Source organism: Pelodiscus sinensis, chromosome 14 (assembly GCF_052426305.1).
Source record: "Pelodiscus sinensis isolate ZL-2025 chromosome 14, ASM5242630v1, whole genome shotgun sequence".
Taxonomy (NCBI): domain Eukaryota; kingdom Metazoa; phylum Chordata; order Testudines; family Trionychidae; genus Pelodiscus; species Pelodiscus sinensis.
The window spans coordinates 6440138-6981980 of record NC_143065.1 but is presented as its reverse complement, the minus strand read 5'-3'; the positions used below and the strand labels follow the sequence as shown (position 1 = coordinate 6981980).

The following is a 541843-nucleotide window of genomic DNA, read 5'->3' as shown; positions in this document are numbered from 1 at the left end:
TGGGTGCTAGACGGAACCAGATAACAGCCCTTGGCTGGTACCAGTAATTGATACGCCTACACACCGTCCCAGAAGAGGAATCTGATGCCCCATCAGAAAGAATGTCCGGCCCTAATAATTTAGTTATCTCCACCTCACAGGTGCAAATTAAGCTTTGGGCCCCCTATGGGAATGAGCGTCACAAAGATGTTCCAACTTAATTGGCATTTTAATGACAAGAGAAGCTTCTACGTGACCACAGGGGTATAAAGTGGGGCCCTGTGCCTCACTCTAGTTGGAGATCCACCCATATACCTGCTGGTCAAGCGGTCTTGGACCCCTGAGACTTTAGAGACGCCTTCGTCTCGTATCGACTGCTTCCCATTGGGATTGAGAGAAACATTGGCTTCGCCGGAGTAAGGATGAGAATACATCTGCTAGGTGTCTATTTTTGCGTGCATTCAATAAGAGCTCAGGGAACCAAAAGGGTTCCATGATACCTTTAAGTTATTGTTATTGTATTGTCTTTGTAGTGACTGTGTTATCTGTAACACAGCAGTAACATTTAACAGCTAAGCTTGCCTTGTAACAATAAAATAGTAACTGTTTAAGCTTTTAACCTGACTCCTCCTGTTGCTGTAACAGAACCAAACACAATAAAAAAGAACCATAGCCGGTCAGGGGTAAACGCAGTAAGAGCTGAGCGTTGAGTCGTGCCGCCTCCACGGGGCAGACTCTTGGGGCGCCCGTCAGCCTCCCTGGCTGCCCGCTGCAAAGGGACTTTTGTCCTAGCAGTCAAAGTCTCGGGTGTAACGAGCTCTCTCTGCACCACCTTGGGGCACCTGTCAGCCTCCCTGGCTGCCCGCTGTGAAGGGACTCTGTCCTAGCAGTCAAAGACTCGGGTGTGATAGGGCTCACAGACCACTCATTACCCCGGCCACCGGCTAACACTGTTCTAACCCAATCTCCCTCCATTCCCCCAGAGGCAGGCACCCCCAGCCTCCCATTCTAACCCAATGCCCCACCTCTCCCTCAGAGCAAGGCACCCCTCCCAGTCTAACCCAATCCTCCTCCCCTCCCCCAGAGTCAGGCACACCTCCCCAACCCAATGCCTGGGTCCCAGAGCCACTGCCATGTGCTTCTCCCTCAAGGCGCTGGGTGAGGGTATAGAGTGGCCAGCCATGAGCAGTCCGGACACGTGGTTCAGAAGCAGCAGGAGCCACATTTCCTTAATCAAAGAGTCCCATGTGGCTTGAGAGCCACAGGTTGGCCAACCCTGGACTACAGGGCTCTGGGAGAACAGGTGAAGGAGTTTGGAGCGCGGGTGGTATTCTCTTCAGTCCTTCCTGTCAAAGGTAGGGGCCCAGGCAGAGACAGGTGCATCCTGGAGGTGAATGCCTGGCTGTGAAGATGGTGTTGCCAGGAGGGCTTTGGCTTCCTCATCCACAGAATGCAGTCCAAGAAGGACTGCGAAGCAGGGATGGCGTTCACCTTTCGAGGAAGGGGGAGACCGTATTTGGATACAGACTGGCTAATCTAGTGAGGAGGGATTTAAACTAGGTTCAACAGGGTCAGGTGACCAAAGCCTACAGGTAAGTGATGAACATGGAGACCTGGGAGATGGGTTGGAAATGGGAGGGAGCGTGGGCTATAATAGCAGAGAAAAAGGAGGGACAGGGCAAAACTGGGAGGCAAGATCAAATCAGTATCTTAGATGCCTATATACAAATGCAGGAAGTATGGGTAATAAGCAGGATGTGCTAATAAATAAATACAATTATGACATCGTTGGTATCTGTGATGGGGAAACCACTCCCCACATTTACACCCGCTTGCCAGCGGAGACCGGCACCCCAGCGGCAGCGCCACCACTTCCGCGAGTGGCGGGCAGGGTGCCAAGGGCTCATGCACGGTAGGTCCTGGGCAGCCGACACGCATGTCAGGCGGGGGCGTTACGTACAAGAGGGAGGTGGCAGAGCAGAGCGGGGGGGAGGGGGGAGAGCAGGAGCTGGCTGGCTGGCTGTGCTCTTGAACCCCACAGGCGGTGAACCGGAACCCGGGGGCCGGAGAGCACTAGGCATTGAGGACACCTGAGCTGATGAGGCCTACGGCGGAGGGGCACCTCCGGGAGCTGGGTGAGGGAAGCCGGCAACTTGTGGATGAGCAGGCAGAGCAAGGGCCAGGACCCTGAGGCCACGAGAGCTGGAGCGAGGAGCGACTCCGCAAACCACCCCCCCAAGACTGTAAGGGGGCCGCAGTTGAGGGCCCGGACAAAGGGGAACAGACTGAAGGTCGGGGAGGGATGAGGAAGGACTAAGCCTGACCCTGCCTCAGTATCACAGAGACTTGGTGGGATAATACACATGATTAGAATATTGGTCTAGAAGGGTACAGCTTACTCAGGAAGGATAGGCAGGGGAAAAAAAGGGAGGAGGTGTTGCCTTATATATTAAAAATGTATACACTTGGACTGAGGTGGAGATAGAGGTTGGAGACAGATGTGTTGAGAGTCTCTAGGTTAGGCTAAAAGGGGTAAGAAACAAGGGTGATGTCACGCTAGAGGTCTACTATAGGCCACCTACCCAGGCGAATGAGGCTTTTTTTAAACAACAAAATCATCCAAAGCTCAGGATTTGGTGGTGATGGGGGACTTCAACTATCTAGACATATGTTAGGAAAACTAACACAGCGGGGCACAGACTATCCAATACGTTCTTGGACTGCATTGGAGACAATTTTTTATTTCAGAAGGTTGAAAAAACTACTGGGGGGAAGCTGTTCTAGATTTCATTTAAACAAATAGGGAGGAACTGGTTCAGAATTTGAAAGTGGAAGGCTGCTTAGGTAAAAGTGATCATATAATCATAAAGTTCATGATTCTAAGGAATGGTAGAAGAGAGAACAGCAAAATAGAGACAATGGATTTCAGGAAGGCAGATTTTGGTAAGCTCAGAGAGCTGGTAGGTAAGGTCCTATGAGATGCAAAACTAAGGGGAAAAACAACTGAAGAGAGCTGGCAGTTTTTCAAAGGGACATTATGAAGGGCCCAAAAGCAAGCTATTCCGTTGCGTAGGAAAACTTTCTAGTATGGTAAAAAAATGCCCTGGCTTAACCAGGAGATCTTGCATGATCTAAAAATAAAAAAGGAGTCATATAAAAAGTGGAAACTAGGACAAATTACAAAGAATGAATATAAGCAAATAATACAGGTATGCAGGGGCAAGATTAGAAAGGCAAAGGCACAAAACAAGCTCAGACTAGCTGCAGACATTAAGGGAAACAAAAAGACATTCTATAAATATATTAGAAGCAAGAGGAAGACCAAGGACAGGGTAGGCACACTGCTCAGTGAGGAGGGAGAAACAGTAACAGGAAACTTGGAAATGGCAGAGATGTTTAATGACTTCTTTGTTTCAGTCTTCACCAAGAAGTCTAATGAAGGAATACCTAACATAGTTGAAGCAAAATACAGGACTATGTAGCACTTTAAAGACTAACAAGATGGTTTATTAGATGATGAGCTTTCGTGGGCCAGACCCTATTTGATCTGAGGAAGTGGGTCTTGCCCATGAAAACTCATCATCTAATAAACCATCTTGTTAGTCTTTAAAGTGCTACATAGTCCTGTATTTTGCTTCAGCTACACCAGACTAACACGGCTACATTTCTATTACTACCTAACATAGTGAATGCTAGTGGGAAGGGGGTTGGTTTAGAAGATAAAATTAAAAAGAACAAGTTAAAAATCATTTAGAAAAGTTAGATGTCTAAGTCACCAGGGCCTGATGAAATGCATCCTAGAATACTTAAGGAGCTGATAGAGGAGGTATCTGAGCCTTTAGCTATCCTCTTTGAAAAATCATAAATATGGGAGAGATTCCAGAAGACTGGAAAAGGGGAAATATAGTGCACATCGATAAAAAGGGAAATAAGAACAACCCAGGAAACTACAGATCAGTCAGTTTAACTTCTGTGCCAGGAAAGATAATGGAGCAAGAAATTAAGGAATTCATCTCCAAACACGTGGAAGATAATAAGGTGATAGGTAAGAGCCAGCATGGATTTGTAAAGAACAAATCTTGTCAAACCAATCTGATAGCTTTCTTTGATAGCATAACGAATCTCATGGATAAGGGAGAAGCGGTGGACGTGGCATACCTAGACTTTAGTAAGGCATTTGATAGGCTCTTGCATGACATTCTTTATCAATAAACTAGGCAAATACAACTTATATGGGGCTACTATAAGGTGGGTGCATAACTGGCTGGATAACCATACTCAGAGAGTAGTTATTAATGGTTCACAATCCTGCTGGAAAGACATAACAAGTGGGGTTCTGCAGGGGTCTGTTTTGGGACCGGTTCTGTTCAATATGGTCAACAATTTTGATATTGGCATAGAGAGTATGCTTATTAAATCTGCAGATGATATGAAGCTGGGAGGGGTTGCAACTGCTTTGGAGGATAGGGTCATAATTCAAAATGATTTGGACAAACTGGAGAAATGGTCGGAGGTAAATAGGATGAAGTTTAATAAAGACAAATGCAAAGTGCTCCACTTAGGAAGGAACAGTCTCACACATATAGATGGGAAGCTACTGTCTAGGAAGGAGTATGGAAGAAAGGGATTTTGGGGTCATAGTGGACCACAAGCTAAATATGAGTCAACAGTGTGATGCTGTTGCAGAAAAAGAAAACATGATTCTGGGATGCATTAACAGGTTTGTTGTGAGCAAGACATGAGAAGTCATTCTTCCTCTCTATTCTTCACTGATTAGGCCTCAGTTGGAGTATTGTGTCCAGGTCTGGGCTCGACATTTCAAGAAAGATGTGGAGAAATTGGAGAAGGTCCAGAGAAGAGCAACAAGAACGATTAAAGGTCTAGATACATGACCTATGAAGGAAGGCTGAAAGAACTGGGTTTGTTTAGTTTAGAAAAGAGAAGCTTGAGTGGGGACATGATAGCAGTTTTCAGGTATCTTAAAGGGAGGAAGCGTTCCCACAGGGCCTCCTGGATACTGACAGCTCCCCGATGGACCTCAGGCAACAGCCACACACAGACACTCCTGATCTGATGCCCTGCCTGACCTGGGTCCGGCTGGCCTAAAATCCGATTCAGTGTCGACTCTGTGTGGACACGGTAGTTTGAATTAGCAAAACACTAATTTGAACTGCATTTTGTGTGTAGATGTGTTAATCCGAATAAGCTTAATTTGGATTAACTAATTTGAATTAATATAACTCGAATTTATGCTGTAGTGTAGACGTACCCTAACGGAAAAAAATTAAAAAATAATGAATAGTCTTGCAGTACCTTAGGGTATGTCTACACTAGCCCCCTACTAGGGAGGCTAATGAGGGCGACCGAAATTGCAAATGAAGCATGTTCCTGGGCAGTCGCCATTTTGGAAATTGACTAGCCCGGAATAACTGCCTGCATCTACACGCAGCAGTGAAATGGGAGTTCGAAGTAAAGCCCTTAATTTGAATTAGCTGGTAAACCTCATTCCAGGAGGTTTGTAGGAGAGGGATGTAAAATCCCATTTAATCAGTGAACTGAGGGAGCCATGGCAAGGGTTGAGCCAACTGCTGCTGCTGTTGTATCTGTGCAGCTGGCTTTGGTGATGAATGTTGTGGTGAGGATGTGATCACATTCCCATCACATTGTCACTGGAGAAGGGGTGGGGAGAGAGTGAGCTTGATGGCATGGCAAGCCTGCTTGGTCCCTCCAGCATTGATGTGGCATCGGTACCAAATAACAGTGTGTCCGGTACTGATGCTATTGCTAGATGATCTTGGTGGGTAGTCAGAGGCCTTGGCAGAGTGAAGGTCAATACCACTGGTGCAGAGGATTGCTGTCTCTGTGTTAAAGAGTCTGCCTGTGGCCTAGATATCGTCGATACTGAGGAAACTTCAGGATTCGAGATGGTACTGATTTGGCTGGTGCCTGTACCGGTGGTTCTGGGCAGCCCTTGTCCGTCTGCACTGAGGCAGTTTGGGCACCGTTTTTGTCAGTACTGCCAAGTTTGGTACCGACGGCGTATTGGCAGTTTTCTTCCCCTCGGGATTTTTCTGTACCAGACTTTCCCGGTACCTGCGCATCCCCAGTAGCCTTCCCCTTAGGCAACAGAGGCTTGTGCTAGGGAGATGATCTCTTCAGTGCCCTCTCTGCTGAAAGCGAATAATGTTTTCTTTTGGCTGTTTTCTTGGCTGGGGCCTTCTTCGATGCCGAGGGTCCTTGAGCCAAAGTGGCCATGGGTGAGGTCAGGGCAACGGAAGTTTAGGGTGTCAGTTCTGAAGCTGGTCTCTCTACCTTCTCCATTGTGAGGAGCTCCTGAAGCTTTACTTCCTGAATAGTGGCTACCCTCTTGAAAAGTACCCTTGGAACTGGTTTAAGTCATTGGCGGTATATACATCCTCAGGGACTATCGTCTCTGCACGGGAGGAAGATGAATTGTCGTGTAGTGGCTGGACGTTGTCATCACCACCTGAGCTGGCCCTCCTCTTCTTCTGACTCTGGCATGGTTGTCAGGGTGTGATGTGGTGAGGCTGGTGGAAACCTTTTTGGTGAAGGAGATGGGCCGACTGACTGGTGTCTCTTTGCCGTCCCCAGTAGTCCCAGGGTGCCCAATGAGGGAGGTAGCGTGGGAGCGAGTGGCATGGGTGTTCCCTATAACAATGGTATTGTGGGGACATGGTGGGAGATGAATGGTGTGAGTGAAGAGAACACGCTCCTCTGTTCATAGTCAGTCTCCTCAGGGTGTTCATATAAATGTGGAGATCTCCTATAACCTGGAGATGGGCACGATGAAAAGGGCTCTGGCGATTGTTCCCGCGATAAGGGTAGGGAGGGGTGCCTCTCTCCACCTTCAGTTTCTATTAAATCTCTCTTGTTTTTAACTGCTTCATTGCAGACAGCCTGGGCAGGCTGCATATTGACATCAGCCTCCCTGGACTGAGGCATTGGAGAAGCTGGCACGCTGGGAGGCCGTGCTGGGGATTTGCAGGGCCGCTTTGAAGCTGGCTCTGCATTCTTCACCAGTACCATCCCTTAAAGCGCTTGTTTCATCACCATGGCTTGTCAGTGCTCTCTCCCCAGTGCGGAGGAGTGGACAGGTGCCATGTTCTGGCTGGGTACAGCAGCCACGGGGCTTAGGCCAGCTCTCAGCATCGAGATGCCGGAGGTGCCTGGCACGTGTCTCCTGCTCAGGCTGGGGGATGGATTGGGTAGCAACATCAGCCAGCAATCTGGCTGGTGACAACCTCCTCTTCCGGTGCCTCTGTGGCATTGGGGAGGCAGATCTGTGTTTCACAGGGTCTGCCGCTTTACTAAATGGAGGTTCCTCCATAGGCTGCAAAGCCTTCTCAAGGAGGGTTATGAGGAGCCTAAGCAGTTTAACTGCTCATGCCCTGGCACTTAAACTGAGACAATGGTCACACTTCTGTGGTGTGTGCAACTCCCCCAGACATGGAATGCGGCAGCTATGGCCATCAGAGGCCAGCATTGACTCATTGCAGCTGCAGAACTTTTTAAAGCCCTGTGATCCCAACATACCAGGAGCCGTTAATGTTCAAGGCTGAATGGGGGGATGGTGTTTCTTGCTTGAACCCTTGGCAAGCCTGTGTGGTAAGACTTGCTGTCGTCTTGGTTTACGTTTTTTTTTTTAAAGGAGTGTGGCTGGCTGTAGGAGTTCAGAGCCACTGCTGCTGAAGCAGTCCGTGTGGACCAGTGCTGAGGGAACAGCTTGTTTTCTTTCTCTTTTTGTTTTTAAAAACCAGAGCGGCAAAAATGTAACAAGAGGTAATTTGTAACTAAAAGAAGCAAGGTCAACAGGGGAAAGTGAAAGTCTCTGTGAGGAGAGGAATGCCTGAAGTGGTAGAAGAGGAACTGAAGCGGGGAGTCAGGCCATGGGCAAAGTACTAAACTGTCAGCAGCATGAGGCACCTGCGGCGCACGCATGGCCAATTGCTAAGAAAAAGACTGATTCTGCAGCTTCAGGGATGACCCGTCACCTTACATGGAGCACCCACATGGACATCACCTGAAATAGTAGTTCCAATTCCAAGCGCAGGAGTGCCAAGACACCTAGGGTGCATCTAGACTGGCAAGATTTTGTGCAAAAGTGGTTGCTTTTGCGCAAAATCTTGCCACCAGTCTACACTGGCCGTGAGTATTTGCGCAAGAACACTGACTTTGTACTGTACAAAATCAGTGGTTCTTGCGCAAATACTCCGACGCTCCCGCTCAGGGATAAGCCCTCTTGTGCAAGTATTCTTGAGCAAGAGGGCCAGTGTAGACAGCCAAGTTAATTTCTTGCGCAAGAAAACCTGATGGCTAAAATGGCCATTGGAGCTTTCTTGCACAAGACAGCGTCTACACTGGCACGGATACTTTTGCCCAAAAGCAAATCTTTTGCGCAAAAGCACATGCCAGTGTAGACGCGCTCTTGCGCAAATACTTTTAATGGAAAAGCTTTTCCGTTAAAAGTATTTGTGCGAAATCATGCCAGTCTAGACACAGCCCTAGGCTATGTCTACACTCGCAGCTTCTTGCACGAGTAATATGCAAATTAGGCTAAGCATGAATATCGCCGAGCCTCATTTGCATACCTAATGAGCCACCATTTTTTCAGAAGAGGCTCTTGCGCAAGAAGGAGCATCTATACTGCCCCTTCTTGCGCAATAAAAACCCTCTTGCGCAATGCTGTTACACCTATTACTTTTCAGGAAGAACGGCATTGCGCAAGAGGGTCTTTCTTGTGCAAGAAGGGGCAGTGTAGACGCTCCTTCTTACGCAAGAGCCTCTTCTGAAAAAAATGGTGGCTCATTAGGTATGCAAATGAGGTTTGGCGATATTCCACGCTTAGCCTCATTTGCATATTACTTGCACAAGAAGCCACGAGTGTAGACATAGCCCTACAGTGGAGTGCTCACAGGGATGCTCTTCGAAGAACTAGGTGGTCCTATCAATCTGTGCTTGTCTTATGGGACCAGAATCACCATTCCACTGCATCAACAGGATTGACTGCAGCCAGAATATGCTAACTGCTCTACTTAGTGATTTCATGCATGTCTGTTCATGGCCTCACATTAGTCCTTGCTCCAGCAGCTTCTGGACAAATTGCAGCATGATGCGCGCAGTGTTTCCTATCCTTGCCACAATAGTTTGCAGCTGAGTGTGGTTCATGCTTGTCGTGCTATGGCATCTGCACAGATAACCAGGGAAAAAGGGAGGGAGGGAGGAGATAAGAGCATTATGGGACACTGACCACATGTACCCAGAACCACTAGCTGTAATGTTTTTGTCCCATTAGATACTGGGAGTCTAACACAGAATGCAAAAGGGCAGCAGGAACGGTGGGATGGCTCCCCACAATGCATCCCTGTTAAAGGTAGCCACGCTATTGGGGATGTACTCCACTGACCTCATGTACCCAAATGAGGATATGCACTTTTGACTTTGGAAATCAGGGTGCTAAAAAGCCAACCTTAATAAATTCGATCTAAGTTCATAGTATAGATATATTTTAAGACAACCCACCAGTTGTGATGTTGCCAGCATAGAATACAGACTTAGGCTAGATTGGCATGATTTTCCGGAAATGCTTTTAATGGAAAAGTTTTCCGTTAAAAGCATTTTCAGAACAGTGTCTCTAGATTGGTACGGACGCTTTTCCGCAAAAGCACTTTTTGCGGAAAAGTGTCCATGCCAATCTAGACGCGCTTTTCCACAAGAAGCCCCGATCGCCATTTTCCCGATCGGGGCTTTTTTGCGGAAAACAAATCTGAGCTGTCTACACTGGCCCTTTTGCGCAAAAGCTTTGTGCAAAAGGGACTTTTGCCTGAACAGGAGCAGCATAGTATTTCCGCAAGAAGTACTGATTTCTTACAGTAGGAAGTCAGTGCTTTTGCGGAAATTCAAGTGGCCAGTGTAGACAGCTCAGATTTGTTTTCTGCAAAAAAGCCCCAATTGCGAAAATGGCCAGTCTACACACAGCCTTAGTGATTAGTAACACTGTACTTGCCAGTAGTCTTGGGCCTACCTGAGGCCCAAATTTCTAAAAGTGTCAGGCAGAATACTGATAATTTTGCTAGTAACCCTAACAAGTCAGGAACTCATTAAGTAGGTAGGAACATAAACCAACCACATTATTGTGATGTGATACAGCAGCATTATGGATTACTTTCCACCCCCTCTTTCTGAGGATGTATTCAGTAATTGAGGGTATGGTAAAACAGGCTAATAGTTATATCTAATACATATATTGATGTATTAGCCCATAAAGAGAGATAAGAAACATGATCTAGCTAGTAAGTGACCTACAATTGTGCTCTTTCACATTTGAGGAAGTTTCTGTGCCAAAGCAACCTTAAATTACCATGTTATTACCATGTTACCTTAAGTTGCTTAAACAATACTATTTTTAATAGGAATGCAATCAAGGTCACTCCCAATCAATAATTAACAGATATTAAAATACATGTTTTATAGCTGTTACTATGCATTCACATACTGAGTTAATAGTTTTAAACTTTATAGGCATCATTACTTTTTTTTTTTCCTGTAATTTTTTATATTCTCAAATTATAGTGTGGCTAATAAAACCCATAAATCTACAAAATATTTGAGTTTGTCTGTGTATCTTTCTCTTTGTTCAAGAACTCCAACACCAAACTCAGTAACCACCACCTCTTACCAAGGTAGGGTTTGGCTGTGCCCAGAATGGGATTGCTTCTCATAAAACCATACAGGGAAGAGACAATCACTAGACTACCCCGTCTGCGACTGCCCTAGCCCCGAGCCTCCCACCCTCCAGGCAACCTTTAGAGAGGGCTGAAGTTTCTCCTGCCTGATTTGTACAGGGAAATTGCTGGCTGTTCCACTTTGTCTGGGTGTGAGGGAATTAAGTGCAGTTTGCTGCATTCCTCACTCTGGCTGGACAGGCAGACAAACCTGAACCTGCCCCAGCCAGGGGACATGCACCCCTCCCCCTGCTGTGCTCTTTGGAGCTGCAGCAGCCCTGGAGAGGTGATTCTCACCTGCTCCCAATCTGTTGTGATGAGTGAGGGCTTGGGTAGTCTTCTCACCCTGGGACAGCCTGCATACTGAGCCCCACATCCCATCCCAGAGCAATGATTTAAATGAAGCATTTTCAGTTTATTTTATTTTCCACAAACCAAAAATTAATAGAACTAAGGACCTGAGCTACTCTAGATAAATCTTTTAACAATGAACACGAGGTATCTTGCATATTTGGAACGTGTCCTTAAGCACTCTAGAGTGTTCAAATTTAGAGTAGGGATGTAATAGTATAGTCGATTAACCGATTAGCAAAAGTTTATAGGTTAATGCTATAGAGTACGTGCATCTCCCCCACTCCGCCTCCAGTACATTTTTTAGCAGGCTGGACAGCAGCCTGGCTCAGCCCTGGCTTGCACTGGGTCTGCAACTTACGCCTGCTGTGGCTCTGCATTTAATAAGTGTTAGGAGCCAGACAGGCAGGCAGCCTGGCTCAGTTCTGGCTCATGCTGGATCTGGGAGGTCAGCCAACCCACCCCTGGGGACGGGGCTGCTGCCACCCCACGCTGATGCGTCTGTATCAGAGGCAGTAGCGCAGGGTGATAGGCAGCCAGTTTGTGAAGGGAGCTGGTTTTTAAACTGGCTCCCCTCGCAGACCAGCTCCCACTTGGCATCCACAGCAGCATGGAGGGGCAGAAGGCTACTTGGGGTGCACTGGCTACTGGCCCTACCCCCGGGGACTATAGAAGAGTCAAGTAACCGATAAGAATTCATGAGTTTAATTGACTATTCAATTAACTGATATTTAACAGCCCTAATTCAGAATACATATTAGGGATGTAAAAATGCTTAAAAAAAAGGGGGGGGGGGCAAACTGTAACCAATTACAATTCCATCTGTTATACAGTTAAGCAGGCTCTGTGGTCTCCCAGTCCTGCAGTCTGCTGACCCCATGGGAGTTTAACAGTGAACTAGAACCAATAAGCAGCAGCGTATCAGTTAACCGGTTAAACTCTTACATCCCTAGTACACATCTAGTCTAGTTCAAGTGACACTGGTCAAATCTGACCCCACATATAGGTTTTGTGAAAACAAGCTTTAACAATATTATACAATTTTATTTACATACCAGACTCTACCCCTGAAAATGGATATTTTTGCTTATGAAGTCTTAAAGGAAAACAAAATAAATTCCATGAAATATTTACATCAATGTTGTAGCATTGCATTTGTGAGAACAAGTGAAGGTAAACAGAAACAAGAGTGAGAAGGACTTATAGGGAGAAATGCAACTCCCTTCCCCCCCAAATAAAAAGCCTGAATTATCTGAAGTAAACCATATTTTAAGAGTTTTCTTTTAATACTGTTATTTTTAATATTAAGGGCATTAATATTAAATCTCAGTTTGCATTGCCAGTGATTTAATGCATAATGGCTCCCAAATTTGAAGAGAAATATCCCTTGCCTCCACTTTTTATAAGGAATTACAATGTGTTTTAAATGCCAATATGTGTGATTTGTTTGAAAACAGATGGCTGCATAAAAATAGTGCAATACAATTTTCTTTATTAAAAATAATTTACAACATCAGTGACATTCTATGCACAATTGTCAGCAAATGAACTTTATCAAGATATTTCTATACAATACTTAATATGGAACTTAAAACTGCTATACTGTTTTGTTGGCTTAAGCAGCAGACACTGATTTGCAGTTGCTTAAATGTGATTAATATATATTGTGTTTTATGTCCCTGTACATATCTGTAAATGTATCAACTCTAACCCAAAGTCTGAGGGGAAAACATTTAGGAAAAAAAATCAGAAGAATGTTCTTTTTCCAAATCAAACTGAGAAGAAAATTCTTCGTTAAATATATCTAATACTGTGAGAATTACTTTGGTCAGTTTTACCCCCCATCCTAGGCTTTAAAATATAGGAAAGTTATTGAACATTGTATTTTACATGTTCAAAGAAATCCTCTACATGGACTGTATCTTGTCCCAGCTGTAAGATGGATGTTATTTAATCAGGTGATCACATCTCCAACTATGAGATGCTAGCACTACATCAAAGTTAACTGGTTTCCCCTGCTGTATATTGCATGTGAAAGGGGGATGGGGGAAGACAGCTAAGCAAGTTACTTCATTTCCACAGCAGTTTGCTAAATTGTGACAAGCAAAACAGACAGGTACATTTCTGGTGATGTTTCAGCATTCAACATACTTTAAACTTGTGGGCAATGAGGAGCTGATCCAAAAGTCAACTGAAACCTATGAAAAGATTCCCAGTGACTTCAATGGGCTTTGGATTGGTCCTAGCGAAATAGCAATGGCAGGACCTAAACATAAGCTTACTTTGAGGAATTCATAATATTCTTTCACTGATTTTAAAGCATAAGAGCAGCAGAAATAAAGACATCGCTATAGAAATGACATTGGAATGCCTCAGCAGAACTTACTAGTTCTAAAAGGTGGACAAACTGTAGGTTGATACAGGTCTCTTTAAATTGCGGTGAATTTCACAATATTGATTTATTTCTTATGTGTCTTAAATCACTTCTCTTGAGCATTTTACTGCTACAGCAACAAGTGTTGTATGGTTAAGATGAAGAAGTTGAGTGCTGAGTGGTACTTGGACAAGAGATGTTTAAACTAAACATGGTCATGCCAAACAGCAAGATTTCCATTTAGAGTAATCTGCTGGGGATATCATTAGTGGCTAGCATAACTGTGAGCTCCCCAATAATGAACACACATTTCCTTCGCTTGAACACTGAGAGAATAAACCATTCAGCTGAAAAACAGTGAGATTAAGATAGGCCAGTTTTGCTCCTCAATAACTGTCATTATATACATACAAGACAGAAATGGAGAGTTGAATACTTCATCATACAGCAGTCATAAAATCTACTCAGCTGTGTCTTCGATACACTACCCAGTGGCAACTGTCAATGGTTTTCAATCTCTTCTAAAAGAAAGCACAGTGTCCCTTGTAAAATGCAGGAAAAGATTACACAAAATTTTGAGATTTGTATATTTCCTTCTTCAAAAAGCATACTATACACAAGGGTATTTAAATGCCATTAGTGTTGTGACAAACTGAAGTAGCTAAGGAATGCAAAGTTCACTTTGACAGTTCTGTTATTAATTTTCATGATGTGAAATATCACCTGAAAATGCTGTAAGTTTGACCATTTTAACCATGCCTTTTCAGGACTTTGTCACAACTGTTACATGATCTAAATGGGATATTTTAGAATTACATTTTCATGTAAAACTTGAAAGGTATTTTTAAGCCTTCTATTTTTTTTGTCTGAAACACCTTTAATGTCCATTGCCTGAGCATGAGTTTGTAGTTTATATTAAAATGCAACCCCTATCTATATAATAAAGTTGGAAATGTTCTCTTAACAGTTTTGATATCTGTTACTTGCAATAGAAATCCTGAAGCATAACTATGAAAATAATTTACTGGGGATGTGCAGTGGACTAGGGATGTGAAAAATTAACCTGTAGGGGCTGCTTTGGCATCCAGAGCTGTCTGGTCAGCGAGGAGCCCGGCCCACTGAGAACAGGGGCTACCTCTGGTGGGGGCTGGGAGCCAGTACAGCCCCAGTCCCAAAACAGGGGCTGGGAGTGGGAGTCCAGCGGGTTGAGGATGGCTCCAGCTAACTGGTTAAATGTTAGGTTAACCTAATGTTTAACTGGATAACAGATTAAGCATGATTTTATATCCCTACACTGGACAAGCTAATATTTAAATGGTAAAAAGTTCTCTCTCTCCCAAAAGGAACTGTAACCCACTTAATAGGTAAACTGCAAGCCAATTTTTAACATGAAGCTTTTTTCAGATTACAAGAGGACAAAAAATTTCTGACATACAAGTGATTTAAAAATCATTAACTAAAAAGCTGTAAAACTTTTTTTTAAACTAATACAACCAAGTAAGTTCCTGTTCTGAGAAAGTGAGTTCCAATTGCAACCTCATTGAAAAGAGGTTTGTAATCATGGAATGCTATCACAACCAAAATGGGAATGCCATAATAACTAACTTTGGTTAGAGAACTGGGATCTTAAATGCAGAGTTCTAGCAGAATGGGAAGAGAAGAAAATTCTGAGGACAAATCAGAAGTTTCACAAGATAATATGTTACCTCAGCCATGTAATGTTTTACAATGTCATTTAAGATGAAAACATAGTAATTGTTGACCATACTTAAAAGCAAAGAGAAGAAAATGTAAAAGCTTAGTACATTTTTTAAAAGTGGGTTTTCACAACTCAGTTTTCAGTTAGTATTTTGGTTAGCCACATTGCAAACAATACACATTAACTCCCAGTGTCACACCAGCGGGACAACCTTGCTGCTCCAGTTACAACAAAGACGGCCAAACTGCCCACTTAATGGACACAGTATTTACTCAAAGCAGCATCGTATTTTCATGAAATATAATTTATTGCAGCCATTCTCATTATTAAGTACAGAAAAGTGGCTCCTGGAGCCTTCACATCCTCAGCATACAATATTACATCTTATTCTGAGTGATGTTTGATCTGGATCAAATGGAGCACACCATCTCCACGCTGAAGGTAAAGAAAGCCACAGCCTATTTAACAGAATTCTGTGGGCTTTGTGTGGATCTTCTTTTGGATAAATGACAATTTAAAGGATAATAAATTCAAACCTTTGGATCTGGATTCTTTGCTACTCCAATGGAAGTAGCTTGCTTGTCTTGCCTCTAACATTCCATACCATCTGCTACCTTTAAACCAACACAGCAGTACACAGATTTACAGGGGCAAAACAAAGTTAAAACAACTGCAGGAAGTATCTTCTTAAAGAATAATCTTCAGCACAATTCAGTTTTGGATTTCACTTCCTTTATTTACAAAATGATGTGATAAAATATCCCCCATACTTACAGCTCTCTGCCACAAAACACGTATGTGGATTTTAGCAATGTGAATAGCACCATTTGAATATTATTTAAAATCAGGAAAGATCTCGTTGTGGTCACTACGATGATTCACAATTTTCTACATCCATGGACAAAATAACTTTGAGTGAACTGGGACTGTTTGCAGTTCCATAGTATGGATTCCTGGGTTCACACAAGGCATTTTCAGAAATACCAGTTATACAAGTTATCCACAGTCAGGAGTTCCTATAACAATCTTCGAGCCACATAGTTTAGAATTCCACCATGTTTATAAATTGTTGTTTCCACATCATTTTCAAACGAAGCAATCACACGGAACATTTTGCCAGTGTTAGTCTTCAAAGAAAAAAAAAAGTGTTAATTACTTTTTAAAACTTGTCTCCGATTTTTGAACTTATACTCAACATAGAAACCATAAATGAAATAACTCAGTCTGCATATGCCAATCCTTCTAGATGTTCGCACTGCTAAGGCCCGGATTATATTTTATGATAGTGCACAATTTTAGATTGGGGAGCATATTGTGCTGCATTATACACTGGAAGTAAGAGTGATTTCCACGTGGATGTGCAAAGTGTGTCATTGTTGGCAATGAAGTGGATGTCTAGGTGGAAAGGAATTGGGCAGCCTATTGCCTTAATCCCATGGTGTCCAACCAGTCCTGAAGCAATAGCCCAGGAGTCAGCAAGCAAATATAGCTCAGTACTAAGCCAAATATGGCTCACAGCTTGAGCTCAGCCCCCCTCATGCTATCCTTGTAACGGGGAGCTCGCACTAGTGCTCCAGCCTTGTGTCCCCTCCCACCCACAAGACTGGAGTGCCAGCTTCCTGCGGCAGAGGGGTGAGAAAGCCCCAAGCCTCACTGTGTGATTGGAGAAGAAGTGGAGCCACAAGCAGCTCCCCCAGTCAGGGGAAGGGGAGCAGCAGCATAAGGATGGATGTGCTGCCTGGAAACTTTTTGCAGCTGCTCCCATTCGTTGGAATCCAGCCAATGGGAGCAGCGGGAGGCCGTGCCTTCAACACAGTGCTGGGAGCAGCGCAAGGTGTGAAAACAAGTAAGTGTTCTCCACCACCTCTTTCCCCTCATGCCCAGACCCTGCCCCCTCCCTTTCCCCCGCCTCACTCATATGCCCCAAGCTGAGACCCCCACATCCCCAGCCAGCTCTTGCCCTCTCCCCCCTGGCCAGATACCCACCCACCCCCAGCTTGCTCCTGCCCCCACCTCCTGGCCAAACACCCACCCACAGCCTGTTCCTGCACTCTCCCTCCTGGCCAGACTCTGCACTCTCTCTTGCTCCTGCCCCTTCCCCTTGGCCAGACACCCTACTCCCAGCCTGCTCTTGCATCCTCTCTCCCACCCAGATCTCGCATCCTCACCCCCTTTCTTCATCCCATGTCCTGCCCAGATCCTGCACCCCCTTCTCTAGTTGCCAGTGAATGGGATCTGTCCTACACACTGAACCCCTCATTTCTGGCCCTACCCCAGAGCCCAGGGGAGCCCACAAAATCCACTAACCCTGGAACCACAGAACAGAATCTAGCCTGAGGCCTTGAACTTTAGTCCTCCCTGCCTCTTCCCCGATGGGGTTGGAGCACCAGAGGAGTTAGGTGTCTTAGTTGGGGGCCACATCAGTGAGGGTTGGGGGGTTTTGGAGGGTTTTTTTTTTTTTTGCTTTGCACTTGTGTGGTTCCCCAACTGATTTTTCTGTGGGTCAGTGGCCCCCGACCCCAAAAAGTTCCTCACTCCTGCCATAAATAAAGACAATGTTGAAACCTTTTGTGTTGGACATTTTACTTTATAAAAATGAAGTCTGAACTAACATGAGAAAGTTAAAGAGCTTAAATCTGTTTAATTATTTTGATTAATATTTCCTGTTTTACTGGTTAAATTAAACTGTTCTCCCTAGCACTAGCAAAATGACCCTAACTCTAACACTCAACCCCAATCCTGGAACAGCCCTGCAGTCTGGCTCCCACCTGGCCAAAGGAAGGGCTGGTGACGACTCCCCTCCTGCTGTGGCACAGGTTAGAGAGGAGGCCACGATCTGGCTGTGGTGATCCTGGCGTGGCCCTTTGTTCAGCAGCCCAACCCTTGCCAGGTAAAGTAATCCGGTCTCAGGATCATCCCCCCCACATACTTTACTTCCCACCCCCAGTGTCCTGCCCTGCCTCCTGCTCCTCCCACATACCCCAACTCCCTACCCTGAGCCCCTCATGCACCCTAATCCTGACTCCTACATCTCCACATGCACAAACTACACCCCCAGCAGCAGAAGTCCCATTAAATAAAGTTTGAATACAATGTTTCAATTATACTATTATTAATCATCATATCAATTATCAATAATATTAAGCTGTATATTTTCAGTCATGTCAATGGGCTCTTTGTTGACCACTTGTTCTGAATTTTGATGTAGTTCTGCTTTTTGGTTTGAAAATGTTGCTACTCCCTGTAGCAGTAGCCACTATAGTGAACTAGCCACACTCAACCATCCAAATAGCCACATTGTTCAATTCAACTAGCCACATTCAACCAGCAAAATAGTGGCTAGCGTGTTGGACGCCACGGCCTTAACCCCTCAGAAGCAAGGAAATGGCAGGTTATGTTAGTGGGATTTGACCCAACTGTAATAGGTCTGCAACAAAGTTTCCATGTTGAGGGAAAAACAGAAGTGATTGGGGTGTCACGTGCAGAGACAAGCAACAGAACAACAAGGCAATTAAAATTACAGTATATGTACTTTCAAGATATACTGGCAGTTTAACCAGAAGCCAAAATGTTTGCTTTGAGGAATTCCAATTGTCTGCACATTGAAACAGAGATGATGTACTTCAAAAATACCTTAATATCCAATGTGATTCCTGGAAATAGCTCTTGAGGAAATGATATAGAAAACTGTTCTTTTCCAGTGAGGCCCAAAATGTTTGCATTTTCCCCAGGAAGGAACTGAAGTGGAGCAATGCCAATTCCAATTAAGTGACCTTTATGAATCTTCTCATAGCTTTCTGCTATCACTGCCTTAACACCCTATAAATCGTAAATAAAATAATTGGTGCATAATGATGAAGTTTAACACACACAACCATGAAACATCAAATCGTCTCTAGACTGAGGAGGCAAAAGACAGAAAAGATGATTCTGGGGAAGCGATGGGAGAGAATGAAATTTTCAAAAATTTAAACTAAATTTAAGAAACAACATAAAAGGTAAAGGATAATTAGTTACTGTTTGGCTTCAACATTACTTACTATAAGTCTGCCCTCCATTCCCACTAACCCCTATGAGAGGTGTTGGGTAGGGATGTTAAAAAGTGTTTTTGTGGGGGGGTTTCGGTAAATGTATAACGGCTGAAATTTTCAATAGTTACAGGTTTAACGTGGCGGGGGGTGGGAAGGGGAAGAGGAGGCTCCATGGGACTACAAGCACTGACACTCACGTGCTCCCCACTACTCCTGCTGCCTCTGTATCAGCTGGGGGTGAGGTGAGGAGGGAAGCCTGGTATGTAACTGTGAAGACTAATCGATGGAGCCCAAGGCTCACTGGCCAACTTTTTAAATGAATATGCTTTTGCAACCTTAGTGCATGTGTGGGAAGGTACACATTCCTGGGGCCTGGACCAATAGTATGGGTGTCTGTCATTTAACTAGCTAAAAGTCTGGAATCTCTTATATTGAATCCCCATTTTGTGGGCCAAATCTGATTGCTTACACATTATTGAAATTCAAGAAACTGCCCCTACAATCACCTGTCGTGTTCTATACAGATTTAACCAAGGAAAGAACGGTTACTTACCTTGTAACTACCGTTCTTCAAGATGTGTTGCTCATGTCCATTCTATGTAGGTGTGTACGCGCAGTGTGCACGCGTTGTCTCAGATTTTTCCCTCAGCAGTACCCGTCAATCCCCTTGGAGTGGCGCCGGTATACCGGCCGATAATGACCCCTTCTGGCCCCTACCCTCTCAGTTCCTTCTTACCAGAGTACTCCGAAGAAGGGGAGGCAGGTGGGATTTGGAATGGACATGAGCAACACATCTCAAAAAACAACAGTTACGAGGTAAGTAACCATTTTTTCTTCTTCGAGTGACTGCTCATGTCCATTCCATGTAGGTGACTCCAAAGCACAACCTGAGGAGGTGGGGTCGGAGTTCTAACCTTCCACCAAATGAAGGACCGCTCTACCCAGGGCAGCGTTCCCTCTAGCCTGATGTGACAACACATAGTAGTTTGCAAATGTGTGGCTGGAGAACGAGGTGGTGGCCCTGCAGATGTCCAGGATTGGGACCTGGGCCATGAAGACTGTAGAGGAAGCCACTGCCCTCGTAGAGCATGCCGTGAGGGGCTGGGCTGGGCTGGGCCCCCCTGCCAGACTGTAGCACTCCCTGATGCATGCTATGATCCAGGAGGATAGCCTCTGTGTTGAGACCGGCTGACCTCTTAACTGTTCTGCAACGGCCACAAAAAGCTGCAGCGATTTGTGGAAGGGCTTTGTCCTTCCTAAATAAAAGGCCAAGGCCCTCCTGATATCCGGGGTGTGTAGTGCCTGTTCCTTTCCTGACGCATGAGGTTTGGGTTAAAACAGGACATCTTCCTGCCTATGAGACACGTGAAAGTTCGATATCACCTTAGGTAGGAAGGCAGGGTGGGGCATAGCCTGACCTTATCCTTGAAGAAAACGGTATAGGAAGGGTCCGAGGTGGAGAACCAATGCAGTTTGGGCCACGCCGGGGCGATAAGAATTAGGGATGCCCTGAGCTCCTGCACTTGCAGAAGGACCCTGTGAACTAGTGAGAATGGTGGTAAGGCGTATAGTAGACCCCTGGGCCAGGGGCAGAGTAGCACGTCTCCCAGATAGTCCCTCCCCAGCCCCATGAGGGAGCAGAACCTCCGATACATCTTGTTCTGTCTTGTGGTGAACAGGTCTAGATGGGGAAACACCCTCTTGCGAAAGACAGAAGAAGCGTGTCCCTTCTGAGGGACCACTTGTAGACAGAGAAGGCCCTGTTCAATTGGTCTGCCAGGGCATTCTGGGATCCGGGGAGGTAAGAGGCCATTGGGTAAATATCTGTCCTGATGCAGAGGTTCCACAAGCGGATCGCTTCCTGACACAGGAGGGGAGAGTGAGCCTCGCCCTGTCTGTTGATATATGAGACTGCCATTGTGTTGTCTGACAGGATAAGGACCAACCTACACACAGGCTAGACAGACTGCCCAGAGTTCCCTGACATTTATATGCCTGGAGAGATCGTCCTGGGACCGCATACCTTGAGTCCACATATTCCCCAGATGTGCTCTCCAACCGGTGTCTGATGTGTCCATCACGAGTCAGGTGGGCGGTACGGGTCTGGAGAATGGGACTCTGGCACAGACCTCCTCCTGCTGCGTCCACCAGTCCAACGAACGGAGGACAGTGTCAGGAACTGTCACTTCCTTGGTCCCATGGGGGGAAGGCCCGGTTGTGGACTCACGCTAGCCACATCTGTAGTGGGCACATGCGAAGTCTGGCATGCTGCACAATGTAGGTACATACAGCTATTAGGCCCAGGAGGTGCATGCAGGCCCTGGCCGTCATCACTGGGAAAGCTTGCAATCCCCGGACCACAGACTCGATCACCAAAAAAGTGAGATCTGCGGAGGGAGGCCTTCTCCGTTGTTGAGTCCAGCTTGGTGCCTACGAATTCTATTACTGGTGTAGGCGTTAGGGTCGATTTGGCCACATTCAGAAGTAGGCCCAGGTCCCCGAAGTGATTCTGGACCACAGTGATATGAGCTCACACCGGGTCTTTGGACCAGCCTCTCAGGAGCCAGTTGTCCAGATAGGGGGACACCTGGACGCCCTTCTCCTTAGAGCAGCAGCAACGACTGCCATGCATTTCGTGAAGACCGGGGGGGGAGCGGAGGGCGGGGGAACCTGTAGAAATACCAAAGGGAAGGGCCAGTTTGTAAATTGGTAGTGGTCCCTGCCCACCATAAAGCAGAGAAACTGCTGGTGGCAGGGAGCAATACAAATATGGAAGTAGGCGTCTTTTAGATGTAGGGCAGCGTACCAGTTTCCAAGGGCTAGAGAAAGGATTACAGATGCCAGGGTCTTGAATTTGGTTTTGACAATAAAGGAATTGAGGTCTCAGATCCAGGCTGAAGAAGTTACTCACCTTGGTGCAGTAACGATGGTTCTTTCAAGATGTGTGTCCCCGTGGGTACTCCACTGTAGGTGTCAGGCTCATCCTGGCGCCGCAGAGTGGAGATTTTCAAGAGCCGTAGTCAGCTGGACCGTACATGCACGGCCAGCATTTCGCACCGTTTGCGCCCTTTGATCATCGCACAGTCCGGCTCCCGCCAGTTCCTCTCACCCGTTCAGTCATCTGAAACGAGAAACTGAACACAAGATTCTGAAGCGGAGAGGAGGGTGGGTATTGGAGCACCCACAGGGTCACACATCTCAAAGAACAATCGTTACTACACCAAGGTGAGTAACTACTTCTTCTTCAAGTAGTGTCCCTGTGGGTGCTCCACTGTAGGTGACTCCAGAGCAGTATCCAGCCTGTCTGGTTGGTGGGCCCCAGAATCATGGTCTGCTCTGGCATGAAAGTACAGCAGTGGCTACTGAGGAGTCTGTCGCAAGGTGTGGTAAGATTGCATAGTGCTTCATGAACATAGCACTGGAGGACCACGTGGCCGCTCGACAAATATCACGGAGGGGTACTCCTCGTAGGAAGGCAGTAGATTTGGCCATCACTCTAGTGGAATGGGCCTTTGGTTGGGAAGGTAGTATTTTGTTGTGAACAGAATAACATGTGGTGATACATGAAACTATAAGTCTAACAAGCCGTTGGGAAGACAGTACTTGACCTCTAGATCGTTCAGCAAGAGAAATCAATAAATGGTTCGTTTTCCGCCAGCTGCGTGTCCTTTCAATGTAAAAGGCTAGCACTCGATGGACATTGAGAGTGTGGAGAGATGCCTCTTCGTGTGACCAATGTGGTTTGGAATAGAATGTTGGAAGCACAATTGGCTTGTTAATATGAAAGTCAGTAGATACTTTGGGGATAAACGCCGGATGAGGGCGCAATGACACTGATTCTACAGTGAACCTTGTGTACGGTGGTTCAGACATAAGAGCTGCCAGCTCACTAACCCTACAGGCCGAAATTATGGCTAACAATAATACTAACTTAAGTGCTAGCCTATCAAGTGGGATGGTAGCCAGAGGCTCAAAGGGGGGACGAGTCAAGGTGTCCAGCACCAAATCTAAATTCCAACTTAGGCTTGTGAGAGGAATTGAGGTTTGAGAGCCCTTTTAGGAACCTCTTTGTCATCAGATGGGCGAACACCAACATGCCATCTATAGAGCTGTGGAAGGCCATAACTGCTGCAAGATGTATCCGTAGCAAAGAGGCTGACAAGCCCGACTGCTTGAGATAGAGAGGGTAGTCGAGAATTTGGTGTAGCATGGACATAAATGAATCAATATGATTCTCCGAGCACCAGGTTGCAAATCTGTGTAATTTTGCTATGTAAGTAGTTCTGGTACCGTTCCTCTTACTGCTTCACCTGTTCGGCCTTGTTAAACCAGATAGGAACCAGGTGGCCAGGTGTAACAACTCAGGGTCTGGGTGAACAAGAGAGCCATTGTCCTGGGTGAGTAGGCCTGGTAGGAGAGGAAGAGTGTATGGATGTGGCAGAGACATTCAATGGAGGAACGGGTATCATGGTTGACGTGGCCAGGCAGGGGCTATGAGGATGACTCTGGTTCCATTGGCCTTGATCTTCTCTAAGACCCTGGTTATTGGAACGACTGGAGGGAACGTGCAGAATAGAGAATTCTCCCAGTGGAGCAGAAAGGCATCCCCCAAGGACACTTGTCCAATGCCGGCCGTGGAACAATAAAGGTGACACTTCGCGTTCTTGTGTGTGGCAAAGAGGTCTATTGATGGAAACCCCCAACAACGGAAGACACTGTGCAGAGTGCCACTGCGTATTTCCCACTTGTGGTCGTGGGGAAAGTGCCTGCTCAACAAGTCTGCTATGGCATTGCTGGTACCAGGTAAGTAAGACGCTACCAGTATGATGATGTGGTGGATGCACCAGTTCCATAGGTGGACTGCCCCTGTGCAAAGTGATCAGGACCGAGCACTATCTTGGCAATTCACGGTAGTCGCAATATTGTCGGTGTTCTGACGGTTGTACTGGATATGTAGCTCTGGAAGTAGATGCAAGGATTGCCAACTGCTCTGAGCTCGAGGAGTTTTATATGAAGGGCTGCCTCCAAAGTGGACCAGTGGCCTTGAACCATCATATAGTCCATGTGGGTGCCCCCGCCACTGAAGGAAGCATCTGTAGTTATCTGCTTTGACAACTTGGGTCAGTGGAAGAGTATGCCCGCAAGGAAGTTGTGTGGTTTGGTCCACCATAAAAGAGACATGCGGACGTGGGCCGGAGGGTTCACATATACTGTCACTAGCTAGTGTGGTAGGCAGCGAAAATGCAGTCAAACGTGGCAGACCATGAAGGCGGTAGCAGCCGTATGACCCATTACCTGCAAACAGGTGAGAACCGAAACAGTTGGGGCATGCAGTAGGACCTGCAATAGGTCTTGTATGGTCTGAAACCACTCTACAGGCAAGTAGGCATGTGCCGAAGGAGAATCTAGACAGGCACCTATAAAGTTCAGAGTTTGAGATGGTTCAATTGCGGACTTCTGTTCGTTTATGATTAATCCAAGCGAGTCGAAGGTCTGTCTCTGAGTAGGTTGAGTATTCCGAAGCTAACCAGGGTGGGGTTGTTGGGGGCTCTGTTGGTAGCGCCACCGCTGATGCATGTCTGGCCATCGATTCAGGTTAGCCACGGTGCCAGGGGAGAGGCGGAGGGGGTGGCATGTCTGTGCTCATACCCAGTGAGCTCTGGCTGGGAGTGGTAGTCATGGAGCTCGGTGCCGTAGCAGGTACCGCCCGGGGGCATCGTCCCGGTGATGACTCTGGTGCCGTGTCCCGAGCCATGTCCTGTGCTGGGGCTGAGACTGCCATCGATGCTGAGCCCGGTGACGGAGCTGTAGGGTGGACCGAGTGGTGTTTCCTCACCCTCTTGAATTGCATTGTTGGGCACCCTAATCGCCGCTCAGTGCTGGCTGCTCCCCTGACAGGGGTCGGTGTCGGGGACGACTCAATCAAGTCCCTGGTTGCCTCGAAGGCCTCTGAGGTGGAGGGCTCTGGAAAGTCCCCCAACAGGCTAGGCTCCCGGTGCGGAGATAAACATTCGCCCAACCGTGAGAATGCATGGAAGGCACGTACCACGGGGGCGACCTGCTCCTGTTAGGCCTCTTCTTCTTCTGAGGCACTGGGGCTGTGACCAGTGCCGAAGCCTGCATGGTGCTGGGGAGGTGTGCAAGTGTCCCGACACCTCCCACACCAAGGCCGGTGCTCTCTGGGATGCCAGTGCCGGGTCTGACGCCAGTGCTGGTCATAAGGCTCCCTCCATCGGTATGATTTTGAGATGCGATTCTCTCTTGCTTTTTACGCGGATTAAATGCCTTGCAAATTTTGCAGGCTTCAGAGAGGCGGGCTTCTCCCAGGCACTTAAGACAGGCCGAGTGTGGATCACTACAGGGCATGGGACATTGGCACTTCTTGCATTGCTTAAAGCCTTGAGGCCTGGGCATGCCCTGCTGTGCACGCCTGGTGTGCCGCAGCAACACACTTACCGCAGACAACAACTCTTAACCTAACAACTAATTAACTGATAACAGGAACAACGAGATCAAACATCGAGTACCAGTAAGGCGCTTGCTAAGAAGGAGCTGAGGAACATTCCAACAACCGTTTCGGTGGTAACAAGGAACTGAGAGGGTGGGGGGCCAGCAGGGGTATATATCAGCCAGTATACTGGCGCCACTCCAAGGGGCTCCCTGCTGACCCAACGGGTACTGCTGAGGGAAAAAAATCTCTGACAATGCGTGCACACTGCACATACACACCTACATGGAATGGACATGAGCAATCATTCAAAGAAGAAAAACTATTTTCAAGAAACAAAATACAGGACTATGTAACACTTTAAAGACTAACAAGATGGTTTATTAGATGATGAGCTTTCGTGGGCCAGACCCACTTCCTCAGATCAAATAGTGGAAGAAAATAGTCACAGCCATATATACCAAAGGATACAGTTAAAAAAAATGAACACATATGAAAAGGACAAATCAAATTTCAGAACAGAGAGGGGATGCGGGGGGGGGGAGGGGTAGATGTCTGTGAGCTAATGGTATTAGAGGTGATAATTGGGGAAGCTATCTTTGTAATTGGTAAGATACCCAGATCTGAGGAAGTGGGTCTGGCCCACGAAAGCTCATCATCTAATAAACCATCTTGTTAGTCTTTAAAGTGCTACATAGTCCTCTATTTTGTTTCAGCTACACCAGACTAACACAGCTACATTTCTATCACTATTTTCAAGAACATTCCCCACCCCCACCCCCACCCCGTCCTCTCCACTGGCGTCTAGCTGACTGGACATACACTCCTCAGCTTTCCTTTTTTTCCCTTGACCCTACCTCTCTTAGTTACAATTTATGTTAAGCTCTGTATCATGCCTTTGGTATATTAACTCATATTATTTATGTTAGGTCCTTTTCGTATGTCAAGTAATTCAATTTATGGTAGGCTTCTGGTTACTTAAGGCCATAAAGCTGAATTTTACCTAGAAATCGTATTGCTTACAAATATGTATGTAACCTGTGGAATGTGTGTGAGGTGTGAATTAGAAATAGTCAGTCAAAGGCAGTTTAGGATCTGTGACCTTTTAAGGCAGACAAGAAGATAAATTAACTGAGAAGCGGCCAGAAAATTTCTCTCTCTCTAGGACAAAATATAACATCACAGTAGAAACCAGGGACTGGCCCAGAGAAAATAAAGACTCCTGCAGATCTGAAGGGATCTCCCAAGGAACATCATAGTCGTGTCTCTGGGAAGCTGACGCTTGGCCAGCACTCCAGCCACTAGTGAAATCAAAAGTCATATACACCACACTTGCAGCCTGCCTCCAAACTGCCAGCATGAATGTGACACAAGTGTGTGAGTATCACCTTATTCTTAAGACTCTGTACCAATAAACAACCCCAAAAGCAATACTGCTCTAGCCCACGCTATGTCCAGGTTCGTTCCTCAGCAGGTCTGAGGAAGTGCAACAGAAATATTTGAATTTTAACTAAAAGACAGGTTCTAACATGAATTGATGCTTAAAAACATATTATTTTAAAACACAATATTTGAAAGTAACTTTATCAGAATACAACTGTACCAGTAAAAAAGGCCCCTTCGCAGTCCAGTCTCTTGAGCTACCCAGTCCATACTTCTTCCCTGCTAAAATAATCAAAGGAATGCCCTCTTTCTGGTACAACTCTGCTGCTTCAAACACATCTAGCTGCAGGAAAAAAGAAAACATTAGACAAGCTGTAATCCACAGTTCTTAACTAACAGCCATTTGAACAAATCATAGAATCAGAGAACACTAGAACTAGAAGGGACCTCGGGAGGTAATTAAGTCCAGTCCTCTGCCCTCAAGGCAGCACAAAGTATGGTCTAGACCATCCCTGCTTTAAAATATCTCCAGAGATGGAGATTCCACAACCCCCCCTAGACAATTTATTCCAGTGTTTAACCACCCTGACAGTTAGGAAGTTGTTCCTGATGTCCAACTTAAACCTCCTTTGCTGCAATTTAAGCCCCTTGCTTCTTGTCCTATCCTCAGAGGCCAAAGAGAACAATTTTTCTCCCTTCTCCTTTTAACACTCTTTTTGGTACTTGAAAACAGCTATATGTCCCCTCTCAGTCTTTTCTTTTCTAAACTAAACAAGCCCAATTCCTTCAGTCATCACTCATAGCTCATGTTCTCTATACTTCTAATCATTTTTCCTGCTCTTCTCTAGACCTTCTCCAATTTCACCACATCTTTCTTGCAATGTGGTGCCCAGAACTGGACAAAATACTCAGAAGAATGATTTCTTGTGTCCTGTTCACAACACACCTGTTAATGCATCCCAGAATCGTGTTTGCTTTTTTTGCACAACAGCATCACACTGTTAGCTCATATTTAGCTTCTGGTCCACTATGATCCCTAGATCCCTTTCTGCAGCATCCCTTCCTCAACAGTTGCTTCCCATTCTGTGTGTGTGAAACCAGAGCCGGTCTTAGGGGCGGGCTGAGACTGCATTTTGGGCCGACCTCCCAAATCCTCCCTGCAGGTTTCCCTAGTTACTCCCCGACATCCCCCAACCCCCTTTTTTCCCCCCCTAGACAACTTTTCCCCAGCAGTTTTTTTGAAACCATCTGGCAACCCTACAGGCGAGCAGGGTGCTTGCCTGGGGCCGCCAATTGGTTAGGACTGGCCCTGTGTGAAACTGATTGTTCCTTCCTAAGTGGAGTACTTTGCATTTGTTCTTATTAAACTTCATCCTAGTTACCTCAGGCCATTTTTCCAGTTTCTCCGGATCATTTTGAATTATGACCCTATTCTCCAGCTAGTTATGCACCCACCTTATAGTAGCCTCATCTAAGTTGTAGTTGCCTAGTTTATTGATAAGGTGGTAATGTGAGACCGTATCAAATGACTTACTGAAGTTAAGGTAAACCATGTCCACCCCTTCTCCCTCATCCCCAAGACTTGTTATCCTATCAAAGAAAGCTATCAGATTGGTTTGACATGATTTGTTCTTACAAATCCATGGTTGCTGTTACCTATCCTATTATTTTCTTCCAGATATATGCAGATGAATTTCCTAAATTACTTGCTCTATTATCTTTCCTTAAACTGACTGGTCTGTAGTTTCCTGGGCTGTTTCTATTTCCCTTTTTATAGATGGGCACTATATTTGCCCTTTTCCAGTTTTCTGGAATCTCTCCCGTATTCCATGATTTTTCAAAGGTGATAGCTAAAGGCTTGGATACCTCCTCTATCAGCTCCTTGAGTATTCTAGGATATACTTCATCAGGCCCTGGTGACTTGCAGATATCTAACTTTTCTAAGAAATCTTTAGCATGTTATTTTTTAATTTTATCTTCTAATCCTACCCCCTTCCCACTAGCATTTATTATGTTAGATATTCCATCATCATCAGACTTCTTGGTGAAAACTGAAACAAAGAAGTCATTAAGCACCTCTGCTATTTCCAAGTTTCCCTGTTATTGTTTTTCTCCCACCTCACTGAGCAGTGGCCCCAACCTGTCCTTGGTTTTCCTCTTGCTTCTAATATATGTATGGAATGTCTTCTTGTTAACCTTTATGTCTGTAGCTAGTTTGAGCTCATTTTGTTTCTTTGCCTTTCTAATCCTGCCCCTACATACATGTATTGTTTGTTTATATTTATCCTTAGTAATTTGTCTTAGTTTCCACTTTTTTTATTTTGAGATCATGCAAGATCCCCTGGTTAAGCCAAGGCGTTTTTTTGGCCATACTTTCTATCTTTCCTACGCAGCAGAATAGCTTGCCTTTGGGCCCTTCATAATGTCCCTTTGAAAAACTGCCAGCTCTCTTCAGTTGTTTTTCCTCTTAGTTTTGCTTCCCATGAGACCTTACCTACCAGCTCTTTGAGTTTACCAAAATCTGCCTTCCTGAAATCCATTGTCTCTATTTTGCTGTTCTTCCTTCTACCCCTTCCTTAGAATTGTGAACTCTGTGATTTCACAATCACTTTCACCCAAGCTGCCTTCCACATTCAATTTCTCAACCAGTTCCTCTATTTGTTAAAATCAAATCTAGAACAGCTTCCCCCCAGTAGCTTGTTCAACCTTCTGAAATTAAAAAAAACTGTCTTCAATGCAGTCCAATAACTTCTTGGATTGTCTGTATCCCACTGTGTTAGTTTCCCAACATATGTCTGAATAGTTTAAGTTCCCCATCACCACCAAATCCATGCTCACCGTTTGTCCTGATGGGAAATGAACTGTTTTCGGAGCTGGCTTTCCTATGAATTTATTCAAAAGCTTAATATTTGCAAAGGTACCTCTGGTCATCACAGCATCATTACCTCTTCGAGCTCCATATGAGTTGAATTCACGAGGTGTGAGGCTACAAATAGCATAAGACAATATTTAATATTCAACCAAAAGACTACTGATATTGTTTTGGAGAGTTTTTACCATTAGGTGTTATTGAGCACAAGCTAATGAACATAACAACTATAACTGACCTGCGTTTTAAAGAGACTATTTGGTGACCATCAGGAGGACTATTTTTCTAACAAATGTGCGTTAAACAGTCTATATATGAAATAATTATGTGCAATATCTGCAAGTTCTATTTTCAAGAGTGAGAGAGCTGACTTGGCGGTGAGAGTGAATTCATTTAGTTTGAGATAGTCATGGGCAAACAGTGGGTACCAGGAGCCATTATTTTGATATACTTTGCTGACATCAAACTGGGGTTTATTGGTACAGTATAGCACAATTAGACCATGTAAAATGCTACCAAATAGAAGGTCTGATTCTGAGAGGAGCTGTGCACCTCCTGTGAAGAGCTGAGTACCCTCAGTCTTCATTGGGAGCTCAACTCACTATATTGAATCTGGAATTCTTGATTTGAGAAGCAATTCAGCCTTGAAAAGAGGCATGTTTATGAACAAGCTGATCTCTGATATGTTCTGTGCCAGTTTGCGCTTTTTGCCAAGGACAATAATTTTGCAACAGCCATGGAGTAAACAATTATCCCTATACTGTGTTCAACACCCATCAAACATCAACAGTCTAATTTCTTAAGTAAAATTAATGGAGTAGAACAGAGATTTAGCTCAAGATTAATGCTATCTAATTCTAAATTAACAATTCATCTTTGTTTTGAGATGGCTTTGGCCACAGATCATTATCCTTTTACAATAGTCTATCTCACTAATGTGATCTTTTAAAAGCTTTCAGCAGTTCACAAGGCAAGAGAGATTTCAAATACACTTTTGATCATCTACAATCATAGCTATGACCAGTTTATACTTTAATCAGGAAATATCAACTCATTTCTCTAATGCACAATGGCATTTACAGAACAAAATATTGTTTGATGATAAGTTATTTCAATAGATTCATTAGTTTAATAAAATATACATAGGGTCCTTTGCTTTCAGTTTTTATTTTATTTATTTTTTCCCAGAAAATGCAGTGTTTATTATGAAAAGAACAAAAGCAGATGAAAAATTATTGCATATGTTATTAATTTTTTTGAATAAATGTTCGGGTTTATTTTGGTGGCGAGAAAGACAAGAAAAAGAAACTATTCTGTAGAATAATCCTTTGAATTCTGTTCATTAATACAGTTTGCTGCAGAATTAAAACAGAATTCAAAACACAATGCCAGTTCTGAGTTAAAAAAAACCCAATATATCTCTAAGTAAACAATACATCTCTAATTCCCAAATAAAACTTTTCATTTGAATAAACAGTGTACGGTTGTAGACTTACATCTATTAATCTCTAAATATTTACATTTAATAACTGGGTGACACCATTTGCAGCACATACATACTTCACCCTTTTCTCCTTTCAAATACTTCCCTGAAATGAAATAAAAATTTCATTTTCTTCCCATCCTACGATATTTGCTGTTTGAAGAAGTGGGTTATGCCCACAAAAGCTCATGATGCTATCTATATTTTTGTTAGTCTTTAAGATGCTACTGGACCACTTGTTTTTGAAGCTCCCCCCCATCTTAGTATGTCAAATCTTTAAACTGTTATCAGCTATCAGCTTGAAATGTGTAAATGGTGGGCGTGGGATTCATCGGTATGTTCAGATGTACACACACTTCAGAGCTTGCATATGTGCCAGTTCGTTTATTGTGTGTCATCTAGAACAGTGGTGCACAACCTTTTTTCCACCACAAACCCCATGGCTGGTCCCAGCCGTTGGTGGCCGTTTGGCACGGGGCTCAGATTCAGGTGGCTGGGGGCTGGGCCCAGCCGTTAGGAGCCGCGCAACATGGGGCTCAGATCTGGGCCACCCGGGGCTGGGCCCAGCCATTGGCTGCCGCGTGGCAATTAGACCTGGACGGCCAGGGGCTGGGCGCGGCCATTGGTGGCCATACAGCATGGCACTTAGGCCCAGGCAGCTAGAGGCTGGGCCCAGCTGTTGGAGGTGGCACAGCGACCCCCGAGGAAGACATCCGTGACACCCCTGGGGGTCGCAACCCATGGGTTGCGCACCACTGATCTAGAATACTACATAGCCTTATTTCAACAGGCAGCTTTGCATACACACACACGGACTAAGGTATTACTGTAATTACATATACATAATGTAATGCAGGGGTTCTCAAAGTTTGTGATACTGCACCCCCCTCTACATTGCTCGTGGCCTCCTGGGCAGTCAGGACCCACAGTTTGAGAAATGCAGATGTAATGGACTGTGTTTTCCTAATATTTTAAAAAAATCCTTGTTTTGTATTTGAATGATACAAAAGTAGAGTGAAAATTAGAAAAAAATGGAATAACACTTTTTGTAAAACCCAGGAACTTTTGGTAAAAATTGGTTTAAAATGAAAACAAAGGGGCTTAAATATGTGTTACAGTCCATACCCTTTGTTTGTCAGATACTTAGCAGCAGCGCTATTCCTTGCAATACTTCCAGCAGGTGATATGTGGTCTGTAGTTATAGAATCTCCCAAATAAAGCAAAACATGGGCATTTTCAATTGATTGTAGTGAAACTGGTTCTTTGACCTGTTGGGGAAGGAAGAAAAAAAAAAAAAAAAAAAGAAATTCATAATTCCCCCTCCCTCAGGATTCCTAGCACAAATCATATTTAAAGAGGTGTGTTTACAACAAAAATGGAGCATCCATCCATCTATGAGCTCCATTCATTCCAATGGGGCGAACACCAGTTATACTTACAAGCTTATCAAAAAAAGGAGGACATCGGATGTATGTGGACTTCAAATCCCATGGAAACAAAACAGACTCCGGGGCTTCCAGAAAATTCCATCGTTTATTTCCTTTCTGTAAAAGGAGTGTGGTGTTAGTCAATAAGACTATCAGAAAAAAATCTTAGTTCATGGTATCAGAATTACAGCTGCTCTTTCAACCAGAAGATACAGTAAAGGTATGCTGAAATGCACTGTTTTCTAAACCATTTAAAATGACAGATGTATCTTACCTCCATTTTTTCTTTCAATTCTTTAAATATGGATGATATCACATATTCCTCCTCAACTTGCTGAAGTTCTTCTCGAGTAGGCCAAACATCATGCAGGTAGATATTTTTGCCACTAGGATCAATGCCTATGTAAAAGGGTTTTTTGTAAGCAAGAAACACCAACCAAGCAAATAAAACCTGAATTTATTCAAAGAAGCTACAGCAAACCCCAAAGAAATAATCAGCTAACCAATTTATTTCTTAGCTGCTAGTAATGAAAAGCATGATCATTCTTTGTCTAGTACTATAACAACGTGGTATTTCCTGCATGCTCAAATGTTACTTAAATGAAACAAAAGCCTTGTGAAAAAATTGGGGAAATAAAATATAGTTTCCCCTTTCTCTCACAAGATGAAATAGCTGAGAAAAAAATAAAAGAAGAGATGAAAAGGTCTGAGGCTGATAGCTCTGTTTCCAAACAGAAAATGCAAAAATTTCAACCCTCCGAAAGGCACAGATTGTAAAGCAAAGCACCCAAAGAAAACCCAGTACTACTCTGAAACAAGAGATATAAAGAAATTGTTACCTAAAGGCTCAGTACTGAAATCTATATTAACAGTGCCTGCTATAGCATAAGCAACTACTAAAGGTGGAGAAGCAAGGTAGTTGGCACGGACACAATCGCAGAGACGGCCTTCAAAGTTTTTGTTTCCAGACAAAACTCCACAAGCGACTAATTCACCCTGAAAGGTAGAAATAAGTATTTTTATAGGTGCATTAACGACAGTTTGTTTAATTTCTGTTGTCTTTTCTTTTTTTAAAAAAAGTTTAAAGGCCCCCTTTATTACTAATGGAAGTCTTAAACAGGAAAGGTATTTTGCTCATTCCCACTATTCACTCTTCGTCCCCTCATGTCTCCTCTTAGCCAATTGGACTAGTTCTCCCCTCCCTTCTCCTACCTCTTATCATTGATTTTTCCCAGGCTAGTGCCTCAATTACTCCTTTACTGCTCATGGCAGTCTTAAGGGCTGAGCAGCTTTTAGCACTGACATGGCTAACAGCAGCTTACCATTTACTTGTCTATAAGTTGCTCACTCTCGTGACATTTTGTTAATAATCCAGAACACATTTGTGCTTCAGAGAGTTACTAGATCTAATATATATATTTGAGAATGTGTGTGTGTCTGTGTGACTATCTGTTTAAGAACTCCTCCTAAATGGTAAAAGCTAGGATCACCAAATTCAGTATACAGCTTCCTCTTCTAACTTAAATCAAGGTAAAGATTTGGTTGTACTAAGAAAATGGAATGTGCTTGGAACGGGATTGCTTCTCAGAAAACCATATAGACGAGAGACAGAATCACTAAGCAGGTGAAAGGGGTGGCTAGAGGCACAACCACAGCCCCTCCTCCACCATCCAGGATTGCCTCTCAGCCCCCAGGCACCCTTTAGGGAGGGAAGGCTGAAGCTCCCCTCACCCTTCACCTCCTCACCCCCGCAATTCCCCCTTTGTCAGGGAGCATGGGGAAGTGCACAGTTTCCTGCATTCCTCACTCTGGCTGGGGAGAGCAGGGGGCAGATGAATCTAGACCTGTCCCAGCTGGGGTACATGCATCCCTCCCTGAGCTGTGCCTGCTGGAACTGCAGCAGCCACAGAGAGCTTCTCACCTGGCCACTAGCTGCTGTGGTGAGAGAGGACTGGGGTAGTCTTCTCACCTTGGGACAGCCTGCATACTGAACCCCTCATCCCCAGCCCCACCCCATAGCAATAACTTAAATGAAGCATGTACTTTTCCAAAAAAACAAAAATTAATTCAGTTAAGGACCCAAGCAATGCTGTGTAAATCTTCTACAGGTTGAACCTCTCTTAACCAGGACTCTCTGGTCCAGCAACATCCCTGGTTTGGAAGGACCAGAGTCCCATGGAGGGCTGGTGGCTGGGAGCCCTAAAGCAGGGCTGGAGTTCAGTAATGGGTCTACCTTGTGGCAAAGAAACCAGGAGCCCAGGAGCAGGACTGCTACCCAGTGGCAAAACAGCAGGGGAGGCAGAAGGGGCAGGAGTCCAGCAGCAGGGCTAGAACCCAGTGGCAAAACTGCCCGACAAGACCAGGAGGCAGTGGGGTTGTCCTGTGATGCGGCCAGGAGCCTGGCAGCATGGCTGTTGGGCAGCTCAGCAGCATGGCGGGACTAGGAGGCAGCAAGGCTACTCCTTGGAGCCAGGTGCCCAACCATGAGGATGCTGGGGTGGTGGTGGAGGGGGAGGGAGGGAAGATGGGAGAGGAACCTGGGAATGTGGATGCAGCAGGCTGCCATGTTGGAGTCAAGAGCCCTGCAAAGCAGAGGGGCCAGCGGCAGGGGGAAGATGGCTGGGTAGTTGGCAGTGAGTCCGCAGCTAGAGGAGCTGGTGGCAGGGGGCCTAGAAATGACCTTTACTGGTCTGGCAAAATCCCTCCTCTGGGACCGGTCAGAAATTCAGTATATGTATATATTACACACAACATGACTAACTTTTTCAATAATATACAAACCTCGTCTTACAGCTGAGATCTGAGTAATATAAAGTTGTTTTCACTAATACTTTTTTATTATTACAGACACCAAATTAGTCACTTTATATACCCCACTGGGCATGCAAAAACATATCTCCAAATGTACTGCAAAATTCCTGCTAAGGACAAAGTATATTACTTCATATAGATGGTTTTATTTCCTGACCTTTTGAATATACAAACATCTGCTACTTTGTATATGCACTGTCAGAATCTTAAAGCTGTACCTGTTTTATTGCATTCCGAATGGCTTCTGGCAAGGGAGCAGTGTTTCCAACACATGTTGAACAACCATATCCAACAACCTCAAACCTGAATTGAAAAACTGGAGTGAGTAGCACATTCCATTATTAAAACAAAACAAAATACAAAAACAAACAAAAAAGATCCCCACCCAACTCAACCCACAAATGGTTACTCAGTTTTTTAACTGTTGTTCGAGATGTGTTGCTCACATCTTCTCCAATTGTAGTGCGTGCGCACCACGTGCACAACTGCTGGAAAGTTTTACTTTAGCTGCCATCCATCAGATCAGCTGTGGAGCACCCCTAGAGTGGCAACAGTGCAGCACACTTATCTGACCTTGCCAACCCAACTACCCTTCAGTTCCTTCTTGACGACTACTCCGATACTGGGAAAGGAGGGTGGGTATGGAGTAGATATAACCACACATCTCAAACGACAGGTATAGAGCTGAGTAATTTTTTTTCTTCAAGTGCTTGTTCATATGTATTCCAATTGAAGTGTATCACAAGCCTTAGCCAGGAGGAGGGGTCAGAGACTCAAGTACCACAGCCCCAAAGGCCACATCTCTTCTGGACTGATGCACAATAGTGGGATCTAGGAGGCAAGGGAGGAACAGGGACAGGCAGGGAAATGTCCCCCTGGGTAAGTCCTCTCCTTCAGCCAGTGGCAACTGTGCCACCCTCTGCTCCTCGGGCCCTGCCAAATCTGGTTGCACCGAGGCAGGGCCTGCCTGCTCACCCATGCACACCAGGAAAGGGGTGCCTCCAGTGCCTGAAGGGAGCTGTTGGTAATAGGAGGAGGGGCAGCTGCAGAGGCTGGATTGCTGGGGGGGCTGGCGGTGTTAGGGCCAGCGCTCTCCTGGGCCCCAGGGGGTCTGGACGCCTCCTCAGACCAGGCCAGTCCCTCTAGATGTGCTCCATCGCCCTGCAGAGGAAGCCTAGTCAGGGTCGCGACGCGGGACGGCCAGGGGAGGATGGGCCGCACGCGCTGCGGGGCCGAACTTATGCCGTTACAGGGCATGGGAAAGCGCCGGTGGTGGGAGAACCTGCCGGGGAGCGCGGCGGGGAAGCCGCGGAAGCAGGGCAGCTGGTCCAGAGCAGCGAAATGGCCATAGTGGGGGGGGGGGAGTCTGGCACCGGCGCAGGCACACTTGGCACAGGGCCAGCTGGCCGGATGATGCAGCAGGATGACATCATCCACCGGTGCGGCACCCGCCACACAAAAAGGTTGGGGACCACTGCACTAGCAGGATGGGATAGGGGACAAGGTGGTGGGTACACAGCGGGGGTGCTGGCTCCTCCAGCTGCACTGGGGCAGGAGGAAACTATGGGGCTAGCATGGAGGATGCAGTGTACGTGGGGGCTAACTAAAAGGGGAGGGAAGGGACACAAGTGCTCGAGGAGGGGACCAGGGCGCACTGGGCAATGGCAGAGGGCAAAGGGAGTAAATGCTGGGTGGGTAAGAGATGAGGCAGGGGAAAAGCAGTTGCTGGGAAGACAGAGCAAAAACCGCAGCAGGCTGACCAGGGTGGGGCAGGCAAGCGAACTGTGTGGAGCTTGGGCAGCGAGGGGAACAAACAAACAGACTCTATGCTAGGGTAAAACTTTCTGACAGTCGTGCACACAGCACATGCACCCCTCAACTGGAATACATATGAACTAGTACTCAAAGAACAAGTGTTAGTGAAACATTTGAAGTTAAGGGTTTGGGAATTTGTTTGTTTTTGTTTTGCATTAGTTAGATTTTTATTGTGTGTACAATGAAAAGAGCAGTCTCACAGACAATGGGACTAGTCAGATGCTTAATGTGAGGCACCTTGCTGAACTGGGGCCATATCTAAGGACTATAAATAAATCCACTTCCACATTCACCAGTTTTCTCTGTCTGTATGATTGAAGAAGTTAAACTTACCCAAGTTTACTGAGGTATGGTAACACTCCACTTGAACTGAGGTAATGTGTAACCATCCCACTACCTGGAGATAAACTTGTTCTTATATAAGGTTGAACCACCAGTCCAGCTGAGACAGCTTTTCTGGCCAAAAGACCTAACGAACAAAACAACAGTTAAACAAAACTTGTGAATATGTATTGGAAAAAATCATGAAATTTACCGCTACCATAATAGTGTCAGGTAGGTAAATTACTGTTCTAAGGGCAGGATAAGGCAAATCACAATTTGCTTTTTCTTAAGGAAATGGTTTAAAAGAAGTATATATCTGTAATATTCTTTAGACAATAACATTTTTATATGTCCTACTTGTTTTCCTAATCAGATCAAGTCCATTTTCTTGCGCTTACCTGAAAGAAAATCTCTTTTCCACATTCTAATGGATGGTCTACTGGTTGGAGCATGGCAGGGTGGTCTGGGCTAGGTTTTATTTTGATCTCTGTCACTGACTTTTCAATTCCTGATGTTAAAGCTCATGTAGCATCTGACTACAGGCTAAACATCACCTTTCCATTCAGGGATCAAAATCTTCTGACACTCTCAATGGTTAAGTTGAGATCCCTAGCCTTTTGAAAGGAGCCCTAAATAGATGTTAAAATGCATGTATTCGGGTAAATGTTTAACCGCCGGAAATTTCAGCAGTTACATGTTTACTTATGGGGGAGGTGGGTTCCCTCTAAGCTGGGCGGCAGCACAGCCCTGAAGCTGGATGGGGCTCATTAAGCAGCCAGTGTCCCTACTGGAGGGAGAGACTTGCTGCTGTGTCCTCAGCAGGGAACTGCTGCTGTAGCTGAGGGAGAAGTTCCCCTCCCCCTGCCAGGCAGCACCGTGCAGGGCAGCCCTGAGCCCCTGACTGGGAGGGGCTCATTAAACAGCTGAGGGGCTGTGCTGCTCTGCCCCTTGGAACTCTGGTGCTCATGGGGAGCTGTCTTAAAAGCTGGCTCCTCATACATACCAGTTCCCGCCTGCCCTGCCCTCTCCCCACCCTCGCTGCTGCCTCTGTATCAGAAGCAGCAGTGTGGGGGCAGGGGCAGGTGGGAGCCAGCTTTTGAATTGGCTCCCCATGAGCACTGGCTACCGCAAAGCCACCTGCTCCCCCCGCGCTGTCTGCCTCCCTCCATCAGAGGCAGCAGCTTGGGGAGGGGGGGCCCCCCGCACAATCACAGATTGTTTAATTTATCATCTGAAATTATCAAATACAATCTTAATAAAATCTGATGCCTATGAACGTAGTTCTCACAAGACCACAGCGAATAATTGTACAGCACTATGTTCGATAAAAGCCACTACAGCCGCTCCCCGAGTTACGACCACCTCCACTTACGACCAAAGCGGTCATAAATGCAGATCCGAGTTACAAACGGCGATCCGTGCTTACGAACAGCGCAGTCGCCATGTAACTCTATGGCAGTGGTCCCCAAACTTTTGGGGCTGCCGGGCGCCTGGGGGCGGGGCCGGTCACGCACTGCGCGTACGGGGGCGGGGCCACTCACAGGCCACGTGACTAGGGGCGGGGCCAAGCATGCGCCGCACGCCCGAGGCCGGCAGCGGCATGTGCCGCGATCCCGGGCAGGGGCTGACCAGGTTCCGCACGACGCCCCCGGGGCCAGGGCTGGGGCCAGGCGCGGCACCGCCGGGGCCGGCAAGGGCATGCACGGCACCCCCGAGGGCGGGGGCGGGGCCAGGGCCCGGGCCAGCAAGGGCACGCGCGGCACACCCGGGGCCGGCCATGTGCCCGAGGCTGGCACCTGCCGCACGCCCGGGGGCGGGGCAAGCCCAGATTGCTCCGCGAGTGCATGTAAAGGGCCCAGCGGGCGCCATGGTGCCCGCAGGCACCGGGTTGGGGACCACGGCTCTATGGGATCTGAGTTACGAACACTTCGAGTTACGGACCAAGTGTTGGTCCGTAACTTGTTCATAACTTGGAGAGCGGCTGTACTCATTAAACTCAGGAATTGAGGCCTAAAAATACCATCAATTGTCTAATTTTGAGCTAACAAGTCTGGACACTGAAAATTCAGGTCAAAATTGATGAAGACTATGTAAACACCAGATTGAAATAGGTTAGTTGTTACCAGTCACAACATACCTGCAGCAAGCATGACAGATGGATTGCAGTTATTTGTACAACTGATTACTGCAGCAATGACAACAGATCCGTGAGACAATCTGTACTCATTTCCTTCATATTTAACAGGCACAATGTCATTTTGTTTCTCAGCAGCAATCTGAAACCCTTTAAAGCCAATCTAGATGACCAAATATATAACAAGTCAAAAACATAGACAGTTCAACAGCTATAGATCAGAGTTGAACAGATATGTACTTCACCATAGGAGGATAATCTGGACCATCACTTAAGACTCACATGCTCCGTGAAAGTGCTTATCAGTCATATGAGTGGACTAAAATCTAACAGGCTTTCAAAGAAATCTTCAGAAATGAATGCAAGTTCTCATTTCCTCAAATGAACTTTCTTTATAATTGCCATTGTTAATAGTACAAAATGTATGGCAATGAGTACCTATATATTAAAAGCAAGCTCAAATCCTTATCTTCTCCCGCCCTTTCTTTTAGAGGAATTCTCATAGGGTATGTCTACACTACAGTGGTAATTCGAGTTATCTTAATTCGAAATAGTTAATTCGAATTAAGCTAATTCGAATTAACGCGTCTACACAAAAATGCAGTTCGAATTAGCATTTTGCTAATTCAAAATACTGCATTCACACTGACTGGACACAGACTCAGATTTAAGGCCAGCCAGAACCAGGTCAGGCAGGGCATCAGGTCAGGAGTGTCTGTGTATGGCAGCTGCCTGAAGCTATCCGATGCCTGTGCTTGAAGGGACACCCTCCTGCCCTCTGGGTAGCTGGTTCTCAGGTGCCCCTGCTTGCTTGCCTGCCTCGATGAGGGACAGCAAAGCATTTGGGTCTCTGCGTGCTCTGGTTGCCCTCACTTAGGACCCCCAGCACTTTGCAACATGGAGCCGGAGCTGCCCCTGGATACTCTGGTACTTCTCATGGATGTGTTGCTGCGAGCCTGGCTGCACTTTCTGCAGGCTGCCATCACGGAGGTCCATCGGGGGGCTGTCAGTATCCAGGAGGCCCTGCAGGAGAGCTTCCACCCTGAGGAGCACTAATAGCCTCCCTGGTGTGCCCCACTGGAGGCTTGTGTCTCATTCCTCCCTTCTACCACTTACCCCTCCCTAACTCCCCCTCCTGATGTCAAATAAAAACACATTTCTTGCCAAAAACAAACTCTCTTTATTGACTGAACCTGGGGTGGGAATGAGGGTGGGAGAGGGGAGGGGGAAACCTGGGAGAAGGGAGCTGGAAAGAGGAGGCAAGGGGCGGAAGAGGGAGGAGAAGTTCAGGGTTGGGGGTCTTGCCGGACCAACTTAATTTTCATGCAAACCTGCTCCTGGGTTCGCATGTGGCCTTTGGTGGCCAGGCTGGCAGCTTTCCTGCCATAGACGGCTGCGTTCCTCTGTCTAGTGCAGAGATCATGGACACTGGAGGCATCCCCACAAACCTGAGTACGGTCCACCCTGATCTCCACACTGGACTCCTGAGGCGCAGTGGAGAGCTGGCTGCCAGTGGCTTGCTGGCTCATGTTTTGGGGCCACTGCTGGCTCTGGGCCGGGAGAAGAGTTTTCCTGGTTTGGCACAGAGTGGCCACCAGGGAAAACTGGTAAGGCTGGAGGCCAGCTAATTCGGACTACGTGTGTACCCAGCGCTTATTCCGAATTAGCTAATTCGAGTCTGGCGTTACTCCGCATAGAATGAGGTTTACCAACTTGAATTAAGTGCCCCGCTATTTTGAATGTAATTCGAAATAGCGGTTTGCTTGTGTAGACGCTATGGAAGTTAATTTGGAATAACAGCTGTTATTCCGAATTAACGTTGCAGTGTAGACATACCCTTACTCAAAGTAGGCAGCATTCACGCAGGTACATAAACTTAAAAAAAAAAAAAAAGAGAGATGGTCCTATAGCACCTTCGAGACTAACAAAAACCTTCATATACATAGTATCAGGAGCTTTCATGGGCACAATTCACATCTTCAGATGAGTGGGTTGTACCCATGAAAGCTCATCTCTCTAGATATATAAAAAAAGTTTTTCCTGCAGGATGACAGAGTGATGTTATCACATCACTCTGCATCCTGCAGCCCCTCCTCCCTCAGCCACCAGGCGTCCTCCCTCCCTCTTTCCTGCTACTAGCCCCAGCTTGTGACCGAGGTGATTGAGTAGCTAAACCCCGAAGGTAAATTATACTCTCCTCACCATCCTTGCCCATCTCCTCACCTTCCCCTGTGCACAGCACGGCCAGCTCCATGCGGGGGGGGGGGGGGGGGGGGAGGAGAAAACAACTGGCTGTGACAGCATGGGGGGGTGTAGGGGGCAGGGTTAGGTAAGGATGGGGAGTGTAGGAATATGGAGGAAGGAGGTTGGGGTAGGGATAGGCGGGGTAGGATGGGGAGGAGGAGGATGGGTGGGTGTAGAAATGGAGGTGGGGTAGGGATGGAAGGAGGGAAGTGGGCGGGCTGGCGATGTGGAGGGGTTAGGGAGGTTGGTGGGTGTAGGAATGGAGGCAGGAGAATGGGGGTGTAGGAATGGAGGACACGGGGGGTAGGGATGGAAGGACTGAGGGGTGGGCTGTGGACCATGGACTATTTTATTGGCAGGTGGAGCAGGAACATGAAGGATGTGGGTTGGGGGTACTGGCTGGCGACTGAAGGGCACAAGTGGGAGGGATGGGCTAAAGCATTCGGATAGAGGGGCCGGTTCAGGAGTGTGGTGGGTGAGAGTGGAGAAGGGTGCAAGTGACTTGGGGCCATGGAGAGAGCAGCTGGGATCAGTGCAAGATTAACAGGCCAGTGAGGGGGCGGGGGGTGGCTGGGTCTCTAAGGTGCTACAGGACCACTCCTTTTTAAAGTTTTTTTAAGTTACAGACTAACATGGCTACCTCTCAGACTATTCAGGTACATGTAGTTTGTAAAATTAGAAATGCATGTATCATGTGGTAAGGCTCAATTATTTTAATAGAAATCAGATTCTATTAAATCAGATTCTGTTTTTAATGGATAAATATCCATTAAAAACAACTCCTCCTGCATCATGTACAAGATATTCCATTCACTAAATCTAATTACCTACATTTCCTCAGCATTATTTTATAACAGTCTGAAATATAATAAAGATGAAGTAATCAAATAGAGAATGTCAAATCAAATTTGACCGGGAGAGAATTAAAGATAAACAGAGCCTGGGTCTGTAATATTTAATCTCCTAGAAGTCTTCATGGCCTACCCAGACATGCATCAGTCCAAATAGCTTTCTCTTGATCATCTATTGTTCTCACTACTAGGTCTTCAATTTGTCTCCCACATAAGGCAAGCCTTAGGCAAGCCTACCACAACTGATAGTTACATACTATGGGTCTTATCAGTAGACTCAGAGATTGCAGTGACCTCTGAATCAGATTCTATGCTATATGCAATTCTATTTCAGACTTAATGCTATAACCAGCTGTTTTTGATACCTGAACACATTAGGATTGAAGATTAAGCTCCCATTCAAAAGCACTGAAAGGCACATTTCTTTTTTTACGGTTTGGTTAATTTAACAATTTTTTAATATCAATTGTTATATTAAAACAGACTAAACTGAATTTATTCCCTAAGAACAATAAAATTAATCATTTCAATTTCAAACAATGAAGCTGATTTGGAGGAATTTTTAACTCATAAGAAATGACACTATAATAATTTAACCCAATTTTGTTTTAAAATAGAAATTCTCAAAAACAAACAAACAACCCCATTCATATATCTAACTAATTTTGCAATTAATAATTGGATAAACTATAGAAGTTTGGAACATCTGATTACTTAACTTTTTTAACTTTTCTGCTTAGTAGATTCTTAGAAAATTAATCAAACTCTTTCCAAATTTTTATTCACATTTTCAACTGTTTGAGGACTATTCCTATCACTGCTAGCACAAGAGATGCTATGAGGCAGAGAGTATTTATAAAACAAATACTTTAGATGGATTATTGATTATGACTTTATAAACTTATTTTGTTCAGTATAAATGCCAAATAGTGAGTTACATTTATCTACCAAACCACTAAAAACATCTTTGTAAAATTGTACCAACCTTCTCATTTAGGCAGGCTTGGAAATCACTTTTCATATTAGTAACAGAAACCCTATCCTGTGCCCTCTTTGGGCCACTGACATATGGCGTTATACAACTCAGATCTATCTGTATTATCTGGAAAAGAAAAAAAAAATAGTAACATGCACTAGGAAACATTGCTTGATACATAACTGCATTAACCCCTAGTTATTCAAGGCAACTGGGCCCATACGGTTTAGTAATCTGAATATTCTATGACTTTTTCCAGTAAAAAGCGAGGCTTCCATTTTTAAGATGGAGTATGACTAACAACCCCTTTATCATGAGCTATCTGAGCTCTGACACCAGCTGCTACAACTACTCATTCAGAAATCAAAGTTACATGGTATCTTTAAAGAGCTGGTTGACAAAAGGATTCATCAGCCTTTCCTATACTTATTACAGCGCTTAAGGTTGTGAGGTTTTTTTGTAAAGTATCTAACTGCCCAAAGCAATTAGTTAAGATATTCATGTAGAAAACTACTAAAAAGGAACAATAATTACCGTATATACTCGAGTATAAGCCGAGTTTTTCAGCACAGTTTTTGTGCTGAAAAATGCCCCCCTCGGCTTATACTCGAGTCAGCCTCCTGCCGCCGGCCGGGTCTAGACGCATGAGCCCGGAGCTCCGGCCCCCCAGCCCCTGCCCTCCTGGCCCTTCCGGCCCCTGCCCTCCTGACCCTCTCAGCCCCCCTGTCCCCTTGTCCCCCCGAGCCCCTGCCCTCCTGGCCCACCCAGTCCCTGCCCCCTCGGCCCCCCAGCCCCTGCCCTCCTGGCTCTCCTGGCCCCCCAGCCCCTGCCTGCTCGGCACCATGGGCCCTTGCCGCGTGGGAGGAAGGGCGTTTGGGGCCATTCGCCATGACGCTCGGGTGCAGCGCTGAGCTCGGGAACAGCTGGGCCTGGAGCCGACTCGGCACCGTGGGCGTCTGTTCTGGAAGCGCCCGGGAGCCCTGATCACGAGCTTGGGCCCGATTCTGGGGCAGGTGCACAAGGACCAGCCGCTGCTCCCTGCTCCCCCTCCCCTCCCCTCCCCTCCCCTCCCCTCCCCTCCCGTGGTAAAATCCAGCCAGCACCGGCACCCGCTCCCCCCGCTGGCTCACTGGCCCATCGACGCCCGGCCCGGGTCTCGCACAGCCTCCCCCCCCCCCCGCTGGCTCATTGGCCCATCGATGCCCGGCTCTGGTCTCTCACAGCCCCCCCCCCCCCCCCCGCTGGCTCGTTTAGAGGGGGCTCGTTGGCAGGCGAGGGGGCCGGAACGTGGGGGCTGCGGGGGCTGAGCTGTGGCCGTGCCTGCAGAACCATATTGTTTTTGTTGACCCCCTTTTCCCCTTACAGAGCTAGGTTATTGTTTTTCTTTGAAATAAATATTCATGTAATTTTATTGGTATCTATCTTCATTTTTTACATTTACCAGTAGCTGCCTCATTTCCTACCCTAGGCTTATACTCGAGTCAATATTTTTTCCCAGTTCTTTGGGGTAAATTTAGGTGCCTCGGCTTATATTCGGGTCGGCTTATACTCGAGTATATACGGTACAATAGAATAAAAATAATTTATGAATAATGAATACAAATAGTTGCAAAAATAAAAGTCATTTTATAAATACCTGGGAATATTCAGGCTCCTCTAAAGAAATCTGATCATTTCGAAATAACTTCACAGCTTTCAGATATGTTTCCATGGACTCAAGCTTAGCCTTGTCAAACCCTATGGAAAATATTCCCAGACACAGAAAAAAGTATGGTACAACATACTAGGGATATAAAAGAGTAGTTGATAAGTCGACTATCCACATTCCCCCCGTTGCCGCCTCTATATCAGAGGCAGCGGGGTGGGGGAGGAGGGAGCAGGAGACAATGCTGGGGGGAGCCAGCTTAAAATCTGGTTCCCTTCAGCACTGTGTCCGCCTCCTTCTCCCCTCCCGTTGCCTGATCCCAGCAGCAGCACCTGTCTGTGGGGAATCCCAACTTCCTGCTGGGACCAGCTGGGCAGGCGGCCGGCTCATGGACCAAACCACGCTGAAGCTCTGCAATTTTTAAAACACAGTAGGTACTAGGGGGCAGGCTGTCTGGCTCCTACTGCCTTTTAAATTGCAGAGCCACAGTGGGGTTTGGTCCCGGCATGAGCCAGGACTGAGCTGGCTGCTTTCCCCTATCAAGTAATTGACTAGTTGATAAAAATTCTATCAACTATTGGATTATTAAAATAACCCAATTTTAACATCCCTACAACTTACTTGTGACTAGGGTTTTCAGAAGTAAATTGTGTGAATTTGTCACAATATCTGTGTGCCACCACATAGATTCCATGAATCTAACACTATTCATCTACATGAAATTCTGACTCTGCACTTGAATAACTGCCCTGAATAACAGTGGAAGAAAATAGTCAACCATATATACCAAAGGTTACAATTTAAAAAAATGAACACATGAAAAGGACAAATCAAATTTCAGAACAGAAGGGTGATGGGGGGAGGTGAATGTCTGTGGGCCTCCCCCCCCCATCCTCCTTCTCTTCTGAAATTTGATTTGTCCTTTTCATGTGTGTTCATTTTTTAAAATTGTATCCTTTGGTATATATGGTTGTGACTATTTTCTTCCACTATTTGATCTGAGGAAGTGGGTCTGGCCCACGAAAGCTCATCATCTAATAAACCATCTTGTTAGTCTTTAAAGTGCTACATACAGGCAGTCCCCGGGTTACATACAAGATAGGGACTGTAGGTTTGTTCTTAAGTTGAATCTGTATGTAAGTCGGAACTGGCATCCAGATTCAGCCGCTGCTGAAACTGATCAGTTTCAACAGCGGCTGAATCTGGACGCCAGTTCAGACTTACATACAGATTCAACTTAAGAAACCCAGGCGTCCCCAAGTCAGCTGCTGCTGAAACTGATCAGCAGCTGATTCCAGGAAGCCCGGGGCAGAGCAACTCTGCCTCGGGCGTCCTGTAGTCAGCCGCTGGTCAGTTTCAGCAGAGGCTAACTTGGGGACGCCTGGGGCAGAGCAGCTCGGGTGCTGCTGGGTTGGTCCAGTAGCGCGGCCGCTCCTCGGCGCTACTGGACCAACCCAGCAGCACCCCAGCTGCTCTGCCCCAGGCGTCCTGATTCAGCTGCTGCTGAAACTGATCAGCAGCAGCTGAATCAGGACTCCTGGGGCAGAGCAGCTGGGGTGCTGCCGGGTTGGTCCAGTAGCGCCAAGGAGCGGTGCTGCAGGACCAACCGGCAGCGCCCCACCTGCTCTACCACAGGCCCCGGGCTTTGCTCCACGTCTCCCTAGTCTGCTGGGGGGGGGGGGCACTAGCTGCGTCCCCCCCCACAGCAGACCAGGGAGATGCGGAGCAAAGCGGCAGAGGACCCGGGCCGGACCCGCGGCGCTTCCAGATCAGCTGGAAGCGCCGCGGGTCCGGCCTGGGTCCTCCGCGGCTTTGCTCAGCGTCTCCCTGGTCTGCTGGCTCCCCCAGCAGACCAGGGAGACGGGGAGCAGCTTTTCTTGCCCCGGAGGAGGCGGGCGGCGGGACCAGGCGTCCCGCCGCTCCAGTCCTCCAGGACGAGAAAATCCCCGTTCGTAACTGCAGATCCGACATAAGTCGGATCCGCATAACTCGGGGACTGCCTGTAGTCCTGTATTTTGCTTCAGTTACACCAGACTAACATGGCTACATTTCTATTACTGCCCTGAATAACAGTCTTCTTGCCACATATAATTTGCCTATACACTCTACCTCTGGTAGCAGTTTAAGCCTACACAAAGTCTAAAAGTGAAATACTTCAATCCTTGATACAAGGATTGCCAATCCACGATACAAGGATTGCCAATCCACAGACACTGAGTATGCTTTCAGCAAGCTATGTACAAATTAGTTCATAATTAAGAGCTTTTCACCATCATCTGATTGCCTCACTGCAGCCTAAGATGGAACTCAGAAAAGGAACATTAATTCAGCAGACTCCTTCTCATTATGGCCTGGTTTATGGGAAGAATCAGCAAAATCTTTTTGCTCTTCCAAGCCAAATTAGGTAAGACCAGTAACTGAATTTTACTTTTCATATGCATCTCAAGAGACTAACAAAAATATATAGAAACATGAAGGCTATGTCTGCACTGGCATTTTAACCTGCCTGGTCATTCAATCATGGATTTAAAAGTAGACATTCTTCTACAAAGGAATTTCACTAACCAATTACAGAGAGAGTCTGCAGAACTGGAATTAATCTACAGATTTGACTCCGTTACCCTGGGCTTGGATAAAGACATGAACTGGTTGGCGTATTTCAAAGCTAATTTCTTCTGCCTTTAACAACGACATTTCCACATTAAAAGCTACATATAGGATACACCCAGCCCACCTAATTAGCCTCACTAACACCTTCCTACAGTTGACAGGTACTGGGGTGTGTGTGTGTGTGTGTGTGTGTGTGCGCGCGCGCGCACAAATAAAAACCTTGATTTCTGTTATTTCCACTCCAATTCACCTGATGAAGTGGGTTTTACCCACAACAGCTTATGATGCTATACATTTTTGTTAGTTGCTATACCAAAGGAGTACTCATCATGGCTACCCCTCTGATATAGTTTTCAAATTGCTATGAATAACTCATAGAGGAGAAGGGAAATGGTCTGTCTTGACAGAGTTGACCACTGCATGCTCAAGAATAAGTTGACTCAGGGACAGTAATGGCAATGATTAGACAGATCAGGAAGCAGAGAAAATAACCAGATTTGGTACAAGCGTGAGAGGCATGCCAGCTATTCATCTGTCAAGATTTTTTTTTAAATTCCCATTTTAATGAGAAAAACTGTAATGACTAAAATGTAGTGCCATAAGGAAATTTACATGCTAATAAGCTTCAGGACCAATGGCCAATTCTACAGAGAAAGGTAGATGACATTCATTACAGTAGTATAATTTTCATTAAATTTAAAATTTCATAGTGTCCATGAGGCTATTCATGGGAGAGAGTTGCAAAGTAGTTCCCCATGATATCTAATTTCACTGCACAACAGCACTGAAGAAAAATGCTGTCCAAATATAATGATGCAATTTTAGATAAAAAAAAAAAAAAATCTACCATATGAGTTTATAATGCGCTGAATCATATGTACTGTAATTTTATCCTTACCTGTATGCTTTAAGTGCTTGAGCGTCACATTATCAACAGGGAAAAAGCTCAGAATAGCACCATATTCGGGACACATATTTGCTATTGTGGTTCGATCAGCAATAGATAGCTGGGACACACCAGTTCCAAAAAACTCAACAAATTTTCCAGACACTCCTGCTTGCCTGAGTTGCTGTTTGAAATGAAATAATAACTATATGACATCTGGAACATAAGAAGGTATGCTACAAAGAAAGTTTTGTGCAACAGTTTGAAATTTCACTTTTACTAAGTGAAATACAGCAGGAAACATCTTTAACTCTAAAATCATATTAGCAAAATTAAACTTCAAAACTTTAACACTTAGACTGGACTCTGACAGAGATAAAATCCCTCAAGATCTCTCTCACCTGCTCAGTTCTGCAAATTTTCAAGCAGTGACTGTTTCATAAAAGATATTGCTAGGAGTCAGGATGCACAGGGCAATGTGTGGCTTATAGTTTGGTAGACAAGGTGATAAATATTCAAAAGAAGGAATTTAGAGCTCTTCTCTAAGTCCAGGGAACTAGTGACAGTCCTTTGCACTGTCATAAGGAAAGCCTAGTTAGACACTATTCACCCTCTGTTGTTCCCCAAGGTACCCTACCTGTGAAGACAATGGAATTTCAGAGAACAGAGGATGGCAATGACAAGAATGGGATAATTTGAGGGAAAAAGATTTTTTAGAAGTCAGGATGAGAAAACTAACAAACATCTAAGTAGCAACTTATGTCACTGGAACTACTTTTGAAAATAAAACTACCACATTGGAAAGGTATCTGTTTATCTGTTAAGATAACAAAGCGGCATTACTGGTTAGTTGGGTACTGTTACTGAAAACCTAAGCACTACTTTTATCCCTGATGGTTCCCCAATTTCCCTGGAATAACCCTCCACTCCATTTTGAGGCACTATATACTACATCATGAATCCTTCCAGACAGATGGCAACACCTGTCCTCCTTAGGCTAGAGTAGATGCTCCTGAACAGTGTAAAACATTACAACTTCCTCATCCCTTGGTGCCAAACATGCTGCATTCACAGCTAAGATACCCAGGAGAACAAGAAACTGGGAACAGACATCTAACAAGGCTTTTCTGTGTGATGGTACAAACCACTGTCACTAGTTCACTAGGCTGAGAGTGGAGATTCATTGACATTTACTTCCTCTTATATGTCCTCCTTTATAAAGGACAAAACTCCAAGGTACATGAAAAACTAAAAAATAGAAACTGATTAAATCTTGCTAAGGATTTGATCAGAATGGAAGAATTGACCATACCGACATGGATCACTCTGATACCTTTCAACAGAGGCCACATAGCCAAAAAGTGGAAATACAGAGAGACAAGGTCACATTCTACTCTCACTACATTTCTGTTACATTACTGAAAGTACCAACTTCAGTAAAGTTATTCTTGATTTACCTCAGATTGAGAAAGAAAAAAAGCAAGAATAATTTAGAGTTAAGAGACAAACAGGAGGGCATTTTCCATTGCAGAAACTAAATGCTCTCACTAGAGAACATATTTATTTATAAGTTACACAAATAAAATATGCAGAGCTTCAAAAAGATCTCACCAAACTAAGTGACTGGGCAACAAAATGAAATGTAATGTTGATAAATGTAAAGTAATGCACATCGGAAAAAATAATCCCAACTATACATGCAATATGATGGGGACTAATTTAGCTACAACTACTCAAGAGAGATCTTGGAGTCATTGTGGATAGTTCTCTGAAAACATCCATTCAATGTGCAGTGGCAGTCAAAAAGCAAATAGAATGTTAGGAATAATTTAAAAAGGGGTAGAAAATAAGACAGAGAATATCTTATTGCCTCTATATAAAACCATGGTATACCCACATCTTGAATACTGTGTACAGTTGTGGTCACCTCATCTCAAAAGATATATTGGCACTGGTTCAGAAAAGGGCAACAAAGGGTTTGAAACAGGTCCCATACAAAGAGAGATTAAAAAGATCTGGACTTTTCAGCTTAGAAAAGAGAAGACTAAGGGGGAATATGATACAGGTCTATAAAATCATGAGTGGTGTAAAAAAGGTGACTAGGGAAAAGTTATTTACTTATTCCCACAATGAAAGACCTAGGAGTCACCAAATGAAATTAATAGGCAGCAGGTTTAAAACAAACAAAAAGAAGATTCTCTTTACTCAGCATACGGTCAACCTCTGGAATTCCTTGCGAGAGGATGTAGTGAAGACTAGGACTTCAACAGGGTTCAAAAAAGAGCTAGATAGATTCATGAAGGTTAGGTCCAACACTGGCCATTAGCCAGGATGGGTAGAAATGGTGTCTCTAGCCTCTGTTTGTCCGGAAATGGGTGACTGGAGAGGGATCATATGAGGATTACCTGTATGTTCCCTCCCCCTGGGGCATCTGGTATTGGTCACTGACAGCAGACAGGATACCGGGCTAGACAGACCTTTGGTGTGACCCAGTATGGCCATTCTTATGTTCTTATAAACAAGATACCATTGGTAAAAAGAAAATAAATGGGACTTAAATGAGCAGTTGCATGCTTATTTCCCTTCCCAAGCATTTGTGGCAGATTTCCCACAATAAGAAAGTCTAAATAGAATTGTAAATTACCTTAGTAATATTTAGGACAACATCTATGGATGTAGCAAGTGGGCTGGCTAAGCCAGTCAGCTCACACCCAACTACCTCAGGCAAAGTGAGTGTAACTGGCATTCCCAGCATTACTGCTTCTGTTTCAATACCACCAACACCTGGAGGGAGAATATTAAACTGTTTTTAATGGTGTTAAGTAATTCACATAATAAATATTTTGAAGTGCATGTTAAAGTCTAATAAAGTTTCTCCTATTGAAGTTAAAGACTATGATAGTTGTATCTGACTGCAACTGAAGGGCATGTACAATACATGTGTGCCACTAAAAGACATACTATTATGAACTTTCATGGGCAAAAACCCACTTCTTCTGATGATGAGCTCATGATACTATTTTTTTTTGTTAGTCTTTAAGGTGCCACAGGACCATTAGTTTTTAAACTACAGACAACATTGCTACATCTCTGAGACTAAAGATGGACATGAAAGAATCTTGCAAAACTACTGACCAAATTATGACATTTTAATTCTGCTGGCATTGTGTACCATACCTACTACACATTTATGTAACAACTATGCTAATATTTATCTGAATTTCACACCACACATTCAAACAGTATTTATCTGAACATTTCCTTGTCATTTTTTCTTTAAAATTTTTTAAAAAGCAACGTATTACTCCTGAAAAGTGTTGGATCGAAGTTTTCTATTCATACAGAGAACACATGCAGCATGAACAACAGCCATGGAAGCTTCCATATACTGCCATGCCAATGTGCATCTAGCTACAGCAGTGATGGGCAACCAAGGCTAGTGAGTGTGCCATGAGTGGCCATCCTTCATCTCAGTGGGTTGCAAAATTTAAATTGGGCATGTGCACTAACCATGACCCCAAGAATTAGATTAAATACATTGCACCTGACTGTCCTTAATCGCGCCCTTTCAACACAAAGTGATCCATTATTAGGGGCAAATTACATTGCTGGCAAAAATAACACAGAAGCAGGAGAGCACAGCTCTCACAATGTTATGTGCAATCAGCATGGACCTTACTCGCATCATTGCTTTAAATATGTGTTGCTTATTTTGCCAGTGGCTGCTCGATCCTCCCTTCTGCTGCAGGTCCCATCCCCACTATACCCTTCCCCTCAAATCCCTACCCAGCCTCTTGCTTGAATCCTCCACAAAGCGTGACCCCTCCCTTCTCTTCCTCCTCTCTCCCAGCATTTCCCAAGCATTGTGAATTGGCTGATTTGCACCCTGTTCCCACTTCTCCACATCCTCCCAGAGATTGAAAGCTGAGAGGGGGAAAAGCAGGGATGGAACACAAATCAGTGGATTCATAGTGCTCTTGAAGTGCTGGGATGGAGGGGAAGAAGTAGATAAGTGTCAGGACCCCAGGAGATGGGATGGGAGGAAAGGAGGCAGAAGGGGGAGGCGTGGGTCATATGTAGAATCTGCAGGTGCCCACCACTGAGGTACAGCAACAAGATCTTTGCAGTATTATGGTTTCCTTCAAATCCCTTCTCAGGATACATAATTCCTAATTTATTTCCAATGACAACATAAAAATGCTCATCTGTACACAATATAAATATCTTAAAAACCCAACTATTTAGGGTGTAAACCACTTATCTTGGGAATGAAACAGGCCTTACTATATGAAATCTTTCTAATTTCTTTTAGAAGAACCGCAAACAAATTCAGTCCATCATTCATGTCATGAAACTCACCTCAAAATGTTTTCCCTAAATAAAATTTCAGGTTCTAAATGCTGTTAAGACTTGGAACAGAGAAATATCCAATATGAAGAAAGTATTAAATACTAATTAATTATTTTCCATTCATATAGTAAGAAAACTTACAAATGCAATTGACATCATCAAGTCATATACATGATACTTACCCCATCCCAAGATCCCCAAACCATTTACCATAGTTGTATGTGAATCTGTGCCAACTACGCTGTCGGGATATAAGAAATCTTTAACTTCAAAAACAACTCTTGATAAATATTCCAAGTTCACTTGGTGTGCCATTCCCATTTCAGGTGGAATTACAGCAACATTCCTAAAAACCTTTGAACTCCACTATATTTTTTTTTAAAAGAGAATAAAAAAGGGTATTTGTTATATTTAAATCAACTATGACTTTTTGCATTTGTAAAGAAGCTGTGCTAAACTCTATTTAGTGAAGAATAACTAAAATAAAAATATGAACCATGTCATTGTACTGTACTTGTTCATCAATTATAATTGACTACAAATTAGGAAATACACAATTTCAGCATTTAGATATGGTTCTACTCTGAAAAGTGTCTATGTAAAAATCCACATATCTGCTTCCTGTGGGTATACAGACACATATCGTTTGATATTTCTGGCTGTGATTTAAACTCCTGTTAGTACTGCAAAGCCATCATACCTATGCGATATTGATTTGGATTCTAATCCTTCTTGTTTATTAACAAAATTATTTAGTAAATTCCAATGAGAGGCTTAATCACTTTATGTACAAACCTAATAAAAAGCAATGGATTCACACAGATGTCACTGAACTAAGACAATGGGGAAGCACAAATATAACCATGGGTAATACTTGACCAACAGACCCTTCAGTACTGATTATGTTTTCATGAGATGGTAAAAATACAGCTAGATTCCCACAAATTTGGCTGACTGTAAAACTGATAGTTAGAAAAACATCTCTGTACTTGCAAATTCAGCACACAAACATGAACATTCAATTTCTGCAGTTACTTTTCAGAGTACAGTTGCACTTTAATTGTTCATTTCTTTCTTTTTTAGTTGTTTATATGATCAATTAATTATATTTAATGGTATTACAAAAGAAAAATGCTCTAGCAAGTCAGCAACATACATAGTTATCCTGTCTGTTGATTCAATAGCAGCATATTACAATGCCTTAAGTAATCAGAGTTCAGATCTCAAGTTTCCAGGCTAGAAGCAAACATTAAGACTACGTCTACAATGGCATGATTTTGCGCAAATACTTTTAACGCAAGAGTTTTTGCGTTAAAGTATTTGCGCAAGAGAGTGTCTACACTGGCATGTGCCTTTGCGCAAAAGCATCCGTGCCAGTGTAGACACTCTCTTGCGCAAGAAAGCTCCGATGGCTAAAATGGCTATTGGGCTTTCTTGCGCAATAAATGAACGTTGCCTGTCTACACTGGCCTCTTGTGTAAGAACAGTTGCGCAAGAGGGCTTATCCCTGAGCGAGAGTGTCAGAGTATTTGCGCAAGAAGCACTGATTTCCTACATTAGAACGTCAGTGTTCTTTCACAAGTACTTGCGGCCAGTGTAGATAGGTGACAAGATTTTGCGCAAAAGCGGCCGCTTTTCCACAAAATCTTGCCAATGTAGACACAGCCTAACAGTCAGAAGTATGGAGAAGTGATTTACATCAGTAAAGCAACCCCACCACAACTGCTGGCTGTTACTAGAGTACCCAAATCCCATTCAGAGGTAGTCCCACTAATTTAAATGAGACTACAGTCTTAAAACAAAGATTTGGAGGATCATAAGCTTTGGCTAGGGCAGTGGTTCTCAAACTTTTTGGCCTGTGACCCACCAGGTTCAATGCAAACCTTTCCGTGGACCACCAGTTGCTAATGGAAATTAATTACATAATTATGCCCAAGCCATTTTGCTAGGGAGAAGAGTTTAATTTAACCAGGAAGAAAGGAAATATTAAACAGATTAAACTCTTCAACTTTCTCATGTTTATTTAAAATGAAGTTTCAGAAACTAAGTAAAATATAAATTTATGTCCAACACAAAAGATTCCAATGTTTATTTATGGCAGGCAGGGTGAACTTTTTAGGATCAGGGACTAGTGAAGCAGTTAACCTGTAGAGAGGCACACAGATAATAATTTGCAGCAGATAATTGTGAAGAGCTGAGTGCTTTCAATGCATTTTCATTTCAGTGGAAATTTAGGATGCTTTGCACCTCAAAGTATCTAGTCCTCAGTGTTTGGTCAGTTTCACTTTTGTTTCCAGTTAGCATCACTTCTGGTTATCAAATTTGAATATGATACTATTGATATTTGGATTATAAACACCTGGAAAATGTTTAAATCAAAATAAATAGTGATTCAGTTAATATTAGCTTATTGAATACAGTGAAAACTGTGTTATCCAGCACTAGAGATTTGAGTAGTCATAATCGAGCTGACTACTTGCATTTCCTCCTCCCCTTGCTGCCTCTGATACAGAGGCAGCAGAGGAAGAGGGGGAGGTGCAGGAGCCAGTGTTGGGGCGGGAGCCAGCTTAAAAGTTGGTTCCATCATCTCCGCAGTGCCACCTCTCCTCCCCCCCCCCCCCCCGTGCTGTTGCCTCTATCACTACATTTTATCAACTATACGATTAGTGAAATACCCACTTCTTAACATCCCTATCCAGCACTCAGGAATAATGGCAGACACTGGTTAACTGAACGTGTTGGATAACAAAGCAGCCCTTGATGGCTCCAATCCGCTGCCTGCCTCTCTCCAAGGGAGGAGGCTTCCTCCTCCTCAGGAGCAGTGCCAGCAGCCCATCCAGCACTCTGTTAAATTACAACTTTGTTAAGCAGCTGGGTGCAATGCCAGTTAATAGTAGGGATGTTAAAAATCATGTAATATGGTAACCATGTAACTGTTAAATATTCTGTTGGTTACACCATTAACTGTTATTTTTACTATAAGCCCGCTGTGGGCTCTTTAGTAAGAGCTGGCAGGCTCTGTTCCAGCATGCACTGCCTGCTGGCTCCAAATATACTGGCAGAGCCACAGGGGGGATGGGTGGAGGTGGCCTGTGATTAACTGGTGACAGTAACAATATTAACTGATAAGCAGATGCTTATCGGTTAATCGGTTACACTCTAACACCCATAATTAATAGAGTTTTTCAGTTAACACAGTACCAGATAACAAAGCTTTTACTGTATTTCTATTAATATTTTGTATCTTTCCTCCATTAAAAAATCCACACATCTTAATTAGGGCTCTACAATGCCTGTCATCATGTAGCACACTCATCAGCGGTACTAAAATATACTAAAAAATTCTGACTTGAAAACCTGAAGTTTGGAAAGTGATACAATAAATTCCCCCTGCCATCATGAATTGCCAAGGCCACTTGATGGTTTGCCAATCTTTCAAATCAAGAATATAATATGAGGGCTGTGCAAAAAAAAAAAGGGCCTACCTTAAAAAACTGAAGCCTCTCTCTATTTCTGCCAAATTCCACTTCTTGGTTTTTTAACACTGTTTCAGGCCTAGAAATTAAAATTAATTGGTAAATAATAACATTTTTGAATGATAAACAATGAGATTTCCTGGAATGCTAATATATTTCTGCATATAGCAGTATTCTTTTAAATGATTTACTAGACAAGACTGAGGCAATTCCTTCCAAACAAGGAAGTGAAGAAAGAAGATCCCCTCTGAAAACAGCAGAGAAAACGGCTGGTCTTCTCATCACACATTGCATAAATTAGTTATTCCAACGTCTAGTTTTCCTTAAGTAATCTCAAAAAACTTCCATTAGAAAATAATACTGTAACAGCATGTGAAGCACTAAAATAACTGCACTGTCAAACAAGGATGGATCTTAAAAAATATCTTAAGGATTGGTTACCTCAAGCAATTTGATGTTGAGAAAGAAATAAGGTGTCTGGTTTATGTTACTGCAGGCAAAAAAACTACTCGTTTTCAACTCTAGTCCTTTGCTGACAAGAACTCAAATAGAATACAGGCAGTCCCCGGGTTACGTACAAGATAGGGACTGTAGGTTTGTTCTTAAGTTGAATCTGTATGAAAGTCGGAACTGGCGTCCAGATTCAGCCGCTGCTGAAACTGACCAGCAGCTGACTACAGGAAGCCCGAGGCAGAGTTGCTCTGCCCCGGGCTTCCTGGAATCAGCCTCTGATCAGTTTCAACAGGCTGAATCTGGACGCCAGTTCCGACTTACATACAGATTCAACTTAAGAACCCCAAGCGTCCCCAAGTCAGCTGCTGCTGAAACTGATCAGCGGCTGATTCCAGGAAGCCCGGGGCAGAGCAACTCTGCCTCGGGCTTCCTGTAGTCAGCGCTGGTCAGTTTCAGCAGAGGCTAACTTGGGGACGCCTGGGGCAGAGCAGCTGGGGTGCTGCTGGGTTGCTCCAGTAGCGCCGAGGAGCGGCGCTACTGGACCAACCCAGCAGCATCCCAGCTGCTCTGCCCCAGGCGTCCTGATTCAGCCGCTGCTGAAACTGACCAGCAGCGGCTGAATCAGGACGCCTGGGGCAGAGCAGCTGGGGTGCTGCCGGGTTGGTCCAGTAGTGCCCAGAGCGGCGCTGCGGGACCAACCGGCAGCGCCCCAGCTGCTCTACCACAGGTGTCCGGAGAAAAGCCTGGTCTGCTGGGGGGCGGGGGAGGGGGGGGGAGGGGCAGGCGTACTAGCAGACCAGGGAGACGCGGGTGGCGGACCGAGACGCACCGCGGTCCCGCCACCCGGGTGCTCCGTGGCTTTGCTCCGCGTCTCCCTGGTCTGCTGGAGACCAGCAGACCAGGGAGATGGGGAGCGAAGCCTCTGAGGACGCCGGCAGCGGGACAGAGGCAGACCAGGGAGACGCGGAGCAAACCCCGTTCATAACTGCCTATACTGTATAATGTATTTGTAAATGAAGAACTGTATTCATTTACTTAGGTATAGGTAGATCTATGGTGCTCAACACCACAATGTCTGAACATAAAGGCAGATTACTAAATTTCATGTGTGTCTGTAATGAAAAGCATGATTTTAATAGCCAAGTGAAATTCATTTTGTATTGTTTTAATAGCTACTGCTTCTCTAGGAGCTTTTCTTTGAGAGAGAGGAATAAAAGCTTTTATCTAAATGATGTTTTAGGGCTGCATTTTGCATCGAGACTTCCCCCTTTCTCTTCTGCACTAGAGAAAGGACATATACTGTTTTGCAAAGCTCAAAGGGATAGTCATCAATCAAACTATAAATTAATGAACGCCACTGCTGGTATCAGCAACATCCAGACTGCAGGAAATGCTTAACTTTTCTCATCACATTTCCTATTTCTGTGTGGAAAAAAGCAAAAAAGGATGGAAATAAATATTTCAAATAAAATTTGCAACACAATGAAAATACTGTATGATTGTGGGTCTCCTCTTTGATATAGATTTGAAATTCTAGGCACGTCAGCCACAGAAATACAGAGATTGAGAAGACAGGTGGCAGTTGAGAGATGAGGGTTATTACATGTAATGTAGACTGAGTGCTGCAAAAGGACCTATAAACAAATGAATCTTGGGAAAAGGCAAGCAGATGAGGCCTTTGTGAGGTGTCACTTAAAGCCAAAATGTAATGCTCAATTTCAACTCAGTGACAAGTGGATTAAAAGAGTGGCCAGGGGGATGACACATAGATCGCTTTCTTAGCCAATATGGGGATGTTCATTTCTTATCAGGAAACAAACGGGGTTAAATCTTCTGTAAATCATTTAAATGAAATATAAAACAAGAGGGACTTTCAGATTTAAACCAGAGTATTAACCACTTTATAGAGCACTGTTCCTATGTATTACTGCCCTTACAAGGAAATAAGGCAAGTCTCCAATGCACATTTTAAAAGGACAATTATCAACCACATGAATGACCCTCTGTAGCATATTTTACCTAAGTTCAACTCCCGTTTTATGTCAGTTCAAACACCTGTGGTTTCAGACATCAACCTAAATGCTCAGATTTGTTTTGGGCTCGAGTGGCCAAAGATGCAGGAAGGTACATTTAGCACAGAGCAGCATCTCTGTCAGCAGTTACAGGAATTCTGGATGGCAACTAACAGGCCCCAAAACTGCCTGTTTAACAGAAGACAGAAAGCTTACTTTTCTGTATTTTGGAGGCAATATTTAAATTTTACAACTAACTCCAAAAAGCTAACTGCAATTAGGCAATAGCTTCCGCAAGACAAGCCAACACTTTAAAAGCTGTACTGTTGTTCAAGCCTTTGGATAAGCTGTTCAACAAGACTGCATCACCTAATATCATGGTACAATTGTTCTGCTCAAGCTTAAATTTAAACCAGAAGTAAGTGCTGAACTAGGAGACAACACACAATAAGGGCCTGCATTCCAATCAGCAACATACAATCATAGTTCCCTCCAGCAAAAGAAGGATTTGACGATTAAAGGCTAAGCAATAAAAGCATTTCATACTCAGGCACCGGTTGAAGATGAAAAGGACAGAGGATGGGGGTATTCTCAATCTGCGCAGAAAATCTTCCTGAGTTATGACTTGATTCTCCAGCATCACATGGCCCTTTACAGACAGCCTGGCCTCTGCAAAGTACCTTCCGAGTTTGCACTTGAGATGAAGAAAGCTTTGCCAATGGCCTCTGTAAGTCACCACCTCCGGGATTTGGAGCATTTTGTATTGCACTATCATTTAAAACAGAAAATAAAACAAATGCATAAAAACACTGCAAAAACCACCCTGAACAAATGATCAAATGCATCTAAAAATCCATAATTTTATTACAACCCAGAGCAAAATAAAGTGTCATTAGGTATGTTTAGTTAATCAAAGAACACAGCACACATAAAGAAGTTATACTGACCTTTTCTAAAAGGAATATTAACTGTTCTATAAACTACTCTCTCACCTGGTTGGTCTGCCAAACACCACATTTATTAACAGGACACAGTGCAAGTACCATCTGTTTACTCAAGATCTGAAGGAAGGGATGTGTGGAAAGTCTTGTCCCAGGGAAGGGTTGAGGATTTATTGGGTTTTAATATCTACTGCAGCACTATTGACATGTTTTTAGATCCCTGGGGAATTGCCTCTTGCTACAGTTTACTCAAGGCAGCAGTTGTGAGATTTTATATTTGTGTTTCTAAATTAAGGGTTCAAGCAATAAACACATTTTATTACAAAAAACATAGAATTGTTATACACAAGGCTCAAGAAAACAATAAGTACGTGTATATAACACCGTAGGCAAATATTTTTAAATTTTACATTTATATCATATTACACTATTTACACCACATTCAGCTTTAACATCAACACCATGAAAAACCACCGTGAAAGATGACTGACTTTTTTTGTCACATTGATAAATCAATGATTCTATCAACGATTCTGCGGCTCTAGAAATAGAAAGAGCTTCCATTTAGGGACGTAAGCAACTAGTCGACTATCGGATAAGCTTATTGGATAGCTGAGTAGTGACTCGACTGGTCACTTCCCTCACCCTTGCTGCCTCTATCAGACAGAGGCTGTCGGGGAGGAGGAGCCAGTTCCCCCCATCTCTGGGGTGCCGCCTGCCCTGCCCCCCACTGCCTCTATCAGAGACAGCGGGGTGGGGTGTGGGGGAGCCATAGGGGAGGCTGCTGCGAAGCTGCCTGCTTCCTCCACGCACAGGGGCTGCTGCTGCCGCCAAGCAGCCCCTGTTCACAGCAGCCATGGGCAGGGACTGCTGGACTCAGCACGAGCCAGGATCAAGCAGTACCGGCTCATGCTGGTCTGGGATGCTGCAGCTCTGGATTTTCAATGTAGCTAATCTAGTGTCATCTGAAGAAGTGGGTTGTGCCCACGAAAGCTCACGATACCATCTATAAACATGTTTTGTTAGTCTTTAAGTGCTACTAGACTATTTGTTGTTTTTTACGTTTTTTCTGTTACAGACTAACTCTGCTACCCCTCTGATACATTTAAAATGCAGAGCAGCAGTGCGGGTGGCTCCCAGAGTCATCATGAGCTGGGACTGCTCAGTTCCAGCTTGAACTGGCTTCTAGAGCTACCCCTGTAGCGCAGTCCTATCCTCTAAATGCATAGATTATACAAATTGTATCATCTATATACAATTAGCTAGGTAACCGCAATTTAACATCCTTATTTCAATTGTTTAGTGGCAGGATACCATTCCACCTAACAGGGCACTTTGTCTCAGTCTAAGCTCAGTTCACAATCCCTTGGCTAGTGTGAACTGGAAGCTACATAGAGGCAGTACATGCAACATCTTGGAAAAGGGCCTCACATCTCACTTCCCCAGGGCTAGAGCTGTGGGCCACGCTGCGGGCAGCTGCTCCTCCAGCTGCCCTGGCTGGGGCCAGAGCACAAGCTGAAATGTAGGCAGCTGCTCCTCCAGCAGCCCTGGTTAGGGCCAGAGCTGGAGCCACATGGCGGGTGGCTGTCGGAGCCAGAGGCGGAACCATGTGTGCAGCCCCATGGAGGGTAGCAGCTGTTCCAGCAGCCCCAACAAATGGAAGTTGATCCTTCCAGGCTGGAGCATCTCTGCCTGTGGCACGTGAGCCCGCTGGTTGGCTGTAAGCAGTAAGCATCATCACCCAGTAATCCCTATTTTGAATAGGAGTTTAATAGTTGGGCTTTATTGTTTTATATTGCGTGCGTACGATTGGTTTTGTTTTTAAACCACCCAGCTGGTGGTTTTTCTTGAGCTTTTTAAAGATTTTAAGAACTATTTTTTTTGTATTTTATAGGAATACCTATAATTATTTTTAAATTTTTATTTAAATGACAATTTTTTAAGTTGCTTTATTATTGACAAAGGAATTTAGGGTGTTTATTTTGGGTTTCTCTTTTTCTTTTCACTTATTTTATGTTTAATATTAATCACTTAAGGAAAAAAAGTTAAACTTGGAAGAGTTAACTAACAAAGTTAAGGCTGTCAATAGATGCTCACTACCAGATAGAGTAGATGTCGGTTTTGCAAATGAATAAAATAATTGAGTGGATTTTTAGCGGAATTTTTAAAAAGCTGATTTATTTTACATGTATAATATTTTTTAAAAGTATTTTTTGAAAATCTGAGATCCCTTGCTATATTTATTATGAAAGACTAAATACTTTAAACTTTCTTGGCTTACCTTTTACTAGATGAAGTTTTTAACTTTTTTGTTTTTAAAATTATTTTAGACTTTCAAAGAGCTTTGGGTGTGTGTGTATAAATTGTAAGTTATGAACAAATGACTCATTTAAGTTGCTTATATTTCTAAATTGCTATTCATTTTTATATTTAAGCTTTGACCAAAGTTGTTTTTTTTCCAGCTGAGATCTCTTTGATAACTGTATTTTAGCAATGTTTAGCTCCATCTTTTCCTTCCATGTTTCAGCTGTCTGATCTTAACTATTTTTTTTTATAATAGTTAAACAATTTAAATGGGATTGTTCTTGTACCTGCTGCAACCATCGCAATTCATTATTTATAGGATCATTTGTTAGGAAGCACCCATTTCCTTCAGAATGACTGTAAGGCCTCCCGAGTTATGTTACATAGTGCAGGGGTGGTCAATAAGCAGATTGCGGGACAAATACAGGACACTGGCACTTAGGGTCAGCCATAATAATAAAGATGCAAAGGTGATATACATAAAATAAAATGTGAATATATTTGTTAGTAACTTGTGGGTTAGTAACTGATGGACACAACAGTGGCACACATCCGAACAAGCTCACATGACCTCAATATTGGTGTACAAGACAAAACTCAGTCCACCCATGGATGGAAAATCATTGGCTTTGTCTACACTGCAGGGTTTTTGCGCAAAAAGCTTTTTGCGGAAGAGATCTTCTGCAAAAACGTCTTGCACAAAAGCACATCCAGAACTCAAAAGCGCATCACAAAAGCAATGTGCTTTTGCTCAAGAGAGTGTCCACACTGCATGAATGCTCTTGCGCAAGAAAGCTCTGATGGCCATTAACAGAATGGCCATCAGAGAACCTGTGCTTTTTCTGATAGGCTCTTTTTGTGCAAGAAACCCCTGCGGAGCGTCCACACATGACTTTCTGCGCAAGAGCTGTAGCGCAAAAAGGAGTTATTCCTCATGGGGAGAGGAATAACTCTACCAGCAAAAGCCCTCTGTCCTGTCAATTTATTGTATTTTTTTCGTGCAAAAACGCACTTGAGGTGTGGACGCTCTGCCAGGTTTTGTGCAAAACTCTTGCAGTGTAGACATAGCCTTAGAGGGAACACTGGACAGCAGTGTGGGGGGGTGGGGGGACCAGGTGGAGGTGCCTGGTTCCTACTACATTGAAGCTGCAGAGCCACAGCAGAGGTAGGTCCTGGATCCGGTATGAGCCAGGACAGAGTGCCTTTCTTTATAGACTAATTGTGTAGTCAATACAAATTGTATCAACTACATGATTAGCCAGTTACCCGCCTCTTAACATCCTTATTTCACAGCTATACAGTGAAACCCTGATTATCCAATCTAATTGAAACTGGGGTCAGATAGGATAAGCAAAAAAACTGGATAAATTGGAAATGGGCAGCTGGGACTCAGACTGTCACCCCTGGGAAGCAGGGTACCATGATTTTTCAGCATGTCCACCTGGGCTTGGTACCTGCAAGTCTGCGGGTCAGGAGGTATGATGCGCAGTTAACAGAGGGACCACACAGCTGTCATAGGGATCATATGGTATTTCTTTACATAATGTACAGTTAACCTGTGGAATGCTGCGAAGACTATAACAGGGTTCAAAAGAGAACTAGGTAAGTTCATGGAAAATAAATCCATCAACGGCTGTTAGCTAGGATGGGCAGAAATGCAAAACTATGCACTGAAGTGTTCCTAGCCTTTGTCTGCCAGAAGCTGAGAATGGGCAACAAGAGATAGATTACTTGATTATTTGTTCTGTTCATTCCCTCTCAAACATCTGGCATTGGCCACTGTCAGAAGGATGGATACTGCTCAGGAGTAAGAGGCTGACAACTATTCTCTTACCCTTGAGAATGTCTTTTATCCCCCAAGAAGCCCTTTGTCTTAAGTTCCCATGTATCTACAATCAGTGATTCCTCACCCATCCAACACACTGGTCTATGGAGAAGAAAATGGGTTTGAATGGGGTTTAGAAGTAAACGGGTCTAACATTATCCCTGAAATATGGGTAAATGGGTGCTCTCTCAAGCTATTGTCCTCTTTCCTACACACAACTGATCCCTGCATGAATTAATTCTTTATAATCATACATCAATGTATTATATTCGTGAATTTTTACATAGTAACTCCATGATGATCACATGGGCTACTTCTCTTCTACCAAAGGAACAAAGCACAATTAAAAACATTTCCTGCCTCCTGACATGTAATCACTAAACAGAACTAGATTTTGTAGTTTAAATACCATTTACTGAAGTCAATCTGCAAAGAATGGTCAACAGTAAGATCAGTTGGGCAGGCAGGATGGACTTTCATAGGATCTCCTCCAAGATTCTTCACTGCTTCCCTCATGGCGGCAAAATCCACCATTGCAGGAATTCCACTAACACAGGACAAAGAAATAACACTTTACATGTATGACGATGCATTGGCAACGCTGTAAAATAAAGATAACTTTGGAAGCCTGTTTTTAAATTTACCATTCATAGCAATCTATTTGAATACCATTACATAATGCTTGTTTTTCTTTGTCTAACATGTTTTAAGGAACATTTATATGTTGGGTTTGTTTAACTATATCTAAATAAAACTGAATAATTCTAATCCTAAAAATAATCAACACCACATTTCAAGATTGTATGTCAACATGAACATGCAAATTCTTTGGCCAATTGATTACACTTGCATATTCCTTTTATCTTGTTAGGCTCCTGAATAGTGAGGAAACCTTAGCATACTACCCACTTTCAGATATATGCTAGCTGTACATCATCACTTTGCTACACAAATAAATGCCTATGTTACATATTTTAATACTACTTTACAATTTGTAGTTTTCACTTATTACAGAAGTATTCACTTATTATAAGCAGTATTCATTCACTTATAGCAGTATAGTCTAAACGGTGCTTGGTCCTGTCGTGAGGGCAGGGGACTGGATTCGATGACCTCTCAAGGCCCCTTCCAGTTCTAGTGTTCTATGATTCATTTCTGGATCTCAGAGCGTATTACAAAAGTGGTTAAGTACTATTATCCCCATTTCAGAGATGAAAGTATGCTCTTCAAAGACAACATACAAAACTAAAGGAAAGGAGAAGAATACGGAGGTAAATTGTTATTTTATGAAAATCTTATTTGATTTGTTAACTACTATCTCTCTCTATATATTCAAAAATGGTTTTTTCCTGGCCGGACCACAGAATGTTCCTGCCAGGCGACAGAACGACATCATCATTGTCATCAACAGGCTCTCTCAGCGGAGAAACAGTAGCCAGAGAGAGGGGGGTCGGGGGAGTGTGGTGAGCAGAGGATGCAGCCCCTTAGTATTTTTATTTTACTAGGATACTTTTCAAGAGATAAGTTAGGTAAAGTAATATATTTTATTGGACCTGCTTCTGTTTGCTTTTGAGCACAGACTGAGTTCTTCTCTGTTCTGCTTGACTATTTGACAAATAAATACCTGCCTACCTTGGCAAAAATCAAATCTTAGATTAGTATTTTGTAGGTGCTTAAGGATTACCCTTTTAGTTGCCTCATATCTCAATAATCTATAGGTAACATTCTAATGGACAAAATGAGCTTTTATTTATGTATGTAGGCAAACTGGCTTCAACAGACCATATGCACCAGTAAAATAAGCAGGATTTGACCTTAGGTATCACAAATAAGATTTTTAAACATTTCACTGCATTATTACCCAATCCTGCTACAGTTTAAGTACCACCAAACTCATTCTTTGACCTTTATTCTGCAAGTTATACCATGCAGACAGACACCTTTCCCTTCATGGTGTCCCACTGAATTTAGCATAGTTCCATGAGGGCACAGGTATCTGCTTTCATGGACCAACTTGCAGGATCACAGGCTTTACTGGCATAAAATGTAGGAACATCAAAGGTGCACTAAATTAATTATATATATATATATATATATATATATATATATATATATATATATATATATATATATATATATATATATATATATATATATATATAATTTCATTCACTACTGAAATGCTTAAATTTTGCAAAGGCCACCTCATTTTGTTTTTAGTCCTGAGACAAGACAGGTAACCTCACGGAGCATGGTGAACCAGGACATAGTTAGAAAACAAAGAAAAACATAATAAAAAGAGAAAATATCTCACGTAAAATCTTGAAGAAGGACTCTGGCAGGAGAAAAGGGCACTTCAACATTATTCTGTTTTGTTTTCCAGTCTAAAATGTTCATAGCATCTTCCTTTTTTACAAAGAAGCCGTCACAGTTGCGGACAGCAGTTTCCAGCAGTACCCGTATGCAATAAGGCAGAATATCTGGTTATGAGAGAGTAAATGACACAACCAAGGAAACACTTTTAACCTATTTGTTTTAAATAATACCACCTTACTATACTAAAGAGATTTGACAAACCATACAGTGAAACTCATTCCAATCCCACAAATGCACAGGAATGCAATATAGTTACATGGAAACGCTAAATCAACCTGCATTTGTTCTCTCTATTATTATTTTATAGCACTCCAATGAATGCAACTGTGTTTCACAGAAAAGAGGAAGACCTGGTCTTTAGAATGGAAAGCTTTTTTAAAAAAGGCCTTGTTCCTTCAATGAGCTTTGCATATGTGAACCCAGGCAGAGCTCCGCTGAAATCATTGGGATACCACCGAAGTATAGGGGTCCAATCGTACAGATCTCATTGCAGGGTCAGGACATTATTACAAATAGACCAAAATATGTGAGGGTGACAAACAGTGGAGTAGGATGAAAAAAATGAAGGCTACAACAATATAATTGGGAGCGTGCTCATTTGAGAGGTTTGGGGATGTTGTTTTAAATATATAAAATCAACACTAAATAGTAAATCACTTATTGTAGGCACTGCAGAACAGGTGGGTTTTCAAGAAGGATTTGAATAGAAGAGAATAATGGCTTGATGGAACACAGAAGCAATGATACCACATGTATAGAATGAATGAAAGAGAAGACATGGAGAGGCTGGTAGAAGAAATGACTGTAAGGAGTGCTAAGGCTGGTATCACTGATAAATCAGAAGAAATGACACAATGAGACTACACTGTTTATTAATAATACAGGCAATTTTTTGCATTTAATTACTTTTCAATATCAAGTTAGAATTGACTTTAATGCCAGAATATGGATTGCTCTGTGCAGTTTCCCCCTCATTCATAGAAAAAAGGTGGCAATAAGAAATAATTTCAGTGTGGGGTCTAAAAGTGGAAGAAATGTAGACTTAAACTGTCTACTCTGCTATTACTTTAGATTACATTAAAGACTGGGAGAAATTTTCAAGGATGGAAAACACAGGAGGGACAGCCTAAAAAAGAAAGGTCTGCCAATCACCACTGAAGGCAGAAAAGGAGAACATTTAGGTACTCAATTTTCAGGTCATTCACTCACAAACATAATTCTACTCCGCACAACTCAAGTGGTCAAATAATACAATAATAAGGGGAAGTATAAAGAGTTGTAGATAACTGGTCAAACAGGTTCATGTATTAGTGTTTCAGCTCTAGAGACCAAAGCTCAGCTCTGAATAATGTTAACAGATGAGTTTGGCTGTTTCAACTAGGCATATAAAATCCCATTCAATTAGTTAACAGGTTAAGCATTAAATTTAACCAGTTAACTTATTAAACTGATGGGAAGGTGTAAGAGGGGGGGAATGCTCTGACCAGGCTGGAACACCCGTTAGCTGTGCGTGCAGGCCAGGTGTGCTGTGGATAAGAGCTGCTCCAGCTACCATTGGTTAACTATTCACATCCCTAGTTTCAACAGAGACCATGGACTTTGTCTGCCTACAAACTATTGCATCAATGTTTGGTGGCTTCAGTTACATTAGATACATTTTACCAAGCAGTCACTGAAATTCTCTAATTAGATAATTCATATAAAAAGCAAATTGAACAGAAATCTGATTAAAATAAATGTGATGTCACCATACCATTCAAATTACCAGAACAAAATAATCTTATCTTGTCGACTGTATTCTTCTCTTTAATGAATAATAAAGGAATTTCAATGCACTACCTTTCTAGTTACATAGTTCAAAAGTCCAAAAGACAGAAGATTTTTCAGTCTGTCACGGACGTACAATTTTTTCATAACTTCATACTTGTGCTCCCACTTCAAATATTATGACAACCAGACTCTCTATAGCAATTTAGAACCAACAAAATTGATGGACCATTTAAACTGTAGAACAGAGAGTCACAAATGAGATGGAGGATGGATGACTTGGTAAGATACAAGTTCTAGGATAACTACCCAAATGCGGTCTCAGGGCCCTGGTTTGGAACTCCCATCTTTCAGAAATATATGTTTGATAATTTTGAAGTCCCTCATATTTACTGGAAGAGAGGGTTTTCTTCCTTTTCCAACTCAGCACTCTAACTATTGAAGAGAGTCATTACTTTACTCCTTCAAAGGAAATGCAAATGACTCACTAGGAATACATCCTTTTGAAGCTAAGCCCTGCAGAGAGAAACCAATTACCTATTTCATGAGTAGCTATTGATTAGCTACTCATAAAAATTCCAGTTCAAAGACCTCCAAACTATAAAAATAATCTAATCTTTTCCATAAGCCCTCTAGTTTTGAGCTAAGAATAGTATGATCTTGTGACCACAATAGAAGTTTCTTTGGTGGAGTGCTGAAGGACTAGTATGGTCAGAGCCCATACTAAAGACAGTGGGGCTGACCTCTGGTAAGCTTATTAGTATGTAATTAGGTTCTTTGAATTGTTTAATATTTTATCTGTATTCTTTGTTTATACCTAATGATTAAATATACTTGGATAGGGAGTGCTTATGTTAATTGCATTGTTAACTATCTCTAAAAGAAAAAAGCAAAGCATGCAGCCTGACATCGATGGTGAATTTATAGCAGTGGTCCCCAACACAGTGCCTGTGGGCGCCATGGTGCCCGCTGGGGTATTTATGTGCACTCGCCAAGTGCTCGGGGCTGGTCCTGGGTGCACTGCGCATGGGTGGCACCGGCCCCGGGCGCGCAGCGAATGGGCAGCCCCGCACCCGTGCGCGTGGTGCCTGGGGAGCACCGGTCCTGGGTGTGCAGCGAATGGGCGGCCCGCCCCCAGGCGTGCGGGGAATGGGCGGCTCTGCGCCCGGATGCACGGCGCATGGGGAGCGCCAGCCCCAGGCGTGCGGCAAATTGGAGGCCCCACTCCCGGGCACGCGGCTATGGGGGGTACCGGCCCTGGGTGTGCAGTGAATTGGCGACCCCGCCCCTGGACGCATAGCGCATGGGGGGCCCCTCCCCCGGGCACCCAGCGCGTGTGTGGCCCCGCCCCCCGGGCACGCGGCAGTTCCAAAAGGTTGGGGACCACTGATTTATAGTATAATCAGGGAACTGTTCAGCCAGGAAATACCCAGTTAGGAAGGAGATCAAAGTAAGTCTCCATACACGTAAGGCAACACCAAGGGAGCTAGAAGCCTGACAGCAAGTACCCTTGCTGCATCACTTAGGGCAGTGATCTCCAACCTTTTTAAACAAAAAATCACTTTCTATTTATGTGCAATACAAGATCTACCTCAAACCCAAATACCCCTACCCTGATTCCTTCCCGCCACTCTGAAGCCCCATCCCTGCTCTACCCTTTCTCCGAGGCTTCACCCTGCTCACTCCATCCGCCTTTCTTCCCCATCTTCACTCACTTTCACCAGCATGGGGTAGGAGGCTGAGGTGCAGGCTCTGGGAAGGAGTTTGGGTACCCCCTGCTCTGCCTCTCTCAGTGGCTGCAGGAACACACCAGCCACTTCCAGAAGCAGCAATTACCATAGAGGGTCAGGGCTGGGACAGGGGTTCAGGAAGCAGGCTCTGGCTGGGCACTATATAATTGAGATGGCTTATGGGTGTGGAGCAGTGGGGTTAAAGCAGGCTTACCCTGTCATGAGCCTGCACCACTCCTGAAAGCAGCTGGCATGTACAGCAATGGCTCCATGTGCCGACAGTTTCTACCGGTCACAGAACCCCACTACTGATCAATGGGACCTGCAGGAGTGGTGTCTGCAGGCAAAGACAGGCAGAGAAGGGGTCTCCACATGCTTTCTCAGTGGCTGCAGGAACACACCAGCCACTTCCAGAAGCAGCAATTACCATAGAGATAACGACCCCAGCCACAACAGGTTAGGCATTTTAGAACTCACTACTCAAAGAATTAAATTTAAGCATAAGAGAGAAATGAAACTTATGAAATGCACAGACCAGTCACAAACCAAAACTAACACACTTCATAAGCGGTTAAAGAAGTAAAAACAACAACCCACGTATATGTTGGGTCGGGAGACGAGAGTGATGGACAGTGTGTGTGAGTGTAAGACTGACAGAGAGACACAGTGTGTGAGAGTGACAGATATTTACACTGCCAAGTTCCCTCCCTTCCCTTCTCTCTGTGTGGAGATCGGGTACATGAATAAGAGGGGAGGAGACACCCTGATATCACTGCCCCCCTCTTTCCCCTCCCACACCCTGCATAGCAAGCAGGAGGCTCTTGGGGGGAGGAACGGTGCAGCTCCAAGCAGAGGGGTGGAGCAGCATGACAGTGGATGGAGGGGCAACTGAAGTGCTAGCTCTTGATAACTTCCTAGCCAAACCAGTCAGGATCATCTGATAGAAGCTCCAAGATCGCGATCTACTGGTCAGTGACCACTGACTTAAGGGAAATGCATTCGGCTCTAAACTGTAACACAAGGAAACCCTCAAAGAAACAGGAGAGTGTCTTTAGAGTAAATAGGTCAGTGATACACAAATGTAGAAGAATTATGTGATAACACCATAAATTCATTTCAGTGCATTTATTTACAAGAGAGGTAACAGAGTAGGGATGTAAGCTGTTCCGGCTCGCGCCTGGTCTCCCCCACAGCGCTTCAGCTTTTTAAATGTATGAAGAGCTGGCAAGAGCTGCTTGTCATGCTGGCAAGCTCTTCATACATGTAAAAGGCAGAGCCGCGGAGAGGTTAACTCCCAGGGCCAGGAGCTAACCCCGTTGCAGCTCCGCGATTTCCTCCGCTTATCGACTAACTGATTAGTAAATTAAACTCCATTTAACATCCCTAACACAGAGTTTGTGTTTTTGTCATCACTTGTTAACTCTGTAACAGAAGTAGTGATTTTCTGTAATGGAAATGTTTTCTATGACTTACTGAAAGCATTCAAAATAAAGATCAAGTAGCATCTCTCACTGCTCTCATAGCACAAAAGCTTGGTGAAGCATCATTTCTTTCATCTCACAACAAGCTACTACTCAACTTTTTAGCTCCTCCTCCTGCATCACATAACTGGTACATATTTACCAGTGGAACCATACGAATAAAAAGCTATTCAAAAGTAGTATTACCATACTTGGTGCCTCCAAGTTTAGGGATATTGTAGAACTTCTTTTCTGGGTTGCCGTTTAATCTTTCAATTAAGTACTGGAACGGAAATTCTGAAAAATAATGCAGCAAATTATGAAGTGGAAAGAAAAGATGGTGCAGCGGTTCAGGCAGTAGCCTGGGACTCAAACGAATGCAGTTCTATTCCCTGTTTCACCAGAGATGTCCCTGTTTCACCAGAGATGTCACTGTGTGACGCTGGACAAATCACTCAGGGCCAGATCTTTAGGTGCTTAAATAGGTACCAACTAGGATTTTCAAACCTCTTAAGGAATGAGGCTTTCAATAGGAGTCAGACATGTAGAAACCTTTGTAAGTCCCACTACATATCTAAATACCATTACAAATATGGCATCTAGTCTCTATATAGGGTATGTCTACACTACCACCCTAGTTCGAACTAGGGTGGTTAATGTAGGCAACCGGAGTTGCAAATGAAGCCCGGGATTTGAATTTCCCGAGCTTCATTTGTATCTTGCCAGGCGCTGCCATTTTTAAATGTCCGCTAGTTCGGACTCCGTGCCCGCGGCTACACGTGGCACGAACTAGGTAGTTCGGATTAGGCTTCCTATTCCGAACGGCCCCCTCAGGGATTGAACTCACAACTGTGGGTTTAGTAGGCTAATGCTCAAACCATTGAGCTAGCCACTTTATTAACAGACCTTATTTACCAAGGGAAGAGAAAAAAGTCTGTAGAAAAGAACTGCATATTAATTTGAAATTGTTTTCAATATGAATGGTATTTACAAAAATAATATTTATTGCCACTCAATTGATATTAATGTAAGTGGACAAAAATGTTAATAACGTTTTAGGGAGGCCCAAAGAACATACATAAGAAATTCAATTTTGTTTTAAAAACAAAAGTTAAAACTTGATACCACCCACAACCAGCCTTACAAGGATTAATGGAATAATTCCAGTGAGTAAAGTTAAATATAAGGCTACGTCTTCACTGGCCCCTTTTCCGGAAGGGGCATGTAAATTTCACCAGTCGTCGTAGGGAAATCCGCGGGGGATTTAAATATCCCCCGCGGCATTTAAATAAAAATGTCCGCCGCTTTTTTCCGGCTTTTAAAAAAGCCGGAAAAGAGCATCTACACTGGCCCCGATCCTCCGGAAAAAGTGCCCTTTTCCGGAGGGTCTTATTCCTACTTCAAAAAAGCGGCGGACATTTTTATTTAAATGCCGCGGGGGATATTTAAATCCCCCGCGGATTTCCCTACTACGATAGGTGAAATTAACATGCCCCTTCCGGAAAAGGGGCCAGTGTAGACGTAGCCTCAGTGTTTGCAGGAAAATGGACGTCATTGATTTTAAAAGATTGTACCAGCAATAGAAGCTTAACTTTTTTAGTGATCTGCCTTGGTTCTTTGGTCACATTTTCTCTATAATGTAAATGCAGCATCATGGGCACTTCACAGATTATTTTACTTTTATGATAATTTAATACAATGATGACAGGTTCTACTAACAGCTGATCATTTAGACCCTAACTCTGAAAGGCAAACATGCCTGAGTAGCACATTACTCACTTGCTAAATGTATTTACAGGATAAGGAAATTAAAAAGGAACTGGAAATGGTCAACAATAACAGAAGAACGTGGACATAATCATTTTAAAAATACAGTGAGATACTTAGGGAGATAAAATACAGGACTATGTAGCACTTTAAAGACTAACAAGATGGTTTATTAGATGATGAGCTTTCGTGGGCCAGACCCACTTCCTCAGATCAAAAGATTAGTGAGATAGGTATTCACAAACATTTAAAGCAGGGGTGGGGAAGCTCAGACCCCCCAGAGCTGGAGGCAGCCCCCGGCTTGCCAGGATCTGGCCCCCAAGGCTTAAGCCCGCCGCCCCAGCATTGGAGAGCCAGCACTGGTACTCCAGCCCTCCCACTGCCCCACCTGGGGGCTGGAGCAACAAAATCTATTAGGCTGAGCCTCCCTATGCTCTGGTGTAGTAGGGGAATGTAGGGAGTGTCTTTCTCCTCAGTTGAGGGCCACTTCTCACTTGTGTGCAGCCCCAATTGATTTTTCTGTGAATCAGTGGCCCCCAACTTGAAGTGAGACAGCTTAATAAATAGTAACTGCATGAACCAGCCCTTCCACCTTCTGAAGTAATGATCGACATGGCACTCAATTATCTAAGTGATGGGATTTTTAACCCAAGGTTAAAAACTAAAGCCCTATCTGTTCCTTGCTTCTCTACAGGATTGTCAAATACTGCATCTGACGAAGTGGGTCTTTGCCCATGAAAGCTTATGCTCCAACACTTCGGTTAGTCTATAAGATGCCACAGGACTCCTCGTCGCTTTTGCAGCATTGTCAAAGGTACTCAAAAAGAAAACAAGCAGGAGATCCATTGTTTTCAACCCATTTCTGTTGTTAACCCAGGACTTGGAAGAGCTTGGTAAAGACTGAGGGTACGTCTAGACTACCGCGTTTTGTTGACGGAAGTTTTGTCGACAGATACTGTCGACAAAACTTCCGTCGACAAAGAGCGTCCAGACACATTGAGTTCTGTCGACAAAGCAAGCTGCTTTGTCGACAGAACTCCGTAGTCTGGACGCAATGTTACAGGCAATAACACCTTCTGTCGACAGAGTTCTGTCGACAGAAGGTGTTATGCCTCGTAAAATGAGGTTTACCAGCGTCGACAAAACGGCTGAGTTCTGTCGACGTTATGTCAACAGAACTCAGCGGTAGTGTAGACGCTGGTATAGTTTTGTCCACAAAAGTCCAAAAGGTGGGGATAGAATTGAAGAGAAGAAAATCCTCTTTCGCTCTCCTAGGCTCTGTCTACACTGCAAAGCGACAAAACTAGGTAGCCTAGACACACCCTGAAAGACTTGGGGTGTGTCTAGACTACCTAGTTTTGTCGACAAAAGTGGACTTTTGTCGACAAAACAATACCAGCGTCTACACTACCGCGGAGTTCTGTCGACATAACGTCGACAGAACTCCGCGGTTTTGTCGACGCTGGTATACCTCATTTTACGAGGCAAAACACCATCTGTCGACAGAAGGTGTTCTTTCTTGCCTGTAACGTTGCGTCCAGACTACGGAGTTCTGTCGCGGCTTGCTTTGTCGACAGAACTCCATGGGTCCGGACGCAAATTGTCGACGGAAGTTTTGTCGACAAAACGCGGTAGTCTAGACGGACCCTCGGTGACAGACATGCCTGCCCAGAGAAACGTGGGGCCCAGTACATCATGCTCGTGGGGACTCCACCGGCCCGTGTCGCGGCACGAACACTTGGCAGGTGTGTGATGGGCCCTGCTCAGCTCACCCTTCGCTAAGGGGGTCACCCCCCGCCCGTGTCGCAAGGGCGGGGCTTGGCCATTTTGTGGGGGGAGAGAGCTGTGGGGCGGCCCCCGCCCGGCGCGCAGACAAGCCGCGATGGGAGCGCGCAGGCGGAGCGCTACCAGGGCGGGGTGCGCCCGCTACGCAGCCCCGTTAGATCTACACGCCCAGGGGAGACGGGATTCAGCCGTGACCGGCGAGGGGCCGAACAAAGGGCGGCGGATCGGGGAGGGGCGGCGAGCGGGGCAGGCGCCTGCGAACTGGGGAATCGGGGCGCGGCTACGCGGGGCCCGCCTCAGACGCGGGGCCCGTCGGCGGAGGGATCGAGCCCCGCTCGCACTCACCTGGCCGTGCAGGGTCCATCGCGAGCGACCATATTAACTCTACGTGGGGAGGGGGGCGCGGAGGGAGACTGGGGAGGCGGAGGGGGCGGCGCCAGCAGCAAACATCGCGAGATTACCCGTGGATTCCGGCCATCTGATTAGCTGACAGCGAGCGCAACACCTTGGGTCAGGGCAAGAAAGGAAAAACAGCGGTGATCTCGCGAGACCTACGGCGGAGGGGGGGGGGAACGGAGCGAGGCAGCTCTCGCGATACTTCCAGGCTCACTCAAGGAGGGGGTGGTGGCTTGTCTATGGTGGGGCTGGCCTGGGTGCGAGCGTGGGGGGGCCTGGCATCACATTAACAGGGGGATGGGAGCCCTTTCAATCCCTGCTATTGCAAAGGCTTGCTGCTCCTGGTGCATTGCCTGGAGCCAGGCATGCTAGAGCCCTTTCCGCTGCTTCTGTCCAAAGGGCTGCACCTTCCCCAGGGCTGTTGCCTGAGAGTTATAGGGAGGGTGACAGTCCTTTAAATAGAAGCAGTTGAAAGGGTTCATGCATCCCTGGCTCCTAGGCAATGGACTAGCGTGGGGTTGGGAGCAGTGAGCCCTTTCAATAGCTTCTATTAAAGAGCTTGCACCTGCTGAGTGGCTGCCGGGTAATGCATCTGTGGGGAACGTGTGAGCCCTTTAAATAGAAGCAGTTAAGTTGGCTGGTAGCTCCCACCACCACTAGTGCATTGCTAGGGTGACAGGACTTGCAAGCCCTTTTAACTGCTTCTGTTTGAAGGGTTCACACCATGGCTACGTCTACACTGGCATGATTTTGCGCAAGAACTCTTTTGGGCAACACGTTGTTTGGCGTCCATTGTAAAGGTGCGAGCCTTTTAAATAGAAGCAGCTGGAAAGGTTTGTGTGTTCTGGCTCCCAGGCAGTGCTCTAGGGCTACGTCTGCACTTGCGGCTTCTTGCGAATCCGCAGAGCATCTACACTGCCCATCCGCTCTTGTGCAAGTAAATGTACAGTATGGCGTGATAAGAGACGGCTCCTTGTGCAAGAGCTACGCTGTTTTCTATCAGGTGTAAGCTCTAGCGCAAGAGGGCAGTGTGAACGTTTGGCAAATGCGTACTTGCACAAGAATTGGCCTCCAGTCAAAAACACAGGTGGCCTCTCTGACACTCCGTACAGACAATCATCACTCGGTTCCCCCAATTGCCTCCCCCCTTAAAGGCACAGGCAAGCAGCACAGCCATTTGCCACGTGTGGCCCGGATAGCAGCCAGAGGGAGGAATGGTAGCTGCCCAGCCTCAGTCAGGTCCCTCAGACCCCCACCAAGGAGCCACCCCAGAGCACCCAGCAGGCCCAAAGGGGCACCAAGTGGCGGGCTTCATGCTGGAGCACCGCTGAGGTGACTACCTCCTGGATCTCTGGGGAAAGGAGGAGGCCCTCCGGGAACCCAAGTCCCAGAGGAGGAATGCCCACATATACTCACAGATGGCCCAGGCGCTGGCCGTGCGGGGACACCCAGCCCGGACCTGGAACAGGTGTGGGCCAAGGTGAAGGACCTGCGCCTCACCTACGTGCGGGCCAGTGAGCGTGGGGGTGGCGAAGCCACTGCCTGTCCCCATTATCACCGCCTGCAACAGATCTTGTTGGACAAAGGGGCCAGTCCCCTGCTGGCCCACGTGGACACAGCGGTGGCCACCCCAGTGGTCTGATGTAGGCAACCGGAGGAGGAGGAGGAGGAGAAGGAGGGAGACTGGTCCTCAGATGAGGAGGAGGAGGTGGCAGAGGACAGCAGCCAGACCTCACCATCCTGGCCCACCATCCTGACATCACCATCAGTCAGGATGTGTCCCGGGCATCCTCTGAAGTTGGCAACGGATTGTCTGGTGAGTGCAGTGGCTACCATTCGCAAGTGTGTTGGAGAAGGGGTGGGGGAGAGATAGCAGTACATGGCACAGCCTGGCCACATGCTGCGCAGAGGCATGCAGCACGTGCAACCTTGTGCAGCCAGGGTTGCCAGGTGTCCAGTTTTGAACTGGACAGTCCAGTCTTTGAGCTTTCTGTTTGGGAAACAAATTGAGGGGATATAAATGAGAAAATATACATGTCTGGGATTTTCTAACTAAGGTGTAATGTAGACTGTCATGTAACGTCAAGTGTGTCCGGTATTTTTATTGAAACCATCCGACAATCCTACGTGCAGCCAGACCGAGTGGCACAGAGAAGTGGCAGCTCGCCCCAGCACACGCCTGGGACCCCGGGGATTCCGCTCGACCAGACTGGGGGAGGGGCAGTTGGGTTTGACCAGGAGTAGGCCAGCCCAAGGTTGCAGGCCTGACCCCACACAGCCTAAAGGGTGCTGCACACAGCACACATCCATGGTCACCCCTGGGACACTGTAGCTTCCCCTGGGAAAGGGACAACAGGCTCCCCCAAGCACATGCGGCCCCCCTGGGGGCTCCTGGGCCACCTTGGGACTCCCCTCACGCTGCCCCAGGGGAATTCCCCCTCACCAGCCACACCTGTCCCCAGGCATCGTGACGTGCTGGGAGGAGGGCACGGGGCTCTGGAACACCATTTGGGGCAGGGCTCACTGACCATGTTGCTCTCCTCTGCTTCTCCTGCAGTGGGACCCCCTGGCAGCGAGGGACCTTCCAGCCCCATCCCGCTGGCGCAAAGGATCCAGGGCCCATCGCAGCGCTCCCGGGACCGCCACCAGCTGCTCTGCCACCACGTCTGCGCAATTGAACTCATGGAGCTCGCTCTGATGGAGAAGATCCGCGCAGATGCGGAGTGGCGGGAGCGGGTGTGGGGCCAGTACCTGGAGCGCTGCGACCGTGTGTGCACTCTCCTGGGCACCATTGCAGACCCGATGGGCCCTGTGCAGCAGCCCAATGCTGCCAGGCCCCGCTCTGCCACCTTCAGCTCTTCCTCCGCTTCTCCCGCTGCCTTGCCCATGCCCCCTCCCGAGGTCTTCCCTGCCTTGCCACCTCCTGGTGCAGCCTGCCCCAGCCCGGCATGAGGGGCAGAGGTGTCCCTGCACCCGTGGGGGTGGGAGAGGCCTCCATTCACAATCATGAGGCCCTACCAGTTCCGGGTCCCCTCCTCCCCCCTCTTCCCAGTTCAGGGTCCTCTCTTCCCTCCTCCTCCTAGTTCAGGGTCCCCTCCTCCCCCCTCTTCCCAGTTCAGGGTCCTCTCTTCCCTCCTCCTCCTAGTTCAGGGTCCCCTCCACCCCCCTCTTCCCAGTTCAGGGTCCTCTCTTCCCCCCTCCTCCTAGTTCCGGGTCCCCTCCTCCCCCCTCTTCCCAGTTCAGGGTCCTCTCTTCCCCCCTCCTCCTAGTTCCGGGTCCCCTCCTCCCCCCTCTTCCCAGTTCAGGGTCCTCTCTTCCCCCCTCCTCCCAGTTCCGGGTCCCCTCCTCCCCACAGTGCACTCCCTTCCCTGTGTAAATAAAAGTGCCTTATCTAAAGCCAGTGCATTTTATTTATTGGAAGGTGAGGGAAGGGTGGCAGGAAGGGGTGGTGATGGGAGTGGGAATTGGGGGCACAGGGGCATCCCTGCGGTCATAGGTGTAGGGGCGGCCTATTGTGGGGCCTGATCCAGCATCACCCGGAGGGTTTCCTGGACCCGCACCCCATGGTGGTTGGTAGGCCTGGCCCTCACCTGCCATCCAGCCTGGGAAGGCGGCCTCCCTCTTCCCCTCAATAATATGGAGCACGCAGCATGCCGAGAGGACCTCCGGGATGTGCTGCACCCCCATGTCCAGGCGGGTCAGGAGACATCTGAACCGTGCCTTCAGATGCCCAAAGGTGCACTCCACAGGATTGCGGGCCCGGTCCAGGTGGCTGTTGAAAGTGGCCTGTATGGCCGCATCAGCCAGGATGCAGACTGGCATCCTGACATCTCCAATGGTGAATTCCCACTAGGGGAAGTAGGTGCCCGCCTCCAGCCCACATAAATGTCCTGGAACCAGCCCTGGTGGTCCACTAGTGTCTGGAGCACCACTGAGCAGTAGCTCTTCCAGTTTATGAACTGGGCCGCTTGGTGCTCTGGCGCCCGGATGAGGATGTGGGTCCTGTCTATGGCTCCCCCACAGTTCGGGAACCCAAGGCCGGCAAAGCCGGCAATGGTGATGTCCATATCATGGAGGCGGATCACCCTCTGTAGCAGCACATCATTGATGGCTTGGACAACCTGCAGAGGGGCACATGGGAGCACAGGGGATGCATGGAATGAGACACAGTGCATACATGGGCCCCTAGGGGTGTGCTCACCCTCCATTTGATGGCCCCTCCCCCCATGGAGGCCAGGGCCCTCTGCTCCCCGGGATTTCCTCCCCCCCCACCAGCGGGGCTGTGTACAGGAGGGACAAGATGACCCCCTGGGTGTGGGGCTTCCCCCTGCCCCTACAGCCTCTCCCCGCCTGGTCTGGCTCCTTCCCTCCCCCAGGACGAGCCTGTGGTCCACGGAGGGCCTTACCTGCCGGACGACCGTGCCGACGGTGGACCCGCCCACCCCGAATTGGTTCGCCACGGAGCAGTAGCTGTCTGGGGTGGCCAGTTTCCAAGAGGGCAATCGCAACCCTCTTCTCCACGGGGATGGCGGGGCGCAGGCGGGTGTCCTGCTTCCCGAGCGCAGGGGTGAGCCAGGTGCAGAGCTCATGGAATGTCCCCCTGTGCATCCGGAAGTTCTGCACCCATTGCTGGTCGCCCCATTGTCCCAGCACCAGGCGCTCCCACCAGTTCCCACTGGGGTCGTAGCTCCAGAGGCGCCTGTCAGTGGTGGAGTGCGGGTGTCCGAGCCCAGCTGCAGCCATGGCGAGGTCCTGCACCTGCTGCCCACTCTCCAGCTCCTGCTGGAGCAACGTGACTCCCTGGTGGAGGGGCCCCACAGCCTTTTTCATGGCCATGAGGGGATGTTGCTGGCTGGGCTCCTTCGTCTCTATGGTTATGACAGTGGCAGTGAGGATGCCCAGGGGTGACAATTTCTCTGATTTGTCACCTAAAAAGAATGGTTCAGGTTTGGGAATCTCTCTAATGTCCTCAGCTGTGAAGATTGAAGCAATGAATTCATTTAGTTTTTCTGGAATGACTTTATCATCTCTTAGTGATCCTTTAGTGTCTTAATCATCCAGGGGCCCGAATGGTTGTTTAGCGGGTTTCCTGATTCTGATGCATTTAAAAATATTTTGCTATTACTTTTTGAGTTTTTGGCTAGTTGTTCTTCAAACTCCTTTTTGAATTTTCTCATATTTTTAAACTTAGAGTTTATGCTCCTTTCTATTTTCCTCCTTAGGATTTAACTTCCACTTTTTAAACAATGCCTTTTTATCTCCCACTGCTTCTTCTAGTTCACTGTTAAGCCATAGTGGCACTTTTTTGGTTATCTTACTGTGTTTTTTTAATTTGGGGTATACATTTAAGTTGGGCCTCTATTATGGTGTCTTTGAAAACTTTCCATGCAGATTTCAGGGATTTTTCTTTTGTCACTGTACCTTTTAATTTCTGTTTAACTAGTCTCCTCGTTTTTGTGTAGTTCCCCTTTCTAAAATTCAGTGCCACAGTGTTGGGCTGCTGTGCTGTTTTTCCCATTTTATTACATTATGTTGTAATGTAATAATGGATGTTACATTTTATTACGTTATAGTCACTATTTCCATGAGGTTCAGTTATATTTATCTCTTGGACCAGATCCTGTGCTTCATTTAGGACTAAATCGAGAATTGCCTCTCCCCTTGTGGGTTCCTGTACTAGCTGCTCCAAGAAGTAGTCATTTAAGGTATCAAGAAATTTTAATGTTTGCATCCTGTCTTTAGATGTCATAAACCCAGTCAATATGGGGATTGTTGAAATCCCCCACTAATACTGAGTTTATTTTGATAGCTTCTCCAATCTCCCTTAGCATTTCATAGTCACTATCACCAGGGCTCGCCAAACGCATGGAGACTCTGAAGTTCTGCCTGCCTACCTGGCCCTGCATGTGGAACTACTGGCTGAACAAATGCAAAATGCAAGACAAGGTACTGAAGTTTATTTACTAAGTTCGACTTCAGTGAAAGCCACATTCCCACTGTTGTAACTGCTTGCGTTTGCTCCATAATATCTGCAGAAGTAAGGTGGAAAAGTTTCTGGGGAGTGGGGGTCAAGGCAAATTACTTAGCCACTAATTACGAGCAGTTAGACACCAGGGCAATAAGGAGAGCACATCAAGGGGCACTGCAAATCAGAGAGGCTTTGAAAACCAATTTAGTGAATGACCAGACAGTAATGTGACTAGGGATGTAAAAACCGTTAAAATAGTTACCCCATTAAATGGGTAAAATTATATTGTTTAGCCAGTTAACCTGGAGCTGAGTGAAATACTGTCCAGGGGCTGGATCCAGCCCATGAACCACCCTGCCAGGAGTCTTAGGCACACAGCTGCTGCAGTTTAAAGTACAGTTCCTATGTTTCTCTGCTGCAGGGAGCGGGAATGATTTGTGAGATCTCCCCACCCACAGCCCAATCCTCAGCTCCTATTGGCCAGATAACTGACTTCAGCCAATCTCTCACCTTCTATTGACTGGAAACAGCAAGCCAATCAGAGCGGAGAGATTGGCCTGGGCTATGGGGGCAGCGCGAGCCTCTTTCCCAACCTGGAGTTGAGATCCACATGGAGGGAACAGCCTGTATTTTCAAGCGGTCTGGGGCTGCAGCAGGAAGGGAGCCCAGCTTGCCTTGGGGGTGCTGCAGATCAGGAGATGCATAGGTAAGTACTTCCCAGCTAGAGCCTGCCTCTGGCACTCCTGCCCCTCCCACAGCCCAGCTCCCTCCCCCAGGTCACCATCCAAACCCTCTGCACCTCCCTCCCCGACCCAGAGCCTCCTCCTACATCCCTCCCCCAGGCCAGAATCTTCTCCTGCATCCAAGCATCCTTCCAGACTATGCTCCCCATTCCCCTACCACAGGGAACAGACGTTAGTTTGAATTAACTTTCATAGGCGCTACACATACAAACCACTAGTTCAAACTTAATTCGAACTAGCGGAGCGCTTAATTCGAACTAGGTAAACCTCATTTCACGAGGACTAAGCCTCGTTCGAATTAAGTAGTTCGAATTAAGGGCTGTGTAGCCACTTAATTCGAACTAGTGGGAGGCTAGCCCTCCCCAGCTTTCCCTGGTGGCCACTCTGGCCAACACCAGGGAAACTCTTCTGCCCCCCTCCCAGCCCCGGAGCCCTTAAAGGGGCACAGGCTGGCTACAGTGCCCGTGCCAGGTGCAAGCCTGCCAGCACCCAGCCAGCAGACCCTGCACCTGGCATGGCTCGAGCCAGCCACCCGCTGCCACCCAGCCCTCCGCCTCTTCCTGGGACCAGGCTGGCGGCTCCCAGAAGCCTGCCCGGGGCCGCAAGAGGCAGGCACCCGCCCGGTCTAGTGCAGACATCGTGGACCTCATCCACGAACTCCACACTAGGCACAGGAAAGTGGCCGTCTAGGGCAGGATAGCTGCCAGCCTGGCCACCCAGGAGCAGGTTTGCATGAAAATCAAGGTGGTCCAGTGAGACCCCCGACCCTGAGCCCTGAGCTTAGAACGGCCGTACTGGGTCAGACTAAAGGTCCATCTAGCCCCGTAGCCTGTCTGCCGACAGCGGCCAACACCAGCTACCCCAGAGGGGATGGACCGAAGACAATGTCCAAGACATTTGTCTCGTGCCATCCATCTCCAGCCTTCCAAAACAGAGGCCAGGGACACCATTTCTACCCCCTGGCTAATACCGCTCCATGGACCCAGCCTCCATGAATTTATCTAACTTCTCTTTAAACTCTGTTCTAGTTCTAGCCTTCACAGCCTCCTGCAGCAAGGAGTTCCGCAGGTTGACTATTTGCTTTGTGAAGAACTTTCTGTTATTAGTTTGAAGCCTGCTACACATTCATTTCATTTGGTGTCCTCTAGTCCTTCTACTATGGGAACTAATGAAGAACTTTTCTTTATGCACCCTCTCCACACCACTTGTGCTTTTATAGACCTCTATCCTATCCCCCCTCAGTCTCCTCTTTTCTAAGCTGAAAAGTCCCAGTCTCTTTAGCCTCTCTTCATATGGGACCTATTCCAAACCCCTCATCATTTTAGTTGCCCTCCCCACTCCCACCCTCTCTCTTCCCCTCTCCCACCTCCTTTTCCCAGTCTCCTCCAGTTTTGTTCAATAAAGAGAGTTTCTATTTTTGACCACACGTGTCCTTTATTTTGTACACCAGGAAGGGGGGCTAGGCAGGGGTAAGTGGAAGGAGGTGAGGGAGGAATGGGGCACGAGCATTCATGAGACATAAAGGATTTGACGACAAAGGGATCTGGGGTTGGCTGATCCCCGTCTAGACTACCATGCTGTGCTGACAATCAGCTGATCAGCACAGCGCGGCATGACCGTTGACGGAGCCATGTAGTCTAGAAACACCCTTACGCTGCTGGACTTAAGAATCTGAGAAGAAAGGATACTGCCCGACCTACTTTGGGTGGAACTTTTTCTCACGGTTTATGTTTAATTTAGGAAAACAGCAGTTCATCAGGACAAGCTACTTCCCTTCCTTTTATTAAAAGTTTCTTTTCTATACTCAGACTGTGCTTGTAAGTGGAGAAGCATTGCCTCTCAGAATATATCCAGGGGTGACGTGTCAATTCCCCAGGTTACTGTGTGGGGCTCAAGCCAGTTCTGCGTTGCATGGATGGAGAGGAACCCCTAGATACTGAACCCATCCCTAGCTGCTGTTGGTTCCATTAGGCCAGGGGTGTCCAAACTTTTTTCAAAGAGGGCCAGATTTGAAGAAGTGAACATGCGTGAGGGCCGTCCCCGCACTCTCAGCCCCAAGGCGGAGGGCCCGCAGGGTCGGAGGCGGGCGGAGAGCGCAGGGCACGCCGGCCTCACAGCGGCCCGGGGGCAGGTCAAACCCGCACCCGAGCGGGGCTGCGGACGTGCCCTACAGGGCAGGCTCTAGGACCGCAGAGGCCATGGGCGGCGGCAGCGGCGCAGCCGGAAGCGGCGTGCTGGGCGCTCCAGTTCAAAAGAGCGCCGGGGAGTCAGGAGAGGGGTAGGAAGCGGGGGCCGTATTAAATCGGAACACGGGCCGCAATTGGCCCGCGGGCTGGACTTTGGACATGCCTGCATTAGGCAGAAGGGTTAGACCAGGATCTAAGGAATTGTTGAGAAGCTTCTTTTCTCCACATCAGTAGGACTCAAAGTTAGAGCCCTGCAAATCCATAGCTATCCACTTCATATCAGCCTCTATGAATATAGATCTCTGCAGCTCATCTTTGCAGATATGGATGCGGGGCTATACTCACAGTCAGGGCTTGCTGAACCGTGGCGAGCCCCACGCTCCGGCCGCGCGGTCTGGCGATCTGCACACGTGCAGATCATTCGCCTTGGGCGAGTAGATTGTATTATTTGTCGAACCCTGCTCACAGTTGTTAAGGATGGGAGGTGGGAAATTTGTGTGAGCACCCTGCTACTCTAAGTTGTTCTCTGCTGGTCTTGGTGTCTCTCCATGATAAGCCACAGGTCTACACTAGCCCTTACAAAATACCTGTTAGACTCAGAGAGAGGTTTTCAGCATGACTCCATGGCTGTAATACTGGTCCCTGTGGGTTTGTCTAAACTACAGGTTTTTTTTGAAAAAAGTGGCCTTTTTTTGAAAAAACTTCACCTGCATCTAGACTGCAACTGTGTTCTTTCAAAAGTAAATTGAAAGACTGTGTCAGTTTTTTCGACTGTGGAAAACCTTGTTTTACGAGGAATAAACACTTTTTTTCAAAAGTGCTCTTTCGAAAAAAGGCGCTATGGAATGCAAACGGCTTTTTCAAAAGAGAGTATCCAGACTGCCTGGGTGCTCTCTTTCAAAAAATTGGCTTGATTTTTCGAAAGTACTGGTTGTAGTCTAGACGCGCTTTTTCGAAAGAGGTTTGCAGTCTGGACATCGCCTGTGTGTAAGGCTTTGTCGACACTACAAGTTTTTGCGGCAGAGAGCATGCTAATGACAGACTCATTAGCATGAGTCGCAATGTCATTAGCATATTTTCTGCCGATGCTTTTTGAGCAAGGGTTTTTGCGCAAAAATAAGCAGTGTTCTGGGAGAGGCATAAGGATCATGCGCAAAGGTGGGGTTGTGCCAAATGGAAGCAGCTACATTGCTTCTTTTTGCGCAAAAACTCCTTGCACAAAAAGCATCTGCAGAAAATATGCTAATGACATTGTGACTCATGCTAATGAGTCCGTCATTAGTATACTCTCTGCCGCAAAAACCTTATAGTGTAGACATAGCCTAACAGACTATGTTTGTTTAAAGTCAAACAGACAAAAAGTAGCTAGAAGACATGAAAACACAATGGTTTCTGTTCTTTTTTGAAGGCGCTGAAAGGTTGGTAAGGTGGCAGGGTTTTACTTGAACTATAGGATTTGTGGAGTGAGTAGCAAGCATAGAGTAGTAAGGATCTAACTGTGTATTCAGGTGGCCACAAGAGGGAGTTCTGTGACTATAATATAAGCAATGTTGTAGCCATGTCTGTCCCAGAATATTAGACACACAGTGTGGGTGAGGTAACTTCTAAGTTGAGCCAATAAAATATATTACCATACCCACCTTATCTCTATAATATAATATATGTAATGACAATGGTCAAATAATTGACAATGATCAATAGAGTACTGTGTGGATACAAAATTTATAATAATGAGCTGCAGATATCTGCAGATACCCATGGATTTGCAAGGCTCTAATGGATCAACCTAAAATGAATACTGAAACATCTAAGTTTTAGAAACTTCAAAGTGTTTTTGCTAGTCCCTAATACATTTTGTGTGTATGTTTAGCAAATAATAAATAGTTGAAAAAATGTAGAGAACCAATTAACAGCAGTGGTGGAAGAAAAGAAAACTGGCTAAATGTTTGGTCAGAAACTTGAACTGCTTTTACATTTGTTATATGTGATGTTAGAGGTGGGTTGTAGTCAATGATAAGGACCACATCACGATCTGCTCCCAGCTACTCACCTGATGAAGTGGGTTTTGCCCACAAAAAACTCAGGATAATATATATTTTTGTTCAGGGCCAGATTATGCATTAGGCACAATAGGCACAGTGCGTACGGCCTATGAAAAAATTTAGGGCCTAAAAAAATTCATAATTGACTTGAAAATACGACAAAAAAACCTGCTAAATTAAACGTAATAATTTGCTATCTTTAGTCAACAAACAATATACAGTTATAACATATATATAACTATTAGGCATATAGACGATAGGGCTACGTTTCTCATACTGTGGGTCCCGACCTCCCGGGGAGTCACGAGCAACTTAGAAGGGGGTTGCAGTATCACAAAGTTTGAGAACTCCTGCAATAGGGCATTTCTCCCTTATATATAATCTAATTTAAAGGCCTATGATTATGAGAGTGCCTAGGACCTATGAGGACCTTAATCTGACCTGCTTTTGTTAGTCTCTAATGCTACGTCTAGACTGGCATGATTTTCCGGAAAAGCTTTTAACGGAAAAGTTTTCCATTAAAAGCATTTTCGGAAAAGAGCGTCTAGATTGGCACGGACGCTTTTCCACAAAAGCACTTTTTGCGGAAAAGCATCTGTGGCCAATCTAGACGCACCTTTGCACAAAAAAGACCCAATCGCCATTTTCGCGATCGGAGCTTTTTTGCGCAAAACAAATCTCAGCTGTCTACACTGGCCTTTTGCGCAAAAGTTTTGTGTAAAAGGGACTTTTGCCTGAACTTTTGTATTTCTGCAAAAAGCACTGATTTCTTACAGTAGGAAGTCAGTGCTTTTGAAGAAATTCAAGCAGCCAGTGTAGACAGCTGGCAAGTTTTTCCGGAAAAGCGGCTGATTTTCCGGAAAAACTGGCCAGTCTAGACACAACCTAAGGGTATATCTACGCTTGTACCCTCTTTTGATAGAGGGATGCAAATGAAGACATTTGAAATTGCAAATGAAGCCAGAATTTAAATATCCCATGCTTCATTTGCATATTTGCGTTATGGCGCCATTTCAAAATAGCGCTATTTTGAAATAACAGATGCAGTTATTTCAAGAGAAAACCCTTCTCTCAAAATAACCCTTATTCCTCATACCATGAGGTTTACCAGTTATTTCAAAAGAAGTGTTCTCTCAAAATAACCAAATCTTAACAGCGTCTGTTATTTCGAAATAGCGCTATTTCGAAATAGTTCCATAACATGAATATGCAAATGAAGCATGGGATATTTAAATCCCAGCTTCATTTGCACTTTCGAATGTCTTCATTTGCTCCCCTCTATCACAAGAGGGTGCAAGTGTAGACATACCCTAAGGTGCCACAGTATTTGTTTCCAAAGAAGGCAGACAGCCACCTCAAAGGTGTTGTTTTTGATGCTCACCAAACATGTTCAAGTTTGCATGTGGCCACAGGTAAGGTATGTTCCAAAAGAGGAGGTTTTTCTGACATTTGGCCCTGTGTCGGAAGAGCCTCTTCTGGGAAAAAAAAAAAAACAGGAAAAGATACGAAAATTGCAGTTCGCAATTGGCGTATCTTTTTCCGATAGGCTGTGTCTAGACTGAAGAGTTCTTAGACTCGGAATATAATCTCCTCTCCAGATATCTGATGTAATTCCTTTTGCCTTCATTCTTTTCTTCAAATATTCTCTCTCTTGGGCCATGACCTAGATAGCATTCCCACATATTATCAGCAAATAATTTCTCATTGCATTTCAAGAGAAGCTAATTCAGAGCCTAACTATTGGCCAGATTGACCTTGGCTTGCATTCATCCCCAAACTCCTTGATCTGCACATGAATTTTATTTCTGCCTTGCATGTGTGTCTGTCTTTGACCAGCAGGCAGAAAGACTCACATGCAAAGCAGAAGTCATGGAGCTGAGCCATAATATTCATAGGTCCTTTCTTTCTCCAAGATCATATCTGCCATTGGCTGCAGAACTATTGACGTATATGTAGTTCTTCCAGCTTTCCAGAATTTTAATAAAGTAAAAAAATAAAACAAATAACTGCAAGCCATTTATCTAGTTGTTAATCATGCTCCAGCAATTACCATGCACACCAGCTTTCCTATGCTAACCAATATACCAATCCAGCCACACATTCTGTGTGGAATGACATAGTCAATAATAAACTAACCATGCAGAATACTCAGTCTCTTCCTTTGGTTTTGGGATCCACAAAGCCTCTTTGATCTCAATCATTGATGATGATAATATAATGGAAAAAAAACATTTTAACCTGATGCAGTCTGTTAATTCCCATGGAGAAATCATGATCTTGAAACAGCTTTTTGGAAAGAATGTGCAGGTACTGTATTCAACATATCTAAATGGACTACAACTACAAGCTGCACTTAGCATACCTTGCAACTTGTGGTTTGTTTATTCATTTTTCAAAACCAACCCTTCTCCTCACCTGTCTGGGGTCCCTCCCATCTTGTCTGCCATGGTAAACCCAGAGCCTTTCCTCCTTGCCTTCCACAGCATTCGTTCCCCTCTTTAGAGAATGAGCAGAGAATGTTCAGCTTGCAAGTTCCCAGATCTTGACTCATGAGAGAAGAGCACAGTTAGGATATGTCTTCACTAGCCCCCTCGTTCGAACTAGGGAGGCTAATGTAGGTATTTGAAGTTGCAAATGAAGCCCGGGATTTAAATATCCTGGGCTTTATTTGCATCTTCATTTTTAAATCCCCTTAGTCTGAACTAACTGCCCATGGCTACATGTGGCAGTCAAATGTTAACTTGAACTAAGGACTTAACATTTGGCTACCGCGTGTAGCCGTGGGCAGTTAGTTCGGACTAAGGGGATTTAAAAATGGCGCCCGGACGGGAAGATGCAAATAAAGCCCAGGATATTTAAATCCCAGGCTTCATTTGCAACTTTGAATGCCTACATTAGACTTCCTAGATTGAGCTAGGGGGCTAGTGTAGACATACCCTTAGAGACTTGTTGGTACAGCCCAAGCTCCCATTCCTTAGACTTAGAGAGAATACTGTTGAAAATGGATTTGGAAAACAGAGTTCCTACCCATGGATTAATAAAGAAATATTTCTGTTCCCCCTACCCCAGGCAATTTTTCGAGTACTTACAAATTCAAAAGGTATGTGATGCCTCCAGGAGCATCCACAAAAGGTGTATATTACACTATAAAGATCTGGATGCTAGTTTCTTTTTCATCTGCATGTAACTTCATTGGGTCTATTGCTGCAGAGTAACTTACTCTAGAAGAGGGCTCAATGCAACTTGCTAAGGCATAGGGAAACCAGCTATAGTAACAATTGGAGCCCGGGGGTGGGGGGGGGGGGGTTGGAAGGAGAGAGAAGAGAAGGGGGAGGAAGAATGAGCTTTTTTCCAGGGACATCTGGCCATTGACCCTCCTGGGACCAGCTAAGGTTTTCAGGTCATTTCATTACAGCCCATATAATATAAAGAAGGGAATCCTAATTTGGTGCAGCAGGAGCTTAATCACACCTTTTGGGGCTTAAATGTTGCCAGGTATTGATTGAGGTAGGGCTGGACAGAGGGAGGGTCACAGCTGCCCTCAACAATTCATAAAGGGGTTGAAATCCATAGAGACTACAGATTCTAACATGCAATGTTTCATATTGATTCAAATGGCCTGGCAATTAAAAAGCACCAGTTATCGCTTTGGGCCATTTGTTTTCCACTACATGAAGCCCAGCAGACCTACTCAGCCAACCAGAGCACACAGAACTAGGTGAATGCACTCAGCATTACTTAAAACTAAGCGTAGCTCCCTTCCATGCAAAGCAGGCACCGTGCTCAGACCCCAAACAATCGCATGGAATGGGCAAGGTCTATAGACCCAGAAAATGGAAGTGGTACTGAATGGGCTGGAGTCCCAGCTTGTTACAGGGTGCACTCACTGCCAGGGCATCTCCCGATGGCAGCACTGGGAATTAGCTTGTGTCTACTCACCGCACACCTCTCTGGCTGGTGTGTTCCCCGTGTCCTCACTTCACTCTCCAGCCCAGACCCATGTCACTTTTGGACCATGATGCCCTCGCTGGGACCCTGCCTTCCAGCAGTGCCCACTTCAGTGTCTCTTGACACCCTTTGGGGGGAATGCTTATCAGTCTCTGCATTCCAGGGTAATCCCCTCCCAGGGAACACCCACTTCCCCTATACTCACCTTGCCTCAGTGACCCACTGCCAGTCTTCATCTAGCCCCTAGGGACAAACTGCATCTGTAATGGCCACTCATCATTGGCAAGGGGGTGTGGACCTGCTTCCTTTGCCTGCCTCAGCTGGCTCTTTGCAGCCCTCCTTCATTCAGGTCTAGCTTCAGGCCCTGCAGCCTCAGAGCTTGCATGGCCAGAGCTTCGCCCACCCGCCTGCCTCAGCACTATTCTACCTGCTGCTTCCCAGACAGCCAAGTCCCTCATGCTCTCCAGCTCAAGTAAGTCCTCCTCTTGCCCTGCAGGAGCCCTTCTTTATATAGCCCCAAGGCGGGCTCAAATTAGCAATAACTGCCTCAGCTGGGGCTTTGCTCGCAGCCCTCACTCAGGGCTAGGTTTTGCACTTAAAGGGCCAGTGCAGGGCAGATACCTTGTCACACCACTCCATATGAAAAGTTGAGAAGGGAGGCATAGAAATGAAACAGATAGTCTCATTGGTGGTTGTAATTTAGCGTGTGGCTGGGAAGGGATAATTATAAGGAGGGCTCGCCAAGCGGCAGCAAGCCCTGCTCACCAGCTGAGCGAAAGCGCACGCTGCGAATGCACAGACGGCGATGCGCATGCGCTGACCACGCTGTGCAGCCGCACCGGGCTAAAATCTAGTCACCACGGGTGAGTAGATTGTCTGATTTGTCAAGCCCTGATTAAAAGATACTAATTGATTGGCAAGCTCTGTAAGGAATAGATCATTTTCCCTACTGCAGACATTTTTGTTTCACGAGAGCCACACTCTATTCTGGATTTGCAGGGACTGTAAGATTGGAAAATTCACATGCACCCATCAGTTCTGTGGCTCAAAACGTATGCCAACTTCTCTACTAGGAATGTATAGGTTTCTTATAAGCAGGCAGGGCTTCTTTCCTACTCCAAAATATACACTGTCATGTCCACTGTCCTGCAAGAAGGTTTGTTTTCTGAACAAAAGCTAGCAAACAAACAGTAAAACAGTTTTAACTCAGTTCTTACTTACTGCTCTGGGGCAGCAATTTTGGGGATGCATTCTAGTCAGCACTTGGTCTCCTTCTCAAGACAACACTGCACATTACTCCATGCTATTCCACAGTGGATTTTCCTCCTCAGCTGTTACCTGTCTTGAACTCTCTCTCCTCATCCTTGTCCCCAGAAGCCTTTTATGGGCCCAGGTGTTGCTCAGCCCTTTTCACTTGGCTCACTTGTTGGACTCACTTGTTCTGGTGCAGGGCTGCTGGACCTAGTCTATGAACGGGGACCAGCTATCCTGTGATATTTCCTTCCTCCATTTTCTGTGGTTTGTATGATCTAACAATAGTCTGTTTACTTCAACTGTGAGACTTTTCTATGGCTTCCCCTCAAGCCTAGGAATATCAGAAATAAGGTTATGTCTAGACTTCAGGCTTCTTTCAGAAGAAGCTTTTTCGGAAGGGAGCATCCACACACAAACGCACATCGAAAGCGACGCGCTTTTGCGAACGTGAGTGTCCAGACTGATCGTACCTACATTTACCAGACTGATTGGACGCTCTTTCACATAAAAGGCCACCTGGAACCACCGTAGGGCTTTAGGTCACCAGTTGCTTCTGAGTGCTGGTGCCAGAGCCTTGCAGAAACACGTGCTTAAAGGGACCCCCCTGGACAGCCGTTTCTCTGCTTTTGCTGCGTGCTTGCTACCTCTTTGAGGGACAACAAAGCTCTCACAGTGCCTGCTGTGGCTGCCCTGTTGTTTTCTGGATGCCACAGCTTTTTCCTTTGAGCCATGGAGCCAGAGCTGCTCCTGGGCATACGATGGTCCCACACGGCCATGATACAGTTTTTGCAGCACTTTGTGCCAGCTACCTTCCTGGTCCTGCATGAACTTGACTCTGAGCTCATTTTGGGGACCCTCTCCCTGGGAGCGGGAGCTACATTCTGGCAACCGCACCTGTCAAGGCAGTTCCCTACTCTGGCACAATGAATGCAGGAGTTGGGGGCCCACAAGAGCACTCCAAAACCTTGCCTCGACAGGCTCTGGTAGAAAATCCTAATACCCAGATTTTGCAGAAATCCCAAGTAATTCCAAGAAAAAAACAGAGACGAGACCAATTGGGAAATCTCCTCCCTACGGTAAAATTCTCCCTCTGCCCCAACCTCTGTTTTACTTGGAGTTGGGAAAAACAGAGGGAATCCATAGACAACAATGCCCTTGTATCTAGGCGCTGAGTCTTGAAGACACAACAATCAACCAATACTGGTTAATTAGAAGAAAGAACAAACTTTTAGGCTACGTCTAGACTGGCATGATTTTCCGCAAATGCTTTTAACGGAAAAGTCTTCCGTTAAAAGCATTTTCGGAACAGAGCGTCTAGATTGGCACGGACGCTTTTCCGCAAAAGTACTTTTTGCGGAAAAGCGTCCGTGGCCAATCTAGATGCGCTTTTCCAGAAAAAAGCCCCGATCGCCATTTTCGCGATCGGGGATTTTTTGCAGAAAACAAATCTGAGCTGTCTACACTGGCCCTTTTGCACAAAAGTTTTGCACAAAAGGAACTTTTGCCCAAACGGGAGCAACATAGTATTTCCGCAAAAAGCACTGATTTCTTACAGTAGGAAGTCAGTGCTTTTGCGGAAATTCAAGCGGCCAGTGTAGACAGCTGGCAAGATTTTCTGGAAAAGCAGCTGATTGTCCGGAAAAACTGGCCAGTCTAGACACAGCCTTATTATCAAAACAAAACTACAGCTGCAAGCATAGTAAAGTGACTAGATAGAAAGAGCCACCAATTGATATAGATACTCAGGGAAACCCCCTGGGCTAAAAGACTTAGGGTATGTCTATACTACAGCGCTATTTCGAATTAACTTACTTCGAAATAGTTAATTCGAATTAAGCTAATTTGAAATAATGCATCTAGACACAAAATCTAATTCGAAACAGCGTTTTGCTATTTCGAAATAGCACGTCCACACTGATTGGACGCTGGGTCGCATTTAAGGGCAGCTGAAACCGGTTCCAGCAGGGCATCAGGTCAGTAGTTGCTTTGTGTGGCTGCTGTCTGAGGCTATCTGAGGCTCATGCTTAAAGGGACCCCCCCCCCCCCCGGACAGCTGGTTCTCAGCTTTCCCACTTGCTTGCCTACCTCGCTGAGGGACAGCAAAGCATTTTCCTCTCCTCCTGCTTTGGCCGCTCTCATTTGGGAGACCACAGCACTCGGCACCATGGAGCCAGAGCCACCCCTGGGCACTCTGGTGTTCATGTTGAACGTCTTGCTGCAAGCTTGGCAGAATTGCTGGAGGCTGCCTGGCACCTTCTGCTGCAGGCCAGCCCCCTGGCCCTCTCTCAGCCTGAGGAGCGGCACCCAAACACCAGCATGCCCTGCCGCATCTGGCGTCTGGACATCAGCAGCAACTGGTCAGATCACATCGTCCTGGAGTGCTGGGGGAGACCAACAGTGGACCCAGAACTTCAGGATGAAGAAGAACACCTTCCTGGAGCTCTGCGAGTGGCTCGCCCCTGCTCTGTGGTGATGGGACACTCGCATGAGGCCGCCCATTCCTCTCCACAAGTGGGTGGCCATCGCCCTATGGAAGCTCTCCACGCCGGATAGCTACCGATCCGTGGGGAACCACTTTGGCGTGGGGAGATCCACCGTCGGAGCAGTGCACATGCTCCTACAGCACCCACTGGCCACTGGGCCAGGAGGGGGGCCTGCAAAGAGGACATGGGCTGCCCCAGGGAAAATGAGGGGGAGGTGGTGTAAGTGCCCTCCCTGGGAGGATTCGGTCTGTCCCAGCCACGTTACAGACTGCCCACGGTGGCCAGGATTGCAGCGGGGGTTGCTCCTGGGAGTGGGGCATGGGGCAGTGGCGGGGAGCGAACACTCCCAGCCATCCAGCCACCCCAGTGACCCTCGGTTTTGTGTCTCCCTCTGCAGGTGGTCAAGACCATCAACAGGGTGCTGCTCCACAGAGTCATCCGCCTCACCAACCTGGACACGGTCATCCAGGGGTTTGGCGCTCTGAGCTTCTCCAACTGCGGGGGGGAGGCGGCAATCGATGGGATGCACATCCCCGTCTGTGCCCAAGACCACCAGGTGTCCCTCTACATCAAAAGGAAGGGGTACTTCTCTGTGATCCTGCAGGCCGTGTCTGACCACCGGGGCCAGTTCACGGACATCAGTGTGGGCTGGTCCGGTAAGGCACATGACGCATGGGTGTACCGCAACTCCTCCGTGTGCCAGAGGCTGCACGCTGGGACTTTTTTCCCTGACCACCACATCAGGGTCAGGGATGTGGACATGCCAGTGTGCCTGCTGGGGGATGGGGCCTACCCCCTACAGCCCTGGCTGATGAAGCCCTACACGGGACACCTCAACCCCTCCTGGCAGGCCTTCAATGCCAGACTCAGCAGGGCCCGCACTGTGGTTGAGGGGGCCTTTGGCTGACTGAAAGCATGATTTAGATGCCTCCTCACCCGCCTTGACCTCTCCCAGCACAATATTCCGTACGTGGTGCCAGCATGCTGTATGTGCCACAATTTATGTGAGAGGAGGGGACAGGCTTTCCTGCCAACCTGGATGGCAGAGGCTTCCCGCCTTGCTGGCCAGTATGCAGAGCCCTGCATGGCTGTGTCCCCGGGAGTGTGAGCTGGCCCAGGACTGCACCCCGGCCCCTGTGTTGCCTATAGTGTGGTGTGTGTAGGGTGAGAGGGGAGATGAGCCCTGCCTCCGTGTAGAGGGGGTGTCTGGTGGGAGGGCAGTGTGCAGTGTCTCTCCCCGGGGTCAGGAGCCTGTCATGTGCCTTTGTAGACGTGTGTGGGGAACAGGCCAGGGACCCTGCATGACACCCAGCTGGGGCCACATGTCCTGGCTGGCACAGCAGATGCACAAGTTGCCACCTGATCTGTGATCAGCAAGGCCCATGCGCACGGTCCCTGGGCTCTCCCTTCCCTCCCGCCCCGCATAAGGGGACCATGATGGAACTCACATGTGGAGGCCTCCCTGGCCTCGGATGAGGCTGCTGACTGGCTCTCCGGTTCAGCTTGGGGGTCCTGGGTGCAGGGCACACTCTCTGCAGGCTCCTGGCTGCCGTCCTCCTCCTCTTCTTCCTCTTCCCCTGTGTCAGGGGCAGGCCCCTCTGCCCCAGGGTCAATGACGACCATGAGGGCATGGACCAACTGACCCCCCCATGATGTGGTCCAGGGCCTCATAGTGCGGGCAGGCCTCCGGGTCAGACCCTGATTGGAAGGCCCTGGCATAGGCCTGCCACAGCTCCTTGATTTTACTCCACACCTGCTCCTGGCTGTGCATGTGGCCCCTGGTGGCCAGGCTGGCAGCCATGTGGCTGTAGACAACCACATTCCTGCACCTAATGTGGAGATCGTGGGCATTGGAGGCCTCCCCCCAAACCTCAATGAGGCCCACGATCTCCGCACTAGACCAGGCGGGTACCTGCCTTTTGCAGCCCCTGGCAGGATCCTGGAAGCTGCCAGCCTGGTCCTGGGGAGCGGTGGAGGGCTGGGTGGCAGCGGGTTGCTGCCTCATCCAGTGCCAGGTACACGGTCTTCTGGCTGTGTGCTTGGCAGGCTTGCAACTGGCACAGGCACTGTGGCCAGAGTCTGCCCCTTTAAGGACTCCGGGGATGGGGGGGAGCAGACGAGTTTTCCTGGTTGTGCCCAGAGTGGCCACCAAGGCTCCTTGGGAAGGGCTGGAGGACACCTAATTCGAAATAAATATCTGCACAGCACTTGTTTTGAATTAGCTATTTCAAATTTGGTGTTATTCCTTGTAGAATGAGGTTTACCAAATTTGAAATAAGTTCTCGACAGCGGTTTGGCTGTGTAGACACTATTAAAGTTAATTCGAAATAACGGCTGTTATTTCGAATTAACTTTGTTGTGTAGACATACCCTTAGTTACAAAAGAAAAAAACACAGTTAACAGCTCAGACCTTATATCCAAATCCCCAAACAAGGAAAACAACAACTCCTGATGGACTATCTAAACTTTTCCCTATTTACACATTGTAAGAATTCCATTCTTGGAGAGAGAAGTGGCTCCCATCTCCCTCAGTACTTGGAAAAAACACTCTGCCTCTCAAACAAAGAACAGAGAGAGAATTCCTACCTGCATTGTTATTGGCTGACCACCCAATACATGGCTAGGTACAGGAGATATTAGTTAACCCCTGAGTCACTGGGTGCTGGTCAGCACTCCTGATTATGACAACACCCCACCGTGGAAAAGCGTTTTTGGAGTCTGGACACCAGTTTGGACTGGTGGGACCGGCTGGTCATGGAGCGGTGGGATGACCAGCAGTGGCTCCAAAACTTCCACATGTGGAAGGCCACCTTTTTGGAGCTGTGTGCCTGGATCACCTCCATCTTCCAGAGACACAACACCTACCTGCGGCCTGCCATCCTCCTGGAGAAGTGGGGGGAAGCTTGCCATCCCAGACAGCTACTGGTCAGTGGGCAATCAGTTTGGCGTGGGGAAGTCCATCGTCAGGGCCCCTCCTTGTGGAGGTAAGGCACTCTCTGGCTGCAGTCTTTGCTTGGGGATGGAGTCCTGTTAAAGGGGGACCCTCAGGAAAGGATGGCTTGAGAGGTGTGGGGGGTAAAATGGGGGTTGGGGGAAAGCCCCATCCCTGTGAGGTTGTGCCTTCCCACCCTCACACAGCCCTACTGCTGGGGAGCAGCCTCATAGGGGGTGGCTCCTGGGGTATTTGAGGGAGGGGAGCAGAGGAGAGGGGGTCAGGCACTGCCCAAGGGCTCAGGCACTCCTTCGCTAACTCTCTGTTTTGTGTGTTTCTTTGTCTCCTTCTGTAGGTGGTGAGGGCCATCAACTCACTCCTGCTGCAGAGGGTCATTCATCTAGGAGACCTGGACCCGATCGTGGCTGGATTCACTGCCCTCGGGTTCTGAAACTGCGTGGGAGCAATCGATGGGACCCACATCCTAATCTGCGCCCAGGACCATTGAGCAGCCCGGTACATCAATTGCGAGGGCTACTTTTCTATGGTGGTGCAGGCCCTGGTCAATACCGTAGACACTTCACAGACATTTTTGTTGGGTGGTTGGGCAGGTCACAAGATGCCCGAGTCTTTAGAAATGCCAGCCTGTACTGCAAGCTGGAGGCGGGCACATTCTCCCCGCAGTGGGACTTTGCCATTGGGGATGTGCAGACTGTGCATCATGAGGGACGCGGCCTACCCCCAATGCCATGGCTGATGAAGCCATATACTGAACACCTGGACCCCAGCAGGGACCTATTTAATGCCCGCCTGAACCATGCTGGGATCCAGGTTGAGTGCACCTTCAGCCACCTCAAGGTGCATTTCAGGTGCCTGCTGACCCACCTCATCATGGGGGAGCGCAACATCCCCGATGTGGTAACGGCATATTGTGTCCCCCACACATTGTGGAGAGGAAGGGGGAGGCCTTCCTCCCAGGATGGGGGGCAGATGCTGGCCACAAGGGTCAAGCATTCAAGCAACCGGGGACAGCTGCCATCCACTATGCCCATCAAGCCAGGGTGTGCATCCGGGAGGGCCTGCGGAAGAGGTACTCTTAAGGACCGCAGTAACTCTCCCAATGCCCTCCCCAACAGGCCACCTGCCATGCCCTTCCCAGCCCTCTCCCTTTCCCACCACAACCCCTCCCTGTTCTGCACAAGACCCCACCCTTTTTGAGAGCAGAGAACTGTCCCCCCGCCTTGCTCAGGGGGCAATCACTTTTGTCAGCCCCCCCTATGCACATGGTACTTTACAAACATTACAAATGGACTCTTAACAGAAAGACCCCCACCTCAGTAATATAAGGTCCTCGTTGTGCAATGCTTACTCACCTTCAATGGTATAGAGCAAATCACTCTACTACTGTGGAACTTCTTGTGTGAATACCCATTGAAAAGGCTGCTAGATAGAGGCCTTAGTCAGATGGCTAATAGACAAAGGAAGCTCGAGAAAGAGATCTAATTCAATTATTACAGCACAAAATAAAAATCAACAAGCATTTGTTAAAAATAGGCTGTCAGGTTTTATTAGCTACACCTTGGCACTGGTCATAAAGGAAGGAGGTAAATGACACTCTCAGCCAGTGAGCATTAGAGTATTTTCAGGTTCTCACCCTTTTCTCTAGGCATTGAGCTTATCTCATCGGCTTATGACCAGCTCATGTGAATTCTCCTGTTTACCAGATGTCTGCCAGTGAGCTACCATGAGACAGTAATGCTCCATTCCACATGAAAGAATTGATCCCAACCACTCTACTTGGTGCTTCGGCATCAGGTCACTCAGCTGCAATAAGTGCTTTTAGCAAGCAGAACTCTTCAACCATCTCTTCCTTTAATTAGCTCCAGGAATTTATTTCATTCACTCTTTTGCCTACTGATAAAATGTTTTCTAATTCTCAGCTCCAAGTTCCCAGGATATAACTGCATATTTCTCACCTAGCCATTACTCTTTCCCTTTGGTGTGCTGTAGCCACACAAATATAAACTAGCTAAGTGGCACCTTATGACAAGTCAATGAAAAGCTTCAAGCAAAAAGATCATAATTACTTATTCAAAAGTATTCATAAAATTAACATATCCTGAATAAATTCAAACTTCATTTAACAGGCCACTGCACTTATTATAAGCATTTAGAACATGCAATTGTTTAGACTTAGTCAAGAGCAACTTGCTCTTTCATAAGATATCAGGGTCAAAAGTAGACGAAGCAGCAGTTTGCCCTAACGAGGAAATGTCAAACCGTTTAGGGAGCTATCCAGCATTCTGGTTACATGTATAGGACTATGTAGCACTTTAAAGACTAACAAGATGGTTTATTAGATGATGTCATTTAAAGGCATTCAACAGAGCCTTTCCCAGGCCTTTAATTTATTGCACAGAATTCTAACTGCTCCTAAAATGCTGTTTTTTTTTCACCCAAATACTTATCAAGAAGGAAAAAAAAATCCCGGTGGGAGAAATGATAAACTCCACTTCTGTTCACAAGCAAGATGACACCCTTTTGTGTTTCTAAATATTATAGTCTGATTTTTTGTATAGATAATATATCCACAACACCAAATGCATATAATTTCCATTGGGGACAGCCAACACCAGTTGCCCCAGGCATGGAGCTGGCTCTTGCATTAGAAAGGCAGCTTAAAGGGTCACCCAAAGCACAAAGCGATGCAAAAGCAATTAATAGAAGATGTACTATAATACAAATAATAAAGCCTAATTCACTTCCACTTCGCCCATATGCTTCCTAGAGTAGCAGGCAGTGCACAGAAATCTTAGAACCATAGGGCTAAAAAGAGACCTCAGGAGGTCATCGAGGCAGCACCAAATTACAAGACAGTGTGTAGACAGGGCCATTTATGAAATTAGTTATTTTGAAATTGACTCGAAATAAGCTACGCAATTTATGTAACTCAAATTGCATAGCTTATTTCAAGCAATGAGTACAGTATAGACACAACCTCAGTAACCCATTCCAGTGCTTCACCACCCTCCTGGGAAAATATTTTTTCCTAATATCCAATCTAGATCTTTCACACTGCAACTTGAGACCATTGCTCCTTATTCTGCCACCCATCACAACAGAGAACAGCCTCTCTCCTTCCCCTTTGAAACCTCCCTTCAGGTAGTTGAAGGCTGCTATCAAAATCCCCCCTCACTCTTTTCTTCTGTAGACTAAATAAGCCCAAATCGCCCAGCCTCACCTTGTAAGTCATGTGCTCCAGCCCCCTAATCATTTTGGTTGCCCTTCGCTGGACTCTTTCCAATGTGCCCACATTCTTTCTGTAATGGGGGCCCAGAACTGGACTTGATAATCCAGATGTGGCCTCACCAGTGCCAAATAAAGGAAAACAATCACTTCCTTAGATATGCTGGCACTGTTCCTACTAAAGCACCAATATGGCAATATCCTCTTGGCTACAAGGGCACACTGTTGACTCATATCCAGCTTCTCATCCACTGTAATCCCCAGGTCCTTTTCTACAGAACTGCTGCTTAGCCAGTTGGTCCCCAGCCTGTAACAATGCTTGGGATTCTTCCGTCCCAAGTGCAGGACTTTGCTCTTGTCTTTGTTGAACCTCATCAGATTTCTTTTAGCCCAATCCTCCAATTTGTCTAGGTCAATCTGGACCCTATCCCTACTCTCCAACGTATCTACCTCTCCACCTATCTTAGTGTCATCTGCAAACTTGCTGAGGGTGCAATCCATCCCCTCATCCAGGCCATTAATAAAGATGTTGAACAAAACTGGCCCTAGAACTGATCATTGGGGTACTCTGCTAGAAACCGACTGCCAACCTGACATTGAGCCATTGATCACTGCCCCCAGAGCCCAATGATTTAGCCAGATTTCTATCCACTTTATAGTCCATTTATACTTTTTTAAATTTCCGGCAAGCATACTATGAGAGACCGTGTCAAAATCTTTGTTAAAAAACAAGTATATTGCATCCACCACCTTCCCCAAGTCCACAGAGCCAGTTATCTCATCACAGAAGCTAATCAGGTTAGTTAGGCATGACTTGCCCTTGGTGAATCCATGTTGACTATTCCTGATCACTTTCCCCTCTTCCAGGTGCTTCAAAATGGATTCCTTGAGGACCCCTCTCCCCCCATGATTTTTCGGGGGACTGAGGTAAGGCTGACTGGTCTGTGGTTCCCTGGACTGTCCTTCTCTTTTTTAAAGATGGGCACTGCATTTGCCTTTCTCCAATCATCCGGGACCTCTCCTGTAATTTCACAAGTTTTCAAAGATAATGGCCAAAGGCTCTGCAATAACATTTGCCAACTCCCTCAGTACTTTCGGATGCATTAAATCCGGACCCATGGATTTGTGTATGTCTAGCTTTTCTAAATAGTTCTTAACCTGTTCTTTCTCCACCAATGGCTGCCCACCTCCTCCCCATACTGCTCTGCCAAGTGCAGCAGTATGGGAACTGACCTTGTCTGCAAGGACAGGGGCAAAAAAAAGCGCTGGCTACGTCTAGATTGAATCCCTTTTTCGTAAAAGGGATGCAAATTAGACGTATCGCAATTGCTACTGAAGCGGGAATTTAAATCTCCCTCGCTTCATTTGCATAAAAATGGCTGCCGCTTTTTTTCGGCACGGAGCTTTGCCGGAAAAAAGCGCCAGTCTAGACGCGGATCTTTTGGAAAATAAAGCCTTTTCTGAAAGATCCCTTATCCCTTCTGAAGGTATACGCACACCCATACTGTATTTGTCACAATGTCTCTGTGTCACATACACACACAGTCTCTCTCTCTCTCTCTCTCTCACACACAGACACACAGTATCACATACCCACACCCACAGTCTGTGAAATCCCTAGTCTCTGCCACACACATACACAATCTCTGAGCCACATACACAGTCTGTCACACACTATCTCTCTGCCCTCACACATAGTCACTGTACACACACACACGATTGCCATGCATGCTCTCCAAGTTTCTGTGCCATACAGTCACACACACACAATCTGTGTCACAAAGTCTTCTCGTCACATACATACACATACACAGTCTCTCTCTCTCTCTCTCTCTCTCTCTCTCTCTCTCTCTCTCTCTCGTCTCCAGCTCCATTGCTTCCACCTAAGGTCCCATCCTTTCTGGGGTCTAGTTGGCCCCTGACGACTTTCCAAAATTCATGGAGTGGCCCCTTGCAAAAATTATTGCCCAATCCTGGTTAAAATGGTAGTTCCCACTGACCTATCTTGTGCATATGTAGTGTAAGAGCTATCCCCACATGCCATGGATTGCGACAGAGTGGCAGTCCCTCCACTCAAAACAGCACAGAGATTGTTCCCACAGGGTGCCCCAAAGGGGCATAGAGGGGTAGAGAGTAAGCTGAGCCATGGCTCTATGGGAGCATGCGGCATCTCTGAAAAGGGGTAGTAGTTTGTGGGCTACCCTTACACAGTGGGGAGCTATGGAAGCCAGGCACAGCACCTCCAGTGCTTCCCAGAGTCAGCAGGCCACTTCACTGCCCCAAATATGGGGCTGTGCGCAATTAGCTCATACCTACCATAGAGATCTTGTTGGGCTTTCAATCAAAAATACTTAACAAAACAGTGGTGAGTTATGCCTAATACTTTTAATAACTGGTCAAACTATACAAATTTGTAACTACAAAACACAAAACAGACAGAAAAGTGATGGCATAAGAGTCAAAAGGAGCAAAACAAAAGCTAAACACACCTAATAGCAGATAGGGATTCTGATATGCCTCACTTGGTCACATACAATGGTGAATTAGTAACAGTACACACAGATATTAATTATGCAGGATTTCTCACAACAGCTGCTTCCAAATCCTCCACTCCATCCTAGATGACAAGTCAATTGGTGTTCTTCATTCTCTTACATAAATTCTTGTGCACACAACATCATCCGCACCGAAAGTCTTGAAAAGAAATACAAATCAATCAGCAGAAAGGCAATAAGCAAAAATTACATACAATTTTAAGAGTATATTAATTTGACAATAGAGATAAATAGCCCAGAACCTCATAATTTTTCTGCAGTTTCTTGGCATGCATTTGTGATTGGCAAGAGACTTTGGACTGTAATAGACTTTTATATTTGAAAACAGTCCCAATCTTTAAATGACTTAGTCTGAAATAAGGGTGCTTAGGCTGGGATTCAGATTAGCTTGTACAAGAATAACTGCTTAAATGCTCAGTTTCTCAGCTGGTTCAAATCAGTGCAGCTCCAGGGAGGTCAATGGAATAATGCTGATTTATACCAGCTGAAGATCCAGTCCATATATATTACATATATAAAACCTGTGAATGTAAGATGCTGACAGAATAGACATGAAATCCTCTTTTTCCAAGTATCCCCGCACTGCTTTGACAAGGGATGTTAAATATCACTTAATTGAATAGTCGATTAACCTCATGAATTCTTATTGGTTACTCGACTATTCTATAGTCCCGGTGGAGATGGGGCGGGCTGGCAGCCAGTGTGATCTGGCCCCACTCCGGAGGAGCTCCCTGCCACTCTGTGCTGCTGCCTTTGTATCAGAGGCAGAAGCATGGGGGCCAGGCAGGAGCTGGTCCGCAAGGGGAGCCAGTTTAAAAAACAGCCCCCCTCACAGACCAGCTGCCTGTTGCCCTGTGCTGTTGCCTCTCACGTAGCTGCAGTTGCGTATTTTAATTCGACTTTTTGCCCTGCTATGTAGACATGCCCTTGGTAACCTGAACTGGGAGATTTTTCAGGCCTACATATAGCAAGTTATGGGGTAGGTTCTTCAGGAGGTTTAAACTGACTTAGCTCCATTGAAGCTAACCAATTAGGCTCAGATCAAGGGCTATGAAGATTTAGCTGTGGTTTACTTTCAAAATACAAATAAATTTCGAATGCTTTTTTTGGCCGGTCATCAGTTTAAGACTGTACAGCCTAAAAGCTGGAAGTGCTTTTATTCTGTAGGCTTTGATGAGGAGGAAGACCATTTAATAGGTTTTTGGAAGGGGAAGTAGAGGGTTAGCAAGGAGGGAAAAACGTTTTCGTCTGTATAAATAGCTTCTCATATAAACCTTTATACCCTTTAAAAAACCTAAATGTCTGGAGATGAACAGTTAAAGGATCCAGTTTCCCACTGCCATATAATTCCAGAATCACTCATTCATACACCAAAAGATTTACCCCACCTTAGAATGGCTTCCTGATAACATTTGCAAAAATATACATATATGCCAAGTAACTTCAGTGGGAGCTATGCTAAAGAAAGGAGTGTCGGAATGGTGCCCCCAAAGGGCTTTATAGCTGCGATGGTTCAAGAAATTTTATTTTGATTATAATAATATTGAGGAAGCAACTTTATTGTGTTTGTACAGTGCCAACACAATAGGCCTCTAGGTGCTTCTATAATACAAATAATGCTCATAGAAATTAAAAACAATAAAGCAAACTCTGTGCACAGATTCCTGCAAGAGTTAGGGGACAAAAATAGTATAGACTTCTTCCCCAGCTACACATGCAAAGAGATCAAACACATGTTTGCACAGAATTTACAAGACTCATTGCCAATAGTCACCTATCAAGTGCCATTGAGATAACACTTTTCAAATAAATTATTCCTTCTCTGAAGAGCCAGACTAGATGATGTGGCTTCATAGATGCTATAGGAGTGTATTGCATTTTTTAGCTTTGATCTTTTATATTTTACAGGTAAAAATCATATTTTTAAAACTTAGATGCCTAAAGTTAGCCACCTAAATAATAGGCCTGATTTCCAGCCCCGTTAAAAGTAGAGCTACTTCTTTAGGGCAAGTCTACACTAAAAAATTATTTCAAAATAACTTATTTTGAAATAATAACTCCCAAAATAACTATTTCAAAATAGTGTGTTCACACTACAGGGAAGCCTTGAAATTAATCCAAGTCAGGCTCCCAGAATGTGAACGCACTACCTTGACTCAAAGCCCCAGGAAGCTTTGGGGAGTAATTACTTTGAATGACTCTGGGGAGTAGTTATTTCAAAATAGCAGCAGTGGAGCATCCACACTACTGCTATTTTGATATAATTATTTTGAAATAAGCATTATTCCTTTTGGGAAGCAGGGGTTATTATTTCAAAATAACCAGCCCATTATTTCAAAATTTGGTATTGTGGACACTCCACCTGTTATTTTGAAATAACTCCCTAGTGCAGACCACGGCTTAGATATGGCTTTAAATTGTTAACTCACATGTTGGAAAATTTTGAAAAGCCTGCACTAAAACAGTAGCATTATTACTGAAATGTCACTAAAACATATTGTTGAGCAGAGGAACTTGGAAGGACATACTTGCTGCACTCCCTTTCTTTGAAGTTACACATGACTTTGCTTCACAGGCCTGCTGTAGTGATGAGGCTGCTTGGACCATAGCTTGCTGCAGGCCTGGATTACTGGCAGAATGGGTCGTACTCTGCAGTTTCACCTGGGACCTGATCCAGTGCATTTCAGAGTCAATTAATGGGCTCCCATTGACATCAGTGGACAATAGCTCATGTCCCCAGTACTTTAATCAAGAGACGTCTGCATGTAAACCAGTTTTTACATAGACTCCTAGGTTGGAAGGGACCACTATGCTCATTTAGTCTGACCTCCTGCATAACGTGGGCTGTGCAACTTCACCAGCACAATTCCTATTTAATCTAGAGCAAATCTTTTATAAAACATCCCTTTTTGATTTTTAAACTGCAAGAGATGGAGATTCCACCCCAGTCATTCATAGATCAACTACAGTGACCTTATTTCCCTATGCTAAACATGGGACACCTGGTAAAACTACTCCTAGTCAAGTGTGTTCAATAGCAATCAAACAAACCTATACAGTACAACCATTCACATTAATGAGGAGTTGACTGAGCCCCTGTTAAAAAGAAATATTGAATAGCTGGGCTCCTTTTATTTATGTTCTTACCTTTAAAGCTTTAGGGCTCATGCAGAGAGACATGACACACATACACTCTGAGCCTCTCACATGGGGGGAGGGTTGACCCGCCCTGCTCAAAACTCTCTGTTCACCATGGCTGGCTGGGTCCCTGGGTGGGATCTGCCTCTCCTGGCCCTGGTGCTGTGTGTTCCCAAGAAAACACATGGGAAGGCACACACAGCTCACATGCCCCCCAGTAGCAGCCTTTCAGCACTGTGCAGGAGGGAAGAGATAGGAGTTGCTTCCCGCTGCAGGGGAAGGAAAGGGATGACCTGGCCTCTGTCTGCAGAGCTTCTCTTTTCCCCTCCTCCTCTGTGTGGCTAGAAGCAGTTTGTCCTTTCCTTCCCGTGCAGCGTCAAAAGGCAGCTCACACCTCCAGGCTACTGCTGGCCACTGCCATAACTCAGTTGCCTCCAGCTACAGTGCACGTAGGAAGGGGTTAAACCCTACAGATGCATTGTGCACCAGGGCTCAGGGAACCCAACCAGAGAGATGGCTCAGCTGGGGACAGAGCAACCTGAGCAGGACCAAGGGCAGATGGGTGTTTGGCTTTGGGTTTTTTTAAGATTGAAGCCTTGGAAGGTTTTCAAATACTTTTTAATAAAAAATGATGTAAAGGGTTAAATTGGATGTGTAAACAAAAAGGGAAACGAGAGGGGAACTTGTCAAAGTTCAGATTTCTTACCTTGAGAATATCGAAGTCTGGCCCTGTCTATGTATTCTAATTTAATTTACACCAGAGCACCATTCACTGGAGTTATTCTGTATTTATAACAGTATAATCAGGATTAGAGTGTGACCCAACATATGTGTTTCATATGCAGATCTAAAAATGTAGGTCTTTCCCCCTTACTCTCAAATTGTGATTCTATTGTTTTGTTTTGTTTTGTTTTTTTGCTGCTGTTGGACTTTTTCTGTGACATTAATGAGCTGTCAATCACTCATGCAAATTAGGTAAAACAAAAGGTCTGCAGTGACCCAGAATTAGAGGATGCTGCTTTCAAATGTTTGCTGTTCAAATTAGACTGATTTATCTTCTGTATTTTGGATGCTGCTTCCTTCATGACTGCTCAGCCCCTTATAATGTTTACTATGTTTTATACTGTGAATACTACATAATAGATGATTTCTGAAGCATGACTCTAAAAAACAGCGTCAGACTACATTTTGCACAGTTCACATGTCACACAGGGATTCTCAGAATCAATTATAGCAAGGGTCAGAGATCAGAAGTTGGTGGGGGTCTGAAGCATGGTTTCCATTCCCCTTCCTCTCCCTGGAAAAACCACGCCATAGTTGATGGAACTGGTGAACTGTGCAGCATAGATGAATGACTGAACATTTTTTAAATGATATTTCTGGATTCTGAAATGAAACACGGCAGGTCCAACACAGATTGGGGAGGGAGAGAGACTGCACAGCTGAGTGCCAAAGTGGGGTTTGAACAGAATCAAACCACTTAAAGGTTTAATGCTTCCTTTTTTAAAAAAAAGTACTCAAGTAGAGGATCGGCTCCCCAGTGCTTAATTTTTGCAGGGCCGTACCAGGGCTGAGCCCCAGAACCTCTAGGCTTGGCTGTTCATAGTTCCAGCAACTCTGGGCTTGCTGCATTAGTAATGAGAGTAAAAAAGATTGCTTGAGCCCCAGCACCTCTTTAATTACAAATTAAGCATTGCTGCTCCCACTAAAGTCAATGGCAGTTTTCCTATGGCTTCAATGAAAGCAAGATCAAGCCCAGAATCCAGTATCTATACAAGTTTAAGTACTAGAGACACCTAAAGCATTATTTGAATATGCATCCAGTTGCAATACCATTTGTAATACAGATGACTGACTGATACATAATTTAGTAATACAAGTTAGGAGATAAAATTGGCCATTGGCTAGACCATTGGACTGCAAGCCAGGAGACCTGGCTTCTATTTTTCCCTTTGTCACTTCCTGTGTGACATTGGACAAGTTGCACAGTCAACAATTTTCAGACTTCGGCACCCTAAACGTAGGCACACAAATAAGTGGTCTGAATTTGAGAAGTACTGAGCATTGTCTTTGATGGGCATTATAAATGGTAAATAATACAGAGGACAGGTCACTGATAGAGAACAATCTGGCTTGGTTGGTAAACTGGGAGCAAACAAACAATATACACTTTGATACAGGCAAATGTAAATCCATATATCTAGGAACAAAGAATGTAGGCCATTCTTGTAAGGTGGGCGCACTGTACAGGCAGTCCCCGGGTTACATGGATCCGACTTACATCGGATCCCTACTTACAAACGGGGTGAGGCAACCCCACACTAGCTGCTTCCCCCCAGCAGACCAGGGAGACGCGAAGCTAGCGCCCCCCTCCCCCAGCAGAGTAGGGAGACGCGGAGCGGCTTTTCTCAGCAGACACCTCAGCTTGAGAATAAAGGACTGAGGGAAGTGAGGTGTGGGAGAATAAAACTGAGCTCTGGAGAAATGTTTGGCTAGAGTTTCCCCTACAATATGTACCAGTTCCGACTTACATACAAATTCAACTTAAGAACAAACCTACAGTCCCTATCTTGTACGTAACCTGGGGACTGCGTGTACTGGGAAGCAATGACTTTCAAAAATAATTGGACTGGCAAGAGACGTTGGACTCTAATAAGCTTATATTTGAAAACAGTCACAATTTTTGAATAGCTTAGTCTGAATTAAGAGTGCTTAGGCTGGGATTCAGAAATCGATGTTAGTGACACAGTGATAGACTCCAGGAGCTCCATCTACTTATCTTAACAAAGAGAAGATGAAAGGGTGATGTGATCATAGTCTGTAAGTTCCTTCTGGGGGAAAGCTATTTGAAGAGCCCAATATCAAAAAATCCAGTAAATGGAAGTTGAAGCTGGACAAATTCATACTGGAAATAAACTTTTAACTGCAGGGGCATTGTTCTGATGTTTAGTCTTAAGGTGACCAGAATCCAGTTTTAAAAGGGACAATCCCATGTTTAAGCCCTCCTGCAGATGTTCTGACTTTTTCTTAAAAATGGGCAAATTGTCCCATATTTTCTGTCTCTCTCCATCAGTACTGGTGGGACCTGCAGCTGACTTAACACCCTCTTTACCTATCCTGCTCCCATCCTAACATTTATGAGCATCAGTATCCTAACAAATCTGTGATGGAGAATAATAATGCTATTAAATATGAAGGCTCCATTGCTACACTTCCAATGGTATTACTATAAATAAAAGTAGAAAAAGCATCTTTAAATCTCTTGTTAAAGTACTAACATGCCTTTCTGCAAAATGGGCCTGATCCTGCCTCTACAGAAAAACAAGATTTATTCTTGACATACCAAAAACACTTTTCCCAAGTTATCCTAGAAGATGAACAAAGAGCAAAGATGATTTTTAGGGAAGACAAAACACAGATGCAATCATCCCCCCCATGCAATAACTGAAATAACTCACAATGGTCTCTTCTTGGACAATCAGACACCAGCCCTGCAGAGCTCATACACAACAGCACAGGTTCTGCTCCGAGCAAGGCTGCTGTCCCAGCTACAGAGACCCCAAGATGCACAGGAGTGAGGCTCCCTCCAGCAGAGGTAAGCTGGCTGGGGAACTATGGCAAGGGTTACAGGAGAAGGTGTTTCTTGAAGAGGAGGGAGTTTAGAGCTGGGGAACTGTAAACTGATGCTTGCAGAAAATTACACCAGGGTGAGTTTCAACTCCCAGTCATGATCCAAGCAAAAACCCTCAAGAGAGAAAACCTTTTAAAATCAAGATTCGATGTTTTCCCAAAAAACATGCTTTAGTTCAATGGTATTTAACCTCTAGTCCAGGGCTACTCAACTTTAGAGGCCCCGGGGGCCACAATGATACTCATAGCACATGCTGAGGGCTGCAGCTAAGTGTGGTTGCTTATAAATGCAAATGTATATGCAAATATATGCAAGTAGCTTCTTTTACACAAACACCCTGGCGCTCCTGGCACCTCCTCCCTGGAGGCTAGAAACGCTGACACCCTGTACCTGTCTGTTCCAGCCAGCCCATCCGCTTGCGTCTTTCAATGCTCACCTTGCCTGGGAGATGCCTCACCATTGTGGAGCGTGTTCCCAGTGGAGGCCATGTTCAAAGGATCCCACTCACGGGCTGTGTGTTGAGCCCCGTATAAACCCAAACCACACCGTGGGCTGCAAACGGGCTGTGGGCTGGATGAGGCCCACGGGCCGTGTGTTGAGTAGCCCTGTTCTAGTCTGTGGACCCCAGGGGGTCTGCAGACTAAGATTTCCAAAGAGGTCTGCACCTCCATTAAAAATTGTAGGGGTCCACAAATGATAAAAAACATTGAAAACCACTGCTCTAATTGAAATAGGAATTAATTCTGGGAAGCAGTATGGCCTCTGGTTATAGAGGAGGTTAGACTAGCTGAGTACAATTGTTCCTTCTATGAGTCCATTTTGCATTCCCTAACCTCACTCTCCATTCCCAATTAGGTCTGTTTGTGTTACGGGTGCAGGAGGTGACAGCATTACAATACAATCTCCTGCTTGTACTGTAAGAGTTGGCCTTGGTTTTGTAGCCATCTCACGATCAGGTTGCTTAGACAACAAAAGCCATAAATGCTTTGTTAGAGAGAGAGAAAAATGACACTTGTATCAGTAAAACCAAAGAAAAACGACATGAAATAGCGGATAAAGCTTTCTGGTTCCTAACATAAAGTAACATAAAGTCTTTCTAGGGCTGAACAAACCAATGATGTGGGTGCTCATATTTATGGAAACCAGTGTGATTTCACTAATAACAACCATGCTGTTCCTGAGAGCACTGTTCCTCACTGTTTGAAATAATAGCATTAACATTCAGATCAGGGTATTTTCCCCCTTTCAGATGAGACCTTAAAAACAGAGCTCGTGCCTGCAGTTCATGAAGGTTAGGTTGTATTGGTATCTTCCATAAGAGCAGAGTGCCTCAGTGTTCTAGACTAAAAATCCTCTCCCCATTTTTGTGCGAGCTATAAGTCAATTGACTGCCTCCATCCCAGACAGCATGTTCTCCAGACACTTTATTCCCTGGCTGAGGCACTATTCTGTCTTTCTATCTAGGGCTGCATCTACACAGCAGCACTATTTTGGAATAATGGCTGTTATTCTGAAATAACAATGTGAGCATCGGCACAGCAATTCCATTACTTTGAAATAATATTGAAGTAACGAATGGCTAATTCTGACTTCTGTAAACCTCATTCCATGAGGAATAACGCCTATTCCAAAATTGTTATTTCGAAATAGCTGTAGTGTGGATGCTCCACTGCTGCTATTTTGAAATAGCTCCTCCCCAGGGCCATTCAAAGTAATTATTCCTTAGTGCTTCCTGGGTCTCTAAATTGAGGTATCGCTCCACATCAGGGGAGCCTGCCTCGGACTAATTTTGAGGCTTCCCTGAAGCGTAGACATACTATTTTGAAATAAGCGATTTCCGAGTATTTCTTCCAGAATAGCTTATTCTGAAATAAGTGTGCAATGTAGACGTGCAATGTAGACTTAATGATACTTATGTGACTCCCATTACTGTAGAACAGGGGTGGCAATAATTCTTTGCTGGGGGCCACTTCAGAAATTTTTGAAGTGGCTCTGGGCCACATAGAATGGGAAGGGGCAGGGACAAGATACTTCCTGGTTCCCAACCCCCAGACAATAAGTGGTCTGGGAGTGAGGGAGCGCCTTTGCCCTCTCCCCACGTTCTCCTTATGTACCCATGCCCCTGGTGTGGGAAGAGACTTCCCACAGCCCCCTGCTCCTAGGCCAAATAAGGCCTGGAGGCGGGGGAGTGTGCGAAACCACCTCTGCACTCTCCCACTCCACGAGTAGCGTGTGGTGCTTCTAAGTGCCTCATGCTCCTGGCAGGACAGAAGGAGGCTTTGCCCGCTCCCCCACCCCAGGCCCTAATTGGCCCGGGGGCGGGGAAGTAGCAGGGCCTCCACGGGCTGGATCCAGCCGCCGGATCCAGCCTGAGGAGGCCCTTTTGCCCACCCCTGCTGTAGAATCTGAGTACAGGCAGTCCGCGGGTTACGTACAAGATAGAGACTGTAGGTTTGTTCTTAAGTTGAATCTGTACGTAAGTCGGAACTGGCGTCAGCCGCTGCTGAAACTGATCAGTTTCAACCGCGGCTGAATCTGGACGCCAGTTCTGACTTACATACAGATTCAACTTAAGAACCCCAGGCGTCCCCAAGTCAGCTGCTGCTGAAACTGATCAGCGGCTGATTCCAGGAAGCCTGGGGCAGAGCAACTCTGCCTTGGGCTTCCTGTAGTCAGCCGCTGGTCAGTTTCAGCAGCGGCTGACTTGGGGACGCCTGGGGCAGAGCAGCTGGGGTTCTGCTGGGTTGCTCCAGTAGCGCGGCTCCTTGGCGCTACTGGAGCAACCCAGCAGCACCCCAGCTGCTCTGCCCCAGGCGTCCCCAAGTCAGCCGCTGCTGAAACTGACCAGCAGCGGCTGAATCAGGACGCCTGGGGCAGAGCAGCTGGGGTGCTCCTGGGTTGGTCCGGAGCAGCGCTGTGGGACCAACCGGGCAGCCCCCAGCTGCTCTACCCCAGGGGTAGGCAAGAAAAGCCTGGTCTGCTGGGGGGGGGGGGGCACTAGCTGCACCCCCCCCCCCAGCAGACCAGGGAGACCGGGGTGGCGGACCGCCCAAGTCCTCCACGGCTTTGCTCCGTCTCCCTGGTCTGCTGACCTGGGAGACGCGGAGCAAAGCCGCAGAGCACGCGGGCAGCGGGACAGTCCAGGCGCGCCGCGGCTGTCCCACTGCTGGCGTGCTCCGAGGCTTTGCTCCCCATCTCCCTGGTCTGCTGGTCAGACCAGGGAGACGGGGAGCAAAGCCGCGGAGCACGCCCGCAGCGGGATAGCCCAAGTGCGCTTGAGCTGTCCCCCTGCGGGCGTGCTCTGTGGCTTTGCTCCCTGTCTCCCTGGTCTGCTGGCGGGGTCCAGCAAAGCCACTGGACCCCCCCAGCAGACCAGGGACACCCGAGCAAAGCCGCCGCCTGGGCGGCTTTGCTCCCGGGCAAACGAGCAAAGCCGCCCAGGCCGCGGCTTTGCTCGGGTGTCCCTGGTCTGCTGGGGGCGTCCAGCGGCTTTGCTGGACCCCCCCCCCAGCAGACCAGGGAGACCGGGAGAAGCTTTTCTCGCCCCGGAAGACACGGGTGGTGACCCGCCGCCCGTGAGCTCCGGGGCGAGAAAAGCCCCATTCGTAAGTGCGGATCCGACATAAGTCGGATCCGCGTAAGTCGGGGACTGCCTGTACTTTACAGATTTTAATGTATTTATCCTCATAATATTCTTAGCAGCCCCATTTTATAGATAGGTAACTGAAGCATAGAGAGGCTAAGTGATTTGCCCAGGGCTGCACAGGATGTCTGTAGCACAGCAGGAACTAACCCTGGATCTCCCACAGTGGAGACTAGTGTTCTAACCACTGGAAAATTCTTCCTTTCAGAAAAGAAGGAGTAGAATGAGATAACTTAATGTGGCTTTGGATGTACAAACTGCTGTGGTGGGGGAAAGGCACAAACTTAATGGTGCTACTTGTAACCAGGTCAAAGTGACAATATCTTTAGTCAGGTACAGATTACAGCTACAGTTGTGGAAGGTCTGGGCATTGAGGCAAGATTCAGAGAAGAAATGTCAATACCACGATAATAACTACAGGAGAAACTAATAGACTGAATGTGACTGAGAGTACATCTACTATCCCCTGCTGGGAGAAAGGAGGGTCCCCAGGCTCATACTCCATCTTGAGCTTGAAAATCTACACAGCATTTTTGGCCCCACAGCATGAGCTCTGTAAATCCAAACCAGCTGATAGTTAGCTGCTGGCCCATGGGTTTTGGTGTATCCTGTGTGGATGCAGCCCTGTTGGCTCAGGTAGAAGGATCCAGTTCCAGATACTGGAGGCAGAACTGGTGACCTTCTTCTGCCTGAGTCTGGAGTGTTATATAGGAGTGGACAGAGGGAATGCAAGGACTGAAAAAGCAGATAGATTGGATCTGGACATGGGTAGATAAGGAGGAGTGAGCCCATAGAATCTTGAAAACAGGGCAATTCTGAATAAAGTTCAGAAATGAACAGGGATTCAGAAGTGTCAGAGGATGGGGTGATATGTTCCTACTTATTAGAGGGAGGTTATATAGTACTAACAGTATATGTCAGCCACCACTTTGTTACATACCATGTGATAAGATACAACTTTTTACACGCAAAGCAAAAAAAGAGGAGGAAAAGGATACCTTTCCAGGTAAATCAAAGCTAGCAGTTTTCTGTTCTGATTGATAAAAATCTACAATTACAACCCTCTGGAATTACTCTACATTTACAGAGCTGGATTTGGCCCATTATGGTTATTTTATGACTAAGTGTTTAGAGGCAGCTAAAACAGTAGAAATAATATATTTGGTAAGTTATTTGAGAGTAACCATTTAAAAAAGCCATTGTGTGTGAATTGCAGTGAAGAGAGTTAGGAGAGTTAAGAGTCCAATTGCACAGCAACAAACCTATTAGTACAATATATGCACTGGAAGGGTGAAAGGTTCTTACCAAAATCAGCTCATCGTTAACTAATTCCCGAGTCCAATATGTTTTAGGGCCCTCTCCCTCAATAAGAGTTTGTTTGCAATAGATCTTGTTTTCATTCTCCCAAGTGGCTAAACTCTGCAGGCAAGAAAACCATTAGTAACATTAATTATAGCCTCTGGCAGCATGAGGCAGAGAGACAACAATGAACACTTCAGAGAATAATTGCTGCTGTAAAAGAGCAACACATGGTAGATAACAGCAAGGGAAAAAAGCATATAAACAGAAAGTGGTAAAATCAAAAAGAAGGTTGTGAATGGCCCTTTTAGAGATCCATACATTTAAACAAGAATCATTGCAAATTTGATTTCTCATTGTAACTTGATTATTTCAAGTGTCCAAAATAAATCCTTTAATTCTCATACAAATCTTACTGGTGACAATCTTCACTTGATTAATATGTAATAATTTAGCATCTTTATAAAGATCTGGCATGTTATTTACCACCTCGTGGCATAAAAGCAGCTAGAATCAAATGTAACATTTTGGAATAATAAATAATGCAATATTTGCCACATAATCTTTATTCCATATGGCACTTTTCCAGATTGCTTATTTGTTCAATGGATGCTTCTAACAAGCAGCATACATAGCAGCTAAATAACAGTAATAATACTAGAATTTGGATGCATTCAGGTTTTTTTAAAATTAAGATGGAGGAGGCCTGGAAATTGAAATACACTTAAGATATTTTTTCAGAGCACTTAGAATTATTACTATAAAGCTATTTCAGGGCAAGAAATCATGGAATTTCATATTGTTTTAACAATCAGGCAAGTCCAGGCTCTCCCTTGCTTTTCTCCCTATAGCTAAATTATTATTCCACCATGCATTGGAACAGCTGTGCAGAAGGATGCCCAATAATGAATGTACAAGTAATCACTTTACAAGGGGAGCATTCATTAGTCTGTGATGATAAAACAAAAATAAAGTCAACACTCCTTTGAATTTCCAAAGGAAAATCTTTTAATATAAACATTTGCTATTCCCTTTATTTAAAAAAATGTTTCCTTCAAAATTATAGCCTTTTAAAACCAACATGACTGTTATACAGGTTATGCTTTTCTTTTCAAATATCGTGCTTCCTTACTTGTTTCAGTGAAAAAGATCAAGTCAGATCCCTCTTCCTGTAAAGTGCTTCAGAATCTATAAAAATTCAGCTATTTTGTCAGGTATTGCAAACAATATTATGACACGCCATTTTTCTGTCCATCTCTTTATCATAGTTACAGCTCAATTTTATAGTGAGCTCAGCAATATAATTTACTCATAATTTCATACTTAAAAAAATTACTGCATCACAAAACTCAATTTTACAAATTTGCCTGTTTTCAAAGAAGACAGCAATAATTATTGTCTTTGCAGATACAGCAAAAAACTTCTATTTAAAATAGAGTCAAATACTTACGTATTCTGGATGATCAAATTCAGTTTTACTTTCCCTTACAGAAAAAAATTAACAAAGCCTAAGAGATATTTCTTGAATAAACCTTTAAACTATGTATTTTGTTAATCCTAGAGATTCAAAACAATTTGAGGATGCTTAGTATCTCCCAGGATCTGCCTCCCAGTTACACCAGTTTAAATCCATAACAATTATACTAAACCTGATGACATTACTCTGGATTTTCGTCAATGCAAATGAACACAGAAATTGGTCCTGGATGATCAGAAATATTTTGCTTCTATTTTGCCTTTTTAAATATTATTCTTTGTTTGGGGCATGGTTCTGATATCCTTTACTTGCACTGCGTTGCACCTTACTTTGAAAGTTGTTTCATTGATATCAATGCCACCATTCACACTGAGTAGCACCTTCATTGATGAGCAGTGTGGAATTACTTGTGGTATCAGAATCGGGTCCTTTGTGAACCTTTTTCATACAACCCCCACCTCCCACCATAGAGGTCCTAATTCTCTATTTCCTTATGCCTTTTGTATTCATATCAATGCAAAGTAGGTGTAAGATGTAACTAAATCAGAAAGTAGTAATGTACACCCACTTTGCACAAGTGCAAATGACTATAAAAGGCAAAGAGCAATGGAAACATCAAGTCCAGAGTTTCTCAGCAGAATGTGTAAAAAAAAAGCCAACCAGATGAGGCATCTCAGAGAGAACACTGAACAAAGAAAGTGGTGTAATCAGAATAGACAGCTGTGGAAGTTTACACTCACATAATTAAGCATCACAATGCATCAAAGATACAAGCAGTGGAAATGTATCTGCAGAGATCTCGGAGAAATCCAACCTGGGAGAGCAACGGGCTTTTCCTAGGACTAGGGGAAGCTGTTTCGTTGCTGGATCAGACCTCTGGTTTGCTGTATCCTATTCAGCCTCTTACAACACTCCCATCACCAGAGCAGGACCCGAGTAGAGTTTCGCTGGGAGCACGCCACCAGCCAAGGCTCTGTACGCTCACACACACACTCACCCACTCCGCCTTACCCTGCATTTTCGGCCATCCACAGTCTCCTCTTGGAAGCTCTCCCCTACTTGGAAGTTGATCTCCGTGGTGCGGACTGTGGTGGAGGTTTTGATGTAGAACTGGTCCCCGTCCTGGCGGATCTCCACGTGCGGCTTGGACGCGGCTGCCACTGCCACCTTCCTGAGCATCGCGTTGACCCCTGGGCAAAGGGAGCAGAGCCTCACGCAGCCACTCGCCGGCGGGCCGTGGGCACCGCACAGGAGAGCGGGGCCGAGCAGGGCTGCATCCCCTTGCCCGGGGGCGCTGGGCCTGGGTCACGCGGCGCTGTGGGCAGGGGGGCCGGCTCTGCCCTGGCGAGGCGGGCGAGCTACAGGGCCGCGCTGGCTTTGCCCGGGGCAGGTGCGGAGGCTGCGCCCCGAGCCATGCCCGCGGCGATCGGCTCGCCTGGAGCTGCCGCGGGCTCTCCGGGGGGCGCGTCTGGTGCTGCGGGGAGAAGGCAGCGGGCACCTGGCCCCGCACCGCCAGCGCAGAGCCCCGGCTGCCGAGGGACCCGCCGCAGCCCGCTCCTTACCCAGCGCTCGCAGCAGCTCGTCAAAGTTCTCGCTGCTCTTCATTTTCCAGGTGCCGGCGAAGTTGGGCATGTCGGAGGCGGCAGGAGGGGCGACCCGGGCTCTGGCTGCTCTCGGCTCCGGCGCTGGCACCTTGTGAGCGGGCGGGCTGAGGCGCTGGCTGTGGGACTGTCACTCGCCCTCCCCACCTCTCCTCCCGGGGGATTCGGCAGCAGCAGCGGCGCAAGCAGCCATCCACTCCCCACCCCCAGCCATCCATCATCCCGCCCTGCCTCCCGCTCCTGGGGGGTCCCCCGAAGGGAGACCCCAACTGTCACTCGCCCTGCAGCTGCCAGCCGGCTGGAGACTCACAAGCTAATGAAAGGAGCAAGTGGCAGAGGGGATCCGAAGAGGAACAGTGCTCAGGATGGACTTTAACTGGGGCATTGTAAGCAGGGATACATTACTTCCTCCGGTGACAGCTCCTCAGCCTCGCAAAAGGGGAAAGGCCCCTTTATAATTTTGCTGGTGTGTGGGCCAAGCACATTCCTGGGGTAATGGGAAAGCCTGTCCCAATATTTCTGGTCCAGAAAACCTATACATGGAAATGGGCCCTGATTTAGAAACATAGCTAAATGTAAAGAACCAAGAAAAGGGTTAAACACACCTCAGAAACAACCCAAAACATCAAACACAAACGGATTTTCCCCAGTTTTTTGTTTCACTGAGAACTAATGAAATTCAGTTTCAGTTCAAAACAAACTGACAATTTCCTTCCAGATTTTTCAGCTGGTCCCTAAATAGAAAAAAAAATCCTTTATTCCCTCATGTCGAAATAAAATCCCATCCCATTCATGAGACTACAGATAATCAAGCAACAAATCACTCTTACCCACCTAACACACTGAGTTAGCCAAAGGTAGCAACTGAAATTAATCCTCTACTCACTGGCATATCTCTTCTTCCCATATGGCTACACCAGAAACTGCAGTGGCTATTGCAAAGTCACATATTTTGAAAAAAGAAAACACTACAAGCACATATTTCTCAGACATTTGGAAGAAAAGTGAGTTTGGTACAGTAGTATGTCCATACAGTATGCAGGAGATAAGCATTCTCTGGGGTCTTTCATGGATCCTTCTCCATTGCCACTGCTTTTAATCGCAAGAACAAAAGAACAAAAGATTTCTCTTTCTCATACCACATCAAAGCCTGCTCACCTTATAAGTGCAACAGGAGTACTGACATGAATGAAATATTGGACTGTGGTTATAGCCATATGGATCCCAGGATATTGAAGAAACAAGGTAGGTGAGATTGTAGCACAGTTTTTGTTGGTGAAAGAGATAAGCTTTGGAGCTTACAGAACCCACACCTGAAGAAGCTGGGAAGCTTGTCTCTTTCACCAACAGAAATTGGTCCAATAAAAGATATTACCTCACCCCCCTTTTGACTATATGCTGTAAATTTACAGACCCCTTTCTCATAAAAATACATTCTAATCATGCAGAAAGGACTCTTAAAGTTTGACCCACATCCATGCAAACCATTTGGCTGAATCTGTTTTATGGCACACTCACAGCCACTCTGACTCTGAAAAAGTCAAATGATAATTTGGTTATTTGGGGTCAGGACCGTCCTGACCATATAGGTGAACAAGGAGGTTGGCTAGGGCACCTGGTTTTAAGGGGCACCACATTAAACAGAAGTGATTTTTTCTCTGTTTAAAAATTTATGAATATGTTATCTTTTATAAACAAAAGTATCAAATATTGTATTTGTAAAACAGTGCATCATTGCTATGTCAGAAGCTGAGTTATATTGTTTATTTCAGATTGTGGAGCATGGTTGTGCATGAAAATACAGTTAAAATGTGTCACCATGACATAGCTTCAAAACAGCACTACCTGGATTTGCTGCATAGGTATAGAGTCTGGCAGGTCAGACTTTCTCAGTAGACCAGTATAGGCCAATCATACACTTGAGTCAGTGTTCCTTGCCACATAGTGAAGGCCGGTCAGCAACTCACAGTAGCTGATCTACCATGTTATGAACCATGACCCCAAAGATGCTGTGCCTGCAAATAATTTGTAATGTGTTGTACTTGAAACATTTGGTAAGCTGTTTTAACAAGAATGCAAAAGGAGAATCACAAGTACTTAAGATTAAGATTGTGTATTTATTATAATTTGTGGTTGCTTTAGTGAGAGTTCTCAGTGGGCAAAACCTGGCATTCTGCAGGATATATGAAAATTCATACAGTGCAGGTAATGGAAACTTCTTGTTTGATACAGTCATGAAGGAGCAGCTGTATAAAATAAGTGACTATGAAACTCATGTTCAATTCCTTGGAAAAACTCTTCATAATGAGCTGATTCAACTCCTAACAAATGCTATTAAAGAGAAATTTTTAGCAGCTGCCCATTCTGCAAAATACTTTTCAATAGTTATGAACTGTATACCAGATGTGAGTCATATCGAGCAGATGACAATGATCATTTGTTTTGTTGATGCATCAAAATCTGCACTTGAGTATAACGCTGAAGTGATCGCAAAGGAACATTTTTGAGGGGATTATACCATTGAAGGAGACGACTGGGACCCTTATGAGTGAATGTATTCTATCAGAGCTTGGAGGACTGCCATTATCTATTGAGAACTTACATGGCTAAAGCTATGAAAAAGGAATTAATATGAAGGGTAAAGACAAAGGTTTACAAAAGAGAGTGATACAAATGAATCCTCGGGTGTTTTTTGTTCCTTGCAGTACACGTTCCAACTTGGTTGTCAATGTTGCTGCCAGATGTTGTTTGGAGGCTAATAGTTTCTTTGATCTGGTGCAATTCATATATGTGTTTTTTTTCAAGTTCAATACACTGTTAGGAAATTCTTTGTGTCCAGGTGTGTTCTCTAACTTTGAAATCATTGGGTCAAACAGAATGAGAGAGTTAAATTGATGCCTCAAAGCCTATTCAGTATTAGCTTGGAAATATATATGATACAATAATTGAAATTTCTGATGATACTGGTTGAACCTCTTTGGTACGGCAACATCTGTGGTCTGTCAGCCCAGGTGCAGGCAGCCCGGTGGCTAGAGCCAGCCAGGCAGCTTCATCACTCCTGCATTCCTTCAGAAATATCTTGTTCTATTGCAGCTGGACTAACAGTGCAGTCCTGTCAAGCGTGCAGAGACTGGTGGCTGGGGCTGGACTTGGCAGCGTAGCCCTGCTGGGGCCAGTGGCCAGGGGGCATGGAGCACAGCGGCTGGGCCCAGGGGCAGATGACCGTTTTGCAGGGCCCCGGGCAGCATAATTCTGCGGGGCCCCCCCTTTGCCACGGCGCCTCAATGATATTTGCAGGCAGTGACATTTGCCAACTCCCTCAGTACCCTCGGATGCATTAAGTCCGGACCCATGGATTTATGTACATTTAGCTTTTCTCGATTTAGTCCTGAGTGGAGTGCAGGATCAGGTCCGGGATATAACTGTTACCGGACCGCTTGGGAATAGTGACCATAATATAATAACATTCAACATTCCTGTGGTGGGAAGAACACCTCAGCAGTCCAGCACCCTGGCATTTAATTTCAAAAAGGGGAATTACACAAAAATGAGGAGGTTAGTTAAACAGAAATTAAAAGGCACAGTGACTAGAGCCAAATCCCTGAAAGCTGCATGGAAACTTTTTAAAGACACCATAATAGAGGCCCAACTTAAATGAATACCCCAAATTAAAAAACATAGCAAGAGACCTAAAACAGTGTCACCGTGGCTTAACCGCCAAGTAAAAGAAGCAGTGAGGGACAAAAAGGTATCTTTTAAGAATTGGAAGTCCAATCCTAGTGAGATAAATAGAAAGGAACATAAACACTGTCAAATCAAGTGTAAAAATGTAATAAGAAAAGCAAAAAAAGATTTTGAGGAACAGCTAGCCAAAAACTCAAAGAAATAACAAAATGTTTTTTAAGTACATTAGAAGCAGGAAGCCTGCTAAAAAACCTATGGGTCCCCTAGATGATCAAGCTATAAAAGGAGCAATCAAGGACGATAAAGCCATTGCGGAGAAACTAAATGATTTCTTTGCTTCAGTCTTCACGGCTGAGGACGTTGGGGAGATTCCCGAATCTGCACCGTCTTTTTTGGGTGATGAATCGGAGGAACTGTCCCGGATTGAAGTGTCATTAGAGGAGGTTTTGGAACAAATTGAAAAACTTAATGTTAACAAATCTCCGGGACCGGATGGCATTCATCCAAGGGTTCTAAAAGAACTCAAATGGGAAATTGCTGAGCTATTATCTGTGGTTTGTAACCTATTCTTTAAATCGGCTTCCGTACCTAATGACTGGAAGGTAGCCAACGTGACACCAATATTTAAAAAGGGCTCTAGAGGCGATCCTGGCAATTACAGACCGGTAAGTCTAATTTCAGTACCGGGCAAATTAGTCAAAACAATAGTAAAGAATAAAATTGTGAAGCATGTAGAAGAACATAATTTGTTGGACAAAAGTCAACATGGTTTCTGTAAAGGGAAATCCTGTCTTACTAATCTGTTAGAGTTCTTTGAAGGGGTTAACAAGCATGCGGATAAGGGGGATCCAGTAGATATAGTATACTTGGATTTTCAGAAAGCCTTTGACAAGGTCCATCACCAAAGGCTCTTGTGTAAATTACATGGCCATGGGATAAGAGGGAAGGTCCTTTCTTGGATTGCGAACTGGTTAAAAGACAGGAAACAAAGGGTAGGAATAAATGGTAAATTTTCAGATTGGAGAGGGGTAACTAGTGGTGTCCCCCAAGGGTCAGTCCTGGGACCAATCCTTTTCAACTTATTCATAAATGATCTGGAGAAAGGGGTAAGCAGTGAGGTAGTAAAGTTTGCAGATGATACCAAACTGTTTAGGATAGTCAAGACAGAAGCAGACTGTGAGGGACTCCAAAAAGATCTCACCAAACTCAGTGATTGGGCAGCAAAATGGCAAATGAAATTTAATGGGGATAAGTGTAAAGTAATGCACATTGGGAAAAATAACCCCAACTATATGTACAGTATGATGGGGGCTAATTTGGCTACGACAAATCAGGAAAGGGATCTTGGAGTTATCGTGGACAGTTCTCTGAAAACATCCACGCAGTGTGCAGCGGCAGTCAAAAAGGCAAATAGGTTGCTAGGAATTATTAGGAAAGGGATAGAAAATAAGACACAGAATATCTTACTGCCCCTGTATAAAACTATGGAACGCCCACATCTTGAATACTGTGTACAGATGTGGTCTCCTCACCTCAAATAAGATATTTTGGCCTTGGGAAAGGGTTCAGAAAAGGGCAACTAAAATGATTAGGGGTTTGGAACAGGTCCCATATGAGGAGAGGTTAAAGTGACTGGGACTTTTCAGTTTAGAAAAGAGGAGACTGAGGGGGGATATGATAGAGGTATATAAAATCATGAGTGGTGTGGAGAGGGCCGATAAAGAAAAGTTATTAATTAGTTCCCTAAATAGAAGAACTAGAGGACATCAAATGAAATGAATGGGGAGCAGGTTTAAAACTAATAAAGGAAAGTTCTTCTTCACACAGCGTGTAGTCACCCTTTGGAATTCCTTGCCAGAGGAGGCTGTGAAGGCTAGGACTATAATAGAGTTTAAAGAGAAGCTAGATAATTTCATGGAGGTTAGGTCTATAAAAGGCTATTAGCCAGGGGATAAAATGGTGTCCTTGGCCTCTGTTTTTCAGAGGCTGGAGAGAGATGGCAGGAGACAAATCGCTTGATCATTGTCTTCGGTCCACCCTCTCTGGGGCACCCAGTGCTGGCCACTGTCGGTAGACAGGATACTGGGCTAGAAGGACCTTTGGTCTGACCCAGTACAGCCGTTCTTATGTTATGTAAGGCTTCTGGGTGCCTATGCATTTATACAGTGTGGTTCATAAAAAAAAAAAGCCCAGTGTGGCCAGGTCTCCTGGGCAGCAGAGTTGTCTAGTGGTTAGATCCCAGAGTTAGCAGGCAGTAAAGGGGTGTAGGCCTCTGCCACTGGGGCCCCAGGCTTAGGAATTCCAGCCTCTTATCTAAGTCTGGTTCTTAAGTTTGGGGTGTGGCCCCAAGAATCCAATTTCTTCCTCCTCTGGGAAGGCTCCTTGTAGGTTCTCTGGCTTTGCAACAAGGGGAAGGGCTGGAGGCTTACATGGTCCAGTGGCTGACCCAGTAGAGGGTTCTGGCTCAGGTCCTGCAAACAGAAGAACCAACTCTTGGCTCCTCACTGGTCAGCCCCTAGCTGAGGCAGGTTCCTCTCTTTTATCCTCCCTTCAGGCCTGGCATTGGCTGCAGGTAAAAGGTGGTGGGGCTAATAGGGCAAAAAGGCTTTGTTTAACCCCTGCACTGCCAGGCTCTCCTCTCACTCCCTCAGACCCAGATATACTATCTAATTAGCTTTGTGTGGCAAGGTCTACACATTCAAAGGCAAGCATCTCATTTGTAGAAAAGGCAGACACCCTATGAATTGGCTAAATTTAAGAATGAGGAGGGTTTGTTCATAGCACAGAGAGGGAGACTGGCATCAGAATTTCCACAGCAAATTTTATCCTCCTCCTCAAATATTCTCCAGGTGGATGGAGCACTGAAATTAAATGCTGTCAGGAATTGTCCCTTTCCTTCTTGCTGTTTGTTTTGCTTTGCTTCTTTCATGCTTTTCCTTTCCCTTTGAATTCCTTTACTTTCTTCCTTTCTCTGTCACTCTCCTTTCTAATCAACTCCTCCTCATATTCTTCTGCCTTCATTAATTCACTTAAGAGTCAATAGGAGTAATATTAAAGTAACTGAGGGCAGAATCTGCCCCAAATGTAAAAATACAGTTATTTCATTCTAACAAAATGTCCTTCAAACAATACAACAATTTTACCATATTCTAAAATCCACAATACAGTTGATCCTTGCTGAGGAAAATTATCTTTTGCCTTTTCCTCCGTGTTGTTTAGATGCTCCAGAATTTGACCAAGCAATGCAGTTAGCTATTACTTAAGTTGCAACTAATTTAATGTATTTTACATTCAGTTCATACTAAATAAGGATCTTGATTGGTTTACATTCAGTCTTTGACAGGTAATGGCTCAGATTCTCAGATGATGTGGCCTGGGAGTAGCTCCACTGACAATAGTGTAGACCTATGCTGATTTATACCAGCTGAGAAGTACTCTAATCACGCGCACAGACCCTTACCCTAGCACAGTGTGTTTATCATGGCTGCTGTTAAATGACTCTGATTAAGAAACATAGATTGATTTTTCTTTCAATCTATGTAGATATATTTCTCTATTAATGACATGGAAAATAGCTTTGATTTTCAAAATGTCGCTATCAACATTGACATTTTTTTAGCTACCTGAATTCCCTAAAGCTGAGCTTTCCTTGCAGATGCACCTAATTAATCTTTCCAAAAGTGCCCCTAAGACAAAAGAAAGCAATATATGTACAGATGGGGCCAGTACTCCATCATCCATCCAAATAAGTGACCAATAATATAACCAAAACTATCTCCCTGTGATTAGTGACTTACCACTGAGAAGTCACATAAGGCTCAGTAGAAAAGATAAATTTTATTTACTAAGATGGCACTGGAAAAAAAGATTGGTCTGAGGGAGTATATAATACATTATTTCTGACATGAATAAATTATACATCTGGAAGGCAAATTGCTGTCGTAAATTTATCTGCCAACTTAATTTACATTGGGGACTCCAAGTGTGACTATAGTTGAAATGTAATATGCAGACTAAAAAGCATTTCTTCAGTTCTGCCTTGTATTGCATATTACTCTTTCATTAAAATGTCACTGCATCATTCGTTTTGTGTTTAGCAACAGCTGATAGGATACAAGAGAGTCTCCCCACCCACAATGCTTATTGCCGAAAGGTGGGTGGATCACTGCACTGCTAGAGTTTGAACAGTAGAAAGTCTATCAGTTGAAAATACTATTATAAGCTTACACTATGAATGGAAAAATAAATGTGATTATTTGCTCTCATGGCTGTGGCCTTCCCAATATTCTCCCCATGTCACCTCCTCCTCCAACAGGACTGCAGTTGACCCCAATTCTCTCAGAAGTCGAACCTCAAACTGATCACCTGCTCCTTCAATCTACTCCCTCTTGTGCCAGTGGAATAAAATGAAATTGCATATGTGTTTATAAAATAAAATACAGGTGTACTGTGTCTTTCAACCTTAAGCACAGAGAGCCTCATTGTCTTTGCACTTGGTGCTTGGGTTCAAAAGAGGCAGAGCATGCTAGCTGTGATCCAGCAAAGCTTCAACACATGCTTAACTTAAAGCATGAACTGTCCCATGGAGCTGGTCATACACTCATGTGCTTTATTAGAGTATAATCAGAATAAATCAGTTGAAGTCAATGGAATTATATTAGGGTGCGTCTAGACTGACAAGATTTTGCGCAAATACTTTAATGGAAAAGTTTTTCCGTTAAAAGTACTTGCGCAAGAAAGTGTCTATACTGGCACAGATGCTTTTGCCCAAAAGACATCCATGCCAGTGTAGACACTCTCATGCGCAAGAAAGCTCCTATGGCCATTTTAGCCATCGGTCTTTCTTGTGCAAGAAATTAACTTAGCTGTCTACACTGGCCCTCTTGCGCAAGAGGGCTTATCTCTGAGCGGGAGCGTCGGAGTATTTGCGCAAGAACCACAGTGTTCTTGCGCAAATTCTCGTGGCCAGTGTAGACAGGCGGCAAGATTTTGCGCAAAAGTAGCTGCAGCCTTAGTGTAAAACAGTGGTCTCCAACCTTTTTAACCACAAGATCACTTTTTCTAGTTAAGTGCAAGGTAAGATCCTCCTCATACCCAAATACCCTTGCCCCGCTTCCTTCCCCCCCTTCTCTGAGGTCTCACCCTGCTAACTCCATCCCATCCCCCTTCCCCCGAATCTCATTCACTTTCACCAGGCTGGGGTAAAGGCTCTGGTCTTGGGCCAAGGGGTTCAGAGTGTGGTAGGGGACACTCTGAGGTGGGGTGGGTTCTGGAGTGGCCTAGGGATAGGGCATTTGCCTGGGGAGTGCAGGGTTGGGGGCTCAAGTTCCTCCCCTAACTCTACCCACCCTGGGAGTGGCAGGACAGCCAACACAGACTGCCCAGGGATGGAGCTGGCTCCCACATTAGGAAAGCAGGATAAGGGACCCATTGAAGGTAGGGTAGTAGGCTGGGTTCTTGAGTGGCATTTGCCTGAGGTGGTGGGTTCAAGACTGACCCTGAAAGCAGCCAGAGAGCTATCCCAGGGAGGTGGTGGGGGTTCTGGAGTGGGATAGGGTATCAGCATCTGGAGCACAAGGTGGTGGACTCAAGTCTCCCCCAGCCCCCAGTCAAGCAGCAGCCTGGTACCCAATACCAGTTGCCCCGTGGATGGAGCTGGCTCCTGCATTAGGAAGGCAGGATAAAGGATGCCCTGAAGGTAAGGGGGTGGGTTCTGGATTTGCCATGGGGATAGAGTATTTGCCTGGGGAGTACAGGGTGGTGGGCTTGAGGTCTTTCCCTTCTCCCAGCAGCCTAAATCCCACCCACCCTGCAGTGGACTAGGGGATAAAGAATTTGCCTGGAGAAGACAGAGTGGTGGGTTCAAGTCCCACCCACTCTAGGAGTGGTTGGACAGCCAACACAGGCTGCCCCAGGGATTGAGCTGGCTCTCTTGCATTTGGAAAGCAGAAAAAAGGGACCCCACCCCTTGAAGGGGTAGAGTGAACTCAGGGATAAGGCAGCAGCTCAGTGGGATCTCTGCTCTGCCATTCCCCTGCTCTGACTTTCTCAGGGGCTACAGCCACCTGCTGGGTAAACAATGTGCATTAAAAAAGGGAGGGGCAGTTAGTGTGTTTTTGAATCCAAGACAATAAGGGACTGATAACATTGGCTAGAGCCAGCTTAATGCTTGCAGGCATTGTACAGACTTCCTTTGCCAGCTCTCTTCATATATATTGGCATTGAGATGCATTATCACTGCTCCGCCAGTATAGCCAGCAATTCCAGGTGACAGCCAGAATACCAATGCTGAGTGAGGTGTCCTCAAGTTAGAGGTTGGGTTGGCTAGCATGAAGAAAGACACTGACCACTAGGGCTAAGGACTTGTCAAAAAGGGCCCATATAGGGGAGCAGAATTCTGTACTTTGAAACAGCTGAGGTATTTGATTTAGTCAAACTGCTGATGAAGAGCCATAATTATTGCTTTATGACCAACATGTAATACAAATTTTCAGTAGAAAGCCCTTTTAAAGCTTATATCAGTAGACCACTGAGATCAGACTCACCAGGTTCCAAAAGAACTATTTCTGTCTATCTGGCCAACAAAGGAAGATTTAAGTGCACCTCTAAATTTAAAATCTCCCAGCACACAAAAGAAAGAACCTTCCCTTCTATCCTTGTTCAGGAATAGCTGGAGGGTGAAAGTCACCCTTGTAGAGAGCCAGCATAAGGTTTGTTCACCAGTTATTGGGGTAATGTGGGTCTGAAATGGTGCATGTGCTAGCTTTCTTCCCAGGGGTGAATTTCTCCCTAGATGAATATCTCGGCCATGTAGCATGAGGGAGAGTGCATAAAACATAAAGACCATCAGATGAGTCTGTGTCAGCCGATGGTTAGGGCAGTGTGTGTGTGTGTGTGTGTGAGTTACACCCGAGTCTTCAACTGCTGGGACGCAAGGTCCCATCACAGCGGGTAGCCTACGGAGGCTGACGGGCACCCCAAGAAGTTTAACGTCCGTGTCTTTGACCGCTAGGACCAGGGTCCCTCTGCAGCAGGCAGCCAACAGGCTGACAGATGCCCCAAAGTTTAGCGTTCCTGTCTTTAACCGCTAGGACCGGGGTCCCATCGTGGTGGGCAGCCAATAGGCTGACAGACGCCCCAGAGTTTACAGGGAGAGCTTATTACACCTCAGATTTTGACTGCTAGGATACATGATCCCTTTGCAGCGGGCAGCCTAGGGAAGGCTGAGAGATGCCCCTACGGATCTGTCCCCTGGAAGCCACACGATCCAAATGCCCAGCTCTGCCTGTATCTGTCCCTTATGACTGGCTGGAGTTCTTTTAAATTATGCTTGGTTCTGTTACACCAACTGAAGGAGTCAGGTTAAAACTTAACCAGTTACAGGTTTATTAACAGGGCTTATAAAGCATGTGGTTACAATGGCTATTGCTCTACTTCTTAACTGCTAGCAAATATAGATCTTAAAATGGTTACAAAGGAAAAAGGAAGATAGAAAATAATGGTACCAAGTGACAGCTTAATCTTTAAAGAGCTCTAACACTATGTATATACTTTAAAAAAGGACATATACAGGTACAATTTTTACCCTCTTCCTCGGAAAGATGAATACGAGGTGGGCATCCCCATGGCCAGCAGGTAGATGGCAGATCGATGCTCAGAATGAGTGTGCTGCTGGACCCATCTTTTATACCCCTAGGGGCCCGTATCCTCTTTCTTATCTAAGATACCAAATTGTACTTGTCCGTTTTTGTGGCGCCAGTTCTTACAAGGGAGTTTCAAATAATTTACACTTATAGGAGAGAGATAACTAAATTAGGAGTACTGGACATTCTTTGCTGGGCGGGAGATTCCTCCCCCTCCCCCGGACGAGTGTGTGATCATATCAATATGGGTTTCAGTCAAGGGCACTCCTCGGCAGCCTCCTGGTCAGCGATTAGTTCGACCACCCTCTTATTTCTGCTTACAGCTCTCTTCATATATATTGGCATTGAGATGCATTATCACTGCTTCTCCAGTATAGCCAGCACTGGGTGGCTGGGTGAGCTGGCATATCTGGGCCTCCTGTCAAGGCTTTCAAAGACTATGCTGATTTTACTGCTCTGTGTGCCCTGTATGCTTCCAGGCAAGCAAAGATGGATGTTACAGGGAGGGTTCCTGTCTGGCTACAGTCTGTAGCAATGTTCCCTCTAATTTTTTTCATCTATGTGCAGAGTACATTTTGTTATGTGCGCCAAAGCATGCGTGGATGTGCACCACCAGTAGAAACACATAATGCTGTGGACACTTTGGCTATGTGTACACTGGCAGCTTCTTGCGCAAGAACATCCTGTGCAAGGGTTCTTGTGCAAGAACTGTTTGTAATTGCCAGGATCACCTCTACAGCCCTTTTTTATATACCGGTGTCACTTTAGCTATCTTCCAGGTGGCAGAAGGAATCCTTCTAGGTTTGTGAAAATGGTTTGGGTCACTGGGGGGAGCCTCCTCCAGCTCCCTTTGAAGTCAGTTATCACCAATTAAGAACAACAACAACAACAAATCCCAATTCAACAGCCAAATGTTAAGTGCTGACACAGTCTTAGCTCAGGGTTCTATACCCAAAGCAGGAAGTTTCACTTCTTACAGAATCATACAAGGTAAGTTTGCCCACAGTGATGATATCAGATGATTTAAATGAGCTCACAATTAAGATGTGATACTTTTGTACTTTTACTCAAGTAGTTTTATAGAAGGTTACTTTGACTTTTACTACTTACATTTGTTTCAAAGTAGCAGTACTTTGACTTTAGTATCTTTTCCTCCAACACTGTGCATTGCACAGAGTAATTACAGTACAAGATATTACATGTGCAAGGAGCAAAATAATGAAAATGGGTTGCAGAGATGGAAGTGCAATTCAGAGAGCGCCAGGAATAAGACAAGAGAAATGTGAGAAATGTTATGAAATTTCATGTCTTGTCTTTAGCACCCTTCTTACATTTTGAACCTCCTTCAAAATGCAGTGAGCAAAAACATATAGATAGAGAGGGCAGGGCAAAGTGCAGGGGTGTCTGCAGCACTACAGAGCATGCTCAGTGCCTTCAAGGTGAATAAATGATTAAAAATATGTTTACGCAAATAAAAAAGCCCCCTTGCCACAGCCACCCTTTGACTTGTGCCTCGTTCCCACTGGGGAGGCTGTTTTTATCACTCTGCCCTGCCTGTGCGGGGGCTTTGCACACTGTGTTGTGGAGTTTACCTGGCACCCCTTCCCCCTACCAGAGCTGAGTTTACCCAGAACAGATCCTAACCTTGCCTGCATCTGCTTTACCCCCTTGCCATGTCAATGTTAAGTCATCTCCTCTGTTGAGCCACTTGTCTTCCTTTTTAAATGCTTTTAAAATGCAGTGAGCAAAAACTTACAGCTCGTGTGGGCACAGAGAAGGGCAATGGCTGCAAGAGAACTGCTGAGCATGCTCAGTGTGTCTGCTCATGCTCAGTGCTCAGAAAATAGCAGGAAGTAAGTAGCGCAATCTTTCAAGTAGGAGCTTTCTACATTACACCAGCCCCTGCCAATTTGCCCGGGCCACAGAGACTACCACAGCTCGAAGACTTGCTGAAAGGATCCCCACCGGGCTCCAATGACTGGACCGATCCCCCTGGGCCCCTGCCTGAGCTGGAGCCAGAATCAATGGACACACTCCCAGAACCTCCATCCCTGGCTGACCCCAAGATGCAGCACCTGAGCCAGGTAGGCCCCCATGGCAAACTGGGAAGTGGTCTGGGAACTGCTGACCCTGGGGTGGTTGAGGAGATGGAGATTGGGTGGGCAGCGCATTGCAGCTTGGATTCCCACTGACCCTCAGATGTGGCTGGCGTGTTGCAGGCCAGATCCCTGCCGACCCAGTGGCCGCCACCCTGCCAATGTCATTCCCCCCTTGAGAGACAAAACTCCTGCGCTTGTTGGCTCTCTGCCAGTTAGGAGACCCGACCCCTGCCTGGCTGGGACTCAGCTGGACCCTTGAACTGTTGTTGAACGCCCCTTGTAAACTGTTGGCTTTCTGCCCCGGCCTGACCCAGGGCTGGGCCTAATAAACTGCTTACTTATAGACTTGGGACATGGCAATTGCTCTTTAACAGACAATAGCTGGAATCAGCGCTGCCTCCTGCTGATGTGGACCTTTACACCCACCAATTTAAGAAGGCAGCCATTACTGAATGAACTTCTAATACAACCAGAATGGGGGAAATATATTCAAAGGGCAAAGAGATCAGAATGAGTGGGTAGTGATTTACGTATAGCACTTTCAGTAGATTCCAAGAACTTAAGTGTCTTTTTGCACCTCAGATTTTACATGCAACGGTCTTTCACTTCACATCACTAGAAAGCGCCTTCTCATCATGCAGAGTATCAAAACAATGCATTTCAGCTGCTAGTCTAGAAAGATCCCAAATCATGGATTTATTGGAAATGTTTTTATTCAGTAAAACAGCTACTATCAATCATCTCTCAACGTTTGTTTGCTTTGCTAGAGCCACAATGACTGTTTCTAATTCATTTCATGGCACTTAATTAAATGCTCATTAATGTTCATTTTTGAGACAGCTCTAAGATTATCATGAACAATTACTATTAGCCACTCCAAACAGAGATGGGGTGAGATGGAAAGGAGAGAAAACAAAAAATAATACAGCAGCATATAAGTCTAACGATTTGGCTTGGATTTTGCATTAAAAAAGGGTTCCCATCATTGCCCCAACTTATCAGCTGGGCAAGAAGATCTAAGCCATGGTCTAGCAATTCTGAAATGTATGTACAACATGGAATTTAAACAGTGTATAAAGCCAGCTGGGCCTCATCTTGGGAGTTACCTTGGATTATGGGTCTGAATAATATATTTAAAAGGCTGTTTGCTGTTGCTGCAATGGTCCAACAGCAGAGCTGTACTCTATTTCAGCCTTGTCTACATTTATTGGGAGATCAGCACTGCAGAGATCAATCTTCCAGTAGTCAATTAAGTGGCTCTAGTAAAGAATCCACTAAATCAACCAATGATCTGCTCCTGTTAGCTCCAGTACTCCACCGGATCAAGAAGAGTTAGGGGAGTCAACGTGAGTTTCTCCTGTCAACTTCCAGGAGTGGGGACACTGCAGTAACTCAGACTATGGTATGTTGACTTCAGCTGGAGTTGTGGAGTAGCTGGAGTTGTGTACCTTAGTTCAACATTGCCCCCTAGTGTAGACCTGGTCTTAGGTCTCTTTAGAAGAACTAGCTTTGAACATACAATAAAGCAGCTACAGAACAATACTGCAATCTTCTCTAAACATATTCAAATAAACTCAAATATAATTTGTCTACCTGATAATTTGCTGACCCAAGTTATTAGGAAACTGGAAGAAATGGAAGTCAAGATTTCTCTTCACTGGCTCTTTCCAAGATACTTGAATTGTAGCAGATTTTAATAAGTTGACATCTGTTCCTGTTACTTTATTCTGAAAGAGTAGACTGATCTGAGAACAGTACTATTGGGCTCATCTGGAGGATTTTTAAATTTAACAACAGAGGGCAAGATTCTCCCATCTTCACTCACAGCGGGTAGTAAGTACCCAGTTCCTCAGGTATTCTCATTGAAATCACAGGACTTCTTCAGAAGTAATGTACAGGCAGTCCCCTAGTTATGTGGATCCGACTTATGTCGTATCCCTACATATGAACGGGGCTTTTCTCGCCGCAGAGGACGGGAGCAGCGGAACCGCCCAGACGCGCCGCGGTCCTGCCGCCCGCGTTCTCCACAGCGAGAAAAGCCGCTCCGCATCTCCCTGGTCTGCTGGGGGGGGGGGGGGCGGCCCCAGCAGACCAGGGAGACGCGGAGCAAAGCCGCGGAGGACATGGGCGGTGGGACCAGCGCATCTCGGCGGTCCTGCCGCCCACGTCCTCCATGGCTTTGCTCCGTGTCTCCCTGGTCTGCTGGGGTGCCCCCCCCCCCAGCAGACTAGGGAGACACGGAGCGCCCCCACCCATGTTTGCTTTCTTTGCAACAGCATCACACTGCTGACTCATATTCAGCTTGTGGTCCACTATAACCCCTAGATCCCTTTCTGCCATACTCCTTCCCAGACAGTCGCTTCCCATTCTGTATGTATGATACTGATTGTTCCTTCCTAAGTGGAGCACTTTGCATTTGTCTTTATTAAACTTCATCCTATTTACCTCAGACCATTTCTCCAATTTGTCCAGGTCATTTTGAATTATGACCCTATCCTTCAGATTAGTCGCAACCCCTCTCAGCTTGGTATCATCTGCAAACTTAATAAGCATACTTTCTATACCAATATCTAAATCGTTGATGAAGATATTGAACAGAGCCCATCCCAAAACAGACCCCTGCGGAACCCCACTTGTTATGCCTTTCCAGCAGGATTGTGAACCATTAATAACTACTCTCTGAGTATGGTTATCCAGCCAGTTATGCGCCCACCTTATAGTAGCCCCATCTAAGTTGTATTTACCTAGCTTATTGATAAGAATATCATGCGAGACCATATCAAACACCTTACTAAAGTCTAGGTATACCACATCCACCACTTCTCCCTTATCCACAAGACTCGTTATCCTATTAAAGAAAGCTATCAGATTGGTTTGACATGATTTGTTCTTTACAAATCTATGCTGGCTGTTCCCTATAACATAGCCACTTTTCAAGTGTTTACAGATGATTTCCTTAATTACTTGCTCCATTATCTTCCCTGGCACAGAAGTTAAACTAACTGGTCTGTAGTTTCCTGGGTTGTTCCTTAAAATACTCCTTTAGGTTCTTGAAAACTGCTTTCATGTCCCCTCTCAGTCTTCTCTTTTCTAAACAAAACAAACCCAATTATTTCAGTCTTCCCTCATAGGTCATGTTTTCTAAACCTTAAATCATTTTTGTTGCTCTTCTCTGGACCTTCTGCAATCTCTCCACATCTTTCCTGAAATGTGGTATCCAGAACTAGATACAATACTCCAGCTACACCTTACATGAAAGTGCTCTGATTTTCAGAATGCTCAGCATTTGCAAATACCCTTGATATTGGGGAACACAGTGCATTATGGATGATGGGGGTTGGATTCAATGACCTTCTGAGGTCTCTTCCAGCCCTAAGATTCTATGATTCCATGATTCTATGACGCTCTGCTCCTCTCAACATCAAGTCCTAAAAAGTTACATGTGGCAGCCCATCCTTCAATTATCATTAGCTAAAGAGCTAACATGTCTGTATATATAAAAGCTTACATAACATGCTTAGAGCCGTTAAAGGAAAAGAACAAAAGGCAGACAAGATGGTGCTAATTACCACACCTGCTACTGAAAACAATTGTATGTAAAACAGATTGTAAACCCAGTGTCCCACGGTGCACATTTTCTATACTGAAAGTAAAGAGAAGCTGATAAGCAGACATCTCTACAGCGGCAGAGGTAAGATTATTTTGGTGCCTTGTCTGAAGTACAATCTTAATTAGCATTCCCAATATTTGTAAAAGGGGATAATTCCATCATTTTAAAAATGTAACATGCACCCAAACTGCAAATTATGTGCATGTGACCTTAACTTCACCTGAACCACATTTGTTTTTGTTGAAATATTTACAATAATATCAATATTTCACACAGCTGAACTATAAGATAAATAGCTTTCTGATTAAATCTGGAGGATCTGTCTTTTGGGGCTGAATCACAGCACTTTGATGTTGGGATTGCTTCCGAGACTTTATTTTACTCAGCTTTACAAGTGCTCAAACTGACACTAGACTTGTCACTCAGGTATTTTTATTTGGCATACAGCAATGCTATGCTAAACTGATTTGACTTCGATGCAGGTGGTGGATGCAGGGTACATTACAGATCTGAAGTTACACAGAAACCCTCTCCCTTTACACACATTTACATATCTTATTGTATTACTATACACTGCATTCTACATCTGAGGACAGACTTTGTAGGAGTCAATCCCCGTACAGCATCCTTTGTCTACACCAGTGTTTCTTAAACTATGTTCCGCAGAACACTAGTATTCCGTGAACAACTCGCAGGTGTGCTGCGACCTCTTCTTTGTTTTTGTTACTTTGGTTTTGTCTTTTTTTGTCTGACGACAATTTTTTTTGAAGAAAATTTTCATAGGTGTTCCACATAAAAAAATACTATTGTTTGGTGTTCCATGCTCTCAAAAAGTTTAGGAAACACTGGTCTATGTGTTTGACCTACTCTTTACCTCATTTTTACATTTCCAACTTATTCATTTTATCTTGTTCTTTGTAAAAGGTTCCCTGGGTGTTCTCTTCCCTGATCTTAATTAGTTCAGACATTCTGTCTTAGCTCACTGACCCATTTAGTTAGTCAGCAAAAGCATTTTGTTTTGCAGACTGTGAGTCTATTTACCTCCCTAATTCTGTCTTGAAAAATATAAAGTGTCTCCCATGTTGAATTATTCACGTCAAGCCAGGCCTACATGTCTCATACTCTAGTCTACTGAATATAGAATATAGAATTCATTTTCCCCAGAAGTAGGGTACCATGGGGTGCGTCTACACAAATCACGTATCTTATTTTGATTCTTTTTCAATATAGACTATTTCAAAATTTGGCGCATCTGCACAGCACTAAATTTTGAAATTAAATACTATTTCGAGACAACCCTCATGCAACGAGGTTTATAGGGATGCTGAAATAGCATGTCAGCTATATTTTGCAATAGCGGACGCATTCAAAAGACACGGGGTAACTATTTCGGGATACCTCTGCTATCCTGAAATTGCATGCAGACATTCCCATGGCCACTCCATTTAGGGCAGGTTTATGATTGATTCTTGCATGGACCCATAGGATGTTGGGGTCTCCTGGTCTTGGCTGGCCTGCCCAAAGGCAGGGCATGATAATAGTCCCTATGAGCAGGGATTGCTCACTACCTAGTCCTCTGACAAGCAAATTGCCTGAAATGAAAAGGGTTGGAGAGGATCAGGTTGGAGTGGATCAGGAAAGCGGGGAAGCCATGACTCCAACACCCTCTATACTAGCTTGTGGAGTGTGTAGGAGAGGGTGGGGGGGATATACCAGGACAGGAATCTGCACAAGCCTAATGGATGACATATTCCTTCCCCACCCCCTGACTATGTGTACAAAACACTGAAGAGATATTTTTCTTGAGGCACAATCTCTGCATGTGCTTCCTGAGGTAGTTCTTCTACACTCTGCTTCCTATCCAGGACTCTCTGCAAATTGCACAACCCAGACCCAATCATAGATGGAAGGGGAAAAAAATAAAAGGTAACATGGTAGCATAGAAGATAAGCCAAGTGAAGAGGCTCTATGGCTCTCGTATTGAGTATAACAGTCAGAGAAGATCCAGATTCCCCATGTAGCAAGGATATTTTTCCACTCTATCACAAAGCATCTCCGATCCCTACTGAGCTCCTCCCTTCACTTGCTGATTGCCTCCCAGTCCTTACTTACAAGTGAAAACCCATCCAACTATCTTTCTGGCATTTTGCTGAGATGTCATATTTAGAAAGATTTGTTTTTAAATTAATTCCTTTAAGGGAAGAGCCTCCTTTTGCTACTCGATGGTAAGAACTGTCACACTGGATTTCATTATAGTGCCTTAATGCAATATGACTTTATAAGGCTGCAGAAAATAACCCAATTTATATGAAAAACAACTTGGTCAAACACTCACATGAAACACAGGGAGAAAATTTGCAATTCATAACAGAGCATCTTTGCTTGACAAGAGTGGATTTTCTTTACATGGATACAAGCTATAAAATAAATACTCAGACACACGTTCTTTCCATTAATGATTGAGTTTCACCTATTTTCTCCAATAGATAATCTGGTCCTCTGATCCAATATCTTGGACACTACAATGGTTTAGGCCAAATTCTGAGGTATATACTCAAGTTTTTATTTTATTTTCACTCCATAGATGTGAAAGCAGAATTTGGTTTCCTGCATGTTGCACAGAAAAATCCTCTGAAACTTCAGATTATCAGGGAAAGTAGAGATGCTGGAGACAATGTCTAGTCCCTCTGTGGAAGTACAAGGCTCACACTGTGCAAGGGAGAAGTTTCCTGAGTTTCTAGGACCTGGAGTTAGATGACTATGAGCTTAAGGTCCTGAAGCATACATCAGGCAAGCCCCCTTTGTGCATTAGCACCTTAACATTCAAGCAAAGCCCTTCTTCTGGCTCCTGCTCTATTTCTCAGGAGGAGAAGACCAGATATTAAAAGCAGCATAAGGACATGAGAATTGACTAGTATTTATTACTATGACGGAAATCTTTATTTATTGATATTAAATTCTAAATGTGTTGGAAAAGCTGTGGGGTTTCTTTGTAATACAGATGTACCCGGAGCGGCCAGCACAAAGGTTATGCACACCTCAAGCTCTGTTTTGAATGCTTAAGTGGGACTTTCACGGCAGCAGTTGGACTGGGCGGGCGGCGCTGAGGTGACAGGATTTCCCTGACTGGCCACAGCTCCGCGAGGCCCTGGTCACGCCTGCGCACAGCCGCCCTCGCCTGGCTGCCTCGGGCCGGCACGCGGCGAAGCCGGTGGGGGCGCGCAGGCTCCGAGCGCCCCTCCTTCCGAGGAAGAGCGGGCAGGGGCGGGGCGGTTGCCGAGGCAACGGGAGGGAGGCTCAAGGGGCCTTCTCTGCCACTGGGCGGCCGCGCAACGTTCTAGCCGCGGCTGCGCCTTCCTCTATGATCACTGCGAGGAGGAGGCGGCCCCGGCGGGACGCTCTAGCCGAGCTCTCTGTGGTACGAGCATCATCAGAGGGCGGCGGCGGCGCTCAGGTAAGAGGCGCGGCCGGTGCGGGAGTGGAGGGGACCCCCGGAGGGCGGCGCGTGCCGGGCTCTGCGTCCCTCGGCGGTAGCGCCCACCGGGCTGTTGCCGCTCCGCTCCCGGGAACGGGCCTGGCCCAGCTCGGACGGATCCGCTCCTCCCTGCAGTGGGCGGCACTCTGCGTGCTGCGCGGTGATAGCGCCGCAGCCCTGTTCGTCTGGGGTAGCTGAAGCAAAATGCAGGACAATGTAGCACTTGAAAGACTAACAAGATGGTTTATTAGGTGAGGAGCTTTCGTGGGCCAGACCCACTTCCTCAGATCAAATAGTGGAAGAAAATAGTCACAGCCATATATACCAAAGGATACAATTTAAAAAAAAAAGGAACGTGTCACTTTATATATGGCTGTGCTGATTTTCTTCCACTATTTGATCTGAGGAAGTGGGTCTGGCCCACGAAAGCTCATCACCTAATAAACCATCTTGTTAGTCTTTAAAGTGCTGCACCGTCCTGTTTTGCATGCTGGGTGGCAGGTACTGTCTCGGGATGTGCGACTAGCCACCGTCCCTCCCCCCCCTTGCTGCCTCTGCCGGAAAGAGGCAGCAAGGAGGGGGTGGTTCAAAACGGCAGCGTGGTATGGAGCCTGCTCGGGGCTCCCCCCGCTAAGCCCAGGCTCCATGCAGCGCTCCCGCTTTGAAATGCTGTGTGCAGCCTGGCGCCGGGCTCCTTGCAGCATTTCAAAGAGGCAGCGCCTCATGGAGCCCAGGATGAGCTGGAGACTCAGCTCACACCAGGCTCTATGTGGTGCTGCCACTTTGAAACGTTGCAGGGAACACAGGGCCAGCGGGGGACTCTTCTCCATTCCTCCCCCCCATTTCAATAGGTCAAGGATGACTATGTCCCATTAGAGCAGACATGAATGTATTCCACCTGACAAGTGAAAACTGAAGAGGATTTGTCAATGTAAAATATATAATTAAAGCAATAACTCTGGATTTTCTGTTGTTAATGCAGTTTCATTCCCATTGGAGTGTGTGCAGGTGGATAGTGTGGGGCAGAGTTAGACCAGGGGGTTGGGAGTGTGGGAGGCTTGGGGTAGGGGAATGGTGTATGAGTCGGGGCTGGGGGTGAAGAGGAAAGAGTGAGGAGACCTGGGGTCAGATAACTTTACCTGGCCACAAAGGAGCTGCGTGAGGGCACTGCTTCAGGGAAATCAGCAGCAGTGTGAGAAATCCCCTGGCTTTTTTCCAGGGGCTGTTGGCTACAGAACAAGTAAGGGATGTCACGTACACTGCCCACTGCATGGCTCCCCTACAGCACACTGCCAGCTGATCCCTTTAACGTGTCTTCATTGCTGTTGCCTCACCTGGCTGTAAGCCAGGCTGGGAGAGTGCATCATAAACTGCACCCCAGCTGGCTACTTTAACAGCAAACTCTGGCTTTTTAAAGGTCCCAATTTAGGTATTGTTTTAATGAATAGAAATGTCACTTTTTAAATTGTTACAAGGAGAGTTTTTAGCCCCCAGCTGCAGTATTGTGAACCCAATTACAGTTGTGTTGGGAAAGGGGAGATAGATAAACCCAACTGAAAAGAGACAAGTCTGCCAGCTCTAGCTCTGTGCCATGTGCAGAAATAAAACCGCCTTCTTGTAGGAACAGTCTAGGAGTGCTCCTAGTGTTCCCAGGTTACTTTCAGGCACATGAAAGAGTTTAAGGTGGCAACTTACCTGGCTAGTGTTGGTTCCTAGGTGGCTTAGTAGGCTGTGCCCTTGTGGGGTGCTGAAAGGTGGGCTGTGGCTTTGCATAGGGAGAGTTGGGAAAGCCGGAGAATGAAATAAATGGCTTAAATGAAAGAGTGTGCCCTGAGGTGGGCCTCCTTATTTTCATCTCTGCTTTCCTTCCACATCAGCCAGTTCTTTTTAGGATGTAGAACCAGAAAGTGTTTTAACCTCCCTTTTAAAACTGGACAGTCTCGGCACCAAAGGATAAATGAGCACAAATCAGACATGAGGAACGGTAACACACATAAACATGTAGGGGAACACTTTAACATTCCTGGATATTCAGTAAAGGATTTAAAAGTAGGGATGTTAGTGTGTAGACAACTACATGATTAAATGATAAATGTGGGCTTATTGGTTAATTCTGTCGACTACATGCACTCCCCCCCCCCTCCCGCCGCATGCTGTCTCTTTTATCAGAGGCAGCAAGAGGGGGGAGATGGTAGCCAGTTTCTGTGGGGAGCCAGCTTTAAGCCTCCCCATGAGTACTGGATCTGCCTGCCCCCCCACTTCCTCCTTGCTGATGCCTCTGATAGAGAGAAAGCAGCGTGGAGGGTGAGGGGAGCAGGAGGAGCCAAAATGCATGGGGAGCTGATTTTTAAGTGGCTCTCTGCACTTGCCAGCTCTGTAAACCCCTCTGCCCCCACTTGCTGCTTCCTACAGAGTAGGACCCACCTGCCCCTACTTCCTGTTTCTCCACAAGCACAGGCAGCGGCAGAGCTTAAAAGCCAACTCTTCCCCAGCACTGGCTCCATGGTGCTGCCTCTCCTCCCCTCCCCTCCGGGTCCTCCCACTGCCCCGTGCTGCCTCCCTAACCCACCCCCAACAGGCAGGAGTGGCAGGCAGGAACTGGTCTGCACAAGGAGCTGGTTTTTAAACTGGCTCCCCTTGCAGTCTGGCTCCTGCTTGCACCTGGCGCTGCTGCCTCTGATGGAGAGGCAGCAGTGCTGGGTGGTAGGGGCTCCCCATGAGTGAGGCTCAGAGCACACTGACTGTTGGCTCTGCCCCTGGTGACTATCGAATAGTCATGTAACCGCTAACATTTGATTTGGTTACATGACTATTTAATTACACACTATCTAACATCCTTATATAAAAGTAGCTATTCTTCTTCAAAAGAACTTTAAACCCCAATTACAAAGGGAGACAGCTGAACTGGAGCAAATTCAATACAGTCAATTTAGAATTGAAAAGGATCTTAACTGGATCATGAAAGAACGGATCTCATCTGCACTAAGTGCAAGCTGGTCGCCATTTTGGAAGAAAAAATTTGAGGACTGGAGGCCCAAGTGTCGACCCTACACTTGATCAGAGAGGATGAAGACTTCCTCGATAGAAGGCAGCGTTCAGCTTAACGACCAGCTCTTGCTCCTTGAAATTTCTGGCCTTTCAGTTTCTGTTAGTCTGCTGAGCAACATGTACAAAGACTGACATGAGCTGGATAGGATTGTTTTTGTTCTGTATTTTATGTGGTGGTAAACCTGGGCCAAGCACAGCAGAGTTAGTTAAGACATTGTCTAAAAACAGAAATAATATATAAGAAAGGACAGAAGCAGCATGGAAAGGAACACTGGAGTGGACAGGAAAAAGGAAAGGACAGAAGCAGCATAGAGAGGAACACTGGAGTGGACTGGAAAAAGGAAGACATTATTTAGCATACACACAGCTTCCTATAGTCCCCTACGCTTTTGCCACAGAAAAACTGTTATGGCTTCTGAGTGTAAAAGAGACCCTATGTGGGAGTATGTTGAAGAAATTAATTCCCTGGGTAAAAAAGGAAAACATGTCGTGTAAGCAGTGGAAGAAGATGATGCAGGGCCTAGCTGCAAGAATGAAACATCATAAGGAAAACTGCTTATTAGGATAAATTTAAAAAATTTAGAATAACAAAGCATGTAGCTTATCATGAGCTTTCGTGGGCACAGCCCACTTCTTCAGATGACTGGAACTTTGTTGTTTTTTAAGTTTATCCTGTACAGATTAACTTGGCTATCCCATGATGCTTATTAGGAGAAAATATGTGGATGAAGATCTGGACATGGCTGAAGAACAATGTAGATTGACTTTGGCTTGTCTAATTAGTTAACAAGGTTTAGAACACGGGTGAGCAAGAGACTGTCTGACACTGGATCCAGCCTGTGACTGGCTTGCTGGAAACAGTAGGCAGAGAACAGCTCCACTTTAAAAAGCCAGCTGTTCCAACTTCCAGGTGGCTAGAGAGATAGGAGGGAGACTTCTCATGCTCCCTCCCCCCCCCCCCAGCAAAATCTCTTAGCTCCCATTGGCCAGTCTCTCAGTTTCCGGCCAATAGGAACTGGGAATTTTTGCTGGGAACAGAGGCAGTGTAGGAAACTTTCTCCCTTCCTCCTTGACCCCCTTCCTCTCATGCCTGGAGAAGAGCCACACGGAGGAGTAAGCAGCCTTCAGCAAACAGTTTGCCTCAGGTTTCTGCTAGTATGCTCCTCCCAGTCATAGCCTGCCTCTGGCACTCCCGCCTCTCCTTTCCCCAACCCTCTGCCCCCCCTTCACATACCTGCAAACCCTCTGCCCCCTCCTGTACCCATACCTCCTCACAGATCTGGCACCCCAATCTCCTGCCCCAGATCACATCCCAGAATCCTGCATCCCTAGGTCACAACTGCCCCCTTCACCTAAACTGCCTTCCAAACCCCATTCTTCTTCCTGTACCCCAATCCCTTTTCCCAAGCTCTCCTTTCCACCCAACCTCCATCCCAGACCCTGGAATTCCTCCATTAATATCCTGGAAGAGTGCGTCCCTTGACCATTTTCCAAAATCTTTGTGTGCCCCCCCCCATCAAAAATTATTGCCCACCCCTGGGTTAGAATCTTATCACCCATGTACAGAAAGCTGCAGTAAGAAAAATATAGAGTTGTTAGTTGCCACTGTCATTTTCTTATTTTATATTACATATAATATACATGCCTCTTACTTTGGAACATCATGGTCACAGACCATAATGGTGATGCCATAAGTCTATTCTCTATTCTACTTCAACATAACTCATCTCTCCCAAAGGAACCCCATCCTATACATGTTTTCTTTGGAGCTTACTCCAAAATTAAGTGCACAGCGTGCACTCTAGCTTTTTTGGTAACTTGGAATCAGATCTGCATCAAAATGACAGTGGAGTGGGGAAGATGAGAGCTATCTGTAGACGTTTTAAGGACACCATATTTTTAGTATTCTGAGGATGTCTGGTAGAGTTAATAAAATTTTAAAATATAAAAAAGTTTAAGGAAAGCTGTCAGCCGGCAACTCAGGAGACTGCTCAAATGCAAATGTGAAACATTTATGCAACATTTAAGATTTAGTTTAATAATATAAGTGTAATTGTGTTTCCGTTCATGATTTAAGTTCTTACTATTCCTAATGCGTCTGCAGCACGCCATAGATAATGAGTATCCTATTCTATTTCCTAACTTAACTTGATTTTTATTATCTAAACATTTTTAGGAAATATTCCTGCTTAGATTATGTAAAATCCTGTACCAAGTTGTAAATTAACAGTTTTAGTAATCAGCTTTGCACTGTTGTTTGAAGAAATACGTAAAGAAGTATCAATGGTAAACTTGATTCAAATCACATTTTTTTGTGATATAAATCAGTCCACTTCGATTGTCATGAACCTGTACAAAGTCACATTGATTTAATTAGGATACCATAGGTGTAGAAGAATATGATAGTGGATCCTGATGCAGGATTGTGGCCTTAGAAAAATAGTGTCTCATTGCATATCAGAATATGATATGACTACTAGAGGCTTCTTATTGCTCACGCTACTTGAATCCCAGAGAGGTCTCAGTGGCAAGTCATGCTTTGAAAGGTTAAATAGTACTTCTGCCCTTTTATTTTGTTCCTGTGTAGTAAACCTGGGGGAACAAAGGGGAAGGGTAAACTGTTTTATAAGGATTTGTATGAATTCTTACTTCTGAACCTATTTTTTTTTTTTGTTTCCAGAATATTTCTATGCATATTTAGTTTATATAAAGAAATGACCACACAGGTAAATACACAGAAATAATTAAACTAGTTTTTCTAGTTTGACTTGACTGTTTCTGTAACATTAATGTTCATTTTAATTTCAGTACAGTATTCTCTTCAAGCAAGAACAAGGTAAGGAGATATTAACATTGTGCTGTTAATTTTTCTTACCTAAAATATTTACTACTTTGGATGATATAAAATGAGCACTAACAGATTTATGAGATGTTTCGCATTGCATTCTCACTGAGTCTAAAATGTAAGTGATCATAGTAAATAAAATGTGATATAATGCTGCATGGGCATGGGCATGGTCAGAAGCACTCCAAAGTCAACAAAGGAACTCCTGTTGACTTCAGTGGCCTGTGTTTCAGGCTATATGAGGACATTTCCAATTGAAGTTATTTTTTGGTAGGCTGTTTAAGGTGTACTTGCGAATGCGTGGATTCATAGGCAAGCCCATGATCTATTAGGTTGCTTACTATGACCATGGCCACCTGGATTATGTGGATTCTACAGTATGTGCCACAAAATCTTGCAGCAATCTCCTGTGGTTGGATGAGTGACAGTACTAGACACCACAAATTTCTTCCCTGACAGCTTTTCTGTTGTAATTATGAATTGTGAATACAAACATCTGCATCACGTTTGATTTACTGTCTCCCTAGATTTATAACAACGAAAATGATACTGATTTTTGTTTTTGAATCTAATTGTTTTTAATAAATCTCCCTGGTTTTTGTTTTTTTAAGTTATCTGAACCTGACACAGAATTTCCAGAAACTTTGCTGCAGAATTTAGGTCCAGCTGGCTACATGGATTAGACTGTGTAGAGAAGTCTATTATGACTGCTGTTGTCAGAAACTATGCTTGCTAACAACTTTACATTCTGTTTTTTCTATTTCATGGATATGTTCTCAGTATGACATAAAAATTGTCACAGTGGGGTAGCCGTTTTAGTCTGTAAGGGCATGTCTACACAGCAGGGCTAAAGCTGAAATAAGCTACATAACTTGAGCTACGTCAATTGCATAGCTTAAGTCGAAATAGCTTATTTCGGCTTTTGGTGCTTTCTACACAGAAGGAAGTCCTAGTTAGAGCATACTTTCTCTTACTCCTCATAAAATGAGGGTTACAGGAGTCAGAGAAAGCAGTCCTCCAGCTCGACATTTTTTCAGCATTATGTTGAAATAACTGTTTGCTGTGTAGACACGAATTATGTTCTGTGCGGCTGTGTAGACATAGCCTAACTGAAAGCTCATGATACCATCTACATTTTTGTTAGTCTCTAAGGTGCTATAGAACCATGTGTTTGTTTTTTAAGTTTTTTTTTTTCATAAGAATTATAGGTGAGAAAGGAAGGTACTGTTAATTCTGCATATTAATTGGTGCTTTTTTTCTTACCTAAAATCATGAAGTAAGATTAAACAACTTCTGTGGGTAAACATGCCTACTTGATTCCAAGAAACATTGTTGTTTTCTTTCTAATATTTGTGCTCTTTTCTAGCACATGATGATGCTATCTGGTCAGTTGCATGGGGAAAGAATAAAAGAGATGGTTCTGAAACGGTAATCTCTGGATCTTTAGATGATTTAGTGAAGGTCTGGAAATGGTAAGTGAGGGATTTGATAAACATTGATTAAATTGATTAACAATTGGAAAAACAGTGTCTTTCCACACTTGTTTATAACATTCTGTCCTTTATCTCCCAAAATATCAGATGCACAGTGAGTAGCAGAGCACATTGCTTTGCTAAAATGGGGGCGAGGGCTGGGGAAACAAACTGAAAAAAAGTTGAGTATTGCTATGCACAAACTGTCTGCTTTCACTGACCTGCAGTCATTTATCCCCTTTTGCTATGCAAAAGGTAAGAAGTGCTTAAAAAAAAGAGGGGGAGAGCTGGAGGTGGGCGCAATAGCTGAAATGACTCTTACTTAGTTTGTTTTTGTTTGTGTTTTTAACAAAAGGACCGATGAAAAATTAGATCTACAATGGACTTTAGAGGGCCATCAACTGGGTGTGGTATCAGTAGATATCAGTCATACAGGTACCATTGCAGCATCCAGTTCCCTAGATGCTCATATTCGTCTTTGGGATTTAGAAACTGGCAAACAGATCAAGTCCATAGATGCTGGTCCTGGTAAGATATTGGTGCTAATTTGGTTATTTATAATCTCTGCAATGTTTGTATTTATACAGCAGGATGGATTGATTTAAATCGAAGCAATTGTAAATAATTGATTTAAATCACCCCCCCAAAAAATTACAGATTTAAATCAAGTTACCAAAAAAGCTAAGACTATGCTTAGAATGCACTTAATTTTGGAGTAAATCCCAGTGAACTCACTGGCACATTTGTTTTCTCAAAAAACAGGTATAGGATGGGGTTCCCTTCGGAAAGCTGAGTTATGCTGAAGTAGAATAGGGAATAGATTTTTACAGCATCACCATTATGGTTTGTGGCCATGATGACCCAAGATAAGGGTGTATTAGGTAATATAAAATAAGAAAATTACACTCAGTGGCAACTGGCAACTCTAGATTTCTCTTACTGCAGCTTTCTGTATTGCATACTTAAGTGATAGATTCTAAGCCTAGTTAACTAATTAAACAAGCCATAAGGGTTAGTGAAGCTAAACTTTTTGTTCTAGCAACATCCAATATAGCAAACAACTTGGGGATTTACTTGCCATATCACATTTATACTAAAAGTCAAAGAGAGAGTTTTGAAGAATGATGTGTCGCAAAGTGAATTATTTAAGTTACTTACCAGTTGATTCACTCAGCCATATCCACATCTTCCTCCACATTCTTTTCTCCCAATAAGCAGTTTTCCTTTGATGTTTCATTCTTGCAACTAGGACCTGCATCTTCTTCTTTCACTGCTTACACTTGACATGTTTTCCTTTTTTTCTTTTGTAACCAAGGAATGAATTTCTTCAACATATTCCCAAATAAGGTCTCTCTTTACACCCAGAAGCCATGACAGTTATTCTGTGGCAAAAGTATGGAAAAATATAGGAAGCTGTGTGTGAGTTGAATAATGTCTTCCCATTTTTTTCCATGGTTCCTTTCTATACTGCTTTCATCCTTTCCTATATATTGTTTCTTTGTCTTTAAGACAACGCCTTAACTAACTTCTCTGCTATTTTGGCCCAGGTCCAATGCCACTTAAGCACAGGACAAAAATCAACCCTATCCAGCTTGTGTCTTTCTTTGCACATGTTATTCTGCTGAGAAACAGAAATTGAAAGCCAAGAACTTTCAAGAAGCAAGAGCTGGTAGTTAGGCTGGACAGACTAGAGCAGGGGTGGGCACAAATTTCTGAATTGGCCCTGGGCCACCCCTGAAGGGATGGGGCCTTGGGAGGAAGGGGCAGGGCCAGGACGCTTTCTGTGCTCCCCTGCTCACAGACCCTGATTGGCCTGGGATTGGAGGAAGTGCACAATGTCTTTGCTTCCCATCCCCTTGGCACCTAGAGAGGTTTTTAACAGCTAGCGGTTCACTCTAGGTGTCGCGCGCCCATGGTGGCTGGAGGAGACTTCACAGGCTCACAGGCCAATCGGGGCCTGAGAGTTTAGGAGCACGCAAAGTCTCTCGCCCCCGTCTTGTAAAGTCTAGAGAGAACAGCTGGTGGTTCCCTTCTTTGCCACACACCCCTGGTGGGGGGAGATTTTGTGTGCTCCTCCGTCCCCAGGCCTCGGTTTGGGGGTAGGGGAGTGGTAGGGCGGCCACGGGCAAGATCAGCCAGCTTAGTGGGCTGGATATGAACTCCAGAGGCTCTCTTGTCCACTCCTGGACTAGACCTATGAATTCATTTTTTGTGAGGCTGTAAGTGTAGGTGTACCATACTTGTGTTGAGATTTAATTGCAACTGTTAATTTTAAATTAGAAGTTTAGTATTTTTATTTAAAAAAAATAAAATATCCGATTGAATTTAAATAATTGATTTTTATCCACCCTTTTATACAGTACAGTAGAGACCTAATACATTACCTAGGAGTAATTTAGCTCTTTCATAGTGACACAATGGTTTCCTTCCTTTTGCAAAATAATGATATGGAATTGATGGGCATTCACTTGCATACACTTTACCAATTCAATTCACACTATATTGGTATAAGCTAGTGTTAAATTGATGTTTGTCTATTTAGGTTTGCCCTGATAGCAGTCTATTTAAAAACTGATTTTAGTTAAACTAGAACAACTTCTGGATGGTGACAAGGCCTTCATGTAATCCTGTGGGCATTACTTAGTGCCTCATTAAAGTTCTGAATTGCACTAAAATTCAACTTTTTGTTGAGGAATCATAAGGCAAAATAGAATTCAGTTACTTTTTAGGTGTAGTAATCAGAAAGTCTAGTGGTGACTAAAAAATCCCCAAAACCCTATTCAAATACAAAATGATGGCTAAGATTTGTATACTGAAAAGTGCCCAGGTTTTTTGCAGGTGCACTTTGAAACTCAGTACCATGCAGAGGGTGCTTGTTTTTGGAATGCCTATCTACGTCCAATGGTGCAAATCAAAACAAATAAGATCTAAATCAGGGGTGGGAAACCTCAGGCCCAGGGGCTGGATGTGGCCCCCAGTTTGCCTGGATCTGGCCCCTGAGGCTCATTATTTGGGAGCCTGTGCTGGCGCTCCAGCCTCCCAGCCACTCACCTGCAGGGCTGGAGCACACAAAATCTACCCCTAAGCTCTGGCATGCAAGGAGAATGTGAGGAGTGTCTTTCTTCTTCTCATTCAGGGGCTTCTCACTTGTGTGCGACTCCTGACAGATTTTACTGTGGGTCAGCAGCCCCAGACCCAAAAAAGTTTCCCCATTTCTGGTCTAGATGAACCTTTATAAGCATTGCATTCCAATTTTGAGAGCACAAGATTTGAACTAAAGGAGTTAAATATTAAAATAAAGAATGTTGGTAGACCAACCTGACAGGGTCGGAGAGTGAATGACTGTGCACATATATTATTCATCTGTGAGAGACACATCACCATGCTAAGTAGATAACTGTAAAAGTCACTATGTAATTCTATTTCAATGAATGATCTGCTGTGCACTCTTCCCTTCTGCTGTACGTGCTTTCCATCTCTGTTGCTACGTCAGTGCTGCTTCTTACAAAGGCAATTCAAGCAAATAAGGGGATTTTTGTTTTTTAAAGGCAGTGATTGCTAATATTATTTAACAGAATTAGTGTTCTGCTTTCAAGAGGGGAGGCCAAGATCTTCCTGGAAAATGTTATGTGTGATTATGTTGAAAAACAAACACCTTAAGCATTGATTGTTAGCTTGGTGTGAATTTAACTTTTGTGGCTGAAGTGTAGAGTAAAAAATTACCTGTGAACAGATATTAAGTATACCAAATATTTTTTTTTCCTTTTTGTACAGTTGATGCCTGGTCATTGGCCTTTTCACCAGATTCCCAGTATCTTGCAACAGGAAGTCATGTGGGAAAAGTAAACATTTTTGGTGTAGAAAGTGGAAAAAAGGAATATTCTCTGGACACTAGAGGGAAATTCATCCTTAGCATTGCATACGTAAGAACTTAATCACTCATTTTCTAATACTGTATTCACAACCTTAACAGAAACCTTTATTTAAAAAAAAAAACCACAGACTTCCTACCTGCCTATTCGCTCTTACACGGTAACCTGCTAAACAGGGGTATACGATAGTTTTTGCAGGGAGAGGCCACTCCAAGAATTTTGATAAGTGGTTACAGGGTGCACTTTTCTGTTATGTTAAGGAGGGAGTATGGAGTCTGTGATGGAGTTGGAGCAGGAATTGGGGTGCAGGCTCTGGGAGGGAGTCTGGGTGCAGGAGGGAATTCTTACTTGGGGTAGGGATGTGGGGGAGATTTGTGAGAGAGTTGGACACAGGAGGGGGTTGTGATCTGGGGCAGGGGTTGGTGTGCAGGAGGGAATGCCAGATGCTGGTTCTGGCTAGGAGATGCTTACCAGTATAGGTGGTTCCCACCTGCCAATGCAGCGGGACACTCCTAGGCTGCCTGCATGCATAGTAGGCCCGTGCCTTTTAGAGTTGCTGGCTGCTGCTGGCAAGCGTGTCTCTCCATGTCCTTTGAACAGAGGAACAGTGGGTCTCCACACACATTGTGAATGCCCACAAATACCACCTTTACAGTGCCTACTGGCCAGTTTCTGGCAAGTGGAAGGTGTGAGGATGGTGCGGGGGGCAGTGTATGAAGACCTGCTGCCCTTTTGCATCCCTTTGGTGGGACACAGAAATACTTGCCAGCAGCCTTCAGCTTTGGCACTTCTAGGAGCAGTGTGACCGGGGCCATGGCAGGCAAGCAGACTGGGCTAGGGGTCATGGAGGGCAAGAGGAAAATGTTTGGTGGTCCAAATCCAGTTGTTGGATATATTTTGCCAACGCCTGTTTCTAAAGCAAGCATTTTATTTCTGCCTATAATTGTCATTGGCCTTTCCTGTTGAATAATGGTCCTTTGCTCCAGCTTCACTGATGAATTGGACCAGCCTCAAAAGCAATACAAGCTTTCTATAAATGCTCTTACTCTTCCAGCAAGAATATCGGGCCATTACAGGTACCAATTCAATCTCAGAATTCCACTTTAGGAGGTAACTTTATCGTTGGCAAAACTGAGGTACAGTAAGTTTAAACAACTTCCTAGGAGACACCCACTATTGACTGTAAACTATTACAATAAAAAATCCCCCGTTGTTTTACATGTGAATGAATGCTATATGATAGTTTTCACACTGCATGATGTCTGTCTGGCTGATTCTTTTATTGTCTGGAAAAGTCACTCCTGCTCTTGATCATGTGCTTATTATGATTTTCAATCTGAGGTCTTCGGATTTTTTTCTGAGCCTACCATACCAAATATTGCAGATTGTTTTGATGTTACTTTGTCTTCCCTATTCTTCTGTTTCCAAATAAGAGTAGTTATAAAATGTGTAATAAGAGTAGTTATAAAATTGAATTGGTGTATTGTTATAGAGCCCAGATGGAAAATATTTAGCCAGTGGAGCAATAGATGGCATCATCAATATTTTTGATATTGCAACTGGAAAACTTCTGCATACGCTAGAAGGTAAGTCTTGGAATGTTTGCAGTGTGTAAGATATAGCTTTAGTTCTGTCAGGTTAGTTTGAAGGTTCACTTGCAAGCTTACACAGATGGATAAGTCTCCAAGCAAGTTCAAGTATATCTGTGCTTTGATTTTGGCACCATCGTTCTTATGGTTCTAAATACGAACTATGTGAGGGATCCACTTGTAAATCCTAAGCATGCACCATGGATATATCTTCCAGTGCATAGCCATTTATGCTTAACTAGATTCTTCCGAACAAATCACAGTTTAACCAGTGCTAGCAAATGAAGCTGGTCTGTCAGTGCTATGTTACTCCTCCTACCCACCCCTCCCTGCTTGTATTGCTATAAAAAATCAGTTCCCAGGACTAGAGGAATGGAACATTTTCCCTCTTGTTATATTACATTGCAACACTCTAACAGGGATGAAGAGATTCATTCATTCATGCAAAATTCTTTTTAGTTTTTTTTTAACATGTTGTCTAAGACTATATTTAAAGATAAATGATACGCAGAGCATATGACTTCAGATGCCATGGTGCTGATTTTTTTCTGTAGTTCTTCTAAGATCCATAGCTATAAAAATGTGATAGTCCCTGTGTGGAAGAGAAAATGCTCTGCCTTGAGGGAGATTAATCTGAATCCTCCAGATTGCTGATGCACTTACACCGACTGTATTAAGAAGAGTTTTGGGAGGCAAAGGAGGAAGTAGCCTAAGAATGAGGAGCTTAACAATTGTTCAGATATGGTAAATTGAAAAGTATCTCCTTGCTTTCTGTCGCTTTTTTAAAAGGAAGATATTATCCTAGTATAAATGCTCTTTAATATTCTTCTTACCAATGATAGTGTATTTACAAATCAACCATGTCTATTTTGAATTTCAGGCCATGCAATGCCTATTCGCTCACTTACATTTTCTCCAGATTCCCAGCTACTTGTTACAGCTTCAGATGATGGATATATCAAAATCTATGATGTGTAAGTTGTTTTTCTTTCATAAGACACATGTGATGTAAAACTAATATTCTAAGAGGTTATAATTTTCCAGAACAAACCAAATATTCTGCTGTATGGAATTATATTTAACAGGGTAGTCAAATACCTAATTTTCAAAATTTATCCTATATTTTAAACTCGAAAACCCTAAGTCCTGTGAACTTGGACTCTTTTTAAAAGGTGCAGGGGTGGATGTCAGACCTGGCTCAGAAAATTGATGCCCACTCACCATAGTTGGTATTTCAGTAAACCTATCAGCTGCATTCTTATTCTGCATATTTTTTCGGTCCACCTTTGAGTTTCTGCTTCATGCCCAAGATATCCTTCCCTCATTCATTCTTTGTTCTCACACTCCACTGAAGCCTGGGGCTCTCTCCCTATTGCTCCTGCCTTTTATGACTCTCTGCGGCAATATGGTCTTCCTGCTGTCTGGGCTTTCTTTGATTTCCTCCAGTCTTTTGTTCTTTTTCTCAAAACCACTACCTACCATTTGCAATCTAAGTCAGAAGTATTTTATGCTCCAATCCTAGGCCTTGTTAGTTCAAGCACCTGATTATTATCTTCAGTGGGGAGAGGTTTTGTGTCAAATAACTATTATCTAAACCCCCAAGATCTTTAGAACCTAAAGTCAGTGCCTTGATCTACAGCAGGAGTGGGCAATAATTTTGATGAGGGGGCCACTTTAAGATTTTGGGAAGTGGTCACGGTCTGCATTTTTCTATGGAGCAGGTTCAAGGTCTGGTATAGAGGTTGGCTGCAGAAGGGGGCTCAGGGTAGGTGACTGGAGTGCAGGAGAGGGCATGGGGTTTGAGAGGGAGTTTGGGTGAAGGAAGAGATTGTGATCTGGGGCAGTGTATTGGAGCGTAGAGTCCAGGAGAGAGTATGGGTGCAGGAGAGAATTGTGGCCTAGGAAGGGACCGTAGGAGGGGGTGCAGGGTCTGGGAGGAAGCTGTGACCTCGGAGAGGAGGGGTTATAGAGAGTTTTGGTGGTGACCTGGAGCCAAGAGGGGGTGGGTGCCAGAGGTAGGCTCTGGCTGGGAGGCACCTACTTAGGTAGCTGCCTGCCAGCAGCCCCAGACCGCTCAAACTGGCTGTCTGCTCCCTATGGCTCTCTGCTCAAGGCACTGGGGAGAGGGCGGGCGGAGCTTCGTGCGTTGTCCCTACCCCCAGTGCAATCTTTCAGGACTTATTGGCCAGCCAGTAGGAGCTGAGAAATTGTGCTGCCCCCTCCCTAGCATGTGAAGTCTCACACAGTGCCCAGAGCAGAGCTACAGGGATCAGCTAGTTGCTTAAAGTGGCATGGGGCTGCTCTATGCCTGAGGGTCCTAACGGGGTGGCCGTGGACCAGATCTGGTAGCTTAATGGGTTGGATCCAGCTCATGGGCCACATCTTAACAGGCCTGATCTATAGCCTGATATGAATAGAAAATTAGTGCACGTATTTGATAACTAGCATAACAGGGTTTCGTCAACTAACATCACCTAATGGGTGGGCTGCTGTATTTTTTATTCACTGTAGCTGCTGAAAGTATATCTCTATAGAAGGAATCATAGAACTGGAAGGGACTTCAAAAGCTCATAGAGTCTAGGCCCCTGCCCGCACTGTCTACTCTAGATCATCCCTAACAGGTGTCTGTCTAACCTGCTCTTAAATATCTTCAGTGATGGAGATTCCACAACTTCCCTATACAATTTATTCCAGTGTTTAACCATCCTGACAGGAAGTTCTTCCTAATGTCGAACCTAAATCTCCCTTGCTGCAGTTTAAACCCATTGTTTCTTGTCCTATCCTCAGAAACCAAGGAGAACAATTTTTTCCCCTTCTCTTTATAACACCCTTTTAGATACTTGAAAACTGCTATCATGTCTTCCCTCAGTCTTCTCTTTTCTAAACTAAACAAGCAGAGTTCTTTAAGTTTTCCCTTATAGCTCATGTTTTCTAGACCTTTATTCATTTTTGTTGCTTTTTTTGCAACAGCGTCACACTGTTGGCTCATATTTAGCTTGTAGTACACTATGACCCCTAGATTGCTTTCTGTAGTACTCCTTCCTAGACCGTCGCTTCCCATTCTATATGTGTGAAACTGATTGTTCCTTCGTAAGTGGAGTCCTTTGCATTTGTCCTTATTAAACTTCATCCTATTTACCTCAGACCATTTCTCTAGTTTGTTCCGATTATTGTTAATTTTGACCCTATCCTCCAAAGCACTTGCAACCCTTCCCAGCTTGGTGTCCTCTGCAAACTTAATAATTGCACTCTCTATACCATCATCTAAATCATTGATGAAGATATTGAATGGAATCAGTCCCAAAACAGACTCCTGTGGAACCCCACTTGTTATGCCCTTCCAGCATAATTGTGAACCATTAATAACTACTCTCTGATAACAGTTATCCATCCACCTTATAGTAGACCCATCTAAGTTGCATTTCCCTAGTTTATTGATAAGAAGGTCATGCGAGGCTGTAGTAAATGTCTTTGAAATTCTCGGTATACCACATCCACTGCTTCTCCCTTAGCTACAAAGTTTGCTATCCTATCAAAGAAAGCTGTCAGATTGGTTTGACATGATGAATCTTGCAACAATTGACTCTAGAAATGATAGTCCTGGATTACTGTGGAAAGGTCCAGATCCAAAATTAAAGATTGCAAGTGCTAAGATAAAAAACGAGAGATTTTTTTCCCTAAGGTTGTTGAAACAATCAAGAATCCAAATGTATCTCCAAGTTACAAAACACTTGAGTAAAGAATAGATTAATCCCTTCAATAACTGAGGCAAAACCCACTCCTGTAATTTCTTCAAGATCCTTTTCTAGCCTACCATTATTTATTTGTCTTAAGGGAGCTTGTAAGAACATAAGTCATGGATCAGGATTTTATAGTGCTAGCCACTGTACAGACAAATAGCAATGAAGATAATCATCAGAATTTCTATCTGAATTGAGAGCAACCAGGTAACTTTTCATGTAAGTCCCAATCTCTAACAAAGAATAAGGAAGTGTATACATAGCACTCTGATGAAAATAAGAGTGTGTCAAGTGTATAATGTACTAACTGTTTTTCAGATTGAATTGCTTCTACAGTGCTTTTATATCTATGCTTACCAGGAAAAGTGGCAGGATAGGAATCCAAAGAGCATTTAGCAATTTTCTAAAAACTAGTGGTAGAAAAAGTAGCCAAAAAAGTTACTTGAGGAAAAGGGCTGCTACTTTGAAAAAAATCAGAGGGGTAGCCGTGTTAGTCTGAATCTGCAAAAGCGGCGAGGAGTCCTGTTAGTCTATAAGGTGCCACAGAAGTGTTGGAGCATGAAGTGGGTCTGTGCCACAGGACTCCTCGCCGCTTTTGAAAAAAATGTAATTAAGTAAAAGTCTGGAAAACTACTTGAGTAAAAGTACAACAGTAATGCATCTTAATTGTACTCAAGCATCCAGAAATAAAAAGTAGCCATTCTATTCATAGAATCATAGAACCACAGAGCTGGAAGAGACCTCAGAAGGTCATCAAGTCCAGCCCCCTGCTCTAGGCAGGACCGATCCCAACTAAATCAATCCGGCCAGGGCTTTTGTCAAGCCGAGACTCTAGGGATGGAGACTCCACTACTTCCCTAGGTAACCCATTCCAGTGCTTCATTACCCTCCTAGTGAAATAGTTTTCCCTAATATCCAACCTGGACCTCTCCCCCCACAACTTGAGACCATTGCTCCTTGTTCTGCCATCTGTCACTACTGAGAACAGCCTCTTTTCATTCTCTTTGGAACCTCCCTTCAGGAAGTTGAAGGCTGCTATCAAATCCCCCCTCACTCTTTGCCTTCTGCAGACTAAACAGACCCAAGTCCCTCAGCCTCTCCTCATAGGTCATATGGTCCAGCCCCCTAATCATTTTGGTTGCCCTCCGCTGGACCCTCTCCAATGCATCCACATCCTTTTTGTAGTGGGGGGCCCAGAACTGGACACAGTACTCCAGATGTGGCCTCACCAAAGCCGAATAAAGGGGAATAATGACATCTCTGGATCTGCTGGCAATGCTCCTCTTAATGCAACCTAATATGCCATTAGCCTTCTTGGCTACAAGGGCACACTGTTGACTCATATCTAGCTTCTCATCCACTGTAACCCCCAGGTCCTTTTCTGCAGAACTACTACTTAGCTGGTTGGTCCCCAGCCTGTAACAATGCTTGGGATTCTTCCGTCCCAAGTGCAGGACTCTACACTTGTCCTTGTTGAATCTCATCAGATTCTTGTGGCCCAATCCTCCAATTTGTCTCAGTCACTCTGGACCCTATCTCTGCCCTCCAGCGTATCTACCTCTCCCCCTAGCTTAGTGTCATCCGCAAACTTGCTGAGGGTGCAATCCATCCCCTCATCCAGGTCATTAATAAAGATATTGAACAAAACCAGTCTGTGAGGGGGTTCACTCACCAACCGTAGCCCCCCTGCCGTCTGTCCTCAGGAATTGGCTCCCTCGGCGGGTATGGTGCCTTCTCTGAGGTGGTGTTTCCCCTCTTTACTCCGGGCCGCGGCGTCCTCTTCGCCACACTGCCCTCCGGCAGTGCCCAAGTCCGTCTCTGAGCCCCCCTTCCAGGGGTAGTTGTTCCTTCATCGGGTCTTCCTTCAAGCCCTGCAGTCTGGAGACTTGCTGGCCAGAGCTCCCTCCTGGCCTCCCCAGCCCTGCCCTCTGTTATAGCTCCCAGCTGGGCCCTAATGAACTACTACAGGCTCAGCTGGGGCTAAACTCCCCGGCCCTGCTTCAGGCTGAGGTTTGCCCTTAAAGGGCCAGTGCAGGGCAAATGCCCTGTCACACAGTCCAAGAACCGAACTTTGGAACACTCTGCTAGAAACCGACCGCCATCTTGACATCGAGCTGTTAATCACTATCCGCTGGGCCCAGCCTTCTAGCCATCTTTTTATCCATCTTACCGTCCATTTATCCAATCCACATTCCTTTCACTTGCTGGCAAAAATATTGTGGGAGACCGTATCAAAAGCCTTGCTAAAGTCAAGGTATATAACATCCACTGACTTTCCCATGTCCACAGAGCCAGTTACCTCACCATAGAAGCTAATCAGATTAGTCAGGCACAACTTTCCCTTTGTGAATCCATGCTGACTATTCCTAATCACTTTCCTCTTTTCCAAGTGCCTCAAAATGGATTCCTTAAGGATCCCTTCCATGATTTGTATAGGAACCCAGGTAAGACTGACCGGCCTATAGTTCCCTGGATTGTCCTTCTTCCCTTTTTTGAATATGGGCACTACATTTGCCTTTTTCCATTCATCTGGGATTTCTCCTGATCTCCACAACTTTTCAATGATAATAGCCAAAGGCTCCTCAATGACATTTGCCAACTGCCTCAGTACCCTCAGATGCATTAAGTCCGGACCCATGGATTTGTGTATGTTTAGCTTTTCTAAATAGTTCCTAACCTGTTCTTGACCCACCAAGGGCTGTCCATCTTCATCCCACCTTGCGTCACTTAGCACATTTGTCCGGGAGCCCACCTTGTCCATGAATTCTTGGATCCTTCTTCCCAGTGCTACATAATCCACAGTAGCCTGCTCAAGGTCATTCTTGGCCGTATCATTAGTTCCCACGTGGAGAAGCAGGAAGGGGTAGCGATCTGAAGGTTTGATCAGTTTGGTAAGCCTCTCAGTCACATCCTGAATGCGAGCTCCTGGTAAGCAGCACACCTTTCGAGATTCCAGGTCCGGACGGCAGATGGATGGCTCAGTCCCTCTTAGGAGGGAGTACCCGACCACCACCATCCGTCGTTTTCTTTTGGGGGTGGTGGCCGTGGAACCCCCATCCCTAGGACTAGGCATCCCATGCCTTCCAGTAGATGGTGTTCCCTTCCGTTTTCTTCCTTGTGAGGTCCCTTCCAAAGCATTTGGTACTGTAGAGCCTGTGGAGAGAGCCTGAAAGCGATTACTTACCTCTGTAGCATTGGGGGATTCCTGTGCTGCTCTTTTCCCCCTTCTAGAAGTTACATGCTGCCAGTTGTCTTCCTGGTCACATACTGCCCTCTCTGGCTCCTCCGCCTGCCGTGCTTGCAGGATTAAATGCTGCCTTCTATCAAGGAAGTCTTCATCCTCTCTGATCAAGTGTAGGGTCGACACTTGGGCCTATATTCAGAATTTTAGCTATACTTAATACATAATATTATTGAATGCAAGCTGCATAGCTCTTTCCTGGAATTAGCACACACAATGTTAATATTTTTATTATTACTATAAATGGTGTCTAACTCTAAACTTTTTGTGTCTCACACAGACAACATGCGAATTTGGCAGGCACCCTAAGTGGTCATGGATCTTGGGTATTAAATGTGGCATTTTGTCCAGATGATACTCATTTTGTTTCCAGGTATTTAGCATTTTAAGTTTCATCATAAAAGTCTACAAAAATTTAAATTTTCCATGTATAAATGAAGGTGAACCACACATAATATATAAATTAGAGTGTAACCTAATAAATTGTATTAATGAGTAAAAGATCTGTTATAAATAGAGCCAGACTGTGATAGCCTTAAATTCATAGAATAGTGTCTTATACAGACAGTCCCATTGATATCAATGGGTCGTCTTGTGCAGTTGAGATACTTCTGAATATAAATAAGGGTATCTGGCCTTAAATTTTTGTAAAGTAACATGTAAGTGTACTTAACTAAATGCAAAGATACTGATTCTCAGAATGTTAATTTATGTTAATGATCGTAGCTTAGCTTCTCATTATTTGATGTTTCATCCCATTGTACTAGTCTGTCTGTCTGTCTTTTAGAGTTTCTTTTTGAGTCCATTTGTTCAAGAACTACTCCCAAACTGTAAGAGCTAGGGCCACCAAATTTGGTATGCAGCTTCCTCTTATCCTAATTTAAGCCATGGTCAGGGGTTGGATGTTTCTGGAAAACATGAAGTGCCAGGAATGAGACTGGTTTTGATAACATAGAAAGGGAAGGGGTAGATAGTGGAGGGATGTGAAAGGGAGTGACAGAGAAGAGTGACGTGATATTGAGAGTGACCACTGAGAGCAGCTGCAGCACAAAGAGAGTGGCCAACAGGGCTGGGACTCTGCCATCTTACTTGCCTCCAGACTGAGTGAGTAGCCCCCCCGCTCCAAACTTTCCCTCCCAGGATATGGGGGGTCCCATTGGAGGAGAGGACAGCACCCCAGAGAGCTTACAGGCCACTGGAGGGACTGCTGGAGGGGAGGCAGTTGGAGTGGGGCGAAGCCCCCAGAGCCTGGCCTCTCCCCAGACAACTTGTAGGATGTGTGTGGGGGACCCTCTGGAGAAGGGACAGTCCCCCCAGACAGCCTGCAGGCCATGGGGGAGGACCTCGGGAGGCTGGGCAGCCCCTAGAGTCTAGTCCCCCGTCCGAGACAGGCTGCAGGGCGTCAGGCCACAGAGAGGTCGTTGGAAGGCGGGGCCAGCCCACAAAGCGACACCCCCCGCAAACAGGCTGCAGGACATGTTGGCCACTGCCCCAAGCAAGGCCCAACTCCCCCTCCCCCACCCTCCAGCCCAAGTGGCTGCAAGTCAAGGGGGCAGCAGCAAACGGGGGGCTGCTCCCTCCCCCCCCGACAGGCTGCAGAGCCCCAACCCCTATCTGACAAATGTGCAGCTCCAGATTCCCCTTTCCTGGGAGGAGCCGCTGGCCAGGGAGCACTGTCACGACCCCCTGGGAGGAGCTACCACTGGAGCTGTGCCACAAGAAGCCCACTTCCTTGGCCCTTGTCCTGAGCCCCTTACCCTGAGTCATGCACCTCCTACCTGCCTTGACTTCTGCACACTCACCTTCTTTCCCGAGCCTCCCGACCTCCTGCCTTGAGGCCACCATTTCCAGCCTTGAGCCCCCACATCTCCCAATCCTCTGCCCTACACCACCCACCTCCTTCCTTTCCTTGCCCCTGAACCTCACTCAAGCCTTTATTCTCCTTCATTTAAAAAAAAATGCAATCATTGAAATAAAGCGTGCACACTTTTCATTTATTTTCCAAAAAACAAACCCCACAAAACCAAAAAACCCACTTCAGTTACAGACCCGAGCAATGCCAGGTACATCTGCTAGTTGTAAAAATAATGATGTCTTGGTAATATCAACTTTTGGAACAGAACAGAGTAGTGAGTTTCCTCAGTTGTTCTTTACTTAGCTAATTTGCTTCAGAAAATTGGTGATTGCTGTTTAGAATATTCATTTATTTTTCATGCTGTTCATGTTAAAATATTTCAAATTGGAGTCAGTGTTTCTGTAGCCTGCTGGTAGATCTTCATTTGTTCTCTTTCTCTCTTAATTTTAAGGGTTTTTTTTATGCTGTGATATCAGGCCTTTATTTTTATAGTATAATCAAATTACTGCTAATTTAGATATTGATCTAAAATATTTTCCAGCTCTTCTGACAAAAGTGTGAAAGTTTGGGATGCTGTAACAAGAACCTGTGTTCATACCTTCTTTGATCATCAGGATCAGGTATATTAAGAAAGTAGAACATGTAAATCTAGATAAGAAGACTGGATATGAGAATTATACCAGAAATTGAATCCTTCTGGTCCAGGAACATGTGTGTCATGATTTTAGTTAGCCGGATGTCCACTTACCCTGGGGGTAGCCATGTTTCCGACGATCCCATAAATTTTGTTTACAGCCACCATTTCTGGTTCTGTGTTCTGTGCTGTTACTTAGCTCTAGTTTACCCCTAAATGTCTTCTATGGTCCCAGTAAGCCATGGAATGTTGGTAATGCTGCTAGACAATGTTGACCTCCTGTGGGTCAGCAAATTCTCTGGTTCAACACCAGTTAGGTCCTCGGGCTGCTGGATTAGAGAGGTTCAACCTGAAGTATGAAAATGTCACTTAGTGCTCTTCCATACAAATGTTTAGTTCACAGCAAGCTGGCATGTGAATCTGCTGCCAGACACCAGAAGTTCCCCAATGCACTTTAATCTACTCCAATTTTGAAACAGGCTATGATGGGGTCAAACCCTTGCTTGCTGCAAACTAAGGGTATGTCTACACTACAGTGCTATTTCAAATTAACTTAATTCGAAATAGTTCATTTCATAGAATCATAGGACTGGAAGGGACCTCGAGAGGTCATCGAGTCCAGCCCCCCGCCCTCAAGGCAGGACCAAGCTCCGTCTACTCCATCCCTGACAGATGTCTATCTAACCTGTTCTTAAATATCTCCAGAGAGGGAGATTCCACCACCTCCCTTGGCAATTTATTCCAATATTTGACCACCCTGACAGTTAAGAATTTTTTCCTAATGTCCCCCTATTTCGAATTAAGTGTCTACACAGCACTTAATTCGAAATAGCTATTTCGAATTTGGTGTTACTCCTTGTAGAATGAGGTTTACCAAATTCGAAATAAGGACTCCGCTATTTTGAATTTATTTCGAAATAGCGGTTTGCCTGTGTAGACGCTATTAAAGTTAATTCGAAATAACTACTGTTATTTCGAATTAACTTTGTAGTGTAGACATACATAAGTGTTTGTATAAGTAGTTCTTACATTCTGTAATGGAAATGCATGGGCCAGGATTTCACCAGTGGCCTTGGGATACTGCCCTAACATTTTAAAGCTTTGAGAGTATTTGAGAATTGTTATCCTAGAATCTGGTTTTTTTTTTCCCTCCGAGCTCCCAGGCTGCCCTTTCCTAAGTAATACTGTTTAGAATCCTAATCAAGAGGCACACTCCAGGATTGAGAAATCGAATCTCATCAGTCTATCACCTCGTGGAATGAGGTGTACAGCTAGTTCGGATTAGGAAGCCTAATCCGAACCAGCTAGTCCGTGCCGCGTTTAGCCGTGCGGCACGGAGTCCGAACTAGCCGGCATTTAAAAATGGCGCCGGCCGGCTTCATGCAAATGAAGCCCGAGAAATTCAAATCCCGGGCTTCATTTGCAACTCCGTATGACTACATTATCCCCCCTAGTTCGAACTAGGGGGGTAGTGCAGACATATCCTAACTGAAACATAAATATTAGGGATGAAGCCATAGAACAGACGGAATAGCTTTAAATATGTCAGTTCTACTACTCATGTAAACTATTTGGTGACAACTAAAAATGTGAAATCTATAGCATTTTTAACTTGTTACCAATTTTAATGAATTATTGTTTGCATTCTTCTATTTGCAGGTCTGGGGAGTGAAATACAATGGAAATGGTTCCAAAATTGTATCTGTTGGAGATGACCAGGAAATCCATATCTATGACTGCCCAATTTAAATATGCTGTGTCAGGTGTATTTAATTTTTATTTACAGGTTTTCAGGAGTACTGCACTTCTTGTACATTGCCATTTAAACATGTGATGATGCATTATCACAATGCTGAGCTAAATTTTGGATTACATTGATACAATAATCAATATATAAACCTTATACATATTTTATCTTTGTGTGTCTACATTCAGCAGGAGAGACCATTACGTTTTTAAATTGAGGAAATAATTACTTTCACTTAAGCACTCTCTAGAAAAGTATACATTTGGAAATGTGTACTCATGTGAAGTAATTACTTATACTACCTCCCTATTCTCGCCTCTGAACTATATAAATAGATTTGAATCAAATTGTTGATTGTCAACCACAGCCAATTTAGGAAACAGTACAGGCTTTTATACCATCTCTCCATGTCAGATAGCAACCTTCATGCTAGTTGCTAACCAACTGTCCTGTAATGTGAGACAAGGTCATTTAAATGGAACATTCTCACACTTATGCATGGGTTGTTAACTTTAAATGACCCCCTCATCCCATCCCAAAACCTAAGTTTATATACTGGAAATGAAACATTAGTTGTAAAAAGTTTTAACCCATTTCTTAACATGGGGTCCTGTGAACTAAGATGCACAAAGAACATTTATTTAGTGTTCTAGTTAAAATTCAGTATTTGTTTTTTTTAAAGCCAAAGCAAGTTTTGAAGGGAAAGTTTCCTTTCATATCACTGTTTAGCTAACCTGTTACAGGAAACTCTTTAAATATGCTCTTCGTATAAGATACCTGACAGGTATAAGCTATCAGTGTACAACATCTGAATTGTTTCAGCTTCAAATTTCTCTACCGCAGTAGGTTTTACGAGTTTCATTTCTACCTCCAATATAGAATGGTTATGTTAAGAATACTATTAACTTCTTGCATTTTATGGTTGATGCTATCATTTGCTATTTCTATAAAATAGTTTTAATTTCATACTTCCTCCTAGAATCATAGAATCAGAGAGCTGGAAAAGACCACAGAAGGTCATCAGGTCCAGCCCCCTGCCCAAGACAGGATCAATCCCAACTAAATCAACCCAGCCAGGGCTTTGTCAAGCTGAGACTTATAAACCACTAGGGATGGAGATTCCACCACATCCCTAGGTAACCCATTCCAGTGCTTCACCACCCTCCTAGTGAAATAGTTTTTCTTAATATCCCACCTAGACATCTCCCACTGTAATTTGAGACCATTGCTCCTTGTTCTGCCATCCGTCACTACTGTGAACAGCCTTTCTTTGTCCTCTTTGGAACCTCCCTTCAGGAAGTTGAAGGCTGCTATCAAATCCCCCTCACTCTTCCCTTCCGCAGACTAAAAATCCCTGTCTCTTCTCATAGGTCATGTGCTCCAGCCCCTTAATCGTTTTGGTTGCCCTCTGCTGGACCCTCTCCAATGTGTCCATATCCTTTTTGTAGTGAGGGGGCCCCCCAGAACTGGATATAATACTCCAGGTGTGGCCTCATCAAAGCCGAACAAAGGGAAATAATCACTTCTTTGGATCTGCTGGCAGTGCTCCTCCTAACATACCCTAACATGCCATTAACCCTTCTGGCTACAAGGGCATACTTTTGACTCATATCCAGCTTCTCATCTGCTGTAATCCCCAGGTCCTTTTCTACAGAACTGCTACTTACCCATTTGGTCCCCAGCCTGTAACAATGCTTGGGATTCTTCTGTCCCAAGTGTAGGACTCTGCACTTATCCTTGTTAAACCTCATCAGATTTGTTTTGGCCCAATCCTCTATTCTGTCTAGGTCACTCTGGACCCTATCCCTGCTTTCCAGCATCTCTACCTTTCCCCCTAGCTTAGTGTTATCTGCGAACTTGCTGAGGGTGCAATTCAACCCTTAGACATGTCATTAATAAAGATGTTGAACAAAACAGGTCCTAGAACAGATCCTTGGGGTACGCCAGTAGAAATCGACTGCCAACCTGACATCAAGCTGTTGATCACTACCTGTTAGGCCCGACAGTTTAGCCAGCTTTATATCCATCTTATAGTCCATTTATCCAATCCATATTCCCTTAACTTGCTGGCAAGAATATTGAGGGAGACTGTATCAAAAACTTTGCTAAAGTCAAGGGCTACGTCTACACTGGCATGATTTTCCAGAAATGCTTTTAACAGAAAAGTTTTCCATTAAAAAGCATTTTCAGAAAAGTGCGTCTAGATTGGCAGGACGCTTTTCCGCAAAAGCATCCGTGGCCAATCTAGACATGCTTTTCCGCAAAAAAGCCCCGATCTCTATTTTCGCGATCGGGGCTTTTTTGCGGAAAACAAATCTCAGCTGTCTATACCGGCCCTTTTGCGCAAAGTTTTTCGGAAAAAGACTTTTGCCCGAACAGGAGCAGCACAGGATCTTACATGAGATCGTCAGTGCTTTTGCGGAAATTCACTTGCCAGCTGTCTACAATGGCCGCTTTTCTGCAAAAGCAGATGATTTTGCGGAAAAACATGCCAGTCTAGACACAGCCAAGGTGTATCACATCCACTTACTTTCCCATATCCACAGAGCCAGTTACCTCATCATAGAAGCTGATCAGATTGTGTAGGCACGCTTTGCCCTTTGTGAATCCATCTTGACTATTTCTGATCCCTTTCCCCTCTTCCAAGTGATTTGAAATGGATTCCTTGAGGATCCCCTACATGATTTTTCCTGGGACTGAGGTAAGGCTGACTGGTCTGTAGTTCCCTGGCTTGTCCTTCTTCCCTTTTTTAAAGATGAACACTACATTTGCCTTTTTCCAGTCATCTGGGATTTCTCCCGATTTCCATGAGTTTTCAAAGATAATAGCCAAAGACTCTGCAATGACATTTGCCAACTCCCTCAGTACTCTGATACACAAATCCATGGGCCCGGATTTAATGCATGTTTAGCTTTTCTAAATAGTTCCTAACTTGTTTTTTCCCCACCAACAGCTGTCCACCTCCTTCCTATACTGCGTTGTCTAGTGCATTAGTGTGGGAGCTGACCTTGTCCAAGAAGACAGGCAAAGAAAGCATTGAGTTCTTTACCTTTTCCCACATCGTCTCTCACTAGGTTACCTCCCTCATCCAATAATGGCCCAACACCCTCTCTGATCACCCTCTTATTGCTAACATGCCTGTAGAAACCTTTCTTGTTATTTTTCACATCCCTTGCGAGCTGCAATTCCAATTGCCCTTTCACCTTCTGGGTAAGGCCCCTGCATTCTTGAGCAATATATTTATACTCCTCCCTAGTCATTGGTCTAAGTTTCCACTTCTTGTAAACTTCCTTTCTGTGTTTAAGCTTACCCAGGGTGTCCCTGGTCACCTGATATATTTTCTTTTTTTGCATCACTCTGGGATGGTTTCTTTCTGTACCATAAGGCTTCTTTAAAATACTGCCAGCTTTCCTGGACTCCTTTTCCCCTTCATGTAAGCATCCCAGGGAACCCTGCCAATCAGTTATCTGAGGGAATCAAAGTCTGCTTTTCTGAATTTCAGAGTGTGTATTTTGCTATACTCTCCTTTCTTGCTTTGGTCAGGATCCTGAAATCTACCATCTAATGATCACTGCTTCCTAGGTTGTCACCCACCTCTACTTCCCCTATTAGTTCCTCCCTGTTCGTGAGATCAAGCTGCGCATGGTCCCTGGTCAATTCCTATCTCATGTCCTCTGGAAATGTGTGTATATATAATATGCTTTACCTGCCAGTTTTAGAACTTGCTGAGATATGCTTAACATTCCCAGGTAGCATGTGAGAAAGTTTCTAACTGTCCCTGTTAGCATTTAGTGTCAATGAATAAAACCTATGAGTGGCAAAATATTTACAGAAAACATCTGTAATTTGCTTTTGCAGAAGTGTTACTCTTCCTTTCCCCTTCCGTAAGTTCAAGTCTTTATTCTGCTGGGGGAATCGTAAGACAGGTGTAGGCAAAATCCAGCCCACCAAGCCATTTGATCTGGCTCATGGCCACCCTGACATGCCCCTGGCCTAGACCTAGGAGAGGACTAAAGGGACCTTTTCTGCCTGAAGCCCTGCCCTTTCTGGGGGCAAAGCCAGCCCATTACCACTATCTACAATGCATGAAGTGCCCACCCCTGTTGTAAGATCAGCACTTTCCTTTCCAAAGTTAGGCATTCCTTTAGTGAAAAAAGGTAATACAACTGAGGCAGGGAATTATGGTACAGAAATTTCACATAGGGTGGGCTATCCCTTTTATACCAGCTCATGTCCCTATGTTTTCATGCACACAGCAGGATGAAGAGTACCATTTCAGGTCTTGCTGATTCTCTGTACACCCTTGGACAGAACCATATGCTACTACAAGCACACTCAGAGCTCTATATAAGTAAAAACCAGCTAGCTCCTTTGAACTTAAGCCTGGCTGTTAGTCTGGGATTTCAAAATTACGTACTAGGCCCTAGCAGTAAATGTAATAGATATCAATGGTATTTGAAATGTGATATAGAAAGCATCCATTTGTCCATTCTGCTACAATATATATTTACACTGTGTAAATCAGTCTAGGATTTCTCACAACTACTTGGCTACGTCTAGATTGACATGATTTTCTGCAAATGCTTTTAATGGAAATTTGTCCACTCATTATTGAAGGTAGCATGAGATAGAGGGAATTGGGGAACTCTCAGGGCAAACTGTTTCCAGTGGGTCTAGCACATGCTTTGCTGAAAAGAGCTGAATTCTGGCTGTTACTCCCTCTATAGTTACTTAATTTAAGTAGACCTACCCTTTTTCCAATTAAGCACATTAATTTAGAAAGCATTTCAGAATTGACACCACTTAGACTAAATGTACTCATAAGGAATTATATTGGTAAAAAGCTTTTTCCTTGTAGACACTGACAAACTCCTACTTTGAGTTTTTGCTACTTAACCATACTGAATGCTAGATCGTAAGACAGATGAAATTTGAAAAGCTTGGTTTGCATAGCTGTACGTTTGCCCACAATTCATTATACTTATGGAAACTGCTGAGACAGAAAAGGAGTATTGTTGCACTAACCTGCTTATTCAATCTAACTTTGGTAACAGAGGCTTTATCTACACTGGCAAATGAGACAAGCTTTTGATGTTCATAGGTTCTCATGACTGACAAAAGCTTTGCCATGGCAAATACCAGGATAAACAGTGCTTTGCAAGAATGCTCTCCTGCTGATGAATCAAATGCCACTGGTGTATGGGGAGAGGGATTGTCAAGAGTGCTGACAGTGTACCCGCTGCCTGACTCTAGCAAAACAGCTCTGTAGTGTAGACATACCCAAAGAGCTAGATAGGCTCAGCTAATATTGGGTTCTAGGAACTAAAGAGTTAGACCTCTTCAATTCAGGCATAATGAGGAAAAAGGCAGAAGAAGATTGGACTTTACATAGATTTCTGCTTGAACGTAAAATGTTTATTATAGGAAAAACTAATTTTACAGTATGAAAAATATTTACATAACATGCTAAGCTGGTATTGCAAGAGTCTTATCTAAATAATATTGTTGAAGTGACTGCTTTCTTGCGTGATACTTCACTAAAGCTGTGGACCTTTAAAGAAACTTAGATATGCACAATTCTCAGCTACATAGCTGGGAAATATTAAGTTAAGTAAAGACTATGAATACTTAAATATGAATTGGTTACAAACATAGGGACAACGCAGCAACTCAATTTGCTGAAGACCAAAACCAGAAATAATGTGGCTAATACAGCCATACAGTTTTCAGTGTGAAAATTTACATTCCAGATTACATCCATTCTATTTCATTTTAAGATGTTTGGCATTGCACTCCTGTTCTGGGACCTTCATCTTCTTCATATGCTTCTCTACTATTACGATAAGTTTGCTCTCTTGGATCAAACTCTGTAAGTTCTACCTGATCCATGTCATCTGTAATCATGACTTCTTCTCTTGGAGGAAGCAAAGCTTCCAATATAGAAAGTTTCTCCCTGGGAAGCCACTGATGTTCTGGAAACATGACCTAAAATAAAAATGTTTTCCTCATAAGTAATGGAATATTCAAGGCAAGGAATTAAAATATGGTGGTGAATAAAAAGCAGTGACCTTACCATAAACTGTATAATTAAATAACCTTTGTCCAGTGGAGACTTATAGATAGGCATCCCTTCATTAAGGATACATTTTAAGTCACCATGCTTTATCACTTCACCTGTCCACAAAAAGATGAGTCATTGTACATTTTGATATTTTTGCATTTGGATTTAGAGCCATAAAAGCAAAGCATTGTAATAGAAATCATTCCTGGGTTTACAAATGTTTCACCATTGCTGTGAAAGCCCGTACAAAAAAAGAGGGACAGCTGATTATGCACAAAGTAAAATGGAAAAAAAACCAAAGTCTGTTCTCCCATCTTAGATCCTTAAAAAATAGGTGTAAATCCAAGTGGGAGAGCTGAAGTTGGTTTCCCTGTGTTTGCTTCTTGGTTCTTTTACTTCAATTTCTAACTTCTGTCAAAATTGTAAAACCAGGATTTTATAATACAGTGTCAGGCAAGCTCATCTACAAGCCACTCCTCCTGTAATAGATGAAGCCAGCAAGGTGGAGTTTGAGATAGAATAGAAGGATGAGCTGGGTTGACTAATTTCTAAAATCCCATTCCTATAATAAATATAGTGGAATCTTAAAACAGCGTAAGTGTGACTTGCCAACTAACATGCCATTTCAAAAAAACAAAACAACTCTGAAATCCTACCTGGTCTAGAAGTTATAACAAGGACTCTATTATCCAATGTTTCAATGGTCCTTTTGAAGCCACATAAAGCCTCAGAGAGATGAATTTTCATTTTCATAATTAAATCATGTCCTCGTCTCTGAAAGACACCATGATCTTTCTGATCCAACACAATTATAACATCACCAGGTTCCAGGTCAGGTTCCTGATCACCTTCTCCATGAAATACTAACTTTTGCCCATCTTTCATACCTGTAAAAAAGGTAATTTACATTAATAGGCTTTCTCTGTATGTGTTTTATTAGACCCCAATACTGTAACATATGTTTTAAGAGCACACTAGAACTCACTTTAACAACTCAATTTCTGGGCCATAAATCTGTACACTGCAAAGATTTACACTAAATTTGAGATTATTTTAAAGTATTCTTACCTTTATCAATGTGAACTTCTATGATCTTTTTCTCTCTAACAACTTTACATCCATTGCATGTGTCACATCTGTCCTTTGGGTTTATTCGTTCACCTTGGCCTTTGCATTCTGAGCACATCGTTTGAATTTGCTGTACCATGCCAGGTCCAATCTGCTGAACAAGAACCTGCATTCCTCTTCCTTTGCAAATGGGACATTTTTCTATTGCTCCTTTCTTTCCACCATATCCTTGAGGAAGAAAATCTGAGGTCAACACCTTAGAGAAAACTAGTCATTCAATACCATTCTGGATTACCAAACAACGAATAGTCCTGTAGCACCTAAGGGTTCATCTAGACTACGCAGAATGGTCCATATCTTCTTCCAATCGCACTTTCGAAAGCAGAGCTTTCAAAAGTGAAAGTAGTTTTTTCGGCAACCCTCCCCCTTTGTTGAAAAGCAGCGTAAACCTCAAAAAATGAGCTCTGCTTTTGAAAGTACGATCAGAAGATATGCAAATTCCTTTCGACCTACCATTTTGTTTAGTCTATGCCCACGAAAGCTCATGATACCATCTACATTTTTTGTTTGTCTCTAAGGTGCTGCAGGACTATTTAGTTTAATTTTTTTCAATTACAGACTTATATGGCTTCCCCTCTGAAAATTTTGGAAGAAGACTGCTTGAATCCTACTACATAGCATGAAGGGGGAAGTTTACTTTTGGGAAAACTTGAATGAGTTTTCCCCAAACTACCAAATTCATAGTTTACACGTCCCTTTCCCATGTGTTACCACCTGTTAAATCTGATACAATTTATCACACACTTAATTGCCCCCCCTCCTCCTCCTGGTCCCTTCACATTTTAGCAATTTTGAATGATCGGTTTATTTATCATTTCTTGGAAATGAAGCCATTTAGCGTCCCAGCAACATTCTAAAACAAAGCTGTCTGCTAGAATTACATAAAAATGTTGTGTCTTAACATGAAGATTTATGCTAGTTGTCAATGCCAAACAATTATTTAAGCCTATGATGTTTAATAGACATAAAAGATTTTAAGAACATACATATTTAATGTACTATAGAATTTACCCTAGTTCCCTAAGAAATTGAGACAGGATGCTAAGAGATCTAGGTTCTGTTCACTAATATACAATATAGCCACTGTCTTACTTGAAATAAATGGTCTTATTCCTAAGTAATGTAAAACAGGCTTTCAGGCACTTTCAGTGATTGCTAGTGAAGGGCTCAAGAGAGATTCATGTAGTCACTTGGTGCTTCTTTCCATGTCCATACTTTGAAAAACTGAATTTATTATATGCACTCATACCTTTACACTTTTCACAGATTACATTCTTTTGCAGTGCCAACTTCTTTGTAACTCCATTATATAAGTCTTCAAGAGAGACACTCAATTGATGCACAACATTCTTGCCTTCAAGGAAAAAAGTTTAGAAATATTAAAAGGCCTTTACAAGCATTTTTATGGCAATTTTATTATTACAGGATCTCTAAACAGACTGTTTGTTAATGCGTTCAGTCTGAAAAATGTGTTACAAATTTTAAAAGCTAAATTCAACACTGGGGCAAGCAAAGTCAACTTCCATTGAATTGCATAAGAACTTAGCCATAAGTTAGGCAACCATTAATCTACAAATGGAGAACTGACAGCAGCAAGACATTAGAGCCTGTGTCCCTTTAGAAGTATTTTAATACTAAACCTGCCTTCATGTTTCCTTTTCAGTTTGTGGCAATTTTTAAAAGTTTCTTCTCTATTACTAAATCCACAGAAATGGGGGATAGAAATATATAGTTTCTATAAATGCCTATCTAGACATAGATAGAAACCAACTATAGAAAGCATGCCATCAAAAGCCCACCAAAAATTCTTAGGTTTTAAATTTTATTCCTCCTATCACATCCCATCTTTGATTATGGTATTACATGTAACACCTCAAAGTGTTATTTTCAAGTCAATAGTTCTTTAAGCAATTTGTCCAATTTGTATCAGCAAATCAGTTTCAGATCTAGAAGCAGGTTCTCATTCCCATTCCTCTATTCTAGCCACTAATAGTCTCTCTTCTCTAGATTATTCGTGTCCCATTTAACAGATCAATGTTAGCTACAGCTAGATTGTGGTTTTTTAGTATCAGCTACATGTTAAAAATATTTCTATAATCCACAGATCACCTCATACTTTACATGCTGTTGCTAATAATATCGACACGATGTGTTAATAAAAATAAGCAATATTGCAGCACAGTTAGGTGTCTTACGCATTAATGCATGGTAAATTTCTAGAACTTCTCTTTAAAACTATGTACCTCTTCTCTCTCTATTCATTCGGCCTCCACCACCAAAGAACATGTCAAAGATGTCCATGGGTGAAGAGAAGTTGCTGCCACCCAAGCCTCCTTCTTTAATAGCCTGCTCCCCACCCTGGTCATAGATGTCCCTTTTCTTTGGATCCGACAGAACTTCATAAGCCTGGGATATGAGTTTAAACTAAAAAAAAAGGGAAAGAGAAACTGAGCAACCATGACCAATGGTAATGACCTCAATCTCAAGAAAATTTGAACTTCAACAAGGTTTTTCGGCACAACTTGTAATCCTTTTGTGGCAGAAAGCTGTCAACAGAAAGTTAAAATGTATAGATGCTTCTGAAATATGTTTTTGCAATATTTTCCCAGCACACGATTTCTATGCTGCACAAAGATGGTAAACACATTACAACAAAGTCCCATCAAGCCTTCTCAACTGCTTGCCACATACAGCTAAACATTGTATGGGTGTTTCCATTGTAGTTTTATTACAGAAAACTGACATACTGCCCTGTGATACTAACGTCACTCACCACTGACCAATAGCCACCTCTGGGATGATGTGATAACAGCAATGAAGGGTTTTATATGCCATTAAAACTGCAGGATGTGTTTTATGGAAAATCAGAGGCATTTCACTAACATTAAGCGGTCAAAAATGTTATGTCTTATGTAGAAGTGGACATCTCTCTTGGTATTAAAAGAAACTTTATATATGAATCCAGACTTTCAGTTCTCCTATTATACAACAGGTTGAAGACAAAATGACAGGAACCATTTTAAACTTTTTTCTAGTGACCTGACTCATCAGTTCCGTTGACTATGGATTTTATGACTTGTGCTCCTCATCATCTGATGTAGTCACCTGCATTTCTTTTCCTGTGACCAAGACTCCATTGTAAGGCAGTTAAGAGTTCCTAAGAGACTAATCTTGCATTTTTTGACATGAGGTTAATTTCCCAGAAGAAATTACAACTGACCATTTGTGAAAAAGTTTTTTTTTAATCCACTGTGGAGCCAGAGATGTTACATTACAATGGTACATTGATAAAATGGCAATAATCCTAAAATGGAAGATACAGCAGACGGCATTAGCTACATGATACAGTCTAGACCAAGGATAGGCAAAATAAGGCCCCCCAGACTGAATCTGACCTGCCAAATCACTGTTCTGTGGCCCAACAGGAACCTCCGGCAGGCCCTTTGCCTTCTGTGGCCCCTACACTGCTCAAAATGGCTGGCTGCAGGGAGGGGCTACATGTTCTCCATGCACTGCCCCCACCTCTAGCACAATTTTATAGCTTCCATTGGGCAGAAGCCCTCCCGCCCATGGGCATATAGTGCACAGAAAACACATGGCCCCTGCAGCCAGCTATTCTGAGCAGCATGTAGCAGCGGATACCCATCAAAAATTGCCATTTTTTATTATTGCCCCAGGCTAGACCCAATCTGCTCCTTCAATTTTTGTTCTGCAATAGGGATGGGAACTAGGGATGTTAAGGAGCAGTTATTTCACTAGTTGAGTAGTCGACAATTTTTATTGACTATATTAGCTGAAAAAGGAAGGCACTCAGTCTCAGCTTGCGCCAGGTCTGGGACCTACCCCCACTGTAGCTCTACAGTTTAAATCATAGAATATTAGAACACAGAATATTAGGACCTCAAGAGGGCATTGAGTCCAGTCCCCCCCTCTCACAGCAGGACTACGCACTATGTAGATCGGGGTGGGCAATAATTTTTAAAATGGGGTCACCCGGAAGGGACTGGGCCAGGAGACTTCTTGTGATTCCCCTCGTCGTCCCCCCCTCCCCGATGGGCCTGGGGTGGGAGAGCACAAGAAGTCTTCCCTCTGCCTCCCCTGTTTACCCCCATCCCCCCAGAGAAATGCCAGCTGTTTTAAAACAGCTGGCAGTTCCCTTGAGGCACCTAGTAGGAGGAGACCTCATGCACCCTCCCTAACCCCAGGCCAATTAGGGCTTGGGGACTAGGGAGCACAGTCTCCTTGCCCCTGCACGATTGTGTGGCAGCTAGACACATGCCAACTAGTTTAAAACAGCTGGCATGTCTCTAGCCAAGGGATGGGCAAAGGGCCCTCTGCAGGTCAGATCCGGCCTGCAAAGTCGGTGCTTCACTTTAGATTTAAATAGCATGAATAAAACACCATTTATTTCATAACTATAAACACCTGATTTTAATTTTATGTATCGCATAATTTAAAAATAAACTGTATCTCAGAGTGTGTAAGTAAGGGCTAGGGATAGCAAGTGATGGACAGGAGGAGAATAGAGAGGGCGGGGCTTCAAGGACGGAGTGGGACGGTAGATCTTCGCCTGTTCTGAGATTTAAAAAGTGATCTTGGGAGTAAAAAGGTTGGAGACCACTGTCCTGGGCAATTATTTCAGTGTTTAACCATCCCAATATCCAATCTAAACTTCCCTTTCTGCAATTTAGGCTCATTGCTTCTTGTCCTATCAGAAGCCAAGAACGACTTTTCTCCCTCCTCCCTGTAACACCCTTTTAGATACTTGAAAACCACTATCATGTCCCCTTCTCAGTCTTCTCTTTTCTAAGCTAAACAAGCCCAATTCTTTCAGTCTTTCCTCACAGATCTTGTTTTCTAGACCTTTAAAATCATTTTTGTTGCTCTTCTCAGGACCTTCTCCAATTACTCCACATTGTTCTTGAAATGCGGTGCCCAGAACGAGACAAAACACTCCAAAGGATGCCTCATCAGCACAGAGTAGAGTACAGCTACTGTGTAGTAGGAAAATGCAGAGCCACAGTGGGAAGGGAACCAGAAGGAAGCTGGGCTTGCTCAGTCCTGGCTCATGTGTGTCCAGCAGCCTGTCTGGGGTGGGGGGGTCCCAGCGTGCAGCAGCCCCTCTCCCAACACACACACAGACAAGAGTTGCTGTCAGAGCAGCCGCTGCCCACCATGGACGGACTGCTGCTAGAGCCATGAGCAGAGGTTGTTTCATGGCAGTCTTCCTTCACCTCCCAACCCCATGCTCCTGCCTCTTGATAGAGGCAGCATTGTGTGAGGGGGTGGCACTGTGGAGACAGCACTGGAGGGAACCGGCTTTTAAGATGGCTCCTTCGGCACCAGCTTCTGATACAGAGGCAGCAAGGGGGGAAATGCGAGTCAACTGACTTGACTAACCAATAAATCTAGGCTTATCAGTTAATCTAGTCAGTTACTTGCATTCTCCCGCTTGCTGCCTCTGGATCAGCACTGAACCAGTGATGCCACTCCCCCTCCCACGCTGACGCAGGGGATGGAAAGGAGGTTGCCATGAAGTAGCCTCTGCCCACAGCGGTGCCAGTGCTGGGCTCAGACAGTGGCTCTGGCAGCAGCCCCTGTTGGCGATGGGTCCCAGACCTCTACCCCACCAGTAGCCTTTGTTCACAGGGAGCTCAAACCCCCATGGACAGGGACTGCTGCCACCCTGTGCTGCTGCCTCAGAGGCAGCAGCGCAGGATATTAGGGGGATCCCTAGTAGTTGGGCAGGATTAAACTGGCCCCCAGGGCTGCAGAGTAGTTGACTAATTGCTATTCAATTAATCAATAGCTAATATCCCTATTCTAAATGCTGCTAGACTAGACTAGAGATACTGATTTCATTTATGCTCTTTTGTTAAGCCAGTTTCCAGAAGCATCTCTAAATTCATAAGCATGGGTCTATAGCTAGTTTTCAGAGCATATAACTGCACTGCTGTTGTCATCTCATCAGATACTGGTTGAAAAAGATGCTTTCCTTTTGGACGATCCATAAATATTTTCTATTGTAATGAGAGCTGACATAGCTCCCTCTGTACAATTAAGTCTCGTTTTTACATCTTTTCCTTGTGCACTTCCATGCTGTTGCCACCACAAGCAGAGCCCTACCAACTATAGCCTTACAATACTACTAGCAGCTACCAGCATTACATGAACCAACCCATACAGAACTTCAACTGCTGCATTGGGGTAATTAAATGATCAAAGCAGTCATTTTGAGTCTTGTTTACAACAGAATACGGATTAACCGAATTTCTTAGCAAGAGAATAGGATCAACAATTCCCATGACGTGCCAATCCACTTCCACTTTTTCCAAGTTGTGACAGCTCAGTTAGCATATGAAATTATACGCTTCAAACGGCCGGAGTAAAAAAGTTCTCTCAAAAGGACCTACAAGATATAGTATGCTGAACTGTGATTACCCTTTACTGCAATACGAACACTACATTCATTAAGTGTAGAACAAAGCCTGGCCCTAGAATTATCTAGAGACTTTTCACCACACTTCCAGCTCTGCCAGACCTGGAGAGCTGCTGACAGATTCACAGCCTGCTCCAGGGTGCCCCCTCACCAGGGCAGGCTGGCTCAACTGCAGCAGCGCTTGGTGCCAGCCTGTGGGGGTCCCGCCAGGGCTCCCTCACACACCTGCTCGCCCTCGCTGGGGTTCTTGTCAGGGTGGTACTTCAGCGCCAGCTTGCGGTAGGCGCGCTTGATCTCCTCGGAGGAGGCGGTGGGCTTCACCTGCAGGATGTCGTAGTACCCCGTCTCCTTCACCATGGTGACCTGGCAGGGAGAACGGCAACAGCAGCGTCACGGGGCTGCAGGCGGGGGACCAGCCCACCCCCCCACACTGCGCAGCCAGAACCCGCCCCACAGCACTGCCTGGCCCCACACGGCTCCAGCTCGGGGCAGAACCCTCCCCCCTAGGCCGCTGCCTGGCCCCCGAGCCGGAGAAACACCCCCCCCCCACACACACACCCCACCCACACACCCGCCCGCCGCCTGTTTCCCGACCGGACCAACCCCTTCCCGCCCGGTCTCCGACACGGCGCTGCCCCCCCCGCGCACGCGCTGGCCGGTTCGCTAGTGACTATGGCAACGGGGCCGGTTGACCGCGCTAGCAGAAAAACGCGGGAGTCTCTGCTCCCCGCCCCCCCCCTCACGCGCTGAGTCGCGCCCGCACTGCCGCTCTTACCGCCCTCCCGCGGACCCGCCGCACAGCGCAACCGGCTCACGTAGCGCGGCGCCTCGCCGGCGCGGCGGCTTTTATAGAGACAGCGCCGAACTTTCTAGAATGACGCCACCTGACGTCACTCGCCGCTCTGGAACGATCTAGAATTCCCGCGCGTGAGATCACTTCCCGGCCCTTCGGTAGGAGGAGCCAGGGCGGGACGCGCAGTTCTGGATCCGCCTCCTGTTACTAAGCAACCTTTGTTACCGGCGTTCGGGCCAGTAGCTGCGCGCGCAGCCCAGTCAGTGCTTATGGACTCCAGCAGCCTGCTGCTTCCCCCTCCCTTTTCTGAGAAGCCCCCCAAGCCACTTCCAGTGTTTCCCCGCAAGACAGCCAAGGGGCCTTTCCGCACAAGGGCCGCCTACACACAGTCATGAGCCTGGTCTCCAAATCATAAGATAGTTTAAAAATAAAACATGTTGGATTTGTATTGGCCTTTTGTTTCTTGAGTATGTAGGGTTCATGTTTTAAAGCTTTCCTCCTTAGCTGTCAGGCCCAGAAGTATAGAGAGCTTTTTCTAAATGAAAGCTGAGATTCCTACATCATCAGGGCTCGACAAATAATGCAATCTACTCGTCCGGGGCGAGTAGATTGCAACCTGGAAGAGCTGGGTTCGGGCGATCTGCGCATGCGCAAAATGATCTGTGCATGCGCAGATTGCCGGACAGCGCGTCTGGCAAGCAGGGCTCGCCACGGTTAGGTGAGCCCTGTACGTAATCAATTAACTCCAGGTCTTAAGAAAAACAGCAAGGCTGTGTCTACACGCACCCTTTTCCGTAAAAGGGATGCTAATGAGACACTTCGGAATTGCAAATTCCGCAGGGGATTTAAATATCCCCCGCGGCATTTGCATGAACATGGCTGCCGCTTTTTTCTGGCTCGGGGTTTTGCCGGAGAAAAGTACCAGTCTAGATGGGATCTTGCGGAAAATAAGCCCTTTTCCGGAAGATCCCTTATTCCTACTCATGGTAAAACAATGTAGGAATTCTTGTGAGCCCATGCTTTGCACACAGTATAAATAAATAAATAAAAATAATATCTTCTCCACTAAACATCCTAATGAGATACTGCAAATGGAAAACTGAATTCAACAGCTCCTGATATGAACAGGTATCAACCTAGTTTTTCATATTTGAGATGGGTTACCAGGAATCATACATGACAATATGAAATCTTTCACTCTCAAGTCAGCATATTCACAAAGCACCTATAATTTTGATCCATGCATTTATTGGATAGTGAAAAAGAAAGGAGGGGAATTATTGTAGATAAATGTTCAAATTAAAAAAAAAAAAGCCTGAAGGAATTAGGACTGGGCTCCTACATCCAGGTGATGGCCGCCTCGATCTGCTCGACGGCCTAGACATGGTGCCAGAGGAGTTGGTCCCGCTGCCGGACCCACTGGCCTGGTGCCTGAGCGGTTGGGGGTGCTGCCGCTGCCGCAGGGCTAGAGGGGCCTTCGCTCCTGGCTGGTCCCGCTGTAGGGAACAGAGGAAAGGATGGGTTGGTCAGGCAGCCCTGCCCACCGTCCCCGCATCCCATGCCCTCTGCCCTGAGCCCAGGTGACACCACAGTACTGTGGCTTGGACCCACTCGATCCCCCCCGTGTTGTATGTTTGCATACAGGACCCCTCCTCCGGAGTAGGGACGGAACCAGGGGTGACTGGGGAGTGTACCATCCTTGCAGCGAAACTAAGGTGGCCCTAGGGCCAGGCCGATCACTCCTCCCCTCCCCTCCCCCTCCTGCTAGCCCTCGCACACGTAGCCTAGGGACGTTTGTGGCCACAGTGCAGGACTTCCCTCGGGGGGCCAGCTGAGGTGCCGGGAGCAGGTGAGGGGCTCAGTGGGGGCCGTGCGCACAGGGCTGTGAGGCTGCAGTTCTCCCAGAAGCAGCTGGCTGTGTTGCACAGCCAGGCATGATGGCCGGGCTGTCTGTGCGCTGCACCCTTCTGGAGATGTGGGGCCTTGGCTGGTTCCAGCTGGCACTCTCCTTCCTCCCTGGTCCAGACATGTGCGAGCAGTGCGGTCCCAGGCGTGCCCTGGAGCTGCCTGCCACGTCCACATGCCACACAGTCACCAGGCTGCACGTGGTTGCACGCCCCTGCCTGAGTGACACTTCCTTCCCCTCCTCCCTGGGCACCTGGCTCCCCCCTGCCCTTGTGAGTGCAAAGTGCAACACTCACCAGAAGATCCTTTCCCAGCCTTCGACGACGTGTGGGAGACATCTGGGCTGCCTGACATCCTCGTCCTCCGACCCGGTGCTGGTGGGCAGCTCCACCTCGTCTTCCACCTCGATGTGCCTGGTGATGGGGAGGCGCCTGCTGGTGTCCACGGGCACTGAGGGTCCCCGGGGTGTCACCTCGCCCAGGATGGCATGGAGGCGGTCGTAATAGGGGCAGGTGTCGGCTCCTGCCCCCTGACCCTTGGTGGCCCAGATATAGCCCAGGCGCAGCTCCTTTACCTTGGCCCAGACCTGTCTGAGGGTCCGGCTGCATGGCCCTGGTGGGAGAGCGCCTGGACCATGCGGCAGAATATGTCCGCGTTCCGCCGATGGGCACAGGGGTCATGGAGGGCCTCCTCATCAGCCCAGAGGTCCAGCAGGGCTTCCAGCAGCACACCTCTTCGTGGCCCTCAGGGCCTCCTGCGGGGAGGGAGTGGGTTGCTCCTGCCCCCCTGGAGCGGCAATCCCTGTGGTGCTGCTGGCAGGGCCGGCTTTAGGAAGTGCGAGGCCCAATTCAAACCCAGAAATAGCTTATTTTGAAATAGAGCGTCTACACAGAAAATGCCCATCAAAATAGCGTGGAGCTATTTCAAAATAGAACATCCACAATGCAGGGGAGGGGGGAAGAAGGGGCTGACCCGCTCCCCAGGATGTGGTAGAGCTGGGCATGATATGGGCAGGACTGCGGTGCTGCACCAGAGCAGGAGCTGTGCTCCCTGCCCTTGGAGTAGGCCTGTCAAAGTTCTTTAACTTTCATGCACATCTGCTCGCGGGTGCGCATGTGGCCCTTGTTGCTCAGGCTTTCAGCCATCTGGCCATAAATATCCATATTCCCGTGTCTGGTGCTGAGATCCTGGCACAGGGATCGGGGGATGAGGTGGGAGTGGTGGAAGCCTCCCTGGCCTCACCCCACAGGAATGCAGGAGCCACGGAGGGGTTGCCCGAGGGGGGACTCTCGGAGTGGAGGGGTGGGGGAGCACCTCTCACCAGCCCATGCAGCACCTCTCTTGTCCCCCTATGCATGCTTGTGTGTGTCCCTTTCTGCAGGTGGTGATGGCCATCAATTCCGAGCTGTTCCACAGGTCCGTCCACCTCGGAGACCGGCAGGCCATCCTGGCCAGATTTGCGGGGCTGGGGTTGCCGAACTACAGTGGAGCACTTGACAGGACCCACATCTCCATCCGTGCCCTGCCTCATCGAGCAGCACAGTACACCAACAGGAAGGACTACTTCGCTATGGTGCTGCAGGCCCTGGTCGACCACAGGGGACAGTTCACCGATGTTTATGTTAGGTGGTCAGTCCAGGTGCACGATGCCCGCATGTTCAGGAACTCATACCTGTACCACAGGCTGCAGGCTGGGGCATTCTTCCCAGAGAGGAACCTGGCAGTCGGGGATGTGCAGATGCCTACATGCATCGTAGCTGATGCGGCCTACCCTCTCATGCCCTGGCTCATGAAGCCCTACACCAGCCACCTTGATGCGAGCAGGGAACTGTTCAACTCCCGCCTCAGTAGAGCTTGCTTCCAGGTGAAGTGCGCCTTCGGCCATCTGAAGGGCAGGTTTAGGTGCCTGCTCGCGCAGCTGGACATGGGGGAACACAACATCCCTGATGTGGTTGCAGCATGCTGTGTGCTGCACAACCTGGTGGAGAGGAAAGGGGAGGCCTTCCTCCCTGCGTGGGGGACACGGGCTGATGTGGAGGGGAGGCACTTTGAGCAACCCTGGACAGCTGCCATCCGGCAAGCCCACCAGCTGGGCTTGCAAATCCGAGAAGCCCTGAGAGAGCAATTCTCCCATGGAGGCTGATGAGTTTCCCCAGGGCCTTCCAAATGTGGGATTGCCCCATGCCCAGGGGCGGATATAGGGCAGGGCGAATAGGGCGGCCGCCTCAGGCCCTGTGCTTCAGAAAGCCCTGTACATGCGCTGTGGCGCCGCTGCGCATGCGCATGGCGTCACTGCGCATGCGCCGTGGCAAAGGGGGGGCCCTGCGGTATTATGCTGCCCGGGGCCCCGCAAAATGGTCATCTGCCCCTGCCCATGCCCCTGGTGCCTTCCTTCCCAAAGCCCCTCCTGGCCCCACAGTCACACATTCTACCCCTTCCTCTCACACTGAGAACAGAGACAGGTGTGGGTGAAAACATTGCAACTGTTTATTGCACTGTTGATTTTTTGACAAAATAAAATAAGAAACTCCTGTGCAAAGAAAATAAAGAACTCTTTTTCAGAGAAAATACAACTCTTTTGTGCAGAAAAAATAAAGGCTGCTTCTAGACTGGCAAGTTTTTCCGCAAAATCATCTGCTTTTGCGGAAAAACTTGCCAGCTGTCTACACTGGCCACTTGAATTTGCGCAAGAACACTGACGATCTAATGTAAGATTGTCGGTGTACTTGCGGAAACACTATGCTGCTCCCGTTCGGGCAAAAGAGGGCCAGTGTCGACAGCTAAAAACTGTTTTGCGCAAAAAAGCCCCTATGGCAAAAATGGCGATTGGGGCTTCCTTGCGCAAAACCGCGTCTAGATTGGCACGGATGCTATTCCGCAAAAAGTGCTTTTGCGCAAAAGCGTCTCTGCCAATCTAGATGCTCTTTTCCGCAAATGCTTTTATCGGAAAAACTTTTCCGTTAAAAGCATTTGCGGAAAATCATTCCAGTCTAGACGTAGCTAAACTGTTTATAAACAAAAGAAAGTGCTTCCCTCAGTTACTGTCACTGGTGGGAAGGGGGAATGTCAACCAGGAAGGGGGGAGGGAAGCTCAGGGCTGAGGGGGCTGCCTGGAGGAAGAGTCCCTGGCAGATTGGCCTCCGGCTGCATGTGCAGGCTGTCACAGCAGGGGGCGCACACACAGCTGCAGCTTGCTGTGATGTGTGTGGGAGCAGCTGCTTTCTTGCACGTGCAGGCATGCTTGTGTGCTTTGCTCCCGGGCATGTGTGGGGTTGTGCCTGTGCCCATGCGGCTAGCCTGCTTGCAGCTGGGTGTGCCCTCCCCTTCTTTCTGGGGGCAGAACTTGTGTGGCAATGCATGAGGCTGGCAGCAGGCTCCCGGCCAATTTGAGGGTCTGGCTGCTGTGGCCCGCGCGATACTGTGCCGCACCCTCCCGCTGCATGTGGTTGAATGTGCACAGACTGCAGCAGCAAGTCATGTGTGGGGCACAGAGGGGCACAGAGGGGAATGGGGGCAGAGAGTGGTGAGGGGGTGGGTATCAGGGAAAAAAGGCAAAGGGGGAAGGGGCAGTGAGGGAAGAGGGAGGCACGAGGAGGGTGCAGGTGTAAGGGAAGGTGCAGGTGCCAGGGGATTCTGGGGGTGAAGCAGAAGGGCAGACACCTGCAGGGGAGGGACCAGCACCAGAGGGGAGAGGCAGGGCAGGTGTGTAGAGGGAGGTGTTAGAAGAGGGGATGAGGAGGGGTAGCTCACATGATCAGAGTGGGGCTACTGGAGGAGTGGGCACAGGGGAAGAGAAGGGCTGGTGGAGGAGGGCAGGTCACAGGAGGGCTGAGGGCAGTGAGAAGGGCAGAAGTCAGGACAGCAGAGGAGGGTGAGGAGTTGGGGCAGCAGGCACCAGGGGAGCTGATGAAGCAAGGGGAGGAGACATGGCAGCAGAGAGAAAAGATAAAAGGTTTATACAATATTTATTAATAACTTGGGTGCCACAGTGGCACATCCAAACAAGCCACATGAACTCAGTACTGGTGCACAACACAAAATTCATTCTGCTCTTGGGAGGAAACTCTTAGGCTATGTGTACACTGGGGGCTTCTTGCGCAAGAACATCTTGTACAAGGGTTCTTGTGCAAGAAGTCTTGTGCAAGAACATGTCCACACTGCCATGTGCAAGCTGTGCTTTTGTGCAAGAGCATCCATGGCAGTGTGGATGCTCTCTTGAGCAAGAAAGCTCCAATGGCCATTTTAGCCATAGGGGGTTTCTTGTGCAAGAAATCCCTGCTGAGCATCCACACTGTCCTCTTGCGCAAGAGAGCTTACACCTGCTAGAAAAGAGTGTAGCTGTACTGTAAATTTCCTTGTGCAAGGGCAGGCAGGCAGTGTGGATATTCTATGGGTTCTTGTGCAAGAACGGCTGTACTTGCGCAAGAAGCCGCGAGTGTAGACATAGCCTTAGAGGAAACACTTCCCCCAGCCTCTCTGCCCCCGAGTTAATGTCACACACATTGGGTTAATGCAATTGCAGGATAGTTGCATGGGGGACGGGGTTGGTAGGAGGATGGTGGGAAAAGTCCTTCGAGAGGGGTGACATGACACCTGTTATTTCTGGTCATGTGTCCATCTTGCCCCGAGTGTGTTACCTACAGAGGCCTGGTTAACGGGGGTCAGGGGCGTGGTTAATGGGGGTCAGGGATGTGGCTAATGGGGCACCACCAAAAATTATATAAACCTGCCACCCCTGCTCCTTCACCTTGGCCTGATCCTGTTCTATGGTCTGGGCAGGGTGATCTCACTCTGTCAGGGACGTGGCCATTGGGTGGAGACGTCCATGTTCCTGTTCTTGGCAAGAGCTGTAGCGCAAAAAGGAGTTATTGCTCCTGGGGAGATGGATAACTGTACCAGCAAAAGCCCTCTGTCCTGTTGATTTACTGTATTTTTTCTTGTGCAAAAACGCGCTTGAGGTGTGGATGCTCCACAGGCTTTTGTGCAAAAACCTTGTAGTGTAGACATAGCCTCAGAGGCCAGCAGCAGCATGGTGTTAGCTGCCTTGTGGGCAGCTGTGCCATTGCAGGCTGAACTGTGCTTGCTCCTGTGGCTCATGTAGCTACATGTGGGCAGCCTGCTCCTCTGGGGGAGGAGGGAAAGTTATTTTGCACTGGGTGGAGGAAGTCCCAGGGGCGGGGGGACATTCTTTTCCATGCACACTGTCAGTGCTCCATTGCTGCCATCAGGGGGCCAAAGATTTCTTTTGTTCCCTCGGTTGCAGTTCCCTGGACACTTTCCTGTCCTGCCTCTTCTTCAGGAGTGTATTCTTCCATCCCATTTGCTCCTTCAACATATCTTCCCTTGTCTGTTTTTACTTGCAGATCTGTGCAAGATGGACAACTACTAGAGCTGTATGCAGCAAGCTGCCTGCTGTTTCCATTGTAATGAAAAGTTACAAGGGCACACGTTACAGGAGATACATTATGTTAAAGCTAACCCTAATCTGTTACCATATAGCAAAGATCTCTGTAAAGACAATGGAGATGCATTTTGTGTAAGGCCAAAGTTTTGCCTTAAAGTGGCCAGTATAGCTAGAGCAGGTACCACAGTTCTCAGGGGAGCGTCTGGACTCATGCAGTTTGGAGGCAGGCAGGCAGGCATGGTAAGGGGCCTGCCAGGGCATAATCCTGTGGGTGGAGCAGAGACGGGGTCCAGTCATGCCAGCGGAGCAGGGCAGCTTCCCTCTGTGTCCAACACCTGCAGCTTCCTGGGACAGTGCTACTTTCCATCCCACAGGATCCTGTGGAGGAGTCCAGTCATGCTGGCTTCCCTGAGGGTACATCTAGATTACATGCCTCTGTCGGCAGAGGCATGTGAAATTGACTGTCAGGTAGCCTATGAAGCGGGGATTTAAATATCCCCGGCTTCATTAAAATAAAAATGGCCACCATGCTGTGCCAGCTCAGCTGATCATTGGCACAGCACACGAGTCAAGACGTGGATCGGTTGACAAGGGAAGCCTTTGTCGAGCACCTGTAAACCTCATTTCATGAGGCATAAGAGAGCGGTTGACAAAGACTTCCCTTGTCGACTGATCTGTGTCTTGACTTGCACGCTGTGCCAACGATCAGCTGAGCCGGCACAGCGTGGCGGCCATTTTTATTTTAATGAAGCCGGGGATATTTAAATCCCCACTTCATTGACTATGTCAGGTAGCCTATTACACATGCCTCTGTCAGCAGAGGCATGTAATCTAGATGTACCCTCTGTGTCCAGCACATGCACTCTACCTGGAAGCTGCTACTTTCCTATCTTGCAGGAGCCTGTGGTTGGAAGCGAGGGGAATGGGGTCTGGTCGGGCTGTCTAGACAGCCTGTGGATATGAGGAGAGGGAGAGAAAGAGGGAGGGGGTGCCAGAGGCTGAAGCCATGCTAGCAGCAGAGGCAGCAGCTAATAGCTTCCCCTCCTCCTTCATCCAGGCTGCCAGGCGAAATATCAGTCTTCTCCAAGTCACACAGAGAGATAGGACAATAATGCTGACTAAACGTGGCCAGAAACCTGGGCTTTGTGCTGCAATGATGCTAGGTCAGTTACTGCTGGTTTGGTACGGGAAAGTGTCCTACCATGGGAGGACAGAGTAAGGCAGGCCTCCTCAGAGAAGGATCAAAACGTTTCCATCAAAGAGCTTTATGGAGACATGCAGGAAGGATTCCTGCTCCATATCCAGACATTAACAAGCTGTTCTGAGCCCCTTGCACTGCGTAGGCATAGAGTACACCAAACATCACACTCAATTGCCTTAACCCACTTGTAGCAAGAGAAAAATTGTGAACTCACTATAAGTGCCCTCCTTGGAATCCGTGCTTGACTGGGAAACATCCTGAGAGAAGGGGATTGGCTCCAAGGTTATTAAGTTCTTGGCTCTCGCTGATCACTACCTTGCCATTCTCCTCCTCCTCCCCGTACTGCATTGTCCTCTGTACTGCTGCCAGGAGTGTCATGGCCGGACTCCCTGGTGAGGTTTGGGAAGCTGGTTGGGTCCCCCCTTAGAATCGTATGCAGCTGATTGTAGAAACAGCATGTTCGTGGTGATGCACCAGACCGTCCATTTGCCTCCTTTGTTTTGTAGTAGGACTGCCCCATCCTACCATTTGCCTCTGTTTTCACTCTGCATTGCTTGGGGACCCTGGACTGTCCTTTCCCCACCATGGCCTTTGCCTAGATATCGGCTTAAGATTCATGAGTCATCCCCAAGCCAGAGAGTGTCATTAGCCATTAGCGCAGTGGTTCTCAAGATGTGGTCCAGTGGTCTTGCAGGTGGGTCATGGGCTTGCCCCCACCTCCCACTACCGTGGGGAGCCTGTACTGGTGCTCCAGCGCTGCACTGCCACCCTCTCCACACACACACGGTTGGAATGCCAGCACCAGCTTCCCGCTGCTTGGGGGGTGTCCCAAGCCTTGCTGCCTAGATGTGGCTTGCGGGGGAAGGGAGAGCAGCTCTGCATACTGATGCTGCTCCTACCTCCTGACCCATACCTGGCACCTCCACCCCCTGCTGCATCCATTTTGTCATCGCTGGTGGTCTGTAGAAAGGTCTGCATTGAGCAGGGTGAGCCACGGGCCAAAAAGTTTGAGAACCACTGAATTAGTGGCAATTACCTGCAGCTCTTGTGATAGGCCCCTCACCATTCAGGCAGGGTTCACCCAATTCTCAGGCAAGCTGATCACACTCCTAAGGGAAACAGTTCATTCTGGCTACCCATGTGTCTAGTGGGCTGGGATTGCTCCTGTTGCCTAGCAATTCTGATACATTGTTCCTGCTCACCATTGTTTAGGTTTCAGCTGGCTCTTAGTCTGGTTCCTTTTTCTATGCTAGCCAGCCTGTTCCAGCCAATATCTGCTCCTGCCTCAGCTGGCTGCCTGGCAAGACTGCAAAACATTTGCAAAAAGGCAGCTCTACAATCCAAACATCTCTCACAGAAAAACAAATTTTCTCTACCAGTGTCTCTGAAACAAAAACCCTCTCTGCCTTTGTTACTGTGCCCCAACTTCCGACTGCTTGAGCTTGGGAAAAGAACAGGTATTTAAAAGGTCTGTGGCTTCTTTCACACCTACCAATCATTAAGGCCCTAGCTTGCTTCCCAAGTGTTTTCCGGTTAATATGGGGAAGGCTGTCAAGTTTTTCCTGTTATTCCTCTGACCCCAAAAAAAGTGAAATATTTTTTAAAGATCAGATTTCTGAGATGACTTCATTCAGAGGACAAGTTTCAGAGCACTCACCCCATAACTCATGCAGTCTCCATGAGGTCTTCTGTAATTGAACCACCCCAAATCATAGACAGCAGCCACCCATAAAAGCCAGTGATTTTCTGGTTGTACTCCTTCACTTGACATAAAAAGGTAAGAAATCTTTGGTGGTAAGAGGAAGAAAACATTATGATTAGAGGGAATAAAAGTCTATGATGAATATCTCTTGACTCTGGGCTTTTAGTAAGCCGAACCCCCACAACAAACACAAAAGGGCCCACTTGGCCTTTGATGGTCTGATGCATTGTTACATTATACAATCAAAATATTCTTAGTTTAAGCTAACACATAAGATCTCAGGCCAGGGCTATATATGTTTCATGTAAAACTGGTAATAAACTCAAGGAAGCTTTCTAGAGCCCTGCAGGAACCCTTTTGAAAACTGTCAGCAAACGGAAGTAAGAAATAAGGAGATTTTCCTGACACTGATGGAATTGAATAATGCTTTGCAAAAATGCTTATTCTTGGGCCTAATAAATATGCACTTTTTTGCCTATATAATTTCTGGGGACGGTTAAGATGAGATATCTTGGGACTCACCTCCAAGGTTCTCCCCCTTATCTTCCCCAACATTTCAAATTGGACTGGATAGACTGATACTTGTTGAATACAGTGCTGCATTGTCAATGTACTGTGGATATAGCTCAAGAATCACACACTTCTATCAAAGGGGATAATTCAGGTTTAGGAAATGGTTAATATAAATTTATTCATCAAGTGGCCAACCACAGTTCTTAAAATCAGGTAGGCTATTAGTTATGTGATGAGTAGAATTCTTTTCAAGGTCTGGTTTTATGAACTGAAATAAAAGGGAGCTGTTGGCACTCAGGCACTTATAGGAAAGGGTTTTATATTTGTCATTGATTCGAAGGCCAGAGTCATCTCTTAATTAAATTAATTTACATTTTCTTAGAGAAAAGAGTTTACTTGGGTGCTCTATTTTGAAACTAGATTTAATGAGAGAATGGCTTCAGTTGTAAGTTGCGAATTGATTGGTTAGAGATCCTAGCAAAAGAGAAAATTTGCATTTTAAAGAACTATAGTCTCTTTGAAATTCTCCTCATGTATAATTACAGAAAACTGAATAAAAAAATAGAAGTTTTAACAATAAGAAGCTGGCAGGCACTGGAGACATTTCAAGCATGTTAAAATCAAAGTAAAATGGAGCATTAGTCTCCTCCTCTTGCATTACGTCTTTATTTGAACAAGTATCCTGTTACTGTACATTTCTTAAATGGTCTCAGGAGCTTATTTATGCCTGCTCCAGACAAATATTTTGCATATTTGTTGTGGAGAGTCTGTCAGAATGGCTGGCAACAAAGAGACTCCTAAGAAAAAATTGCAAGATGAAAATGAAATTGCAGAAAGCCATGAAGCCAGGTAAAGAAATTTGAGAATTTATATTAACAAATGGTACATTGGGTTAAACTTTAAAAACTAAAGATCTGATTCTGCACCTGCCAAAGCCAATGAGAACCATAATCGTTTAATGCTAACTTTCGTATTTATTGTTACGAGACATAACCCTTTTGTTGAAACAAGAAAGCCAGAAAACTGTGCTAATTTTGAATTGACAATCATCTTTTCTAATCCATACACTTTCTGAATTTTATTGTTACTAGTATAATTCAGTACAGACCATGCCCTATCCACAGTATCATAATTGTTAACATGTCACCAAATGTATTCTGGAATATCTTTTTGCTGCTTGTGTGATGTGTGTGTTTATTAATGGTCAGTTTGTATAGTCTCTGGCTTTTGTGTGTCTAGTGGCATAATAGTCACTGTATAAGATAGAATCTTAATTCCAGAAATAGATGTAGCAGTGATTAGGACAAATCAGTGATCTGAATGCTGAGATGAAGATTTGTGGCTCTATAAAACTTGAAAACAGTTCTGACAAAAGAGCTGAGCTGAGACTGCAAACTCAGGGCAGCGGTCACCTTCAGAGTAATGTGATTTCTCTCTCTACCCTTCCACGTATATGTACATGAAATGAGGTAAATGGTTCTGTAGAACTGGCAGCCTGCTTGGGGCAGGCAGCAGCCAATATCAGTTAATTTCAGAATCTTGATAGATACCTTATTCTGAACTCACAATAAGGATTGAAAAATCATCATCAGCACCTTAAAAACTTCATTGAAATACAATTCATATATATTTCTTTGTTGCCCCCCTTAAGTTCTTGTTTATTTTTTATCTTGAATACATAACTGCTAATATTCTAGAGGCAAAAACAGTGGTTCTCTCTATTTTACACTTGTTATTGGAGTATCTAGTGTATAGCTTAATGTAACTTGTGTTTTTAAATTTATACAGAATAGATAGGATAAAATTTTGTCTTTGAAGACAATGGAAGTTTTGGCATTGGCTTAATACAGTCAGAATTTCACTCCAATCTGCCATGGAAACAAGCACTTGATTATATAATTTGAAGAAAATTCAGGTTAGGAACCTAGCAGTGGATTTAAGTATTCCAAGCTGGTATTAGACATATCACATGAGGCACTTAGTCTCAAGGGTGGATGAAATCATGCTCAATACACTCCTTATAAGCCAACCTGTTGGTGCTTAATGTGTTTAAAACTTTTTCATGTTAAACATTAAACACATTTTTGCAAAGAGGCTATCTTTATACTACAATACCCACATTGCAGCAAGATGCAGGGGACTTGGAATTCAATAAATAAACCATAGGTTCAGCTCTATTAAAAATGTTTCAAATGTATGGCACAAAACCTAGGAAACATAACTCAATGCATAAAACATAAGAAAAGCCATGCTGGGTAAGACCAGTGGTCTGTCTAGCTCAGTATCCTATCTTCTATCAGGCCAGTGCCAGATGCTTCAAAAAGAATTATCAAAACATTTAAAAAAGGAAAGAAGGACAATCCAGGTAACTAGAGACCAGTCAGCCTCACCTCAGTCCCTGGAAAAAATCATGGAGGGGATCCTCAAGGAATCCATTTTGAAGCAATTGGAAGAGGGGAAAGTGATCAGGAATAGTCAAGATGGATTAACATAGGTCAAGTCGTGCCTGACCATTCTGATCAGTGTCTATGACGAGGTAACTGGCCCTGTGGACGTGGGAAAGTCAGTGGATGTGATATACCTTGACTTTAGCAAAGCTTTTGATACGGTCTTCCACAATATTCTTGCCAGCAAGTTAAGGAAGTATGGATTGGATAAATGGACTGTAAGATGGATAGAAAGCTAGCTAGCTAGATTGTCGGGCTCAACAACAGTAGTGATCAATGGCTTCATGTTTGATTGGAGGTCAGTTTCAAGTGCAAGGAGGTTTAATGGTAGTTCGAATTAGGAGTTTTATTTCGAACTACCTAATCCATGCCGCGTGTAGCTGCAGGCAGGCAGTTCGAACTATGGAGCATTTAAAAATGGCAGTGCCCGGGAACATGCAAATGAAGTCCGGGATATTTAAATCCCAGGCTTCATTTACAAATTTGAATGCCTACATTAGCCACCCAAGTTCAAACTAGGGTGGCAGTGTAGACATACCCTTTGGTTACGTCTACATTTGCAAGATTTAGCACAAAAGCAGATGCTTTTATGCAAAATCTTGCCGCCTGTCTATACTGGCCACGAGTACAGGCAGTCCTCGGGTTACGTACAAGATAGGGACTGTAGTTTTGTTCTTAAGTTGAATCTGTATGTAAGTCGGAACTGGCATCCAGATTCAGCCGCTGCTGAAACTGATCAGCAGCTGATTCCAGGAAGCCCGGGGCAGAGCAACTCTGCCTCGGGCTTCCTGTAGTCAGCCGCTAGTCAGTTTCAGCAGCGGCTGACTTGGGGACACCTGGGGCAGAGCAGCTCGGGTGCTGCTGGGTTGGTCCAGTAGCACGGCCGCTCCTCGGCGCTACTGGACCAACCCAACAACACCCCAGCTGCTCTGCCCCAGGTGTCCTGATTGAGCCACTGCTGAAACTGACCAGCAGCGGCTGAATCAGGACTCCTGGGGCAGAGCAGCTGGGGTGCTGCCGGGTTGGTCCAGTAGTGCCAAGGAGTGGTGCTGCGGGACCAACCGGCAGCACCCCACCTGCTCTACGACAGGCCCCTAGCTTTGCTCCACGTCTCCCTGGTCTGCTGGGGGGGGGGGGGGGCGGGGCACTAGCTGCATCCCCCCCAGCAGACCAGGGAGACGCTGAGCAAAGCCGCGGAGGACCCGGGCTGGACCCACAGCGCTTCCAGATCAGCTGGAAGTGCCGCGGGTCTGGCCCCGGGTCCTCCGCCGCTTTGCTCAGCGTCTCCCTGGTCTGCAGACCAGGGAGACGCTGAGCAAAGCCGTGGAGGACCCGGCCGGACCCGTGGCGCTTCCAGCTGATCTGGAAGCGGCCGCAGGTCCGGCCCCGGGTCCTCCGCCGCTTTGCTCCCCGTCTCCCTGGTCTGCTGGCTCCCCCAGCAGAGACGGGGAGCAGCTTTTCTCGCCCCGGAGGAGGCAGGCGGCATCCCACCGCTCCAGTCCTCCAGGGCGAGAAAATACCCGTTCGTAACTGCGGATCCGACATAAGTCGGGGACTGCCTGTATTTGCACAAGAACACTGACGTTCTACTGTATTAAATCAGTGCTTCTTGTGCAAATACTCTGATACTCCCTCTCAGGGATAAGTCCTCTTGCACACGTGGCCAGTGTAAACAGGTAACATCAATTTCTTGCGCAAGAAAGCCTGATGGCTAAAATGGCCATCGGAGCTTTTTTGCGCATGAGCGCAAAGCAAATCTTTTGCACAAAGGCACATGCCAGTATAGACGCTCTCTTACTCTAATGCAAAATCTCTTGCGTTTAGAGTATTTGCGTTAAATCTTGCCAGTCTAGACGAAGCCGTTGAGTTTAGAAGCCCCAGCCCCCAACATATCTAACATCTCATCCACAGGGTCATACTAAACCAAAATAATATATGAAAATGAACACTTGAGACATTTATTTATTAACAATTAAGTCAAACAATGGAGGTGCTAATGGTTTTTATCAGCTTCTTGTAACTATTTAGTCCTTAAGATGCTACTAGATTATTTGAAGCAAAATGCAGGACAATGTAGCACTTTAAAGACTAACAAGATGGTTTATTAGATGATGAGCTTTCGTGGGCCAGACCCACTTCCTCTACCACTAGATTATTTGTTGTTTGAGTTTCTTGTTGCAGACTGACTTGGCTGCCCCTCTGTGGATTGTCTGCTCTCTGTCTCTTTCTTCTTCCTCCCCTCCTTCCCCCCCCCCCACTTCCTCCGCAATTAGGTATAACAGTTAATCCGAACTAAGGACTTAGTCTGGATTAATTTCTGACTGCCACATGTAGCCGCAGGCAGTAAGTTCCAACTAAGGGGATTTAAAAATGGCTCCCGCCCAGGAACATACAAATGAAGCCCAGAATATTTAAATCCCAGGGTTCATTTGCAAGTTCGATGCCTACATTAGCCACCCTAGTTCGAAATAAGGGGCTAGTGTAGACATACCCTGAGGTGGCAAAGTTTGCAGATGATACCAAACTACTCAAGATAGTTAAGACCAAAGCAGACTGTGAAGAGCTTCAAAAAGATCTCACCAAACTAAGTGACTGGGCAACAAAATGGCAAATTAAATTTAATGTTGACAAATGTAAAGTAATGCACATTGGAAAAAATAACCCCAACTATACATACAATATGATAGGGACTAATTTAGCTACAACTACTCAAGAGAGACATCTTGAAGTCATTGTGGATAGTTTTCTGAAACTATCCAGTGAGCAGCAGCAACCGAAAAAGCAAACAGAATGTTAGGAATCATTAAAAAAAGGGATAGAGTATAAAAATATCTGAATGTCTCTATATAAAGCCATGGTACACCCACTTCTTGAATACTGCATACAGATGTGGTTGCCTCATCTCATAAAAGATATATTGGCATTGGAAAAGGTTCAGAAAAGGGCAACAAAAGTGATTAGGGGTTTGGAATGGGTCACATATGAGGAGAGATTAAAAAGACTTGGGCTTTTCATCTTAGAAAAGAGAAGACAAAGGCAAGATATGATAGAGGTCTGTCAGGGAGCAAGCCCCCCCACCATGCCTCAGTGCCCCGACTGTCCTCATCTAGCCCCTCTCAGGGCAAGTTACAGTCTGTATGGGTTGCTCATCATTGGCATTGGGATTATCTCCACGGCCCTGCTTACCTAAGCCACGCTGTGATCCACATCCAAACCAGGGTTTTGTCTCCAGTCCCTAGCCAGGGGGAAGTCTTGACTGGCTATCCCCAGCTTGTCTCCCTCCTAGGAGCTCCTGCTTCCTCCACAGTCAGCTCTTCACTGGCTCTCCCCCTAAGCAAACTGTGCTTCTCTATATACCTGCCAGCTGGGCTCTCACTCGCCCTAATAGTTTCAGCTGGCTTCTACAAGCCAATTGTGCTGCCCTAGATAGTTGCCAGCTGGGCCCTCCCTAGCCCAAACAGCTTCAGCTGGCCTCTCTGTTTCCAGCCCCGGCTCAGGGCCTGAGCCCTGGTCTTAAGGGGCCGGTGCAGGGCAGGCGCCCTGTCACAAGGTCTATAAAATCATGACTGGTGTGGAAAACGTGAATAAGTGTAAGCAGGGTCAGGGTAAACTCTATCCTGACATCTAGTGGCGAACTGTGGCAAGTGGTGCAAAGAGACTTCAGGGGCTGAGCCCAATTTGCATAGACACACCCACCCTGTCTAGTATGTGCCACAGCAGCCCAAATCGTCACTTTGGCCACTGTGGGAGCCCCAGTCTCTCTGTTATTGAGGCAGAGGGGATAAAAGTGTTGTTACCCTGATTATGCGAATCAAGGACAATGGAATGGTGGAACTGTTTATGACAGAGGGATTCGCCATAAACTAAGTAGCACTCGCTAGACAAGGGGCATGGGTTAATTAACTCTGATATTCTGCTGTGGAATATCAGAGTTAATTTAGATTCCATTAGGAGTCTAGTTGTGAGTTGTAGAGCTAACTTTGCTGTAGACGAGAGCTGAAATCACTGTTGCTGAGGGGAGCCTGGTGATGTGCTGCTAGCAGAGCAGTTTGCAAGGGGCAACCAGCAAGTGCAGGCGGACAGGACAGTAGATGCAGCTGGCGGGGCGACCTGAGGGCTGATGGCACCTGAGGGCTGATGGCGGCCTGCGGCTGGTAGGAGCGGCAGCTGGCGGAGCAGCGGGAGCGTGGACCGAGACGGTTGGTGGATTTGCGGAGCTGGACAGTGGAGGCGGCTCACCTGACGACAAGTGGAGTGTGGCAGAGTGACTCGCGTTGACGGCGGCACGGAGAGGCGGAGCCACCGGGCCACGTAAGGTGCATCGATCCCCCCCTCCTCCAGGTTGGGATGGTGAAACCTTGCCGGGTGGACTTTTGAACCCTGGGACGGCACTGACCCAAGGCTGAGACTCTTGGGGTGTTGGACTTTTGGGACATTGGGGAGATTTGTGGCTGGGGGGAGGGCCTTTGCTCATTGTTTGGTTGATTTGTGGCTGGGGGGGGCCTTTGCTCATTGTTTGGTTGGTAAATCCGAGTTGTGGTGTTTCCCCAATTTAATGCAGATGTCAGTTACCTCATGTTATTAAAGGTTTGCTACTATACTGAGGCTCTGTGCTTGCGAGAGGGGAAGAATTGCCTCTTTTGAGGCACCCAGAGGTGTATGTAAGATTTCCCAGGTCACTGGGTGGGGGCTCGAGCCGGTGTTGTGTTACCTCGTTGGGAGGAGACCCCTAGATACTGAACCCGGCCCTTGCTGCTGCTATTTACTCGGCCTGGCAGAAGGGTTACATAAGGAAAAGTTATTTACTTATTCCCACAATATAAGAACTAGGGGACATTAATAAGTAGCTGGTTTAAAACAAACAAAAGGAAGTTTTTCTTCACTTAGCGCATAGTCAACCTGTGGAACTCCTTGCCAGAGGATGTGGTGAAGGCTAGGGCTTTAACAGGGTTCAGAAAAGAGCTAGATAGATTCATGGAGGTTACGTCTATCAATGGCTATTAGCCAGGATGGGTAGGAATGGTTTCTGTGGCCTCTGTTGTCTGGAATTGGATGACAGGAGAGGGATCACATGAGGATTACTATCATGTTCTCTTCCTCTGGGGCGTCTGGCATTGACCACTGTTGGCAGACAGGATACTGGGCTAGATGGATCTTTGGTCTGACCCAGAATGGCTGTTCTTATGTTCTAAATGTAAATGTATGGTTAAGTGCATTGCTGAACTGAGGCGTGTGTCAGTGTCTACAGCAGGGCTAATCAACTTTGGGAGCCCCGGGGGACCACAGTGATACTGAAGGCACATGCCGAAGGCCGCAACTTAAGTGTGGCTGCATATACATGCAAATATACATGCAAATAGCTTCTTTTACACTGACAGGCATGAATGCAAAGATTAAGGTAAGATTCTACAACACACAGGCCCCGTTTAAGTCAGTTCTGCTGATATTAATAAAATGCAATATTTACGCAATTTCCACCCATATGACAGCACTTTTAATGAGCAATGACAGTCCATCAATTTAACTACTAAAATTCATATCAACAGCAGACCATTATACTGACTACTGATTTTTGGTTCCCATCCACGGGCCACATGTTGAGTCCTGCATAAACCCAAACCCAAACTGCATGGCAGGCCACAAACAAATGGGCTGTGGGCTGCATGTGGCTTATGGGCCGCGTGTTGAGTAGCCCTGATCTACAGAGTGTATGAGGATATGGATAACGCAGTGACTTTGTCACAGATGATGTGGAAGTCATGGAATCTCTGACTTCCAAAGACCTCCGTGACTTCAACGCTAGGGGCTGAGAGTTGCAGAGTCCCAATGCCACTGCCATGCAGCTCCGAACTGTCCCGGAGCGTGTTGTGATGTGTTACTAACAGGATGCAGTATTGCCATCTCCTGTTATTTTGTCACAGCTCTCCCAATTTGGGCTGGTTATTTTTTAACGTATTCTTGTGAAAGAGGAAAGATTGCTAACTTGTGAATTTTCACCTATTCAGACTGGCTACCATGAAGCCAGGAAGATGGCCACCGTTTCCCTGTAATCTATCAGCTTGTAGAAATGAGGCTCCCTAAACAAAATTGTCTTTCATCTCTCACTGTTTTCAATGAGATTGAAACTATGCTCACAGACAAAAAAGCTGTCACTGTATAATTTAGGGGGCTAGACAGAACATGGGCTATGAGGAAGCAAAGAGCCGCTGAAAGGTGAATGGAGAGAATGAGGTGAAGGAAAAGTCAGTGAGGGTACGAGGAGGCAGATGTAGGGGTTGAAGCAGAATTATGCAGGGGGCATGTGGGTGGTGGTGGTGCAGAGAATGATGAGGGAAGTAAGAAATATATGGGATTGGATGCCAGATGCTGATCTGTGACTTTTTATACCTATGGACTTCGTGGAAACAGCTTAATCCTCTTAAATTGTGTTTTAATTTTGGGATTTTTTTTTGCTTTGTCTTTGTTGATTTTCTGTTAAACAGATATTGGTGACACTGGAGTTCTGAGGACTAGAGGCAGACATTTGAAATATTTGAGATAGATTGGCTTTTGTGGTGGTTTTTGTAAATAAAGTGGCATAGTACTTTTAATCTCATCAAATAGTGCAAAGTACTCTGGGCCCTGATCTACCATAGGGGGTTATTTCAAAATAGTAAGTCCACAATAGAGTATAGAGTATTGTAGAGTGTCCACAATACCAAACCCATTATTTAGAAATAACGGGCTGATTATTTCAAAATCTGTACTCTTGCTTTCCTAGGAGTATAACGCTTATTTAAAAATTGTTATTTTGAAATAGTGTTAGTGTGGACAATCTGGTGCTGCTAATTCGAAATAATTGGCCTTTAGATGCCTTTCACAGCTGCACTTGTGACCGCTCTGTCCACGCCTGCCATCTCCACTGCTCCCCTTCTCCTGCAGAGCTTACAACTGCAGGCAGCAGAGAAGGGCTTGTGCCTCATGGTGAGCTTTGCCAGCCCCATGCCACACAGCAGCATCCCAGGAGCCCTGGTAGATCCCTACACTCCCTCAGGGTATGTCTACACTACAATGTTAGTTCGAACTAACGGACGTTAGTTCGAACTAACATTCATAGCCGCTACACTAGCGCTCCGCTAGTTCGAATTTGAATCAAACTAGCGGAGCGCTTAGTTCGAACTAGGAAAACCTCATTTTACGAGGATTAAGCCTAGTTCGAACTTACTAGTTCGAATTAAGGGCTGTGTAGCCCCTTAATTCGAACTAGTGGGAGGCTAGCCCTCCCCAGCTTTCCCTGGTGGCCACTCTGGCCAACACCAGGGAAACTCTATGCCCCCCTCCCAGCCCTGGACCCCTTAAAGGGGCACGGGCTGGCTACGGTGCCCGTGCTAGGTGCAAACCTGCCAGCACCCAGCCAGCAGACCCTGCACCTGGCACGGCACAGAGCCACCCACCCGATGCCCCCCAGCCCACCCCCTCTTCCCGGGACCAGGCTGGCGGCTCCCGGGAGCTTGCCCTGGACCGCAAGAGGCGGGCACCTTCCTGGGCTAGTGCAGACATCGTGGACCTCGTCCACGATCTCCGCACTAGGCACAGGAAAGTGGCCGTCATGGGTAGGAGAGCTGCCAGCCTGGCCACCCAGGAGCAGGTGTGCATGAAAATCAAGGGGGTCCACTGAGACCCCCGACCCTGAGCCCTGAGCTTACAATGGCTGTCCTGGGTCAGACCAAAGGTCCATCTAGCCCAGTAGCCTGTCTGCCGACAGCGGCCAACCCTAGGGACCCTGGAGGGGATGGACCGAAGACAGTGACCAAGCCATTTGTCTCGTGCCATCCCTCTCCAGCCTTCCACAAACCTTGGGCAGGGACACCACTCCTACTCCCTGGCTAATAGCACTCCATGGACCCAACCTCCATGACTTGATCTCACTTCCCTTTAAACTCTGTTCTAGTTCTAGCCTTCACAGCCTCCTGCAGCAAGGAGTTCCACAGGTTAACTATTTGCTTTGTGAACAACAACTTTCTCTTACTAGTTTGAAGCCTGCTACCCATTTCTTTCCTTTGGTGTTCTCTAGTCCTTCTTTATGGGAACTCATGAAGAACTTTTCTGAGTGCACCCTCTCCACCCAACCCCTGCTTTTAGAGACCTCTATCCTGTCCCCGCTCCATCTCCTCTTTTCTAAGCTGAACAGTCCCAGTCTCTGTAGCCTCTCTTCATCTGGGACCTGTTCCCAACCCCTGATCATGTTAGTTGCCCTCCCCTTTCCCAGCCTTTCTCTTCCCCTCTCCCACCTCCTTTTCCCAGTCTTCCCCCAGTTTTGTTCAATAAAGACAGAGTCAATGTTGGAAGAAACGTTATCTTTATTTTGTACATCAATAAGAAGGGGGGCTAGGGAAGGGTAAGTGGAAGGAGGTGAGGGAGGAATGGGGTACGAGCCCCCGATGGGGAGGACTGAGCTGGCTCTGCGGGCTTCTGGGGGTGGAAGCTCTCCTGCAGCCCCCCGATTGCCCTCTCTCCCCAGATGGCAGCCTGCGGCAAGTGCAGCCGGGCTGATGGCCGAGTGGTGTGATGTGCCCAGTGTGGGTAGTCCGGGCACTCCAAGCCAGGACTGCTTTGCAAGCGGGGCACCCCTTAGAACGGTTTGTCCGGGGTGGGGGTCGGGACCCTTTAAGCGCAGCCCTCGGCTAGCCTGAGACAGCATCTCCACGCTCTAAGTCCTCCTCTGATGCCCTGCCGGCACTGCTTCCGGCCATCCTTAAGCCCTGTTCAGGGTCCACTCAATGTGGACTTGCTAGTTCGAATTAGCAAAACGCTAATTCGAACTAGTTTTTAGTTCTAGACGCGTTAGTTCAAATTAGCTTAGTTCGAATTAACTAATTCGAACTAAGTTAGTTCGAATTAACGTTGTAGTGTAGATGTACCCTCAGAGCCTCCCACAGCTGCCAGCGCTTCTGCTGCACCCTCAGCTTCCACTGGACAGGGATGCAGGAGAGCTTCGGCCTAGACTCGTGCAGAGATCCTGGACTTCATCGAGGTCTGGGGGAGGAGACCAATCTCCAGGATCTCCACACCAGAAAGCTAAATACAGACATGTACAGCCAGATTGCCACCAGCCTGGTCAACAAAGACCACAGTCGGACCCTCGACTAGGTCTGCATGAAGGTGAAGGAGCTCTGGCAGGCCTACCACAAGGCCAGGGAGCAGAGTAGATGCTCCCCGGCAGCACTGCACATCTGCTGCTACTACAAGCAGCTTGATGCCATCCAGGGAGGGGGCAGGGCCGGACACCTCTCCTGCTGGCATTGCAGAGTTCAGCCAGGACACACCTGGCATCAGCTTCCACGAGGGTAGGATTGTGGACAAGAAGAAGAAGGAGAAGGAGGAAGAGGAGGAGGAGGAGGCCAGCCAGGTGACCATCTCCACCAGCCAGGAGAACCTCCTCACCCCGGAGCCAGTCTTCCCCTCCCAGGGTGTCTCCCAGGCCTCAGATGATCCTGGGAAAGGCACTTTAGGTGAGTTCTATAACATTCCCTATCAACACGGAGGGGCACGAGACGGGCTGTAAGGGGCTGCTTGCTCCTCACTTGACCTACTCAGTGTGGGGTTTGCACAACAATCTGTGCACATGGAGTATCGGTCTGTAGCACTCAGCCCCATGACAATCTCACACAGGAACCCCTCAGTCCTTCTCACAAGGTTCTTGGAGAGACCTGCCTTAGTCCAGCCTCTCTGGCAGCACACCTTCCCACGACAAGCCACCACTAAGGAGTCTGGGGTCATGGAAACACACAGCAGTGACGCACATGGCACAGGGTCATGCCCGCACTTCGGTAGCATTTGCTTCTGGTCAAGCATGGCAATGTGGAGGAGACTGATCCCATGCATGGGAACCTGCTGTCAGGAGGAAGAGGAGGAGAACCCAGCAGCACTCTCTCCTTTCAAGTGGCCTCTGCCATTCTCACACACCTCCCCCATTCCCCGCCCCCCAGGGATAGAAGTTCTCTCTCTGCTGTATGCCACCAGTGCCAGACACGGTGTGTGCCAGACACAGTAGGAATCTGAGGGTACATCTAGACTACAAGCCTCTTTCAAAAGAGATAGTCTAGACAGCTGTAAGGGTTTTGAAAAAGCAAGCCGCTTTTTCGAAAGAGAGCACCCAGGCAATCTGGAAGCTCTCTTTTGAAAACGCCTTGTTTGCCATCAAGAATGCCTTTTTTTTGAAAGAGCTCTTTTAAAAAAAAAAGGCATTCTTAACGGTAAAAGTAGGTTTACCGATTTCGAAAAAAACGCTGCATTCTTTCAATTTAATTTTGAAAGAATGCGACGGCAGTCTAGATTCAGGAGAATTTTTTTTTTTTTTAAAAACTCAGTAGTCTAGACACACCCTGAGCTGCCCCATCCCCTCTCCCACCTGCAGGATACTGACCTGGCCAGCACCTTTCCATGCCTACTTGTCCCCAGGTCATAGGTGTTGCGATGCTTTCCTGGGATGTCTGTGCCCACTGTGTTAGCAACATATGGCCATGCTCGAAGCAGATCACCATCATCTGAATTGAGACCTTCAGTGTTGGCTCAGAGATTAGGTCTAGGATTCATACTTAGTGTCTCCTGGGATGATTTCCCTTTTAACTTCTCTTCACAGTTGGGGCAGCTGCAAGCTTGGTACGTCCCACACCATCTTCCCAACTCTGCAGGAGCTATGGGATGAAATGCACCTGGGAGGACCTCATGTGGGAACAGATGGCCTGCCTGCAGTCCCTTCTCTGGGGGCTCAAGGAGGAGCACCAGGAGCGGGTCGCTGACCAGAGGAAGGCCATCTGGAACTAGCTGGCACATCAGCTCATGTCTATGTGCTCCTCCTTCATCTTGGTGACGGAGTGCATGGCCTTGTACATGGAGTGGGCCACCATCCACCTCCACCCCATGTCTTCCTTTCCTAGGAAGGACCGCTAAGGCCCCAGAACACATGGTGTTGGGATGTTTCGGGAAGCCGAAACCTCACAAACAACCAGAAGCAGGCACCAGTCCCAGCCCCATCCCTGAGTTCATTTTCCCCTTCTTCCCCCTCCTCCCTCCTTCTCCATTCCAGGTTCTTTCCCCAGTCCCTCCCCTGTTGTATGTCGCCTGAGGTTGTTCCACAAAAGAAGGCTTTGCTCTGCAGGGAAGGAAGGAGTGAGGGAGGAAAGACACACAGAGGGAATGCAGGGACCTCTTTTGGAGAAGCACGGGGGAGAGTCTCATAGCTGGTCTTGCATGAAACTCTCCCTCAAAGTTTCTCTGATGTACACAGCTCCTTGATGTGCTCTCCGAATGGCACTGGTGTCCAGCTGCTCTTTTGCCCCGGCCAGCCGTTCAGCCTCACCCCCACCCAGGCAGAAAAGTCTCCTCCTTGCTCTCACAGGTTGTGGAGCACACAGTCACCACCACAAAGGGGATGTTGCACTCGTTGAGGTCCAGGCATGTGAGGAGACTCCTGAACCTCCCCTTTAAGCATCTGAACACACACTCTACCACCATGTGGCACTGCTAAGCCTATCATTGAAGTGCACTTTGGTGGGATCCAAGCTACCTGAGTATGGATTCATGAGACAGAGGAGCAAGGGGCAGGCTGCGTCGCCCAGGATCATGATGGGCATGTCCACCTCTCTGACTCTGATGGCAATCGGGGAAAAAAGTGCCAGTATACATCTTTTGGAACAGGCAGGAGTTCTAATAGATACGGGCATCATACATCTTCCAGGTGACGCTGATACTGATGTTGGTGAAGCATCCCTTGTGATCCATGAGGACTTGCAGCACCATGGAATGCAGTACCCACTCCTGTTTATGTAGTCCAAGGCATGGCAGTTGGGGGCCAGGATGGGGATGTGTGAGCCATATGTGGCCACCCCACAGTTGGTGAAGCCCATGGCAGCAAAGCCATCCACAATGGTGGCCATGATGCCCAGAGTGATGACCCCCCATAGCAGCACATGGTTGATGGCCTTGGCTACCTGCACAAGCACAGCCTTGACTGTGGATTTCCCCTCGCCAAACTGGTTCCCAACTGAGCAGTAGCTTTCTGGTGTGGCAAGCTTCCACAGGGAAATGGTGACACGATTCTACAGGGGGATGATGGGTCAGTCGGGTGTCCTATTGCCTGAGGGCAGGGGTGAGCCACTCACAGAGCTCAAGGAAGGTGGCCTTCTGCATGCAGAAGTTCTGCAGCTACTGCGGGTTGTCCCATAGCTGCAGGATGACGAGGTCCCAACAGTTCGAACTGGTCCCCCGCCACCAGAAGCGTCATTCTGTGGTGTCCCAGAGATTCAGGGGCATTTACAGCAGCAGGAGCACCAGGACATAGGTGGTGTGAGCTGGCCCTCATCCTGGTGGAATAGCATAAGAGCAGTTTGGAAGTCCTGCGCCATGAGGTACTGCACGAGGCCCACGAGCCTAGCACTGCTTTGCAACAGCTCCAGCTCCTTGGCGTGAGTACTGTGGCATCCACAAGGGCAACCAGAGCACACTGTGTCCATTTTGTGTCCAGCGGAGGAATGGCGTGTGAGACACAGCCATACAGAGAAGTCCCTGTAAGCATGTATTGCAGCCCCCCCAGAGTGCTTCTGGGTGCTCTAAGTCTGAGGCAGCCTCCAGTCATTGTGGGCACACTATTTCAATCTCCTCCATTGTGGGGAGATGCTATTTTGATTTTGTTATTTCGAGCGTTATTATTTCTATTTTACTTATTTCGGACTAATGTGTAGACATGCCCTGACTTGAGTTCGGCAGTTAAATTATATGCATAGCTGTGTATGTATGCTGGAAACAGTGTCCTAGGTTGAAATGGTATCTGGACATCAAGGAAGATGAAAGAGTGCAGAATTCATAGAGGGAAAAATACTTTCTGTGACATGTTTTTGAGTCTAGAAACTTGACTGCTGTTACTTGAACAGGGAGGGGAGAAAAAGAATTGTAACAAATTGTATCCAGCTCAGTCTCATTGCATTCTACAGAAGTACTTACTAGAAAGTTTCCACTGGAGAAGCTGGACTTTGGTAAGAAGGGAGCAAGCCAATCTTTTCCAAGATCATTCCAGGGTTGTGTCACACACTGTAACTTGGTGAATAAAGTCTTTTTGACTAAAAAGCTTGATGTATTATTCATTCTTGTCCATGCTCTCATAATTTTCCACTAGGTGCTAAATTTGTATTACAAACTAAAAGGAAAAGAATGAACTGATTCTTGATTATATTTAGTCACTGCAAAACACATGTTTGTTCTTTTCTTGCAAATCAATTTTACCATTTCCACTTCAGGATAGGCTATTATCAGCACCAGGGGCATAGATTGGGGTGGTATATTGTTGTGTCCTCCCCCTCCCCCTGCAACTAATAAACTGATGTTTTATTAGCTTATAGTTCAGATTTTTAAAAAACACTTTCTACACACCTGCAATTCCTAATGTTAGATAGAGCCCTGCAGTGGGACTGGGATGCCATGGGTCCTCTGGACCCACTGCCATAATAGCAGGCACAAAATAAAAATCCAAGAAACAATCTGGGAGCAGATGGCAGTGCATATTGTGGGGTGGAGGGGTAGGGCAGGATTAAAAATATAATCCTTCCATGCTGTAAATACATGAATACCTTGCCATCAGCTACCATTTTCAACCACTCAGCTCTGAACTTTTGCTAGTGGTAGCCGTTCCCCGGCCCCCAAATATAGAAGTCAAATTATGCTTATGATCGGGGCGGCCCGTGGACGTAGGCAGCCTCGGCAGTTGATGACGTCACGCCATTGAGGGCAATGGAGGCAGGGGTGCCGATCGCACATTCCGCTTAAGGCGCCAGTTGCCGGCAGCTCTTCTCGAGCCACTCCTGCTTATGATCGACAGCTACCATTTTATGAAAGCTAGTGTGAGAGAGGCTGGTTCAGTATTTATGAAAACAAGTTTACACAGTCAGTGATAATTATTGCTATGCTCCCTGGTTTGGCACCCTCTGGCAGCAGGAGAGGGGTTGGCATTGACAGAGTGAGGTCAGGGGGCTGCTTGGGGGAAGAGGCTGCATCCCCAGTCAGTTTGTCAGAATCTGGGAATGAGCAAACAGGTCACAGCACAGGTTGAAGGCAAAGGGGGAATGGGTGAAGAGTCCAGGGAGGCAGTGGGCTCAGGGAATGATGTGGGAAGCACAATGAGATGGCAGGAGCTGGGGGCAATAGAGGGGACAGTGTGGAGCCCAGGAAGGCAGTAGGAAATGAGGCATTCGAGGGTGGGTTGGAATCCAGAGAGTCAGTGGGGCTGGGGACATCAATATGCAAGTATACTCAGGACACAATTTTCCCTATGGCCCCCTGGCTTTGTCAATAGTCTGAAGATTTGGGATTTTAAGTCTTGTATGGATTGGACATGAGAAATGGGCTAGGTCTAGGACTTTTAGTAATAAACTGGTCCCACAGGAGCGAAGTATTAAGGCAAAGAGAATTATTGTGGCGTTACTAGGGATTCTGAAAAGAAAACTTAAGCAGTCACTTGATCTGTCACAAAAGGATGCTTCAGAGAGGTCTGCCTTATTACAGGTGTTTTAGGGGGCAGTGAAACTATTTGCATTTTGGGACAAATTCAGCACCAGCAAATATTTGTGGTTGAAAAAATATGGAGAAGAAACATTTCAGAAATGTCAAAAGGTTTTATTTTGACATATTTCCAAATAGACTGAATTGTTGAAGTTGATTCAAATACAAATTTTGTTACTCCAAGAAAAAATCCAATTTTGTTTTGAAACTAATCAAAATATTTATATATTTTTAATTTTGGCTTGCTCACCAAATCAAAAAATCAATATTTTGCTCAGCCCTACTAAGCGGGACGTGCCACCGACCTTGCAGATTTGGCACCAAATATGCTTTATTGGACTGGGAATGGAAAAGTTGGGGAAAGAATATACCAGGCGTTTAACTGATGTCAAATTATATTTTCTTAACAGTTGATCTTTCGATGTGTGTGGACATATATCCACGAACAGCTTTGGGGTACTGAATGGGTCCTCCTCTAGAATCCCATGAAGCTGCTCACAGAAGTGGCATATCTGCAGCTCTGACCCAGACCATTTGTTTTTCTCTTTTGTCTTCTGTTTTTAAAGTGGAGCTTTCAAAAGTAAAAACAGTCGGGATGCGGCTTTTTCGGCAAGCCCCCCTCTTTTCAAAAAGCCACATAAACCTCATTTTGGGAGGCTGCTGTGCAAGTGGGTCCCAGTTCCCTGTGGACAGAGGCTGCTCTGTGGAATGCATGGTTCCACGGAGGCACATGGATACAGAGGTGAATACTGAGGCAGCAGGCTCCCCTGTAGTGGGATTGGGAGCATACTGGCTGCAGGCCCCACCCACGGGGACTATCAAAGAACTGTGTAACTGCTAAAAGTTGATGCAGTTATACAACTATTCAATTACACGCTCTCACCCCTAGCTCTCATTGCAAATATTAATACAATATTTATTGGCACTGGAAAGGAGAGTAAACTGCATGGAATTTGCATGCAATCTTCCGTGTGGTCTAGACATAGCCTAACTGCCCTTAAAATTGGCGCAATGGGATTGGTGGTGTAGACTCATTGTTGAAAAAATTGACCTAATGCAGCTAAGTTTGATCTTAACTCGCAGTGTTGACCGGGCCTTAGTATTTCAAATTGTCCTCAAGGGAAAGGATATGAAAGCCATGTTTGATCAACAAGTTCTGCCGCAGATAAAAATTGTATGTTTTCTAATTTAGTTCATTCATTACTAGGCAAGTTAAAAGCACATGTTCACTCATGCAAGGGGCCCCACTGAAGGCAACAGGTATGTACACGTGAAGAAACTTTGCATAATTAGAAGATTGCAGGATTCAATCCTATATTAGCAAAGACAAACAACTAGACATTGTGCAATAATTCAGATATGAAAAGGTAACGGAGTGATTAATGCAGAGGAGGTACACCTACTGTTAACAATATATAGCAGTTAGTAGACAAAATCTTCCTGCATTTAGGAAATCAGATTGCAGGGTCAATGAGCTAGCGGCAAGGGCTGCTGAGTAAATGAAAGAGCTGCTGCACTGTGGAACCTGATGTGGGGAAAACACAAGCAAATTTTTCTGTGCAGAGAAGTCACTGTCCCCCAGGAGGAGCAAACGGAATCGATTCTAGAAGAAACATGTGAGTAATGAAAAAGATTTGTAAACTGGGAAGGTGGGTTAGCTGAGAGACACCACACTAGAGGCTCTCAGATTTTATCTTAACCCATCTTCAGGGTAATGTAATCTAATACAAAACAAACAAACCCCTATACTAGTGCAAGGATTAGATTACTCTACTTAGAACTCAGAAATCAGGACATGCAAATATTATGGTTGACTATGCAGCCTCAACTCTGCTTAATTCATCTTCATAATATTTCTTTCTCCAGTAAATATGTATATGTAATGTCTCAATTTATTCAAAGGTAAGTGAGACAGCTTACATAAATAGGGTTGCCAGGTGTCTGGTTTCGAACCGGACAGTCTAGTATTTGAGCTTTCTGTTCGGGAAACAAACTGAGAAAATACAAACGAGAAAATATAAATGTTTGGTATTTTCTAAATACGATGTAATGTAGATTGTGATGTAATGTTAAGTGTGTCCAGTATTTTTGTTGAAACCATCTGGCAACCCTATACTTAAACAGGATCAATGCCTTCTGCACTGTGGGTAGTATGCAGACATTGGGAGGTGTGAGTGGAGAAGCTATTAAGGAGAAGACAGTTTCTATCACCTAAATACTGTCAGTGTGAGGCACTCCATGCTGGGACCAAATCAGTTGATGTAGAGGCTAGCACTGAGCCAACATAAGGCCACTGGATCAATGTATGGCCCAGAATACAAATGGCTTGGCAGTGGATTCAATTCCTAAACACCTGCAGAGTTTTCATACAAAGTCTATTTATTTGGTCTTTGTGTGAAGGGTAAAGAATTTGACCAACCAGTATTATATTGGGATGTATCTATAAGGAGTTACAGTTAATTATGTTTAAATTAAATATGAAACTTTAGATAATTAGGACAATGGCAGGTCTACATTAACATATAAGTTAATATACTTTTCAATACAATTAGATATCTAGGTAAACACAAACAATTTTTTGCTAGTTTATGGATATCACAAGTGGTGGTTGTCACATTAGATGTATAATGTCATATCTTCTGCTGCTATAAATTGATGTAGCTCTTTCTTGCAAGGTTACATAAATACCAGGACATGGGAAGAGAACAGGAATGGTGATGGAATAAGAGGCTAAAAGTGCAATATTCAACATGCAAACCAAGGTCCTTTCTGAGGTCTCACAATCACTTGACAGGCATGCAGCAACAATGCTCATTTTAATTCAGGATTGGGTTTCTCTATGCTGCCTAACCAGTTCAGTGCTTTTTACCTTGGGCTTATTATGCACAGATCTTTGCAACTGCCGTACACAAGAATAAGACTAAAACAGAAAGCAGGTCAAACCCAGAAATAGGCCATTTTAAATGTGTTTGTCAAATTAAAAGAATTCTGTAGATCATTCTGCTGTGCATTCTACATTTAAAAAAGAATCCAGCTGTGGATTAGTATTGTAGAAGCTATTTTATGTTTAGCTAAAAGCCATTTTGTATATCAGAAACCATTTTAGCTTTTTTTTTTAAGCACGTAGACCAGAGCGAACTTTTTGTTACCCCGTGAGAAGAGGCCTACAGGATGGGCTATTGGTATGTGTTAATTGGGCTGGTTGGGACAGGAGATGTACCTTTTTGTACCTGTTTGCCATCTTGTTAATAAGGCTTTGTTTTTTTAAATTTAATTAAGAATTTTTGTAATTGGATGCCCTAACATTAAACTGTTTGGCTAAGGGTATAAAAATACTAGAATTGATTGTATTAGCAGCCTTACTGGGCCCGGCTTTGCTGTGACCACGTTTGGCTTATGCTGTGCTTTATTAATTAATAAAGCTGTTTGTTAGTTGCTTAAACAGAAAGGAACATTTTTTTTGCTTCAACAATTTGGAGGTTCCACCGAGATTCCTAACGCGCCACTTGCCCGTATGGACGGACCGGCACTCCACTTCCAAACCTCTCAGAGCGCTCAATAGAAGGTAAGAAAATACCTGTTACGAAATCTCCTGGTAAGGGCTTGGGATTTGGAGTGACGGCCGGCCATTGAGGTAAGGGAAGCTACGGAATTCAATTTTGTGAAGCGGCTAACATTTTTGTTTGTCTGTGTCTGTCTTTGTCTATTAGGCCTGTCTTATGTGTCACAGTTCCAAAAGGGCACACCGGTGTCTCTAGTGAGGCAGCCATGCGCTCAACCCTCTGTGTTCGGACGCTAAAAGCTGGTGTGGTGCCATTACTCTCTCTCGGCACACAGAACTGTAGGAAAGCTTTGTTGTCTCTCTCTGTTATTTGTGTGCATAGTACTGACCTCTGAGGCTAACCCCAGTCCATAGTACCCCATTCCGCCAGGCTGTCTCCAGGCGCCAGGACGTGGTGTTCTGCTAGGCTGGGGCAGGTGCCAAAAACTCCTGCGAGCCAGATGGACTTTGAGTCCAGTGCCTCGCAACCAAAAGGGGGGGGACCAGTACGAGCAGGTGAATTCTTAATTCAGTAACTCGCACAGCGAGCAGGCGGATTCTAATTCAGTGACTCGCAGAGCAAGCAAGCGGATTCTGATTCGGTGACTCGCAGAGCGAGCAGGCGAATTCTGATTCGGTAACTTGCAGAAAAATAGTGTAAGCAGGGGAACTTTTAGTTCGGTGCCTTACAGAATTAAGCACGCGCAGAAAATGGGGGTAGGTCAGTCTACAGAAATTCCAGTGCCTTTATAATAAAGGCCTTCTGGTATAGAATCCTAATGAAGTCTGATATTAAGTGCCGGATGTCTTAAGGCAGCGCCACTTAATAAAAACACCCATAAGAATTGAACAATACAAAAAGATGCATCTAAATATGAAAACTGTAGAAAAAATGTAAAAAAGAAGAAAAAAAAATTTGTAAAATAAAAAAGGGTGTGTAAAAAATAAGTATAAATGTACTAAGTAAAAAATGAATGCCTCTGCATAGGTCTGAAACTTGAGCTAATCCCAGCTGCACCAGGGCTCTCCCACGAGGGAGCTCTAAACGCAAGGAGGGGGGTCAGCTGAACCTCAAAACTCAGCGGATGTGTAAGGGAGTAACAACTCCCCTTATTTCATAAGCTGCTAAGGTCTAACACTCTAGACCTGGCAGACTCTTTCTTTGAAGTTTATAAAGTTAGTTTAGGTGGGAGTTAGTCTAAACACCCCCCCACTCTGCCAAAAGGCACCCCTGTGTACTACATGTACATGCATAATGGTCCAAGGACCTGTAAACATTTAACAAATTTAAAAAAAGAAAAAATTAAAGCCTTAAGGGATAAAAGTAAAGCTCAAAAAAGCAAAAATCCTCCCTGCAGTAAAATAGGTAACTTAAAAGTTGCTGCAGCACCTCTGTGCCAAAATAATGCACAAGAAGTGGAAAAAAAAAAGAAAAAAAATTTCTCAGTTGGTACACCCATATCAACCAAGCTTGGGGGGGAAATTTGGCACATCATCACCCCTCTATCCCTCTTTATAACGCATACACAGATAGAGAGGAAACATGAAAAATAACTAAAAGAAATTAGCTCTTCCCTTTGAAAACACGGGCTCCTGTAACAAACTTGCCCAATCCAAAGCAAAACACAAAGTTTAAAATAAGTTTAACAGTTTAAGGAAAGTGTTCCTCCAAATCCTAAGAGGGAGGGGAAAAAAAATGCTCAGATTAGGAGCTGTCCAAAAGGGGAGAGCAACAGGCTTAAGTTAATTGAGTTACTGAATTGAACACCCGATTGTTCCTCAATTGTTAGTAGCTCCCCACAAAGACAATGAAGGTTTGTGTACTGATGTAATGGAGGAGCAGCTCCCAGGGTCTGGATAATAATTGATTGACACTTCCAATTTAAAGGTGCATCTATACAGCAAAGCTTAGCCTGAAATAAGATACCCAAATTGAGCTAGGTCAGTTGCGTAGTTTATTTCGAAATTGGGAGCATCTAAGCAGCACTTATTTCGAAATAGAACACTCTTCCTCAGACTTCCCTTACTCCTCCTACAATGAGGGTTACAGGAGTCGGAGTAAAAAGTCCTCCAGCTTGATAGTATTTCGACATTATTTTGAAATAATGTTGCTGTGTAGACGTACCCTAATAGAATCATCTACAGAAAATACTGTAAATCTGAACAGAGTCTTGTATTAAACAGGCAGGAACAAAGCCCAGAAAGGGGCTACTCACACTGAAGACCCCGGAAGATGACAATTGTTATGAATTCTAAATAAAATTGAAACAGAGATTGAAAGGAGGCACTGAAAATGTACGACACCCTATTTTGCCACAAAGTTAAGCAGAAAGTCCCTGTTTAGCACCTACATGCAGAAATTCATGGAACAAGATAGAAGTTTAATTACTTGGGGGTCCACAAATGATGGTAGTGATTTGGGTATCCAAATTCTATAACTGAAATCTGCAGTGCTATCTAGCACCTGTGATTCCAGGCCTTAAAAGTTATTGACATTCTAATATCTATTGCTTTGATATTAATCTTAGGTTTTGGAAAAGACATCTCCTTGCTGGAACTGTGAATATTCAAAATACTATTTTGAACACATTGCAGCTGAAACGAATAAATATACTAAGAAGGTAACTTACAAAGCGAATCATTTTTCACATTTGATTTGGAGGTCTGGAGTAAACTACAAACCAGGGAGTTATGTTACAACCTCCTCTCTGTTTCTAATCAATACCTATTCTTGATTCTTCATCTAATTTCCTTTTAGCCTTGTATTTGTTACCCTGCTACTCAGATCTGTGTTCTTCTGAATGGCTACGTCTACACTGGCCCCTTTTCCGGAAGGGGCATGTAAATTTCACTAGTCGTCGTAGGGAAATCCGCGGGGGATTTAAATATCCCCCGCGGCATTTAAATAAAAATGTCCGCCGCTTTTTTCCGGCTTTTAAAAAAGCCGGAAAAGAGCGTCTAGACTGGCCCCGATCCTCCGGAAAAAGTGCCCTTTTCCGGAGGCTCTTATTCTTACTTCAAAGTAAGGGCACTTTTTCCGGAGGATCGGGGCCAGTCTAGACGCTCTTTTCCGGCTTTTTTAAAAGCCGGAAAAAAGCGGCGGACATTTTTATTTAAATGCCGCAGGGGATATTTAAATCCCCCGCGGATTTCCCTACGACGACTAGTGAAATTTACATGCCCCTTCCGGAAAAGGGGCCAGTGTAGACGTAGCCCACGATTTTTGATGATGGTTTATGCAATCATGAGGAATATTTGCAACGTTTTAATTAAAACTTAGTTTTCATTTGTTTAATTTTTTTCTTGGTGCAAAATAAATATGGTTTAAGAGATCATAGTATTCAAAATATACTTATAAAATTCATTAATAATGTTTTTAAGCATCAAATGTTTCGTTATAATGTGATCACAAAAGACAAGAAATATATGAACAATATATGTTAGATGTTTAGATATGGTAATATACATATTTTAAAAATAGATTATTACTAATTCTTAGCTTTTAAATATATATTTCAATTGCTACATTCATGTTCCATCATTCTGTTTATGTAACTAGAGTTGGCTGGAAACATTCTGACAAAATATTTTTGTTGGAATTTGCTGATTCATTGAAATCAAAACATTTTGAGAGGACAGTTCTATTTTGACAGAATTCCCACAGAACTGCGGTGTGGTTCTGATGGGGAAACCTGCCCGGTTACATGCCAATGTAATACCTCACCAGCCTGGGCTTTTTAGGATCTTAAACTTTGAAAAAACCCACTATGCAGACTTCCTCAGAGCAGCTGTTCCATTTCTTTTTGGGAAGAATTTTGAAACTTTTGGTTTTTCTTCTTTACCAGGATAAAACTGATTTTTTAAATATTGAAATCATCCACAAAGTGGAAGAACCTTTCTTCACCCAAGTGTATATGTAATCTCCCCCTTTCTTTAAGTCCCTTTATCTATGGACTTCTTCCACTGCATCAAATACAACCTATTTGTTTCTACTTTCAAAGCCTTCCACAATCTAGTCACGCCATGCATCTCTGACCTTATCATAGCATCTCTGAACTTGTGTGACCCCATTTTCTGCTTCTCAGACAAGCACTTTCATGCTTTCTCACATGCTGCCCTTTAAGATTGGGAGAACCTCCCAGTCAATAAAAATTAATAACACCACTTCCTTATCCTCTGCTGTGTACATACAGAAAACTACAAAATGATAATGCTAAGGAGGATGTGCGCTGTGATCACTGCTACTGACAAGTGAAGATTGGGACACATTCTGTTACATTTGCTAACTCGTCTCTTACATCACACCCTGGTCCACTTCTCTGTCCTGTTCACATGCTAGAGCTCATCTTTTAAAAGATAGACTCTTCAAGATACCAACTTTCACTTATTATATGTTTAAAAAGACTCAGAGCGCTAGTCATGTTAGTCTGTAACTTTAAAAGAAATGAATCGTCCTGTGGCACCTCAGAGACTAACAAAAATATATATAGAATCATGAGCTTTCGTGGATAAAAGCCACTTCTCCAGATGAGCCACTCAAGCTCATCTGGAGAAGTGGCTTTTGCCCACGAAAGCTCATGATACTGTATATATTTTGTGAGTCTCTAAGATGCCACAGGATGACTCATTTTTATTATTGTATCTATCCCCTGCCACTTCATAGTGAATGATAAATAGTAATAATGGTTTCCAGATTATCATACGGTTGTTCATTGTACTATGAATTAGAATTATCGGCATAAATTATATTAATCACTGAGCTAGGCAGTGAACAATAGGAGTGAGCACTGGCTCAGTGCTACATGACAAGAGTACCTGGAATTCACTCATGTGTTGTTGGCATTTTTTGTTCATTTGACTTTTCAAACATTTTGGGTCTGTCTAGACTACATGCCTTTGCCGGCAGAGGCATGTAAATTAGATATACCGACATAGTCAATGAAGTGGGGATTTAAATATTAAAATAAAAATGGCCACCACATTGTGCTGACTCAGCTGATCATTGGCACAGTGCGGCAGTCAAGACGTGGATTGATCGACAGGGAATGCCTTTGTCGACCGCTCCCTTATGTCTCGTGAAACGAGGTTTACAGGAGTGGTCGACAAAGGCATTCCCTGTCGAACGATCTGCGTCTTGACTGCTGCACTGTGCCGACGATCAGCTGAGCCGGCACAATGCGGTGGCCATTTTTATTTTAATGAAGCCGGGGATATTTAAATCTCTGCTTAATTGACTATGTCGGTATATCTAATTTACATGCCTCTGTCGGCAGAGGCATGTAGTCTAGACAAACCCTTTATGTCATATGTCATATGGCCGGGAGAGTGTTTCCAGTGCACCTGAAGTGGAGAGGGAGGTGCTAAGCCTGTATAGTGCATATTGCTTTCAGTTTGGGACAGGGGAAGTGTGAAGACAGGAATGGGTTTTCACTACTCCTTTAAAAAATAGCCTGTGTTTCCTTCAGGCCATGTCTACACTAGGAAATTATTTCAAAATTACTAAAATTGACTTAAGAACTCCTGATTTAACAAATTCGAACGTGCATGTCCTCACTATGGGGAAGCATCAAACTTAGTCCAAGGCAGGTTCCGTTAATGTGGACACGCTACAGATTTAGAGCCACAGGAAGCACTCTGGGGAGATGCAGGAGGCCACCTGGAAGCCAATTAGTTCAAATTAGTGGCATCAGGGCATCCACACTAACGTTATTTCTAGCTTACAAATTCGAAATTAGCGTTATTCCTAATGAAAAGCAGGAGTACCGAGTTTGAATTCCATGGACTGTTATTCTGAAATGATGGTTTGGTAGTGTGGATGTACGGCTTACTAATTTGAACTTGGGGGGAGGGTTATTTCAGACTAAGGTCCTAGTGTAGACCAGGGCTCTAAGTCTAGGGCAATGCCGCCAGCCCTTTCAGGGTTGGGGAGGCTGGGGTCAAGCTCTGCTCATGTGCCAGAGACAGGGGGACTGCACATTGCACACCACCTGCCCTCTGGAACTTAGGGGGCTGTCTGCCTTTCTGTTATTCCTGGGGCCGGAGAAGGCTGGGGCTGCATTTTTCTTGTTCTCTGGGCTGGGGAAGGCTGGGGCTGTGCTCTGCCTACCCTCCCTTAAAGATTCATATTAACTTTAGATACTTGAAGTAACCAGTTGGTTTTTGTTCTGCTAGCCATTGTGTTTTACGTGTGCGCAAAGGCAAGTTTACATTGTTTGCAACCCTGCAATAAATGTGTGTGGAGGGATGAATTTCATGTGGGTGATAAAGACTCTGTTGCTTTTTTTATTGTTTATAATAGATGCTAGAGAAATTGTACTTGGTGATCCTTCCCTTTGCTTTTAATCCCTTCAAAATGGATGGTAGACATGAGCAGTGAAATCTTCTAAATACCGTATCACCAACATGCTCAAACCTTTTGCTCCTACAATTTGTGTCCCTTCTGTTGTGACTGCTGACAATAGGCCAATTAAGAGCTCAGTGTTGTGATGTATTCTGTGATATTAACTTTATTCAGTAGATTTGGATTGAGACTTCATAAGCTACACCACGTGAAATGAGAATATCAGCAATTAGATAGGATTGTTTTCAGTCACTAATGTGGTCATACTAATAACCAAGAGGTGAAAAGACTCTCCACTGTTGTATTGCATATAATCTCTCCTATTTGTATTATGCAGTTTTCATAAGGTGATTTTTAATGATACACTTCTTTATAATTCTATCTTTTGTCTTAGCACACTGACAGATAAACAGACCATCTCAAAAGAATCTCTGACTTGTTCTGGGAAGATCCAAGATAAAGAACCCTCAGGTAAGCAAATAAATATTTGTTTGAAAACGTAGATCATTACAACTTGTTTCAGTTGTTCCAGTGACAATAGTGACTGAAGAAATTCTGATATTGTGCATAATTTATTAAATAAGGAAAGACACCTGAATTCAGAGTGAAATTTACATTGATAGTACATTATGAATAGTGGTAGCAGCTCCATATTTAAGGTCTGATTGAGGGATCTTTTTCTAGCACTCTTTTCTGATACTCTTTTTCTATCTCTACTAGTATATTCTTGAAAATTGTACTGAATAAAGTTTAAGGCTGGGTGTGATGAGCATAGCAGATGAGATGGTGGATGGTAGTGAGTGATGAAAAATGAAAATAAAACTTGAACTAAGGTAAATCAAAGTGACTCAAAAGTACTAGATCTATGTAAACACACGTGATCTGTCCAATTTTACCAGGCTCTAGAATGGCCTTCATCTGTTTTAAGAATATTACTACATAAAAGTGAAGAATCGCACCAGGGTCCCCTGATAGCTTTGCCACTGTAGCCTGTTTACAAGCTTTAAAAGAAAAGGAACCCTTGTAGGATTCTCTGTGTTAGGCAATGCCACTAATATCTAGACTGCATCCTCCCTCGAAAGAGGAATGCAAATGAAGCAGATTGAAAATTCAAATGAAGTGCGGGTTTGCAAATCTCATGCTTCATTTGAATAACCACGTTTTGAAAAAGGGGGTTTTAAAAAAAACAACCTGCAGTCTAGATGGGGTTCTTTAGGAAAAAAAAACCTTTATTGAACCTGTACTCCTCATTTTTTCAGAGGGGGTATGTCTTAGGCAGGTCGACATTGCAAATGAAGCAGGGATTTAAATATCCCGTGCCTAATTTGCATTAAAATGGCTGCCGCGTTTTGCTGACTCAGCACTTTGTTGGCAAAAAATGGTAGTCTAGAGGGGGATCTGTCGAGAAAGAAAGCCTTTTTTGACAGATCCTGTAAACCTCCTTGCAGGAGGAATAAGGGATCTGTTGAAAAAAGCTTTCTTTCTCAACAGGTCCCCTCTAGACTGCCACTTTTTGCCGACAAAGTGCTGAGTCGGCAAAACACTGTGGCCATTTTTATGCAAATTAGGCATGGGATATTTAAATCCCTGCCTCATTTGCAATGTCGATCTGCCTAATCTGCATCCCTCTGCCGATAGAGGGATGCAGTTTAGACATACCCAGGGAGTAATGCAGTCTAGATGAGCCCTAAGGTGTGGAAATGGCTGTGCTCCACAGAAATCTTGTATGCCGATTTTTAGCTACAGAAAAGCCATTCTAAAGTCACACAAAAGGCTTTTTTTTCTTTAACAAAGACCTGGACATGTGGCAGATTGATTCTGTAAAGGAGATTGGAAACCAGAAAAGTCAAATGTGGTCACTAAATATCCAATGTTCAGCGTTGAGAAGTATTTCATTGGATGTTTTGGGACATACATTATATATGTAGATAGTTATTAAGGTTTAAATACAACCAATACTTAGAACATGCCTAACATTAAGCATGCATTGTCCAAGCACCTTCATTAATCAGTCTGCCCTGTCCACACTGGGACCTTGTTTTGAAATAACCCCCACAAGATTGAATTTATAAGTGGTGCATCCACATTCTGTACTCCTGCTTTTCCTCAGGAGTAACATAAGTAAGGTTGCCAGATACTTTCACAAAAAATCCCAAACATGGGGGAGAGGGGGGAGGGAGGGGAAACCTGGGGGACCAAACTTGTTGAGCAAAAAAAAAAAAAGTTGCTGCACCTTTAAATTCTTTAAATTCCCCCGCTTCCTGCTCCTTCTGCCCCTGCCAAGTGCGGCAGGGGAAAAATGTCCCTGCTGAATTTCTGTTCAAGAAAAACAGAAAATACCAGTATTTTCTGGGTCTTTTTACCGGACAGAAGATGCAATTACTGAACACCTGGCAACCCTAAACATAAGAATATAAGAACAGCCATCTGGCCCAGTATTCTGACTGCTGACAGTGGCCAATACCAGGTGCGCCAGAGGGAGTGAACTGAACAGGTAATGATCAAGCGATTTCTCTCCTGCCATCCATCTCCACCCTCTAACAAACAGAGGCTAGGGACACCATTCCTTACCCGTCCTGGCTAATAGCCATTAATGGACTTAACCTCCATTAATTTATTTAGTTCTCTTTTAAACCCTGTTATAGTCCTCACAACCTCCTCAGGCAAGGAGTTCTACAGGTTGACTGTGCGCTGTGTGAAGAAGAACTTCCTTTTATTTTTTTTAACCTGCTGCCTATTAATTTCATTTGGTGACCCCTAGTTCTTATATTGTAGGAATAAGTGAATAACTTTTCTTTATTCACTTTTTCCACACCACTCATGATTCTATAGACCTCTATCATACCCCCCCTTATTCTCCTCTTTTCTAAGCTGAAAAGTCCAAGTCTTTTAAATCTCTCTTCATATGGGACCTGTTCCAAACCCCTAATCATTTTTTTTGCCCTTTTCTGAACCTTTTCCAATGCCAATATATCTTTTATGAGATGAGGCAACCACATCTGTATGCAATATTCAAGATGTGGGCGTATCATGATTTTATATAGATATTTTCTGTCTTATTCTCTATCCCTTTTCAAATTATTCCTAACATTCTATTTGATTTTTTGACTCTCATTGCACACTGAGGCTACGTCTACACTGCAGGCTTCTTGCACAAGAACTTTTTGCAGAAGAGATCTTCCACAAAAAGTTCTTGCGCAAGAGCACGTCCAAACTGCCATTTGCTTTTGCGCAAGTGATGTGCTTTTGTGCAATTGTGTGTCCACACTGCCATGAATGCTCTTGCGCAAGAATGCTCTGATAGCCATTCACAGAATGGCCATCAGAGCACCTGTGCTTTTTCCAATAGGGGTTTCTTGTTGTCCGTCCACACACGCTTTTTTGTGCAAGAGCTCTTGCACTAAAAGGCTTATTCCTCGTAGAAAGAGGAATAACTGTTGTGCAAAAAGTCCTGTCTTCTGATGATCTACTGTACTTTTTCTCGCACAATAACATGCTTGTAGTGTGGACGCTCTGCGAGTTTTTGCACAAAAATGGCTGGTTTTGCACAAAAACTCTGCAGTGTAGACTTAGTCTGAGTGGATATTTTCAGAGAACTATCCACAATGACTCCAAGATCTCTCTCTTGTGTAGTTGTAGCTAAATTAGTCCCCATTATATTGTATGTATAGTTGGGATTATTTTTTCCAATGTGCATTACTTTACATTTGTCGAATAGTGATAGAAATGTAGCCGTGTTAGTCTGGTGTAGCTGAAACAAAAAACAAGACTAACAAGATGGTTTATTAGATGATGAGCTTTCGTGGGCCAGACCCACTTCCTCAGATCAAACAGTGGAAGAAAACTGTCACAACCATATATACCAAAGGATACAATTAAAAAAAATGAACACATATGAAAAGGACAAATCAAATTTCAGAACAGAAGGGGAATGCGGGGGGGGGGGGGTAAATGTCTGTGAGCTAATGATATTAGAGGTGATAATTGGGGAAGCTATCTTTGTAATGGGTAAGATAATTAGAGTCTTTATTCAAACGTAGGCGTAAAGTGTCGAATTTAAGCATGAATGACAGTTCAGAGGATTCTTTCAAGTGTAGTCTTAAAAGGCCTTTGAAGAAAGATGCAGGTAATCAAGTCGTTCAGACAACGTCCTTGCTGGTTGAAATGGCAAGAAACTGTTTTTTCTTTGTGATCCTGTCTGATATCTGTTTTGTGGGCATTGATCCTTTGGTGAAGTGTCTGAGACGTTTGTCCAATGTACATAGCAGACGGACACTTTCGGCACATGATTGCATAAATTATATTTCTGGATGCGCAGGAATATGTGTTCTTGATCTTATACCTCACTTGGTTGGGTCCAATAATGGTGTCAGCAGAGTGAATATATGGACAAAGCTGGCAACAGGGTTTGTTGCAAGGGAAGGTACCAGGGTTGATATTAGTGTGGTATGTCCTGTGGTTGTTGGTAAGAATCATCTTGAGGTTAGGTGGTTGTCTATAGGACATAGTCTCCTATAGACAACCACCTAACTAAGTGATTGGGCTGGTGCAGGATGTAGGAAGGTGGCAGGACCCTGCGATCAGGGAGCCCTCTTGAGCTCCCTCCCCCTCCAGGTTTTCAGTCCCCCACCACCCCAGTTAAAGGACATTTCAGTTATGTTACAAAATCTTTATTTTTGACTGACAGATTTACTTTGTGGAGAAATAGGTGAACAATTAAAAGAGAAAGTTTTGTTCAACAGTTCACACATTTTCTTTATTGCTAGTTTTTCTAGTAAAGTAAATTTCTGTTTACAAAGAAAAGTGAGTCTTATATGTGTGCTGAATGGGAAGAGAGCGAGGGTTGTGGAGGGACAGGTAGGGGTGGGCCAGGCCAAACCCCAAATGGGGGAGGCCCTGGGGAGAGTCAGTGGGCTCCTTCTGAGACTCTCTCCTTCAGGACCTCTTGGATTTGGACACCTGGTGAGTGTCCGGGGGCTGCTGACATGGCCTCTCCTCGCCATCAGCACCTGACCCCACCCCATCAGGAAGGCCTCCCCTTTCCTCTCCGCCAGGTTATGGGGGGTGCAAGATGTTGCGTTTGCCCATCTCCAGGTGTGTGAGGAGGCAACGGAACCTCCCTTTCAGCTGGCCAAAGGTGCATTCCACCTGAATGCGAGCCTGGCTAAGATGCATGTTGAAAAGCTCCTTGCTCGCATCCAGGTGGCCGGTGAAGGGCTTCATGAGCCACAGCATCAGGGGGTAGACCACGTCGGCCACTATGCACACCGGCATCTGCACGTCCCCGAGCACGAAGTGCCTGCTGGTATCCTGAAATAGCTATTCCATGTCTTGACAGCACCTTCATTATTTTGAAATAGCTTTTGATATAACAAGCTAGCTGTTCCAACATCCCTGTAAACCTCATTCCATGAGGATTAAGGGATGTTTTGGAATATTGCTCTATTTCAAAATACACTTGAAATAAGCTATGCAATTTGTGTAGTTCAAATTGCATAGCTTATTTCAAGCTATGGGTGCAGTGTAGACACACCCTTACATCCCAGGAGTGGATTATGTGGATTTATAGTTATTCATCAGCATGCAGACACTCAGCCTGAAAAAATGTACCAGAAATTGCATTATTTGCTACTCAGTTTAAAAAAATTTCAGCTATTCAATCAGGTAATGGCAACAATACCATGCATCATAGGAATTCATTTATATGCCATGAGAAAATGAGGAGCAATGGTCTCAAGTTGTAATGGAGGAAGCCTAGGTTGGATATTAGGAAAAACTATTTCACTGAGGTTATGTCTACACTGGGCCAAATGTCAGAAAAGCCTCTTCTGGAAAAGCGATTGAAAAAAGCTATGCGAATTGCGCTCTGCGTAGCTTTTTCTGACAAAGGATGGTAGTGGAATGGGTTACCTAGGGAGGTGGTGGAATCTCCATCTCTAGATGTTTTTATGTCCCGGCTTGACAAAGCCCTGGCTGGGATGATTTAGTTGGGATTGGTCCTGCTTTGGGCAAGAGGTTGGACTCAATGACCTCCTGAGGTCTCTCCCAAGTTCCAACCCTACGATTCTATGATTGCATGATTCTATGAAAAGCTAGTAGCAAATAGTCAACAATTCACTGAAGACCCATAGGCTGCCATAAGTTCATATAAACTATTAAGTAAAATTTGTGAATGACAACTATGTTTGCATAAAATAGGATCAATTCTTGAATGCTTTGCAAACAGAAAGTCAACTAAGCTGGTCAGACAATACATAATGAAGGGCGGTGGCCAAATTTGTTTTTATGAAACTTTCTCAGGGAAGAACATTTTCAACCAAACACACATTTTCATAAAAAACACGAGCATGCTGTGCTATGGGAAATTCAATTTTTAAAGTGAAAAACCAACTGCCTGAAAACCAAAATATTTTTTTATTTGGATCTATCACTGTGATGCCTCAAGACAGCTGCTGTTCCTGCTACAGCCTCACGTCCCCCTTTCTCTTTTAGGACCAGGGTTCTATGATGCACTGCCTTCCCACCAGGTGACACCAAGGTACATCTCAGGAAATTTAATCCAACCAAGGAGCTCAGCCCCCCAGAGGAGGATGGGGGAGCATAAGGCACCCAAACTACAAATCCCATGAGGCACCACTGTGGTGGCATATCTGAATCAAAATATTTTGGTTCTCAATATTTTGGGGAAAAAAATCCTCCCTCATGAAAACGTATTTCTGACTAGCTCCAATATGCAATGAATGATTCAGCCAGATCTGTACCCAGCATCCAGATAAGTAATCTTAATCAGCATCATGCTTCTACAGAGAAAAAAATGATCTAGAAATGCCACAGAGGGCAGGAGCAATCAGAGATGCAGGAAGAAGGCACAAAAACCTTTCCGTCTACTACACCAAGGAATTTTAGTCTGTGCTTAGTTGTGCTAACCCTTTTTAGCTAATATGGTCATTTACTTTGCTGGTGGGCAACATGTACAATTTGTTACATCATAGTGCATTTAAAGAACAATATGAAGGGTTTGGGGGTTTTGTTTGTTTGTTTTTGGTTCCACATTGGTTTCAGGAAGTGCTCTGAGTTCCTCACCAGTCTATTCCTCTCTCTAATATAATTTGATCTTCAAACTATGCATGATAGTTCAATTGTGAATGATACTTATTTTGCTTTTCTGAACTTGAATAATCATCTCATTCAGCCCTTACCCTGCATTCTTTCCCAGGCTCTTTCTATGCCACCACACGCCTCCACTCTGGGAAAGCAGAAAAGCTTTTTCATTTGTTGCAGCTCTTACAAAGCCCTCGAGGAAGTGGAACAATCAGCTCCTTTAGAATCCTTTAGTTCATTTTCCAGAATGCAGAACTATTTTCGTTTTTTCTTGTTTTACAAGTAATCACATTAGACACTGAATGGTATTCAGGTTCAAATAGCTCTCCGTTATATATGTATAAGTGTATGTCTACACTAGCTTGTTCCTCCACGAGGAGTAACAGTTAATTCGAACTAAGGAGTTAGTTTGAATTAACGTTTAACTGCCGCGTGTAGCTGCGGGCAGTTAGTTCGGGCTAAGGGGGATTTAAAAATGGCAGCGCCCAGGAACATGCAAATGTAACCCGGGATATTTAAATCCCAGGCTTCATTTGCAACTCCGTCTGCCCTCATTTTCCTACCTAGCTTGAACTAACGAGCTAGTGTAGACATACCCTAAGGGACTGGGATGTAAGCAGCCATGGATACCACATTGCATAGTCCGCTATAACCATATACCTGTGGCCATTGCTGCTTTTCTCTAATGGGGCCACCAGTTCTAGGCCAATATGTTCACAGGGAGTCCTGACCACTGGCAAGGGCACCAGCAGGCCCCACAAGATCCCCTTTGAGCTGGCTATCTGGCATTTGAGGCAAGATTCACAGTACTCCCATGCCTCGTTTTATCCTGGGCCAGAAAAATTACTGAGCTACCCTCTGAATCATCTTCTCTCTCCTCAAGTGCCCTGCCCAGGACACTGCTTGGGCAAAGCATAGCAAACCTTGGTGCAACTGCCATTGGGCAAGCATCTGGAATAGATCTATCTTCACCTGGGGGTCCTAGAGGATTCCTTACAAATCTCAAACTGAAGTCCTTGGGGTCAACACTGGGGTTGGCCTTCTCTCAGGGTACAGCCTGCTGTCTGTTGCCTAGCTGGTCTGAGGGTTGGCTCACCCCTTTGTTTCTCAAGGCAGTCCCCATCGATGTCCAGCCACCCTTGTCCAGTTCCAGTGGAAGCTTCTGTGGGGAGAGGACCTGGCTCAAGTGTTCTGAGGTTGTCCATGGGTCCCTCTTCAGGGTCATCCAGTGTGGGACAGCTTAACACCCTCCAGGTGATGGATGCCCCCACAGGAGATCTGTGAAGTCCTGCCAGTTGTGTCCCAAGACCACTGGGTGGGCTAACTTCAGGGCTACCACAACCATGCATTGTCTTTCCCAATGATCAGCTGTCAGTTTTACCCAGGCATTCAGGTAGGGTCTCACATCCCAGTGGAGGCACTGCAAGTGTATTGCTGCCCCATTGGCTTTGCAAGCCTGATCAGACCAGCCCAGACTAGGGTTTGGCTACACCCAGAGTTGACCAGGCTTGTTATTAGTGTCCCATTGACTTAGATGGGAAGCAAGATTTTGTCCATGTCCTTCTTCTGTGCTCAGTCCCCTGCCACCCATACTTGTCCATAATTATAGTCCATAAAGGGTCAGTCTCTCTAGAAATGCCCCTCTTGGCTGCACTCATAGCAGTGGTCTTGAGAAACCTGGGGTCTGTTCAATATCTTCATCAACTATTTAGATATTGGCATAGAGAGAATGCTTAGTAAGTTTGCGGATGATACCAAACTGGGAGGGGTTGCAACTGCTAGGGAGGATAGGGTCAACATTCAAAATGACCTGGACAAACTGGAGAAATGGTCTGAGGTAAATAGGTTCAATTAGGACATATGCAAAGTACTCCACTTAGGAAGGAATAATCAGTTTCACACGTACATAATGGGAAGTGACTGTCTAGGAAGGAGTACTGCAGAAAGAGATCTAAAGGTCATAGTGGACCACAACTTAAATGAGTCAACAGTGAGGCACTTGCAAAAAAAAAAAAAAAAAAGCAAACATGATTCTGGAATGCATTAACAGGAGTGTTGTAAACAAGACATGACTTGATTCTCCTGCTTTACTCTGTGCTGATTAGGCCTCAAATGGAATACTGCGTCCTGTTCTAGGCACTATATTTTCGGAAATATGTGGAGAAATAGGAGAAGATCCAGAAAAAGGCAACAAAAATTATTAAAGGTCTAGAAAATAGGAACTATGAGGGAATACTGAACGAATTGAGTTTGTTTAGTTTGGAAAAGAGAAGGCTGAAAGGGTACTTGAGAGCAGTTTTCAAGTACCTAAAAGGGTGTTACAAGAAGGAGGCAACAAAATTGTTTTCCTTGACCTCTGAGGATAAGACTAGAAGCAATGGGCTTAAATTGCAGCAAGAGAGATTTAGGTTAGGATTAGGAGCAACTTCCTAACTGCCCGGGTAGTTAAGCACTGGAATAAATTGCCTGTGGAAATTGTGGAATCTCCATCATAGGAGATCTTTAAGAGCAGGTTAGACAGATATCTGTCAAGAATGATCTAGATGGTGTTTAGTCCTGCTGTGATAACCTCTCGAGGTCCCTTCCAGTTCTAGTATTCTATGATTCTATAATTACTATTTTTTCAACTGATATACAATCTAGATAATAACTTGCCTTTCAGAGCCTTTATGGACTACATTTGCTGATAGTGTGGTCAAGCTGAGAGTAGATCACTCATGTTCACAAACTCCAATAACAGTTCATCAGATGTTCAAAGAGACTGTGGAGAAATATGGGCATCTCAATGCTATGGCCAGCAAAAAGAATGGAAAATGGGAAAAGATCACATTTGCAGAATATTATAATCTTTCTTGGAAAGGAGCCAAGGGCTTCTTGAAGGTAAGGCTTTTTTGTTTGTTTTTGTTTTTAAACCAACAGTCTAAATCCCTACTTGTTATACAGGCTTTTTTAATTACAGGTTACAACATTAAAAGATACCTGTGGAATTTCAGTCTTTATGGAGAGGAGCAATCATCTGTGTCTGCTAGAACCAGAATCACAGCCTTTATTTAAATAACACTCCTTTATTTTTGCTAGATACAGTTTTCTAAGACTAGTAACTGAACCATCCAAATATTATCAAGATCTTTTCAATCCACAGACGGGGATCAGTTTCATCCTGTGTTTCCTGTTGAGATTTACCTTTTTTTTTTTTTAGGGCAATACATTTGAGGTCCCCAACTTTTTCACTTAAATTTCTGAATTACCTAGCAACTTTTTATTTTATGATTGACTAAGGCAATAAGAAGTAGCTTAGTAAAAAATTCTGCTTAATCTATTATATATTTGAGAGAGTTTGTCTCTCTATATGCCTGTCTGTCCTTCCATTTGTCTGTCTCTTTGTTTTGGTCTGTTTATTCAAGAACGTCTCCTAAATTGCAAGCACTAGTACCACCAAATTTGGTGTACAGCTTCCTCTTCTCATAAAGCAAGGTGAGGGTTTTGTTTTGCCAGGAAAATGGGATGTGCCTGGAATGGGATTGCTTCTCATAAAACCATACAGAAAAGAGACAGAATCATCAGGCAGGTGAAAGGAGCTGGCTGGGGACTGTGGCGGGGTCACCAGCCCCGCCCCCTTCAACTCCAAGGCCTGGTCCTTTAACTGCAGGAACAGAGACCTAGTCCTTTGTATACAGGCCCAGCGGCCTAGTCCTCTGAATACAGGCCCAGGGGCCTAGTCCTTTATGGGATCCCCTCATTGTCCAGGATCTGGGAGGAAGGGGTAGGGGGGCCCAGGCCCTCCCTCTCCACCAGGCCCCAACCCAGAGCCCTATCAGTGGCGGGCGGTTCCCACCACTGGCTCGGCGGAGAGTTCTGCCGAAACTCGCCGAGCCCACTGGGTCCTTTCCTGGTCCCCACCCTGGGTTGCTTCCTACCCCCTCACCCTGGCCACAACTTCTAGGGGAAGTGAGATCAAGTCATGGAGGCTGGGTCCATGGAGTGGTATTAGCCAGGGGGTAGGAGTGGTGTCCCTGCCCAAGGTTTGTGGAAGGCTGGAGATGGATGGCACGAGACAAATGGCTTGGTCACTGTCTTCGGTCCGTCCCCTCCAGGGTCCCTAGGGTTGGCCGCTGTCGGCAGACAGGCTATTGGGCTAGATGGACCTTTGGTCTGACCTAGGATGACCATTGTAAGCTCAGGGCTCAGGGTCGGGGGTCTCAGTGGACCACCTTGATTTTCATGCACTCCTGCTCCTGGGTGGCCAGGCTGGCAGCTCTCCTGCCCTAGACGGCCACTTTCCTGTGCCTAGTGCGGAGGTCGTGGACGAGGTCCACGATGTCTGCACTAGCCCAGGCGGGTGCCCGCCTCTTGCGGTCCCGGGCAAGTTCCCGGGAGCCGCCAGCCTGGTCCCGGGAAGAGGGGGAGGGCTGGGGGGCATCGGGTGGGTGGCTCGATTCGTGCCAGGTGCAGGGTCTGCTGGCTGGGTGCTGGCAGGCTTGCACCTGGCATGGGCACCGTAGCCAGCCCGTGCCCCTTTAAGGGGTCCGGGGCCGGGAGGGGGGGGCATAGAGTTTCCCTGGTGTTGGCCAGAGTGGCCACCAGGGAAACCTGGGGAGGGCTAGCCTCCCACTAGTTCGAATTAAGGGGCTACACAGCCCTTAATTCAAACTAGTAAATTCGAACTAGGCTTAATCCTCGTGGAATGAGGTTTTCCTAGTTCGAACTAAGCGCTCCGCTAGTTCGAATTAAATTAGGAGTAACGGTAGTTCGAACTAGGAAGCCTAGTTTGAACTACCTAGTTCGTGCCGTGTGTAGCCGCGCGGCACGGGGTTTGAACGAGCAGGGATTTAAAAATGGCGGCACCCGTCTTATGCAAATGAAGCCCGGGAAATTCAAATCCCGGGCTTCATTTGCAAGTGTGGTATGCCTACATTTCCCTGCTAATTCGAACTAGGGGGGTAGTGTAGACATACCCTTAGTAAGTTTGCTGCTACCAAACTGGAAAGGGTTGCAGGTGCTTTGAAGAATAGGGTCATAATTCAAAATTATCTGGATAAACTGAAGAAATGGTCTTAGGTAAATACGATGAAGTTTAATAAGGACAAATGCAAAGTACTCAACCTAGGACGGAACAATTGGTTTCATACATACAAAATGTGAAGCAACTATCTAGGAAGGAGTACTGAAGAAAGAGATTTAGGGGTCATAGTGGACTACATGCTAAATATGAGTCAACTGTGTGACACTGTTAGGAAAAAAACAAGCATGATTCTAGGGTGCATCAACAGGAGTGCTGTGAGTAAGTCACAAGAAGTCATTCTTCTGCTTTTCTCTGCACTGATTTGGCATCAAATAAAGTATTGTGTCCAGTTCTGGGCACCACATTTCAAGAAAGATGTGGAGAAATTGGAGAGAGTCCAGAGAAGAGAAACAAAAATGATTAAAGATCTAGAAAATATGGCCTATAAGGGAAGACTTGAAGAACTGGGTTTGTTTAATTTGGAAAAGAGAAGACTGAGAGGGGAAATTATAGCAATTTTCAAGTACAGGCAGTCCCCGGGTTACGTACAAGATAGGGACTGTAGGTTTGTTCTTAAGTTGAATCTGTATGTAAGTCGGAACTGGCGTCAGCCGCTGCTGAAACTGATCAGTTTCAACTACGGCTGAATCTGGACGCCAGTTCTGACTTACATACAGATTCAACTTAAGAAACCCAGGCGTCCAAGTCAGCTGCTGCTGAAACTGATCAGTGGCTGATTCCAGGAAGCCCGGGGAAGAGCAACTCTGCCTCGGGCTTCCTGTAGTCAGCCGCTGGTCAGTTTCAGCAGCGGCTGACTTGGGGACGCCTGGGGCAGAGCAGCTGGGGTGCTGCTGGGTTGCTCCAGTAGCACCGCTCCTCGGCGCTACTGGAGCAACCCAGCAGCACCCAAGCTGCTCTGCCGCAGGCTTAGGCAAGAAAAGCCTGGTCTGCTGGGGGGGCACTAGCTGCACCCCCCCCCCCAGCAGACCAGGGAGACCCGTGTGGCCGGACCGCCCGCGTCCTCCACGGCTTTGCTCTGTCTCCCTGGTCTGCTGATGGGGAACAAAGCCTTGGAGCACGCCCGCAGCGGGATAGCCCAGGCGCGCCCGGGCTATTCCGCTGCGGGCGTGCTCCAAGGCTTTGCTCCCGGTCTCCCTGGTCTGCTGGGGGGGGGGGGTCCAGCAAAGCCACTGGACCCTCCCAGCGGACCATAGGGACAGGAGCAAAGCCGCCCAGGTGGCGGGAGTCCCGCTGCCTGGGCGGCTTTGCTCCCGGACAAAGGAGCAAAGCCGCCCAGGCGGCGGCTTTGCTCGGGTGTCCCTGGTCTGCTGGGGGGGGTCCAGCGGCTTTGCCGGACCCCCCCCCCAGCAGACCAGGGAGACCGGGAGAAGCTTTTCTCACCCCAGAGGACATGGGTGGCGACTCGCCGCCCGTGAGCTCCGGGGCGAGAAAAGCCCCGTTCGTAAGTGCGGATCCGACATAAGTCGGATCCGCGTAAATCGGGGACTGCCTGTACCTAAAAGGGCATTAGAAGGAGGAGGCTGCAAAATTGTTCTCCATAACCTCTGATGATAGGGCAAGAAGCAATGGTGTTGTAAGCTGCCTCGAATATTTTAAATAGAGAGGTGGTGTAAAAATATTTTAATTAATTAAATAAATAAATACATAAATAAATGGGCTTAAATTGCAGCAAAGGAGGTTTAGGTTGGACATTAGGAATAACTTCCTACCTGTCAGGGTGGCTAAACACTGGAATAAGTTGCCTGTGGAGGTTGTGGAATCTCCATCATTGGGGATATTTAAGAGCAGGTTAGACAGACACATGTCAGGAATGATCTGGATGGTGCTTGGTCCTACTGAGAATGCAGGGGCCTGGATTTGATGACCTCTCAAGGTCCCTTCTAGTTCTAATATTCTCTGATTCTATGAATGTGCTCTGTTCCCTCATGGCCACAGGAGGGAGAACACACAGCGCATTCTCTCCAGGTATGTCCCTAGGTAGGGACAGAGCACAATCTCAGATCTAGTATTTCTGAACATCAGGACTTGCTCCTTGGGGAGGGCCATAGAAGGGGCTGATTCATGGCCCATCTTGCATAAGACCACTGAGGCACCTGAGATTGCAGAGGGAACATACTACACCCATCTGAAGAGTAATGCAGCATGTATAGTTCTCTCTTTGCCTAGGGATCTTGAAATACAATTCCTCTCAGTGGTCCTCCAGGGCCATACAGCTCTGCAACACTCTTCATTTGGGTGTTGGACTCGAAGACCTCCTGGGGTCTCTTCCAACTCTATGATTCTATGCACAGCCAACAATCTGGCCCTGAGTAACACGAAACAAAATTAACCTGGCAAGGTAGAAAAGGGTTAGTAAAGATTCTGAATATGGGATAAGACTAATATGTACGGAACTTCAGTTCATGTTTTTTAGACTGTTGAGGAACAGGACTGGGCTGGGAATTTGGGAGAGCAGGGTGGAAGAATTGTATATCTGCATGAATGTAAAGAGTGTTAATTGCAGACAGTGGTTCCATTTGTACTGTGTATATGGTCTATTAATATGTTTTGCACAAATGACTAGAGCTATTGAAGGGCACATGTTAAATGCATAAATAATAAAGAGCTACACATCAGTTTTTTTCTGTGTTCACTATATCTTTCTCTCTAACATATCTGCATTATATATCTCAGTGTTTGCTCTTTTGTTTTAAGCTTGGTCTTGAACGATTCCACAGCGTAGCCATACTTGGATTTAATTCTCCAGAATGGTTCATTTCAGCAGTTGGAGCTGTTTTTGCTGGGTAAGTTTTGGATTGGCGCTAGGCCTAGTAACGAATATTTTCCAGTGTAGCCTTTAGTTCTGTGGAGTGTGATCATCTCCTGCAGAAAGGGGAAGAAGAGAAATCATATTTCATCCTCCTTGTGCACCCAAAATAAACCACTGTTTTTTCATAGGAGAGCTGTTGTAGCTTTAACTCACTTCTTGGGGCATTGTAAGAGCACTTAAACCAGTTGTGGGCACCTTGCTGTTCATGGGCCACATGCAACCCATCAGGGCTCTATGTGTGGCCCATGAGACATCTTGTTTACTGTTGCCCACTCATTGGGTTGCCAGTTTCCGCTGGTTTCCGTCCGTGTAATTTTTTTCCTATCAGTATTATTAAAGTGACATGCACACATTGACTGTGAGAGCCATACACTCCCTCTGCACCCCAATCAAAGTTCTGCTATGATTCAAATGGCACATCCCACAAATTCTAGATGCACAAGTTCAGTGTGCAGAACTACTCTATCCCAGGAGACAATCGTGTGGTCCACTGAGATGCAGGGCAGATCATGCAAGCCCACTCACTAGGTTAGGCCTCGTATCACTGCCTTAAACTATGACCTGTAGTATGGCTTCATTTACAAAGTTGCCATCTCATAAGTTGTGCTACAGCCTATTGGGATGTTTAGTTACATGGTGAAGATCTGTTACTTTCCCTGAATCTAATGTACCGGTAAAACAGTCCAAAACCTCACAAAATGAGTCAGCTTGCTAAACGCCCAGTTGTGATGGATCCACAAGATACTGTTCTGTTTCCTGTCTCTGTTGCTTGAGCAATATGGACCAAAGCCCATCCAGGCCCACTGATGAGGCATGAGGGGGACACAAAGAAGGCAGCTGCCTGGGGGCCTGGCAATTTCAAAGGCTCGAGGCTCCTGCCACCACTACTACTGCAGCAGCAGTAGTAGCCAGAGCCACAGGCCCTTTAAATCAGTGCTGGAGTCCAGGTTTCCCTAGACTCAGACCCATCCCTCCTCCAGGCGCCCAGCAATTCTGTCAGCTGTCCTGAGTCCATCAATTTCCTGTCAGTACAGCTGAGTCGGCCCATGTTCTGATCCCTGGTCTGATCACAGAGCAGATTACATCCAGACCAATAAAGTGACAAATGAAGCAGTAACCAGACAAATTCTGTCTGTCGCAGTGTCTGTCTGTCTAATTCCAGTAATAGGTTTCTTGGTTTGGTCTCTCTGAAGTTGCACCTATACCAGCAAAATTCAAATCGATGATTCATTATCAGTGCAGCTCCCTTAGTGAAAGAAATAGTGTAGCCTGTCCTGTAAAGAGGACTTGAGCATTTGTACCACTGCGTGTCTTTGGCATTTTTACCTGCTCTAGGCAACATGTTGAGTAAAAGTTCTGAGTCTTACACTAACCCTCCACTGCATCAATTATGATTTTCCCTAGTGTAGACAAGGCTGTGAGTACTTCCGACATTCACACTCTCACGATAGTGCTCTTTTTCAGATTAACTGCAGAACTCTTCTCTTTCAACTGTTACTGTTAGTTGTACAGAATACTTGGGGCAAGCCCGACAGGCAAGCATTCATCTGTGTGAATGCATGGCCCTGTGCGGTCCAGTGAATTTCGTCCACTGTTAAATTCTCCTTCCCTTTTGAACATCTGTAGTATCAAGGGAAAAGTGTATCATGCTCTATGTTTTCCTGCTTATCCCTGAAGTTCACTTTTTTTTAAACAGAGGAATTGTCACAGGTATCTATGCAACCAATTCTCCTGAGGCCTGCCATTACATTGCTTATGACTGCAAAGCCAATATCATTGTGGTGGAAAATCAAAAACAATTGGACAAGATAATGCAGGTATGGTGGGGGTGGTTGCTGTTGTAACTTCTGAGGTGTAATTCCTTTGCTCTTGATGCTGTAAAAGGCCAAATATCAAAACTTTTAGCTGTATAACAGTCATTTGAAACGTCTCACAAAACTAGAGACAGAACTAATATTTCTTGTCCTGAAATCACAGGTCTCTGCCAATTGAAATACTTGAGCTAAAGGATAATCTCCATAGTTGTTAAAAAACACAGTGCCTATGACACACAGATGGGTGGTAATATTCTGTCCAGTAGACGGCATGCTAGTCAGTTTATTACAATGTTGTCTGACCATTAATTTTCTGGTGATGAGCATCATAGCTATCACAGTCTGTTTCAGTCCCAGTGATTAGGATGGCAAAAATCATTGCAACTCCATTTTCACTATAGGATTAACTAGTGTAGTGATGCTCAGTTCTGGCTAGCAGAGTGACCTTTTATGGGCTGGCATATTTCATGTGATTTGGGTCTGGATTTCAGGAATCACACTGGTGACTTCTTACAGAGCAAAATGAGTTTTGTCTTACGAGGCGGGAGAAGCCCCGCACAGCCGCCGGCAATGGACCGGCTGGGGAAACCCAGCTGCCGGCCTGCAAGCAGGGGCAGAGGAGAGGGGGAAAGGCATCCAGCAAGGGGGAGTCCATGGGGAACAGTGTGGTGAGCAGCGAACCCTCCACTGCTTTGCAGGGAGGCAGGGGAAGCCCTGCACAGTCGCCGGCGATGGGCTGGCTGGGGAAATCGTGTTATTCTGGGGACGGTCGTGTAATTCAAAAAACGTTCCCTAAAAAAAAATCATGCTATCACGAAAACGTGTTAAGCAGGCACGTGTTAAATGAGGAATTACTGTAGTTTGTTTTTTCTGTGCTTTTTACTTATTTTTTTCAAGCTCTCTTGGGGCAAAAGAGCTTGGGGTACCCCAGGGAAGGAATTCAAGTGTTCCGTGCTGTTTTTTCAAGGTTAAATCATTTTGTGGTGGCAGCTACCCCCCAAAGTCAGTAAATCTGTGACTCTGGGGAGTTTTTGTAAGCAGAACCTATAGAAGCAAGGTCTCTTTGTAGGCTCCCATCTTCTCTACTTGGAGTGCCGGAGTGGGGAACAACCTTGACAACAATCATTTAACTAAAGCATGTACATTTTCCTTTTATTTTGCACACAAAACCCAAAAACCTGTTACTTCACTTAAAGACCCTAGCAACACTGAGTAAATCTGCTAGTGAATTATCTGCTGTTGTTTTTGAAAACACCAACAGATCTGGAATCGTCTACCATACTTGAAAGCAGTTGTGTTGTACAATGACTGTTTGCCAGAGAGACACCCCAATTTATATACGGTATGTGAATTTTAGAGCTATGTAATAATTCATTCATTTGATGAATTTAACCTCCTTTTCTGTCTGTGAGAGGTTCTCAATGTTTTCAAATGTGTTTACTCTTCAATCTACTTCAGTATATTTTTCCATGTATTTCATTCACTCTGCAACTTGTTTTAATAGTTGATATTCAAAATTAAAGCTACATTGGTTAGATGTCTTGGTCATGTGTTATAGTTTCAATTACTTGATAAGATTAACATAATATTTACCACACTGCTTATGAGACTATAAATGCAGAACCTTTGTTGGTGTTGGTGTTTTACGAAGACATTTTCTTCGTAGCTTTAGTGTATATTGAATTGTGGTCAGTTATGCTGGGAAGTAGAGAATGCTTGTGCTGTCACAATCCATTGTCAATATTTTGCTGTCATATGGAACCTCCTATTCTGCTAATCTTTGTGTTTTGTAGCAAATATTTCTATCCACTCGCAATTGTTGAATACAATCAACTTTTATGTATGCAAAGACTAAAACACTGGTTCTGGTGTATTCGGGGTCTTCCTTTGCCCATGCAGTACTTAGACAGCAAGATTAGGGACAAGATAAAGGATCAGACTTCCTCTCAGATATAGGTACAAAATGTAGGTTTTAAAAACAGGGTTTTATACAATCCGGAATGCATAGAAAAAATGACTCTGAATTAACAGTGGAAATCCCCTGCTTAAGTTTCAGTGTTCATGCTAATGAATTGAAAAAAAAAAAAGACTACATTTAGTAGAGAGTGAATAGCAGATAAATCCTTTAAGGCTTCAGATATCAAAACTGAAAATATTTTATTAGTAACAGAAACTAGAAGAAAAAATTTAACGTATTTATGCTGCAATTGTTCCTTCTCGCTGTAAAGATTTACATATTACAAAACACCCAGAGAAAGGCACATAAATATCAAAAATCTGCTATACAAAATGCAGTTCAATCATAAGAAAAATTAATTTGCAGTATAAAGAAGAGCATATTTAATCAATACATTTCTTATTAAATAACAATAAACAGTAAAGTTTAACTCACACTAAATTCCAAGTGTCTGAGAACTTTTGATGGGAAGTTTATATTTGCTAATAATGGAGGACAAAATGTAACTGAAAATGCTACTGATCTGGTGACAGATTTGCCACCTGTTTTCCATGAGAGAGGATAATTGCTACATTAGTTGTGTTTATAAGAACTGGTACGTGCCAGATTTATGTTCCATACAGAGATACTCAGAGGTCAAATCACCAATGGTAGAGAGAGTTTATTAGCTTTAATACAAATCCAGTCACACAAAACACAGGCTATCGATAGGAAAAGTTTTTTGCATAACAGTTTGATAGCTGAGAGAATTGTACAGTGATGAGCAGTTGCTGTCACTACAGCAGACCTCTGGACAGTGCATGTTTCCATAAATCAGTAGATGTGCGTGATTTGTTTTACCCTTTGGTCTCTGTGGAATGGAAACACGATCCTAGTGCAGGTGCTGTTCAAATAAACAATGCAAAGGCAACAGGGGCACAGAGATTAATGCCATATGGTAAGACAGAGAATAAAGGTCAGGAATACAAAGCATGAATTGTCAAGTCATATAGGAACGAATCCTGACCCCGTGCCATTGCAGTTGCCAGTGGCACTGATACAGCCTGCTGTGGTGACATCTACACTGCATATTTATTTCAGAATAAGCTACTCCAGAATACAGGACTAAGTCCTGTCTTTTGTTTCAGCACGACCAGACTAACACGGCTACATCTCTATTACTATTCTACTCCAGAAGAGTTATTCCAAAATAGCTGATTTCAAAATAGCATGTCTACACTGCAGAGAACCCCTCTGATACTACACTGCAGAGAAGCCTCAAAATTAGCCTGAGGCAGGCTTCCCTAATGCAGGTGTGCTATCTTTATTTAGAGCCCCAAGAAGAATAACTTAGAATGGCCCTGGTGAGGGGCTATTTTGAAATAGCAGAAGTGGAGCATCTACACATGACTTATTTCGAAATAGCTATTTCAGAAAGGTGTTATTCCTTGTAGATTGAGGTTTACAGAAGTCGGAATAAGCTGCCCGTTATTTCAAAATTATTTTGAAATAACAAAATTGCTGTGTAGACACTCACATAGTTATTTCAGAATAATGGCTATTATTCCGAAAAACTTGTGTGTAGACACACCCTGTGTGGGGAGCAGCAGGATGTGAAGAAACCATTAAGGGGATCTCCACTCTGCCTATGCCATGAAACCGTGCTCTGTGGTGGGCTCCTCCATGTTTTTACAGTGGAAGGGGTTGGAGTGCATGACTAAAATGGAATCTCCACACAGATTCTCCCATGGAGGGGTAGCTCTGCTGAGAGGAAGGATCCATCCTCCTGAGCTATGTAAACTCTCCTTTGCCACTGCCACCCTGCAGCCCAGTTGTTGTTATGAACTTGTTGTACAGTCCAAGATTTGCCTTTAAGGGTATGTCTAAACTACATCCCTCTTTTGAAAGAGGGATGTAAATAAGACAGATTGAAATTACAAATGAAGCCAGGATTTGAATTTCCCATGCTTCATTTGCATAATAGTGGCTGTGCGGTCTTTTGAAAAAGGGCTTTTCAGAAGTAAAACCACCATCTAGGTGGGGTTCTTTCGAACCCTCCTCCCCCGTGGGATCTTTTGAAAAAGGGGTTTAAATCCTTTTTTTTGGTCTAATTTACATCCCTCTTTTGAAAGAGGGGAATAGTTTAGACATACCCTAAGACAGTAGTGAGGAGACGTCTTGCCAGATATAGAACTGGTTTGCTGCCTCTGTCACTGCTCGTGGACAGTTGTGTAAACATGCTATGAATAATCCAATCTCAGTGGGATATTAACCCTTAGGCTGCTGGTTCTCTTTCCCACATGCTGTGACTATCCCATCCCGACCTCTGGCCCCATTAACATTGAATCAATGGGATCTTAAAGTGAGCATGTAATGTTTAGACCCATATGAATGTATTCCAACTATTTGATAGTAATCAATAGAACATCTCAGCACAGATTCTTCATTCTTCTAAGGTAATTTTGCATTGCACAAAGAAATCATATGCCAACAGCCTAAGTTCAGAGACTGGATGGGACACTATCAGAGAGCTTCAGCCAGCTTCCTACATCTGCTCATCTTCCCTTGAATGGGAGAACTGAGGCCATTGTTCACATATTTAAATAATAAGAATACTTTGCTTCTACTCAGATCCTTTCATTCTAGGATCTCAAAGTGCTTTACATATAGAATAGATAAGAGATAACCTCTTGGAAATTTAACACAATTGGACAGTTTACTTGGTGTTTTAATTATAAGCTATGTTACAATTTACTTTAAATATGAATCAAGCCCATTTTTAAAAGATTAATAAAACTTAACTGCCTTTGCCCACTCCATTTCTAATGGTGTGGTGAGGGTTCTGATTCACAAACTTTTTAGGTATAACTAGTGGAGAAGAGACTGCATGACAAACTTCAAAACTGTGGTCCTATTTTGGTCTTGGAGCCTTCATACAGGCAAATTTCCAATTTACTGGATAGGGAGTGTTGTCTAAGAATGGTCAGCAGAATCAGGCTCATTATAATTTTACTATTTGTTTACATACCATTAAAGTATTGCAATTTCCACACTTGCTATAAGCTGACTTCTTGCATCATTCCCTTCCCCCTTGCATTTTGTAGATGGAAGAATTTATGGAGTTGGGAAATGATATACCAGATACTACACTCAATGATATTATTAACTCTCAAAAGCCAAATCAATGTTGTGTGCTCGTATACACTTCTGGAACATCTGGGAAGCCAAAAGGAGCCATGCTGAGTCATGACAATGTATGTATTCTAGACACCACTTTAGAGCATAAGGGTCTTTATTTCTGTGCTTTTGAAATAAATGGGATCATTTCTGAAACTTTACAAGCCTGTCTCATAGTTGAGTTTCTAAATGACATTCTTTGGTTCATGCAGTTGATTGTGTGATTAAAACACTATTACCACAAATATCTTCAAAAGAATCATGCACTTTAGCCAGTGAGTGTCACAGCCACCTGATAGTAAAGCTTTTGCAAGGTTTTATTTAAATTGGCGCTTTTCCTATAAAATTGTTACATTTCCAAGTTACATTACTTTTTGTTCTTCCTAATTTAGTAAAGAATAGCAAAAGTTGTCTATATTCTGCAGCCTTGTTATTCACAAATTCCATGTCTATGTTGCTGCAAACAGCAAACTCTCCAGCGCTAAAGAGAAGTGAAAAATCAAGTGGAAAAGAGACTTTACACAACAGTCTGCTCACCAATGGCTAAACTGGTTGATTCTTACATGACTATACAGTGAGGGAAAGGATTCAGGAACTTGCATGAATACTTGTGTAGCCCATAAAAGGACTGTCTAGAAATGCAACCTCTGCTCATGGTGGAGGCACAGGGACTAATACTAAGAGCAATTCACCATAAATAGAAAGTAGGCTGAGAAATGTCTGGAAGCAGGATACACTGGACATGATAGACCAAAGGGTTGATCTGGCATGACAAATCCTCTGTTGTCCTGTCTCAGTGGAGTATGGTATAGTTTCTATTTTGCGGTCAAATTATTTCTGACTACTGTGCATAAGCAGGCTATTTTTATGCCAGTCAACACAGTGGAAAACATCCTATGCCTCTAACCGTGCTGCTGCCTTCTTTAGTCAAAAGAAGTTTGCCTCAGTCCTTATTCTAACCCTGTGTAGTGTCAGGCATTCACCCCCTTCATAACCACACTGATTTGACATGTGAATGTAACTGTGCACTGAAGAATTTTTGGAGGCTAAACAGATAATGTAGCTACATATTTAGAAAACATCTTTTCATACCCCCTTGTACTCTTTTTCACTAATGATAAATAACATTGGTGATACTAAATAACTGTTGTCTAGACAAATTATCCTTTCTGTTCTATAGTATTTATTGCTGTTTTGTTTCCAATTACACCTATAAATGCAGTGTTGGTAAAACATTTCAAACTGACCTTTCTGACACTAGAATCCTCTTTACCCATGTCAGGGCAGCAGTACAATTAAGGACAGTACACATCTCCTCTTGTGGGTCTCCCAGAGTGCCTCAAGCATGACCACGAAGGACCATTTCTAGGGATGAAATGGAGAAATGCACTAAAATAAATAGGTGAAAATCAATGAGGAAAAATGCAGAGTAGTACACTTAGGAATGAATAATCAAGTGTGCCAATCCAAAATGGGAGATGACTGCCTAGGAAGGAGTACCACTGAATAGGACATGGGAGTTATAATGGATCACAAACTAAATTGGAATCAACAATATAATACTATTGCAAAAAAGCAAACATCGCTCTGGCAAATATTCACATGAATGTTGAAAGCAAGACACGAACAATAATTCCTTTACTCTACTCAGTGCTCATAAGGCTTCAGCTGGAGTATTATGTCCAGTTCTGGTCATCAAACTTTGGGAAAAATTAAGACAAACTGGAGAAGTCCAGAGAAGTCCATGCAATAAAAATGATTACAGATCTAGAAAACCTGTCTTGAAAGGAATTTTTTTAAAGTTTTGTTTAATCTAGAGAAGAGAAGACTGAGGGGAAATATAACAGGTCTTGAAGTACATAAAAGACTATTATAAAAAGGGTAATAAATTGTTCTTCTTAACCCTGGAGGATAGGAAAGGAAGTAATGGGCTTAAATTGCAGCAAAGGAGATTTAGGTTAGATATTAGACAAAACTTTCTGTCAGGATAGTTAATCACAGGAACAAATTACTTAGGGAAGCTGTAGATCTGTAGTTCTTAACTGGTGGTCCATGGACCACTTGTAGTCCATGGTGACTTTTCCGGTGGTCCACAGGAACATTGTCCAAAGTCACACGGCGTGAGCAAGCGCCACTATTAGGCTGTTTTATGCCGTGTTCATAAGCACACGGCGCATCATCCATAGCGTCACCTAGGACGCAACCTCATTGTGTTGCCAGTAACTTCCATCGGAGGCTTTGAGAATCAGTGCAGCTTCTGCCATCGTGCTGAGCAGTTGCTGTGTTGTTCGTCCTGTGCTACATGTGCTGTTTTACAGGTGTGGTGTAGTTTGTTTATAATGGCAACGACAGGAAGAAATGTCAAGCGCAAATATTCAGAGGACTATGTCAAATTCGGCTTCACTTGTCAAGAAAAAGAAGACATGGATTTGCCACAATGTGGTATTTGTTTCGAAGTCTTGGGGAATGACTCAATGAAGCCAGCTAAGCTGAAACTCCATCTCGAAAAGTGTCACCCCAACTTGTTGCAAAAGGATGAAGATTATTTTGTGCGGCGGTTACCAGGTCTGAAACGGCAGCACCTCGACTCAACAAGCGCATTCTACAATAAGACAAGCAATGCCGTGCGCGCTTCCTACATTGTTCCATACAAAGTTGCACAGGCCAAGAAGCCTCATACCATTGTAGAACAACTTGTGCTCCCCTGTGCAAAAGAGATGGCGTGGCTTGTTCTTGGTGAGGAAGCAGCAAGGTAGCTGAATGATGTATCTCTCTAATGACACAGTATCAAGATGGATAAATGAATTTCACAGAACATCAGTGAACAAGTTGTGGATGAAATAAAGAAGTCTCCATTGTTTGCCATACAATTGGATGACTCAACCGACATCACATTGTGCTCTCAGCTATTGGTTTTCACACGATACATGGTTGAGGGAGACTTCAAAGACGAATTTCTTTTTTGTATGTGATGGAAATTGTTAACAATTTCTTTGAAGTACATGGTCTGGATTGGGTAAATCTTGTGGGTGTCACCACTGATGGGGCACCTGCCATGCTGGGCTCGAGATCAGGCTTCCAAACGCTGGTGAAACAATGCGCTCCAATGGTAACCGGAATTTTTGCTTCATTCATAGGGAAGCTTTGGCGTCAAAAATGTTGCCTGATCAACTGAACACCATTTTCAAAGGGTTTGTGAAAATGGTGAATTACATCAAATTATCGGCTCTGAACACCAGGCTGCTCAAAAGATTTTTGCCTGGACATGAGTTCTGACTTTGATGTATTGCTGTTCTACACTTCTGTACGGTGGTTGTCAGCAGGGAATGTACTCAACAGATATCAGTGCTTGAGCCCTCTGGTGAGGGTCACATCAGCAATACCAGCTGTGTATATAGGGCAGGAGTTTTAGTGTTCAATGTGCAGCAGGGGAAAAAACAGACTGCCACCATTTCATTATATTCCTTGCAGGTTTTTTCCTCTAAATAGGCCTTATATATGAGTGACAAGCTACAGGTTGATGATATCATGAGCTTTCGTGGGCACAGCCCACTTCTTCACATGACTGGAGTGTTAGATGTCCAGAACCAAAATTAAATGGGGGGAGGGAGGGTATGGAAGGGGAGGAAACAAAAAGAGGCAGTGAGTATATAAATATCAAAGGGAAAACTGAGCTGGTATGTAACAGGCAAAACTGATACTCTATGGCTGTGTCTAGACTGCATCCCTTTTCCGTAAAAAAAGGGATAAGGCTTTATTTTCCAAAATATCCCCGTCTAGACTGGTGCTTTTTTCTGGCAAAGCTCCAAGCCGGAAAAAAGCGGCAGCCATGTTTATGCAAATGAAGCAGGGGGGATTTAAATCCCCGCTGCATTTGCAATTGCGATGTGTCTAATTTGTATCCCTTTTACGGAAAAGGGATGCAGTCTAGACACAGCCTATAAGGACCTAGAGACTGGATCGTTAAAAGAAGCAGATAAGGACCATTAGTTAGCATTTAGGGTACATCTAGACTACAGGGTTTTGTCGACAGAAGTTTTGTCGACAGATATTGTTGCCAAAGCTTCTGTCGACAAAGAGCGTCTAGACTACATTCAGTTCTGTCGACAAAGCAAGCTGCTTTGTTGACAAAACCCTGTAGTCTAGACACACCCCTACATGCAATAACACCTTCTGTCGACAGAACTCTGTCGACAGAAGGTATTATGCCTCGTAAAATGAGGTTTACCAGCGTCGACAAAACTGTTGAGTTCTGTCGACGTTATGTCGACAGAACTCAGCGGTAGTGTAGACGCAGGTATAGTTTTGTCAACAAAAGTCCACTTTTGTCGACAAAACTCTATAGTCTAGACACACCCTTAGAGAGGAAGAGTACTAACACCAGAATCTACATTATCTGCTTCTCTGCCCTCCCAACCCCCGCCTTATTTAACTCCATCTCGAAAAGTGTCACCCCAACTTGTTGCAAAAGGATGAAGATTATTTTGTGCGGCGGTTACCAGGTCTGAAACGGCAGCACCTCGACTCAACAAGCGCATTCTACAATAAGACAAGCAATGCCGTGCGCGCTTCCTACATTGTTCCATACAAAGTTGCACAGGCCAAGAAGCCTCATACCATTGTAGAACAACTTGTGCTCCCCTGTGCAAAAGAGATGGCGTGGCTTGTTCTTGGTGAGGAAGCAGCAAGGTAGCTGAATGATGTATCTCTCTAATGACACAGTATCAAGATGGATAAATGAATTTCACAGAACATCAGTGAACAAGTTGTGGATGAAATAAAGAAGTCTCCATTGTTTGCCATACAATTGGATGACTCAACCGACATCACATTGTGCTCTCAGCTATTGGTTTTCACACGATACATGGTTGAGGGAGACTTCAAAGACGAATTTCTTTTTTGTATGTGATGGAAATTGTTAACAATTTCTTTGAAGTACATGGTCTGGATTGGGTAAATCTTGTGGGTGTCACCACTGATGGGGCACCTGCCATGCTGGGCTCGAGATCAGGCTTCCAAACGCTGGTGAAACAATGCGCTCCAATGGTAACCGGAATTTTTGCTTCATTCATAGGGAAGCTTTGGCGTCAAAAATGTTGCCTGATCAACTGAACACCATTTTCAAAGGGTTTGTGAAAATGGTGAATTACATCAAATTATCGGCTCTGAACACCAGGCTGCTCAAAAGATTTTTGCCTGGACATGAGTTCTGACTTTGATGTATTGCTGTTCTACACTTCTGTACGGTGGTTGTCAGCAGGGAATGTACTCAACAGATATCAGTGCTTGAGCCCTCTGGTGAGGGTCACATCAGCAATACCAGCTGTGTATATAGGGCAGGAGTTTTAGTGTTCAATGTGCAGCAGGGGAAAAAACAGACTGCCACCATTTCATTATATTCCTTGCAGGTTTTTTCCTCTAAATAGGCCTTATATATGAGTGACAAGCTACAGGTTGATGATATCATGAGCTTTCGTGGGCACAGCCCACTTCTTCACATGACTGGAGTGTTAGATGTCCAGAACCAAAATTAAATGGGGGGAGGGAGGGTATGGAAGGGGAGGAAACAAAAAGAGGCAGTGAGTATATAAATATCAAAGGGAAAACTGAGCTGGTATGTAACAGGCAAAACTGATACTCTATGGCTGTGTCTAGACTGCATCCCTTTTCCGTAAAAAAAGGGATAAGGCTTTATTTTCCAAAATATCCCCGTCTAGACTGGTGCTTTTTTCTGGCAAAGCTCCAAGCCGGAAAAAAGCGGCAGCCATGTTTATGCAAATGAAGCAGGGGGGATTTAAATCCCCGCTGCATTTGCAATTGCGATGTGTCTAATTTGTATCCCTTTTACGGAAAAGGGATGCAGTCTAGACACAGCCTATAAGGACCTAGAGACTGGATCGTTAAAAGAAGCAGATAAGGACCATTAGTTAGCATTTAGGGTACATCTAGACTACAGGGTTTTGTCGACAGAAGTTTTGTCGACAGATATTGTTGCCAAAGCTTCTGTCGACAAAGAGCGTCTAGACTACATTCAGTTCTGTCGACAAAGCAAGCTGCTTTGTTGACAAAACCCTGTAGTCTAGACACACCCCTACATGCAATAACACCTTCTGTCGACAGAACTCTGTCGACAGAAGGTATTATGCCTCGTAAAATGAGGTTTACCAGCGTCGACAAAACTGTTGAGTTCTGTCGACGTTATGTCGACAGAACTCAGCGGTAGTGTAGACGCAGGTATAGTTTTGTCAACAAAAGTCCACTTTTGTCGACAAAACTCTATAGTCTAGACACACCCTTAGAGAGGAAGAGTACTAACACCAGAATCTACATTATCTGCTTCTCTGCCCTCCCAACCCCCGCCTTATTTAATTTTGACTGTGGACATCCAACACTGGTCATGTGAAGAAGTGGGTTGTGCCCACAAAAGCTTATAATACCATTTACATGTTTTGCTAGTCTTTAAAGTGCTACCAGACTATTTGTTGGTTTTTAAGTTTATCCTGTACAGACTAACTTGGCTACCCCTCTGAAGCTTTTAATCTACAGGCTGTTAAAGGAAGTGCTATCTCTGATAATACATGTGTACTACACAAACAGTTTCATCATTAACTAATATAGCAGGCCTGCCTGCTTAAATGGTATTAAAAGAAAACAAAAAAAAAGATATTAACATTTTGTTTATGTGAACAGATAACCTGGACAGCAGCACATGCCAGCAGAGCAGGGGATATGCAACCAGCAGAAATCCAACAGGAGATTATAGTCAGTTACCTCCCACTCAGCCACATCGCTGCTCAGATCTATGACCTTTGGACTGGAATCAAGTGGGGAGAGCAAGTTTACTTTGCTGAGCCAGATGCTTTAAAGGTCTCTGTATTACTTTACGTTTACACTTTATTTTTTCATCAGCAGAAGCACTGAGTAGAGCATTTAGTTTTGAGGAGATGCATGAGAACATTGCCCATTCTGCAAAACTATTCTGGAAAAGTGAATCCAATGGGATATGTGGGCCTAATACTCCAATGCTCCACATTTTCCCCTCACCCTGAACCATACCTAGAACTCTGGTCCATCACAGAGCTCTACCATTTGAATTAAAGGAGAACTTTGGTAACTGCTAGCAAATAATTTGTTCATTAGATTATAAAATGGAAAAAATAATATAGTCAGAACTTCGGTCGCTCTTAAGGAAACAGCTTGAGGATTCCTCTGGCACCATATGCACGGGAACTAGGGATACACCCCTGCCGCACCACCACATTCTATGTAAGGTCCCAGCTACCAACTCCCTGCCTAGAATCCCAGCCACCAGCCCTACATTTGGGGGCTCCCCTACCAGATTGGGTCCCGGACTCCAGTCGGGAGCCCAGAAGCTCTGCTGTCAGTCCCAGCTTCCAGCCCTGTGCCCATGGGTGCCACTGCCAGCCCCACACTAGGGATCTGCTGCTGGCCCAGGCCCAGGGCTCTGCACCTGCCATCACCCTTCCCCATGTCCACATTTCCCCCATCCTCCCAGACCCCCGGCCCTGCTCTTGGTCCCAGTTCTTGGGGGCAGTGAGAGGTGCGGAGAATAGTAAAGGGGGTGCAACTCATCATCTCCACTCGAAAAACTCTAGCACCACTGCACGGTGGAGAAGGGAGTGTAAGCAATGGATCGGTAGGCAGGGTCAGGTGGGACAGAAAGGAGGACTAAAGGCAATTGTGTCCCTTCCCCAGCACGCACACAGTTTTGTCAAGCACTGTTGTAGCTCACCTAGGGATCCAACTGAAATACCGGGCTTGATCCCACTTACTTCAGTAATTAAAACTCTGCAAATCCATGGGTATCCACTTAATATCCATGGGTATCTGTATCCGTGGTTATGGATGCGAATCGCCTCCGCTTAATTTTGCAGATAAAGCTGTGAATGCAGATACACATTTTGATATGATATGTGTAAGTACTACAAGACTTAATCCATTAGAAAGAAAAAAAACCCCTCTATAGCACCAATCCTGATCCTTTATTTTAACAGGGCAGCTTGATCAACACACTGAAAGAAGCACAGCCAACATCTCATATGGGAGTTCCTCGAGTGTGGGAGAAAATCATGGAGAAATTAAAGGACGTGTCTGCTCAGTCAGGATTTATGAAGAAGAAAATGTTATCATGGGCCATGTCTGTTAGCTTAGAGAGGAACCTAAGCTGCTCAGGGAGGTATATTTAGTACCATATGACTGTAGCTATGCCAAAGAACCCCATCTGCTCTCGGTGATCCCCAAGTATCCCATTGACATCGGGGGGTTGCCTTTATGTTCTCAATAGCACAGATCTTTTGCCTGGTATTTGTCACTCAGCATTGTAGTTTTATATTTTGGTTGAAATCACTGGAGGGGAAGGATGTTCAAAAACAGATGAAACTGATCTCAGATTCAGTGTCTGCTGAGGTATCTAGTTTTGACTGGATTTTTCAATATAAACTTTTGAGTCTGGCACAAGCAATCTCTTGTCCTGCACCTGCATTTCTGCCTGAGGCTTGGCTATAGTTTTCCACTGGAGATTTTCTCAGCCTTTGTTGCATGTTTCAGGCTTTGACATCCACTCCAAGAGTACCATAAAACTAATTGCCAGATGATATTGTGAAGGCCAGAACTGAACTGCGATTAAAAAAAATTAGATAAATTCATGGAGGATAAATCTGTTGATGGCTATTGTCAACCCCATGTTCTGTGTGTCCCGAGCCTTTATTTGCCAGAAGCTGGGAGTAGACAAAAGCCAATGAATGGCTTGATGATTGCCTGATCCCTTCATTGCTTCTGAAGCACCTGGCATTGGCCACTGTCAGACAGTGGTGTATATGGGCCAGTATAGCCTGGCACGCCATACTGGCAAGTTATTTTTAGCTGCTATGGCATTCCAGAAAGACTCCCTAAAGGCTAGCCCCAGCCTCTCCACTGGCTGCCTTATCTCTGTGCACAGGCCTGTGGTCTGGGGGGGCTGGGAGCAGCGGCAGATGGCGAGCAGGGCGGCTGCCCCACGCCCCACACTTCAATAGGCCCCGCGAGTGCACTAATTCCTGTCGGCTGTGGCCATGGCACATGTGCGAAATTGTGCTGCCCTGGGCCCCACGGCACTGTCATCCGCCCCTGGCTGGGAGTGCAGTGGCAACTGGAGGAGCTGCTGGCTTCCTTTCCCTGCTGGGCTGGGCAGCAGGGAATGTTACAGAACAGCCAGCAGCTCCTCCAGCTGTAGGTAATGTGGATTGTACCACTTTGCACCACTGCTGTCAGAAGATAGGATACTGAGTTCAGCTGTTCTTAGGTTCTTATGTTCTCTACAGAGACCCGAAGATTAATCATGCCCTTCCCCCACCAAATAGAAACAGATTTATAGAGCCTGAGGGAGGATAGCATTTTATTGTGAATTTATGTATAGTAGGGGCAAGACATTATACGGTCCATGTACACCTCAAATTAAAACCCACTGCTGGCCTAAGCCAGCCAACCTGGGCTCCTGGGGCTTGACTGCAGGGCTGTTTCATTGGTGTGTAGACTTCTGAACTTGGGCCCCAGTTCTAGGGCACTATGAGGTGCGAAGGTTCCAGAGCTCAGGCTCCAGCCGTAGCCTGGAAGTTTACACCACAATGAAACAGCCCATCAACTGGCATGGGCTAGACACATACCCAGAGGCTACGTCTAGACTGGCATGATTTTCCGCAAATGCTTTTAACAGAAAAGTTTTTCCATTAAAAGCATTTGCGGAAAAGAGCGTCTAGATTGGCACGGACGCTTTTCTGCAAAAGCACTTTTTGTGGAAAAGTGTCCGTGCCAATCTAGACGTGGTTTTGCACAAGAAAGCCCCGATCGTCATTTTCGCCATCAGGGCTTTTTTGCGCAAAACAATACCGCATTGTCTACACTGGCCCTCTTGCGCAAAAGCATTTGTGCAAGAGGGCTTTTGCCCGAACAGGAGCAGCATAGCATTTCCGCAAGAACACTGACAATCTTACCTGAGATTGTCAATGTTCTTGCGGAAATTCAAGCGGCCAGTGTAAACAGCTGGCAAGTTTTTCCACAAAGGAGCTGCTTTTGCGGAAAAACTTGCCAGTCTAGATGCAGCCATAGTGTTTCCCCAAACCACTGCATGTCTGTACTGATTTGGTTTCCCAGACAAGTTTATTGACTTGCCCAGACAATGAGGCTCTTGTTATCTTAAGGATCCTAGATTTTGTTGGCACTGGCACACATTTAAGCAATAAAGAATCAAAGAATAGTGAAAACAGTGATCTCCACAATGCATTTCATCAGCTCTTCATGAATCTGCAAAATTGGTATGTCCCTAGTGTTTGGAGTTAGTATTTAGGGAAGGACATTCTGTAAAATGATACAAATGGGAACTAATGTGCCTAGACATTTAAAACCAAATAATGAATATGTAACTGAAACACAAAGTTGGCTTGTTTTGAAAATTATTTACATTTCCTCTGAATTTCACTATCTTTTTCTGTGTGTTTTTCATTCAGCAGTGACTTGAAGCCCTTTCGAACAAGATTAGCAGACTATTTAGTACTTGCAAAAATCCGCAACGCTCTGGGATTTTCCCACTGTCAGAAGCATTTCTGTGGTGCTGCTCCTCTCACTACAGAAACTCTGGATTTTTTCTTGAGTCTGAATATCCCCTTGTATGAGGCGTATGGGATGAGTGAGACCACGGGACCGCACTGCATGTCTGGGCCATATGTTTACAGACGTCGCAGGTAATTTTACAGAAAGTTTTTAATGTAGAAACCAAGCAATTCTGCCAAGATGAGAATGCCCGTGATGCCTGCTGTTCCCACTGTTTTTCTTTCCCAATCCTTCTTTCATGTCCTTGTATAAGGCAATTTCTGGGTTATTAATTTGTGGTACAGAATTACACGTTATTCAATGGATTTGCCACATCTTTGTCTCTGTTTTTGGAATCAAAATCTGTATATTTCAGTGTAAATAGAGCCCCACACAGAGAATCTGATTTTCTTCCACCACATCTGTCTAAGTACCACCCTATCTAATATATAACGGAGAATGTTGGTAAGTTTGTGCGCTAACAACTTGGACACTATGGGTATGTCTAGACTACATGCCTCTGGCAACAGAGGCATGTAGATTAGGCTACCCGTCATAGGAAAATGAAACGGCGATTTAAATAATCGCCGCTTCATTTAAATTTAAATGGCTGCCGCGCTGAGCTGATCAGCTGTTTGTCGGCTCAGCGCTGTAGTCTGGATGCTCCGCGGTTGACATCAAAGGCATTTGTTGACCTCCCCGGTAAACTTTCCGCATACCAGGGAGGTTGACAAATGCCTTTGATGTCGACCGCGGAGCGTCCAGACTACAGCGCTGAGCCGACAAACAGCTGATCGGCTCAGCGCGGCAGCCATTTAAATTTAAATGAAGCAGTGATTATTTAAATCGCCGCTTCCTTTTCTTATGCCGGGTAGCCTAATCTACATGCCTCTGTCGGCAGAGGCATGTAGTCTAGACATACCCTATAAGAGCTACCGCAACCAAATTTTGCATGGGATAACCTTTCATTCAGGAGAAGGTTTTTAAGGTACTTTTGGACCCAATCCGGGTCCTACCCTGCCCCCTGCATCACCTGCGGCCCCGGGCGCGAGCTAGGGCACCCCACTAGTGGGTAGACTCCCGGGACTCGCCCCCTTCCACCTGTGAGGTTACACAACTGACCCTCACCCCCACCCTCATGTACACAATGGCTCGGGCACCCGCCCTGCCCCCCGTGGCACCTGCAGCCCTTGGTGCGAGCTGAATCACCCCTCCCGCGTGTAACCTCCCCTCCACCCGGGGTCGCTCCCCCCCTGCTACCCCCACTCTCCGGAAACCAAAACCAAAGCCAGCCAGCCTTTCTGCTCAGCTCTCTGGGCTAGCCGAGAAGAAGTAATCCATGTACCTGCTGCAGCGCAGGGCAGAGGGGCTGGGTTAAATCCTCGATGCATTACACTGCTAGCCAGCCGGCTGCTGTTCGTACTGTGAGTGGGGCTCCTCTGTGTCTGGTTCCAGCCATCGGGGTGAGATGTGAGCTCTGAGCTTTTGCTTGGCAAGGCAGGGCAGGTGGATCCCTGAGCCAACCTTGCAAAAAGAAGTCCCCTTGCTACTGGCCGCATGACTGTGTACTGTTCTCCAGAGGGCTGGGGGCAGGCAGGTTCTGCTGCTCTCAGAGGGTCAGGTGCAGACCAGGAGCTATCAGCCCCCAGGATCTGTGGCTCTGGGGGTCCCCTGGCTCAGGGTCCCCTCTTTTCCTAAATGTTCTAAATTTTGTTCCTCCGGTTTCCCGAGCAACGCCAGGTAAGTCCAGCTAGTATGTTAATACAGAAACGAGTGTTGAGGTGGACCATGTAAGAAGCTACTGGGTCCTTGCTTCCAAGGTTGAATTGACCAGGAACCCCATATAGACAGAGAAAAGGGGGGGTGGGTTCCCCTGGATCAGGGTGCATTTTTCCTTCCTCTTCCTGAACAGAACAGCTATGCAAAGCCTGATTGATTAATCATACTTCAGTGAAATTATGGAATGAATTCCTGCGTGATTTATGCTGCTGAGTGATTTACTCAGCACCTTCCTATAAACTGACTTTACTAATCAGTTATCCTCACTGTAAATAAAAGTTTAGAACGAATGGGGGGATGAAGCTCCCTCTTTTCTCTTACCTATCGACTCCACAATCCCAGGTTACCTCACACATCTGCACAGGTGTCAAAAGCCCTAATTGCACTGGATCCAACTGCTAAAATTTCTAGTTTCCATCCTTGTCAATTTCTACCACATATTTATGCATTTTTACAACAAAAATCTGCAGAAAATTAGGAAAGGACAGGATGAATCTATGTATCTATATTTAATTCAGTAAAATGCATGAAAAGCGTGAAAAGCTGCTACAGCATCTCCAGCTTGATGTGCTTTAGAATTTAGATTTAACTTGCTATAGTGTCCATTGAACTTTGAACTTGAGAGACAGTAGTCTAGTGGATAGAGTTGTGATCTAGATTTTCATTGTTCTCTCCTTAACTACTCCATCTTTAAGGCTCTCTCTTGCAGCCCATGGCTGTCTTCATGCCAGAAACTGAATATGTGGCTTTCCCCACACTTTAACCCAGAGCACAACTATTAAATCAAAGAGCTGGCTACTTAAGAGGGAATGATGCACACATCGAAGATTTCAAATGTATGTTTAATGCTCCACAATTTAAAAAGTCCACTTAAGTAGCAACACAGGGCAAAATCCTGAGCAGGTATAATATACCGAACTCAGCTTGCACTGTAGCTTTGCATCAGCTGAGTTTCTGGCCCATAACTTTCTAACAATGATGGGAATATGTTTCTTTATATCTTCCCGAGATCTTAGAGATGAGATATTGTAAAGGTTCACTCTATATTTTGTCTGGAAAACATTCCTTATACATATTTTTCTTCTTATTCCTTTATAGCTGTGGTAAAGCAGTACCTGGCTGCAAAGTGAAACTGGTAAATGAGGATGCAGATGGCAATGGAGAAATTTGTTTCTGGGGAAGAACCATTTTCATGGGTTATTTAAATATGGAGGATAAAACAAAAGAAGCCATTGATGATGATGGGTGGTTGCATTCTGGAGACCTAGGAAAGTTAGACAAAGATGGCTTCATCTATGTTACTGGGAGAATTAAAGGTAAAAGACAATCACTTTTTTCTGTCTTATAGTATTAGTAATTATTCAGTGTTGTTTAGTTATACAACAGATAAGCATGTGGAAATGCCTTCTTGAATCAGGCTTGTGGTCCTCCACCGTGATTGACTTAAGTATTGCAAGAGGAGCTTTTGTTAGCATTAATGGTAATTCTAGATATTTTGTTATTCCTGTAAATATCCAATCCTGATTTGAATCTTCCTAAGTCCTTTAATAGAATCATAGGGTTGCAAGAGACCTCAGGAGGTCATCAAGTCCAACCCCCTACCCAAAGCAGGACCAATCCCAACTAAATCAGCCCAGCCAGGGCTTTGTCAAATCGGGATTTGAAAATCTCTAAGGATGGAGATTCCACCACCTCCCCAGGTAACCCATTCCAGTGCTTCACCACCCTCCTAGTGAAATAGTTTTTCCTAATATCCAACCTGGACCTCTCCCACCACAACTTGAGACCATTGCTCCTTGTTCTGCCATCTGATCAAAATATTCAGACAATGATATTAGACAATCACTATGTTTTGCACGCATTGGAGAGGGTCCAGCAGAGGACAACCAAAATGATTAGAGGGCTGGAGCACATGGCCTACGAGGAGAAGCTAAGGGATTTGGGCTTATTTAGTCTGAAGAGGAGAAGACTGAGGGGGGGATTTGATAGCAGCCTTTAACTACCTGAAGGGAAGTTCCAAAGAAAATGGAGAGAGGCTGTTCTCAGTAATGACAGATGGCAGAATGAAGCACAATGGTCTCAAGGTGCAGTGGGGGAGGGATAGGCTGGATATTAGGAAAAACTATTTCACTAGGAGGGTGGAGAAGCACTGGAATGGGTTACCTAGGGAGGTGGTGAAATCTCTATCCCTAGAGGTTTTAAAGTCCCAGCTTGACAAATCCTTGCTGGGATGATTTAGTTGGGGTTGGTCAATTAATTATTGCAGAGAGTTTGAAAGAAATGCTGATCCACAAAGTATACGATATCCCAGGCTATATCTAGACTATGGGGTTTTTCCAGGGAACTGGGGTTTTCTATGTGTCTAGGGAACGTGTCTGCTCTTCCAATTTTTTTTGTGGAAGAGCAGATGTGCTCTTTTGGAAGCCCTGTTTTCCTTCTTCCATGGAAGAGGAGGATTTTCCGAAATTTGGCCCAGTGTGGATGGGCCGAATTTCAGAAAAGCTTTGACTGACAAAATGTGCGTACCTTTTTCCGATAAAGCATTGTAGTCTAGACATAGCACCAGAAGGGGTGTATAAGTAGCAACAAGATGGTTTAAAAGTAAACAGAACATCTTAGGCAATGACTTCCTTGTCTCCACTCTACTTTCTCTCTCTCACTACTCACTATAAACTTGGAAGAGAAACTTGAACTATTTCTTTTGGCAAAGATAGCTGCCAAATAGTAGTTTTACCATAAAACACAGCACGCAAGTCAGACCGTCTAATCTCTCTCTCTGTAAAAAATACCTTTTCCTGCAGGATGCCAGACTGATGTCATCACATCACTCTGTATCGCCCCGCCTCCTCCCTCCTTCCCCCTCGCCAGTGCTCAGCAGCCATGCGGAGCCTCAAAACGCCTCCCAGCAGCTGGGGAAGCAGCCCCCGTTTCTCCGTCAGCCAGGAGGAGAGAGCTGGGCCCACCATGGCTGGGAGGGGGGTTAGGTTTAGATCGTGGCTGGGGGCAGGGAGAGAAAGGGCCCAGGTTGGCGTGGCTAGGGGAGCAGAGGAGAGAAAGGGCCCCACGGGATGCGGCCGGGGTTTGGGAGGGAGAAAAGGTCTGGGCTGGGCTGAAGAGGGAAGAGAAGGGACCTGGGCTGGTAGGGGCAAGGAGGGGGGGAGAAAGGGCCTGGGGGGACATGGCTGAGGGGGGGTGGGAGGGGCAGGAGAAGGGGGTTGGGTTGGCATGGCTGGGGGTGGATAGGCAGGGGAGAGAAGGGTCCTGGGCTGATATGGCTGCAGCCTGGCCCTCCCTGCTGGCTGGGGCTAAGCAGGGCTTGACTACCTCCTGCGAGAGGGGGTTGGCAAGAGTAGGGAGCAGGGGTCACAGGCCCCTAGTGCTTCTTGTAAGAAATAAAACATCCATCTTCTGTAACCTTTTCTTCCCTTCTCATTTCCCTTGCTTCCTTCTTAGACTCATCTGTTTGCCAGAATTAATATCTACTGCAATATGCATATTTTTATAATCAACAAAAGTATAATTCCAGTGAAACAGTTACATTTCTATAATTATATTAAATGCCACAGATTTTGGCAAATAACCAAATAAAAAGTAATACAAACACAAAGTCTTGAATACGGTTTTGGCAACTAAGGAATTGAGCAAATACTAAAGGAGCTTCCGTTCACGTGCAGCAGTGGTGCCATTGACTTCAATGAAAGTACATAAGTCAAGTGGAACACTTTCATATAAGTGTTTGCAGGATCAAGTCCCTTAATGTACGATTTTCAGTTACAGTAGTACCTGAAGTCCAGGATAGTTGTCTGCCTTTTTCTGTACTGAGTGCATTATTTCTAAAGGGCATGTCTACGCTACAGCTAAGATTGAAGTAGCTGTAGTCAATCTTCCGGGGTTCGAATTAGTGGGTCTAGTGAAGACCTGAGAGGGCACTCCCATTGATGCCAGTAGTCCTTCTTCAAGGAGTAAGGGAAGTTGAAGGGAGAGTGTGCTTCTTTCAACTTCCTACAGTGTGGACACGTCAAAATTTGAGTTAAGATACTTCGACTTAAGCTATGTTGTTAACATATACAACTTCAGCTATCTTAATTCAAACTTCTCCCCTATTGTAGACAAGGGGAAAGTGTTTTTACATTTAAAAGGACAAGATTTATTTTCAGTACAAGCAGAGAACACAAGTTTAAAGTAGCGGTTACTCCTTGACTGTTTTGTGCTTCCTTCCTCCCCATTGGCTTCTTTTAAAAGATCCCTCTCCATATGCTTGCTTGCAGTGGCCTGCCCCTTCTTGGTAGTTCTAAGATTGCTTTTTGTTATAGTGCCAGTGTAACACTGGGTGGGCTAGTCTTCAATGCCCTTCTCCAGTGCCTTAAAAAACAAACAAACAAAAAACATAGAAAAGTAGCTGGAGACACAGAGTTCAGTCTCTAAAGCTAAGCCTAAAGCTATCCCGAAACAGCTATTCTGCATCTTAAGAGCAAGCCCAGTATATCAAAATATAATGGGCTCACTATTCTGATGCCCCTGTAAACCTCATTGCACAAGGGATAAGGGACGTTTTGAAATAAGCTATATTGAAATAAGTAAATTGCGTAGTGTAAATTGCATAGCTTATTTCAAGGGAAGGGTGCTGCGCAGATGCACCCTAAGGAATTACAGCAAGGATTGCTTAGTGTCAGCCTCTCCACATTCAAGTCCCAAAAAAACTAAAATTCATTTTAATTAAATAATTTTATAAAATTTTATGATGAAGTAATCTAATTTTTACAACAAAATATCTTTATAGTATGACCCACTGACATTATCTTCACAGTTATAACAAACATAAAGAGAAAGCCAAAAGTAAAATTTGAACAGTTCAGTTCACACAAAACACAGTAAGAAGAAACTGAGAGATCCCGAAAGCTTAGGTTTAGATTATCTAAGTCTCAGTTAGTGTCTCTTCACAATTTGCTGAATCTGAACCATAGTCTCTCCACTTGCTTGTAGGGATCCTCAGTTGAAATCCATGCTTTTCCTTAGCTATGGATTTCTCCTAGACAGACATCTAACTGATTAACCAGGCAGTTAAGTCACAAGGGCTGTGTCCAGACTCAGGGTTTTTTTCGAAAAAAGTAGCCTTTTTTCGAAAATTAAATCAAAAGAACGCGGCTTTTCTTTCGACGGCGGTAAACCTAATTCCACGAGGAAGAATGCCTTTTTTCGAAAGTGCTCTTTCGAAAAAAGGCGTTCTTGAAAGCAAACAGGGCTTTTTAGAAAGAGAGCATCCAGACTCACTTGCTGCTTTCTTTCGAAAAAGCGGCTTGCTTTTTCGAAAGTTCCGCATGCAGTCTAGACGCTCTCTTTCGAAAGAGGCTTGCAGTCTAGACATAGCCAAGGATACAGACTTAAAGAAAGCCCCATTACAAGAAAATGCAAAATCTGACAATAACAAAATAGAATGACTCTTTCCCTGTTACTACATTTAAAGAAGAGCTGAAGGATCACACTAGCTGAGAAAGTTAACTAGAACAGTTTGGGTAAAATCAAAACATAATTCAAAGCATACAGCTAAAGCAGAAGACGTTATTTTTCCTTCCAGGTTCCCCTGGCTATGATTAACATTGCTTATGTTTCCTGGTAGAGCGTTAATGTCATCACTACCCGCTGCAAAGTGCTGCAGGATGAGGGACAGCAGTCTGCTTTCTACTTCTGAGCTCACGCAGGACATATGGCCCTTAGGCCTGGTCTACACTGGACCAGGAAGGTCAGCTTAAGGTATGCAATTCCAGCTACATAAAATACCGTAGCTGGAGTCGGCTTACCACTGTCCACACAGTGGGAGGCTGACGGGAGCAAATGCTTCCATCAGCTTCCCTTATTCCTTGCAACTGTGAGGAGTACAGATGTCAGTGGGAGCTGCCCTCAGCGTTCAATTAAGTAGAGCTATACTAGACCTGCTAAATCGAACACCAGCAAATTGACCTACGGAGCATCAATCCACCAGTAAGTATAGACGTGCCCTTAGAAAAGCAGCTGCCCTGTCTCCTTGCCCTCATGGAGTCTGACCCCAGCAACAGAGACAGACCCTAAACCAGGCATGTCCAAAGTCCGGCCCGCGGGCCAATTGCGGCCCGTGTTCCGGTTTAATACGGCCCCCCAGGTAATTTGGCAATATCTATCTTTTAAGGCCCCCAACGAATCCATATGTATTGAGATGAATACATTGTAAAATCTCAGTTAATGTCAGTTGGTCTAAATCAGTTATAAATATATTTGGACACAACATGTGTACTTGGTGTTATGTTCCTGTTCATATTTTTTGAACTTAAAAGTTGACAGACAACCTTTATTACCAATAATATGTAATGTACTTTACAATGTTCCTGACATATATTTCAGCTTCCTGGATTTTTTTTTTCATCTGGCCTTCAGATATGAAAGGCAGAGTGATTTAACACCTGTTTAGATTTGTCATCCATGTGATGAAATGAAAAGTATGCCGTTTGCAATAAACTTTGCATAAAATAGTTAATTTGCATTTAATTTTAATGGTTCAAAGAATGTCAGGCAAAATGGTCGGCCCTCACGCATGTTCATTTAATCAAATCTGGCCTTCTTTGAAAAAAGTTTGGACTCCCCTGCCCTAAACTATCACACCTCATTCCAGAAGCATTTGAGTGCTAAATCAGCTTAGCAACAGTGACCCAGTCACAACTAACTGCTATTGCCCCCTCTTAAAGTAGCAACATTAGTACATGGGTTACACCAGCTGTGAAAGGACTTTTTGATAGCTTAACAACAGAGCACAAAGAGAATGAATGCCAGAGAACAGTGAGGGGAGCCTAACTTCTAAAAACCCCAGGTTATCAATAACACCTCAAGAGTCATAATTAATCTTCGGTTAACCAAGAGTTTAGATTATCTGCAATCTGATATAAAGGATTTTGTTTATGTACAATAGTGTGTGTTTGTGTGTATTAGAGTGAGAAAAAGAGAGAGTGCCCTCTAGGGATTTTGCAAAGGATTTATCTGTTTTTCGGGAAGGTTAATTTTCACAGCTAAACACGTTTTGTTCTCTTTGAAAGCTTTGGTATTCCTGACATCTTCTGTTACCCAAAATGCAGCCTACCCTTTAGACAGTTGTGAGGAGATTATCTGAATTCAACTAATAAATGTATTTTTATGCCTAGAGTTAATTATTACAGCTGGAGGTGAAAATGTGCCTCCCATCCCAATAGAAGATGCTGTCAAAAAGGAACTGCCCATTGTTAGTAATGCTATGTTGATTGGAGATCAAAAGAAGTTCTTATCAATGTTGCTGACCTTAAAGGTAAACCTACTTTTACTGTTGATTTTGATAAAAATCACACCCCACTAAACTCCTGAGATCTGAAATCTTCTGTATACTTTATTAATTTAATGAAGCCTGAAGTCTAGGGGTGAAAATATTTGAAATTTCCTGCATAGTTTTTCTGTTTTAGAAAAGAGCAAAAGTGGGTATGTGTGTGTAGTTCCTAACTGGGAACTACACACACACACATACATTGGGGAAAATGTTCAAATTACAGTCCCCTGGTTTTATTCACACAAGTAAATTTGAGGTCAGATTTTTCATAAGTAAAGCAAGCAAGATTTAGCCTATATACTTTATAACAGAAGAAATATTTTACATCCATTTCTAATATTCTTCCACGCATAAAACAAGACTTAATTTCAGTATAAAGTTCAAATTAACTTTCATTAAGAAAAACCCAAAAGAGCAGAAGTGAAGTCTTCATGAAAAAGTACAGCATTTGTCTTTTGTATACAGGACTTTGAAGTACTTTGAAGTAGGAATAAGAGATCCTCTGGAAAAGGGCTTTTTTTCGGAGGATTGGGGCCAGTGTAGACGCTCTTTTCCGGCTTTTCTAAAAGCCGGAAAAAAGCGGCAGACATTTTTATTTAAATGCCGCGGGGGATATTTAAATTTCCCCCACTGATTTCCCTATTACGACCTGTGAAATTAGCATGCCCCTTTCGGAAAAGGGGCCAGTATAGACGTAGCCGACTAGTTGTCATGCTGGACAGGCAGAGTCCTTAGAAGTTGAGAGTCTCAATAATAATAAAAAAAGGCAACACAGATTTATACCTACTTACACAAGAGGCTTTGAGCCATGTGTGCTCATTACAATTTGTGCTTCAGAGAATGTTTGCTTTCTATCAGACCCAGTTCTTCACTTATGTGTTTCAAGGAAGAAATCAGGGAATGAATTTAGGAACAAGAATAGCTGACCTACTGGATCAAGCCCAAATGAAAGCTTGTCCTTTGTTACAGTGCAAATATTATAGGAACAGAATTAAAACAAGGGCCCAGTATATTATCATAGTATGCTATAGTCTTAGTTATCCCAGTGTTACTCACATTTATTACCTTGGCTAGTGATTCCTCCTCACCTACAAGTGTAAGAAAAATCCTTTTTCTAATTTTAAACAGCAGCTCTGTCTCAAGACATGTATGGAATTACATAAATTTTGGTAAACCATTTTTATAAACAACTTGAATACATTTCTTGAAATAACAATGGAATTGATTTGGAAGAACAGGGTACATCTACAATGTGCTAAAAAAGCCCACATATCACAGTCTCAGAGCCTAGACCAGCAGCTAACTTGAGCTCCCTGGTCTTGGGCCGTGTAGTCATTTTAGGATTGACTGGTGTGGCGTCCTGACAGGTCTCCTGATCCGTCAGTGATAATAAACATTCAGTTGTGTGCGTTTTTGTATGCTCCCTTAATATATCATGCCAACTCTGCAGGTAGACTGCACAAGACTCCCCAAAGACCATTGGACTGAAGTACACAGACAAAGTACATTAATAGTTTTGGTAGCCAGATGTACCGGGGCAATGAACATGGCTCAGTCAATAGTATGAATTTCACTATTGCCCCCTAGACTAAAGAATTAATTAGAGGTATCCCAATATTTATAGACAGAAATAAACAATGTATAACACACACGGTACGTATCATCTTATGCATGAATTACATGTTTGGTATCTCCCCTTGTGCTTTCCTCCAAAGGATTCACTACTCATTATGCTTTCATTCTTGTTGTTTCAAACTATTTTATCATGTACTTAGCTGGCTGTCCTTGCACTATCCTACTTCTATCCATGCTAACTGTTCTGATAGTAAAAGACACTGACTTGCAGGCAAACATCTGCTTTTGACCCAACCTGTCTGTTACTCATAGTATAACTCTAATTTACTTTGGTTCAAGCACCAGGCCCATGCTTCAAGCTCCTTCTTTCTCCCACAGGCTGCAGGGCTAAAAATAGCAATGTAGAGGTTCAGGATTGAGCACAATCCTAGGCTCTGTAATTCCCCCTCCTTTGCAGGGGGACAGAGTGGACTCTAACCCAAGCCCAAATGTCTACATTGAAATTTCATAGACCTACAGTCTGAGCCCTGCAAGCCCAAGTCAGCTGATCCAGGCCAGCTGTGTGTGTTTTAATGCAGTCTAGACCTGCCTGCGATGGTAATTTAATCAAAGTATATACAGAGATTTTTCTATGTTAAATATTTTGATGTTTCAATTATGATCACATCATATACATATTAGCCCGCCTGTTCACATTACATGGCCAAATTGACAAAGTATCTTATCTTGGAATAATCTACAAATGGTGCCATTTTGTAGACTTAGGATTGTAGTTTAGACTGTTTCACTTAAATGTTGATACTCTTCAGCAGCTCTCAATTCTTACTGTTTTAAGTGGGAATTGAGGCCACTTAGGGTATGTCTGCACAGCAGTGCTTAACTCAAAATAAGCTAAGCTACACAATTTGAGCTATGCTAATTGCGTAGATTAAATCAAAATAGCTTATTTTGAAATAGAGCACCCTTTCTCCAATTTTCCTTACTTTTTCTAAAATGGGGGTTACAGGAGTCAGAGTAAGTCCTCTGGCTGGACATTATTTTGACATTGTCGAAATAACTGTTTGTGTGTAGACACACATTTTGTTATTCCGAAATAATGGTACTGTGTAGATGTACCCTTGGTGCCCTATAGGAGCTGGCCATTAATACTGAAACTCCATCACTTGATACTGTAGAGTACCCTGGATCCAGATACATCTGATCCTACTGACAATCTGACTGAGCAAGCCAGAGAATTCTGCCAGAAAATTGGAAGCAAAGCCACTAAGGTTTCAGAGATTGTGGCAACAAGAGATAAGGCTGTTTACCAGGCCATTCAAGAAGGAATCAATAGAGTCAACATGAAGTCAACTGCCAGTGTTCAGCATATTCAGAAATGGACAGTCCTGGAAAAGGATTTCTCCATTGCCGGTGGAGAATTTGGTAAGATCTCTATTTTAAGATACTCACATATCTTCTGTACTAAGTACTGTAAGTTTGGGATGACTCTCTCAGGAATGGTGGAATTGAAAGTTGTACAGCTCTTCCCAAACAAATGGTAATTAACTGATAGCAATGGACACTATCTGATTACAGAGCAATTATATTGTTATGCTCTTAGGGAAGCCAACCACTGCAGGATAAAATTAGTTCATGTTACAGTTTGAAATTTAAACCAAGATTTGTGAAATGTGGGATCTTTATAGAAACGTTTATTTAGCTTACTAGAAAGTTATCCTTGGTCAAGTTTTTGTTTTAAATTCAAGTCAAGAAGTCCTACGATTTTGGTGCCAAAGAATCAAAATACAACCCCAAATTATACAACCTATTTAATAATGATTAATTGCATCTACAACTTTTTCTCTTTTCAGAAGAAAGTCAAATGTAGTCAGTATAATCTGGGAAAACAAATTCTTACCATAAGCCAGCATAAAAAGTAATCAGAAAATTAAGACCATTGTGCAGCTAATGCTTGTCTTTTGTGGCGAGGGAAATAATTAAATAATTATTAAAGATCTGTTGATGAAAGATGTTCTAATTTTTTGCTTCCCCAACTTTAACTTAACTGATGTGATATACAGGCAGTCCCCGACTTACGCGGATCAGACTTACGTCGGATCCGCACTTACGAACGGGGCTTTCTCGCCCCGGAGGTCGAGGTGGCGGATTGCTACCTGCGAGCTCCGAGGCGAGAAAGCCCCGTTCGTAAGCTGCTCCAGTGCCCCTGGTCTGCTGGAGACGGTCTCCAGCAGACCAGGGGCACCGGGCAGGTTCCCGCGCTTCTGAGGCTTTGCCAGAGCGGGTGCCTGTGGTCTGCTGTGGTCTGCAGTAGCTACTTTGTTCTGGTCACAAGTCTTTTGGACTGAACTTTTCTGTTTCTGTCCCCAACTATTCTACAGTTCCTATGGGAGATCAGCCATGGTAGCAACAGGTACATCTACTAGAATTAGCCTTTTTGGAGGAACCTTTCAGCTAGAAAACTTTGCTCTAATTTCTCTTTCCTCTTGTAACCAACTGTGGTTTGATTACTTTTGGTGGTATGCTTTTTGTTTTAGGTCCTACTATGAAATTAAAACGACTTGCTGTGCTTGAAAAGTACAAAGATGAAGTTGATTCATTTTACAAAGAATAAGATTAGTATTCCTGCCAAGTACTGTCTGCAAGTTCCCACGAAGCAAAACAAATTCACCAATTCTGAGTAACAGGAAACAGCTCCCAACAAATGCATTTGAAGATTTCCTTCTCTAGGCTAGTATACCTCCCATTCGTTTTGCACTCGTTGCAACAGGTTTTAGAAGAGAGAAATCTATATAAAGACCTAGTTGTAATTCTCCCTGCAAAGTAATACAATTTCTTGCTACAAAGAAGTATACACAATGACCTGTAGTTGTATTTTACTTTTGTTCTTAAATGAATTAAACTTAATGACATACTAATGTGGGTATAACTGGTTATTGTAAGGATGTAGCTTACATTCTTAGGCTACGTCTACATTGCACATTTATTTCAGAATAAGCAATTTTGGAAGAAATATTCTGAAATAGCTTATTTTGAAATAGCATGCCTCTAAACCTAAAGCTCATTGAAATAAGCTTAGCTATTTTGAAATAGAGTGCCCACACTGATTGAACGCTAACTTGCATTTAAGGCCACCTGGGACGTCTATGAGTAGGGCATCAGGTAAGCAATTATTTCCTGGAGTTGCTGCTTGAGGCTGAGGCTCTTGCTTAAAGGAACCCCCCCTTGTACAGCCGTGTCTCAGGCTTTTTTCCATTGCTTACCTCCTCAAGGGACAGCAAAGCCTTTTCTTTCGCATGCTGTTATTGCCCTTGGGGACACTCCAGCTGTGAAGCCAGAGCTACCTCTGGGCAATTGACAGCTTCTTTAGCTCTCTGTGAGCGGCTCATGCTGCTGGATCCCATCCGCCCTCCTCTGCACACTGCAGCTTCTGGGGTCTGGTGGGACCAGCTCGTCATGGATCAGTGGGGCGACCAGCAGAGGCTCCAGAATTTCTGCCTGAGGAAGGAGACCTTTCTGAAGCTCTATGAGTGGCTTGCCCCTGCCCTCATGCAACAGGACACACATATAAGACCCATCATCCCCCTCAAGAACTGGGTCACCATCGCCCTGTGGAAACTCGCCTGGCCAGACAGCTACTGATCCGTCAGGAACCAGTTTGGCGTGGGGAGATCGATTGTCAGGGCCCTGCTCATGCAGGTACGGCATTCTCGGGCTAAAGGCCAGGAGGGGATTGGACTACTGGAATGGAGCTTTCTAGGGAAAGGGGGATAAGGGGTAGTGGTGGTGGTGGTTCAAGCCCCCTCTCCAGGAGGTTTTTCGGTCCCACCCTCAAAAGCCCTGCTGGGGGATGGGGTTAATGTGGGGGATTACTCCTAGTGTAGGGGAAAGGGAAATGGGGAGACTTTAGCTCTGGGACCTCCCAAATGCTCTGGCTACCCTGTGATTTTCTGTCTCCTTCTACAGGTGGTGAAGGCCATTAACACCACCTTGCTGCATAAGGTCATCCACTTCAGCGACATGGATGCCATCGTTGCTAGCTTCACCAACATGGGTTTCCTCAACTGCGGGGAAAGGAAATTGGTGGCACCCATATCCCCACACAGGCCCCTGATGATCAGGCATCTCTCCATCAACTGGCAGGGGTACTTCTTGATGGTCCTGCAGGCTATCACCAACATCTACATCAGCTGGTTGGGGAAGGCACATGATGCCTGCGTTTTCCACAACTCCAGCATGTTCCAGAAGCTGCCTGCTGGAACTTTTTTCCCTGACCGCATCATCAGGGTCAGGGACTTGGACATGCCCATGTACATGGTGGGCCTACTCTCTCTTGCCCTGCCTCATGAAGCCATATACCAGCCACCTTGACCACTCTAGGGAACAGTTCCACGTCAGGCTCAGCATGACCTTTGAGGATGCCTTTGGGCATTTGAAGATGCGGTTCAGATGCGTCCTCACCCAGCTAGATGTCAGTGAGTAGAATATCCCACATATGGTGGCCACGTGTTCCGTGCTCCAAGATATTTGTGAGCAGGAGGAGGCATTCCTGCCAGGGTGGGGGAAGGGGGTGTCAGACTGAGCACATCGGCAGGGCCTTTGAGCAGCCGTGCATGGCTAGCATGTGGCAGGCCCATCAAGGGGCCGCGAGCATCCAGAAAGCCTGGAGGGAGTTTCTCACAAGGACCCCAGAGACACTCTCCTCTGCGCCTCCCACTCCCTGCCTTTCCTCCAACACCCTTCCTTTTTCCCCTCCCCTACAGACACAATAAAACAGATTTTAAAAAAACCTGTTTTTATTTGGGGTCTAAGGAACTGGGGAGGGACTGGGGAAAGAACCAGCAGAAGGGTGGGTAGGGAGAAGGAGGGGGGAGGGAGATGAGGCTTAGGGATGAGGCTAGGAGTGGCACCTGGCTCTAAGTAACCCACTGCCACAGGTGCAGGTGTAGGGGAGGGTTGGGGAAGGAGCAGGGGCAGGCATAGGCATCATGCTGGCGACCAGGAAATGCGCAGCTGCACACATGGTGCAGCCAAGAACCAGCATCTCCTGCCAGATGTCTCACCACAACTGGATATCTTCCTGCGATCTACGATCTGCTCCATGGACTGGAGCGCTCTGAGTTGCTCCCTCGGGAATTCATCCACCGGTCTCTGGAACCTGTGGGTCCCTCAGGTTAGGGAAGCTGCCCTGGGGGATGTTAACCACCCCTTCTTGCAGCTGGTCCAGCTGTGGAAATAAAGAGCAACGGTTAGTCATCCCAGGGGACACTGTACCTGAAACCTTGCCCTTATCTGAGCCAAGAGTCACAGTTCTCTGCTCAGACGAAGGCAACGTGCTTGGAGCAAGGCCATGTGTGCTCTAGCCAATGGGCCTTTGCCTGCAAGGGCCCAGATGTCCCCAGGGTGGGGAGCCTCACTACCCCCCATCCTGGACTTTCGCTACACATGCACAGGCTGCTGTGCGATCCCCAGGCTGCAAAGGCTGAGCAAGGAGTATGCCCCAGCCCCTCACCTCCTGCCCCCTCCACCAGGAATTCCTGATGTGAATTCCCCAGCCTCAGATGAAGCCTGGGACACATCCAGAGCATGGAGTACTGGCTCCAGGATCAGGAGGGTAACAGCACTGGCCTTGTCTGGCTTCTCCACTTTTTCCTCTGGTCCCCTGGAGGATGACAGGCGTATCAAGCCCTGAGTCCACTACCGGGAGCGGGGAAGAGAGGGGGAGACTGCCATGCCCGCCCCTTCCCCCCCCACCCCCGGATATGATCTAGCTCCTCGTAATAGGGGCAGACGTAGGGTTCGGCTCAGAGTGGGAGCTGTCTTCTCATATGCCCCGCAGAGCTCCTTCACTTTCATCCACACCTGCTCCCGGGTGCAGATGTGCCCTTTGTTGACCAGGCTCTCGGTCATTCAGCCATAGACATCTGCGTTCCTGTGTCTGGTGCAGAGATCCTGCAGGTTTGCCTCCTCGCCTCAGACCTCAATTAGGTCCAGGATCTCTGCACCAGATCAGGAAGGCACGCACCTTTCGGCCCTAGGTAGGCTCCTGGGAGTGGTCTGACTGCTCCCTGGGTGGGAGCTGCAGACTGGCTCATTTTGCCAAAGCTGTTTGCCACAAGCCTTTTCCCTTGAGGCTGCAGTTTTAAAAGCTCCAGGGGAAAGGCAGGCCGGGAAGGGGGGGGGGGGGGGGGAAGAGGGACTATAGAGGTTGTAGACAGGGCAGCCAGCAGTGCACCTTGGGAAGGGCTGGAGGGCCCTTATTTCAAAATAACTGCAGCTGCCCTGTCTACACAGCCCCTATTTCAAAATAGCTATTTTGGAAAACATGTTATTTCTCCCAACACCAAAATAAGCCACCGGTTACTTCAAAATAATTTTAAAACAACACAATTACTGTGGGCTACTTGACTATAGTTCAAATTATTCAAGTGGCACTGTTTATAATGAAACTCCTACATCCTCATATTATCAACATGTATTATGTGGGTTTATTTTTGTTAAAAGAATTACTAAAATTGAAATTGACAGCCTCTTATCAACTTTAGTTAAGAAACCAACTGAAGTTGAAAAAGAAGCATAGCTTGTTGTCCTCTTCCAGGCGGACTAAAAACTAAGTGTAAGAGGATACAGTCTACTAGTACTAAAATCTTGTCGTACATATTTACTAATTATAGACTCTGACACTGTCAAATAATTTCATTTTAAATACGAGAAAAAGTTTGTACCCAGCACATAAAGTAGTTTAATAAATTAACACTGTGCATTTGAATGTTCATCTAATAAATACCGACACAAATTGCAAGTAAAAATGTATGAATCGGAATAAACTATGTAATTGCTTAAGCATATAGCTAGTGTATCCTCATGCTTATCAAAAAGAAGCAAGAGGTTAAAGGTTCTATTTAATTGTAAATCAATATTTTAATGGTTACCAACAAGAATCACATTTATTTAGAAAAATAATTTAAATGCTAAAGCAAAGTTATTAAAATCACTGATTGAAATCAATCCATCTACTCTAATAATAGGTCAGAAAACTAACCAGAACACCAGGCATTTTGAAGTTTTCATCTTTTTGCAGCACTTTGCAAAATGCCTACCCTAGAATCATAGAGCTGGAAGAAACCTCAGGAGATCATCAAGTCCAGCCCCCTGCCCAAGGCAGGACCAATCCCAACTAAATCAACCCAGCCAGCGCTTTGTCAAGCCGAGACTTAAAAGCCTCTAGGGATGGAGAGTCCACCTCCATCCAGTGCTTCACCAGCCTCCTAGTGAAATAGTTTTTCCTAATATCCAACTTAAACCTCCCCCACTGTAACTTGAGACCATTGCTCCTTGTTCTGCCATTTGTCACTACTGTGAACAGGCTTTCTCCATCCTCTTTGGAACCTCCTTTCAGGAAGCTGAAGGCTGCTATCAAATCCCCCCTCACTCTTCTCTTCTGCACACTAAACAACACCAAATCCCTCAGTCTCTCCTCATACGTCATGCGCTCCCACCTCCTAATCATTTTGGTTGCCTTCCACTGGACCTTCTCCAATGTGTCCACATCCTTTCTATAGTGGGGGGCCCAGAACTGGACACAATACTCCAGATGTGGCCTTACCAGAGCCAAATAAAGGGGAATCATCACTTCTCTGCATCTGCTGGCAATGCTCCTCCTAATGCTCCCTAATATGCCATTAGCCTTCTTGGCTACAAGGGCACACTGTTGACTCATATCCAGCTTCTCATCCACTGTAACCCCCAGGTCCTTTTCTGCAGAACTGCTACTTAGCCAGTCAGTCCCCAGCCTGTAACAATACTTGGGATTCTTCCATCCCAAGTACAGGACTCTACATTTGTCCTTGTTGAACCTCGCCACATTTCTTTTGGCCCAATCCTCTACTCTGTCCAGGTCACTCTGGACCCTATCCCTGCCCTCCAGCATATCTAACTCTCCCCCTAGCTTAGTGTCATCTGCAAACTTGCTGAGGGTGCAATCCATCCCCTCATCCAGGTCATTATTAAAGATGTTGAACAAAACTGGTCCCAGAACAGATCCTTGGGGCACTCCGCTAGAAACCAACTGCCAACCTGACATCGAGCCACTGATCACTACCCATTGGGCCTGACAGTCTATCCAGCTTTCTATTCATCTTACAGTCCATTTATCCATATTTCCTTAACTTGCTGGCAAGAATATTGTGGGAGACTGTATCAAAAACTTTACTAAAGTCAAAGTATATCACATCTATTGACTTTCCCATATTCACAGAGTCAATCACCTCATCATAGAAGCTAATAAAATTGGTCAGGCATGACTTCCCCTTCGTGAATCCATGTTGACTATTCCTGATCACTTTCCCCTCTTCCTAGTGCTTCAAAATGGATTCTTAAGGATCCCCTCCATGATTTTTCCTGGGACTGAGGTAAGGCTGACTGGTCTGTAGTTCCCTGGATGTCCTTCCCTATTTTTTAAAAGACGAGCACTACTTTTCCCTTTTTCCAATTATCCGGGATCTCTCTGGATCGCCATGAGTTTTCAAAGATAATGGCCAAAGGCTCTGCAATGACATTTGCCCACTCCCTCAGTACCCTCGGATGCATTAAATACGGGCCCATGGATTTGTGTATGTTTAGCTTTTCTAAATAGTTCCTTATTCTTTACCTACCCAGAGCTGTCCACCTCCTTCCCATACTGCGTTGCCTAATGCATTTCTCTGGGAGCTGACCTTGTCCGTGAAGACAGAGGCAAAGAAAGCATTGAGTACTTCAGCTTTTCCCACATCATCCATCACTAGGTTACCTCCCTCATCCAGTAAGGGCCCCACAGCCTCTCTGATCACCGTCTTATTGCTAACACGCCTGTAGAAACCTTTGTTACCCTTCACATCCCTTGCTAGCTGCAATTCCAATTGCCCTTTCACCTTCCTGATAGCTCCCCTGCATTCTTGAGCAATATATTTAAATTCCTCCCTAATCATCTGTCCAAGTCTCCACTTCTTGTAAGCTTCCTTTTTGTGTTTAAGCTCACCAAGGATGTCCCCGGTAAGCCAATCTGGTCGCCTACCATATTTGCTTTTCTAGCTGCACACCGGGATGGTTTCTTCCTGTGCCTTTAATAAGGCTTCTTTAAAATACTGCCAGCTCTGCTGGACCCCTTCATAGACTCATAGACTTTAAGGTCAGAAGGGACCATTATGATCATCTAGTCTGACCCCCTGCAAAATGCAGGCCACAGAACCTCATGTTACCATCCCAAGGAACTCTGCTCATCAGTTCTCTGAGGGAGTCAAAGTCTGCTTTTCTGAAGTCCAGGGTGTGTATTTTGCTATTCTCCTTTCTTGCTTTGGTCAGGATCCTGACATCTACCATCTCATGATCACTGCTCTCCAGGTTGTCACCCACCTCTACTTCCGCTACTAGTTCCTTCCTGTTTGTAAGAAGCAGGTCAAGCTGCGCGTGGCCCCTGGTCGGTTCCTTCAGCACTTGTACCAAGAAGTTATCCCCAACATTCTCCAAAAACTTCCTGAGTATCTATGTTTGCTTACTAAGTCCCAACAACAGCATTTCTTTTAAAAATATACTTTAAGAATTTGAAATTTCACTCACACATTAGATCTTTACAATGCTCTGTAGGATAGCTCCTCTTCTCCACTAAACTGCTTATTAAATGGAATATGGCAACAAGCAAAAATTCTACAAAAATTTGTCCTTTACTGAAAGTCATGTCAACTGTTACATTCTCTATCGGAGTGGGCAATAATTTTTTGCTGGGGACTACTTCAAAAATTTCTGAGGTGGCCCTGGGCCACACCAGAAGGGGCAGGGCTGGGATAATTCTGGATTCCCCACCCCCAGACTATGATTGATCTGGGGGTGGGGCAGCATCTTTGCCTGTCCCTCCACCCCCCATTCTCCGTAGATGCCCATGTCCCTGGCTAGGAGGAGATTTCCCACGCTCTCCTGCCCCCAGGCAATCAGGGGGAGTGCGTGAAGTCTCCTGCCACCCTGCCAGGAGCGTGGGGACGGAGCGGAGGAGACTTTATGCGCTTCCCCCGCCCCTAGGCCCTTTTGCCCACCCCTGTTCTATATGCATATGTTATTGCAAATATCAGTTATCTACTCTCGTTATCCCAACATTCAGTCAGCAGTGTAGGCTTACAAAAAATACAACAAATGGTATGACTTTGGGAAGTCTTTATTTTCTCACTTTGTGCGTAATAGTAACTCAGTTGCTTACTTAGCGGAATACAAAAGAATCAAGGGAGCAGCAACCACACTATGCACATTCATATCAACCTCTGCTCCCAAGTCTGTCCCATCATATTCCAAGTTATCATTCAAAAGCAGTTATGAATGCACAAGAAAAAAATCTTTGTACCCTCATGGGAAGCTGGGATGCTTATTTTGCAATGCAAAGTCAATTAGTTTTGCCTCGCCCAGTTTTGCTTCAGAAACCACCAGAATTAATGAGGAAATTAGTGAAGTCAGTGGCATGGAACCTATAGACAGAATTAAATGGACTACAGTTAGGGGTACAGCTCAGAACCACAGCAAGGAAGTTTTTGATTTATATGTATGTTAAACGTTGTAGAGATGGAGCTACTCTAAGACATTTAGGTCAGTATTTGTCAAGTGACCATGATATCACCATATGGAAATGAGAAGGGGACTTAACATCATGGTCTTTGCTAGACTCAGTGAGGAAATGCCTGGAAACCTCTCATCCATACAGTGAAGTCAGATGATAGGTTCCAGAAATATCAAGCACCACAGCCATATTATAGATCATTGTACTAGATAATACCCAGTTTCAAATACTGTAGTAATCCCTCATCTAGCGGATTACATTCACAATTTGAGAAAGTTACAGTTAAATATCACCAAACAGCCAATTAACACGCAGAAACAAAAGTACAAGAGAAAAACTGTGGGACAAAGCTACAGAAAATATATATATTTTCTCCTCCCATTAAAGAGTGAAAGTCAAGGAATTTTATTATCTACTCTTGAGAGCTCTGTTGTGAAATAAATAAGTCTTCCTCTCAGAGCTAAAGAATATTTGGATACATACCTTTGTATGATAATTTTACTTAACTAGTTTCTCACCCCTGTTTTGATTACTTGATTTTTTATTGCAGAAAAAATATTTTAATGGATTAAAAGTCTGTAGGATTTTAAGTCATTATTCATCCATGTAGAGGCCTTTTTGTTTTTCTGGAACATCATGGCACCAGAAAGTGTCTCTTCATTGCTTTTGATACAACATTCCTAATAAGTTTGTACCCATTTGTTTACAAAAAAGTGTCATCTTGTGCTATTTTTAAGGCCAAAAAGCCTGTTTTGTTCCAAGACCAATAAAATAGATAAGCTTTTTTAAAGGTGCTTTTGTAATCATGCTAATTCAGTCATCTTGATATTTACAGCAAGTCCTGTGAGAAGTAAAACTACTTAATTGAAATGTAAATGGTAAACAATTGCAAGTGATACAGTAAATGAATCCACTTATTAAAAAAAGTTCCACCAGTGTCAAGTAATAAATAAATAAAACAAAGTACTTGGGAAAAGTCCTCTGAAAGCAAGCACAAGAGTTATTTGTATCCATTTGGGCTAAATTTATTTTAAAAATGGGCCCACCTAAAAAGTTTGCTCTCGAGAAAAACCAAATGTATATGAATTGCAGATGACTATATAATGTACTTGTAATGTGTCCATTTGGAGTGACTGCAACATCAGTGAGGAGGAAACTTTAGTCAATATCCTGTACTCTGCGACAGATCTCCGCCGTGTAGTCTGAACACTTCGCATTACCTCCCAAATCTTTTGTTAGTACCTGAGTGAGAAAAAAACATTTTTAATTATAAAATCTACAATTGTCTTTTTAAATCAATTTAGCATTCTGAACACAGATACATGCAAGGGAATGGCAATTATCTGAGTTCTCTGTAGTGTCACAATTTTATTAGAAATGAGTTTGTATAATGCAGTGTGTACAGAAGGCAAATTCAACCAGCAAGTTTTCATCAGAGGTTATCATATCTTAAGACTTTAGCATCATCGTTACTGCTAGTTAGCCATCTGTCTTGGATCTGAATCTTGGCTGGGGGTTAAAATAGAGGACTTTTCTGGTTCCTTCTAACCCTATCGTTCTATGATTAGGTGATTTTATCTTTATTCAGAATTTAGTTGGAATTACTGCCTACACACAATTTGGTTAAAACTGTTGTAAGACCTCTGGCTTTCTAGCTTGACAGTAAAATTACCCCCACTGTTATAACCACATATTTCTAGGCATTAGCCTTCTGAAGTTTCTTTTGGTACTAAAGTTTTATATGCTTAGTTTCAGGGCAAAGATAAATAATTCTTACACAATGAAACTTCTGCAGGATTTCATTTATTTATAAAAACCACCACCCAACAACAACATAAATATAAAAGTTAAAAAAATTTAGCATGTTCATAATCCCAGAGGAGTGTAGCAAGGAAACATGGCCTCCCTCAAAGGCAGATATGGAAGGAATGTTACAAGCCGCCTTAGGGCTGGAATCAGGAAGGCTATGCTCCATACACCTAAAGCAAAGTGGAAGGACAGAAGTATAAGTGGCCAGCCCAGTTGGGAAGGAACCGAAGAGGGAGACAGACACTTCTAGGCTGCTGGATCTACTGTCTGGTAGTGGTACCACCAGAAACAGGTCAGTGTGTTGTGGGTAGATTCCCCACTGACCCGTTTGCCACTGTTGGGGGGACTTCACCATATCCCAGCGCAGGCCCCTAACAGTAGGGTGGCAATACTCCCCCCATTTTGGGCTAGGAAGCCTATGCACCTCAGACACTCCCTACCTGAGCCCCATCAACTGTGCTTGATGCTACAGCTCTGCTCAAAGCCCGGCTGTGCCCTGTTTGATGGCCAGATCCCAAGTGTACTGCTAACTTCCCCCTTTCCTTGTTTATGAGAGTAATCTAGCAGACCAGACTGTGTGGAGGCATGGCCTCCCTCAGAGGCAGACTCAGCCAGATGGCCATGCCAGATTACAAGAAAACCTACTGAACAGGTACAACGGACAGCTGTTCAAATGTTTAGTTGCACTACCCTTGTGGTGGCAAAATGTGGGATAATAGCATTGCCTGGTCCATTTGATACTGGCCCATTCTTTGCAAGATAAAGTCTAATTATCTCAGACACATACAGTAAGATCCTAAAAAAGTGTATATAGAGACCTACAGGCATAAAAACTGACAATTTATAATTTGTGTCATTTTTGCTGCACAATTTTTAAATGAAAGCTGAGTTCTCTCCACTGTGAGCATATATATCCATCACATAGTGAGCCCCTAGCAAACGAATACTTGTTCTATGAACCACTGTGTTACTTCCACTCCAGACATCTGGTGATTTTCAGAAGCATTTCACATTTACTTATAGTTTAAATGTCTCATGTACAATATATGGCAGCCACCAGAAATAGGACAGTTATAAAATAAACATCTTTTCATTTCATCTTGTTCAATATTTACATAAAAATCCTCTTATATAGAATTACAAAGAACCCTCCCATGCTACTGGGCCAAAGAATTTCAACATTGTGGCTAAATAACGTTCCTTTTAAAAACACAACATCTAGAACCCACCCATCTGCATTTTAAAGAGATGAAACACAAGATGGCAGCGAACAGAGCTGGTAAGGCTCAACTTCTGGAAATTATTAATTCAAATTTTACTCAGGTTCCAAGTGAAAATCAATTTGGTAGTCTCCAAATCTTACACATATGTTACATAAGAGAAGCCATGCACACAACTGAGCAAAATCTAGCTTGTAGCAAATTCTGGTGTCATTTACACCCATGTAACCCTACCAAGTCAATGAGACTGCAGGGAAGAAGTTTAGAAAAGACCCGCGTCTAGAATGGGAACAAAGGTGGTATAGGTCAGGAATTAATGCATAGGGGAAGTTGTGTGATGAAGCCTGTACAAGACATACAGGCAACATAGGATGCAACCAGACAGAGGGGAAAAAGCCAATTCCTTCACCTTTAGACTCAACAGGGCCAACTAAAGCCCACTTCTCCCTTGTATACACAGGGGCCAGGCCCAAACTCAGAAGTAGTACTTCATAAGAGGAGTCTACCCCAACATGAGAGTGGAGACATACTGCACCTTTTTAGGGAGTGCAAGTGTTCTTTTCAGAGAGCTAAATTTATGAGTCGTTTCCCAAAGCAGTGTGCCCATTCCTGCTACCTCCCCAATCTGTAGGAGGCTTTGGTGTTCTGTATTAATTATTGAAGTAACAGGAAAAGTGATGATACTTTATCTGTTAACCCTAATAATACCTTTCTAGCTTTAATAGTATCAAAACACGCTGTCTCAATTTTTGCAGCTTGTTCGTGCAGTCCCATATGCCGAAGCATCATCACAGCACTCAGAAGAAGGGCAGTTGGATTTGCTAAGTCTTTTCCTGCAATGTCTGGTGCTGTTCCATGAACCTACAGATAAAAATGAAATTAGTTGTACATGAAGTTAACAGATCAGAAGCCTTTAATGTTTGTTTTATCTAAAGTAATTCAGACAACTAAAAAATTCATCTTATTGAGTTAACACTAAGTCATTTAATTATTTTGAACAAAGAAACCTATAATCCAATCAGCGTACTAAACCATAAAATCATTAAGGCCATGAGCGGGGGTCTGAAAGACGAAAAAAAGGGGGGGTTGCAGGAATTTGTTTTGGTTTCTAACACCTACTGCAAGCAAATAAGAGTTGGACACCTAACTCTCTCGTACTTTTCAAAGTCTTCTCCTAAAAACCCAAAGGACTTTGATATCCTAAAAGTGGATATCCCTGATAAATAGAAATTATTCATGATCCTTTCCAATCAGGTGATTCCTGATATTAAGAGTCCTGCAAAACTATTATTGATATCTTGGTTTAAAACATTGTATTGCTGTATTATTTCCTTGATTAGTTATTTTGACTGGCTTCTAATGTAATCATTTTATAAGTAGCATTTCTTTTTATGCAGTCATACATTTTGCAGAGACTGTATTTCAGTAATGGCTACAGGATATCCTGTAGTTTTAGGTTTCTAGGCAAAGTTAGTTCATAAGATTTCCTCGTGCACAAGAGTTCTTACAGATTCAAAGATTGCAATTCCATTAGCGCCAATATTCCCACTTGGTGTTACTCCAAGGCCCCCGATCAAACCAGCACACAAGTCACTGGAAAAAAAAATTCTTCATGTAAGTTACAGAAGTGCAACCTCCTACCAACAAGCTATACTGAGATTTTAATTGTTTATTCCATATTAGTAAAACAGAGAAGATTTAGTCACAAACACAGTTAGGAGTGAATGTGTTTAACACTGGGGTAAAAAGGGACAAAAGAAAGATAATATGTTAGCTATATTACAGCAGCATGTTTGAAGATAAGCAGGACTACTAGATCAACAAAAACAACTTAATGAAGAAAATTACAGGAGAATGTCAAATTTCAGGATAGAGTTTACCAAAATGATATGGCGAGGTAGAAAATACTATAAGCTTGCATATAGCAGAAGAAAGTTTGACTAGTCAATCAGTACAATAAAAAAAGATAACACCTCCCCCCATGATGCCATTATAAATTCTGAAGAAAAAAAATTGGAGAAATATCAGTTAAGATTTATGTAATTATTTGGAGGTCTGTTGCCCACTCCCCCTCCCATAAGCAGTTACAGAAAAGCCTATAAAGATGCCAAAACTTTGCTCACAAAAAATCTGAATTACTAACAACTATTATGCAAAACTGAAGGAAACAAATGTTAAGTGGGGCAAGATTGCTTTGCTTCTTCATTGCCAAGCAGCCAATATGATCTATGAGAGAATTAAAGAAAACATGAGCAAGGCAATAAGAGGCCAAAAAATATAATCCCAAAAGTGGAAGACAAACAAGCATCACAAAATGTTGATATTTAGAACATTACTCAAGACCCACTGTCTATCAAAAATGAGTCACCTGGTAAATGCTAAACAGGAATAGGGGAAATTTAAAATAAAGGATTAGGTTTGCTTATACATTATCCCTCCCCCCCTTCTCCAGTCATTGGGCATCATTTTAAGTACTATATATTTCAAGGCAGGGGCTGTCATCCACTATCTGATCAGAGGGTAAAATCTTTTGGGCATCATGTCATAAGGCACTTTAAAAAAAAAACCCATAGAAGCAGGGAGACAGTTTATAGGGAAGCGAATGTTCCTTTACAAAGAAACCCTGCTTTATCAAAACTGAGCATCAATGTAAGGTGCTATAAGAAACTTTCATTAGAACTCAAATTGATGGGGAAATCTATACTAGGAATGTTGAGAACAGTTAAATCACAGGAAAGTAAGCGAGCTACCAAGCAGAACTTTTAACAGCAATGACAAAGCAAACACTACCAGCTATTAAAGCACGTAGCATTATTTTGAGCTCTATTTGTTCAACCTGAAGGTTATTAGGGAACAAAGGAAAAATAATACCTAAAAGAGAGCTGCTTGTCGAGCTAAGTGGACTTTTTCCTTCTGTCCGTACAGAATGTGAAAGATGGATTCTACAATGAATTAGTTCAGTTGTATTTATACCAGCTTTACTCAACTTTAACAGCCAAAAGCCATTTCTTCATTGCAGGGGGATATCAAGAGCCACAAAAATAATTAAACCTATTTAAAATGCAAAAATGCCTGTAACAAACATGTTGTTTGTTCATCTAGACAGCTAAATTACAGTCAGAGCAGTACTAGGACCCATAGAGACACCTTAGTTAAAACTGGATACCAATTCTGAGAAGTCTGGCTACTGCCAACAGGGTGGCTATTTCTGTTCTGAGCCATCATAACCCATAACCACATTGGTATACAAACTTCTGACTTCCATTGATTTTAAAGGAAGTTAGGAGCCTAAACACCTGTATGAATCTGGGCCCCGTGATATTCCTTTCTAAACCCTTAGACAAGAACACATACAAGATATGAAGCCACATGCAAATCAAATAGCACCACATGCAGCACAATAGCATGTCTGAGAAATCACTGCACTCCTAGGAGTTTATTTAAATATAGCTTACAAACAAATGTTTTAAAATATTTTTATTCATCATATCTAATGATTGGTAAGAAGTTTTAATCCTCTATTTAGTGCTTTGCACTTTATTATGTGTCAGCTTTAGTCTAGAAAATCTGCACATGAGCACATATTCCACCCAAACCTGGAAGTAAGCTATGCTGTAGTAGACTTTTTGGGGGGAGGGTGGGGTCGAGGGGAAGCGGGAGATGCACCGGGAGTTGGTGGTTTGTTGCTGTTACTGGAGGGGTTTCTTCCCTTTCCACCATGTTAATGATTTGGGGTGACTGCAGTTATGTTTCTATTAGAATCACATAGATTAAAAATACATTCTAACATGCAGAACTGCAGAGAGGTACTTTTTAAACATTTGGCCTGAATCAAGATAAAAAACATTTTTTAAGACTTCTTGCATGATACAAGAGAAGCAAGGACCAAATTCTTACACGAGTTATATGCACATACATTTAAGATATTAGATTAAAGGCACACATCTTTTGCTAGATGATATGAACAGCATCAAATTCAGTTAAGTAAGTCTTTTATGGCAAATGGATCTAGCAGCTGAATTCACAAGTGAAATTGTTTTGATGGTAGTGTGCTACACTGTTAGTGTTTCTCCGAAAGAAAGTTGTCTGAGAAAAACAGTACCAGAAGATACCTTAGTAAATATTTAAACAGATGTTCATTTCACACACACAATTCTTTCATTTTATATTTGAATCACATTTATATAGTATGACAAACACCATCCATGCCTTCTGATGCCACAAAGCATAGACTCACCATACAGCTCCCCTGATTCTAAATTATTCTGTCTTGTGTTCTCAGTTGCAGCTTTTCTTTGAAGGCTACTGAAAATCTGATACGGTTATGTTTTAAACCTTTGCTGAAACATTTAATTAAACATTGCTGCCTAATGTTTAAGATGAATTGTAATCTTGAAAGCGATGGCATTTTAAGGGTTAAATCATAGCCAGCTCACTTCTGCTTACCTTAGTATGTCACCATACAGGTTTGGCATAACAAGCACATCAAATTGTGATGGATCCTGTACCATCTAGGAAGAAAATGATTTCGTTTTATGATCATGTATTTTAACTATAAAAAACTGAATATAATGGATTAGGTACTCACATTCAGACACACAGTATCTAGGTACATTTCATTAAATTTAATATCTTTATAGTTTTCTGCAGCTTCTCTGCATTTTCTCAAAAAAAGGCCATCAGACATTCGCCTGTATTTAGACAAAGAGAAGTATGTTAGAGAGCATGGATGAGTAAACGAGTTTTAAAAAGCAACTGCATCAAGGTAAATATGGAAAGCACCTCTGGAAACAAAAAATAACAGAAAAATAAAGGCCACATCCTCACCGCAGATTTCACTACCTTTTTCATGATATCAGCCAAGAGCTGGTTCAATTGCTGGAGCAAGCTAGGGCAGTTTCTAATTTGGGCTCGCTTGTAATGTGTCCTCTTAAGAGTAGGAAATTGCCAGAGAGAAGTTGCATCCACCCCTATGTAAACGGGCAGGTGCATGTATAAGAAGTGTGGTGCAGAGTTGGCTCCAACAGCCTTACACTACTTGGGGATTCTGCCTGGTTAAGCAGCGGCAAGGCTCTTTTATATTATAACTCAACCAGACTCTGAGATCTGGCCAAAAAAGTCTAATTTAGAAACCGATCAAAGAATTACTTCATGTGTTAAATCACAAGAGTTAATTGCATTTAAAACATTCCTATAACTTACTATAAGTTCAGAGCAAAGTCTTTGTCCTTATCGCTAACTGTTGGGAAACATAGTTTTGTTTTGAAATATACACATCTGACTTGTCAAAAATGTTCACTGTATGGAATGAGAGCTAGGATGTCAAAACCCACAAAACTGATCTGAACTGACACCTTAATGAGTTTAATTGCACTTGTCAGGTGCATCAGAGTCAGGAGTGAGACTGATAAAGTAAACCAGAAATTAGGTCTCGAAGTACCTCCGCACAAGAAGCACATTTTTCACTATGCAAATATTTTTTGGTCAGAACCTCTCCTATGCACTACAAAAGCAAAGACAAGTGTCACTTTTGTAATTAAAGTCTACCGAGTCTACAAATCAGGCAAAGAAGTGTTATGCAATTCCATAGGTTCTGTGGCTCAGTTCTGAGGCTTATTGTGAAGTGCTTTAAAATTCTTAGATGAAAGTCACGGTGGGTATGTCAATATTACAGCCACACACCAACAGCACTGTTATTGTGCTACTGGAGTGTAGTCACTTCCTACACCAACAGGAGGGGTTTTCCATTGCTGTAGCTAATCCACCTCTCCAAGAGGCTGTAGCTAGGATAATGGAGCTTTCCTGTGAACTCAGCCATGGAGGATTCAAGTTGGCTTAACTACAAAGCCATGAGCAACATAGTTAGGTTGATATAATTTTTAAGTGTAGACCAGGCCTGTAAGTGGAAGTTTCACTTTTAGTGTTTTTATTCTTGAGTTTACCTTAAAATAGGAAACAGCACAGAGAAAGAGGACAATGATACTAATTTGTCAGTTATTTGACTACTGCAATCTCATCAACACTGGGTGAATTCTCCCCAGGTTGTTTTCCCCATTAGCATTAATGCGAGTTACACATCTAAGCAAGATTTCCTAAATTACTTTGCATCTTAATAGCTCAAAATCCATAGGTTTTCAATCCTGTCTTTAGAAGTCTGTTACTTTATTACATCAACATACATAATGTTTGCTTTGTGCACTGCAGTAACATGGCTTCTATGATTGTTTCTGGCATACTCGAAAGCAAACTCAGCAATACGTCTGCTTGCTTCTTCTGTGATAAGTTTGATACTCTGCACAACACCATCAACAATCTGAAAAACAGATAGTCACAAGTAAAATTAAGCTGATTTATAAAGCAGGGGTTGATAGTGTGGAGATTTGGAACATAATTCTGATGGGCAAGTATATGCAGAGCACTGTACACAAGCCATTTTACATTAAAAATAAATTCTGAATCAGAAGAGTTAATTAAAAATACCTCCTAGTTTTGCCACACAAGGTTGCAATTGACAGAGGAAAGAAAACTCTGCCAGAAAATTAACTGTTTCCTAATAACATACCACATGCTCAATTCCACTGTATTCTCCCTCCGTGTTTTCTCGAATTGTGACAATATTTACATCAGTGTAAGGGGTTTTGTATCCTTCAATTGAGACACAGGGACGAACATTTGCATAGAGATCAAAGGTTTTACGCAACAGCAGATTCATCGAAGGGTGACCAGCAGCTATTGGAGTTTTTAAAGGTCCTGTAATACACAACAGGAATTAGTGAGATAAAAAAGCACCAAGAGTTTAAATTGAATACTAATATTCAAATAAATCTAAGGGACTGTTGTATGGGTTTCCCTGATAAGCTCTTGTGTTGTCTGGGGCTGAAAGGTTGAGAAACTCTTTCTAGATCAAAAAGTGAAATTATTCTGTTGTTTAAGAGGCAAATTGTGATCCCTCTATTCAAAGGTGAATAGCAACAAACACCACGGCTGTGTCTAGACTGGCAAGTTTTTCCGGAAAATCAGCAGCTTTTCCGGAAAAACTTGCCAGCTGTCTACACTGGCCACTTGAATTTCCGGAAAAGCACTGACGATCTCATGTAAAATCATCAGTGCTTTTCCGGAAATACTATGCTGCTCCCGTTCGAGCAAAAGTCTTTTTCCGAAAGACTTTTGCGCAAAAGGGCCAGTGTAGACAGCATAGTATTGTTTTCCGCAAAAAAAGCCCCGATCGCGAAAATGGCAATTGGGGCTTTTTTGTGGAAAAGCACGTCTAGATTTGCCACGGACGCTTTTCCGCAAAAAGTACTTTTGCGGAAAAGCATTCTGCCAATCTAGACGTGCTTTTCCGAAAATGCTTTTAACAGAAAAGTTTTCTGTTAAAAGCATTTTCGGAAAATCATGCCAGTGTTGACGTAGCCCACCAGTATTCTCATTGAATTTAATATGACTACTTGGAAGAGTAAGGTATTACTCAATGAGAACAACAGGAATCATATTCTGGAGATGAAGTATTCCAGCAGGAGGGGAAGTGGTTTGTGCCGTTTCACATTCAGGCTCCAGTGTTTTATCCACCACTTCTGAATTCAATTAACCTTAAATATTCCCAATCTCTTATATGCCTCCTAGTGAATTCATGAGAAGTCTGACACTAAAGATTGAGGAGTAACGTTTTTTAGTGGACAAACCTCTGTCAGTGAGGGCTCCTCTAAGATTACACCCTCTTTTGAAAGAGAGATGTAAATTAGGCAGATCGAAAGTGCAAATGAAGCATGTATTTAAATATCCCACATTTCATTTGCATATTCATGTCTGATCACCGTTTCGAAAAAGGGTATTTCAAAAGTGAAACTGCAGTCTAGATGCAGTTCTTTCAGAAAAAAAAAAAACCTTTTTTGAAAGATCCCGTACTCCTAATTTTTTCAGGAGGACAGGACCTTTTGAAAAGGGGGTTTTTCCCCCCCCAAAAGAACCGCGTCTAAATTGCAGTTTCACTTTCAAAATACCTTTTTTCGAAACAGTGATCGGATGCAAATAAAGCTTGGGATATTTAAATCTGTGCTTCATTTGCACTTTCGATCTGCCTAATTTACAACCCTCTTTTGAAAGAGGGATGTAGTCTATACGAGCACTGAGAGCCAAGCTTTCAAGCCACCCCAGAGGTGTGACTGGTCACATGTTATGGCATACACCTTCATCTGGACCTGTGAGGGGGGTATATCCCACTGAGAATAAAAGCATTAACTGAAGACAGCTTGCTTAATGCACCTGTGGGTAGATCAGGTTACACTAAAGATGAGTCACAGCTGGGAAGGAGCTGGATAGTTACTATAAAGAGGAAGCCCAGAACAGAAAAGGACTGTAGGAAGAAAAAGGAAGTACTTAGAAATTCCACATGGAGCAATAGAGATCTGCTGGGTCACGGGAGAACTTCAGGACAATAGAAAGAAGAGGGAACCTGGGGAAGAGAAGGTTTTTGGATCCTTTCCTAGTTCTGGCAAAGGTCCAGGAGATAAATCACAGAGCCACCAGAGTGGAGCAACTGTGATAAAATGGCACAATCTAGATTTCCCAGAACAGAGCCCAGGAAGGCATTTAACTGAGGGAATTGAGTACAGGCAAAACAGAATAAAAAGGTCAAGCTAGAGGAGGGAAATGGTTGGCTTACATTTATTTTTTCAGTTCAGATTTGTTGGGGGTCTCCAAGCAAGAGACCCCACAAGCCATCGCTCTCAAAAAAGGATGCACCTTGTGAAGTCATGGAGTTTATGGAGATGAAAAATTTGTGGCACCTGAGACAAATACAATTACCCAATGGGCTCAAGAAGGGAATGCTGACAGACTGATGTAGAAAGAAACCCAGGGAGGTGGCAGGTCAGATGTAACAGACCTTATGTGCTCACTAAATAGTCCCTGGGCTGGACCCCAAAGTTGCAGAAGGACCTGGGTTCTCCTTCCAGCTGCCATGAAAGGCAGCGTAAAGCTCCCTTATAAGGGAATATGGACTTTAAAAGGCCTGAGATGAGTGTAAGGTGGGCATATGAACCTCAGGGCCCAGAGCTGGGAGAAGAAAGATCTGATGTAAGGACACTGGACTTTTGTTTTTTGGATAGTTCACTCTGGAAGAGGGACTATAAGTGACCGGTTTAGAGATCTAAGTCATGAGAGGCAGAAGACCACTGCAAAGTTAGAGCAGCTGTTGGCAGTGGGGCAGTAGAGGAAGAAAGCCTGGTACACTATGCCCAGTAACAAAGGGTAAAGGTCACTGGTCAATCAGCCCTTCAACACACTCCAATTACTATTTTCATTCATTGAAATGCAATGCCTTTTATGAAATGCTGTAAGTGAATGTGTTGATTCGCAGGGAAACTTAAGAGGGTACTTACCTACATGTCGACTGATTATGGCTAGAGATTTTCACTCATTCCAACTTTTAGTGCTGCTTTCTCGTGCAAAGGTAGGGCTTTGAAGTTTCAATTGACTACCGTAGTGCAGTCTGTACCGTAGAATTCACTGTTCTATTATGGTGTAGAGTACTTTCATTGCCACATATATATCCAAGAACAACCCCACACAGTACAAACAATAGTTGCTTTCAATAGCTCAACATTCATCTGTACAATACCTTTCAGTCCCATCTTGTTTTTATCCATGGATTCTTTGGCATCTGGCGGAATCATCCACTTTCCTCCTGGTCCCTGGATAGCTGTAACATTTTTCTCTTCCCACTGAATAGGGGCCTAAACACATTTCTACATTAATCGCCTGTATTAGGAATTTTCACTAGACTTATAGTTCACTGGAACTATAAATATTTCCATTATACTATCTACACTTTCACTCTATTATGTCAGATATTTTCAAGACATATAAAGATGAGTTGTAAATGACTTTTAAAATTAAACTTAGCAATTAAACAAGATCATCAAAAGTTCCCAACAGACAGGAACAGATACCTAAACAGAATGCTGTGAAAATTTCAATCACTTCAGTAAGCCATTATATTATTGGTAAAGTTGTAATGTGTATGACTGACAAAACAAATTAATTGCTTACTTTAGCAGCATCAAAAATCTTCATAACAGCAGCAGAAATCTCCGGTCCTATGCCATCTCCTGGGATTAAAGTTACTGTCTGTGCCTATGCAAGAAGTCAAATAGCACACCTAAGGAACATTGCATTCATCAAAGCATTTTCAAGTATTTTGATGAAAATCAAGCTAGTTGCTAAAACAGAGGGCAATCAATTACTAAAGTCACTTCAAAGATAGCACTGCACTAAAGAGGAGTGCAAACAGGAAGTCTGTTTCACAGCCAGCTTACATAATGTTCCAAAGAATCCATCTGATGCCTTAGTCCTTCTGAAACATAAAGGTAGTTAACCTAATTTAAAAGAAGCCTTCCTAATCACACTCCTTCCCAGTATAATACACGTATTTATTTTTTCCTGGCACTTGGCAGAAGAGATAGCATTATCTACTTATGTCATGTAGAGTAGGATCTATCCCACACTAAAGCAGGTTCTAGTCATGCTAACCTATTCCTAGAGAAAATTGTTTGAAAAGTTATTTTCTTAACTGTATTTAAAACAAAGTCCAACATTAATTTTAAAAAAGCTTCACTTAAACTTTAAAAAAAAGAAACACTTTCCTAAGTGATCTCCTTTCTAGAACCAGCACTTTTTTTCCTCGTCTTCAGGAATAACATCAGAAACAGACTGCACAGCTTGGACTAATCTTGTATATAGGGAAGCAAATGATATATCTTGATTTAAACATGTAAGTACTGCTACTTCAAATTTACTATTACTATTCATTTTGAATCTCTGAAATAAGTGTTTAGTTTTCAGACCAACTGTAACAGCAGAATTCTAATATCAATAAAAATAGTCCTAGATACAATGTTATTTTAAAAAGCTCTGATTAGAATCAACTGTGAAAACACCAAAGTTGTTTCACAATTAGCTACACAAGATACAAAATATACATTGAAATGGTATATATCTGAATTTCTTTTGAATAAAACCATCACTGAAGTTAACTATCAAGTCTAGAGAAAGTGGAGCTTCAGAAAAAAAAAAAAGCTAATAAGGATGTGAGGACTACTATTTAGATTAGGGCTGTCAATTAATGCATGTTAATACCTGTGATTAACGCAGGACAGAATTAACACGCTAAAAAAAGTAATGCGCGTTAATCGCAGGCATTTCCATGTGATGCTGCCCCTTTGAAATGCCTCTGTGATGTTTCAAAGGGGCAGCGCAACACGGAGCCTGGGGACAGCTGAGTTTGTCTAGATTACATGGTTCCATCGATGGAGTCATGTAGATGAGTTTACTAGACATAGGAAAATGAAGTGGCAATTTAAATAATCGCTGCTTCATTTACATAAAGATGGCTGCCTCGCTGTGCTGATCAGCTGTTTGGCAGCACAGCGGGGCAGTCTGGATGCGCCACGGTCGACAAGGGAAGCCTTTGTCAACCGCTCCGGTATGCTTCGTGAAATGATCAGCACAGTGCAGCGGCCATTTTGATGTAAATGAAGTGGCGATTACTTAAATTGCCGCTTCATTTTCCTATGTCTAGTAAACTCATCTACATGGCTCCGTCGACGGAGCCATGTAGTCTAGACATACCTCTGGAGTCCCCAGCTGACCCCGGGCTCCATGCAGTGCTGCTGCCCCTTTAAAATGCTGACACAGCGTTTCAAAGGGGCAGAACTAAACGGAGCCTGGGCTCAGCTGCAGCATTTCAAAGGAGCAGCACAACGTGGAGCCTAAGGTCAGCTAGAATCTTATTATTTAACAGCACGATTAATCGCGCGATTAATTTTTTTAATCACTTGACAGCCCTAATTTAGACATTTCAGAGGAGTAGCTGTGTTAGTCTGTAGTTTTAAAATCAATGAATAGTCCTGTGGTGGATGATATCATGAGCTTTTGTGGGCACAGCCCACTTCTTCAGATAACCAGAGTGTTGGATGTCCAGGACCAAAAAAACAGGGGAGAGGGGGGTGGAAGACAAAAAAATGGGAGGGGGGACAAAAAGAGGCAGTGGATATAAAATATCAAGGGGAAAGAGGAGCTGGAATGTAATATGTACTTATAGACTGTTTGTTTTTCCTAAGACTGGATAGTCAAAAGAGGCAGATAAAGATCATTAATTAGCAAACAACAAATAGTCTGGTAGCACTTAAAAACTAACAAAACACGTTGTTGTGAAAATGCAGATGTTAAAAGGCAGGGGAAATTTGGCTTTGTAATGCACCAACCAATCAATGTCTTTCTTCAAGCCCAGGGTAACACAGTGTCAAACTTGTAGATGAATTCTAGTTCTGCAGTTACTCTCTAATTGGGTGATGAAATTCCTTTGTAGAAGAATGGATACTTTTAAATCCAGAGATTGAATTACCAAGCAGGTTACAATGTTCTTCTACCAGTTTATGTATTGTCATTTCTGATGTGTGTCCATTTATCCTTTGCCACAGAGACTGTCCGGTTTGGCTAACATACATGGCAGAAGGGCACTGCCATTTAGAAGGTTCATCAGTAATGTTAAATACACAACTATTTAAATGCCTTCAAGAATGGCTATAGCCTCAGAATACTTAGGTTGATTGCTCAACTGTTATATTTGTGTTTTCTCCCTCACTAATATAATGGGTTGCAAAGCCTTAGGTGGCTTCAGTACAGTCAACAGGAGGATGTAATATATTGCATTAAGTAAAAAATGCCAACTCCAGTGTTCCTGGAGCCTGAGATGCATCAACCATTCTTAATTTTTTCATTAACATACACGCTATGGGCAACTTTTTAGCTTTTTTCCACCAATATAATTGATAGTACAGAGATAATAGCATTAAAAGACAGACTCCTAAAATTCACATCTCCTGTAAAAGAATAGGCATTGCATTGATGCATACATAAGTCAGAGCCATTTTCAAATTCTTTTTTAAATGGAAGACAGGGTAAACCCATATACGATCAAATCACTTGCAAAAACAAGTTCAAAAGAAAAAACAACACAATCATATTGTAAATTAAAACGTAGCATTACAGAAGGACTTCAAAAGGGCAGATGTCTAGATATTCTAAAAGCAGCAGTTTTTAAATGTCATCATTAATACCAGTTTTAAAGTCTTTATGGAATTCTTTAAAGACTTTCAAGATTTAGATTTGAATTAAACTACATTTGCTCAACAGCAAGTAAGTCTACTGCTAATAGAAAAGTTTGCAAAATAAGATGATTAGAAGCTTCTCAACAACGTTGCTATTGAAGTTTCTCTAAGAATTCCAGAAGGGTTGATTTCTAAAACTATCACCAGCCTATTAATGGGATCAAATAATAATTTTCCATTCAATTACTATCATTTTTCATAAGGGGTTATTCAAATTATTAGTGTAAGAGTATAAGGTGAAATTGTCAAAAGGTATTGGCGTTGAAGTTAGTCACAGAAATCCAATATGGCAGAAGAGCATATGGACATTATACATAGGCTGTGTCTACACTGGCGCGATCTTGTGCAAAAGCGGCCACTCTTGCACAAAAACTTGCTGCCTGTCTACACTGGCCGCGTGTTCTTGCGCAAGTAAACTGACATTCTAATGTATGAAATCAGGGCTTCTTGCTCCAGAACTCTGATGCTCCCGCTCAGGAATAAGCCCTTTTGCACAACTGCTCTTGTGCAAGAGGCCAATATAGACAGGCAACATGAATTTCTTGCGCAAGAAAGCCCTACAGTTAAAATGGCCATCAGAGCTTTCTTGCGCAAGAGAGCGTCTACACTGGCAAGGATGCTCTTGCGCAAAAGCACATAACAGTGTAGGCGCTCCCTTCTGGAAGAGATTTTGCAGAAGAACTCTTGCGCTAAAGAGTTTCTGTGCAAGATCACACCAGTGTAGACGTAGCCTTAGAGTTTATCTTTAAGAAAGCATGTGGAAATGTAATATAGCAACCTTATCTTGTTCAGTAAGTTGCTCAGTACTTTTATTGAGAAACTTCTCAAAAAGAAAAAAAAATGCTATTATACTCACAGCACTACTAAAACATCTTGTCACCTGTTTTTGGTTTTTGAAAACTCCTAGCAAACGAGACATCTGTAAAAACAAAGATATTTGGGTGTGTGAACAGAAAGCAAGATAATATTAATTTCTAATACTGATGCAGGTTTGTATTTTAAAGTACACTTATTTCACATTTTATAATAGAAATATCTTTGCTAACATTAGTTATAATACATTTAGTATGCAAATGTTTTGTTCAGATGACCAACTTTCACTTATTTTATCTTGCTTTTTCAAGATTTTTCAATGTATACTCTATTACCAACACATATTTCTTCCATTCTTTGTGAATGGCGACAATGAGTTTGTAACATATTGACAGAAAGTTAGGAAAAGAGTGTACAATTCCACCACAAATACTAAGTGGATTTAGAAGTCTAAAATTAGGCTGCGTCTAGACTGGCATGATTTTGCACAAAAGATTTGCTTTTGCGCAAAAGCATCCGTGCCAGTGTAGACGCTCTCTTGAGTAAGAAAGCTCCGATGGCCATTTTAGCCATCGGGCTTTCTTGCGCAAGAAATTAATGTTGCTGTCTACACTGGCCCTCTTATGCAAGAACCACTGATTTTGTACATTACAAAGTAAGTGTTCTTGCGCAAATACTCATGGCCAGCGTAGACAGGCAGCAAGATTTTGCGCAAAAGCAAGTGCTTTTGCGCAAAATCATGCCAAGCTAGACGCAGCCTTAGAGTCTCCATTAAATATTTGTCTGTGTGTCCAACATGTGAGAAAGACATGTTTTATTATAGGAACAAAGAATTGTAGAGGCACAGTTCATGAAAACCATGCACATGAAGGGTGCCTGGTTTTCACACTCAGATATTTCACATTGGACACAAAAATGCAATAATTTTAGCCATATGCAAATTGGTTGACTAACTGTTTTTAATTTGTATGGGTCTGTAGCCCCTAATAGCTTTAGTTAACTACCAAGACCCTATTGTGCTAGGCGCTGCTTGAACAGAACAAAAAGATGATCTCTGCCCTAAAGAAATAACAGATGGATACAGACAGGAGAGTAGAAGGAAACACCACCACAATAAACAGAAGCTATCCCTGGAGACAACTCCTCTGCACTCGCCACAGGCTACAGCTGCTTTGTCTGGTTCCCTCTGCACCAAACTGTTAGTTAACATAACCGGTAAGCATCACCCAGAAAGGTGATAAAAGCTTATGCCTTAATACGTTTGTGTGGGCTGGAGCCCACTTCGTCAGATGCATCTTTAACAGGGCCTCTCTAGACAGCCCAGGTCCTGTCCCAACCCTACTTCCTTCCACTCCTGCCCTGTCCCCATTGCACCTCTTCCCCAAGGTTCCCCCTCCCACAAAAGATGCAACCCAGGGAGTTACTGGGATGCCTGGCATGGGGGAAGCAGCAGGGGTCAGGCTCTCAATCACCACCTCAGAGAGAGCCACAGGAAGCAAAGTGACTTGTCAGCTCGCTCCACTCGACTTCAATGGCATGTCACTTGGGGGAATGAAAGAGAGTGGGCTGGAGCTAGGGTACTCTGCTTCGAGTCTGGGACAGCCGGACCTCTGCTGCCACCCCAAGCCAATCCCCCAGGTAATCTCCCAGGCTGCCCTGGGCTCCTCAACTAGCAGCTGCCATGAACCGTCCTATGCATGGGACAGTTCTGGTCTTTAGAGTGCCATAAGAGCCCTCATTGGTTTTGCCTTAGATATGTAAAAACAAGTGTATCTTCACAGCATAGTTCTTGTTTGTCATACCTAATACAGTAAACTTCCAATAATCCGGCACCTTTAGGACCCAGGGGGTGCCGGATTATCAGATATGCCGGACTATCAGAAGGGGGGGCTATGTGGGGTCTGGCCCCAGACCCCTCATAGTCCCCCCTTCCGATAGTCCGGCTCTGCCCCAGGCGTCCCTGATTCAGCCGCTGCTGAAACTGATCAGGGGCTGATTCCAGGAACCCCGGGACAGAGCAGCTCTGCCTCAGGCTTCCTGGCGTCAGCCCCTGATCAGTTTCAGCAGCGGCTGAATCGGGGACAGCTGGGGTGCTGCCGGGTTGGTCCCGCAGCCACGAGGGGCAGCGCTACGGGACCTACCCGGCAGCACTCCAGCTGCTCTGCCCCCGGCTTCCCGGATTCAGCTGCTGGTCAGTTTTAGCAGCGGCTGAATGCGGGAAGCTGGGGCAGAGCAGCTCCAATGGTCCGGCTACCCAGAGCACTTCCGGGTTCCTGATGGTGCCGGACCATCAGGAGTGCCAGACCATCAGAGTTTTACTGTAGTAACTCCAGAGACAAGTGAAAATTATAGACAGCTGGTGTGGTATAGTGGTTGGAGTAGAGGATGGGAATCAAATATGTATTTACCAGAAGTTATAAGCCTGATAGAGGATTTGCAGTCAAATACTATAGCCCACGATCAGATTGGTCCATGATAGCCTTAACAAGGATGTAAAATCCCATTTTAAAAGTTAACTGGTTAGACTATATGTTTAACCGGCCCATCACTCTAGGGGGCTGCTGGAGCCGAGTGCCCATTAATCTGTTATTGGTAAGCATCACCCAGTAAGGGTGATACTTACTGGGTAACTGGTTAACCATTTACATCCTTAGGCCTTAATAATGTCTCTCTGAATTACTCAGAATTGTTTGTGTCCAAAATTTAACAGAAGATTCAAAGAGGTTGATTTTTTTTTTTCAATGATTTGGCCTATGCTATGTTGAATGCAAGTCTGTCAGTAAGTTTATTATTCACTGGGAAAAGAGTATTTATTGTTCACTGGGTTGTTGACAGTAAGAAGATGCTATTACATTTAGGCAGGGCATCTTTGAACCAGAACCAAAGGTGTATTCAGAGGAACTTTACTCTTGTTTATGTGACACAAATGAAAGTGATAATTTTTTGTAAAAGTATTAATTTACCAGAATCCATTTTGTCATCTCTAAAGTATTAAATAAAAGGAATATATGGAAGCAAGTTGTTAGTAGCTGTTTAAAAACACAGTAGTAAATGCATTAAAAAATGCACAGGAGCTTCAGGAAAAGTTAATTATTTCCTGTTTTACTGGTAAATTATGACACAGAAAAGGTAAGATGAACTCTTTGCATTGCTACAAGTTTAAAGAAACGGTTTTACTACTCCATTACATGCTAACACCAATGTATGCATATTTACAAGAAATAATCCAAACAACTGAAAAAACAGATGAAGAATCCCCATATACTAGCTACACAATTTTCCAGCAGCCCTCAAAACATTTAACCTGGGCAAGAGCCAAGTGTGTGTCCTTGGACACCTCCATGCTCCAGAAACTCCACACAATCCAAGTGCAGCAGCATCTCAGAAAACCATTGCTAAAAGGATCCCAACAGTACAGACTAGGATCTTGGCCTACAGTGGATAAAGACGGGTAAGCGCTAATTTCAGTGCTACCTGGAACACAAACGCCTTTTACATAGGTAAGTAAGATAGAGTCAGGAGACGGAAGGACACAAGTGCAGCTCAAGAGGCAGGTAAGAATGCCCCTCCCAGTGCTAGAGTAAGCGTGAAATAGAAAGCCCCCCCTTTTTGCAGCTGCGGAGGAAGCGAGTAGCGGGAGTGGCTGCCTAGCTCCCTCTGACCTCAGAGCCGCGTGGGCGGACAAGGTGGAAAGGTCACCGCCACCCTAGCTCCCTCCACCCGGGAGGGGGCTCAAGGACACGACACAGGCTCTGCCCAGACTCAACCGGGGCAGCAGCACCTGGCCCCTCCGAAGCGCGCTCCCCACTGAGCAGCCAGGCCCCGCTTCCTCTCAGCGCCGCCAGGCCTGCGGCTTCCCAGCTCCCTGCACCGGGGAGTTAGGGCCACCAGCAGGCCTGGGGCCCCGCTCCCCCTGCCGCGGCCATGGGGGGCCGCGGCCCAAGGAGCGGAGCAGCGCGGGCACTGAGTCTCGGCCCCTGACAGCCGGAGTGCCTCCCTCCTCCCCCGGCCAGGGGAGCAACAGAAACGGGGCCGCTTCCCCGCTTCGGGATCACGGCCCCGCTAGGGGCGAGCACGGGGGACCCGCTTACCGCGGGCAGCCATGCGACGGCAGCCATGGCGACTCCTATCCCGGCCTGCGCTGCCAGAGCTAGCCCCGCCCAGAGACCGGAACCGGCACCGTCCCGCCCTCGACACGCCCACAAGCGACCCGCCCAGAGCGAGGCTGTCAGTCAGACAATGGGTGATGTAGGGGGCGGGGCGGGGCCGAACGGCGCTGCCTGAGGCCCCTCCCTCCACCAACGGCTGGGCCTGTACCAGGCCGTAGGTGCGCGAGGGCGGCAGGCTCCGTGTTCCCGCCCTTTCGCCCCATTAGGGCCCCCTCGCCGCAGGCCTCGCTTTGTCACCTCGGAGCGAAGACTAACGCCTGAGGGGAGGGCCAGCTCGCTCTGACCCTGGGCAGGGCTCGCACCCATCAACCCCCCCACCCCACTCTGATTTTAGCAGGGCGCGAGGAACAGGGCTGCGCAGGCGCTGGTGAGGCAGCCCATGCACCCATCCCGGCCCCCGGCTTGCCTGGCTCTGGCCCCCAGGCTCGGGGCCCCCCCCCCCAGTGCTGAGGAGAGGGGGCTGGTGCTCTACCCTGCAGGGCCGGAGCACACAACGTTACCAGACTGGACCCCCCTCCCCATCCCAGCAGTGCGCGGGGAACGTGGAGGTCCTTTATCTGCTAGACCTCACCGAGGAGCCTTGCCACGGTGATGTGCACGGCTTGTGTGACGGTAAGGGGTGATGGCTTGTGTGGGGAGAAGCCCTGAGGCGCAGTGCTTGGCTGCAGTTTGAACACTGGAGCGGCCAGAGGGACTCCAAGCACTGTGATTGGCAGGCAGGTTTTGAGGGTGCACTTTGAAAGTGAGAAGTGCGGAAATCAACCTCTCTTCTAGGGACTTTCAGGCTGCACCGCCCCTCCCCCCCAGTGCAACACAGAACTAGGACCCTACCTTTTAAACCTGTGCTTGAGACTGCACAGTGTCATTACTAGGAATTAAGTATGAGCCCCTCTCCTTAGCCTAGCACACATCACGCTCTTGACTTTTGCAGCTTATTATTTTAGGTATTGTGTGTTTGCAACCCTGATTATGATGCGCCTGGGGCAAGTGACTGCCCTGCTTGCCCCGCCCTTGTTATGGCCTGACCTGTGATATTGCTAAACAGTAAGTAAAAGTGTAGAACTGTTATAAAAATGTGCCGTATTTTATCATTCATGCAATAAGGCACCCCTGAAGAGCTGGTAAGATAGGTGTTGGCAAAGGGTTACAACTCACAAAAGTGTGTAGGTCCAGGTAGTATCACAGTCAAAGTTGGGAGAGGAGGTGGCGTTTACTGGAAATGTCGACTTCCAGAGAGTGAAAAAGGAACTTCAGGATTTTTGAGGGAGGCATTGCTGGACACTGGAAATGTCGACTACCAGAGAGTGAAAAAGGAACTTGAGGATTTTTGAGGGAGGCATTGCTGGACACAGAATTTTCAATCTACTGAAGGGGGTGCTCACTGTGCTGCTTCACAAAATGTTTAAAGGTCTCCATCTCTTCATCACCCTGATCATGTGTTCTGTAGCCTGCCTGACAAAGGTCTGATTTGTCGTTCCACAGCTCTCTTTCCAAGTGTTGAAGCAAAAAACTTCCATGGCTGCGTCTAGACTGGCATGATTTTGCAGAAATGCTTTTAACGGAAAATTTTTTCCTTTAAAAGTATTTCTGCAAAAGAGCATCTAGATTGGCAAGGATGCTTTTGCGCAAAAAGTGCTTTTGCACAAAAGCATCCGTGCCAATCTAGACGCGCTTTTGCGCAAGAAAGCTCTGCTGGCCATTTTAGCCATCCGGCTTTCTTGTGCAAAAAATGAAGGTGCCTGTCTACACTGGCCCTCTTGCTCAAGAGGGCTTATCCCTGAGCGGGAGTGTGAGAGTATTTGCACAAGAACCACTGATTTTGTATATTACAAAGTCAGTGCTCTTGCGCAAATTCAAGCGGCCAGTGTAGACAGCTGGCAAGTTTTTCCGGAAAAGCGTCTGTGTGTTTAGGTGGCTAAGAAACCGCTTTATTGATCAATAAGGCACAAAGTGAGCTAAACATGGTCCCAGTAAGGCCGCTCAACACAATCAATCCTAGTATTTTATACCCTTAACCAAACAAGTTTGATGCCAGGGCATACCATCAAAGCAAACTTCAAAGAGAAATGGTTATCAGCAAAGAAAGAAACAGGTTTTAGGGAGTGGGAGTTTTGACTCAAAATGGTTCATTAACACAGTCCAACAGCTCATATTTCTGGCTTTTTCTCACATATGTGAAGGTCAGTTCACTCACTGGCATACATGCAAAAGCAAGAAACTGAAATGGATTCTGTTATACAGAATGGATTCTAGCTAAATATGAAATGGTTTCCACACAACTGTTGTTCCTGATATCTGCACTCACTTGCTGATTGATTTAGTACTTCGCAAACCATATCCTCCCTGTTTCTTTTAGAGCCCTTCCTTGTCTGTTGCAATCTATTCAATGCTGTCTGTGGCGGGGCCACCAAACTCTCTGATACTCAGCACAATGCACAAAAAAGAGTCTGTTAACATTGAGTCCTACATTGTAAAATTTATTTACAGACTCCTTTCCCTAAATTTTCGTTCACTTTTCTGCTGAGTCTTGGAAGGAGCACATCTCAGCAAGCACCGTAATCCTGGTGAGCAAGAGGTGGGGATGGCTGGTAACTACATATGGAGAAAAGAAATTTCAAGGAGAGGGGGGAGGAGAGAAAGTACCCTTTGCAGAATCATAGTTCTAATCATAGGCGTGTGCAGCACATTTCATTAGGGAGTGCACCCAAAGAATTTTTTTAAAATGTACTCTTTCACTCCTCATTAGCTACTCCTCTGGAGGTAATACTTTCTGGGCAATATGGCACATGAACAGAAATAAAAGGTGTCGTGATCTCCCCCCCCCCCCCCAAAAGGACTTTTCCCACCATCCTCTTACCAATAGGGATTAGTCTGGCCCTCACCAAACCCCCGTTATACAACTATCCTGCAATTGCATTAACCCAATGTGTGTGACATTAACTCGGAGGCGGAGAGGCTGGGGGAAGTGTTCCCTCTAAGAGTTTCTTCCCATGAGCACAATAAATTTTGTTTTATGCACCAGTACTGAGTTTATGGCTTGTTTGGATGTGCCACTGTGGCACCCAAGTTAATAGGTATCTTATAAACCTCTACCTTTCCCCTCTGCTGCCATGTCTTCTCCCCTTGCTCCATCAGCTCCCCTGGTGCCTGCTGCCTCCCCCAACCCCTCACCCACCTCTGCTGTCCTGACTCCTGCCCTTCTCACTGCCCTCAGCATTCTTGATACCTGTCCCCCTCTACCAGCCTTTCTCTCGCCCCTGTGCCCACTCCTCCAGTAGTCCTACTCTGATCATGTGAGCTACCCCTCCTCATCTCCTCTCCTCTCCTAACACCTCCCTCTACACACCTGCTCTGCCTCTCTCCTCTGGTGCTGGTCCCTCCCCTGCAGGTGTCTGCCCTTCTGCTTCACCCCCAGAATCCCCTGGCACCTGCACCTTCCCTTACCCCTGCACCCTCCTGGTGCCTCCCCCTTCCCTCACTGCCCCTGCCCCTTTTGCCCTCTTTTTCCCTGATGCTCACCACCCTCTGCCCCTGTTCCCCTCATGCCCCTGTGCCCTCACACATGCCTTGCCCCACCCCCACCTTCCTCATGCCCACCCCTTCTTTCAAGCCTTCTCCCAGCACCTCCCCTTCTCCCCTCTAACCCCCAAAGCCCTTCCCCTCTCCTCTCCTAGCATCATCCTACCCCCCCTTACTGACACTTCCCCTCCTGCCCTTGTCCTCATTGTCTCCACTTGGCCCCCTGGCTTTTGTCTCTCCTCCACCCTGTCCCTTGGTGCCTTCTCCTTTCTTCTCCTGACCTGCCCCCCCTACCTTCAGCACGAGCCCCTTCCTCTCTGACCCTTTCCCCCTATTTTTCCCTCCTCCTCCAGCAGCCGCCAGCTGGTCTGTAACAGAGTTCTAGGGTCGCCCTAACTATCGCCCTTCGGGTGCTCCCCCTACTCCGTCTTTCTTAGGTTTCTCAGCCTCCTTTTGGGCCACAAACCCCCACCCCACAGTCTCTGGTTCCCAAAGTTCCAGCAGTCTCCCCATCACTTGGTGCCTGCACCGGGTCTGACTCGTAGGACTGCCAAGTGTCCAGTTTTCTACCGGACAGTCTGGTTTTTGGGCCCTCTGTCTGTTCAAAAAAATCCAGAAAATACCCAACACAAGCAATGTCTGGTATTTCCTGGTTTTCCGGCTGGGCGCCAGACTGAAGCCTGGCGGTGGTGGGGGAAAATAACTGGAAGGTGGGGCGCGATCGGCTCTGGGAACCTCTAATTGAGTCTGATGTCTTGGGGAGGAGGAGAAGTCCTGTCCTTGAGCATGTTGTGGAGTTGAAGCTGGTAGGGTTACCAGGTAGGCCACCCCCCAAAAAAACGGACACACCTGATCGTGGACCAGGGGGAGGGACTGGACGGAGGGGGGATGGCCAGGAGGAAGAGGGGGTGGGAAGCAGAGCTGGTGGGGGGATCAGAGGCCACAGGGCTGGCCGGGAGGAAAGGGGGCCCAGAGGAAGGAGGTTCAGGAAGCAGAGCTGGGGGGGGGTTCGAGGAATGCCGGGTTGGCCGGGAGGAAGAGGGGGGAGATGGGAAGCAGGTCTGGAGGGGTGGGAGCCAGCCACGCTGCCCCCAACCTCCGCCTCCCTGGGCCAGCCACGCTGCCCCCGACCTCTCCCGCCCCGGGCCAGCCGCGCTACCCCCGACCCTGGGCCCCCACCCCTCCGGGCCAGCCACGCTGTCCCCATCCCCGGGCCCCCCCTCCCAGGGCCAGCCGCCCTGCCCCAGGTCCCCCCCCCCCGACTCCAGGCCAGCCACCCTGCCCCCAGGCCCCCCCGACTCCAGGCCAGCCGCCCTGCCGCCAGGACTCCCCCGACTCCAGGCCAGCCACCCTGCCCCCAGGCCCCTCCGACCCCAGGCCAGCTGCCCTGCCCCCAACCCGAGCCCAGCCGCGCTGCTCCCGACCCGACCCCCTCCACACATGCACCAGCTGCGCTGCTCCCGATCCCCTGCCCGGGACACACCAATGCGCACACCAATGGTTCTAATTATGCCACACCTCAGAGGCTGGTATCACTCTGACAGATATCTCCCCGAACAGAGTAACCAGGGCACAATTTCTCCAGGATTGTGGCTTTTGCCCTGCTCCGTATGCAGCCCACCTACGTTCTACTTTGGATTCTTAATGGTATGGGCTAATGTCCTACAATGGGGTAGGAGGCAAAGCTGCACTGCCATGTAACCCAGTGCTTTTTTTGTGATGGTACTGCCCGGTATGCAGTACCGGCACCTCCAGTCAGCTCAACAACTTTTCCCCTGGAGTACCGGCATCTTTTTTTTTTAACTTAGAAATAAAAAAACAGCGATGGAACCTGCAGCCAAAAAATTTCCCAAACCTTTTGAGCATATGGACTCCTTTTCAATCTATTAAAATTGTACAGACCTCCAGACAATATAACTGCTTTCAAACATTCCATTACTTGGTAATCATTTGAAATGTTCATGTTACCTAAACAAATATAATAGTATTGAGAGATAATACAGAGTGTCCATATTGAAATGTAACAACTTTGAGATGCCATATATTTGTATTGAATACAATTTTATTGGCTCCACCAGTCCATTTTTGCTAGTGGCTCAACCAAGCCCTTCCCACCACTCTAATAGCTTTTGAGTGGTTAGAGCAGAGTGATGTATTCACATAATGTGATTGTTTAAAAAAAGAGAAAAAATGGTAAAAAGTGACTGACCTGTTTATAAAGCAACGCCAGAGTACAGTCAACTTGTCAGCTTCAGTGCTAACTGAGGGACATGGAACTTCTCAGCTCCCATTGTTTGCTGTTTGTTGTTCACAGCCAATGGGAGCTGAGAAGCTCTGTGCCTGCAAGCAAAGGTCTCAACAGAGAACAGCAGAGTCCGCAAGCACTTCCCAGGGTCACCTGCCAGCCCAGCAGGACAAACCTTTGGTTTGCTAGGACTTTTTATCCACATGTAGCTCCCAGTCCCTGCCTTTCACTGTTCTGGGTCAAGGGGAGTCGTGGAAAGTAGTGGTCAGCATGTCCCTTGGCCCACACTGATTCTTCAGCTCCCAGAGGATATGGTGAAGAGGCTCTCATGGCCAAAGGCAGCTCCTGCCCCAGCGCTCGTCTCCTGGCCAGACAAGGAACCTGAAGGAGAAAAAAAAAATAGAAAAGGAAAAGAAAAGTAAGGATCAGGCCCACCATGGGACTGCGAAAGGGGAGAGGGTTGGAGCATAAATGGCAGCACAGCTAGTGGTGGGAGAATGGATGGTCGCAAATGGCGAGCCCCAGGCAAGAATCTCCAGGCAGAAAGTCCCAGTCCTACAGTGGGCCTGATCCTTACTTTTAAACTTTCCACAGATCCCCTATAGTACTGTCAGACCACAGGTTGAGAACCATTGAGTTAAAATAAGAATGTAAGAACGGCCAAACTGCATCAGACCAAAGTCCATCTAGCTCAGTATGCTGTCTTCTGACAGTGGCCAATGCCAGATGTACCACAGGGAGTGAACAGAACAGGGAATCATCAAGTAATCCCTCTCCTCTCACCCATTCCCAGCCTCTAACAGAGGCTAGGGACACCATTCCTACCCATCCTGGCTAATAGCCATTGATGGACCTAACCTCCATGAATTTATCTAGTTCTTTTTTGAGCACTGTTAAAGTCCTGGTCTTCACAACCTCCTCTGGCAAAGAGTTCCACAGGTCGACTGTGCACTGTGTGAAGGAAAGCTTCGTTTTGTTTGTTTTAAACCCACCTATTAATTTCATTTGGTTAAAGCAAACAGGATGTTAGGAATCATTAAAAAAGGTATAGAGAATAAGACAGAGAATATCTTATTGCCCTTATATAAATCCATGGTACGCCCACATCTTGAATACTGCGTACAGATGTGGTCTCTTCATCTCAAAAAAGATATGCTGGCATTAGAAAAGGTTCAGAGAAGGGCAGCTACAATGATTAGGGGTTTGGAATGGGACCCATATGAGGAGAGATTAAAGAGACTGAGGGTACGTCTAGACTACAGGGTTTTGTCGACGGAAGTTTTGTCGACAGATACTGTCGACAAAACTTCTGTCGACATAGAGCGTCTAGACACATTCAGTTCTGTCGACAAAGCAAGCTGCTTTGTCGACAAAACCCTGTAGTCTAGACGCAACCCTACAGGCAATAACACCTTCTGTCGACAGAACTCTGTCGACAGAAGGTGTTATGCCTCGTAAAATGAGGTTTACCAGCGTCAACAAAACTGCTGAGTTCTGTCGACGTTATGTCGACAGAACTCAGCGGTAGTGTAGACGCTGGTATAGTTTTGTCGACAAAAGTCCACTTTTGTCAACAAAACTCAGTAGTCTAGACACACCCTGAGACTTTTCAGCTTAGAAAAGAGGAGACTAAGGGGGGATAAGATAGAAGTATATAAAATCATGAGTGGTGTGGAGAAAGTGAATAAAGAAAAGCTATTTACTTGTTCCCATAATATGAGAACTAGGGGCCACCAAATGAAACTAATGGGGAGAAGGTTTAAAACAAAAGGAAGTTCTTCACACAACGCATACACAATCTGTGGAACTCCTTCCCTGCGGAGGTTGTGAAGGCTAGGACTACAACAGGGTTTAAAAGAGAACTAGATAAATTAATGGAGGTTAAGTCCATTAATGGCTATTAGCCACTATGGGTAAGGAATGGTGTCCCTAGCCTCTGTTTGTCAGAGGGTGGAGATGGATGGCAGGAGAGAGATCACTTGATCATTACCTGTTTGATTCACTCCCTCTGGGACACCTGACATTGGCCACTGTCAGCAGACAGGGTACTGGGCTGGATGGACCTTTGGTCTGACCCAGTATGACCAATCTTATGTTCTTATGGCCCCTAGTTCTTATGTTATGGGAACAAGTAAATAATTCCTTATTCACTTTTTCCATACCAGTCACGATTTTATAGACCTTTATCATATGCCCCCCCCCCCCCGACTCCTCTTTACTAAGCTGAAAAGTTCCAGTCTTTATATTCTCTTCATGTGGGACCCGTACCAAACCCCTAATCATTTTGTTGCCCTTTTCTGAACCTTTTCCAATGCCAATATATCTTTTTTGAGATAAGGCAACCACATCTGTATGCAATATTCAAGATGTGGGTGTACCATGGTTTTATATAGATGCAATAAGATGTTCTCTGTCTTATTTTCTATCCCTTTTTAAATGATTCCTAATCTGTTTGCTTTTTCAGCTGCCGCTGCACATTGAATGTATGTTTTCAGAGAACTATCCACAATGATTCCAAGATCTCTGTTTTAAGTAATTCATCTCCTAAAGCAGGGGTGGGGAACCTTTTCTGAGTCAGGGGCTGCTGACCCACAGAAAAATCAGTCATGGGCTGCACAAAAATGAGAAGCAGAAAAAAAATCCTCACTGTGGCCCCAGAATGAGGAGAAAGACTCTTCCCACATCCCTTTGCACACTGGGGGGGGGGGGGGGGGGAGAGGGGAGGAGGAACAGCTTAGTAGATTTTGTGTGCTCCAGCCCCACGGGGGAGCACCAGGCGGACCAGAACACCAGCAGACGCTCCCCACAGCCTCGGGGGCCGGATCCAGGCAGTGTTTCCCCACCCCGTCCTAAAGTTTTAATAACTTTTCTCTACAGGATTCCATTGAGATCAGGGCAAGCATCAACATCATGCTCAGCCATATTAGTTAGCTACACAGGGACATGTGCAGCTCACAGAAACACAGCCAGCCTCCCACTTTTCCTTGCCCTCAGCTCTGCATTCCGCATTCCACAAGCCACAGCCACTCAGCCTTCATCTCATTCCCTGCTTCCTGGTCCTCGGAAAGCGGCTGCTCAGACTGGCTATGTTCCTCTGTGGAGAATAGTGCCCAATTGCCAGACACCCTCGCCTCAATCTCTTCATCAGCAGGAAATGGGATTTAAATTTCATAGGTCTTTCAAGGGGAAGGGGCTGATAGCTGGTCATCTGACTGAAGGGCAGCAGAGTTCAAACTGTTTTAATGTGGGCCACTTCCTGGAACCCAGAATCAGTGACAAATGTCAACAACAAGGGAGGGGAAAAGACAAGAGTCCCTCATGGAGCTGGGGATTTTTTTTTTTTTTCTCACAAAAGTTATGTTGCAGTTGAAGATGGGCTACTTACCTGGACCATTGACGGGAAAAATAGCGAACCTCATCCCAAGCTGGCCTCTCCCTTCCTGGTGCATCTGCCTCCAGTGGTCACTCTATAGCAGGGGTAGACAACCTGTGGTTCACAAGCCACATGCAGCTCTTCCCCCTCCCTTAAAGTGCGGCTCGCAAAACCTCCCCCGTGGTTCGTGAAGTCACCCCTGCAGCCCTAGAAACGGTCCCCATCCCCCTGTCCAGTGCGGCAATTCGGAATGGCCTTGCTTTTTCTTTTTCTCAACAACTCTGGGGGGTTGGGGGGGAGCTCTTCTTTTTTTCTCTCTCTCAACAAAAATTGCTCAAAAAAATTTCTGGTGTAGCTCTTTACATTGTTTCGGCTCTCTTCGTTTAATGGGTTGGTCACCCCTGCTCTATAGTATCATTGTCCCCAGTGCTGGCTGCCATGAGAGGTGACTGTGGAGTATCTTGTCCCTCTGATCAGCTCCCTCCCTTTCCATGTTATGGAAGACAATTGAATTCTAGGCACATCCAGTTTTCCAGCCACAACCAAACCTTGACCTGGTTTTAAGTAAGGATAAGAGGATGCTTCATGGCGGATTTGTTGGTCCTAGCTGTTACCAATGAAGAGTTCTTGAACAAATGGATTGAGAGAGAGAGAGAGAGACCTTAAATAGATTAGATTAGGTTAGATTAGCTTTAGATAGATGGATAAATGATAAAGAACTATATCACAAGGATTTTCAAAATCATAAGGCAGTGTTTCAGTGCAAGATTTTTTTCTTTCATATTCTCCTTCTGTACCTTTAACCAGGATTCAATTCTGTAAAGCATTCCTTAATATTTTAGCATTTCTTTTACACATTTTTGAGTTTGTATTCTGGGATCATATGTATTTAAAGCCTGTTTTTGTGCACAATTGGCAACATAATTTTTTGTCTCTGCATCTTGAAATAGTTCCTGGCAAGATACGTGTTTCATTTGTCTTCTGTTTTTGCTCACTTACAAATTTTACTATCCTTTCTTTCTGTTTGCTCCAGGGAAATCCATCTTCAACTCTGTGATAAAGTCATAAAAATTGGTTTTGCTATTTAATCCTAGCAGACTGAAAGACCTTTGATAATAATACCTCTGACTGTACACATAACATTTCTAAAAATACTGTATGATATAATGTAACGAGCACAAGCTAACTTTGTTGTATTGTACAATAATAATAAAACTCTGTAATTTTTTAGCACCTTATAAGTCCATCCCAAGCACTTCATAAGCTTTAATGAATTAATCAAACCTGCTAAGGGTGCAATCCATCCCCTCATCCAGGTCATTAATAAAGATGTTGAACATCACACAGTCAGACAGGAATAGAACTGAAGGACCCAATTCTCTCCTGTAATGGGATGCAAATAGTTTCCATTGACTTTAGTGAGTCAATATGACATCAGTAAAATTGGAGTGGATGTTGTAATGGAAGAAGAGATCTTCAGGAATCCCTGCTTCCCTTCCAGTATTGTAACTACCAGACAAAACTCACTCTCATTCCTTCTCTTTACTATGAACTAATATGTAGTAAAATGCTTTTCCTTTGCAGCTTTTAAAAAAGAAATAATGCTTTTTTTCTTCAGTGCATCCACTAGATCTTACCTTGTCTCCACAGAATTTTGTTGTTTATGCATTCTTACTAGTAGATTCCTTTATAGTATGAGAAGTGTAGGCTAGTTCTTAAATCCAGTAACAATTACTAGATAACAAATGGTTTCAACAAAAATACCGGACACACTTGACATTACATCACAATCTACATTACATGTTATTTAGAAAATACCAGACATTTATATTTTCTCATTTATATTTTCTCAATTTGTTTCCCGAATAGAAAGCTCAAATACTGGACTGTCCGGTTCAAAACTGGACACCTGGCAACCCTATTACTAGACTTTTGTATCCTGGGGTGATGTATATATTGTGCTAGTAGACAATTGATCAACTGAAAGTCTTTCTTAGCTGAAATGTAATGTTTCATGTCACCTCAATGTTATGTGTCTATCAAAAATATCAAATTTGTCTGTGATCTATTTCTCCTGTGGTTAAGTAGGGACAGGATAAATGTACAAAAGTCTCTTTAAATTAAAACTGTTCTTTCAGAAGGACACCCAACAGAATTTGTCAGCAGGGTGAAACTTTACAAGGAAGAGCTAATTCTGCAAGGAAGAGTAGTATGGAAGAAACAAAAGAAAGGATTATGCAGCACTTCAGAGACTAACAAGATGGTTTATTAGGTGATGAGCTTTCGTGGGCCATGAAAGCTCATCACCTAATAAACCATCTTGTTAGTCTCTAAAGTGCTGCATAGTCCTTTCAGCAAGATCAGACTAACATGGCTACATCTCTATTAGTATGGAAGAGACATTCATGGATTAGTGCAGTGTTTCCCAATTGGTGCTCTGTGGAACCCTGGGGTTCCGTGAAGCGAAAATAGGGGTTTTGCGAGGAGCCGGCACTCTCCCACCCCATCTGAAAGAGAGAGCGCCGGCTAACCAGCTTCTTAAAGAAGCAGCACACTTGTTTCCCCTTCCTCCCTGGTGATGCAGAGGCATAGCAAGGCGGGGGCAAAGGGGAACAGTTGCTCCCAGCTGGCACACTACGGAGGGTGCCGGACAGGGGTGACCCAATGTGACCCACAATGGGGAAGGAAGCATTTCCCCTCTCCAAAGGAGCCAGCGTGTGCTACCTGAACAACTGGGGCTGTGGCACGTGGTAACTGTTCCGTGGCCTTTCTTCACGGCGGGGGCAGGGGGGGGGGAGACCTGGGTCTGCGCAGCTCCGACTGTGAAGGCAGTGCTCTCTGCCCTGGGACTCCCCGCACCCTCCCCCCGCTCCCCCACAGGATGGCATCGTGGAAGTAAGTTGCTGGAGTGCAACAGCCCCTGCTGTTCAGGCATTATGCACGCCAGCTGTTTGGAGAGGGGAAGTGCAGTCGCACACTTCTTGGAACCCAGAGGTGCTGCAGGATTGCCAGGTACTGGTCCCAGCTGCCCCGTCCCCTGCCCAGACCCACTATGAGTATCCTGTCCCCTGCCCCCACCAGCACTGTCCCCAGCACCCTACACCACCCTGTCCCTGGCCCCAGCACCCTGCCACCCATCCCAGCACCACCCTGTCCTCGGCCCCAGCACCTTGCCATCCACCCTAGCACCCAGCAACACCCTGGCCCTGGCCCCAGCACCCTGCCTAGCACCCAGCATCTCCCTGGCCCTCGCCCCAGCACCCTGCCATCCACCCTGCCACCCAGCAGCACCCACTCCACGGCCCCAGCACCCACTAGCACCCTGTCCCCTGCCCCCACCAGCACAGTTGGGACCACATTAGTGAGGCCTGGGGGTTTTGGAGGGGATTTTTTGCATCTCACTTGTGTGGCCCCAACTGACTTTTCTGTGGGTCAGTGACCCTTGACAGGTTCCCCGCCCCTCTCATAAATAAAGACAATGCTAAAACCTTTTGAGTTTGACATAATATGTTATTTAAAAAGGAAGCCTGGCCAACATGCCCCCATTGGCCAAATCCCCATCTCACTGCAGCACCATAACACCTCTGCACCACCTGACCCCAAATCTGAGTCTATCATACACTGGAACCGCCTGTCCTGAGCCTCTTACATCCCTCAACTCCTGCATTCCCACATCCTCAGTCTTCTGCCACAACACTCCTGCACCATCCACACATCACAAATCTGTGTCCTGAGCCCATCATACTCACAGCCTCCTTTCCCTGGGCCCCTCACATATCCAAACCAAACTCCTGCACCCTCACATCCACAAGCCTGTGACTTGCTCGGCACCCCAACCTTCCACCTAAGCCCAACACTCCCCAGCCTGGAGCCCCCACCCTGAGCCAGCATCCCCTTCTCCTGCATCCAAATTCCCTCCCAGAGCTTGCACTTCTCTCCCCTTCCCACACCAAAATCCCTCATTCCCACTCCAGAGCCCGTACCTCCTGTCTCAACCCAGTGAGAGTGTATAAGGGCTGGGGATAGCAAGTGATGGAGAGGAGGGGAACAGAGAGGATGGGGCCTCAAAGGGGTGGAGTCTTGGGGAAGGAATGTGATTTTCATGCATTGGGTTCCTCTCCCCCCTCCCTCCTCCTTTTTTTTTTTTTTGCCTACGGGTCTATGGCGAAATAAAATTGGGAAACACTGGATTAGTGAGTTTAATACTCTATATCCCATTATAGTTTGGATTCTGATGTTTTTAATATAACAGTGTAGTTTAGATGCACCTGGATTTGGCTCTGCCTGCTCATCTGACACTTCTACTGATTTCTGCTGCCAGGGGCAAGAGAGAAATTTTGTTTAATCACAGTATCTCGGCTTGACAAAGCCCTGGCTGGGTTGATTTAGTTGGGATTGGTCCTGCATAGAGCAGGGGGCTGGACCTGATGACTTTCTGAGGTCTCTTTCAGCTCTATAATTTTATCTCACAGTATTCCTTACCAAGAAAAGGAAACCCAATTTTTCCTTCTCCTTTTTCTATTATGTTTGTTAGGGGGAGTTGCATGATATAACTAAGTTTGTGAATAAACTGAGAATATAGCAGTCTAACAGAAGGTAAAAAAACCTGTTGTTAGTAACCTGCAATTTTCCTGCAAAATTATATTAATATAGTGTAATAGAAGGGACCAAGTTAAACAATGTGCATGGTTATTAAGGAGTTAAAGCTGAAGGGTGTATTTTCATTAGAAACAAAGATGTTCTCTTACCTTGAATTATCTAGCACTTGTTAACATTTTATTGAAGACAAGTCAGTTTGTTTAGACAAGTAAGTATATCAAGTTAAAAAGACTGGGGGTGGGAGCGAGCCTATGGCTGACCCAGGGCCAGCTCTAGGTTTTTTTGCTGCCCCAAGCAAAACATTTTTTGGCCGCCCCCTTTTTTGTTGGCTTTTACACATGTTTGCACTTTCCAATTTTTTTTTTACTGTTTAAAATTTTAAAAAAATGAAAACTGAAAATATGTAGTTAGTAAAATAAAACAATTGCCTACTAGTGTACTCATTTAATTTTAATAAAATCACAATTACCAAAACCAAATTGATAGACCGGAGAGGGATGTCCAAAAGCCATGCTTACAGAAAATGGGCTAATAAGGAGAAGTCCTGTGGCACCTTATAGACTAACTGATTTATTGGAGCACAAGCTTTCATGGGCAAGATACCCACTTTTGCCCATGAAAGCTTGTGCTCCAATAAATCTGTTAGTCTATAAGGTGCCACAGGATTTCTGGTAGTTTATGCAGATTCAGATTAACAGGGCTACCCTTCTGATTCTAAGCTAATAAGGATTGTGAAACCTATTGTGTTAAATGTATTGGTAAACTCTTGGGGGAGACTATATGGATTTTCTGTACCTGGTTCAGACTGTAAGCGCCCAATAAAGAACACATCCGTAGTTTATCAAACACAACAATAACAGCAATCCATAACTGCCCATTAGAGGGCGATCAGTAAATCTACTGCTCACGTAGAAATGTTTGTAGGCGCAGCTCAGGATGCATTCAGTGGTTATAAAGCCCTGTAGACTAGCTGGTTTATCTTCTCGTTTAAAAGAGTGTGTATTGGTTTTAGCTGGAAGGTTCCCTAGACTGCGTAGGTGTGTTTCCTTCTAACCAGCTCTTAATCATTCACAGGAGGAGTGATGTTTTTTAACGGAGGGAAGTGGCTTGCCTAGCAACCTTTTCCAGGTTGTGAATATTTGGGCTTTTATTTCCGAACTCCAAGTAGTGAGAGAAAAAGGAACTCAGGGGTCCTATGACCCGGGTGTGTCCTGGGAGCCATAAATCTGTGTGCACCAGAGCAGAAAGCCCCTCTCTCTCTCTCCTTCACTCCCTAGGAGGCTGGGGATTCACTTTTACCCAAAGCAGCTCTGTGTCGGATACAGAAGGAAGGGCTGGGAGGAAGGTGATGTTACTGCTGAGGCTGAGCGCTCTGTATTTACACGAGATTCTGACTTCTCTTGCATCCCATCCCAACTTCCCCACCTTTGGCCAGGCTGCTGGAGAGCCACCCAGGGAAGTAGGGGGTCAGGATTGTGGGCATGGCAGGTCGCTATTTGCTGTCACCCTACTCCCTAGCCGATTCGCAGTGGCAGAAACAGGTGTGGTTACCACTCTGCTCCCTCTGAATCAGGGGCAGCCTGTGCCTATAGGCAAACTCGGCAGCCGCCTAGAGCGCCAAGTTAACTGGGGTGCCAAATTCTCTGCCACTTCCCCTTCCTGGTGTCGGCCCCGGAGGAAGGCTTCCCTGTACCGCAGGAGGGGTGAGTTGGCCCTGGAAGAGGAGCGCGGGGAGTTGGCCCCGGGGGAGGCACGCGCCAGCTTCCCCTGCACCGTTGGAGGCGGGGAGTCGACCCTGGGAGAGGCAGAGTGTGGTAGTTCCCCATGCTGGAGGGGGGGTGTCAGCCTCAGGGGAGGTACACGCTGGCTTCCCCTCTGCCGCGGGAGGGGAGGGTTGGCCCCGGGGAAGGCACGTGCCGGCTTCCCCTGTGCCATGGGGGGGGGGGTTAGCCCCGGGGGAGGAGGCGATCGGAGGTTCCCTGCACCACGGGGGGGGAGGGGTGTCGGCCGCAGGGGAGGCATATGCTGGCCTCCACAGCGCCGCGGGAGGCGGGGGTCGGCCCACGGAGAGGCACACACCGGTTTCCCTCTGGGGGGGGAATCCTGGGAGGAGGTGGGTGCAGGGGACTCTCTCCCCCCACTGACACCCTTTTCCCTCTCTCCACTCCCCTCCCCGGCACCCTGTTCTCTCTCCACGCTCCCTTGTCCCCAGGCACAGAACTCCATCCCCAGCCCCCCTCTCCCCAGCGACGTCGTGGTAATGGCAGTTAAAGCAGGTTAGCGTAACTATTTTAGATTTGTAATAATAAAAATTATAATTAACATTTGTAATGCATTTTTATTTGAAATCGTACTGAAATATCGTCTAGCTGTCGTGTACAAATCTATTCTGAAAATGTCTCTAATTTAATCTGATCTCAGAAACATTTTTTGGATGGACAAACCGAATAATTATGCCTGTTAAATAAATATGCTTAAAAAACATTAAATGGAAAACAGGGGCAAAATGTTCCCCAGTTACCAAAACCTCAGCCTATATCTGCCCTTGGGGTTGGGCGCCGGAGCAGGCGAAAGTTGCCTCCAGATGCTGATTGCTCAAGCACTTGGAGGGCACCGGGCAGGAGGCAGCTGTAGTGGCGGCAGCAGCAATGGAAGCCGGCTGCTGAGGGGCGGCTGGGTGCCCCTTCGGTGCATTTGCAGCTGGAGGAGCCAAAGGAGGATCTCGCTTGTCCCTGGCACTCAGGGGACGGGGCCTCACTGCGATGGAGCCCCAGCACTTACCAAGCCCCTGAACTCAGCTCCAGTGAGCCGGGAGCCGGCTGCCAAGAACAGCCACCATGGCCGGACCCTGCCCTGCTGGGCTCAGCATCACCAGCAGATTCAGCAGCTGTGGCCGCCCCGTGCCACCCTCCAGGAAGTGCCCCAGCAGAGGCCGTGCCTCGAGGCTGCCCGCACAGAGCTCCCAGTGCCCCAGGGCCAGGTGCAGGCTCCGCACAGCCAGGCGCGGGACTCCCAGCTCAGGGTGGCCTCCACGGGGCTCCCCGCCTGCTCCTCCTGTGGGCCGGAATGCCGCCCCTGGCAATGTGCCGCCCCAAGCACCTGCTTGTTTTGCTGGTGCCTAGAGCCGGCCTTGGGCTGACCTGCAAACTTTTGGGAAAACTACAAATCATCTTGTCCTTGCTAAATGAGCTAATTTAATTTAAAAACATCTTTTACTCTTCTTGTGAAGACAAAGTCTTGGACAAAAAAAAAGAACCTTACATTTTTGCATTAACTATCCGAGTATAATTCCTCTGGATTTTTCTTGGCAAGTGGGTGGGAGCTCAGCCCTGCCCCTCCTCCCCCAGCACCCAGGAGCCTGCTCCACTGTTCCTTTAATGTGAGCACCTATGCAACCACACACACAAAATCTAAGCCTGCCCACCTCCACAGCAGCACTCACTTTCCTCCTGCTCCTGGAAGGTAGGTGTCTTGGATGCTCCTGCTGGTGGGGGTGGGGTAGGGACGGCACCGCACCGCACGGCACAGCACAGCTGCATTGGAGAGAGAGAATAGGTAGGTTGAGGACTGGGGGGAGGGTGTTGAAGCCACAGACAGCTTGGGACCAGAGGGAGGGTGTTGAAGCCATGGGCAGCCTGGGGACTGGAGGTTGCATGTGTGTGGAAGTTGTGGTCATCCTGGGGACCAGAGCAGAGGGGCAGGGGGAGGATGGAAGGCACGGTGGCCTGGAGACTGGAAGGGGCTGTGTGTTGAGGCTACCAGCAGCCTGGGGACTGGAAGGGAGGGGTGTTGATGCTGCAGGCAGCCAGAGGACTGGAGGCAGAGGTGGAAAGTTAACTAAGTAGAAATACTTTGTTATATTACTCAAGTACATTTTTTCAGTATTTGTACTTTACTCAAGTAATTTATTTTTGTGATACTTTGACTTTTACTCAAGTAGTTTTTTTTTAGAAAACATCATGCTTTTTACCCCACTACAATTTCGGGAAGTACTTAGCAAAACGCAGGACTATGTAACACTTTAAAGACTAACAAGATGGTTTATTAGATGATGAGCTTTCGTGGGCCAGAAGTACTTAGTTACTCACTAACCAAGTACCAAGTGAGTAACCAAGAAGTACTTAGTTACTTAGTAACTAAGAAGTACTTAGTTACTCACTACTTTCATCATTCTGATTTGCCTAAGCACAGCTTCTTTCCAATCATCCAAAAAAATCAATCAACAAGCACAATAACCCTGCCAACAATGAAGCCTTTTAATAGCCCCATTAACACCTTTTCATTCAAAAACCGTATCTATGCAGGCACTGCCAGCCTGAGACCAGAGCAAGCAGGGTGGCTGTGCTGAGGGGATCTCATGTGACCTTACCTGGGGACAGCCAGCTAAATAGGAGGGAAACCCAGCAGCCACCTCAGCCAAGTTCAGGGAGGACAGAATAGTGATAGAAATGTAGCCGTGTTAGTCTGGTGTAGCTGAAACAAAATACAGGACTATGTAGCACTTTAAAGATTAACAAGATGGTTTATTAGATGATGAGCTTTCGTGGGCCAGACCCACTTCCTCAGATCAAATAGTGGAAGAAAATAGTCACAACCATATATACCAAAGGATACAGTTAAAAAAATGAACACATATGAAAAGGACAAATCAAATTTCAGAACAGAGGGGGGGAAAGGAAGGTAAATGCCTATGAGTTAATGATATTAGAGGTGGGGAAGGGTAGATGTCTGTGAGTTAATGGTATTAGAGGTGATAATTGGGGAAGCTATCTTTGTAATGGGTAAGGTAGTTGGGGTCTTTGTTCAGCCCCCTGCGGAGAGTGTCGAATTTCAGCATGAATGCCAATTCAGAGGATTCCCTTTCAAGTGCAGATTTGAAAGTCTTCTGAAGTAGGATGCATGTGATTAGGTCATTGAGACAGTGTCCTTTCTGGTTGAAATGGCAAGAAACTGTTTTTTCTTTGTGATCCTGTCTAATGTCTGTTTTGTGGGCATTAATCCTTTGGCGAAGTGTCTGAGACGTTTGTCCAGTGTACATAGCAGACGGACACTTTCAGCACATGATAGCATAGATTATATTTCTGGATGCGCAGGGAGGACAGAGGCACTTACTCGGGTCAGGTAAATCATCTGCTTTGGTGGAAGCAGCAGCAGGGTGGGTGCCTAGGAGGAGAGCTCCCCATTCTCCCTGGGACAGAGGGCCCCGTAGAAGCCCTCTGGCAAGAGGATGGGGCGGGCTGTGCTGGTACAGGCTCAGGGTTGGCAGACGAGTTTGGTGGGGATTGAAGAATTGTATCTGTGTGCACAGCTTCCCTCTGTCTGCCGCCTGGCTGGGATTTGGAGTTACCCTGCTGTCCGGGTGTGTGCTAATGTAGAGCAGGTGTGGGTCACCCCCCCCCTTTTTTCCCCTTTCCCCCTAAGAGCCCCATAGGGGAACTGAGGAGAGCTGGGCTACTGGCTTGGGAGGGGGGTATAACAGTTTAAATTGTTGGGGGGGAGACCTTTAAATTTCCCCCCATGAGCAGTTGGTCCTTTCCTCCTGCCTGCCTGGCTGGCTCTGAAGTTTTGCTCACTTTTTTGGGGTGGGTAGAGGAGAGGGGAAGCTGCTGCTTCCCCAATGTGAGGCAGGTGGGTGCAGAGGCAATTAGTATTATTGAAATCAGCTCTCCCATGTGCCCCCTAGGGAAATGAGTCATAGTGGGTGATGTCTGGCTGCATGGCTGAAACATTTTACCTTCCATTCAATTCTTAATGACCTATCCACACCCTCAGGTTTTGTTTGTTTTCACTACAAGTTGTATTTATCAGTATTCCTAAATTTCTCAGGTCAGGGGGCCTTGTTGAAGCTGTTTTTGAGCAGTGTTGTTCTTTCATTAAGATTAACAATAAGGAAATTTTCTTTGCTCCCATCTTAACCTGCAAACTTTCTTTATGCTCTGGAAGTCACAGGGGTTCCTAGTGTGAGAATCTGAAGATAGGGTGTGATTGTTGTGACTTGCAGTTTCAATGAGGCACTTAAAACTCAGGAGGACTCAGTGGGAATACAGTATAGGCTCTTTCCCATCTCCTGTGCAATGCTTCACCCCAGTGCTCTGGCTTATAAAAAGGGTTGGTGGAATGCACGTGGTATGTTTTATAACGTTGTGTAATGTTTTAAGCTTTTCATAACGTTCATAGTGATTGGGAAATTGTGGAGGGAGGTCCAATAATTTTTTAACGACGAAGTGGAGATGTAAAGAGTTCAAGCTTTAAAGCTGTTAAAATGTAAACAGAGAGACAAGGTGGGTGAAGTAATATCTTTTTTTTAAATTATTTTGGAACAGTTTTAGTTGGTGAGAGATTAGCCCTTTGAGCTTCACAGACCTGGGGAAGAGCTCTGAGGAGTTCTAAAGGTTGTCTCTTGTCACCAACCATATTTGTTCCAATTAAAAATATTACTTCACTCACCTTGTGACTCTCACCCAGGCACCAATATAACTATAACAAAACAGCAAAAACCACCATATCACATGTCAAGATAGATGTCCAGATATACAAAATAATTATCCTAACACCAGATATGATTTGTTGAATTAACTATTCATTCCCTTGTCCATTTGTGACAAACCCAGTTCAGGAATTTATATTATTGAATTTTAACTCTAACGAGTGCTCAGGAAGCATTTTTCTTGCTTTCCCGATCTGTAAATAATTAAATTATTACTGATGGAAATATGTCAGGATTTCTGTGTACCGTGAAATCAGCTAATTTCTAAGTTATTTGCAAAGAAACAAAACAAAATAAACACAAAATCCCAAATCCCTAGAGATTTCAGGTACCTAAGTATCCTCTGAAATTGTTGAAGTTGCCTTCCCCAGCCCTACCACAATCTGAACTGGCCCCCCTGGTGAGTCAGGAGTGGCCAGAGCGCTGCAGGAGGGCCACATGCACAAGATGCAGCCCCCATCTGACAGCAGGGAGCTCGCCATGAGCTGCAGACCAAACACCAGGCATAAAGAGCTAGTGCTGTGCAGCAAGGGAGCTGCCAGGGCTGCTTCAGAGCTGCTCAAGCCGTCGTGGAAGAACGCCACTGAAGGGTGAGTGACCCACTCAGGATTTTTTTTACTCACTATTTCATTTCACAATCTGCTCTGATTCAAAAATAGCAGCTGCTTTCTGTGTGTCGTATCTGAGGGAAAATATTTAATCTGGGGGTGGGGAACCTTTTTTGGGTCAAGGGCCACTGACCCCCAGATAAATCAGTCAGAGGCCACACACAAGAAAAAAAACCCAAGAGCCCTCACTGATCTGGCCCCCAGCTGAGAAGGAGAAAGAATTCCCCTTGCACTCTAGAGCCTTGGGGGACCCAGGCTTGTAGATTTTGTGTGCTTCAGCCCCATGGGGGGATGGCAGGAGATTGGAGCACAGGCTCCCAATACTGGGGGAGGGAGGAGATGCTCTGAGCCTCAGGGACCACATCCAGGCCTTAGGTTCCCCACCCCTGATTTAAGCTACAATAATCTATTCCCCATGTAGCTCTTAAAGGAAGGGCTTGGTCAAGACTATGACAACCTATGACAACTCCCTTTGCAAGGGGGAGAGACAATAGCTCTAAGGGGAGCTATTGGGACTGAGCAGTTTCCAAGGGAAATATGGAGGGCCAGGGCACCAAAATGCAAGTTTGCCTAGGATGCTATTTTCCCTAAGGCCAGCCCTGTATGCAGGAGTGGGGAACCCTGAGCCTCATGGGCCAGATCTGGCATGTGGGGGAGAAGAAGCACAGTGCCATGTGCTGCTGCTCATATTTCCCCCGGCTGGGAGAATGCGTTGCTGGAAACTGCTCGTGAGAGAGTTTCCCTGCTGCTCCCATTGGCCAGATTGAGGGGGTTTTATTTTTTTGGGGGGTGTTGCCTCTCACTTGTGTGACCCCACCTGATTTTTCCATAGGTCAGTGGCTCCCAACCCAACGGCTATTGTTGTTTCTCTCTCACTCACACACACACACCGTATATATGCATATATAAATGCACATTGGCTGTGTCTAGACTGGCAAGTTTTTCTGCAAAATCATTTGATTTTGCGGAAAAACTTGCCAGCTGTCTACACTGGCCGCTTGAATTTCCGGAAAAGCACCGACGATCTCATGTAAGATCGTCAGTGCTTTTCCGGAACTACTATGCTGCTCCTGTTTGGGCAAAAGTCTTTTTCTGAAAGACTTTTGCGCAAAAGGGCCAGTGTAAACAGCACAGTAGTGTTTTCCACAAAAAAGCCCTGATCGCGAAAATGGCGGAAATTTGCAGAAAAGCATCCTGCCAATCTAGACGTGCTTTTCCGAAAATGCTTTTAACGGAAAACTTTTCCGTTAAAAGCATTTTTGGAAAATCCTGCCAGTGTAGACGTAGCCATTGTGTGTATGAAAAATAATGGTGCCTTATGATAATGGTTAACCATAGATTTCCGTAGGATGGCTACTTTTTACTTTTGGATACTTGAGTACAATTAAGATGCGATACTTTTGTACGTTTACTCAAGTAATTTTCCAGAAGGATACTTTGACTTTTACTTAATTCCATTTTTTTCAAAGTAGCAGTACTTTTACTCAGGTAACTTTTGGGGTACTTCATCCACCACTGACTAGAGGGGAGGGATGTTGAAGCTGCGGGCAGCCTAGGGACTAGACAGGGTGTGTGGAAGCCACTGGTGCCCTGAGGACCAGAGGGGGGATGTTGAAGCCGCAGGCGACCTGGGGGCTGGAGGGTGTGTGTATGGAAGCTGTGGTCAGCCTGGAGACTGGGGGGATAGGGTCAGTACATAGGGGTTTATAGGTCAAAACTTGGCACTCCTCCTCTGAAAGGTTGATGACCCCTGGTATAGCACAATGCACTGCTCAGTGTATTCCCTCCAATACCTACAAGCCAGTGCACCCAGCATGGCTTTATTGTATAAAAGAGACAGACTGTTATATTTCGTAGGTCTTTTAACACATCAAACACCACTCTGAGCAAGATGAACAGCATTGAGATTGGCCAGAGTTTGTTGGACTTGCAAATCAACCACAAACAACTGTCATCAGATTTTGTTAGTATTTATTGAATAGTTTGGTTGAATAATTTTTCACATTCCAGGTTAGTTGTTACTATTTGCTTAAATTATTTCACTATTATTTATTATTTGTATTGTGGTGGCATCTAGGAGTGGTGATCATGGTTCAGGACTCCATTGTGGTAGGCAACAGTACAATAAAAAATGTTAATTATTCACTATTAATTTTAGTTATCTACTGTTCACGGTATGTTTTCTGCACCCAGAATGAGTGAAACTTTTAAGCTGGATGATTAATTCACCATGCTCTGCAGTATAAATGTTAGTAAAGCTGATTATTATGTGTACCCATTCTTTTCAGTTATGTTTACTAAAGGCACTTTTCCAGTTTGATTATAGTGGATAAACTTTACTTTGCTAGATAATTAAAGACAATCTACTTGGCAAATGTTTTAAAGCTACTAGACTGAAATAGTGATAGAAATGTAGCTGTGTTAGTCTGGTGTAGCTAAAACAAAATACAGGACTATGTAGCACTTTAAAGACTAACAAGATGGTTTATTAGATGATGAGCTTTCGTGGGCCAGACCCACTTCCTCAGATCAAATAGTGGAAGAAAATAGTCACAAAGCTCATCATCTAATAAACCATCTTGTTAGTCTTTAAAGTGCTACATAGTCCTGTAGACTGAATAGTGTGTGTGATGAAAGACATGCACTGATAACACTATCAGGCCTCAACCTTGTTATTTACATAAGTGTTTTGATTTCATGTAGTGTTTTAAATTGCAAATAGAGATAATCATTACATAATAGTCCAAATGACCAGTTAAAACATTCTTATATGTATATAGAGAGAGGAAGTGATAAGAAATGGGTACCTTACCTATAAGCTGCTCCTCAAATGAGGAAATCTAATGTAAATGTGCTACGCAAGTGCGCAGTTCAGAGAGGGCTCAAGAGCTACTCTTAGAGCCCCTGAGATCTACCGGTAGCTCACGATCTACTGGTTGGTGACCACGGGTCTAAGGTAAACAGGATGAATTTTAATAAAGACAAATGCAAAGTGCTTCACTTAGGAAGGAACAATCAGTTTCATACATACAGAATGGGAAGCGACTGTCTAGGAAGGAGTACAGCAGAAAGGGATCTAGGGGTTATAGTGGACCACAAGCTAAATATGAGTCTATAAATGTGACACTGTTGCAAAAAAAGCCAACATGGTTCTAGGATGCATTAACAGGTGTGTTGTGAGCAAGACTTGAGAAGTCATTCTTCTGCTCTCCTCTGTGCTGATTAGGCCTCAGTTGGAGTATTGTGTCCAGTTCTGGGTGCCACATTTCAAGAAAGATGTGGAGAAATTGGAGAAGGTCCAGAGAAGAGCAACAAGAATGATTAAAGGTCTAGAGAACATAACTTATGAAGGAAGACTGAAAGAACTGGGCTTGTTTAGTTTGGAAAAGAGAAGATTGAGAGGGGACATGATAGCGGTTTTCAGGTATTTAAAAGGGTGTCACAAGGAGGAGGGAGAAAACTTGTTCTTCCTGGCCTCTGAAGATAGAACAAGAAGCAGTGGTTTTAAACTGAAGCAAGGGAGGTTTAGGTTGGACATTAGGGAAAAGTTCCTAACTGTCAGGGTGGCTAAACACTGGAATAAATTGCCTAGGGTGGTTATGGAATCTCCATCTCTGGAGATATTTAAGAGTAGGTTAGATAAATGTCTATCAGGGATAGTCTAGATCTGTGGTCCCCAACCCGGTGCCCGCGGGCGCCATGGCGCCCGCTGGGCTCTTTACATGCGCCCGCGGAGCCGTGGTCCCCAACCCGGGTGTGCCGCGCGTGCCCTGGCCCCGGCCTTGACCCCACCCCCGGGCGCGCGGCGCTTACAGGGGGAGCGCCGGCCCCGGGCGCGTGGCTATGGGGGGGGCCCCGGCCCCGGGCATGCGGCTGGGGGGGGCCGCCCTCGGGCGGGCAAATGTCCCCGCCCCCTGGCGCCCGGCGGGCGAACAGCCACGCCCCCTGGTGCCCGACAACCTGAAAAGGTTGGGGACCACTGGTCTAGATAGTGCTGGGTCCTGCCGTGAGGGCAGTGGACTGGACTCTATGACCTCTTGAGGTCCCTTCCAGTCCTAGTATTCTATGATTCATTTTCTTGATGAAAACTGAAACAAAGAAGTAATTAAGCACCTCTGCCATTTCCAAGTTTCCTGTTATTGTTTCTCTCTCTTCACTGAGCAACGGGTCTACCCTGTCCTTGATTTTCCTCTTGCTTCTAATATACTTGTAGAACATCTTGTTACTCTTTATGCCCTGGCTAGATTTAGCTCATTTTTGTGCCTTTGCCTTTCTAATCTTGCACACTTGCATTGTTTGCTTATATTCATCCTTTGTAATTTGACCTAGTTTCCACTTTTTATACGACTCCTTTTTTATTTTTAGATTATATAAGATCTCCTGGTTGATCCAAGGTGGTCTCCTGCCATACTTTCTACCTTTCCTACACAGTGGAATAGTTTGTTCTGCCAGCCCTACCAGCTCTCTGAGTTTACTAAAATCTACCTTCCTGAAATCCACTGTCTCTATTTTGCTGTTCTCCCTTCCACCATTCCTTAGAATCATGAACTCTGTGATTTCATGGTCACTTTCACGGAAGCTGCCTTCCACTTTCATTGCAAACCGTTCCTCCCTATTTGTTAAATTCAAATCAAGAACAGCTGCCCCCCAGTAGCTTTCTCATAGTCTTATGTTCCCTGTTGCACCTTGTCCCTGTATTTCCCTTCACCTTTAGCTGGACCCTGTGAATGTCAGCATTGCTCCTCAATAAAATTCTGCACTTGGACCCTGTCCCTCACTGACTGGAGCAATCCAGACACCTCTTTTGCTGGCCTCCTGTGGAATATAAATGGGTTATTGGGCGACACCTAGTGGGGAAGAACTCCTTTTACACTGGGAATGTATGGAGAGGGAGTGCCGCGGTGGAGACAGAGCAGGGGTGGCAGAGAGCTGGTTTCCTTCTGACACTGGATGCTCCTTATCAGTTTTCACACCATACAAACCCCATATTGTACTCCAAGAAAACGCAGAGGAAAAGGCTGAAGATGGCACAACCATTTCTGGGTGATATTTGCCTGGGATTTTAACCTTCTCCCTCCTGACACATAAAAAACCAGCATTTCCAAGATTCCCAGAAACGGCTTCATTGTTCCTCGCTAGCTGGGCAGGTGCAGTTCAATGCAGGCTTGGGGATTTCTTCAGCACCATCACAAAGTGTATATACTCTAAATGCCTACAGTAAAAAGGACTCTAGCAACTTCTTATGTGATGCATTTGCACAAAGGGAGAATTCCTCATTTAAGATGGGTAATAAGCAAACGATATTTACTGATGAACAGCTAGATGCTTATCAGGTAAGAGTCTTACATCTTCATTAAGGGGAAGGGAGTGAATATGCTGCTTTGATTTTTTATGTATGATCCATTTTAATTTATAAGAACATGTTTATACTTTAGAGTCACTCTCCCTCACCTATTATACCTGTTAATTAGACAATTAGTGTGGGCTTCTGCATGCATCTAAATCCAGTCTCCTCCTCAGGAGCAAAAAGCATTTTCCTTCACCACCAGGGAAGGGAATCAAATCCCAGACACTTAAGGCCAGGGAACAGAGATTGAAGTTTGTGGCCATAATGATGAATGAGAAGTTTTAGAGTGATGTTTGCACTGAACACGTATTAAAGAAGAGATTGTCCATCAGGCACATTTGCACATGTCCCTGATCCCTTCAGTGGCAAATTTATAGAGGTAAGTTTCATATTTCCTAAAGATCATGTACTGCACTAATTGCTCTCCAAAGCTGTAGAGATGGGTTTTTTTTTTCCATTTTAATCCTTTACATGTGATTGCCCTACATTGTTTATAATTCTGGGTGGAGATTTTCCTTCTTCCCATAACAGAAAAAGATCTACATGTTGGAAGCAGCACTCTCCAGAAGTGGTTAGTTTTTATATCTTTTTTAATACAGCATGCCACCTCAGTTTCATTTTTCTCTGCCCAACAAAGTCTTTCCCAGTCTCCATTCAGAGATTATCAGCACACTGCAGAGATGCCTGAAGCAGAGTGTGGAGCTGCCTGCACTACCAGTACAAGTCCAAGAAAATAAAAGATGGCAAAGTAAAATAGGACAAAGCAGAGAAAGGGGGAAGTTGAATAACACCAATAGAACTATACAAGTTTGGCTGCTCTGTTCTTTTCCACAAAATGTTAAACAACAGTAGAGTTGTAAATAACATTACAACATTCAGCTTCTCGCCTGACCAAGGTTCTGATCTAAAGTCGATAGTCTTTTCACTGGCCTGAGTGGGCTTTGGAGCAGGCTTTAAAAAGGAATGCACAATTTCAAGAAATTAGATTAATCTGGGGTCATTTTAAATGGGGGCAGTCTCAGATTTGGCAAAGATCTTCTATACTTTGCCGATTACTTCTCACTTTAAAACAACTCCGCCCTCATGAAAACAAGATATTTATAATACAACTAGCCAATTGGTCCGTCATAAGACGGGATTTTCAGGTCTCTGCTCCTCATCAGTCTTCTCTCCTGAGCCTGCGGTCTCTCGCTCCATCTCTCTCTCTCCTCCTACTGCCTCCCACCCTCTCTCTCAGCTCTCCTCCGCCTTCTGCCTCTCCGTGCCGTCTCTCTTTCTCTTCTCCCCCTCCTGCCTCTCACTCTCTGCTCTCCTCTGTCTCCATCGGGAATGCATGCTCATCCAGACCCCACCCCCTAGGCGTGTACGTCACCGCCCTGCCCCCCTTCACCTCCCACCATGACGCTCGGCTGACTTCTGCGCCGCTCAGCTGGGCCGCGGTGCAGGAGCAAGCAGCTCAAACAGCCTCTCTCTGGGTATGTCTACACTACCCCGCTAGTTCGAACTAGGGGGGTAATGTAGGCATACCGCACTTGCAAATGAAGCCCGGGATTTGAATTTCCCGGGCTTCATTTGCATAAGCGGGGAGCCGCCATTTTAAAAACCCCGCTCGTTCGAACCCTGTGCAGCGCGGCTACACGGGGCACGAACTAGGTAGTTCGAACTAGGCTTCCTAGTTCGAACTACCGTTACTCCTCGTGAAACTCCTCGTTACGCCTCCTGCCTCTTTCTTTTCTCCCCCTCCCGCCACTCACTCTGTGTTTCTCTTCTCCTCCTCCTGCTGCATCTTTCTCATGCTCTCTCTCGCTGTTCTCCTCTCTGTCTCCTCTGCGTCCGCTCCGCTTTCCTCCTTTTGAATCCGGTGCCCTTGACTGACATCAGAGACGCTTGTTCAGGCCCCGCCCCCTGGCTGTTCCTGCTGGGTGGCGCTGTTGCCTCCCGCCATGGCACTCAGCTGACTTCTGCACCACTTAGCCGGGCCACCGCGTGGAAGCAAGCAGCGCAAGCAGCCGTTTGGGCCCCGCGCTCCCCATGCAGCACTCCTGGAGCATGGACCCCAAACAGCCGCTTGTGCCACTTGCTCCTGTACGGCAGCCCAGCTGAGCGGTGCAGAAGTCAGCCGAGTGCCATGCCGGGAGGCAACAGTGCCGCCCAGAGGGAACAGCCAGTGTTTCAGCGTTACAGAGTCAGACATTGGGCTACTATATATATGATATGAGAATAAATACATTCACACACTGATTCAATATCCTGACTGGATTTCACCTTTCATAATGACATGATGTGTGCTTTTTTATGCTCATCCCATGATCATAAGGCTCATTTAACTTCACTTAGGCTATATCTAGACTGCAGGCTTCTTTCGGAAAAAGCTTTTTATGGAAGAGATCTTCCAGGAAAACTTCTTCTGAAAGAGAGTGCTCACGGTGCCAAAGTGCATCGAAAAAGCGATCTGTTTTGAAAGATAACGTCCACACTGAATGGACACTATGTGATTACTATGAATGGAGTGGCCACCAAGGCACCTGTGCTTTTTCCTCTTTTCCTCTTCTTCCGAAAGAACTTCAGAAGCTTTTCCCTGTGCACACATGCCTTTTTCCAAAACAGCTCTTCTTGAAAAAGGCTTCATCCTCATAGAAGGAGGTTTACCAATGTCGGAAAAACCCCACTGTTCTTTCCATTTTCTTTCGAAAGAACGCAATTGCAGTGTGGTAGTAAGTGAGGTTTTTTTTGGAAAAACAGCTGTTTGTCCGAAAAAACTCTGTAGAGTAGACATACCCCTAGTTGCTGATCTCATTCCAACCTGCCATTGGTCATTGCAGTATATTTCGCAGCCTGAGCAAACTTAACAAAAGCTCAGCTTATAGCAACGCTCAGCATGCTGCAGAGAGGGAAATCAGAGATCTGCAAAACACCAAATGTCTGCATTCCTAATACCTATAAACGTAAACACAGAGCAGAGACCAGCTGCAGTAAAACAAAACAAGACCTGAATGTAATTAACATTAACATCTTGGCATGAGCTGGCAAATGTTAGAGCTGAAATGCCATCCTTAATTCATTTCATCTAGACTTTGCAGACCAAATCTTTTTTACACTCAGAAATGTATCTCAGACCCTTGCAATAGCCAGGCACAATGGGCTGAGTTAGTCTATGGCATTTCTCTTCTGCAGGAGTTAATAAAATTAATTAACATCTCTGAATTTTTAAAAGGGCTGGACAATTTTATGACCAGTAATAACATTTGTGGCTATTTAAGATAAGGGCCATTGAATTTCATGCTCCTGGACATAGCAATCACCATATTTGGTCAGGAAGGAATATCACCCACACCAAGTGCTGTGAGAGTGCAAAACAGATCATGGGGCATCTTGAGATCATGCAAAAGTTCCCATCAGATGCTGCTTTGTTCATGGGCTTAAACTTCCTTTTGCACCTTTTTTTTAACTGCCATTCTCTGCTGTGCAATTCAGCATCTGCAGCAAAAAAAGACTGGATCCCACAGTTCTCTCTCACGCTCTGTTAACTGTCAGGAGGACCTTGCACATGGCTGCAGAGATCACTTTGAAATTACTGATAGAGGAAGATGATTTGGAGAAGCCTGACAGTGTGCTCGACATGGACAGCAGCAACTTGTCATTGTATTTGCCAGTCACAGAGTAGGTGTACAGAATAGATCATCGCTTTTGGACTAGGGAAATCAGCTTTGATTGGTGGGATTGCATTGCCATGCAGGTGTGTGTTGAAGGCCCCTGGCTTCAGAACTTTAGGATGCGTAAAGCAACCTTCCTGGAGCTGTGTGCTGAGCAGGTCTGCAACCTGTGGCGCAAGGACACCAGAATCAAAGCTGCCCTCTTGGTTGAGAAGCATGCATCGCTTGCTATGTGGAAGTTGGTGACTCCCAATTGCTACCAGTCAGTTGCAAATCAAATTAGAGTGGGGAAGTCTACCATTGGAGCTATAATGCTGCAAGTATGCAGAGCAATAAATTGCATTCTGCTACAGAGGACTATGAGGCTAGGTCTACTCTACAAAGAAACAGAATTTGCAGTACTCAACTTGCGTATCTTTTTCCAATTTACTTCCGAAAGAGGCTTTTCCGACATTTGGCTTGTCTACATGGGGCCAAATTAAAAAAAAAACACCTCTTTTGGAACATCTCTTCTTTTTCGTAAAACAAGGTTTACAGGGATGCTGAAAAAACGTATCTGCTTTTCTGAAATTTTTTCTGCAAAGCAGACACGTTCCTTGGATGTGGCAGAGCTTTTGCGGGATAACTCTGCTATCCCGGAAATGCTCTGCAATCTAGACATAGCCTGACTCTGGAAAATGTACATGATATAGTACCTGGCTTTTCGAACATGGGATTTCCCTACTATGGGAAGGGGGAAATTTTAGTAATTTTAGTGCCACCCCACCTTACCACTGAGTACATCAACAGAAAGGGATACTTCTCAATGGTGCTGCAGTTGCATGTTAATCACTATGGGCATTTCACAGATATAAATGCGGGGTTTTCTGAAAAGATGCATGATGCACACATCTTCAGGAACATTGGCCTATACCAGAGGTCAGCAACTTATGGCTCACAAGCCAAATGTGGTTCGCTATGGAGCCAGATATGGCTATTCTGGAGCCCCAACTCAGCCGCGCCAGCAGAAAGCCAGCACTGATGCTACAGCTTTACAGGCCCCTGCAAGATTGGAATACTAGTGCCAGCTTCCTGCAGGAGGGAGTGGGAGAGAAAGCCCCAAGTCTCCCCACTGGATCCGCATTCAGGGAACAAAAATGGTTCTGTGTGCTGCCATTTTCCTTCCACTGATGTACACTTCCTGGAGGCTTCCTTCTGGCGAATGGGAACAGCAGGAGGCCATGTTAGATGGTGCCTGTGACATGGAGCGAAAACAAGTAAGTGTCCCCCTCATCATTAGTGTTGCCAGGTGTCCGGTATTCACCCAGACAGTCTGGTACTTTTGCCTGCAGTGTTTGAGCCACTGAACACTAGAACTGTTAGAAGCTCAAAGAACTGCTGTTAACATCAGGGAGTACTTTGACAATAAAGAGCAATAATATAAACCTCTGTTACCGTTGCTTCCAGATTGCATATCCCCCTTCTCCAATGCAACACATAGCTGGGAACCTGTCTTTAATGCCTGCACTTGGGATCACAATGACTAGTTTGTGACATTGTTAAATAGTAAATAAAATCAAAGAATCATTATAAAATGTGGCTTTATTCATCAGAAAACAGTACACTTAAATATAATAAAGCAACTCCAAGAACTGGTAAGGGTCACAACTCACAAATGTGATTAGGTCCAGGTATTATAATCAAAGTTGGGAGAGGGAGGGGGGAGCATGGGAAAACGAGGACTTTTAGAGCGAAAAGGAATGTGAAGGCATGTGTCTGTGTGGGTCTGCTGGACACAGAATGTTGAATCTGTTGAAGGGAGTGGTGAACCCTCGGTTCATTATGCTGCTTCACTATAAACTTTAGAATTTCAGTCTGTTCTTCCATCGCCCTAATCATGCATTCTATGGCCTGCCTGGTGAAAGCCTGATTGTCCTTGCAGTTCCTCAGCTCACTTCCCAGCTTTGTTCCTGATGCCAGCACTCACTCGCTAATTGATTTAGCACTTTGCAAAACAAATTCTCCTTGTTATGTCTAGGACATTTCCTTATCTGCTGTAACCCCACCAAAGTGGTACAGAGAGGGACCATGAAGGTTTCTGTTGTTCACCACAATACACACTTTGTATTCTGTGATATAACTGAAATCAACATATCTTAAAATAAAAACCATCCAAAATATATAATTAATTTGAATTGGTATTTGACTGTTTAATGGTGTGACTAGTCACAATTAATTTTTTTAGTTAATCATGTGAAATAACTGCAGTTAATCCGCTGCCCTATAAAATCTGTATTTAACTTTTAAGGGATTGACCCTATTCACATTAATGTCAGTGGCAAAACTCCCTTTGGTTTCAATGGGTGAAGGTCAGGTTCTTTTTACTTTCTACCTCAGATTGTCATCCTCTTCTGGAACGAGGTGTACAGATAGTTCGGATTAGGCTTCCTAATCCGAACTTATCTAGTCCGTGCCGCGTGTAGCCGCACGGCACGGGGTTCGCACTAGCCGGTTTTTAAAAATGGCAGCGCCGGCTTTATGCTAATGAAGCCCGGGAAATTCAAATCCCGGGCTTCATTAGCAAGTTCGGTATGCATACATTACCCCCCTAGTTCGAACTAGGGGGGTAGTGTAGACATACCCACAGGGACTTGACACAGAACTCAGGTACATAGCCCCAGTGCAACCAGAACCCCAGATACATTTGTTTTAATCTGCATAAAAATGGCACACAGAACAAGTTCATAAGTTATTTCCCTTTATCAATGAAATAGAGATATGCCCAGCTGTTGGACCCCCTAAGTAACAGTTATTTACATCAATTTAATAAAAACACTTTTGTTTATTAAGCATAAAAATAGATTTAAGATGTTGCAAATGATAAACAGATCAAAGTAAAAACAAGGAGGAGTCCTCTGGCACATTAAAGACATACGCTTTCATGGATAAAAATCACTTTTTCAGATGCATGTCTAATGAAGTAGTTTTTACCCACAAAAGCTGATACCCAAATATATCTACGTAAAAGAATCAATGGACACAAATCTGATATTAAGAATGGCAACATACAAAAACCTGTAGGGGAACACTTCAATCTTCCTGGACACACAATTGCAGATCTAAAGGTAGCCATCCTGCAGCAAAAAAACTTCAAGACCAGACTTCAAAGAGAAACTGCTGAGCTACAGTTCATCTTCAAGTTTGACACAATCAACTCTGGATTAAACAAAGACTGAATGGCTTGCTAACTACAAAAGCAGCTTCTGCTCTCTTGGAATTCACACCTCCAGATCAGCTACTAGAAGTGGGCCTCATCCTCCTTGATTGGATCCACCTCGTCATCTCCAGCCTGATCCTGGCCTGCATATTTATACCTGCCTCTGGAAATTTCTACTACATGCATCTGACGAAGTGGGTCTTTACCCACGAAAGCTTATGCTCCTACACTTCAGTTAGTCTATAAGGTGCCACAGGACTCATCGCCGCTTTTGCAGATTCAGACTAACACGGCTACCCCTCTGATACTTGACACCAAATATATCTGTTAATCTTTAAGGACACATCTACACAGCAGCACTAAAGCTGAAATGAGCTACGCAACTTGAGCTTCATCAATTGTGTAGCTTAAGTCAAAATAGCTTATTTTAGCTTTTGGAGCTGTCTAGACAGCAGGAATTCTGAGAAAGAGCATTCTTCCTCCAACTTCCCTTACTCCTCTGAAATGAGGGGTACAAAAGTTGGAGTATGGAGTCCTCCAGCTCAACAGTATTTTGACATGTTGAAATAATTGCTTGTAGTATAGACACAGACTTCGTTATTTCAGAATAACATCAGTTATTCCAAAATAACACTGCTGTGTAGACATACCCTTAAGTGCCACAGGACTCCTTGTTTTTACTTTGATGTCTCACTACTGCCAACAAATCTATTGTTTGGCTCCCTGCCCATAAATTGATTTTGCTCTAGGTGGGAGTCCTTTGTGTTTATACTCCCATGTGAAAGTACCACATTCAAAATGAGTTCCAGCATCAAAATGGCCACATATCTTAGCAGGACCAAACCTAGTCCAGGATTACAGGAAGAACAAGACTATTCACAGATCTTTGTCTTGAGCGCTGGCCATTAAAGTTTCTTAGTACCACCAATGGATTTCACTAGAACACCTAGATTAATAAAAAGGATTATACTTCATATTTCTAACTTCAGATACAGGAGACAACAGAAGTTGGTCCAATAAAAACAACAGCCACGAAAGCTCATGATGCCATCTACATGTTTTGTTAGTCTATAAAGTGCTACCAGACTACTTGTTGTTTTTTAAGTTTATCCTGTACAGACTAACTCGGCTACCTCCTGAAGCTTCATTCTTAAAAGGTAGTTTTGTTTTCTTCATCATTGCCTCCACTTGCACATAAATCCCCCATTAGCTCACTAGTTAAATAACAATTTCCATTATTTTTCTGAGCCTATATAATTACAAGAAGATTGCTAATGACAATTTATTCGTCAAACTATACATGCCATTTGTTGGTAAATGAAGTGCTTTTAAATGATATCTTGACAGTAGGTGTTACATGTGCTAGAATTAATGCAAACTTAACCATCTGGCTCTTATTTCACTGTGTGCAGTTTCAGACAATGTGACATCACTATCAGGCACTCACAAGGAGCCCTCCGATTGTGCCCTTGTAACACTATTCTGTTACACAATATGCAAAAGGAGGAGCAGCCTCTCCTACCGCTTCATATAGAGAGGAGCAAGAAAACTTAATAATTGATAGCATCAGGCATGATCGCCTACCTGGAAACTGGAGACAACCTAGAGGATACTGCTACAATCAGCTATGATGGGTCTGTTTTGCCCTCACTAGAAGGAACAGGCACTTGGCCAAAATGATTCTCAGTGGAGGAATTAAATGATTTTCCTTCAGGAATCTAAAAAGCAAGAGTTATTTGCTTCCCTCACCGTCTCTAATCAAATATCTAACATTATTACCTTGTCAGTAAGTTATGCAATATTTTTACATTAAAACAATTATAAAGGGCCAAATCCTCATGCCAGCTTGATTAAACTGGGCAAGTGCTAGGTACAGTAGCGTGGAGAGGTAGAACAGGAAAAATCCTCCTGCTAGACCATGGAGCTGCACTGCTGAGGATCTGCTTCCTTCCTGTTCCTCAGTCACAGACTGGAAAAAAAGAGAATGCCCATTCCCTGTGCTTCTTCCCCAAACATTGCCCCTATGCTCTTGCCCCAAAGAACTGTACCCATTCTGCCACCAAAGGATCTTTCCCAGCTATGGAGACTGAGGCAGGATTTGTTCCAAGTGAATAACATTATAAACTAGTCATCCTAATTTTGATACCTGAAATGATACTAAAACACATTATTAAATAATAAATTGTAAGCACCTAGAGTCTAGAAGGGATAAGCCAGCATGGATTTATCAAGAACAAATTATACCAAAGCAACCTAATATCCTCCTTTGACAAGGTTGCTTGCCTTGTGTATGAGGGAAAGCAGTAGATGTGATATATTTGATTTTAGTAAGGCTTTTGACAGTTCCACATAACATTTTCATAAGCTAAGTAGGAAAATATGATCTCAATGAATTTACTATGAGTCAATGCTGTAGGAAGGTGCTGGATTACCAAAGCTCATGACAGAGAAATCTTCTCTTTATCCACAGAATAGCACACAGTAGTATGGGAAGTGTCAAGTTATGCTTTCTCATCATGTATCATAAAGTAGCTCATCCTTCACCTCATGTTGGATCCTGTAAGGAGCTGAGTACTCTGGCCTCAATCCAGCAAAACACTTAGGCACATACTGGAAAAAGGGCAAATCTATAAAAGGGGAATAAGGACAACCCAGGAAATTACAGAACAGTCAGTTTAACATCTGTACCAGGAAAGATAATGGAGCAAGTAATTTAAGAATTCATCTACAAACACCTGGAAGATAATAAGGTGATAGGTAACAGCCAGCATGTATTTGTAAAGAACAAATCATGTCAAATCAATTTGATAGCTTTCTTTGATAGGATAACGAGTCTTGTGGATAAGGGAGAAGCAGCGGACATGGTATTCCTAGACTTTAGTAAGGCAATTAACATGGCCTCGCATGACCTTCTTCTCAATAAACTGAATACACCCTAGATGGGGCTACTATAAGGTGGGTGCATAACTGGCTGGATAACCATTCTCAGCGATCAAGTATCAGAGGGGTAGTCGTGTTAGTCTGAATCTGCAAAAGCGACGAGGAGTCCTGTGGCACCTTATAGACTAATAGATTTATTGGAGCATAAGCTTTCATGGGCAAAGACCCACTTCGTCAGATGTATATCGTGGAAATTCCAGAAAGTAGTTATTAATGGTTCACAATCCTGCTGGAAAAGCATGACAAGTGCGGTTCTGCTGGGGTCTGTTTTAGGACCAGTTCCATTCAATAACTTTATCAACGATTTAGATATTGGCATAGAGAGTACGCTTCTTAAGTTTGCAGATGATACAAAGCTGGGAGGGGTTGCAAGTGCTTTGGAGGATAGGGTCATAATTCAAAATGATCTGGGCAAACTGGAGAAATGGTCTGAGGTAAATAGGATGAAGTTTAATAAGGACAAATGCAGAGTACTCCACTTAGGAAGGAACAATCAGTTATACACACACAGAATGGGAAGTGACTGTCTAGGAAGGAGTACTGCAGAAAGAGATCTAGGGGTCATAGTGGACCACAGGATAAATTTGAGTTAATAGTGTGACGGTGTTGTAAAAAAAGCAAACATGATTCTGGGATGCATTAACAAAAGTGTTGTGAGCAAGACTCGAGAAGTCATTCTTCCGGTCTACCCTGTGCTGATTAGGTTTCAGCTTGAGTATTGTGTCCAGTTCTGGGCTCGACATTTTAAGAAAGATGTGGAGAAATTGGAGAAGTCCAGAGAAGAGCAATAAGAATGATTAAAGATCTAGGGAACATGACCTATGAAGGAAGACTGAAAGAATTGGGCTTATTTAGTTTGGAAAGGAGAAGACTGAGAGGGGACATGGTAGCAGTTTTCTGGTATCCCAAAGAGGAGGGAGAAAAATTGTTCTCCTTGGTCTCTGAGGATAGGACAAGAAGCAATGAGCTTAAACTGCAGCAAGGGAGGTTTAGGTTGGACATCAGGAAAAACTTCCTAACTGTCAGGGTGGTTATGCACTGGAATAAGTTGTGTAGGAAGGTTGTGGAATCTCCATCTCTGGAGATATTTAAGAGCAGGTTTGTCAAGGCTAATTCCCCCACTCTGGCACAATAAATCTGCAAATGGGTATCCACAAAAGCAACCCCAAAACCTGATCTCTACAGCCTTTGGTACAAAAACTCCACCCAAAATACTAATACCCGGATTTTGGGGAATCCACTGCCACAATCAAGTGCTTTTGAACCCACAAACAAAGGTGGATGCTTGAAACCAACCCCAGGGCAGCCCCAGCTCTTTTCTCCAAAGAGCTTGAAAAGAAAAGAGAAAATACAAGTTGCAGTCTGTGATTGCTGTCCCCTCATCAGAGGCATGCAGATCCCACAGACAGATTTTCCAAGACATAGAAATGAACCAATATCAGGTTAATAAAAAAAGGAAATAACTTTTGTTATCCAAAACAATATTACTGTTGCAAGCATAATGATTAGATGGAAAAAGTCACCAATTAATATACTCATGGGGGACTCCCATGGGCGCAGGAGTTAGTTACAAAAGAAAGGAAAACCCATTTCTAACAGCACAGACATCAGATCCAAATTCCCAAAACAGAAAACAATAAAACCTGACGGATTTTTCTAGACTTTACCCTACTTACACATTATAAAGAGCCTTTTTCTTGGAGAGAGACATGTATTCTGACTCCCTCTGTATCTAGAGAGCAAACTGGCTCAAGAGGCAAAGGAGGGAAAAACCCAAAAATTCCTTTACCTCAGTTTGAAATCTGTATCTGCATTTCTATTGGCTGAGCAGATACCTGGCTAGGTACAGGGACACAGTGAACCCCTTAGTCTGCAGGCTGCTGGCTATCCTTCATGGTCATGACAAAGTTAGATAGACATCTATCAGGGATCGTCTAGACCAGTGGTTCTTAGACTTTTTGGGCTCCAGAGCTCTTTACATGCATAAAAATGTATGTGGAGCCCCAGCAATCAGTCCACTGATTGTATGTGTTGTACCTATCGATGTTTCCATGTCAACCTTGCGGAGCCCTTGGAGATGTCTCGCGGAGCCCTGGGGTTCCACGGAGCACAGTTTGAGAAACACTGGTCTAGATGGTACTGGGTCCTGCTCTGAGGGCAGGGGACTGGACTCAATGACCTCTAAAGATCCCTTCCAGTTCTAGTGTTCTATGATTCTATACTAAGAAAGTGCATTAAAATTGGATCAAGGCCAGAGTTGTCTGAACCTAATAGGACTGAATCCTTTGGGATCTTGCTAATCTAAGTGTGCCTTTTCCATGACCCATTCAGTTGCTGGCCACTACTGAGACATGACAGACATCCACCAGGGCACCAACTACAAACAATAATGATGAGGAGCTTTAGAGTTATGGTCAAAAGTGCCAATCCTCAGATCTCCTTCCCCCAGCTATTCATATGGATGTTTGGAAACAGTGACTAAAAAACAAACAGGCATGATTGAACCAGACAGCCCGCAGAATCACCATTAGCTCTGACTGCTGCGCTTGGTGGTAGTCAGCAGCTCTGCTTTTGAAATTTAGTAAATGATTTCCAGCTATGCAATGGCTTGTCTCTCAAAATACTAATGGGAAAGTGGATTAATTTGTAAGCTGTTGGGGCAGGAACCACCTTTTTGTTCTGTGTATGTAAAGTGCCTACCACAATGGGGTCTCTGGTCCATGACTTTTGCTTTTAAGTGCTTCTGCATTATAAATAATTATGAATAATAGTAGTTTTCTATTTAGATTGCTGAATATATTTTGCGGTAACATTTTAAAAGTTAAAGGACATATTCCCTCAGATCCAGTTACTGCATGTTTTGGGTATGGAGCTCTTCTTATTGGCCTTGGTCCCCTTCGTAGTCAGGTCATCTCAAAACTCTGGAGTTTGCCTGAGCAATGCCACACATAGCATGTATAGCAGAAATTGTATGTTTTCTGATGTTTCAATCCATGAATAAATAAATAAAACCCTTCTGACAGCCATGCCCTCAGTTTTAGCACTCAGTTCGCATTTTAGTTATTTTACATGTCCTAATGCCTCATTGTGAACCAAAACCCAACTATGTATAAGCTTACCTTCTTTCCCGGAAGGTTGAAGCCATTGTTTTTAAGTTGATATCTGTATCACTCTAGTACAGTAATGTGTTTTCTTTTTTTAACAGGATTGTACCTTCTTCACTCGCAAAGAAATCCTCCGGTAAGCAGATCATACTCCATTCTTCCTTCATAATTTGTATCGAAATGGCCAAATTCTGCTTTCCTCACTCATGTGACGAAACCCAGTAAAGCCAATGGGACTACTCATGTGAGTAAGTGAGTACAGGATTCGGTCCTAAAATGTACCTATAATACACAAATTATGCACTCAATAATATTCTGCAAGCTAGGGAATAACTATTCTTATTGTAATATTGTTCACTGGCAAGAGCGGAGATAGGAACAAACCTTCTAGTACCCTGGCAGAGAAACTTAGGGCAGTCATTCTTTTCAAGTGCCTGCCAACTTGCACTGTCATCTAAAAGAACTTTGTGTATTTGCTAAACCTGCTCAGTTAAAACACAAAGGGCTCCATCTTTTCTCGTTAATGACAATTTTGCTATAGACTTCAGCATGAGCAGGATAGGTGGGTTCTAAATTGCAATAACTTTAAGATGTGTTGTCTTATTGACGTCTTTTAATTTTCATGAAGATACTAGGACAGTTGTGGGCAACCTGCAGTCTGTACTGAGGTTCTATATGTGGCTTCCAAGGCATTTTGTTTACCATTGCCCATGTGGAGGTTTGCTAGATTCTGCTGGTCTCCATCCATGTAGTTTTTTTCCTACGTAAAGCAAGGGCATGTGAAGTGAGGTGCATGCTGATTACACACAACATTGCTTATGAGAGTTGTGCGCTCCCTCTGCAACCAATCAAAATGCTGCTACAGTTTAGTTGTCACACCCTGCAAATTCTAGATATGCAAGTGCAGTTAACAGAACTATCCTATACCAGGAGACTGTCTTTGTTACGACAATCTGGCGGTCCACTGGGATGATGGAGGGCCACTCATGTGGCCCACTCACTAGCCTATGTTTCCTATCACTCTACTACAGGGGTGAGCAATAATTTTTGTTGGGGGCCACTCCAAGATTTTGGTAAGTGGTCAAGGGCCGCATATGCCTGTGAAGGGGGTTCTGGGTCTAGGTTGAAGGTTGGTTGCCGAAGGGCACACGGGGTAAAGGACTGGGGTGCAGGAGATGGTGTGGGGTCTGAGAGGGAGTTTGGGTGGAAGAGGGGGTTGTGACCTGGGTGAGGAGATTGGGGCATAGGGTCAGGGAGGGGGTGTGCCTGCAGGAGAGGATTCTGGCTTGGGGGAGGGGTGGAAAAGGGGGTGCAGAATCTGGGAGGGAGTTGTCACCTGGGGCAGGGGGTGCAGAGGATTTGGATGGTGACCTGGAGGAGGGAGTTGGGGTGCAGGAGGGGTTGGGGTGCCAGCGGCAGGTGCTGGCTGGGAGGAGTTTACCTACGTGTCTCCTGCCCAGAAGCTCCAGTCCCCAGGCTGCTCCGTCCACGTGGCTCTCAACTCTGGCTGCCCCGTCTCTCAGGCCAATCTCTCAGCTCCTATTGGCTGGCTGTTTCAAGCCAATAAGAGCTGAGAGATTGGCTGAGGTCATTTCTAATTGACTGGTTGTTTCTGGCCAACAGGAGCTGAGGATTGGGCTGCAGGTGGGGAGATCACATGAAGCCTCCCCCTGCCTGCAGACCAGAGAGTTGCAGGGTCTGTGTTAAATGCGGCAGCTGCGTGTGCCTGAGGGTCCCTGCAGGGGAGTCTGAGGGCTGGATCCTGTGCCTTGGCGGGCCGGATCTGGCCCCCGGGCCGTATTTTGCCCAACCCTGCTCTACTAGGACCTAATCCTATCCTTCTAAAAGAGGCAAAAATCTCATTGACTTTGGTGGCGATGTTTTGCCTGCTTCAGTGGTGCAGGATTGAGCCATACTCTGAACATCAGTGAGAAATGGCAAGTAATAATCTGGCCCTCGGAGGCCCTTTTGCCTACCCTCATCTAGTACCACTAGTCAGTACTGGTCTCCTGTTTCCAGAAGCAGCGGTACACAGTGTGCGGGGGGATGAGGGGTGGGAGGGACTGCGGTGCATGAGGCGCACTCAGGCCTGGGTGAGGGAGTCCCCATTCCAGGCTGGTTGTTTCTCAAGCAGTGCCATGAGAGCAGCCTGCATAAACTGCACCAGGTGGTGCAGCATAAGGTCTAAGAGCCGTTGATTGCTTTGCAGTAGGTCTGGCTCTATGGTAGCAGAGCTGTGGCATCTACAAGGGCAACCAGTGCACATGGTGTGGTGTTTGCTATCCCTCGGGGAGGTAGGCAAAGGTGAAGAGGAGTCTGAGATGTGGCTGTAGAGGGAAGCACCTTTAAGCACAAGCCTCAGGTAGCCTTGGGAAACAGCTACAGGAAGTAACTGCTGTCTTGAGGCCCTGCCTGGAGTGCTTCCCAGGGGCTTTAAATGCAATTCAGACACCCATGAGCAAGGATGTACTATTTCTATATAGATCTGCACTATTTTGATGGGGATTTGCAGTGTGGACATGGTATTTCAAAATAGTTATTTTGGGAGCTATTTCAAAATAACTTATTTCGAAATAACATTGTAGTGTTGACATGCTCACAGAGAGCAGACAATAGCAATACAACCTTCTGCATGCTGTCCTGTCAATGTGCTTGATCTCTGATCTAGAAGGGAACATAGAGACTATAGCTCTGATTCTCAAAGGAATTTAGGCACCTGACTCCTGTTGAAATCAATGGAGTTACATACCTAAATATCTTTGAGGATCAGGAATTATACACATTCAATCATTCACCTGTTCACTGAGACGGATGGAAGGAATGCAAGCATAACGGTGTTTTGTATGATCTGGAGCATGTGCATTATGACAGAGAACTGGACTGAGACCATCAATTTATTTCACATAAACTGCAGGCCAATCTCTACAATTGGTAAGGACAGTTGGTCACTACTGACTTGGGCCAGATATGAATGGGTGTTCCAAGGAGATAGCTTAGAACCGTGGTCACTAACCTGTCGATCGTGATCAACTGGTCGATCACGAGGCCTCAACCAGTCGATCACAAGGCGTTCCGGGCCCCCCATATTCCTCCATCCCCAAGAAGTCCCACTACCTACCTCCAGCGACAATGGAGGTAGTGGCGGCTTCCCACTGGGTGGACGGAAGTCCTGACCTACGCATCACTTTTGGAGGTTCCGGAAATGTATTGGCTGCTTCCTTGCCCCAGATCTGTGGCGTGCCGGGAGCTTGCCCCAGAGGCATGCGTTGGGACTTCCCTTCTCTGCAGGGGGGAAGAAGGAGGGAAGCAGGAGGAGTGGACCCCTGAGGGGGCATGTGCGCAGGCTTCCCTGCTCTGTGGGAGGAGGAAGTCGGTCCCGGAGAGGGCGTCCGCGGGGGCTTTCCTGCTCCGCGGGAGGCTCACACCAGCGCCCGATTGCAGCTTAAGGTGCGCAGCGTGCTGGGGCCACTCATGTGCCGTGCACCCGGGGGCAGAGCCAGCCCTGGTTGGAGACTTAGAAGGAACATTGGTCAGAGAACCTGTGTGGCAGCACAGCTTCAATCAGGTCCTCCAAGTCAGAGACTCAGGGCTCCGTGCATGGAGCTGACTGACTAATTAATCACCTGTGAAGCTGTGTGGCTGCTCAGCTTAGAGGGATCACTGTCTTTGACCCATTATCACTTCCGTGATCCATCCAATTGCTCAGCTGTGTTGTTTTAACAAAAAAAATCAGACTGTGCTGTTGTAATGTCAGGTTCAAATCTCTTTGTTATGGAAGCATAAATACTTTTTGTAAGTAACCTTTGCTTCATATAAGGTCCCTGCAAAACTTTTCTCATGCTTAACATTAAACTAGGCAAACAGTGCCTCTGATGCCAGTGGAACTGCTCAGGATTAAAGTTTAAACATGCGCTTAAGTGTTTGCAGGATCAGAATTTATCAGGGAATAGCACTACACAGGTTTGTTATAACAAAGTCAGATTTTTAATAGTAGTCTCATCAGCTCAGACACAATAGGAATTTATTTCAATGCTCACAGCATTACAGGAACAGAAGAGATGCTAAAGTTACATGAATATAAAGTTACATGCTTTGGGTTAGGGAGGCACAGTAACAGTTTCCTGTCAGCAGTAGTGGATATAGGGCAGGGCGAGTGGGGCAGCTGCCCCAGGCCCCGCGCTTCAATAGGCCCAGCGCCAGGGGCGGACTGGCCTGGCGGGATACCGGGAATTTACCGGTGGGCCGCCTGAGGGCCGGCCCGCAGCTGCTGGAGGAGGAAGGGGGATGGATTGTGGCCACTGCCCCGGACTTTTGAAATTCCCCAGCGCCGGCCAGTACAGGCCACGTGGGGCTGAGGAAGTGCATGCGCAGTGTGCTGAAACGCCGCACAACAACTGAGAGGGGAGACACCCAGGCGTGGCGTGACGTGACACCACGGCCCGGGACTTTAAAACCACGCGGCCCAGCGTTGCACCGCATGGTTCGGCACGTGGCCTGGAGCCTGGGCCGGGGCCGTGGCCGCCTGCATACTGGAAGGCAGAAGGTGGATGGCAGAGGAAGGGGCTTGTGCTGAGGGGAGGAGGACAGGTCAGGAGAAGAAAGAGGAGAGACAAATGCCAGGGGGCCAAGTGGAGACAATGAGGAAAAGGGCAGGAGGGGAGATGTTAGTTGGAGGGGGAACAGGGTGATGCTGGGAGAGGAGAGGGTAAGGGCATTGGGGGCTAAAGGGGTAGGGGGAGGTGCTGGGAGAAGGCTTGAACGAAGGGGTGGGTGTGAGGAAGGCGGGGATGGAGCAAGGCATGTGTGAGGGCACAGGGGCATGAGGGGAATGGGAGCAGAGGGTGGTGAGGGGGTGAGCATCAGGGAAAAAGAGGACAAAGGGCGCAGGGGCAGTGAGGGAAGGGGGAGACACCAGGAGGGTGCAGGGGTAAGGGAAGGTGCAGGTGCCAGGGGATTCTGGGGGTGAAGCAGAAGGGCAGACACCTGCACCAGGGGAGAGAGGCAGGGCAGATGTGTGGAGGGAAGTGTTAGGAGAGGGGATGAGGAGGGGGTAGCTCATATGATCAGTGTGGGGCTACTGGAGGAGTGGGCATGGGGGGGGATACCCCCCCTTTTTTCTGTTTTTTCTCCAAAGGGAGGGCCCCGCGATATTGTGCTGCCCTGGGCCCCGCAAAACTCTCATCCGCCCCTGCCTGTCACTCATTCTAAGAGGCTGACAGGCAGAGAGTTAACAACCTAAGTTTCCCTCTATTTTATTGTGCACTCATAGGGCTGATTGACTGGTGTATGTAATGATCCTGTAACATTTAATCTCTTTCAGTTTTATTTTTTGTTTAAACTAGGCAATTTACTTGGGAGAGAGGCACACACAAGAAGACCAAGACAGCCACAAAGCACAATTGTCAAAGTTAGCTTTGTGAAAAATCCTTTGTGTACATTCTCTTTTGTGGAGTTTTCTCAATACTACTAAACTAGTGTGAACGTCACCCTTCCAAGCCATTGAGTGGGCTTTATTTCCCTCTAGCTAACATAGATGGTTACGCAACATGCTTATGTTTAGCTTACAACAAAATATTCAGTAACACACTTGACTCAAAATTTAGGTTTTGTGTCAACAAACCTTTACCAAAAACAGTACTAGGAATGTGGCTATGATTTTTTAAAATTCCAATGGGAAGTGAGACTTGTACAAAGAATTCAAAGTTAGCTGCCACTTCTGAATATATGAAGCACAAAACTTGTGTTTGATTAGTTTATAAACTCTTTGGGAAGGGGCCAGTCTTTTTCATACCTTTTTGTTCTGTTTCTGCAGTGCTTGGCACAAGGGGTCCTGTTCTCTGTGTGGAGCTCCTAGATACTACAACAACACAAGTGATATTAGGAACATTGGAATTGCCATAACAGCTCAAACCAATGATGTCGCTAATTCAATATCTTGCTTCCAATTATTTCTGAGGCAGGTACAAGAAACCCTGCTATGGGCAGCTGTGGAATAATTTGGCCCAGGGAATGGAGATTGGGAAATAAAACAATAGTTAGATGTCTATAGATTTCAAAGCTAGAAGAGATCATTATGACCCTATAACGTGGTCTCCTGCATATGTAACCTTGAGTGTGCTAGGCTTCACTTCATTGCTCTTCTTCAGTGCCTTAAAAAAAATCAAATTCCTATAGAAAAGTAGCTAGAGACTCAGAGTTCATTATCTAAGGATTTTAGGCAAGGATTGCACAGGGTCAACCTCCCCCTATTCAAGTCCCAAAAGGAACTAAGAAATTAATTTAATTAAATAACTTTATACAATCTTATGCTGAAGAAATAAATAATCTATTTTTTACAATATATCATGGCTATTTTGTAACCCAGACATTATGTGGGGGAGGTCTATTTCACTAAGAGGGTGGTGAAGCACTAGAATAGGTTACCTAGGAAGGTGGTGGAAACTCCATTCCTAGAGTCATAACTTGACAATGACAAAGCTCTGGCTGGGATTGGTCCTGCTTTTAGTAGGGGGTTTGACTTGATGACCTCTTGAGGTCTCTTTCAACCCTATGATTTTATCTTCACCTTAATAATAAGCATAAAGAAAGAGAAAAGTAAAATTTGAATAGTTCATTCCACACAAAAACACAGTAAGAAGAAACTGAGAGATCCCAAAACCTTACTCTTAGTTCACCTACGTGTCAGTTAGTGTCTTTGATCACCAAGTCTACCCAATCTGCTGAGTCTGAGACATCTCCCTTCCACTTGTTAGCAGGAATCCTCAGTTGGAATCCAGTCAGTCTTCCTCTGATGTGGATCTCTGCTAGCCAGCCAGCTGACTGATTCACCAGTCACTCAGTTAAGTCACAAATACACAGATTTAAAGAAACCCGTTACAAGAAAATGCAAAACCTGAGAATAACAAAATAGAATGACTCTTTCCCTGTTACTACATTTAAAGAAAAGCTGAAGGATCACACTAGCTGAGAAAGATCATTAGAAGAGTTTGGCTAAAATCAAACCGGCATATTAAAACAAAGTTATTTTTCACTCCTAGGGTCCCCCTGTACAATGATTATTGCCCACATAAAATGACTCCTGGAGCTGGAACTTTATGAAAATCAACAAATGTTATTAGACTTACGTTACAATCGTGAGCTGACAACACTGAAGTAACCCTTTCCAAACTCTCTTAAATATACCTTTTTATACTCTGGACATTTTTAGCCATATAAACATCCAGTCTTTGATTAGTTTTTCTTCCTTGTTCAAGCTTGGTGAAATGAAAAAATGAAACAGGCAGTGAATCTAAAATAGATCTTTAAAATCCTTTCATCTAGAACAAGGTAAGATGTCAGTAGTACAAGGAAGGAAAATAGTGCTGAGTCCCCTTTAATATTAGGGAGTCAGAATTTCTATAGAAGTATATGGAAACAATCTGTAGACTTGAGAATTATTTTCTCTTGCAACATGTATAAAGGCACAGAAGTCTTAGCACTGTATGTTGTTAGTATCATATGTACAGCTTTGCATAGCAATTACTCAACCTGCTCTGGACAGTGCTCTGGTTAAAAATGTAGGGCTAATTTATCAAGGATAATTGACCCTGAAGAAATCTGTAGCTTGTATTGCTCCTTATTCTGCTACTAATTTGAAAACTATAATGAGGAAAAATGACATTCAGATTCTTGCACTGCAAAAACATATAGTGATCTAATAGCATGTTAGTAATACACAGTCACAGATAATGGATGAAGATAAAGAACAGATGCCTACAAAAAGCTGACAAGCAGCAGTTTATATCAGTTCTGTGGAAGAGGAAGGATTGTGTGTGGGTGCAATATCAACGTGACAGGACCTCAGTGAACATGGGGCCCTTGGTATTGGTGGCACCAGGTAGGTGTTTAAGTTTGTAAATAAGAGCACAGGTTATTTCTTTTTACTCCATTACCCTAAAAGATCTCTGGGGCAAAAGATCTCTCTTTGCTTTTGAGGTGGGCACAGTGCACAGTATTCCAAGTGGCACACTTTTGGAACCAATATATTATATTTGCTTTTTACAAACTTGTATAACTTTGGCATTTACTGTTGAACTCAGAGCAGCCGACAGGGGTCAGGGGAGGAGGAAAGTGCAGGCAAAGGGATCCCAGGGCTCAGCACTTCAAAAGGGCCCAGAGCTCAATTCACCACCGCTGTCACAGTAGCAGCAGGGGTGGTCTGAGCCCTGGACCCTTTAAATCTCTGCCGGAGTGCTGCTCCAGAGTGCCAAGCCAGACGCTCTGGGCAGCGCTACTTGGGCTGTGTTCCCCTCAGCACTGAGGGACAGATGCCCTCAGCCACACCCCTTCTGCCCTCGGCTCTGCACCTCCTGAGAGTGCAGAGTTGCTCCTCACACCTTGCCCAGGGACCCATGGAGACTGTTGGCTCTGCTGGTTGAAGAAAAATCCCTTGTAGTGTTTCCCCCTGCAAGACATTGTGATGTGGCAAAGGGGCTCATGAATTCCATGAGTCATTCCTCCTCCAACAGAAAACAAGCACTCTGTTCAGGGATCTACATGCACATTGGAGGATAGTATTCACCTCCTTACCAAGGCACAAGGAAGCAATCTAATCTAGTGGCAAGATACTAGGTGGGTCTCAGAAGACCAAGTCTCTGCTTCCTGCTCTATACTGACTTGCTTATGTAACCTTGGGCAAAGCATTTTATCACTATGCCTTCTATTCTCCTTGGTGAATCTTCTCCTGTATGGAGAGTACACTGCCGTGTAAAGCTCTTAGGCTTATAATCAATAAGATTCTTCCTGAATCAGCTAGTGTAGGTTTTTTCTTTCCACTGAAAGGCTGGATGGCTAATGGATTCTGCAGTCCTATTGATATCCTGCATTAGTGTTCCTTATGGTTGCATGGGGTTCAGTTCTTCTCCATTTCCAGTATTCTATTATTTATGCCAATGGTAGCACAGACTTCTTTTTAAAACTGAACATAAACTAGCAGCTGAATTTGTCTGTGCGAAAGTCTTTGGAAATCCTCCAGAATCAGCTCCCTTGCTTTCCTGCAGAGGCGTAGCGATGGGTGCCAGCCTAGCTTCCGGTTCGGAGTCCGGGGACTTTTGGGGCCCGAGCGCAGACTCTGGCCCCACAAGTGGAAGGCAGAAGGGAAGGGAAGAGAAGGGGAAAACTATGAGGAAGGGGCTTGTGTGGAGGAGGGAGGGGAGGAGCTTGTGCGGAGGTGGAAGGGAGAGGGAAGATACAAATGGCAGGGGGCCAAGTGCAGACAATGAGGAAAAGGGCAGGAGGGGAAGTGTCAGTGGGAGGGGGGACAGGGTGATGCTGGGAGAGGAGAAGAGAGGAAAGGAGAGGGGAAGGGCATTAGGGTCTGGAGAGATGAGGGGGAGGTGCTGGGAGAAGGCTTGAAAGAAGAGGTGGGCATGAGGAAGGCGGGGATGGAGCAAGTCATGTGTGAGGGCACAGGGGCATGAGAGGAATGGGGGCAGAGAGTGGTGAGAGGGTGAGCATCAGGGAAAAAGAGGGCAAAGGGGGTAGGGGCAGTGAGGGAAGGGGGAGGCACCAGAAGGGTGCAGGGCTAAGGGAAGGTGCTGGTGCCAGGAGATTCTGGGGGTAAAGCAGAAGGGCAGACACCTGCAGGGGAGGGACCAGCACCAGAGGAGAGAGGCAGGGCAGGTGTGTGGAGGGAGGTGTTAGAAGAGGTGATGAGGAGGGGTAGCTCACCTGATCAGAGGGGCTACTGGAGGAGTGGGCACAGGAGGGAGAGAAGGGCTGGTGAAGGGGGGCAGGTCACAGGAGGGCTGAGGGCAGTGAGAAGGGCTGGAGTCAGGATAGCAGAGGAGGGTGAGGGGTTTGGGGGGCAGCAGGCACCAGGGGAGATGATGGAGCAAGGAGAGGAGACATGGCAGCAGAGAGAAAAGGTAAAGGTTTAAGAATATTTATTAGTAACTTGGTATGCTGCCCACAGCCAGTTTGTTTGCTCCCCGTGGTGCAGTTTGGGTTTATGTGGGGATCAACACGTGGCTGGTGAGTAGGAGCTAACACAAAAAAGTAGTCAGTGTAATGATCTTCTGCTGATATGCATTTTAGTAGTTAAATTCTTGGACTGTCATTGCTCATGAAAAGTGCTGTCACATGGGTAGAAATCAGGTAAATGTTGCATTTTATTAATATCAGCAGAAGTGACTTAAATGGGGTCTGTGTGTTGTGTAGTCTTGCCTTAATCTTTGTATTCATGCCTATCAGTGTGAGAGAAACGATTTGTATATATTTGCTTGCATATGCAACCACACTTAAGTTGAGGCCCTCAGCATGTTCTGTAAGTATCAGTGTGGCCCCCGGGGCTTCCAAAGTTGAGTTGTCCTAGCTCATCCCTGACAGGTGTCTGTCTAACCTGGTTTTAAATATCTCCAGTGATGGAGATTCTGCAATCTCACTAGGCAATTTATTCCAGTGTTTAACCATCCTGCCAGGCAGGAAGTTTTTCCTAATGTCCAACCTAAACCTCCCTTGCTGCAATTTAAGCCCATTGCTTCTCATCCTAACCTCAGAGGCCAAGGAGAACAATTTTTCTTCCTCCTCCTTATGATACTCTTTTAGATACTTGAAAGCTGCTCTCATGTCTCTTTTCGGTCTTCTCTTTTCCAAGGTAAACAAAGCCAATTCCTTCAGCCTTGCCTCATATCTCATGTTCTCTAGAACGTTCATCATTTGTGTTGATCTTCTCTGGACTTTCTCCAGTTTCTCCATGTTTCCTGAAATGTGGCGCCCAGAACTGAGCATGATACTCCAGCTGGGGCCTAATGTAGATGGCTCATTCCCTGCCTAAGGGACTTGAGACTGGGCGGGTTAATTTCCAATCCTCCTGTTTATTCTTTTCCTAAGCCAGGAGGGCACAGTAGTTCTGATGGGGGGCTCTGCAGGAAGGCAGCCTGCACTGCTCCCTGCCTGAAACCTTGTGCAGTTGTTAAACAGCTGTCCAGACCACCCTAGACGTGACTGCATTTCAGCGTGCCTGAAGCAACACAGCACCAGTAATGGACAGGAGAATGGCTCCCGGGCATGGCTTGCTCATGACTGCGTCAGTCCCATTGGATGGGCCTCACCCAATTTTCTTCCCCTCCCCCGCTTTGCAATGGGGCTGTAGATTCTGCGGGGAGAGGGGTGGAGGCAGGCAGAGGTGTCTCCCTGCAGCAGATGTAGACACGTCTCTGTATTAATCAGTCTCTCAGTGAAGTTTTTAGCTTTGTATTGAATCCTTTTACATGGAAACTTTGTATTACGTCTTGGTAGAATAGTCCCTAGGACAAGTGAGGCAGAGACTGTCCCTGTGGGGTGAATGAGGTGGGAATGGAGAAGGTGGAAGGTGAGCACCTCTGGGCAGTTGCAAAGGTTGGAGAGGGGATGGAAGCCAGATCCAAGATCAATGAGCCCTGGGAAGTGGGCCCATTGAAAGAGACTGGACCTGTGGATGCCTTGGGGTTCAGCAGCAAGGGCCTGCTTTGGGAAGCCCCCTCTTTGGAGGTGAATGTGGCAGCATTGAGACACCACCCAGAAGCAGGCGCCACAGACACTAACTGCAGATGCATGGGACGACTCTCACAGATCTTGCACATGCATAGGATGATAGATCTGTGGGGGCCGGAGGGGTCAGTTGTCCTTGGGCACCATGCTAGGGAGGCTCCAATTTAATCCCATTCTGCTCCCCCCATTATCCCTTCAGCTCATGTGCTCCTACTCCGCCTGCCACCGGCAGCTGGAGTCTCCTCCCTGCCTCTCTGCTCTGAGCCCAACCCTGCTCCAAGCCCGACTCTCCTCCATCTCCACTGGAGGGTTAGTGCATGTGGGAGCCCGGCCCCAAACTGTAGGGGGTGGGGGAAGATGCAGTACAAGTTCCCCTCAGCTGTGCACCAGATTTGGGCAGTGCCACATGGAGGGGGGGGGGTGACGCACATTTTTCCTTTGCTCCCTGGCGCATAACACCCTCGCTATGCCTCTGCTTGCCTGCTAGGCTAACTTGCAGCAAGCTGTCATGGCTACTATGGTGTGTTTGCATCTACTTGATACAAGAAGATTCATTGTGCTTTCCAGTTTGATTCATGCAACAGCTTGCAAGGTGCCAAATTTGCCCCACTCCTCTTGCACACACACAATCTAAAATAGAGTGCTTGGAAAAGAAGTGTGGGGTCTTCCTTCGATCCCTACTTCTAGTTTAATCAAAACCAGTTCAGGCTGTGCAGTTTATCTGCTTTTAGTACCATGGAGTGGGTGACTGTATCAAAGTGTGGACTGGAGCAAAGGAACAACATTGACTCTTTCATAGGCTCCCTAATGTACCCACCCTGCATTTCACCAAGATCAGTCCAAACAATGGGAGGAGTAAAGGGATTGGAGGAGAAGGGCTTAGGTCAGGACTGAGCAAGATTAGCTCAGAGGCCAAATCCAGCCTGCCTAACGCTTTGATCTAACCACTTTTATCCTGCTTCCCGTGCCAGCAAACGTCCAAGTGGTGGCTCAGACAGCAGGATCCTATTTAAATGTCTCACAGCTCCTTGTCACAGTGCTACCCTGGCAGGGCCCGGAGTCATGAGCCCTTTAAATACCCACAGCATCCTGGGCATCTGCCAGGCAACACAGTAGCAGCAGGTCTGGGAGCTACAAGCCCTTTGCTATGTTTTTAATGCAAAGCCTCCAGCCCCAGACTCTTAGGGCTTGTCCCCAGCCCTGCCCCTTGTATCCCAGACCCCACCACTTCTGGGGTGGAGCTAACTCATGACCATGTATCAAAATTCATTAAGTGGCCCCTCTGAAAATTATTGCCCACCCGGCTTAGGTTCATAGTAACTGTTTTTATAATGTGGGCAGGCCAAGGGATGAGGTCAGGTGAGGACAAGGAATGAGGCACCACTTCTCAAGACTTTCCACTAGAGCTTCTGTGCAGTCCCAGCCAAAGATAAAGTTGCTTGCCTGGCAGAGAACCTACAGAAAGCATCAGAAGTTAGAGAGGATAGATTAGCTCATAGCGAAGGTCACTGAACTGAGACGAAGGAGGTCAATCCTTGAGTCTGCAATAGATGTCTTGTGTGACCTTGGACAGATCACTGAATCTCACTTTGCCTCTATTCTCCATCTATAGAGAAGTGCAGAGATAATACTCTGTCTGGCTTGTCTATTTAGATTGCAAGCTCTGCAGACATAGTGTGTCTGGTGGCTGCTGCACTCCCTGGCTCCCATCATATACGGAGGTTATAGTTTGGTTGAATAGCTCCCAACAGCACACTGCCCTCCACAAATTGTCCCAGCTTCCCTGCTGAACAGGAAGAGGCTCTTACTTGTATGTATATGCAGTGCAATAGGGCTTCAACCGTGGCAAGGCCTGATGCAGTGTCTAGAAGAACAAAACCATGGGAATAGCACTACCAAGGACTAAAAATCATGGGAGGTAAGGAGGAGGAGTAGCGACTTCTTGGAATCCTCATGTTTCCTCCTCCTAGTATTGTGATGGGTCTGAGAAACTTTATCTGTAACCAGCATACATTATCTGACAGGCAGTAACCCAATCAGTGGCATTTTATTTACTGTAGTGGAGAGTATCATTGAATGGAGAGTATTATTTGCAGGATAGTATTATTTGCAGAATTATTTGGAGTCAGTTAACTTCTTGGTGCTAGTGTATGCTCTCGGGCAACGGACATCCTCTTTCTGTCTATCTTAGTTTTTTCATCTGAAGAATGGGGATAGAATCATGGAGTCATAGAATAATAGAATTGGAAGGGACGTCAAGAGGTCATCAAATCCAGTCCCCTGACCTCACAGTGGGACCAACCACCATCTGAATCATCCCTGATAGATATCTATCTGACCTGCTCTTAAATATCTTCAGTGATATTGTTTCTGCAACTTCCCAGGGGTATTTATTCCGGTGTTTAATCACCCTGACTGTTAGGAAGTTTTTTCTAATGTCCAACCTAAACCTCTCTTGCTGCAATTTAAGCCCATTGCTTGTTGTCCTATAATACTTAGTTGCCTCCCAAGGCATAGTGAGGCTGAATTAACTGCAGATTGCAAAGTGCTTTGAATGCAACTGGTATATGTTGTACTCACTGATTATATCAGTTCTCCAATCACACTTTTACTTAAATTTCTCTCAATTTGCATTTTCCACTGAAAAATGCTTGTGTACTCTTAATTCCCCCAAAACCTACAGTCTATATTCCCCCAAGGACTTAAAGTCTATATACCAATAATGATCTTAGGGCTCTGAATCAATAGTATGGACTTGGTCCTAGACCAAACATTGCCTCATTTTGGTGATGATCAATGCACAGGAAAGATTTATTTTTTATAAATAATTTTTAAATGTATTGAGAATAATTGAATGCAGGGATTAAGAACAAGTTAATTAAAAAATGCTAAGCCATCAAAATAGGCAGCAGCATCCTACATATAGCAACATTTTTGCTGGATTAAGATCTACTACTTACAATTAAAGCCATGGATTTAATGTAACAATATACACATATAGTCCTCCAACCAGTATGTGTTATGTGTACCCTTGGTGCACAATCCACAGAGGATGTGAGTCTGTTATGGTCCCCAGTAAAAGCCCTTCACTCTCTGGCTCTAGAGGTAGAGACTTAACCATTTCGCTCTAGGAACCTCTATCTCAGGCTTCATCTACACTGCCAGTTTTTTTTGGCAGCAAATATGTTAATGAGGGACTCATTAGCATAAGTCGCTATCTTATTAGCATATTTTCTGCTGAAAAAACTGGCAGTGTAGACAAAGCCTCAGACTTTACTGGTGATCAAAATGGAAACACAGAACCTGGTAGGAAAGTGTGTGTTCAGACTTTTCCATTCCCTCCTTGCCTCAGAACCATATAGGTTCTGTGCAGAAGTGCAGCAGTGAAGGCATGTACATAGCAGGTCTCTCCTTGTCATTGCTGATGGTAACAAATGGTTACGTTGTCCCCTGTAAAGCAGCTGGCAAACTATGGTATCTCTGTTATGTGTTTTGTCAATCTAATTTTCCAGCAGACAAGTTTTTATTCCTGTAATAATGTTTCTGTTGACCAGCCTGTCTGTTTCTATTTCTCCCTTTAGACGAGGCAAATATAATTTGGCAAATATCCAACCCTGCAAGCTTGAGTGTTCAAGAATGCTTGGCTCTCCCAGCCAGAACATACCAATGCAGTAAATAAAAGTTCTAATCCTTGAGCTGGACTGAGCCTGGCTATCAAACTACTGGGGAAACATGGTGGCAAACTGCATGCTGCAGAGGGGTGGGCAAATGCACCCAACAAGCCTTAAAGCCTGCAAAGGAGGAAGAAACGGGTGCATTTTCTCCTCTGCCCTGCACAGGATCCCTTCTGTGTCTGTTTCTCAGGGTAAACGACACATACACAGATGGGAAGTAGCTGCTCAGCATAGTATGCTCTCTTCAGCTTGGAATGGATTTCCAAGGAGAAGTCTGCTTTGAGGTCAGTGATTCCCCTCTAAGGGGCTGGAAATCCTCCATGCAAAGGGAACAAGTGCAGCAAACTAGTGATGCAGAACTATGCAACTTTCACTAGAACAAGCTGCAGTATGGAAAAGGGGGAGCTGGTTCTTGTTCTACACACGAATTCTTACACTGTAACCCCACACAGTGCATGTTTCCCTGTCTTTTGAAACAGCTCTACAAAGGAACAGTTAGCTACAAATTCTGTTAGCTTTTCTGTCCACACTCCTTGTATGAATTGAGAAAATACTTGCCGTCTCTTATATTGGGAGGAGATTAACTGCCTGAAAATGATCTACAACTTGACAATTTTATTCTAACCTCCAGATTTCTAGAAGCAGTTAAAAAGTTTTGTATGCATAAATTAAATTCACCATTAGCACAGACATTTGCAGCATTTCAGCAAGACCAAAGACTCAGCCTTATAGGGTGTGTCTACACAACAGCCTAAACTCAAAATAAAAGATACACAATTTGCGCTACACAAAATGCATATCTTATTTTGATTGTATAAAAATCAAAGTGACTAACTCTTCTTGCAAAAGAGTGCGTCCACACACAAAAGCGCATCGAAAAAGCTATGTGCATTTGCGAAAGAGAGCATCCAGACTGATTGGACACTGTCTCATAAAAATGGCCACCCGGAACCACTTCAGGCAGGTCTTTCAGTCACCAGTTGCTTCTTAGTGCTGGTGCTAGAGCCTTGCAGAGACATGTGCTTAAAGGGACCCCTCCAGGACAGCTATTTCTCTGCTTCTGCTGTGTGCTTGCCTGCCTCTTCGAGGGAGAGCAAAGCTCTCACAGTGCCTGCTGTGGTTGCCCTGCTTTTTGGATGCCACTGCTTTTTCCTTTGTGCCATGGAGCCGGAGCTGCCCCTGGGCATGCAATGGCCCCACACATCTATGCTGCAGTTTTTGCAGCACCTTCTTCCAGCTGCCTTCCTGGTCCTGTACGACCTGGACCCCGAGCTCATTCTGGGGTCCCTCTCCATGGCTGCAGCTGCTCCACTCTGGCAGCTGCACCCCACTGTGGAGAGGCATTTCTGGAGGCTCGATATCAGTTCTGACTGGTGGGACCGGCAGGTCATGGAGCGGTGGGATGACCAGCAGTGGCTCCAAAACGTCCACATGCAGAAGGCCACCTTTTTGAAGCTGTGTGCCTGGCTTATCCCCTTCCCTCCGGAGATGCAACACCCACCTGTGGCCCACCACCCCCCTGGAGAAACGGGTTGCCATCACCCTCTGGAAGCTCGCAACCCCCGACAGTAGGCAACCAGATTGGCGTGGCCAAGTCTACCACTGGGGCCCTCATCATGGAGGTAAGGAGCTCTCAGGCTGCAGTCCCTGCAGGAGGGTGGGGAGAGTGTTGCATAAGCGGGACCCTCAGGAAAAGGGGGCTGCGGGTTGTGGGGGGTGGAGTGGGGGTGGGGGAGGAAGCCCCATCCCAGGGGACTTGTGCTGTCCCGCGCTCACACAGCCCTGCTGCGGGGGGGGAGCAGCCTCATAGGAGGTGGCTTCTGGGGTGCTTGGAGGGGGGCAGGGAAAGGGAGCAGGGCGGGTACCTCCCAAGGGCTCAGGCATCCCCTATCTCATTCTCTGTTCTTGTGTTTGTTTCCTTCTTCTTCGAGTGGTTGTTCATGTCCATTCGAAGTAGGTGTGCGCGCCGCGTGCACCACGTCTTCCGGAGCGTTTTCCCTAGCGGTACCCGTAGCGCCAGCAGGGCGCCCCCTGGAGTGGCGCCGCCATGGCGGGGCATAAGTACCCCTGCCGGCGCTGCCCCACCTCAGTTCCTTCTTACCGCCGTGTTGGTCGTTGGAGCGTCTCTCTCTCTCTCTAGCTGTTAGGCTTAGATAGGTTAATGGTTCCCGTTTCTCACTTTGTAAATAGTTGTGTAGTTAGATAGTTAGGTTTTTTGTTTTGTTCCTTGCCCCCTTGGGGGTGAGGAATGCCAGGGCCACAAGGCTTTAAAACGTGCGCTGACTGCGGGAAGTTTATGCCCAGGGGCGACCCACACGACAGCTTCCTTAAGTGTCTGGGTGAGGCCCATTTGGCAGTAGCCTGCAAGATCTGCAAGTCTTTCAAGCCTCGTACCAGAAAGGACAGAGTTTCCCGCTTGAAGCTTCTCCTTATGGAGACGGCGCTTCAACCGGCACCGCCGGACCAGCCTGCGGTGCGCAGCGCACCGGCCTCCACGCGTGAGGCCATACACCGGCACCGGGCGTCGGCGACGGGCTCCCGGCACCGGTCTCACTCTCCCCCTTCTAAGAGGGTGAAGAAGTCCCGGGGCAGGTCCCCGTCCAAGAAGCTGGTGTCGGCTGGACACCGCACCGCTAGCTCACCGGTGTGCGCCTCCCCTCCGGTGCACCGTCGGCACCGAGGGGGTCTAGTGAGCCCTGGCCGCCTGCCCTCTCATCGTCAGTCTACGCCGGACACTTTTGAAGCGGCACAGGACTTAATCAGCCTTACCACCTCCCCGCCGTCGTCGGTTGACTCGGACGGGTCGAGGTCGCCCACGGGGCAAGCCCCAAGGGCGCTGCTATCGCCCTTGCATGACCAGGGTCGGCATGCTACAGTGGCATATGTGTCTGGACCAACCACGCTGGGTTTGGCTCCCACTGCTTCTACGGGCTCCTTCACGACACCAGGTCGTCATGCGCAGGGAGCCTCGAGCCATGGCAGGCCTTTGCTCTCCGAGTTGCCAGAGCCCCGCTTGGCCGTACCAGTGCCATACTCCCAAGGCTATCTGGCTTCTCAAGAGTCGGCGTCCGTCTCCGTGCCGTCATCGGCATCAGCTTTGACTCAGTGGTCCACTCCGGTATCGGGCATGGGCACCCCGGTACCGCGACAGTCAGACACAGCTCGGTCGGCATCGAGCCTGAGCACCTCGGTGCCGTACCTATTGGCTACGCAACAGGCACCGGGCCTGGACACCCCGGTGCCGAAGCTACAGTCGGCGCAACCGGCACCAGGCCTAGACACCCCATTGCCGCAGCCACAGTTGGCGCAATCGACACCGGGCCTGGGCACCACGGTGTCGCAGGTGTCACAGCTGCAGTCGGCGCAATCGGCACCGGGCCTGGGCACCCCAGTACCGCAGCCCCAGGCGGCACCGCTTCCACTTTTTCAGCCATCGCAACCGGCATCAAGCTTGAGCACCTCGGTACTGCAGTTACTGGCAACGCAGCCGGCACCGGGCCTAGGCACCCCAGTACCGCAATTGACGCACGCGGCACCGAGTCTGAGCACCTCGGTGCCGCAAATGGCGTACACGGCACCTAGCCTGAGCACCTCGGTGCCGCAAATGGCGTACACGGCACCTAGCCTGAGTACCTCGGTGCCGCAAATGGCGTACACGGCACCTAGCCTGAGTACCTCAGTGCCGCAAATGGCGTACACGGCACCGAGCCTGGGTACCTCAGTGCCACAAATGCCGCCTCAAACAGCACTGGGCTTGGGCGCCCCGGTACCGCAGTTACTTACTGGACAACCAGCACCAGGCCTAGGCACCCCGGTGCCGCAGCTGTTGGTGCCTTTGGCATTCGCCGCACCGGGTCTGGATCCCCCGGCACCGCAGACGGCCCATCTGCGCCGTGCGCATGCAGGCAAGCCAGAGTCGATGGCCAAGTTTGCGCCGCACTCCTCATCGGCTCCCCCGTGGCCAGAATCCGATTACTCTTCGGACTCGGATGCGGTGTCGGTATGCTCAGGGTCTTCGGGAGCTTCTTCGACGCACAGATCTAGATCCAGGCACCAAAGGGACTAAAACTAACAGGTGTGGCCCCCGCACCCACAGTGGCCCTTCTGGACTCCCTGGGCCTATCATCAGTGGCAGGGCCAGCTGCCACAATCTATGGTGTCGGAGGCTTCAGGGCACCGCTCTCGTCCCTCTGCGTCCCTGTCTAGGGCGCCCACCTCCCCTCTCCAGGCGCCACAAGACCCAGCAGCACCGCAGCCATCGGTGCCGGCAACAGACCCTACAGAAGCTCGGGCCGCCCAATCGGCACCACAGTTGACTGCGACGGCTCCCCTGTTGGTCCAGGAGTCATCGTCGTCGTCTTCCCCCAATGAGGCACTGGCAGACCCGGCGCCCGAGCTGCCATCAAAGGACGCCAGAGCGCATCAAGACCTCCTGCAGAGCATGGCTTCCAACCTGGTTGTTCCGGTCGAGCCCATAATGGAGGATACCGACCCGATGGTAGACATCCTCACTGAGGACACCCCTGCTCAGGCATCCCCTATCTCATTCTCTGTTCTTGTGTTTGTTTCCTTCTGCAGGTTGTGAGGGCTATCAACTCCATCATGCTGCAGAGGGTCGTCCATATGGGAGACCTGGAAACCATTCCCGGATTTGCTGCCCTGGGGTTCCCAAACTCTGGCAGAGCCATAGATGGTACCCACATCCCAAACTGCACACCAGACCATTGAGCAGCCCAGTATATTAATTGAAAGGGCTACTTTTCAGTGGTGCTGCATGTCTTGGTCGACCATAGGGGACGCTTTACAGACATTTTTGTCGGGTGATCAGGCAGGGCACACGATACCCAAGTCTTCAGGAACTCTATTCCGTACAGGAAGCTGGAGATGGACATATTTTTCCCCCGCTGTGACTTTGCAGTTGAGGACATGCACATGCCATGTGTGTGTGAAAATGAGACCAGTCACCTGAAGATCCCTCCCAGACATCCTAGCACCAGCTCCAGAGAGAGGGTCATGATGCCAGTCGCCTCCTCCTCCGACTGTCCCTGGTCCTCCAGCTCCTCCTCCACTGAGACCACTGCTCTCCATCTGGGAGATGACAGGGGTCTCGAGGCCAGAGTCAATGAGAATGGGTGGGGAAGACATTTCCCCACCTCCCCCCCCCCCAGGTTCTAGTGCAGTTCCTGGTAATAGGGGCAGGTGTGGGGTCCTGCCCTGAGCGCGAGCTACACTTTCTGGCCCAGACATATCCCTGATGGAGCTCTTTTACCTTACTCCAGACCTGTTCCAAGATCCGGGGTGGGTGCCTGCATGCTGCCAGGGAATCGGCCATCCGGCCATAAATGTGTACATCATAGCACTTTCCCTGGGGCTGCTCCCGGCAAGAGTCAGGGGTGTCATGGGGGGCTTGAGGCTTAGCCATCTGAGCAAGCGTGTAGCAGGGAGAGCCACACGGTAAAGTGCTGCTCTCTGGCTAGCTTCCTGCCACAAGGCTTGTTCAGGGTGCCTGCAGCTTTCAGAGGGGCCAGGAGACAGGAACTATAGAGTTGTGATTACTTTGTATGGAATGGCCATGAGGGCACTTGTGCTATTTCCTGAAGGCCTCTTCTTCTGAAAAAAAACCCTCCTCCCCGTCCACACACGTCTTTTTGCGAAAGAGCTCTTTTGCAAAAAGGCTTCTTCCTCATAGAATGAAGATTGCCACTGTCAGAAAACCCCTCTGTTCTTTCGATTAACTTGCGAAAAAATGCGATTGCAGTGTGGACGTTCTTCAAGTTTTGTCGGAAAAATGGCCGTTTTTCTAACAAAACTCTGTAGTGTATAGTGTATACCCTGAGAGTATAGTGCAAAGAGAAACTTGTCTTAGAAGTAAACAGCTAGTTCATATGTTCATTACTAATGATAAAAATGGATTGAAAATAATGCATAAAACGAGTGTTTTGAATGGTGCACTCTCACCTTGGAGTATTTTTGTTTGCATAAGCTAGAAGCCATATTTTTCATAGAAAGAAAATAGAACTGAGAGAAGCTAGGCTGATTCCTTTTGCTTTTGTTCCTTTATTTTGCAGTGGTGATGGGCTGATTTAATTCAAGTAACTGGTGAATGTTCAACGGGGCACACAGCTCATTTATCTTGAGAAGGTGTGGCCTAATCAGCATTTCTCTTGATACCGGACAAGACACACCATTGACACTGAAATTTAGTAAAGCCATTTTGCTTGTAATTTTCTGTAAATAGAAAAAGTAATCTAGAATTCAACTTTGGATGTTTTTATTTTAGTGATTCACACTATCAAATGTGTTTGAATGGATTCCTGAAGTATAAGAGAATATGTAATATTCTTGAATAAATATGGGCAATCTAGTCTTACCTTGCCTCTACTACTTGCTCATGATATTGTGAAAGCACTGAAGAGTTAATGAGATGTTTAATATATTAGGATTTAATGGCCACTAAAGCCTCTATTTATTTCTAATCAATGAGCCTTGTGACAGGGTCAGGCTGCTGCAGACTGGGGAAAAGGCAGCCCAAAAGGGTAAAAAATCCCTGTAAGTAGAAGCGGAGAGCTGCAGGCCAATTAGATGCATCTGGGAGGAAGCTGGCTCAGGCTGACTGTGGCCAGCTGACACCTCTGCTGGCTGACTTAGGGCCTTTAAAAGCCTCATCAGTTGGAAGCTTGGAGGGGGTGCACTGCTCTGCTCTGCATCCCAAACTCTGGGGCTACGTCTACACTGGCACCCTTTTCCGGAAATGCTTAAAATGGAACAGTTTTCCGTTATAAGTATTTCCGGAAAAAGTGCATCTACATTGGCAGGATGCTTTTCCAGAAAAGCACTTTTTTCGGAAAAGCGTCCGTGGCCAATGTAGACGCGCTTTTCCGGAAAAAAGCGCCGATCGTCATTTTCGCGATCAGGGTTTTTTTGCGGAAAAGACTACTGTGCTGTCTACACTGGCCCTTTTCCGGAATAGTTTTTCCGGAAAAGGACTTTTGCCCGAACGGGAGCAGCATAGTTTTTCCGGAAAAACACTGACAATTTTATAGTAGATCATCATTGCTTTTCTGGAAAAGCAAGCGGTCAGTGTAGACAGCTGGCAAGTTATTCTGGAAAAGCGACTGCTTTTCCAGAATAAGTGGCCCAGTATAGACACAGCCTGGGGTTAGGAGCAACAGACCATCCCAGTGGTGGCCTAGGTAAGAGGGGCCCTTGCCTCAGCCTTTAACAGCTTTTATTTTCAGCACTCCCCTTTGTGTGGAGTTCTTATTACCAAGTATGTTGTCAGTGGCTAGCATGGTGGTGATTTATGGGTATCAGGCCAAAGAAGAGTTTGGTTTTGGGTCTTGTCTTAGGAAAATGTGAGTCTCACTCTGATAAAAATTTGACAGCAAATGAAAGTTACTGCAGCTGTAAGAGCTTGGAAATCTATCTGACTATTTTACTGAAAGGCTACGTCTATATTGGCAAGATTTTGCACAAAAGTTGTCGCCTGTCTACACTGGCCGCGAGTACTTGCGCAAGAACACTGACGTTCTAATGTATAAAATCAGTGCTTCTTGCGCAAATACTCTGACGCTCCCGCTCAGGGATAAGCCCTTTTGTGCAACTGTTCTTGCGCAAGAGGCCAGTGTAGACAGGTAACATCAATTTCTTGTGCAAGAAAGCCCGATGTTTAAAACAGCCATCGCAGCTTTCTTGAGCAAGAGAGCATCTGCACTGGCACGGATGCTCTTGCGCAAAAGCACATCTTTTGCACAAAGGCACATGCCAGTGTAGACACTCTCTTACCCAAATACTCTAACGCAAAAACTCTTGCGTTAAAGAGTATTTGCGCAAAATCTTGCCAATATAGACATAGCCCAAGAATAGGCTCTTTGGGTACATACATGTGAGGTCATAGACCTGAAATGCTCCCTTCTTGAGATCTGTTGCAAATAGGGAACCCACAATGGGTCTGCTCCATCCTGTGTAGCAAGGACAACCCAATCCCTTCCACAGCACCACTGTCTTTCTTCCCGTAGCCATCAGAACACATTCCATTGGGGATCTCCACAGAGTCAAGACTGAACAGGCCAGAGTGCAGAGTGGATGTTTATCCCTCTCCAGTCCATTGGAGATTCCCTGGAGAAGATACAGTAACTTGCAGAATGCTGCAGCCAATAAAGCCATGTTGCAAGGGAAATGGCAGATGCACGGGGCTAGAATGAGGGTGGTCTCCACCTGGTTGGCCCCAATTTTCCCTAGATCCTAAATCCCTAGGGGTGAGACAGACCCTGAGACCTTTTCTGTGGGGCAAATCCCACATTGCCTCCTTCTGATAAGATGTGGATTTTTTTACAGGAGGGAACAGGACAAGAATAATTAATGCAATTTTAAATTATTTCCAAATTCCCTTCTGCTTTGGAGGGCATGGAGAGCATAGAATCAGATAAATGACCTTCATCTACAGGTCACTGCTCCATCAGCTCCAACTCAGGCTGGTATGACCAGAGATCTTCAGATGAAAGATGAAGTGTCTTCTGCTCTTGTAAGACCACTGAAAATGTTAGAAGCACTAGTCTTTAGCACAGAGGTTGAGTGATGTGCTGTATTAATTTTGGGTTAATAATAAGTTGTAGGAAGAGATGTCTGTAATAGACAGGAGGAGTACTGACCAGCACCTGGTGACTAAGGGTATGTCTACACTACAGCGCTAATTCGAACTAACTTAATTAGTTAATTCGAACTAAGCTAATTCGAATTAGCGCAGCTAGCCTTAAAAACTAGTTCGAATTAGCGTTTTCCTAATTCGAACTAGTATGTCCACACAGAGTGGACCCTGAACAGAGGTTAGGGATGGCTGGAAGCAGTGCCGGCAGGGCATCAGATGAGGACTTAGAGCGTGGAGCTGCTGTCTCAGGCTAGCCGAGGGCTGTGTTTAAAGGGACCCGACCCCCACCCCAGACAGACAGTTCTCAGGGTTCCCCGCTTGCAAAGCAGTTCTGGCTTGAAGTGCCCTGAGTGCCCACACGCGGAACATCACAGCACTCGGCCATCAGCCCGGCTGCACTTGCCACTGGCTGCCATCCGGGGGGAGGGAGCAATTGGGGGGCTGCAAGAGAACTTCCACCCCGAGAAGCCCGCAGAGCCAGCCCAGTCCTCCCCATCGGGGGCGCGTACCCCATTCCTCCCTCACCTCCTTCCACTTACCCCTCTCTAGCTCCCCTTCCTGATGTACAAAATAAAGGACACGTGTGTTCAAAAATAGAAACTCTTTATTTAACAAAACTGGGGGAAACTGGGAAAAGGAGGTGGGAGAGGGGAAGAGAGAGGGTGGGAGAGGGGAGGGCAACTAAAATTATCAGGGGTTTGGAACAGGTCCCATATGAAGAGAGGCTAAAGAGACTGGGACTTTTCAGCTTAGAGAAGAGGAGACGGAGGGGGGATATGATAGAGGTCTATAAAAGCAAGAGTGGTGTAGAGAGGGTGCATATAGAAAAGTTCTCCATTAGTTCCCATAATAGAAGGACTAGAGGACAAAGGAAAGGAATTGGTAGCAGGCTTCAAACTAGTAAGAGAAAGTTGTTCTTCACAAAGCAAAGAGTCAACCTGTGGAACTCCTTGCTGCAGGAGGCTGTGAAGGCTAGAACTACAACAGAGTTTAAAGAGAAGTTAGATCAAGTCATGGAGGTTGGGTCCATGGAGTGCTATTAGCCAGGGGGTAGAAATGGTGTCCCTGCCCAAAGTTTGTGGAAGGCTGGAGATGGATGGTACGAGACAAATGGCTTGGTCACTGTCTTTGGTCCATCCCCTCCAGGGTATCTAGGGTTGGCTGCTGTTGGCAGACAGGCTACTGGACTAGATGGACCTTTGGTCTGACCCAGTACAGCCATTCTAAGCTTAGGGCTCAGGGTCGGGGATCTCAGTGGACCACCCTGATTTTCATGCAAACCTGCTCCTGGGTGGCCAGGCTGGCAGCAATCCTGCCCTAGACGGCCACTTTCCTGTGCCTAGTGCGGAGTTCGTGGACGAGGTCCACGATGTCTGCACTAGACCAGGCGGGTGCCTGCCTCTTGCGGTCCTGGCCAGGTTCCTGAGAGCCACCAGCCTGGTCCCAGGAAGAGGTGGAGGGCTGGGGGGCATCGGGTGGCTGGCTCATGGCGTGCCAGGTGCAGGGTCTGCTGGCTGGGTGCTGGCAGGCTTGCACCTGGCACGGGCACCGTAGCCAGCCCGTGCCCCTTTAATGGCTCCGGGGCCGGGAGGGGGGCATACGAGTTTCCCTGGTGGTGCCCAGAGTGGCCACCAGGGAAAGCTGGGGAGGGCTAGCCTCCCACTAGTTCGAATTAAGGGGCTACACAGCCCTTAATTCGAACTAGTAAGTTCGAACTAGGCTTAGTCCTCGTAAAATGAGGTTTAACTAGTTCGAACTAAGTGCTCTGCTAGTTCGAATTAAGTTCGAACTAGCGGAGCGCTAGTGTAGCGCCTATCAAAGTTAATTCGAACTAACGTCCATTAGTTCGAATTAACTTTGTAGTGTAGACATACCCTAAGGGGTTAAACTCAGGTAGCTAGCAAAGGTGCTGGCCGGGGGCCCAGGCGAACTAATTGAGATGGTGTTGAAATTTGAATTGGATATAGATTCCTTGCCTGCTTTCTTTGTGTGGGAGAGAAAAACCAGGAGTTGAGAGAGACAGAATGATATAAACCAAGACAGGACTACTATGCCTCCAAGAAATTCGGGTTAAGGAAGTGGACTGAATAAAGGAAAGATTGGAAGTTAGTAAAGGAAAAGCAGATATAGTCATGATCGGGGTATTTTTCTTTATTTTGTGGTTTGGTTTGAACTTCTCAGTGTGAATGTATGCCTCCCCTCCCCATTTACCATCTCCAGGGCCTCTGCCAATCTACCCTGGAGGAAAATTCCTTCCCGACCCCAAATATGGCGATCAGCTAAACCCTGAGCATGTGGGCAAGACTCATCAGCCAGACACCCAGAAAGTTCTCTATAGTAACTCCTATCATCCCTCCATTGGCCTATTTCCCACTGATAATGAATGGACAATTAGTTACCAAGATCATGTTATCTCATCAAACCATCCCCTTCATAAACCCATGTAGTTTAATCTTGAAACCAGATAGATCTTTTGCCCCCACTACTTCCCTTGGAAGGCTGTTCCAGAACCTCACTCCTCTAATGGTTAGAAACCTTTGTCTAATCTTAAGTCTAAACTTCCTACTAGCCAGCTTATATCCATTTGTTCTTGTGTCCACATTGGTATTAAGCTTAAATAATTCCTCTCCCTCCCTGGTATTTATCCTTCTAATATATTTAAAAAGTGCAATCATGTCCCCTCAGCCTTCTTTTGGTTAAGGTAAACAAGCCAAGCTCCTTGAGTCTCCTTTCATAAGACAGGTTTTCCATTCCTCGGATCATCCTAGTGGCCCTTCTTTGTACCTATTCCAGTTTGAATTCATCCTTCTTAAACATGGGAGACCAGAACTGCACACAGTATTCCAAATGGGGTCTCACCAATGCCTTGTATAATGGCACTAACACCTCCTTATCCCTACTGGAAATACCTCGCCTAATACATCCCAAGATCGTATTAGCCTTTGTCACGGCCATGTCACAATGGCGGCTCATAGTCATTTTATAATCAACCAGGACTCCGAGGTCCTTCTCCTCCTCCATTACTTCCAACTGATGTGTCCGTAGCTTATAACTAAAATTCTTGTTATTAATCCCTAAATGCATAACCTTACACTTCTCACTATTAAATTTCATCCTATTGCTATCACTCCAATTTACAAGATCATCCAGATCTTCCTGTATGATATCCCGATCCTTTTCTGAATTGGCAATAGCTCCCAACTTTGTGTCATCTGCAAATTTTATTAGGACACTTCCACTTTTGGTGCCAAGATCAGCAATAAAAAGATTAAATAAAATTGGCCCCAAAACTGATCCCTGAGGAACTCCGCTAGTAACCTTCCTCCAACCCGACAGTTCACCTTTCAATATGACCCACTGTAGTCTCCCCTTTAACCAGTTGCTTATCCACCTCTCAACTTTCATATTAATCCCTATCTTTTCCAATTTAACCAATAATTCCCTGTGTGGTACTGTATCAAATGCCTTACTAAAGTCAAGGTAGATTAGATCCACTGCATTTCCTTTATCTAAAAAATCTGTTACTTTCTCAGAAAAGGAGATCAGGTTGGTTTGGCACGATCTACCTTTTGTAAAACCATGTTGTAATTTGTCCCAACTGCCATTAGCCTCTATGTCTCTAACTACTTTCTCCTTCAAAATTTTTTCCAGGATTTTACATACTACAGATGTCAAACTAACAGGCCTATAGTTACCCGGGTCGCTTTTTTTCCCTTTCTTAAAAATCGGAACTATATTAGCAATTCTCCAGTCAAATGGTACAACCCCTGAGTTTAGAGATTTATTAAAAATTTTTGCTAATGGACTTGCAAGTTCATGTGCCAGTTCCTTCAATATTCTTGGATGAAGATTATCTGCTACTTAGCCATTTGATCTCCAGCATGTATCAATGCTTGGGATTCTTTCATCCCAAGCAGGACTCTACACTTGTTTTTGTTGAACCTCATCAGATTTTTTTGGTCCAATCTTCTAATCTGTCCAGGTCAGTCTGGACCCAATCTCTGCCCTCCAGCATATCTACCTCTCCCCCTAACTTAGTGTCATCTGTGAACCTGCTGAGGGTGCAATCTATCCCCTCATCCAGGTCATTAATAAAGATGTTGAACAAAACCGGTCTGAGAACAGATCCTTGGGGTGCTCCACTAGAAACCGACTGCCAACATGACATCGAGCTGTTGATCACTACCCGTTGAGCCCGACAGTCTAGCCAGCTTTCTATCCATCTTACAGTCCATTTATCCAATCCACATTCCCTTAACTTGCTGGCAAGAATATTGTGGGAGACCGTATCAAAAGCTTTGCTAAAGTCAAGATATATCACATCCACTGACTTTCCCTTATCCACAGAGCCAGGTACCTCATCATAGAAGCTAATCAGATTGGTGAGGCACGACTTGCCCTTCATGAATCCATGTAGACTATTCCTGATCACTTCCCCTCTTCCAAGTGCTTCAAAATGGATTCTTGAGGATCCCCTCCATGATTTTTCTGGGGACTGAGGTAAGGCTGACTGGTCTGTAGTTCCCTGGATTGTCCTTCTTCCCTTTTTTAAAGCTAGGCACTGCATTTGCCTTTTTCCAATTATCCGGGATCTCTGCCGATCTCCATGAGTTTTCAAAGATAATGGCCAAAGGCTCCACAATGACATTTGCCAACTTCCTGAGTACCCTTGGATGCATTAAATCTGGGCCTATGGATTTGTGTATGTTTAGTTTTCCTAAATAGTTCCTAACTTGTTCTTTCCCTACTGAGGGCTGTCCACCTCCTTCCCATACTGCGTTGCCTAGTGCATTTGGGAGCTCATCTTGTCTGTGAAGACATAGGCAAAGAAAGCATGGAGTACTTCAGCTTTTCCGACATCATCTGTCACTAGGTTACCTACATCACCCAGTAAGGGCCCCACACCCTCTCTGATCACTCTCTTATTGCTAACATGCCTGTAGAAACCTTTCTTGTTACCCTTCACATCCCTTGCTAGCTGCAATTCCAATTGCGCTTTTGCCTTCCTGATAACTCCCCTGCATTCTTGAGCAATATTTTAATACTCCTCCCTAGTCATGTGTCCAAGTGTCTACTTTTTGTAAACTTCCTTTTTGTGTTTAAGCTCACCGAGGATGTCACTGGATGGTAAGCCAGTCTGGTCACCTACTATATTTGCTTTTCTTACTGCACGTCAGGATGGTTTCTTCCTGTGCCTTTAATAAGGCTTCTTTAAAATACTGCCTGCTCTCCTGGACTCCTTTCCCCTTCATGTAAGCATCCCAAGGAATCCTGCCCATCAGTTCTCTAAGGGAGTCAAAGTCTGCTTTTCTGAAGTCCAGAATACGTGTTTTGCTAATCTCTATTCTTGCTTTGGTCAGGATCCTGAAATCTACCATCTCATGATCACTGCTTCCCAGGTTGTCACTCACCTCTACTTCCCCTACTTGTTCCTCCCTGTTCGTGAGCAGCAGGTCAAGCAGCTCATGGCCCCTGGTCGGTTCCTTCAGCACTTGTACCAAGAAGTTATCCCCAACATTCACCAAAAAGTTCCTGGATTGTCTGTGCACTGCTGTATTGGTCTCCCAAGAGATGTCAGGGTGATTAAAGTCGCCCATAAGAACCAGGGCCTGTGATCTGGAAGCTTCTCTCAGTGTTCCGGAAGGTCTGTCTGTGTGTATCTGCATGCCTCAGACTGGGAGGGCAGCTACCAGAGACTGCAGTTTGTTTTTCTCTTTTCTTTTTTCAAGCTCTTGAAAAGAGCAAAAGAGCTTGGGGTACCCTTGGGGGTGGGTTCAAGTGTTCACCCCTGGCTGTAAGGATAAAATCTGTTGATGGTGGCAGCGATTCTCCAAAATCTGTGTATTGTGATTCTGGAAGGATGTTTTGGTAACCAGTGCCCATACAGTCAAGATTTTTAAGCTCTCTTGCGGGCCCTCACCTTCTGCACTCAGTGTCAGAGTGGGGAACAGCCCTGAGAATGACTCTCAGAAGACAATATTCCATGCAGGGCCATTCAATGCAACTTTTGGGAATTGGTAGCTGAATCTGACTTACAGCACTGAAAACTGGACTTGTTCCAAATAGTGGCAGGTGCATGACCGACGGATGTGATTATCTGCCTCATAAAATAGGAGGATCATGGCCCTAAAATGAACCAAGTATTCCGATTAAGAAATAGTCTCTCTACACTTTAGCTATTACGTTGTGTAAGGTTGATTAGAAATGCATCCATCTCCCCTGTGAAAATCAAATCTGAATCCAAGTCTGCAGAGGTGAAAAGCTAGTGTGCAGTAACTCAGGTAAACTGCAGCTTGTTACTAAAGCACTTCACTGAATGACTACACTTTTTTACAATGCCATGCTGCAGCATCAAAGCTATTCCACTCCTTTTTACATTGTACTTTAGCAGTTCTCCATTAAGGTTGATTGTAGAGGCTGAAGTACAATACACTCAACTCTCATAAAACACAGTGGCTACGTCAACTTTGGCAAGATTTTGCGCAAAAGCGTCTGCTTTTGTGCAAAAACTTTCCTCCTGTCTACACTGGCTGAGAGTTCTTGTGCAAGAACACTGATGTTCTAATGTAAGAAATCAGTGCTTCTTGCACAAGAACTATGACACTCCCACTCAGGAAAAAGCCCTCTTGCACAAGAACACTTGCGCAAGAGGCCAGTGTAGACACGCAACATGAATTTCTTGCTCAAGAAAGCCCAATGGCTAAAATGGCCATTGGAGCTTTCTTGCGCAAGAGAGCATCTATACTGGCATGAATGCTTTTGCGCAAAAGCACATCTCCTGCGCAAAAGCACATGCCAGTGTAGACACTCTCTTGCGCAAATACTTCAATGCAAAAACTCTTGCGTTAAAAGTATTTGCACAAAATCTTGCCAATGTAGACCTAGCCAGTGTGTGATTCCCAGAACCAGACTTCTAGAGAGGAACAGATCTGCTCAACAATCCAAGTTTGCAAGGGATTTTAGAAAATGGAATTTATCTTTGTATCTTGAATAAAACTTGGTGGAATTTAATATGTGCCCTGTTTTGGCAATAGAAGCAGGAGTATGGTAAGACAGTAAGGCTGTGTCTACACTGGGCCACTTATTCCGGAAAAGCAATGATGCTCCACTGTACAAAATCAGCTGCTATTCCGGAAGAACTATTCTGCTCCCGCTCGGGCATAAGTCCTTATTCCGGAACACTGTTCCGGAAAAGGGCCAGTGTAGACAGCCCAGTAGTCTTTTCCGGAAAAAAGCCCCGATTGCGAAAATGGCGATCGGGGCTCTTTTCCGGAAAAGCGCGTCTACCTTGGCCACAGTTGCTTTTCCGGAAAAAGGGTTTTTCCGGAAAAGCAGCCTGCCAATGTAGACGCTCCTTTTCCGGAAAAACTGAAAACGGAATAGTATTCCGTTTTAAGCATTTCCGGAAATTCATGCCAGCGTAGACACAGCCTAAAAGAGAAGGAAATACAGTAAAAGAGAAGGAAATAAAGACAAATGCAGTATTGATCATGACTGAGTAGCTGCCCTGTCTTCCTCTAAAAGATACTTTCTTTAATGGTGAATTGTTTTCCTGAGATAAGTTAGACACTTGCTATTTATATGAGACAAACACAGAAACAGATATGCTAAACTAGATCTTTTTTGGTCATAATCCATGAGCAAAGTTCTCAGCTCCTGATCTGAGGGGTTTTTTTCTTAAAAGATGAGAAGAGGGTCTTTTCTGTCAAGACCCTCATATGTTTGTAGTTTACCCATTGTAACTAATGTTTAACCCTTAAAACTCTCAGTATAAAACTTTAGTCTTTAAATAGTGTTCAGTTCTGTTCTTAAAGCCCAATTGATCTTTGGCATGTGAATCCTGCAAAGACCATGCTAATTGTCCTGGTGCTCAGAGTGGCTCACAGTGTCAAACTCAGAGCAAAAATTATAGACTGATAATTCTATCATTAAATTTTACTAAGACAGTAAGAAAAGTGTAGTCATGGATCACTATTCAGTATTTATTTTACCATGGAGAAACAGACAATCCTATTATGCTTTCTAGCTTCTCTTTATCCCCCTGACAGAAGGCTACTAAAACCCCAAATCACATAGATTAGGTACTTCTAATCCCAAGAATCAGTCACTCGCCCCAGGTCACTGGATGCTTCAGGATTTCACACAAAGACACTCTATAGCCAATTTCATTAGAAAACTAAAAATTTATTAGCAAGGAAAAGATATGAGTTGTAAAAAGGTTAAAACAAATATCCACTCAAGTGGTATCTACTCAGCCTGTGCACAACAGCACTGTCCTTTTGTTTATTCAGGTCACAGTGTTTCATCACAATTGGAACTGTTACTTTAGCTAAAATTCTACTCCCTCTTCCCCTGTACTTCTCCCAGTCATCCATAATTCTGAATGAAATGTTTTATAATAAAGAAATTGGTTGTAAAGTTCAGTCATGAATACTATTGCAGCAGGAGATTCATTCACATGATCCCATGCTCCAAAGATTCTCAAAAGCCTGTGAATACCTCCTATCTGTCAGACTCTCTAGAAAAGAATGGGAGGCAGTGTTTATTTGTTCTTAAAGATTAATTATTTACAAGAAATGACTGAAAATCCTATTCCCCTATAATGGATATATTTTCAGATCTCCATGCTTTGGGATCAATTGCCAGAATAAAAAACATAGACAAAATCAATAGATACATTTTAGCAAAACCATCATGGTAAAGAGATTAAAAGCCAGCTGGTCACACCTGACTGAGGGAAGAGAGATAATTTAAGCCTTAATGGGAGACATTTGTGAATCTAGGTTTCAGTTTAGGTGATCAGACTTGCCTCGCCCCTCAATTGTGAGTGAGCTACAACTAAAGGCAATGGGTCCAATCCTCAGCTTGTATAAACTGGAGTACTGGTCCATTAGCTGTAGAAGGGCAGGCCAAAAAGGGAGAGATCTGCTTTGAGGTAACACAGAAACAGAAGAGAATAAAGTGGTGTTGTTTTTTTCTGCCATTGGTGTTTTAACCTTGTCTGTCCTTTACCCACAATTTCTTTCTTACCTCAAATTCCCTGATGTTTTTATGAAAAGGTTGGAGGAGGGAAGATAATCCGATGGGTGAGCAACAAAATTACAGTTACAAAGTACGCTGCTATGCATCTCTGCTTTCACAGATAGTATTGGCAGAATGGCTCTGATATGCACCCACTGTTAGTTCAATTTTCTTTAAAAATAAACCTTTGTGTGTCTTGAGAGAGAGAGAATTCCAGGAAAAGTAAAATAAGGATTGGGATATCATACAGGAAGATCTGAATGACCTTATAAATTGGAGTGATAGCAATAGGATGAAATTTAATAGTGAGAAGTGTAAGGTTATGCATTTAGGGATTAATAACAAGAATTTTAGTTATAAGATGGGGACACATCAGTGGGAAGTAACGGAGGAGGAGAAGGACCTCAGAGTCCTGGTTGATTATAGGATGACTATGAGCCACCATTGTGACATGGCTGTGAAAAAGGCTAATGTGAAAAAGGCTTGAAAGTAGGAATAAAAGATCTTCCGGAAAAGGGCTTATTTTCCGGAGAATCACGTCTAGACTGGTGCTTTTTTCCGGCTTATCCCCAAGCCGGAAAAAAGCGGCAGCCATGTTAATGCAAATACCGCGGGGGATATTTAAATCCCCCGCAGATTTTGCTATTCCGATGTGTCTAATCTGCATCCCTTTTCCAGAAAAGAGGCGCAGTGTAGACACAGCCCCAGGGTGTCTGGCTGGTGAGTCTTGCCCACATGCTCAGAGTTTAGCTGATTGCCATATTTGGGGTTGGGAAGGTATTTTCCTCCAGGGTAGATTGGCAGAGGCCCTGGAGGTTTTTCGCCTTCCTCTGTAGCATGGGGTACAGATCACAGCTGTATCTTGGGGTCTTCAAAGTATTTGAAGGCTTCAATATCTGAGATATAGGTGAGAGGATTATTCTAGGAGGGGGTGGGTGAGATTCTGTGGCCTGTACTGTACAGGGGGTCAGACTAGATGATCATAATGGTCCCTTCTGACCTTAAAGTCTATGAGTCTATGAGGTGCATTATTACCAAGTATTGGAAGGACAGATATTCATGTACATGGTGCTATGTTTTTCAACCTAAGAGTATACATTCTCCTTCTGATTCTATAAACAAAACTTAGTTATCTGATCAGAAGTGCTGTCCAATTCTGAACTTCTAGCCATGCCTCCCTGTAATAGAGCAAACTGGAATGAGTTTTATTTATGATGTCTGGTAAGTTAACCACGTGGAACATGCTCCTTTCCACGTCTTTTTTATGATGTTGTTTAGCTTAATCATTTTAATAGCTTGCCAAGGAGCACAGCTAGTAATGTTCCCTAGGGGATACCTCCTAACATTATTGTGCTGAAGTGCCACAGGGAGATGCAAATGTGCTGCAGGAATATAATTTTCCTTTGTACGATTTCAACAACTAAATGTTTAAACTGTAAGAAAAGCACAAACAAGGAGACAGGATGCATTGCTCAAGGAGGAACTGCTCTTGGACAATTTTACATCCCAAGGTGCTTCACAAAGAAGCTAATTATGTGAAATTGGTCCATGGTAAATAAGATGAGTGCTATTATTGGCCTTACACTGGAAGTCACAAATTGCTTAGTATCCTATGGGATAATAAAGGGTGAAATTCTAGTCTCTGTGTTGTGTAAGTGAGACTTAATGGTTCTCTCTCCCTGTAAAATCTGTGAAACACAGACGGTTGTCCTGATTTTGGTAAAGCATCCTGAAAAGAGCTATGGGGAAATGCTTCTTTGTTATTGCTACCTAGGAGGTTACATTAGTGATTGTGTTAAGGGAAGTTCTGGCAGGTGGGAAGCACAGAAGCTAAATAGAAGGGGACTAATGAGAGAACAAGAGGAGGAAATCTAGGCTGCAGGAATAGGCACACTCAGCATTGTGGGTGTGCTTTGGAATGGAGTCTACAATGATGCCCAGCTATTCCATTTTTATAATGTTGGGGGGAGAGGCTCTTGGAGGGAAGGGAATACCATATTTGTTAAATGAAACACCCTTCCACTCTCTGAAAGCTAAAAAAGGTTAAAACGTTAATTAATCCAAAAATAATATTGGTTTGGAAGTTTTGCTATTGGCTGCATTTCCCAGTGCTTTTCAGAAGCTCTTGTAAATGCTGTTTAGAGAGCTGTTCAGAGCTAGAAATGGTTGCTTTATCTCAAAGTGCACCGCATTTGTGAAATTGCAGAATAGACAGAGTCAGCAAGCTAGCTGAGTGATAGCAAGTGCTGCTGAAATGTGATGAGGTCAGTGGGATATTTAATTTCCTGTATGACACATTTTTTACTGTGTATAGTAGTTGAAGACATTGTCTTCCTAAGCTGCAAGCAAAACATTCTAGGAAGACTTGGGCAAATCTTTCATTCAACTCCATCTGCTCTTTGTGATACTGCCACGGCTGCAGTGAGAAAGGGAGCATGGGGGTCTCCAGAAGGAGATATCAACAAGATATTTTCATGAAGGCCCCTGGACTCCAGAATATGGTCCCTAAGCTTGGGGTGAAACAGCTCAGTTCTTATATAAAGAATATTTGTTGGCTGTGACTTTGGGGGCAGGCTGGAAACTTGGGATGGAAAGGTTTTGATAGTGTGTTGCTGCTTCAATTCACAGGTAGCCCAAAGGCATTTGGCACCCTAGGTGAACTATAACTTTGGTGCTCCTTCCCATTCAATATAGAGAAAAATGAAAAGTCTAGAATGAAATTTATCTTTATTTACTTGGCATTTAAAATGAACACTGTAAAACTCCTTTTCGAATGACTAGAAGATAGCTAATGTGACACTAATTTTCAAAACGGCTCTAGAGGTCATCCTGGCAATTACAGACTTGTTATTCTAATTTCAGTATTAGGCAAACTGGTTGAAACTTAACAAAATTGTCAGACCCATAGACAGACATAATTTTTTGAGGAAAAGTCAGCATGGTTTCTGTAAAGGCAAATGCATCACCAATCTACTATAATTCTTTGAGGGAGTCAACAAACATGTGGACAAGGAGATCCAGTGGACATAGTGAACTTAGGGTATGTCTACACTACCCCGCTAGTTCGAACTAGCGGGGTAATGTAGGCATACCGCACTTGCAAATGAAGCCCAGGATTTGAATTTCCCGGGCTTCGTTTGCATAAGCGGGGAGCTGCCATTTTTAAAACCCCGCTGGTTCGAACCCCATGCAGCGCGGCTACACGGGGCACGAACTAGGTAGTTCGAACTAGGCTTCCTAGTTCGAACTACCGTTACTCCTCATGAAATGAATCGGCAGGTGAAATGAGGAGTAACGGTAGTTCGAACTAGGAAGCCTAGTTCGAACTACCTAGTTCGTGCCCCGCTGCACGGGGTTCGAACCAGCGGGGTTTTAAAAATGGCGGCTCCCCACTTATGCAAATGAAGCCCGGGAAATTCAAATCCCGGGCTTCATTTGCAAGTGTGGTATGCCTACATTACCCTCCTATTTCGAACTAGGAGGGTAGTGTAGACATACCCTTAGATTTTCAGAAAGCCTTTGACAAGGTCACTCACCAAAGCCTTTAAGGAAAAATAAGCTGTCATGGGATAAGAGGGAAGGTCTTCTCATGGATTATCTGGCTAAAAGATCAGAAATAAAGAGTAGAAATAAATAGTCAGTTTTCAGGTCAAAGAAATTATTTACATCCAAACAACATCTGGTAGCAAGGAACAAAAAACACCTGCCGATTCATTTGTGTTACTCTCTTTTGTACACCATTGTCTTCACCCTTCATATTACTCCCATTGTCATAGCCTAAGCTACGTAAGTTCTCAATAGATAATAGAGCAGTGGTCCCCAACCTTTCGAAGTTGTTGGGCGCCAGGGGGCGTGGCCGTTCGCCCGCCGGGCGCCAGGGGGCGGGGACACTTGCGTCCCGGGGGCGGACCCCTCCATAGCCGCATGCCCGGGGGCGGCCCCCCGCATAGCTGCATGCCCGGGGCCGGCACTCCCCTCGCCAAGCGCCGCGCGCCCGGGGCCGGCGCTCCCCCCGCCATGCGCCGCGCGCCCGGGGCCGGCGCTCCCCCCGCCATGCGCCCAGTGCCAGGCCAGCCCCGAGCACCTGGCGGGCGCATGGAAATGCCCCCGCGGGCGCCATGGCGCCCGCGGGCACCGTGTTGGGGACCACGGTAATAGAGCATTCCTTCATGCTCTCATAGAATACATTGAACCATAAGGGCACCAATTGTCTGTTTCAATTGTACAAACTCCCAAAAATGTTCCTTTGTGATCCCTTCAGCATTATCCTCAAGTGCAGATTTTGACACATCTACAAAGCAAATGATCATTGTCATCTGCTCGCTATGACACATATCTGGTATACAGTCCAGAATTATTGAAAAATATTTTGTAGAATGGTCAGCTTCTAAAATGTTCTTTCTAATAGCATTTGCTAGGAGCTGAATCAGCTCATTCTGCTGAGTTTTTCCAAGGAAATGATCATGATCACTTATTTTTCACAGATGCTCCTTCATGACTAGATCAAACAAAGTTAGGTATTCAATACATTTTAAGAAGTTTCCATCGCCTGCACTGTATAACTTTTCATTTGTCCCACGGAATGCCAGGTTTTGCCCACTGAGATCTCACTAAAGCAACCAGATGCTCCATATTTGGCTTCAGTATTCTTCTTGCTTGATTATATGTACATTTTTTTCAACAATAGTTTTCTGTTTTTTCAGTTGTAGTTCAAGATCTTTCCAATTTTGTGAATTTTCCAAATGTTAAGGACTTTTTTCATGAGAAAACAGAATTAAAGACATTTTTTCCAGTCCTTTGAACCATTGTCAGTAAATGAGGTACCAGTTGTTTGACTGCTAAATAGCTTGCGGCAGAAGCAAAATATTGAGTCTTTTGACACCGAATATTGTAACCTCTGTCAATATATTTCTTCCCCATTGGTGAGTTTCATCTTGCAGCGATATGCAAAGAATTTTCTTTTATTTCCATCTTTTTGGGAAGTGAAATTCCTGAATTTGTTCAGGTCCATGTTCCACTAGAATTTGTTGGACACAATCATCGTATCTAAGCCATATTGCTGGGTCTTCATACCATAACTTACTTGCAAGTTCATTTTCCACATATCTACCTTCTACTTCCTTGTCATCTTTTTTTTTTTTAACCTCAACCTTGGCACATGTGTCTGCAGATGAATATGTTTTCTCAACTTCAGTGTTAGTTTGATGCTATGAGCCGCCTTCATCTTGAAGTGAACTGGCTTCATCTTGACGTTGTGAATAGCTTCCATCTTGGTATTTGTCAAATTGAAGATATTTGAGGAAGGAACTTTTTTTCCTTTTCTATTCTCAGCTTTCTTTTTAGGATACTGAGCTCCAGACAGTATCTTTTTATCTACCATAGTGTTCATTTTCTGCAAAATTTTAAGCAAGTGTTTAATCAAAATGATTAGTAAGAATGATAGCTGTGGAGTAAATATGCACAGAAAGAGAAAAAAATATGAATTTACAATGCGACGGAACAATAGAGCATGTAACATTCTATCTACTGAAACTTTTCCTGGTGAGTTACTGTACCTACAATGATGTAAACATAAATCTGGTAAATTTTAATTTGTCTTATCATGTCGACATTCACTTAAAACTATTTAAAAATTTAAACAGAAGTCCAGAATTTCTATTATTGAACATTATTACAATGAGAACAGAAAGGAATGTATATGTTAAGTGATATTTGTTAGCATTAGCAGTCAAGTGTTCAAAAATCAGAGCTTTACCATTACTTTAAGAGTAACAATCTACAACAAATACACAATATTAATCTTACAAGTTCTTGTGATACTCCTTTTACAACCTTGTTAAAACCTCTTACTAAATTTTTCAAAAGCGACGAAGAGTCCTGTGGCACCTTATAGACTAACTGAAGTGTAGGAGCATAAGCTTTCGTGGGCAAAGACCCACTTCGTCAGATACATGCATCTGACGAAGTGGGTCTTTGCCCACGAAAGCTTATGCTCCTACACTTCAGTTAGTCTATAAGGTGCCACAGGACTCTTCGTCGCTTTTGCAGATTCAGACTAACACGGCTACCCCTCTGATACTAAATTTTTCAAATCCAACATAAATTCTTTGTGGGTACAACATCTTTGGAATCACGGTTTGTAACATGGCAGACCAGCTGTTGTGGATCACTGACCAGCCTTCACTAAACTATAAGTAGCACTGACTCAATTGTATGACCAGCCAACACTGGGCTACCGAGTGTGACTGATCTGCCAGATCCTGCCCAGGCAGCACTTTTTTGAAGTTGTTATGGCACGTTTTAACTGTATTTACATACAGAGCCATGTTCCACAATGTGAAATAATAATATAACTCAACTTCTGACGTGGCAATGATGCACTGTTTTACAAATACAATATTTGATATTTTTGGTTATAAGAGATAACATGTTAATATATTTTAATAGCAAAAAACAATTTCTGTCTAATTTGGCATCCCTTAAGGCCTGGCACCCTAGGTGACCACCTAGGTAGTCTATATGGTTTGGTTTGCCCTGGCTGTTGTTAACTAACAGTTGTGGAAGGGGTCAGTACACTGTTGTGTTTCTATGTGACTCATCAGTCCTCATCCTTGAAAACACCCGCACAACACTTTCAGAAGACAACCCCAGGAGCTTAAATTCATTACTCTCCTAGCATGCACTGCTAAAAATCATGCACTAAAAATCATGCACTGAACAGACACAGATTTATGGTTTATGACAACAATCTGTAATCCATTAACACCCTTTTACATTATAGCTAAACACTTATGATTCCACGATTCTGGGGTTAAAAGGGACCACGAGGGTAGCCTAGTCTAGTCCTGTGCCAAAATGCAGGGTTACTTAGCAGGATAGTACAAACAATCCACCCTGCATTTTGCTGTGTCACTGGAAGTACCTTTACTGGCCCTGAAGAAGAGCTGTGTGGTTAGAAAGCTGGTCTCTCTGAGGAACCAAAATTAGAATAGAATCATAGAACCCTAGAATCCTAGTGCTCAGAGAGACCTCAGGAGGTCATCAAGTCCAACCCCCTGCCCAAAGCAGGACCAATCCCAACTAAATCATCCCAGCCAGGGCTTTGTCAAGCCGAGACTTAAAAACTTCTAGGGATGGAGATTCCACTACCTCCTTAGGTAACCCATTCCAGTGCTTCACCACCCTCCTAGTGAAATAGTTTTTCCTAATATCCAACCTAGACCTCCCCCACTGTAATTTGAGACCATTGCTCCTTGTTCTGCCACCCATCACTACTCTGAACAGCATCTCTCCATCCTCTTTGGAACCTCCCTTCAGGAAATTGAAAGCTGCTATCAAATCCCCCCTCACTCTTCTCTTCTGCAGACTAAATAAGCCCAAATCCCTCAGCCTCTCCTCATAGGTCATGTACTCCAGCCTCCTAATCATTTTGGTCGCCCTCCGCATTGGAGAGAGTCCAGCAAACACATCCTTTCTATAGTGGGGGGCTGAGAACTAGACAGAATACTCCAGACATGGCCTCAGCAGAGCGCCGAATAAAGGAGAATAATCACTTCTCTAGATCTGCTGGCAATCCTCCTCCTAATGCAACCTAATATTCCATTTACCTTCTTGGCTACAAGGGCACCCTGTTGACTCATATCCAGCTTCTCATCCACTGTAATCCCCATGTCCTTTTCTGCAGAACTGCTGCTTAGCCATTCAGTCCCCAGCCTGTATCAATGCTTGGGATTATTCTGTCCCAAGTGCAGGACTCTATATTTGTCCTTGTTGAACCTCATCAGATTTTTTGGCCCAATCCTCTAATCTATCTAGGTCACTCTGGACCCTATCCCTGCCCTCCAATGTATCTACCTCTGCCTAGCTTAGTGACATCTGCAAACCTGCTGAGGGTGCAATCCATCCCCTCTTCCATGTCATTAATAAAGATGTTGAACAAAACCAGCCCTAGAACCGATCCTTGGTGCACTCCGCTAGAAACTGACCGCCAATCTGACACTGAGCCGTTAATCACTACTTGTTGGGCCCAACAGTCTAACCAGCTTTCTATCCGTCTTACAGTCCATTTATCCAATCCATACTTCCTTAACTTGCTGGCAAGAATAGTGTGCGAGACCATATCAAAAGCTTTGCTAAAGTCAAGGTATATCACATCCACTGACTTTCCCATATCCACAGAGCAAATTACCTCATCATAGAAGCTAATCAGATTGGTCAGGTGTGACTTGCCCTTGTTGAATCCATGTTGACTATTCCTGATCACTGTCCCCTCTTCTAAGTCCTTCAGAATGGATTCCTTGAGGATCCCCTCCTTAGTTTTTCCGGGGACTGAGGTAAGACTGACTGGTCTGTGGTTCCCTGGATTGTCCTTCTTCCCTTTTAAGAAGATGGGCACTACATTTCTCTCTTTCTAGTCATCCGGGATCTCTTCCGATCTCCATGAGATTTCAAAGATAATGGCTAAAGGCTCAGCAATGACACTTGACAACTCCCTCAGTACCCTCGGATGCATTAAATCTGGGCCAATAGATTTGTGTATGGTTAGCTTTTCTAAATAGTTCCTAACCTGTTCTTTCCCCACCAAGGGCTGTCCATTTCTTTCCCGAATTCTAAAATAAGGCAGCAAAACTGGGTCAAGGTATTTAGGGTTACTGGGCCATCTCTTTGTCAGAAATTCCCGTAGCTTTTGTTGAATTGGACATGCTGAACAAGCAGCTTGGAATTGCTCTCTTGTTACTGCAGTAAGAGTTGCTTGTAATAAGTGCAACTGCTTCATCCTCATCCTCCGGTGGACCATCTGGTGAAGACAAAGGCAGGCGAGAAAGGCAATCAGCTATCACATTTTGCTTTCCAGGCTTATATTCCAGTTCATAATTGAAAGACAGTAGTCTTGCAGACCATCTAGCAATACAATTCCCTGCTCTTCCCAGTCCTTTCGTGGTTAGCAATGTTGTCAAAGGGCTATGGTGTGTGCACAACTTGAACGTGCGGCCCCACAGGTAAGTTCTCCATTTTTCAGTAGCCCAGACACAAGCAAGTGCTTCTTTTTCAACTGTAGAATATTTTCTCTCAGTATCACTCAGGGTCCTTGAAGCAAATGCAACAGTCCTCTCTGTGTTGTTCTCATGAAGTTGTGTGAGGACAGCCCCAAGTCCATAATCAGAAGCATCAGTAGTCACAATTGTGGGCAATGCAGGACTGAATAGTGCAAGTACTGGACTATGTACAATCAAGTCTTTCACAGTTTCCAAACTAGCTTGTGCATCCGTTGTCCACACCAATGTTGTACTTCTCTGTAGTAATTCTCGTAATGGTTCAATGACAGAAGCATAATTGGGAATGAATTTTGCATACCAGGAGGTTAGACCCAAGAAGGAACGTAAGGTTTGCAAATATGATGGAGGAGGAGCATTTGAAATTGTTAGGATATGATCTGGATCAGGTTTTAGTCCAGCCGGTGAAATTGTATGCCCCAGAAAGGAGAGTTTTGTTTGTCTAAATGCAAATTTAGACATACTGAGCTTGAGGCCTGCTGTGCTGATGCAGTTTAGTACAGATTGCAGATTATTGTCGTGCTCCTCAGAAGTATTTCCAAACACGATAATATCATCCAGATAGCACTGAACTCCATGTTGATTCTTTAGAATCAATGACATCATTTTTTGGAAGGCACTTGGGCAGATGCAAGACCATATGGAACCTGTTTAAAACGAAATAGTCCCTCGTGTAATAAATGCTGTGAGGTCTCTGCTATCTTCAAGCAACATAACCTGGTGGTACGCGCTCTGCATGTCAAGAGTAAAAAACATCTTTGCTCCACAGAGTTCTGCAAATACTTCTTCAATGTGAGGAAGAAGGTGGCTGTCAATCACAATAGCTTTATTTGGCTCCCTTAAGTCCATACAAAGGCGAATGCCTCCATCCTTCCTCTGTGTCACCACTATAGGTGAAACCCATTCCGAGGAGTCAATCTCTTCAATAATGTCTTTTTGAACAAGTATTTTAAGTTCCTCTGAAACAGCTTCCCTGACTGAAAATGGTAAGTGCCGTAACTTCTGTCGTACAGGCATCACATTATGTTGCATTTTAACTTTATGCACAAACCCATAAGCACAGCCAAGTTTCTCCGCAACCTGGTCTTGGGTACCAGCTGAATGCTTGTGTACTGCAAGAATGCTTTGCTGAGGAAGATCAATTCATGCATTAACTACCCTGAGGTTTAAAGCAGCCAATAAATCTCTGCCAAGGATAGGAGTGCCTTTGTGGACAATGTAGAACTCTGCATTTACACAGCAATCACCAAAAGTCACTGTTGCTGACAGGCAGCCATGCACTGGAATTTGGTTTTTCCAAATAGCACACCAAGTGAAGTTTGGGTTCAGTAAGAGTCACATCTTTAAAGTAATGCAAATAGATGGAATGAGGTAGTATAGATACTGCTGAACCATTGTCCAAAATTAGCTGAATAGGATGTGATTTGCCTGAAGGTGTGGCAGAAACATTTACAGTGCACCTTATGTGTTCTGGAATATGTGCAGTAGCGACTTTGTCCACAGTCAGCACAGTAACATCTGGTATAGTAACTGCATGCACCTGTTGATTGGACTGGCTACTGCGGCATACCTTAGGGTATGTCTACAGTACCCTCCTAATTCGAAATAGGAGGGTAATGTAGGCATACCGCAATTGCAAATGAAGCCCGGGATTTGAATTTCCCGGGCTTCATTTGCATAAGCGGGGCTCCGCCATTTTTAAATCCCCGCTCGTTCAAACCCCGTGCCGCGCGGCTACACGGGGCACGAACTAGGTAGTTCGAACTAGGCTTCCGTGAGGAGTAACGGTAGTTCGAACTAGGACGTGTCCTTCTTCATTCTGAAGTTCTGGGTCCATTGCTGGTCTCCCCAGTGCTCCAGGATGATGTGGTCCCACCAGCCGCTGCTGGTGTCCCACTGCCAGATGCGGCGGGGCACACTGGTGTCTGGGAGCTGCAGCTGCTCCTCCCCATCCCCCCAGGCGGAGAGGATGGCGTGGGTCAGGCTGCAGCAGATGCTGTGGGGCAGGCTGCAGAAAGCACAGCCAGGTTTGCAGCAAGATGTCCGAAATGAGCACCAGAGTGCCCAGGGGTAGCTCCAGCTCTATGGTGCCGAGTGCTATGGTGTCCCGAGTCAGGGCAACGAAAGCAGACAGACAAAAATGCTTTGCTGTCCCTCTGTGAGGTAGGCAAGCAATCAGGGAAAGCTGAGAACCAGCTGTCCAGGGGGCTCCCTTTAAGCACAAGCCTCAGATAGCCTCAGGCAGCAGCCACACAAAGTAACGCCTGACCTGATGCCCTGCTGGAACTGGTTTCAGCTGCCCTTAAATATGATTCAACATCCAATCAGTGTGGACATGCTATTTTGAAATAGCAAAATGCTAATTCAAAATGCATTTTATATGTAGACACGTTATTTCAAAATAAGTTATTTTGAATTAACTATTTTGAAATAATTGTAGTGTAGGCATATCCTAACAGATTTATTGGAGCATAAGTTTCATGGGCAAAGACCCACTTTGTCAGATGCCAAAGTTTTAGTGAATACCAAAAGTCTCCTCCACTCTATCCCTCAACCACATTATTATTGATTATTATTCATTAATTATCAGCCATTAATTACTGAGTGATTATTAATTATTGAGCGTTAATTTTATTATTAGCATCATAAGCCATGTTTATAGAGTGAAATGTGGGTTAGGAAGTTCTTGGTTTGCCTTTGTATGAGAGAAAAAAACTAATATTTTCTGTTGCTTTTCAATATATTAGTTTGATGAGCAAAACAGTAATTTGGAGTGAGACAGAGGTGTGCTTTGCATACTATTGTATTTCATTGCTATGCTGATGGGTTGAAATCTCCTCAGTGAAGAGTCCAGGTAGAAAAGGGGGCTTGGTTTATGTATCCGTGGCCCCACCAAGGATGCCATTGTCACTGGGGTGACCCCCAGCACAGTAATGTATCCTTTGTCTCTTAACACCTTTTTGCCCATGTCATTGGCTCAAGGGGAGTCTGTGTCACTTCCAGCCTGGGTCCACATACTAGTGTTAGGGGGGCTCACACTAGGATGCTAAACATTGCTTGATATTTCAGCACAGGCTGAAACACCACAGCCTGAGGCCTGATAGCCCAAACTCCAGCCCTAGCTACAACAGCTACACAGCTATTTTTAGTGTGAGCCCTGCTAGTCTGGGCACTTGATAAGGAGTCTCATTTCCAGAAGCAATCTAGATATATTCCAGATGACCCTATTCTTGAATCACTTCACATCATTTGAATAAACTTGCCCTAGGTGAACCTGTTCTTGTCTAGTTGCACAACAAATATGTCTAAGGAATGGTGCCTGGACTCCATTTGCTTTGTGGATGTATTTTATAAGCTGCGCCTGACTCTCCCATGGACTCACCTGTTCTGTACCTAGTTTATTGTACACTGACACCTGTGAATGCATCCTGACGGGAGTCTATAGAGCATTTCTTGCTGTTTGCATGCTAAATATTAGATCAAGCGCTTTCCTCTGTGGAGTATTCTAGGTTTTAGAGAAAATTATGAAAGCAAGAGTAATTAAATTCATAGCTCTAAATGGTAAAGGGGATACAATGCAACATGGATTTACCAAAGATAGGTCATGGCAGATTAATCCTATTTCCCTCTTTGAGAAAATATTTTTTAAGAAAGGAAGCTTAGTACAGGCAGTCCCCGGGTTACACGGATCCGACTTACATCGGATCCCTACTTACAAATGGGGTGAGGCAACCCCACACTAGCTGCTTTCCCCCAGCAGACCAGGGAGACGCGAAGCTAGTGCCCTCCCCCCCCCCAGCAGACCAGGGAGACGCGGAGCGGCTTTTCTCAGCAGACACCTCAGCTTGAGAATAAAGGACTGAGGGAAGTGAGGTGTGGGAGAATAAAACTGAGCTCTGGAGAAATGTTTGGCTAGAGTTTCCCCTACAATATGTACCAGTTCCGACTTACATACAAATTCAACTTAAGAACAAACCTACAGTCCCTATCTTGTACGTAACCCGGGGACTGCCTGTAGATCTAATATGTATGAACTTCACTAAAGCATTTGTCACAGTACCTCATGCAAATTAATTCAATTTAATTAATTTAATGCTATTATAGAAGGTTGATCAGTAAAAACACTATAAAATGGATAAGGAATTGGCTAAAGAGAAGAAAACAATGGGTTGCGCTGAAAGGTAAATTATTGTATGGGAGAGAAGGTACAAGTGTAGTTTCTCAAGGATCAGTGTTGGTACCAATATTGTTCAGTAATTTTTTTAATGATCTTGGCACAAAAATATGAGTGTGCTAATGAAATTTGCCACTGATGCAAAATTGGGAAGCATAGGGGTGGATTTGAATATTACGCGGGAAGATTTGGATGAACATGGAGAGTGGACTGGCAGCAGTGGGAGGAAATTCAGTAGCACAAAGAGCAAAGGCATCTATCTAGGGTCTAATAAATAAGAATTTCTTCTGTAAGCTGGGTGCTCGTTAGTTGGAAGTGACCACATTCAGGATGGAAATTAGAAGATTTTTAACCATCAGAGATATGAGTTTCTGGAACAGGCTCTTCACAGAAGTTGTGAATCAAATGACTCAATTAGTTTTGAAAGCAAGTTGGACAAATAGATTGCTTGTGATGGTGGGGGGCTGGGCTCAACAGCTGTGGGCCAACTCACTTCTGGTTTGTATCTTATGTTCCTAAAGCTCATGCATCAGGGTTTGAGCCAGCCACTGGCCAGGATTAGGATGGGATTCCACCTTCCCCTGTCCTCCCCGCCCCTCCTCCCTTGCATAAATTCTAAGAGGTTTTTTACCTCCTTGCTCTGATGCATCTGGCAGTGGCTGGAGATGGACAGGGTGAGCCAGGGAGTCCATGGTGGCATCAAGATTTCTCTCTATCAGGTGGTTGGCTGTTTGGTTCTTGCTCACATGATCAGGTCTAAGTGATTGCTGTATGTGGGGTTAGGAAGGAATTTTCCCCCATGTCAGATTGTTCGTGGCCTGGGGGGTTGCTTTCTGCTGCAGTGTGTGGGAGTGGGTCACTTGCCAGAATTATCTAGGTATATCTCATGTAATCAATTCTCTACCATTGCAGGCCCTTGAGCACTTTGGTCCCTCCTGTTCTCTGTCCATGGCACTGGGTAGCCTAGTCATCTGTGGGCCTCATTCCCATTGGTCTCATTTCCATTGCGGGGTTACGGTGCTAGTGGTGTTGCTGGCATGTGACATGTAGGAGGTCAGACTAGTTGATCCCTTCTGGCCTTACATGCTAGACTCTTGTGGAAATAAAAGTAAATGGGGCCTAGTACAGCAAGACAATGTGAGTCTGTTTACTGAATGGAATAGAATTATATACTTAAAGGGCTTCTTTTTTGCAGGTTGCATGGCCGATACCATGAAATGGCACCGAACATTGTGCCCATGGACTATACCCAGGATCCAGATGTTAAACTACCTATACAGCTTATAATTAACATGCCTGAACTCAAGGTATTCCTTCTAACAGCTTAAAAATGGCACCAAGATAAATTTGTCTTAAGGGAGTGAGTTTGATATCGTAGTTGTGTAATAATTAATGTGAGAAACTGAGTTCCTCCCCTTCTTATTACAGGGCAAAACCAATATCAGACACCGGAAATGATTAATGTAACTACATGAAATACAGACTTCTCCATCACTAAGGAGCCAGTACCAGAACTTGGGGGAGAGGGGAGGAGAGGCAGCCTCATGTCAGCTGTATGTCTGCAACTCCTGTTGAAATTGACGGGAGCCATGTGCAGATAGGTCTTCCAGGAGTTCCTGGCTCGTAACCATATTCTCAGACCACTAAGCTAGTAGGTCTTACATTGTGGTTGGTAGAAAACTTACTGGTGGTCTTCAGAGAGCTGGCTTATCACAGCTGCTGGTTCCTCTTTCTTGTTTCCTGCTGCTAAATTGCCTAAAAAGAAACTGAGACTACTCTAACTACTCCCCATATTATTTTTGCATATAAGAGCTTGTTTTGCCCCACGGATATCACGTGATCTTAGTGGAGGAAAGTGTGACCATAAGATAATCAAAATTTGGTTCACACCATGCAAACATTTGGAGTGCAAAATGTAAGTCCACACATCTGTTTCTTACCTATTGCAGCTATTAAATGTGCCATTGTTCAATAGAAGTGTAGAGTGTTAGATACCATTCTTTTTTTTAAGCAAAGTGAATTGTACTAGCTATTACATAATGTGTTTGTTAGTTTCCTATATAATATACAATAGGTTAATAGAGTTTCTATGCACTGTCATGCAAAATCCACGGTCTACTTATGGCTACCATCATTTGAAGTGTAACCCAAATATTTATGGGAATAGTACAAAATGGTATAACCAGTGATCTTCATTTCAGTGGTTTAGAAAATCTCCATAATGTAGCTCAGCATTCAGCACTTAGAAGAAAAAACAAAATGCAATGCTTTTATGAAAAATATAAATGTACAGTCAGAATGCATTGAAAGGCATTTAAAGCCCAACTGAAACCTACGTTCAGCATTGTTAGTCCCATGGGTACTGTGTTTGGTATGCACTCAGGGCTGAGGCTGCATCATTTGTATTCCCAGAAGCCCATTTAACTCGGAAAAATGCATTTGTTGAAGAGCACTTGACCAGCATTAGAAATACAAAATTGTTTAATGTAAATAGAGAAATGAAGCCCATAAGGATTTATTTTATAAAAAGATCTCTGAAGAGTGTTGATTTACTGGAAGCCTAAAACATGAAGCTCGGAAGTGGGGTTCAGGAAGAAAACTGAAGGTTAGCCCAGGGTTCTTTTATGCTGGGATATTTTGATTTTTTGGCAAGACTGAAAAATGGTCTTGTAATGTTTATAAATTGTCATTATGTACTAACCCTTCAAGAAGATGCAGCAGGTTTTTAAAGGTTATTACAAAAATGTAACAAAGAAACACTGTACCAAAAATGCAGAAAAAAGCCCTCATATGAATCAAACTTTTGAATGCCATCAATATCATAAAGCCCATCACCAGCATTATAACACATTGATATTCTAACTCAATATCAAATGTGTTATATTATTAATATTTTGGTAGGGTCATTATGTTTGGCATTATCCACACATGCTGATTTTCTTAACTACATTCTTATGTTATGAAATTATATCACACTCAGACTTTTGACATTAGTGGTCATCTACTTTCTATTGTATCAGTCACAAAGCGCGATTAAACTTATTTCTCTAAAATTGTTTTTCTACCCTGAAGTCCTGTTGTTCAGCCAATCACTCATAAAGCTAGGTAACCCAGTTCCACTCAGATCAGAATCCAGATCCAGAATGGTTTTTACTAATTCAACACACCTACTATACAAATATGGGAAGCCTTACCCTTGGTTGCCATGATAATGCTATATGTCCAACCAAGCATTCCTTGGCACCTCACAACTCATCTCTGTTAAAATATCACTCATTTTCTTAGTGTGAGACAACACATAGGTAATCCAGGAATTAAAAAATATTCCCTTCCTTGTTCACCACGATATATAGCATGGCAGCAGGAACAGAAAATAAAAATGAGGGCATTTCAAGGTTTTTTACTTACAAGCAAACCTTTAATATAGTCAGTAGCACCAGCAGAACTAATTACATCTTTGGGCTAGATCAGGGATGGGCAAAAGGGCCTCTGTGGGCCAAATCCAGCCCGCCAAGTGAGTTGATCCAGCCTGTGGAGGCCCTGCCACTCCTCTTACTCCAAAAGAAGGGGTTTTTCTGACATTTGGCCCAGTCTAGATGGGCCAAATATCAGAAAAATCTCTTCCAACAGAAGGATTGAAAAAACTGGCAGTGTAGCTATACCCTGAGAGTACGTCTAGACTACAGGCTTTTGTCGATAGAGGCTTTGTCGACAAAGAGCATCTAGACTACATCCAGTTCTGTCAACAAAGCAAGCCGCTTTGTTGACATGAGAGTGTAGACGCAAAGGACAGTGTAGATGCAATAACGAGTTCTGTCAACGTTATGTCGACAGAACTCAGCGGTAGTGTAGACGCAGGTATAGTTTTGTCGACAAAACCCTGTAGTCTAGACACACCCTCAGAGTGTATAAGAGCCAAGTATAGCAAGTGATGGAGAGAAGGGGAACAGGGAAGGCGGGGCCTCAAGGAAAGAGTGGGGTCTTGAGGAAGAGATGGGGTAGATCTTGGCTTGTCCTGACTAAAAAGTGATCTTGGGTGTAAAATGGTTGGAGACCACTGCTTTAAAGTAACCTGGGTTTTACTCTTCTAATTTATGCTGTTTGCCTGTGGCCTGAAGGAGACATTCCAGCAGCCTGAAGCTATGGAGTTCCAAAGTAACCTGTCTACATAGCCTTTCCCCTCTGGCTGCAAGTATGGTTAGCATAAAGCGTTCCTGGTCGTCATGTTCTTTCTAGGGAATTCCTGATGCCGGGGGAATAACAAGGGAGCCAGATCCACCAAATTTCCAGTTGTTATATGTCTCTCAGGCAGGGCAAGGAAATTAGAGTGAGACCAAGGGTTTGGCCTCTAAACCTGTCTATATCAGATAAGTATACTTATCTGTAAAATGGGTACAATACTTAATTACTGCTCTGAGCTGAATAACAAGGTCAGATCAGAGGGCTGCTACAGAGTGGGGAAAAGGCAGCCCCAAAAGGCTAGAGGGCCTGCTAATTAGGGCTGGAGGGCTGCAGGGCAATTAGGAGCAGCTGGCTGGGAACTGCCCCAGGTAGACTGGGGCCAGCTGACTCCTCTTTAGTCCTGCTGGAGGCCTTTAAAAGCCTCCTTAGTTAGAAGTTGGGAGTTTGAGCTCTAGCAGTTACAGAGCTAGAAACAGCAGGGGAGGGAGTCACAGTAAGGGTGATGGGGCTCCCTACCCCAGAAAACAACTGCAAGTCCAACCCCTGGCAAATGGGGGAAGGCTGCCGGCCCAGCTGCTGACAAGGAAGAGAAGGGCCCTTGCCACAGCTGCTGTCAGATTATTGGCTGAATAGTGCTATTCACAAGTGGAAAACGTTGTTTGGGGCACGGTGTTTTTCATCACATAGTGCTGGTTGCCACATGTACGTTGATGCAGAATGAAAGATAATTTATCTGAAGAAATAAGCACCAAAACAGAAGAACAGGAGTAACTGGACGCTTTAGTTCAGTGATATGTATCTTTAGCCAGAGGGCACCGACAAACATTGTAGCTGTCAGATGGTGATTAGTGGCCCTACAAGAAGTAAGTTGAAAGGACAATTGAGAGCCAGAGCTACTCCCATGTGATGTCATTCATATGGGATAGGGCCGTTGGCCTTGAGAAGCAGAGTGATGAGGAGAAGGCTCAGTGGTGAATGGTGCATCCTGTGGCAGGCCCCATGTCCAGGTTTATTCCCCACTCTGGCACAATGAATGCAGAAGTGGAGGCCCGCAAAAGTGCCCCAAAACCTTCTCTCCAGGCTTTGGTATATAACTTCCCCCCAAAATCCGGGGACCACCTTCAAGTGCTTTTGAACCCACACACAGGGGTGGACACTTGAAACCAACCCCATGGCCCCCCACGCTCTTTTCCCCAAAGAGTCTGAAAAAGAAAAAATACAAATTGCCGTGTATGGCTGCTTTCCCCCTAGTCAGAGGCATGCAGATCCCACAGACAGACAGATTTTCCGGGACACAGACTTGAACCAATACCAGGTTAATAAAAAAGAAAGAACTTTTATTATCAAAACAATACTCCTGTTGCAAGCATAATGACTAAATGGAAAAAGGCACCAATTAATATAAAGTAGAGTCCAGATTATCCGACCTTCGGTAATCCGACATTCCGCTTTATCTGACCCTGCAGCTCTCGGGGACAAAGCGGCACCGGCAGGAGCGGCATCAGCAGCTCCAGGAGAGCAACAGTGCAGCGAGAGGGGCCATTCTCCCGGCCCGCGCCCAGGAGCTGCAGGGAGGGAAGGGGCCAGGGCCAGGCAGGGATGGGGACCAAGCAGCGCTGGCTACAGTAGAGTCCCTATCATGCGACATTTTCGGTAATCTGACCACCTGTTGGTCCTGTTTAGGTCAGATAATTGGGACTCTGCTGTACTCACGGGGACTTCCATGAGCCAAAACTTAGTTACAAAAGAGGAAACCCCATTTCTAACAGCGCAGACATCAGATCCAAAGTCCCACAACAGAAAACAATAAAACCTGATGGATTTATCTAAACTTTACCCTACATACACATTATGAAAAGTCTTTTTCTTGAAGAGAGACATGTCTTCCGTCTCCTTTAGTATCTAAAGTAAACTGGCCCAGAGACAAAGGAGGGAAAACCCCCAAATTCCTTTGTCTCAGTTTGAAATCCCTACCTGTATTTCTATTGGCTGACTACTACCTGGCTAGGTACAGTTAACCCCTTAGTCCCCAGGCTGCTGGCCATCCCTCATGACCATAACACCCCAAATGATGAACTCTAAGAAGCTGCCTATTGTGAGAGAACATCCATAGCTCAAGTATAGTTGCAATAGATGAATAGAACATTCTTGTTCCTAAATTTCCAATGAGGCATAAAACAGAAGTTTCTCTTTAAAATGTTTTCAGCTTTTGAGTTGTAGGAATAAGAGAACTCTTCCTAAAATTGACTTAGGCTTCTTAGGAAAGATTAGGGTATAATAGTGTTATACAGTATTTCTTTATGGGCCAAAGTTTTCATAACTACCTTAAGTGCAGTTGAATCTACCTGCTCTTCTCCATAAGAATGTAAAACCTTTAAGGCTTCGTGGTTGGCTTTGAGAAAGGGTTTGTAGGGGAAAGGAGAAACTCTATTATTCCTACAACTCAAGAGCTGAAAGCACTATAGAAAGGATGTGGACGCCATGCAGCTGAATATAAAGCTAACATCTGAGTCTTTAAAAATAAAAAGCAAAAAAATCTATTGAATTGTAAATGACAAGGGACTAAGTAAATCTGAAAAATTTCTAGTATACCTGGCTTTTCTCCTACAATTTTTTTCTTTTTGTCATTTGTAGTTACTGACAAAACTGAGCTCAGCCGCAGGATCTGGTAAATAGACAGAATCAATAATGCACTTTTCTAAATTAGATTCAGAGGGAATTAGATGTAGAGCAAGAAGGATCACTACCACATACAGTAATGATTGAGCCCCGCAGAATTCAAATGCAACATCCATGACTCATGGAGAAAAAGTATACCGACAGCCACAAACCTTAATCTGCCTTGAATCCTGCATTAATTAATGATAAAGTGAGTGAGGAGCTTCTATTGCCTGAGTAGGATTCAGTGTTGGAACAGGATAATCTATAAACATAATTGGCCAGATGCACAGGTGATTTCAATCTGTGTTGTTCTGTTGAAGTCCTAGAACTACACCAATTTAGCCCGCCTCAGTGGCTGTTGAATTAGGTTTTAGAATCTATAGATTCTCTAAATGTTAGCAGTTCTATTACTCAAACACAATGCTAATATATCAGGGGCTTATTTTTTAGTCCTAAATGGATAGCACTACTAATAGCCTGGATCTTGGCAATCCTATCAGTCTGCTTCTGTAGAAACGTCCAAATGGGGGTCCTATGGCAGTCTTGTTGAGCCACTCCACTGAAAATGGTTGGACTGCCACATCCCTCTGTATTGGCTACAATGTCCCCTGCACCACTCCCTGACAGGTGAGTTGAAGTACAGGGATGCTCAAGGCCATTTTAATATCTTTGATTCTTCATCTGAGCTCTTCTCCCTGTATTGATGTGGCTTGTGTGCTCTGTCCATTCACATCTTTAAACATTTTGCTCCTTTCTGAAATGTGTCATGAGCTGGACTTTTGACCAGAGTGTTTGGGTGCCAGAGGCCTGGAGCAATTCTTGATCTGGAAAGACACTGCACTGAGTTACACACACAATAGTGTCTTTTGTTTCCTTAGGTGGGACTGCACACTGGGTTAAAATATGTCATTGCAGTTAACAATAGGAAAAGCCTATTCGATCATTGTGTCTATTCCTCTGCCTTAGCTAAAGAACTTATCAGATATTAACAAGATATCTAGCATCTAAGACCCGTGTGAAGAGTTCAGTCTCTGATTTTGGCATTTCTTTTTTGTTATATTGGGGAGGTAGCTTGGTTGATAAGCTAACATACAAATTGATTATCCAGCTTTGTAAAAGGGAAAAATAGTAACAAAAGAGACTTCAGTCTGGCTAAGATACTCATCACTATGGCTGCGTCTACACTGGCACCCCTTTCCGGAAAAGGGATGCTAATGAGACACTTCGGAATTGCAAATTCCGCGGGGAATTTAAAAATCCCCTGCGGCATTTGCATGAACATGGCTGCCGCTTTTTTCCGGCTCGGGGTTTTGCCAGAGAAAAGCGCCAGTCTAGACGGGATCTTGTGGAAAATAAGCCCTTTTCCGAATGCGGCAACTAACTACACTGCACACATACTGCATGGGAGTCATCAGCAAAGGGTCTGAGTAAAACTGAAAAATAATCAGTAAGCTTTTTTTGGTTCATTCAATTCACAAAGGCTGCACCATATGAAATTTCAATATTAACTGTGATTAGAAATTACAATTGGGGCTTGGCCCCAATTGGGGGCTTGTTGGCCAGGCTTAATTTTTAAATAAAGTTATGTCAAACACAACATGTTTCAGTGTTGTCTTTATTTATGAGGGGATGGGGAACCTGTTGTGAGACATGCTGGCTGGGACACCATGCGCACCCCCCAACCCAATTCCCCCCCCCCCTTCCTCAGAGCAAAACATCTCCTCTCCCCATTCTAACCCAATCCTCCCCTCCCCCCCAACCTTATGCTAGGGTCCCAGAGCCAGAGCCATTGCTACCACCACTGCTACCACCACGTGCATCCGGGACACCATGCACACACCCCCACACACATACCCAATCTCCTTCCTCTCCCCTCCCCACCCCTTCTCCAGAGCCAGGCATCTCCCCCCAACTCTAACCCAATTCCTCCCCTCCCCCCACTAACCTTATTCCCAGAGCCGGAGCCACTGCTGGTGCCACCACCACACCTGGAGCCCTCACCACTGCCACTGCCTGCACTCAGCAGCTGGCTACTAGCATGTGCAAGCTGGAATGCTGTGTGCGACCCAGCCTGCACATGCAGGATATGACGCAGTGCACTGGGGGCCTTAATGGCTCGGGCTGTGAGAATGCATGTGGCTCACAGTGGCCTGGCCATGAGAGCAGCTGACCTGAGCAGTTTGGGTTCCATCCCGGTTCCATCAGGAACCACAGTTTTTTTTCTCCTTGTGGCTCACAAGCCGCGGGTTGGCCACCGCTGGTTTAGAAGCACTGATCTGGGGGTTGCAGAGTGATTTAGGAAGGCTGAGCTGCTACTGGTATTAAATTTTTTGTTTTGCTTAGAAAAAAGGGAATGAAAACCAGACTCATTAAAGAATTGCTCAAAAGAAACAAGAAGCTATGGAAGTGTGGTAGTATATTTGGCCCATGACTGTACAATACCACAATTCTTTTTGGACCACATGGATTCTACAGAAATCTGTTGCAAGTTCATAACAAAGAAGAAGGCTATATTTCAAGTTTATCAACTTGAGTGTATCTTTTCACATATATTTGATTTTCTAAATGTACAGTTAATTTTCTTGTAAAACTTATAGGCTATGTCTAGACTGGCATGATTTTCCGGAAATGCTTTTAACGGAAAAGTTTTCCATTAAAGGCATTTTCGGAACAGAGCGTCTAGATTGGCACGGACACTTTTCTGCAAAAGCACTTTTTGCAGAAAAGCGTCTGTGGCCAATCTAGATGCGCTTTTCCACAAAAAAGCTCCGATCGCCATTTTCGCTATTGGAGCTTTTTTGCAGAAAACAAATCTCAGCTGTCTACACTGGCCCTTTTGCGCAAAAGTTTTGCGCAAAAGGGACTTTTGCCCGAATGGGGGCAGCATAGTATTTCCGCAAAAAGCACTGATTTCTTACAGTAGGAAGTCAATGTTTTTGCGGAAATTCAAGCGGCCAGTGTAGACAGTTGGCCAGTTTTTCCAGAAAAGTGGCTGATTTTCAGGAAAAACTGGCCAGTCTAGACACAGCCATAGTGTTGTTTCAATGCAATGCAGTTGTAAAACAAGCTAATATAACTTTGAGGTGTACTAACATGAGTGTTGTATGTAAGACATAGGAGTAATTGCCCCATGTCACTTAGATTTGAGTACTGTGTCCAATTCTGAACACAATGGTTTAGAAAAGATGCTTTTATGGATGGGAGAGGTAGTGCCTTTTCTAAACATCCCAGCCATTCAGCTAATTATCAAAAACAGGTTCTGCCAGCTTTAGTCTTTTTGTGGAGTTCAGAGCAAGAGCTGGGGAAAAGATGAAATATGTCTTGGGAGCCGAGAATGGAATTTTCAGCAATATCCATATCTAGAAAGGACCAAACCTTAGAGCATAGGATATGTAAATGAACAGGGAATGTTCCAGAAGAGAGCATCTACACTGGCATGTGCCTTTGCGCAAGAGATGTGCTTTTGCGCAAGAGCATCCATGCCAGTGTAGATGCTCTCTTGTGCAAGAACGCTCTGATGGCCATTTTAACCATCGGGCTTTCTTGCTCAAGAAATTAATGTTGCCTGTCTACACTGGCCTCTTGTGCAAGAACAGTTGCGCAAGAGGGCTTATTCCTGAGCGGGAACATCAGAGTTCTTGCGCAAGAAGCCCTGATTTCATACATTAGAATATCAGTGTTCTTGCACAAGAACTCGCAGCCAGTGTAGACAGGCAGCAAGTTTTGGTGCAAAAGCAGCTGCTTTTGCACAAGATAGCACCAATGTAGGCACAGCCAATGTGTTTAGTCTTGACAAAAAGCGATTGAGAGAGGACCTGATGACATTTTTCACATATACTTTTCCGTTAAAAGCATTTGCGAAAAATCATGTCAGTCTAGACGTAGCCTAAGGCTGTGTCTACATTGGCAAGATTTTGCGCAAAATCTTGCCACCTGTCTACACTGGCCACGAGTACTTGCGCAAGAACACTGATGTTCTAATGTAGGAAATCAGTGCTTCTTGCACAAATACTCCGACACTCCCGCTCAGGGATAAGCCATAATGCACAACTGTTCTTGCGCAAGAGGCCAGTGTAGATAGGCAACATTAATTTCTTGCGCAAGAAAGCCCAATGGCTAAAATGGCCATCGGAGCTTTCTTCCGCAAGAAAGTGTCTACACTGGCACGGATGCTTTTGCGCAAAAGCAAATCTCTTGCGCAAAGACACATGCCAGTGTAGATGCTCTCTTGTGCAAATACTTTAACGCAAAAACTCCTCCATTAAAAGTATTTGTGCAAAATCATGCCAATGTAGACTTAGCCCAAAATACCTGAGTTGGAAAACTTGGAAGTTCTTTGATCACAGAGATACCAAGGCCACATCCACATTACCATACTTACAGGGACACAGTTGTACCCATGTAGCTGCACCATTGTAAGATCACTCATGTAGCCATTCTGTGCCAATGGGTGATAACTCTTCCATTAATATAATAAAACCACCTCAATAAGCAGCAGTAGCTATGCTGTGGGAAGAAGCTCCCCTCCCAACACAGTGCTGTGCACACTACCACTTACGCTGGTGAAATGATGTTGTTCAGAGGCTTGGGTTTTTTCCCATGCCAATAGGGGGCATACGTTTTTGCTGTTATAAGTGATGATGTACACATGGTCCAATTTACTGAAAGATAAGGTCATTTATTTGCTTGTGACCCATATGCTCAACAGCATTAGCACAAAGTCAGAGTCAAATCTGAAAGGGTATGTCTACACTACAGCACTAATTCGAACTAGTGCATCTAGACCTAAAATCTAATTCGAATTAGCGTTTTGCTAATTTGAACTAGCATGTCCACATTGAGTGGACCCTGAACCGAAGTTCAGGCTGGCCGGAACCAGTGCCAGCAGGGCATCAGGTTAGGACTTAGAGTGTGGAGCTGCTGGCTTAGGCTAGCCTGAGGGCTGTGCTTAAAGGGACCCGACCCCCATTCCGGACAGACAGTTCTCAGGGTTCCCTGCTTGCTTGTCTACCTCGATGAGGGACAGCAAAGCAGTCCTGTCTTGGAGTGCCCTGAGTGCCTACACTCGGCACATCACAGCACTTGGCCATCAGCCCGGATGCACTTGCCGCAGGCTGCCATCCGGAGGGGGGGATCAATCGGGGGGCTGTGAGGATCCAGGAGGCCCTGCAGGAGAGCTTCCACCCTGAGGAGCCCGCAGAGCCACCCCAGTCCTCCCCATCAGGGTCTCGTGCCCCATTCCTCCCTCACCTCCTTCCACTTACCCCTCCCTAGCCCCCCTTCCTGATGTAAAAAATAAAGGACACGTGTTTTCAAAAATAGAAACTCTCTTTATTTAACAAAACTGGGGGGTGAGGAGGGGAGTGAACCTCTGGGGAGACTGGGGAAAGGAGGTGGGAGAGGGGAAGAGAGAGGGTGGGAGAAAGGAGGGGGAAACCTGGGAGGAGGGAGCTGGAAGGGGGAAGCCAGGGGAAGAAGGAGAAGGGGAAGTATAAAACTATGGTACGCCGTATCTTCAGTACTGTGTACAGATGTGGTCTCCTCACCTCAAAAAAGATATTTTGGCCTTGGAAAGGGTTCAGAAAAGGGCAACTAAAATGATTAGGGGTTTGGAACGGGTCCCATATGAAGAGAGGCTAAAGCGACTGGCACTTTTCAGCTTAGAAAAGAGGAGACTGAAGGGGGATACGATAGAGGTATATAAAATCATGAGTGGTGTGGAGAGGGTGCATAAAGAAAAGTTCTTCATTAGTTCCTATAATATAAGGACTAGAGGATACCAAATGAAATGAATGGGTAGCAGGCTTCAAACTAATAAGCGAAAGTACTTCACAAAGCAAATAGTCAACCTGTGGAACTCCTTGCCACAGGAGGCTGTGAAGGCTACAACTAGAACAGAGTTTAAAGAGAAGTTAGATAAAGTTATGGAGGTTGGGTCCATGGAGTGCTATTAGCCAGGGGGTAGGAATGGTGTCCCCTGGCCTCTGTTTGTGGAAGGCTATAGATGGATGGCACGAGACAAATGGCTTGGTCATTGTCTTCGGTCCATCCCCTCCAGGGTAGCTGGTGTTGGCCGCTGTCGGCAGACAGGCTGTTGGGCTAGATGGACCTTTGGTCTGACCCAGTACTGCCGTTCTTATGTTCTAAGCTCAGGATCGGGGGGTCTCACTGGACCAACTTGATTTTCATGCAAACCTGATCCTGGGTTCGCATGTGGCCTTTGGTGGCCAGGCTGGCAGCTATCCTGCCCTAGACAGCCACTTTCCTGTGCCTAGTGCGGAGGTCGTGGATGTTGGAGGTCTCCCCGCAAACCTGGATGAGGTCCACAATCTCCGCACTAGACCAGGCGGGCGCCTGCCTCTTGCGGCCCTGGGCAGGCTCCTGGGAGCTGCCAGCCTGGTCCCGCGAAGAGGCAGAGGGCTGGGTGGCAGCGGGTGGCTGGCTCATGCAGTGCCAGGTGCAGGGTCTGGCACAAGCACTGTAGCCTGACCGTGGCCCTTTAAGGGCTCTGGGGCCGGGCGGGGGGGAAGAAGAGTTTCCTTGGTTTGGCCCAGAGTGGCCATCAGGGCAAGCTGGGAAGGGCTAGCCTCCCACTAGTTCGAATTAAGTGGCTACACAGCCCTTAATTCGAACTACTTAATTCGAACTAGGCATTAGTCCTCGTAGAATGAGGTTTACCTAGTTCGAATTAAGCGCTCCGCTAGTTCGAATTAAGTTCGAATTAAGTTCGAACTAGCGGTTTGTATGTGTAGCATCTATGAAAGTTAATTCGAACTAACGACTGTTAGTTTAAATTAACTTTGTAGTGTAGACATACCCGAAGTGACATTGTCTCTTAAGGTGATAATGACCAGCTGACAGATGGTGGCAGGCATGGGAGTGATATTATAACAGAGTTTTAGTATTTGCTACAGTCTCAGGTTTTTGTTGTATCTAGATTTAAAGAAACTAAGCAATTTGCATGCAGTCTTTACAATCTACAATTATTTTTGTTAATTCATCCAGATCCAAATTTTCCTTGCCTGATTCACACAAATAGATCCATTGATTTCACTGTGACTACTTTCATGAATAAAGTAAGCAAGATTTGCATGAAGATCAATGTATCTGTGTGGCTGTTTCCCTGACCTGCACTCATCCCATTCTCCATACCAGACTATTTAACCTCCAGGATACAGTTTGCAGGGGAAGTCTGTAGGCTCTGTTGTGTGTCTGCTGTACTTGCTAATTCTGTGAAGTCCCAAGTTCTAAAAATAAGCCTGTGTGTTTTATGCAGGAAAACCCCTTCAAGGAGAGGATTGTGGAGGCTTTCTCAGAGGATGGAGAAGGGAACCTGAGCTTCAATGACTTCGTAGACATGTTCTCTGTGCTCAGTGAAATGGCTCCCAGAGAGCTCAAAGCAATCTATGCCTTTAAGATCTATGGTAATGTGCGGGGATGCTGTAGATAAATGGCTCCATCAATTCACAGATTCACTCTCCAGCTAGGAGAGAAGTTCACTATCAGCTCTGTGCTTAGCCAAAAAGCAAAATGGTTTAGTTCTGCAAGGTGCTCAACAGTTTGGCCCGATCAGCAAAGCATTCACTTAACTTTAAAGTCCACAGAGCTATTTATATTCTTGAAGTTAAGCACATGTTGGATTAAACCGTAGGAAGAGCTGCTTTGGTATTTGAGATGATTGTTGGGGAATACAAAATTGCTGTCTGAGCTTGCCCTATCTTCGAAATGGATCACATCTTTCCAAGTTCAAAGTAAAGTCTCCCCACCTGGGATCTCACTTACCGATAAGGTCTAATAAAAACTAGTATCTCCAGCAGCTATACAGATGAACCTCCCTTTCTGAGCCTTGTCTTGTTTTCTCTTGTGGCTCCTCATTAGACCAGCCTATTCCCAAAATCTCCTACAGCATGGCTGTGTCTAGACTGGCCAGTTTTTCCGGAAAATCAGCCGCTTTTCCGGAAAAAACTTGCCATCTGTCTACACTGGCCGCTTGAATTTCTGCAAAAGCATTGACTTCCTACTGTACGAAATCAGTGCTTTTTGCGGAAATACTATGCTGCTCCCGTTCGGGCAAAAGTCCCTTTTGTGCAAAACTTTTGCACAAAAGGGCCAGTGTAGACAGCTGAGATTTGTCTTCCGCAAAAAAGCCCCGATTGCGAAAATGGCGATCGGGGCTTTTTTGCGGAAAAACGCGTCTAGATTGGCCACGGACGCTTTTCTGCAAAAAGTGCTTTTGTGGAAAAGCATCCTGCCAATCTAGATGCTCTGTTTCGAAAATGCTTTTAACGGAAAACTTTTCCGTTAAAAGCATTTCCGGAAAATCATGCCAGTCTAGACGTAGCCCATCTGTACTTCAAACAAACAAACAAAGAAACATGTCCTGCACCCTAGACTGGGGCAGCGAGTCTCAGAGCCCACATGAACGGATTTGGGCTCACAAGTCCTGTTTTATGGGGCTAAAAATAACAGTATAGATCTACTGGCTGGGGCATAGGCTTCCCCTATGGCTTCGTTTAGCCATTGCCCCTTCTTGGGTTTTCTCCAAAGCAAGCCCCATAAACAGCACATGCCTCTTCCAGATCTTCCTAGTTTGAGCAACAGATCTTTCCTTTTATATCTTGATTTGCTGTCAGCCTAGTCATGTGATCACTCATGTGACCATCACACTTCTTCCCCAGACTACATTCCCCAGAAGTTTTGGTCTTAAAGGCTGTGGCTCTGCAACAGGTATATTGGGCTGCCTGCAACTATGTTTAAAGGACTAGAGCCTGGCCAGAGGTAATAAGCCACTTTTTGCACTCGCCCGTGTATTTTTGTACTGAAATGTGGGCCATTTTGAAATCTGGTATTTTTAGATGCAAAAATTGGTCCATGAAACAATTTCACAGAAATGAATGTTAAGCTTTTCACTAGAATTGAAGACGAAGTCTTTAAAATGGTTGAAATGTTATGAGTAATGCAACTAAGCAAGGTTCCCTCTAAGCTGCATGGCAGCACAGCCCGCTGCAGCTTAATGAGCCCTGCCCAGGGGCTCAGGGCTGTCACTTATGGTGTTGCCTGGCTAGGGGAGGGGCACTTCTCCCTCAGCTACAGCAGCAGCTCCCTGCTGAGGACAGAACAGCTAGTCTCTCCCAGCCGGCAGGAACTGTCCTGGGACCCTGCGCAGGGCTCAGTATGTGGCTGCGGGGCCATGCTGTTGCACAGCTTAGAGGAAACCTTGCAACTAAGGAATATTTCAGCTCCTGCTGACTCGGAGGGGAGGCAAAATGGGCAATTTCCCCAGGGCCCATCGAGTCTAAAAGATCTGGGGCTCCAGCTGCCACCACTATGCTGCCAAAGCGCTGCGGCCGCAGAGCACTCAGGATGGCTGTGAGGGCTGGAGGGAGGGGAGGTAGCGTGCTCTGGATGGCTCTGACAGCCTGAGGCCCCACCTCTTCCCCACCTTGCCCAGTGGCCCAGTGAGGCTGTAGGCCCTGCTGTTCAGCTCAAATCCTGCACATGTGGGAGGGGTCATTTCTTATTTTACAGAACTGGGTCAATTCCATGAAATCAAAAAATGGAAATGAAACCTAAGACTCTGAGATTTTCAGATTTCATTGTTAATTCTTTTGTGCAGCTCAATATAAACAGGTATAAATCACTTAATACAACAAAGGAATTCTTTAATTAAAATTAAAAGAAGGCAGACCTCTAAACTTTCTATATTTCTGCTTTTGGTTTGTTTTTTATACTTCACTCCTGTTGAAAAGTTAACCTCCATTGATTTTTTTTATTGGTCTATTTATAAATATTTCACATCTTGCTTCTCATGCAATGGCACAATTTTCAGTGTTTGAATGACAAACACTACAGGAGAATGTTTTTATATTTGGAGGAAGGGACATCCCACAATAACATTAACATTTAAAAGTCTTTATAAAAATAAATCCTATCTTTAAGCCTGAAATAGTTGTCATTAATATTTTATGCTATCACATTGACAGATATAACCTTGTTTATAAGCTATTTAGTTTAAGAAAATCATGGGCCACGATGTTGTTGCAGAAACTGTAGCTACTGATGATCTTTTTTTCTTTTTTCCTCTTTTTGTTTAGATTTTAACACAGATAACTTCATTTGTAAATCTGATCTTGAAAAAACCCTCAACAAGCTGACACGAGAAGAGCTAACAGCAGAAGAAATCACTTTAGTTTGTGAAAAGGTGATAGAAGAAGCTGATATGGATGGTGATGGGAAACTAGCATTTGCAGACTTTGAAAATATGATTTCCAAAGCACCAGATTTTCTAAGGTATATGAATTGATTTAAAAACTATCAAATGTTCTTTCTTTACATATTTTGTTCCAGTTGACATGCTAAGTTACAATTTATCCCCCTTTGCCGACAGGAAAGCAGCAATTCTTAGGATTTTGGTTTTTGTTTTTTATTCTTCTGCCCTGAGCTTTTTTCAAATAGAGCATCCAGATTGCGTGTGTGCTCTCTTTTGAAAAAGTGGATCGCTTTTTCAAAATAATCTTTCAAAAAAGCTTATTTCGAAAGAAGCGTGTAGTCTAGACATACCCTTAATGGAAAGACATCAGATCCTTGGTTTCAAATTCTCAGTGGTGTTTAGGAGCTTAAGTCTTATTAATTTCAATTGGAGTTAGTCACACAAATTCCTTTTGAGGATCTGAACCCAAGTCCTTTAACTGCAAACTAAGGGATAATCTCTACCAAGAAATCCCTTATTTTACTGACTTCCTCCTACATCATAACCCAATCACCTGGCAATTTAAAGAACAAGAACTCAATGGGTGCATCTAGACTGGCAAGATTTTGTGCAAAAGCAGCTGCTTTTGTGCAAAATCTTGCCGCCTGTCTATACTGGCTGCGAGTATTTGCGCAAGAACACTGACTTTGTACTGTACAAAATCAGTAGTTCTTGCTCAAATACTCCGACACTCCCACTCAGGGATAAGCCCTCTTGCGCAAATATTCTTGCACAAGAGGACCAGTGTAGACAGCCAAGTTAATTTCTTGCGCAAGAAAGCCCGATGGCTAAAATGGCCATCGGAGCTTTCTTGTGCAAGAGAGCATCTACACTGGCACGGATGCTTTTGCGCAAAAGCAAATCTTTTGCACAAAGGTACGTGCCAGTATAGACGTTCTCTTGCGCAAATACTTTTAACGGAAAAACTTTTCTGTTAGAAGTATTTGTGCAAAATCATGCCAGTCTAGACGCAGCCAATTAGTTTTCATTATTCTTAGAGATATTTTGACCCTTTAAAAGCTCAAATGATACTGTGCTCAGGCCTGTTCTACACGATATCTATGCAATTTGCCTTTGGGCCTATCCTCTGCTTCTGTTTCCCTTGGCTAAGTCTCAAAAGCCCATTGCTGCTGGAGTTAATCACAAGGCTGTCCCAGATCTTTTGTCCCAGCATCACACTAGGCAGAGCCTTCCTCACAAGGTCTATCCTGTTTCACACCAGTCTGTTGGCCTTCCATACGTCTCATCTTCCTGCTCACCTGAGCTCCTTCATTTCCATCCCATTGTTGGCAGGGATGGCTGTACCACATAGGAAGACAGCTCTATGCGGGGAATCCATGCCAGTCCTTTGCTATGGGTTCCCATCCCTGAGACTCTAAACAGCTGAGCCCTGTACTTCTGTCTTTCCTTTCCCAGATCTTTTCCTGTATGCTCAGATTGGCCTCCTCCCTGGCTCACTGCTTGCTCTTTATTGGTACAATCACTACCAGGTCCATTCTCCCTGAATGACCACAGTCTATCCTATCTCCCAACAGACCTGATTCCTAGTTACAGGACCCTTGTGCTGTCTCATTCCCTCCAGATGGGGAGGCAAGTTACATCTGTCACCAGTGTGGCTGAGCCCCAAGCCCCATTAAAGGGCAGTTCATGCTGTGATACCTATGTGCTATGGAATTTGATCCATTCGGTCGAAAATGATGAGGACAGTTCCTTCTTTGTGTCATAGATGCCTAGAGAAACTCCTAGCTCAATTGCACTGCCATTACTGTTACTCAGGAGAACTTGGTCTTTCATTATACAGGACAATTTTTGGACATTATCTTTAAGTCCTGAATTAGAGGGCAGACTGTTTCTAGATTTTGTTGATTATAGCTGTAGCCATTATAAGGAATTTGACTTAGTCATTATGTTCATAAATGAATACCAGTCCATTCCAATTCCTTTTGGAATTCTCTGCTAATAAAGAATTGGTAGTGCTACTGAAATATCTAGATTTGTTCCAAAGAATATGTTCCATGGCACAGTAGATCTGTCACAGAATCACATTGCTGTCCTGAGGACGTGTTTAACACAGGAATGGCAATGTCAGTGTCCTGGAGATGATTCATTGTGTTTCATTGTGGACCATGTGGAGTATAGATCCAGACATGCAGGCAAACCAGATTCCCATTCCAGCAATAGCCATGTTCAAGGTCACCATCCCATCCTCTCAAAGCATTTTAAAACGGCACTGTACACGATACAGCTCAGTAATAACTATCAAATATTGTCAGCTGGAAGTAGCTCAAGTGGTATCTTCCATCATGAATAGATGCTTGACTACGAGAATTCCTAAATTCACTTTTCTGTGGTTCTGAATATGAAGGTTCATCTGTAGTACGGCTGGCATCAAAGCCCTGACATGCTAAACTTGCCGATTTATCCAATAATGATCTATAATCTTCATTGAGCTTCTCCTCAGTAGGATGTGGCAACAGAGGAGCAGAAACTTCATTCTGACCAGTACTGCACACCAATATCTGCTGCTCCATAGTCATGACTGTCATCTGCATCTCTTTCTCTAATTTGTTTTTGCCTTTTTTTCCAATACTTCCACAAATAGCCATTGGCACCTCTTTTGTCCGACCTGCTGTGGAATTCTCCCTTTTCTGTGTTTCTTCTTCATCTCTTTCAGCACTGTCACTGTCACACTGTCACTGTCACTGTCTTTCAGCACTGCCACTGTCACACTGTCACTGTCTTTCAGCACTGTCTCTGTCAGCACTGTCACAATCAGGGATTGCAACTCTGTAATCATGTCCATTATGGCCCTTTTTGCCAAAGGAGAGGCTCCCCTCGTTCCCTACTTTCAAGTCTTTCTTAGTAGCTATTAAATTCTCTCTTGGGACTATTGATGAAAACGGTGTGGCATTGGAACTAGGATTCTGCTTGATTCTCGGTGCATGCATCTGTAGGAGTAGCTCAGGTTTCCCAATGAAATAGGCAGTGAACAGTTCCTTTATTATTTCATATTCATCCCACTGATTGTACATTAAACATGAGGACATTAATTTGATGTTCTTTGCTCTTGTTCGCATGTTCTGATGCCACATGGTACTGCTCAGTATGGTGTATCCATTTTGGCCACGTTGTTTTATCAGTAATTACAGCATCTGAAATTGTCATGGCAGCCACTAATTCCATTGTCCTTACACTGCTTGACTCTATGGATGCTGCTTCTGTCCTATAAGATACTTTGAGTTGTTTCTCTATCCTAATGCCCCACCTCCTTGTCTGCTCCTAGGGCTCCATGCTACTGTTCTCAAAAGAGTTTATTTTTCTGTGTTCTCCCTGGTTTTGATCTTATCTCACCTTCTCTGTGCTGTAGCTTTTCTTGTGCTTGGAAGGGGTTGGGTGTCTTTTTTCCCTGAGCAAGAAAGTTACAGCACAGTGCAGTGGCAATGTAGACAAGCCCTTAGTCAGGGGTATATCATACAAATCATGGATAGGTCCCAGGCATTAAACAAAAAATTCTGTCTGGTGACATGTCCGTGACTTTTACTAAAACTACCAGTGATTAAATCTTAGTTTTATGAGGAGTAAAAATGTATGACTATGCATGAAACACTGGTCATTTTTCCTCATGAAATGAAAGCCAGAGATCATAGTAACTGTGTAATACAGGTAATACAGGACCCATGAAAATGATTTCTATATCTGCAATATTTGGTTTTATGTGTTTGTTTTGTTTTTTGGAAGTTGATTTTCTTTTGTTTTCTAAATGCTACATGGGGCTAGTACTGACAAAGAAAGATGCTCTCTAAGCAAAGAAGGGAAAGCTGAACTTAAAGCCAGAATCAAAATAACATATTTAGCACACACATCCCACTTTGGCTAAGATAGTGGAGTTCTGGAAACCCTGCATGTTATTCCTTGCTAGTTTCAGAGTTAAAGAAACCTTGTGAAAAGGCAGAGCTTCCACTTGTACATATTAATACAATATTCCACATATCCCTTCAGCCTAGCATGGTACCTGGATACTAAAGTCATAACCACACCATAGCTATGACAAGCAGATAGTCCAATGATCAGTAAATCTTCTTCAGTCATAGGAAAGTCTCATGTATTTCAATTGCATTTCAATTCTCCTTTTCATCATCATGCAAAGGGTTTATGCTTTGCTTATACTATTACTACAGATACTATGGTATAAAAGGATGGTCTTCATTTAAGTACAGGAGTCTCTCCTGTATAGTTAGAGAAGGGAAAAGAGCTACAGTATTTTCAATTCACTAGTTCCCATCAGCCATGAATTTACACTAAGTAAATTAACGGGGATTTTTAAAAATTAGATTTCATACATATAAATTTCCACTATGCCTATATTTTACCAGGTATAATTCACTACATACTTTTGTGTGGCTTTATGTTGGAAAGGGGAAGTGAGTGGAGCTTACACTCAAGTGTCCTCTACACAAATAATCACTGCTAAAAGGCCTGTGGAGCAGGATGTGTCCAGGTTGGAAATTGAGCTGTTGGATCTGTACATTTGTGACCCAAAAGGCCCATAGATGGGTAAATTCCACTCTTCCCTAGTTCCTCAGCTTTAGTGCAAGCAGGGTGGAATTAGACCAATAATATTTCAAAGGGGACTGAACCAGGACCACAGACCTAAATATTCCAAATTTTGAGGAATATCAGATTTATTTGTATAGCCAGAGCCTGAGATGTGAAATCTCCCTCTGTTTTTTTCTGACTCTGAACTTTGAACATTGGACTCATCTCTCCCTAATAGTACTTGCTCGCTATTAACTTGAAACTGAGATGTTTTCACCGCAATTCTTTGCTCAGACACAGAGCATTTAGTCAGCGTAGGCTGAACTGATGGCATTGGTTTTTAAAAGATCAGCAGAACAATGGAACTTGGGGAGAAAAATATGTCTAGAGGGTTACTTGAACTTTACAAACACTTGTCAGAGTCAAAAAGCAGGTAAAACTAAATTTAGACTGTTACTTTTGGTACTACTGGGTAGTTTTATGGCTTGTAAGTGGCCTGGAGGACAGCAGTTACATGTACTTATTCAGCACATAAAATTTGAAACATGTCGTGTCACACTGCAGTGAAATTTTCTATTCCACTAATGCCAAGTGGGAACTGCGTGCTGCCTGCCCACAGGAACGTCACTTGAAGAAGGTCATTGACATTGTACCAGCTCAAGAGGAGCTGCCACAGTGTCAATGAGAGAGACTCCTATACATTAATTAAAGGGTGTGTGTCAGGCATCACTTGACTAATCAAGGGTATCAGTTTGAGTAATTTTAGTCCCAGCTACCCAGGAAGTTAAGCACATCTTCCGAAATAATAGACATTCTAATTTTTAACTCAGTTTAAAAAACCTCCTTTATAAATTCTCCATGTAGATTCCTTTTTTTTTAAACTGTAGGAATTGCTGCAAGTGGGAAGCTGGTAGAGAAAATGGATCTGCTGCATGGGATGGGGGGCAGGCATGCGGGTTCCATGGAGACCATGGTTTTATCTGTTGCTTGTGCCACCACTCTTGACACGTGTGCAGTGGAGACTTTGTAAACTGCTATCCTAGAACTCAAAGGAAGCTGAGGGTGCTATATTATCCCAGCAGCCCCGAGAGAGAATGAGACAAGGGAACATTTGTCACTGCAGTCGTAAAGCTCCTGGACCTCTCTTCTTCCCTCCCCCCGCTCCCCAGCTTGTGACATTTTGAAGTGGTGGCAAGGGAGGGAGGGGTGGCTTGAGTGCAGGGGGTGGTGTGTATTCAACTGCAGTTGTGAGTGAGGAGATGGACGGAAGAGCTGGCAAAGTTACACAGGACAGGAGGTATCTAGAGGAAGCTAGAAGATCTCTGAAATACTGATGGCTCAAAGGAATGTGTTAGCAATCCTCGTTCTTGCCACCCCAACACCCATTTTAACAACCGCTTCTGCCCCAGTGACCACTGGCTATCACGATGGCTTCACAGAGCCATAGGCTGACAACTGTAAATTTATTCCAGAGCAAGACTGGCCTGGCCCCACGTGGGCTCTGGAGAGCACACAGACGACTCAGTGCTGGCCCCTCTAGTAGTGCTTTGGCTGCAGGTTGAGTGAGCAACAGGACTGAAGGAACAGTCCCCGGAAAAAGTCCTGCAGTGCATAGACAGGTGTTGGTTTACCATTTTGTTTACCGTTGCCCATGCACAGGGTTGCTAGATTCCTCTGGTTTCCTTCCACTTCGTTTTTCCCTACTAGTATTACTTAAGTGACTCACATGGAAAGCAAGGCCATAGGAAAAGAGGTGGGCTCTCATTGCTTACAACATTGAGAGCTGTGAGCTTCCTCTGGATCCAATCAAAGCACTGCCACCATTCAAACGGCACATCCTACACATGCACAGTTAGCAAAACTACCCTACCACAGAAGACATTCTTGGTCACAACAATCTTGTGCCCCACTGAGATGGAGGGCCACTCGTGCCAACTGACTAGCCTTGGTTGCCCATTGCTGGCTTAGACTGAAGTGCTCCTGATAAGGCAGGGGTGGCAAATGCCAGCCTGCGGGCTGGATCCAGTTCCCGAGAGTTAGTGCTTGGTGGGTGCCACCACGATATTTACCTGCGGCTCTTCAGGTATGGGCAACTGCAGCTCCTGTTGGCCATGGATCACCGTTACTGGCCAATCGGAGCTGTGGGAAGCTGCAGAGGCTCAGGTAAATATAAAGGTGGCCTGCCAGGCACTAACCTTGGCAAACTGCCGCCATTTTGTTGCTCAATCCTGTGATAAGCCGTGCCACGAAGTACTGGACTTCTTTCCACTCTCTCACTGAAAGCCACCTGGCTGATAGTCGCTGAATCCTGAGCCTTGCAACTGATCTCTTCCATATTTAAATCCTTTGTTGTACTACACTGGTACAAATGCATGTGAAGTCTTAGGGCCAAGAGAATGCTGCCTATTGTGTTTTCTCTGGTGGTTTCTCTTGAGAGCTACCATTTGATGGCTACAGGAAAGAAAACAGACAGTTCCCAAGAGCCTGTTCTAGGCAAGTCAGGACGCATTCTGAACTTGAGGAGTCACCTTTATGTGCTATTTTACTCTTTGAACATTAAGAGACATTCAGCAGCTTCACAAGTTGTTGGTTGCACTGTCAACAGAGATAGTTGAAAAGTTCAGGATTCAAATATGAGGATGAATTCAGTATAGGCAGAGGCGGATATAGGGCAGGGCGAGCGGGGCAGCTGAGTGGGGGCAGGTAGGAGGCATCTTACTCCACTGGTCATCTTGCTCGTTGCTTGCTAGTGTCGCTCTGCCATTCATTGCCTGTTGGTGCCATAGCCCCTCGCTGCTGCCGCCCTGTTGGCTACTCCTTACACCTCTCCATCGGTGGTCCCTCACTACTGCCGCTCTGCTGGCTGCTCCTCACACCTTTCATCCATCGCCCCTTGCTGCTGCCACCCTGCTGGCTGCTCCTCACACTTTCCATCTGTTACCCCTCACTACTGCCGCTCTGCTGGCTGCACCTCACACCTTCCACTGGCTTGTGATGGATTTGGCTCTGGACCAAATGTAGTGATTTCAGCTCTTGTCCTAAAACACAGTCCAGCCAAAAAATGCCAGCATCTACTGGAATACATTTTAAAATAATAAAGAGACTCCTTATGGAGTCTGTTCCAATTCTATCATTAGAATGGGGGTGAAGGAAAAAAGAGGTTGAACCAGCCTTACAGTTTACGCCTGGAAAGCATGCAACCTGCTGGTTCAGAGTTCTGCCCTTCTCCAGTTGACTTCACAGAGTTCTGGCAGAGGAAGCCTTGTCCAGCTGAGATTCTTTACATTGACAGTTTCTCGCCTGTGACCTGAGTTAAACACAGTCTGACTTTTCTGCATTCCCCCAATAACTGCAAGCATTCGTGGTCATTTCTTACAATTCCTGTATTTAGGGTTAACACAGTTTGTCACTCCATAACAGCCAAATTGGTTACAGTGGGTAAAATACCATTCTAATAGTTGAATATCTAGCAGGCCTAAGCAAACTGAGTGAACTGTATTAACATACCCACAATCAGGATGTCTTTCTCATTCCAACATTAACTGTATTTACATAACAACACCCAAGATTTCTTTCCCATTCCAGTTGGCTGTAATCAAAGCATTGATTCAGACCCTGCTTATATCATGATAGATAGGGTGGATAGTAAGTTGACTGGCAACTTCAATTTCATTGACAAAAGATCAAGTTCTGTTCTAAGTTTTCAGAGGTAATGATGCTATTTAACAAATGACATCTGTTGCAGCATATGTGTATAATGCAATAGAATTCCATTGGACTGAATCTTTGGCACTGTCTAAAGTCTCATGAAACACTGAATGGCCAGCTGCTCCTCCTCCTTTGCTGTCATCAAACTATAGTGCAATACTTCACTCTAGCATTTTCTGTACTGTGTATATTGTGCCATGAGTATACCACTACAAAGAATGTCCCAAAAAAATTCTTGACTGCTTGCGGTCCTAGTGCAGTTATTCTCATACTTGGTCATATGCATCTCAGATCAGTCTGGCCCTTGTCATTTTTTCAATACACAGTTTGTGGAAGGCATCATTTGTCCCTTAAAGACAGAGAATTTGGCATTGTTGTGGTTTGTCTTTTCTGAGTTACCATTCTGACCACGGTGCTCTATAGCCCTCTGTTACCTTCATTACCTCTTGTATTGCCTTGACTGTTTCTCATGGTCTCTGTTTATATTGTATCCTGGTCATACCTGAGTCTTATATTGAACTCCATGTTCTCACTTGTTCACCCTTGGTTTTGAAAACCTGTGCAAGTGTATTTTTAGCAAGAGGCATTTAGATTCAGCCTCCCGTAGGGAAGGGATCAGCTTCATAAACGACCATCACTTGAGAGGCCAAGAACTGAATAGGTCACTGAGACTACATAGCTCTCCTCCTCACACCTAGGCTGGAGCCTATTGGGAGCAGTGCAGCTGGTCTGATCACAAAGTTTGCAGTGGTTTTTCTCTGCCATTGTTTGCAATCTCCAAGGAGTCAACCATTGTAAGGAGAAATGATGGGGTTGCTGGTCCCTCTCTCACACAGATGGGTAAAGTAGGAGTGGAAAATAGATAGATCCTAGACTCCACCCTTTCAACTCACTGAATAGGTGTAGAAGATGTAGAAGGAGAAACTGGAACCCTGCCTACGATGTGGGGCAGTGTAACAAACTAACGTTCTCCCCAGGTCACCTACGATCTAGTTCAGGCTCGGGTAAAATAGGGCATGTAGGCTGGATGTGATCTGGCCCTCAGACACAGCAAGAAGCCTCAGGTAGACTCCCTGCCTGGCTGCGGAGCTGTTTCTCTTTCACAGCCATGGGAGAGGCTTTATGCACTGTCTCTGCCCCAGCACAATCCCATTGGTTGGTTTCTAGCCAATGGGAGCTGTCTGTTTGAAGAACAGGCAGCACGCGAAGCACCCACCTCCCTTCACCTCAGGCTCTTATTCACTGATGCACATGGCCACTATAGCCTGTGCAGGGATAGGGCAGGCAGGAAGGCTTCCTGAAAACCCTTCTGTGCTCCTAGCCAGGAGTTGCCCAGGTAAGTCTCCTAGCTGGAGCCTGCCTGTGGCACCCCAGCTTCTCCCTCCCCCCAAGCCTCTGCCACCCCACATAACCCAAATCCTCTGTCCTCCTTTTGAACCCATATCCCCTCCCAGATCCAGCACCCCAATCCCCTGTCCCAAGTCACAACCTGACTTAGGTCACAACCCAAACCCCTGTACCCCCACCTGAACCCTAATCCCGTGCCCAAGGTCACAACCCAAATCCCAGAACCCTTTCCTGCACTCCAGTCCCCTGCCCTAAGTCACAACCCCTGTATGCCCTAGGTCACAGCCCAAACCCCTGCACCCCAGTCCCATGCCCCACGTCATAAATGACTCCGTCATCCAAACTCCCTCACAGACTCCACATACCCTCCTGCATCCCAATCCCTTACCCCAAACTTTCTTCTGCACCCAATCTCCATCCCAGACCCTGCACCTCCTCCATTAATATCATTGAATAGTGTGACCCGCGACCATGTTCCAAAATCTTGGAGTGCCCCCCATCAAAAATTATTGCCCACCTAATGTCACAAACAGTCTTTTCCGGCAATTTTATTTGCCCAATGCAGACAATGTGAACAAAATCAGTTCTTTCCTCTTCTCTCAGTCGTGACTGCTTTAGGACTTCTTGCAGGACTCTTCCATGCTCTACTTACCCCTTTTCGCCAGCAGGTTTCCACCACCTTGCCTCCCCGGAGACTCTGGCAACCTATTCCAGGGAATTCCTGTTGGACCTTTTTCTTGCAGCTCCCAGCCCAGACTTGCTTGTCTCCCTGGATGGGCCACTCATACTGTGCCACATGGTTCAGCTTCATTGGCTTCAGAGAAGACTTCTTTTGAGTGCTTTGGGCCCTCACCCACTGGAGCCAACTAATCTGAAACCACCTTACCTAGTGCGAGGTTTCACAGAAAAGGCCTTCAAGAGTGGATCTAACACCACTCAGTTTGTGATTTTTTTTCTATGGAACTAGTCTCTGAGCGGAACTATTGGACAGCCACGTCTGCCAACCATGGCCATGTCCTTTACAGGAATGATTCAGCCCCAAAATTAAGCTGATATGCCTGAAAGGTCAGTCCCAATCTCTCCAAGGGTACATCTACACTAGCCCCCTAGTTTGAACTAGGGAGGCTAATGAGGGAGACTGAAATTGCAAATGAAGCGCGGGATTTAAATATCCCATGCTTCATTAGCATGTTCCCGGTCGGTTGCTATTTTGGAAACTGACTAGCCTGGAATAACTGCCCGCATCTACATGCGGCAGTGAAACAGGAGTTCCAAGTAAACCCCTTACCACTAATTAGCTGTTACTCCTTGTGGAATGAGGTTAAATTAAACAGCTAATTTGAGTTGGGGTTTACTTGGAACTCCTGTTTCACTGCCACGTGTAGACGCGGGCAATTATTCCGGGCAAGTCAATTTTCAAAATGGCAACTGTCCGGGAACATGCTAATGAAGCACGGGATATTTAAATCCTGCTCTTCATTTGCAATTTTGGTTGCCCTCATTAGCCTCCCTAGTTTGAACTAGAGGGTTAGTGTAGATGTACCCCAAGATAGCAGCCTTCACAATAGGATAGAAGTGCAACTGCTAATTTATCAGTGCTTGGTAGGCTGCCAGCTCCTCATGTCAAGCTGGGCTATCTGGGATGCCACAGTCAATTCTGCCCAGTCTGCTGCACTGGGCACTGATTTGAAGGTATGTGGGGTAGCCTCTGCATCTTCCTTCAATCCCAGCTTTGCCAGTCCACAGATCAACCAGCCCAAACTACCGTCTTTAATACCATCCAAATTCCCCAGAGTCCCTCGGGCCAGTGACTTCTGTGACCATTCTTGTTGCTAGACATGAGGCTCTTGCAACCGCTTTTGAATGGCATTTGCTGCTTGCTGTTTCTGCAGGCTCCCCATTAATAACAGGAACCTGGGCTGGGGCTGTTTCTGTTTCTGCTGCAACCTTACCAACAGAAACCTTGCCTGGGCACCTAAACTGGCTGAGGTATCAGTTAGTGGGCTGAGCTTCCCTCTCTCCTCACATCCAGAAGTCAATTGGAGTCTACAGACTCCATCACATTTTGCAAGCTGGCCTCTCCAGCTCACAGAGAACCCACTGCCACACCTGCCTGCAGCTTCTGATTCTTGCAGCTCATTGGCTCTAATTCATTGGACCACCGTAGGCCCAGATACATGTTTGAAACCTGATTGGGGTCAGGTGAACAGTCACAGGTGCATTGCCCCTGCTCCCTCTCTGGCCAGTCATCCTGTGACAGGCAGCTCAACTATGTGCAGCCAGCTACTCAGAGTGGATATCAAGTTACAATCCAAACCCTAAATACATGGATAAACACTGACTAATCACATAGATAACAAATAGACTTATGACAAGGAGACATTTCATAGCACACAGGAAAGATGGCAATTTGCCCTAAGAAACATTGCCTTCAATTTTCCCCAACATTGAAGAAGTTTCCTTTTTCATCAATCTCAATTATTTCTGGTTTAACAACCTTGTTTGGTCATTCTGAACATTTACTGCTCACTGAATGGAACATTTCCTGTGTCTGGACTGAATTTATCTCCAGCTCCATTAATGGCCTCTTGTTCTCTTGACCATACTGTGCCACAGGCAGCAATGGTCCTTTAAGTGGTAACTACCTTCATAATAATGCAGTATGGTAGTAAAACATTTTTTTCTCTTTATAAAAATGCTCCTGTGACAGTCTCCAGATCCATGGAGAAAATACCTACCTAATCATAAGCAGATGCAGCCACATTTTCAAAGTTACCACTGAGTTTGTGTGCTTGCATTTTTGAGGCCCAGTTTTAGACACACTTTAGTCTTTGGTTTTTGAGATGTCTGAGCACCTGTTGACTTCAGCTGTAGAGCTGGGTGGTCAATACTTCTGAAAATTAGGTTTAAAAGAACTAGTAAAAAAGGCACTTAAAATCTTTGGCCGCTTCTGAAAATGTTGGCCTTGAGCCTGATATTCAGAGATTCTAAGTGCTTACAGTTTTCAGTGACTCTCACTAAATCTATGGACATTCAGCATCTCTGAATATCTAGTGTGACAGACCCAGGGCAGATGGCTACAATAGTTTGGTAGAGTGCAGATATACTGTGGGCTGGGTAAATGGTCTTCTGTTTCCTGAATAAACTGGCAGAGACTGCTGCCATGTAATCAAGGCAGGCACACACCTGAGGCTAATTAAGAGTTTGCCTGAAGCAGCAGGCTAAACAGGCACCTACAGCCAATTAAGGCCTGCTAGGCTACTTTAAAAGGTTTCCCCTTAGGATAAGGAGAAGAGTGAAGGACTGAAATGAGGAAGTGTGTTGCTGGAGAGCTGAGGACTGAAAAAGGAAAGAGTGTGTTGAACCAGGAAAAATTCACTAAAGTACCAGGAAGAAGGTACTAGGGAGCGTTTGGGGAAGTGGCCCAGGGAAAAGGCTGCTGTATTGTGGTGTTGAGAGGCAATAGGCCTTGGATGCTCCTCAAACTCACTCTCAGGACTGGGCGACCTAACAGCCACTGAGGCTATTTACAAAAGTCCCAACAGCCTCAGTCAGTGTATGTTCCCCCTGTATTCAGGGTATTATGGCCCCATGGCCTCAGTCAATATGCCTGCCCCTATATTCAGGGTATTACGGCTCAGCGACCCTGTATTCAGGGTTTTACAGCCCCGTGGCCTCAGTCAATATGCATTCCCCCATAAGCAGGGTACTACAGCCCAGCAGCCTCAGTCAATATATCATCAGAAAAGCTCTCCCATGTGGGGTACGCGGCCTGGGCCCTCCCTCTCCACTGGGTCCCCGTTCAGGGCCCTGTTGGAAGTGGCATGGTCCACTGTTCGCTCAGTGTGGAATCCTGCTGCAACACGCTGAGTGCCTGGGGAGTAATTCCCCACCCTGGGCTACTTCCTTCTGGAACTTGTCAGAACTTCTCTCCATCCTCATGCACAGGTTCCACGGCTTCTACTATGGCCCCTCTTGGCCTGGCTGCTGCCATTTGCTCTGGCTGCGCTTCTTCCCCTGGAGCTCCTGCAGTGCCTCCTTCCCCTCACTCAGCCCTGACTGAACTGCTCCAGAGGCCTTTATAGCCAGCTTCCAGTTGGAGCAGGCTCAGCAGAACTGTGGGGGTAGGACCATCTCAACCAGATGTGCCAGGGTTATTCCAGTGCAGGGTTGATATACCCCGTCATATGGGGCTAGAGGGAAAACCCTGTCAGTTGTCCCTACCTATGGTCCCTGGGCTGGAACCTGGAGTTGTGGGTGACCTGGATTCCCCCCCAATCCTCCCCGTGCCACTGAAATGTCTGCTCCTGGAAAGGGATGCCAGGATTATGGAGGGATTTCACCTAATCCTTTGACTTTGCTAGTGATGAGGATGGCTCAGTATCTTCCCTGGCCTCTAGAGAAGATAATAGGCAGTGTGGAGGGTCACAGTGAGCCTCTGAGGGATACAATGACCACCTGGAAGCGCAGGACCCACGGGGCATGGCTGGAGCTTTGCCACACTAGCCAAAGGTATTTCAAATTTGGTACTTACTATTGGATGCCTTTTGATTATGGTGGATATAGGTTTTACCTATTGGTCTGGCGTCAGTGACAAAAGGACACCCCTCACACACACATATACCTTTCACCCCCAAGAAAGCAAATCCCTCAGGTGATTAAAGTCAGAAACTCAAGACTCCTGGGTTCTATTCCTGACACTTCTACTAATTCATTGTATATCCTATGCTAAGTCTCAATTTCTGTCTTTCTTTTTTGTTCTGCAATGGGTACCCCACTTGTGAAACACTTCGAGAACCTCCTCTGAAAGGTGCTATTATGTCAAAGCATCATTATCATTCAGATGAAGCCAATTGCATAATTACACAAGGAATAGTTATATTATCCCCCACATGATGGAAAAATTATGAAGGCTGGTTTTTAAATATTTGCTTTTGCATATACAACCAACATGGATTTGTAAGCCATGCCACACAGCAAAGCATTTGCACATATGTACCATCATTACCTTTGGCAGAGCATTTGGACTGATAATGGCTGAAGTTCAGTGATAGCACAGTGACTTTTGTCTCTCTCATTGCTTCCTCTGAAAACCATTTTTAATGACACTGTGTGGGTTTAATCTCCTAGATGCAATCTGCCAAGCTTTGTATTGCTGCCAAGGAAATGAAGATGCAGTAAAATGTATTGCCTGATTTGCACTCCTTGTTGAGGAAATGATTTTTTTAAATACTTTGAGAAAACTCAACTATAATCACTGACCAGGACAGAGGAAATATGTGTTCTTGGCTACTGTCCCAGAAACTGAATAAGTTGTAAATGATAGTGACAGTTGCTAGTTCAGAAAATTTGATCCCTCTGGGTTTATTTCACTCAAAAATGTTATCATCAAGAGTCTGCATGTAGCTTAATGGAAGCATTAGCACTCTGAACTGGCATTGGATAAGTGTTCTGTTCTACAAGACTGGTTACATTTTCCACAGGAAATTGTTTTATAAATCATCTTGGAACCTTAAACTTATTTTAAGGCCTGAAGATGATACACACCTTAGCAATTTGAAATGCAGCTTGAGAAAAACATGACATTACAAGCCAGAGCTGCCAAGTCAGGGAAACAATAGAAAGGTTAAAAAGTATATATCCTGATGAGAGATGTACCATCCCCGAATCTTCATCCTCTGCCTCTATTCATTGGAAGCAGAACGGTCTGTACCTGTGGGAGGCTGAGTGCTCTCAGCTTCCACTGGAGTCACCTAACACCAGGCATTTAACATCTCACAGGATCTGTCCCAAAATGAAGATTTTTCATATCCTAGAATCATAGAACACTAGAATGGAAGGGACCTTGAGAGGTCATCGAGTCCAGTTCCCTACACTCATGGCAGGACCAAGCACTGTCTAGACCATCCCTGGTAGATGTCTATCTAACCTGCTCTTAAATATCTCCAGAGACGGAGATTCCACAACTTCCCTAGACAATTTATTCCAGTGTTTGACCACCCTGACAGTTAGGAAGTTTTTCCTAATGTCCAACCTAAACATCCCATGCTGCAATTTAAACCCATTGCTTCTGTCCTATCATCAGAGGCCAAGGAGAACTTTTTTCCTCCCTCCTCCTTGTAACACCCTTTTAGATACTTAAGATATAAGACTAGAACTGGTCAGGGACCTGGGGAAGCAGGAGGGCTACGGCAGAAAAGTTTGAAAAATGGGAGAGGAAACTTTTTTTTCACAAAAAAATCCGTAAAACTCCAAAATCAAAATATTTTTGAGTTTGGGTTTTTTTAAACAAAATGTAGAGCTTTTCCCTGTAAATTAGATGTCCTCTGTGTAAAATGTAGTTTACTTGAAAACCCAGTTTTCCATCCAAAACAATTGAGATGGAAAACTTTTGAGCAGACCCAACAAAAATGTTTACACATGCAATAATTGTGTTTTCTTTGTTCATGGAAGTGGCAAATTCTGGGCACTTGGATTTTAGAGTGTGAAGGGGGCTTGGATATAGGAGAATTAACAGACATGCTAGCCCTGGAGCAGTGGTCCCCAATGCGGTGCCCGCGGGCGCCATGGCACCCGCCGGGGCATTTATGTGCGCTCACCTAGTGACTAGGGCCGGCCCGAACCATTCTTGCACCCTGGGCCCCGGGCGCATGGCGCATGTGTGGTCCCACCCCTGGGCGTCTGGCAGCCCCAAAAGGTTGGGGATCCACTGCCCTAGAGTTTTAATTAAAACTGGTTTAATAACTTGGGAAGCTCTTTGACAAATGTGAACTGTAATGCTACAATGCAGTGCAGATTATGATACATCGTATCTGCCTGTTCCATAGAATTAGATTTTTAAAGCCAGAAGAGATCATTATGATCACCCTATCAGACCTCCTGAATAAAACCCATAGAGATTCCTTGAATTAATTCCTGCTTCGAGTCCAATAGCTGTGGTTGAGCTCAGCTAGAACATATCTTTCATAACATCTGTCAGGGCTGTTCCCCATTTTGGCACACTGAGTGAAGAAGGTGAGGGCCTGCAAGAGGCATTAAAAATACCTTCCCTCTATAGGATCTGCATACAAAAACTCCTGGAGTCACAGATTCACTGCCATTGGGAGATAGGATGCCACCATCAAATGAATTAAAGCCTGAAAACCAAGAAGAAACACTTGAATTTCTTCCCAAAGGGTACGACAAGCTCTTTTAGCAGAAGAGAGCTAGAAAAACAACCAAACAAACTTCTATTTGGATAGCTGGCCCTTCAGGCTAGGCAGGCACCGACACAGATACCTCCTGTTACCTTCCAGGACACAAAAATCAAATAATCACCTCATCAAAACAAAGAGATATATTTCATAAAGCAAACTTGGCTGCTGGGTGTTATAGAGCAACTGAGAAAAGAACAGATTAAAACTCAGAAAAAAATGGTATCTCTGGCATAGTTTAGATAGTGAAGGGGGGGGGGGAAGTATAGGGATTTCACACACAGAAGTTTAACCAAACAACAACAGTTATGAAAAATAAACTGATCGCAACTAAATGTACATTTTCCCTCTTCTTCTGATCTGTACTGATCCGTACTTTGAGGCACTCTCTTGCCCAGTATTTCTTGTAGGCATGGTAATTCAGTTTGATTATTTCATCTTTCTTCCTCCCGCTGCTAGCTTAGAATTTACACAAAGGGACACAGCACAGGATTTAAATTTCAGCACTGTATCCCATTGATTCTTCTGGTCCCCTGCCAATACCCTTAGCTACCTGAGTTTAACCCGTTAGTCACAGAGTGCTGTCCATCACTCCTCCTATCCATCACAACATCCAGTCCTGATTTTAAAAATTCTGGAATACTCCACAGCCTCTTGATAAATTATCCCAGTGGTTCATTACCCTGTTAAAAATCCACTACTTCTAATCTGAATTTGTTTAGCTTCAGGGACACCAGGTCAAATGCCTTACCAGAGATTTCTAGACAGACAAGGTGGATGAAGTAATTTTTATTGGACTAACTTCTGTCAACAGTATTATTTTTATCAACCAAAGTTATAATCTTATCAAATGTCAAATATGTTATCAAATATCAAGCTGTTTTGATATAATATATTTTCCACAAACCCATGTTGATTGGCATTCATTATATTACCTTCCTTTCATTCTTTATTAATTGAGTCACATATCAGCCATTCAATTATTTTGCTTGGGATCAATGTAGTATGATAGAGCTATAATAATTGAAGTCACCTTGATTACCTTTTGTGGCTTTTTCACAAATATCCTAGTCAGAATAGAAATATTTATTGAATATTTCTGCCTTTTCTGCATTACAATTATGAGTTATGCTGCTTCCAGCTAGTAATGGATCAATGCCATAATTAGAGTTCCTTCTTTTTCCAGATACACTTTTGATGGTCCTTAATGCTGTTGGTAATCAATTTCTTCCTGTGTCCTTTTGCATCCCTTATCAGGTTTCTACAGTTTCTAGCTTATAATTCATATTAATTGCTATAAGCTTTCTATTTTTTAATGTATTTATTTTTGTTTTCACTTCCTTCTTTCCCAATTCTAAAATTGTGTATTTACAGTACCTAGTAGGAGGGCTGACAGTCTGGTCATGGCCCGGGAAAAGTGAGAGAAGCCTCACTCCATACTCCCAGAAGGGGTGGGACCATGGGTGGAAGGGACTGGTCTGGTAGCAATGTAAATTATTTCTCCCACTTGATCTGGCTCATAATTATTTTCGACTGTATGAGATTTGCCCTTTTCTATCTGGGGTATACTCTAGATATTTGCCTAGTTTTACAAGTTACATAACAAGCACTAGTGAAGACAGTACAAACTAATATATCAAACTGAAATATCATACAATGACTTATTTTTACTGAACTATATACTGAAATGTAAATTCAATATTTATATTCCAATTGATTTATTTCATAATTATATGGTAAAATCAGAAAGTCAGCACTTTTTCAGGAATAGTGTGCTGTGACACTTTTATGATTTTTGTAAGCAAGTAGCCTTTAAGTAAGCTGAAACTCGGAGGGATGCAAGACCAATCAGTCTCCTGAAAGAGATACAGCAGTCTGGAAAGATTGAGAGACAGTTTTAAAGCACCAAGTATATGAATTCTCTTTTGTTGAATACAACACTTTTGGAGTTAAAAATTGATCATCTATAATACTCCAGGTGTGGTGGGGAAAGTGTATTGACAATACAGACCTCCAGCACATGCTATTCAGATTGAAGTCCTACATGATAACACATTGTTTTTCCCTACACATTTTATATCAATGCCAGTATGATTTGGTGCTCAGCAGCAGACACCAACTTGTTCTTTATACAAAGCACAAGATCTTTTGTTTCTGAGCTGTCAGTGACTTTGTCAAGGCTCCTTCCCCACTCTGGCATGATAAATGCAGAAGTGGGCCTGAAAAAGTACTCCAAAACCTTATCTTTCCAGGCTTTGGTAAAAAAAAACTTCCCCCCAAAATCTTAACAATCTAGATTTTGGGGATAAAAACTCCACTGCCACCACCCAAGTAATTATAAGAAAATCAGGGGAGAGATTACTTGGGAAATCTCACCCCTAAAGTACAAACCTGGACACAAAAATTAACCAATGCCAGGTTAATAAAAAGAAAAGAGAACTTTTATTATCACCACAATATTCCTGTTACAAGCATAATGGCTAGATGGAAAAGTAACAAACTAATTTACTCATGGAGGAGAAACCCACCATGGGCCTGGAGCTTAGTTACAAAGGAGAGCAAAACGCATTTTTAAATGCACAGACATCAGATCCCATTTCCCAAACAATAAAACCTAACGGATTTATCTAAACTTTACCCTACTTACAGATAGTGAATTCTTTTCTTGGAGGGAGACATTCTGTCTGTCCCTCTCAGTAGCTGGAGAGAAAACTGCTCAGGGACAAAGGAGAGAAAAACCAAAAATTCCTTTGTCCCAGATTGAAATTCCTATCTACATTCCTATTGGCCAACTCTACCTGGCTTAGTGATAGAAATGTAGCCGTGTTAGTCTGGGGTAGCTGAAGCTTCATCTACCTAGCTTAGGTATAGTTAACCCCTTAGTCCCCAGGCTGCTGGCCATCTCTCATGATCATGACAGACTTAAAAACAGGTAGCGCCATTTTTATGAGTGCCACTTCCCATACTCTTTATTCTAACTCGATGCTTCCTCAATGTGTTCATAGAATCATAGATTTATAACTTATCATATGACTCTTTCTACCCAGTTTCAATAATGCCAATTAGATCAAATTAATGCTCTTTAATGAGCAATTCCAATTCTGCTTGTTTATTAATCAGGTTCCTGGCTTTGGGGTATTGAGAATTTAAAAAAATTCTTGTCTTCTGTAGTTGAATATCTGTGTTCTTGACAGCAGGATTTTCTGCTACATGAATCTTCATTTGTTCTTACTTTTCATCTTCCTGTTTTGTTGTTAGATTAATACCCTCCCGCATATTCTACCAAGCCTATGCTCTAGAAAGTTGGGTTTTTTTCTGAATGGAGGCCATCCAAACTAAACAGCTCCTTCTGATCCACTTTTTCTGGGGAATATGTCACCAGATCAAAACTTTCCCCCTTGTATCACTTACCTCACCAGCACTTTTCTTCCAGAATCTTCATAAGTAGTGTTCCACTGCTGGCCATCTGAACATAGAACTATACCAAGAAAAAACACCCTTTCACATCCCTTCTCTAAACTCTCCTGTTTGCTGCTCCTACTCACTTGCTGAGTTTGGTGGCAACTCACTTCTGTACTAAGCCTTGCTGCTTAATTCCACTCCCTCACTACCAGTGTGCATTAACCACTCCATACACTTCAAACACTTCAAACAAAGGGCCGATGACAGACCCAGAGGTCCAAATCTCACAGTCCTCATCACAGAAACACCAAAAACCTGTCTTGCATGGATCTTGATTCAGCCCAGCACAAAGGTTGAAGCCATTTGCAAATTTATGATCCAAATCAGAGCTGGAATGGTCTACTCATCCCTCCTCTGTGAAACTGTAATTCCTTTCCCATCTCCACCCCCAATTATAAGTGAATCAGTTATTCTATTGTATATATTGAATTCTGGAATAACTTCTTCTCTGTTCCACTGGTATAAATCCAGATCAACACCACTGAAATCAACAGAATTTTCCAGTTTGACATGAGTGTGTCTGAAAGCAGAATTTGGGCTTACCCGCAGAAAAAGGTGTTAGACATCACAGAGTTCCTTGCTGAGAGTCTGATGACATTTTCCAGCTTCAGAGAAGTATTCTAACTTGGCTAACCATGTCACCCATTCATGTGCATAGCTGTGTAGTCTGGTTTATAGCCAGAATCAGAAGTCTGTTTAATTAAAATTTCTAATGCACAGCTTGGTAGACTAAGCCTGCAGTTAGGTTTTTGAAGAACTTCTGATGGTCAACTGCAATGCAATGGGAAGCAGCTCTAGAAATCATAATTGGACTAAATCACTACTGTTATGTTAAAATTCAGACACAATGCTCCAGTTTTCAGTAATCATGAAAACTGCTTTCATTGTATTTTTAAGAGCATATTACCACTCTTTGTTTACTCAGCTTTATTGGAAGGGGAAAGGAAAATATGACTACTAATGGGAAATTCATCTAATTTTTCTTATGGTACATTGAGGTATTGATTTTGAACTTGTGCTGTGTGATGCTTTCTATCTATCCATCCTCTATAAATGTCTCTCTGTAAAGCCAAGCTTCCAGAGTTGTTCATCCACGATAACATGGTGAAAACCTTTTTAAGGGGCAGCACTTTTCCTGCTTCAGAATAGCATCACTATGTCCCACATACCGACATCTGGCACACAGTTTGAGTCGCTGGGTTTTGATGTAGAGGCCATGAGAGGTTTTTACACTAGGCCATCTCATCTTTATTAAACAATGTGGCCTAGTATAGAAAAGCCCTGGCTTGTGGGTCAGGAGACCTGAGTGACACTAGCCTGCTGGAATACCTTAGGAATGTCATTTTTATTTCTCCATGCCTCAATTTCCTCATCTGCAAAATGGGGATAATGAAACCAACCTCCTTTTGTAAAGCCATTTGAGAACCTCTGATAAAAAGTGTCATATGGTATAAGCTAGGCATTATTATTACTGGCCTGAGGCTGCAGAAGCTCATATTGTAGTGGTGAGCCCATCAGCTCTGTTCTTGCATCTTCCTTGGGCCATGCATGATTGGCAGGAAACTACGAGCAATAGAGTGGCCAAGTTTAGCTCTATGCCTCCCAAAATCTTGTCCTTTTCTATCCCGTCTCCCAATCCATACAGTCTGTGTATCTCTCTGCATCTGTTGAAGAAGGGCAGGGATTTGAATAATACAGAATGTGAAGGATTTGATCACCAAAGTCCCCTTGGGATTGTTCCCCAGTGAGCTGATCATGCCACTGACATCAGCCTTTCTGCCCTTTGGGGCTCCCTACTGCCCTGTCCTGATGGGCCAGAGGCTTGGTTTCACCCCAGCCAAATCCAGGGATGGACTGGCCCGGTGGGACACCGGGAATTTCCCGGTGGGCCGTCCTCCGAAGGGCCGGCCAAAGGGATGGCTGGAGGCTGCTGGAGGAGGAGGGGGATTGTGCCACAGCCCCGCACTTTAAATTCCCTGGTGCCGCGCACCGGCCATATACGGGGCATGGTGGGGCCGAGGGAGCACATGTGCGGCGTGCTCAAATTCCATGCAACAGGTAAGAGGGGAGACACCCGGGCGTGGCGTGACGTCACAGCCCGGGACTTTAAAAGCGCACAGCCCAGAGTTGCACCACGTGGCCCAGCTCGTGGTCTGGAGCCCCGAAAGTAGCTGGAGCCTGATCACAGACTCCAGCCCCACAAACTGGAAGACAGAAGGTGGGTGGGAAGGGGCGGAGCGGTGGGAAATAGAAGAAAGGGGTGGGAGAGGAAGGGGCTTGTGCTGAGGGGAAGGGAGCAGGTCAGGAGATGAAAGGAGAAGGCACCAAGGGACAGGATGGAGGAGAGACAAATGCCAGGGGGCCAAGTGGAAACAATGAGGAAAGGGCAGGAGGGGAGATGTCAGTGGGAGGGGGGACAGGGTGATGCTGGGAGACGAGAGGGTAAGGGCATTGGGGGCTAGAGGGGGAGGTGCTGGGATAAAGCTTGAAAGAAGGGGTGGGCATGAGGAAGGCGGGGATGGAGCAAGTCATGTGTGAGGGCACAGGGGCATGAGGGGAACGGGGGAAGAGGATGGTGAGGGAGTGGGCATCAGGGAAAAAGGGCAAAGGGGGCAGGAGCAGTGAGGGAAGGGAGAGGCACGAGGAGGGTGCAGGGGTAAGGGAAGGTGCAGGTGCCAGGGGATTCTGGGGGTGAAGCAGAAGGGCAGACACCTGCAGGGGAGGGACCAGCACCAGAGGAGAGAGGCAGGGCAGGTGTGTAGAGGGAGGTGTTAGAAGAGGGGATGAGGAGGGGTAGCTCACATGATCAGAGTGGGGCTACTGGAGGAGTGGGCACAGGGGAGAGAGAAGGGCTGGTGGAAGGGGGCAGGTCTCAGGAGGGCTGAGGGCAGTGAGAAGGGCAGGAGTTCGAGTCCAGACAGCAGAGGCGGGTGAAAGGTTGGGGGGCAGCAGGCACCAGGGGAGCTGATGGAGCAAGGGGAGGCGACAAGGCAGCAGAGAGAAAAGGTAGAGATTTATAAGATATTTATTCATAACTTGGGTGCCACAGTGGCACATCCAAACAAGCCACATGAACTCAGTGCTGGTGCACAACACAAAATTCATTCTGCTTAGAGGGAACACTTCCCCCAGCCTCTCCGCCTCCGAGTTAATGTCACACACATTGGGTCAATGCAATTGCAGGAGAGTTGCATGAGGGGGGCTTGGTGGGGGCCAGACTAATCCCTATTGGTAGGAGGATGGTGGGAAAAGTCCTTAGAGGGGTCACATGACACCTTTTACTTCTGGTCCTGTGTCCATCTTGCCCTGAGAGTGTTACCTCCAGAGGCCTGGCTAATGGGAGTCAGGGGCATGGTTAACAAGGGTCAGGGTGCAGTTAATGGGGGTCAAAGTAAATTTTAAAAAAATTCTTTGATGTGAAAAAGTGGGCCGTTCTCAACCCATTTCCCAGGCCTATTTTGATTGCCAGTCTGTCCCGGCCAAAGCACAGAGTTGGGATTACTGCCCCCTGCAACACAGCAACACAGATGCTGAATCAGTTCAGTTCCAGAAGGGCTCAGCACTCAGGAAAACAATCCCCCAAAATGACCAGGATCCCAAATAAATCTGTGTTACCCTGTATAGAAGTTTTACACAAAGAAAGCTCATAAGGTCCGCCTACTTTAGCAATGAAAGAGAGTGATAGAAGCACAATGATTGCTCCCCTCCCTGTTACACTTGGCTTGATAATAAACAAAAGTTTTTTTTTATTAACTACAAAAAATAGGATTGCAAGAAAAAACAAGTCAATTCAAAATAAGTTACTAAATCAAAAAAAAGTTGTAGTTCTAGTCCAGCTAGTTCTAATCCACTAAAAAACTTGTTACATGCAAATTCTTATTCTAAACAGCTGTTCTCATCACAGGTAAAAAAAACTTCAAGTCAGAGTTGCTCCTTCCTCTGGCCTGGGTTTATAGCTTTTTCAGAAGTCTTTGCTGTCAGGTATCCTCTTAGGGTGGGGCTGGCAGTTTCAAAGGCCAGCTGAAGACACAAGGTTGATTGCTTCCCATTGTTTAAATAGACTTTTCCCCAGAGTGGGAACTTTTTGTTCAGCACCCACCATCCTTATGGAAAAATACCAGATGAAAGATGGATTCCAGTACCAGGAGGCAGGGTCACATTTCTTTCTAGGACCAATCACAATTTGGACTTATAGGACAAACATGACCATTCACAGATTGTTGGTTTGAGTACTGTGTCATTAAATTCCTGAAGTATCTCTAATGACCTTCATTAGCACATTTAGAATTATAAACAGATCCACACTTCATAGTTCTAACTTCACATACAAGAATGATACATGCACAAAATAAGATATACAGATTCAGCAGATTGTAACTGTAAAATGGATAGGTTACATGACTTTTTTGCATAAAACATCTTTGAGTTATGTATATGTGTTGGTTTATGTATAAACCAATTTTCATAAAGCGGGAGGGGGGGGGGGGAGCGGTGACACAGCGCCTCTCAAACCTTTTTGTTAGCCATGCTGTCAGAAAGCAAGACACAGTGCTGCACCAGGCTATGGCTCAATGTGCCACATGTTTAATCATCAATAGCTCTGGTAGATTGTTTTGTGGAGTTGTATACTGTTTAGTGGCACATGAGTTAATATGCTGTATTGTAGTCGAGCCAAAGAGGACAATACTAGTCCCCCTAATGCTGAGTATTAGCCAACTAAAGGATCTAACTAAAACTGATCCACTGAGATTGTCGCAAATAAAAACTGTTGGATCAGCATTCTGCAGAACTGCCAGACTATCCCCCCAGGACCAAACTCACACACCTTTGCAAGCAGAAAGGAGCCTAGTGAGCAGTGACTTACTGAAATTGTACTTGGGATGAATCCAGCCCATTGTTTCTTGACTGAGCTGCAGAAAGAGGAAAGGCGATGTGACATTCAACACAGCTTTTCCTAGAAAAGCCTCCTTCCAGCAGGTAAAAAAAATAGTGTCCTACTGCAGCATTCTGGGTCTTCTTGCTGGCAGTCGTTAAAGACCAAGCAAAGCACTTTAGCACATGTTTGAGCAAAATAAGACTTCAACAGATGCTTGAGTGCTTTTTTGAAAAAGGAAAATAGCCACTACAATTAACTGCATACAGTTTGCACATTAACACCCCTCTTCTGACAAACAATGATTAGTGATCCAAACAGCAGATCTCAAAACTTTCTGCCACTAAACTTTCAATATCCAAAGCTAAGCTTTCTACGCAGGCCAATGTCTGAGAGACCTAATTCCCCCTGTACCCAGACAGGCCCAATCTTTGAAAGAGTTTGTATCCTAATCCCAACTTTCTTCTTCGTGGCCATCTATAGATAAACTGTAGGTTTGTGCTGTGAATTACTCTCCTGTCACACACTGATTGAAAATGTAAACAGGAAACCCTTACTGCAGGCTGTCGGCAAGTCAAATCTTGTGTCTGGATTTTAAAAGTTTTGTTTAAAAGTTTAAAAGTTTAAAAGTTTTGCTGACCACTAGTTTTGTGGTCAGCACCAGTTCTCACTGTTTTTCTATGAGGGTCATTTCTAAAACAGTTTCAGTAAACCACCCTATTTTAAGTATAGGGAATATTTCTCAAACTTGTAGAAACTTGTAACAGATCAGACACTTCTTAATCCCATTATTCAGTCATCATTTTGGCACCTAATCCCTTCAGTCATTAGAAGTTCTACATTAAGGAAAATCTACCCTTATGCTTCGGGGTATAAACTGATTTCCACAGAGTCAGGAAGGGATTTCCCTTTCATATATAGCACTGTACAGTTGGCTCAGATCACCTCCTTTCATATTTACATAAAGGTCATGATGGACCAGTATCAAATGATCCCTTCCCACTTTTCTCCATTAAAATGAGCTCTTTGAGAAAATCCCTTGTATAATGACAAGTGTTGATGCCTCTTAATCTTTTTTTCCCTTCTTTGCAGTACCTTCCATATAAGAATCTGAAGACGCTGATGTGAGCCACTATTATCAGAAATGATTTGACATCAGTCCTGCATCTCTGAATCTCAGGCACTTTGTGGGGCTTTGTCCTCTTATGGTTTCTTAGAACTCCGCAACAAGGACTGACATCATTCTGGCCCCTGTGGGAAAGACTCATCACTGATCTACAAGACCTTTGGGATGTCTGAATTTTTATCTTCAGTGTTGGCCAACAATGGCATTTTGGAAAAGGGTGGTTGACTGGGCTTTTTTAAACAAACAAAGAAACAAACAAACAAACAAACACTGTTAATGTATTTCCCTGTTGTTTTTATATTTCTGAAAATTTGATATTGTTCTTCAAAGCAAAAAAGAAAGGCTGATATAAGCTATGGTGATTTTCCCAGAGATTATTAGTTGAAAGAAAGCACTGGCCTTAAAATAATGAGATGCCTCAACCATCGTGTTGCACAGTTGGGGATTATGCATTGAAATAATTTAAAATTAGGAGTCAAGATCAAGTTCAGGGTGTTGAAGACAACCACCTGCTGGGTTTGCCATTTAAATCTGAAAAATGTCAGGTTGCTGGGTTTGGTGCTTAACCCTCAACCAATATTTTATTGTTTGTAATATCCTTACAAAAGTTTAAGTATTTGACTTTTGTATGACATCTGCATGGTGATTCACTTCTTCCCAAGACCAACTTTAAATTGTGTCTTTGTTCTTCAAGAAGGTCTTGCCTTTTTTCATGTCTTGGGACGATAATGTTGGATAGAAGAATACTGTCATCTGTTGCTCCAAGAAGCACAGCACCAGTATCAAGGACACACACACACACACACACACAAAAGACATTTTTAAACCAGCTATGCAATTTTTCTCATAAAATGCATAAATGCAGCTCCGTATTTCTCTCTCTCTCTCCTACCCCTCCTGAAAATCAGCTTTGTCAATCCTTTTTAAAATCCCACTATTGTTTAAGTACTGGAGCATGACGACAATCATACTTGTATAACTGTTCTAACAGTCAATAGAAGGGCTCTATCACTTACATGGCTTCTGTATCAAAGTCACCTACAATTAAACCATCTGACTGATTTAACATGTTTTAGGGATTGTTGTCCTGACCTACAATATGAACATTAATTTCCTTTTCTGCCAGTATTTCCCTCCAATCAGTGTTACCTTAAATCTTTCAGGGATTATGTGACTGTTTGAAGTGGGGGAGGGGACTAAAGGCCTAAGTGAGTTAGCAGCATGATGGCTAGTATACTGGTGTTTATCTGGAGTAACTCCATTAGAATTAATTCAGATATACACCTGTCTACCTCAGGTCAACCTCTGGGCCTATGCTGAGGGAAGCAAATGATCCTCTGCTGCAGTGCTTCCTAGCTTGCTGTACCTCTTCTTATTTCTTTTATTTAGACATTTGCTGCTGTATGTTATACTGCTTCATAGTCACAATTTCCTCTGTGTCAGCAGGTGTACAATGCTGCAGTCATCTGACTTCTCTGGCACTTCTTGGAACCTCAAGACTACATCCTACACATGGCTCCACTCATCTGGAACTAGGCTTATACTCCTACTTCCTGTTGGCTGGCTCATCATGTCATTCATTATGCATGCAAGAAGCATCAATGACACAGCACCACTGGATGGCATCGTAACACCATCTCATGTCCTTTCTCAGAGCAGAATTATTCTATCAGGTCATTATTTTAACATTCCTCTGATGTGTGATGTACCTATGGCCTGTGTGAGACTAAATTAAAGGAGGAAAATTGTTGTTTTAACAGAGATGCAGTACCACAGATAGTTACATAGGAATGCTATTCCTGATTAGATCTGGGTAATATCTTGTCTCTTGATACTGGTTAGCACCAGGTGCTTTGAAGGCAGGTGTAAAAAAACTTATACTGAACAATTTTATAGGAAAATTTGCCCATAGAAGTAGTATTTTTCTAACCCTCTGACATTTAGAAGTCAGCTTATGCCATCCATATAAATATAATATATTGTTGAATCTAATTAAGTACTTTGCCATAATTATGTCTAGTGACAGTGCATTCCACAGGTTTAGTGTGTGTGTGTAATTTTATCAATTTAAATATGCTAACTTTCAATCTGATTGTATGCCCCTGATTCTTATTATGAGAAAGGGTAATTTCTCACTTACCCTTTTTTTATTCTCTGCACCATTTATTATTTTGTTTATATCCTTCATGTCCCCTCTTACCTATTTCCTCTCTAAAGTCTGAGTCTTTCAATTTTTTCTCATATACAAATCATTGCAATTTTAATCATCTGTCTCTGAACTCTTTATTTCTGCTATATCTTTTGAAGATATGGTGGCCAGAACAAAACATTATTCCAGGTGTGAGCAAGCCGTCAATTTGTATTACATTTTCAGTATTTTCTCTGCTGTTCTTTACAAATCTCAATATCGTGGAGACCTTTGAACACTACTGTATATTAAGTACAGATCTTCATTAAGCTATCTACAATGATCCCCATGTCTTTGTCCTTCACAGTTAGGGTACGTCTAAACTACATGGCTCCGTTGACGGAGCCATGTAGATTTGTTTTTTTGGCAAAGGCAAATGAAGCTGCGATTTAAATGATCGCGGCTTCATTTAAATTTAGATGGCTGCCGCGCTGAGCCGACAAACAGCTGATCAGCTGTTTGTCCGCTCAGTGCGCTAGTCTGGACGCTCCCCTGCCGACATCAAAGCCCTTTGTCGGCAGCCCCGGTAAACCTCATCCCACGAGGAATAACAGGGCTGCCGACAAAGGGCTTTGATGTTGGCAGGGGAGCTTCCAGACCAGCGCGCTGAGTGGACAAACAGCTGATCAGCTGTTTGTCGGCTCAGCGCGGCAGCCATCTAAATTTAAATGAAGCTGCGATCATTTAAATCGTGGCTTCATTTGCCTTTGCCTATCTGTCTAATCTACATGGCTCCATCGATGGAGCCATGTAGTCTAGACACAGCCTTACAGTTAATATAGAACCTACTAATGTGAAGGAGTAATTCAGAGTAATCCTTAAATGTGCATTATACTGTGTGCTGAATTTTATCTGCTTTGTGGTGTTCACCAACTTCATTAATCCCTCTGAAGTACCTCACAGTCTTCACTGACTTCACCCATTTTGTGTCATCTCCAAAATCTGGATTTCAGTTGGACTAAAGCAGATGCTTAAAGTTAAACATGTGTAAGTACTGTCCTGAACAGGAGTACTTTCCAGAATTGGGTCATCTGGATGAAAGATTCTGTATCACATTACCTCTCCCCTAAATAGGCCAGAACCTAATCCAATGCTTTTGCTTGTCTAGATTCTGGCAAGGTCAGATATATCAGGTAAAACACTTGAAACTCTGAAATATAAGTTAAAAAGTGAGATAGTGTTATGCAAAAAGCAAGAGTCACAACAGTGTGAAAGACCTGAATGAATTCAGATTTCAATGCCACCTGAGTGAGAGAGGAGAAAGGAAGTTGGAGGTGTCGTTTTGTATATCAGTGAAAATGTATAGTGAAAGGAATTATACTTGTCAGCACAAGAGAGCCATAATGAATCAATTGGCGTTGAAATAACAGAAGGATTAGAGGACTTATAATATTAGAACACTATACACTTCACTGCAGGACAGACAGCAGAATGAAATTTGATGATCAGATAAGGAAGGCATTAAAAGATAACAAGATTATGGTTATTGGTGAAGCCTTTCAAAATATGTATGATAGAGAAATGAAGGGCACGATGAAGCAGGATTGTGCAACTGTCCTGCTTTTCCTCTCGAAATTTGTGTGCGTGTGTGCATGCAGTATTCATAGAGCGAGATAAATAACATTAAGTGACTATCAAATTCCCTCCAGTGAGGAAGAGGAGGCTGTCTTCGTTGGCATTTAAATGGTATCAGTATTACAAGATAAAGTGCCTGTCTTTCTTCAATTGTTATCTCTAAAGAGCTCCGAGCCTTTTCATAGAGTAGAAGCAGAGGAGGGAGCACCTGGCAAATTCACTACTACTACCGTCTTCTCATCATGAGATTGATGACAAGCCAACATTATGCTAGGTCAGGAGCTCCGCTGAATACACCTGCAATCAGTCTTGCCCACTGTGTTCATGTTTTATTTAGTCAAAATATAGTCAATATATTGAGATATTTTCCTCAACATAACTGAGTAGCTGCTTGTTGTACCCATTTTATGTACGGGTAAATGGAGACAGTGAGTTGCCCCAAAGCTACTTGGCAAATCAGGGACTGCCAGAAACAGAACACAACATCTGGCCTCCCAATCTCAAACTATTAACTCTAGGCAATCTTATCATTCATCTGTGTATGCTTTTATATATAGACAGTTTGGGCCGGATTGGTGTCTGCAGCTTGTGGGTAGAATTCTGCATAATTGAAATGTCCCCTTGAGTGGCCAATTGTTTCTAGTTGTGATTTTACAGATGTTTCAATCAGCTGAATTGTTTCCCTTGTCAGAAGAGACTGAGGGCCTGACTGTGCAATTCTTGTTCATATGATTCATGAAATAATTGCATGGAAGACAATAGTAAATCTACTATTTACATTGTAAGCTTAGTTGGAAAAGGAGCCTATCATCTATGTGTGTGTGTCTGTGGCTACAATAAAATAAGGGTGGTAGGTTTGGGCCCAGGAATCAGGTTAGTTGGCAACCCTCATCCCATGTGCACCCTGCTGCAGGCCCCCATTGTTAAATGCTGCCCCTCTCGCTATTGCCTCTTTGAGTCCCACCCCTTCCAGGATAGCAGAGTCCAAATTAAAGGAATAACTGTGAACTTAAAATCAGGATCACCTGAGGATTAGTCAAGAGGACCCTGCCCTTCTTCCCAGAGCTTGTCTCTGTGCAGCTAATTGTCAGTCTTCCTTGACCTACATAGAATCATAGAACCATAGAGCTGGAAGAGAACTCAGAAGGCCATCAAGTCCAGCCCCCTGCTCTAGGCAGGACCAATTGCAACTAAATCAACCCAGCCAGCGCTTTGTCAAGCCAAGACTTAAACACCACTACTTCCCTAGGTAACCCATTCCAGTGCTTCACTACTCTCCTAGTGAAATAGTTTTTCCTAATATCCGACCTGGACCTCTCCCACCACAACGTGAGACCATTGCTCCTTGTTCTGCCATCTGTCACTACTGAGAACAGCCTTTTCCATCCTCTTTGGAACCTCCCTTCAGGAAGTCGAAGGCTGCTATCAAATCCCCCCTCACTCTTCGCTTCTGCAGACTAAACAGACCCAACACCTTCAGCATCTCCTCATAGGTCATATGCTCCAGCCCCCTAATCATTTTGGTTGCCCTCCGCTGGACCCTCTCCAATGCGTCCACATCCTTTTTGTAGTGGGGGGCCCAGAACTGGACACAATATTCCAGATGTGGCCTCACCAAAGCCAAATAAAGGGGAATGATGACATCTCTGGATCTGCTGCCAATGCTCCTCTTAATGCAACCTAATACGCCATTAGCCTTCTTGGCTACAAGAGCACACTGTTGACTCATATCCAGCTTCTCGTCCACTGTAACCCCCAGGTCCTTTTCTGCAGAACTACTGTTTAACTGGTTGGTTACCAGCTTGTAACTATGCTTGGGATTCTTCCGTCCCAAGTGCAAGACTCTGCACTTGTCCTTGTTGAACCTCATCAGATTTTTTGTGGCCCAATCCTCCAATTTGTCTAAGTCAGTCTGCACCCTATCTCTGCCCTCAAGTGTATCTTCCTCTCCCTCTAGCTTAGTGTCATCCGCAAACTTGCTGAGGGTGCAATCCATCCCCTCATCCAGATCATTAATAAAGCTATTGAATAAAACCGGTCCTCGAACCGAACCTTGGGGCACTCCACTAGAAACCGACCGCCATCCTGACTTTGAGCCGTTGATCACTACCCGCTGGGACCGGCCTTCTAGCCATCTTTCTATCCATCTTACTGTCCATTTATCCAATCCACATTCCCTTAGATTGCTGGCAAGAATATTGTGGGAGACCGTATCAAAAGCCTTGCTAAAGTCAAGGTATATCACATCCATTGACTTTCCCACATCCACAGAGCCAGTTACCTCATCATAGAAGCTAATCAGATTGGTCAGGCATGACTTGCCCTTTGTGAATCCATGCTGACTATTCCTAATCACTTTCCTCTCTTCCAAGTGCCTCAAAATGGATTCCTTAAGGATCCCTTCCATGATTTTTCCTGGAACTGAGGTAAGACTGACCGGCCTATAGTTCCCTGAATCATCCTTCTTCCCTTTTTTGAAGATGGGCACTACATTTGCCTTTTTCCAATCATCTGGGATTTCTCCCGACCTCCACGACTTTTCAAAGATAATGGCCAAAGGCTCCTCAGTGACATTTGCCAACTCCCTCAGTACCCTCGGATGCATTAAGTGGCTGATTTTCCGGAAAAACTGGCCAGTCTAGACACAGCCCTTATGTTCACCTTTGCTGTTAACCTAATTTCCACTATGCTGCATTCATATTGTATTGTAGCTCATGGCCAGTCATTAATTCTAAGCTTCTCTATTGTACTCACATACTCTGTGAGTTCCTCCCTCATCTTAGTTAAAAGTATATTCAGTAGTTTCTCCTCTGTAAGGAAAAGAAAGCCAGAGGGCATCAGGGATCAAAGAAAAGGGGGAGGGAATAATAATAATGCAGTAAAAGAGGAGTCCAGAAATCATCTTACCCAGCAAAAGCTTGACCTTCTTGCCAAGCAGAGAGACATGGCAACCAAGGGCAAAAGCGGCCTGGAGTATAAGCATGTCTGTAAAATGTTGAAAAAGATTATAGAAGCTTATGAGCAGTATCGCCTTGCAAAATAGCAAAAGGCAGTTGAAGAGAAAATGAATTTGCGAAGAGCTCGGTGTGAAATCCAGCTAAGCCAAACTCGTCCAAGCGTGTTTGTTGATGACGACAGTAAGAAGAATGGCAAGGAGACGTGAAATGGAACTGATTTGCCGGTGCTTTTACAGCAAACTATTTTCATCAGCAACAGCTGTGGAACCATTGTACCTGGGCTCCATCACTCCCGAACTTGGTGTGCTCAGCAAAGAAGTGGCAGCAGCCCTTCAGAATATGAAGTTGGGAAAAGCAGCAGGTTTAGACCAAGTACTTGTAGAAGAACTTCACATGGGAGGTGATACACTCCTAAAAGCACTTATTGAGAGAGTCTCAAGATATGTAAAGAGAATTCAGAAAGACTAGAAGAGATTGTCAACTGTTCTGCTGAAAAAGGGCAATTCAAGAATACATTCACAATTATTGACCCATCTATCTGCTTTCTCATCTTTATAAGGTCTTTATGACAATGATCTAGCCCGTATTGAGGGTGTCATGTTGAAGAAAACATGAAAAGGGAATGAGCAGGCTTCTCCACAGTGGACCACATTTTTGTGGTCACACAGATGACTTAAAGGTGTAGCGAATACAAGATTCCACTAAGCTTGTTGTTCATTGACTTTAAAAAAGCATATAACAACATAAGAACATAAGAACGGCCGTACTGGGTCAGACCAAAGGTCCATCTAGCCCAGTAGCCTGTCTGCCGACAGTGGCCAGCATCAGGTGCCCCAGAGAGGGTGGACCGAAGACAATGATCAAGCGATTTGTCTCCTGCCATCCTTCTCCAGCCTCTGACAAGCAGAGGCCAGGGACACCATTTTATCCCCTGGCTAATAGCCTTTTATGGACCTAACCTCCATGAAATTATCTAGCTTCTCTTTAAACTCTGTTATAGCCTAAGCCTTCACAGCCTCCTCTGGCAAGGAGTTCCACAGGTTGACTACATACTGTGTAAAGAACTTTCTTTTATTAGTTTTAAACCTGCTACCCGTTAACTTCATTTGGTGTCCTCTAGTTCTTCTGTTATGGGAACTAATAAATAACTTTTCTTTATTTGCCCTCTTCACACCACTCATGATTTTATATATTTGGGAATCTCCCTAACGTCCTCAGCCGTGAAGACTGAAGCAAAGAAATCATTTAGTTTCTCTGCAATGGCTTTATCATCCTTGATTGCTCCTTTCACTTGAAAGAACAAAACGCATCTCTAAATGCTATCCTCTCACAGGGCTTCTCCCTTGTGTATGTTAGATTCGTACGACTCTCCATGATGGATGCAATTACAGAAATCACGTGTTTTTATGATCCCTTGATCATCAAAGTTAAGCGAGGCATAAAGCAGGGAGATGTTTGTTTGCCAAAGCTGTTTGCCAGCATCCTAGAAGACGTCCTGTGGAGGACTGAAGTGAAAGATGGATTTCTTTAAATAATTATCCTGTTGTTTTTCTAAAAAGAAAAGTCAGGCTTTTGATGGCAAGGTTCTTCGAATACTCCTTTTCACAGATGACATCATTCTAATTGTGTCAAAACCCAAAACATTGCAAATCCTCTTCAATGACTTTGGTAAGAACATGAGGGAGATTAGCCTGACTATTCACACTGGAAAAATGAAGTGGATGAAAAATGCAGCTGGATCAATATGTATATCTTGGACAAGCATTGCAGATGGACAATGAGCTAGGGCCAGAGTTGAGCAGAAGTTGAGTTGGATAGCTTTGGGAATCTGTGCAGTGTTTTTGCCAAGTCCAAATTTCCCACCACCATGAAAGCCCATCTCTTTAACATCAGTACCCTACTGGTAATGCACTATGGCTGCAAAACCTGGAACATGATGCTTACAGAAGAATCAAAGCTGCAAATCACCCAAAGAGAAATGGAAAGACTCATGGTGGGTGTAAGTGGGCTTACAGCATGTTACTATCAATGATTTGCATGCAAGAAGCATTGTCAATGATGTCCATCCAAGGAAATGGACTGGCCATGTAGCGAGACTGAGACACAGATTGACAGTGTGTATACCCCATTGGTATCGATGAGATGTGAAAAGAACAAGAGGAAGGCCTCCAGCATGTTGGATGAATCCTTTATGGAGGATTCATAGGAAGGACATGGACAAGAATTGCACCAAACAGGATGGTGTGGAAAAGTTACGGTCTGCATTGGTGGCGAGATTATCTGCATCAATGAACTCATAAAACTTCCAAGTATTCCAAGTATGTGGTAAAAACCATGCTAGCTGCTATGTGGGGTGTGGATTAAAATGAAAAAGACTTCAGTAGAAGCTATAAATGCTCCTTACCCAGCAACAACTGGCTGAACAGAGTATTGGGAAAGTCTAGAATAGACTTCAGTTTACAAGTAAATAAATCTCCATTGAGATGAATAAAAAGCAACTGCTGCTCAGAGATGGTCCATGCCTAGCCAGAGGAAATTTGTTACTGAGTTAACTTTCAGAGAGAAGAGTTGGGCAAGACTATTAGGAGTTTTTTCATACAAGAAAGGTTTTAGATTCTTGATGTATTACAATGTATGGATGTCATCAATTTTGTCATCAGCATACGTTTATAGCCTTGTTCCCTTTAGTTCCCTCCTAAGGTATCATAAGGAAACAAGTCTCCTCTATACGTAAAGAAAATGATACTTTGGAAGGAGAAACATCCCTGTGAAGATGATTCTCCCTATTGGATGCAGGTGCTGCATTGGAAGGCGGAATGCTTCGTAAAGCAGTATCAATGGAAAAACCAGACCTAGGTCTAGAGGAGAGAGTGCAAGGAGCCTGGAGCATTCGTACTTCCTGAGTCAATGGCCAATGTTACTGAGCAATGTGTGGCTAAAGACTATGGCAGACTGGCAACTATTAGAAAGAAAAAACTTCTAAACAGGTGGAATTAATTTCCAAAGCTTAGGTGTTAATGAAACCTGGTAATGAACAGAAGAGAGGGAGCTTTTCTTTCCTGGAGCAGCAGGAGGGGCAATCTCTATTGCCTGTTCATGTGATCTGGCATAAGCACACAAGCCAAGCTTTGAGCACCTTTGACAAACTCTGAGAAGTACTTTTGTACACAGACTCTGGCAGTTAGCTAATAGATAATAACACTGTCCCAGCAGCAACACTGATATAACAAAAGTGTAATTTGCCCCATCAACCAAACCACCAGAGTCCCTCTCCCATGATTCCACCAATTCTCAGTGCCAATGGAAGAGGTTTTCAAAAAGTCCAGGGCATCAAGCACTGATGCATGTGTTTCTAAATTCCCAAGTCACTTTAAAAGAATCCTAATTCTATCATTATTCAGAATATTCACATTCATCAAGTTTATTTGCAAAGAAAATTCTCTATTCCTGTAGTTAAAAGATGCAGTAAAATTTGGTAATCCTTCTTCTGGATTTCATAATTGCCAGAGAGGTGGTCATATGCCTGTGATATGTAAAAATAAAGTGCTATGTGGGAAGGGAGGAAGAAAGGAAAAAATAGAGAGATTGTGCATTAAATCCCATAATGTGGCATATGGAGTGAAAAGTTAAAAGCAGTTTCCAGAAATGTACTAGATTAAAAGTGCACCAGATTAAGTATAACGCAGCCTCTCCTAACCCTCTTTCATCACCTTATTAATTGTGATTCTCAAAGTTAAAAAACATAGCAATGACCTCAAACCCCTTTATACTTTTAGGAATTTCAGATCAAGACCAGGTCAAGATCTGAATCTGGACCAGAACTCAATGGCTTGGTCCTATCTCTAAGAATAACTTCAGAAAAAATTGAAAGCATCTGAAAAATAACTTGTCCTTAAAAATAGTTCACTGGACATGCTTCAAGTTTCAGAGGCTATGTCTACAGTGTAGAGCTTTTCCGGGATATAGGAGGTATCTTGGAAAAGCTCTGCTGCGTCCAAGGAACGTGCCTGCTTTTCCGAAAAAAATTTCAGAAAAACAGATGCGTTTTTTTCGGCATCCCTGTAAACATCATTCTACGAAGAAGAAGGGATGTTCTGAAAGAAGGTTTTTTACCAACATTTGGCCTCATGTAGATGAGCCAAATGTCGGAAAAGCCTCTTTTGGAAGAAAAGCGGAAAAAGATACTCAAATTGCAGTTCACAATTTCCACATCTTTTTCTGACTTTTCTTTGTAGTGTAGACATAGCCAGAGTGATCTGATTTGAGCCTCTCAGGATTAATTACTTCATCACTGAAACTGTTCAAGGACAGGAGGAAGACCTGAATGTGTTGGTACCATAGTCAGTCATTATGCAACTGACCTTTTCTTAGCTTTGTATAATGAAAATATCAATTGACATAGTCACCATGCCAAGATCAGAGCCCCATCCGTAGGACTCCATTCTCCCCTTTCCTCCAGGATTCGGATTTGTGAAGACATAAACATAAGAATGGCCATATTGGGTCAGACCGAAGGTCCATCTAGCCCAGAACAAAACAGATAATCATCCAGTGTCCCATTGCCTATCCCCTGTCACCCATTCCCAGCTTCTGGCATACAGAAGCTCAGGACACCATCCCTGCCCAGATACAAAGCTTAATGTATGCTTACAATTGAGAGGAAGCTTCTGCATAAGCATGTAGGGGAAATCATTATCTTTACTTGTCTGTATACAAATGCAAGAAATATGGGAAACAAGCAGGAGGAAATTGAAATGTTAAGTCAAACATAATTATGACATAGTTGGTATCACAGAGACTTGGTGGGATTATGATTGGAATATTGGTATAGAAGGGTACAGCCTGCTCAGGAAGGATAGGCAGGGAAAGAAGGGAGGAGATGTTGTCATATATTTAAAATGCACAGGGCTTGACAAACGGCAGCGAAATCTACTCACCAGCCCTGCACTGCACATGTGCACACCGCCAATGAACGGGACAACCGGCTGAAATCTACTTGCCATGGGCAAATAGAAACAGCAATTTGTCGAGCCCTGAAAATGCATCTATTTGGACTAGGATGAAGATGGATGTAGGGGAAAGACTTGTTGAGAGTCTCTGGGTTAGGTTAAAAGAGGTAAAAAAAACAAGGGTGATGTCATGTTAAGGGTCTATTACAGACTACCTGCCCAGGAAGAAGAAGTGGATGAGGCTTTTTTTAAACAACTAACAAAATCATCCAAAGCACAGGAGTTGGTGGTGAGGGGAACTTGAACTATCCCAGTTGTTGGGAAACTCCTACAGCAGGGCACAGATCATCAGACAAGTATTGGAGACAACTTTTTATTTCAGAAAGTGGAGAAAGCTACTGGGGGGAAGCTGTTCTAAATTTGAATTTAACAAATAGGGAGGAACTGGTTGAAAATTTGGAAGTGGAAGGCAGTTTGGGTGAAAGTGATCATTAAATCATAGTGTTCATGATTCTAAGGAATGGTAAGAGATAAGAGGTGGAACACTAAGCTAGGGGGAGAGGTAGATACACTTGAGGGCAGAGATAGGGTCATGGGCGGCGAGTTATATGGGCTCGTGGTGCACATGCTCCAGCAATATTTAGAGCTGGGTCTCTCCCCTGGCTCTGAATATTGCTCCTCCCTCCCGGCCCCAGAGCATCCTCAAAGGAGAAGAGGACTTGTAACGGGGCACCCGCAGCCCCAGTGTGACAGAGCACAGGGGCTCCACCACTGGTCACACCACTACAAGCTGTTGCAGCAGGCTGGCCCGACCCCCGTGCCCTTGCGGCGCATGCGCACACTGTGCACCAGACAGAGGTGCCGGGATGCGGAGGCCTCTCCCCTGGGCAGATGCCACAGCGAGCAGGTGTCGTGGGCCAGCTCCGCACCTGCACCTGCACCCTTGAGGCGCATGCTCGCACCGGGTATTTTGGGGCACCACCAAAAATTATACAAACCTACCGCCCATGGATAGGGTCCAGAGTGACTTAGACAAATTGAAGGATTGGGCCACAAGAAATCTGATGAGGTTCAACAAGGACAAGTGCGGAGTACTGCACTTGGGACAGAAGAATCCCAAGCATTGTTACAGGCTGGGGATCAACCAGATAAGTAGCAGTTCTGCAGAAAAGGACCTGTGGGTTACAGTGGATGAGAAGCTGGATATGAGTCAACAGTGTGCCCTTGTAGCCAAAAAGGCTAATGGCATAATAGGTTGCATTAAGAGGAACATTGCTAGTAGATCCAAAGATGTCATTATTCCCCTTTATTCAGCTCTGGTGAGGCCACATCTGGAGTACTGTGTCCAGTTCTGGGCCCCCCACTACAAAAAGGATGTGGACGCGTTGGAGAGGGTCCAGTGGAGGGCAACCAAAATGATTAGGGGGCTGGACCATATGACCTATGAGGAGATGCTGAGGGAGTTAGGTCTTTTCAGTCTGCATAAGCAAAGAGTGAGGGGGGATTTGATAGCAGCCTTCGACTTCCTGAAGGGAGGTTCCAAAGAGGATGGAGAGAAGCTGTTCTCAGTAGTGACAGATGGCAGAACAAGGAGCAATGGTCTCAAGTTGTGGTGGGAGAGGTCCAGGTTGGATATTAAGAAAAACTATTTCACTAGGAGGGTAGTGAAGCACTGGAATGGGTTACCTAGGGAGGTGGTAGAATCTCCGTCCCTAGAGGTGTTTAAGTCTCGGCTTGACAAAGCCCTGGCTGGGTTGATTTAGTTGGGATTGGTCCTGCCTAAAGCTGGGTCTGGTCTTGATGACCTTCTGAGGTCTTTTCCAGCTCTATGATTCTGTGAGAACAGTAAAATAAAGACAATGGATTTCAGGAAGGCACAATAGCAGACTTAGAGAGCTGGTAGGTAAGATCCCATGGGAAGCAAAACGTGCGTCTACACTGCACCATTATTTCGAGAAAACTAGAGTTATTTCAAAATAACAATGTGAGCATCTACACAGCAATTCCAGTATTTCAAAATAATGGATGGGTTATTCTGACCTCTGTAAACCTCATTCCACGAGGAATAATGCCTATTCTGAAATAGCTGTTTCTGAAGAGGGCATGTGTGGACGCAGCACAGGGAGTTATTTTGAAATAAGGAGCCTTCAGGAAATCCCACAGGTGCCCTGCTGGCCACTCCATCCACACTACTGAGGACTCTACAGTTCTTCTTCCCCTGGAGCTCTTAAAACTTCAGACTCAGGGGACAGGGCTTGAGGCAGGAAGCCGACCCTCAGAGCCTCCAGGCACAGTGCAATTCCTAGTGCCTCACATCTGGCCAGCATGTCCCAACCCTAAGCCCCCCAAGACCTCCTGCCCATTCCAGGGAGCACTCACAGGGCACCCAGAAGCCTGTCAGGCGCTGAAAGAAGCATGTGCCGTCTTGGTCTGGGGCACTGAGCTGGCTGGTGCTGGGGGAGGCTACTGTCTCACCACGCATTTGGGCTGGCCCAGTGTTCAGGGGAGCAGACTGAGTAGGGGGCTATGAGTCAGGGAGCCAGTGGCAGCAGCTTGCCCCAATGTGGCTGGGGCCTGAGATCTGGGGATCCTCTAGTCTGGGGCCCCCATCAGCTTCCACAGCCTCAACGTGGATGGGGAGGTGGGCTAAGGATCCGCCAGTGTGTGTGAGAGAGGGGTTCATAGCATTTCCTTTAATGGGTGGGAGGGGGTTTGGGACTCTGCTGCCTTAGATGGAAGGAGTGAGACTGGCACGTTTGCCTCCCCAAAGCACGGGCTCACCCTCTGCCATGCCTGAGATGAGCCATGAAAAGAGTGAGGGACACAGATAGGCAGAGAAAGGTGTTGAGAGGACCTACGGAGGATCCAGAGGCCCAAGACTCAGAAGAGAGTCTGTATTAAGCACAGTTTACAGGGAAACAGAATAGAGGATTCAGAGGCAGTAAAGGGACCAGCAGCACATCTAAGGGAACAGACAGAGCTGCTTAATTCAAGGGCCCTGGGCTGGATGTCAGAGCAGAATCTGGGGCTGGGTTCCTCTAATAGGCCCAAAGAACAATACAAGCCCTAAGCAAGAATAACATATCAGGTCGGTCTAGGCAGTGGGGAGAGGATCAAATCAGGGCAAATTGCTCCGAACCAGGGCTACTTACAACCCAAGACTGGGGCCCTTCCCTATAAGGCACCAAACCAATCTCACAGAGCTCCTCAGCTGCCACTCTGACTTGCAAGAAGCCTCCTGAGCAAATCCCCTTAGATATCCAAACATTGCCTGTGACACAACCAGCACCACACTTTACACAGGTGAGAGATTATAAAACCCAGGCTCACCAACTCCGAACAGGTTCTCCCATTCCCAAAGGATCAGCCACTGTCCCAGGTCAATTTATACCTCAGATCTTACCCAAAAGACCCCACTGTGATCATCCTTCAGAAACTAAAATCTAAAGGTTTATTAATAAAAGAAAGAAAACGTTGGGACTGAGATGGTGACTGATGTATGTAATGTACAAAGTTCTTGATGCAGGCTCTTAGCAAAGATGTAACAAACTGCTGACTTAAAAGTCTCTGGTGTACATCCTGGCTGTGTCTAGACTGGCAAGTTTTTCTGCAAAAGCAACTGCTTTTGCGGAAAAACTTGGCAGCTGTCTACACTGGCTGCTTGATTCTGCGCAAAAGCACTGACTTTCTACTGTCCGAAATCAGTGCTTCTTGCGCAAATGCTTTGACGTTCCCGTTCGGGCAAAAGCCCTTTTCTGGAAATGCTTTTGCGCAAAAGGGCCAGTGTAGACAGCTGAAAACTGTTTTGCGCAAAAAAGCCCCGATGGCGAAAATGGCGATCGGGGCTTTCTTGCGCAAAACCGCGTCTAGATTGGCACGGACGCTTTTCCACAAAAGGTGCTTTTGCGGAAAAGCGTCCTGCCAATCTAGATGCTCTTTTCCGCAAATGCTTTTAACGGAAAAACTTTTCCATTAAAAGCATTTGCAGAAAATCATTCCAGTCTAGGCGCAGTTTAGACCTTATGTCAGGCTGGCCCAACAAATCCTTCTGGGCCCTCTGTACTTACCAGTGGTGCTTCTGGAGCGGAGGGTAAGAGTGAAGACAAGGTGGAGGCATCCTCATGGTACTTTTAGCTCTTGCCTATGTGGAGGGAAAACCCAGGCTTCTCCTGGGGGCTGGTGCCTCCCAAAAGGGGCTGATCACATGGCCCACAAACCACGTTGTGTCATTTTTAAGCAAGTAGCCATGCAGTTCCCAGGTGTGGCTTCTCAGGCAAGAGGCCATTGTGTGCTCCTCAGGTGTCAATTGGCAACCCTGAAGAGTCCATGTAGCACTGAGCTGTCACTAGAAAACATGTAAAATATAAATATAAAGCCCATATTCAAAACTTTACACACACAAAGGCTATGTCTTCACTGTGAGTTCTTCCTGCAGAAAATATACTAATTAGGGACTCATTAGCATAAGTCGTGATCTCATTAGCATATTTCCTGCTGTTTCTTTTTGTGCAAGGGGTTTTTGCACAAAAATAAGCAGTGTGGACTTTTTTTTGCACAAAACCCCCATTTTGCGCAAGATCCTTATGCCTCTCTGGGAGACACATAAGGATCTTGTACAAAATGGGATTTTTGCACAAAAAAAAACCATCCACACTGCTTGCTTTGTGCAGAAACGGCTCAAATAAATTATGCAAATGAAGCACAATGATATGCTAATCTTCACTTCATTTGCATAGGCTGTTGCTGCAAAAGCCACAGTGCAGACGAAGCCAAATTGTGTAAGTACATGAGGAGCCTAGACAGAGCAAGCATAGCATAAGCTTCCATTAGACACCCCACATGGTCCACTTTGTACCAAATTTTGGGCAAATACACACTAGTGGGTGCAGCAATGATCTGTCCACTCACATGAAAACCCAATAACGTGACAGCAAGGGAGGCTGATTACTAAGCCTACAGAGGAGGCTGAGAAACAGCCCAGGCAGGTCTAGAAGGATCTCTTGTATTAGGATGTTTTTGGACTTCTGGTTGTACTTTTAATGCAGGTCTGGACTTAAACTGTGACCTGGCCAGAGGGCTGAGCCATGGGAAGGGGCAAATCACCACAGGACAAGAGTGGCTGCTTTCAGAGGGCCCCAGATGAGGAGAGACCTACTACATCACACCCAGCCCTGAGGAGGCATCCCACTGGCAAGTCTCCCCTTCTTAGCACCGCTTTGACTATACCAGTGTAGATAAAGGGGAATAATCCCCTGCCCCAGTAAGAATGCAGTGTTCCTGGTGTAAATGGGCCTGTAGTTTATCCCCTTCACAACACTTGTGTGAAGGCAATAACATACAATTGTTTTAGAGATCATAACTGAGACAGTGGAATTAAAGGCCTGATGGTGAGCTCTTGTCAAGTCTTTCATTGGGAGTCAAGGGTGCTAAGCACCTCACGGGGCTGTTAGTACTTAGAAACCCAGAATCTTGACCCCTGTCCCATGGCTCTAACCACTGCAAAATGTTCTCTCTTCCCCTCTCCCTTCTCCCCTTCAGCCCAAGTAAAATGTAAGGCAGCGATACTTCTGAATTACTAGCTAATCTGTAGCTGCAAAATCTAACCAAGTCATTATTACAAAAAATGTGACTTTTCCTGTGTTTGAAGCCTTGGCTTCTAATTAATCCCTATCTTCCCTCACACTGAGGAGGAGAAATGATGCATTGGTCACTAAGGAGTAGAGTAAAGAACATTTCCCTGGTCTCTGTATGACAGATTTATTCCGCTTCAATATAGGACCCTTAATCACCTCCATGGATGCTGAGGCAGCCAATTTCTAAACTCTTTTTCAGTTTAAAAATTCAGTATAGTAATAGGAAGAAAAAACAGCTTGGTTATCATTTTTAATCAAGATTTTTAGAGGGTTTTTTTTTTTCATGGGATTTCCCCCTTTCCCCCAGTGTGGTTCTTAATTCTCTGAATGTCCCCTTAACTCTTAAGGAGACATTCAGATGATGATGATGTAGATGCTGACTGTATATATATTTCTCTATGATTAAACTTATGAATATATTTAGGACCCAGACTTGATATAGTTTAATTATTCCTGTTGAACCAAAATGAACCTCGGACCTTTTGCTGTTTTCAGGTGTGATTTATAGTCATCTTCAATGCATAGCAGTAATTCATAATCTGAACTCTTCTGAGTCTTCTAGCTGTGAATTTTGAAATTGTAAAATATATCTTAAAAATGGCTGAAGACAAGCTTGAGAAAACAGCAAGAAAGGGATGTGAGTTTGGCTGTGACACTTCTTTGAACAAATGTGGTCAATAAACCAGACTGGCCAGACTTTCTTGCAAGATTCCCAGTGCTTCTCAATATTTATGAGAATTGATGTGTCTTATCATGGTATTTCTCCCTCCAGTCCCTGCCGAAATGAAGATGTTCAGAAAGATGCAAACTTTTGCTTCTAGTTTGGGGCAAAGGTTCTGATGGGTTTTATGACAGATAAGCTCAAAGTATGAAGTTTAGAACTGGAGTTTGAATCCCACAAAATACTGGGAGGGCAGGGTTGGTTCCTGGGTTTTGGTTTAGCCCACTACACAGCTACGCTGGACATGCAAAATTTGGATTTAGACATTTCCTCAGTTGCAGGAGGATTGGATAGAAGGGATGAAAAAGCCTGATTCTACCCTCAATCTCACGGATATAAACCAAGAATAACTCCGCTAAAGGCAGTGGTATTACAGGCATAAGACCAGTGCAATTGAAGGGAGAATCCAGATGGGTTCTGGCTCAACTTTAATTGTTTCAACTGAATATATTTACCCATCACAATCTTAAAATGTTCTTCACAATCATTTAGAAGGAGTGTGATGTTCTTTAAAGAAATCTGAACAGATAAACAATTGATAACCTAAGCTTCAATGGGGAAAAATTGTCTGCCACACTAGGTAAATTTAATTCCAGTTTCTCCATGAATCTTCCTCATGCTGAGGTGGTTTCCATTCATGCTTGTATTAGAGCAATGTGTGGAACAGCATCAAATGTGGTACAATTGTTTCATATTCCACATGTCATTATTCCCCTTTATCGATGTCATTATTCCCCTTTATTCGGCTCTGGTGAGGCCACATCTGGAGTATTGTGTCCAGTTCTGGGCTCCCCCACTACAAAAAGGATGTGGACACATTGGAGAGGGTCCAGCGGAGGGCAACCAAAATGATTAGGGGGCTGGACCATATGACCTATGAGGAGATGCTGAGGGAGTTGGGTCTGTTTAGTCTGCAGAAGCGAAGAGTGAGGGGGGATTTGATAGCAGCCTTCAACTTCCTGAAGGGAGGTTCCAAAGAGGATGGAGAGAGGCTGTTCTCAGTAGTGACAGATGGCAGAACAAGGAGCAATGGTCTCAAGTTGTGGTGGGAGAGGTCCAGGTTGGATATTAGGAAAAACTATTTCACTAGGAGGGTGGTGAAGCACTGGAATGAGTTACCTAGGGAAGTAGTGGAGTCTCCATCCCTAGAGGTGTTTATGTCTCGGCTTGACAAAGCCCTGGCCGGGTTGATTTAGTTGGGACTGGTCCTGCCTAGAGCAGGGGGCTGGACTTGATGACCTTCTGAGGTCTCTTCCAGTTCTATGGGTCTATGATAAGCCCATGTGTGGGACTTGAAGCCTGGCCAACAGAAGTGGCAGGAACAGGGTTAATGGTGTAAAGCTCTAATTGGTATTAGGCATGGGTTGGAAGCACATTGCAGGGGGGTCATAACAGAACACCTTGTGAAGAAACATCTTGATAGCAACACTGGCTTCACAAATAACAGACACACTGACCCAGGTGCTGGTCAGGGTCTAAACTGACAGCATGATAGCTAGTGATTGAACTACCTATGTACAAGGGTGGTATCTTGGTAACATCAGAGAGTAGCAACCTGATATGTCAGGAGTTATGTATAACTTATTTGTACCTAGATGTAAAAATGTTTTTCAAGGGAGTTAGATTTGTCCAACCTAGGAGACAGTGGCAAATCCCATCCTACTGACTGAGTTGAGTCCATTGTCATGGGCACACATTCTTCACCTATTTGTTGACATCTGATCTGGGGAAGCTAGGACCATGCTTTACTTGCAATAAAGCTGCCATGTGCCTGCAATTCTTATCTAATTTCATGGCTTTTGCGGGCTCTCTCCAAGTCTGCTGTACCCGGACATTACAACATACAAGGGGGCAAGCAAACAGGCAAAGGGACCTGTCAGCTGAGACTTAAAAACCTCTAAGGATGGAGATTCCACTCCCTCCCTAGGTAATCCATTGCAGTGCTTCACCACCCTCCTAGGGAAATAGCTTTTCCTAACATCCAACCTAGAACCTCCCTCATTTCCTTGAGTTCAAAGGCTATTGGCTTGTAATGAGGTGAAGTGGCCACCCAATGACCTGGAGCGGGAGAAGCTTTCCAACCTAGACCTCCCCTATTGCAGCTTGAGACCACTGCTCCTTGTTCTGCCATCTGTCACTACTGAGAACAGCCTCTCTCCAGCCTCTTTGGAACCCCCTGGCAGGTAGTTAAACGTTGCCATCAAATCCCCCCTCACTCCCTTCTGCAGATTACATACAAAAAATTAAAAATAAATTTTTAAAAGACAATCTTTCTAAAAGCGCACCAAAAGACCGAAAATAACGTTTTCGGCTACCAATTTAGGAGAAAGATTGGATGGGTAACTGTTTGCAACTACCTTGACTCATACTTAGCCATCCAATCTTTCTCCTAAATTGGTAGCTGCAAACGTTATTTTCGGTCTTTTCGTGCGCTTTTAGAAAGATTATCTTTTAAAAATATATGTTTTTTATTTTTGTCTTAGGCAGGTGGGAGGAGCCTGCCAGGGGTGCTATGAGCTGGAGTTGGTGGGGGTGGCCTGCCGCGTTGGAGACCTGCTGAGGGGGCCGGGATGTAGCCTGGCAAGGGGGGGCTGGGCTGCCGGGGGGGCTGGGACCCAGTCGGCGGTCTGCCGGCAGGGCCGAGAGCAGTGGGAGGACCAGGATGCGGCTTGGCAAAAGGGGGGCAGCTTGGCGGGGGGGGGGGGGAGGTCCGGCTGCCAGGGGGTCTGGGAACCAGTCAATGGCCTGGGGGGAGGGGCATCCTGAGCTGGCAAGGGCAGCCTCGGGGCGGGGGGGGGGGAGAGTTCATAAACCGTGCAGTGCGAAACCAGGTAGGCCGGGAGTTGTGCGGTGCGGCACAGAGGCAGGTGGGCCGGGTGCAGGAGGTGGGGGGGCGGGGGCCTGCCAGGGAGTCCGTGAGCCAGAGCTGTCGGGGGATCCATGAGCCAGAGCTGGCTGGGGTGGCCTGGCAAGGGGGGGGCGGGAGCCAGTCGGTGGGCTGCCAGGGGGGGCTGAGACCCAGACCTGGTGGCACAGAGGTGGGCCCACGTGTAGGAGGTGGCAGGCGGCCTGTCTCGTTGTGGGAGCCAGGCAGCAGAGTACACATGCGCACGCCTGCAGGAGCTGGCAGGGACAGCCGGCATGTGCACAGGAGGGGCAAGCTGAAAATCCCGTAACAGACAGACAAGAACAGTGACGACTTAATAGAAAGATTGTCTAATAAGCACAAATCCCTCAGCCTCTCCTCATAGGTCATGTGCTCCAGCCCTCTAATCATTTTGGTTGCCCTCTGCTGGACTCTTCCCAATACATTCACATCCTTTCTGTAATGGGGGGCCCAGAACTGGACACAATATTCCAGATATGGCCTCACCAGTTCCAAATAAAAGAGAATAATCACTTCTCTAGATCTGCTGGCAATGCTCCTCCTAATGCAGCCTAATATGCCATTACCCTTCTTGGCTACAAGGGCACACTGTTGACACATATCCAGCTTCTCAGCCACCGCAATCCCCGTGTCTTCTGTTGCTAAACAGAAGGTAGAAACCTAGAGGCACATGACCCTGTGTGCCCTCTTCCATGTCACCTCTACCTAATCTTAGATGGGAGTATGCTGAGGACTATGTTATTTGGAAAAGGGTATGCAGCCTAACAAGTCTCAAAACTACTTCCTTAATATGAAATGGGGAAGAGAGGAGATTGTGGAAACTGAAAAATGTGAGGGTTAACATTACATAACTCAACACTTGTATAATGTTAACAGCCGGCACAACATGCCAACTGGAAAATTAATTTGCATAATGGCTGCATAGCATAGTAGCAAGCACTAGTTACACACTGCACACCAGGTTATAAAATAGGGACTCACACCATCCCCCAAATAACACAAATCCACATTTGTGTGTGATGCAGCTATACAGCTATAAATCCCTGCAGTGGGGTAAGGTGGTGAACACCTACAAACTGCCCTTGCTAATGGCAGCACTATTTGGGTCTAACCATAAGCGCTCTAGCTGGAAACTCTGTGAATCACCCTGTTGACTTGTGCTAATGTCCGCTCTGCAGTAGATGGAGAGTAACTTTAATTATACCAATTGACCTGATCCTACAACCCTTACCCAGCAGTGGACTCAGTTCCAACAGGATCACTGCCATGAGTAAGTCCTGCAGGATCAAGCCTACTGATTCTCCTCTCACACCAGTGTTACACACCAAGTCCAAGTCCACTGTTTTGACTGGAGTTGCTCTGGATTTTGTGCTGATGCTAGTTGGTTCCAGAATAGGCTCCTCAGGTTTTACCAAGAGATTGCGGTTTGCTGTGTCAAACTTAGGACTTCTCCCTTGATTTGACGATGGGTGCGTGGGCACAGTGGCTCCATCACAGAAGCACAGGTACACTGGCAGCTAGCAATGAACCTGAGGTAGGTACAGGGATATAGCCATAATTCAGAAGGATGCAGGTGGCTTTGTGAACAGCAATCCTGCCGGGCCCCATCATACACAGCACAGCAATCAGTTTCTATGTCTAAGTCTGAAGCTGCTCCACAGAACATGCAATATCACCATTATTGTGTGAAATGAACCACAGACAGTGAACAAAATTCATTTTAATGGTTCTGAACAAATTACATACAGCCTGTGAAAGCTGTGTCTTTGTCAGATGCAATTCTTATAGCTCTGATTGAAAAGATACATGCAGGAAAGTGGGCACATTTCAAAATAAGCTACAAATAGCAGCATAATTTATTTTTAGTTACATCTAAGTCATAAACAAAAAGTATGAAAGTATTGCTCTGGCCTTAATAATGTGGCGATTTCAAAATAAATAGCTTCATTTAAATTCAAAGGGCTTTATCAGGCTTTTTCATGTACACCAGTGGAAATCAGGAATAACCTGAACCAATGACGTTTAACCAATGTAAAACTGATGGAGGATTAAAATCAGGTTGAGGATTTTTTTTAAATAGAAAATACTATATTGAAATAATTAGTCAACTCCCTGTGTCAGAAGAGTTGTATATAAAATCGGTGTTTGAGTGTATTGCTGTTGTTAATTATGTGAATTGCAGAGCCGCAGTCATAGACCAGGACCCCATTGTTTTAGGCACTATAAAAAGAACAAAAGCACTGACAGTTGCCTTCAGCGGTTAAGAATAAGAGTTAGAGGCTGCTGTGGACAGATGGGGAACACGCGTTCATGAATGCCAGTAGCTCTTTTTTACAACAGGGTCTGTAATGTTGTTCAGCAAGTTGTTGTTGCACTGCCAAGTCCAGAATGGCTTCCTAGCTGAACAGCTATACAACAGTGCTGTCCCTATTGCTCTAACCAACCAGGGACACACAAGGGCAGGATGGTCACCCCCTTTCAGCTGAGCCACACTACGTGTATCTCTCACCTATTCCAATCTGAAGCTGTGCTGGAGGGATTGCAGACTGCTGCTTCCCCACATCTTGTGGGAGAATTGGCCTAGGATGGCCAACTTCTACCATGTGCTTCATGCTCCTGGGCTTAAAACTCTAGATCCTAAATTTGCATGGCTCAGGCAAAAAGAAAATTGAAATTGTGCAGATTTTGAAGAACTGGGGGCTTTGTAACTATCTGACAAATGCTTTCCAGCATTTCATCTCTGTTTTTGCATTTATAAACAGGACAGGCTAAACATGGCCCTGATTAACCCCACAGCCATCTGTGAAATTACCTGAGGAATTAATTTCTCCCTGCGAGTTTTTCTATGATCTTTAGTCTAGGCTATCTGGAACAAATTTAAAACTCCTCCTTCATGATTTATTCTTCTTGTCAGCAAAAAAAAATCTTCTTCGCTTGTCCATCTGCCAATATAAAAAAGAAGAAAGCATGCATTTTAGAAAAATGGAAATAAATAGTTCCCAAGTCACAATATAGTTGATTATTCTGTGTGTATATATATATATACAGTCATTAATACTTGTAAACTAGCCAATGGGTGGAACACACCAACTCCAGATATTTAAAAAAATTTAATGTATTCTTATGGGTATTTAACCATAGACTCATGTTAGATGAAAAAAGATTAGGTCCATCTTATCTATCCAGTCCTGCCCATGTTTTATACAGCAGCTATTAATTCATTGACCACTGAATTTTGTATGTCCAAACCAATATCCACCATTTCCACAGCCTAATACCCAAAACCTCTGTTTTCAGGATATGTGGTGATTTCTCTTCCTTTCTCTTGCCCTGAAATAGGAATAGTGCCTATAGCACAATGATCATTTTTTGGTCCTTCTGATACCTTTTTTTTTATGCTTTTGATATCTAATCACAAGCTAAAGATGTTTATAATTTTCTGTCTTGAGCAGTATCCTTAAACAACCCAAATCATATCCTAAGTGCTGAGAGGTTTAGGACTTTGGAAATCTGCCTGCAGAAAACAGACCTCTTTTGAATGATTCTGAATGGTTGTTAATGGGTTTTAAAAACAAAACCTAACTGTGTTGTACCTTCTGATTTGGTTTTGCTTCTGCTCCCTTCACAAGGTCTAGGGAAAGTTGCTCATGTGTATTATCAATAGAAGAAATTTTCTTTGCAGATAAGCCTTTCTGGAAATTTTCAGGAATTTTTTCATATGTATTTTCAGCACAGTTCTCTGTTCCAGAGGATCTTATGTTCAAAGAAGACAACTCATCATAAGTATCATTGGCTTGTGTTAATGAAGACTTGGAAAGTTTCTCAGCAGCTTGGTCATGAGTAGATGACTTTGGTCGTCCCACAGGAATCTGTTCATAAGTATTGCTCCCACTATCAGAGCCAGAAACAAAAGGCTTACAAACTTTCACCTTTTCAATCTGCCTGTATGTGCTATGTGTCAGTGAATCAGAAAGGCTCTTGTCTGGTTTCCTAAGTCCTTCATTGCTTTGGAGGGAGGCTGCATAGGTTGCAAATACCTGTTCTGAGCTCTGGAACTCCACAGAGGTCCTAGTTTTAATGGGTAACTTGGGAGACAATTGAGGAGGTGCTGACGCAGGAGTATGTAATGTCAACTTTTTTGTGTCTACAGAAGTTGATGGACAAAAGGGCAGGGAATGGGCATTCTGACCCCAAAGAAATGAGGAATGGCTTTTGCCATGCTCAAGCATAATTTCAGAATAAACAATTTCTGGAGGAGATGGCTTTATAAGATCAACTTTTTTGTCATTAAAACATTCAGCTTGCTTAGCCAAAGTATACACTGAGCTGATTTTTTTGATATGAGAATAGTTTGCTAGGTCTGGTTCTCCTGGTTTTTGCTGGGTGTCTCCTTGTGATGAACAGGATGGTTTCTCAGTGATGCTTTTGACAGTTGCAGAGTGGGTCTCCAAACTAAGGCCTCTGTTGTTCAGATGGTGTTTGTTCAGTTCCGCATATACAGTGTTTCCTTGATCATCTAAATCAAGCTTCAGTGTCTCCTGCATAAGCAAGCTGCTTCTATTCGGCAGTGGTGGGGCTATGTCAGAATCCTGATGGAAACAGAAAAGGAGAAGAACATACTTTTCAGGAGCCAGTCACGTATGTAAAATGCAATGCATACACAAAGGCCATGAAATAGATTTAGACTCTAGTTATTCCCAGGCAACTTCACAGAAATCAAAGAACCCTTAAGCATTTTACAAATTCTGTAGCACTTACTTAGATCCCAGTCCCAGACTCTTATTGAAGCCAATGGGGAATTGGGCCTCATTCAGAATAAAGACAATGTTTGAGATTTTCAAAGCCACGTGGGGAATTTAGCTAATAAATGTTCATGTTTCTCTCCAGTATTTCTCTGAAAATATCAACCAGCAAGATGTGGGCACGTCTTTAGAAGTCAGTTCCATGCCCTTAAAAAGCAGCAGCTGTTCAGCATCACTCTCTCTTTTTTGTGGAGGGGGAGGTTATTGGGGTACCAGAGGTGAGCCTGAGGCATAGCCAATAGAATTGTGCACTGTGGAGAATCACTGAACCAAGTGAGGGGGTTACCACAGCCACACAGTAAAACAGACCTTCACCTCCTTGCTCTGTGCCTTGATGCCTCTGCTTATGCAACACAAAGCTACTCTGGGGTTTTTTATGCCAAATCACATTGCAAATTAATATGTAATGCAGTCCACAGCCTGTTTGTTTGCGGCCTGCTGTATGGTTTGGATTTATGCGGGGCTCCACATACGACCCACAGGCCAAAACAAAAAAGTAGTCAATATAATGGTCTTCTGCTGATATGCGTTTTAGAAGTTGGACTGTCACTGCTCATTAAAAGTGCTGTTTGATGGGTGGAAATTGAGTAAATATTGAATTTTATTAATATCAGCAGAACTGACTTAAATGGGGCCTGTCTGTTGTGTAGTCTTGCCTCAATTTTTGTATTTATGCCCGTCACTGTGAAAAAAGCTATTTGCGTATATATTTGCATATATACATGTGCAACCACACTTAAGTTGCAACCCTTGGAGTGTGCTGTGAGTATCATTGTGGCCCCCAGGGCTTCCAAAGTTAAGTAGCCCTGATGTAATATGTCCACAATCACTACTAGATCCTTCTGCTTCACGGCTTTCCTATGACACTTCTGGGGAAAACAGGAGCTATGAGTTTATAGGATGAAATTCATCCCTATATAAAAAGCAAGTACGAGGCCTGGGCACCTGTTAAGTTTTTGAGTGTTCAAGCCTTGTACCTGAGTCTCTGCATAGGGGTGAATTTCACTCTTCATTGGTGGCAAAAATATGATAATCTTTCCTTTGCTTAGTAAGTGAGATCTCTATTGTCAGAAGCTGAAAATGGGCAATGAGGGTGGATCACTTGATAATGGCCTTGCTCTGTTCATTCCCTCTGAAGCTCTGGCATTGGCCATTGTCAGAAGACAGGATAATGGCTAGCTGGACCTTTAGTCCGACCAAGTATGGCCAGTCTTATATTCTTATTTTGACAGAAAATAACTTCGAGAGTTACAATGTTACTGAATCTGTATTTCTGATACTAAAACATCAACAAATTGATATGGGAGTTCTTGGAACATGATCCCAGACAGTAGGTCACCCTAGCGACACAAATTAACTCAAGAGACTCACTGCCTCTGCTTCAGACAAGTTCCCAATAGCTGATCATTATTTTTGCATTTTGCATAAAACCTACCTGAGAGTCAAAGTTCTTTCTTTCTCCTGAAAAGTGCTTGTGCTCTCTCTTTGACTTTGGAGGTAGAAAAGTGGCTTCTTTCATTAGGACAGTGCTTTGTGAACTGCCAGACCCTTGTCTTATCATCAAGGGATTGATTTCCCCACTATTTGATTTAATTTGCTTTGAAGAGGCTTGCTGATTCAAAGAGATCTCGTCATATACACTTTTCTCAATTGGCTATGGAAAAAGAATTGGTTAATTACTAAACCACATCATGAATAACTACTATAGTGATAAAATGTCATTCCTGAAAGATCAGTAGCATGAACTCTTCACTTTTTAATAATGATATAAATAAGTTCAGTTAGCAATCCTGAATTATTCATTTTTAAAATAGCTTCCTCCACAAGGGCTGTGTCTAGACTGGCCGCTTGAATTTCCGCAAGAACACTGACGATCTCATGTAAGATTGTCAGTGTTCTTGCGGAAAAGCTATGCTGCTCCTGTTTGTGCAAAAGCCCTTTTCCGGAAATGCTTTTGCGCAAAAGGGCCAGTGTAGACAGCTGAAAACTGTTTTGCACAAAAAAGCCCCGATGACGAAAATGGCGATCGGGGCTTTCTTGCGCAAAACTGCGTCTAGATTGACACGGACACTTTTCCGCAAAAAGTGCTTTTGCGGAAAAGCGTCCGCGCCAATCTAGATGCTCTTTTCTGCAAATGCTTTTAACGGAAAAACTTTTCTGTTAAAAGCATTTGCGGAAAATCATGCCAGTCTAGACGTAGCCAAGGAGTGTTGGAACATCAGAATTGCTGAACCAGAACAAACCCATGGTACTAGTCTATAGTATATCTTTGACAAACATTGAGACAGGGTGTTTCCAGAATCAAAGACTCAGGAATTGTACACACTAACTCTTATGTTAGTGCAACAGATGCTCCTCGTGGGTGTGAACAAACCACCTCTTTGTGCAATGTAAGGGACACAGACCTAAGCCCTGGTGAGGACAGTGCTATGTCAGTGGGAGAGCTTCTCTCATCAACATAGCTACTGCCTCTCATGGAGGTAGAGTTATACTGATGGGAGAGAATTCTCCTCTCGGCACAGAACATCTTCACCAGATGCACTGCAGCAGCACAAGGCACAAAATGAGCTCAAACTAGCTACGGGAGTAAAGGGAAACAAGAAGACTTTTTATAAATACATTAGAAGCAAGAGGAAGACCAAAGACAGGGCAGGCCCACTGGTCAGTAAGGAGGGAGAAACAGTAACAGGAAATTTGGAAATGGCAGAGATGCTTAATGACTTCTTTGTTTCAGTCTTCACCGAGAAATCTGAAGGAATACCTAACATAGCGAATGCTAGTGGGAAAGGGGGAGGTTTAGAAGATAAAATAAAAAAAGAAAAAATTAAAAATCACTTAGAAAAGTTAGATGCCTGCAAATCACCAGGACCTGATTAAATGCATCCTAGAATACTCAAGGATCTGACAGAGGAGGTATCTGAGCCATTAGCTATCATCTTTGGAAACTCATGGGAGACAGGAGAGATTCCAGAAGACTGGAAAAGGGCAAATATAGTGCCCATTTATAAAAAGGGCAATAAGAACAACCCAGGAAACTACAGACCAGTTAGTTTAACTTCTCTTCCAGGGAAGATAATAGAGCAAGTAATTAAGGAAATCGTCTGTAAACACTTGGAAGGTGGCAAGGTGATAGGGAACAGCCAGCATAGATTTGTAAAGAATAAATCATGTCAAACCAATCTGATAGCTTTCTTTAATAGGATAACGAGTCTTGTCGATAAGGGAGAAGCGGTGGATGTGGTATACCTAGACTTTAGTAAGGCATTTGATACAGTCTCGCATGATATTCTTATCAATAAACTAGGCAAATAGAACTTAGATGGGGCTACTATAAGGTGGGTGCATAACTGGCTGGATAACTGTACTCAGAGAGTAGTTATTAATGGTTCACAATCCTGCTGGAAAGATATAACAAGTGGGGTTCCGCAGGGGTCTGTTTTGGGACCGGCTCTGTTCAATATCTTCATCAACTATTTAGATATTGGCATAGAAAGTACGCTTAGTAAGTTTGCCGATGATACCAAGCTGGGAGGGGTTGCGACTGCTCTGGAGGACAGGGTTATAATACAAAATGATCTGGATGATTGGAGAAATGGTCTGAGGTAAGCAGGATGAAGTTTAATAAAGACAAATGCAAAGTGCTCCACTTAGGAAGGAACAATCAGTTTCACACATACAGAATGGGAAGCGACTGTCTAGGAAGGAGTACGGCAGAAAGGGATCTAGGGGTTATAGTGGACCACAAGCTAAATATGAGTCAGCAGTGTGATGCTGTTGCAAAAAAAGCAAACATGATTCTGGGATGCATTAACAGGTGTGTTGTGAGGAAGACACAAGAAGTCATTCATCTGCTCTACACTGCACTGGTTAGGCCTCAGTTGGAGTATTGTGTCCAGTTCTGGGCACCGCATTTCAAGAAAGATGTGGAGAAATTGGAGAGGATCCAGAGAAGAGCAACAAGAATGATTAAAGGTCTAGAGAACATGACCTATGAAGGAAGGCTGAAAGAATTGGGTTTGTTTAGTTTAGAAAAGAGAAGATTGAGGGGGGACATGATAGCAGTTTTCAGGTATCTAAAAGGGTGTCATAAGGAGGAGGGAGCAAACTTGTTCATCTTGGCCTCTGAGGATAGAACAAGAAGCAATGGGCTTAAACTGCAGCAAGGGAGGTTTAGGTTGGACATTAGGAAAAAGTTCCTGTCAGGTTGGTTAAACACTGGAATAAATTGCCCAGGGAAGTTGTGCAATCCCCATCTCTGGAGATATTTAAGAGTAGGTTAGATAAATGTCTATCAGGGATGGTCTAGACAGTATTTGGTCCTGCCATGGGGGCAGGGGACTGGACTCGATGACCTCTCGTGGTCCCTTCCAGTCCTAATATTCTATGATTCTATGAATTCAGTGGTCCTGATGTGGCACATCTAGTGTAGACTGGCCCTCAGATGCACCTGTTTGCACCTGGAGGTATATTTCTTCTTTTTTGTTTTGTGCTGTAGAAATAAGAAATGCAGGTAATCTGAAACTACAGCAAAAAAGGCCAAATTCTGCTTTCAGGTATGGTTAGTGCAAATCTGCAGTAACCTTCTTGAATTCAGTGGAGCTATTATGATCTGCATTAGTGAAAAAGAGAGCAGAATTGGGACTAAAATGTATCCATTCTCCATATCCGACAACAAACTAAGGACTTAGATGGGCAAGAGCCTTTGACAGCAATAAATGATCCTCAACATCCACTGGTGAAAAGAAAAATGAAACAGTCACACAGGTGTTTTTCATACAGTTTTGCCATTTTCATTTTAGTTTGACTTGGTTATTTTTCCTGATGGGGATCTGGTCACTAATACATTGTGCTGCTATTTGCTCTAAAGCAGCAGAGTTTGTATTTTAATATTCTTTTATCAAAAGATTACAGAACACAGCATCCATCAATGTGTGCATCCTACAGCTGCATCAGCCACTTCAGCCCCATTTTCCAATACAAAGGATGATCCTCCCTGTACTCTGCAGTCACACTCATATGCTTACACAACAACAGCTACTTTGTATATCCTTCCCCTTATTAGTAAATAAATCATTACACTTCTGTTCTTTCTCGATCAAACTACTCCTCAAAGAATCAGCAACGTTCAGTGAGTCTTTGGAATTTATTCTGCCCCTGTGTGTTTTTATGGGAGTGCAATAGGGGATGCAGCTATTTCTTGTGGCTTTGCTATAACTGACATAATTAGTAAATGAGCCCAATGGCTTTGTGCCAGATGGTTGTTCTCAATCTGTTGTGTCATTTCTTTGCAGACCAGTATAGCCTCAGATATGTTGATTCATATCCAGTTTCTCATCCATTGTAATCCCCATGTCCTTTTCTGCCAAACTGCTGCTTAGCTAGTCAGTCTCCAGCCTGAGGCAGAATATTGGGATTCTTCTGTCCCAAGTGCAGGATTTTGCAGTTGTTCTTGTTGAACCTCATCAGATTTCTTTTGGCCCAATCCTCCAATTTGTTTAGGTCACTTTGGACTGTATCCCTACCCTCCAGCGTATCTACCTCTCCCCCTAGCTTACTGTCATCTGCAAACTTGCTGAGGGTGCAATCCATCCCTTCATCCAGGTCATTAATACAGTTTTTGAAAAAAAAAATGGCCCTAGAACTGATCCTTTGGGCACTGTGCTTGAAACCAAAAACATGACCTGTGAGCAGGTTTGGTGACAGTGTTCACCGGGCCCTGGGCAATGAAAGGGGCTCAGCTCTGGGTCCCTCCCTCCCCAGTAAGGGGCAGGGCCTCACATGGAAGGGGCCATGCAAGGGGGAGGCAACCCTCAGTGCTACCTGGACTGTGCTATGCCTCCCGCAGCTAGCCCTCTGCACTTGTACCACACTGTTTGGGGCTCCAGCAGTGAGTTAAAAAGCCCAGAGCTCCAGCCCATCTGCTCCTCTGGTAGCACCGGTTGCGGACAGGAACCCTGGGCCCTTTTAAATCACTGGGGAATGGGGCAACTGCCTCCTTTTTCACGTCCTTCCCCATCAGAGCCCCGGCCAGTGAGAGAAGACTGAAAAAATTGGCTTCGTTTTCAAGTAGATAAAATATTAGCTTACAAGGAGGAGGGAGAAAAATTGTTCTCAGTAACCTCTGACAATCGGACAAGAAGCAATGAGCTTAGACTTCAGCAAATAATATTTAGTTCTGTATTGAGTGCAGGAATCTAGACTAGAAGACCTCTCAAGGTCCCTTTAAATCCTATGAATCTTTGATTTTTAGCTTCAGCCAAAGGCAAAAGTATGTCTGATCTCATTTCATCAGGATCTAAATGAATTCTGAAGAGTTGAGCATACCTGAGTACAAATTGTTGTAAGATTTTCTCCAAAAGGCTCAATTTCTGAAGTCTGGTAATAGCCTATCAGCTCTGCAAGACTTTCATGTGTGCAGTTATCCCCTGATATTACATAATGGCCATTCCGTAGGTGATTAATGATAAAATGCCGACATCGATCTTTTCCTCTGCAATTGAAATACAGTGTTTAGACTTAAATATCAAGCACAACCACATTTATCCAGTGGTCCTTAACTTAATTAAGTTTGTTCACGTTCCCCTTGCTCCCTGACCGTGACGTCCCCATGTGGGGGAGTGAAAGGCATGTCCCAGATGAAAGCAGGCATGATCCCAGCCACCCCTTTCACCTGACAGGTGATTCTGTCTCTTTTCGATAGGGTTCTATGAGAAGCAAGCCCATTCCATGAATATCTCATTTTCCCAGCACAACCAAATCCTGACCTTGCTTTAAGTTATGATAAGAGGAAGCTGCATATCAAAATTGCTGTTCCTAGCTCTTACCGTTTAGGAGTTCTTGAATAAACAGAGAAACAGACAAACTCTCTCAAATATATGGTAGACAACAAATTGCTCTGGTTTTGCTCTCATGGTTCAAGAGTGCTAAACCAAAACCTGAGGGAGTTTGGAATCAGCTTCCATTTTATCTGAAACACTAAGGGTTTGTCTACACTACCACCCTAGTTCGAACTAGGGTGGTAATGTAGGCAACCGGAGTTGCAAATGAAGCCCGGAATTTGAATTTCCCGGGCTTCATTTGCATAAAGCCGGGTGCTGCCATTTTTAAATGTCTGCTAGTGCAGACTCCGTGCCACGCGGCTACACGCGGCACGGACTAGGTAGTTCGGACTAGGCTTCCTATTCCGAACTACCGTTACTCCTCGTGAAACATGAAATTCAAATCCCGGGCTTCATTTGCAACTCCGGTTGCCTGCATTACCACCCTAGTTCGAACTAGGGTGGTAGTGTAGACATACCCTAAAAAGGAAGAGGTATTGAAAGAAAGAGTCTGATTTGTCCTATTATTGCATGGACATCCCTAATTCTGAGGGCTTGACTATCAACCTTAACATTTTTTACTGTTGTTTTTTAATGTAATTTCTAACATTAAAAAATATGAAAAAAGGTCATCATGTGAAATCATATTGATTGCAAACTGGATTCTTAGCAAAACTGTGACCGGTTGGATTAGTAGATGGTTATCCTCTAGGTGGACCAACTCAAGGATGAGAAATATACACTAGGAGTGAATTTCACAGGTATTTGATGACTATGGAGGAAGGGGTGAGATCCAAGAATAATAGGTTCTATTCCAGGCCCTAGAGGAGAACGTGCTATAGTGGACATGGACCTTCTGTCACCGTGCCCCCAGCATGTCTCTGTTCCCCTTTGCTCTTGTTCACTCTAATCCCAGTTCTGGCTCTGTCCCTCTCTGCTCCTATTCACCACCACCACATCCAGTCCTGACTCCTGCCCTCCTCCTATCCAACCCACTAGTTCCTGCCACCCCTTCTACTTTGTTCCTATCCACTATGCCCAATCCTGGCTCCTGCCTATCTCCCACTCTGCTCCTATCCAACCTAGAACATCCATCTGTTTCTCCTTCTTCTTCATACTGCCTGAGCACTACTGAGGAAACACTGTGAGCCCAAGAGATAGTCTCCTTGCTCTCAGATCTGGTGGCACTGTGGCTGCAGGCAGGAAGCAGTGGCTGTTTCAGAGAAAGTCTGGCTGACACACTGAAGCCCTGAAATGAAACATGCTGGCTACGTCTAGACTGGCATGATTTTCCAGAAATGCTTTTAATGGATAAGTTTTCCGTTAAAAGAATTTTCAGAAAAGAGCATCTAGATTGGCACGGACGCTTTTCCGCAAAAGCACTTTTTGCAGAACAGCGTCTGTGGCCAATCTAGACGCACTTTTGCGCAAAAAAGCCCCGATCGCCATTTTCGCGATCGGGGCTTTTTTGCGCAAAACAAATCTGAGCTGTCTACACTGGCCCTTTTGCGCAAAAAAGACTTTTGCCCGAACGGGAGCAGCATAGTATTTCCGCAGAAAGCATTGATTTCTTACAGTAGGAAGTCAGTGCTTTTGCGGAAATTCAAGCGGCCAGTGTAGACAGCTGGCAAGTTTTTCCAGAAAAGTGGCTGATTTCCTGGAAAAACTGGCCAGTCTAGACACAGCCGCTTAGTGCAGGCAGAATCTTTGAAAAACTTACTGGTCACATTCCAACAAATCCCTATGGAAAATGTGCAAATTTGAGATTTTTCAAAGGTTTTTAAATGGTGAAAAGAAGTTCCATAGGAGCTGTTAATGGTACATTTCTAGCACCATATCACATATCATCTCTGAATTAATCTGATCCCATGCACCTGACCGAAAATCAAATGCCTCAGCAGCAAACTTAGTAAACCATCACCAGTAACCAGCTAGTGAACTAAGTACCAACACCTTTTGGTAAACAACGGAATGAGGTTTAACACCAACCTTTTAGCTGAAAAGCAGCGTGAATTCATGGTGAGTCTATTGAAGAGGAGGTGTTGTCTGAGTCCTCAGACAGGGTGGTGGTATGAGAAAAGGAGAGGAGAAACTCCCATGATGTGTTTGTTGATGCATAAAGTAAGTTTTGCATTTGACCACAGTCTGCTGCTGCACACACAATATCTAACAACTGTGAAAGGCCAGCAGAGATGTTTTGCATATGCCTCTCCCCACAGAATGGCAGATCCTCCCTGATAATTGGGTTTCCTGATCCCTTTCTTCAGTAGAATGATCAGTTTAAAATAGTCCTTACCCCTTCAGTCCTATGGAGGGCCCAGTTTTGAAGTCCATACTCATTTAAAGGAGATGAGAACTCCAAGACTAGACTCTCAGTGAATAAAAAAATCCAAAATCTAAAATCATAACCATTGGCTTTGGCAATATATTTCTTGGTTTCCTGATAAATATAAATATGACACTTCATGCCATTGTGTAGATTATTGGCATCTTTATTCTTTTGAGATATTTAGCTAGGGGAGAAAGTGTAAAAGAGATCCTCATTCCTCCTGCCTCAAGGCATAAGCTAATTGCCAGAGCAGATCAGGATGTACACTCAAAGGTGTATGAGTGCATGAAAGCATGTAAAAAGAAGAGCAAATTACAAGTAGTGGCATTTTCCAAACAAATGGCTGCAGCTTTCTCTTTCCTGTAAAGTTCAGTCTTACCTATATGACAGAATGTAACCAATTGCTCTGTCACTTAATCTGATAAGAAAACAACCAGCATCTTTGTCTTTGAGCAGCTCTTCACTCTGCCTGTAGATTCAGAAAGAGAGTCAATTGCAATGAATGTCAAGTTAGTATATAGTTCTATAAAAGTAGAACACTAACATTCTTAGTGACTCTAAGGAACTTACGATGAGCTGTATTGTCATACTAAAGACATCTGAACAAGTCACGTCAATAACTAGTCAGTTCTTTCCAAATGGAAAAACACTTCTATTGCTACCACTGAACAAAAACATTAATTTTTAAAGTTTCCACTCAGAAAAAATAAGATGGATTCAATTTATGTGAATTATCATATACCATCATAATCCATAATCAATTTCTAAAATTGACACCTGGATGACAAGAGAATGTACAATACATTACAAACTGATGCAAAACTTCATTCAGGCAGAGAATGAAGAAAAAGTGTGGAACACCAGCATATAGGTGATGAAACATAGTGACATGATTTAAAACAGTGTTTCTTAAACTTTTTGAGATCACAGAACAACAAACAATAATATTTTTTTTATGAGGAAGACCTATGAAAATGTTCTTCAACAAAAAAAATTGTTGTCAGACAAAAAAAAGACAAAACCAAAGAAGTAACAAAAACAAAGAAGAGGTCGCAGCACACCTGTGAGTTGTTCATAGAACATCAGTTTTCCCCGCAACATAGTTTAAGAAACACGGGTTTAAAAACTCCTTTCTCTGTATATGAATGCCATTCTGCTAAACACGTCTCACTAGAAGAGCACTTATTTTAAAGTAAGCAGAGGTAGTTATTTTAAGTAAGCTTAAACCTGGTCTGAAATAGCAGAGGATTTGTGAAGAAAGAGGCACTTAACAAGCATATTTATTTAATCAACTTTATGCTATAGTATATGTTACAGGCTGTCTTACTTTCTTGTAATGAATCCATAGAACCACTCAGGTAAAGTACCATTCTGTAATAGAAGAGGAGCCTGCGTTTCCATAAACCACTTCAGTGCTAGTTCTTTGAGCATCTCAAAGGATTGGTTTTCAGTTTCTGGGTTAGTTTCCCTTCCTAAGAGGAATTGTTGCTGTTTATTCTCCATGCTGCCTTGACGTTGAACCTAAAGCATTTGAAGGGAGAAAAAGAGAGCAATGCTGTGTATAAACCTCCACTGTTGTCTTTATTATGGGCAATATGAGATCTCATTTGCTTATTGTATACTCTGTCCTGCACTCAATAATCAGATGATAACATATGCTCAATGCTGTCATTGTTGCAAAGGCTATTTGCTGCTTTTCTCTTGAGCAAGAACATAAAGGCACAATCTTCCTCTCTGATCTATATGCTAGAATTTGATCCCAATATTCCATATTTCTCTGTATACTGGAACAAAACTGATGTCAATGCAAGCTGTGGGTATGTAGCAGAGAGCAGAAAATTATTATTTATATTGCAGTAGCACCAATCTGGATACACCACAGGAAAAGTTTTCCCTTACACTTTTACAAAAAAGTGCTTTGTCTTTGAGTGGATTAAGTAATAAATATTGGAACTTCTAAGTCTAAGTCACTGAAGAACTTGCTTTATAACTTACCATTTTAGCCAAACTGTAAAAGAATGTAAACATCTGAACAGTTCCAAACAACTTTTTAAAAATCAATTACATAATATGTACAGTAAAGAAGAGCTAGCAAAAAGCATGATCCAGATTAACAGAGATATTAATCCATCTTTTAGATGAAGACCTATATTGTTACTCATAGACACACTGGTTGCCTTAAAAACAGCAATTAGTAAAAAATAATCAGGAGAGCAGACCACACTGGTTGAATACTACAAATAAACATTGCTAGTTTAAATTCTAAACATTTCTACTATGTATCTATATTAGCTCATGTGAAGGGGTGGGTTTTGCTGTTCCTTACACAAATACCCTTATCCATTCCATTATGTCTCTTTCATAGTCCCATAGTTTATATAAGCGGGTTAGTGTTTAATCAGGAGTAGTCAATTTTTTTGTGTCAGCCTCTAGATTTCTTGATCCAGGTAAGGTCAAGGTTCAGACTCCAGAGAAACGTTTTTCATGCCACAAGTGCTGGTGCTCAATGAACACATATGATGCTGTGTAATGTACCGAGGGCCTATTGCAGAAGTAGTCAATAGGTGGACCACATGGCCAAGTACAGGCTGCCAGAGGCTTTTCATTGGACCATTAAACTCTGCAGGGAGGAACCATGACAGTTAGTGCAGGTGGTGTGGGTAGAGGAGTGACTAGGTGCGTGCAGGCAGGCTTGGGGAGATGGTACCTGGGCAGGCACGTAACACGGAGTGTTTCCCAAACTCTCCCTAAATAGAGCCCTGCCAGGCACAACAGAGGTACTGGGGCTCCAGACTTCAGCTGAAGCTCCAAGCTGAAGCCTCAAGCCTTGGCACATCTGAGAGGGGCTGAAGTCCTGAGTCCTGGCCTTCCTCCCATGGGACTGAATCCCTGCCAGAGGCACTTTGGGACTCAGCCCCCCCCCCCACCGCGCCCTCCCCGAGCCACATGGAGGCATCAGTCCCAGCACACCTCTGGCAGGCTGTACCACCAGCCACATGGCATGCGTCGGGAGGGGCTGGAGCCCGGAGCCCTGGCATTCTAGGCTATGCCCTGTGTCTTGGTACACCTCCTGCCAGACTGATGTGCATCTGGAAGAGCTGCAGCCCCAAGTTCTGGCATGAGTCTTGGGAGGCTGAGGCCCTGAGTTCTGGTATGCCCGGCAGTCCACTGAAAAGCCTCTGGCAGTCTAGATTTGGAACATGGGCTGCCTATTGACTACCCTGGTTTAGATGTAACCAAATGTCTGAGTCCAACACACCTTTAAGTGGGCTGAAAAGTAGACAGGAGTGCTTAGGCTGTTCTTTCCTGTAATGACTGAGAGCTGGCTACACTACAGAGTTAGGCTGACATATGGCCCAGGCACCCCACTCCTTCCTCAGTTCAGCAGCAGCAGCAGGGCTTGGGACAATTAACCCTGGCAGCGGGGCTCACAGAGGGAGCTCCTATCACCACCTTTGGGCTGACAGCCTGAGCTCTAAGCCTGGCCAGGCTTATTTTCACAGCAGGAAGCCTACCTGCAGAAAGTCTGAAAGTTTCATGGCTGCAATTATTTCACATTTGTCTGCTGTCATCAGCCTTGAAGCTGGGGGGCTCCAGCTGTGAGGCCTGGGTGAGAGAAGGGAGGGAAGGCTCCAGATGCAAACCACACGCTCCAGAAAATTGAAGAGCTTGATATAGAACCATCTATACATGATCTTGAAAAGGCAATTACCTCTTTAGCATCAGGAAAAGCAGAAGGAAAAAATGGAATTACAGCAGAAGAACTGAAACAAGGATGACACATTGTGTGTCAGTAGCTGACCAATGTCTTGCTTGCCCTCTGGAGAGAAGGAGGGATATCACAAGACACGAAGGAGGCCAATGTCATAACACTGTACAAAAACAAAGATCGGAGTGACCGCAGAGGGATTTCTCTCCTTAGGGTGGACAAGGCATTTGCACAGATCATTCTCAAAAGATTGCAAGTTCTGTCTGAAAAGAGAGTCGGTGCTGCTTCCATGCTGGTTATCAAGATGGTCTTCAAACTAAGACAACTGCAAGAGAAGTGTCAAGAACAAGGAAAACGTCTCTGTGGCTATGTCTAGACTACACCACTCTGTCAACAAAGAGGTGCAAATCAAGCACTTCGAAAGGGCAAATGAAGCTGGGATTTAAATATCCCGTGCTTCATTTGAATAAAGATGGCTGCTGCTTTTTTCTAAACGGGGCTTTTTTCGAAAAAAATGGCAGTATAAAGGGGATCTTTGAACATACAACCCTTTTTCGAAAGATCCTGTATTCCTCAAAAAATGAGATTTACGGGATCTTTCAAAAAATGGTTGTATTTTCGAAAGATCCCCTCTAGACTGCTGTATTTTTTTTCAAAAAAGCCCCTTTTCGGAAAAAAAAACGCCGCCATCTTTATGCAAATGAAGCACGGGCTATTTCAATCCCGGCTTCATTTGCGCTTTCGAAGTGCTTGATTTGCATCTCTCTGTCGACAGAGAGGTGTAGTCTAGACACAGCCTGTGTGACCTTCATAGATCTCAAAAGCTTTTGACTGGTCAGCAGTAAGGGACGTTTCCAGTTGCTAGGGAGAACTGGGTTGCCCCTCAATCCTCCTCAGTGTGATTCAGTCCTTCCAAAATGGCAGAAAGACTACAGTCCAATAAGACAGTGATCAATCTGACAACTATAAAATCTAAAGTGGTGTCAGACAGGGACGTGTTTTGGCACCATCACTCTTTTGTGTATATTCCTCTTTCTGCTGCTTCATCATGCTTTTTTATTTAGCCTTGAAGCTGTATATCTCCATGCAATATCGGATGGAAAACTCTTCAACATTACGGCTACGTCTAGACTGGCCCCTTCTCCAGAAGAGGCATGCAAAGCAGGCAAGTCAGAATAGGGAAATCCGCGGGGGATTTAATCCGGCTTGGGGAAAAGCTGGAAAAGAGCGTCTAGACTGGCACAATCCTCCGGAATAAAGCCCTTTTCCGGAGGATCTTTTATTCCTACTTGCAATGCTGCTATATACATCCATGGCGTGTCAACACCTGGAATCTGCATGCAATCCTGGTCTCACCTTCAAAAAAGATATATTAGAACTCGAAAAGGTATAGCAAAGGGTAACAAAAATGTCTGGGGGATGGCACAGCTTCCAGATAAGAAGAGATTTAAAAGATTGAAATTGTTCATCTTAGAAAAGAGATGGCTGAGGAGGGATATGATCAAGGTCTATGGGTATGTCTACACTAGCCCCTTAGTTCAAACTAGGGTGGCTAATGTAGGCATTCGAACTTGCAAATGAAGCCCGGGATTTAAATATCTTGGGCTTCATTTGCATGTTCCCGGGTGGCTGCCATTTTTCAATCCCCTTAGTTCGAACTGACTGTCCGTGCCAGTCAGAAGTTAATCTGAACTAAATCCGTAGTTCGGATTAAATGTTACTCCTCGTGGAATGAGGAGTAACAGTTAATCCAAACTAAGGACTTAGTTTGGATTAACTTCTGGTGCCGGCCACTGTTAGAAGACAGGTTACTGGAGTAGATGGACCCCTGGTCTGATCCAGTATGCCCATTCTTATGTAAGAACTGAACATTCTGGTCTTTTTATTGTTCCATTCCGTGGGGTAGATAAAATATTTTAAAAAATCTTTGAGAACAGGACTTCACATTTTCTTTTTATAAGTGGAAAGAAATAATACTCCCATTTGACTACTGCCTTTTACACTTTGCATGAGGGAACAAATGCTTTTGTTCAGTCATTTGCAAACTGTTAAAAATAGGAATGTCAAACTGGTAGATGTTCGTTTTTCACAGAAATGCAAATTATCTGGACTTTGTCTTTAGAGCTAATGTCATTGTCTCTTTCATCATCAGATGCTTTCCTGAAGTTTCAAGTTAATAACTTTCCTGAATTTATAAAAGTGGCCATGGATCTTTGGATGCCAAATTTGAACTATCTGGGAGCTGACTGATTAACAGACCGGAAGACAGACCTCGTAATTAAAAGGCTCTGAAGGACACTGGATTGCATAGAACTAGTCTGCTAATTATAATTCCATTTTTAAGTAGCATTCATAATTGCACTAAATGCTTCACAGACCACATCAAACCAAACAGTTCCTGCCCAAAGTGCCTCCAGTCTGAACTACAGATGTGAAAGTGGCACACAGTACAAAGGGGATGAAGAGATGGACAGAAGAATAAGGGTGCGTCTACACTGCACTGTTTTTCCAGAATAACATTCGTTATTCCGGAAAAACAATACTAGTGTACACACTGCAACTGTGTTTTTTCGACAGAAAGTGTAAGTAACGGAGGGCTTTTTCCAACAGCTGTAAACCTCATTCCACGAGGACTAAGCGCTTTTCCAAAAAAGCTTTTTGGGAAGAGGGTGTGTGTAGATGCTCTACTGCTGCTATATCGAAATAGCTCCTCACCAGGGCCATTCTAATGTTATTCCTCCCCGGTGCCCCCCCGGGGGGGGTCTAAGTAGAGATTGCGCATCCACATTAGGGAAGCCTGCTTTGGGCTAATTTTGAGGCTTCCCTGTATTGTGGACACTCCAATTCGAAATAAGATTTTCTTGAAGCTCAGAGGCGTAGCGAAGGAGGGCTGGGGGGGCAATTGCCCCCGGGCGCCACACTAGGGGGGCACTGGGCTGGGGTAGGAGTGACCGCACGCTGCGCAGGCTCACCTGGTGCTGGATCTGTGAGCCGGCAGCTGGGCCACTAACTAAGTTAGTTCGAATTAACGTTGTAGTGTAGACATACCCTCAGAGAGCTTTACCAAGGAGGCCAACATTGTTCCCATTTTACAGCTGGGGAACCTGAGGCACAGTGGGGGTTGTGACATGCCTGAGGTCACACACCAGGCTGGACTAGAAGCTCAGTTTCCAGTGGTTCAGGGGCTGTCTACATGGGTAGCAAAGATGTGAGTGCAGCACAGACCAGCATAACCCGGCTCGCTGCAATCTGATTAATGTTGGGAACAACCACGAGGAGTAACAGTAGTTCAGAATAGGAAACCTAGTCCGAACTACCTAGTTCGTGCCGCGTGTAGCCGCGGGGCACGGAGTCCGAACTAGCGGACATTTAAAAATGGCGGCGCCCAGCAACATGCAAATGAAGCCCAGGAAATTCAAATCCCGGGCTTCATTTGCAACTCCGGTTGACTACATTACCACCCTAGTTCGAACTAGCGGGGTAGTGTAGACATACCCTTAGATACTTGAAAGCTGCTCTCGTGTCCCTTTTCGGTCTTCTCTTTTTCGAGGTAAACAAGGCCAATTCCTTCAGCCTTGCCTCATAGCTCATGTTCTCTAGACCTTTCATCATTTGTGTTGATTTTCTCTGGACTTTCTCCAGTTTCTCCACGTTTCCTGAAATGTGGCGCCCAGAATTGGACATGATACTCCAGCTGTGGCCTAATGTAGATGGCTCATTCCCTGCCTAGGGGACGAGAGACTGGGCGGGTTAATTTCCAATCCTCCTGTTTATTCTTTTCCTAAGCCAGGAGGGCACAGTGGTTCTGATGGGGGCTCTGCAGGAAGGCAGCCCGCACAATCCCCTGCCTGAAACCTTGTGCAGGTGTTAAACAGCTGTCCAGCCCATCCTAGGTGACTGCATTTCAGCGTGCCTGAAGCAACACTGCACCAGCAATGGACAGGAGAATGGCTCCCGTGCATAGCTTGCTCATTACTGCTTCAGTCCTGATGGATGGGCCTCAGCCTTTTTCCTTCCCCTGCCCTGCTTTGCAATGGGGCTGTAGACTCTGGGGGGAGAGGAGTGGAGGCAGGCAGAGGTGTCTCCCTGCAGCAGATGTAGACACGTCTCTGTATTAATTATTGTCTCATTGAAGTTTTTAGCTTTGTATTGAGTCCTTTTACATGGAAACTTTGTATTACGTCTTGGTAGAATAGTCCCTAGGACAAGTGAGGCAGAGACTGTCCCTGTGGGGTGAATGAGGTGGGAATGGAGAAGGTGGAAGGTGAGAACCTCTAGGCAGTTGTAAAGGTTGGAGAGGGGATGGAAGCCAGATCCAAGATCAATGAGCCTGGGAAATGGGCCCATTGAAAGGAGACTGGACCTGTGGATGCCTTGGGGGTCAGCAGCAAGGGCCTGCTTTGGGAAGCCCCCTCTTTGGAGGAGTAACGGTAGTTCAAATTAGGAGCTTTAATTCGAACTACCTAGTCCGTGCCGTATGTAGCCGTGGGCAGGTAGTTCAAACTACGGGGCATTTAAAAATGGCGGCACTCGAGAACATGCAAATAAAGCCCGGGATATTTAAATCCCGGGCTTCATTTGCAAGTTCGAATGCCTACATTAGCCACCCTAGTTCGAACTAGGGTGGCAGTGTAGACATACCCTCTGTGATTTATATATATGTTCTGAATATTGAATATAATGGTGGATTGCCCCACTAAGGGCTGGAAGGACTAATCAAAGCTTGGTTACTAAATAGGCCACCAGAGCTAGTATCACTTGTATTTCAGGAGCACATAATCCCCTGAAATGAGATCAAGACACCACTGTAATAGATTCTATACAAATATGTATTGACACACCCTATGCCCAAAGAGATTACAATCAAAATAAATCAGACAGCCAAAGGGTGTGAGAAAGTAAAATAGGGATAACACTAGTACCTGAGGCTTAGATTAAGAATCTGATTTTCAGGAGCACTAAGCAGCTGCAATTCCTAATGAAATTAGTGGGAGCTAAGTCATTCCTCAGTCATTTGTGCAAGGTCACCCAGGAACTGTGTAACACAGCTAGGAACTAAAACCAGATTTCTACAGTCCCAGTCCAATGACTTAAATGCAAGACCATCCTTCCTCACATCTTGGTGAAGATATAGTTCAGGGCTGAAGTCATTGATGAAGTGGAAGGGGCCAAGTGATAAGAGACAAAAACAGGTAAAAATCAGGAAAGGGCAGATCAATGTACATGCTTAAAAGTGGAGAGATAAAAAAACCTTCCATGTGATGTAACATTGAATGGGTGGGGGGAGGCTATGCAGAGTTTGGGGTGGGGAGGGAAGTTGTCAGATTGACAGGCACAAAGGCATTGAGGCTGCATGCTGGGAAGAGGGCAAGAGGGTTCATGTGGGAATAAAGGAAGTAAGGTAGGGGAAGCTGCAGTAACCAATACAGAAGATGATTAGGGCATGGATGAGAATTCCAGCTGTCAAGAGGAAGTGGAAGGGATGGATCTTTGAAACACTGTGGGATGCAGAGGAAGCAAGAGCAAGATTTAGCCACAGTCTAGATTTAAGGGGACAAAGAGTAGGAAGAATCAAAGATGACAAGCCTGAGTCAGAAAACACGGCAGCATGGTTTTACCAGTAAAAAAGAAAGTAGGATGTGAAGGTGGCTTTCAATGACAACAATCACGGTTTTAGAGACGCTGTCTCTTTGCACCTGCATTCTCCATTGGTTCTGCCATCACAGGAACGTTATGTAAATCATCACATCGACTACTGCCTAGGAAAAAGTAGTGTTATTATTTCCTAACAGGAGAAATGCAAATATATTAGGATAAAGCTGATGTCATAAAATGCTCTCTGAACCCAAAGGCAATGGAAAATTCAAAACCTCTGTTACAGTTTAGCTCTCACCTGTGACTAATCCCCTGCCTCCTAGCTGATGATGTGAGGCTAGGCATCACATGATGGTTTGAAGATCATCCTGTCATTATAAGAACCAGCAAGCAACTTGCTCTATTCCTGCAGGAGTGTCTGAATCAAGGAAAAAAACTCAGTTCATATGTACCTGACCTGTAGCATGTAGCTTGGAAGGTAGCAGGCTAGAAAAGCGTGAAAAAGCAGCATGGATGGAATTGTTTTCTTGCTTCATTAAACTCCATTTGTAGTTGCTGCAGACTAACAGGAGAAAGAGCTGATGGTACATAGCATCAACCCCACAGGCGCTGCCTCCATGGTGCTCTGGGACTCAAGCACCCATTCCCAAAAATAGGGAGCTCAACACACGCAGGTTCAGATTAATTTCTTATGGGCTCCAATCCCATACTATAGCCTGCCCCTCTCAGCCTCTGTCCCCAAGGCCCTGCCCACCTCTTGCATGGGCAGGAGGAGAACTAGAAGAGTGCACACTAGCAAAAACCAAAGTGATCTGCCCAATTCACCCCAGAAGTAATTCCAATTATTACAGTATTTAGCCCCATTTTATTTAAACTGGCTGTTCACATAGTTAATTATTCTTGCAAATGTTTGCAGCAGTAACCCTTTATATTGACAATTCTTTGGAGCAGGGACTTTAGACCTGAGCTTTATTCCTTTGAAACCAAGTAGAAAACTGGAGTACTGCAGGGGTGCATCAAATTTTGTCTTTATTCTCTTGGGCCACAATAAAGTAACAACCATGCTTACAGTCAGGTTTTAAACTTGATTAATTAGTTACTGTAGATGGCGTACAGTATTGCCACTGCAGTCCCTGGCCCTATTTCTAATACAACTATTGGAGGCTCTAGGGCAACAAAATTTGCCCTAAGCTCCAGCTCTTTTAGATTTGGCTCCAAGGCCTGCTTGAATTATGCACATTACTTCAATGAACTACTTGTAAAATTCTGCTTCTCAGAGCTGCAAAGTAGATCTCACCCTTCACTATGGGACCCTCAGTTCTCCACATACAGACACAGCAGGATATAATACATTATTTTACAATTATTTCTAAAGATCTCAGGATGAGGAAGCATTACCCCCCCCCCCCCCCCACTTCACACAAAGGTTACGTCTACACTGCAAGCTTCTTTCGGAATAAGCTTTTCTGGAAAAGCTTATTTCAGAACAGAGCATCCACACACAATAGCAAATTGCTATTTCGAAAGATATATGGTGATGGTGACCCGCTTCTCCAGGGGGGTGGCAGGTCGCATCTGGGTGTCACGTCCTCGGAAGGCAGGGGGCGAGTCGGGCACACAGCTCCAAGAATGTCTCCTTCCTCATAGCATCCACACTGATTGGATGCTAGCTCACATTTAAGGCCACCCAGAACCAGTTCAGACAGGGTATTAGGTCAGCAATTGCTTCCAGGTGCTGCTACCTGAGGCTATCTGAGACACGTGCTTAAAGGGACCCCCCTAGACAGCCATTTCTAAGCTTCTTCTGCCATGTAGATTTGTTTGTTTGGCAAAGTCAAATGAAGCCGCGATTTAAATGATCGCAGCTTCATTTACATTTACATGGCTGCCGCGCTGAGCCGACAAACAGCTGATCAGCTGTTTGTCCGCTCAGCGCGCTAGTTTGGACGCTCCCCTGCCGACATCAAAGCCCTTTGTCGGCAGCCCCGGTAAACCTCATCCCATGAGGAATAACAGGGCTGCCGACAAAGGGCTTTGATATCGGCAGGGGAGCGTCCAGACTAGCGCGCTGAGCGGACAAACAGCTGATCAGCTGTTTGTCGGCTCAGCACGGCAGCCGTGTAAATGTAAATGAAGCTGCGATCATTTAAATCGTGGCTTCATTTGCCTTTGCCTGTGTCTAATCTACATGCCTCTGCCGTCAGAGGCATGTAGTCTAGACACAGCCTAGGTTACCTCCTTCATCCAGTAGGGGCCGCACACCATCTCTGATCACTTTCTTCTTGTTAACATGCCTGTAGAAACCTTTCTTGTTATCCTTCACATCCTTAGCCAGTCGCAATTCATTTGCGCTTTCGCCTTCCTGATAACCCCCCGGCATTCTTGAGCTATACATGTAAACCCCTCTCTGGTCATTTGTCCAAGTTTCCACTTTTTGTAAGCTTCCTTTTTGTGCTTAAGTTCACCAAGGATTTCCCCTGTAAGCCAATCCGGTCTCCTACCATGTTTGCCTCTCCTGCTACGTATCAGTATGGTTTCTTTCTGTGCCTTCAATAAGGCTTCTTTAAAATGCTGCCAGCTGTCCTGGACTCCTTTCCCCTTCATGTTAGCATCCCAGGGGATTCTGCCCATCGGGTCTCTGAGGGAGTCAAAATCTGCTTTTCTGAAGTCCAAGGTGTGTATTTTACTACTCTCTTTTCTTCCTTTGGTCAGGATCCTGAAATCTACCATCTCATGATCACTGCTTCCCAGGTGGTCACCCACCTCTACTTCCCCTGTTAGTTCCTCCCTGTTTTTGATCAGAAGGTCAAGCTGCGCATGGTCCCTGGTCGGATCCTTCAGCACCATCTGGAAGCTCACAGCACCCAACAGTCACTGGTCTGTGGGCAACCAGTTTGGTGTGGGAAAGTCCACTGTCAGGGTCCTCCTCATTGAGGAAAGGTGCACTCGAGGTACAGCCCCTGGAGGAGGGGGGATTACTGGAAAGGGGGACCCTGGGGAAAGGAGAGGTTGGGGGTGTGGGGAAAGCCCCATCCTCAGAGGTTTCTGCAGTCCCACTCTCACACAGCCCTGGAAGGGGGAGGTGTGGCCCTTATAGAGGGTGGCTCCTGGGGTGTTTCTGGGGGGGAGGGAGAGGGAGCTCAGGGACCTCCCAAGGGCTCAGGCATCCCCTTTGATTCTCTGTTTTGTTTCTTTGTGTATCTACTTCTGCAGGTGGGGAGGGCCATAAACACCATCCTGCTGCGCAGGGTCATCCACCTGGGAGACCTGGACCCCAGCGTGGCCAGATTTGCTGCCCTGGGCTTCCCCAACTGCAGAAGGGATGGCGCTTGGTTCAGGTGCTTGTTCCATCTTGTGTCCAGGGACCTCAGGGGTGGGGGTGGGGTCCTGGGAGAATAGGGGGATAGACAGGAGGGGGGGCTGGAGCAGGCATGGTGTGGGGGAGCTGGAGCAGGGGCTAGAACTGGTGCCTGGTACGCCATCATCTCCCAAAGGGTGGCAAATATGTTGTGGCCCTGCTACAGCAGCTCAGTCCACATCTGGGCATGCCATTGTGCATCGTCCCAGACCGTCTCGGTCAGCATCTGCTGCATATCCCAGAGGACGGACACATGCTCCCTCATGAGATCCTCTTGGACTCTCCAATGCCTGTGGTTCCCTGGGGGTCAGGCGGCTGGCTTGTCTGCTGGTGATCCCCCACAGTCATGGCTTGACTGGATGGGGAGAATAAAGAGAGGTCATCAGTCATCCCTGGAGATACTGTCACTGAGGCCTTGCCCACATCAGCAAGCTGAGAGTAACAGTTTCCAGGCCAGAGGATGGTGATGTCTCAGGAGAAAGGCCATGTGTGGCCTGGACAGCAGGCCCTGCCTCTCAGGGGCCCAGAGGTCCCCAGGTGACCATGCTTCCAGCCCCCCAGTCCCACAGACAAGCAGGCAAGGGAAGTGTGTAGCCACAGTGCGATCCCACGGATGGAAGAGGGGCCTGGAGCAGCCTGGCCTTCCACTGGGGTCGCGCACACACCTGCGCCTGGCAGCTCTGTCCCCAGGAGCGGATACTGCCTCGAGCATGCAGGCATGCCCATGTACTGTGTGCAGCACTCCTCAGTCTGTGTGTGTGCATGCCCTTGTCCCCAGCCTAATTCCAGCAGTGGCTGGTGGTGGTAGGGTGTCCCCCGCCCGGGTCAGAACTATGTCTGGCCTCCCCAGAGCTTGTGAGTAGGAGCCATGGGGTGCTCCGGGACTGCGTGGTGCAGGCTGGCACTGCACGTGCATCCACATGCACAGACTGCAGTGCAAGGGACAGGCCAAGAGGGCCGAGTGATGATCGCACCACAGCCCCTCAGTGCCCGCCACCCCTGCCCTGTGCATGTGAAAAACTAAGAGCACTCATCAGCTGATCCCTCCCTGGCCTCAGAGGATGCCTGGGAAACATCCAGGCCCTGGGAAACATCCGGGCCCTGGGGTACCAGCTCCAGCGTGATGGTGGTCACGGTATAGGCTGTTTCCTCCTCCTCGTCCTCCTCCTCCTGGGCTGGAACCCCCGGGCGGACGACAATGGGTGTGTCCAGCCCCGTGTCCAGCACAGGGGTGGGGAAGGGGCTGTAGCGCTCCCCAGAAAGCAGTAGGGGCAGGAGTGGGGTCCTGCCCCAGAACATGAGCTGAGCTCCCTCACCCTGGCGTAGGCCTGCTGGAGCTCCTTGACTTTCCTCCAGATATGCTCCAGAGTCCTGTGGTGGCCTCTTGTGGCCAGGCTGTTGGCCATCTGGCCATAGATGTTGGCATTGTGCCATCTGTAGCGGAGATCCCGGAGGGTCTCCTCCTCGCCCCATACCTCCAGGAGGGCCAGGATCTCCACCCCAGACCAGGATGGCACACGCCTTTTCCGGCCCCTGGCAGGCTCCTGAGAGCCCTTGCATGCTCTCTGGGAGAGCCAGTGGGCTTTGTGGGTGCCCAGATGTGTTACACTGGCAGCTGCGCGGTGTTTTGCAGCTCTCTGGGTTGGCTTCCATTCCTTCCTACCCCTACCTCTATTGCCTCTTAAAAGCCAGTTCCCCCTATCACTATCTTCACGGGGGGTAGAGGCTTCTCTATTGCTGCGCCTCTCCCTTTGAAATGTACAAGAGCCGTGGGCAGCTCTTGTACATTTCAAAGGGAGAAGTGAAGGAGTGGGGACCTAAGCAGTCGCGCTCCCCCTCTTCCTTTGAAATTTACAAGAGCCACAGGCGGCTCTTGTATATTTCAAACACAGAGGCGCAGCGGAATAGCGAGCGCCCCTCCCCCTTATTAATTAAATTCCATCGACTACTCGATTAGTTGATTAATCTAAATTTAACACCCCTACTTGACACACTGAAAATGCATCATGATTAAACTAGTAGCCCTCTTACATTTCAACCCCTTCTATCTGCATAGTTTTAAAACATTTATTGGTATGAATTTTCAAGATGAATTGTAGAGTCCTGTGCATCTAGCAGGGCATGGATTTTGCAAACATAGGCCCCTCTCACCTTTCACCTGTGTAGAAACCTGTTGCAGTCAGAACATCAGAACATGTGGGTTTGGCTGCAAGATGAAGGCCATAGGAAATACAAAGAAAGGAGTTTTTGTTTATTTCACACTATTGTTTCTTAATCAAGGAGTGTATAATTTTGGCAAATTTTATTTCTCCCTCTATAAACCAGTTCTTCATAAATGAGAGACAGTGAAACTTTTGGGATCTTTTCTCTTTCCTATCACTGTAAGATATAAAAAATGCACAAAAATGTATGCAGAAAAGTTGATTTGTGTCCATGTCTCTTTCTTTCTCATTTTCTATTTGGTCTTTCACCTAGTCTAAGTCATCTCGCCACTTTCTCAGATACTACTATGTAATCGAAGTAGATTACACAATGGAAAATATTGCTCATTTAAAAAAAAAAAAAGACAGGAATCCATAAACTTAATTAGCAGATTATTTCCCTATGTGAGTCACCCTACCAGTTTAGGACATTTTTTTTAAATTTTATTTTTTCCTCTAAAATCCGCAATATCTCTTTTGTAACCTATGATGTCAGATTCAGATCACAAACACATAACTGGAAACCTATGCTACCTTTCTCCTTTGATTCTTTTCCCTTTGTTGTTGTTTTCTCTACGAATAAGGTTGTTTTCTTTGTCAAGATTTGCTCTTCTACCACAACAAAAAGATACCTACGACAACTTTCCCTGTACAATATATTTGGCTTTTTTTAATGTCTGAGGTAGAGTTAATAAAGCTAAATTACATCTTTCCCTCTGAAATAGTATTATGCCTTCACTGCTCTTAATAACAACCAGACAACTTACAGCTGTATGTAGGCATCTTTCTTGTTTTAATCTGCAGGCCTATTCCGAGTCTATTTTTTTCATTTTGTGAAAAAGAGAGCAAGACTTGCAATGAATAGAGAATGTGAAACAGCAGATGAGCACCACCTAGTGTTTCTATAGAACAGTCGTTTTCAATTCTTTTCATTTGATTTGATCTGAGGAAGTGGGTCTGGCCTACGAAAGCTCATCATCTAATAAACCATCTTGTTAGTCTTTAAAGTGCTACATTGTCCTGCATTTTGCTTCAGCTACCCCAGACTAACACGGCTACATTTCTATCACTTTTCATTTGCAGACACCTAGCAAATTTCAAATGGATGTGTGAATCCCTTTAGAAATCTTAGACATAGTCTGCAGACCACAAGTGGAAAATCACTTCTATCAAGTAAAATTGTGGACCACTCTATAATACGTTAATACTATTCAACTCTCCCAACCATTTCCAATCAATTAAACTACATCACGTACTACTTAATCTTTTGGGTGATTAGCAGAGCCCTGCACATCTGTGGCTATCTGCTTCACATCTGTGGACAATTTTGATGGATAGTCCAGCAAATGCAGATACAACCATGCAGGGGTTTTCTCACTGATGAATCTGGCCCACTGCGTCTGGCTCGGGCAGCCGGCAGCCATTTGTTGAGGCTGAGTAGCACATCAGAGTCGGGGCTGTCCAGCACCTGCCCACTGCACTGCTTCCTGTCCTGCGGCTAGGGACCCTCAGCTAGTACCAGCATCTTCACCATGGCGCAGACCAGCGGTTCTGGCTGTGCTCCTTGGCAGCAGGGACCAGGGCCCACCCCCAGCAGTAGGGACTGGAGAAGGTGGGGCCCTGGCACCCCACCTCTCTGTGATAGCGTTACCAGGTGGCCTCAAAAAATACCAAACACATTTGATCTCAGATGGGGGTGGGGACCGGCTGGGAGGGGAGTGGGGCTGGCCGGGAGGAGGTTGGCAGGGAGGAACCGGCTGGTGGGAAGCAGGGCTGGTGGGGGCGAGAGGGGTTCGGCAGCGGGGCTGCTCTCCCCCCCCCGCGTAGTTGCATATTGCCTGGCTGCTAGACAAACTCACACAGCGTAAGGGTGTCTACCAGCCAGGCAGTTCACAACTACGTACTGATACTCCTAATAATAATAAAACTTACCTAATTAGAACATTTCTCAATTTGTTTCCTGGGCAGACCCCTCAAATACCAGACTGTCTGGTTCAAAACCAGACACCTGGCAACCCTACTCTGTAATGCAACATGCACCACTGCTGCCAGGTGCTGCTTGTGATTCCCTGAGAGCACCATTCAATATGAGCCCTCAACCTTCTCTCCTCATTGTCCCTTCTCCTGGAGACCCTACCCACATGCTTCTCCCCTAGTTGCTATCTTCATGCTGCCTCTTTCCTGCAAGACCCCCTCACTTTCTACCCCCTCCGCTCCCTTCCCCATTCTTTGAGACCCTTGCTTCTGTGGGTATGGAGAGAGGTAAAAGCCAGCTAGAGGATCAGGAGTTAAATTGCAATCTGATCCCATCAGCTGCAGATGTTTATATCTGCACAGGGCTCTAGTGATTAGCTCGTGCATAAGAAAGGGTTTACTTTGAAAACTGGATACATTGCTATTCATGAGGGACCCTCACATGATCTTCAAACTGCCTTTTAGAGGAGTATCAGGACTGGGTGGCAGTCTAGATCAGTAAAGGGCAACCTAGGCTAGTGAGTGGGCCAAATGAATGGCCTTCCTTCATCTCAGTGGGCCACAAGATTGTAACCAAGACGGTCTCCCCGGGATAGGGTAGTTTTGCTAACTGTGCTTGATTACCTAGAATCTGCGGAGTGCGCCAATTAAACGTAGCAGCACTTTGACTGCAGAGATAGTGCATGGCTCTCCTAATCTAGTGTGCAATCACCACACATCTCACTTCACGTGCCCTTGCTTTAAGGATGTCTCACTCTTGTAATACCAGTGGGGAAAAAATTACATGGATGAAAACCAGCAGAATCTGCCAACCTTGTGGATGGGCAATGGTAAACAGACTGTCCCTCACATAGAACCCCGATTGGCTGCATGTGGCCCTCAGGCTACAGGCTGCCCACCACTGGTTAGGACAGAGCATGATGTGCTCCTCTGATCTCTTCTGAGCTGAATAGTCTCTAGGGGAAGGTCTACACAGCAGCGTTATTTCGGAGTAACAAAGAGCGTGTCTACAGAGAAATCATCATTTCAAAAATAATGTTGAGCTGGAGGACATCTTACTCTGACTCCTGTAACCCTCATTTTATAAGGAGTAAGGGCAGTTGAAGGAAGAGTTTTGTTCCTTCGACTTCCTGCTGTGTAGACAGCACCAAAAGCCAAGTTACGCTATTTCGACTTAAGCTATTCAATTGACATAGCTCCAGTTGTGTAGCTTCATTCAACGTTTGCCCTGCTGTATAGATGTGCCCTAGGAGATCTTATAGCAAGTCATTGTGGGTGAGGTAATATTGGGACCAGCCTTTGGTTGGGAAAGAGACAAGCTTTCAAGCTTATTAGGAGCCACGTAAGCTATAAAACTTGTTTATTTCATCAACAGCACTTGGTCCATTTAAAACTATTTCTTCTCACATCTTGTCTCTCTGGGTATGTCTACACTACCCTCCTAGTTCGAACTAGGAGGGTAATGTAGGCATACCGCACTTGCAAATGAATTTCCCGGGCTTCATTTGCATAAGCGGGGAGCCGCCATTTTTAAAACCCCGCTGGTTCGAACCCCGTGCCGCGTGGCTACACGGGGCACGAGCTCATTTCACGAGGAGTAATGGTAGTTCGAACTAGGAAGCCTAGTTCGAACTACCTAGTTCGTGCCGCGTGTAGCCGCGCGGCACGGGGTTCGAACCAGCGGGGTTTTAAAAATGGTGGCTCCCCGCTTATGCAAATGAAGCCCGGGAAATTCAAATCCCGGGCTTCATTTGCAAGTGCGGTATGCATACATTACCCCGCTAGTTCGAACTAGCGGGGTAGTGTAGACATACCCTCTGATATCCTGGGACCAACATGGCTACAATAACCCTGAAAACATCTAGCAAGTGTAAGTTTCAGCAACTTTCTACCTGTTTGGCCTCTGCTGTAAAAGTGGCTTAGGGCCCATTACCTTCCACAGCATTGTGCCCTCCCTCTCAAGAACCTGAAGTGCAGTGGGCCACGTGCATCCATCCCACAAGTACAAACCACGTAGCACTATGTCCTAATATTTAACAGTACAACCCTACAGAGATTCTTGTTACAGATGTAAGCAGGGGCTGAACTACTGCTGGTTATCCACCAGCTAAAAGGAGGGATCTGCTCTGGGGGTGGATGTGCTCACTTCAATTGTTTAACTCTTCAAGATAATTAACGGTTAACTGTTGATATGTAAATACAGCTCATGCCAGGAGGGGGAAGGAATCTGAGCTATGGTTATGGAAATCCAACTCTGCCAGGGCTGATGGAGGATCAGTGTTGGAATGGAATATGGTGTATTGAAAATAATTTGGGGCTGTTGTGGGGGTCACTAATCATGCTATGCCTAAATGTGGGAACTGTAAAACATGACACCAGTGCTTGCAGGAGAGACACCATCACTGTAAGAGGTCTGCGAGGAACAAGCCTCCCCCCTTCCAGAGTTGGGGGTTGAAAAGCTAAAGGGCTTGAATCAGCCTGCTTCATGTCTCCTAGGTGTGAGCTGTAAGACTAGCCCAACCTGCCTCTTTCCCCCTTTTGTTTTAAGGACAGACCTGAAGTAGACTCCATGAGGAGTCTTTTGCCAGTCTAGGTGATGGCTAAAGAGTTGAAATCACTGGTTGGCTGGGAGCCAGACCCATTGCAGCCAGCAGAGCGGCTGGTGGGAATGACCGGCGGGTGGCTGGTAGGAGCGGTGGCAGGCGACCAGCGGAGCAATCGGTGGAGTGGAACAAGACAGCTGTTGGAGCGTGGTGGAATGGCTCATGGTAAAGACTGCAGCAGAATCGTACGGAGAGGTGGCCCCGTCGGCCTCAGACCACGTAAGGTGTCCCTATCAACCCCCCTGTCTCCCTTTCCACCCAGGTTGAGAGGTAGACCCTGCAGGTGAACTTTTGAACTCTGGGTGACACTGACCAGGGACAGAGACTTTTGGGGTGTCGGACTGTGGGAGATTTTGGGCTGCTGGACTCCAGAGAATCTTGGACTATGTCTACACTGGGGAGATCTTGCGCCAGAGATATGCAAATGAGGCTAAGCGTGGAATATCGCCGAGCCTCATTTGCATATCTAATGAGCTGCCATTTTTGCAGAAGAGGCTCTTGTGCCAGAAGGAGCTGTCTACACTGCCCCTTCTTGTGCAAGAAAAACCCTCTTGCGCAATGCCATTATTCCTGAAAATAATCGGCGTAGTGGCACTGCACGAGAGGGGTTTTCTTGCACAAGAAGGGGCAGTGTAGACAGCTCCTTTGGACGCAAGAGCCTCTTCTGCAAAAATGGTTGCTCATTAGATATGCAAATGAGGCTCGGCGATATTCCACGCTTAGCATCATTTGCATATCTCTGACGCAAGATCACGCCAGTGTAGACATAGCGTTGGGGTATTGGACTTTGCTCATGGTTTGGGCTATGAACTCTGTGGTATTTTCCTACGTTAATGCCATGTGACTTCTCTCTCTGTTTCATTAAATGAAACAAAAAACAGGACAATGTAGCACTTTAAAGACTAACAAGATGGTTTATTAGGTGATGAGCTTTCGTGGGCCAGACCCACTTCCTCAGATCAAATAGTGGAAGAAAATTGTCACAACCATATATACCATTAAATGTTTCTTTTCTACACTCAGACTCTGTGCTTGCGAGTGGGGAAGCATTGCCTCTCAGAGGCGCCCAGGGGTGTGTGAATTTCCCAGGCTACTGGGTGGGGGCTCGAGCTGGTTCTGTGTGAGATGGACCCCTAGATATTGAACCCGGCTCTGGTTGCTGCCAGGCCTACCCGGCAGAAGGGTTACACAGAGAAAATGATTATCTTTGATAATGACAAACTGTACTCATGGTTCAGTCCCTGCAAGGTATTTTTTTCAGAGGGACCCACAACACTGAAAATGAATTTTGCAGCCCAATCCTTTCTTTGGGGGTGGGGGGAGAGGTGTTAGGTGGAGATCTACTGCTCTGTAAAGTCAACACAGTAAGTATTTAACCAAAGGCAAAGTACTGATGTTATGCTGATCATAATTTACCAATTTTTGGCATTTGTGTAATCACAAGTCTGAGCCAAAGGATCTGCACTGAATGCACTGTTGGTACATTTGTATTTAATAACATTGCTTAGATACTGATTTTATTATTGTTTCTGTTACATCAAAATGAGAACTTTTTCACAGTGCGTGAAGTACCTATATTCACAATATGGTGAAAAACACTCCCAGTGTTATGAAATAAGTAACTGAATACTTGTTATTCAAAGGAAAACGGCTCTTCCATTTGATATGTTTTGTAAACGAGAATGTTTGCACCCATAATGCAATTACAAAATTATTGGTTCATTTAAAGTAGGGATGCAAAATACTGTTTAACCAATTAAATGTTACGTTTATGTTTCACCAATTAACTCAGGCTGCTCAGGCAAGGCTGGGCCTACTGGGCCAGAGGCGGGGGCTGCTCTGGCCAGGCCAGGCTCATCACATGGCACCATGCCGTGGGCAGAGAGTTACTCCAATCTGGCCAGGCTGCAGCACCCACAATCCATGGAACAGTGCAGTGCGCCCGGCTGGGCTGAAGTGCCCCCAGTCTGTGGCATGGCACAGTGGGCCCAGCCAAGCTAGAGCAGCCCCTCGCCTACATCGGGCCGAGGGCTGCTCCAACCCGGCAGGCCCACTGGTTAACTAGTTACTGGTAAGCATCATTATTTTTGCCATTTATATTCATTTTCTAAACATTGCTAAGCAACTGAATGAGTTCTGCATGCGAGAGCTGAATATGTAAAAGAAAAATCATGTGATGTGTGTACACAATTACTACAAACACTGTGATAATGCTGAAAGATGCAGCTGTCATTGATCAGTTCACATCTGGATTACATCTTTTGAAAAAGGACATACATGAAATAAGGAACTTATCTTCTTAAGAAGGGGAACTTTTGGTTTCAATGAACTAACTGCAAAAACAGTACATCCTGATTAGAATGTTGTAAGTGAGGAAGCTATACAGAAAAAGAGAGAGGGAGAGGGAGAGAGAGAGAGAAGTATTGAGAGCAAAAGCCTTGAGAATATAGAGCCTTTTTCTATGAATTGCTGAAACACAAATATTTCTGTTGACGCCAACAGCAGCTGAGCACGCAAGGTTAGGATGCTAAACGCTTCATAGGAATGATCCCACTGCTGATCATTTGATGTTAAAGAAAAATATTGGAGACAATCTCTTTGACATTTAAGCATATCTGAATGAACGAGGACAGGGCGTTATGAGACTTCAAATAGTGCCAACCTCTCTCCTAGAAGCTCAGAAGAAGGAAGTGTCATCTTTTGTCTGCAAAATGACATTTTATAGGAAAGGCCAGATCTTGCAAGATGCTGAGTGCCTTCTGTGACAAACTGGCAAAAATGTCTGTATTATTACTACTACACATGACTTGGTTTCAATTTTGTAGGCTGCCTGTTTAAAGGCACACAACAAAATCAAAGAAGTCTATAAAAGGGATGTTACAGAACAACACAGGAAAGCTGAAACAATGACACAGATAAGACAGGTGCAGGTACATATCTTCAAAGCAGCATGGAGAACAATGGAGCCATAACTGAGAGGTGCTATTTTTAGGTGCCAGCAAAATTACGAGGATTTGCTTTGCCAATGCTGACACCCTAAAAGATCAAAAGAACCTGAGCAGTTAAAAAAGTGCTCTTGACAGAAACAGAAGGGCAAATGGCCAGACAGGCTGGTTAGAATGTCAGTGAAAAACCTGGCAATTTAATAGTGATAGAAGGAGAAGGTTGCAAGCAGTATTCATGAGAGCTGTCTGATTGATGGGTAGAGAAAGGGTAAGTTTAGGTCAGGGTAAGAAAATATGCACAAAGTTCTTTTTAGCCATGTGTACATTACATCGCTGCCTCAGTAACCCCACAGTCACAGACTACATCACTGTAGGAACTCTACCTCCCTGAGCGATAAAGATTGTGCATGGCCTCCATGTTGGCAAGTGCACATCCTGAGTTTCTGTTACACATGATTATTGGTTTTCAATGAACGCACTAAACCAGAGATAGACTATGCAGATTTCACAGAGGAGTAACAAGATTGAGAGGGATTCTAATTTAATCTGTCCTTTGGGCCATGAAATGGAACATAGATCGCAATATTTGCCAGCAGAGGATGCCTCAAACGGCAGATACGGAGCATTTCAGCCAAACCATGGAAGAAGATCAATCTTCCTCTCTCCACTTCAGCCTATTGCAGACAGACTTCCTGCAGAGAGGCTGTGGGTTGCGTTACCCGCAAAGCCAATTTCAGGGCGGCTGGTTACTGGCAGCACCTCAGGAAGCAGGACCCCAATAAGCCTGGGGGGACCCGCCTAAGGAGAATTTCCTTGCCGGGAGCGTCACCAAAGCGTGCGGCTGTCAAGTGTCCCGGGGCATCTGGCGGGAGGCAGGGCCGGGGACAGGCGTCGGGTCCCACTTCCCCATGGCAGGGGCCCAGCTCGCCGCGCACACCCGTAACGTGTGCGCGCCAACATGGGCCGCGATTGCACAAGCGGAGGGCTGAGGGGGGCGGAGCGAGGCGCTGGGACGGGGAGACCCGCGGCGGCTGGGCCGCGCCCGTAGCTCCCCTCAGCGAGCGAGGCTCGCGCACTACAAGTCCCGTCAGGCGGCGGGCCGGGCCGCCCCGCGGAGCAGGCCGCGCCGCGAGGGGCGATGCCGGCGGCGGGACCCGCCGAGGCGGGGGAGGAGGGCGGCGGGGACGCCGCGGGGCCGGCCGGCTCAGGCGCGCCCAAGCTGTGCGGCTACCTCCAGAAGCTGTCGGGCAAGGGCCCGCTGCGCGGCTTCCGCAGCCGCTGGTTCGTCTTCGACCCCCGCCGCTGCTACCTCTACTACTTCAAGGGCCCGCAGGAGGCGATGCCGCTCGGCCACCTGGACATCGCCGCCGCCTGCTTCAGCTACCACCAGCCCGAGGCCGCCGCCGGCACCGGGGACGAGGCCGCCGCCTTTGAGGTGCACAGTCCGGGCGGCGCCGTCACCGTGCTCAAGGTACCGCCGCCTCGCGAACGGCCCCGGCCCTGCCTGCTGGGAGCCGCCCCCCGCCCCCACGGGAGCCCCAGTTGCCCCCCCTTGTTTCAGGGACCCCCGAGTCCCGCGCAGGGCTGAGTTGGGACCCTGCGCTGTCGCCCCGGGCCTCCTGACATCCCTGCAGCCGCCCCCAGGGCCCCTTTCCCCAGGCACCTCATCCTTTCAGTAGCTGCTGCGGATCCCAAGCTCCGTGTCCCCCCAGGCGGGGTAGCAGGTGGCTGCTGCGCGCTTCCTCCCTGCAGTACCACTCAAAGCCCACCCTTTCCAGGGGAGAGCTTGACACTCCTGCTGGCAGGCAGCAAACAGGGGCCTTTCCCGGAGAGTCTGGCTCCATGTAACTCTAGTCTGTGACTGCAGCTAGCGGGTTCTCCTTCCCCACCGCGATTGTATATGAGAGATCACTTTCCTCCTTGACCTGCTGAATAGCACTGCCCTGTTAGACCAGGTATGGGTGTAACTGCTTCATTCAGGGGTGTGAAAACTGCCCACCCCTATGAGAGAACGCTATACTAACTCAGTCCAGTGTAGAGGAGCTCTCCTTTGGAGACAGCGCCCTGTCCCTGTAATTACCGCTTCTCTGGAGATGAATTAACTACTCTCCACAGTTTCCACTTTTGATGAGAGAGTATTGTAAATGTAGACTTGTCCGCACTCTTTAGTTTGCTATTATATTGAAGTACAAAGCATTTAATAATAGTACCTAAAGCTTTAATTAAAAAAAATTGTCCAGTAGCCAAATCTGAGACTAACTAGCCTATTTTTCAGCTTCATTCGTCTATCACCAATAAATTGAATGTACTTAAAGAGAACTGTAGGGATGCTAGGTGTAGTCATGTAAACAATTAACCTCATGATTACGTATATTCCTCCCCCCTACTTGCTGTCTCTCTATCAGAGGCAGCAAGGAGGGGGGAGCTGCTGCCTGTGGGAAGGCAGCTTTTAAGCTGGCTCCCCACCAGCACCAGAGCCTGTGGAACTGCTTGACTACCCCACGCCCATGCTGCTGCCTGTGATATAGGATGCTGGAACAGTCTGTTCACAGAGGGCAGCAGCACAGGGTGGCACAGGAGAGCCATTCTGTGCAGGGAGACAGTTTTTAAACCGGCTTCCCTTGCAGACCAGCTCTCACCTGCCAGCCCGCGCTGCAGATGATACAGAGGCAGCAGCAAAGTGTGGCAGGGGGCTCTCCAGGAATGCACTGGCTGCTGGCCCCACTCCTAGGGACTATCAAATAATCGTGTAACCGTTAAGATGTTATGCAGTTATACTACAGGAGGCCCCCGACTTGCAATATATTTGGTTCCGTTGTAAATGTGGGCTGAGGATGTAAGTCGGGGGTTTCCAACCCCTTTCACACTTACAAAAATGGTTGGAACTTGGGCATTCTCAAGTCGGGGGCCTCCTGTATTATTAAATTAAATGATATCTAACATCCCTATTTTATTGGATGATTAGGTTTACATTTCTGCTGCTGACCAAATGCAACTCAAGCCAGCATTTGGGTTTGCTCTGTAGGCTTTTTGCCTAAACCTGGTAATTGGTAGGGAGTTGTAAGGTACAGAGTGCAGGCCCACTCCTTCAGTAAATTTTCGACCCAGAGTACAGAGAGTTTAAGAGCCTGTCTGATCCTTTTTAGCATGACTTTTGTTAAACGGTTTTTCTTTTAAAGTATGGTTACAGCTACTTTTCTGTGGCGTGATCTAGAAAGCTTCTTTATCTGATTTATAATCTAATTTTTTAGTTTATAGTTTTATAGAAAATGAAGGGCTTACTTTTTTATATGGAAAATGCCCCCAAATGCATCTTTGGGTATACATCCAGAACTTGGAAATAACCCAAAAAACTTGCCTTTTCCCAAGAAATGAAAAGAAAGGTTTTCAAAACACAGGCCGAAAGTGTAGTCTCAGAGTACTCCCAGAAGCAGACACCTTTAGGAAGAAAAATGTTTGTGGGACCTAGTCTGATCCCGTGAAGGGAATAGAGCTCTAGAGTGGGTTGAATTTTTTTTTTTTTTTTTGTCAAAACACTGTTCCAATAGAAAATTGCTTTTGACTTTTCAGTTAAATTAAAAATTCATGGAAAAATCTGGCTTTAAAATTTAAAGTTTTTATAATAGATAATAACTATTTCTATATTGATGAAAACAAAATGTATACAACCTTTTTAGGGGGAGAAGCAGAGGATGGGGAAGTTAGGGGAATCATCTCCTTATCACAGGGTTGGGCAAAAGGGCCTCTGAGGGCCGGACCTGGCCCACCAAGCGGGTTGATCCCGCCTATGGAGGCCCTGCCACTCCCCTGCTCCCCCAGGTCAATCAGGGCCTGGGGGCAGGGAGAAGCGCATGAAGTTTCCTCTACCCTGCCCCGACCTGCAAGAAGCACGTGGCGCTTGGAAGCACCACGGAATCCTAGCAGGGCAGGAGGAGACTTTGCATGCTTCCCTGCTCCCAAGCCCCATTGGTGCAGTGGCAGAAGGGGGAGCGCATGAAGTCTCCTCCCACCGCCAGGGGCACGGGCAGCTAGGAGGAACTGGGCAGGTGGGGCAAAGACTTCACTTGCTTCCCCACCGCCAGACCAATCATGGTGTGTGGGTGGGGAAGTAGAGAAGTGTCCCAGCCCCGTCCCTTCTGCCTAAGGCCCCGCCCTTTCCGGTGCAGCCCAGGGCCACTTCAAACATTTCTGAAGTGGCCCCTGGTAAAAAAATGATTGCCCATCCCTGTCTTATCAGCTCTAGTGAACTGCTTCTCAGGTTTGGAACCTAACATTTTATGACCTTGTATTTTATGTATGCATCCTTTTGTTCCATCTCATGATAAAGGACTTCATGGGTCTGGTCAGCTTAGAGAACAAGATTTTACTTTAAGTTCATTATTGGGGGAAGTGTTTTTCTTTCAGTATTTTTCCTGTTAATTTAATAACACTTTTTACATAAAACACTTTGTATTGCCACAATATATTTTGTAGGAACATTTGTATGCCATTTAGTAAAATATAACAAATAAAACATAGTGGATCTATATCAAGACACCTATTTATTACTGAAAAATTACTATTGAAACATTTTAATGGTGGAGACTGAAGTTACAGGGTGAGAAGTAGTAAGATGTTGTGATTTTCAGCCTAAAGTAGTATATGATTTGTGTATATCTCTAAAGTGTTTACCAACAGGTCAATCGTGATCGACTGGTCGATCGAAAGGCCTTGACCAGTCGATCACGAAGCAACCGGGCCCCCTCCCCATTTTCCACCCACCCCCGAGAAGCCCCAGTACTTACCTACAGCGAAAATGGAAGTAGTGCCGGCTTCCCGTGGGTGGATGGAAGTCCCACAACTTAGCGCCACTTCCGGGAGTTCCGGAAGTGCCCTGGCTGCTTTGCCAAGCGTGCAGCGTGGGAGGGGGCCCTGGCTCCGGAAGAGGAGCACGGAGATTTCCCTGCACCGGCGCAGGAGGCATGAGTTGTCCCCGGGGCAGGCGTGCGCGGGGTTTCCCTGCACCGCGGGGAGACGGGTGTGTGTGTTTTGGCCCCGGGGCAGGCGTGCGTAGGGTTTACCTGCGCTGCTGGTGTGAGTTTCAGCCTGGGGCAGGCGCACGCGGGGGGGAAGGGGTGTATTTCGGCCCCAGGGCGGGCGCAGACGGGGTTTTCCTGCACAGGGGGGCGGGTGTTGGCTCCAGGGCAGGTACACGTGGGGGTTTCAGCCCCGGGGCAGGTGCGCTTGGGTGGGTTGCCCCCAAGAGGTCACCTGAGTGGGCTTCCATGCTCGGTGGGAGGAGGGGTGTCATGCCTGGCAGAGGCGCGCAACGGGGCTTCCTTCTTTCACGGGGCGGGGGGGGGGGTTTGGCACCGGAGGGAGTGCAGGACGGAGGCTTCCCTCCATGGCTGGTGTAGGGGACTCCCTTCCCTCGAACCTTGTTCCCTGTCCCCCGCCCTCCTGCCCCCCGTTCCCTCTCCCCTGCCTCCTCCTCAGTGCAGAAACCTGCCCTCCTGGCACCCTGAAGCCCCTCCTCCCCCGCAGAAACCAATCCCCACCAGCACCCTGTCCCCTACTGCAGAAACTTGTCCCCCTGCTCCCCTCTGCAGAAACTTGTTCCCCTCCGCAGAAACCAGTCCCCACTGGCACCCTGACCCCTACTGCAGAAACCTTTCCCCCTGCTCCCCTCTGCAGAAACCAGTCCCCACTGGCACCCTGTCCCCTACTGCAGAAACCTGTCCCCCTGCTCCCCTCTGCAGAAACCAGTCCCCACTGGCACCCTGTCCCCTACTGCAGAAACCTGTCCCCCTGCTCCCCTCTGCAGAAACCAGTCCCCACTGGCACCCTGTCCCCTACTGCAGAAACCTTTCCCCCTGCTCCCCTCTGCAGAAACCAGTCCCCACTGGCACCCTGTCCCCTACTGCAGAAACCTGTCCCCCTGCTCCCCTCTGCAGAAACCAGTCCCCACTGGCACCCTGTCCCCTACTGCAGAAACCTGTTCCTCTGCCTTCCCCTCTGCAGAAACCTGTCCTCCTGCTTCCCTCTGCAGAAACCTGTTTCTCCCCGCTTCCCCCCCCCCCCCCCGCCTGCCCCCTGCTGCAGAAACCTGTCCTTCTGGCACCCTTCCCCCTCTCCTCTGCTCCCATTGGCACTCTGTTCCCTGCCCCAGAACCCACTAGCACCCCTCCCCAGTACTGTCCCCTGCTCCTGACTGGCTTTTCTATGAGTCAGTGACCCCTGACTCAAGGCAGGTTCCCTGCCATTCTCATAAATAAAGACAATGCAGAAACTTTTTGTGTTTGACATAGTAGTTTATTAAAAAATGAAGCCTGGCCAACAAACCCCCAGTTGGGGTCAAGCCACCATCTGGCCACAACCATGCTGCATTCCCCCTTCCCCAGACCCTAGATCTGAGCCTGTCATACACTGGAACCCGCTGCCCTGAGCCCCTTGCATACCCCAACCCAAATTCCTGCACCCTCACATCCACAAGCCGGTGGCTTGCTTAGTACCCCAACCCTCCATCTGATCCCAACACTGCCCAGCCTGGAGCCCCCTCCCCGAGCCAGTGTCCCCTTCTCCACCTCCTCCTGCATCCAGATTTCCTCCCAGAGCTTGCACCTCTCACCCCTTCCCACACCCAAATCCCTCATTCCCACCCCAGAGCCTACACATCCTGTCTCAGCCCAGCGAGGGTCTGGCTAGACTGCAGGAGTTTTTCAGGATTCTGGAGTTATCCCAGAAAAACTCTTCTGCATCCAGGGTTGCATTTGTTCTTCCGCTTTTTTTAGTGGAAAAGCAAACATTCTCTTTTGGTAACCCCTGTATTCCTCTTTCCACGAGGAATAAGGGGGCTTCCAAAAGAAGGGGTTTTTCTGACATTTGGTCCAGTCTAGACAGACCAAATGTTGGAAAAACCCCTTCCTACAGAAGATTTTTTTTTTTTTTTTTTTTTAAAAAGCACCAGTATAAGGATTGGGGATAGCAAGTGGTGGAGAGGAGGAGAATAGAGAAGGTGGGGCTTCAAGGAAGGGGCGGGGCTTCAAGGAAGGTGCGGGGCAGTAGATCTTGGCTTGGTCTGTCATAGAAAAAGTGATTTTGGGTGTAAAAAGGTTGGAGACCACTGGTTTAGACCATTGCTTCCCAAACTGGGGGGGTGTGAAGAAATTCCAAGGGGGGCGTGAGGACACCCAACTCCTCTCCCCCCTCTCCCCCATCAACTTTTGCTGCCCCGGTCAGTTCCTTTTTTTTTTTTCCTCAACAAGTTTTGCTTTTATTTGTGGGGGAGGGCTGAGGTTTTTTCAAAAAGGGGTCATGATGCCAAAAAGTTTGGGAACCACTGATTTAGACTTTGCTAACTATCTCAGTGCTTTGGTATTAATGATGCTTAAATAAGAAATGCAGTGTGTATAATTTACACTCTTAAAGAATCTTTGTATGCAAATGATTTAATATCTTTATGAACAATAAGACAAATGAAATGTCTTATTGGAAAACTTAAGTGCAGTGATAATATACGTTAAAACAATATTGGAAGGGAAGATATTGTAAACAATTGAGTAGCTATAACAACAGAACAGACTAGTGTGAACTACATTTTTTGCGTATTGTATAGCTATAATCCACATGTATATTACTTTTTATGTGGCTCTATCTTCATCTGCAGTGTAAAACTCTGGCTTTGGGGTAAGTGAATTCTGGATTTGATTTCTAACTAGCACTTAGCCCTGCCAGCTGAAAATCTCCAGAAAATGGAGGCTAGGGCAAATTGTTTCTCGAGTATGGTGGCATTCACTAGGAAATAGTGGAAAAGAGAACATTTATAATCCTAGTTACAACATTAAGCAATGAGTAACTTTTGCCCTGGACAAAACTCTAGCATGAGCAAAGGTAGGAGCCCCAGTCATAGCTTCATCAAGTGCTGCAGCATGGTGACATGGGCAGTCAGGCAGTACAAACTTGGATCTGGTCATGTTAGTGCAAGCAATATGCATAAATAAAAGCAAATGTCTTTGTCTTCTATTTTTACCTCTTAGGATTGTGATGCTTGTCTTAAGCAGTCATGTGATTGGCCATCAAAAAGCCATTGCCATATACAGTATTACTTACTTACTTACTGCCCGTTACGCCAATGGCGCATAGGGCAGCAACAAAGTCCTTCCACTTCTGTCGGTCACAGGCCAAAGCGCCTATTGTTCCCCAAGTGTGATGATGGTCTTTTAATTCTTGTTCTACCGTTCGGCGCCAGGTTGTTTTTGGTCTTACTCTCTTTCTCTTCCCATCTGGTTTCCAGTGGAGTGCAATTTTCGTAATAGATCCGTCCTCTCTTCGTAACACATGACCTATCCATCGCCAGCGTCTTTTCATAATTATAGAGGCCATGTCTTCTTGTTTACAGCAAAATGCAGGACAATGTAGCACTTTAAAGACTAACAAGATGGTTTATTAGATGATGAGCTTTCGTGGGCCAGACCCTCTTCCTCAGATCAAATAGTGGAAGAAAGTAGTCACAACCATATATACCAAAGGATACAATTAAAAAAAAATGAACAAATATGATTTCATATTTGTTCATTTTTTTTAATTGTATCCTTTGGTATATATGGTTGTGACTACTTTCTTCCACTATTTGATCTGAGGAAGTGGGTCTGGCCCACGAAAGCTCATCATCTAATAAACCATCTTGTTAGTCTTTAAAGTGCTACATTGTCCTGCATTTTGCTTCAACTACCCCAGACTAACACGGCTACATTTCTATCACTATTCTTGTTTACACTGAGACAGTAGATCTTCGTTGGAAATTTTATTTGGCCAAAATATCCTGATTATTCTTCTAAGATTCTTGGTATGGAATGTAGACAATTTAGTAAGGTCTCGTATCATGCGCCAACATTCTGCTCCATAGAGAAGCACTGGAAGAACACAGCTGTTGTATAGTTTCAGCTTAGTGCGCACGCTGTACTTTGTGCCAAACCCCCAACCTGGAGGACCAGGGACCACACTTCGTCTGGTCTCTACCCTTCGACCTGTCTGGCATGGGAAACCCTACCAGGAGCACAAAGCTCCAGCCAGCATAGTTCTAGGGGTCATTGAGACACGCAAGCCCTCCAACCACGACAAGGTGGCGGTCCATCCTAGAGGGATATACAGTATGTGTAGTCCTTATTTAAAGATCAAACAAACTTTTTTTCCTAGAATCTTGGGGATATTTTGAAAGGAGCTGGTTAAGGAAAAGATTTAGTTGCTGGAAGTGGTCGTTAGTGTATGTTTGCACTAGTAGGTTTTTATTCTGTGTTTGTACAGCACTTAATACAGTGGAGTGATGGCCCTCAATTTGCTTCTTGACATTAGATAACACAAACTATAAGTAAGAGTTCTGGAGCTGGAATTTAATTAAGCTCTTTATTAGGAAGCAACCAGAACAGTAATACTTTAAGAACTATAATGTCTTGCAGCCAAATTCTACAGAAATCAAAATAAAGATGAATTGATGTTCAAAATGCTGGTGACATGATCCCATCCCTTGTTGAAGTCAGTGAGAATTAGATTGGGCCCTTGCTGACCTTCTTATGCAGGGTAAAAGCCTAGCTGACTTAAGAAAAAATTACACATGTGAGCACGAGGACTTTACTGAGGAAGAAAATTGAGTCAAGTGTAGCTTTCATCCTCTGCTATATCATATGCATCATTTTCCTGTTTGCTTTTTGTTCATAATTTCCAAATCTCATGGCATAGTCTTTCCCGTTCTGTACTTATAAATTTAAATGAGCAATAAGCTCAAGTTTATCCAAGAACATATTACTACTTTACAATGCTTCAGATTAGCTTTTTCTAACTTTCAGAACCCAATCCTCAGAGCTCTTCAGCATGTATAACTTAATGGGAGTTGTAGGGTTAGCTGCTCAGTTACTTTCAGGATCTTGTTTTCCAATTTGACAAACATTTCAGGAAGTGTGTCAGTCTTTATGAAATAATGAGTCCCAAATTGGGATTGATGGGCCATCAGTAGTCTTTAAGCAACGTCCTGATTGCATGGTGCTGGTTTCCTTCTTATGTCTAACAATTAAAGCACAGTAAACAGAGAGTTTAGAAAAGAGGAGCAGCTAACAGGGGCTATGACTAGACTACATTCCTCTTTCGACAGAGGAATGTAAATAAAGGACTTTGAAATTGCAAATGAAGTGCAGATTTACAGATTTCATGCTTCATTTGCATAATGGATTCCGATCGCATTTTTTTAAAGATCTTTTTTGGGGGGAAATAAAAGTGATCTAGACGCGGCTCTTCCAAAAAACCCCCAAAACAACCCTTTTTTCAAAAGAACCTGTAAACCTCATTTTTTCTGTCATTAGGGTTCTTTCAAAAAAGGGGTTTAGGCTGGGTTTTTTTTTTTTTGCTGGGGGGGAAGAAAAGTCCTTTTTAAAAAAGCAATCGGAATCCATTATGCAAATGAAGCATGACATTTGTAAATCAGCGCTTCTTTTGCACTTTTGAAGTCCTTCATTTACATTCCTCTGTCGAAAGAGGGATGTAGTCTAGACGTAGCCAGGGAGTTTTCCAAGTGAAGGAGGAGCCTTGGGGATTAAGAGTGTAATAGAAATATCTGAGGAGTCTCAGAAGGAAGAGAGTATGGATAGTGGAAGATCAGCTGTTGTGACCTGCACAGCATGTGCTATGTTTGTCTTCCTCCCAAAAGATAGAAGTGCATGCTGGCCTCCATACTGGAGAAGAAGATTAAAGAACTAGAGGCCCAAGTATTAACCCTTCGTTCCATCAGAGAAAATGAGGATTTTCTGGATAGAAGGAAGCATTTGATACTGCAGGCACAGGATGCCGAAGAACCACAGAGGGCAGTACAGAATGGGGAAGAAAATTGGCAGCATGTGACCTCCAGGAGATGAAAGACAACTCGGGTATCCCCAATCCCAATAGAGGAAAGTAACCACTTACCCCCATCAATCAGCAGGCATGGGATGCATAGTCCTAGGGATGTGGGTTCCACAACCACCACTCCCAAGATGGGTGGTGGTGGTGGTGGTTGGGGACTCCCTCCTAAGAGGCACGGAGTCATCCATTTGCTGTCCAGATCAGGAATCTCGAGATCATAGAATCATAGAATCATAGGACTGGAAGGGACCTCGAGAGGTCATCGAGTCCAGCCCCCCGCCCTCAAGGCAGGACCACGCTCCGTCTACTCCATCCCTGACAGATGTCTATCTAACCTGTTCTTAAATATCTCAGATATTTAAGATGTGTGCTACTTACCTGGAGCTGGAATTTAGGATGTGACAGAGTCTTCCAAGACTGATCAAGCCTTCGAACCACTACCCTTTCCTACTTCACTACATAGGAAGTGATGATACTGCCAAGAATGACCTTAAGTGGATCACAGCAGATTACGTAGCACTAGGAAGAAGGATCAAGGAGTTTGAGGTGCAAGTTGTAGTCTCCTCCACCTTCCCTGTTGAAGAAGGATCACTGAATTTTGGAAGCAAATGAATGGTTGTGAAAGTAGTGTTGGAGAGAGGACTTTGGATTCTTCGACCGTGGGATGCTGTTCGAGCACAAGGATTGCTAGGAAGAGCTGGGCTCCACCTAACAAAGAGAGGGAAGAATATCTTTTTCAGGCAGGCTTGCAAACCTAGTGAGGAAGGCTTTAAAGTAGGTTTATTGGGGATGGTGACCTAAGCCCTGAGGTAAATGGGGAAGTGGGATACTGGGATTAAACACAAGGAGGAAGATGCAACTGAGAAGGACCCTTGATCCGTACTGAAAAGGTAGGGCAATCAGATTACTTATCTGTGGTGTCTGTACAGAAACGCAAGAAGCCTGGGAAACAAGTAGGAAGAATAAGAAGTCCTGGCACAGTCAAAGAACTGTGATTTAATTGGAATAATGGAGACTTGGTGGGACAACTCTCATGATTGGAACACTGTCATGAAAGGATAGAAACAGCTTGACCTGCTGCTCAAAAACCGGGAGGCAATAGTAGTGGAAGTAGATATGAGTGGCAACCTGGGAGCAGGGATCATGAGATGGTCAATTTCAGGATCCTGATAAAAGGAAGAAAGGAGAGCAGTAAAATACACACCCTGGACATCCGAAAAGCAGACTCTGACTCCCTCCGAGAACCGATGGGCAGGATCCCCAGGGACACTAACATGAAGTGGCAAGGAGTCCAGGAGAGCTGGCAGTATTTTAAAGAATACTTATTAAAGGCACAGGAAGAAACCATCCCGATGTGCAGCAAGAAAAGCAAATATAGTAGGTGACCAGATTGGCTTACCGTGGACATCCTTGGTGAGCTTAAACACAAAAAGGAAGCGTACAAGAACTGGAAACTTGGACAGATGACTAGGGAGGAGTATGCAGCAAGGCCAAAGCACAATTGGAATTGCAGCTAGCGAGGGATATAAAGGGAAACAAGAAAGGTTTCTACAAGAATGTTAGTAAGAAGAGGGTGGTCAGGGAAGATGTAGAACCCTTACTGGATGAGGGGATGCTGGCTTGGGGTGGGGGGGCTCCAGGTTGGGGAGTGTTGGGATCAGGTGGAGGGTTGGGGTGTTGAGCAAGTCACAGGCTTGTGGATGTGAGGGTGAAGGAGTTTGAGTTGAGGTGTATGAGGGGCTCAGGGCAGGGAGGTTGGGAGTATGATGGGCTCAGGACACAGATTTGCGGTGTGTGGATGGTGCAGAAGTGTTTTGGCAGAAGACTGAGGATGTGGGGGTGCAGGGATTTGGAGATGAGAGGCTCAGGACAGGGGGTTCCAGTGTATGATAGGCTCAGATTTGGGGTCGGGAGGGATACAGGAGTGTTATGATGCTGCGGCCAGATGGGGGCTTGGCCCCAATTGTGGGTTTGTTTGCCAGGCTTCGTTTTTAAGAAAATATTATGTCAAACACAAAAAGTTTCAGCATTGTCTTTATTTATGAGAAGGGCAGGGAACCTCTTTTGAATCAGGGGTCACTGACCCACAGAGAAGTCAGTTGGGGCCACACAAGTGAGAAGCAAAAACAAATAACTCCTCCAAAACTCCCCAAGACTCACTAATGTGGCCCCAACTATGCTGGTGGGAGCAGGGGACGTGGTACTGGGGAAAGGTGCTAGTGGGTGCTGGGGCAGGTGACAGGGTGCTGGTGGGTGCTGAAGCAGGGGATAGGGTGGTGTTGGGGGTAGGGGACAAGGTGATGGGGCAAGTAGCAGGCTGCAGGTGGGTGCTTGAACAGGGAACAGGGTGTTGGTGGGGGCAGGGAACAGGGAGTACCCGGCACGCACTTCCTCCCGGGACTCCTACCCTCTCCTCCGCCCCAGAGGAGGGAAGTTCGCACACGCCTCCTCCGGTGATTACTACCGCCTCCCTTCCCCACAGGGGAAGGACGTCCCCAGCACACCATAGACCTGGCCTTTCAGGCACCGGGCCAGCTGTTTTGGTGGGGGGGAAGCAGCCAGCGCACTTCCTGAAAACCCATAAGTGGCGCACAGCTGTGAGACTTCCGCCCACCCCACGGGAAGCCAGCACTACCTCCGTTGTCGATGGAGGTAGGTAGTGGGGCTTCTTGAGGGTGGAGGGAAATGTGGGGGAGGGCCAAACGTGATCAATGGGTTGGTGACCACAACTCTAGATCATGTCTCCATAGGTATGGCCGTTCACAGCTCCTGTTGGCCATAGATCACTGTTCCTGGCTATTGGGAGCTACAGGAAGTGCCGTCGACCAGGACACTGCTTATTACAGCTCCCATTGGCTGGAAATGGCAATTCAGAGCCAAAAGGAGATGCAAGAAGCCATACATGTGGATACGTGGATAAATAAGCATTTGGCAGACCGCAAGGAGCTGACCCTGGAAACTGCATCCAGCCTGAGAGTTGTTTATTGCCCACAGTGCCTTAGATGCACCAGTCTATCTTGCCACTGAGACAAACAGAGCTTATTGAAAAATTGTCACCAAAAATCACATCATATTTAGTTTGCTTTCTTTCCCAAGAGACCAGCCACTTACCCCAGGTCAATTGGTATTCTAGATCTTACACTAAAGACAACACTGTTAGTCAGTTCTACAGTAAACTGTCTAAAATGTTATTAGCTAAGAAAAGGAAGTGAGGTTTTGAGAGTTTAAAGCAGGTCACATATAAGGACAGGTGAGTCAAACTATATAATTCTGAATGGTAGCAGAGAGCGAACCTGCTAACTTCCCAAGAATGTCTCAGGGCTACCCAGAATAACTCTGGGGATCTTTGTCGTCTTGTTCAGTTATTGTGTCCTCTTGGTTTTTACTTTGATGTAGAACGAGGAATCCATTTTGAGTCTCTGACCTCCAATCATTTCACACAATGGCCACTTGCTTTGAAATCAGCACTTTTCTGTTAGAGTTCTTCATTTGCATTTCACAAGGCTTCTTTCCTGTTTGGTGGCTCCTTTCATGTGTTGTTTAGATACAGGGTTTACATAAAGTAAATGTTTGCTATTGCTTTCTAACAGGATACCGAGGAGTGAAAGCAATGAAAGTAGCATCCCACACGTTTTCATGAAGTTTAAAAATCAAATGTGCTCTTATACGTTTATCAGTTACTTTGATCTATACCAGTGGTTCTCAAATTTGTTGGCCCGTGGCCTACCCTGCTCAATGCAGACCTTTCTACGGACCAGCCGCCAACCACCCATCATGACAAAATGGGTGCAGGAAGTGGTAGAGGGGTGTGGTCTGAGTGGGAGGTAGGGCACAAAAGTGGGCTGGGGGTGTGTGGGGTCTGTCCAGGAACTTGGGTGCAGAATCGGGCTGGGGGGCGGGGTGCTGGCCAGGAGGAAGGTGCAGGAGAGGGCTGGGGGTGGAGGAGTCTGGGAGAGGAGGAGTGATTCCAGGCAACGGGAGCAATAGGGAAAAGCCTCCAGGCAAGTGGTTTCCTGAGCTGCTGTCCTCCCAGGCAGGAGGAGGGGGAGTGGCAGTGCCCAGAACCACTTCCCTCCCCCACAAGCTGGATCTGTCTGCCAAGGCCTCCCCTCAGCAGGAAGCTAGCGCTGGGGCTCCAGCCTCGAAGTAATGACATAATTAAAACCCCAAATATAGATTTAAACTAAATAGAGTAAAAGGGTCATTAGAACATAACTATCTTGGGTCAGACCAGTTGTTTGTCTAGCCCAGTATCCTATCTTCTGGCCTGGTGCTTCAGAGGGAGTGAACAGAACAGGCAATAACTATGTTAAGCACTGGAATAAATTGCCTAGGGAGGTTGTGGAATCTGTCACTGGAGATATTGAAGAACAGGTTAGACAAACATTTATCAGGAATGATCGAGATGAGGGATGTTAAGTAGTGATTAGTTTGCTAGTCGAGTGGTCAATAAGCACTACCGTGTTCCGCCTTTGAAATGTGCAAGAGCCCCAGCAAGGGGTCTTCTGCATTGCAAAGTTGAAACGCCACGTGGAGTCCAGGGCCAGCGGGAAGTCCTGCTGACTCTAGGCTCCGCACAAGCGCTTCCGCTTTGAAATGCACAAGAGCCCCTGCTGGGGGGACTTGTACATTTTAAAGTTGGCGTGCTGTGTGGCACCCGGGGTCAGCGGGGAATCCCGTGCTGACCTCAGGCTCTATGCAGCACTTCCTCTTTGAAGCCCTCAGCTGATCCCAGGCTCCACTTGGCATTTCAAAGCAGCAGTGCTGCACGGAACAGTCTCCGGCTGATCCCAGGCTCCACTGGCACTGCCGCTTTGAAACATGGTGTAGAGCCTGACGCCGGGCTCTCCGTCGCATTCAAAGCAGCAGTGCTGCACGGAGCAGCTGACCCTGGGCTCCGTGCAGCACTGCCGCTTTTAAATACCCCCCTCTTCTCCCCTCGCTGCCTCTATATATGAGAGGCCGCAAAAGGGAGGAGTGACCAGTCAGTATTTGCTTATCGGATAGTTGACTAGCCCTTTACAGTAGGGATTTAAATATTGGTTAATTGAATAGTTGAGTAACCTCATGAATTCTTATCGGTTAGTCGACTATTCTATAGTCCCTGGGGCGATTAGTCGACTAGTCATTCACATCCCTAGCGCACAGCCAGGGAGGTCAGGAAGTTGGTGGGGCTGCCGAGCCCGCAGCCAGTGGAGCCAGGAAGGAGTGGGGACTGCAGAGCTCACAGCTGGTGGGGCTACAAGTGCCTGCAGGGCTGCCTCTGGAGCTCAGGAGGCTGCTGCAGCTCATGGGGCTGAGAGGCGTGCAGGGCTGCTGCAGGCAATGGGGTCAAGGCATCAATGACAGATAGTGGGGAGCCTGGCACACCCGTAACCCCAACCTTCCCTGGTTTGGAGAACTCCCATGTGTGGAGGGAGCTGGACCAGGGAGGTCCAACCTCTTATTGTGCAAATTCTTCACAACAACTGGTGGGTGAAAAAGAACAACAAAAAGCATGAAACTGAGTTCTGCCATTACAAGGAGTTTGGAATACTTCACATAAGGTGTTTGTCTTGCACAGCAGCCACTGAAAGTGAATCTTTGGTATCTTCTCTTCTGTGAGTTTGGTTTAATGAGGTACCATGACAAGAGATTTATGCGCTCTCATTCTGCATGCAAAGTGCTGACGATCATTTGTGTAAAATCTGATCAGCAGCTCTATAATATTCTTTCTTTTCCCAGTTATTTTTCCTTATGGATTTAACAGAGAAGACCAATCTGATGAGAATAATGGCAACAAACTCTCAATAAAATACAATAAAAATATGCTTAGATGTTTGCATTTCCATTGCTCATTCTCTTACATAACAGAGAACTTAACTCTTTTAAATTCATAGATTAAATGTCTTAAATATTTCATTGCCGTTTTGTTATACTTCCTCTTGCTGTAGGAATTAGTAGTTCATATAGCAAGAGATGCATAACAGAATACAGTAACTCCTCACTTAACATCCTCCATTGTTCCTATGCGGTGTTTCTGCCCCGTTTACACATGCTTGTTTAAAGTTGTGCAATGCTCTCTTATAACGTCACTGCTTGTAGGCTTCTTCAGAAGACCAGTGACTTTGTAAGGGAGTATTACACAACTTGTAACCAGGCTGGGCTGGCAGCCACCCCTCCCTCCCCCTCTCCCACAGTGGCGTGGCATATACTTAAATCAGGTTCCTACTGATTGTAGGTATGGAGACGTCTATTTGGCTGCAGTCTTTATTCATATATATATAAAAGGATTCTGCATAGTGTCTTGGGCTAATTTAAACGTGCATGAAGGAGGCTGTCAATGTAGCAATCATATCAGGGCTGTGCCATAGTATCACAGCAGCTTCTGGAGACTTGGGGAGATGGAGATAAAAGTTAGAGAAATTAGGAATGCATGATTAGTTTTTAAAGGTAAATGTGGCTTATTAGTGAAGAGTATTGTCATTTCTTTATATATAAGCCATTTTTGGATTATCATATTGTTAGTGACACTAGGGATGTAATAGTATAGTCAATTAATCGATTAACCAATGAGCAAAAGCTTATAGGTTAATACTATAGAACAGGGCTACTCAACATGCCCGTGGGCTGCATGCGGCCCGCGACCCATTTGTTTGTGGCCCATGGTGCAGTTTGGGTTTACACTGGGCTCAACACTCAGCCCATGGGTAGGAGCCAAAACAAAAAAGTAGTCTATATAATGGTCTTCTGCTGATATGCATTTTAGTAGTTAAATTCCTGGACTGTCATTGCTCATTAAAAGTGCTGTCATATGGGTGGAAATCAGGTAAATGTTGCATTTTAGTAATATCAGCAGAACTGACTTAAATGGGGCCTGTGTGTTGTGTAGTCTTGCCTTAATCTTTGTATTCGTGCCTGTCCGTGTGAAAGAAGCTATTTGCATATATTTGCATGTATATATTTGCATGTATATGCAACCACACTAAGTTGCGGCCCTCAGCATGTGCTGTTAGTATCATTGTGGCCCTTGGGGCTTCCAAAGTTGAGTAGCCCTGCTATAGACTACACACGTTCCCTTCCCCCACCCAGTACATTTTTTAGCAGGCTGGCCAGCAGCCCAGCTCAGTCCTGGCTTGCGTTGGGTCCAGGACCTACCCCCGCTGCGGCTCTGCTTTTAAAGTGTATTAGGAGCCAGGCGGGCAGGCGGCCTGGCTCAGTTGTGGCTCACGCTGGGTCCAGGAGCTCAGACACATACACCCCAGAGAGGAGCTGCTGTCACCCCATGCTGCTGCTTCTCTATCAGAGGCAATAGTGCGGGGCAATAGGCAGCCGGTCTGCAAGAGGAGCTGGATTTTAAACTGGCTCCCCTCACAGATCAGCTCCTGCCTGGCACCCCATGCTGCTGCCTCTGATACAGAGGCAGCCATGCAGAGTGGCAGAAGGCTCCTTGGGAGTGGGGCTGGAGTTCACTGGCTGCCGGCCCCATCCCCAGGGCCTATAAAATAGATGAGTGACCGATAAGAATTCATGAGGTTAATTGACTATTCATTAACTGATGTTTAACATCCCTAATTGACACATTTGCTGTTATTGGCACCTGCTGTCTTGTCCCAGAGCCCTGCAAATCTGCAGATACCAATTTTATATCCACAGACTGTGATAGCAACTTGCATGCAGATACAAATTTTGAATCCATTTAGGGCTCTATTTGGTACCTCTGTTCTCTCCCTTTTCAATGCAAGTTAAATTATACACTTGTCAAGCATGGATATCAGTCTCTTTGTTTTTCAGTACTCTGATCTGTCTTTTATAGGCTGTTAACCGTCAGGATATGACATACTGGCTTCAGGAACTTCAACAGAAGAGATGGGAATATTGTAACAACCTTGATGTCGCAAAGAGAGAGAGCAGAACTTCACCTACACCCAGTGACTTTTCCAAAGGCCTAGTTGCCAAAGACATTACAGGTAAGTTGAGGACTTGAGATACATATATAGAACATGTTGTATTTCTGTTTAGTAAGAGTTTACCAGTATGAATACCAGTATGAATTATCAAAATGACCTTAGCAAGTTAGAGAAATGGTCAGAGGTAAACAGGATGAGGTTTAATAAAGAGAAATGCAAAGTGCTCCACTTAGGAAGGAACAATCAGTTTCATACATACAAGATGGGAAGCGACTGTCTAGGAAGGAGCATGGCGGAAAGGGATCTAGGGGTCATAGTGGACCACAAGATGAATATGAGTCAACAGTGTGATGCTGTTGCAAAAAAAGCAAATATGATTCTAGGTTGTATCAACAGGTGTGTTGTAAGCAAAACTCGTGAAGTCATTCTGCCGCTCTACTCTGCACTAGTTAGGCCTCAGCTGGAGTACTGTGTCCAGTTCTGGGCGCCACATTTCAAGAAAGATGTGGAGAAATTGGAAAGGGTACAGAGAAGAATGACAAGAATGATTAAATGTTTAGAGAACATGACCTATGAAGCCAGGCTTCATGAACTGGGCTTGTTTAGTTTGGAAAAAAGAAGATTAAGGGGGGACATGATAGCGGTTTTCAAATATCTAAAAGGGTGTCACAAGGAGGAAGGAGAAAATTTGTTCCTCTTGGTTTCTGAGGACAGGAGAAGGAGTAATGGGCTTAAAGTGCAGCAGGGGAGGTTTAGATGGGACATTAGGAAAAAATTCCTAACTGTCAGGGTGGTCAAATATTGGAATAAATTGCCAAGGGAGGTGGTAGAATCTCCCTCTCTGGAGATATTTAAGAACAGGTTAGATAGACATCTGTCAGGGATGGTGTAGACAGAGCTTGGTCCTGCCTTGAGGGCGGGGGGCTGGACTCGATGACCTCTTGAGGTCCCTTCCAGTCCTATTATTCTATGATTCTATGGTAAAATTTCTACAATTTTCTTCCTTTTCCCCCCTCCTTTAAAGTGGATTACAAATGTTCCTGTAAAGTTGGCAGAATCATGCTCTCTTAAATCAATATATTTATATTAATTTCTTGTGTTTATAAATGTGCTCTAAAACATTAATAAGTTACCTGGCTGGCCTAACTTATCTTCGGCATGGAATGTAATAGCATTTCAAAGAAACAAAATGGAATATCGTTAAGTTTGTGTCACATAGTGTGAAAGAACTCAATTTAAAAGATGCTGTCAGAATATCTTAAAATGTGTTATGTGTTTCTTGGCATTTAAGGTCCATTTCCTCAGTAGGAACAAAGAAAAAAATTTTAAGATGGAAAGAATCTAGTTAGTTTGGTCACCTACCAAAAACAGACATTTTCTTGCCCTATACCAGGGGTTGGCAACTATGGCTCACTAGGGAGCCAGATAGGGCTCTTCTGGCCTTACTCCTCCTGCAGCACGGAGCCAGCGTTGGTGCTGCAGCCTTATAGCCCCTTGCAAGACTGGAACGCCAGCATTGGCTTCCTGCGGGAGCATGGGGCAGGAGGAGAAAGCCCTGAGGCTCAGTGCCGGATCTGGCATGCAAAGAACAAACAGCCTGAACATGACACTTCTTGCAGGCATCCCCTTCTGGCCAAAATCCTCTCTGCCCCCAGGCCGCTGGCCAGACAACCACCTCTCCTCCCCTCCTCCCCCACTCTTTGCCCAGACACCTTCTGCCTCTGGCCAAGCAGACAGCCCCCAAACTGTTCCTGCCAGACCTCGCATCCTCACCCCCTCCTACACCCCACCTCCCACCAACCAGATCCTGCACTCCCATCCCTATCCCATTCACTGGTAGCCCTGTCCCGCATACTTAACACCTCATTTTTGGCCCCTCCCCAGAGCCCATGGGGACTTCCAAAATCCACTAACCCTGGAACCCCAGAAGAGTAAATCTGGCCTGAGACCTTGAACCTCGGTCTTCCCTGCCACTACCTCCACTATGGGGCTGGAGTACCCAGGGAGTGAGGTGTTTCAGTTGGGGGTCACATCAGTGATGACGTAATTATGGCTGAGGAGGCATTTTTAATAAGCCTCTATTTAGGGATGTCAGCATGTAGACAACTACACAATTAACTCATAAATCTGGGCTTATCAGTTAAATTTGTTGACTACATGTATTCTTCTCCCCCATTCCCTCCGTTGCTTTTTTATCAGTGCCAGCAAGGGGTGGGGAGGCAGAAGCTGGTGCCGATGAGGGGCTGGCTTTTAAGCTGGTTCCCCACAAATACTGGATCCGTGGAGCCATCTGATCCCCTTCGACACCTGCACTGCTGCCTCCGATAGAGAGGCAGTAGGGTGGAGGGTAATAGGGAGCAGGCAGGAGCGGGTAAATGCAGGAAGCCGGCTTTCAAGTCAGCTGTGTGTGTATATCAGCTCCCGTGGAGCGGCCTCTCTCCACAGCGGGCCCAGGCTTGCTGCGTACAGAGGCTGCTCCGTGGATGCCAGCGCATCCTCTTTATGTGGGGAGCTCGTGCCTCCATGGACAGCAGCTGCTGCCATCTTACACTGGCATGGGATGTCAGGGGTTCCCCGGGAGTGGTGCTGGGAGTGCACTGGCTGCTGGCTCTGCCCCCAGGAACTATTGAATAGTCGTGTGACAGTTAAAATTTGATGAGGTTATACAACTGTTCAATTACATGCTCAACATCCCTATTCTGTTTTCAGGTTTTTATAATTATGGTAATCTCCCTTTCCCCCAAATGTAGAAATCTCTTGTTGATTTCATGTCCAAGAAAGTGGGTGAGCTTTATGGAAAACTTAAATAAAAATGTTTTCAGTAAGTGTGTAGTTATCAAAGCACATGAGAACAGTTTCTCTATACCTTCTGGTTTTTTGGACAGCAAAAAAGAAATAATTATCTCCTTCAGGGATGTTGTGAGACTTAATTAGTTAATATTTAAAAAATTCAAAAAAGGTGCCAAGTAGGATTCTTTCATTTTTACAACAGTTGTAGAATCCTCTGGAAGAGATGGTGGGACTGATGTGTGTATTATTCATGGAGGGCCTGCTTATGCTATCTCCCTCCGTGGGATTTAGGGATGTTAGACCGTAGTCATTTATGCTTATCAGTTATCCAAACAGTTACACGTGGCTCTCAGTCCAGCTCCTGGGGAGGCAGCAGCATGGGATGGCAGCTTAAAAGCTGTCCCCCAGCGCACACAGGCTCCTGGGGAGCTGGCTGCTGTCCCGATACAATTACACGCATTTTAACATCCCTAGTGGGTTTACTCACAGCATAAGGTATTGTTCAAAGTAAGGTGGCAGAATGTGGCCCAGACTTTGTGTCAACAATTTGTGACCAGACCAGAGGTGAGCAAGGAAATCACTCTTTCCACTGCTTCCTGAGGTTTGATCCCACGGGAACTTTTTGCAAGACTTTTTTCAGTACAGGATATAAAATGAAAGAACCACACTCACTGTTGCCTATTCAGAATTTCACCCCGTATTTTCAGAGGAATAAAGTACCAGCTACCTTTCTAACATGTTAGACAATTCTGCAGAGTTCTTCATTTCACAGACATTTTAAAAATACCTATTTCCAGCTTTCCCTTTTAGCATTTCAGAATGAGGGGGATCTTCCTGTTTCTCTGCTATGTGACTTCAAAGCAGGATATTTAAAAGGCTGCTTATTGCTAAAATCAACAAAGGCCATATTTTCTTTTTAAACTGCCATGTGTATCTCTGAGATTTTATTACCTAATGCACAAAAATATGAATGAATGGGATCTTGGTATACTGAGGATAAAGATAAAGATGAGAGTACTTTTTTTTTTTAATTGTTCAAATATGTCTTTAAGAACATGGCATTTTATGGGGTGGGGGAGCTTGTGCAGTGTAAGGTAACGTAATAATAATCAAATGTTTCTTTCCTTTCTCAGATTTGAGTACCCTGAATCCAAATGTCTCAGCAGAGAAAGCTAGAAATGTCCTAGCTGTGGAGACTGCTCCCACGGAACTGGTAGGAGAACAAGCAGCTTGCCAGCCGGTACCAATCCAACAAAGTGCCATCAATTTCTCCTTGAAACAATGGGGTACTGAGATCAGGTGAGTTCTTTTCTCCTCATGAGAACTATACTTGTCCCTAGCAAATGACTAGTGATACTGCAAGTTGCTCAAAACCAGTGATGATGAGGCCAGTATACAATGGAGAGAGACGATGTACAAATTAAGCAAGAAATTGGAAAAAATAGTGGCTACAATATGTCTTAAAGTGGACTGTCAGTTTATACATACTAGGAATGCTAACATAATAGAGTCGGTAGTGTTGGTAAATTTTAACGTTTGATGAAAATGAACAGTCCATAGCTTTATGGTGTGAGCACAAGACAAGGAGCCAGGATTTGTTTGTTCTCTTGGGCAAGTTAAATACTTAACCACTCTGCTTCTTATCATTTCTCTGTAAAATATGAGTAGTAATTGCTTACTTCAGTGGTGATATGGTGATTCACTAGTTTGGAGATTGAAAATGTCTCTAAATAGTCTTAGTAATTTTTTCCATTTTTTTAAAAAAAAGATATATACTGTAGATTAAGTACAAGAAGTTCAGATCAATGCTGATCAAGCTGTGGCAATCACCTAAAGTAAAACATTTTTTTTAAAGTATGGAATAAAAATAACTACAAGTTTACTTGAGTTCACTCTTAGACACTAATTATTTTCAAGAACACTCATACAGTGCCTGACTTCTGGCTCTTTCATATAATCTGTCTTGTGACTTTCCACTGCTGTGCAGAGAACACCTGATCTTTTTCCCGTGGAGCTAGAGAAGTGCATGAGGCAGTGGCTGCTGTCCTCTCAATTAGACCACATCCTTCTTGGGCTGTGATTGAATATAATTGATTTTTTTTTATCTAGTACAGTTGAATTAAATAAGGCAATTGTACCAGTCCTAGTTTGGAGGGAAGCCAAGTTGCCTCACTACAGTGAGAGCAGATCAGTTAGTTGTCTAGTAGAACCCAGCTTCAGGGCTGGCCCACCAGTTTAGGGGGCTTCAGCCTACCCTCGGGCCACAGAGTAGCCCAGCTGCCCTGGCCCTAGCCTAAAAATATGGAATAAAAATAAAAAAGATAAAGAATCTTGGGACTCGGGCCAAACTCTGGCTGAGCAGCAATTCACAGGCCCAGGCCCTTGCTTCGGGCAGGGCAACAAGCAGTTGACAGAGCCCAGGCCTGCTTTCAGGCTGGGTAGTAGTTTGGCCCCAAGCAAGGACTTGGCATATAAACAGCAGCAATATAAGGGGCTCAGGCCTGTTGTCAGGCTGAGTGGCGATTGGGTCTCCTTACTTTGATAGAGAGCTGCCAAGTGGGGATGGAAGAGGCTGAAGGCATCCCAAAGCTGAGGCATATAGGGGCTTCACTTGAGAATTTTGGGCAGGATCAGGCCAATGACCCAATCTATCAGAACATACGCAAGAAAATAATCGAGGTAAATAGGGTCTCAGTAGAGGGAAGAAGCAAGGCCTTGAGACCATATTATATAATCAAGAGGGATCTCCTATACCGAGTCATTCCAGGCCAGGAACCAATAGTGGAACAACTCTTCGTGCCCCAGAAACACCGGAGAGACATGATGGACCTGGCCCAGAGCCATTTGTTCGGCGGACAGCTAGGGATTGATAAACCCCGGATCGGATTTTGAGAAGATTCTAGTGGCCTGGGGTGTACTTGGAAGTCCAGAAATATTGCGCCTCCTGACCCGAGTGCCAATTGCATGGACCCCGGACGCACCTGAGTGCCCCCCTGGTGCCTCTGCCTATTATTGAGGTCCCCTTTGAGTGTATGGCGATGGACCTAGTTGGCCCACTGGAGAAGTCCTCTCGGGGGCACTGGAGCATCTTAGTGGTCCTAGATTATGCCACCCGTTACCCGGAGGTGGTGCCCCCTCCAAAATCTACACTTGAAAACCATAGCAAGGGAATTGGTCCAGATCTTTGAGAGTAGGGATACCCATGGAGATCTTAACAGACCAGGGTATTCCTTTGTCTCTAAGTTAATGAAGGACCGGTGCGCTAGTCCACATCCGGACCCTGAGGACGTCAGTCTACCACCCACAGACAGACAGCCTTGTTGCGCGGTTCAACCACACTCTCAAGGACATGATCCGGAAGACGGTGAGCTGGGATGGGAAAGATTGGGATGTCCTACTCCCATACCTCATGTTTGCCATCTATGAGGTTCCTCAGGCATCCACTGGGTTTTCTCCATTTGAATTATTGTACGGGCACAAGCTCCGAGGGATCCTGGACCTTGCCAGAGAGGCTTGGGAGGAGCAGCCAAACCATGGACTCAGTATTATTGAGCATGTCTTCCAAATAAGGACAGGAGTACCTGGAAAAGGCCCAGGAGGCCCAACAGAGCTATTACAACTGTCGAGCGAGCGACAGTCCGGAGGTTCCAGGTGGGAGATCGAGTAATGGTATTAGTCCCAGTGGTAGAGAGCAAGCTCCTTGCCAGGTGGCAGGGGCCCTATGAATTGATCAAGGTCCTAGGAGAAGTAGGTGTGACAAGGTGTGACAACCGGGTCGCCGGAAGACGGAACAAATCTACCACATCAACTTGTTGAAACTCTGGCGGGACCTGGAAGTACAGCTGGCTGCCCTGGGAACAGTGACCGCAGAGGAAACCCCACAGAAGCAGATGGGGATCTCCCCAGAGTTAACCCCGGACAAACAGGAGGAAGTTCTAAATCTGCTCGAGCAACATTCAGATGTGTTCTTAACACAGCCTGGCAGGACCACTGCAGTTGAACATTATATCATCACAGACCCAGGCGTACGAGTCAATGTAAGGCTCTACTGGATCCCAGAGGCAAAGCAGGAGGAGGTTAAAAAGGAAGTAAAGATGTCACTGGAACTGGGTATCCGAAGAATTTCACAGCCAATGGTTCAGCCCAATCGTCCTGGTACCTAAGCCTGATGTCAGCCTCCGATTTTGTAATTATTTTAGGAATTTGAACAAGGTGTCCAAGTTCGATGCCTACCCCATGCCACAGATAGATGAGCTGATTGATAGACTGGGAAAGGTTCGATTTCTGTCTACCCGTGACCTAACCAAGGGATTCTGGCAGATCCCCTTGGCCAAGAAAGCCAGGGAGAAGAGGCCTTTTCCACACCTGAGGGACTCTATCCATATACCGTCCTCCCATTCAGGTTACCTGGGGCCCCTATGATATTCCAAAGGCCTATGGATAAGCTACTACAGCCACATTGTGTATACACAGCAGCATATCATGATGATGTCATCATCCATAGCCCAGCCTGGGGCACACACCTGGAGAAGGTGGAGGCCGTATTAAACACCTTGAGGGGAGCTGGCCTCACTGCAAACCCTGCAAGTGTGCAGAAGCCATATATCTGGGGGATATTGTGGGGAGGAGTGTAGTGAAGCCCCAGCTGAATAAGGTAGCAGCAATACAGAACTGGCCCCGGACAGCAGGTCTGGATGTTCCTTGGACTAGTGGGGTACTATCGGAGATTTAGCCCCCACTTTGCCTCCAGAGCGTGTCCCCTGACAGACCTAACAAAAGCACACTCCCCAAAGGTTGTGAAATGGACACCTGCGGCAGAAAAGGCATTCATCAACCTGAAAACGGCCTTGTGTGGTGACGCGGTACTTATAGCCCCTGACTTCGAGAAGGAGTTCTTACTTCAGACGGAAGCCTCTGAAGTTGGACTGGGTGCCACGCTGTCCCAAATGGTCAGAGAGGAAGAGCATTCCATGCTATACCTGAGCCGGAAGCTCCTCCCAAGGGAAGGAAACTACACCATCCTTGAAAAAGAGTGCCTCGCGGTGAACTGGGCCACGGAGAGTCTGCCATATTACCTGCTCGGACAAAAATTCACCCTTGTTACAGACCACACGCCCCTACAATGGATGCACCGGAACAAAAACAAAAATGCCAGAGTAACACGATGGTTTCTGTCTCTTCAACCGTTCCACTTTCGAGTGCAACACAGGGCCGGAGACAAGCACGGTAATGCAGATGGCCTGTCAAGGATGCACTCCCTGCCGTCCCAAGTAGCCCAACCCCATAGTGTTGAGCAGGGGTGGAGGATGTGTGACAGAGTCAGACTGGAGGACCACTGCAGATAGAGAGAAAGGCAGCTCTAAGGCAGCAACAGCCCTGGTCAACAAGGAGCAAAGGAGATAGGGTTGCTGTAAATCAGTCAGCGCCAGCTGACCTCACCATGGCAACCTCAGGAGCCTTTTAAAAGGAAGCCCTCCTTGCAGGGAGGAGAAGAGGGAGAGTGAGAGAGCACATGGAGTGAGAGGAGACCGAGCAGACTAAGAAAGATAAGAGCAACATTGCCAGAAATAGCAAAGTGGGGGTGAGGAGCCCCAAACAGGGGTTTTTAGGCCCTCCTTCTCCTGGCAGCCTAAGAGCTCAGCTGGGCGCTGGAAAGGACTATTTTTGCAGCCCAGGCTGACCCTGGGACACTAGCCCCAATGCCTTTGAGACCAAAGTTTGAACCCTGCCAAGGGCTAATAGCAAAGGACTGACACTGCCCAAAAAAGGACTGAGCAGGGTACTGGGACCTAGGAGTGGGGTTACCGTGCCACAGGGCTGCTCCTTGTTTTTAAAGTTACAGACCAACTAACGTAGCTTCCCCTCTGAGGCTTTTTATCTGTGGAAAGTTTGATTTAAGTGATTTGCTTAGCATCACACAGGATCTCCTTGGCACAGGCAGTGGTTGAACTCAGCTTTGAGTATGAAACCTCCTTCTTCCTGCAGCTTCTTGCCTCATGATACACCTTCCAACTTCAGATTTCTCTGCCTATCAGATTTCATGGAAAGGTTTTTGTAGTGAGGTAGTTTGGCCTCCCTCTGCCCCAGAAGAGGAAGATCTCCCTAAGATACCCTGGTGTGTGGGACCAGAGCAACCCAGCCCCACCCCCAGGAAACCGAGGGGTGGGTCCAGAAGTACAAAGGCTGGAGCTAGGATCTCAGTTGGTGGCCAGCAATGGAGGAAGCCGAATGCCTTGCCCGATCCTGAGCGGTTTATCAGGCTGCAGGGTCCCCTCAAATCCCTGAGATTGAACTGCATAGGTTCCTCTATATTTGGGCATTGTGCCGCTATATCTCCTATCTCCCCATGAGCACAGCATCAATACCCTGTGCGGGCATCCCCATTTCTTGGGCCTTTGGGCCTTACCCCGACCTTTCTTTCATGGCCTGCTGCTGCTCTTCTGACCCTTTCCTCCCAGACTGAGCCCTGTCTGAGGACTCAGGGCCATGGTCTCTTGGTCTCTTCATTTTACAGCTGGGGAAGCTAGGGATGTAACATCCCCTTGAATTAGTTAACCAGTTAAAAGTTAAGTTTAACTAGTTAACTGATTGAATAGGTGGGGGGGAGAGGCAGTTCTGCTCCAGCCAGGATGGAGCATGCCCCCCCCACAGCAGACCCAGCGGACCTGGAGTAGCCCCCTGCCTGCGGAGAGAGGGATGGGACGGGGATTGCTCCAGCCCCATCTGGTTAACCATAACTGGCAAGGCTTACTCCTAAGGGTGAGGCTTACAGGTTAACCATTAACATTCCTAAAAACAGGCCCCATCATGTCACGTTTCATGAAGATAAAGTTATTGTTTTTGAATTATTCATATCTGTAACTGGTTTGTGTCTCGGGTCCCGTAGCGCCTTCAGTTCAGGGGACGCTGCCCCGGCTGGCCCCGATTCGCCCCTGTTCCCGGCCTCTACCTCTCGGCTCCTGCAGTCCACTCCCTGCGACCTACTTCCCGAGGGCTCGCTTGCCTGGTTGGTCGCCTCGGTCCGCGTCAGTGCGTCCGTGTCGCCACTTGAACACTGCTGCCTGTCGGAAGCTTCCGCCCCCACGCTCCTCCGTCCGATCCCCCTCTCCTGGTGGCTGTCTGCCGGCGCCGGTCTCTTCCCCTCCTGCTTCTGGCGCCGCACTGCCACTGTCGTGGTTCCTCGCTGGCCCTGTGTAGGAGGCTGAGAGCAGAATCTCCCCTCCTCTGCCCTCCCTTCCTTCCTTTTGAATTCCCTGCCCAGTGTCCTGATGCTCTCTACCCCGGCTGGGGCTGCTCCCGGGTCCTACCGCCCGCCGGCTTCCTCCCTGGCCGGCTGGCGCATGCGTGGAGACCGCGCCGGTCAGCCCTGGCTCCATGGCCCTTGCCGCCGTGCTCCCGGCGCCGGCGGACCCTGTGCGTGGGGCGTGGTGCCTCGGTTCCTGAGGCTGGGAGTGCGGGGGTGAGTCCCCCCATCTCAGTATCACAGAGATGAGCTCCATGGAAAAACCCATGAGGAAATTAATAATTCTGTCTTCACAATAAGTTTTGAAGAGCATGCAGCAAATGAGGTCTAGAACCATGCGCGAATAATGATAAAATAAAATGTTGCGTAGTTGCTAAGGATGTAAAAGTATAACTGTTTAAAATAGGGGTGGGCAATAATTTTGGTGGGGGGGGCCACTCCAAGATTTTGGTAAGTGGTCAAGGGTTGCACTTTTCAATGGAGGAGATGCAGCATCTAGGTTGGAGGTTGGGTGCAGAAGGACACGTGGGATAAGGGACTGGGGTGCAGGAGACAGTGTGGGGTCTGAGAGGGTATTTGGGTGGAGGAGGGGGTTGTGACCTGGGTCGGGATTGGGGTGTAGGGTCGAGGAGGGGAGGAGAGGATTCTGGCCTGGGGTGGGTGTAGGAGGAGGTACAGAGTCTGGGAGGGAATTGTCACTTGGGGCAGGGGATGCAGAGGGTTTGGATGGTGATCTGGGGGAGGGAGTTGGCATGCAGGGGGGCTAAGGTGCCAGAGGCAGACTCTGGCTGGGAGGCGCTTACCTAAATGTCTCCTGGCCAGCAGGCTGCAGCAGCCCCAACCCGCTTAAAAATAAAGGCTGTTCCCTCCATGTGGCTTTCAACGCCTGCTGCCCCCGTCTCTCAGGCCAATCTCTCAGATCCTATTGGCTGGAAACAGCCAGCCAACAGGAGCTGAGAGATTGGCTGAGGTCAATTCTTATTGGCCAGTGGTTTCTGGCCAATAGAAGCTAAGGGTTGGGCTGGGGGTGGGGAGATCACATGAAGCCTCTCCCTCCTTACAGAGCAGAGACACGCAGGGACTGTATTTTAAACTGCGGCAGCTGCATGTGCCTGAGGGTCCTGGCAGGGTGTCCGCAGGCCAGATCCTGTGGCTTGAAGGGCCGGATCTGGCCCCTGGGCCGTATTTTGCTCAGCCCTGGTTTAAATGGTTAACCAATAAGACTGGGCTTATCAGTTAGTTAACATTTACATGGCGGCACACTGTGAGTCAGCTTTTAAGCCATGTTCTGATGCGCACTGGCTCCTGTCTACAGTCCCACTCCTGGGGAGCTGGCTGACGCTGCCACGCAGTATCCGAGGCAGCAGCGTTGGGTGGTAGCTGGCTCCCTAGAGCAGGCCCAGCAGATGACAGCCAGTATGCGCTGGGAGCCAGCTACAAAGCTGACTTCCAGTGCACGGTGGCTCCTAGGGAGCTGGCTGCCACCTCACGCTGTGGATGCATGTAACTGTTTAAGTGCTGAGATTTTTCACATCCCTGATAGCTGCTCATTAACTGACAACTATTGCTTCAGAGGGTAGCCGAGTTAGTCTGTACGGCTACGTCTACACTGGCCCCTTTTCCGAAAGGGGCATGTTAATTTCAGAGATCGTAATAGGGAAATCCGCGGGGGATTTAAATATCCCCCGCGGCATTTAAATAAAAATGTCCGCCGCTTTTTTCCGGTTTTTAGAAAAGCCGGAAAAGAGCGTCTACACTGGCCCCGATCCTCCGGAAAAAGCGCCCTTTTCCGGAGGATCTTATTCAAAGTAGGAATAAGATCCTCCGGAAAAGGGCACTTTTTCCGGAGGATCTGGGCCAGTGTAGACGTTCTTTTCCGGCTTTTCTAAAAGCCGGAAAAAAGCGGCGGACATTTTTATTTAAATGCCGCGGGGGATATTTAAATCCCCCGCGGATTTCCCTATTACGATCTCTGAAATTAACATGCCCCTTTTGGAAATGGGGCCAATGTAGACGAGCCCTACAGGATAAACTTTAAAAACTACAAATGGTCTGGTAGCACTTTATAGACTAACAAAACATGTAGATAGTATCATGAGCTTTCGTGGGCACAGCCCACTTCTTCAGAGAACTATTGATTCAGGGTACTGATTAAGGTGCCGTCCTGTGAAAAAATTGTATGTGATTGTGTGTAATTAAAGTATCATAATGCATATGCATCGGGGCCCAAATGAAGACTGCACAGGCAACCTTATTTAAACTTCCTGACTTTTGAGTTCTGAACTTTGCAGTCTTAATGTTCTTTTAATGTAGAACTCTGATTAGGTGTGAGGGATTTCTGCTTTAAAGAGCTTATGGCATCAGATCCTTAAGGTGTAGTTAATGACATCTTTATAATAATAAATGTAAAATAGAAATATAATATAAAAAATCAGTGTCTAAATCTGATTAGAATTGAGTTTTACTATACTACAGTAGTTAATGATGGATAAGTGCGATGTTGATGTGATGGGAAATCTAGAAATACCCGAGATGTTTAGCTAGTAGAGAAATGGGAAGGAAAATGTTAAAAAAACAAATGTTTATTAAAGGCCATAATGTGATTTTCAGCACTTTTGTAGTGGGCCTTAGGCAAAGATTGATTGATTAATTACTTCTTGCAATACCTTATTAGGTACAGGATTACTTGTTAACCCTTTAATGCAGAGGGTGAACTGAGGCACAGAGATCAGGGGACTTATATAAGGTTTCAGAGGAAGTCTGTGGCAGTAATGGGAGTCTGAACTTGCTGAGTTCTAGGTCAGAGTCTTAAACAGAAGATCATCCCAGCTACTTTAGCTATGCAACACAATTTCATCACAGTTGTTCTTTGTGTAGAGCTTTAACGTATGGGTAATATCTGCATATGTCTGGCGCAACAGTAAAGACATAAGATGGAAGTGATGAGAGTGTTTAATATATACTGTGTGTGCATATTGCATTTGCTTAAGCCAGAAGCTGCTTTCAATTTAAATCTGCTTTTAACAATTTAAAGTCACCAAAAACTAATTGGGTCAGATAAAAGTTCACAGCTACAGTCTTTCCTCCCTATGTGGACAGTTTTTGCAGCCTCATTTGTTAATGTAGAGCCCTGCTTGTTTAAAAGAATGTAATGTAATAATCTCAGAGTTTGAATGAGTTCATTTGCAAATTCAGTACAATCAATTTAGAATTGAATAAGGATATTAACTAATTCTTAACCGGTTAAATTGAATAAGGTTTAACCACTACAAAGGCAAGTTCCCCTCTCTTTGATATTCACAACTCCGTCAACTTCCACCCTGACTTGATTGCCTCATTAACACCAATAACTTTTTTCTTTTGTTGTTTTTATATATACCTCTGCTTCTGTCCATGTCGGACACTTACTGCCCACTCTACTAGCCTCATTTAGCACAGACGCTTTAATTAACAGGGGTTTTTTCCTCCTCCCTTTCTCCCCTCTTTCTCTGCTTTCTATTTTTCCCTCTGTGCCTCTTGCTCCATATTTGTCATCTGAAGAAGTGGGTTGTGCCCTCAAAATCTCATGATACTATCTATAATTTTTGTTAGTCTCTAAGAAGCTATAGGACCACTCATTTTTTTTACACTTTTTTTTTTAATGCTAACAAGGTTTCTCAACAAAAGTGCTGTCAACTGGCAGGAGTCTCCATAACCAGAAATACGTCAAACCATTTTTTCAGGTACCTGCTGTCAACAGCTCATGACCACATCTATAGCTCCCTTGTCAACAGAAAGAGCAAAGCATTGTGGGCATGCATCGCACATTGCTATGTCACCTTCATGTGTTAAGCCCTATGGGAACACACAAAGAACTACTAAGCATGATGGGACCATGAAAAACATCCAGTCAGCTATCTGTTTTCTTCCCAGATGTCCCTGGGCGTTTCTGGATTACACACCAACTCAAGAAATCACAGTAATAAAACACGGACCTCAGACTTCTGGCACTGTGAGCACTGTGCAGAAAACATCATGAGCACTGTGCAGAAAACATCACGCATTGCAGCATTCCTAATTATGGACTTCACAGCTGTGCCAACATCCAGTTGTCATTGTTGGTTTCACAGGGAGTGGAGTGCAAGTGGAGTGCTGGACTGCAATGAGTGTGTTAAGGAAGACGGGTTGCTGGTTGCAGAATTGCACCTTTGCAGCTATGCAAGACAGTATGGGGGGGAGACAGAGGTGCGGCTGCTAAGAGTTATGGCTGGGGGGGCCTTATGTTATGGTCTCTAGTATTGTTTAGGAGTATTATGCTTCTCAGTATGTCCTTTTGGTCCTGCATGATCTGGAGCATGCGTTCAGTGGTCTCCTGACTGTTCATTGACTCTATCTTTTTTTTTTCTTCCCTCGATTGTGCTCTCTTTCCCGGTCCCTTAGCTCTCTAACAACAGCTCATCTTTGTTCTCTTTTCTCTTACTGAACAGAGGAGTGACCTAACAAATCTTTCAGCATATCATCACATGTCCTTGGCTTCTTTGTTCTCAGTTGCCAACCTCTATCTGATGATGCTGTGCAAGATGGCCGACTCCTCGGGGTGTGGTCTACAGAAAGTAACCATTACCAATATAGTTATTGTACTGTTCATGATAAAATTGTTAGTCTTGTCTGTAATATGCATGCCCCTGGGAAAAAATCCCACTTCCTGGGATCCTGCTGGAGTCAAGCAGGCCTCTGTTTTGCAGATACTTCTATATGATGGTAAGGGGTTTGTGTGTTTTTAATTTGAAGGGTGAAGTGGTGGGGGGAAAGAAGTTTTAATTTTAACACCCCCAAAAGTACAGACCACAGTTGTGCAGCACTTGTAAAAGGAAACAATTTTTAATTATCCGACACTTGTCCACAGTTGGCAATCACTCTTGCCGCCATACCTCTGCTGAAGTTAACAAGCAAACCTGGGCTGGCAGCGCACGGTGAGGCTGGTTTGAGAAAGTGTTGTACCAGAGGGGTGGGGCAAAGGCAGCCCTGCCATGGAACTCCATGAAAAATAAATAAGTACATCAGGCGAATCCTTGACACATCCTTGACACTGTTTCCCAGGAAGATTCTATTGCTATCTTTGCCTGCATCAGTGCTGTGTTTAGCCATAGTGAAGTGGTCTTCCTGTATTATCTCTCTGCCCCCCCCCCCCCCCCCGCCAACCACTGCATAGACCACCCCACATGGCCAGCAACAGTCACTGCCCGCTCAGGCCCCAACCCAGTCCGCTTGCTCAGCAACTGCTCACCAGTGAACCACCTCCATCCTGCCCCACATGGCCATAGCACCAGCCTGCTCCGTCTCCAACCCCGCCCGCCTGCACAGCAACTGCACGCTGGGGAACCACCTCCATCCTGTCTTGCATGGCCTCAGCACCAGCCTGCTCCGCCAACAACCCCACCTGCCTGTGCAGCTACATGCCCTGCATCTGTTCCATTGCTTCAACATGAGGCGTCTCTTTGTGATGAGTTGCTGAGCATCCTCACAAACATCGTTTGAGAACAGTTCCTCGCTGCTTGGCACACAGGCTGCCACTAGATTGACCCTCTCCTCCTGGCCCTCTTCAGTCTCTTCATCAACTTGTGTCTCTGTATCTGAGACAAGTATTTCTGGCTCTTTTCTGAGAACTATCCACAGTGTCCTTAGGTTTGGTCATTGGATCCCCACCCAGAATTTCATCCAGTTCTTTATAAAATCTGCATGTTAAGGGTGCACCACCAGACTGTCTGTTTGCCTCCTTTGCCTTGTGGTAGGCTTGGCTCTGCATTGTAGGGTGTCTCACTCATACCCCTTGGCACACCGGGCTTGAGAAATTCAAGTGTACATGTCCTTGTTCTTATGGGTCACCTGCAGCTCTAGTTGTAGCAAATCAATACCCCACGCATGGATTAGATCCAAAAGCTCTGCATTGCTCCAAGCAGGTGAGCATTTGGGTCTAGAGATGCCACCCATTTCCTGAAGATGCCATGAGGACCACCCACACAGTATGCCTGGGACACAGGAAATAGATTTAAAGTTTGTTGGGTTTGCAGGAGGGAGAGGAGCATTTTACCTATAAACATTATGTGAGTGAACAGCGGCTGAATTCAAGTTGATGTCAGAGTGGCTAAATAGGGCACTGTGGGATACCTGCTTGAGTTCAATAAACTTGACACACAATCTGCCTGATCCGCACCTCATGATTGTCGACACCATTGTGATAAAAGTCTCTTGCAGAGGTGGAAGTTTTCTGTCACAACAAAATGCCAATTCAAGTGATGTTTGTCACACTATAATGTGGACACTCGGTGGCTTTTGTCATTTACAGGCAGTTTTTCTTGGCAAAGTGCAAGTGTAGACACAGCTTCTGTAACTTCCACTTCAGTTCATCCTATGAAGTGGGTTTTACCCATGATAGCTTATGCCCTAAGCTGTCTTAGTCTCTAAGGTGCCACTGGTCTTCTCATTATTTTTGTATCAAAATAACCATTATCAGACTGCTTAATTGAACCAAATTATTTGGAATCATGGGCATTGTGATATGTGAATCCTCTGAACTTTAGGGAAACATTGTGTTAAGCCAGCAAATTCTCTATAGTGAGACACCCATGTGGTCAAATGCACATTGTAAATCAATTACTTTTGCTTAAATGGGAGGTGAACAGGTTTCAGGGAAGGGTGAAGGTGAAACCTCCATTCTTCAAGGTTGGGGATTAAACATTGTATTTAAGTTAACTGATCCTTAAATGTAGCAGTGTTACATTTAGAAAGAGGCTTGAGATGCAAGAAATGCACAAATATATTAATGTGTTGTTGGTTAGGCCTTTGTGACTAGTATGCTGCTATGGCATAACATCTTCTACTTAATAGGTTAAACTTCCTACAGATCTGTAAGATTGAACCCCAGGGATTGCCTCTGCAAGTCCTTGGCAGATAGCTTAGCAGCATTCTAATTAGCATAGAGTTTCTCTGCTCAACATCTGTGTAACTACAATACGTTCAGCTTTTGGATAACCCCAAGTTTTATGTTTCAGTATGAGATATTATAATAGTACAAAATGGTCTTTTGATCTTCACACTCCCTATTGTTTAAATCCCCTTTATTTTAAGTTACCTTAAATTGAAAATAAAGAACTATTTAAAAATTTTTAAAAACCATTCCACAGAAAAAAAAAAAACACACAAGTATTTCATTGCCAAAACACATGATAAAGCAGAGCCATTGGAGTCTCGTGTATTCTGGTCATTTGCCTCACAGTGCCTTGTGCTGCAGCTAAGTCGCTCGTCTTACCCTTGAATTATATTGTAATCAGTGCTTAAATCCTGATAGCAGGTATTATAGACCATGACTACTTTTGTTTTGTTTGCATTTTGTTTAGCATTGGTGTTTTTTTTTTTTTAATTTTAGGGTCTGTTTAACAAAGAGGATAATTTGAGGTGTTTTGAAAGTGTATGTTGTGTGGGTGGTTTTCATAAGCTGTGAACATGTTGATGTAACTCAAAAGATACATTTAAGAAAATGACCCCCCACCCCACAAGAGAGACAATGGATCTGATGAAGTGGGTCTTTGCCCGTGAAAGCATATGCTCCAATACATCTGTTAGTCTATAAGATGCCACAGGACTCCTTATCACTTTTGCAGATCCAGACTAAAACGGCTACCTCTCTGATAAATGGCATCACTGTAATTATTTTCTTTATTCCACAGAAATTCAATGACTTCCTTAAGATCTGGGAAAGGAAACAGTGAAAATCGTAAGAGTGTGTTTTATACTAACGAAGAGTGGGAGATGTTAGATCCAACCCCAAAGGACATAGAGGAGTCAATCATACTGGAAGAAAGGCGGAAGCATGCATCAGAAGGAAACAAAGGTACCAGAAGAGACCATACCATTAGCTGTATCTTCAGAAAATATAACAAGAATTCAGTCATTTTTTGCAAGCCAAATCTTTGTGCCTACAGATGTCCTTTCCCTACATGAAATTATCTCCTTGTGATGCATGCAAGGGTCAACCAATGTTTTGTCCATAGTACTATATTCTGTGGTATATGTTACTAAGGTATTTGAGAGGTCTCTTGTGTTTGACTTCCTGTGCAGGTGTGTTCCTGTTTTGTTGTTGAGGTGCAGTGCTACAAGAGGAAAGGAAAGAGTCAGGATCTTTGATTATAATCTTATCTAGAGCCAGCCACTCATGGGAGTTATTGGCTTCAGACTTCAGAGGTGTCACTCTTCGTTCAAAGTGGAAAAACAGCATCCTGGTTGCTGCTACTTGATCGGGCAGTGCGGGGGAATAAAGAGTGGGAAATGCATCTGTGCTTTGATTAATTCTTATAGTCATACATTTTTGGAGTAGCCTTCATGAAAATTTGCAAAACTCTTTAGCGCTCTTGATTGCCATGAAGCATTAGTTAATGTAGTACAGGTTATACCCTCCTAGGGTTGGTCCTGCTATGGGCAGGGGGTTGGACTCTATGGCCTCCTGTGGTCTATTACGACTCTTTGGTCTGACAATGTTGTGTTCTGGCACAGACAATAGATGTTACTGGACCACAGAGCCCAGGAACAGGGAGGTGTGGCTGTGGGGCAGGAGAGCTGTAGTGGGGACCGCCAAATTAGTTGAGAGCCCCATGGGGGGGCAACACAACAGGGAGTTCTGGCCCAGTGACCACAGAGCTTCAGCCCCATCACAGCCATGCAGCACCAGCCCCAGTGGTAGACAGGGTGCTCTGGTTATGGTGTTATGGCCTTGGCAGCAGCAGGAGTTGATCAGCAGTGGAACCAGGCTGGAGCCCTAGCCTAGGGGCAGTGGGGCACCATAGGCCATGATGGAATGAACCTCTCCTGGTCCAGCAAATCTTTGTTTGGGACCAGTCAGGTCCCAAGGGTGCCAGACTAGGGAGGGCCAACCTGTATTCTTCTGCCTAAACAAAGGCACTCATCCTGGCAATCTGCTTCATTCAGGAGGACCCTCACAACCATGCAGAGCACTAGCTTAAATGATGCTGCACATGGTGCCTGGTTGGGTCTGATTTTAAGGTAAGGGCCATAGTTGTTTAGAACCAAAGAAACCTTAACAGTTAACTGTAGTTTGCTTCCACGGCAGAGTAAACTGGTGACTTGGAATATTCATTTTTGTAGTGAGTATGTAAAATTTGGTTAATTCACCAAATGTATTATTTCTTCATTCTCACATTTATGGTCTCTCTGAAAAAAAACCTTTAATGCCAAAAGAGATATTGTAGGAAGCAATTTAGAAAATGAGCCATACTCAACATTGGGTTTGTTTAAACTTCAGTAGAAGTCTAATTTTAATGAGCAAGGGCAGACATATTTTATAAAGAAATTTTGAATGCATTGAAACCTCTTTATTAAAAGATGTGAAGTAGAACAAATTGTTTTACACAGGAGTGACTGGTTCAGCCTTTCCATTTGATCTGGGCCGCATTCCACACAAAGCCAGACGTCCATTGAAAGAAATGATTGGATCTAGCAAAAATCGGAATAGCAGTGACTCCTCTCCAGTTGAATGGAATTCTGGGAATGGCAACAAACTAGCTTCTGAAATGCAAATGAAATTTCAAAATCAGCAAGAAGAGCTAGAAAGGCTAAAGAAAGATTTGTCAAGCCAAAAGGTAATTCAGACAAGAAGAGCAAGCACAACTGTGGACAGATCTGATAATACTGAGAATAAAGCCACCCTTTTTAATTATTTAATTTTGTTGTTAGTTAATTATCTGGTAACAAACACCAATACTAAATATACCTGTACATTTGAAAGTCTCAAAGTGTACCCAGAGATGGAAAAAGTCTTGGTTTGTGTAGAGTTTAGTAACTGCTCTTTTGGCTTTTGTGTTCTCCCTTATTTACCCACTGAAACTAGCTTTCCAGAGTGTGTCTGCAGGCAATTAAAGACAATTCACTGCCTGTATCTGAAACCTCCCTTTATTTTCCCCCAAAAGAACTCCTGATATCTGAGATCCATCTCTTTTCTTATCACATTAGAAACCCCCCCCCCCCCCCCCAAGATCTTCATGTCTAATTTTACATTCAGTCTGGATCACCAGCAGGTTTTGATAGAGCAGGGTACAAGTCTTATACCAGCAGTACGCTATGTAGATTCTTACATATATCATGTTGATGTCAATGAGAGTTTTAAATGCATAGGAAACAAGAAGCAACAACTCTGTTTTTCCCATATTTATTAGACTGAGGTAGGTTGTTTTGAATTTTCCCGTGTGACCTTTTGAGGGGAAATCAATTAAATGAGTTCCACATTTACTTGAGATTGCAGTCAGTCACTCTCTTAGGAGTGAGTCCCTTGTTTTAGATCCAGCTCCTTTGAGAATTCTTATTTCTACACTCACCAATCTCCTCCCAATTGGTTGATATTTTCATTGGTCTTTTTCCATGGCCAAGAATCTTAAAGAAAGCTAGAGCTATTCTATCAGAGGGCTTTGCATATCAGGACAGATATGTTGAACTGGGTTCTTTTGGGAGCTGAGCACCAGATGGATGCACCTCAGTAACCTATATGAGTCAACAGTCTTTGCATTTTGTAGCAGTTGAAACTTGTAGGTTGTGTAGATTCTCTCTGCTGTATACTGTTTCATGCTAGGGAACAAAATAACCCACCAGCATCTCTGCAATTGCTACGAGGCCCTGATTCAACCTAGACATACATACATGGTTCTTCAAACCACTGGGAACTTCCAGATCCCCCTCCACTGGGTCCCCTGGAGAGAACACTGGTCTAATCTTTAGGCTCTCCCTTTCATCTCAGTTTGTGGGAGGAGGTCCATTCCTTTATCTCAGAAGTACAACCTGTTACATCCTATTGAAAATTATAGCTTGGTGGGTTTCCTCATAATGAACTTAGTTCCACCCTTCAGCTACTTAATGGGCCACAGCTGTCACTGCTTTCTGCATGTATAATATAGCTTGTGTGTGTGTGTGTGTGTGTGTGTGTACACGTACACACACTCACACAAAATATAGCTTAGTACATACATCAGTTAATGGTATGGACTTTAATGGACTCCAAAAACCCTCTGACTTTATTCCATTTGCACTTGTTAATTCATATTATATTCTAAGTCTCTTTTCTTTTGTTTTACCTAATTGTGCTCTTAGGCTGTAGTGTCTCCTGCCTTTTATTCACCCTCACTTTACTGTATTCTTTTTCAGGAACTTGTGCGACTCTTGCAGCAGACAGTCCGGTCTTCCCAGTACGATAAATACTTTGCAAGCTCTCTTTGTGATGGGGTTCCAAAAGACAAATTAGAGCTGCTACACCAAAAAGATTCTCAGATTTTGGGTCTCAACAACCAGCTTGAAAAGCTAAATCTGGAAAAAGATAGTCTCCAGCAGGAAGTAAAGAATTTGAAATGCAAAGTTGGAGAACTCAATGAGCAGCTGGGTATGTTAATGGAAACAATTCAAGCCAAAGATGAAGTGATCATGAAACTCTCTCATCAGCTCAGTGAAATCGAGGACAATCCATCCTCCCAAAGTGGAACAGCAAATTTTTCCATGTCATGCTCTTTTAACAAGGAGCTACAGGAACTGGACAGACTAAAAGTAAGACCGCTGTGTGTCTCATTGCTCCAGAATCCTCACACCCATGAGATTTTTTTTTTCTTCCAAGTGAAGCTTGGGATTTACATTTTGCTGCCTGCTTGACAATATAATCTATAGACATTAAATTGTTGTGTTGGTTCACTGTACACTATAGCATGTTTTCAGTAATACGGTAATTTGTATGGAGGAAAACTACCATGAAAGAAAATCCAGAAAACAGGGACAAAAAATGGGGGGACAAGGGGCGGAGAGAAAACAAAGATTTAAAGGTAGAGTTTGGAACAGAAAAAACAGATGGTAAAAATAGAGTAGAGAAAAAGGTATAAGGGGGGAATAAAAGCTCAATGTAAAATGACTCAAAGGTTTGTTTTTCATACAGGCCAGGCTGTAGGAGGAGCTAATACCCCACAAGAACATATGTTTAGATTACCTGGTATGGGGCTCCATCCGTTTTAGTATTTTTCCATATGGAGGGAGGGGGGCAGGTTTGCCATCAAAGAAAGCCTTCCCATTTTCACCTATTTAAGAAAGAAGCCCCTAGAGGTGTGACCACCAGTCCTGAGAACACTCCTGTTTACCATCTAAGATGTCTACTAGAAACAACTGAAGCTTAACATTAAAAGTGGTTAGGTCCAGACTGGCAGCTTTCCAGGCTCTGAAAGAAGATGATTAGAACTACTGTTAGGATAAGGTATTACACGTAACAAGTTTCTTAGCATATTAAACTTACCTGGCATCTTTTGTTCTATTTTGCTTAGCAACATTGTTCTGTGTTGTATTACTTACAACCACATATATCCCACTTTTTATCTACTATATATTTTAGAGAGTTTGTGAGTGTGTGCCCATCTGTCAGTGAGTCCATTTGTTCAAGGACTCCTAAATGGTAAGAGCTTTGGTACAGAGCTGCTTCTTATCGTCTCACTCGCCCGCCTGCCTCAGGCAGCAGTGTGCGGGGAGAGGGCAGGTGGGATTTGGTGCATGCAGGGAGCTGGCTCCTCATGTGTATTGGCTCCCCAGAGCCACCTGTATCCCTTGACACCTCTCTTAGAGGCAGCAGTAGCATGGGGGAGCAGGTGGGAGCCAGTGTTGACAGCACAGTTCCTGACACACCAGCCTGCCCGAGGAAGCACATGCTGGCCTCCATGCAGACCCCTCTGTGCTGGTCCATTATGGCATGTGGTCCCCTCTGACATGGGCTGGCCCCTGGGGAGCAGCTGCTGACTGGGCCATGGGTTCCCGTCACCCTCTTCCCCCTGGGCCAGCCCCACCCCAAGTTGGCCCCGGGGAGAAGCTGGCAGGCAGGAAGGCTAGCCACATGTCTCGGATTGGCCACAGATCAGGGCAATTAAGTCTCCTAGTACTTTTATTTATTAATAAACCCAGTGTAAATAATCATTGCGGGGGAAGCAGCCACGCATGTGTCTCTCTGTGAAAAAAGGGACAGACAACGTGAATTTACCTTGTATAAAACTCTACAGATTAAGATGGATTTATCTGGCATTCAAGTACCATTAAGGCTGTGCACCTGGTGCTGAATTGAGTCTCTGTAACTGAGCTTTCCCAGAGCTGAGCTAGTCTCAGCATCTGTATTATACTACTGAGGGCTATGACCCTCTCTTGTGTCAAAAGGCCTGACTCAGCAAGACAGAGGCTTGAGGAGTACCCACGAGGGCAGGAAGGTTGGCTCAATGGTATTCCAGCACATCAAGTGACAGTCACTAGCATATCTATGTGATGGAACCCATTACACCTATTCCTGCAGATTTGTACTAGCAATGGTTTAGGCGAAGGTTTCTAACCATCAGAGGAGTGAAGTTCTGGAACGGCCTTCCAAGGGAAGTGGTGGGGGCGAAGGACCTATCTGGCTTCAAGATAAAGCTAGATGGGTTTATGAAGGGGATGGTTTGATGAGGTAACATGATCTTGGCAATTAATTGACCTTTCACTATCAGTGGTAAATAGGCCAATGGTGGGAAGATAGGAGTTGCTATAGAAAACTTTTTTCTGGGTGTATGGCTGGTGAGTCTTGCCCACATGCTCAGGGTTCAGCTGATCGTCATATTTGGGGTTGGGAAGGAATTTTCCTCCAGGGTAGATTGGCAGAGGCCCTGGAGGTTTTTCGCCTTCCTCTGTAGCATGGGGCACAGGTCACTAGCGGGAGGATTCTCTGCATCTTGGGGTCTTTGAACCATCATTTCAAGGACTTCAATATCTGAGATATAGGTGAGAGGACTATTCCAGGAGTGGGTGGGTGAGATTCTGTGGCTTGCATTGTGCAGGGGTCAGACTAGATGATCAAAATGGTCCTTTCTGACCTTAAAGTCTATGAGAAGTCTATGTAAGTTTGGTTTTTTTGTGTAAGGCTAGAAAATACTATCATCTGGTTTAGTAGTGATATTTAACTGACAAGATCTAGTAGTGAGCCAAGGTAGGATTTATTGGAATAGCTCCTGTTGACGAAAGATACAAGCTACATTAGAGCTCTTCTTCAGGTCAGGATAAGGTCTCATAATGTCTTTTCATCCTAAATCCTGCAGTATATTGTAAAGCAGAAATTTAAATGTCAATATTTATATAGGGTAAACATTAATTCTTATTTTTATTAACAGGACAATCTTCAAGGTTACAAAACCCAGAATAAATTTTTAAATAAGGAGATTTTGGAACTTTCTGCTCTACGAAGAAATGCAGAAACAAGGGAAAGAGATTTGATGGCAAAGGTCAGATTAAACCAGCTTTGTTATACTTGAAGGGTTTTCCTTCTGTTTGAAAAGGTCCAAAATAGATACTGGAGATATTCCATCGTGGTGTTGCAATTTAATTTGTATATCTGCCAAAGAAACTCCACTATACAATAGACATGGAACTGTTCATATCAGTTTTAGTGATGACTCTGATGAAAGCTACTGTGCTTGTTACAGTCTATTTAATCTTGCTGAATGAATGATTTCTCAGAGATTTGTATGACTTTACTTATAATTCATTAGTAAAGTCCAGGAATATTTCATGCAAAAAAGCTCTTTCCTTGAGATTAAGATTACAGTTCCATGAAACTGTCCAGGGCCGGATTAAGGGGGGGCTAGCAGGGCAGGTTCCCGGGGCACCAACCTATGAGGGGCGCCTGATGGCAGCTGTAAGGGTCACCATGCGCCTGGCCACGCGGCGCCCCTTAGAGCTGCCATCAGGCACTGTGCTCCAGGGGGGCAAAGCCGCACATGCATCGCGCACCCGCTGCCCGGGGCACAGGAATGGCTCGAGCCGGCCCTGAAACTGTCAATAGGTTTTGATGATGGGACTAGGTATTGGCATGGATATTCAGATCATTGCTGTGCTCTGGAGGAGTCTGTGTAGAGAGTGAAAATATATAATTAAAGCAGCAAGGAATTTTGAAATATTTTATCATTTTAAAGATGTTTTAATGAATATCTGTCAAACTTTGAGGACTACATGCACTCATCATCTGACATTTTAAAATATCAACTCTATTTAAATTACAAGAGTATAAAAGATTGGTGCTACCATCCATATAACTTCTTAGTGAATGAGTGGATTTTGTTAAAATTCCCTGCCGCCCCTCACAACCCCCCCCCCCCAAAAAAAACCTTTATGCTAATACTTGTCATATAACTCAGCCCAAGTCTCCCCATCCAATAAGTAGTGATGGTTAAGATCCATTTTAGTCTAAGTATGCAGCATTTAATTATAGTATTTGCTATCATAAACAGTATTGTAAAATTAAAATCAATTTCAGAATGTTTCTTCAAATGTTTGAGTTACTTTGTGCAATTTGGGCATGTAAAACTGACTCTTTTCAGGTTCTATATTTGTTTAATGTTTGGGCTGTGTGAATTTTGAACCAGATCTTTAGAAATGTGTTTCAAATTAGTATAGTAATTTGGCATGTTATTTTCTACAGTGCGCTAGTCTGGAAGCCAAACTTTGTCAGATAGAAAGTAAATACTTGATCTTGCTTCAAGAAATGAAGACTCCTGTTTGCTCTGAGGAACAGAGCCCTACTCGTGATGTCATTAACCGATTGCTCGAAGATGCTTTGAAAGTGGACCACAGTGATCAACCAGAGCAAGCTTTCTTTAAACCTTTCCTTGTCAGGTAAACCTGAGGCTAATTAATTATTTGGAGGGAATCAAGGAGGGAGGCGTGGGTGGAGAATAGATTTCAGATATGAAACTTCATAGATATTGTAAAGTCTTAAGTATCCTAAATGTACTTCAGGAGAATGAATATATAGTATTTTCTCATCCTCCATTTCTCCTCTAAACAGTATACTTATACCCTAGATTTCTTTATACCCTGGGTTACTTCAGCTCTCCCCCTCCAGGCATACCTGGCTCCAGTGCAGGTCCTCTAGAGTGTTCAGGACTGGAACCTCTGGCAGGGTTGGCAGTTCTTATAGGTCAAAGTCTGTGGGCCCAGCCTCTTTTAGGTCCACAGCCACCTCCCAGCTCTGGAGGATGGGACAGGTATGTGGCTCCTCTGGTGGCTGGGGTTTGACTGGTCTCCCAAAGTAGCCTTTTATAGCTCTAGCCCCACCTCCTGACTTCCTGTCAGGTGATGAGATGGGACCGGGATCTGCCCACCCGAGCTGTAGGTCACTGGGTGGCCACTCCACCTCACTACAGGCCAATAGCCCTCAAACTCAGGGAAGCATGGGAGGTTCTAGGTTGCATATTAGAAAAAACTATTTCACTAGGAGGGTTGTGAAGCACAGGAATGGGTTACCTAGGGAGGTGGTGGAATCTCCATCCTACAGGTTTTTAAGTCCTGGCTTGACAAAGCTCTGGCTGGGATGATTTAGTTGGGGTTGGTCCTGCTTTTGGCTGGGGGTTGGATTCGATGACTCCTGAGGTCTCTTCCAACCCTAGGATTCTATGAACAGGCACATAAGAGTCCACATCGATCCTGATGCCCAAGTTCCTGCCAGCGTGGGACTTAGTATGTGTAACCAATGCCAAGGTATAATTATAGGGAGGTACATGCCTACCAACAGGTTCCATAGTACCAGCCCTTGCTTCCACCACAGCCACTGGTCTGGTCAGAGTTATTCTGGAGACCAGGGGTGCTGCTTCACCTCTCACCACTGTCAGTCTCCAAGGCAGTCCCCCTCTTCTCCCCCCCCAAACAGGATGGTCATTGGGTCAAGGGTACTCCAAGTCCCAGTCCAGATCACAGCACCCTTCATGCACATGGGGCAGATTGCTGGGTTCCTGTGACAGAGTGAACGAGGCCCTGAGCCCAGAAAGCCATAGATAAGGCTTCCAGGAGGCTAGAGAGGCTCTGGAGGAAATGGCTAATCAAGGGCCAGGGGGCCTTCGACAGAAGCTGCAGAGCTCAGCAGCAGTCAGTGCAGGGCAGAGCTCAAAGAGAGCAGACTGCGAGGCTGGCTGAGGAAGTTGTCTTCTGAAGGGAAAATCCTGGAGGTGCCACCCTCTCTGAGTGGGGAAAGGGACTGAGGGGAAACAAACTGAGACACCGACTTGGAGACACTAGCAGAGGGTATTGGGATGGTCCCTGTTAGATTTGTACCCCAGAAAGGGTTTGAGTATTTCACAGAGTGTGATTTGGCTGGCGGGCTGAGTAGCCAAAAGTCTTTTAAAGAGACAGTGCAGGTAAATGCACTCAAACAGATAGGGACAGTGCAGGTAAATGCACTCAAACAGATAGGGACAGTGCAGGTAAATGCGCTCAAACAGATAGGGACAGTGCAGGTAAATGCGCTCAAACAGATAGGGACAGTGCAGGTAAATGCGCTCATGCAGGTAAATGCGCTCAAACAGATAGGGACAGTGCAGGTAAATGCGCTCAAACAGATAGGGACAGTGCAGGTAAATGCGCTCATGCAGGTAAATGCGCTCAAACAGATAGGGACAGTGCAGGTAAATGTGCTCAAACAGATAGGGACAGTGCAGGTAAATGCACTCAAACAGATAGGGACACTCTCAGGAGATGAGCCACCCCATTACAGTTTCCTTCACTTAACTGCCTTCCAATGCCGATCACTGGCTGCATGCGTTAGAGATTCTTCTAGATCCAACTGCTCTGGGTCATGGCAAAGTGATCGGCACTGCTTGGCATGGAAACATCCATCTGCCTCGTGGTCTTCCTAAGCTGTCCAGTCAGGCTCAGAACAGTGGCCACTGACGCCAAGCCAAGCCCTGACTTACATGGCACTGTCAGTGTGGTCAGCACTGCAGGCCCATACATGGCCTCAGCGTCAATGGCCTGGTACCTCTCTCGACCACTCCAGCCCACCCAGTCGGGTGATGGGAGGCATTCAAAGGAATGGGGAAGCCCCAGAGAAGATGACAGTGAGCTAAGGAGACTGTCGAACATAGCACCACCAAGCCACCAGGGGAAGCAAAGCCACCCCGGCACCTATTTCATCATCTTCATCCCCAGATGAGGGGATTGTAGTCCCCCTGCACCTGAAACTGCCGGAAGATGCAAAGACCCATTAAGAACTATTTGAGAGGGTTGCAAGGATTCTGTGGCTACAAGCAGAGGAGTTGAAGGAGTCCACAGACTCCCAATTCAATGTCCTCTGATCCTTGGCGCCCGTGAGGGCAGTGCTACTCCTTTATGAAGAGGTCCTGAAGATTACCACGGCCTTTTGGCAGGTACCCTTCTCCCTGGCACCCACCTCTAAGAGGATTATGCTAGAGATTTCAAATACCTTTTCATTCCCACTTCCCTCAACTGCCTGGTGGTTAAGACAGTCAATCAAAAAGAGAGGCAGGGGCAGCCCAGAATGACATCCAAGGATAAAGGCGCCAAATAACTGGACTTATTTGGGCATAAGGTTTATTCTCATCCAGTTTACAGTTCAGGATGGTGAACCACGAGGTCCTCCTTCATTGATATGACTTTCATAGTTCTCTTCCCGGAGACTGGTACACTGCCCTCGACTTGAAGGACACATTCATTTACACTGCACTCTTCCCTGGAGCTGGTCCCCAGCTTGTAACTGTGCTTGGGATTCTTCCGTCCCAAGTGCAGGACTCTTGTGGCCCAATCCTCCAATTTGTTTAAGTCATTCTGTACCCTATCTCTGCCCTTAAGCGTATCTACCTCTCCCCCCAGCTTAGTGTCATCCGCAAACTTGCTGAGGGTGCAATCCATCCCCTCATCCAGATAATTAATAAAGATATTGAATAAAACCGGTCCTAGAACCGAACCTTGGGGCACTCCGCTAGAAACCGACCGCCATCCTGACATCAAGCCATTGATCACTACCCGCTGGGCCCGGCCTTCTAGCCATCTTTCTATCCATCTTACCGTCCATTTATCCAATCCACAATCCCTTAACTTGCTGGCAAGAATATTGTGGGAGACCATATCAAAAGCCTTGCTAAAGTCAAGGTATATAACATCCACTGACTTCCCCATATCCACAGAGCCAGTTACCTCATCATAGAAGCTAATCAGATTGGTCAGGCACGACTTGCCCTTTGTGAATCCATGTTGACTATTCCTAATCACTTTCCTCTCATCCAAGTGCCTCAATATGGATTCCTGAAAGATCCCTTCTATGATTTTTCCTGGAACTGAGGTAAGACTGACCGGCCTATAGTTCCCTGGATCATCCTTCTACCCTTTTTTGAAGATGGGCACTATGTTTGCCTTTTTCCAGTCATCCGGGATTTCTCCCGATCTCCACGACTTTTCAAAGATAATAGTCAAAGGCTCCACAATGACATTTGCCAACTCCCTCAGTACCCTCGGATGCACTAAGTCCGGACCCATGGATTTATGTACGTTTAGCTTTTCTAAATAGTTCCTAACCTGTTCTTTACCCACCACGGGCTGTCCATCTTCATCCCATCCTGCGTCACTTAGCGCAGAAGTCCAGGAGCCGACCTTGTCCGTGAATACAGAGGCAAAGAAAGCATTGAGTACTTCAGCTTTCCCCATATCATCTGTCACTAGGTTACCTCCTTCATCCATTAGGGGCCGCACACCCTCTCTGATCACCTTCTTCTTGTTAACATGCCTGTAGAAACCTTTCTTGTTATCCTTCACATCCTTAGCCAGTCGCAATTCCATTTGCGCTTTCACCTTCCTGATAACCCCCCGGCATTCTCGAGCTATACCTTTAAATTCCTCCCTGGTCATTTGTCCAAGTTTCCACTCTTTGTAAGCTTCCTTTTTGTGCTTAAGTTCACCAAGGATTTCCCCTGTAAGCCAGTCCAGTCTTCTACCATGTTTGCCTCTCTTGCTATGCGTCAGGATGGTTTCTTTCTGTGCCTTCAAGGCTTCTTTAAAATGCTGCCAGCTGTCCTGGACTCCTTTCCCCTTCATGTTAACATCCCAGGGGATTCTGCCCATCAGATCTCGGAGGGAGTCAAAATCTGTTTTTTTGAAGTCCAAGGTGTGTGCATGTCTTTCCATATCAGCAATATACATTTCTACCCATGTTCTGCCCCAAGTTTCACTGGACAGTGGAGGAAAGACACCCTTACACACTAGAAATGCAGAGAGCTCTGGTCTTGTACTTAAAGCATACCAAGCCCTTTTGGAAATCAGCACTACTTTTTATTGCCACTCTGAACCACATGAAGGGGCTACCAGTGTCCTTTCAATGGATCTCTAATTGGATCACTATGTGTATGTGCACCTACTATGACTTGGCATGGGTACCCTTGCCTTAGGTCGTCCGTGCCCACTCTACCAGGCCCCAGGCATTCTGAATGGCTTTCCTGGTGCATGTGCCCATCCTGGACATGTGTAGTGCCACAACCAGGTCCTCAGTCCACACATTTGTCTCATTATTCCATCACTCAGCAGGCTAGAGATGACATTGCGTTTAGTAGAGGTGTGCTTCAGTCAACAATGTCTGTGAGCTACTATCCATTTCCAGGAGCACTGCTTGGAGTCACCTGATGTGGAATGGACATTGTCAAGCACTCGAAGAAAAGACAGTTACTTTTTTGTAACTGGTATTCTTTGAGAAGTGTTGCTTATGTCCATTCTACAACCTGCCCATGTGTCCCCACTGTTGGAGTTTCTGACAAGAAGGAACTGAGGGTGAAGGAAGTGCACAGCACTCATTATATCACACGATGGAAGCAACCTACAGGTACTGGTAAGGGAAAAACCTCTGGCTCACCTAATGTGGAATAGACATGAGCAACACATCTTGAAGAACACCAGTTATGAAAAGGTAACTGTCTTAGAACATAACATAAGGGCTGGGGGAAAGCTGACGGGTATGGAGGAGCACATGGATTGGATTGAGACACCTCTTAGGATAGTGTCTATTAATAGAGATTCTCTATGTTCTAGTAAGGAGGAGAGGATGGAAGAAGATAAAATATGGGTAAGATCAGATGAGAAACAGTCAAATGAAAAAGCGTCATTCAAACACATCAGGAAATGCCAAATAGCTAAATAGAGAAAAAATGTTAACGTGCTTATGCACAAACATTAGTCTAAAAAACTAGAGTGCCTCTTAAAATGAGGGATAAGGGATCTTTCAGAAAAGGCTTTATTTTCCGAAATATCCGTGTCTAAACTGGCGCTTTTTTCCGGCAAAGCTCCGAGCTGGAAAAAAGCGGCAGCCATTTTTATGCTAATGAAGCAGGGGAGATTTAAATCCCTGTTTCATTTGCAATTGCGATATGTCTAATTTGCATCCCTTTTACGAAAAAGGGATGCAGTCTAGACACAGCCTAAATGTGTACAAAAAATAAAGCAACTGCTTTGACAGCTGGAGCTTCGACTTTGTCCAACGCGGCGCTAGTATATTCGTATTCAGTCACCCATGTGGTCCATGCTCCCTGAGAGTGAGAACAGGGATTTACAGTGGTATATAACAGGCGATCGCACCACTGACTGCATGCACAGTGCTGAATAGTGACATAATTGTCCCTATTTTCTGGCTAAGCTGGCATTACACAGAGACACTTATTGTGGAAAACACAAATGAAAATTGTTTCCAATAAAATGCATAAAAGCTTAAATATTAATTATTTTTTAAAAATAATAAAATGTTATTGTAATGGAATTTTCTTGCGGAACCTTTATTTTCACTTCACGGAACCCCAGGGTTCTGCGGAACCCCATTTGGGAAACACTAGGATAGAGACTAAGACAGAGAATATCTTATTGCCTCTATATAAATCCATGTTACACACACATCTTTAATACTGCATACAGTTGTAGTCACCTCAGCTCAGAAAAGATATATTGGCACTGGAAGGATTCAGAAAAGGGAAACAAAAATGATTAGGGGTTTTGAATAGGGATGTTAAATATCGATTAACTAATCGAATAGTTGATGGGATTTCCATTGACTGTTATATTAGTCAATAAGGACTAAACCGCAATCCAGCTTTGAAATGTACAAGAGTCCTAGCAGGGCTCTTATATTAAATTATATTAAATGATTTGATACCACATTAAATATAGACAAAATTATCCAATATATTTAACTATTCCAAATATTAATGCAACTTGATTGTCTCCTAATTTTGTTTATATGATTCCATGGCTTAAGCTTCTTGCAAAGGCTTACTTAAAATTAATTCTAAATGTAGATAAATCTTTGCATACAGATTGTTCAAAAAGTAAAATAGGTTTTGTTGTAAATTGAATAGGGAACTTTAACACTTCTATTAAAATAGTTCTAGCATGGTTTTAAGGCTACTGCTGTACAAACTATTGCAAAATTAACTTCAGAATGACTATTTGGATTTTCCTCAGAACATACCAGTCTGCAAACCTTTTGTAAAAAAACTTCTTTTTTTTTTGTCTTACAGTGAATATGATATTTATGGGTTCCAGACCGTCCCAGAAGACGATGAGGAAGAGAAATTAGTCGCAAAGGTGCGAGCCTTGGATCTGAAATCCATTTCTCTCACTGAAAATCAAGAGATTTCCACTGGAGTAAAATGGGAAAATTATTTTGCAAGCACAATGAACAGGGAGATGATGTGCTGTCCAGAACTGAAGAATCTTATCCGCTCTGGAATCCCACATGAACATCGTTCCAAGATGTGGAAGTGGTGTATCAACCTCCACATTAAAAAGTGCAAGGATAGCACCGACCCTGGGTATTTCCAAACCCTGCTTCAGAATGCTCTTGAAAAACAGAATCCTGCATCCAAACAAATAGAGCTAGATCTCTTGCGAACTTTGCCAAACAATAAGCATTACTCTTCTCCCACTTCTGAAGGGATCCAGAAGCTACGAAATGTCCTTCTTGCATTTTCATGGAGAAATCCTGATATAGGATATTGCCAAGGTCTCAACAGGTATTCTATTTTAAATCTGATAAATGAAAGAGCAGCATACTAGAATACATGGTAGATATGTATACAGTAAGGATAGCACTGTGCTTCAGGACATGATTATTTTTATTTGTTAATTTCACTAAAGATACTCCTCATCTTGCTGATTTGATAATTTGGATGTTGTTTCAAACCTTGGTAACAGTTTGGAAGGAAATGTATCAAATAGTAAAAGTACTAAACAGAAAGAATTTGCAGGAAAAAGTCATTCAAAATAATGTTTAAAAGTGCCATTTTAAGACATTGGTCATAACACTGATACATTTTTTGAGAAATAAGGGGCTAAGTTCTTCCTCCTAATATATGAAGAACATGTTCATCTAAGGGCCATGTTGTGGCATATCTGATCATCTTTCAGAGACCTGCACTAAAAGGAGTTATCTGCACTCCTCCAGCCCCTCTCCCCCACAATAATAGTTTTCACTGGTGAACATCTGTGGAATTTTAATTTTTCCCACTTATTTTCACATAAGCCTCAGTTAGGGCAAGAACATTCTGTTTAGCATTCACTTATTAAATGAATTCTTGAACTTTTTTTTTTTTTTTTTTTTGCAAAGAGAATCTGACCCAGAATTAAAATAAAATAAAGATTGACCGTTTTTAAAGTTGTCACTTCTCCTTGATAACTGTTATGAGACACTTGATTGGGATATGGTTGTATTGGCAGTTTGAAGAGAAGAAAGAGATGGGGTAAAAGGAGGAGTGGGGAAATTCTATCTAATTTGGCTTGTATGGAAGTAGATCTAATAACAGTGCCATAGACATTTTCTAGATATTTTGTAATGAAATAAATCCTCATGAAATAAGAGAATTCTGTAGATTGTATGGGTTTTTTAATCTAAAATAACATGTGCCTAAATCAAGACAGATTTTTTTTTTTATCTTCAGAGCCCAGGAATCTGTTGGTTTGGAATGCTTAAATAGTACAGAGATAGCTGCCAACAGAAGAACCTAGCAAAAACTGACATTGTGGGGGGACGAAGTGTGCTAGTCATTTTTGCTTACTGTGTGTGATGAATGGAAGAGGTACTACCCTATTCTGGACATCCAATCCATTCAGTTAATTAAATTGCCTTAAGGCTTAAACCCAGAGACAGCGGGTCCTTAAAAATCTCATAAGAACGGCCATACTGGGTCAGACCAAAGGTCCATCTAGCCCAGTATCCTGTCTGCTGACATTGGCAAATACCAGATGCCCCAGAGGGAGGGAACACAACAGGTAATCATCATGTGATCCCTCTCCCATCATCCATTTCCAGACAAACAGAGGCTAGGGACACCATTCTTACCCATCCTGGCTAATAGCCATTGATGGATGTAACCTCCATTAATCTATCTAGCTCTTTTTTGAACCCTGTTAAAGTCCTAGCCTTCACCACATCTCTAGGAAGTACTGGCTGGAAGCCAGGATAGTCAATAAAAAGAGTGTATTTTTTTCAATTGCTCTTTAACACCTCGCAGCCAAGTATGCTTTACCAAGTATAGGGGTTTTTTGTTAATAAAATCACCTTTTTAAGACTATGATCAGACTCCTGTGTCCTAGGAGGTTCTGTGTGCATGTGCCTGAGACTGAAAGGTCAGCTGTTAAGATAACAGTGGCAACACCTGGCAGAGAAAGTAGCGGGGGCACCAGCAATGCCTCTCCTCACCTCTTCCCACGCTTCACCCCTCCCCGCTTGCCTTTTCCCAATATCCCCCAGAGTGACAAGAAGTGGTGCTGCTTGGACTGGAGCTGCCCAGCTTTGTCATGGTCAGAAATTACAGGTTGTTTTACAAGCTCTCCCCTTAAGGAGGGTTCAAGAACTTGGCAGGTGGGTGCCCTATGGGAAGAAATTCCCAAGTGTGTCTTCCTGGGTTCTCAAAGTGGTTTTTTTCATTTGGATGGTGCCAGCATAACATCCACAGTCAGGGAATCCATGACCTTGGGAAGTTTTTTTAAGCAGAAACTTTTAATGGCAGGGTATTTTAAAGTCTCTTGTAGGCCCCTACCTTCTGCAGTCGAAGTGCCAGAGTGGGGAACAGCCTTGACGCTGTGCTGGATAGGTGAAAGAAACTAGTTAAGCAACCTTCCCACGGGACTTATCAAAAAATAGGGAGCTTAAACAAAATCTATAGGATTACACACATGGGTAGAAGGCATAGGTAACACAAGGTACAAAAGTGTACTCTTTTGATCACTTATCACCTACCTGTGCATAAAAAAGTGAGTCCTGAAGGTAATTGTATTATGCCCAAAAATGAACTAATCTTAGCCCATCACAAAAGATATGGCCATGCTGGATCAGCGCCATCATGCTCTTAGCCAACACCATGAAATTAAGAAGAAAATACAAGAAACCTCATGGCTAAATTGGAATGTCAAATTGGCTCTGACCTAACTTGTTAAAATAATTATCAAATATTTTAGCTGTTTTAGAATGTTAATTGTCAGACTTCAGCAGATTCACAAAACATAAGGGAAAGTTAGTATTTACACCCACACTATAGTGTCCTTCGCCTTGCAAAGTCTGAGAAGCTGTCAAAGTTCTAGGATGTCCTAAGCAGTTACTATTTCCGCTAGGGATGTGAACGACTAGTTGACTAGACCCTCCCCCCACCCCGCTGCCTCAGTCAGAAATAGGCAGCAAGGGGGCAGGGAAGAGGATGGAGTGTTTCAAAGCAGCAGCACCACTTGGAGCCTGGGGCCAAACCCTGGGCTCCCCATGGCATTTCAAGGTGGCAGCACCACATGGAGCCTGGAGTCCATGTGGTGCTACTGCTTTGAAACACCACGGGGAACATGGGGCCAGCAATGGGCAGCTTGAGTCCCCCACTGGCCCTGTGCTCTCTGCAGTGCTTTCACTTTTGAAGTGTAGCAACAGCCCTGGAGCTCTTGCTACACTTCAAAGGCAGAGACACCCTTATTGACTAATCAAATAGTCAATGCAGATTGCATTGACTATTCAATTAGTCAATTAATCTAACTTTAACATCCCTAAATTCCACATTCAGGAGACGTTTCAACAAGCAAGTGATGTTAGATTAAGGCATCTGACTTGAAAAAGAAAGTCAAGTCTGATATTATGTGCACTTAATGTAACTTTGGTGTTCAGAGCTCTCCTTATCTATGTAAACAGGAAAACTAGCAATGCACTTAACTCACCTTTGATCGTGTTATAGTTTTCATGAAATAGAAAAATAAGAGAAACACATTCATTATTTTATTTTTAAAACAATACAGCCCAGCCAATTACTATTTTGCAAACCCTGAATATTACATCCTTGAAAGCTGCTACATTCTTCACTTAGAATACTTTATAGTAGAGCTCTAGGGGAGTCATTCCTCAAAGTGTGTTTTGTGTTTTGTTTTTTGTTCTGATTCAGTGGCCATTCCAGCTTCTTCACAAAAGGGAAGAATCAAATGCAGGTCTCTTTGTTCCCGGAAAAGGGAGATGATTATCACTTGATACAGCAAATGTGATCATCTATGGGTTTTTTTTCCATAGCTTTTGGGGACTAAACTTCTAAGGCTCCAAACATACAAGCTGGTTTATGTGGACTGATCCTTCTAGGTGCATGGTGCTCCATTGACTTCCATGGAGCTCTCTTCAGGCACAAATGTTCTGTGCCAATGCAGCTTGTAAAAATGGGCCTTAGCATATTACAAAATACTTTGAAAAGCCGCACAGCAATTTCGCTTTAGATGCAAGATACTTTTGGAAAGCTTAATCATTTGGAAATTCCAGGAATACATCCAATTAAAACCATTCTTAAATTTGAAGTCTTTTAACCTAGTTTCTCAATTAACATCTACAGTTACTGTAACTTGGAAGACATTAAAAACAGGACTGTGCAGCACTTTAAAGACTAACAAGATGGTTTATTTGGTGATGAGCTTTCGTGGGTCAGACCCACTTCCTCAGATCAAATAGTGGAAGAAAATTGTCACAACCATATATACCAAAGGATACAATTAAAAAAATGAACACACATGAAAAGGACAAATCAAAGACATTAGTGAGAAATACTGACCTGCTTTTTCTCTGTTGTTTTATATTGTGAATATGCTGCCAAACTATGTATAATCATTGTCACATTTTTCCCTGTATAATCAGTTTTTCTGATTTGATTGTGAGAAACACACAGCAGAAGGGGAGAAAATTTTGTACTTGTGTTCAGAAATCCATACATTTTGGTATGAAGTGTTGGATATGCACAGCCCTTAAAATTACTCTTGGCTCATTTTTGAAACTGTGGTAAATTTCAAGTTGTCAGTGTTGCTATATATACGCCAATAGTTTTAAAGAAATGTTAACTCCTTTAATTCTCTTACAGAAGACTATATAAATAATGCACAGGGCATTCTTTGTGTGTAACATGTAGGAGGATTTTTATTTTCAACTCTGCCATTAGTAGAGACTGTGTGGATTGAGAGCTACAGCAATGGCCTTAGAACCAACAGTTTCCAATATTTTAATTTTCCAACCCACTGCCAAAACGGCATCCAGCTAATCAGTTTGCTTCCTTTTGCCTTACTGGGTTCACTTATTTAGCTAAATAAAAGTACTGAAGCCCAAGACATGCCTCCTACTCAGGCAATCATAATAATTTTAAATGCATTTAGTAAAGTTCTATTTTAAAAAAATGTTTTGAAAAATTTGATGTGTGTTTTAGTGGGCTTGTTTTCAAAACTGACTCTCTTTATTTGTAGATTGGTAGCAATTGCACTTCTCTACTTGGAACAGGAAGATGCCTTTTGGTGTCTGGTTACAATAGTGGAAGTTTTCATGCCTCGTGATTATTATACTAAAACTCTACTAGGCTCTCAGGTATGCATTATGCCAAAATAAAACACAGCTTTGATAAGTGCCGCTAAAATATGGTTTCAATCTAATTCTGATTTTGAAAGCTAGTTATTGGACATTGGTTAAAATGAAGGTAATAATATTTGCCTCTAATAAGAGGGCTTTTATGAGATTAGTGATAGAGATGCAGCCGTGTTAGTCTGGTCTATCTGAAACAAAAAACAGGACTATGCAGTACTTTACAAACTAACAAGGTTGATGAGCTTTCGTGGGCCAGACCCACTTCCTCAGATCAATTTGTGGAAGAAAACTGGCATCAATTTGTGGTCGAAAATTATGAGATTAGGTTGTTTAGTATATAGAAGTGCATTGATCAGTAGAAGAGACCTGATTGAGACTTCTAAGTATCATTACGGTATAAATGTTTTTTAAAAAAAAGTTGTGTGCTTTGAAATATGAACAGAACTGTGTACGTGCTTAATCGCAGTAATAGCATGTCTCTCCTCTTTAGGTTGACCAGCGAGTATTCAAGGATCTGATGAATGAGAAACTGCCACGGTTGCATGCTCACTTTGAACAATACAAAGTTGACTACTCACTCATAACTTTTAACTGGTTTCTGGTGGTATTTGTGGACAGTGTGGTCAGTGACATCCTCTTTAAAATATGGGACTCTTTCCTATATGAGGGGCCAAAGGTGAGTTTTGTGAGCTAGATGTTTTGCAGTTCACGTAAGATATAACAATACAGTGCAGTGCTGAAAAATTCAGGGTGGGGGATTTCACAACAGTTCTAAGAGCTGGTCAGAAATGAAGTGAGGAAGAATTTACATAACAGCCTTTTCAGCCAACAAGTTCTTCCATTTTAAGTTATGACTTGGACATTTTCCATGACTTTCATTATACAGAATAAGCCCTAAGTATTTAGGTAGTTCCCTTTGATAATGCTTTAAATACATCCGATTCCTTTTTGAAAAATAAACAAATATCTAACCAATATTTCCTGGTTACAAACACTCTCTAAAATAGAAGTTTAGGAAAATGCAAAACTTGGCTGTGACTAGGGAGGTGACATTTATTTGCTGTAGGGAGACAGGAAACTATCATTTTTGTTTTTAATTTCTGCAGACACTAATCTAGTATATGGGGAATCTAAGCCATTAATTAAAATTGCAGAATTAAAGAGACAAACAGCTGCCAATAAATGTACCACCTCAGCAAAAACTCACAGCTGAATAGAACTCTGACAGTTCTATTTAAAAGGTTTTATTTTTCTCAGATACTTAGATACAACACAAAATTCAAGCTAATAGGGAGGTGGGAGAGAGAGGGAGTGAGAGATGGGATGGGGGAAGTAAGCAAGAGTAGTAAATTGAATGCCTTAACCTTCTCTTAACATTCCAGTTTACCCTGTGGCTTTTGGTTAAATAACTTTACAGTGAGCACAATACTGTGATAAGATATACCTGCACAGGGTAGCAAAGTGATAGGCCTGCTGACCCCACTCCATCATGGAGAGAGTGTCAAGACAGTTGTATCTCTTTCCCATAACTAACTGAGCAGCTGTTGGCAAAAGTTGAATTGACTTTCAGTTCCCTGTAACGTAATTCCCAAGTGTTCAAATACCCCAACAGACAAGACTGCGAGAAGCCAGATTTTGAAAAACTAATTACTTTTTTTTTTTTTAAACATGACACAGAAAGCTTGTTGTTTCAACTCTGCAACAGTGTTGGTGTTTTGTTAGGCCATGTTGCCTTGACTTTACGGTTTCGTTTTTGTAAGGCACTCGGAAGCTTTTGGACACTAATTTATTTAGAGGTGCCCAAGTTGTTATATATCTGGGGGAAAATGTTTGATCATTGCATGCAGAGCTGTTTCCCCAACATAAGGCTACCTTGCACACATGCAAAAAGACTACGTTTCAAAAAGTTGGTTTTATATAAAAGTGACAGTATGAATCATTGTATTCAGAATGTAATATGTATGTATCCATACCTTTTTTGAAATCCAGGTGATTTTCCGTTTTGCTCTGGCTCTCTTTAAATACAAAGAAGAGGAGATGTTAAAACTGCAAGATTCAACATCCATATTCAAGTACCTCCGATACTTCACTCGGACCATTCTTGATGCTAGGTAAGTAATTTAATTATATACCTTTAACATCAACAGGATTTTATGTTGGGACACAGATGAGAAACACTTCACCTAGATGAACAGCATCTGTTCAGAAAAATATCTGAGATTTCTAGTCACTGGTTTGATTTTTGTCTATCCTCTTCCTTAAAGTGTGTGTGTGACTCCCCCATTTCAAATTCAGAAGCGAGAGAAACAAAAGTAAAAACAAAACAAAAAAGTATCTGCTGATAAAATGATAGTCATCTTCTTGTAAACAGTTTGGCAGTTTCACCTAGCATATCAATACCCGGATATTTATTTTGCCGTGTTTCCACTTACTCTTATTTATATTTGTATTGCAATTGTATCGTAACCTGGGGCTTCCAGTACATAGACACACACAAAGCATAAAATAAGAGGTCTGGAGTAAGGATGTGAAAGTAACCGTTTATACTGGGGCGGGGCGGGCAAAAAGGCATCCACGGGCCTGATCCAGCCCCCGGAGGCCCTGCCACTCCTCCACCCCCAGGCTAATTAAGGCCTGGGGGCGGGGGGAAGTGCACAAAGTTTCCTCTGCCCTGCCAAGAGCACCAGGTGCTTATAAGTGCCATGGACTCCTGGCAGGATGGGAGGAGACTTCACATGCTCCCCCACCCCCAAGGCCTGAGGGCAGGGGGGAGTGCATGAAGTTTCCTCCGCCCTTCCCCCACCCTGCGAGGAGCGTGCGGCCCTTAGAAGTGCCACGCGCTCCTGGCAGGGCAGGAGAAGTCTTTGCACACTCCTCATGGTCTGTGAGTGGGAAAGGCTGGACATATCCTGGCCCTGCCTCTTCTGTTTGAGGCCCTGCCCCTTCCGGTGTGACCCGGGGCCACTTCAAACACTTCTGAAGTGGCCTCTGGCAAAAAATTATTGCCCACCCCTGGTTTACATGGTTAACCGAAGAGCCTATATCAGAGGCAGGGAGTCGGCATTTAAGCCAGCTCCCCATGCGTACTAGCTCCTGAGGAGCCGCATGCCACCCAGCATTGGCACCGGCCCCCTCCACCTGGGTTTATCCATGTAATCACTGCAATTTTCAGCAGTTACACGATTACATAATTACATGTGTTTTAAGATCCCTAGTATAAACGTGCCCTATTGAGCAGTGTCGTGTACTACTGATACATGTACATAGGCAAGCATTGAGTAGTCAAAATATTTTAGTGTGTGTGTGTGTGTGTGTGTGTGTGTGTTTAGATACAGTTGCTGTTGTGTCCTTAATTCTTTGCATAGGAAGTGCCGTTTATGTGAACTCTGTACAGCATAAATTAACACCTAATGTTTGTACATATCTGATACAGGGAGAGGATGGTAAGCTAAAGAGCAGCAAACAAAAGTATTTTTCATAAAATGGCAGTTTGGATTGGAATTTGGCACAACAGTATAATACACATGGAATTTTTTTTACCATTCTTGGCTGTCCTCTAATAACAGCCAAACCAGTGGAGCGGCTGAGATGTTATTTATTAGAACAAATGTCATGTGACTTAAGGTTTAAAAACTGATTCCTGTTTGGAGCTCCCTCTGTGTTGGGTGTTCTGCATGGAAGAAAAAAGGGCAGATTCACCCAGTGCTTAAAGATGAATGAGAGGGCCTGACCCAGTAAAAATTCTCTGTACTACCACATAGGAGAGGGAAGTTTGGCTTTGGCTCCCCCCAAGTGGCTCTGTGAGAATATACAAATCACACTGGTTCTATCTCAGAATTGACTCCCTCCTCCTTTCCCCTCTGCTGATGATGATTTAAGGAATGTCTAAAGAGAGTTGTATTTAGTCCTTCTTGGACAAAGGAAAATCGTGATAATGATTCCAAACATAGAAGTGGAGAAAAGAGTGAGGGAGCCTGGGGAGGTGGGTGGAAATGTTTTTAAACACACAAAGTAACAGAAAGATAAATGCAATGCATGCTTTCTGAACCTGAACCTTTTGAGTAGTCCTGAAATCTTTGACCTATATTCTCCTTTGAATTAAAATGACTTTCCATACCAACACCATCAGAAAGTGATATTTACAGCCTAAACTGTTGTCCCTCCCTTATTTGAACAATAATGTCAGTCTTGAAGCTTACAAGACTTGTAAAGCTGAACCTTCTTTTTAAATAAGTGTGTATAACACCTGGTGATTTTTAAAATTGGATTACTCCAGCCCCCACAGAATCCTTTTTGTATTACCAAGGCATGTTTGCTAAACCAGGTTGGTTTAAGTCTGTAAAACTTGGGCCCCAACTATTTACTTTTTTTAAACTATATTTCTTTTAGCTTAGGAGTGGCAGGCTGGTGTTCTCTGATGGTTTAAATTAATGTACATGTTGGTGTACGAAAGCTTAATAATACATAAGCATTGCAATCTGGTTATTTTTAATTCCATTCTGTATTGGAATAAAATTGGCACTATCAATTTATCAGTACAGTGATTTAGTACTAATGTATTAGTGCTACAGTGACACCTTGTGGATTTAAGCTGAATTGATTGATTTAAAAATTAGTCTTCATAAAGAAAGTCTCTCAAGTTACTATTTTACAAACAATTTACTGTTAAAAAATATTTTTGAACTTGTAAAGCTTAGTGATAGGAAAGTTCTGAAGAGGCTGGAATAATTAATTGCACTAAAATATTTATGGTGTAGACTTGGCAACTGCTTCTGTTGTCTGGCCAGCATTTAAGGCGGGGCTGGGCAAAATAGAGCCCACGGGCTGGATTCAGCCTGTGGACACAACAGGGAGCCTCAAACACACTCCCTGCCTGTCCCGCATGCCACTCAGAAAAGTGGCTGTGGGGGTCTGTTCATCTTCGAACAGCTGCAAGCCCGAGAGAGAGGAGAGAGGCTGCCTCTACCCCCAACACTATCCCATTGGCCACTTTCCGGCCAATAGGAGCTGCCTTTTAAAGAACAGGCAGTGCATGAAGCACCCTTCCCCCCTCCCCTCAGGATCACAGCTGTTCATACACACATGCCACAGCAGCTGGTGCAGGGGTGGGGGAGGCAGGGAGCCTGCCTGAGAAACCTGCTGGGCTGCTGGCCAAGAGTCGTCCAGGTAAGTCTTGCCTCTGGCACCCCTGTACCTCTCTCCCCTCCCCCACTTCTGCCTCCCTACTCCTGCCAAGCTAGTTCACATAACCTAAACCCTCTGCCCCCTTCTGCACACATACACCCTCCCAGACCCTGCACCCTAATCTTTTGCCCCAGGTCATAACCCCCTTTTGCCCAAGGTCACAACCCAAACACCTGAACCACTTTCTACACCCAGTCCCCTGCCCCACATCACAACTGCATCCTTCACACAAACGCCCTCCCAGACCCCACAACCTGTTCTGCACCCAATCCCTTACCACAAGTTCCCTTTTGTACCCAACCTCCATCCCAGACCCTGAACCTCATCTATTAATATCATGGAAGAATGCAGCCCTTGACCATTTTCCAAATTCTTGGAGTTGGCAGCCATCAAAAATTATTGCCCACCTCTGATTTAAGGGGACATTCTGTAACACAAATGGGCATTTTAAAACTGCTTCTTTTCCAAAGCTACCTTGAAATTTCATACAAGACACATCAGAGATTAATTTCACACCATGTATAAAGCACTACAGTGAATGAAGCTTAAAACTGCCATTAAAAGCCATGGATCCAGTGGTGATCGTCTAATCTTAGGTCATCTTTCAGGAAACTGAACAACATTGCTTTTGGGGATCTGAATCCTTTTCCACTGCGTCAGATCAGAAACAGGAGGACTTACCACCTGGAGAAAGTGCGCTTAGAGCTAACTGAGCTTGAAGCCATTCGTGAGGACTTCCTTCGTGAACGGGAGACCAACCTCGATAAAAGGGACCTTATCAGCGATGATGAAGAAGATAGTTGAGAGAATTCATTGACTTACACTTGTTTGGAATTGTGACCAAAGCTTATTGTGTGGGTTAACTTCAAATACATTTCTATCGTATCCTTTAAAACTGAATGTTAAATATTGGCATTTGGAAATATGCGGGACAGATTTCCAAACCTCAGCACTTTCTTTCAAAAATATTGTTTTGTATAAGAGGCCAAACAGTTCTGTTTACATCTATGTTCATGCAATTGTAGAGAGCACTTAAGAATTAGTATCTTTCAACCAGTTAAACAGCTGAGCTGACAGTTGTTCTTCTGAAGTGCCCCATCACAGTGCCTGTATGGAAAATGGTATAGAAACATCCTTTCTCTTTTAATCTAACCTCTTGTCTCATTTCTGAAGCAGTACATTATACTGAACATAGTTATACATTTTTATAGTATAGCCCCACAACATGAAAGAACACCATTTTTCAGTTTCAGGCAGATGCACAAAACTGGCTTTCATAGTATTTTCATGAATAAATGAGTCATTCTTTGCGTTACAGCTGAGAGAATATGGAATGGAACACACCAAGAGCTTTCATCTTACTCTGTTTCTTTAAAGGGAGCATGAAAATGGGATAGCTAAGAATGAAAATGTGTGTGTATAATCTTTCAGAATACTTTAATTACCATGCAAAACATAACGCATTTATTTTGAACAACTGTTTTATATTAATTATCAGATTATCAAATGTCTGTCAAGTTCTACTGCTTAATCTTTTTGTTTTTCTTCTGACCACAACTTCTCAAAAAATGACAAGCAGCTGTTAAGGGAAGATGGAGTTCACCGCAGGAGTCCCACAAACATGAGTAGATATTCTGTTGCTTACATTGTAGCATTTGTTTTTCATGAAGTTCTATTCTTCTCCCTGTTCGGGGTCTACACTAGAGCGATGTTTGAATTTTAGAAAAGCACCCAAGTGAACAATTTTTTTCATGGATATAAAGTATATTTTCAGTGTATACAATACAGTATCCTTAGAAAGGAAAAGAAATGTTTAGCAAAGCATCAGAGAAACCTAAAAGTCACCGTCTATGAAGGTGTTGGGTTTTTTTGTTTTCTTTTGTTTTTTTTGTGGAAATGAACCATACAGCACACTCCCAAAAACATAGCTGCTGTGAATGATGTATTCATATGTATCCATGAGACAGCTCGGGAAACAGATAAGGTTATTCACTTAGTATTGTCTCTGACAGTATGACTATGAAAAGCACTGTTGCTTCACTTTTTGATATATGCTATTAGAAGATTAGTTAGAGGGCCTGATGGATTTTTCTTGCTTTGCTCTCATTTTGTTTAGGTTTCTTTATAATCATCTTTGCCAAGCTTTTCAATCATCAGAATGTCTGAGCTAAGCATCACTTTTGTGAGAGAAACATAAAATTAGAATTCCAACAAAAGTCATTAAAATCTGTCTCCCTCGAAAGGTTTTTTTTTTCATTTCTATGCCAGTAAAGAAGTGAGAATTGCAATAGTTGTTTGACGTTTCAGCTTACAATAACTTTCCATTCAGCTGTGAATATAGTTATTTAGTAGGTCTCTTCTGTTTCAGTCCTATTCATGTTAAAAAAGATAAAAAATACTGGTGGGAAAGGGAAGGGAAGATTGAGCTGGAGTTTCACAACTTTTTTTTTCTGTTGGCTTAATTGATGAGTGGTTAAATATTTTGCCTTTAAATAAACACATCCTTTATAGAGAAATTGCCTAGTGTTATGCCTAAATAGAAGATCAGCCCATATCTTGTAACTTGAAAATCTTGGTTAGATAGATATTGAAATGCTGTTTAACTAGCAAAACATGTAATTTCAAATATGCAACAAGCCCTTATGCTTATTAGAGAAACTTGGAATGATCTTCAGAATTATTTCAGTTGTGTTTTAAAATATTCATAGCATGCATAGTACAAGCAGTATCTTTCTTACTTACACCTCTTGCCTTATACTTGAATTTACTAGGCAGGTTTTCATGCTATTGCACATTCTGTATTCCTGTTATACTTATTACTATAGTGAATATTTAAATACACAAATCAGACCAACTTTTTAAATTTTCTGATTGTATGCTGTCAGTGTTTTGAAGGAGCTGGTCTCTAACCAGATCTATGTTTCTTCTTTAAAAAATGTTTTCAAGCATTAAATGAAATCCATCCATTTATAAACTTAAGTTTTTCCTTTGTATAGCAACATTTAAAATACTATGTTTGAACATTTACTAGTCTACCACTTGTGGAGATCTTGCTATTTTGAGCCTTAACTATAGACCAGTTTTGTGACATTATAAACATTTTCAAACAATGCACAGAAGCCCTCAGGTGATGCAGAGAACGCTGTTAACTTTTGAACCACTGTACAAGAATTTCCCCATAGATGGCAAGTGTATGGAAGAGTAGAGTTGATTTGCAATATTGAAGGCCCATTCCTCATAAGAAATGATATGCTGGTGGTTAAATTTAATTTCTTGTGTTCCTGCTATTTGTATTAAATGTTATTACTGATGTCTAAAATTTGTGCAGTAACATTAAATGATGTTTTCATGTTTTGAACTGTAAGTTCAAAATCTGATACACAAGAAGTGGAATGCTCAAAGATACCATTTGTTCAGATTATTTTGTTGGGCACAGTGAAATGAGTTGGTTGCTTCAATCAGGTTCCCCATAGCCTGGTGCTTACATTTCAGTAGGCATAATGGCCAAAATTTAAATGGGCAATAAAGACTAAATTGTACTCTCATCATCAAAGTCCCTACGGAATGGGAGTGAGCTTGCTTTACTGTTGTCCATCCTGTTCTGCAGGCAAATAAAGGATTGTGAGTGCTGCTTAATTTATGCTAATGTTCATTTTTTTAAATGAACATACAAGGTTGCAAGCATTCAGTAATATTCAGCAGGTGACACCGGACAAATACAATGTGACCCGGTGAACTGCAAAAGCTGGAATGTGTTGAGGAAAAAAATGTTAACATTTAGGGGAAAACTTGAAAAAGTGCAGAAGGACTTAAGTGTGCATCCCTGCTGTTGATTTAGAAATGAATCCCTTAATGAAAATAATACAGATCAAGTTAAAATTGATGTCAAAATGTCTTTTTCTGTTTAAGGTCTTGTTTGATACTTTCATTACTCTTCACTACAATACTTTTACAGTCTTTTAAAAAATAGAAAATTTCAATTTTATGTACATATGTGAAAAATATTTGTTATGCATGGCTCCCATTACGTGTGTTTATGTAAACCAAAACACTAGATTAAAATCCACTCACCCATTATGCATGATTCTAAATAAAGTAACTTTCCACTGTCTTGTAAAAAATGTTTTATCTTGTTACAGAGAAATCTTGTTATCTTGTTACAGAGAAATCTGTTAGGGATGGTACTTGGTCCTGCTGTGAGGGCAGGGGACTGGACTCAGACTCCTTAAGGTCCCTTCCAGTGCTATGAGATTGGTATGTCTCCATATATACACACACTATCCCTCTTAGCTAGTAGTAGTAATGCACAGTATTCCAGCTCCACCTCTGCCCACAGTATTATAATCCAGTATTATTAGCAAATTTCTTTTATCAGTTAAAAGTATATCTGTGGTTAAGTAGAAAGAATTTGCTTTTCCATTGTTCTTCTGTAGGCATACAGGTATGTACACATAGTAGGGTGTCTGAGCAATAAAAGGATTTTGTAATTTGAAATAGCTAGAGTAAGAGCATTCCTTCATTTTACAAATAAGTCATGTTCACAATCCATGCTAGTTTGTTATGTTAAACTGTTGAGAAATTCAACTAGTCATTTTTCTACTCTGGAGCTATATACAGATGTTTAAATAAACCTTAAGAACCATATTTTTTAAACAAATTCAATAGTGCATAGTATAATAAATCACTTTCAATCACAAAACTTAACTGGTCTTCTTTTGCTAAAGATTGTTGTAAGATTGAAAGAAAAGAAAAATAAACCATTTATTACTTTGTATTATAATTTGGTATGTGTCATTTTTAACAGAAATGCAGGAATCATTAAAACATCCAGCGAAGAACTACATTTTGATACTAGTTCTTTTAAAAGTCAGATCATCAATTTTGAGTTTCAGTGGAAAACTTTTGTCTAGTACAGGAGCAAGTATTATTTGATTACAGTTCTAAAATGAAGAAAAAAAAGCAAATAGAACAAGGGAATGAGTCCGTGAGACTCATATTACATTCATTCTCCTTAATGACATTTCTCTTGTCTGAGTTAATCAAAACAGGACCTTGATGTAATTTTGAAAGTAGTCAAGCTATGCCAGAAGTACAGGAGGCAGAGAAAAAGGAGGGACAAGGCAAAACTGGGAGGCAAGATCAAATCAG

The 541843-nt window shown here is 44.9% G+C and overlaps 10 protein-coding genes and 1 long non-coding RNA gene across 27 annotated transcripts; 5 read left to right on the top strand and 6 right to left on the bottom strand.

Annotated features, from left to right (window-relative positions):
- Positions 1 to 12547: 12547 nt before the first annotated feature.
- IREB2 (iron responsive element binding protein 2) lies at positions 12548 to 75822 on the bottom strand. Its single transcript, XM_075897605.2, has 22 exons — positions 75674 to 75822; positions 71984 to 72073; positions 66758 to 66923; positions 64853 to 64990; positions 59920 to 60141; positions 56918 to 56987; positions 53615 to 53798; positions 51727 to 51866; positions 49095 to 49266; positions 45578 to 45678; positions 43951 to 44067; positions 39874 to 40033; positions 37746 to 37881; positions 35816 to 35900; positions 33626 to 33782; positions 33061 to 33185; positions 32799 to 32903; positions 32485 to 32627; positions 29846 to 29993; positions 27228 to 27350; positions 18779 to 18964; positions 12548 to 16272 (listed from the first exon to the last, which is right to left on the bottom strand). Exons 1-22 carry the CDS (start codon positions 75690 to 75692, stop codon positions 16162 to 16164), a joined length of 2898 nt encoding a protein of 965 aa, XP_075753720.2. The 5' UTR covers positions 75693 to 75822; the 3' UTR covers positions 12548 to 16161.
- A 27078-nt stretch (positions 75823 to 102900) lies between these two features.
- CRABP1 (cellular retinoic acid binding protein 1) lies at positions 102901 to 117953 on the bottom strand. Its single transcript, NM_001286888.1, is given in 4 exon segments — positions 102901 to 103221; positions 114800 to 114913; positions 117282 to 117460; positions 117833 to 117953. Coding segments are annotated over 4 exon segments (414 nt in total). The 5' UTR covers positions 117903 to 117953; the 3' UTR covers positions 102901 to 103170.
- A 20263-nt stretch (positions 117954 to 138216) lies between these two features.
- Positions 138217 to 172033, top strand: SKIC8 (SKI8 subunit of superkiller complex). Of its 3 annotated transcripts, XM_075897610.2 has the most exons (12): positions 139367 to 139390; positions 144111 to 144156; positions 144239 to 144266; positions 145642 to 145747; positions 146103 to 146275; positions 149522 to 149670; positions 151112 to 151205; positions 152089 to 152182; positions 158470 to 158562; positions 160586 to 160664; positions 162338 to 162441; positions 171896 to 172033. In XM_075897610.2, exons 2-11 carry the CDS (start codon positions 144145 to 144147, stop codon positions 162425 to 162427), a joined length of 918 nt encoding a protein of 305 aa, XP_075753725.2. In that variant the 5' UTR covers positions 139367 to 139390; positions 144111 to 144144; the 3' UTR covers positions 162428 to 162441; positions 171896 to 172033. The 3 variants fall into 3 exon arrangements, with proteins under 3 accessions (XP_075753726.2, XP_075753725.2, XP_006117034.3); XM_075897611.2 differs by lacking the exons at positions 139367 to 139390; positions 171896 to 172033 and adding an exon at positions 138217 to 138361 and having other exon boundaries at positions 162338 to 162592; XM_006116972.5 differs by lacking the exon at positions 171896 to 172033 and having other exon boundaries at positions 162338 to 162592.
- DNAJA4 (DnaJ heat shock protein family (Hsp40) member A4) lies at positions 167803 to 176996 on the bottom strand. 3 transcript variants are annotated; one of them, XM_075897606.2, is made up of 8 exons: positions 176829 to 176996; positions 176279 to 176416; positions 171858 to 172038; positions 170864 to 170968; positions 169555 to 169782; positions 169143 to 169373; positions 168499 to 168599; positions 167803 to 168410 (listed from the first exon to the last, which is right to left on the bottom strand). In XM_075897606.2, exons 2-8 carry the CDS (start codon positions 176408 to 176410, stop codon positions 168198 to 168200), a joined length of 1191 nt encoding a protein of 396 aa, XP_075753721.1. In that variant the 5' UTR covers positions 176411 to 176416; positions 176829 to 176996; the 3' UTR covers positions 167803 to 168197. The 3 variants fall into 3 exon arrangements, with proteins under 3 accessions (XP_075753721.1, XP_075753724.1, XP_075753723.1); XM_075897609.2 differs by lacking the exon at positions 176829 to 176996 and adding an exon at positions 176657 to 176764; XM_075897608.2 differs by lacking the exon at positions 176829 to 176996 and adding an exon at positions 176625 to 176675.
- An 11276-nt stretch (positions 176997 to 188272) lies between these two features.
- Positions 188273 to 260465, top strand: ACSBG1 (acyl-CoA synthetase bubblegum family member 1). 8 transcript variants are annotated; one of them, XM_075897615.2, is made up of 16 exons: positions 207432 to 207732; positions 207984 to 208115; positions 210620 to 210712; positions 214826 to 214902; positions 224195 to 224412; positions 229250 to 229338; positions 231061 to 231181; positions 232440 to 232520; positions 236219 to 236368; positions 242982 to 243158; positions 244307 to 244488; positions 246794 to 247027; positions 249753 to 249970; positions 255821 to 255960; positions 258726 to 258972; positions 260085 to 260465. In XM_075897615.2, exons 1-16 carry the CDS (start codon positions 207722 to 207724, stop codon positions 260159 to 260161), a joined length of 2247 nt encoding a protein of 748 aa, XP_075753730.2. In that variant the 5' UTR covers positions 207432 to 207721; the 3' UTR covers positions 260162 to 260465. The 8 variants fall into 8 exon arrangements, with proteins under 8 accessions (XP_075753732.2, XP_089638046.1, XP_075753729.2 ...); XM_089781920.1 differs by lacking the exons at positions 207432 to 207732; positions 207984 to 208115 and adding an exon at positions 188306 to 188420 and having other exon boundaries at positions 246797 to 247027; XM_075897614.2 differs by lacking the exons at positions 207432 to 207732; positions 207984 to 208115 and adding an exon at positions 188310 to 188420.
- Positions 232500 to 244313, bottom strand: LOC149523577 (uncharacterized). The gene is made up of 3 exons (XR_016350643.1): positions 244085 to 244313; positions 237539 to 237656; positions 232500 to 234018 (listed from the first exon to the last, which is right to left on the bottom strand). It is a non-coding gene; the product is annotated as an uncharacterized LOC149523577 (long non-coding RNA).
- Positions 260466 to 260616: 151 nt separating the features above from the next.
- On the top strand, positions 260617 to 262340 carry LOC149523576 (uncharacterized). Its single transcript, XM_089781921.1, has 2 exons — positions 260617 to 261246; positions 261514 to 262340. Exons 1-2 carry the CDS (start codon positions 261241 to 261243, stop codon positions 261916 to 261918), a joined length of 411 nt encoding a protein of 136 aa, XP_089638047.1. The 5' UTR covers positions 260617 to 261240; the 3' UTR covers positions 261919 to 262340.
- Positions 262341 to 267714: 5374 nt separating this feature from the next.
- On the bottom strand, positions 267715 to 289353 carry IDH3A (isocitrate dehydrogenase (NAD(+)) 3 catalytic subunit alpha). 2 transcript variants are annotated; one of them, XM_075897621.2, is made up of 11 exons: positions 289226 to 289353; positions 285178 to 285240; positions 281203 to 281286; positions 280772 to 280886; positions 277715 to 277902; positions 277332 to 277465; positions 275741 to 275843; positions 275599 to 275663; positions 272661 to 272745; positions 271861 to 272013; positions 267715 to 269365 (listed from the first exon to the last, which is right to left on the bottom strand). In XM_075897621.2, the coding sequence occupies exons 1-11, from the start codon at positions 289250 to 289252 to the stop codon at positions 269282 to 269284; spliced, it is 1101 nt and encodes a 366-aa protein (XP_075753736.2). In that variant the 5' UTR covers positions 289253 to 289353; the 3' UTR covers positions 267715 to 269281. The 2 variants fall into 2 exon arrangements, with proteins under 2 accessions (XP_075753736.2, XP_075753737.2); XM_075897622.2 differs by having other exon boundaries at positions 285202 to 285240.
- Positions 289354 to 289439: 86 nt separating this feature from the next.
- On the top strand, positions 289440 to 418926 carry CIB2 (calcium and integrin binding family member 2). 4 transcript variants are annotated; one of them, XM_075897624.2, is made up of 6 exons: positions 289440 to 289915; positions 328476 to 328510; positions 375647 to 375758; positions 388571 to 388718; positions 391389 to 391584; positions 417755 to 418926. In XM_075897624.2, the coding sequence occupies exons 1-6, from the start codon at positions 289895 to 289897 to the stop codon at positions 417774 to 417776; spliced, it is 534 nt and encodes a 177-aa protein (XP_075753739.1). In that variant the 5' UTR covers positions 289440 to 289894; the 3' UTR covers positions 417777 to 418926. The 4 variants fall into 4 exon arrangements, with proteins under 4 accessions (XP_075753739.1, XP_075753740.1, XP_075753741.1 ...); XM_075897625.2 differs by lacking the exon at positions 289440 to 289915 and adding an exon at positions 306368 to 306501; XM_075897626.2 differs by lacking the exon at positions 289440 to 289915 and adding an exon at positions 308760 to 310116.
- Positions 418927 to 440265: 21339 nt separating this feature from the next.
- SH2D7 (SH2 domain containing 7) lies at positions 440266 to 476904 on the bottom strand. The gene is made up of 7 exons (XM_006116962.5): positions 476696 to 476904; positions 453975 to 454168; positions 453027 to 453116; positions 449825 to 449990; positions 444936 to 445154; positions 442292 to 443287; positions 440266 to 441640 (listed from the first exon to the last, which is right to left on the bottom strand). The coding sequence occupies exons 2-7, from the start codon at positions 454148 to 454150 to the stop codon at positions 441590 to 441592; spliced, it is 1698 nt and encodes a 565-aa protein (XP_006117024.3). The 5' UTR covers positions 454151 to 454168; positions 476696 to 476904; the 3' UTR covers positions 440266 to 441589.
- Positions 476017 to 541467, top strand: TBC1D2B (TBC1 domain family member 2B). 2 transcript variants are annotated; one of them, XM_075897627.2, is made up of 13 exons: positions 476017 to 476503; positions 493694 to 493847; positions 497711 to 497876; positions 511527 to 511690; positions 513226 to 513452; positions 515005 to 515397; positions 518010 to 518120; positions 519317 to 519510; positions 526176 to 526670; positions 531397 to 531514; positions 532002 to 532187; positions 533501 to 533622; positions 537292 to 541467. In XM_075897627.2, the coding sequence occupies exons 1-13, from the start codon at positions 476171 to 476173 to the stop codon at positions 537497 to 537499; spliced, it is 2871 nt and encodes a 956-aa protein (XP_075753742.2). In that variant the 5' UTR covers positions 476017 to 476170; the 3' UTR covers positions 537500 to 541467. The 2 variants fall into 2 exon arrangements, with proteins under 2 accessions (XP_075753742.2, XP_075753743.2); XM_075897628.2 differs by having other exon boundaries at positions 476018 to 476503; positions 537304 to 541467.
- Positions 541468 to 541843: the final 376 nt, after the last annotated feature.

Excerpts from the sequence above, each read along its gene's own strand:
- IREB2 (XM_075897605.2), bottom strand. Across the intron at positions 45,679-49,094 it reads CAAGCACTTAAAGCATACAG|GGTTTGACAAGGCTAAGCTT; the intron begins GTAAGGATAAAA and ends TATTTTCCATAG. Across the intron at positions 32,628-32,798 it reads CTCCTTTTTTTGATAAGCTT|GTCAAAGAACCAGTTTCACT; the intron begins GTAAGTATAACT and ends CTTCCCCAACAG.
- SKIC8 (XM_075897610.2), top strand. Across the intron at positions 145,748-146,102 it reads TTAGTGAAGGTCTGGAAATG|GACCGATGAAAAATTAGATC; the intron begins GTAAGTGAGGGA and ends TTTTAACAAAAG. Across the intron at positions 146,276-149,521 it reads GTCCATAGATGCTGGTCCTG|TTGATGCCTGGTCATTGGCC; the intron begins GTAAGATATTGG and ends CTTTTTGTACAG.
- DNAJA4 (XM_075897606.2), bottom strand. The coding sequence starts at position 176,410 with ATGGTGAAGGAGACGGGGTACTACGACATCCTGCAGGTGAAGCCCACC. Across the intron at positions 170,969-171,857 it reads AATGAATAGAGAGAGAAGAG|GCAAGAATGTTGTGCATCAA; the intron begins GTACATAGTTTT and ends TTTTCCTTGAAG. Across the intron at positions 168,411-168,498 it reads ATTTAATTATACAGTTTATG|GTCATGTTTCCAGAACATCA; the intron begins GTAAGGTCACTG and ends TTTTTATTTTAG.
- ACSBG1 (XM_075897615.2), top strand. Across the intron at positions 231,182-232,439 it reads AATTGGACAAGATAATGCAG|ATCTGGAATCGTCTACCATA; the intron begins GTATGGTGGGGG and ends AAACACCAACAG. Across the intron at positions 249,971-255,820 it reads TGTTACTGGGAGAATTAAAG|AGTTAATTATTACAGCTGGA; the intron begins GTAAAAGACAAT and ends TTTTATGCCTAG.
- IDH3A (XM_075897621.2), bottom strand. The coding sequence starts at position 289,252 with ATGGCTGCCGTCGCATGGCTGCCCGCG. Across the intron at positions 280,887-281,202 it reads AGATTTTTGATGCTGCTAAA|GCCCCTATTCAGTGGGAAGA; the intron begins GTAAGCAATTAA and ends AAATGTGTTTAG. Across the intron at positions 275,844-277,331 it reads GTGCACAAAGCAAACATTAT|GCGAATGTCTGATGGCCTTT; the intron begins GTATGTTGATGT and ends GTCTAAATACAG.
- CIB2 (XM_006116963.5), top strand. The coding sequence starts at position 315,417 with ATGGGTAATAAGCAAACGATATTTACTGATGAACAGCTAGATGCTTAT. Across the intron at positions 315,468-328,475 it reads AACAGCTAGATGCTTATCAG|GATTGTACCTTCTTCACTCG; the intron begins GTAAGAGTCTTA and ends TTTTTTTAACAG. Across the intron at positions 391,585-417,754 it reads AAAGCACCAGATTTTCTAAG|TACCTTCCATATAAGAATCT; the intron begins GTATATGAATTG and ends CCTTCTTTGCAG.
- SH2D7 (XM_006116962.5), bottom strand. The coding sequence starts at position 454,150 with ATGGAGAATAAACAGCAACAATTCCTCTTAGGAAGGGAAACTAACCCA. Across the intron at positions 443,288-444,935 it reads GAAAGAACTTTGACTCTCAG|GATTCTGACATAGCCCCACC; the intron begins GTAGGTTTTATG and ends TGTTTCCATCAG. Across the intron at positions 441,641-442,291 it reads AAGCAAAACCAAATCAGAAG|ATGGACAAGCGAAGAAGATT; the intron begins GTACAACACAGT and ends TTATATTGGCAG.
- TBC1D2B (XM_075897627.2), top strand. The coding sequence starts at position 476,171 with ATGCCGGCGGCGGGACCCGCCGAGGCGGGGGAGGAGGGCGGCGGGGAC. Across the intron at positions 511,691-513,225 it reads TGCATCAGAAGGAAACAAAG|GAGTGACTGGTTCAGCCTTT; the intron begins GTACCAGAAGAG and ends TGTTTTACACAG. Across the intron at positions 526,671-531,396 it reads TATTGCCAAGGTCTCAACAG|ATTGGTAGCAATTGCACTTC; the intron begins GTATTCTATTTT and ends CTTTATTTGTAG.